Source organism: Dendrobates tinctorius, unplaced genomic scaffold (assembly GCF_039654945.1).
Source record: "Dendrobates tinctorius isolate UK_male_01 unplaced genomic scaffold, ASM3965494v1 ptg000155l, whole genome shotgun sequence".
NCBI classification, from domain to species: Eukaryota; Metazoa; Chordata; class Amphibia; order Anura; family Dendrobatidae; genus Dendrobates; species Dendrobates tinctorius.
The window spans coordinates 9,140,269-9,716,984 of record NW_027361822.1 but is presented as its reverse complement, the minus strand read 5'-3'; the positions used below and the strand labels follow the sequence as shown (position 1 = coordinate 9,716,984).

At 44.8% G+C, this 576,716-nt stretch overlaps 3 protein-coding genes across 10 annotated transcripts in view; all 3 read left to right on the top strand.

Moving 5' to 3' along the window:
* LOC141051173 (uncharacterized) overlaps positions 1 to 9,425 on the top strand; it is a 130,687-nt gene extending 121,262 nt beyond the window's left edge. The window contains exon 6 of the mRNA XM_073548038.1: positions 8,620 to 9,425. Within this exon, the coding sequence (XP_073404139.1) occupies positions 8,620 to 9,425 (806 nt within the window). The remainder of the gene's footprint in view (positions 1 to 8,619) is intronic.
* A 79,338-nt stretch (positions 9,426 to 88,763) lies between these two features.
* On the top strand, positions 88,764 to 153,422 carry LOC141051196 (uncharacterized). Of its 6 annotated transcripts, none has more exons than XM_073548064.1 (5): positions 88,820 to 88,861; positions 89,765 to 89,815; positions 117,311 to 117,421; positions 119,206 to 119,296; positions 150,252 to 153,422. In XM_073548064.1, exons 1-5 carry the CDS (start codon positions 88,835 to 88,837, stop codon positions 151,418 to 151,420), a joined length of 1,449 nt encoding a protein of 482 aa, XP_073404165.1. In that variant the 5' UTR covers positions 88,820 to 88,834; the 3' UTR covers positions 151,421 to 153,422. The 6 variants fall into 6 exon arrangements, 5 of the variants coding, with proteins under 5 accessions (XP_073404166.1, XP_073404165.1, XP_073404167.1 ...); XM_073548066.1 differs by lacking the exon at positions 88,820 to 88,861 and adding an exon at positions 88,912 to 88,926; XM_073548062.1 differs by lacking the exon at positions 88,820 to 88,861 and adding an exon at positions 88,953 to 89,178.
* Positions 153,423 to 194,602: 41,180 nt separating this feature from the next.
* Positions 194,603 to 558,632, top strand: LOC141051195 (uncharacterized). 3 transcript variants are annotated; one of them, XM_073548061.1, is made up of 28 exons: positions 195,134 to 195,298; positions 230,888 to 230,991; positions 231,070 to 231,167; positions 233,473 to 233,563; positions 243,451 to 243,548; positions 261,633 to 261,723; positions 270,012 to 270,109; positions 277,030 to 277,108; positions 284,049 to 284,146; positions 311,519 to 311,630; positions 311,712 to 311,809; positions 319,466 to 319,556; positions 321,043 to 321,140; positions 361,571 to 361,682; positions 361,762 to 361,859; positions 367,190 to 367,280; positions 374,431 to 374,528; positions 406,401 to 406,512; positions 406,592 to 406,689; positions 407,642 to 407,732; positions 418,882 to 418,979; positions 427,297 to 427,387; positions 428,976 to 429,073; positions 449,392 to 449,503; positions 449,584 to 449,681; positions 476,469 to 476,559; positions 523,802 to 525,469; positions 556,014 to 558,632. In XM_073548061.1, the coding sequence occupies exons 2-28, from the start codon at positions 230,919 to 230,921 to the stop codon at positions 556,940 to 556,942; spliced, it is 5,010 nt and encodes a 1,669-aa protein (XP_073404162.1). In that variant the 5' UTR covers positions 195,134 to 195,298; positions 230,888 to 230,918; the 3' UTR covers positions 556,943 to 558,632. The 3 variants fall into 3 exon arrangements, with proteins under 3 accessions (XP_073404161.1, XP_073404160.1, XP_073404162.1); XM_073548060.1 differs by lacking the exons at positions 195,134 to 195,298; positions 556,014 to 558,632 and adding an exon at positions 194,603 to 194,621 and having other exon boundaries at positions 523,802 to 527,542; XM_073548059.1 differs by lacking the exons at positions 195,134 to 195,298; positions 556,014 to 558,632 and adding an exon at positions 194,659 to 194,677 and having other exon boundaries at positions 523,802 to 527,542.
* The last annotated feature ends 18,084 nt before the right edge of the window (positions 558,633 to 576,716 follow it).

Below are 576,716 nucleotides of genomic sequence, written 5' to 3'. Positions count from 1 at the left end.
ACACCAAAAATGGAATATGTATATGGGATTAAATTCAAAAACTTAAAAATATTATACCCATGGAAAAAACTGGATATGGATGAAACAGGAAAATATATATTCCCGATACAGTCTCATAGTTCCATCTTGACATAATTCTTTGATAATGTCCATTCAGCAGATATATGGAAGGAACCGAACATCCACAGGTAAATAGAAGACGTGATATAAATAACCCTTCAGTGACAGGTATAGGTGATCAAAACAAAAACAATAATTAAAAACAATAGTTAAAAACAAGTAAATAAATTCATTCACAAAATGGAAGCATAGGTCAAGATTTCGTTTAAACCTTTGGGGCGTACCGTCTGCAGTCTCCAAATCCATTTAGATTCCATTTGTGAGAGTTCCTTCCTAATATCTCCTCCTCGATGGTCCATCAGTACACAATCAATGCCAATAACTTTTAAAAGTTTGGAGTCACAATTGTGTGCAACTTTGAAATGTTTTGGGATTGGTTTCAATGTTTTCCAATCTGCAATTTTGTCAGCGTTAATGATGTCCAATACATGCTCAAGAATTCTAACACGTAGTTTTCTCGACGTCAAACCCACATAAATCAATTTGCAGGGATATGTTGCATAATAGATGACTCCTTCTGTGTTACACGTGATATGTTTCCTTATTTTAAAATCCTTTGTCCCATCACTTGAATGGAAAGTAGTTTCTCGTCTCATATTTGGACATGCAAGGCATGAACCACATGGGAAGAAACCTTCTTTTGGGCCACTAACACCAAAAATGTTTTTAGGTAAATCGCCAATAAAGTTACTCCTGACAAGGTGATCCTTTAGATTCATGGCTCTTCTATAGGTAATTGATGGGCGATCAGAGATATATTCATGGAGTACTGAGTCCGTGATCAAAATTTATATGTACGTATTTATATTTCACTGCGCACTGTCACATATTTGTGTCATATTCACTTTAAAAAATTATTCAGTTTTAGTTGTGGTGTATTCTTTCTGTTTTTCATTTCAGATTTGATTTTTTGATTTTTTTTTATATTTTATTATTTTTTATTTTCTCATTTTTTTATTTCTTTTTTTATTTATAATTTTTTTTATATTTTTATCAATTATGAATATTTTTTCTTTATCACGAAAATATATTTAAAAAAAAAAAATATTTATATATATATATATGTGTGTGTGTGTGTGTGTGTGTGTGTGTGTGTAAATTATGATTAAAACATCTATAATGACAAGGAGGACGCATGAGGGCCCGCATGCATCACCCGTTTGGTGATAATAAAATTACATACAGCAAACAGTACATTCAATAAGAATATCCTGGTATATGTGGTATATATGCTTAAAGTTTTTTGTCCAGTTGATTCTGTATCCCTTTATGTCTGTCTTTCTAAATAATAGCTGAGCGATCTATTTATAATGCACTTAGATCTGCTCTATTTGTGTTCTCTAAGTGATGAGCTGGCCGAGTATGGTACGATGCTGACGTGCTGAGTGACGTGATATCTCCAAGACAACGGAGTACACTTCCTGTCACAGGGGACCTAAGATGGCGCTCGTACTTCCAGTTATTAATATGCGCATGGGGAATTGTTGCTAAGATGACTACGAGGGTGCACTTCTGGGTATCGTGCATTGGTGAAAGTGGTGTTTTTTACACCTGGAGCACGGCGGTTTTTCATGGGGACACACTTCTGGGGACCTGAACTGAGGATGACGTAATGCGGCTGGTGGGAGACGCACACCACACAGGTGACCTGCATCACATGGAGGATTAGTGGCTTTTTATCCAGGTATAAAAAGGTGGTCTTTTGAAACGGGAGGTTGAGCACCCCTTCTGAAGAAGATAACCATCGAAACGCGCGTCAAGGGGGACCGTGGGTGATATCGCTACTTGGTAAATATAACTCACATACAAGTCTTTCATTTTTTACAGCTATGAGGTGCATTCCCTCATATCTGGTCCTCTCCACATATTCACATCTTGCAATATTGGTTTAAGGGCTCTTGTCCCTTCCTGAGGAGACAAGATATGGGTAAAACTAGCAATGCCAGCATATGATTAATTTTTGTGTGCATGATTTTTTTTTTACAGGTATTATTAATTTTCTTCTCTCATAATCCCTTTGCTGCACCAATATTTTATGTATTTCTTTATGCATTATTATGGATTGATATAAACATATTCTGAGATTTGAGATATATTATTTAGTAATATTTTTGCACTAAGCACTTTATGAAGTTTTCATATATCTCTTTTTATGCACTTTCTTGTGTGTGAATATTGATGTAACTTTTTACCAGCTACTCACTGTATCACCCAGTGTGTTTGTTTTTTGCCATTCCAGTTCTGTATGGTTTGCAGTTTCTAATTTTATTCTGCATTTATTTGAATAAAAATATAACTTTTTACTCTCATTGGAGGACCTTTTTCTCTTGTGGTATTTGTAGCAAAACTACCAGCCTGACCACCACCAGCATGATTAGGTACATGGCAGCAAAGCACCCGACTTTGTGGACCGAATCCCAGGCTCCAGGGACACTGTCTGCAGGAGACAACACTGCTTGTTTGACTGTTTTGCGTACAAGCCAATCCCCATTTCAGCGTGCCTGTGAAGATGCCTCGAGCCCTGCACCTGTTGTTGACCACAGTCAAGCAGCACCATCATCAAGCCTGTCCACATCCTTGGCCCAGCCCAGCCTTCAGTTGTCTATAACCCAGTCATTGTAACGCAAGTGAAAATACGCCCCACAGGCTACAGTATTTAATTCGCACATTTCTCGTCTGCTTGCGCTTGAAATGTTGCCTTTTAGGCTCATTGAGATGGAAGCTTTCTGCCACCTGAAGGTGGCACACATCCCAAGGTACTCAGTCCCCAGTCGCCACTATTTCTCCCGTTCTGCTGTACTGGCATTACACCATCACGTGTCCCACAACATTACCTGTGCCCTCAACAATGCTGTTACTGGGAAAGTCCGCCTAACCATGGACATGTGGACAAGTGCTTGTGGGCAGGGATGGTACATCTCACTGATGGCACACTGGGTTAACATAGTGGAAGCCGGGACCCAGTCGGATCTTGGGATGGAACACATCCTCTCCACGCCGAGGATTGCGGGCCCTATGTCAATCAGAGTTGTCCCCATAGTCTACAGCTCCTGCACCTCCTCCTCTTCAGCTTCCATCTCTGAAAAGAACACATCAGTCAGAAGCTGGATACACTGCAGCACTGCCTCAGCCAAGCAGTAACCGGCTGTGCTGAAGCTAATCTGCATAGGTTACAAACCGCACAATGCAGAAGAGTTGTAGACAGCACTGAAAGAACAGTCTGATATTTGAATGACACTTCTGAACCTTTAGCCAGGTAGGGTCGTGTGTGACAATGGCCGGAACCTGGTGGCGGCTCTGAGGCAAGGTGAGCTCACACACGTACCTTGCCTGGCCCATGTGCTTAACTTCGTGTTTCAACTTTTTCTCAAATGCTATCCGGAACGGCCGGATCTGCTAGTGAAAGTACGCCGTCTGTCTGCCTATTTTGGAAAGTCAGGTACAGCTTCAGCTACCCTTGCCGTGCTTCAGCAACGTTTGCAGCTTCTGGCTCACTGACTGGTGTGTGATGTTCCCACATGTTGGAACTCTACACTGCATACAATTGTGGCCAAAAGTATTGACACCCCTGCAATTCTGTCAGATAATACTCGGTTTCTTCCTGAAAATGATTGCAAACACAAATTCTTTGGTATTATTATCTTCATTTAATTTGTCTTAAATGAAAAAACACAAAAAGAATTGTCCTAAAGCCAAATTGGATATAATTCCACACCAAACATAAAAAAGAGCGTGGACAAAAGTATTGGCACTGTTCGAAAAATCATGTGATGCTTCTCTAATTTGTGTAATTAACAGCACCTGTAACTTACCTGTGGCACCTAACAGGTGTTGGCAATAACTAAAACACACTTGCAGCCAGTTGACATGGATTAAAGTTGACTCAACCTCTGTCCTGTGTCCTTGTGTGTACCACATTAAGCATGGAGATGGAGAAAAGAAAGAAGACCAAAGAAATGTCTGAGAACTTGAGAAACCAAATTGTGAGGAAGCATGAGCAATCTCAAGGCTACAAGTCCATCTCCGAAGACCTGAATGTTCCTGTGTCTACCGCGTGCAGTGTCATCAAGAAGTTTAAAGCCTATGGCACTGTGGCTAACCTCCCTAGATGTGGACGAAAAAGAAAAATTGACAAGAGATTTCAACGCAAGATTGTGCGGATGTTGGATAAAGAACCTCGACTAACATCCAAACAAGTTCAAGCTGCCCTGCAGTCCGAGAGTACAACAGTGTCAACCCATACTATCTGTCGGCGTCTGAATGAAAAGGGACTGTATGGTAGGAGACCCAGGAAGACCCCACTTCTTACCCCGAGACATAAAAAAGCCAGGCTGGAGTTTGGCAAAACTTACCTGAAAAGCCTAAAACGTTTTGGAAGAATGTTCTCTGGTCAGATGTGTCAAAAGTAGAGCTTTTTAGGCAAAGGCATCAACATAGAGTTTACAGAAGAAAAAAGAGGCATTCAAAGAAAAGAACACGGTCCCTACAGTCAAACATGGTGGAGGTTCCCTGATGTTTTGGGGTTGCTTTGCTGCCTCTGGCACTGGACTGCTTGACCGTGTGCATGGCATTATGAAGTCTGAAGACTACCAACAAATTTTGCAGCATAATGTAAGGCCCAGTGTGAGAAAGCTGGGTCTCCCTCAGAGGTCATGGGTCTTCCAGCAGGACAATGACCCAAAGCACACTTCAAAAAGCACTAGAAAATGATTTGAGAGAAAGCACTGGAGACTTCTAAGGTGGCCAGCAATGAGTCCAGACCTGAATCCCATAGAACACCTGTGAAGAGATCTAAAAATGGCAGTTTGGAGAAGGCACCCTTCAAATATCAGGGGCCTGGAGCAGTTTGCCAATGAAGAATGGTCTAAAATTCCAGCAGAGCATTGTAAGAAACTCATTGATGGTTACCGGAAGCGGTTGGTCGCAGTTATTTTGGCTACAGGTTGTGCAACCAAGTATTAGGCTGAGGGTGCCAATACTTTTGTCTGGCCCATTTTTGGAGTTTTGTGTGAAATGATCAATGTTTTGATTTTTGCTTCATTTTCTGTTGTGTTTTTTTCATTTAAGACAAATTAAATGAAGATAATAATACCAAAGTATTTGTGTTTGCAATCATTTTCAGGAAGAAACTGAGTATTATCTGACAGAATTGCAGGGCTGTCAATACTTTTGGCCACAACTGTATGTTGGAAAGGATTTGTGAGCAGAAGAGTGCAGTTGTTGACTACCAGCATCAACAAGGCCGTAGACATTCAGTTCAGACTCCACTCAAAACCTCAGGATTGGACATGGATGTCAGACATATGTACCATCCTCCAGAACTTTAGAGCTGCACCAAGATGGTGAGCGGCGATGATGCAATAATGATCTTCACCAACCCACTTCTCAGCATTCTGAAAACCTCTCTGGTCACAATTAAAGAGGATGCATTGCAGGCAGAGCACGAGGACATTGAGCAAGGAACCATACAGGGTGATTACACTCTGCCCAGGCTCAGGTCATCGCAACGTGGATTGGTAGACGAGGAGGAGGAGGAAGAACTGGAGCTACTTTCATGCGCTGTAGATGGTACTTCAAGCACAGCTGTCATACCGTCTGTTCAGCGGGGATGGCCTGAGGACAGGGAGGAGGAGGATGAGGAGGACAGCATGTTCAGTCTTCCTGTTGGTGAGAACACGGATGTCTTGCCTGTTAGCAGTCTGGCAAGCATGGCTGTCTTTGTTGTGCTGCGTTTCCCGTGACCCACACATTATAAAAATTTTCGGTGACTCATTACTGGTTGGTGACACTTCTAGACCCACGCTACAAGAAGAACTTTAAATCTCTTCTTCCAGAGGCAGAGAGGTGTACAAAAATGTTGCTGTACCAGAGGGCCCTTGTAGCGGAATTACAGAAAAAAGTCCCATGTGAGAACGTTGGCAGCAGACGTCAGAGTTTGTTGTACATCCAAGGAGTCCAAGCGAGAGAGACAGAAGTACAATCCAGCTCAGGCAGGGGAACAATGGCAAAGTTCTGGGACAGTTTTCTCAAACCCTCCCATCGTGCCACCACAGAGGCAAGGGGTGCTGTAACAAGAAGTGCAATGTTTGGTAAGATGGTGAGGTAGTACCTTGCAGATCGTACAAACGTCCTCCGGGATTCCTCTGTGCCTTTTTAATTATTGAGTATCCAAGCTGGACACGTGGCATGAATTGGCTCTCTACGCCTTGCAGGTCCTGGCCTGCCTTGCTGCTAGCGTTCTTTCAGAGCGGGTTTATAGTGCCGCTGGTGGAATTATAACAGATGAGCGCATACGCCTGTCAACTGACAATGCTGACAGGCTGACTCTTATAAAAATGAACAAGGGCTGGATTGGGCAAGACTTCTGTACACCACCGAATGAAATGAGCGAAACACAACCTCAAATGCATTGTCTTTTTTGTGGAGGTGTATTCTCATGCTCCTTTTCACAACCACACATGGGTATTCACTTCCTGATTTGGTCTGTTTGGTGTTATCCTCCTCCTTATCCTCATCCTCATCATCCACAACCAGTAGAACACCAGGGTGAACATATTCCGTGATGCAAAAGTCACTCACTTTTTGCAAGGGTGTTTTTATGATGCCTGATACTAATTTGAAACCAAAACAAATGTTACTCCCCCAGGGGGAACTGTCATAAAACTGAGATGTATGCATATTCTTTCCATTTATTCTTATATTTACCATTTTTCCTTATATATACCATTTTTCCTATCTGTGGAACATCCTCTTATGACCTAGTGTATACAGTATACCTAGGTCTCCAATATAAAAATAGTGAAATCCTATTATACTTTTATTTATATCCCTATATCTGAGATGTTGCTGGGGACAAACATATCTCATTGAACACATTCTGGCGTCATTCATATGAACTTGTGTTCGCCCCTCCCTTTTGTTATTTTCTTTCAAAGGTGGATTCACATTTTTTTATTTGTTTAATTTCAATATGATTTATCATTATGTCTCCTCATTCTCCGCCACTAGATGACCACGGTTAATGTGTTCTGTGCTGCTACAGGCAGTCCAATTTTTGGCAAGGGTGTCTATGATGCCCATAAAATATTTTTAACAATTTTACTCCACCAGGAGGAAATGTTTTTTCAGCCCATGCACTTGGTGTATGGGCATTCCAAGTCTAGGAGACTCGCTCCTTTCAATTGGACATAGTTTTAAATCAGGTCTTCCTCCACGTCTCATCATCCACCGCCACTAGATCAACAGCATTAACGTGTTCCGTGCTGCAACAGCCAGTGTCGAATTCCGAACTGCTACGTCGCTCTCACCGCGTACCTCCAGAGCTGGTGCACGCTGCCCGACTTCTTCATTTACGGTCTCGCGGCCGGTGCTGAGGTCCCGTAGGGTGCACGCATGTGCCGCGCACTCTTGACTCTGCGGCACTTTTTGTTAAGAGGCCCTCCATGTTTCTTCCAAGGGGGGATTGGGGTTATTGGGGTGCATATGACTTGGTAGCAGGGCAGGCCTTGCAGGCAATGCATAAGAAAACAGAATGGGAGTAAAAAATGAATAATGTGAAGTGGATTTTCCTGTGCCCATCCAGTATGTGGGTTCAAAGGCTTATTGGGGTGCACATGACTTCGTAGCAGGGCAGGCCTTGCAGTCAATGCAACATTTTTTATGGAAGCCATCCTGGACATCTCGTGAAAGGGGTATTTGGGTGCCTCGTAATTCTTGGCAGCCCATCCACCCACTGCATAGGCTATAACAGTTTAGGAGACCCACAGTTCAATAATGGCTCTTTAAGCAGATTAATGCCGCCTGATGCCCCTGTAAAAATGGGCTCTGGGACTTTTACAGTCCCTCCTTCAGAAATGAAACGATATGTCTGCTTATGTGTCACACACCACATGGCAAGCTAGGGTTGGTCTGAACATAGCCCAAGTGGTGGAGGAACATTTTCGTCTAGCGTTATTTATTTTGCCTTATATACAAGTCAATAACCTGGAAAAGATGTACCTTAACATATTTCCCAGCAAAATCCGTTTTCGTTTCATTTTGGTATGTTTTTTGGTGCAGCGGTAAAAATGGCATGAATCGCTGACAACATTGTTTAAAGCTGTGAACTAGGAGTCAGGAATGTTTCCAGGGGCGATCCCCATGATGTCCCTGTGTCAATTGAGCAGTGTTTTCATCATTTTCAGACTTTTTAGACCTTAAATGGACTCCTGGGGGGATCATAGTAAAAATGCTCTGGTCTCCCATAGACTTACATTGGGCTCGTTGTTTTGTCCGAGTACCTGAGTATTCCAATTTGCTCAACCCGAACAACGAGCACCCGAGCATTTTAGTGCTTGCCCATCACTAACATATACTAATCTCAACTTTCTCCTACTCAATTTAATTTTACCAAAATATTTATAGAAATGCTTCTATAGAATTGATTTAAAATATCTAATATTGTAAGAAATACTATTCCCTGTTATTGAATAAAATTAAAATCCATTTTATTCTTGGCAGATGGCTGTAGCAGAGGCTCAGAGAAACATATCTTCTTTTCAAATTTTAAAGCAGATGATCATGGTGTCACATCAGGTTCATATGAAGAGCAGAACAATATCCCGGATCCACCTCCAAGTCCTCACATTGAAACTATTTCAACTGATTCTTTTCAACAAGACCTGTCTTCTGATTCATCACAGACTGTTGAACATAGTAAAAATAACAGAAAGGATATTCAACATCAAAGTACTTACAAAGGAGAGAAACAGTTTTCATGTTCAGAATGTCGGAAATGTTTTACTCAGAAAGAAGATCTTGCTGTTCACAAGAGAATTCACACAAGAGAGAAACTATATTCGTGTTCAGAATGTGGGAAATGTTTTACATCCAAATCAAACCTGGTTACACATCAGAGAATTCACACTGGGGAGAAACCATTTTCATGTTCTGATTGTGGGAAACGTTTTACACAGAAAGAAACTCTTGTTTGTCATCTGAGAATTCACACAGGGGAGAAGCCATTTTTATGTCAAGAATGTGGTTACTTTTTTTCAAGCAAATCACAGCTGTTTAGACATCAGAGAATTCACACAGGAGAGAAACCATTTTCATGTCAAGAATGTGGGAAATGTTTTACTCAGAAAGGAAATCTTGTTATACACAAGAGAATTCACACAGGGGAGAAACCATATTTGTGTTCAGAATGTGGGAAATGTTTTACATGCAAATCACACCTGGTTATACATCAGAGTTCACACAAAGGAGAAGTCATTTTTATGCTCCAATTGTGGGAAACGATTAACACGGAAAGAAACTCTTGTTAATCATCAGAGAACTCACACTGGGGAGAAACCATTTTCTTGTCCAGAATGTGGAAAATGTTTTAGAAACAAATCACACTGGTTACACATCAGAGAATTCACACTGGGGAGAAACTATTTTCATGTAAAGTATTTGGGAAATATTTTAATCATAGCTTCACTCTTAGCTCGCATATGAAAAACCATACAGAGTAAAAAAATAAATTTCATGTTCAGAATAGTATATTTTACAAATATAGCAAGCCTTGTACTTCATCAGAAATTTATATGCTAAGTTTCATTGGATTATTCAGAGATGTCATAATCCATTCACAACATCTCTTTGCCATTAATAATTCTGTGTGTATGTATATGTATGTGTGTATATATATGTATATGTATGTGTGTGTGTATATATATATATATATATATATATATATATGTATATATATATATGTATACATATACAGTCATATGTAAAAGTTTGGGCACCCCTATTAATGTTAACCTTTTTTCTTTATAACAATTTTGGTTTTTGCAACAGCTATTTCAGTTTCATATATCTAATAACTGATGGACTCAGTTATATTTCTGGATTCAAATGAGGTTTATTGTACTAACAGAAAATGTGCAATCTGCATTTAAACAAAATTTGACCGGTGCAAAAGTATGGGCACCCTTATCATTTTCTTGATTTGAACACTCCTAACTACTTTTTACTGACTTCCTGAAGCACTAAATTGGTTTTGTATCCTCATTAAGCTTTGAACTTCATAGCCAGGTGTATCAAATCATGAGAAAAGGTATTTAAAGTGGCCACTTGCAAGTAGTTCTCCTACTAGATTCTCCTATGAAGAGTGGCATCATGGGCTCCTCAAAACACTCTCAAATGATCTGAAAACAAAGATTATTCAACATAGCTTTTCAGGGGAAGGATACAAAAAGTTGTCTCAGAGATTTAACCTGTCAGTTTCCACTGTGAGGAACATAATAAGGAAATGGAAGAACACAGGTACAGTTCTTGTTAAGCCCAGAAGTGGCAGGCCAAGAAAAATATCAGAAATGCAGAGAAGAAGAATGGTGAGAACAGTCAAGGACAATCCACAGACCACCTCCAAAGACCTGCAGCATCATCTTGCTGCAGATGGTGTCACTGTGCATCGGTCAACAATACAGCGCACTTTGCACAAGGAGAAGCTGTGTGGGAGAGTGATGCGAAAGAAGCCGTTTCTGCAAGCACGCCACAAACAGAGTCGCCTGAGGTATGCAAAAGCACATTTGGACAAGCCAGTTATATTTTGGAAGAAGGTCCTGTGGACTGATGAAACAAAGATTGAGTTGTTTGGTCATACAAAAAGGCATTATGCATGCGCTGTATTGTTGACCGATGCACAGTGACACCATCTGCAGCAAGATGAGGCTGCAGGTCTTTGGAGGTGGTCTGTGGATTGTCCTTGACTGTTCTCACCATTCTTCTTCTCTGCCTTTCTGATATTTTTCTTGGCCTGCCACTTCTGGGCTTAACAAGAACTGTACCTGTGTTCTTCCATTTCCTTACTATGTTCCTCACAGTGGAAACTGACAGGTTAAATCTCTGAGACAACTTTTTGTATCCTTCCCCTGAAAAGCTATGTTGAATAATCTTTGTTTTCAGATCATTTGAGAGTTGATTTGAGGAGCCCATGATGCCACTCTTCATAGGAGAATCAAATAGGAGAACTACTTGCAAGTGGCCACCTTAAATACCTTTTCTCATGATTTGATACACCTGGCTATGAAGTTCAAAGCTCAATGAGGTTACAAAACCAATTTAGTGCTTCAGGAAGTCAGTAAAAAGTAGTTAGGAGTGTTCAAATCAAGAAAATGATAAGGGTGCCCATACTTTTGCACCGGTCAAATTTTGTTTAAATGCAGATTGCACATTTTCTGTTAGTACAATAAACCTCATTTGAATCCAGAAATATAACTGAGTCCATCAGTTATTAGATATATGAAACTGAAATAGCTGTTGCAAAAACCAAAATTGTTATAAAGAAAAAAGGTTAACATTAATAGGGGTGCCCAAACTTTTACATATGACTGTATATCTCATTAATTTACTATCTTTCACTTGTCTGCTACGGCACCAATGTTGTATCATGTGCGCATACTGAAGGTTCCGTATATATTTTGTATGGACATACTCCCTTACAGTATAAACTTCTCATTTTTCATGGTCTTTCCTCTGATGTGTTCCTCTTTAAACCTATCTTACATCACACCAATGTTCTCAATCTGAGCACATGCACCTTGGATTAATTGAGCATTCTATGTAAGGATTTCTCTTCACACGTGCGGTCAACGTACAAACCATTAGTGGTGCAGAGATCTTCTGTACATGCCCCACCTTTGCTGTTGAATAACTTTGTCAATCTCTCATTTACCTTGTGCTATAGATCAACTGAACTTTCTTATATTCTGTGTAATTACTCTTGTACGCATGCGCCGATTCTCAACAAATTATGCCAGGTTTCCTGCACATGCCCTACTCTTTTTGATAATTAGTTCATGCATGTGCCTTTTGAGCTCTAGAAACGTCATCGACACTTCTTGTTCAAGCATGCCCAATGCATGTTTCCAGCATACTATTGATAGGGAAACCATGATTCTGTGGGGTCCCTTTATACACTTATAGGGTCTCACACTTCATACTTATATGATATTAGCTGACAAAGAAGAAATCATCTCTCCTGATCCTGTTATTCTATGCTTTCACCTCTATGACACTTATGATTCATACATCAGCAGATCCACGTAGCCCTAATGAGTACGAAAGTCCTAGAAATAGATAAAGGGGCTATGAACACTTAGTAAGACAGGTTAATGAGGCTAATGAGAGTAATAACATGTTGTTGAATAACAAACACCTGTATTAACCTCTTTTCTGGAAATTCCCGAAATGTATCTAATAATTAATGGCCGAGTACAATTTGATTGGTTAACGAATATGAATATGATTGGTTAAAACCATTTATGCTTACTTTTGAATAATCAATTGTCCAATGGAATATGATGATGTAATGTAACCGCCTACTCAAATGAGCATATAAGCTACTCAATTAAACCAGGAAATGTGTGACATCCTACAGATACATACCCTGTCTCTGTGTGTGTTTGTTCACCGCTACTCGAGTAGGCCTCAAACCAAAATCTGGCAACCTTCCAGCATATTGATCTCCCATTGAGAGATAAGAATCAAATCATAAACTCTTCACTATCAAAATGTTATATTCGAACCTGCACATTGGCCACCTTAACTTTATCTACATTTTGTGTTCGCATTACATTTCACATTTCTGAAGTCCGATATAGCCCACTGATTTACTCCCTTTGTCTCCTACACCTGGTAATTACATGATTTACCTCATTATTCTATTTTCTTTAAGTGTATATAAGGGACATTATCTGACACCATTATCATTCTTACCCATGAAGAAGAAGCAGCTTGTGTGACGAAACGTGGGTTTTTGCCACATTCACAGGTTTGTGGTTCTACTTATTTGCCCTATTTGATTTATTATTTTGATTATTATCTGTGCTTAGTATAAGTCCTTGTGCGCTGACATGCATATCACTGCTGTGCTTATTAATTATAACTGAGGAATATTTGTTTAATTTTTTTTGTATTTTGGCATTACAAATCATTCATATTCTTTTGCTTGGCATTCTACATCAGTATAAACTCAACTTCTATTTTGTATATAATATTTTCTTTGCTGGATATCCTGTGAACTGTAATGCATCGGGCTTCTGAGGATAGGTGGTAAACTTACTAAAGACGCACCTAATCTGCATATAAATGGCCTATTGGCTTTTTAAATATGTTTTTAAAATTTGTGTCTTTTTTGTATTTTAATGCCATTCATAATAAAGGCTTTTATGTGGTGATCCCTATGCGAGTCCATACTTTTTCTATGTTGTTGTAAATGATTTAATAACAGCTCCACTCTTCCCTCACATCAGAGAACTCACACAGGGGAAAACAACATTTTCATGTACAGAATGTAGTAAACATTTTACAAATAAATCGAGGCATGTTACATATCAGGAAACTCACGTGAGGAAGCCATTTTCATGTCCAGAACATTTTAATCACAAATCTTATTTTCCTAGACTCCAGAGAAATCACACATGGAAACAGTGATTTTTCTTTTTGTTGATAAATTTTGAAGAAACCGCTAATGTCAAAGTAAAGTCACACGTTATATAAGAAAAGGAAAGTGATTTAGATCGAGTGGTGATCAGGAAATGTATGTAATTACCAATAAACACTAGTGATGGGCGAGCACTAAAATGCTCGGGTGCTCGCTGCTCGGGTTGAGCAGATTGGAATACTCGGGTACTCGACCGAAGCAACGAGCCCAATGTCTATGGGAAAACCGATTACATTTACCGCGACTCCCCATGGGTCCTTTTAAAGTCTGAAAATAATAGAAACAGTGCTCAAATGACATGGGAACATCATGATGAAGGCCCTTGGAACCATTTCTGACACCCAGGTCACTGCTGTGACCAATGTTGCCAGAGTGTGACTCCACTTTTACAGGCGCACACTAAAACATACAAAAACGAAACCAAAATGAATTTTGTAGGGAAATATGTTAAGGAACATCCTTTCCAGGGTAATGACTTGTATAAGGCAAAATGAATAACCCATAACAAATATGTTCCTCCACCACTTGGGCTATGTTCACACGTAGCGTTTTTGATGCTTCTTTCAACCAAAACAGATGCATTCACTGGGAAATGTCACGTTAACAGTTTACAACCTAATTTGGCCATGTGGTATGTGACACATCAGACACATCCTGTTTCATTTATGAAGGAGGGACTCAAAGTCACAAATCTATTTTTATAGGGCCAGCAGTCGGCCCTCACTCTTCATAGACAGCCATCAGCAGGCTATGCTTTGGTGATCCCATTATTTTAAACATTGGGTCCCTTATACTGTTATTGCATTAGCAGTGAGTGACAGGGCTGCCAAAAATTTGGATGCACCCCAACAACCCATTGAACAGACTTCATGGATGACCACATGCAACCAAAGTTCCAAGTATTCATTTGGTACTCCCATACTGTTCACTTATGCATTGAATGCAAGGCCTGCCCTTCACCAAAGTTACACGCACCTCAATACGTTTTTGGACAGACGTACTGGGTGGTCACAGGAAAACCAAGTTCACATTATTCATTTGGTACTCCCATACTGTTTGCCTATGCATTGAATGCAAGTCCTGCCCTGCACAAAAGTTACACGCTACCCAATTAGCAGTTGAATTGAGGAACTGGATGGCCACAGGAAAATCAAGTTCACATTATTAATTTGATACTCCTATACTGTTTGCTATATTGTTATGCATTGAATGCAAGGCCTGCCCTATACCAAAGTTGCACGCACCCCAATAAGCCTTTGAACCGAGGTACTGGATGGCCACAGATTCATATACAGCCTTAATAAATGCCCTAGAGACGAGGCCAGAAAAAGACATCACATTAGATTTTGTGAAAACAAAACTAATAGATGAATATCAGAGAAGAAAAGAACAAACAAATGATTCTTTTACTGAAAAGGACAGTGGAAACGCTCTTAAAGCTACAGAATTTAAAAAGCCCTATAACAAAGACAAGAGAATGTTTCAGATGTAAGAAAAAAGGTCATTTTAAGAAAGACTGTACCATATGCAAAGCAGAACAACAAAAATTACAACATAAAGAGCATACACAAAGTAAAAAACACAATTTCTGACGTGAGAATAATTGGAATGGCACATTTAAAGTAACAGACAAGAAATCATCACTCGGTTTATTGATTCAGGAGCAACGAGTCATATGACTTTGAAAACTCATCTCTTCAAACAAGCCTACCACATCAACTACTCAGTAAACTAACTTTGCCCTGTTCCCTCCTGAGTCCTTACAAATATTATTCTGAAATTGCACCCTACTATTCATCTGTCTCCACACCTTCCATGCTCACGATAACTGCACTTGATACTTGACTATTGCACTTAAACACACAGGCTGATGACTGGATCAGGCAGCTTTATATGAAAATCCCTATTATAATTGCCAGACATGACATAACAAGCATTTTTCACCTACTGTGTCCCCCCCCCATTTCCTTGTAGATTGTAAGCTTGCGAGCAGGGACCTCACTCCTAATGTCACTGTTTAAATTGTCTTAACTCGTATTGAATTTATTGTCTGTACATGTCCCCTCTTAATTGTAAAGTGCTGTGGAATATGTTGGCGCTATATAAATAAAAATTATTTATTATTATTATGACAAGTGACAAGAATTTCTTCACTGATTAAGATAAGAAAGAAGCCATTTATCTTGCAGATGGAAGCAAAATAACCGCAGAAGGTATAGGACAAGGTATGCTTAACTGTTCAAACAAGTTCAGACAAGATTCAAAGATACTTGTACAGGTTGTGTTGTATGTTCCAAAATTGGAAGGCGGATTATCTGTGAAGCGTTTAACAGCCAATGGACTTACAGTAAAATTCAAAGACAATGAGTGTGCAATTCTAGCAGGAAACAAGGTGATAACCAATGTCAAGGCAGATGAACAATTATATCATCTTCAGACACTAAAGGAACAGATGAAGGTATGTACACATGATCACAATAACTGTATTCATGTGTGGCATAGACATCTAGGACACAGACACCCTGACAGTATAAGGGAACTACAAAGAAAAGAATTGACAAAAGATCTAAAGATATCAGATTGCTCAATAAGATGTGAGTGTTGTATAAAATCTAAAGCCACATGAATATCTATTCCAAAAGAAAGTGAGATGAAAAGCAAAAGACCATTTGATTTGGTGCATACTGACGTATGTGGACCCATGCAAGTGACTACATCAGGAGGAAATAGATACATGGTGACTTTCATAGATGACTACTCAAGATGCACAGTCACAAACTTAATTAAGAACAAAAGTGAAGTTTTTGATAAACTTGTAGACTACGTAACAAGGTCGAGTAACAAATTTCAAAAGAAGCCAATTGTCATCAGAAGTGATAAAGGAGGTGAATTTACAGGTCACAAAATAGAAAGCTACTTAAGACAGAATGGAATAGAACATCAAAAAACTCTTCCATACACACCTGAACAAAATGTAGTAGTGGAAAGGAAAAACAGAACGCTGACAGAAATGATGAGATGTATGCTGACAGATTACAAACTACCAGAGAAATATTGGGGTGAGGCAGCAATGACAGCTACATATCTACAGAACAGACTTTTTACCAGAAAGCTGAAGAAAACTCTATATGAACTGTGGCAAGGTATGAAACCAAATGTCAATCATTTAAAAGTTTTTAGATGTAAAGTATTTGTATTCATTCCAACAGAAAAACATTACAAACTTCAAAACAGATCCATGGAGGGAATATTTGTTGGATATAGTGAAAATTGCAAGGGATACAGAATCCTAGATCCCAAAACAGAGTCACGGTGAGTAACAGTGTGACATTCATTGAGGATCTAAATGAAGACACCATTTCAATTGAAGCAAAAAATGAGAAAAACAGCAGTGACAAAACTGATGAGGTATATGATGAGAAAGTAGTTGAAATTGATGAAGCACAGAATACTGAAAATGAAGAAATACAACTACAAACAGAGAACCAAGACATTCAATGAGAGAAAACAAAGGTAAACCACCAAAATGTCTCTCATACAAGACAAGCACAGGTAAAATTTATGAACCTACCACTTGGGAAGACATATTTAAACTCCCTGAAGAAGCTAATAAATGGATGGAAGCAACAGAAACAGAAATGAAATCCATGCATGACTCAAATACATGGACACTGACAGATTTACCAGAAGGAAGAAAAGCCATAGGATGTAAATGGATTTTTAAAGTAAAATACTAAACAGATGGCACACCTGAAAGATACCGAGCGAGACTTGTAGCTAAAGGATATTCTCAAAAATATAGAGAATACTATGATGAGACATTTGCTCCAGTTGTCAAACATACTACAATAAGAACTTTACTTACAGTTGCAGCAATGAAACAGATGGAACTGAAACATCTGGATGTAAAGACAGCATTTTTAAATGGAGATTTAACAGAAGACATTTACATGGAACAACCTCCAGGATTCAGAGACAAAAGAAACCCAAAGTTTGCAAACTACAGAAAAGCATATATGGTTAACCAAGCAGCTAAAGCGTGGAATGACAAAATCACGGAAGTGCTCACAAATGAAAAATTTCAAAGAAGCAAAGCTGATCCATGCTTGTACACAAAAAGGCTGATGAATAGATGGATTTATGTACTCATATATGTAGACGATATTTTGATTTGTTCTGATAAAGAAAACATTCTAAAAATCCTGAAGCGACATTTTGAAATCAAAGACTTGGGAAATGTGAAGTATCATTTCTTGAAGGATTATCCTACTGAAGAAATGACAGCAGACATCTTCACAAAGGCATTGAATGCTGATAAACACCAAAGATTAATAAAAAAAGTTGGGCTTGACTGAATAAGTCCTTACTGTTGAAAAAGGGTGTTGGCATATGCAACAGAAATGGACTTATTGTTTATGTAAAGGAGGACTTTACATTAGCCTGACAGCAAATGGCAATAGTGTGAAGTTATATGTTTGCTGTATTGTGGGGAGGGAAGCTCTCTTGTTGTTGTTTCTTTTGCTTTCACTTTTGAGTGTATAATGTCTGCAGCACAGGCTGTGTGCTACTGAATTCTCTTATCTCATCTATAATAATAAATGCCTTAAGCAGCTTCCGGTTGTAACAACTTCCATCCAGTTGTAACCGGTGACGTCACCGCACACCTCTTTCCATGTTAACCCTCAACACACCACTCCTCCTCAACACACACACTCCTCTCACCTTTCACCATCTCCACTCACGTCCACTCACTCTTTCACTCTATATACGACCCCTTCTCTCACTCCGTCTCTCATACTCACGCCGTCATCGCCGCTGATCCACGATCCCCGACATCTTCTTCCGCCGGCGCCATCCTGGATCCAGACGTCCTCCACGCCGGCGACATGTTCTTGCGGCAACGCCATTTTGGATCGGCGAAATCCCGTGATAGTCAAGATGGCGTCGCCGCAAGAACATGTCGCCGGCGTGGAGGACGTCGGGATCCAAAATGGCGTCGGCGAAATCTCGCAAGATTTTGCCGACGCCATTTTGGATCCCGACGTCGTCCACGCCGGCGACATGTTCCTGCGGTGACGCTATTTTGGATCGGCGAAATCCCGCGATACTCAAGATGGCGTCGCCGCAAGAATATGTCACCAGCGAGGATGACGTCGGGATCCAAAATGGCGTCGGCGAAAACTCGTGAGATTTCGCCGACGCCATTTTGGATCCCGACGTCGTCCACGCCGGCTACATGTTCTTCCGGCGACGCCATCTTGAGTATCGTGGTGACCTAGTGGTAGTGGATGAGGAGAAGGAGGAGGATAACAGCAAATGGCCAAATTCAGGAAGCGTATACCTATGTGTGGGTGTGAAGAGGTGCATGGGAATATACCTCCCAAAAAAAGACACTGGATTTGAGGTTAGGTTTCACTGTTATCATGCGGTGGTGTACCGAAGTTAGGCCCAATCCAGCCCTTGTTCATTTTTATAAGAGTCAGCCTGACAGTATTTTCAGTTGACAGGCGGATGCGCTTATCAGTTATAATTCCACCAGCGGCACTAAAGACGCGCTCTGACAAAACGCTAGTGGCAGGACAGGCAAGGACCTCCAAGGTGTAGAGAGCCAGTTCATGCCACGTATCCAGCTTTAAGACCCAGTAATTAAAAGGCACAGAGGAACCTTGGAGGACGTTGGTACGGTCAGCAAGTTACTCCCTCAATATCTTCCACAACTTTGCACTCCTTGTGAGAGTACCCCACGCCTCAGGGCCACTACTATGGGATGGACTGAGAAAATTCTGCAAGAACTTTGCCAATATTCCCCTGTCTCTGCTGTATTGGAGTTGTCTCTCTTGCTTGCACTCCTTGGTTGTCCAACGAACTGTGACCTCTACCGCCAGCGTTTTCAGATGGGAATTTTTTTAACAATTCCACAAGGGCATTCTGGTACTGCAACATTTTAGTACACTTGTCTGCCTCTGGAAGAAGAAATTGAAAGCTCTCCTTGTAGCGTGGGTCTACCAGTAATGACTGTCAGCCAAAATTTGACAATACGAGGGTCATGGGAAAGGTAGCGCAACATAAAGTCAGCCATGCATAGCAGACTGCCTACAGGCAAGACTTCCGTGTCCTCACCAAGAGGATGACTAACAATGCTCTCCTCCTCCTCCTCCTCCCTGTCCTCAGGCCATCCAAGCGGAACAGAAGGTATGACAATTGTGCTTGTAGTACAATTTATATCCAATGAAAATAGCTCCTGTTCTTCCTCCTCCTCTTCCTCATTGTCAACCAATCCACGTTGGGATGACATGAGGCTGGGCTATGTGTAATTACCCTGTATGCTTTCTTGCTCCATCTCATCATGCTCAGCCTGCAATGCCACCTCTTTGATTCTGAGCAGAGAGCGTTTCAGAAGACAGCGGGATGGTGACGCTAGTTATGACATCACTGCCGCTCACCATCTTGGTGACTCCTCAAAGTTTTGCAGGATGGTGCATACAGTATGTCCGACATCCATGTCCACTCCTGAGGTCTTGTGTGTGGAGTCTGAACTGAATACCGATGGCCTTGCTGATGCTGGTAGTCAACAACTGCCCTTTTCTGATCACAAATCCTTTCCAACATGTGCAGTGTTGAGTTCCAATGTGTGAGGACATCACACAACAGTCGGTGAGCCAGAATCTGCAAATGCTGCTGAAACATGGAAAGGGCGGCGGAAGCTGGAGCTGACTTTCTAACATGGACACACAGGTGGTGTACTTTGACAAGCAGATCGGGCAGCTCTGGGTAGCTTTTAAGAAACCATTGAACCATGAGGTTAAGCACATAGGCCAGGCACGGTATGTGTGTGAGCTTGGCTTGCCTCAGAGCTGCCATCAGGTTCTGGCCATTGTCACACACAACCATGCCTGGCTGTAAGTTCAGCGGTGTCAGCCACACATCTGCCTGCTCTTTCAGAGCTGTTCACAACTCTTCAGCATTGTGTGGTTTGTCACCTAAGCATATTAGCTTCACTACAGCATGTTGACGCTTGGCTGAGGCAGTGCTGCAGTGCTTCCAGCTTGTAACTGATGTGGTCATTTTGGAGATGGAGGCTGAAGAGGAGGAGGAAGATGAGGTGCAGTAGCTATAGACTGTGGGGGCAGCCATGAATGATGTAGGGCCCGCAATCCTTGGTGTCAGCAGAACGGGTTCCATTCCAAGGTCCCTCTGGGTCCCGGCTTCCACTATGTTAACCCAGTGTGCCATCAGAGAGATGTAGCATTCCTGCCCACAAGCACTTGTCCATGTGTCCAAGGTTAGGTGTATTTTCCCAGTAACAGCATTGTTGAGGGCACGGATAATGTTGTGGGACACGTGCTTGAGTAATACCAGGATGGCACAGCATGGGAAATAGTGGTGGCTGGGGACTGAGTACCTTGGCACGGCCGCCACCATCAGGTTGTGGAAATCTTCCATCTCCATGAGCCTAAAAGGCAACATTTAGAGTGCAAGCAGATGAGAAATGTGTGAATTTAGTGCGATGACCTGTGGGGCATTGACTGCGTATTTACGCTTGCGTTCCAATGACTGGGGTATGGACAACTCAAGGCTGCCCTGGGCCAAAGACGTGAACGTGCTTGATGATGGTGGTAGTTGAATGAGGGAAATGACAGGTGCAGGGCAGGAGGTATCTTTGCATGCAATGTGGACAGGGGATTGGCTTGCATGCACAACAGTGGAAGAAGCCGTGTTTTCACCCACAGACACTGTTTCTGGAGCCTGGTGTTCGGCACATAAAGTCGGGTGCTTTGCTGCCCTGAGCCTGATCATGCTGCTGGTGGTCAGGCTGTTAGTTTTGCTACCCCTGCTGATGCGGGCATGGCAGGAGGTACAAATGGACTGTTTGAGGTTATCGGCAGAGTTTTTAAAAGCAACCAGACTTGGGAAGATCTAACAGTTATACTGCTAACTTCCATTGTGTTGGTGTTACGAGGAACGGTTGCCCGCCTTCTGTCTGCGGACACCACACTGCTTCTTTCTGCCTGTTGGGGTGCTATGCCTTCCTCCCCTGTGTGCTGCTGTTCTTGCTCTGCATGTCCTCCTGGCAGGTTGGGTCATTTACTGTATCATCCACCACCCCAGCTTCCATTTCCACACCCTGGTCCTGCTCCTGACTTTCTGGCAATTGTGTCTAATCATTGTCCACCTGTTGTGACACATTCCCACCGTCGCCTTCATGTGGCCGTGGCTACTCAAATATTTGGGCATCGCTATATGCGATCTTATTTTGCACTGCCTCAAGTGGACCAGGCGAGAGGCCCAAATCCATAAATGGAAAAGTGAACAGCTCTTTGGAGTGTCCAAGTGTGGGATCAGTTGTCTCCAGGCACTCGGCATGGAGGGAGGAGGGAGGATCAGGGTGAGGAATATGTGGTCCAAACTCACAACCACTCAGACTTAACCGTGTGGAAGACAGGTTGCTGGTGGTGGTCGCAAAGTGACTGGAAGCATTATCCGCTATCCAACCAACAACCTCTTGATACTGCTCTGGATTTAATATTGCTTTTCTGTGATCCCTTATGAAATCAGACAGGAAGTTCATGCGAGAAGACGTTGATGTTTTTTGTGGCACAATTTCAGCTAGCCCACGGCCTCTGCATGCAGCATTGCCATCATTCACTTCCCTGTCCCTTGCCATGTGCCTTGCCCAATTTAAATTGACTACAATATTTTCCACGTTCACTACAAACGGCTGAATTGGGAGCGAACTTCTATGTGATCCATTTGCGGGAAAACCACACTTTAAAATATCTGGACAGTAGGTAAAAATGTATTTTTTGCTATCAAACTGGTGTCAATAACTAGGGCAAGACACAGCAAATACAGTGGAATGGAGGCCTGAAATGCCACAATTTTTAGCCCACAGATTGATGAGGCATCTGACAGAGATACCACATTCTTTAATATGTGGCCTGTATTTTTGTCTTTTTACAGAAAAATATTGTATAGAATCAGGGTAAGACAGAGCAAAAACAGTTGAATGGAGCACTCATATGCCACAATTTTTAGCCCACAGATAGAAGAGGTGTCTGACAGAGATACCACACTGTACAATATGTGGCCTGTATATTTTTTATTTTTTTTATCCCAAACAGTATATAGAACAACTGTAAGGCACACCAAAAAAAGGTGAATGTAGGTTTGAAATGCAACAATTTGTAGCCCACAGATAGATCAGGCGTCTGACGGAGTATATATAGAATACAGTATATAGAACTAGGTTAAGACCCAGCAAAAAACGGTGAATGTAGGTGTAACGCCGCTGTGTTTGTACTCTGTTTACCCGGCGTTACTCTGCATATCTCTGCTTTAACCTTTCGCTCCTTTCCTTCTAATGAGCTGGAATGCTGTTGTCAGTTACCTGTGTGGATGCTGCTCAGTTCCCGGCTCCGCTGCGTAGCCGTACATGTGTGAGTGGCTCCGCTGCGCTGCATGACCACCCGCTTGTGTGGTCCCTGACTGCCGCTGTGGAAAGCTATCCGCGGATTGCAAAGGTTCTATGCAATTGTGCATGACTTACCACATGTGTTCAGGCTTGCAGCCGCTGCCAGGTGTCCTTTGCTATGCTGATTTGTGTCTGGCTGTGCTTAGGGTGCGTGTGGACACACCTCCCCTGCTCTTATGAGGAATGGGTGTGTGCTAGAATTGCTGCTCCAGCCTGTCGCTGTGAGGCAGCTCCTATATAAAGTTTCCCTGCCCTGTGGGGCATTGCAAGTTTCTGAGTCTTGTTATGTCTGTTTGGTGCTCAGCACCTGTCCTGCCTGCCTGCAGTTTTAGGTGAGCTGATGCCAGTCTTCCACCTGCACTGGGGGCAGAGTACCCATATCTGTTTCTGTTATCAGCTTGGGACAGCTGATGTCTGAGTTCCTGGACTTGTCCTGTTTATGTGTTGGTACCAAAGTCCTAGTCCTGATTCCTGCTGTGTTATGTTCCTGAAGTCCTAGTCCTGATTCCTGCTGTGCTTTATTTCTGAAGTCCTTCGGTGTCTTGAACCCTGTACCCAGCGACTATGACTCTTTGCTAACTGACTTTCTGTGATCTAACCTGGGTTCATCTTGGAAGGAGGAGTCTGGTGTGTCTGCTGAGTTTCTGCTGCTCTGTGCTCATCTTCTTATTCAGTGCAATCCCTGGCCGGCTCCAGTCCAGCCCAGCGGTGCTTGCACCACACCGCTTGAGTTCCTTTTTAGGTCGCTGCCAGATGTCCGGAGCCTGATGACCGTGGCCTCTTGTCCAGAGCCTGATGACCACGGCCTGATGTCTGGTGTCTGACGACCGCTCCCAGATGTCCAGTACCTGACGTCCTCTGCCAGATGCCAGGATCCTATCCTTTGCTGCGTGATACCCGGAGTCTGCCGATCGCTGCCAGATGTCCGGAGTCTGATGACTGCGGCCTCATGTCCGGAGCCTGATGTCCGCAGCTTGATGTCCGGAGCCTGTCAATTGCTGCCAGATGTCTGGAGTCCGATGCCAGTGTTCTGATGTTCTATCTGAGATCCGAGTCCTGATGACCTGATGTCGTGTCTGAGACCTGATGACTGCCGGGTGCCCTGATGTTCTGATGTCCAGATGTCCTGCCTGAGACCTGATGTCCGGCCAATGTCCTGATGTCCTACCTGAGTTCTGATGTCCTCATGTCCTACCTGAGTCCTAATGTCCTGATGTTCTACCTGAATCCTGATGTCCTACCTGAATCCTGATGTCCTGCCTGTGTCCTGATGTCCTGCCTGAGTCCAGATGTCTGTCCACGTTCTGATGTCCCATCCGTGTTCCGATGTCCAGCCTGTATCCAGATGTCCAGTCCATGGTCCTGGTGGTCCAAATTGTGCTCTTGAGCCGGTCCCGCTCATGTTCCTGTATGGATTCCTCCTCCGTTGTTCCTGGGAGTCTCTAGCTCTATTCCCTGGTGACGGTCACGCCAGTGAGTCCTGGACCTGACCAACCGATGCCCAGTGCTGTAGTGCCAACGTTCTTGGACCTGTGCTATCCTTGTCTTGCTTATGTTCTGAAGTCCTGCCGGTTCCCTAGGGCCCACCCGTGAAGGCTCCTGCTGTTGTCTGAAGGCTGCCTGAGGTCAGTGTCTGATGTTCTTCTGCTGTGCCAGTGCTACACCTGAGGCCTGAGAGAGAGGCCGTCCTAGTATGCCCGTGCCAAATAACCCTTGACTGCATCAATCTGTGATGACCCTAGCCATCATCTCAAGTCTGCCTGAGGTCGGTGTCTGATGTTCTCCTGCTGAGCCTTTGCTACACCTGAGGCCTGAGAGAGAGGCCGTCCTAGTTTGCCCATGCCAGATAACCCTGGACTGCGTCAACCCATGCTGACCTCTTGCCATCATCTGAAGCTAGTCTGAATTCATTGTCTGATGTTCTCCTGCTGTGCCTGTGCTACGTCTGAGGCCTGAGAGAGAGGCTATCCTAATATGCCCGTGCCAGATGACCCTTGACTGCGTCAAGCCGTGATGATCTCTTGCTTCGCCTGTCAACCTGAGATGTGTTTACTTTGTGATGTGCATAATCTGGAACCTGGTGTTTTGATGTCATTTGCTTTATTTAAGTAAACTTTATATTTCTTCATACCTGAAGTTGTGCGGTGTCTTTTAGTCCTGCATATACATAGTAACATAGTAACATAGTAACATAGTTATTAAGGTTGAAGGGAGACTTTAAGTCCATCTAGTTCAACCCATATCCTATCCTAACTTGCCCTAACATGTTGATCCAGAGGAAGGCAAAAAAAACCCATGTGGCAACAGTAGGCTTCACATTGGGGAAAAAAATTCCTTCCCGACTCCACATACGGCAATCAGACTAGCTCCCTGGATCAACGCAATATTAAGGAGACTAGTGTATATACCCTGTAATATTATACTTTTCAAGAAAGGCATCCAGTCCCTTCTTAAATTTTAGTAGTGAATCACTCATTACAACATCATATGGCAGAGAGTTCCATAGTCTCACTGCTCTTACAGTAAAGAATCCGCGTCTGTGAGTATGCTTAAACCTTCTTTCCTCCAGACGTAGAGGATGCCCCCTTGTCCCCGTCACAGGTCTAAGAGTAAAAAGATCATTAGAAAGGTCTTTGTATTGTCCCCGCATATATTTATACATTGTAATAAGATCACACCTAAGCCTTCGATTCTCCAAACTAAATAACCCCAAGTGTAATAACCTGTTTTGGTATTGCAGACCCCCTAGTTCCCTAATAACCTTGGTCGCTCTTCTCTGCACCCGCTCCAGTTCAGCTATGTCTTTCTTATACACCGGAGACCAGAACTGTACACAGTATTCTAAGTGTGGTCGCACTAGTGACTTATATAGAGGTAAAATTATGTTCTCCTCATGAGCATCTATGCCTCTTTTAATGCATCCCATTATTTTATTTGCCTTTGCAGCAGCTGCTTGACTCTGGCCACTAAATGTGAGTTTGTCGTCCACCCATACACCCAGGTCTTTTTCAGTGACTGTTTTGCCCAGTGTTTTACAATTAAGCACATAATTATACAACTTGTTCGTTCTACCCAAGTGCATGACCTTACATTTATCCCCATTAAAGCTCATTTGCCATTTATCAGCCCAAGCTTCTAGTTTACATAAATCCTCCTGTAATATAAAATTGTCCTCCTCTGTATTAATTACCCTGCAGAGTTTAGTGTCATCTGCAAATATTGAAATTCTACTCTCTATGCCCCCTACAAGGTCATTAATAAATATGTTAAAAAGAAGCGGGCCCAAAACTGACCCCTGTGGTACCCCACTGCTAACCGTGACCCAGTCCGAGTGTGCTCCATTAATAACCACCCTTTGTTTCCTATCCCTGAGCCAGCTCTTAACCCACCTACACATATTTTCCCCTATCCCCATTGTTCTCATTTTATGTATCAACCTTTTGTGTGGCACCTTATCAAAAGCTTTTGAAAAGTCCATGTACAACACGTCCACTGCATTCCCTTGGTCCAGTCCGGAACTTACCTCTTCATAAAAGCTTATCAGATTAGTCTGACAGGAACGGTCTCTTGTAAACCCATGTTGATATTGGGTCATAAGGTTATTCTTCTCCAGATACTCCAGTATAGTATCTCTTAGAAAACCCTCCAGGATTTTACCCACAGTTGAGGTTAAACTTACTGGCCTATAATTTCCAAGTTCAGTTTTTGTCCCCTTTTTGAATATTGGCACCACATTTGCTATACGCCAGTCCTGTGGTACAGACCCTGTTATTATGGAATCTTTAAAGATTAAAAATAGTGGTCTATCTATGACTGTGCTTAATTCCTGCAGTACTCGGGGGTGTATCCCATCCGGGCCCGGGGATTTGTCAATTTTAGTGATTTGCAGACGCCACCGTACTTCCTGCTGGGTTAAGCAGGTGACATTTAATGGAGAATTTTTATCCCTGATCATGTTATCCATCATGGGATTTTCTTGTGTAAATACTGTTGAAAAAAAGTTATTTAGCATATTGGCTTTTTCCTCATCCTCATCCACCATTTCACCCAGACTATTTTTAAGGGGACCAACACTATCATTTTTTAGCTTCTTACTATTTATGTAGTTAAAGAATATTTTGGGATTATTTTTACTTTCTCTGGCAATGAGTCTCTCTGTCTCAATCTTTGCTGTCTTGATTTGCTTTTTACAGAATTTATTTAATCTTCTGTATTTAGTTAATGCCTCATCACTACCTACTTGCTTTAATTCTCTAAATGCTTTATTTTTGTCCCTTATTGTGCCCCTTACAGCTCTATTTAGCCATAGTGGTTTCCTCCTATTTCTCGCATGTTTATTCCCATACGGTATATATTGTGCACAGGTCCTATTCAGGATGCTAATAAATGTCTCCCATTTTCTTTGTGTGTTTTTATGTCTCAGGATATCGTCCCAGTTAATTGCACCAAGATCATCTCTCATCCGGTGGAAATTTGCCTTCCTGAAGTTTAGTGTCCTTGTAACCCCTCTACTACACGTCTTATTAAAGGATACATGAAAACTTATTAATTTGTGATCACTATTACCCAAGTGACCCTCAACCCTTACATTTGATATGCGGTCTGGCCTGTTGGTTAATATTAGGTCTAGCAGTGCCCCCCCTCTTGTTGGGTCCTGAACCAGTTGTGAAAGGTAATTGTCTCTCATCGTTGTCAGAAACCTATTACCCTTGCTGGAACTGCAGGTTTCGGTTCCCCAATGTATTTCAGGGTAGTTGAAGTCCCCCATAATAATGACTTCTCCTTGAGTCACTGCTTCATCTATTTGCTTTATGAGGATATTCTCTGTAGCTTCCATTATTTTTGGAGATTTATAACAAACCCCTATCAGTAATTTATTATTTTTCCCCCCTCCCCTTATCTCTACCCACAGGGACTCTACATTTTCATTAGATTCATATATATTATCACGAAGGATGGGTTTTAAGGATGATTTTACATATAAACACACGCCTCCCCCTCACTTATTTGTTCGGTCATTTCTGAACAGACTATAGCCCTGTAAATTAACCGCCCAGTCTTGGCTCTCGTCCAGCCATGTCTCAGATATCCCCACCATGTCATAATTATGTTCCAACAACATTAACTCCAATTCCTCCATTTTGTTGGCGAGACTTCTGGCATTAGTATACATGCACTTTATGTATCTCTCTTTACCTCTATTCTTTCTTAAATTATTAACTGTTCTAACCCCACCCCCCATGCCACCTCCACCCCCAATGTCATTATTTGTGCCCATCTTGTCCACAAGCTCAGCTGCCACAGACCCCAGTCGCTACCCTTCCCTAGTCCGGGTAGGCCCGGGTCACCCTTTGTTGTCCAGTGGGTCCACATTCCATGATCACCTGGGATGCATACCTCGACGTCGTTATTTTTCGACGACATGGGAGCGTTGGCTGGGTAAGCCACGCTGCGTCCATGATCGTAACAGTAGGCCTGAAATGCAACAATTTGTAGCCCACAGATAGATCAGGCATCTGACGGAGATACCACACTGTTCAATATGTGGCCTGTATTTTTGTTTTTTTTACATAAAAATAGAATTAGGGTTAGACACAGCAAAAAGAGTTGAATGGAACCCTCAAATGCCACAATTATTAGCCCACAGATAGAAGAGGTGTCACACTGTTCAATATGTGGCCTGTATTTTTTTTTTTTACCCCAAAATTGTCTATAGAACTAGTGTAAGACACAGCAAAAAAGTTAATGTAGGCCTGAAATGCAACAATTTGTAGCCCACAGATAGATTATGCATCTGACAGAGATACCACACTGAAGCAGGGCAGGAGGAGATCACATGTAGCGATGCCCAAATATTTTTGCAGCCACAGTCACACAAAAGCGACTGTGGGAAAGTGTCAAAAGAGGTGTATGATGATGAGACATAATTGCCAGAAAGTGAGTAGGAGAACCAGGGTGCAGAAGTGGAAGACGAGGTGGTGGATGATACAGTAACGGACCCAACCGGGCAGGAGAACATGCAGAGCAAGGACAGCAGCACACAAGGGGGAAGAAAGCGTAGCACCCCAGCAGGCAGGAAGAAGCAATGTGGTGGCCGCAGATAGAAGGCGGGCAACTGTTCCCCGTAACACCAACACGACGGAAGTTGGCAATACAATTATTAGGTGTTCTCGAGGCTAGTTGTTTTTTAAAGACTCTGCCAATAACTTCAAAAAGGCCATTTGCACCACCTGCCAGGCCAGCATCAGCATGGGTAGCAAAACTACCAGTCTCACCACCACCAGCATGATCAGACACATGGCAGCAAAGCACCCGACTTAGTGTGCTGAACCCCAGGGTCCAGGAACAGTGTCTGTGGGTGACACCACTGCTTCTTCCACTGTTGTGCGTGCAAGCCAATCCCCTGTCCATGGTGCATGCGAAACATATTGAAAAAACAAATATTGCAAACAAATATTGAAAATGTACTGAATATATAATCTATTAGTCTACAGTAACCTGTGCTTAATGTAGCTGCTGTAAAGAACATTTCTGGATGCCTTTTAAAGTTGATGTCTCAGATCTTGATTTGACTTGACTTCAGCTAAGCATTTGTCACAGTATCTCATACCATCCTTATTGATAAAATGGCCAAGTATGAAATTGACTGGGCAACTGTTAGGTGGATTCATAACTGGCTTAGTGATCGGACCCAAAGAGTGGTTATAAATGGCTGTATATCCAGTTGGAAGAATGTCTCAAGTGGGGTACCACAGGGCTCTGTCTCTGTCCTTAAGATGAAGGAATTGAGGGTAAACTGATTACATTTGCTGATGACACAAAGCTAGAAGGGATGGCTAATACTAGAGAAGAGGATTCAAAAAGATCTCAACAAACTGAAAATGTAAATGTAGGCAGCAACTAACAGAATGATAAATGCAAAGTCCTACATCTGGGCAAGAAAAATTAAAAAAAAATAGACAGAACGGGAGTAATAGGGCTAAGCAACCAAACATATGAAAAAGACTTGGGTATACTGATAGATCACAGACTGAACATGAGTAAACAGTGTGATACAGCAGCAAAAAAGGCAATCTCAGAGTGCAGATCATGTGAGGTAATCATCCCACTCTACTCCTCTTTGGTCAGACCTTATCTTGAATACTGTGTCCAGTCCTGTGCACCACATTTTCAAAAAGACAAGAAGAAGAGAAGAGTGACCAGAATGGTGACACATCTGACTCAATGTGCTCCATCTCGTCGTGCTCCGCCTGCAGTGCATCCCCTTTCATTGTGAGCAGAGAGCTTTTCAGAATATAGAGAAGTGGGATGTTGACGCTAATATTTGGAAATGTTTAGCTTGCAAAAGAGAATACTGAGAGGAGACTTAATAGCTGTGTTTCTATATTTCAAGCGCTGTCACACTGTACAGGAGTAGTAAGGGGGCTGGATGTCTCATCAAAAAGAAATCTGACAGGTGCCACACCCCTATCAAAGTGTATCAAACACGCCCCTTTTATAACAATTTGATATAAATTTGATATAAAAGATGTTGTATCATAGGACAAAATATTTATATGTCCAATTATTTTCTCTTTTATAGGCCTTTTAATAAAGTAGAATAAAAGGGTCGTGATTGAATCACTTTTATATCAATCGCTATTGTTTGATATAAAAGGATGTGTTTGATACGCTTTTATATGACCAATAATTAATCCCTTTTATAGCCCTTTTATACTTTAATTAGTATTGATTCATTGGTCATATTAATTATATGGTCAATATTTTAATAAAGGAAACATTTTATTCGAATTGTAAATAAAAATGAGAGATGCCATTTTTATAAAAAAGAATAGTGTTTATTGAACAACAATCAAATACATTTTATAAAGCATTACATTTGACATTATGCAAATTGCCTCTTCAGAAAGAAAGAGGACTTTTACTCTACAGTGCCACCTATTGGTAGTAGCGATCCTACAAGTCACAATCAACCCTTTAACGAGTCTTGTAATATGACTTAGGATACAAGCCAAATCAGAATCTCAATTTTGATACACTTTTATATCAATTTGATATAAATTTGATATAAAAGATGTTGTATCATAGGACAAAATTTTTATATGTCCAATTATTTTACTTTTATATTTGACATTTACACTGTCATTTTAGAAGTACAATCAATTACATTTTATTTATCACACCGCGCTGCAGTTAATCAAATCAATATATACTGTATATAATACAGGACAATATAAAGTGTCACAAAAAGTGTTACAATCATATATAACAATTTGTATATTTAATATTATAAATATATACATCATATTTCTTACATAATAATTTAATGCATTTCAATTGAACAGATCCAATGTTACATAGTGAGCCAGATGGATTGTAGTAACGGAACAGTACTTTTTTAGGCATCAGTGGTCCTTTTGTGATACCTAATGGTGAGAACTTGAAGTGTAAAGGACGGGTCGCCAGGCGGGGGGTGGATAGGGCTCGAGGATTATACGCGCCATCAGTTTCATTTATGGGCATTTTTAATTTATCTAAATGTGCTCTAGTAGTGGAATTAGACACAACTGTGGATGGCATATTTAATGCGGCCATAGCGTGCATAAATGTATCCCAGCCCCTTGGTAAATTCCTGCCGGTTAGGGCATGGCTCTGAGTTGTGTTACGCACCAAATCCAGCATATTAGAGCCGGGTATTACAGTACCTTTGAAAATAAACTCGCTTTTATCATTCCACGATGTAATATTTGTGTTTTGCAACATCTTGTTTAGTAGAAGTTCTGCATTCTTTTTATATCATTGATTTACATGACTTGCAATTTCATTGACAGCGGGACTTTTATCAACGGGTGAATTTGACAATTGTTGGTGATCAGATTCTGGAGTGTTAATGATCTTTAAAGTTAATAGTTCCTTAGCATCTTGTTTAGCATGAACCAAGTATCTCTGCAGTACATCACTATATTTTTTAATTTTCACGTCGTCCGGTATGTCACAACGCTGTAAAATCTCACTAGTTTCACCATCAAGACGTTGGATAACGCTTTGGCGAATGTCTGTAATAGGGGACCGAAGTTTGATTAGCTCCTGCTTGGGAACAAGATACATTTTCTCGGTATGTTCCATTATTTGCCGGTAAGCAGGCTTGTTATTATAGGGATCGCAAAGCCTAAAAGAGGACCTATAAAGCCACCAGTCTGCTTTAGTAGCTGCTTCTTTTTCTTTATGCTGTGAGATTTATTACTCATGGTTTTTATAGATTTTCACCACTTTTTTAGTATAGTTTTTTGTCGCTCTTTCAGAGGGATTCGACCTTTTAAGATTTTTAACGCAATCTCCCCTATAGCTGTAATTAAATCATGACTCGCATTGCACAAAATAGATTTTCTGATAGAAGGCGGGGCCTTCACCAGTGTTTTTAAGAGCTTCCAGATACGCCGTATTCTCTCCGACATCTTTACGGTCACAGTGTAGAATGTCTGATTTTGTTTAAAATTCACTTTTTAGAAGTATTTTTCTTTTGAACATACACAGCTGGTAACGCTGGAGGAAACAGGCCCGTCCTCAAGCGAAGGTCCTCAGGGGTGTCGGCTCTTAAGTCTAGCAACAAATACCCATAAGGCACCTGCGTGGCATCCTCAAAAGCTTCTAAGAAATAGCGTGTTTTTCCTGGATACATTTGTCACGCTAGTGTTACAATTTGCAATTTATCCCGAGGGTTATTAAAAAGGACCATGTACTTTGTGTTTAAATTTATCGTGTGGCTTTTCTTTCCTTGACAAAATATGTTTTGTACCAGGTAGAAAATGCTGAGATTTCTGTGGTGGACATACTTGGTAAATGCTTTTTCTATTTCGCAATTATCACTAGCACTCACCATGAGATCGTCAACAATAGTCAAATTTACCTTTTCAGGAGGGAATAATTCATCATCTACGAATGTATGCGGCAGACCCTCCACAAATCTGATGAAGGGAAAAGAAAGAGAGATTTCATCATATAGTTTCTGCCAGCAGGAATAAAACCAAACAATATTATCAGGTTTATGAGAAAAATGAGTGTCAATATTATGTAACAATTGTTTTACAAAGTAACTTTTTCCAGAATTAGACGGGCCTGCTAGAATACACGAGAATGGATGTTGTAGACGTGGGTCCATCATGAGTCACAATTAATATCCAAATGGTACAGTGGTAAAATCGTCTAATAGTCTGCGCTTTGTGTAAACACACTTTTGGGTTTTTCTTAATGGCCTTGTTTGAATGGACCAGTACTTTTTATTTTTCACAATGCCGGGCTGCTCTACGACAATAAGTTTTTGCGTTTCAGAATCAGAATTACGCGGGTAGTCAAGAACAAGATCTTAGACTGCTGAAATTAATAGATTGAGCATTACCAACATTTAATGTTATTCCCTTCACTTTTAAGACAGTTTTACCGGTGTTGAGTTTGTATCCATAGGTCTTTGGTCCAGCAGATACAAACTCCGTGATGTAAGTGTCATCAGGTATCTCACTGGTCAATTCCCCCAGGTAATCACCTAAAGGAGGACTCCACTCACCTTCTCTCTGCACAAAGTTAACAGAATCAGTATCATGATAAAGGCACCTTTCCTGCAGCCTGTCCAGCAGAGAGTAAAGCTCTAGTCTTGCATACGCTGTTGTAAAACAGGCTATAAAAATGTTTGTGTTCTTGTTGATGGTGTGGTGCCCTATTGCATATTTCCAATCAATTGTTGCGGTTTCATCATCAATAAAATGCAACATCGAAACATCGTAATATGGTAAAAAAAACATGTTGAAACAGTTCATCAGGATTGCTAATAATGCTGGTACTTGGTAAATTAGATTTCTGGGCAAACTTTCCCCATAAAGAATTTAAGAAAAGTTTGGAGATCTGTCTCTTAGCAGGGTTCTCTCCTATATTTTCAGAACGTAATTACACCCCTTCTTTTTCAAGAAAGAAATCAATGTATTGTTGTTTCTTGCTGTCATCAGTGCACCAGCTGGGATAACCCAAGGCCTCCTGCTTATCCCTAAGATGTAATTTAATGTACCGAGAAAACAGGCGATCACTGGTTTTAGGAAAATCCCAAATTTCAAAGATGTGGGCTATCCTATAGCCTTTCTCTATGGCCATCTCAAGCTCTATAGTGCACCATGTACCTGTCAGAGCCCGCTCTTCATCACTATGTGTACATTTCTCTGTCTGCGAATTTACAGAGCATGTGTAGAAAAGAGGAAACAATAATTATTTGTTGAGTTTTACTGGTAGAACAGGAAAAAAAATAAATCTCTCGGAGGGTAGACCTTGACTTTGGCAATACCAAAGTAACTTTTAATGAACCCAAAACCCTCATAGATAATGTGTGGCTGACTAACGGGGTATGTTTTAGCTTTGTTTACAAAGGGATACAGGCTGGTGAAATCATAGTAATGTAGTGTCTCCCCAGGTTTCAGTTGGTGATAAAGTTTAATGGCATTAGTACGTCCCCCATAAAGAGCATCGGGGGATCTAAAGGGGTAGGGAATTCCATTTTTTAGAAGAAATGATTGAAGATTAGAATAATTTTGAATCATTTCATTCCATTCATGTTCCCACAGTACTCTCACTGTGTAGCCACACCACTGCAGGTAAGGTTTTTTAGCTAAAAAGGCATAATATAAATGACCATAGGAGGTGTTTGTGACCTTATTTGCATCGTATTCATTATAGCAGATTGGGCACCCATGATAAAGCACCCCTGAAATTCGAATGCAATATGTCTGTCGTTAACATAGGCATAACCGTCGAAAAAATATTTCCCAACTTGTTTTTCATCCCCTCTTAAAGCATATTGGATTACTATGTTCTCTGTGTGGGATACATACATGAGCCACTGTATAGCGGGTGATGAAAATGATGAAAAGCGTTTTTTGTCTTGTGATAATTATCACCCGGTAAAATGGCAATGGTCTTTTTTGGAAGAAATTTAAACCTGTGCATTGACATACATACATATGCAAGGGTTACGAGTAGATTTGAGCGAAACGGGTCGAAAAATTTCAAAAGTCCCCGACTTTTGGTAAAGCCGGGTTTCATGAAACGAAACCCGACCCTAGGGTGAGGTCGGCCACGAGCTCGGCGACTTTAGCTCCAAAGTCACGTTTCAAAAGTTTGTTTTCCGCCCTTTTTCAGCCAATCAGGATCCACAGACACTGTGGGCAACGTGATGACATAGGCAGGGGTCACCAACATCTTTGACAAGGGCATGCAAGTGATTGGCTTGCTTTGGGGGGCGTCACAGGGGGTATAAAAGGGCGTGCACGCCGAGCGCCATGTTACTCATGCTGATCTCAGAATAGGTAGAGCTGCTGCTGCTGATTCTGTAGGGAGAGCGTTAGGCAGGGAAGAAGACACCAAAAACTGCTTCTGCTGCTAGCGATTTTGCCTGTACAACACACCAGTGACTGTGTGTGCAGTGCAAGTGGAGGCTATATTTTGCTGGATCAGCTGTGTTGGTTGTTAGGCTGCCTTATAAGGCTTCCTGATAGCTGCATTGCTGTTTTCCCACTGCTCTGCAAACTGCTTTTTTAAAAGCAATCCAAATTTTTTTTTTGTCCTGGTGAGGTACTGAGCATGCATTTTTTCACACCATACAGCAGTGTACGCTCCTCACACAGTACCGTGTAATGGCTGTTATCACGGCCACAGTGAAGCTATCTGTGTGTGACTCTGTAAGAATAAGTCAAGGACATGTTCCGTTCTTACAGACCTCCACCTTCTAGTTTTGTCTGGTTTTCAAACAGTTAAGTATATTTGCTGTTTGATCACATTCAAAACTATAGAGAGACAGCGTGTGTCAGTCCGTATACTTAAAAAGCACGGAGCTTGACAATTTTACGGACACTGGACAGCGGTGTACGTGCACGCTCCTCTCTCGGTACCGTGTAACGGCTGTTATCACGGCCACAGTGAAGCTATATGTGTGTGACTCTGTAAGGATAAGTCGAGGACTTGTTCCGTTCTTACAGACCTACACTCTAGGGAGATTCCTATTCTGCCCAATTCTATATACACCTTGTATTTTGTCATACACTAGCCAATTTCTGCCTGTGACATAGCGGTGTGATATTCACTGGGCCTCACACAATCCAACAGTGTCCACAAGTGTGTTCAGAAATTCTACATCTCCCCTGTCCTATAGTGACATTTTTCACACCTACGACATTGAGCCTGTGACGTAGCGGTGTGATATTCACTGGGCCTCACAAAATCCAACAGTGTTCACAAGTGTGTTCAGAAATTCTACATCTCCCCTGTCCTATAGTGACATTTTTCACACCTGCGACATTGAGACTGTGACATAGCGGTGTGATATTCACTGGGCCTCACACAATCCAACAGTGTCCACAAGTGTGTTCAGAAATTCTACATCTCCCCTGTCCTATAGTGACATTTTTCACACCTGCGACATTGAGCCTGTGACATAGCAGTGTGATATTCACTGGGCCTCACACAATTCAACAGTGTCCACAAGTGTGTTCAGAAATTCTACATCTCCCCTGTCCTATAGTGACATTTTTCACACCTACGACATTGAGCCTGTGACATAGTGGTGTGATATTCACTGGGCCTCACACAATCCAACAGTGTCCACAAGTGTGTTCAGAAATTCTACATCTCCCCTGTCCTATAGTGACATTTTTCACACCTACGACATTGAGCCTGTGACATAGTGGTGTGATATTCACTGGGCCTCACACAATCCAACAGTGTCCACAAGTGTGTTCAGAAATTCTACATCTCCCCTGTCCTATAGTGACATTTTTCACACCTGCGACATTGAGCCTGTGACATAGCGGTGTGATATTCACTGGGCCTCACACAATCCAACAGTGTCCACAAGTGTGTTCAGAAATTCTACATCTCCCCTGCCCTATAGTGACATTTTTCACACCTGCGACATTGAGACTGCGCCATAGCGGTGTGATATTCACTGGGCCTCACACAATCCAACAGTGTCCACAAGTGTGTTCAGAAATTCTAAATCTCCCCTGTCCTATAGTGACATTTTTCACACCTGCAACATTGAGACTGTGACATAGCGACACTGGGCCTCACACAATCCAACAGTGTCCACAATTGTGTTCAGAAATTCTACATCTCCCCTGTCCTATAGTGACATTTTTCACACCTGCGACATTGAGCCTGTGACATAGCGGTGTGATATTCACTGGGCCTCAAACGATCCAACAGTGTCCACAAGTGTGTTCAGAAATTCTAAATCTCTCCTGTCCTATAGTGACATTTTTCACACCTGCGACATTGAGCCTGTGACATAGCGGTGTGATATTCACTGGGCCTCACACAATCCAACAGTGTCCACAAGTGTGTTCAGAAATTCTACATCCCCCCTGTCCTATATACACCTTGTACCTTGTTTTACATTACTATATAGTTTGTGGGATTTTGTGTACAATTTTACCAAAAATGAGGAAGGCTGGTGGAAGAGGCCGTGGAATTGGGCGGGGGTTGCCAGCTGGTAATGATGGTGTTGGTGGTGGATCTGATGGTAGTGGCAAAAGCAAAATAGGACCGAATGCAGGAGGTGATGAGCCTGCGTCGTCTGGCTCCTCAAGGCCTCGAAGGCTTAGTTTTCTAGGAGTTGGCAAACCGCTTTTAAAGCCAGAGCTTCAGGAAAAAGTTTTGGCTTACATTGCTGACTCAGCCTCCAGCTCTATCGCCTCCTCTTCTGAAGTTGTAAAAAATAAAAGCACTGAGTCGTCATTGGAGGCTCATGTTCACGAACCACACCTTTCCTTGTGTCCTTCACCCCAACCAAGATTGATGGATGACGCAGGCCATACAACTGATTACTCCATGGAGCTGTTTTCACATACCATTGCCTGGGTTATCAAGTGAAATGGTGAATTACCCAGGCCAAGATGAATCTGACATGGGGTGCACTGATGCACAGCCACTGACAGATGATTCTGCTGGTTCATTCACTCAGAGCAGTAAATTGTCCTTGCAGTGTAATGAGCCAGATTCTGACCCTGATGAGACTCAGGTGCCCCTTCCCGCATACTATACCACCATATATGGTGACACAGAGGAAGGTGCACATGACATTGAAGAGGAGGTGATGGATGACCCAGTTGTTGACCCAGATTGGCATCCATTGGGGGAAGAGGGTGCTGCTTCCAATAGCTCAGATGAGGAGGAGGAGCATCCACAGCAGACATCGACATCGCAACAGCTGTTATCTGGCAGGCCCGGAGCACTCCAAAGACAGGTTCCAAAAATCAAAAGAGTTGCTGGACAGCTTGTCCAGACGGTTAAAATAGCACAGCGTGCTAGGCCGCAAAATGTCTTCCAAAGTAGGAAGAGTGCAGTGTGGCACTTTTTTGATCAAAATCTTCATGATCAGGCCAAGGTTATCTGTAAGAAGTGCGCAAAGACCTTTAGCCGAGGGAAAAATCTGAAAAATTTGAATACCAGTTGCATGCTTAGACATTTAACCAGCATGCACTTGCAAGCGTGGACACAATACCAAACCTCAAGTACCACATGTGCAACTGATCACAAAGAAGGTAGTCAGCAATGCTACATTGTTTCCCCCACTGTAAGCCCACCGGATAGCACAGCAGCAAATGATGAGGTGTCGTTGCAAGGCCAAAGCAGTCAGGGAATCCCACTGTTATATCAACAAAAGACTGAATCTAGGCCATCAGAAAGAACACCAACTCCATCACCATCATCAACCCTCTCTCAGTCCGCCCTGTCCACCGCTAGTTCCACCATATGCAGCTCTCAAGTCCAGCTCACCCTCCCAGAGACTATGAGTAGGTCAAGAAAGTACTCAGTCTCTCATCCGCGTACACTGGGTTTGAACGCCCACATTGCCAAACTAATCTCGTTAGAGATGATGCCCTATCGGTTGGTGGAAAGCGCAGCTTTCCGCGAACTCATGGCCTATGCAGTACCACCCTATGACCTACCCAGTCGCCACTTCTTCTCTCGCAAAGCCATCCAAGCCCTCCACCATCATGTGAAAGACCGCATTGTCCATGCACTCAAGCAGTCAGTGAGTGGAAAGGTGCACCTCACAACAGATGCATGGTCCAGTCGGCATGGCCAGGGCCGTTACGTGTCCATCACTGCGCACTGGGTTAATGTGGTGGATGCAGGGTCCACAAGGGACAGCGGTGGTGGGACAGTGCTGCCTAGCCCACGTTATAGGAAACAGTTGGCTGTAGGCGTTCGAACCTCCTCTTCCTCCTCCTCCTCCAGAAGGGAAAGTTCGTCCACAGAGCGCAGTCGTACGAGCACTCCATCTGCAGCTGCCACTGTTGGACACGAGGTGTCCCACTATCGAGCAGCTAGTGGAAAGCGTCAGCAGGCTGTGTTGCAAATGATGTGTTTGGGCGACAGACACAGCGCGGAGGTGCTGACCTAGTACTTTCAGCGACAAACTGAGTCATGGCTGGGCAGTATACATCTTGAGGCAGGCAAGGTAGTTAGTGATAATGGCCGTAATTTTGTGGCAGCCATAGCCCTTTCAAAACTCAGCCACATACCTTGCTTGGCTCACACCTTGAACCTGGTGGTGCAGTGCTTCCTCAACAATTATCCGGAGTTAACAGCCCTGCTCCAGAAGGTGCGAAGACTGTGCGCGCTCATCCGCCGGTCGCCTGTACACTCCATTCGTATGCAGAAGCTGCAGCGATTACTCCACCTTCCCAACCACCACCTCATTATCGACATTGCAACAAGGTGGAACTCCACCCTGCACATGGTTGAGCGGCTGTGCGAACAGAGGCAGGCCATAATGCATTTGTGGGAGGATACACGGCAGGCACTTTGAGAGCAGACATGGAGTTTACAGGTGTGCAGTGGTCGAAGCTGAAAGACCTCTGTAAAGTCCTTCAGTGCTTTGAGGAATGCACACGGCTGGTAAGCGCAGACGACGCCTAAGCATGAGCGTCCCACTTATGCGTCTGCTCATGCAAACTTTGACGCACCTTAAGGAGCAGGCGTCTGCAGCCAATGTTGACAAGGAGGAAAAGGAGGAGGGAATCCTTGATGACATTCAGCCATTGTCTGCTCAGGGACCTCTCCTGGACGAGGTGGAGGAAGAAGAGGAGGAGGATGATGATGATGGGGATGATTACTTAGGGGAGGAGGATGCATCTCGTGGGGCAAGTGAAAATGTTTGCGTGGCAAGGTCTGGTACAGGGTTTGTGCGTGACTGGATGGATGTGGATTTGCCAGAAAGTGCTCCTCCAACCAGCACTCGCAGTGCATCATTGACACCGTGAACATTGGCCCACATGTCAGATTATGCCTTGCGGATCCTAAAAAGGGACCCCCGCATTGCCAAAATGATGAACAATGACGACTACTGGTTGGCCAGCATCCTGGATCCACGCTTTAAAGGCAAATTATAAAACATCATGCCACAGGAGAACCTTGACCTAATATTGGATAATAAACAAGCAACTCTGGTAAACCGGTTGGTTGAGGCATTCCCAGCACACAGCAGCGGTGATGGTTCTCACACAAGCTGTACGGGCCGGGGGCAGCTTGGCAGAGGTGTTCGTGGTGCACACAGCAGCAGTGGCGTTGGAGACCGGGGTTTCATGACAATGTTGTGGACTGATTTTTCAAGTACCGCTCACACAACTGGTAATACTGCATCGATGGAAAGTGACAGGAGACAGCAGTTGTCAACTGGTTACAAACTACTTTTCCTCCCATATCGATGTTCTCCCGCACAGGTCATTCCCCTTTGACTATTGGGCCTCTAAACTGGACACCTGGCCTGAATTGGCACAATATGCCTTACAGGAGCTCGCTTGCCCAGCTGCAAGTATGCTATCGGAAAGAGTCTTCAGTGCAGCTGGATCAATCCTGACAGAAAAAAAGACCCGTCTGTCAATCCAAAATGTGGATGATCTAACCTTCATTAAAATGAACCACGCATGGGTTTCCAAGGATTTTGTCCCACCTTCCCTTGATGACACATAGGTTGCCAGAAAAATGGCTTGCTTTGGTCCTCCTCCTATTCCGCGAACTTGACCTATTTCACCTTTTGCAGCAGCTGAATGTCCCACATCAACATATGCCACTTTGTAAACCGCCCTAACTGGGCTTCCCCCCCATGACCGGGGTCACCACCTAGCGCACGAAACCGTGCGAGTTCCGTTGTCCTGGACAGGTGGGTAGGCCGACTCTTGGGCGCGGGCACTGGCACCGGGTACCTCATAGTGCAATCAAGTGTCTCTGACGGTGGTGGTGCACACCCGCCGTCAGACACACCGCCGTACTATGAGGGGCCCAGTGCCAGTACCGACGCCCACAAGTGCGCCCCCCTTGCTTGGGCAGGGCCCCAGCATTTGCAATGTTTCCCTCTCCCTGCTCCTCCGCTGTGTAGTCTGGGCTGTCAAATCCTTCACTGGGAGTGCCACTACAAATTGATTGAACTGAAAGATGATGGTTAAGATGTAGCTATGCCCTGTCCTGCTGGCCGGGCTCTAGCTCCAGATGATCAATGGCTTCCATTTCTTATGGACGTCGACTCACAATGACATGCAGTGGTGGTTTATCATCAGCTTTCACAGTTTTCCTACTCACAAACGTGTGACATTCCGGCGCACATTTTAAAATGTGCCCTCTCATGCCAATCAAATAGAATCGCCTACGGCCTGTGGCTTCTGTCTTTTGCACTCCAAAGTTACGTGACAGATCATGATAGCCAGTGAGCACCATGTTTACATCGCTCCCTGTGATAAAAATTTGATTGAGATGAGTAACAGTGATGGAATCAACGGAAGTGCGATACAGCAAGACTTTATTCACAAAATAATGTTTTCACTGTCTCAACACACAAATTAATTGAGGGTCAGCATCGCCTATGAGAATTGTGATGGAAGTTTTTCCCGTGAATAGTAATTCCTAGATTTCTGCAATCACTAGCCTTTATGTCAGTAATTGTATGCATCTCATTTCCTATTGCGGAGAGGCTGGACTGTATTACTGAGACAGAAATATACATGAAGATTTAAAAATAACACCAAAAGTATATAGTTGTGTACGCCTCAAATGCATTTCCTTTTTTCCACTTTTTAGATTGCTGTGTAATCCATACTGAGAACACGGAGATTTTACATGTTTAAACTATGCTATATATACCTGCTATCCAGTGATAAAGTACCCTTTCTCAACTTTGTACAATCTGGTCAAATCCATACTGGGCTTAGAACATCCGAGTCGGCCTCCTGATCTATAGACATATATTTTTAATGTGTAAACTAGGCTACATATATACGTGTTATCCGGTGAAACTGTACCCTTTATCAACTTTCTACAATGTTGTTGAATCCATACTGGGCCTGAAAACGGCTGCCGAGCTGTTAAGCAAGCTACAGCACCTGTGGTTTGGACACGTAATTTTTTCAGGAATGACTGTTAGGCCTAACTCCGGAATTGCGGTTGACCTGAACTTACTGGGAAATCATCGTTCGCGGGGAATAATCTGAATCCCAGATCCCCATCACTAACGGAGTTCAGCAGGTTATCTGCACCTGTAAGCGACAAAAGCTGGTCCTTTCAGTGTAGCGTGCATGCAGCCCTGGACATGTACGGGAATGCTAGACCTGTTATTGCTCGATCTCACGTGCCAGAGCCTCGCTTATCCCTCTAGTAAGCTTGACGCGTACTGCGGGGGCATGCTGGAGTCTCGGTTGTTAACGGAATAAAGCTGAGAAATCGCTAGCACAACTACAAACACATATACCACACCACACACAGAATCGACAAAGCTTTCAAAGTGTGAATCTTTTCTTTAGGTGGCATGGTTGTGGTTTCCCGGGTGGAGTCCAATTAAGCCACAGGCTCCACTCCTGGTGGTGCCCTTTTGGACATTCCTTTAAGGTTCAGCTTTGCAATCATACTGCCCCCGGAAACCAAAAACTTTGCCTTCATGGAGGCTGTTTGGAGGTTCGTGGGAATAACGGCGCCCGATCAGCAGTCGCCATATGGGTCGCCCTCCCAGGGCTGTGGAGTACTCGGTACCGGGCCGGTGTCAGTGGGATGTGTCACAGCAGCAGTGACCCGGACGGTGGCCGTGGGCGTCCATGTAAATGGCGTGGTATAATGGTAAAGAGTTTATATAGATAGTTTGACGCCACCTGTGGTGTTCGGCAACATAGATGTTAGGCCGACGCTGCATGCAGATCCTCTGGGACTATGGTGTTGTGCAGCAAAGATGGTGAAGCTCCCCACAGGTGGAGCTGGAGTCCTAGGGAAGTGTAGATGTAGTGATGGGGGAAAGGCACAGGCGGTGTAGGTGCTGGTACCCAGATGTAGCGGTGCTGGAATAACTGTAGGACACCAGAGCGTGCAGTTCCAAAGCTTTACTCACAGTCTGCAGGTTACACAGATGCCTGCCTCCGTGCTGTGTCCTCCGGGTCAGGACCTCAGCCAACCTCCGAGACCAAAATGGAAAGCTCCCTTCCAAGATTCCACCAACATGTACCTTCCTGAACGTCTCCTTTCTAGCGCTTGTGGGGGAAGCACTCACAGGACCGTGGTTCACTGAAGCGCCTCCTGTCTAACAGATGTTCCTCAGACTTTACTTGTATGGCAGACAGCTGTAGCCTTTTCCTTCTGGCTCCCACACGTCGATGCTGGGGCCTCCGAGCCTTAGTTGGGTACAGAGCATTTATAGCTACTACTTCCCCCAGTTTCTGCTGCAGGAACGTCAGTGTCCCTACAAACTCAGAGACTGGAATCGGGACCATGCGCTCCAGCTAGGAGTGAGCCTTAACTCTGCTCATCCTCCAGCTCCCCTTCTCACGTCCACACACTTCCCCTTCCCTGCACAGAGTGCCCTAACTTACCTCCTCCCGACCACAGAGAGCAGCTCCTCAGCAGTCAGGATCAGAGGTCTCCCTGCTAGCCTGGAGTGGGAAATGTGTTGTGTGTTGGTTTCACTGCTAGAGAGATCCTTCGTTGCTCCCAAGCTTGACAACACACTACCTAGGAGGAAGGTAATGCCACAGTGGCGACCGTACTCTTGGGGATGCTACAAGTGCACTGAGGCCCAGCCACTGCTGGGTGATGCTGCTGGTACATTGACCCAGACCACTACATTCCCCTCGCACTCTACACTGCCAGAATCTGACCCAGAGGAAACTCAGGTTCCCCTTCCCACATACTATACCACCTTACACGGTGACAAAGAGGAAGGTGCAGATGAAAGTGCAGGTTCCTTGAGCAGGTGGGGGTGGCATACTCATGGGCGATGGCATTGGCACAGGGCACCGCATAGTACGCAAAAGTGTCTCAGCCGGTGGGAGGGCCTAAACAGCCAAGTGCAGTGAGATGGAAGATGGGGACGACAAGGAGTTCAGAGTAGTGCTGGGATTCCCTAGCAAGGAGACTTATTCAATTGTTTTCAATGTTGGGACAGCAATTTTTGGGGACACTATACTCTGGAGAATGATATATGGGTCCCACCATACACTGGAGCATTCCAAAGGTGGACATCAGACACTGGAGCAGCATTTACAGGGCCCATTATACACTAGAGCAGTAGAAATGGGGCCCATTATATATGGAGCATTATTTGGGCCCATAAGACAGTGGAGCTTCATCCATTGGGACCAACATATACTATAGCATTGTGTGGAGCTCATCATATACGGTTTGAAACATATGGGATCAATGATTCCATATGGAGAAATATATGGGCCTCATTACTCTGTATAGCGCACTAAGAGCTGGCCATAATACTGTATGGAGTTATATACTGTCCGTTTTTGGAGGTATTGGAGAATTTAAAATGTTTATCAGTCATGAGTAGTGTTGAGCATTCCGATACCGCAAGTATCGGGTATCGGCCGATACTTGCTGTATCGGAATTCCGATACCGACTTCCGATATTTTTTCAATATCGGAAGTCGGCATCGGAATCGGAAGTTCAAAGTTGATTGACAGCCTGACGTCATCATGATGCGCGGTGTGTGCGCATCATGATGCGCCGTCATTTCGGGCCTTCCGGGGGTCTCTGCCGGCCTGCCGGGGGGCTGTGCCGGCCTGCCGGGGGGCTGTGTGGACTGCCCGGGGTCTGTACCGGCCTGCCGGGGGGCTGTGCCGGCCTGCCGGTGGTCTGTGCACCCTGTGGGGGTCTGTACCGGCCTGCCGGGGGGCTGTGCCGGCCTGCCGGTGGTCTGTGCACCCTGTGGGGGTCTGTACCGGCCTGCCGGGGGGCTGTGCTGATGTCCGGGGGTCTGTGCAAGCATCGTCCGATGGGACTACAAGTCCCATCTGGCGATGCCTGCTACCATGACAGTGATTGACACATTAGCCAATGATGGGACAGTAGTAGTCCCATCATCCGGCTAATGTGTTAAATGTTAAAAAAAAAAAAAAAAAAAAATACTACATACATACTACATGCATGCTACATACATACTACATGCTACATACATACTACATACATACTACATACATACTACATACATAACACATATATACTACATACATACTACATACATACTACATATATACTACATACATACTACATATATACTACATGCATGCTACATACATACTACATGCTACATACATACTACATACATACTACATGCATGCTACATACATACTACATGCTACATACATACTACATATATACTACATGCATGCTACATACATACTACATGCTACATACATACTACATATATACTACATACATACTACATGCATGCTACATACATACTACATGCTACATACATACTACATATATACTACATGCATGCTACATACATACTACATGCTACATACATACTACATATATACTACATACATACTACATGCATGCTACATACATACTACATGCTACATACATACTACATATATACTACATGCATGCTACATACATACTACATGCTACATACATACTACATATATACTACATACATACTACATGCATGCTACATACATACTACATGCTACATACATACTACATATATACTACATGCTACATACATACTACATATATACTACATACATACTACATGCATGCTACATACATACTACATGCATGCTACATACATACTACATGCTACATACATACTACATATATACTACATGCATGCTGCATACATACTACATGCTACATACATACTACATATATACTACATACATACTACATGCATGCTACATACATACTACATGCTACATACTGTACATACTACATATATACTACATGCATGCTACATACATACTACATGCTACATACATACTACATATATACTACATGCATGCTACATACATACTGCATGCTACATGCATGCTACATACATACTACATACATACTACATGCATGCTACATACATACTACATGCTACATACATACTACATATATACTACATGCATGCTACATACATACTGCATGCTACATGCATGCTACATACATACTACATACATACTACATGCTACATACATACCACATATATACTACATACATACTATATACAATACATTCATACAATACATACATAGACATACAGTACATATAACAGAGTAACATACTTACCAATACTTGTCACGTTGTTCCCCGAAGCCATTGTCTTTTACGGAATAAATATTAACATAACAAACCACAAAAATACTCACCCACGATCCGAAGCAGTCCACGAGTGTGTCCCACGACGATCTTGGGTAGAGAACTGCAGCATCAGCTGTTGCTGCCGTTCTCTACGGGCTGCAGGAATCCAATGACGGAAGGTAGGTATCCTTCCGCACTGTATTCCTCCGCCACTTAAAAAAAAAAAAAGTCCCTAGTCTCACTTTATGCCATTGCTGCGTGGGAATTTCCCACACAGCAATGGCATAAAGTGAGACTAGGGACTTTTTTTTTTTTTAAGTGGCGGAGGAATACAGTGCGGAAGGATACCTACCTTCCGTCATTGGATTCCTGCAGCCCGTAGAGAACGGCAGCAACAGCTGATGCTGCAGTTCTCTACCCAAGATCGTCGTGGGACACACTCGTGGACTGCTTCGGATCGTGGGTGAGTATTTTTGTGGTTTGTTATGTTAATATTTATTCCGTAAAAGACAATGGCTTCGGGGAACAATGTGACAAGTATTGGTAAGTATGTTACTCTATGTTATATGTACTGTATGTCTATGTATGTATTGTATGAATGTATTGTATGTAGTATGTATGTAGTATATATGTGGTATGTATGTAGCATGTAGTATGTATGTAGTATGTATGTAGTATATATGTAGTATGTATGTAGCATGTAGTATGTATGTAGCATGCATGTAGTATATATGTAGTATGTATGTAGCATGTAGTATGTATGTAGCATGCATGTAGTATGTATGTAGTATGTATGTAGTATATATGTAGCATGTAGTATGTATGTAGCATGCATGTAGTATATATGTAGTATGTATGTAGCATGTAGTATGTATGTAGCATGCATGTAGTATGTATGTAGTATATATGTAGTATGTATGTAGCATGTAGTATGTATGTAGCATGCATGTAGTATATATGTAGTATGTATGTAGCATGTAGTATGTATGTAGTATGTATGTAGTATGTATGTGGTATGTATGTAGTATATATGTAGTATGTATGTAGCATGTAGTATGTATGTAGCATGCATGTAGTATATATGTAGTATGTATGTAGCATGTAGTATGTATGTAGCATATATGTAGTATGTATGTAGTATGTATGTAGCATGCATGTAGTATATATGTAGTATGTATGTAGCATATATGTAGTATGTATGTAGCATGTAGTATATATGTAGTATGCATGTTGCATGCATGTAGTATATATGTAGTATGTATGTTGCATGTAGTATATATGTAGTATGTATGTTGCATGTAGTATATATGTAGTATGAATGTAGCATGTATGTAGTATGTAGTATGAATGTAGCATGTATGTAGTATGCATGTTGTATGTATGTAGCATGTAATTTTTTTTTTTTTTTTTTTACATTCAACACATTAGCCGGATGATGGGACTACTACTGTCCCATCATTGGCTAATGTGTCAATCACTGTCATGGTAGCAGGCATCGCCCGATGGGACTTGTAGTCCCATCGGACGATGCCTGCACAGACCCCCGAAGCCTGCACAGCCCCCCGGCAGGCCGGCACAGCCCCCCGGAGCCTGCACAGCCCCCCGGCAGGCCGGCACAGCCCACCGGAGCCTGCACAGCCCCCCGGCAGGCCGGCACAGACCACCGGAGCCTGCACAGACCCCCTGGCAGGCCGGCACAGCCCCCCGAAAGGCCCGTACAGACCCCAGAGAGGCTGTACAAGGGAAAAACAGGATTTTTCTTATTCCGATACCGGAAGTCCCATAGACTTGAATGGGACTTCCGGTATCGGAATCGGCGATACCGATACTTTTTTTTAAGATCGGCCGATCCATTCCGATCCGATACTTTGAAGTATCGGACGGTATCGCTCAACTCTAGTCATGAGATGTAAGAAGTGAAGTATTTTTCATTGTACTGTACTGCTATTTCTCTGCCATATCGGAGCATCATGAGTTGTGGTATGTGTTAAAGGGGTGCTCTTTGGCCCTGGGCCCATGAAAACCTGGAGCCAGCCCTACCCCCCCACAACTGTAAGCCAAATAACCCCCATTTTTCAGTGCGTAACTAGTATTATGAAGTAAATTAAGGTTGACAAGCTTAAGTAATAAGAATTGATGCTCCTGTCCTCTCACTGCCGACTTTAATTCCCCATTGACTTACATTGGGTTTCGTGTTTCGGTCAGACCCCCGACTTTTCCCTATAGTCGGATGATTTTGCTCGACCCGACTTTTGGAAAAGTCGGGTTTCATGAAACGAAACTCGACCCTAAAAAACCAAAGTCGCTCAACTCTAGTTACGAGTTGAAAAGGATCAACACATCTGGACACTTCAATTTTTTTCTTTTCTCGCTTACAGTGTATTTTAACATTTTCCTGCGTCATTTCCATGACACGCTCCCTGTAAATTTCACATGAGTGTCTCAGAATCTCAACATCTTGTTTGCAGTGAGACTTTAGTTCAGACTTAAAGTCAAAAGTTGTATTTTCCTGCGTCTCATACCACTCCATGAATTACCCTTTCTCACTAGGTGACATGTACTCGACCCCATAATATTTTACACGTATAAACGTATATCCAGAAAATTTACCAGATTTAAAGAATTGCACAAAATCATGAGTTGCTGATTTACCTTCAAACTCCCAGCAGGGGCTACCATACAGCGTTGTAGCATAAATATAATTTGGGATGTGCGCACCTGTCTCCTACATACCGGCGCATGTAACAAAGGTTCTCATCAAATTTATTTAAACGTTTGTGACAGACAGGACAACGCAACCCTTTACATTTATGTTCAGAATCCCTTTCTCTGGGGACAAAATGATGACATTTATCACAAAATGTTTTAAGTCTGCAGAATGTTGGATTATCTGCAGATAAATGAGTGTGGTGATCTAAGCACTCACTCGACCGACAAAACACACGACAGATTGGACAGCGAGGTGGCTGATGCGTGTCGGTACTCTCTGCACAACTCTCTCTTTCACAAGCCTTGCAAAAATATTGACACGAATGATTAAATTTGTGATGAAACAACGAATTGTATCTTTCACAAAAGTAAACCACACCAATAAAACCCTTCATATGTGATTATCATGATGCAATATGAAAATAGTTCTAGCACTAGGGGTATTACCTGTTTGAAAGTAAGGCCAGTCTCCCTGACTGTAGTACAGTACTTTAATGTTGATGCCCAGATGTTTCTCAAAAGCTTCAATATCACTAAGACTTATAAGTTGGTCCTCAGGGATATCCAGGGCCGCATGTATGGTTTTAGCACGATTCAGTAAAACTGTATCACCAACATCAGTGTCGGTGATCAGGGAGCACATGCTAGCTGCAAAGCACAGATTTGTGCTGTAATTGTTATAGTCGTACAGCCACCGTCTCTTTTGCTTAATGATTTGACTACTCGCTATAGATTTCAGATGTCTTTTTATACCTCCGCGTCTGTTTTTAATAATTGTTACGACTAATTTCAGGGAGCTGTTTGCTAAGCATTCAGCATTGCATTGTTTGTTTTGTAGTGAAAATGGGATCTAACGTGTCACCACCTTCAAGCCTTAACTGAAAAAAGTCTCCAGGATCAATGTCTCTGATGACTCTGTCCAGTAAAGACTGAATGGCTCCATGCACGATGTTTAGGGCCTCTACAAATGATTGAATGCGGTCTAAATTTACAAATCTGAAATGATCAATATACATGCGGGCATTGAAATTGCGGACATCTCTTTGATGGTGATAAAAATGTTGTAAAAATACTGAATGATCTATATCCTGTACATTATCATCAACATGACCATCAGCTGCAACATCATGTACATTTTCAGCATGTGTTTCAAGATGTTCAAAGCTTTGAGCAGTTGGAGACACACATTGGAGCTAACATCCCTAGGGGGATCATGTCTGTGAAAAGAGGGACTCTGTGCATGTATCAACAGCTGAGGGTTTTGTGTAGCTATCGGTCTGTGAGTTGGCTCTCGTAGGCTTCTAGCTGCTAGTGAACGTCTTGCACTAACCAAGAGCCTTCGAGCATGTTTAATAGTTCTCGATCTATACAGTGGGGAAAACAAGTATTTAGTCAGCCACCAATTGTGCAAGTTCTCCCACTTAAAAAGATGAGAGAGGGATGTAATTGACATCATAGGTAAACCACAACTATGAGAGTCAAAATTAGAAAACAAATCCAAAAAATCACCTTGTCTGATTTGGCAAGATTTATTTTGCAAATTATGGTGGAAAATAAGTATTTGGTCATTAACAAAAGTTCATCTCAATATTTTGTTCTATATCCTTTGTTGGAAATGACAGCGGTCACACATTTTCTGTAAGTCTTCACAAGGTTGATACACAGTGTTGGTGGTATGTTGGCCCATTCCTCCATGCAGATATCCTCTAGAACAGTGATGTTTTGGGCCTAAAATTGGGCAACACAGACTTCCAAATCCCTCTAAAGGTTTTCTATTAGGTTGAGATCAGGAGACTGGCTAGGCCACTCCATGACCTTCATATCCTTCTTACAAAGCCAATCCTTCATTGCCCTGGCGGGGTGCTTGGAATCATTATCATGCTGAAAGAACCATCCACGTTTCATCTTCAATGCCCTTGCTGATGGAAGGAGGTTTGCACTCAAAATCTCACTATACATGGCCTCATTCATTCTTTCATTCACATGGATCAGTCGTCCTGGTCCCTTTCCAGGGAATCAGCCCCAAAGCATGGTGTTGCCACCCCCATGCTTGACAGTAGGTATGGTGTTCTTTGGATGCAACTCAGCATTCTGTCTCCTCCAAACACAACGAGTTTTGTAGCTACCAAACAGTTCTACTTTGGTTTTATCAGACCATATGACATTCTCCCAGTACTCTTCTGGATAATCCAAATGCTCTCTAGCAAACTTCAGACGGGCCCAGACATCTACTGGCTTAAGCAGGGGTACACGTCTGGCACTGCAGGATCTGAGTCTCTGGTGCCGTACTGTTTTATTGATGGTAGCCTTTGTTACGGTGTCCCAGCTCTATGCAGGTCATTCACTAGGTCCCCTGTGTTGTTCTGGGATTTTTGCTCACCATTCTTGTGATCATTTTCATCTCATGGGTTGAGATCTTGCATGGCGCCCCAGATCGAGGGAGATTATCAGTGGTCTTGTATGTCTTCCATTTTCTTATTATTGCTTGAGCAGTTGATTTCATAACACCAAGCTGCTTGCCTATTGCAGATTCAGTCTTCCCAACCTGGTGCAGGGCTACAATTTTGTTTCTGGTGTCCTTCGACAGTTCCTTGGTCTTCACCATAGTGGAGTTTCGAGTGTGACTGTTTGAGGTTGTGGACAGGTGTCTTTTATACTGATAACAAGTTCAAACAGGTGCCATTACTACAGGTAATGAGTGGAGGGCAGAGATGCCTCTTAAAGAAGAAGTTACTGGTCTATGAGAGCCAGAAATCTTGCATCTTTTTATGTGACTAAATACTTATTTTCCATCATAATTTGCAAAATAAATCTTGCCAAATCAGACAAGGTGATTTTCTGGATTTGTTTTCTCACTTTGACTCTCATAGTTGTGGTCTACCTATGATGTCAATTACAGGCCTCTCTCATCTTTTTAAGAGGGAGAACTTGTACAATTGGTGGCTGACTAAATACTTTTTTTCCTCACTGTAACCCCTTTGTGGAGATATTTTAGACAACTTCTGCAGACCATAACCAACCAAGCCTAGTCACATTAAATTATTTTTATTTGATTTCACAATGACTAATGGTGCATCTGCACAGTCTCTTTTGAATGCATATAGCTCATCAACAATGTCAGGTGTTGGGGTAGCAGTTTGTAACCTTTCATAAGTGTCACAGAAATATTCTAGTTGAACATAAGAGTTTTTGTAATTTATGTACTGAGGTCCCATATCATGAAACACCTTATAGTGTTCTTCAGGCCATCCAGGGGTAATTGGGGTATTGTGTACTTTTTGCTTTTTACTTGCCCCCTTGGTCTGGGTTGATACTGATCGTCTCTTTAACGGGTTTACAAGTGCAAAATCATTAGACGAACCTGCAAAAGTAATATCTGAAGGATGTGTAGTATGACACACATGTATATTGTCCAGATTAATTGTCTTCCTACCCTCAGCAAGCTGATCAATTTCTCTGTTGATGGCTTCACGTTCAATTTGTGTCACACTGTCCACGGTAATGTTTGAATGTGTAATATTGGGAGTGGCTGAGTCGCCGTTATATTTTTGGGCTGAAGACTTCGGTCCCGCCTTCCCAGGTTGCTTGGTTTTCACAGGGTTGTCTTCATCCGACAGAACAATGATTGGTGAAAGCGGAGTTGATCTCACAGCCGGATTAACTCTTTGTGGAGGGTTCTGCATTGGTCCGTAAGTACGCTCCTGCAGTAGTTGAGGTTGCAGCAATGGCTGGGCATTTTTTTTTAGCATATTCTTTGTATCTAAAAGAAAAAAGTTACGTGTCAGTCATCCATGAAGCCTGAGTAACAATGGAAATGTTACATGTATCAGATAGTCAAGAAACACATGTAAGTGATTGTATAAAGATAGTGTTTTAGGTTGTACCCCTTATGAGCAGGTGCATCATTAATTATTGTTTTTGATAACTGTTACTTATGACTGGGTGTATATGAATATATGAATATCTGAATGATAAATCTCTGCAGAATATGTAAGCTCTATATAAATAAAGATTATTGTCATTATTATGGAAAAGACTATATACTTACATGAATGATCTGGGTTTTGGCCTTCTGCAGGTTCTGGGTTCATAGCCGTCTCACTATTCACCGTCAGTGGGATGGCTGCATTTTCATTTGAATATAGCTTTTTTTCTGGCCACTTGTTTATCAGCTGTAAATAAAATAAAACTATTACACAGTCCAGAAATGTTTTTCTTCACGGTACTGAGTACCTATTGTTTTTCAAGGTCACATTACCTTTTCGAATCAGCTGTGCCATATTTTTTGGTTTCCCTTTAGGCCTGGCTGAAATACCAGGGTGAGCACTCAGCTTGGATTCATGGAACTCCTGCAAGAGTTTCAGGCGAAGTTGCTCTGGGACAAACAACTTACCCTCCAGCTTGGCCGCCGGGGCCCGCGACAGGGCCCCCTGAATCTCCCGTTCCAATTCAGATGAGACCTCTGCTATCACAACCTCAGGGTGAAGAATGGAGGACGGTGGCTCAGGGGGCGACACCGGCTGAAAACTGCGTGATAAGGTGTCAGCCTTGACATTCTTAGACCCTGGACGAAATGTAATCGTAAACTGAAAATGGGAAAAAAAAAGTGACCAACGGGCCTGTCTGGGCGTTAGTCTTTTAGCAGACTCAATGTATGACAAACTTTTGTAATCCGTGATCACCGTAACCAGGTGACTGGCCCCCTCCAAAAAGTGCCTCCATTCTTCAAACGCCAATTTGACCGCAAGAAGCTCTCTATTGCCTACGTCGTAATTTATTTCCGCAGCAGAGAACTTCTTGGAAAAGAAAGCACACGGCCTGACGTTGGTTAGAGTGGCAGGCCCTTGAGACAACACCGCCCCCACCCCCACCTCAGAGGCGTCCACTTCCACGACGAATGATTTGGACGGATCTGGCTGTACTAACACAGGAGCAGACATAAAGCTTCTTTTCAGGGTCGCAAAGGCCTCTTTTGCAAGCGAGGACCAGTTTCTCACATCCGCACCTTTACAAGTAAGATCTGTGAGTGGTTTGACCACCTGTGAAAACCCCCGAATAAATTTGCGGTAATAATTGGCGAACCCCAAGAAGCGCTGAAGACCCTTAAGGTCTCGGGGTTGCACCCAATCCGCAATGGCCTGCACCTTCTTGGGGTCCATGCGAAAACCCTCACAGGACACAATTAATCCCAAAAAAGACAATTCTTGAACAAAAAACACATTTCTCCAATTTGGCATACAGATGATTTTCCCTCAGTCTTTGGAGAACGGTTTGTACATGATTCAGATGAGATTGACTGTCGTGTGAGTATATCAGAATATCGTCTAAGTAAATGACAACAAAACAACCAATGAGATCCGAGAATACCACGTTGATGAAATTCTGAAATATGGCTGGGGCATTGGTAAGACCAAATGGCATGACTAAATTTTCAAACAGTCCCTCGGTCGTGAGGAACGCGGTTTTCCATTCATCCCCCTCCCGGACCCTTATCAAATTATATGCCCCCGAAGATCCAGTTTGGAGAACCATTTTGCCCCTGAAAGTTGGTTACACAAATCGGGAATCAATGGAAGGGGGTACGTATTTCGTACAGTAATCTTGTTCAGCTCACGAAAATCGAGGCAGGGACGTAAACCACCATCTTTTTTCTTAACAAAAAAAAACCTTGCCGCCACAGGTGAGACTGAGGGACATATGTGTCCTTTGCGAAGACTCTCAGCAATGTAATCTTTCATGGCCAAGCGCTCAGGGCCAGATAAATTAAACAGACGGGCTTTAGGCAATTTAGCCCCCGGACTAACTCGATAGCGCAGTCAAAGGGTCTATGTGGAGACAACATCTCGGCCTCGCTTTCAGAGAACACATCTTCGAATTCTTTCAGGTACTCTGGAATACCTTTCAGCTCGACAGATGACACAGATACAGATTTAACAGGTTCAACCAATAGTGCAGACTTATCACATAACATCGAATCATTAAACCCCCACTGAACAATTTCCCCCGTTTTCCAGTTAATGACTGGTTTATGGCGTTGTAACCAGGGCATGCCCAACACCAATCCTGCTGGTAGATTGTCCAGAACCAAACAACTTAATTTTTCCACATGGGTAGCGCCCACTTTGAGTGAAAACAAGTCAGACATAAAGAGAATTCCCTCTTTAGTGAGGGGGGAGGAGTCAATGGCCACCACTTTGATCGGAACCTTAAGTCTAACTGTCCCTATCTTACAGCGTGTGACCAATTGCGAGTCAATTAGATTGATGGATGATCCGCAGTCCACGAAAGATGTAGAGGGAAAACAACAATCATCCACTAACAGTTCCACATGAAGCAACATCTTAGAAAATGAGGAAAAGGGTACCTGAGGGTCTGAGTAGTCTCCCCGCTGACTACCCAGACCTAGTCGTTTCCCGTCGACCGGGTTGAGGATGGACAATCTGGACACTCCCTTTTCCAATGTCCCGTTTTACCACAGTAGAAGCATAACTGCTTTTCTCTCCGGCATTGTCTCTCCTTTTCTTTCAGGGAAAGAGCCCCTACGTCCATGGGTACAGAAACAGTCTCTTTTCCACTAGGGAACAATGGAGTCTCCGCCTGCATCACCCCCTGGCCCGCAGCATGCGGTCCATCTGGACGGCCTGGGTCATGGCATCCTCAAGAGAGTTAGGTGGGGGATGTAATGCCAAGGAATCCTGTAACCGCTCGGACAAGCCTCTGCGAAAGAGTCCTCGGAGTGCGTCGTCATCCCAAGAGACCTCGGCGGCCCAGCGGCGGAATTCTGTACAAAACCACTCAGCCGACTGTTTCCCCTGACAGGCACTCATCGCCATGTCCTCTGCCAATCGCATTCGGTCCGGCTCATCATATATGTGCCCGAGGGCCTCAAAAAACGCATTCACAGACACTCTCTCAGGGGCAGTGGGAGGAAGGGGGGAAAGCCCAAGCTTGTGGGGACCCTCTTAACAGAGATATAATGACCCCAACCTTCTGACTTTCGTCCCCAGAGGAACATGGCCTCAAACTAAAGAAGAGTTTGCACCCCTCCATGAAGACCCTGAACTCCTTTTTGTTCCCAGAAAAGAAATCAGGCAGTTTAACAGGTGGTTCTGGGGACACCAAAACAACATCACTCGCCCCAGCCCCCAGAGACCCAGCAGCTAAAGATCCCCACACTGTCTCAGAAACCTGCTGCTGAGAACGAGCCAGAGCTTGCTGCTCCAGAGATAAACCCTGAAACATTTGACTCAGATTTTTCATTTGCCCAGCAAGAGATTGTATGGGATCTATATTTCTCAGCAGAGAAAAAAAAAAACAAAAAAAAACTTAATGGTCAGTTATAATGTCAGGGTCCTGACAGCGTCAGCGTGCAGCCTCCGCTGAGCAGGGACACACCAGTGCTGTAGGGGTCCCGGGGACAGTAAAAGCTGGAAAGTACAGATGCACAGGACCTGAACGCTGAAGTATTAGCAAGCAGGCACGGGACCTACGGTCATGTGACCACAAGGGGGCGGGGCTTAGCATCCTGCTTACTGAGATGGAAAAACACTCAGAGTCCAGGCAAAGCGGGGGTCATGCACAGTACTGGCAAGCGGGGTACAGGAGGGATAAACAGACGGGAGGTCAGACAAAGCCAAAGGTCATACACAAGATATCAGTACAGTACCAGGGATGAGACAGAACGGATAGTCAGGGCCAAGCAGAGATCAAAACCAAACAGACGTAGAAGGCACCAAGCAGAATCCAAAGGAATATCCAGAGAACAGACCGTGTCGTACACAGAGTATCAAGCAACCAAAACACAGCACTAACACACTCAGGGGTCACCACACAATGCCAAGGGCGAAAGTATAACTGACAGGGATGGGAGTGTCCTGAGGCTATAAGAAGCCTCCCCCAGAACCAGGGAGAGGCCACAATCATAGCCCCAGGTGTGCAGGTAAGCCTGCACCGGGATCACAACCTTTAACCCCAGAACTGCCAGTCATCAGCACTGGTTCCAGACATTAACCCCACATGTGCGAGTCAAACCCGCACTGAGATCATGACAGTAGGCTTCCATTTTAACTAAAACGATTAAAAGTGTGAATACTATTATACTTTTAAAATTATTAACTATAACTATGCAGTGGAAAGTACTATAATATAAAATTATAATCTAAGTCTATGCCGAGGAAATACATTTTATATACTCTATAATAAATGATACAAAAGGCAAATAAAATTATACACTAACATCAATTAAATAATGTATTAAATATCTAAATATCTTCTAAAAGAGTAAATCTATTCTAAGGAAAATACTATTATATCCTATATAATAAATATTACTACCGTTGTGGCCAAAAGTATTGACAGCCCTGCAATTCTGTCAGATAATATTCAGTTTCTTCCTGAAAATGATTGCAAACACAAATTCTTTGGTATTATTATCTTCATTTAATTTGTCTTAAATGAAAAAACACAAAAGAGAATGAAGCAAAAAGCAAAACATTGATCATTTCACACAAAACTCCAAAAATGGGCCAGACAAAAGTATTGGCACCCTCAGCCTAATACTTGGTTGCACAACCTTTAGCCAAAATAACTGCGACCAACCGCTTCCGGTAACCATCAAAGAGTTTCTTACAATGCTCTGCTGGAATTTTAGACCATTCAATTGCTCCAGGTCCCTGATATTTGAAGGGTGCCTTCTCCAAACTGCCATTTTTAGATCTCCCCACAGGTGTTCTATGGGATTCAGGTCTGGACTCATTGCTGGCCACCTTAGAAGTCTCCAGTGCTTTCTCTCAAACCATTTTCTAGCGCTTTTTGAAGTGTGTTTTGAGTCATTGTCCTGCTGGAAGACCCATGACCTCTGAGGTAGACCCAGCTTTCTCACACTGGGCCCTACATTATGCTGCAAAATTTGTTGGTAGTCTTCAGACTTCATAATGCCATGCACATGGTCAAGCAGTCCAGTGCCAGAGGCAGCAAAGCAACACCAAAACATCAGGGAACCTCCGCCATGTTTGACTGTAGGGACTGTATTCTTTTCTTTGAATGCCTCTTTTTTTCTCCTGTAAACTCTATGTTGATGCCTTTGCCCAAAAAGCTCTACTTTTGTCTCATCTGACCAGAGAACATTCTTCCAAAACGTTTTAGGCTTTTTCAGGTAAGTTTTGGCAAACTCCAACCTGGCTTTTTTATGTCTCGGGGTAAGAAGTGGGGTCTTCCTGGGACTCCTACCATACAGTCCCTTTTCATTGAGACGCAGACGGATAGTACAGGTTGACACTGTTGTACCCTCAGACTGCAGGGCAGCTTGAACTTGTTTGGATGTTTGGATGTTAGTCGAGGTTCTTTATCCAACATCCGCACAATCTTGCATTGAAATCTCTTGTCAATTTTTCTTTTCCGTCCACATCTAGGGAGGTTAGCCACAGTGCCATGGGCTTTAAACTTCTTGATGACACTGCGCATGGTAGACACAGGAATATTCAGGTCTTTGGAGATGGACTTGTAGCCTTGAGATTGCTCATGCTTCCTCACAATTTGGTTTCTCAAGTCCTCAGACAGTTCTTTGGTCTTCTTTCTTTTCTCCATGCTTAATGTGGTACACACAAGGACACAGGACAGAGGTTGAGTCAACTTTAATCCATGTCAACTCGTTGCAAGTGTGATTTAGTTATTTCCAACACCTGTTAGGTGCCACAGGTAAGTTACAGGTGCTGTTAATTACACAAATTAGAGAAGCATCACATGATTTTTCGAACAGTGCCAATACTTTTGTCCACCCTCTTTTTATGTTTGGTGTGGAATTATATCCAATTTGGCTTTAGGACAATTCTTTTTGTGTTTTTTTCATTTAAAACAAATTAAATGAAGATAATAATACCAAAGAATTTGTGTTTGCAATCATTTTCAGGAAGAAACTGAGTATTATCTGACAGAATTGCAGGGGTGTCAATACCTTTGGCCACAACTGTATACAACAATTGACAATAATGTTAATTAAATGATGTGTTAATACTTACTATTTTAAAGAGTAGAAATTGCTGCCCAGTATAAATGGAAAACTGCCTCTGATGCTGAATGTGTTGAGGACAGCACCTAAAGGCCTGTTTTAAAGCCATACCACAAACACATACCAGTTACGCCTCACCAAAAGAACTCAAGCAATCAGCAGAAAGTCCACACCTCCGGTTAACACCCACAAGAGCCTCCCAGTTACATTCCACCATGCTGACCCAAGCAATCATGATATACTCATATTATACTGCTATCAAACATGATATATTTGTATTACATTCCATATTTAATATCATTTTATACATTTTGAATTTCATGAGAACATACCTTCTAGACACGATGAAAAAATGTTAGAGAAACAATATTTTACGCCTAAAGCTTCAGGATCATACGGCGGCATTGATAAATTATTTTGAGAAACTAGAGATTACGGAATTAAAAAATCAATTGTGCGTGATTGGTTAAATAACCAGGATAGCTATTTGTTGCACAAACCGGTGAGAAAAAGATTTCTGACAAATAAGATCATGGTCTCAAACATGGATGCATTGTGGCAAGGAGATTTAGTGAGTTTAATTGACTAATCGAAGGAAAATGATAATGTTAAATATATCCTTGCCGTGATTGATTGCCTATCAAAATTTGCGTGGTGCGTAGCCTTATCAAGCAAGACTGGAGCTGCTGTAGCCAGTTCATTCGAACTGATATTTCAAAATGATAAGCGCATACCGAAGAAATTACAGACGGATCGGGGCAAAGAATTTATTAATTCGCCGATGAAGCGTCTTTGTAAAACGCATGATATTCTGCATTATCTTACGAATAATGCAGTTAAGGCCTCTATTGTGGAGCGGTTTAATCGCACATTAAAAACTCGAATGTGGCAGTATTTTATGAAAAATAACACTAATAGGTATATTGATATTTTACCAGATTTGGTTGATATCTACAATCGAACCTATCTACCATTCGATGTAGACCAATTGATGTTACAAGCAAAAATTCACTACAAATATGGAAAAATATTTATGGCTCTAGCATAAAAAATAAGCGTATTAAGCCTTCTTTTAAAATTGACGACAATGTACGTTTGGTCCAATATAAACGTATATTTATGAAAGCATATGAACAATCATATACCGATGTATTATTTATCATAACCGAAATTAACACAAAATTCCAATTTCCTCTCTACAAAATCGTGGATTTGTACGGAGATCCTGTGATTGGATCATTTTATAAGGAGGAACTACAAAAAGTCACATCAGATGAGAATCGCATCAACAAAATAGAAAAAGTATTAAGAAAAAAGCGCGTCATAGGGTCCACCCTGTATCTCATCAAATGGTTGGGATATCCGGAAAAATATAACACTTGGATTAAAGAAAACCAGCTGACGGACCTCTAATCATGGATTCTGAATCATTTCATATTACCCTAGCGTGTAATGCGTCAAGTAAGCTATTCCCAGACAACACTATTTCGACTTTTACCACTAAATTGGCAAAACCTGTACATCTTGTAGGCCCATATGAAGTTGCACTCACAGAATTTCAGTATCCTCACACCTGGTTTACTTTAGAAAATAGCGAAGTTATGTTTTTTCTTGGAAAACGAGGCGATGCGCTAAGAGAATATTTCATAAAAGCAGGCTATTATTTAAATATTTTGGAACTTATAAAGGCCATTAATGAGCGTATCAACAGCTTGAAGATTGCCTCCGAAGGGTTTAAACTTCGTTACGATGAAGTGAAGAGAAGTGTTACTCTAATAATAATAATAATACATTTTATTTCTATAGCGCCGACATATTCCGCAGCACTTTACATTTCAGAGGGGATTTGTACAGACAATAGACATTACAGCATAACAATAATCGCATAGATCATAACTAGTGTTGAGCGATACCTTCCGATATCGGGAAATATCGGATCGGATTGGATCGGACCGAAACCCCAAAAATATTGGGTATCGCCGATTCCGATACCGGAAACCCATGCAAGTCAATGAGGCACAAATATCGGAATGAAAATAAACCCTTTCTTTCCTTGCACATCCTGTTCGGTAGGGGGGAAGAGTGTGGGCGGTCCGCACAGACCCCCGGCAGGCCGCACAGACCCCCGGCAGGCCGCACAGACCCCCGGCAGACCGCACAGACCCCCGGCAGGCCCGCACAGACGCCCGGCAGCCCGCACAGACCCCCGGCAGGCCCATACAGACCCCCAGCAGGCCCGCACAGACCCCCAGCAGCCCGCCCAGACCCCCGGCAGGCCTGTACAGACCCCCAGCATCCCGCACAGACCCCCCGGCAGCCCGTACAGACCCCCGGAAGGCCCGCACAGACCCCCGGCAGTCCGCACAGACCCCCGGCAGCCCGCACAGACCCCCGGCAGGCCCGTACAGACCCCCGGCAGGCCCGCACAGACCCCCGGCAGGCCCGTACAGACCACCGGCAGGCCCGCACAGACCACCGGCAGGCCCACACAGACCCCCGGCAGCCCGCACAGACCCCCGGCAGGCCCATACAGACCCCCGGCAGCCCGCACAGACCCCCAGCGGGCCCGCACAGACCCCCGGCAGCCCACACAAACCCCCGGCAGGCCCGTACAGACCCCTGGCAGGCCCGCACAGACCCCGGGCAGGCCCGCTCAGACCGCGCATCATGATGACATCATTTCAGCAGCCAATCACAACCATGCCATTAGTTAACATGGCTAACACAACTGGCTCATTGCATTATGGGAACTTCCGATTCCGGTATTCGATATTGTAAAATTATCGGAACTCGGTATCAGAACTCAGATACAGCGGATATCGGCCGATACCCGATATTTGCAGTATCGAAATGCTCAACACTAATCATAACAGATACCAAGAGGAATGAGGGCCCTGTTCGCAAGCTTACAATCTATGAGGAAAGAGGTAGACACGAAAGGTGGGTGGTAACAGTTGCCCTGATTGTATGGACCAGCCATAATGTTAAGTGTGTAACAGTACAGACACAGAGGGCTAATGGATGCATAAAGCATGTGGGAATATGATGTGGGGAACCTGGTTATGGTAAAATTTTTGGCTGTGCCACACAGGGATAGATTAGGTTAATATGTTGAGGCAATAGGCCAGTCTGAATAAATGCATTTCAGGGTATGCTTAAAATTGTGGGGATTGGGGACTAATCGTATTGACCTGGGAAGTGCGTTCCAAAGAATTGGCGCAGCATGTGTAAGGTCTTGGAGATGGGAGTGGGAGGTTCTGATTATTGAGGAGGCTAACCTCAGGTCATCAGCAGAACGGAAGGCACGGGTAGAGTGGTATACTGAAACATGGGAGGAGATGTAGGGTGGTGCTGAGCCATGGAGGGCTTTGTGGGTGAGGGTAATAAGTTTATACTGAATTCTGGAGTGGATGGGTAGCCAGTGTAATGACTGGCACAAGGTAGAAGCATCAGTGTAACGATTGGTGAGGAATATGATCCTGGCTGCAGCATTCAAGACAGATTGGAGAGGGGAGAGTTTGGTAAGAGGGAGACCGATTAGAAGAGAGTTACAATAGTCAAGACGAGAATGAATAAGAGAAACAGTAAGTGTTTTTGCATAGTCAAAAGTAAGAAAAAGTCGAATTTTAGAAATGTTTTTGAGGTGCAGATGACAAGAGCGAGTCAGTGATCGAATGTGGGGGGCAAAGGAAAGCTCGGAGTCAAGTATGACCCCAAGACAGCGGGCATGTTGCTGGGGAATAATAGTGGAACCACACACAGAAATGGCAATGCCGGGTATAGGTACATTAGTAGAGGGAGGAAACACAAGGAGTTCAGTCTTTGACAGGTTCAGTTTCAGATATAGTGAGGACATGATGTTAGACACAGCGTTTAGACAATCGCCGGTGTTTTCTAGAAAGGCTGGCGTGATGTCAGAAGAAGCATATAAATGGGTGTCATCAGCATAGATTGTACTGTAAACCAAATCTACTGATAGTTTGACCAATAGGGGCAGTGTACAAGGAGAAGAGGAGGGGGTCTAGAACCGATCATTGAGGAACCCCAACAGTAAGGGGAAGGTAAGGGGAGGAGGAACCGGCAAAAGATACAGTTAAGGAACGGTCAGAGAGATAGGAGGAGAACCAGGAGAGAACGGTGTCCTTGAGGCCAAAGGAACAGAGCATAGTGAGGAGGAGCTGATGATCCACAGTGTTGAATGCTGCATAGGGATCCAAGAGAATTAGCATGGAGTAATGACCACTCTATTGGATTCGCCCACAATTTGGCTCCAGGGCCAAAATTGGCTCATATTATTGAGGCCTATGATAATAGTGTGATTAGAGCCAAGGAGAAGAACTACGCAGATATCATGAACGGCTTTTATACATTATTTGTTTACTCGGACATTATTAACCATCAGCTAGTAGGAGATTCTTACGTCCAGCTTCTGAGAACTGCGCAGGTGACTGGTAAAAGTGGGGAGATCATCACACGTCAATACACAAGACCTGATTATGTGCCTCTATGCAAGCAGCACTTTGATTCTGTAAGCATCTCTATCTTGACTGATCAGGGTACGCCTGTTAAATTCAAGTACAGAAAAACTATTTTGGATCACATTTTAGGCCGCGTCGTGATTGACACGTCAAAATGGTGTCGCAATGTGTTTACGGAGACCCAGCCATTTATGCCCGCTACTATATTGCTCAGACAGGCCACGGTTTAGAGGGTTTTTGTGGTGATGAGTACATGTATGGGGCAGGGCTTGCAGAAATATTTAGAGGCTTATTTAGAAAAGCGGTACCTCTATTGAGAAAAGGACTCGAATTAGTAAAGCCCCATGTAAAGACCGCTATTTCAAATATTGCTAAGGATGCCATTGCCTCTTTCTCAGCATCCGCTATGAATATGCTAAACACCCCTCCTCAGGAAGGATCCAGTATTGTTTATGTTGCTAAAAAACAGAAAAAAAGAAAAAGGCATGTTCGCTATTCATCCCTGCCAATGCTCATGAATAAAATTACTCTTGCAAGACGCAGCCGCCAGAAAAGACATCTTTTAAGCAAAATATACAAAATGGCCTTCATACATGATGCTTCGGTGGAGTGCATGAAATCAGAACTGGATATTTTTCAAATACCTCCTACACAGGTTTCTGTCGAGAAATCAATATTTATAGAAGTTCAGACAATTGCAGCTCTGGCGGACAATGCACCACTGGAATTTTTCATATCGAGAAGTGGTGAATATTATTATGATTTAAATAATACCCTACTTTACAAAAATTGCCGGGTCGCAAAATAAGATAATTCTGCCATCGCGGACGGTGCCCGTGTAGCGCAAGTTGATATCACCCTGGGTGATCGCCTCATCTCACAAACAGACAATCTATATAGCTATAGGGCCTACATTGAAACTGTTAAATTACAGTGCACAGACTTTAGCCTCCCAACTCACATCAGGATTATTCTATAAAGATACCGCTGGACATCATAATGTACGAATTATGGATGGTGCGAATGTGGGTTTCAACAAGCGGGCTCATGCAATTGCCCACTCAAAGCCCGTCAATTTGCTCTGACCAATTTATTCTGATATTTTTAATCAGTCGAAGCTTATATTGAATGGACTTGACCAATCAAACTGACGCAAAATAAGGACACTTTCTGTTTGATGTCTTCTGAATCCGACCCGCTTAAAGTACAAATTATGAATGCTTGTCTCTATGTAAAGACAGTCCAGGTGGCTCCTGCTGTGAGGATTGGTCACTCTCAGGCCTTACTATCTGCTACAGCAAAATATCCTATTGATAGGGCCTGTATGAAAGTGTACAGCATCCCTGCAGGTACACGGATTTCTAACCTAGAGAATCTCTTTTTAGGGACCATCCCACGAGTAATTATATTGGGTTTTGTAGATAATGAGGCCTTAGTGGAACGTATAATAAAAACCCACTGTACTTTCATCATTATAATGTACACCATGCGGCTTTATATTTGGATTGTCAGTAGATACCCTCCCTGCCATTCCAACCTAATTTCAATATTGAATTAGCTGTAAGAGAGTATATGGCTCTTGCCCATATTTCTGGAAAGCAGAAGGCTGTTTGTGCACTGGCAATTGATCGAGAAGAATTTATGGACGGCTATACATTTTTTTCATTTGATTTATCAGCTAACCAAGAACCTGGAGGCCACTTCTCTCTCATTAAAACTGGGAACCTGCGTTCTGAAGTCCGATTTGCGTTAGCCACCCCTCATATGTTAAATATGATGGTATACGGCATGAATTCGTCTATTTTAGAATTTAATAACCGCCGTGAAGTATTGTACGATTTCTACTGATGATGGATTCCCTGCAGCTCGCTACGTTATAGAAAGCCTATCACTATACAGAGTCCATATTTTATGGGGTGTATTCGTGTGACTTGCTACCGTCAAATAGAGTAACTCAGAGGCCTGCGGCGTACATTGTAAATACAGACCAGGCCAATCAGAGCGGCAAACATTAGATATTAATTTTACTTTGCAACGAAAAAAATGCGATATTCTTTGACAGTTATGGACTCTCGCCAGACAGCGTACTTTTTCCAGATGAATTTATAATCTTCCTAAAGAGAAATAGCGAATTATTCTGCTATCAAGACAGGCAAATTCAAAATAATTATAGCACTGTGTGTGGACATTATTGCGTGTATATCCTAAAGAAACTTGCAAGGGGCCTTTCATTCTGTGAGACTTTGCAACGTTTTACTGATGACTTAAATCATAATGATAATTTAGTATATAAATCTGTAAAGCACGATTTACTTGAATCAAATTGCTATCCCTGCAAAAACTCTTTTATGTTTAAACAGTGTTGCTTATCACTGTGTAATATGTATGATTCATCATAACCTGTGCTGGTTATGTTGAAGCCTACATATTACACTGAGTGTATGATTCCTTTATTATTATAAAAGCCAATGAATCAATACTAATTGAAGTTAGCCATGGGAAAGCGTCCAGGATGCTGTGACATCTGTCTTTCAGTTTTTTCTGTTGAATAATTTAGGTATGTAAGTAGTGACCTTGTTTTGCTCAATTAAAGTACATAGATCCTATTGCAAGGCCATACCTTAACAACTTGTCATCTTGACATCTTTACATCTGTATCCCTTTTCTGCATTGCCCTTTCTGCTCTGTTCAATTAAAATACATAGATCCTATTGCAAGGCCATACCTTAACAACTTGTCATCTTGAGATCTTTACATCTGTATCCCTTCTCTGCATTGACCTTTCTGCTCTGATCAATTAAAATACATAGACCCTATTGTATTGTAATGGTATACCCTGTCCTCTGTATTCGATTTTCTGCATTCCTCAAGTACTAACAAAACCAGGAAATATCCACAGGAGTTATATTGTCCTGTATTATATATATATATATATATATATATATATATATATATTGATTTGATTAACTGCAGCGTGGTGTGATAAATAAAATGTAATTGACACTATTATCTTTTTTATGAAAATGGCGTCTCTCATTTTTATTTACAATTCGAATAAAATGTTTCCTTTATTAAAATATTGACCATATAATTAATATGACCAATGAATCAATACTAATTAAAGTATAAAAGGGCTATAAAAGGGATTAATTATTGGTCATATAAAAGCGTATCAAACACATCCTTTTATATCAAACAATAGCGATTGATATAAAAGTGATTCAATCACGACCCTTTTATTCTACTTTATTAAAAGGCCTATAAAAGAGAAAATAATTGGACACATAAATATTTTGGCCTATGATACAACATCTTTTATATCAAATTTATATCAAAATGATATAAAAGTGTATCAAACACGACCCTTTTATAACAATTTAACAAAGGGAAAGGCGAACCCGACAAGGTGGAAAATTTTAGGCCTATTTCCTTGCTTAATAGCGATGTTAAGATCTATGCCAAGATCCTAGCGGATAGGCTTGAAACCATCTTACCAAAATTGATTCAAGATGATCAAGTGGGATTTATAGTAGGCAGACAAGCATCTGATGGCACTAGGAGAATAATTAATATTCTAAACATGATAAAATCCTCTAATACTCCCTCCTTGTTTCTATCCCTCGACGCTGAAAAGGCATTCGACAGAGTAAACTGGTTATATCTCCAAAGCACATTGTCCAAGTTTGGTTTTGATAATAAGTTTATATCCAGTATTTTTTCATTATACGAAGAACCTACTGCTAGAGTATACTTAAACAATCATCTCTCTAAACCTTTCGTTATCACCAACGGCACCAGGCAAGGATGTCCCTTATCCCCCCTACTTTTCGCAATTGCCATTGAGCCTCTTGCTGAAGCCATTAGGACATCTGTTTCAATATCAGGAATTCAAACTAAAGCTCGCTCCCATAAAATTAACCTCTTCGCCGATGATCTATTTCTATCACTCACAAACCCGATTGCATCTGTGGAGGCCCTAAAAATAATACTAGAACAGTTTTCTAACATTTCCTTTTTTAAAATTAATAACTCTAAATCTAAAATTCTGCCTTTTGGTTTAACACGTGAAGATATTGAGGACATATTGGACCGGACTGAGTTTCAGTTAGAGAAGAGGAGCTTGACATACTAAGGCATCAATATTACACACGATGTCCAAACTATTGTGTCGTCCAATATTGATGTTCTTGCTAAAACTATCTCCAAGGATTTTGACCACTTCGGCCTTATGGAACTCACATTGTTCGGAAGGGTACTGGTGGTTAAGTCCTTTATCTTACCCAAGATTTTATATGTTTTCCGAACGATCCCGTTGAAGGTTCATATGAAACTGATAATTCAGCTACAAAATCTGATAAATTCATTTATTTGGCAAAATAAAAAAACGTGGATAGCACGTAATGTTTTATATAGAAGTAAAAATAACAGAGGAGTGGCCTTGCCAAACCTATGGGCCTACCATCAAGCGACTCTTATCAGGCATAGTAACCATTGGTTTAAGGAGGGGGAATTTCCTTCATGGTTGGACTTAGAATTGGATCATAATAAGTATACATCCTTAAGGGATCTTTTACTCAAATATATAATAGAATGTACATCAAGATCACATGGTCATCCGATCTTTGATGCCATTTTCGATGCCTGGAGGAAATGTGCTAAACTAAAAAAACACGATGATAAACTAGCTATCCTAAAATCTCTTCCCCTCACATTTGTTTCGACTCTCTTTAAATTCTCATTGTCAAAGGTATGGTATGATTCAAAAGTTACACGGGTTGGTGACCTGTGGGATGGAAGTAATTTGCTCTCTTTCTCTTAGCTCAAGGACAAATTCCATCTTCCTTTTGTGGAGTTTATGCCGTACTTGATGTTGAAAGATAATATTCAGAAACTACTTCGTAACAAAGTCTCCAATTTGAACCTCATTGCTGCATTAGTGGGTAACCCCACTCTAAATACCAAATGGTCTCTCAAAAGCATTTACCTTTGTTTTAATGGGGATACTGAATTTTCAAAAAATGATCCCATGACCAGGTGGGAGGCACACCTCAACAGTTGGATCAGTGGGCACATGCGATCAAACTCTCCTATAGATCCACTGTGTAGATGAGCTTGCATGAGACCTATTTAAAGGTTATGCTTCATTGGTATTATACGCCCTCGTGTCTGGCGCATATCAGCACAGACATTTCGCCCTTATGCTGGAGGGGCTGCCTTCAGCCTGTAAACCTGTATCATATATTCTGGTGTTGCCCAAATCTGCGAGGTTTATGGACGCAAGTTCAACTTCACGTGGCCTCATTATCTCAGACCCCTATTGAGATTACTCCGTGAGTGGCGCTTTTGTCCTTGGACTTAGAGAATGTTAACCCATCTATTAAATTTGTGATTATACATATCCTCTTGATGGTAAAAAATAGCATCGCTACATGGTGGAAAAAACCTGATGTGCCTAAACTCGCTGATATTATAGATCTCTTACGTACGCATAATTGGCTGGAAGAGAAAATAGCTTTCCACTCGGGTACATTAAACAAATACTACTTGAAGTGGGAAGTGTGGAATTCTAAGTTTCGATAAGCCTGCCTTTCATTAAACCTATTATCTAATATGTTATAATCTGAATTATATAAGTATCTGTTACAATATTTTCATGACCAAAGTTGAGAAGTAGAGCGGAGCTCTCTAAATTTTATTTCCCCTTTTCCCTTCTGTAACCCCCCTCTTCCCCTTTAAAATTGAAGTTTCAATAAAAATCATTTGAAAGAGAAATGCTTCTACAGAATTGCTTTAAAATATCAAATACTGTAAGAAATATTATTCCCTGTTATTGAAGAAAATTAAAATCCATTTTATTTTTACTAGATGGCTGTAGCAGAAGCTCAGATGAACATCTGTTATTTTCACATTTTAAAGCAGAAGATCATGGTGTCACACCAGATTCTTATGAAGAGCAGATCATTATCCCGGATCCACCTCCAAGTCTTCACATCAAAAAACTTTCAACTGATCCTTTTCAACAAGTCCTGTCTTCTGATTCATCACAGACCGTTGAGCATAGTAAAAATAATAGAACGGATGTGCAACATCAAAGAACTCATACACGAGAGAAATGGTTTTGATGTTCAGAATGTGGGAGATGTTTTAAGGATAGCATTTTTACCATTCAGAATGTAGTAAACATCTTACAAATAAAGCAAGCCTTGTTGCCTATCGGAGATCTCATTTTAGAGAGAAAGCCATTTTCATGTCTAGAGCATTTTACTCACAGATTACATTTTCGGTAACATCAGAGAAATCACACATGGAAGCAGGTTTTTTTCGATTTTTTGACAAATTCATTAAAAACTGTTAGGAAAACTAAAGTCATATGTTACATAAGGAAATAAAAGTAATTTAGAACACCTGGGGTGATCCAGGATTCTATGCAATTACCAATAAACAACTGTTATCAAAAAGGGATGAAATCCAGTTTGCACACCTTTATATCCTCCTTTATTTTCAACAATTACATCTCTGTATTAGGGCCTTCTTCATAAAAATAGGATTCTGCATCTATAATATTTCTTACATTTATATGCGATTATAATGACCCTTATATATTATAAGTTAATTATATTGGATTATTCAGATATGTCATGATCCCTTCACTCCATCTCTTTGTCATTAATAATAGGTGTTTCTTATCTTATATTTCCTGATTTATTATTATCTCTCACTTATCTGCTACTTCTGCCCCAGCATAAATGTTGTATCATGAGCGCATGCGCTCTAGGTCTACTGAATGTTCCATATACAGTATATGTATATATTTTGCATGGACATGCTTATTTATATTTCCCTCATTTTTCATTGTCCTCTGCTGTGTTGCTCTTTAAACTTGTATCTTTCTTCACATCAGTGTTCGATTTATAATCTGTGTTATGGATTAACTGAGTGTTCTAAATATTATGTAACTGTTTATCTTATCACACATGCTCGTTCTACTTACAAATCATTAATGGCACAGAGCTCTTCTTCGCTTACTCTGCCTTCTCTTATGAGTAACTTTGTCGATCTCACATTTTACTTTGTGCGCATGCGCTATAGCTCAACTGAACATTCCTATAGTCTGTATGATTATTCTTGCACGTATGCATCACTTGTCTACAAATTACACGGGGTCCACATGTTTTGTGCACATACGCAGCTCTTGCCTCTAAATGCTTCAATCGTGCTTCAATATGCCTTGATAATTCTATAAAATTTATTGACATTTATTTGCACATACCCAATTAATCTTTCCAGCAAATTTTATCAATATAGCAAGTTCACGCCTGTGAAATAGCAACCTTAAATCAACTTTATTTATATTTTAAGTACATGCATGTGCATTGCACATTTCCAAACCTGATATAACCCATTGATTTATTCCCTGTGCCTACCACCTACACTTGATAATTAAATCATGTACTTTATTATTCTCCCAGTGATTTTCTGGTACCATTAGGAAGGAGGCACCTTGAAGAAGCCATAGCTTGTGTGGAAAAATACATAGAATTTTTTGTCCTTTTGCTATTTTTGCCTCATTCACAGGTTACTTGTTATATTTATTTTGCCCTATTTGTTTAATTATTCTCATGGTTATCTGTGCTTAGTATAAGTCCTTATGTGCTGACATGCATATCACTATAGTTATTAATTGTAATTGAAGAATATTTGTTTATTTTTTCCTATCTTGGCTTTACAAACTGTTCTTATTTCTTACATTACAGCAATTTGCATTTATTTCAGGTGGAATGTGGTCCATGTCCTTACGTTTCCCCTTCACCATCACACTTGTGCACATACTGTAAATGGAACCACCAGATGCTTGGGGAGAATGCCAAGTCATCCTACTGCACATTACTTAAACCAGATAATGTTTTTTTTCCTTTTGTATGAACCGGTCCTTTCAGTTTGGCCCCTGGAATTTCAGACCATCAGAGTCCTTTTCAATTTCCTTACACCAGCCTGAGTACTTTGAGTTACTTTGGGGGTCTTGCTCAGAGGGGTCAAACCAACAATACACGGTAGAGTCCATCCCTCTGAGAGTAGCTATGTTATTAGAAGGGCACAGTCCATTGCCCCTTATCAGTCGTTAGGATGGGGATGCAATCCTTTAACTCCTTCCAGACCCATGACGCCAACGTAGGCATCATGAAAATCTGTGCCTATACGACCCATGACGCCTACATTGGCGTCATGGTATAAATAGCATTCCTGTGGGTCGGGTGACCGGGGTCACTGAAAGGTCACCTGACCCGCAGATACAGGACCCTTTGTATTTCACCCCAGGGGGGTGGCTTCGCCCCCCCATGGCTACGATCGCTCTGATTGGCTGTTGAAAGTGAAACAGCCAATAAGAGCGATAGTAATATTTCATCAATTAAATTTTACAATCCAGCCATGGCCGATGCTGAAATAGCATCGGGCATGGCTGGAGAAACCGATCCGACCCCCCACGACTGACAAGGGCGATCGGCCCCCGCCACCGACTGATGGCGGCGATTTTCCGCTGCCATCATCATTTACTCCCCCTCCCCTTCCCTCCGCTAGTCCCGCCTTCCGATCACCCCCACTTCCCCTAGCCGGTACCCTCCAAGTCCCGCTGTGGCTCCCAGTGTCCTGCCGCCATCTGTGATGGGCGCAGCCATCTTCCAAAATTAGGTTTAGGATTAGAATTAGGGTTAGGATTGGAATTAAGGATAGGGTTGGAATATGGGTTAAGATTAGGGTTAGGGGTGTGTTGAGGTTAGGGTTAGGATTAGGGTTAGACTTGTGGTTAGGGGTGTGTTGGGGATAGGGTTGGAGTTAGAAATGAGGGGTTTCCACTGTTTAGGCACATCAGGCCACCATTGATTCCAGCCAATTTTGCGCTCAAAAAGTCAAACGGTGCTCCCTCCCTTCCAAGCCCCAACGTGTGCCCAAATAGTGGTTTACCCCTACAAATGGGGTATCAGCGTACTCAGGAAAAATTGGATGACAACTGTGGGGGTCTAATTTCTCCTTTTACCCTTGGGGAAATAAAAAATTGGAGGCTGAAAATTATTTTTGTGGAAAGAAATGATTTTTTATTTTCACGACTCTGCGTTATAAACTTCTGTGAAGCACTTGGGGGTTCAAAGTGCTCACCAGACATCTAGATAAGTACCTTGGGAGGTCTAGTTTCCAAAATGGGGTCACTTTGTGGGAGGTTTCTACTGTTTAAGCACATCAGGGGCTCTGCAAATGTAACGACACCCGCAGACCATTACATCAAAGTCTGCATTTCAAAACGTCACTACTTCCATTCCGTGCCCCGACGTGTGCCCAAACAATGGTCCCCCCACATATGGAGTACCAGCGTACTCAGGACAAACTGGACAACAACTTTTGGGGTTCAATTTCTCCTTTTACCCTTGTGAAAATAAAATATTGCGGGCTAAAAAATCATGTTTTGAGGAAAAAAATGGATTTTTTATTTTCACGGCTCTGCGTTATAAACTTCTGTAAAGCACTTTGGGGTTCACAGTGTTCACCACACATCTAGATAAGTTCCTTAGGGGGTCTAGTTTCCAAAATGGGGTCATTTGTGGGGGAGCTCCAAAGTTTAGGCACACAAGGTCTCTCCAAACACGACATGGTGTCCGCTAACGATTGGAGCTAATTTTCCATTCAAAAAGTCAAATGGCGCTCCTTCCCTTCTGAGCCCTGCCGTGCGCCAAAACAGTGGTTACCCCCCACATATGGGGTACTAGCGTACTCAGGACAAACTGGACAACAACTTTTGGGGTTCAATTTATCCTGTTACTTTGGGAAAATAAAAAATAGCGGGCTAAAAAATTGTTTTTGAGGGAAAAAATGATTTTTTTATTTTCACTACTCTGCGTTATAAACTTCTGTGAAGCACTTGGGGGTTCAAAGTGCTCACCACCCATCTAGATAAGTTCCTTAAGCGGTCTAGTTTCCAAAATGGTGTCACTTGTGGAGGTTTTCACTGTTTAGGCACACAGGGGCTCTCCAAACGTGACATGGTGTCTGCTAACGACTGGAGCTAATTTTCCATTCAAAAAGTCAAATGGCGCTCCTTCCCTTACGGGCCCTGCCGTGCGCCCAAACAGTGGTTTATGACTACATATGAGGTATCGGTGTACTCAGGAGAAATTGCCCAACAAATTTTAGGGTCTATTTTATCCTGTTGGCCATGTGAAAATGAAAAAACTGAGGCTAAAAGAAAAAAAAAGTACTTTTTTTACGGATCAATTTGTGAAGCACCTGGGGGTTCAAAGTGCTCACTATGCATCTAGATAAGTTCCTTGGGTGGTCTAGTTTCCAAAATGGGGTCACTTGTGGGGGAGCTCCAATGTTTAGGCACACAGGGGCACTCCAATCGGGACATGGCACTTTATCCTGATGCCCATGTGAAAAGGAAAAAATTGATGCTGAAAGAAGATTTTTGTTGGAAAAATTAAAATGTCAATTTTTTCCTTCAATGTTACTTTAGTCCCTGTGAAGCACCTGAAGGGTTAATAGTCTTCTTGAATGTAGTTTTGAGTAGCTTGGGGGGTGCAGTTTTTAGAATGGTGTCACTTTTGGCTATTTTGGTGTCACTTTTGGGTATCACTTCAAATGTGAGGTGGTCCCTAAAAAAATGGTTTTGTAAATTTTGTTGCAAAAATGAGAAATCGCTGGTCAACTTTTAACCCTTATAGCTTCCTAACAAAAAATTTTGTTTCTAAAATTGTGCTGATGTGAAGTAGACATGTGGGAAATGTTATTTATTAACTATTTTGTGTCACATAGCTCTCTGGTTTAACAGAATGAAAATTCAAAATTTGAAAATTGCAAAATTTTCACCAAATTTCCTTTTTTTTGCACAGATAAATGCAAAAATTATCAACTAAATTTACTACCAACATGAAGCCCAATATGTCACAAAAAAAATTCTCAGAATCGCTAGGATCCGTTGAAGCGTTCCTGAGTTATTACCTCATAAAGGGACACTGGTCAGAATTGCAAAAAATGGCCAGGTCATTAAGGTCAAAATATGGGTTAACTCCTCTCCTGTCCTCAAGGCAAGAACATATGCATAGTCCCTTAGGGACGATGTACACACTGGATGAGGTTCAGTCCGTAACTGAGGGTGTAATTACCTTCAGTGGCTGCAGTGTTTTTTAATCCAGCAGGTGAATTTTCAACAAGCGCAAGGAACTAAACAAGGTTGAAAAAAACAACTTTGGCAATAACCGTGGACGAGTCCAAGACAAATGGGTCATTGACCCGCTGGAACCTTGGTCCACAGGAAGCTCGAAATGTTCCTCTTATCAAATACAACTCGCAAAATGCAGCATTATCCAGCTCTGTCTCCATTTCTTCTTCTCAAAAACAGATTCACCACCACTGGTTTTCAGACCTAGGTCTCTTAGGTCTCCATTCTCTGCCTTTACATAGTGGAGTTGACACCCTGACAACATCCCATGGCGGGATTGGCTACTACCTCCCATAATCCAGTGGTTCTTCCTGCCACCTGGGATCGTAGAGACGTTGGGAGGTCACCCCACTGTTATTCCTCACATGACCTTCTGGACCCAGGTGTCAAGGTTAGATATTAGCAAACATTTCAAAGTTTGGTTCAGACTGGAGAATGTCCTGATGTTCGATGAACGTACTTGAACATCATTGACTTCAAAGGGAAACAAAACCAAATGCATCGATAACACCTTCTGAGGGGACAAAAAGCTGCCAATACAGCTAAACTTGGGTCCAGAGACCATGAAAAGTGGAATCAATTGACCCATCAATTGCGCTTTAAATAAATAATAAAAACAAAATTGATGTGGGTTGCCCTGTATATTTGATAAGCAGCCAGGCAAAACTGACTCTGTGGGCTGCAACCCTTAGCTCTCAGCATTAGCAAGGCTGATTATCAAGAATATAGGGGTCCCCACACTGTTTTATAATTAAATAATTTTCCCCTACATCGTATACAGCTGTAAGCTTCTGATACAGTGTCGTATTTCTGCTGTTTGGATTACGGTGAAATAAATACTGGGAGAGGGTCTGTGTGTGACTAAGGAAATATATACGGAGATCTAAATATTTCTCTACACCGTATACAGCTGTAAGCTTCTGATACAGTACCGTATATCTGCTGTTTGGCTTTCGGTCAAATACCTACTGGGAGAGCGTCTGTGTGTGACTAAGGAAATATATACGGAGATTTAAATATTTTGCTACACTGTATACAGCTGTAAGCTTCTGATACAGTACCTTATATCTGCTGTTTGTATTACGGTCAAATACATACTGGGAGAGCGTCTGTGTGTGACTATGGAAATATATAGGGAGATTTAAATATTTCCCTACACAATATACAGCTGTAAGTTTATGACACAGTACCATATATCTGCTGTTTGGATTACGGTCAAATATATACTGGGAGAGTGTCTGTGTGTGACTAAGGAAATATATACAGAGATTTACATTTTCCCCTACACCGCATACAGCTGTAAGCTTTTGATACAGTACCGAATATCTGCTGTTTGGATTACGGTCAAATACATACTGGGAGAGCGTCTGTGTGTGACTAAGGAAATATATACAGAGATTTACATTTTCCCCTATGCTGTATACAGCTGTAAGCTTCTGATACAGTATCGTATATCTGCTGTTTGGATTACGGTCAAATACATACTGGGAGAGCGTCTGTGTGTGACTAAGGAAATATATACAGAAATTTAAATATTTACCTACACCGTACACAGCTGTAAGCTTCTGATACAGTACCGTATATCTGCTGTTTGGATTACAGTCAAATACACACTGGGAGAGCTTCTGTGTGGGATTAAGGAAATACCGAGATATAAATTATCCCCTACACCGTATACAGCTGTTCATTTCTGATACAGTATCGTAAATCTGCTGTTTGGATTATGGTCAAATCCATACTGGGAGAGCATCTGTGTGTCACTCCGGAAATAAATGCGGAGACTTAAATTTTCCCCTACACCGTATACAGCTGTAAGCTTCTGATACAGAACCGTATATATGCTGTTTGGATTAAAGTCACATACATACTGGGAGAGCATCTGTGTGTGACTAAGGAAATATGTATGGAGATTTAAATATTTCCCTACACCGTATACAGCTGTAAGCTTCTGATACAGTACAGAATATCTGCTGTTTGGATCACGGTCAAATACATAATGGGAGAGCGTCTGTGTGTGACTCCGGAAATAAATACGGAGATTTAAATATTTTGCTACACTGTATACAGCTGTAAGCTTCTGATACAGTACCTTATATCTGCTGTTTGTATTACGGTCAAATACATACTGGGAGAGAGTCTGTGTGTGACTACGGAAATATATAGGGAGATTTAAATATTTCCCTACACAGTATACAGCTGTAAGCTTTTGACACAGTACCATATATCTGCTGTTTGGATTACGGTCAAATATACACTGGGAGAGTGTCTGTGTGTGACTCCGGAAATAAATACAGAGATTTACATTTTCCCCTACACCGCATACAGCTGTAAGCTTTTGATACAGAACCGAATATCTGCTGTTTGGATTACGGTCAAATACATACTGGGAGAGCATCTGTGTGTGACTATGGAAATATATAGGGAGATTTAAGTATTTCCCTACACCGTATACAGCTGTAAGCTTCTGATATAGTACCGTATATCTGCTGTTTGAATCACGGTCAAATCCATACTGGGAGAGCGTCTGTGTGTGACCAAGGAAATATATACGGAAATTTAAATATTTCCCAATGCTGTATACAGCTGTAAGCTTCTGATACAGTATCGTATATCTGCTGTTTGGATTACGGTCAAATACATACTGGGAGAGCGTATGTGTGTGAATAAGGAAATATATACAGAAATTTAAATATTTCCCTACACCGTACACAGCTGTAAGCTTCTGATACAGTACCGTATATCTGCTGTTTGGATTACAGTCAAATACACACTGGGAGAGTGTCTGTGTGTCTCCGGAAATAAATGCGGAGACTTAAATATTTCCCTACACCGTATACAGCTGTAATCTTCTGATACAGTACGTATATATGCTGTTTGGATTACGGTCAAATACATAATGGGAGAGCGTCTGTGTGTGACTCCGGAAATAAATACAGAGATTTACAAATTCCCCTACACCGTATACAACTGTAAGCTTTTGATACAGTACCGAATATCTGCTGTTTGGATTATGGTCAAATACATACTGGGAGAGCATCTGTGTGTGACTAAGGAAATGTATACAAAATTTAAATATTTCCCTTCACTGTATACAGCTGTAAGCTTCTGATACAGTATCGTATATCTGCTGTTTGGATTACGGTCAAATACATACTGGGAGAACGTCTGTGTGTGACTAAGGAAATATATACAGAAATTTAAATATTTCCCTACACCGTACACAGCTGTAAGCTTCTGATACAGTACCGTATATCTGCTGTTTGGATTACAGTCAAATACACACTGGGATAGTGTCTGTGTGTCTCCGGAAATAAATGCGGAGACTTAAATATTTCCCTACACCGTATACAGCTGTAAGCTTCTGATACAGTACGTATATATGCTGTTTGGATTACGGTCAAATACATAATGGGAGAGCGTCTGTGTGTGACTCTGGAAAAAAAAACAGAGATTTACAAATTCCCCTACACCGTATACAACTGTAAGCTTCTGATACAGTACCGTATATCTGCTGTTTGGATTATGGTCAAATACATACTGGGAGAGCTTCTGTGTGGGATTAAGGAAATACCGAGATATAAATTATCCCCTACACCATATACAGCTGTTCATTTCTGATGCAGTATCATAAATCTGCTGTTTGGATTATGGTCAAATCCATACTGGGAGAGCATCTGTGTGTGACTCCGGAAATAAATGCGGAGACTTAAATTTTCCCCTACACCGTATACAGCTTTAAGCTTCTGATACAGTACCGTATATCTGCTGTTTGGATTACAGTCACATACATACTGGGAGAGCATCTGTGTGTGACTAAGGAAATATATATGGAGATTTAAATATTTCCCTACACCGTATACAGCTGTAAACTTCTGATACAGTACAGAATATCTGCTGTTTGGATCACGGTCAAATACATAATGGGAGAGCGTCTGTGTGTGACTCCGGAAATAAATACAGAGATTTACATTTTCCCCCTACACCGTATACAGCTGTAAGCTTTTGATACAGTACCGAATATCTGCTGTTTGGATTACAGTCAAATACATACTGGGAGAGCATCTGTGTGTGACTAAGGAAATATATACGAAATTTAAATATTTCCCTTCACTGTATACAGCTGTAAGCTTCTGATACAGTACCGTATATCTGCTCTTTGGATTATGGTCAAATACATACTGGGAGAGTTTCTGTATGGGATTAAGGAAATACTTATGGAGATTTAAATATTTCCCTACAACGTATACAGCTGTAAGCTTCTTATACAGCACAGTATATCTGCTGTTTGGATTATGGTCAAATACATACTGGGAGAGCGTCTGTGTGTGACTACGGAAATAAATACAGAGATTTAAATTTTCCCCTACACCGTATACAGCTATTCCTTTCTGATACAGTGCCGTAAATCTGCTGTTTCGATTATGGTAAAATCCATACTGAGACAGCGTCTGTGTGTGACTTCGGAAATAAATACGGAAATTTACATTTTCCCTACACTGTATACAGCTGTATGCTTCTGATACAGTACCGTATATCTGCTGTTTGTATAACGGTCAAATACATACTGGGAGAGCATCTGTGTGTGACTCCGGAAATAAACAGAGATTTCAATTTTCCCCTACACCGTATACAGCTGTAAGCTTCTGATACAGTACTGTATATCTGCTGTTTGGATAACGGTCAAATATATACTGGGAGAGCGTTTGTGTGTGGTTAATGAAATGTATACGGAGATTTAAATATTTCCCTACACCATATACAGCTGTAAGCTTCTGATACAGTACCGTTTATCTGCTGTTTGGATTACGGTCAAATACATACTGGGAGAGCGTCTGTGTGTGACTCCGAAAATATATACAGAGATTTAAATATTTCCCCACACCGTATACAGCTGTAAGCTTCTGATACAGTACCATATATCTGCTGTTTGGATTACGGTCAAATCCATATTGGGAGAGCGTCTGTGTGTGACTAAGGAAATATATATGGAGATTTAAATTTTCCCATTCACCGTATACGGCTGTAAGCTTCTGATATAGTACAGAATATCTGCTGTTTGGATTTCAGTCAAATACATACTGGGAGAGCGTCTGTGTGTGACTAATGAAATATAAATGGAGATTTAAATTTTTCCCTACACTGTATACAGCTGTAAGCTTCTGATATAGTACAGAATATCTGCTGTTTGGATTTCAGTCAAATACATACTGGGAGAGCGTCTGTGTGTGACTAATGAAATATAAATGGAGATTTAAATTTTTCCCTACACTGTATACAGCTGTAAGCTTCTGATATAATACAGAATATTTGCTGTTTGGATTACTGTCAAATACATACTGGGAGAGCGTCTGTATGTGACTAAGGAAATTTATATGGAGATATTTCCTTCACCAATGTGAGGTAGCGCTGTCATCTAAGTAGAGGATACTCGCTCAGCAGCCACAAAAAAGCAGATCCGGCATGGGTTTTACATAAAACCATAACTCCATGCGGTTTATTATGCAGCATAAACCGTGACCAATAACACAAAGTTCATATCACCAGCATAGCGTCATAGCGTTACAGAGCTTCCCTATGTTAAGCCTGTGGTCACACAGGTTACTCAATATCCAGTACTCAGGCTCTTCAGCCTCAAAGTTATCTCACCTGTCAGGGTTCTCTCTCGGCTGTTCCTCCATGCTGCATGCATCCATTCCCTCCAGGGAACTAACAGACACATGTCACCATTACTCACAGCCGCTTCACACGTGCTGTCAGGCAGGAAGTTCCATCTCAGCGGGACCTTCCACACTGGACCAACAAGGTCCCAGCATTCACCCCTTGTGACTCACCCTGGCCACATTATATCGTTCATAGCCACGCCCACTGGGTCACATGACTCTGACCTCATCACAGGTCCTTCAGTCATTTTCACACTCTTTATAACAGTGCTTTAAACACACCCCCTGGGTGGGTTTGTAGGTAACCAGGCCCGCTCATCTCTCTAGTTACCTGGAGACTTCTCCCTTACACATAGAAACAACACCTCAGCAGTATCACTGCTGGTCAATACATGCATCAGTCTCCATCTCAAGGCCACCCACCTTGAGATACATAACGGCCCTTCATGGTTCTGCCATTCATTCTTTCTCCTAGGACATCCGCACAGCACCCCCTAGCGGACACAGTGGTCATTACACCACACCGTATACAGCTGTAAGCTTCAGATACAGTACGTATATCTGCTGTTTGGTTTACAGTCAAATATATACTGGGAGAGCGTGTGTGTGTGACTCCAGAAATAAATACGGAGATTTACATTTTCCCCTACACTGTATACAGCTGTAAGCTTCTGATTCAGTACCGTATATCTGCTGTTTGGGTTACGGTCAAATACATACTGGGAAAGCGTCTGTGTGTGACTAAGGAAATATATACGGAGATTTAAATATTTCCCTACACCGTATACAGCTGTAAGCTTCTGATACAGTACCATATATCTGCTGTTTGGATTATGGTCAAATACATTCTGGGAGAGCGTCTGTATGTGACTCCGGAAATAAATACAGAGATTTACATTTTCCCCTACACCGTATACAGCTGTAAGCTTCTGATACAGTACCGTATATCTGCTGTTTGGATTATGGTCAAATACATACTGGGATAGCATCTGTGTGTGACTGAGGTAATATATATGGAGATTTAAATATTTCCCTACACCATATACAGCTGTAAGCTTCTGATACAGTACCGTATATCTGCTGTTTGGTTTACAGTCAAATATATAATGGGAGAGCGTCTGTGTGTGACTCCGGAAATAAATACCGAGATTTAAATTTTCCTCTACACCGTATACAGCTATTCTTTTCTGATACAGTACCATAAATCTGCTATTTGGATTACGGTCAAATTCATACTGGGAAAGCGTCTTTGTTTGACTCCAGAAATAAATACGGAGATTTAAATTTTCCCCTACACCATATACAGCTGTAAGCTTCTGATACAGTACCGTATATCTGCTGTTTGGATTACGGTGAAATACATACAGGGAGCGCATCTGTGTGTGACTCCGGAAATAAATACAGAGATTTAAATATTTCCCTACACTGTATACAGCTGTAAGCTTCTGATACAGTACCGTATATCTGCTGTTTGGAGTACGGTCAACTACATTCTGGGAGAGCGTCTGTGTGTGTCTTCGGAAATATAAACAGAGATTTAAATATTTCCCTACACCGTATACAGCTGTAAGCTGACACAGTACCATATATCTGCTGTTTGAATCACGGTCAAATCCATACTGGGAGAGCGTCTGTGTGTGACTAAAGAAATATATACAGAGATTTACATTTTCCCCTACACCGTATACAGCTGTAAGCTTCTGATACAGTACCATATATCTGCTGTTTGGGTTACGGTCAAGTACATACTGGGAGAGCGGCTGTCTGTGACTAAGGAAATATATACGGAGATTTAAATATTTCCCTACAACGTATACAGCTGTAAGCTTCTGATACAGTATCGTATATCTGCTGTTTGTATTACGGTCAAATACATACTGGGAGAGCGTCTGTGTGTGACTAAGGAAATATATACGGAGACTTAATTATTTCCCTACACCGTATACAGCTGTACGCTCCTCTTACAGTACCATATATCTGCTGGTATTTTTGGTACATTTTCCCAAACATGAGGAAGTATGGTGGAAGAGGCCGTGGATGTGGGCGGGGGGCAGCTTGACAGATGGTGGTGGTTGTGCATCTGCTGTATAAGCCAAAAGCGCAATAGCAGCTAAGGCAGGAGGTGTTGATCCTGCGTCGTTGTCTGGCTCAAGAAGGCCTGGAAGGTTCCCTTTTCAGGGAGTAGGTAAACCGCTTTTAAAGCCGGAGCATCAGGAACATGTTTTGTATTACATTGCCGAAACAGCCTCCAGCTCTATTGCCTCCTCTTCTAACGTTTCAAAAACTGCAAGCACTGATTCGTCAGTGAAGGCTTCTGGTCAGGAGCAACCCCTTTCCTTGTGTCCTTCACCCCCACCAAAATTGAAGGATGCGGCAGGTCACACTTCAGATTACTCCATGGCGCTCTTTTCACATACCATGCCTGGGTTACCAAGTCAAATCCTGAATTCCCCAGTCCAAGATTACACGGAGTGCACGGATGCACTGCCACTGCTAGATGATTCTGCTGGTACATTGATCAAGAGCACTACATTGCCCTCGCAGTCTACTGAGCCAGAATCTGACCCTGATGAAACTCAGGTGCCCCTTCCCGCATACTATACCACCTTACACGGTGACATAGAGGAAGGTGCAGCTGAAATTGAAGAGGACGTGATGGATGACCCAGTTGTTGACCTGGATTGGCATCCATTGGGGGTAGAGGGTGCCGCTGGCAATAGCTCAGAAGAGGAGAAGGATCCGCAGCAGGCATCGACATCGCAGCAGCAGTTATCTGGCAGGCCCGTAGCTGTCCAAAAGCGTGGTAAAAAAGCAAAAAGAGTTGCAGGACAGCTTGGCCAGACGGTCAAATTAGCACAGCGTGCAAGCCCTGAAAATTTATACCATAGTAGGAAGAGTGCAGTGTGGCACTTTCTTGACCAAAATCCTATTCATGAGGCAACGGTTATCTGGAAGAAATGCGGAAGAACCTTTAGGAGAGAGAAAAATCTCCGAAATTTGAATACCAGTTGTATGCTTAGACATTTAATCACTATGCACTTACAAGAGTGGACGGACTACAAAACCTCAGGTAACACATGTGCACCTGCTCTGATTGAAGGTAGCCAGCAACGCTCCATCGCTTCCCCCACTGTAAGCCGACCGGTAAGCACACCACCAGCAAGAAATATTGAGGTGTCGTCGCAAGGCCAAAGCAGTCAGGGAATCACAATGTTTTTGCAACGAAAGACTGAATCTAGGCCATCACCACCAGCACCATCACCAACCCCCTCTCAGTCCCTCAGATTCACCACTAGTTCCACCATATGCAGCTCTCAAGTTCAGTTCACCCTAGCAGACACTCTGAGTAGGACAAGAAAGTACTCATCCTCTCATCCGCATACACTGGCTTTGAACGCCTACATTGCCAAACTGATCTCATTAGAGATGATGCCCTTCCATTTGGTTGAAAGCACAGCGTTCCAAGAGCTCATGGCCTATGCTGTCCCACGCTATGACCTACCCAGTCGGCACTTCTTTTCTAGAAAAGCCATCCCTGCCCTCCACCTGCATGTGAAAGACCGTATTGTCTATGCACTCAAGCAATCAGTGAGTGGAAAGATGCACTTCAAAACAGATGCATGGGCCAGTAGGCATGGCCAGGGCCGTTACGTGTCCATCACTGCGCACTGGGTTAATGTGGTGGATGCAGGCTCCACAGGGGACAGCGGTGGTGGAACAGTGCTGTCTAGCCCACGGTATAGGAAACAGTTGGCTGTAGGCGTTCAACCCTCCTCCTCCACCTCCTCCGCCATAAGCGAAAGCTCGTCGACAGAGCACAGTCGCAAGGGCACTCCATCCGCAGCTGCCAGTGTTGCACACGAGGTGTCCCACTATCGAACAGCTAGTGGTGTCAGCAGGCTGTTTTAAAGATGATGTCTTTGGGCGACAACAGACACACCGCAGAGGTATTGGCCGACTACTTGCAGTGAGAAACTGAGTCATGGCTGGGCAGTCTACATCTTGAGCCAGGCAAGGTAGTCAATGATAATGGCTGTAATTTTGTGGTGGCCATAGCCCTTGCAATACTCAGACACATACCTTGCCTGGCTCACACCTTGAACCTGGTGGTGCAGCGCTTCCTAAATAATTATCCGGCGTTAACAACCCTGCTCCATAAGGTGCGAAGACTGTGCTCGCACATCCGTCGCTCGCCCGTAGGCTCCAGTCGTATGCAGAGTCTGCAGTGATCGCTCCACCTCCCCAAGCACCGCCTAATCATAGATGTTGCAACAAGGTGGAACTCCACCATGCACATGGTTGAGAGGCTGTGCGAACAGAGGCAGGCTGTAATGCATTTGTGAGAGGATACATGGCCAGGCAGTTTGAGGGCAGACATGGAGTTGTTGGTTGTGCAGTGGTCAAAGCTGAAAGACCTCTGTAAAGTCCTTCAGTGTTTTGAGGAATGCACACGGCTGGTAAGCACAGACGATGCCATCATAAGCATGAGCATAACACTTATGCGTCTGCTCATGCAAACTTTGACGCACATTAAGGATCAGGCGTCTGCAGCAGAAGAGGAGGAGGGAAGCCTTGATGACAGTCAGCTATTGTCTGCTCAGGGAACTGTCCTGGACGAGGTGGAGGAAGTAGAGGAAGAGGAGGAGGATGAGGGGGATGATTATTTTGTGGAGGAGGATACTTCTCGTGGGGTAAGAGAAAATGTTGGCTTGCCAAGGTCAGGTACAGGGTTTGTGCGTGACTGGAGGGAAGTGGATTTGGCAGAAAGTGCTCCTCCACCCACCACTGTCAGTGCATCATTGACACCGGGAACATTGGCCCACATGTGTGATTATCTCTTGCGGATCCTAAAAAGGGACCACCGCATTGTCAGAATTATGAAGGATGACGACTACTGGTTGGCCAGTATCCTCTATCCACGATATAAAGGCAAATTACAGAACATCATGTCACAGGAGAACCTAGAGCTAATATTGGCGAACAAACAAGCAACTCTGGTAAACCGTTTGTAAGGGGCATTCCCAGCACACAGCAGCGGTGCAGGTTCTACCCCGAGCCGTACTGGGCCAAATGGAAGAGGTGTTCGTTTTGCACACAGCCGAACTGGCGTTGGAGACAGGGGTTTCATGACCATGTTGTGGACTGATTTCCCGGGGACCACTCACACGACTGTTAATACTGAATCGATTGCAACAGACAGGAGACAGCAGTTGTCAACTATGGTTCAAAATTACCTCTCCTCCCCTATCGATGTTCTCCCTCACAGGTCATTCCCCTTTGACTACTAGGCCTGTAAACTGGAGACCTGGCCTGAATTGGCACAATATGCCTTACAGGAGCTCGCTTGCCCTGCTGGTAGTGTGCTATCAGAAAGAGTCTTCAGTGCTGCTGGATCAATCCTGACAGAAAGAAGGACCCGGCTGTCGATCCAAACTGTTGATGATCTCACCTTCATTAAAATAAACCATGCATGGGTTTCAAAAGGATGTTGTCCCACCTTCCCCTGATGACACATAGGTTGCCAGCAAAATGGCTTGCTTTGTCCTCCTCTTCCTCAGTCTTCTCCAATTCCTCCATTTGCAGCTGCTGAACGTCCAGCCTACACCTCAACATATGCCAGTTTTTCCACCTCCCTAACTGGGCTGTCCCCCCCATAGCTGGCGTCAGCACCTGGTGCACCTGGGCAAGTGGCGGTGCCCTGAGCAGGTGGGAGGGCCCACTCCTGGGCGACGGCACTGGCACAGGGCCCCTCACAGTAGGCCAGTGTCTCTGACGGTGGGGGGACCCACTTGCCGTTACAGACACTGTCGTACTATGAGGGGCCCTGTGCCAGTGCTGTCCCCACGAGTGGGCCCCCCTTGCTTGCTCAGGGCACCAGCACTTGCAATACTTACCTATCCCTGCTCCACTGCTGTGACCTCTTCCGCGTTTCCTGACAGTAACATTCAGGTCAGAGAGCACGATGTCACGTCTGTGTGCCCACTGCCCGAACAGTCCAACTGCACAGAGCTGGAAGATGGTGACACTGAGGAGTCTAGAGTAGAGCAGTGCCCAGCGAAGAGAGGTATTTCATTTTTTTTTAATGTTTGGAGCAATATATGGGGAGCATTATACACTGGAGAATTATATATGGTGCCCATCATACACTTGAGCATCATAGATAGGGCCCATTATACACTGGAGCATCATATGGGGCCCATTACATATGGATCATTATATGGGCCCATCATACACTGGAGCATCATCCATGGGGCCCATCATACACTTGAGCATCATATATGGGGCCCATTATACACTAGAGCATTATAAATAGGGCCCATTATATATGGAGCATTATACACTGTTTGCATAATTATTATTAGGCAAGTTGTATTTGAGAGGATTCTTTTTATTATTGAACAACAACTATGTTGTCAATCAACCGAAAAAACTCATAAATTTCAAAGCTTCATATTTTTGGAAGTTGGAGTGGTTTGTTTTAGATTTGGCTATCTTAGAAGGATATCTCTCTGCTCTGTTAGGCCGGTTTCACATTAGCGCTTTTTCAGCGCGCGCACGGCCGGGGGTAGCTTCGCCCCCGAGCCGGCTCTCTGCCCGGCGTGCCCGCCCCTTCCTTGTAGCGCCGCCTCCTAGCGGACAGCGGCGCCTGCGATCGGCGCACCCTATCTTTAGCATAGGGTGCGCCGATCGTGCGCAGGCCGTGCGCTAGTTGCGCTTTGACCTGCGCTGCGCACTTTTGACGTGCGCCGTGCGCGCCAAAATCCGAAAAGTTTGATTTTGGCGTGCACGGCGCACCGTCAAAAGTGCGCAGCGCAGGTCAAAGCGCAACTAGCGCACGGCCTGCGCACGATCGGCGCACCCTATGCTAAAGATAGGGTGCACCGATCGCAGGCGCCGCTGTCCGCTAGGAGGCGGCGCTACAAGGAAGGGGCGGGCACGCCGGGCAGAGAGCCGGCTCGGGGGCGGAGCTACCCCCGGCCGTGCGCGCGCTGAAAAAGCGCTAATGTGAAACCGGCCTTACAGTGTCAATATGGCACTAAAACAAGATGTCCGCTCTTTATATGGAGAGGGACATGTGATTTCAGCAGCCAGTGACACAAGCCGTTGTATCAGGACATTGTGGGTGTTTCCTGAGCCCTGATTGGCTAGCTGCTATGTGCATACATAAAGTTAGAAGAAAAAAAACAACTACAATTTACAAGCTCACCGCTCCTCTGAGCTTTGCAGACCTCCAACCCTCAGCAAACACGTGCCCCACGCTCATGATACACCACTATTATCATAGCCAAAGTGCTGAAAATACTTTAGTGGCAACGCAATATTTTTCTGCTGTTTCCAATTTTATAAAATTTTGCTCATGTTTCTAATCATGAATCCAAATGTGCCATATTTGTGCTGAATTTATGTTTGGCATTCGTATTCTGAACAAATTTGCTCATCACTACTCTGGAACTCCCGCCCAGGGATCTCTATTCTTCTCTTTTACTCAGTGCTGTCTGGGCCTGTTACCTTCAGGAGCTAGAAGCTCTGGGCCTTACTGCTAGTTGTCCTTTCCCAGGACCTGTCTCCGACAAAACACTCCATCTCTCAGTCACTTTTACTGTGGATAACACTATCTCTGCCACGGTCTTCTCTGTATTTTGGGACACCCCAGAATATGGCTCTGATCACACTGGACCTCAGGAAATCCAGGCCGTATAGGACTTCCTGACCGGAACCTGTCACTTTCCCTTCAATTTAGCCCCTCCGAGTCTGGGATAATCCCAAACATTGTCTAACTATCTTTACTGTTAAACTACACACATTATCAACATCAATAACACAAGTTACACTTCATAATATACATCATAACAATTTGAATTTTCTTCAAGGGGGAAAGTGGGCAGTTTATCCATCACCTTACACATGCACCATGTACCCATACGCTCACTCTTCTCCATTCTTATGTCTCTCCATGTCATATACATGCATTGTACATGCGCGACTCCTCATCATACATGTCCAACTCTGCTCCATTCACATCATACCATGAGGCCCCTGATCATGTGACCTCTGACTCCTCCCCTCCTGTGACCTCATCCCTGGTCTTGTGCGCACAGAACAGCCATATATGTGGTGTGTGGCTCTGCAGGTGGAGGTAGGTGTTGGAGATTCCCCATTACTAGGCGCAGGAGACATTAACCCCCTCAGTGCTGACACAAAGTAGGTGTATCTATTGCTCTGTTTGTACATGTGCAGCTGTGCTCTGTATTCACACTCTGCATGCGCGGCTATTCATCATACAGGCGCAGCTCTCTGTACACACAGCTTTGCTCCGCACATGTGGCTCCACTCCATGCGAATGCGGCTCTGCTCTTTATGCTGTGCACACACACTGCTCCGTTCAGTGTAGATCATACACATGGCTCCTCTCAGTGCACATGGTACGCAGGCGGCTCCCGCTCAGTGCACGTGGTAAGCAGGCGGCTCCCGCTCGGTGCGCGTGGTACGCAGGCGGCTCCCGCTCGGTGCGCGTGGTACGCAGGCGGCTCCCGCTCTGTGCGCGTGGTACGCAGGCGGCTCCCGCTCTGTGCGCGTGGTACGCAGGCGGCTCCCGCTCGGTGGGCTTGGTAAGCAGGCGGCTCCCGCTCGGTGCGCGTGGTACGCAGGCGGCTCCCGCTCGGTGCGCGTGGTACGCAGGCGGCTCCCGCTCGGTGCGCGTGGTACGCAGGCGGCTCCCGCTCGGTGCGCGTGGTACGCAGGCGGCTCCCGCTCGGTGCGCGTGGTACGCAGGCGGCTCCCGCTCGGTGCGCGTGGTACGCAGGCGGCTCCCGCTCGGTGCGCGTGGTACGCAGGCGGCTCCCGCTCGGTGCACGTGGGACGCAGGCGGCTCCCTCTCATGGGAAGGGGTACATATTCTCTGATTATTGCGTTTCTATTAAATACATTTTCCCTGTGTTTGATGTATTTTTGGTTTACATTTGAAGCAGAGATTTTCAGCGAAAAGCTTTGATTCTGCATATTGAAACGCAGTTGTGTTTTTTTTTTTTTTTTTTTTCAGGCTTCACAGTTCAGTATCGTCTTCAGGCTGAGTTCACCCGATAACATTTTGGTGAGTTTTTGATGTTGCAGATTTTCTGTACCTGTTGGGTAATTTAGATTGTGTATAATTTTCATTGTGTTTTTTGTCTTTCTGGTATCTCATGTTTAAACCACTTAATGACTGCCGATTACACTTTTTAACGTCGGTCATTAAGGGAACTTATTCCACAGTGCAGTTTTTCGGTGGCGCTGAGAAATAAGAGAATAGCGCCACCGTGCGGAGGCGATTCCTGCTGGTGTCAGCTGTACATGACAGCTGACACCTTTAAAGTATTGGACCCGACTGATTTTGTGACAGATAGGGGCCGATTAACCCCTTAAAAACTGCTGTTGCGAGCTGTATTTAAGTTGCTACAAGGGTGTCAAAAGACCCCCTTAGAAGCCATCGGACCCCGCAATGAGAATTGTGGGTCTTGATGGTTACCATGGTAACCCCGAGGATCATGTGATAAAAGAAAAATAAACAAAAAAATTGCAAATAATTGATGTTGCCATGTAAGGAACGACCTGCTATATAAAACTGGCACATTATTTATTCTTTTTAGCGAACGCCAAAAAAATAAATTGAAACACGCCAAAAATGTCGCTTTAGTCATCATAGTGACTCTCAAACCGATCAAAAAGTCATATGTAAAAAAAAAAATATAAATGAAACCATCAAACTGACACACAAAAAACAAGCCTTAATATGGCTCATTCTGCAATAAAACAAAAAAGTTACAGCTCTCACAATAGGACGATGCAAAAAAAATTCATTTTGTTAAAATTTTGTTTTTAGCCTGTAAAAATAAAAATCATAAAAGACTATGTAAATCTGGTATCGTTGTAATTGTACTGACCCAACGAACAAATTGATCTTATTACTTTTACTGCACAGTGAACAGCGCAAAGAAAAGAAAACAATAACTGCATTGCTGGCTTTTGTTCGTTCTGTGTCTGAAAAATTTGAATTAAAAGCGATCAAAAAATATTATGTACCCCAAATTGGTACCAAAAAAATATGCAACTCGTCTCATAAAAATTAAGCGCTCGGACAGCTGTATTTACCAAAAAATGAAAGTTACAGTTCTCAGAATATGGGGACAAATAACCGCATTTTTATATTGTGATGGCAGCAAAAGCTAAAAACCCCTCTATAAATCTGGTATTACTTTAAAACCTTTCCGACGTTGGGCGTAATAGGACGCTCACGTCGGAATCCCCCCCCTTTGATGTGGGCTCGGGCGCTGAGCCCACATCTTTCCTGGCACATGTCAGCTGTTTTTAACAGTTGACATATGCCTCTAACAGCCACGGGTGAAATTGCGATCCACCCACTGCTGTTAACAAGTTAAATGCTGCTGTCAATGCCTGACATTTAACTCGCGCTTTCTGGTAGCGCATCGGAAATCCTGCTCATCGGTGACCCCATCATGTAATCACAGGTCAGCAATGGGTTTGCATGTCAACCAGTGGTGTCCATCTGATCATTGCCTGTATATAGCAGAGCTGATCAAAGTAGTGCAGACTATTGAAGTATACAAAAGTAAAAAAAAGAAATGTTTTGTAAAAAAAAAAAAAAAAATAGTTAAAATCACCTCCCTTCAAAATAAAACAATAAAAAAACACCTAAAAAGGTGGAGACCTGCCGGAGCAGACACCAAATGGACTATGAAGTGTCTGCCTCATGTTGGGTGGTTCTCTTGGTGATTTAATCTAAAACACATTTGTGTGGGATTTACATGGAAACCACATGTCAGTACTCAGCGTAGAACACAAGAATGTGATCCTAGCCTTAGTCTGGAAGCGATCTGTAATGGGGTCTACCAAGCTGGAGTACCACCCCGTGTTTTTGGAGGTCCGCTCTGCGTTGGCTGGAGTCAGAACGAATGAAGCTGGCTGGAATTCCTTGGTTACATGGGCGCATATAAAAGATCACTCCTTCTCCACGTATTTCTAGTCTGACAACACTTTACTCACAGGAAACAGAATATATCACACAGATACAGAGGGCAGGCCAATAGACAAGCGGCAGGCCAGACATGCATTACAAAAGCCGCAGGTGGCCGGAGCCTGCCGATGTTTACTGTGGGAATTTCAAAGGTGGGGGGGAGGGCGGACAAAAGGAGAATATCGTGTCCCCTCTGCCCAGGGGTGCAGCCTGTGGGCTGATACATTAAGAACATGCATCTCACATAGAACCTATTATACATACATATAACTGCACAACATATTCTGGGTGCTGAGTGGTTCTGTAACACGATCGATTAATATTCTGTACCCCAAAATGTTACCAATAAAAACCCTAATTTATCATGCACAAAACCAGCCCCCACTTGGGTCCATCATTGGCAAAGGATCTATAGGGGGTTCACACGTTACTGGTAGAACAAAGACTCTGGAAAAACGACATGGCTCTCGTCCCACAAATATAATCCAATGATTTCTGCGCTCCCAAATCCAAATACACCCCTCTTTCTGCACCCCACTGTGCTTAAACCACAGTAAGAGGTCCACATGTTTGGCATTATTGTAATTGAGAGAAGGCACTTAATTTATGGGTGCATATCACCAGAAGTACAAGTTGGGCACAATGTGGCACTACACTGTATGGGGGCACGATCTATGGGCACTAGACTGGCAGATTTGAAATTATCCAGAACAAAGCAGGGCGTGGATGTTGCAAAATGGTCATTGCAGCCATAGATTAATTTGAGAGGTGAAGTTTCTACAATGGGGTCACTTTTGGCGATTTTCTGCTGTTATGGCACCTTCGCAAACTACACCTGTTGTCCGCAAGCTCTTCTAGCAAAATCTGTGCTCCAAAAGCCAAAACGTTACATGGTCCGTCCGGGCATGTCGGCGGATGCCAAAAATTTGGCAGATCCGCAAAAAAAGTATACAATGGATGGCAAGATCTGACGGTAAGGCAACTCAATGGGAAAAAATGGCGGATCCACAAGAAAAGCGGACCTGCCATTTTCACTTTTTGGCGGATTTTGACTGATTGTCAAAAACTGATGTGTGAAACAGGCCTAACAGTAATTTCTGACAACACATAAGGCAGCACCGCGTTCGGGAGAAATTGCATAAGAAATTGTGGGGTCTAGTTTCACATATTAACCCTTGTGCACCTGACAAGGGACACGGGGGAGCGCGGCTGATCGTGGCAGAGTGTCAGCTGATTATCACAGCTGACACCCGGCACTATGTTTTGGACCGCCCCGGCACGTTAACCCCTGGAACACTGCGATCAAACACAATCCCCGGTACACTGCGATCTAGGGAAGCATCAGCAGGGAGGGGGCTCCCTCCATGCTTCCCTGAGACCCCCACAGCAGCGCGATGTGCAGCGCTGCTGCGGGGGCCTCCTTCCCTGCAGGTCCCCGGATCCAAAATGGTGGCGGGGACCTTCGGGATCCTGCAAGGAGCCGCCTTCCTCACTGCTTGCTGAGAGTCGGCATGAGGAAGTCTTCTGCAGTGCATGTGTCAGATCGCTGATCTGTCACGGCGATCTGTGATGTGTCAGATCAGCGATCTGACACATGACAGTTATGTCCCCCCCCTGGGACAATGTAATAAAGTTAAAAAAAAGTGTAAAAATGTATTAAACAATCGCTAAAAAAAAAAAAATTCCCTAATTCATTTTTTGGAAATTAAAAAAAAAACAATAAAAGTACACATATTTAGTATCGCCACGTAGGTAACGACCCGCCCTATTAAACTGTCCCATTAGTTAACCTTTTTAGCGAACCCCTTAAAAATAAAAATAAAAAACAAAGCAAAAAATAATGCTTTATTATCATACCGCCCAACAAAAAGTGCAATGACGCGCAATCAAAAAGACGGATATAAGTAACCATGATACCACTAAAAACGTCATCTTGTCCCGCAAAAAACGAGCCACAACACAGTGTCATCAGCGAAAAAATAAAAAAGTTATGGCTCGCAGAATAAAGCGATGCAAAAATAATTATTTTTTTATATAAAATTGTTTTCATTGCATAAAAAGCCCCAAAACATAAAAAAGACGTAAATGAGGTATCGCTGTAATCGTACTGACCCGAAGGATAAAACCGCTTTATCAATTTTACCGCACCCGGAACGGTGTAAACGCACCCCCCAAAAGAAATTCTTGAAATGCTGGTTTTTGTTCATTCTGCGTCCCAAAAATCGGAACAAAAAACGATCAAAAAAATCACGTGCCCGAAAATGGTACCAATAAAAATGTCAACTCATCCCATCAAAAATAAGACCTCACATGACTCGGTGGGTCAAAATATGGAAAAATTATAGCTCTCAAAATGTGGTGATACAAAAACTATTTTTACAATAAAAAGCGTCTTTTAGCGTATGACAGCTGCCAAGCAAAAAAACACACTATAAATAGTAAATCAAACCCCCCATTATCACCCCCTTAGATAGGGAAAAATAATGAAATTAAATTTATTTATTTCCATTTTCCCATTAGGGTTAGGGCTGAGATTAGGGTTAGGGGTGTGTTGGGGTTAGGATTGGCGTTAGAATTGTGGGGTTTCCACTGTTTGGGCACATCAGGTGCTCTCGAAATGCAACATTGCATCTCATCTCAATTCAAGCCAATTCTGCATTGAAAAAGTCAAATGGTGCTCCTTCCCTTCCAAGCTCTGCCATGCGCCCAAAGAGTGCTTTGCCCCCACATATGGGGTATGAGCCTACTCAGGACAAATTGCAAAACAACTTTTGGGGTCCAATTTCTCCTGTTACCCTTAGGAAAATAATTTTTTTTTTTTTTTTTTTTATTTTCACGCCCAGGCGTTATAAACTTCTGTGAAGATAAAACGGGGGAAAGAAAGAGCGCAATAGGGTCTTATCTGGGTAACAGATGAAATAAATTCAAAAGAATCTACTCACCTTTTCCAGGAAGGATAAAAGCATGTAGGTCAATGTCAGCCTGCTGCACGCCCGAGGTTCACGTCCGTGACCACAGAGAGAAAACTTCTGTGAAGCACTTGGGGGTTCAAAGTGCTCACCACACATCTAGATAAGTTCCGTGGGGGGTCTAGTTTCCAAAATGGGGTCACTTGTGGGGAGTTTCAACAGTTTAGGCACATCAGATTCTCTCCAAATGCGACATGACACCCGCAGACCATTCCATCAAAGTCTGCATTCCAAAATGTCACTACTTCTGAGCCCCGACATGTGCCCATACAGTAGTTTTCTCCCACATATGGGGTATCTGCGTACTCTGGACAAATTGGACAACAACTTTTGGGGTCCAATTTCTCCTGTTACCCTTGGGAAAATAAAACAATTGGGGACTAAAAGATCATGTTTGTGGAAAAAATATGATTTATTTTCACGCCCTCGCGTTATAAACTTCTGTGAAGCCCTTGAGGGTTCATAGTGCTCACCACACATCTAGATAAGTTCCTTGGGGGGTCTAGTCTCAAAATTGTGTCATTTGTGGGGGATTTCCACTGTTTAGGCACATCAGGGGCTTTCCAAACGCAGCATGGCGTCTGATCCCAATTCCAGCCAAAAAAGTCAAATGGCGCTGCTTCCTTTCCGAGCTCTGCCATGCACCCAAATAGTGGTTTACCCCCACATATGAGGTATCAGCATACTCAGGACAAATTGCACAATATCTTTTAGGGTCCTGTTCCCCTTGGGAAATTAAAAATTGGGGGTGAAAAGATCATTTTTGTTGAAAAAATGATTTTTTCAATTGTACGGCTGTATGTTATAAACTTCTGTGAAGCCCTTGTGGGTTCAAAGTTCTCACCACATATCTAGGTAAGTTCCTTGGGGGGTCTAGTTTCCAAAATGGGGTCACTTGTGGGGAGTTTCCACTGTTTAGGCACATCAGGGGCTCTCCAAATGTGACATGGCGTCCGATCTGAATTCCAGCCAATTTTGCATTGAAAGTCAAACAACGCTCCTTCCCTTCTGAGCTCTGCCATGCGCCGAAACAGTGGTTCCCCCCACATATCAGGGATCAGCATACTCAAGACAAATTGAACAATAACTTTTGCAGTCCAATTTATCCTGTTACCCTTGGTAAAATAAAAAAAATTGGACCTGAAGTACTTTTTTTGTGAAAAAAAAAGTTACATGTTCATTTTTTTTTTTTTTTTTTTAAACATTCAAAAAATTCCTGTGAAGCACCCCTTGGGGGGGGGGGGGGGGGGGGGCTCAGTTTTTAGAATGGTGTCACTTTTGGGTATTTTCTATCATATAGACCCCTCAAAGTGACTTCAAATGTGATGTGGTCCGTAAAAATAAAATGGTGTTGCAAAAATGAGAAATCGCTGGTCAACTTTTAACCCTTATAACTTCCTAACAAAAAAAATTTTGGTTCCAAAATTGTGCTAATGTAAAGTAAACATGTGGGAAATGTTACTTATGAAGTTTTTTGTGTGCCATATCTCTGTCATTTAAAGGCATAAAATTTCAAATTTGGAAAATTGTGAAATTTTCCAAATTTTTGCCAAATTTCCATTTTTTTCACAAATAAACGCAAGTTATATCAATAAAATTTTACCACTAACATGAAGTACAGTATGTCACGAGAAAACAGTGTCAGAATCCCCGAGATCCATGGAAGCGTTTCAGAGTTATTACCTCATAAAAGGACCGTGGTCAGAATTGTAAAAATTGGCCCAGTCATTAACATGCAAACCACCCTTGGGAGTAAAGGGGTTAATCACAAATCACATTTTCCTAGACATCAGAGAAATCACACATGGAAGAAGCAATTTTTCTTTTTATTGACAAATTTATCAAGAAGCTGCTAAAATCAAAGTAAAGTCACACGTTATGTAAAAAGGAGAAAATAATTTAGAGCAATGATCAGGAAATGTATATAATTGCCAATAAGCACCTTCTCCAGGATGTGCAAACCACCCTTGGGGGTAAAGTGGTTAAAGGGATAATCATTCAAAGTTTGAAAATTGCAAATTTTTGTCAAATTTCTGATTTATTTATTTTTTTTTTTTTAAATAAACACAAAATATATAGAAATATGTTTACCATTAGCATAAAGTACAATATGTCACGAAAAAACATTGAAAAATCATTGGGATCTGTTGAAGCACTCCAGAGTTATTACCACATAAAGGAACACTGGTCAGACTTTAAAAATTTGGCTCCGTCACTAAGGGGTTAATAAACTTCTTGAATGTGATTTTGAGTACCTTGACAGAAGCAATTTTTATTATGGTGTCACTTTTGGGTATTTTCTGTCATATAGGCCCCCCAAAGTCACTTTAAATGTGAGGTGGGCTCTAAAAAAAAAAAATAGCTTTGTAAATTTTGTTGTAAAAATGAGAAATCACTATTTGACTTTTAACCCTTATAACTTCCTAACAAAAAAAGATGTTTCAAAAATTGTACTGATGAAACGTAGACATGTGGAAAATGTTATTTATTAACTATTTTGTGCCATCACTCTCTCATTTAAGGGCATAAGAATTAAAAGTTAGGAAAATTGCCAAATTATCCAGTTTTTCAACAAATTTCCAATATTTTCATAAATAAATCAAGCTATATCGAAGAAATCTTGCCACTATTATGAAGTACAATAAGTCATGAAAACAAAGTCTCTGAATCAGTGGGATCCGTTGAAGCGTTCCAGAGTTATAACCACATAAAGTGACACTGGTCAGAATTAAAAAATTTGGGCTGGTCATTAAGGTCAAAAGTGGCTCTCACTAAGGGACAAATAAAGCTACAACGTTTGTAATTCTTCCTGTTATATGACTTTGTCAAAACTTTATTGATACAATCATGTGCAGATTACATGTGGTCTTGATGATTTTCCGCTGCGGAAACACACTGAAAACACATGTCCGTCAAAGCAAATTGGAAATGATTTTGAGTCTGAAGATGCGGGTGAACTGTGCAGATTTGGTGATTTTTTTTTTTTTTTTTCCTTTTTTTTCTTCTCTATAGTTTGGATTCTATATTATAGGGAACTTGAAAAAAATGCATGTAAAAAAATAGAAGTTCAGATTCAAAGCTTTTCTGTAGTATAAAAAAAAACACATTAAATACGCTGCTTCAAATCTGCACAAAAAAAGCGCATCAAGTAAGGGGTAAAATGCATAAAAGATGCAATAACCAGAGGAGACTGTTATTTCATAGTTTAAAATGGACATCTGCAGAAAACGTGCTATAGACAGAAAAAAACACAGCATTTATGCAACGTGGAACATGAATTTACAAATGCACCAAAATGGGACCTCATATAGTGAAGCTTCTGTTAAAATGAAAAGTTCTGTCTTCTACAGTTAGGAATGAAAGAATAAACCCATAGGTCCCAACCGTCCCCGATACAGAAAGTCAGTCTCGGATTTGGGTCTAGGCCCAGTATACAATATACTCTGTGTGCAGACAATGTGCTCACGGCTTCGACTAGCATCATATGCTGGTTCATCCTTTGCCATGATTGGATATCATGTACCCAGGTATAACTTGTGGCTTTGCTTTCTCGCTGTTGTGCACTTGCGTATTCGTCATTTCAAGATGTGCATCTTTACTGCCACAAAAGGGTTAAATATGTACTGTTTTGTATGTGTTTTGTGAGCAATGGGAGTTATGCTTTCTCTGCTAGAGACCACAACACACACACTTCACCTCACTCCCTTACTTGTCTGAAGCTTAACGCTTTGCAGACATACCCTAACTTAGAGGGGGAGGAGTCGAGTGGAGTTGTTTGTTTTCGGTGAAGAAGAGGAGAGAATGGAGAACGCTCCTGGAAGCCATGATGACATGTGCTCCCTCCAGGAGTAAAGCTAAGAAGAATCAGGGAGTCAGCCCCTAGGCCATCCATGCTTTCAGAGCAGGGTGGTAAGCTGAGAGACTGTGTGGGTTTATACAACCAACAGCAGAGTGTTTTCCCCTGGGAATACTGCAGCAACTAGGATCAGTGAAGGATTGTGCAAGAAGGAATTGGAGCTTCACACAGGATCCAAGCTGCAAGTTGTTAAAGGAGGAATACACAGTGAGTAGTGGCTATACTGGAAGTTCTACACTCCGGGAAGCCTTGGTCTCAGAAGGGATTAGAATAGCAGGAAGCATACACAGAGTCACAGCAGAGTGAAGGATAACTCCCATTCTGCAGAGTAGACTGTAACCTGGTGAGAGTTGTGTGGCGCCCCTGAGGCTTCAGTTGCCACAGAGGTACTGCACCTTCTCCTAAGGTGTAGTTCCCCACCATGCAGGTAAGGTGGGAACTCCTGACCACGCTCCACACCTGTATTCCACACACAGGATAGTTCAGTGGGGCCACCTAACAGCTTCAGGCTGGGGATTAGCAGAGCACCCCTCGTGGAACCCTGCTTTGTAACACGAAATGTGCTGGGAGGCGGGTGGAGTTAGATGATATAAAAGAGAGGGAAAGTGTAGGATTTCAAGTCAGTCTGGGGAGAGACCCAGAAGGGGTCAGTCTGACAGGAAGTCAGTCTGGAGAGAGACCCAGAGAAGAGAGCAGGCTGACAGCAGGTCAGCCTGAGAGGAGCTCAAGGCGGAGGAAGGCAGTCAGTCAGGAGAGGCTGAGGACTGGTCTTAGTGGAACGAGCTTCTCACGAAAGGAAGAGAAGGAGAAAGAGACGTAGACTGGAGACTACAGATTCCATAAGAGAGAGAGAGAACAGATTGGAACGAAGGAGAAAGAGAACAGAGAGGAGGAGTGGGTTGGATAGAAACCCTGCCTTTAGGTTCTCAGCGCAAAGGCCGGGGCCCGATCCCTGAGGTTGATTGGATCTTTATATCCGGCAACAGACACCGGAGGAGTAGTGAGCCGCTAACCCCTTACATCTAGAGAGAGGCATTCCAGGGTAACTAAGTAACATAGTAACATAGTAACATAGTTATTAAGGTTGAAGGGAGACTTTAAGTCCATCTAGTTCAACCCATATCCTATCCTAACTTGCCCTAACATGTTGATCCAGAGGAAGGCAAAAAAAACCCATGTGGCAACAGTAAGCTTCACATTGGGGAAAAAAATTCCTTCCCGACTCCACATACGGCAATCAGACTAGCTCCCTGGATCAACGCAATATTAAGGAGACTAGTGTATATACCCTGTAATATTATACTTTTCAAGAAAGGCATCCAGTCCCTTCTTAAATTTTAGTAGTGAATCACTCATTACAACATCATATGGCAGAGAGTTCCATAGTCTCACTGCTCTTACAGTAAAGAATCCGCGTCTGTGAGTATGCTTAAACCTTCTTTCCTCCAGACGTAGAGGATGCCCCCTTGTCCCCGTCACAGGTCTAAGAGTAAAAAGATCATTAGAAAGGTCTTTGTATTGTCCCCACATATATTTATACATTGTAATAAGATCACCCCTAAGCCTTCGATTCTCCAAACTAAATAACCCCAAGTGTAATAACCTGTCTTGGTATTGCAGACCCCCTAGTTCCCTAATAACCTTGGTCGCTCTTCTCTGCACCCGCTCCAGTTCAGCTATGTCTTTCTTATACACCGGAGACCAGAACTGTACACAGTATTCTAAGTGTGGTCGCACTAGTGACTTATATAGAGGTAAAATTATGTTCTCCTCATGAGCATCTATGCCTCTTTTAATGCATCCCATTATTTTATTTGCCTTTGCAGCAGCTGCTTGACTCTGGCCACTAAATGTGAGTTTGTCGTCCACCCATACACCCAGGTCTTTTTCAGTGACTGTTTTGCCCAGTGTTTTACAATTAAGCACATAATTATACAACTTGTTCGTTCTACCCAAGTGCATGACCTTACATTTATCCCCATTAAAGCTCATTTGCCATTTATCAGCCCAAGCTTCTAGTTTACATAAATCCTCCTGTAATATAAAATTGTCCTCCTCTGTATTAATTACCCTGCAGAGTTTAGTGTCATCTGCAAATATTGAAATTCTACTCTCTATGCCCCTACAAGGTCATTAATAAATATGTTAAAAAGAAGCGGGCCCAAAACTGACCCCTGTGGTACCCCACTGCTAACCGTGACCCAGTCCGAGTGTGCTCCATTAATAACCACCCTTTGTTTCCTATCCCTGAGCCAGCTCTTAACCCACCTACACATATTTTCCCCTATCCCCATTGTTCTCATTTTATGCATCAACCTTTTGTGTGGCACCGTATCAAAAGCTTTTGAAAAGTCCATGTACACCACGTCCACTGCATACCCTTGGTCCAGTCCGGAACTTACCTCTTCATAAAAGCTTATCAGATTAGTCTGACAGGAACGGTCTCTTTTAAACCCATGTTGATATTGGGTCATAAGGTTATTCTTCTCCAGATACTCCAGTATAGTATCTCTTAGAAAACCCTCCAGGATTTTACCCACAGTTGAGGTTAAACTTACTGGCCTATAATTTCCAAGTTCAGTTTTTGTCCCCTTTTTGAATATTGGCACCACATTTGCTATACGCCAGTCCTGTGGTACAGACCCTGTTATTATGGAATCTTTAAAGATTAAAAATAGTGGTCTATCTATGACTGTGCTTAATTCCTGCAGTACTCGGGGGTGTATCCCATCCGGGCCCGGGGATTTGTCAATTTTAGTGATTTGTAGACGCCGCCGTACTTCCTGCTGGGTTAAGCAGGTGACATTTAATGGAGAATTTTTATCCCTGATCATGTTATCCGTCATGGGATTTTCTTGTGTAAATACTGTTGAAAAAAAGTTATTTAGCATATTGGCTTTTTCCTCATCCTCATCCACCATTTCACCCAGACTATTTTTAAGGGGACCAACACTATCATTTTTTAGCTTCTTACTATTTATGTAGTTAAAGAATATTTTGGGATTATTTTTACTTTCTCTGGCAATGAGTCTCTCTGTCTCAATCTTTGCTGTCTTGATTTGCTTTTTACAGAATTTATTTAATCTTCTGTATTTATTTAATGCCTCATCACTACCTACTTGCTTTAATTCTCTAAATGCTTTATTTTTATCTCTTATTGCGCCCCTTACAGCTCTATTTAGCCATAGTGGTTTGCTCCTATTTCTCGCATGTTTATTCCCATACGGTATATATTGTGCACAGGTCCTATTCAGGATGCTAATAAACGTCTCCCATTTTCTTTGTGTATTTTTATGTCTCAGGATATCGTCCCAGTTAATTGCACCAAGATTATCTCTCATCTGTTGGAAATTTGCCTTCCTGAAGTTTAGTGTCCTTGTAACCCCTCTACTACACATCTTATTAAAGGATACATGAAAACTTATTAATTTGTGATCACTATTACCCAAGTGACCCTCAACCCTTACATTTGATATGCGGTCTGGCCTGTTGGTTAATATTAGGTCTAGCAGTGCCCCCCCTCTTGTTGGGTCCTGAACCAGTTGTGAAAGGCAATTGTCTCTCATAGTTGTCAGAAACCTATTACCTTTGCTGGAACTGCAGGTTTCGGTTCCCCAATGTATTTCAGGGTAGTTGAAGTCCCCCATAATAATGACTTCTCCTTGAGTCGCTGCTTCATCTATTTGCTTTATGAGGATATTCTCTGTAGCTTCCATTATTTTTGGAGATTTATAACAAACCCCTATCAGTAATTTATTATTTTTCCCCCCTCCCCTTATCTCTACCCACAGGGACTCTACATTTTCATTAGATTCATATATATTATCACGAAGGATGGGTTTTAAGGATGATTTTACATATAAACACACGCCTCCCCCTCGCTTATTTGTACGGTCATTTCTGAACAGACTATAGCCCTGTAAATTAACAGCCCAAAAGGTGCATTTGAGGAGTCGTTCAGTGAAGGTACATATTTGCGGCGTGTGGAAGGGAGAGTCCTGTCCTGCCTGGAGGTTGGCTGGAGCCCTGACCAGGAGAACACAGTATGGAGGCAGGCAGTTGTGTGAACTGCAAACAGTGAGTAAAGCTTTGGAACTGCATGCTCTGGTGTCCTCCAGTTATTCCTGCATTGCTATACCTGGGTAACAACATCTACACCATCCTGTGCCTCTTCTCATCCATTGCACCTACACTGCCCTGGGACTACAGCTCCACCTGTGGGGAGCTATACCATCTCTGCTGCTCCACACCATCAGTCCCAGAGGATCTGTACGCAACGTTGGCTAACACCTCACTTGCCAAATACCACGGGTGGCATCACAAACTATTCTAATAAACTCTAACACCATTAACATCACCGCCATTGATATTGGGCGCCCAGGGCCACGGACCGGGTCACCGCTGCTGTGACACATCCCCCCTGACACCGGCCCAGTACCGAGTACCCCACAGCCCAGGGAGGGCGACCCAGTTGTAATATTTCCTCTGAACTGCACCTGAACTACAGTAAATGATAAAGTGACTTTCTTTGTCTCCTGCCTGATTACTCCATGCCTTCTACTTCCATCACAATCTCTGGGGGTCAGCCCTTTTTGGAGAGGGTTTAACATCTGCACTGCCATCACCATCTACTCCCCCAGGGATAATCTGCAGTGCCTGCTATACTACAGTCGAACACTCTAACTGGCGTCACGAATCGCTACACAAACTTTATCCCTAATTAATACTCCCCTTTTACATGACCGCCTGGGGCCACGGACCGGGTCACTGCCACTGTGACACATCCCTTTAAGACGACCAACCCAATACCGAGTATCCCACGACCCCTGGGGCGCATCACACGTGCACTGGGCACTTTTGGATGCTGTTTTGAAATGTCGATTACTCATCTTCTCAGCCATATGGTAGTCGTTATTTTATTATTTATTCTATTAACTTTGTGTGTGTGTATATATATATATATATAACAGATTCCCTGTGGCTGCATACAGGTTGCATCGTTTTATGACTTCACCTATTTAGCTGGAGTCACACTAGCATTTAAAAAATCAATCTGAATTTAAAGCAAAAGAGTCAGCTGATTGTTACGCGATTGTTATTCCGAATCTTATGCGAGTGTAATGCAATTGCGCGATTTTATTTTTCCGCATGTGACCATATGTGATGCGAATGCCATCCATCTGGCATGCGATTTTCATCATGCTTTTTCAATCATGCACTAAGAAGAGCTGGTTTCCTTGTTTTGAACCCTATATAAACACACTTTTCAAGGAGCCACACTGGAAGCGCATATATTTTGGTGGGATATTCTTCTTGAAGGCTGGTTTTGGTTATTTTGCGGTGGAATACGTCATTCAATTTCAGCCCAAGATGGTGGCCAGAAACATAGTTTCTAAGATGGAGATGGCTCTGATGAATAAAAGTAATAAGACTGCCTATTGTGGGAGTGGACGGCGTCGGAGAGCGCGAAAATACGTTCAGCCCACAGGATTCGGCACAAATGAATATGTGCCCTGCAGCTAGGATCTGGCCTGTAGCGGGAGGTGCATACCTGAGAGGGGAGCAGCACAGTGTGAGGCACAGCCCATCTGGTGAAAGACAGCGATGGGAGGAGACATGGCCAAAGGCTGAGTTGCCAGGAGTCACAAGTGAGGCGGTGACCAGGTCAAAAGTACGGCCCTTGAAGGGCAAGTGGAAAAAGATTGCGCAGAAGCCGGGGCTATTCTGCTGTGAGAAGAATGGTGAGCATTAGCGTAAGCATGGGAGTGACAGAGCAGGCATTATCATGGCTTTCAGCTGGACTGGTAAACGAGTGCTAGCCAGTGCTATACTGTTGCTGGAGGTCGTGATCCAGATCGAGACCCGTGGTGTCATGGCAGAACCAAAGGCAATTGGACAAGGCCTCGGAGAGAGCATGTTGGCGGTACTCGTAGTCTGCAATTACCGTGTCTAATGCTGGGGTGACCAGTGTGGGCCGGAAGAGGCCTGAATGGAGGTGGAGAAGGTGGACGAATAGTGCCGTAGTGAGTCCATGGGTGCACCATGTCCCTAGACCAGAGAGGCTCAAGAGGGCAGAGTGGTGATTCGAGAGTCCAGTGAGGGGGAAGCTGATACCCAAGAGAGGCTGAAGACAAACCAAATCATGGGTCCGGGGAGGAGGATCCCGCCCTCTGCAGTCATGTCAGTGGTGGTTAGGGAATAAACTGGAGCTGCTGGCTCACCTAGGCCCTGAAAGAGGGCCGTGCAAGGTCACCTGGTCCTCCATCCCCAAGTTAAACTGTATCGGAGACACAAAAAGCCAAGCTCAGCTTGAAATTCTCCCTACTCAGGAAGAAGGGATAGGGAGGCTGTGCTTATACATAAATTTCATGGATGAGCATGTTTGTTGGGTTCCCACAGCAAGCACAGTTTTGCCTGGCGCAAGGTCTCGGTCTCTATGTGTGCTATTAGTAGCACATCCATTTCCCCATCTCTTACTGCACACCTTGACAGTTTAAATAAGGTATATAATATATACCTGCAAACTCTTCAGCATTAATAGGAAAAATAAAATGCATAACCCTGATAAGAGCTTTGCTTTTACTGGTGCAGCAGCGGCATAAAAGTACTGCAATAGCAACATTACTGCCCTTACTACTGTATGGGGCCCGATGACCAGTGGCACACATGGGGGGCCCGCAGGGCCCCGCCTCTTCTGCTTCTGCTGCTCATTGGGCGGCATCGTGCACTAATGTGCTGTGCACTGCGGGCACACATTGGTGCCGGAGCCTGAGAGCTTTCTCAGAGCTGTGCACAGCTGTCTAACCTTGATAGCTGCGCAATACCAACTCGCTCCGCCCTCCCTGGACATCTGATCAGGTGTCGGCCCGTATGCGATGATGTCATTGCGTACATGCCGACATATATGAGGACACTGTGACCAGAAGTGGGACTGCGCCTGCTGGGGATAGCTTATGAGGTAAGTATGAAAACCGTTTTTTTCTTTATAAAATGAATTAAATGGATGAGGGGGGTGCTGCAAATGACGGAGGGGGGCTGCAAGTGATAGGAGGCTGCAGATGATGGAGGGGGCTGCAACTTGCAAATGACTATGGAGGGGGCTGCAAATGATGTGAGGGAGGGGACGGGGAACTGAACATGAACAGAAGGGGACTGCACGTGGTGAATTGGGGCAAAATAGGGGACTGTAAATGATCAAGTGAGGGACAGGGACAGCAATTGAACTGAAGGTGAAGGACGGGGAGAGCAAATAATGAATTTTGAGGGTGGTGGGAGTAAATGATATCTTGAATGTGGGAGGAGAACAGTTGATGATAGAGGGTTGGGGTGGGAGAGAGCAGACATAGCAATGAATTGGGGTGGATGGGACATGTAAATATAATGAAACGGGGAAGTGGAAGGCACATAGTGGGGGGTTGAGGATGCAGTGACAAGTAATGAATTGGGGGAAAGAGTACAGGGGCTAATTAATGTATATATTTAGTGGGAAACTGGTTATTTATAGTTGGTGGAGGTGCAGTGGTGGATTATAAGTTATATTTGTACAATACAAAATATTGTGGTACCGTGTTAGCCAGAAAAATAGATGTAATTACTTATGTCCCCCCCAAAAAAACTGAAAAAAGTATTCAAGCAGTGATACCTTTATTGGCTAACCAGAGAAATTATATTTGCAAGCAAGCAAGGTTTCAGGGCTCAGGCGGCCCCCTTCATCAGGCTAGATTACAAGTGAATTACTGAGAAGAGACGGCAACATTTAAATAGAAATTTCAACAGGACATGAGGTGATACAGGCCAGGGAAATTAAATTAAGGTTTTTGTTACACATGTAAATGAGGTGGCAGTGTTCTATTAGCGATCTGAAGACCTTCTTGTGGAGGTGTGAATTGTGTCCATGTAACGAGTCATGAATCCAGGTGTCAAATTCAGTCTTATTGTTAGAGATGGAAACATATTTATAAATTTATACTCCCAAATTTTCCTTTCTGTCACTATTAAAATGACCTTTCAATATTAGGACTTTTAGATCTGCCAAGCTGTGTCCAGGCCTAGAGAAGTGTATTCCTACAGGTGTGTCCAGCTCATTTTTTATCATATGTCTATGCAGATTCATCCTTGTTTTGAAGTTTTTGTTTAGTTTCTCCCATGTACGTCCCTGCTTTGCACCTTTTACATTGTATCATGTACACGACAATGCAGGATGTACATGAAAAATAGTCCATGATCTTATAGTCCTGATTTGTGTTGGGTATGGGGACTTTATCTGTTTGTGATATGTGGATGCAGGTCTTGCATTTCTTACTGTTACAGGGGACTGTGCCCGTCTCTGATGGTGATGTGAGGGCACTTCTGACAAGGATATTCCTTAGGTTGAGAGGCTGTTTGAGAGCAGTGGCAGTTCTGGGAATATTGCTTTCAGTCTGTGGTCTCTGTGGAATATGGGTTGGAGGTCAGCGCCAATTTTCCTTAAAATGTTCATGTGAGGGTTGTACGTGACCACAAGTGGCACCCTGTTGTTATCCTCCTTCTGTTTGTAATCCAGGAGGCTGCTTTGTGGGATCCTTGTAGCTCTGTGGATCTGTTCATCAATTACAAGTGGATGATATCCTTGGTGTAGGAATGTTTTCCTAAGTGATAGTAGTTTTCTATCCTCATTGTCTGAACAGATCCGAATGTACATTAGAGCTTGACTGTAGATTATTGATTTTTTTTTTTGTGTCTCGGATGAAAGCTGTTCTGTTATGAATGGGTAACCGAGGAGGAAAAAAAGACAACAAGCTAAGTCTCAGAAAACCAGAGAAGTTGGTAACTATGCAGATTGAAGATCCCTGATCTTACCACACAACTAGCAGTAGTCGTGGAGCATGCCTACGATGGTCCTAGACGCCTCATCACAACCGGAGAACTACATAAGCCTAAAGCAGGAAAAGAGGAAAACTAACTGCCCCAGAGCAGACTCCAAAGGAAAGGCAGCCCCCCACATGTATTGACGGTGAAACAAGATGAAAATGCAAACAAAGGCAGGAAAATAGGCTGAACAAACGATGGGGCCGGCTAACTAAAATGGACAGGAAAGGAAAGACACTGTCTGCAATCTGCCAAAAAAACTACAAAAATATTGACCAACACTTCTGATGGCAAAATTAACCCTGAAGTCACTAGACTTCTAAACCTTATATCAGCACTCTGAAATATTCTGAGACAGAGCAAAAAAGAGGCCAATCTAATAAGGGACAAAAAGCAGATTGGCAAATACTGATTAATAGGAGTGGAAATTCAGCATAGCCCCAGCAGGGGCAGGCTGATTACACAAAAAACTGAATTGACCAACAAGCGCAAGTGTGAACATTAACAAAAAACAAACTTTATTTGAGAATTCTGGAAGAGAGCTGAAGTCCAGGACCTGAGAAGCAGACTGAATCACCAGCACCAGGATAGGGCGTCGGCTGTCTTATATCCAGTCTGATACTCCAGAAATCCAATCGTTATCTTCCTCATCTGGTGGCAGATCACTACCACTTAAACCAACCGCACTACCTCCTGTCACCACCAGAGGGAGAACGGAAGGGGAACTCTCAACTGGTGGAGCAGAAAATGAGTTCATGACAGTACCCCCCCCCTTGAGGAGGGGTCACTGAAGCCTCATCCATGCCACCAGGCCAATCAGGATGGGCCCGGTGAAAAGCACGAACCAATTTATTGGCATGAATATCAGAGGCAGAGACCCAAGAATTATCCTCCTGGCCATAACCCTTCCATTTGACCAAATACTGGAGTCTCCGTCTAACCAAACGAGAATCCAATATTTTCTCTACCTCATATTCCACATTGCCTTTAACCAATACAGGATCAGGAGGTGCCGCCACAGGAACTACTGGCTTAACAAACCTCTTCAACAGTGACTTGTGAAATACGTTATGGATTTTGAATGTAACTGGAAGAGCCAATCGAAAAGAAACAGGATTAAGAATCTCCAAAATCTTATAAGGTCCAATAAATCTTGGCTTAAATTTTGGAGATGCAACCTTCATAGGAATATTCCTAGATGACAACCAAACCATATCACCCACTTTAAACCGAGGACCAATGGTCCTACGCCGGTTGGAAAAATGCTGGGCCTTTTCCTGAGAGAGTGACAACTTACCACCACTTGGCCCCATATCTGCTGCATTCTCAGAACCACAGTGTCCACACCTGGGCAGGACGAAGATTCCACTTGCCCTGAAGAGAATCGAGGATGAAACCCAAAATTACAGAAAAAGGGTGACATCAGAGTGGCAGAACTAGCTCTATTGTTCAGCGCAAATTCAGCCAAGGTCAAAAATGAGACCCAATCATCCTGATCAGCAGATATAAAACCTCTTAAATAAGACTCCAGGGTCTGGTTTGTTCTCTGTCTGCCCATTGGTCTGGGGATGAAACGAGGAGGAGAAGGATAACTGAATTCCCAGATTGGAACAAAAGGCTTTCCAGAATCTGGAAACAAACTGGACCCCTGTATCGGACACAATATTCTCAGGAATCCCGTGTAACCGAACCACCTGTTGTAAAAACAAGGGCACCAACTCAGCGGAAGATGGCAACTTTGGGAGTGGTACAAGATGGACCATCTTCGAAAATCTATCACAAATCACCCAGATAACAGTCATTCTCTGAGAGACGGGAAGATCAGAAATAAAATCCATTGAGACATGGGTCCATGGCCTCTTGTGCACTGGCAGGGGCATCAGCAACCCACTAGAACGAGAACAGTGTTTAGACCGAGAACAAGTCCCACAGGACTGTACAAAATTCCTGACATCACGAGATAAGGCAGGCCATCAAAACGACTGACTCACCAAATCTCTGGTACCAAAAATACCCGGATGACCAGCCAATGCGGAGCAATGGACTTCAGACATCACTCTCTTTCTCCACTGGTCAGGAACATACAATCTTCCCATAGGGCAATGCTCGGGTTTATCCTCCTGAAATTCCTCCAGGGCGCGTCTCAAATCGGGCGAAATGGCAGAAAGAACTACCCCCTCACCTAGGATAGTAGTAGGCTCGGTCACATGAAGAGAATCAGCAAAGAAACTCCTAGAAAGGGCGTCTGCCTTAACATTCTTAGTGCCTGGAAGAAGAGACCACAAAATTAAAATGCGTGAAAAACAAGGCCTATCTAGCCTGTCTAGGATTCAGGCGTTTGGCCGACTCCAGATAAAAAAGATTCTTGTGATCGGTGAGGACCACAAATTGATGTCTAGCTCCCTCCAACCAATGTCTCCACTCCTCAAATGCCCATTTCATGGCCAACAATTCCCGATTCCCCACAACATAGTTGCATTCAGATGGGGAAAACTTTCGAGAAAAGAAGGCACAGGGATTCATCTTAGAAGTCACAGGGTCATTTTGGGACAACACAGCTCCTGCACCAATCTCAGAAGCGTCCACCTCCACTTGAAATGGAAGTGAGACATCAGGTTGCCGTAAAACTGGAGCTGAAGTAAATCTCCGCTTAAGCTCCTGAAATGCTGAGACAACCTCAGGAGACCAATTCAGCACATCAGCTCCCTTCTTGGTCAGATCAGTCAGTGGTTTGACAATACTAGGAAAATTACCTATAAATTTACGAAAGAAATTAGAAAAACCCAAAAACTTCTGGAGAGCCTTCAAAGAAGTAGGCTGAACCCAATCATAAATGGCCTGTACCTTGGCCGGGTCCATTTCAATAGTCGATGGAGACAAGATAAATCCCAAAAATGAAATCCTCTGTACACCAAAGAGGCATTTCGATCCCTTAACAAACAGGGAATTCTCCCTCAAAATCCGGAACACAGTCCGGACATGTTCCACATGGGAATCCCAATCACTAGAAAAGATCAAAATATCATCCAGATAGATGATCAAAGACTTATCCACAAAGTCTCAGAAAATATCATTCATAAAGGATTGGAAGACAGAAGGGGCATTAGAGAGCCCAAAAGGCATCACCAGGTACTCAAAATGTCCCTCCTGAGTATTAAACGCCGTCTTCCATTCATCCCCGTGCTTGATGCGAATAAGATTATACGCCCCCCTGAGGTCAAGCTTAATAAACCAGCAGGCACTCTTAACTCTGGAGAATAAATCATACATCAGAGATAACGGGTACTAATATTTATGATATTTAACCGTCATCTTGTTAAGGGAATGATAACACTGGGGAACAATTTGAAAAAAATTTTCTGTTGAGTTAGGTTTTTGAGCTGATTTATACTAAAATTGGCATGCTGATTCCAAAAATGTAGTCAGTTTTTTTCTATCACGTCAAGTTTTTCCTCCTCAACTTACCTGCCATAGAAGCACAATTGCACTGATTTCTGTAATAAGACTTGTTATCTGAGTACAATTCGACTCCTATAGAGCTATGTGGCAACTTGTAAGAGTAGTCACAACTGAGACAGTGTGGTGAGAGGTGTGTACAGCTCCCAATACGTCATAATTATCAATATCTTTACACAAAAAATGTATCATAGTAGGAATAAATAGGATTTGTGATAACTTTTCTCTTTACATTGGGCGCTTGGTTGTAATTTATATATCTTTTATGATTTTTTTTCTTTGTTAGTTTTCAAAGCTTGTAACTTTCCATCTCAGTGTTTTATTTACTTATGTACATATTTCCTTTGTTTCAGATCATGTCTGCTCCTTCTTCCTCTCGTCGTAAATGCCTAAACAACCCTGACTCCTTCTGCTATATTTGTGGTGTTTTCACCATTCCAGTTCAAAGGGCAAACATCAGTGCATTTGTCAAACAAGCATATTTTGCATATTTTAAAGTAAAACTCGGTGATCAAGATAAGCCATGGGCCCCTCACATAGTGTGCAAGCAGTGTGTCGAGAGTTTACGGATGTGGACCAAAGGAACACGTGAAAAGTTGGCATTTGGTATCCCCATGGTGTGGAGAGAGCAAAAAAGTCATTCCACAGACTGTTACTTCTGTTTAGTGAAAACATCAGGATTTAACAGGAAAAATAAAAGTAAAATAGAATATCCAAATCTACCGTCAGCTATCAGACCAATGCCTCATTCAGCTGAAATTCCAGTGCCAGTTTTCGAACAGCTACCATCTCTAGAAGTTCTGAGTGATGTTGACGAACACAGTGACAGCAATGATGCAGAATTTGAAAGTTACAAGGATTCAGTTCGTAAGGGATTTGATCAGCACGAGTTAAACGATTTAGCACGTGAATTGGGCTTATCAAAAAAAGCTTCAGAATTACTAGCATCAAGGCTGAATGAGAAACAGTTACTTGAACAAGGAGCGAAGGTATCATACTTTCGTACTAGATAGAGTACATTTTTGCAGTACTTTCGGTGTGACAGCGGTTTTGTGTTTTGCCATAATATTCCTGGTTTACTACAAGAATTAGGGCTTTCAATGTACAATCCAAATGAATGGCGACTGTTTATTGATAGCTCAAAGCGGAGTCTTAAGTGTGTCCTTCTACACAATGGCAATTTATATGGTGCAGTCCCTATTGGGCATTCTGTCTCTCTTCATGAAGAACATGGAGATGTAAAGAGAGTTATTGAGTTATTGAAATATGACACACACAATTGGATCATCTGTGTTGACCTTAAAATGGTTTGCTTCCTTCTTGGTCAGCAACGTGGGTACACAAAGTATCCCTGCTTTCTCTGTATGTGGGATAGCAGAGCTCGAGAAAAGCATTGGGTTGAGTCAAATTGGCCTCCAAGATCTGGTCTTAAACCTGGAGATCCTAACATGCTACATCAGCCACTTGTTGACAGGAAGAATATACTATTCCCACCTCTGCACATAAAACTAGGTCTCATGAAGCAATTTGTAAAAGCATTGCCAACTGACGGCGACCGTTTTAAGTACATCAAGTTGGCACTTCCTGGACTGTCCATTGAAAAAATCAAGGCTGGTGTGTTTGATGGTCCACAAATTCGACAGCTCATCAAAGATGAACATTTCACCGGGACTATGTCAGATCTTGAGAAGAATGCTTGGTTATCATTCAAAGACGTCGTCAAGAACTTTCTTGGAAATACACATGCAAGTAATTACAAAGAAATTGTTCAGAAACTATTGGAGAGCTACAAAGCGCTTGGTTGCAACATGAGTATTAAACTACATTTTCTGCATTGCCATCTTGCCAACTTTCCGGAAAATCTTGGTGCGGTTAGCGATGAGCAAGGTGAACGATTTCACCAAGATTTGAAGGTTATGGAAGACCGTTACCAGGGTAGATGGGATGTACATATGATGGCTGACTATTGCTGGAGCATCAAACGTGATTGTCCTCAAGTTAAACACTCCAGAAAATGCTATAAATGTACATTTTTACCTTAAATACTTGCATATATATATATATATATATCTATCCTTTGTAAAAAACATGATAGTGTTATAAAACATATTTGTCATGCCTATTTCTTATATATTTCATTTTTTGTTCATATTTGTACTATTTAAAAAAAAAAAAAAACTTTTGGTACAGTAGTTTACATATTTTTGAGAAGACAAAAATCCTATAGTTCAAAAACTTGACGTGATAGAGAAAAACTGAGATCATTTCTGGATTCAGCATCCAAAAATTAATTAAGAACAGTTGTCTGACCTAACTCCTAAAAAATTGCGTTCCCCAGTGTAATCAATACACGGTCTTAATGAACCATCTTTCTTAGCCACAAAAAAACCCCGCACCTAACGGTGACGAGGATGGTCTAATATGACCCTTCTCCAATGACTCCTTTAATATACTGTAGGATCGCATAGCATCATGTTCGGGTACAGATAAGTTGAAAAGCCGACCCTTGGGAAATTTACACCCAGGCATCAACTCAATTGCACAGCCATAACTCCTATGAGGAGGCAAAGACGCAGACTTACTCTCACTAAATACATCAGAGAAATCAGCCAGATAATCAGGTATATCATGAGACTGAGGAGAGATGGAGAAAACAGGAGCGTCCCTAAGAACACACTGACAACCCCAACTCACCACAGACACAGATTTCCAATCCAAAACTGGGTTATGAGTTTGCAACCAGGGTAACCCCAGAACAATAGTATCATGCAAATTATGCAGCACCAAAAATTTACAATTTTCTTGGTGGTCTGGGGCAACTCGCATTATCACCTGGGTTCAAAACTGAGGTTTATTCTCCGCCAAAGGAGTGGCATCAATACCCCTCAAAGAAATAGGTGTCAGCAGGGCATCATGGACAAACCACAACATTTAGCAAAGTCCAAATCCATCAGATTCAGAGCTGTTCCTGAATCCACAAAAGCCTTAGTGGAAAATGTGGACAAGGAGCAGATCAGAGTCATTGCCAAAAGGACCTTAGGTTGTATACTGCCCACAGCAAATGTGTGCAAAACGTTTCTCTCGTTTAGGGCAGACAGAAATAGTATGAGAGGCGTCTCCACAGAAAAAACACAGCTTATTACGCCTTCTAAACTCCCGATCACATTGCATAGGTTCAGACATTTGTTCAAAAGGTGGCAGCGCCTCCAGTGTTTTACGTTTACGTAAACGCCGATCAACTTGAATGGCTAATGTGATAGAGCCATCCAGAGCAGAGGGAACAGGAAATACCACCATAACATCTTTTACGGTCTCTGACAAACCTTTCCGAAAGAGAGCTGCCAATGTACTATCATTCCATGTAGTAAGGACCGCCCACTTTTGGAATTTTTGACAGTACAACTCTGCAGGATCCTGACCCTGGTTTAATGCCAACAGGGTTCTCTCAGCTTGATCAACGGCATTAGGTTCATCATACAACAACCCCAAGGCCTGAAAAAATGCATCCACATTAGTCAGAATCAGATTTTCAGGTGTCAGAGAAAAAGCCCAATCTTGGGGTTTGCCGCGCAGCAAGGAGATGACAATTTGAACCTGCTGCACAGAGCTCCCTGATGAGTTAGGCTTCAAAGCAAGAAATAATTTACAATTATTCTTAAAATTCAGAAATTTAGACCGATCCCCCGAAAACACATCAGGAGTAGGAATCTTGGGTTCAGCAGCATGTGACTGAATAAGGTAGGTGGAAATTCCCTGTACTTCAGCAGCAAGCTGCTCCACACGATCAGACAGTAGCTTAATCTCCATTAGGAAAAAAATCCTCCTACAGGCCCAGAGAAAAAGGAAAAAATACATAATTAAAAAAAAAAAAAAATTCTGACACTTTTTTAATTTTTTTTTTCTCCTTTCTCTAACAATTCTTTCCTGCTTTTGAGTACCCTAGAATCTGCGGTATGGCTGGTGATTCTCTTATGAATGGGTAACCGACGAGGAAAAAAAGACAACAAGCTAAGTCTCAGAAAACCAGAGAAGTTGGTAACTATGCAGATTGCAGATCCTTGATCGTAACCGCACAACTAGCAGCAGCTGTGGAGCGTTCCTACGATGGTCCTAGACGCCTCGTCACAACCGGAGAACTACATAAGCCTAAAGCAGGAAAAGAGGAAAACTAACTACCCCAGAGCAGACCCCAAAGGAAAGACAGCCCCCCACATGTATTGACGGTGAAACAAGATGAAAATACAAACAAAGGCAGGAAAATAGGCTAAGCAAACGATGGGGCCCGGCTAACTAAAAAGGACAGGAAAGGAAAAACACTGTCTGCAATCTGCCAAAAAAACCTACAAAAATATTGACCAACACTTCTGATAGCAAAATTAACCCTGAAGTCACTAGACTTCTAAACCTATATCAGCACTCTGAAATATTCTGAGACTGAGCAAAAAAGAGGCCAATCTAATAAGGGACAAAAAGCAGATTGACAAATTACTGATTAATAGGAGTGGAAATTCAGCACAGCCCCAGCAGGGGCAAGTGTGAACATTAATAAAAAACAAACTTAACTTGAGAAGACTGGAAGAGAGCTGAAGTCCAGGACCTGAGAAGCAGACTGAATCACCAGCACCAGGATAGGGCGTCGGCTGTCTTATATCCAGTCTGATACTCCAGAGATCCAATCGTTATCTTCCTCATCAGGTGGCAGATCACTACCACTTAAGCCAACCGCACTACCTCCTGTCACCACCAGAAGGAGAACGGAAGGGGAACTCTCAACTGGTGGAGCAGAATATCAGTTCATGACACTGTTCCATCTCAGGTATGCTGGACGTCCTGTGGGTTTATGTTAAATAGTCGTTTGTACGGTATTGTCTTTGATGTATATAGTTGTCTAGAAAATTGATTTGGGATTTTGAAAAGTTGAGGGTGAGTTCTTGTGGAAGGTAAGCAGGTCCTCCTTTGAGCCTTTCCAGATTATTAGTAGGTCATCAATGTAGCAGAAGTATGCTAGAGGTTTGATAGTGCACGATGCCAAAAAGTCTTGTTCTAGTTTAGCCATAAACAGGTTAGCATACTGTGGTGACATTTTACTTCCCATGGTGGATTGCATAATAACTAATTATATATTAATGGTGTGTGCACGTCTGTATTCAGATGTGTAGTGTAGAAAAAATGGGGAATGTGCTTTAAGTGGGGCTCCAGGTAACTGTATTATTTTAAAACCTTCTTTTGAAATAGTAGGGTCTTTATCTTAAACACCAGAAAACCATAGACCTCTAAAAATTAACCTTTATTACAATCGTTTCAAAAAGGGGGAATCAAAAGAATTTTTGTGGCTGTAATAAAAAGGTGCAAAACAATGGAAGTGAATAACAAAGGGAAGTGTAATAACTTAAATAGGGCTAGTCTAGCCCTAGGTTCAACCTACCTACCGGCAGAGGTTGGCACCCTTGTTGTTGATGTAATGGCGCCCCTGCTCCACGTCGGTAGCCCTGAAAGCCCTAATGCACCCTAAAAATCTTCTACACTGTATTATACACTCCTGGTTGGGTCTCCTTAATGTGTGTTGCCTGTAGCAGTAAGCCTCTGACACCGTCAGACCTACACTATCTTGGAATCAACTACCCGTGTTACTATCTTTAAATTTTTCTGACAATGGTAGTCTACAAAACTGATATTTGTGTCACCTGAGTGTGTCTCCGCATGAAAGCAGGTAGAGGTTTTGCATGTGGTATCAGGGCTCCCTGCCCTCCCACCTCGTCTTATTGTAACATTCAATTGAACGCTGTAAATGATGTTCCAGACCCCGATACCTCATGCCTGTCTGATTGCTGCAGTTCCACACTGCAATTTGTACTGTGGGTGAACTGAGACCACTTTCCTGGTGTCCGTCCCTCATTTGATGTGTTTTGGCAACATTTGGGGACGTTTTAAGGTGTTGTTTTTGCCCCCCATTGACATGAATGGCGTTCGGTTATGTTCGGCGAATATTGCAAATTCGGCGAACGTAATCCAAACCGAACGTTGAAATATTCGCTCATCTCTAACTGACACATATTCGCTCATCTCTGACACATAACTAAGTATCAATCATATATGAGCAGTCACATGACAATTTCTCAAACTGCTTAATCTGTGTATTGGAGGAGGCATCAAACTGAATTTTTGCCCTGAGTACAGGAAAACCTATATTCGCTTCTAATATCTCATCAAAGGTTTCCTCTCAGGTTTTGTATGATTTTACTTTTTCAGGTTCCTACAATATCTGTTCATCTCAGTGGAGATTTTCTATATAATAGAATTTTCCTTAAAGACTCATCAATGATGGATAGGGACAAGATGGGTGAGAGGATATTACCCCTCACCCTAGAGATCCTCTTCTGGCTTACTGGAGGGGTGAGAGATTTTTATGATGTCACATTACATCATCCTTATTATTGTTTCTGTCAGGTTCCTATAAGGTGTCAGGGTGTCACCCTCTATTTCTCCATGGAGGAGTGGGAGTATTTAGAGGAATTTACACGTATTTTCATGGCCCTCCCCAGCCCCTCGCATCACCAGGTAATAGGACTAAAAGCACATGGCATATAACTATATGTATGTAAAGAATGAATTCAGTCCCTGTATGTGTTTCCTCTAATTCTATCCAGTAACAGTATAACACCAGAGAGATGTTCCCATCCTCTTCTTCCACAGGACTGTAATCAAGAAAATCCTAATGTTCCTCAGGATCATCAGGTAGATGGAAAGATTGTGCCAATAAATATCCCCTATTGTAATGCTAATGCCGGTGTAGGGAAGGTGACCTGACTGACGGACTTGTCAGCAAGTAGGAAGGAGGGTGTGCACATTTTAGACAGATAGCAGTTATGACAGTGGGAAAACAGCTAGGAAAGTGTAGGTGACGTGCAGTACCTTGGGTTGACCACTAGATGGCAGGGAGGAGTGTAAGCCCTGAACTTAACAGCAGCTTAGGGCTTTAGAAACCGTTGGTCATGGGGGGGCGGAGTTACAGGGAACCGGGAAAGTTATAAATTTGACAGGAGGGTTCCAGAAAGTTTCAGTCCCCGGGAGGTGCTCAAGAGACAAGGAGTCTGTGACAGTTTGTGTGCTGTGAGGAGAGCCAAACCAGAGGACTGAGGAGAGAGGAAGTCAAGGGGTGGTCTTGACATGAATTATCGCAGTACAGACGAGGCCCTGGGGAAAAGCATACCGTATTGAAGACGAAAACTGACCAGTAAAAGTGCTGATGGTGTACGGGCCTAAGGCGGCCACAGTGACTGTGCTGACAGGATCGTCGCTCAATGAAAAAGGGACGGTACGTGTTTTTACGTCCTTGGTGGAAAAGTACGGTGTGGATAGCGAGGCCTGAAAACGGAGGCCCGTGAAGGTATTACGTGTACTGCTGAGGCCGTCAGTCGGATGCTAAGGAATAAACTTGGACCTGTTGTACCCGAAACCTGCCTCCATCTTTTATCTGTGACGTCTCTGCGCGGTATACAGAGGGACCACCCCCAGCCCGGCCCCCGACCCTACAGCGGCACCCCTGCATGGTTCCCCTTCCTCTCCCATGCAGGGACGTCTACATGCTCACTGCTGTGGATGCGTTGTTGCTTTTACATCTCTCGATGTGCTCCCTGTCTCCTGTGTGGGTGCACTTCCCAGCAGCACGCCTAATTTGCACGCTTCCCTACCCTTAAAGGAGCAGAGGACATACACAGTAAAATGCCCCCACTAATTGCTGGGAGGCATCTTATCTAACAGGAGCCCTCCCCAATAGAATGGTGCCTGTCGTTCCATTAGTACATTATAGTATGTTCTTTATCCTGTGGCTGCTTCAGTAGTATCCATATCCGAATCCTAAAACCGCATTGTCAGTACCTGAACTGGACCCCCCTGATCCTGGTGCTGCCAGTCCTGAATCCATAGTCCCTGATCCTTTTGTGGCCAGCTGCCAAACTGTTTCCCGATAACTGCGGGTGTGAACAGGACACTTTTCTTCAAGATCCAATTTGTCTGTCTTCGAATCCTGCTCGGCAGGGACTCCAGTCACATCTCCTCGTCCAGCGAATCCAACCACTTGGGATTGGCAGCTGCAGTACTGAAGTCTGCCTGGGAATGTTACCTGATTGGTACCTGCAGCCCAGTTTGTCTTCATCAGGAGCTCCTGGTAGCCGCTTAGCTATGCCTCTTCCTAAGCGCACATGGCCCCGTGGCACAGTGGTCATCAGCCAATATTATAAGTTTTATACTGGTGTAATGAGAACGGTGGAGATGACCGGATTCGAGCTGATCATAAATGTGACTTCTTCATCTGTCTGTGACTTTTACAATATTTGTTTCAGGGTGAAGATCTGCTCCATAGTAATACTACAGAGACATTTGTGAGGGGTGATGAGCTGTGTAATGAGGAGATTCCTCCAGATAACAGCACTGGTGAGTAGTAACCGCAAACTTCACAGAAGTCAGATTGTTTTGAGCCACTGAATGCTACAATTTTTTTCCTTTTTTTTTTTTTGAAAACTTCTTTCATATGTATTTATAAAATTGAAATGCCGTATTCTTACAACAGGGAAAAATAAAATCCATGGTTGATGACCACAAATGTGGTTTCTGCACACAATCACAGGACACAGGAGACACTTCAACTCCATTTTCCTTTTTGGCAAATATGTTACCAATGCGTCCATCCGCCTAGATAAAGCTTAGCACTTATTTCTAGAGTTGAGCGACTTTGCCTTTTTTTGGGTCGAGTCGGGTTTCATGAAACCCGACTTTCGCAAAATTCGGGTCGAACGAAATCGTCCGGTTTGTTTTTTTTTTTTTGTGAAAAGTCGAAGGCCGGCTGAAACAGGAAACCCAATGCAAGTCAATGGGGAAGCAAAGTCGACAGGGAGTGGAGGCAAGGAAACACACCTACAGTGCCCATTTGAATGCCAAAAACATCAATTCTGATTACTGAAGCTTTTGAACCTTAATTTACTTCATAATACTAGTTACGCACTGAAAAATGGGGGTTATTTGGCTAAATTTGTGGGGGGGTAGGGCTGGCTTCCGGTTTTCATGTGCCCTGGGCCAAAGAGCGCCCCTTTAACACATACCACAACTCATGATGCTCCGATACTACGGCAGAGAAATAGCGGTATAGTACAATGAAAAATACTTCACTTTTTAAATCTCATGACTGTGACATCCATTTTAAATTCTCCAATAGCTCCAAAAACGGACAGTATCTTACTCCATACAGTATTATGGCCACTGCATAGTGCGCTATACAGAGTAATGAGGCCCATATATTTCACCATAGAGAATCATTGGTCCCATATAATGTTTGAAACCGTATATGATGAGCTCCACATAATGCTACAGTATATGTTGGTCCTCATGGATGAAGCTGCACTGTCTTATGGGCCCAAATAATGCTCTATATATAATGGGCCCCATTTCTAATGCTCTAATGTATAATGGGCCCTGTAAATGCTGCTCCAGTGTCTGATGTCCACCTTTGGAATGCTCCAGTGTATGGTGGGCCCCATATTTCATTCTCCAGAGTATAGTGCTCCCCAAAAATTGCTGTCCCAACATTGAAAACAATGAAATAAGTCTCCTCGCTAGGGAATCCCTGTACTAGTCTGGGCGTACAGACGTGATGTTGTTGCGCTCTCTGATCAGAATATCACTGTCAGTAAGAGCGGAAGACGTCATGGCGGTGGAGCAGGGAGAGGTAAGTATTTCAACTTTGCAAGTGCTGTGATCTAGAGCAAGCAGGGGGGGCTCACTCGTTGGCGACGGCACTGGCACAGGGCCCCTCATAGTATGGCGGTGTGTCTGATGGCGGTTGGGACGAACCTGCACTTTCAGCTGCACCTTCCTTTTTGTCACCGTGTAAGGTGGTACAGTATATGTGAAGGGTAACCTGAGTTTCATCTGGGTCACATTCAGGCTGTGTAGAGTGCGAGGGGAATGTAGTGGTTTGGGTCAATGTACCAACAGAATAATCTAGCAGTGGCTGGGCCTCAGTGCACTTGTGGCGCCCCCAGGAGTACGGTCGCCACAGTGGCATTACCTTCCTCCTAGGGAGTGTGATGTCATGCTTGGGAGCAACGAAGGATCTCTCTAGCAGTTAAACCAACACACAACACATTTCCCACTCCAGGCCAGCAAGGAGACCTCTGAACCTGACTGCTGAGGAGCTGCTGTCTGTGGTCGGAAGGTGGTAAGCTAGGGCAGTCTGTGAAGGGAAGGGGAAGTGTGTGGACGTGAGAAGGGGAGCTGGAGGATGAGCAGAGTTAAGGCTCACTCCTAGCTTGAGCGCATGGCCGGATTCCGATCTCCGATTTTGTGGGGACACTGACGTTCATGCAGCAGAAATCGGAGGAAGTAGCAGCTGTAAATGCTCTGTACCCAACTAAGGCTCGGAGGCCCCAGCAGCGACATGTGGGAGCCAGAAGGAAAAGGCTACAGCTGCCTGCCATACGAAAAAGTTCCAAGAGACAGTCAACAGGGGGAACTTCATTGAACTTAGCACTGCGAGTACCTCAGATAAACGCTAGAACGGAGGCCACACTACCTCTCTGCAGAGAGAGAATTCCAAATTGGCTTCCAGGCTGACCAACTCCTTCTCCATCTGTACTCTGGGTCCTGGACGGCACTTACCAAGTACAGGTAAAGGAAATGCACGACTGTGTCTGTCCTCGTTCTCCTGCGCCTGGCGCACAGCTCTGCTACATCCTGCACTGCACACCATCTACCAACTCTTTCATGTGCCCTGTGACAACGGCCATACCTGTGCAGGGCTTCTACATCTTAGCTGCACCACAACTTCTGTCCCAGAGAAGCGCCACTGCAGCGCTGGTCAATCTACTCAGAAACCACAGGTGGCGTCACGTATCATTCACCTCTAAACGTAATTCACCCCTTTGCATGGACGCCCAGGGCCACGGAACGGGTCACCACCACTATGACACATCCCAGGGAGACACCGTCCCGGTACCGATTAACCCCACTGCCCTGGCTGGCCACCCACACTCCATATCAGATTCATCTTGGACTGGGGAATTCACGATTTGACTTGATAACCCATGCATGGTATGATAGAAAGAGCTACATGGACTAATGTGAAGTTTGGCCTGCTGCATCACTCACTTTGGGTGGGGGTGCAGGACACAAGGAAAGGGGTTCTTCCTGACCAGGAGCCAGCACTTAGCGACTCAGTGCTTGCATTTTTTGAAACTTCAGAATAGGAGGGCATATTTGCTGGAGTCTGTTTCGGCAATGTAAGCCCAAACCAGTTCCTCATGCTCCGACTTTAAAAACGGTTAACCTACTCCCAGAAAAGGTAGCCTTCCTGGCGTTCCGTAGACAGACCATGACGCAGGCTCAACACCTCCTGCCTTAGCTGCTATTGTGCTTTTGCCACTACCAGCAGATGCACCAGCTGGCCCCCCCACGTTCAAGTCCGCAGCCTCTTCCACCAAACTTCCAAATTTAGCACAAAATAGACACAAAATAACATCACATATATGGTACTGTATCAGAAGTGTACAGCTTTATTCAGTCAAAGGATAATTGTCAATCTCCATATATATATTCCATCAGTCACACAGAGACACTCCCAGGGTCAGTATGGATTAGACAAGAATATAAAAAGTAGACAAAGTGTACAGTATCATCAGATAGCATAGTTTAAACATTAACAATGTATGTCTATATATCATGAGTAGTGTTGAGCCACCCCGCTAGTGTTTTGGTTCGTCGCACAGGAGGCAAGTTCGTCGAATGTTCTTCGAACCACACTGAAAACAATGGCAGGCAAACACATACTAACACATAGGAAACAATTACAAAACACCTTAAAAGGTGTCCCAAAGCCGACAAAATGCTCAGAAGACAAAAATAACATATGGAAAAGGGCACCTACATTTACAAAAGAGGTGGAGGAGACACAGATCTAGGCTTGTCATGCCCTTATGAAGTCAAGAAAGTCTGGACTAAAAATGTAAAAACCAAAATCTGAAAACGAACACGATCAGATACCGTCGGACTTCCCACCAATAAATTATGGCAACTGGCGATCGGGCGGCGTTATTCCCATGAACCTCCAAACAGCGTCCATGAAGCCAAAGTGTTTGCTTTCCGGGAGCAGTGTGATTGCAAAGCCGAACCTTAAAGGAATGTCCAAAAGGGCACCACCAGGAGTGGAGCCTTGCGGCTTAATTGGACTCCACCCGGGAAACCACAACCATGCCAAATCAAAAAAAGATGCACACATTCAAAGCTTTGTCGATTTGTGTGTGTGTGTGTGTGTGGTGTGGTATGTCCGTTTGTAGTTGTGCTAGCGATTTGTCAGCTTTATTCCGTTAATGAACGAGACTCCGGCATGCCCCTGCGGTACGCTTAAAGCTTACTAGAGGGATACGCGAGGCTCTGGCACACGCGATCGAGCAATAACAGCTATCATTGGCTTCCATGTCCGGGGCTACATGCGCGCTACACTGAAAGGACCATCTTTTGTTGCTTACAGGTGCAGATAACACGCTGAACACCGTTAGTGATGGGGATCTGGGATTCCAATAATTCGCCGTGAACGATGATTTCCCAGTAAGTGCAGGTCAACAGCAATTCCTGATTTCGGCCTAACCACCATTCCAGAAAAAATGCAAAACATTACGTGTCCAAACCACAGGTGCTGTAGCTTGCTTAACAGCTCTGCAGCTGTTCTCAGGCCCAGTATGGATTCTACAAGATTTGAGAAAGTTGGTAAAGGGTACAGTTTCACCGGATAACACGTGTATATATATATATATTGCATAGTTTACACATTAAAAATCTGTGTGTATCGATCAGGAGGCAGGCTCAGACGGTCTCAGGCCCAGTATGGATAAAACCAGATTGTACAAAGTTGAGATAGGGTACATTATCACTGGATAGCAGGTATATAGAGCATAGTTTTAAACATTTAAAATCTCAGTGTTCTCTGCATGGATTACACAACAATCTAAAAACTAGAAAAAAGGAAATGTATTTCAAGTGTACACCATGATACACTTTTGGTGGTATTTTTAAATCTTCATTTATGTTTGTCTCCGAAAGATAGCCCAGATTCTCTGCAATAGGAAATTAGATGCATACAATTATTTACCTAAAGTCTAGTGATTGCAGAAATCTATGAATAACTATTCATGGGAACAACTTCCGTCACAATTCTTAGAGGCAATGCTGAACCTCAATTAATTAGTGTGTGGACACAGCAAAAACCTTTCTTTGTGAAGAATGTGTTGCTGTATCTCAGTACCGTTGATCCCATCGCTGTCACTCATATCCATCCAATTTTGATCACAGGGAGAGATGTAAACATGGTGCTCACTGCCTATCCTGATCTGTCACGTAACTTTGGAGTGCAAAACACAGAAGCCACAGGCCGTAGGCGATTCAATTGGATTGGCATGAGAGGCAGGGCACATTTCAAAATGTGCGCTGGAATGTCACATCTGTGGTATAGGAAAACTGTTAAAGCTGATGAGAAACCACCACTGCATTTCATTGTGAGTCGACGTCCATAAGAAATGGAAGCCATTGATCATCTGAAGCTGGATCCCGGCCAGCGGGACAGGGCATAGCTATGTCTTAACCATCATCTTCTATCAGTTCACCAAATTTGAAGTGCCAGTCGCAGTGATGGATTTGACAGCCCAGACTACACAGCGGAGGAGCAGGGTGAGGTGAACATTGCAAATGCTGGGGCCCTGCCCAAGCAGGGGGGACCCACTCGTGGGTGTCAGCACTGGGCCCCTCATAGTATGGCGGTGTGTCTGACGGCGGGTGTGCACCACCACCGTCAGAGACACTTGATTGCACTATGAGGGACCCTGTGCCAGTGCCCGCGCCCATGAGTCGGCCCACCCACCTGTCCAGGGCAATGGCACTCGCACGGTTGCGTGCGCTCGGTGGTGACCCCGGCCTTTGGGGGGAGGAGGCTACCCAGTCAGGGAGGCTTTAAAAATGCCATATATTGATGTGGGACATTCACCTGCTGCTAAAGGCGAAATTTGTCAAGTCCCAGGAACAGGTGGACCAAAGAAAACATTTTTTCTGGCAACCTATGTGTCATCAGGGTAAGGTGGGACAAAATCCTTGGAAACCCATGCATGGTTCATTTTAATGAAGGTTAGATCATCCACATTTTGGGTCGACAGACGGGTTCTTTTTTCTGTCAGTATTGATCCAGCAGCACTGAAGACTATTTCCGATAGCACACTTGCAGCTGGGCATGCGAGCTCCTGTAAGGCATATTGTGCGAATTAAGGCCAGGTGTCCAGTTTAGCTGCCCAATAGTCAAATGGGAATGATCTGTGAGGGAGAACATCGATATGGGAGGAAAAGTAGTTTGTAACCATACTTGACAAGTGCTGTCTCCTGTCACTTTCAATCGATGCAGTATTACCAGTCGTGTGAGCGGGACTTGAAAAATCAGTCCACAACATGGTCATGAAACCCCTGTCTCCAACGCCACTTCTGCTGTGTCCACCACCAACACCGCTTCCAAGTTGTCCCCGGCCCCTACGGCTCGTGTGTGAACCATCACTGCTGCTGTGTGCTGGGATTGCCTCAACCAACCGGTTTACCAGAGTAGCTTGCTTGTTAGCCAATATTAGGTCAAGGTTCTCCTGTGGCATGATGTTTTGTAATTTGCCTTTATAGCGTGGATCCAGGATGCTGGCCAACCAGTAGTCATCATCGTTCATCATTTTGGCAATGCGGGGGTCCCTTTTTAGGATCTGCAAGGCATAATCTGACATGTGGGCCAATGTTCCCGGTGTTAATGATGCACTGCGAGTGCTGGGTGGAGGAGCACTTTCTGGCAAATCCACATCCATCCAGTCACGCACAAACCCTGTACCAGACCTTGTAAAGCCAACATTTTCTCTTGCCCCACGAGAAGCATCCTCCTCCACTAAATAATCATCCCCATCATCATCATCCTCCTCTTCCTCTTCTTCCTCCACCTCGTCCACGACAGTTCCCTGACCAGACAATGGCCGAGTGTCATCAAGGCTTCCCTCCTCCTCTTCCTCCTCATCAACCTCGGCTGCAGACGCCTGCTCCTTAATGTGAGATGCTCATGCTTATGATGGCATCGTCTGCGCTTACCAGCCGTGTGCATTCCTCAAAACACTGAAGGACTTTACAGAGGTCTTTCAGCATTGACCACTGCACACCTGTCAACTCCATGTCTGCCCTCAAAGTGCTTGCCCGTGTATCCTCCCACAAATGCATTACGGCCTGCCTTTGTCCGCACAGCCGCTCAACCATGTGCAGGGTGGAGTTCCACCTTGTTGCAACGTCGATAATTAGGCGGTGCTTGGGAAGGTGGAGCAATCGCTGCAGCTTCTGCATACGACTGGAGTGTACCGGCGAACGGCGGATGTGCGAGCACAGTCTTCGAACCTTAAGGAGCAGGCCTGTTAAATCAGGATAATTAGTGAGGAAGCACTGCCCCACTAGGTTCAATGTGTGAGCCAAGCAAGGTATGTGGCTGAGTTTTGAAAGGGCTATGGCTGCCACAAAATTCCGGCCGTTATCACTAACTACCTTGCCTGCCTCAAGATGTAGACTGCCCAGTCATGACTCAGTTTGTCGCTGAAAGTAGTCGGCCAGTACCTCTGCGGTGTGTCTGTCGCCCAAACACATCATCTGCCACACAGCCTGCTGACGCTTTCCACTAGCTGATCGATAGGGGGACACCTCGTTTGCAACACTGTCAACTGCCAATGCAGTGCTCATGCGACTGCGCTCTGTGGACCAGCTTTCGCTTCTGGAGGAGGAGGAGGGCCTAACGCCTACAGCCAACTGTTTCGTATACTGTGGGCTAGGCAGCACTGTGCCACCACCGCTGTCCCCTGTGGACCCTGCATCCACCACATTAACCCAGTGCGCAGTGATGGACACGTAACAGCCCTGGCCATGCCTACTGGACCATGCATCAGTTGTGAGGTGCACCTTTCCACTCACTGACAGCTTGAGTGCATGGACAATGCGGTCTTTCACATGAAGGTGGAGGGCTGGGATCGCTTTGTGAGAAAAGAAGTCGTCGAGAAAAGACTGGGTAGTTCATAGCGTGGAACTGCGTAGGCCTTTAGTTCGCGGAAAGCTGCGCCTTCAACCAACTGATAGGGCATCATTTCTAACGAGATTAGTTTGGCAATGTGGGTGTTCAAAGCCAGTGTACGCGGCTGAGAGGATGAGTACTTTTTTGTCCTACTCATAGTCTCCGGTAGGGTGAGCTGGACTTGAGAGCTGGATATGGTGGAAGTAGCGGTGGACATGGCGGACTGAGAGAGGGTTGATGATGGTGATGGAGTTGGTGTTCTTTCTCATGGCCTAGATTCAGTCTTTCGTTGCAATAACAGTGTGATTCCCTGAATGATTTGCCCTTGCGACGACAACTCAACATTTGCTGCTGGTGGTGTGCTAACCGGTGGACTTACAGTGAGGGAAACAATGTTGCATTGCTGACTACCTTCTTTGGGAGCAGTAGCATATGTGGTACGTGAGTTTTGGTAGTCCATCCAAGCTTGCAAGTGCATGGTGGTTAAATGTCTTAGCATGCAACTGGTATTCAAATTTCTCAGATTTTTCCCTCTGCTAAAGGTCTTTGCACACTTCTTACAGATCACCTTTGCCTGATCATTAGGATTTTGTTCAAAAAAGTGCCACACTACACTCTTCCTACTAGGGAAGACAGTTTGAGGCCTTGCACGCTGTGCTTTTTTGACAGTCTGGCCAAGCTGTCCTGCAATTTTTTGGGTTTTTGTAACCCGTTTTTGGACTGCTCCGGGCCTGCCAGATAACAACTGTTGCGATGTTGATGCCCGCTGCGGATGCTCCTCCTCTTCTGAGCTATTGGCAGCGGCACACTCTAACCCCAATGGATGCCAATCTGGGTCAACAACTGGGTCATCCATCACCTCCTCTTCAATGTCATGTGCATCTTCCTCTGTGTCACCGTGTATGGTGGTATAGTATGTGGGAGGGGGCAACTGTGTTTCATCAGGGTCAGATTCTGGCTCAGTACACAGTGAGGACAATGTAGTGCTCTGCGTGAATGTACCAGCAGAATCATCTATCAGTGGCTGTGCATCAGTGCACTCCATGTCAGATTCATCTTTGCCTGGGTAATTCACGATTTGACTTGATAACCCAGGCATGGTATGTGAAAACAGTTCCATGGAGTAATCTGTAGTGTGGCCTACCGCATCCTTCAATTTTGGTAGGGGTGAAGGACACAAGGAAAGGTGTGGTTCATGACCATGAGCCTCCAATGACGAATCGGTGCTTTTATTTTTTAAAACTTCAGAAGAGGAGGCGATAGAGCAGGAGGCTGAGTCAGCAATGTAAGCCAAAATTTGTTTCTGAAGCTCCGACTTTAGAAGCGGTTTACCTACTCCCAGAAAAGGGAGCCTTCGAGGCCTTGAGGAGCCAGACGATGACGCAGGCTCAACACCTCCAGTATTAGGTGCTATTTTGCTTTTGCCACTACCAGCAGATTCACCACCAACACCATCATTACCAGCTGGCAACCCCTGCCCACTTCCACGGACTCTTCCTCCACACTTCCTCATTTTGTGGAAAAATTTACCCAAATTTACACCAACTCTCTGGTACTGTAAAACAAGGTACAAGGTGTATATAGTGCTGGGGAGAATTGGAATGTCTGTACACTTCAGAAAAATACTCAGAATTGAGTCCTCAGTGGTTGATACCTTTTAATGGCTAACTGAAAAGATGGGAACACATTGCAAGCTTTCGAGACTACTCAGGTCTCTTCTTCAGGCTAGACTAATACAAAATCTGAAGAGTCACATATTCATGCACAATACAACACAGAAAAAATGCAATGGATAAGACAAGTGACGTGAAGCAGAACTATCAATATGGGAGGGGGAGAAACCTAAATATTGGACCAGTACATAGATAAGGAGTCCGGATGTTTTATAGTCCTCTGATTGGGGTCTAGTTCTGTGTTGTGATGCCCCCAACAGGTCTTGAAAGCAAATTCCTTAATTGATGTAAAAAGACATAAATCCATGTGACACATTCATTCCAGCACTGAGTGTCAAAGGTCGTCAAATTTATACTCCCAAACACGTCTCTCTCTCTGAGATGTGAAGTTACCTTTCAATACCAGTAATTTCATATCCATGTTGCTGTGATCAGGGATACAAAAATGTTTTGCCACAGGTAGATCCATTCTTTTTTCTCTTATTGTGTGACGATGAGTATTCATCCTTGTTCTAAGCTTTTGCCCTGTCTCCCCCACATACAGACCCCAGTTGGACATTTAGTACAAATAATTAAGGACACCACATTAGATGTAATGTAGCTGAAAGTACCTGGGATCTTGTAGTCCTGATGTGAGTAGGGGATCTTTATCTTGTCCGTGGTCATTATAAATGGACAAGTTTTACATTTTTTTTCTGGTTGCAAGGAAAGGTTCCTGCAGCTGTTAGGTCTGTAAGAACGGAACAACTCCTCGACTTATCCTTACAGAGCGACACACAGCTTCACTGTGGTCGTGGTAACAGCCGTTACGCGGGACTGAGAGAGGCGCGTACACCGCTGTACGGTGTGTGAAAAATGAACGCTCAGTAACTCACAAGGACAAAACAATAAAATCTGGATTGCTTTGAAAAAAGCAGTTTGCGCAGCAGTGGGCACACAGCAATGCAGCTACCAGGTAGCCTTAAAAGGCAGCCTAATAACCAACAGAGCTGATGCACCAAAATATAGCCTCCCCTTGCACTGCACAGTGACTGGTGTGTTGTACAGGCAAAATCGCTAGCAGCAGAATCAGTTTTGGGTATCTTCTTCCCTGCCTAACACTTTCCCTACAGAATCAGCAGCAGCTCTCCCTATTCTGAGATCAGCAAGAGTAACATGGCGGTCGGCGTCCCCGCCGTTTTATACCCCCTATGACACCCCACATAGCAAGCCAATCACTTGCATGCCCTTCTCCAAGATGGTGGTGACCTCTGCCTATATCATCACGTTGCCCACAGTGTCTGTTCTTCCTGATTGGCTGCAAAAAGGGCGCTCAAGCATCTTTTGAAACGCGACTTTGGCGCTAAAGTCGCTGACCTCGTGGCCGACCTCACGCTAAGGTCGGGTTTCGTTTCATGAATCCCAACTTTGGCGAAAGTCGTTGACTTTTCAATTTTTTCAACCCGTTTCTCTCAACTCCACTTATTTCCATATATTAAAACTAACTGTAGAGCCCGGCACTGCCCGGGCATAGTAACTAACTGTGGTTAGTTATAACAAATTATAATTATCCTCCATCCCATAGTCCCGAGCCCATATAGCCATCATACATATCCACCATCCCATAGGCCCGTGCCCATATACCCATCACACATCCTCCATCCCATAGTCCCATGCCCATGTACCCATTATGACATCATCGTCACCATGGCAACCATTGTGACAGCATCTTCGCCATTGCAACCTATTATGACATTAGCGTCGCCATGGCAACCATTATGACATCATGAGGGGCGGGGCTTGATAAACACACACACACACACACACACACACACACACACACACACACACACACACACTTTTTCCCCATTATGTAGATAGTGGCAAAATTGTTTGGTGAATTGGAACGCGCGGGGTTAAAATTTCACCTCACAACATAGCCTATGATGCTCTCGGGGTCCAGACGTGTGACTGTGCCAAATTTTTTGGCTGTAGCTGCGACGGTGCGGATGCCAATCCTGGGCACACACGCACACACCCAAATTGAGCTTTATATATTAGATAAACAGCATTACATAGTCGCATACAGAAAACCCCAAAATAAAAAAAGTAATGGCAATGGGCCAAGATAACATCTGGCAGCAGCAACGACGCATTGGTTACCTCTGTTGGCAGTGATCAGCGGCATGTCATTCCAACCAAAAGATGAACTATACTGTACATATTAGCAGGGTACCTGGCAACATAGGAAGAAAATCTTTAGGGGATCGGTAAGCTAAGTGTGCTGCATTCTATTATTTTGATAATGCATGCAGCCCCAGTCCCGCTCCGAGGGCCGGCGGCAGTGCCGGGTGTTGATGCGAGAGACTCGTGAGTTTCTTGCATCACACACGGTAGTGTGATCCCGGCCTAATAGTGATGTTGATGATGGCATTGAAAGTGTTATCCATTTTAGTAGCCATTTCGAAAACTTGCAGAAGGGTGCTGATTAGTGATGAGCGAACGTGCTCGCCGCTACTCATTACTCGCCCGAATATCACAGTACTCGGTGAGCACCGAGCATTTCTGCGATTATTTGGCGGGAGCTTGGGTCTCCGCCCTGCATTTTGGCGGTCTTTAGATTACTAATCAATATGCATAAGGGAAGATGTATATCTTTGTACCGTGTTAGCCAGTGGATAGAAAAATATTCAGGATTGAGAGTCCTCAGTAGTTGATACCTTTTAATGGGCTAACTGAAAAGATGGTAATACATTGCAAGCTTCCGAGACTACTCAGGTCTCTTCATCAGGCTAGACTCTATGTCTAGCCTGATGAAGAGACCTGAGTAGTCTCGAAAGCTTGCAATGTATTACCATCTTTTCAGTTAGCCATTAAAAGGTATCAACTACTGAGGACTCTCAATCCTGAATATTTTTCTAATCAATATGCAGAGATTGTCTGTCATGCACTGTAATGCAGCAGCCATCTTTGTTGTGGTATTAGTGATTGGCTGCACAGCGTCATCAGGTCTATAAGAGACTGGACGCTGCCCTGCTAGGCACATTCAGCTCCGGATTCAGACAGTGTAGGGAGAACTGCTGAGAGGGTCAGATTTGTGCTTTTATTAGTTAGTGTGGGTCTACCATAATAATACATTTTTTATTTCTATAGTGCCGACTAGAGTTGAGCGAAACAGGTCGGTCAGATTCAAAAATCGATGACTTTCGCCAAAGTCGGGTTTCGCCGACCCAAACCATAGTGTGAGGTCGGCCATGCGGTCGTCGACCTGAGCACCAAAGTCGCGTTTCCCATAATGCTTGCAGGCGCCTTTTCTCAGCCAATGAGCAAGGATGCACACTGTGGGCAATGAGATGACGTGGGCAGCGGCCACCACCATCTTAGAGAAGGGCATTACAGTGATTGGCTTGCTTCTGAATTTCCCCATGGTGGGACGACTAAAGGATTATCTCTTTGTGTGGCGTCACAGTGGCTATACAAGCCCTGACCGCCGAATGCCATTATAAGTCTGCCAATCTTAGTTTAGGGAGAGGTTGCTGCTGCTGTTTCTCAATAGGGAGAGTGTTAGGCAGGAAAGAAAAGTTGTTCTGTGCTTGTGCTGATAGCAATTGTGCTGTACAGTTAGTGTGCAGTGACAGGGGAGGATTTTTTTTTTTGTGTGCAGCAGTGCTTGTTATTAGGCTGCCTGATGGCTGCACTGCTGTGTGTACACTGCTAAGCAGACTGATTTTTACACAGCACTAATACCTTTAGTCATTTTTTTCTCCACAGTTACCGACCGTTCATTTTTTCCCACACCGTATAGAGCTGTACGCTCCTCACACACTACCGTGTACCGGCTGGTATCACGGACAAATACATGCTGACTATCTGTGTGTGACTCGGGAAATAAATACGGAGATTTAAATTTTCCCCTACACCGTATACAGCTGTAAGCTTCTGATACAGTACCGTATATCTGCTGTTTGGATTACGTTCAAATACATACTGGGAGAGCGTCTGTGTGTGACTAAGGAAATAAATACTGAGATTTAAATATTTCCCTACACCTTATACAGCTGTACGCTCCTCATACAGTATCATATATCTGCTGGTATTTTGGTACATTTTCCCAAACATGAGGAAGTATGGTGGAAGAGGCCGAGGACGTGGGCGGGGGGGCAGCTGGTACTGATGGTGGTGGTTGTGCATCTGCCGGTTATGCCAAAAGCACAATAGCAGCTAAGGCAGGAGGTGTTGATCCTGTATCATCGTCTGGCTCAAGAAGGCCGGGAAGGTTCCCTTTTCTGGGAGTAGGTAAACCGCTTTTAAAGCCGGAGCATCAGGAACAGGTTTTGCCGAAATAGCCTCCAGCTCTATCGCCTCCTCTTCTGAAGTTTAAAAAACTGCAAGCACTGAGTCGTCAGTGCAGGCTTCTGGTCAGGAACAACACTTTTCCTTGTGTCCTTCACCCCCACCAAAAGTGGAGGATGCGGCAGGCCACACTTCAGATTACTCCATTGAGCTCTTTTAACATATCATGCCTGGGTTACCAAGTCAAATCCTGAATTCCCCAGTCCAAGATGAATCTGACATGGAGTGCACTGCTGCACAGCCACTGCTATATGATTCTGCTGGTACATTGACCCAGAGCACTACATTGCCCTCGCAGTCTACTGAGCAAGAATCTGACCCTGATGAAACTCAGGTGCCCCTTCCCGCATACTATACCACTATACCACTTTACACGGTGACACAGAGGAAAGTGCAGCTGAAATTGAAGAGGAGGTGATGGATGACCCAGTTGTTGACCCGGATTGGCATCCATTCGGGGAAGAGGGTGCCGCTGGCAATAGCTCAGAAGAGAAGGATCTGCAGCAGGCATCGACATCACAGCAGCGGTTATCTGGCAGGCCCGTAGCTGTCCAAAAACGTGGTAAAAAAAAACAGAGTTGCAGGACAGCTTGCCCAGTCGGTCAAATTAGCACAGCGTGCAAGCCCTGAAAATTTATACCATGGTAGAAAGAGTGCAGTGTGGCATGTTTTTGACCATAATCCTATTGATGAGGCAAAGGTTATCTGGCAGAAGTGCGGAAGGACCTTTTGCTGAGGGAAAAATCTCTGAAATTTGAATACCAGTTGCGTGAATAGACATTTAATCACCATGCACTTGCAAGCGTGGACGGACTGCAAAACATCAGGTAGCACATGTGCACCTGCTCCGACTGAAGGTAGCCAGCAAGGCTCCATCGCTTCCCCCACTGTAATCCGACCGGTAAGCACACCACCAGCATGAAATGTTGAGGTGTCGTCGCAAGGCCAAAGCAGTCAGGGTATCGCAATGTTTTTTGCAACGAAAGACTGCATCTAGGCCATCAACACCACCACCATCACCAACCCCCTCTCGGCCCATCAGGTCCACCATTAGTTCCCCCATATGCAGCTATCAAGTCCAGCTCACCCTAGCAGACACTGAGTAGGACAGTATTCATCCTCTCATCCGCTTACACTGGCTTTGAACGCCTACATTGCCAAACTGATCTCATTAGAGATGATGCCCTTCCGTTTGGTTGAAAGCGCAGCGCTCCAAGAGCTCATGGCCTCCGCTGTCCCACGCTATGACCTACCCAGTCGGCACTTCTTTTCTAGAAAAGCCATCCCTGCCCTCCACCTGCATGTGAAAGACCGCATTGTCCATGCACTCAAACAATCAGTGAGTGGAAAGGTGCACCTCACAGCAGATTCATGGGCCAGTAGGCATGGCCAGGACCATTACGTGTCCATCACTGCGCACTGGGTAAATGTGGTGGATGCAGGCTCCACAGGGGACAGCAGCGGTGGAACAGTGCTACCTAGCCTATGGTATAGGAAAACGGTTGGCTGTAGGCGTTTGACCCTCCTCCTCCGCCATAAGCGAAAGCTCGTCGACAGAGCACAGTCGCACGAGCACTCCATCCGCAGCTGCCAGTGTTGCACACGAGGTGTCCCACTATTGAACAGCTAGTGGTAAGCATCAGCAGGCTGTTTTAAAGATGATGTCTTTGGGCGACAACAGACACACCACGGAGGTACTGGCCGACTACTTGTGACACCCCACAGTCCGGTTGTCACAGTGACATTGCCTCCCTCTAAGAGGTGAAGTCATGCCCGGAGGCAGGAGGGGGCCCCCAAGCCAGGTAACTTAGATTACATGAAAATTCCTTTTGCAGGTCAGAAAGGGGAGCTTCCTTATAAATTCTGGCCATCAGATGGGGTTAGTGAGTCAGTAAGTAGTGAGCTGAGAGAGAAAACAAGGGAGTTGTCATGGAAACGGCAGCAGCTGAGCTTATGACAAGGCAGTTGGTGAGAAGTCGATCTGTGAAGAGGGAAAGGACAGGAGTGGAGACAAGAGGCTCTGGGGTGCACTAAATCTGCGTATAGGAGACCCCAGAGTGAAGCGCTGAGATAAAGAAAAGGACGTCGGAGTCCTTGGCTCAGCAGGAGATGTACGCCCTGACAGCTGAATCTTGAGTACAGGGGACTGCAAGTTCCTTGGTGACATTGAACACCTGAAGGCATGGCAGCAGATCAAGAGCCCGGGGCTGACAGTGAAAAGGACAGTACCCGTGATATAAGCTCACGCTGTCAGCCATACAGGTTAGAAACCATCATGCAAGAGAGGGTCGCAGTGTAGTTACAAGCAGCAGGGACCCAAACAACGCACAGAAAGAAGGTCCCAAACCCCACCTGGCAGGGTGGATCCCCTGAATGCCTCCAGGCGAGCCAGACTCAATCCATCATATGTATGTCGACCATGGATTGCAACCCCACACAAGTAAAAAGTAAAAAAACCTGCACCGCTCTGTGTCCTTCTCTTATTTCTCTGCACCCCAACGTTCACCACCATCTGAACAAGCAATCAAATATATTTGCCCTGGGGCCCCCGCTCTGCCCGTGGGGAGCTGAATCATCTTTGCTGCATCACCATCAGCCCCAGAGGACCAAAACCACAGCGGCGGCCACTCATTGCCGAACACCATGGGTGGAGTCACAATTAAACCTCACACCACTTTCCTTTATTTAATTTACTGGACTCCCAGGGCCATGGACCAGGTCACTGCCACCGTGACATCCCCTTCTGAGAGCCTGACCGGCCCGGTACCGAGTAACCTAAGGCCCTGCGGGGCGCTCCATACTTGCAGCGAGAAAGTGAGTCATGGCTGGTCAGTCTACATCTTGAGCCAGGCAAGGTAGTCAGTGAAAACGGCCGTAATTTTGTGGCGGCCATAGCCCTTGCAAAACTCAGATACATACCTTGCCTGGCTCACAACTTGAACCTGGTGGTGCAGTGCTTCCTACATAATTATCCGGAGTTAACAGCCCTGCTCCATAAAGTGCGAAGACTGTGCTCGCACGCCCATCGCTCGCCTGTAGACTCCAGTCATATGCAGAGGCTGCAGCGATCGCTCAACCTCCCCAAGCACCGCCTAATCATAGACATTGCAACAAGGTGGAACTCCACCATGCACATGATTGAGAGGCTGTGTGAACAGAGGCAGGCTGTAATGCATTTGTGGGAGGATACACGGGCAAGCGGTTTGAGGGCAGACATGGAGTTGTCAGGTGTGCAGTGGTCAAAGCTGAAAGACCACTGTAAAGTCCTTCAGTGTTTTGAGGAATGCACATGGCTGGTAAGCGCAGACTGGGCCTCACACAATCCAACAGTGTCCACAAGTGTGTTCAGAAATTCGACGTCTCCCCTGTCCTATATACACCTTGTACCTTGTTTTACATTACTATATAGTTAGTGGGATTTTATGTACATTTTTACCAAAAATGAGGAAGGCTGGTGGAAGAGGCCGTGGAATTGGGCGGGGGTTGCCAGCTGGCAATGATGGTGTTTGGTGGTGGATCTGATGGTAGTGGCAAAAGAAAAATAGGACAGAATGCAGGAGGTGTTGAGCCTGCGTCATCGTCTGGCTCCACAAGGCCTCGAAGGCTTAGTTTTCTAGGAGTTGGCAAACCGCTTTTAAAGCCAGAGCATCAGGAAAAAGTTTTGGCTTACATTGCTGACTCAGCCTCCAGCTCTATCGCCTCCTCTTCTGAAGTTGTAAAAAATAAAAGCACTGAGTCGTCATTGGAGGCTCATGTTCATGAACCACACCTTTCCTTGTGTCCTTCACCCCAACCAAGATTGAAGGATGACGCAGGCCATACAACTGATTACTCCATGGAGCTGTTTTCACATACCATGCCTGGGTTATCAAGTGAATTGGTGAATTACCCAGGCCAAGATGAATCTGACATGGAGTACACTGATGCACAGCCACTGATGGATGATTCTGCTGGTACATTCAGTCAGAGCACTACATTGTCCTCGCAGTGTAATGAGCCAGATTCTGACCCTGATGAGACTCAGGTGCCCCTTCCCGCATACTATACCACCATACATGGTGACACAGAGGAAGGTGCACATGACATTGAAGAGGAGGTGATGGATGACCGAGATTGGCATCCATTGGGGGAAGAGGGTGCTGCTTCCAATAGCTCAGATGAGGAGGAGGAGGAGCATCCACAGCAGACATCACAACAGCTGTTATCTGGCAGGCCCAGAGCACTCCAAAGACAGGTTCCAAAAATCAAGAGTTGCTGGTCAGCTTGTCCAGACGGTCAAAATAGCACAGCGTGCCAGGCCGCAAAATGTCTGCCAAAGTAGGAAGAGTGCAGTGTGGCACTTTTTTGAACAAAATCCTCATGATCAGGCCAAGGTTATCTGTAAGAAGTGCGCAAAGACCTTTAGCCGAGGGAAAAATCTGAAAAATTTGAATACCAGTTGCATGCTTAGACATTTAACCAGCATGCACTTGCAAGCGTGGACACAACACCAAACCTCAAGTGCCACATGTGCAACTGATCACAAAGAAGGTAGTCAGCAACGCTACATTGTTTCCCCCACTGTAAGCCCACCGGTTAGCACAGCAGCAAATGTTGAGGTGTCGTTGCAAGGCCACAGCAGTCAGGGAATCCCACTGTTATATCAACGAAAGACTGAATCTAGGCCATCAGCATCTCACTTATGCGTCTGCTCATGCAAACTTTGACGCACCTTAAGGAGCAGGCGTCTGCAGCCAATGACGACGAGGAGGAAGAGGAGGAGGGAATCCTTGATGACATTCAGCCATTGTCTGCTCAGGGACCTCTCCTGGATGAGGTGGAGGAAGAAGAGGATGAGGAGGATGATGATGGGGATGATTACTTAGGGGAGGAGGATGCATCTCGTGGGGCAAGTGAAAATGTTGGCATGGTAAGGTCTGGTACAGGGTTTGTGCGTGACTGGAGGGATGTGGATTTGCCAGAAAGTGCTCCTCCAACCAGCACTCGCAGTGCATCATTGACACCGGGAACATTGGCCCACATGTCAGATTATGCCTTGCAGATTCTAAAAAGGAACCCCCGCATTGCCAAAATGATGAACGATGACGACTACTGGTTGGCCAGTATCCTGGATCCACGCTATAAAGGCAAATTGCAAAACATCATGCCACAGGAGAACCTTGACCTAATATTGGCTAATAAACAAGCAACTCTGGTAAACCGGTTGGTTGAGGCATTCCCAGCACACAGTAGCGGTGATGGTTCTCACACGAGCCATATGGGCCGGGGGCAGCTTGGCAGAGGTGTTCGTGGTGCACACAGCAGAAGTGGCTTTGGAGACAGGGGTTTCATGACAATGTTGTGGACTGATTTTTCAAGTACCGCTCACACAACTGGTAATACCGCATCGATGGAAAGTGACAGGAGACAGCAGTTGTCAACTATGGTTACAAACTACTTTTCCTCCCATATCGATGTTCTCCCGCACAGGTCATTCCCCTTTGACTATTGGGCCGCTAAACTGGACACCTGGCCTGAATTGGCACAATATGCCTTACAGGAGCTCGCTTGCCCAGCTGCAAGTGTGCTATCGGAAAGAGTCTTCAGTGCAGCTGGATCAATCCTGACAGAAGAAAGGACCCATCTGTCAACCCAAAATGTGGATGATCTAACCTTCATTAAAATGAACCATGCATGGGTTTCCAAGGACTTTGTCCCACCTTCCCCTGATGACACATAGGGTGACAAAAAAATGGCTTGCTTTGGTCCTCCTCTTCCTGGGACATGACCTATTTCGCCTTTTGCATCAGCTGAATGTCCAACATCAACATATGCCACTTTCTAAAACTCCCTAACTGTGCTGCCTACCCCCCCCCCCCATGGCCGGGGTCACCACCTAGCGCACAAAACCGTGCGAGTGCCGTTGCCCTGGACAGGTGGGTAGGCCGACTCTTGGGCGCGGGCACTGGCACAGGGTCCCTCATAGTGCAATCAAGTGTCTCTGACGGTGGTGGTGCACACCCGCCGTCAGACACACCGCCGTACTATGAGGGGCCCAGTGCCAGTACCGCCGCCCACGAATGGTCCCCCCTTGCTTGGGCAGGGCCCCAGCATTTGCAATCTTTACCTCTCCCTGCTCCTCCGCTGTGTAGTCTGGGCCGTCAAATCCATACTGGGCCTGACACCGTCTGAGCGTGCCTCCTGATCTATAGACATTTATTTTGAATGTGTACACTATGTTATCCATACATGTTATCCTGGGATACGGTACCCTTTCTCACCTTTTGTGCAATCACGTGTAATCCATACTGGGCATGACACCGTCTGAGCCTGCCTCCTGATCTATAGACATATATTTTGAATGTGTACACTATGCTATCCATACATGTTATCCAGGGGATACGGTACCCTTTCTCACCTTTGTGCAATCACGTGTAATCCATACTGGGCCTGAGAATGGCTGGCGAGCTGTTATGCAAGCTACAGCACCTGTGGTTTGCACATGTAAGTTTTTTTCATTTTTTCAGGAATGACGGTTAGGCCTAATTCCGGAACTGCGGTTGACCTGCACTTACTGGGAAATCATCGTTCACGGGTAATAATTGTAATCCCAGATCCCCATCACTAACGTTGTTGAGCGGGTTATCTGCACCTGTAAGCGACAAACGCTGGCCTTTTCAGTGTAGCGCACATGCAGCCACGGACATGTAAGGGCATGACACACCAGTTATTGGCCAATCTCGCGTGCCAGAGCCTCGCGTGTCCTTCTAGTAAGCCGGACTCGGACCGCGGGGCATGACGGAGTCTCGTTCGTTAACGGAATTAAGCTTGCAATGTGTGCATCTTTTTTGTGGCTGGATGGTTGAGGTTGCCCATGTTGAGTCAAATTACGCTGTAGGCTCCACTCCTGGTGATGCCCTTCTGGACATTCCTTTAAGGTTCAGCTTTGCAACCATACTGCCCACGTAAAACAAACACTTTGCCTTCATGAACGCTGTTTGGAGGGTTGTGACTCGTGGGAATAACGCCGCCCAATCAGTTAACCTGCTAGAGAGATCCTTCGTTGCTCCCAAGCATGACATCACACTCCCTAGGAGGAAGGTAATGCCACTATGGCGACCGTACTCCTGGGGGCGACACAAGTGCACTGATGCCCAGCCACTGCTTCAATGAATCTGCTGGTACATTGACCCAGACCACTACATTCCCCTCGCACGCTACACGGCCTGAATCTGACCCTGATGAAATTCAGGTTACCCTTCCCATATACAGTTCCATCTTACACGGTGACAAAGAGGAAGCTGCAGATGAAAGTGCAGGTTCGGCGCACACCCACAGTCAGACACACCACCGTACTATCAGGGGCCCTGTGCCAGTGCCGTCGCCAACGAGTGGGCCCCCCCTGCTTTCTCAGGATCACAGCACTTGCAAGGTTGAAATACTGTGCAGTGAGATGGAAGATGGGGACGACGAGGAGTCCAGACTAGTACAGGGATTCCCTAGCGAGGAGACTTATTTGATTGTTTTCAATGTTGGGACAGCAATTTTTGGGGAGCACTATACTCTGGAGAATGATAGATGGGGCCCACCATACACTGGAACATTCCAAAGGTGGACATCAGACACTGGAGCAGCATTTACAGGGCCCATTATACACTAGAGCATTACAAATGGGGCCCATTATGTTTGGAGCATTATTTGGGCCCATAAGACAGTGGAGCTTCATCCATGGGGACCAACATATACTGTAGCACTATGTGGAGCTCATCATATACCGTTTCAAACATTATATGGGACCAATGATTCTGTATGGAGAAAAAGATGGGCCTCGTCATGAGATGTAAAAAGTGAAGTATTTTTCATTGTACTATACCGCTATTTCTCTGCCGTATCGGAGCATCATGAGTTGTGGTATGTGTTAAAGGGGCGCTCTTTTGCCCATGGCACATGAAAACCTGGAGCCAGCCCTACCCCCCCACAACTTTAGCCAAATAACCCCCATTTTTCAGTGCGTAACTAGTATTATGAAGTTAATTAAGGTTGACAAGCTTAAGTAAGAAGAATTGATGCTTTTGGCATTCAAATGGGCACTGTAGGTGTGTTTCCTGTCCTCTCACTGCCGACTTTAATTCCCCATTGACTTACATTGGGTTTCGTGTTTCGGTCGAAACCACGACTTTTCCCTATAGTCGGCCGATTTTGCTCGACCCGACTTTTGGAAAAGTCGGGTTTCATGAAACGAAACTCGACCCTAAAAAAGCAAAAGTCGCTAAACTCTAATGGGGAGCATTATACACTGGTGAATTATATATGGTGCCCATCATACACTTGAGCATCATAGATAGGACCCATTCTACACTGGAGCATCATCCATGGGGCCCATCATACACTGGCGCATCATATACGGGGCCCATTATACACTAGAGCATTATAAATGGGGCCCATTATATATGGAGCATTATACACTGTTTGCATAATTATTATTAAGCAAGTTGTATTTGAGAGGCTTCTTTTTATTATTGAACAACAACTATGTTGTCAATCAAACGAAAGGACTCAAAGTTCAAAGCTTCATATTTTTGGAAGTTGAAGTGTTTTTTTTTTGTTTGTTTTTTTTTTAGATTTGGCTATCTTAGGAGGATATCTGTTTGTGCAGGTAACTATTACTGTGCATAATTATTGGGCAACTTAATAAAAACCAAATATATACCCATCTCACTTGTTTTTTTTCACCAGGTAAACCAATATAACACAAAATTTAGAAATAAACATTTTTGACATTCAAAGCCACAAAAAAAGGGACCAACATAGCCAGCTTTTTTTATGATGACACTCAAAAGCCTTCCTTCCATAGATTGTCAGTTGCTTGCTGTTTACGATCAACATTGCGTGCAGCAGCCACCACAGCCTCCCTGACACTGTTCTGAGAGGTGTAATGTTTTCACTCCTTGTAGATCTCACATTTTATGAGGGACAACAGGTTCTCTATGGGGTTCCGATCAGGTGAACAAGGGGGCCATGTCATTATTTTTTTCTTTTAGATCTTTACTGGCCAGCCACGTTGTGGAGTATTTGGATGCATGTGATGGAACATTGTCCTGCATGAAAATCATGTTTTTCTTGAACGATACCGACTTCTTCCTGTACCACTGCTTGAAGAAGGTGTCTTCTAGAAACTGGCAGTAGGTCTGGGAGTTGAGCTTCACTCCATCCTCAACCCGAAAAGGTCCCACAAGTTCATCTGTGATGATACCAGCCCATACCAGTACCCCACCTCCACCTTGCTGGCGTCTGAGTCAAGAGTGGAGCTCTCTGGCCTTTACTGATCCAGCTTTGGGCCCATCAAGAGTCACTCTCATTTCATCAGTCCATAAAACCTTACAAAAATCTGTCTTAACATATTTCTTGGCCCAGTCTCGACGTTTCAGCTTACGTTTCTTGTTCAAAGGTGGTCGTTTTCCAGCCTTCCTTACCTTGGCCATGTCCCTGAGTACGGCACACATTGTGCTTTTTGATACTCCAGTAACGTTGCAGCTCTGAAATATGGCAAAACTGGCGTCAAATGGCATCTTGGCAGCTTCACGCTTGATTTTCCTCAATTCACGGGCAGTTATTTTGAGCCTTTTTTTATCAACACGCTTCTTGCGACCCTGTTGGCTATTTGCCATGAAACTCTTGATTGTTCAGTGATCACGTTTCAAAAGTTTGGCAATTTCAAGACTGCTGCATTCCTCTGCAAGACATAGCATACATTTTGACTTTTCAGAGTCTGTCAAATCTCCCTTCTGACCCATTTTGCCAAAGTAAAGGAAGTTACCTAATAATTAAGCACACCTTATATAGGGTGTTGTCATTAGACCACACCCCTCCTCATTACAGATATGCAAATCATCTGATTTACATAATTGGCATTTGGATTTCAAGCCTATACAGCTTGGAGTAGGACAACATGTATAAAAAGGATGATGTGTTCACAATACTCATTTGCCTTATAATTCTGCACAGTGTATAGGCCCATCATACAATGGAGCATCATCCATGGGGCCCATCATATACTAGAGCATCATATGGGGTTCATTATTTATGGGGCATCATATAGGGTATGGAGCATTATATGGAGCACATACTGTATGGGGCCGGTAGTGCGAATTGCCTGTTTGAGGTTATCGGCAGAGTCTTTTAAAAACCACGTGTCATGGTCCAGTCCGGAGTTTATTTTCTGCTGTCTTCACTCTGGACTGGTCATGTGGGGGTTAATCTCCTCCGCCTCATTATGGAGCTCGTGGAGCTATTTCAGTCTCTCACAGCCTGCTGACCATTGTTAGTGATAGCTCAAGCTTCTAGTGTGGAGCCTCTGACCCTTGCACCTTGGTGATCCTCCTGCCTTTGACTGGTATCCACTTGTATGACCCAGACTGATCTCTGACCCCATCTCTTGGTATTCGTCTCTGCTGCTACCTTCTCTCTGTGGCATTTGACTCCCCGGCTTGTACCCCGCATTTCGCCTCACGTTTTTGGACCCCTTGCTCATGTTCTGGCTTTCTGACCCTCGGCTTCGTATTTTGACTGTGTATTGCTGCTCCTTCTGGTACGTCTGCTCCTGCTAGTTTCTGACTCGGTTCGTCTGACCATTCTCTTGTTACCTGTCACACCTGTGCTGTTGCTCAGTGTTGCTACTCTTAGTGTGTAACCTCTCTTCCCTCACCAGCTCCCCCTGGTGGAGGTTTCACTACACCACCAGACTTGGGAACACTTAAAAGTTGTACTGGCAACTTGGCAACCTGTGTCTTGGTGTTACGGGGACATTCAGTGTCTCCCTCTTCCACACCACCTCCTCGCCTCGCCATCTGTGTTTCCCTACTCTTCTCCACCTACGTGTTCGGCCTGGGACAGCTCATAGAATCCCACGGTTTGCAATATCATCTCTACGTTGATGACGCACAGATCTACCTATCTCGATCTGACATCTCCTTACTGACCAAAATCACACAATGTCTGTATGCTATTTCATCCTTTTTTTTTCAGCTCACTTTCTAAAAGTGAACATGGACAAATAGAATTCATCAGCTTTCAACCATCTTACTGTACCCCTCCACCATAACTATCCATCAATATTAATGGGTGATTACTTTCCCCAGTCCCGCATGATCGGCGCCTCGAGTGATGCTCGATTCTGCCCTCTCTTTCAAGCCACATATCCAAGCCCTTTCCTCCTCCTGCCAACTCCAACATTTCCCGGATTCTTACATTCCTTGACCAAGAAACTGCAACAACCATTTTGCACAACCTCATCTCCCGCCTCGACTATTGCAACCTTCTACTCTCTGGCCTCGCCTTTAGCACTCTTCCACCACTACAATCTATCCTAAACTCTGCTGCCCGACTAATCCACCTGTCTTCCTGTTATTCCCCAGCATCTCCTCTCTAAACCCTAAAACTGACATACAAAGCCATCCACAACCTGACTCCTCCATAAATCTGTGATGTGGTCTCCCTGGACTTACCTACACGCAACCTTCAATCCTCTATACATAGTCTTCTCTACTTCCCTCTTATCTCTTCTTCCCCAAACCACATACAAGACTTCTCCGGTGCTTCAGCCATACTATGTAACACTCTACCCAAACACATCAGACTGCCGACTACAATGGAAACATTAAAAACGAACCTGAAGAACAACCTCTTCCGACAAGTCTACAACCTGCAGTGATCCTCAGTCCACTGAACCGCAAGATGAGCTCTACCGTCTCCTAGTGTATCCACACCCATCCCCTGTAGACTGTGACCCCTCGTGGGAAGGGTCCTCTCTCCTTCTGTACTTGCGTGTGCCTTGTATTGCTCATGTTTAGTGTACTTTTCTATGTATGCCAGTTTTTGCACATGTAAAGTGCCATGGAATAAATGGCGCTATAAAAATCACTAATAATAATAATATGATCCACTTCCGCACCCTGGTCCTCCTCCCACTTTCTGGCAATTGTGTCTCATCATCGTCCACCTCTTGTGACACATTTCCACTGTTGCCTTCATGTGACCGTGGCTGCTCAAATATTTGGCAGCACTACATGCGATATCATCTTGCCCCGCTTCATGCGTATCGTGTGAGAGGCCTGAATCTATAAATGGTAAACTGAACAGCTCTTGGGAGTGTCCAAGTGTGAAATCAGTTGTCTACAGGCAATCTGCATGGTGGGAGGTAGGAGGATCAGGGTGAAGGAATGTGCGGTCCACACTCACGGCTACTCAGACTTGACCATGTGCAAGACAGGGTGCTGTGTTATGAATGAGTCACCGTAGAAGGCAAAAACAGAAATACTAGCTAAGTCTAGAAAACCAGAGAAGTTGGCAGCTATCGGATTGCAGACCCCTGAACCTATCAACAACAACTAGCAGTAGCCATGGGGGGGGGTTCCAACGGAGCCCTAGACCCCTCAATCACAGCCGGAGAACTAAATAGCCTAAAGACAGAAAGGGAAATTTAAACTGCCCCAGAGCAGACCCCAAAGCAACAGGCAGCCCCCAACATATAATGACGGTGAAGCAAGATGAAAAAACACTAACACAGATAGAAAGGCTGAGCAAATGATGGGGCCCAAGCAAACTAAATAGGACAGGATAGAAAAGCTGCTGTCTGCAATCTGCCAAAACCCTATCAAAACATGAGCCAACAGACTGATAGGGAAAAAAAGCCCTGAAGATGCTAGGCTTCAAAAAGACTATATCAGTACTCAGGTATTTTCTGAAGACAGAGCAAAAAAGAATTCAGCTCACCCCAGCAGGGAATGGCAGAAATCCAGAAAAACAATGCAAAACAAAACCAAAACACAAATGCAAAAAGCAGAGCAGAAAACTTAGCTTTTGAGGAGCAGGAATCAGACTGGTCTCCTAGAACCCCTCAGAGAAATCACCAGCAAGGCAGAAGGGCGTTGGCTGCCTTATATCCAGTCAGCAATTCCCGTCACCCAGTCATCATCATCCTGCTCAGGTGCTTGGTAATCAGCCTCACTACCTTCCTTCACCAGAAGAGGGAGTTCATCAGACCTCAATGGTGAAGGGGAAAATGAACTCACAACAGTGCTGGTAGTGGTGGCAAAGTGACTTGAAGCATTATCTACGATCCAACCAACAACCTTTTGACACTGCTATGGGTTCAATACGTGGTGTGCTGATGCTTCCCCTAGTAATTGTGACAGGAAGGTCCAGCGAGAAGATGTGGGTGTTAGTGTATGCAGAGGCTGAAGGCAAGACCAATCACCATCATGTCCACTTCCCCTTCCCTTGCCACACGCCTTGGCCATTTTAAATGTACTACGTTATTTATCACGTTCACTCAAAATGGCTGAATTTGGAGTGAACTTATCCATGTGTGGTAAACCCACAGTTTAAAATATCCGGCCTGTCGGTAAAAATGTTTTTTTCATCATACTGGTGGCAATAACGTAAGCAAGAGACAGGAAAAACATTTCAGTGTAGGACTCAAATGCCACATTTTGTAGCCCACAGATAGATGAGGCGTCTGTCGGAGACAGGCCACTCTCAAATATCTTGCCTGTATTTTTTTTTTTTTTTTGGGGGGGGGGGGGGGAATAGAAAAATTGTGTGAATAAGTAGGCTGAGGCACAACCAAAAAAATACTATGGAGGCCTGATACCTCATGCATATTAAAACTGAGCTTTGTCACCTGATAAATTCAGGGAGGAGAGCATTAACCCTTTTTTTTGCGGTCTGTCAGCAGGTCTCACAATATATTTAAAATGCACAGTCCACATAAAAGTGGCGAACATTTATATGAAAACGCACTATTCGGTATCCCATAGAACTGGCTTCATAGTGGGATACCACACATCCTCCACATCTCTTCAGAGCAGCAGAGTTCACCTATTTCTTCTTGCGTCTCCCCCCTCCCAATGAGGAGTACAAATAAATATTAATTATAGGGTTGTACAAGAAGAGCAAATAGATAGTCGTGGTATGGCACTGCGCCCTGTCAATAGTAGAGTACCTTTTTTTAATTCGCAGCATTACATACAAATTTTCAAATGCAACCGAAGTTGATTAACCACAATCTATGTCCTCCCAGCATTCCTCTGTACACATCTCAGTATTTAGATCACTGTTACTGTGAACTTTCCCTTCAGCATTTCTCTATCTTCAGATCATAGATATCACAAAATGCTTCAGCCGCAGTCTACGATTGAAAAGTTCTGGATGAAATTTTTACAGTGTGAAACATTAATTTCTAATAAAAATTATTTCTCTGTAACAGTCGGTGGACACTTAGTCCCCCCCCCCCCCCCTTCCATCTACTCGAATATGAAGGTCTGGAGATCCATTTGTAGGAATCCAGATATTAAAGCTACCAAACAACAAATATTATCTGGAAACAGATTATTGAATACATTTAAGCAAGTTATTCAATATTTATTTAGCCTCCCTTGACAAAAGAGTAGAACCATAATCCTGCTGTATCACAATGCTAGAGCAAGTGGAAAACACAAATTCTTGATGCAATAACACAACTGCACCACAACAAAGGTGAACTGTACTACTATGCTGTGAACAGGATAAATTGTAAAATGTCTGATGCCAGACTCCTTCAAACATCAACTACAGTGCCTCGCAAAAGTATTTGGCTCCCTGGAACTTTTCAACCTTTTCTCACATATCATGCTTCAAACATAAAGATACCAAATGTAAATTTTTTTTGAAGTATCAACAAGTGGAACACAATTGTGAAGTTGAACAAAATGTATTGGTTATTTTAAATTTTTTTGGAAATTCAAAAACTGAAAAGTGGTGTGTGCAATATTATTCGGCCCCTTTAACTTAATACCTTGTTGCGCCACCTTTTGCTGCAATTACAGCTGCAAGTCGCTTGGGGTATGTCTCTATCAGTTTTGTACATCAAGAGACTGAAATTCTTGCCCATTCTTCCTTGGCATACAGCTCGAGCTCAGTGAGGTTTGATGGAGATTGTTTGTGAACAGCAGTTTTCAGCTCTTTCCACAGATTCTCGATTGGATTCAGGTCTGGATTTTGACTTGGCCATTCTAAGACCTGGATACGTTTATTTGTGAACCATTCCATTGTAGATTTTGCTTTGTTTGGGATCATTGTCTTGTTGGAAGACAAATCTCCGTCGCAGTCTCGAGTCTTTTTCAGACTCCAACAGGTTTTCTTCAAGAATGGTCCTGTATTTGGCTCCATCCATCTTCCCATCAATTTTAACCATCTTCCCTGTCCCTGCTGAAGAAAAGCAGGCCCAAACCATGATGCTGCCACCACCATGTTTGACAGTGGGGATGGTGTTCAGGGTGATGAGCTGTGTTGCCTTTACACCAAACATATCGTTTGGCATTGTTAAAACCAAAATTGAACTTTTTTGTATCTGACCAGAGCACCTTCTTCCATATGTTTGGTTTGTCTCCCAGGTGGCTTGTTGCAAACTTTAAGTGACATTTTTTATGGATATCTTTGAGAAATGGCTTTCTTCTTGCTACTCTTCCATAAAGGCCAGATTTGTGCAGTGTACGACTGATTGTTGTCCTATGGACAGACTGTCCCACCTCAGCTGTAGATCTCTGCAGTTCATCCAGTGTGATCATGGGCCTCTTGGCTGCATCTCTCATCAGTCTTCTCCTTGTTTGAGATGAAAGTTTAGAGGGACGGCCGGGTCTTGGTAGATTTGCAGTAGTATGATCGCTTGCACAGTGCTCCTTGGGATGTTTAAAGTTTTGGAAATCATTTTGTATCCAAATCCGGCTTTAAACTTCTCCACAACAGTATCACGGACCTGCCTGTTCTGTTCCTTGGTCATCTTGATGCTCTCTGTGCTTCAAACAGAACCCTGATACTATCACAGAGCAGGTGTGTTTTTATACAGAGACTTGATTACACACAGGTGGATTATATTTATCATCATTAGTCATTTAGGACAACATTGGATCATTCAGAGATCCACAATGAATTTCTTGAGTGAGTTTGCTGCACTGGAAGTAAAGGGGCCAAATAATATTGCACGCCCCACTTTTCAGTTTTTTTTATTTCCACAAAAATTTAAAATAACCAATAAATTTAGTTGAAATTCACATCAAATTCACAATTGTGTCCCACTTATTGTTGATTCTTCACCAAAAACCACCAATGTCTGAAGCATGATATGTGGGAAAAGGTTGACAAGTTCCAGGGAGCCAAATACTTTTGCAAGGCACTGTGTGTGTGTGTGTGTGTGTGTGTGTATGTATGTATGTATGTATGTATGTATGTATGTATATATTCATCAATTGTAATACAAGTAATGCAAATAGGTTTGTAAGGAACCAAGTTGGTATTATATAACAGCAATCCATAGAAAAAATCTTTTTTGCTAGTGCAGGCAATATGCGGTGCACATTAATAGTACAAATGTTAAGAAGGCATTACAACCACATAAAATCCAGCCATTCATAATATATTGGGTAGTTTAGAAGTTCTCATAACTTAATAGACTGTTTATGAACAGCAGATAGACAATTACATGTGATGTAACAAATGCACATTACCAGTAAAGTAGAGGAAGTTCCAGGCTTCCACCACACCGAGGCATGTTGCGCAATGAAATGCTTAGTCCAGGGGTCAATATACGTCTGGCATTAAGGCTGTGTTCACACGTTGCATTTTTTCGTGCTTTTTTTTCCCGTATTTACCAAGAAATCCGCTTAAAAGAAGCTTCCCATTCATTTTAATGCATTTTGCACTTTTTGTGCATATTGATGCGTTTTTTTCCGCAAAAAAAAAGCTTAGCGGTAAACGCAGCATGCTCATTAATTTCGCAGAAAATTCCACATTTCTGGCTATTTTCTGTGTCTGGGGTCGCGCGGAAAAAACCGCAAAAGTGTGCTTTTTGCACGTTTTCTGGGAAGGAGTCCTGTTTTTATGCAGAAATTTTCTGCATACATGTGCACATAGCCTAAGAGTAAATGCTGTCGTCACAGATGCCTATAATTACTGACTTACAGGTGCCTTCATGAGTCATTACTAAACGTTTTACTAGAAAAGGTTGCCGATGGGCACTTTGAAAACTGAACCCATGACAAAGCTACAGAGATGTGAACTATTGAAAGTGCACAACCTGGTGACTAAACATAATAATCCACTAGTCCCTGCTTTGCCATCTAATGTCAACTTTCTTCTACTCAATTGAATTTTACCAAAATATTTATAGAAATGCTTCTATAGAATTGCTTTAAAATATCTAATATTGTAAGAAATATTTTTCCCTTCTTTTGAATCAAATTAAAATCAATTTTATTCTTGGCAGATGGCTGTAGCAGAAACTCAGAGGAACATCTGTCATTTTTAAATTTTAAAGCAGATGGTCATAGTGTCCCGCCAGATTCATATGAAGAGCACATCATTATCCCGGATCCACCTCCAAGTCTTCCCATCAAAAAACTTTCAACTGATCCTTTTCAACAAGTCCTGTCTTCCGATACATCACAGACTATTGAGCATAGTCAAAATAACAGAAGGGATATGCAACATCAAAGGACTTACAAAGCAAAGAAATCGTTTTCATGTCCTGAATGTGAGAAATGTTTCACTCAGAAAGGAAATCTTGTTATACACAAGAGAATTCACACTGGGGAGAAACCATATTCATGTTCAGAATGTGGGAAATCTTTTATATGTAAACCACACCTGGTTATACATCTGAGAATTCACACAGGGGAGAAACCATTTTCTTGTCCTGAGTGTGGGAAATGTTTTAGAAGGAAATCACACCTTGTTGCACATCAGAGAATTCACACAGGGGAGAAACCATTTTCATGCTCAGATTGTGGGAAATGTTTTTCTCAGAAAGGAGATCTTGTTATGCACAAGAGAATTCACACAGGGGAGAAACCATATTTGTGTTCAGAATGTGGGGAATGTTTTATATCCAACTTTCACCTGGTTATACATCAGAGAATTCACACAGGAGTGCAGCCATTTTCATGTCCAGAATGTGGTGATTTTTTTCCAAGCAAATCACGCCTGGTTAGACATCAGAGAATTCACACTGGAGAGAAACCATTTTCATGTTTAGAATGTGGGAAATGTTTTTCTTGGAAAGGAGATCTTGTTATACACACGAGAATTCACACTGGGGAGAAACCATTTTCTTGTCCAGAATGTGGAAAATTTTTTAGAAAGAAGTCACACTTGGTTACACATCAGAGAATTCACACAGGAGAGAAACCATTTTCTTGTCTAGAATGTGGGAAATGTTTTTCTCTGAAAGGAGATCTTGTTATACACATGAGAATACACACAGGGGAGAAACCATTTTCTTGTCCAGAATGTGGAAATTGTTTTAGAAAGAAATCACACTTGGTTACACATCAGAGAATTCACACAGGGGAGAAGCCATTTACATGTAAAAAATGTGGGAAATATTTTAATGATAGCTTCACTCTTAGCTCACACAGGAAAACCCATACAGAGTAAAAAGAACCAACAACATTTTTCAAGTTCAGAAAGTAGTAAACGTTTTACAAATAAAGTATTTTACATCATCAGATAATTCATATAGGGAGGGAGTCATTCTGATGTCCAGAACGCTTTACTCACAAATCACATTTTTGTTAACCTAAGATGAATCACACATGGAAGCAGTGATTTTTCTTTAGTGACGAGTTCATCAAAATCTGTTAAAGTTGAAGTAAAGCCATACATTACAGATGAAAGGGAAAGTCATTTACAACACCCGAGATGATCAGGAGATGCATGCAATTACCAATAAACGCCTGTTATTGAAAAAGTGATTAAATTCAATATACAGCCCTTGATATTCTCCTGTTATTTTCAACAATTACATCTCTGTATTTGGGCCTTCTTCAATAAAGATATATCTATAATATTTCTTATATTTATATGCCATTATATTGTCCCTTATATATTTATATGTTGAATTCTATTGGATTATTCTGATATGTCATGATCCATTTGCTCTATTTCTTTATCATTAATAATGTGTTTCTTACCTTTTATATTTCCTGATTTAGTATCTCTAACTTATCTGCTACTGCACCAATATTGTATCATATGCGCATGTGCTCTAGATCTACTGAATGTTCCATATATCTATTTTGTATGGACATTCTCCCTTGCAGTATAAATTTCTCGCTTTTCATTGTCCTCTGATGTGTTCCTCTTTAAACCTATCATACATCACATCAATGTTCACAATCTGGCATGAAACAAGAAAAAGTGACTTGCCCATGAAAAGGGAACAGCACAATTATGAGTTGTATAGTAGACAAAAATATTTTTATTTAGCAAAAAACGGCACACACAAAGAACAACACTGGACCCATAAAAACAATTAAAAACCTGCACAAATACAAGCTGGTCATGTCATATGGCTATGATACAATGACCCTCCCTCATCCAAAATCCCACAGATAGAAACAAATGTGTAGAGACAATATATACTGCACACATTTAGTTTACAAAAAAAAATCGATAAATAATCTATAATACCATTTCATATGCACACTACAATTGAGGCTATTCACGGCACCGTGCAGGAAATAGAGCACCAAGCCTATGTATAAGGAAAAGCCTATGTACCACTGAGAAGGTTTAGGTGAATGCAACAATCATAGTATATTACCAGAAAAAGAAATGGCTGGGAGCCAGATCAGTCACAAGCATGAAGGTGCATAAAAAGTAAAGTGCCTGGTGCAGGTGTGGGATGGGATGGTGGGGGGAGCAAAACCCCATGCGTATCACCACTACCCAGGTGGCTTTCTCAAGGGAGGATGAAGCGCTTCATCCTTGGTGCTCTATTTCCTGCACATTGGCGACCTTAAATCAATTTTATATTTTGTGTTCACATTTCCGAAGTCTGATATAGCCCACTGATTTACTCCCTTTGTCTCCTTCACCTGCTAGTTACATGATTTACCTCATTCTATTCTCTTTAAGTGAATATAAGGGACATTATCTGACACCATTATCATTCTCACCCCTGAGGAAGCTACAGCTTGTGTGGCGAAACACGTGGGGTTTTCTCTCCTCATTCTACTTTTTCCTCATTCATAGGTTCCTTGTTATACTTATTTTGCCCTATTTGATTATCTTCATGGTTATCTGCTTAGTATAAGTCCTTGTGCGCTGACATGCATATCACTTCAGTGATTATTAATTATAATTGAGGAATAGTTTATTTTATTTTTTTTTTGTATCTTGACATTACAAATTGTTCATATTCCTTTGCTTGTCATTCTATGTCAGCATAAACTAAACTTCTATTTTGTGTATAAGATTTTCTTTACTGGATATCCTGTGAACTGTAATATATTATCTGAGAATAGGTGGTAATCTAACTATAGACACACCTAATCTGCATATAAATGGCCTATTTGGCTTTTTAACTGTTTTTTTTTTAAATTTGTGTCTTTTTTGTTTTCCAGTGCCATTCATAATAAAGGCTTTTATGTGGTGATCCCTATGCATGGCCATACTTCTTTTTGTATGTTGTTGTTAAAACATTTACAACTAGAGTTGAGCGATACCGTCCGATACTTCAAAGTATCGTATCGGATGGTATCGGCCGATCTTTAAAAAAAGTATCGGTATCGCCGATTCCGATACCGGAAGTCCCATTCAAGTCTATGGGACTTCCGGTATCGGAATAAGAAAAACCCTTTCCTGCCCTTGTACAGCCTCTCTGGGGTCTGTACGGGCCTTTCGGGGGGCTGTGCCGGCCTGCCAGGGGGTCTGTGCAGGCTCCGGTGGTCTGTGCCGGCCTGCCGGTGGTCTGTGCAGGCTCCGGGGGGCTGTGCCGGCCTGCCGGGGGGCTGTGCCGGCTCCGGGGGGCTGTGCCGGCCTGCCGGGGGGCTGTGCAGGCTCCGGGGGTCTGTGCAGGCATCGTCCGATGGGACTACAAGTCCCATCGGGCGATGCCTGCTACCATGACAGTGATTGACACATTAGCCAATGATGGGACAGTAGTAGTCCCATCATCCGGCTAATGTGTTAAATGTAAAAAAAAAAAAAAAAAAAATACATGCTACATACATACAACATGCATACTACATACATGCTACATTCATACTACATACTACATACATGCTACATACATACTACATATATACTACATGCATGCTACATACATACTGCATGCTACATACATACCACATACATACTACATACATACTACATATATACTACATGCATGCTACATACATACTACATGCTACATACATACCACATACATACTACATATATACTACATGCATGCTACATACATACTACATGCTACATACATACCACATATATACTACATACATACTACATATATACTGCATGCTACATACATACTACATATATACTACATGCATGCTACATACATACCACATATATACTACATACATACTACATATATACTGCATGCTACATACATACTACATATATACTACATGCATGCTACATACATACTACATATATACTACATGCATGCTACATACATACTGCATGCTACATACATACCACATACATACTACATACATACTACATATATACTACATGCATGCTACATACATACTACATGCTACATACATACCACATACATACTACATATATACTACATGCATGCTACATACATACTACATGCTACATACATACCACATATATACTACATACATACTACATATATACTGCATGCTACATACATACTACATATATACTACATGCATGCTACATACATACTACATACCACATACATACCACATACATACTACATACATACTACATGCTACATACATACTACATGCTACATACATACTACATATATACTACATGCATGCTACATACATACTACATATATACTACATGCATGCTACATACATACTACATGCTACATGCATGCTACATACATACTACATACATACTACATGCTACATACATACCACATATATACTACATACATACTACATACAATACATTCATACAATACATACATAGACATACAGTACATATAACATAGAGTAACATACTTACCAATACTTGTCACATTGTTCCCCGAAGCCATTGTCGTCTACGGAATAAATATTAACATAACAAACCACAAAAATACTCACCCACGATCCGAAGCAGTCCACGAGTGTGTCCCACGACGATCTTGGGTAGAGAACTGCAGCATCAGATGATGCTGCCGTTCTCTACGGGCTGCAGGAATCCAATGACGGAAGGTAGGTATCCTTCCGCACTGTATTCCTCCGCCACTTAAAAAAAAAAAAGTCCCTAGTCTCACTTTATGCCATTGCTGTGTGGGAATTTCCCACACAGCAATGGCATAAAGTGAGACTAGGGACTTTTTTTTTTAAGTGGCGGAGGAATACAGTGCGGAAGGATACCTACCTTCCGTCATTGGATTCCTGCAGCCCGTAGAGAACGGCAGCATCATCTGATGCTGCAGTTCTCTACCCAAGATCGTCGTGGGACACACTCGTGGACTGCTTCGGATCGTGGGTGAGTATTTTTGTGGTTTGTTATGTTAATATTTATTCCGTAGACGACAATGGCTTCGGGGAACAATGTGACAAGTATTGGTAAGTATGTTACTCTATGTTATATGTACTGTATGTCTATGTATGTATTGTATGAATGTATTGTATGTATGTAGTATATATGTGGTATGTATGTAGCATGTAGTATGTATGTAGTATGTATGTAGCATGCATGTAGCATGTAGTATGTATGTAGCATGCATGTAGTATATATGTAGTATGTATGTAGCATGCATGTAGTATATATGTAGTATGTATGTAGCATGTAGTATGTATGTAGCATGCATGTAGTATATATGTAGTATGTATGTAGCATGCAGTATATATGTAGTATGTATGTAGTATATATGTGGTATGTATGTAGCATGTAGTATGTATGTAGCATGCATGTAGTATATATGTAGTATGTATGTGGTATGTATGTAGCATGCAGTATGTATGTAGCATGCATGTAGTATGTATGTAGTATGTATGTAGTATGTATGTAGTATGTATGTAGTATGTATGTAGCATGCAGTATGTATGTAGTATGTATGTAGTATGTATGTAGCATGCATGTAGTATGTATGTCGCATGTATGTAGTATATATGTAGTATATATGTAGTATGTATGTAGCATGTAGTATGTATGTAGCATGCATGTAGTATGTATGTAGTATTTTTTTTTTTTTTTTTTTTTTTTAACACATTAGCCGGATGATGGGACTACTACTGTCCCATCATTGGCTAATGTGTCAATCACTGTCATGGTAGCAGGCATCGCCCGATGGGACTTGTAGTCCCATCGGACGATGCTTGCACAGACCCCCGGACATCAGCACAGCCCCCCGGCAGGCCGGTACAGACCCCCACAGGGTGCACAGACCACCGGCAGGCCGGCACAGCCCCCCGGCAGGCCGGTACAGACCCCGGGCAGTCCACACAGCCCCCCGGCAGGCCGGCACAGCCCCCCGGCAGGCCGGCAGAGACCCCCGGAAGGCCCGAAATGACGGCGCATCATGATGCGCACACACCGCGCATCATGATGACGTCAGGCCGTCAATCAACTGAACTTCCGATTCCGATGCCGAATTCCGATATTGAAAAAATATCGGAAGTCGGTATCGGAATTCCGATACAGCAAGTATCGGCCGATACCCGATACTTGCGGTATCGGAATGCTCAACACTATTTACAACAATTCATCTCTTCACTCACATCACAAAACTCACACAGGGGAAAACAATATTTTCATGTACAGAATGTAGTAAATATTTTACAAATAAATTGAGTCTTGTTACACATCAGAGAACTCAAATAGGGAGGAAGCCATATTCCTGTCCAGAACATTTTAACCCCTTTACTACATTGGACATATTATTCCGTCCATGTGACCTGGGACTTAAGTCCCAAGGACGGAATAGTATGTCCAGCGCGATCAGCAGCGCTCACGGTGGGAGCGCCACTGATCGCGGCCGGGTGTCAGCTGATTATCACAGCTGACACCCGGCACTATGTGTCAGGGGCGGTTAAGGACCGCCATCGGCACATTAACCCCTGGCACACTGCGATCAAACATGATCGCAGTGTACCGTGGGCATAGGAGAGAAGCATGCTGGGAGGGGGCTCCCTCCGTGCTTCCCTGCGACCCCCGGAGCAGCACGATGTGCTGCGTCGCTCCTAGGGTCCTCCTCCATGCAGGCCCACAGATCCAATATGGCTGTGGGGGCCTTCAGGGTCCTGCAGGGAGGCGGCTTCCTCTGTGCCTGCAGAGAGCAGGCACGAGGAAGCCTGCTGCAGCGCCTGTCAGATCGCTGATCTGACACAGCGCTGTGTGAAGTGTCAGATCAGCGATCTGACACTAGATGGTGATATCCCCCCCTGGGACAATATAATAGAGTAAAGAAAAAAAAAAAAGAAAGACAAGTATAAAAATAATTTATAAAAAATCCCCAAATTAATTAAAAAAAAAAAAAAAAATTCCACAATAAATTCTTTTTTTGTAAATAAGAAAAAAAAATATAAAATGCACATATTTAGTATCGCCGCATCCGTAATGACCCACCCTATAGAACTGTCCCACTAGTTAACACCTTTAGTTAACCCCTTAAAAAAAAAAACGAAGCAAAATACAATGCTTTATCATACCACTGAACAAAAAGTGCAATAACGCGCGATCAAAAAGACGAATAGAAATATCCATGGTACTGCTGAAAATGTAATCTTGTCCCGGAAAAAACGAGTTGCCATACAGCATCATTAGCGAAAAAACAAAACCGTTATAGCTCACAGAATAAATCGATGCAAAAATAATTATTTTTTATATAAAATTGTTTTTATTGCATAAAAGCGCCAAAACATAAAAAAAGAGGTATCTCTTTAATTGTACTGACCCGAAGAATAAAACCGCTTTATCAATTTTACCACACGCGGAACGGTGTAAACGCCCCCCAAAAGAAATTCATGAAATGCTGGTTTTTGTTCATTCTGCATCCTAAAAATCGAAATAAAAAGTGAACAAAAAATGTCATGTGCCCGAAAATGGTACCAATAAAAACGTCAACTTATCCCGCAAAAAATAAGACCTCACATGACTCTGTGGATCAAAATACGGAAAAATTATAGCTCTCAAAATGTGGTGATGCAAAAACTATTTTTACAATAAAAAGCATCTTTTAGCATGTGACAGCTGTCAAACATAAAAACCCGCCATAAATAGTAAATCAAACCCCCCTTTATCACCCCCTTAGTTAGGGAAAAAAATAAAAAAATTTCCATTTTCCCATTAGGCTTAGGGCTAAGGTTAGGGCTGAGATTAGGGTTAGGGGTTTGTTGGGGTTAGGGTTGGAGTTAGAATTGAGGGGTTTCCACTGTTTAGGCACATCAGGGGCTTTCCAAATGTGACATGGCATCCAATCTCAATTCCAGCCAAAAAAGTCAAATGGTGCTGCTTCCCTTCCGAGATCAGCCAAATATTTGTTTACCCCCACATATGGGGTATCAGCATACTCAGGACAAATTGCACAATAACTTTTGGGGTTCTGTTACCCTTGGGAAAATAAAAATTGGGGGTGAAAAGATCATTTTTGTGGAAAAAATATAATTTTATAATTGTAAGGCTGTATGTTATAAACTTCTGTGAAGCCCTTAGGGGTTCAAAGTTCTCACCACACAATCTAGATAATTTTCTTGGGTGGTCTAGTTTCCAAATGGTGTAATTTGTGGGGGGTTTCCACTGTTTGGGCACATCAGGGGCTTTCCAAATGTGACATGGCCTCCGATCTCAATTCCAGCCAATATTGCAGTGAAAAAGTCAAACGGCGCTTCTTCCCTTCTGAGCTCTGCCATGCGCCGAAACAGTGGTTCCCCCCAACATATCAGGTATCAGCGCACTCAGGACAAATTGCACAATAACTTTTGCAGTCCAATTTCTCCTGTTACCCTTGGTAAAATAAAAAAAATTGGACCTGAAATAATTTTTTTGTGAAAAAAAAGTTAAATGTTCATTTTTTTTTTTTTTTTTAAACATTCAAAAAATTCCTGTGAAGCACCTGAGGGGTTGTTAAACTTCTTGAATGTGGTTTTGAGCACCTTGAGGGGTGCAGTTTTTAGAATGGTGTCACTTTTGGGCATTTTCTATTATATAGACCCCTCAAAATGACTTCAAATGTGATGTGGTCCCTAAAAATAAAATGGCGCTGTAAAAATGAGAAATCGCTGGTCAACTTTTAACCCTTATAACTTCCTAACAAAAAAAAAATTTAGGTTCTCAAATTGTGCTGATGTAAAGTAAACATGTGGCAAATGTTATTTATTAAGTTTTTTGTGTGCCATATCTCTGTGATTTAAAGGCATAAAAATTCAAATTTGGAAAATTGCAAAATTTTCTAAGTTTTCGCCAAATTTCCATTTTTTTCACAAACGCAAGTTATATGAATGAAATTTTACCACTAACATGACGAACAATATGTCACAAGAAAACATTGTTAGAATCAATGGGATCCATGGAAGTGTTCCACAGTTATAACCTCATAAAGGGACAGTGGTCAGAATTGTAAAAATTGGCCCAGGCATTAACATGCAAACCACCCTTGGGAGTAAAGGGGTTAATCACAAATCACATTTTCCTAGACCTCAGAAAAATCACACATGGAAGAAGCAATTTTTCTTTTTATTGACAACTTTATCAAGAAGCCGCTAAAATCGAAGTAAAGTCATACGTTATGTAAGAACGAGAAAATAAAATAGAGCGATGATCAGGAAATGCATGTAATTGCCAATAAGCACCTTCTCCAGGATGTCCCTCCTGACAGCACCATGGAGGTCGTCCTCCTCCTCTAACTCATAGGGACAGAAGAGGTTAAAAGGCCCCTCCCTAACCACCTCCATCAGTGTTTTTCCAATCGCTGCATGGAGGGATGCACAAAATAAGAAGCTTAGCTTACCGTATATACTCGAATATAAGTCGAGTTTTTCAGCCCCCTTTCTGGGCTGAAAAAGACCCCCCTCGACTTATATTCGGGTCACGGTTCAAACTTACCTGGTCCCCGTCGTCTCCGCGTTCCCCGGTATGTGTCTGCGGTCCCCTGCAGCCTGTCAGTGTCCCGACGGCGGGTGATGATAGGGCCGCGGCGTTACAAGTCGCTGTGCGCCGCTCTCTCCCGCCTTCCGTCTTCTGGCAGTGACGTACAGGGGGCGCGATGATGTGGATAGCACGCGCCCTCTGCCTGAGTCACTGAAGAGCTGGTAACGCTCAGGAGCAGCTGTCAGCAACGGAGGTGAGTATAGAGTGTTTTTTTTTTTTTTTTTTTAATTCCAGCAGGGGCAGCAGCAACATGATAGGATTACCGGTAATCCTATCACCTGGCCAATAAATCATGCATTGGGGCCACTATTATGGTACTCACTGTGCAGCATTTATGGGGGCATATGTTGTGCAGCATTACGGTACCGGTATTTGGGCCACCATTATTCACTGTGCAGCATTTATGGGGGCATATGTTGTGCAGCATTACGGTATTTGGGTCACCATTATTCACTGTGCAGCATTTATGGGGGCATATGTTGTGCAGCATTACAGTATTTGGGCCACCATTATTCACTGTGCAGCATTTATTCTTATCTATTTTTATTTTTGAAATTTACCAGTATCTTCGGCAATTCCCACCCTAGACTTATACTCGAGTCAATAAGTTTTCCCAGGTTTTTGAGGCAAAATTAGGGGGGGTCGGCTTATACTCGGATCGACTTATACTCGAGTATATACGGTACTTGGATGGGCTCTGGGGGATCGTGTGGCGTGCCAATCCTTCCCCCTGCCATGATGGTTGCGAGTTCCTCAGCCAAAGTGACCAGTCATGCAGACGAGCTCCTGGGTAGAGCCGCTTCCTCCCAATAGGGGGCTCTTTCCTCCAAAGCTGGCCGGCAAGGTGCCACTGCTTCCGTAAGTTGCGTGGTGAGAATGCCGTCACGCTTCCAGTGATGTCAGGGGAGGCGCCAGAACAAGCGATCGGCATGCGTTCCAGGGTGGAACACGGATATACAAGTGAGACAGGTAATAGTTTACCTTGATATCCATGGGCACAGGGCTTTCTGGAGCACTATGGAGGATCTGAAGGTCGACCAGGATGGCGGGGTAAGTGTGTTGTATGCAGCTCCATCCACATTAGGCAGCCCCTGACTATTCCTTGTCTTTGCGCTGTGCAGGAAAAGTGAACCCCAGCTAAGCCCCTGCCTATGCCCAAATGGTCTGGCAAAGCCTCTGCAAAAACCAGACGACGCTCAATATGCCACATAAGGGAACCCCAGCTAAGCCCCTGCCTATGCCCAAATGGTCTGGCAAAGCCTCTGCAAAATCCAGATGACACCCAATATGCCACGTTAAACTTCCAGACACATATGGCAAAATTCTGTGATACCTGCGCCACCAGAGGGAAGAGCAGCCGTCCCTACTGTCTGAGATGAGGTCCCTGACTCAGGAAGAGGTCCAGGCTTACCTGTCCCCAGCCTCCCAGTCCGGGTCAGTGTGCTAAGAGACCTCGGTAGGAAATGGAGCTGAGTTCAGGTGAGAAATCGCAACCCCTGGGGTCAGACCAGGAGGAAGAGGGTGAAGTAGTATTGGAGTGTCAGGAACAGGGCAGGAGATGCCTGTTTGCCTCTGAGGATGCCAATGACCTAGTACAAGCTGTTAGAGATACAATGCAGGTGTAGGAGGTACCAAAACCACAGTCCAGACAAGACCTGATGTTGAGGGGTCTCAGAGCTCAAAGCTGCTTGTGTTTCCGGTGGACAATCACATTCATGCTGTAGTCCTGGAGTAGTGGGGGGATGCTGAGAGGCGTTTGGTGATAACTCGTGACTTTAAGAGTAGTCTACCTTTTGAGCCTGAGGATATTAAGATCTGGGAAGGGATCCCCAAGATTGGTATGCCGGTCGCTAGGAAGACATTCATCCCTTTTGAGGACTCTTCAAGTTTAAAGGACCCTATGACAGGAAGGCAGATTATTTCCTGAAACGGGATTGGAAGACATCCGCGGGTTTGATTAAAACCAACGTAGCCGCTACTTCAGTTGCCAGGTCTATGTTTTTATGTATGGGGCAACTGGAGGAGCAACAAACCGGCAAAACTCTTAGAGATGATGATATAGCCTCTCTTCCTCCCACTGATGAAATCTGCTACTGCTTTTTTGGCAGATACGTCTGCTGAATCTGTAAGATTCTCTACTAGAAATAGCTAATTGTCCAATCTGGCCTGTAGAGCTATTTGGATGAATACCTGGTCGGGACAACACCTCTAAAAACAAGCTATGCTCCATTCCCTTCTCTGGGTTAAGGGTGTTCGGGCTGCCACTAGATTACATTGTAGAGAAGGCTTCCGATAAAAAGAAGGGGTTTCCAGCAGATAGGTTTAGAAGGAACCAGTCCTTTCATAAATAAGGCCCTTCTCGTAGACAATCCGATTACAATGGCCAAGGAAAGTCCAGTAGCGGATCCTACATCAGAGGAGGGAAGAGTAAGGGGTCCCTATTTGAGTCGAGCTCAATATCCAGAAGGCAATGACACCATTCCGATCGGGGGGGGCAACTCAAACGCTTTGCAGCAAATTGGTTCCAGATTTTGCAGGATCAGTGGGTTCCCAGATCCATAGCAGAGGGTTACACAATAGAGTTTGCTACACCTCCCCCCGAAAGGTTTATCACGTCCAGTACCCTATTGACAGAGTCTCCCCTGTTGGCAGACTTAAGGGAGCTGGTTGACTCAGCTGTCATAGTCCCGTTTTCCCAGTCAGAGGAGGACGAGGGTCACTACTCATCTCTGTTCACCATCATAAAGCCATCAGGAGAAAGGCAATTTGCACCACCAGCCATGTCCGCATCAACAGGGGTAGCAAAACTATCAGCCTGACCACCACCAGCAGGATCAGGCACATGGCATCAAAGCACATGACTTTGTTGGCCGAACAACAGGCTCCAGGAACACTGCCTGAGGGTGTACATAACAGCGAACCTTCTGCTTCTTCTGCTGTTGTGCATGCCAGCCAATCCCCTGTCTATGGTGCATGCAAAGATGCCTCCTGCCTTGCATCTGTCGTCGCACACAAACTCAGCTACCACCATGAAGAAGCACATCCAAATCCTTGTACTAGCGCAGTGTTCAGTTGTCCATACCACAGTCCATTGAACGCAAGCGGAAATACGCAGCCAACACACCACAGGCCACACTACTAAATTCACACATTTCTTGTCTGCTTGCGCTAGAAATGTTGCCTTTTAAGCTCGTGGAGGCAGAAGCTTTCTGCAACATGATTTTTGTGGCCATCACAAGGTACTCTGTCCCCGGCCGACACTATTTCTCCGGGTGTGCCGTCCTGCATTACACAAGCATGTGTTCCAATACATTACCCGGGCCCCCAACCATGCTGTTACTGGGAAAGTCCACCTAACCACGGACATGTGGACAAGTGATTGAGGGCATGAATGGTACATCTCGCTGATGGCACACTGTGTTAACATAATGGAAGCCGGGACCCAGTGGGAACTTAAGATGGAACGCATCCTGCCGACGACCAGGATTGCAGGCCCTACATCAATGAGGCTTGTCCACAGACTACAGCTTCTGCACCTCCTCCTCCTCTTCAGCCTCCATGTCTGAAATTAACACATCAATATGTGTGTTAGGTGGGCACCACAATATTTAACACATGAATGAATTTCCCCAAAGATACCAAGGGGGAAAAAAAGGAAAAAGAAGCACAGAAAAAGCGCACTCACAGCCAGATGTGGATATGCAAAAAGGACTTTTATTAATCAAACAAATGCCAGGAAGGCCGAATACATAATAAAAACAATTAAAAAACACCAAAATGGAGAGGGTGAAGAGACAAATAAATAGATTAAGTAATCCAATATATCAACTTTCACACTTGCTGGGAGAAAAGAACATTGTTGAGATTTAATATTTCTTGTAACATCATGTCTTGTATGCCTTATTTACATAAGCATGCTCTTATTTCACCTGCCCACCCTCTCCATTTTGGTGTTTAATTGTTTTTATTATGTATTCGGCCTTCCTGGCATTTGTTTGATTAATAAAAATCCTTTTTGCATATCCACATCTGGCTGTGAGTGCGCTTTTTCTGTGCTTTTTCCTTTTTTTTCCCTTGAAATTAACACATCAGTCACAAGCTGTAAGCACTGCCTCAGCCACGCGGCAACAGACTGTGCTGAAGTTAATAAGCTTAGGTGACAAAACGCACAAAACTGGAGAGTTGTGGACAGCTCTGAAAGAGCAGGCAGATCTGTGGCTGACACCGCTGAATCAACAGCCAAGCATGGTCGTGGGTGACAATGGCCGGAACCTGGTGGCGGATCTGAGGTGAGGCGAGCTCACAAACGTACCATGCCTGGCCCATGTGCTTAACCTCGTTCATCGGTTTCTCAAAAGTAACCCTGAACTGTCGGATATGCTTGGGAAAAGTAAGGCACCCTGCGTGCCCATTTTAGAAAGTCAGCTAGACCTTCATCCATGCTTCAGTAGCGTTTGCAGCTTCTGGCTCACTGACTGGTGTGTGATGTCCCCATTCTTTGGAACTCTACACTGCAGATGTTGCAAAGGATTTGTGAGCAGAGGAGGGCAGTTGGTGACTACCAGCATCAACAAGGTCGTCGGTATTCAATTCTGACTTCACACATAAGATCTCAGGAGTGGACATGGATGTCAGACATATGTACCATCCTCCAAAACTTTGAGGAATCCACCAAGATGGTGAGCAGCAATGATGCCATAATTAGCATCACCATCCTGCTTCTCTGTGTTAAATAATAATAGTCTTAATTTTTTATATAGAGCCAACATATTTACAGTTTAACAGTTTCAAACACAACAGTCCTAAGTAACAATGATAATAATACAATAATTAAACCAAGATAAAACAATCCTGTTCATGACAGCTTACAATCCAAGTAACACCGATAACAATAATACAATAGTTAAACCAAAATAAATCGAACCTACTCATGACAGCTTACAATCTACAATGAAGTGCGGGAGATACCAACTACAGGGGTGTATTTACAAGGATGTATTTACAATTATGTATTTACATGATAGTACAGAGGTTAGTCGAAAATCGTGGAGGCCTGAGGACAAGGAGGAGGAGGAGGACAGCATGGTCAGTCGTGCTCTTGGTGATGACATGGAAGTCTTACCTGTTAGCAGTCTGGGATGCATTTGACTGACTTTATGTTTAAAACCCTAACCATGACATACAAAGCCATCCACAACCTGAGTCCTCCATACATCTGTGACCTCATCTCCCAGTTCTTTCCTGCATGCAACCTCCGATCCTCACAAGAACTCCATCTCTACTCCCCTCTTATCTCCTCTTCCCACAATCGCATACAAGATTTCTCCCGCAATCCCCCCTACTCTGGAACTCTCTACTACAACATATCAGACTCTAGCCTACCATGGAAACCTTCAAAAAGAACCTGAAAACCTACCTCTTCCGACAAGCCTACAACCTGCAGTAACCACTGATCCACCAAACTGCTGCACGACCAGCTCTACCCTCGCCTACTGTATCCTCACCCATCCCTTGTAGATTGTGAGCCCTTGAGGGAGGGTCCTCTCTCATCCTGTACCAGTCGTGACTTGTATTTTTTAAGATTACAGTACTTGTATTTATTATGTATACCCCTTCTCACATGCAAAGCACCATGGAATAAATGGCGCTATAATAATAATAAATAATAATAATAATAATAATGTTACGCTGCCTTTCTTGTGACCCTTGTGCTCTCAAAATTTTGGATGATAGACAAACAATACTAATTGGTGACATTTCTAGACCCATGGTAATCAGATAACTTTATATCTCTTAGTCCAGAGGCAGGCAGGTGTTCTAAAATGGTGCAGTACCAGAGGGCACTTATAGCGGAATTATTAAAAAATTACTATCTCAAAACGCTGGAGGCAGAGGTCATAGTTCATTGGCCAACCAAGTAGTACAGGTGAGAGAGACACAACTCCAATCCAGCAAAGCAAATCCAACTGGCAAAGTTCTGGGACAGTTTTCTCAGACCCTCACATCACCCTGGCCAAGAGGCATGGGGTACTGTCACAAGGAATGCAATGTTTTGTAAGATGCTGAGGGAGTTCCTTGCTGACTGTACCAATGTCCTATGTCATTCCTCTCTGCCTTATAATTATTGGTTATCCAAGCTGAACATGTGGCATGAACTGGCTCTCTCTACTGCGCACGTGCGCTGTACTCACGGTCACGGAGCACACGGCGCCTCACTCTCTGGTGGTCACTGGGCACACGTCTCCTTGCTTTCTGGCATTACCGCTTTTAGTGGCGGGAGCCAACGGGAACAGTCCATTGCGGTGCCAGTGCTCTAAGGACGGAGCATGCTGCTCAGCCTCCTATTTGCTGCTTGTCACCGCCAAAAATCTCTCCTGTCATGCCCGCTTTCTCTTAAGATATCCCCCCTGCCTCTAGGTCACTGGGTGTGTCTGCTGCAGTCCGTCGCAAAACCGGCACTTCGGGTGCGTATTGCACTGCCCCCTTGCTGCTCACACGCTAACAGGGGACTCAGTCATGCTTTGCGTGTTTTTTCCCTCAGCTTCCGGCCAGGTTCCCAGTCTAAACATGCCCCTTCTTCCTCTGTAATGGGGCTTGAGCATTCCCTTATTCATTCCCCCTGGAAACAGATGACGCAGCCTTGACTTTTTTGGATCCGGCGCAACACAGATACTGCAGCCCAGTCTTCATGAGTCCGTACATATCTGGCCAATCGGTTCTTTATTGCAAGCATCATAGAAGGCGTGTTCTAATTTTCAAGAGCAAGTTGCATATTAAATTCAGAACAGTTTCACTTTGAAGGACTTTGTGGCTCACATCAATAAACAAGATGATACCAGTCTCATACTTCCAAATTTCGGTGGTAAATCATTGCCGCACAGGTTGTATGTTCCGACTTCTGTAACATCATTTGAGTTATAATTATTCATACCTATTTGCTTCATTATATATTCATCATCTTCTTCAAGTCTTCAGAATATAATGTTGTAAAAGTGAAAGCAAGTTGGTGAAGTGTGTGGTAACACTTGTGAAAGTAATTGTAATCTCTAATATTTCTCCATTGCGTGTGCAGCTAACAAGCCAAATTGATCTTATTTAGTTTCTTTGGCAAGAATAGAAAAGCTCCATCACAACCACACAGCCAAAACATTTAAATCTAGGCAAGAAATGCCCAAATTTGGAACCCACAGATACATGAGCAAAGTCACGGCGATACCACACTGTTCAATATATGGCCTGTATTTTTTTTATTTTTTTCTCCAAAATAGTTTACAGAACTAGGGTAACATACAGCAAATACAGTGGAATGTAGGCCTGAATTGCCACAATTTTTAGGCCACAAATAGATCAGGAGTCTGACAGCTGTTCAATATGTGGCATGTTTTGATGGTGTGATATTTTATGTGGGTATCATTTTGTGTATATTTATATTTTATGGATTTCTATAGTGTTGTCTTGTTGCTCTGTACCATTCCGTGTATTCCCATTACCTTCCAAAAGTCTGATAATTGAATTAGCTCACTTACTGTCTGCAGTCTGACTGTATCTATGCCTCTTGTTGAACCCCCTGTAGTACCTTAATCCCCAAGGCACCTTTGTCAGGTCTGGGAGGCCTGAAAACTGCCCCAACCTGTCTGACTACCCCAGAATATAAGGAGGGGGCTGGGGAGGACAGGAGCTGGTCAAATCAGACGCTGTGTGGTGATGATCGTGTGAAGATGGCATGTCAGAGAGAAGGGGAAGCATATGGACCCATTTTATCCTCTGTCTGCCAGGATTATTGGACTCTCTTCTCCTTGGACATTCATCCTGTTACTGAACTGCATTTGTGGTGGATTGTATATGGACCTTTTAGTTTTGGCTTTAATAAAGGTCTTGGGATTGTTCACACTTCCCTCGCTCTGTTGTGTGGTATCGGAGAAGGACCCCGTGACAACTGGTGGCAGCAGTGGGATCAACAGAGTGTAACCCAATGGAGAACCACCCACAGAGTGAGTACAGAAATTGGACTGTATCCAGTTTACCGGAGAGAGCCAGAGACCTGGTCCTGAACTACCAGGGATTGACTAAAGAAGCCTTAATTGACCTACTGGTGGGTGCTAGCCCGGCCACCTCCTCCCAGATGATTTGAACAACAACATCCCCACACATTAATGGGAATATAGAGGCATAGACACAGTATAAATTAAAACATTTTATATAAGCATTTCTTAAAATGATTGACTCCTAAACAAGGAATCCTCATAGGTAAAAAAACAGGGTGTAAAGAGACCAGGCATGTAATTTGTGCCACCAAAACTGCACTCATACAAATACAAATTCAGGAATATACAAAGTACTATGTATAACAGTAAATATTTAAAGTGCTTCGTGCCTATATATTACAATATAAATTCTCACTATATCAAAAGTACATAATATTAATCCTGATTGTATTAGATTAGATATAAATGACTATATGCAAATGAACAATCATAACAAATATATAATAAATGGCCAGCTAATGAAATGAAGTGCACCGTGCCCCATTACTAAAAAATACAGGCCAAAAAATGTGTAATAAATCATAAGAAATTGGACTGATCAGCTGCAAAATGAAGTGCAACGTGTAGTGCTCCTACAAGCTATAAGCCAGAAAATGCAGCGGAATAATCCTATATGAAAATAGTTTATCCAAAATATATCTAAAGTTAGCAATCCTGATAAACACACATATACCGAAAGTAACCAATGCACCATGCACCTTTAGTTATATGTGCAGATCACAATAATTGTCCTGAATGCAACATAATAAACTGGCTAACAATAAAGTGCAACATGCACCGCTAATAGAAGCTGTAAATCAGAGTGTGTAGCAAACTGATCCTATTCAAAGTTATCTAATCCAAAGGAAAATAATAGCGTCTCATGGCTTCTACTTACAATGAAGAGTTCCTGGCTCCAAATCACCCGGGTGGACCCCAACAGCACTGTTTCGCCTGACCGGCTTCCTCAGAAAGGGGCATATGTAAGTGCGTGCAAAAGGTGCCTCTTAAATATCATTACCACAGCAGAGCATTGTAAGAAACTCATTGATGGTTACCGGAAGCGGTTGGTCGCAGTTATTTTGGCTAAAGGTTGTGCAACCAAGTATTAGGCTGAGGGTGCCAATACTTTTGTCTGGCCCATTTTTGGAGTTTTGTGTGAAATGATCAATGTTTTGCTTCATTCTCTTTTGTGTTTTTTCATTTAAGACAAATTAAATGAAGATAATAATACCAAAGAATTTGTGTTTGCAATCATTTTCAGGAAGAAACTGAGTATTATCTGACAGAATTGCAGGGGTGTCAATACTTTTGGCCACAACTGTATTCCTGGACCCCCTGATCATGTGACCTTTCCTATGTTCCAGCTAGCCAGTGCCCCAACCGTGCTCTCTGTGCTTCCTTGCACCCACGCTGTCTCTGCACTGTGCTTTACGTGCTTCTCTAATAGCATGCGCAGGCCCTCTCCTGCCCCTTGGCATACCTCCCCATGCTTCTCTAAAAGTATGCGCAGGTCTTGTCATGTACCCTGTCGTGCCCTCTCACATGCACAGGTCCTAGCCTGTACTCTGCCCCTGGCGTGCCCTCTTCACGCGCAGGACTCTGCCTTGAACCCTGACCCTGGCGCGCCCCTCTGAACGTGCAGGACTCTGCTTTGAACTATGACCCTGGCATGCACTCTGCACGCGCAGGACTCTGCTTTGTCTCTTGAGCCTTGGCGTGTCTCTACACACGCATCCTGTCTTGTATGTTGAACTTTGAACCTTGGCGTGTCCCCTACACACGCACCTTGTTTCGCACTTTGAACCTGGTGTGCTCCCTACACACGCACCTTGTCTTGCTTTCTGCCCGTCCTCATCGTCAGACACGCGTACCTAGTGTCTACTTGAGCCAGCCGTCTGGTGCTAGCAGTCGTGGTGGCTCACCCCCTTGGTCTTGCCCCTGACACTCCCTGTACTTATAGGGGATGGTTCCTCACAAGGTCAGCTCGCCCTAGGTGGGTGCCACGACCCAGAGGGTCCACTCTAAAGAAAAACGACTCAGCGTAAGTTGACCTCGTCACAATTATGCAACGGTTTATCTTATCACTAGTGTTGAGCGATACCATCTGATATTGAGAAATATCGGATCGGTTTGGATCGGCCCGATACCAAAAAAAGTATCGCGTATCGCCGATTCCGATCCTGGAAGTCCCATTCAAGTCAATGGGACAGAAATATCGGAATTAAAAAAAACCCTTTCTTTATTTGCACATCCAGTTCGGGAGGGGGGAAGAGTGTGGGCGGTGCGTGTCTGTATGGGCCTGCCTGGGGCTTATGCCGGCTGCCAGGGGTCTGTACGGGCCTGCCAGGGGCTTATGCCGGGGGCTTATGCTGGCTGCCGGTGGTCTGTACAGGCCTGCCGGGGGCTTGTGCCGGCTGCCAGGGGTCTGTACGGGCCTGCCGGGGGCTTGTGCCAGCTGCCGGGGGTCTGTACGGGCCTGCCGGGGGCTTGTGCTGGCTGCCGGGGGTCTGTACGGGCCTGCCGGGGGCCTGTGCCGGCTGTCTGTACGGGCCTGCCGGGGGCTTGTGCCGGCTTCCGGGGGTCTGTATGGTCCTGCCGGGGGCTTGTGCCGGCTTCTGGGGGTCTGTACGGGCCTGCCGGGGCTTGTGCCGGCTGCCGGGGGTCTGTGTGGGCCTGCTGGGGGTCTTGTGTGTGCAGGCATCGTCCGATGGGACTACAAGTCCCATCGGGCGATGCCTGCTACAATGACAGTGATTGACACATTAGCCAATGATGGGACAGTAGTAGTCCCATCATCCGGCTAATGTGTTGAATGTAAAAAAAAAAAAATATGAGAACAAAAAGGAAATCCAGCAAGAACTCAGCAAACCAGGGTTGGAGTAAAATGATGCTTTTCTTTATTTCTTCAACAAGGTTAAAAAGACGACCCACAAGGATCAGGAACCAGAGTGCATGGCAGAAATAAACGCAAATGGGACTACGCGTTTCGGCGACCTAATCCGCCTTCTTCACGGTCCAAACCTAATCTGCTCCTTGTATGTGGAGCCATATAAAAGGCAATCCTGAATAAAATTACTGCAAATAATTACAAACATGTGTGCAGAAAAAGGGTTTAACCAATTCGCTACTGAGGATTAACTAACAGCATTGCTACAAAATAGACAACTTTTTCTTATGTAATAAAAAATACAAATAAACGTCCTAAATAATTACATGATATATAGGATGATAAAAAAAAAAAAAAAATTATATTTGACATAAATAAAATATGCTCCACTGAAACCTCAATAATGTAGAATAATATCTGTACGGCTATTAAATCCTAAAGGAGTTCTTGTACCCATTTCAAAAATCCATTTACTTTCTCTAGCTAGAACCATCCTGCGTAAGTCCCCCCCTCTAAGAGGTTTTTTTACTTGTTCAATTCCCATGAAGGAAAAACTAGATAAATTACCATTATGGACTTTAGAGAAATGGCGTGAAACAACTGAAGCTCCAACCAAAGGTAAATTTTTAGCATTGGATATGTGTTTTCTCATCCTGGTTTTCAATGAATTCATAGTACAACCAATATACTGAAGTCTACAAGAGCTGCAGCTGATCAAATAGATCACATTTTCAGTGTTGCAGTTAATGAAAGATGTAACACTAAACTCTTTATTATTAGAAAATGAAGAAAAAACTTTTGATTTATTGGCAAAGCCGCAGCAGATGCAGACATTAGCTCCACATTTAAAGAAACCCACAGTTTGTATAGTTTTTAACCAATTATTGGACTTCTTGTTCTGATCAATAAACATGCTAGGAGACAATAAAGACGCTAAGGTAGGTGCCCGTTTAGCTACAAACGCCACATTGTGATTGTTCACAATATTTTTTAAAACATCATCCTGCGTTAAGAGTGGCAAGTACCGTTTTATAATGCTAACTATGGTATTACTAGATTATGGCCCGATGTTATCGCATCGAGAGGATGCGATAGCATCACACCTCTTGCCATGTTAACCCTCAACACACACACTCCTCTCACCTTTCACCATCTCCACTCACTCTTTCACTCCACATACGACCCCTTCTCTCACTCCGTCTCTCATACTCACGCCGTGATCGCCGCTGCTCCACGATCCCCGACATCTTCTTCCGCCGGCGCCATCCTGGATCCAGACGTTGTCCACGCCGGCGACATGTTCTTGCGGCGACGCCATCTTGAGTATCTTGAAATCCCGCGATAGTCAAGATGGCGTCGCCGGAAGAACATGTCGCCGGCGTGGACGACGTCGGAATCCAAAATGGCGTCGGCGAAATCTCGCGAGTTTTCGCCGACGCCATTTTGGATCCCGACGTCGTCCTCGCTGGCGACATGTCCTTGCGGCGACGCCATCTTGAGTATCGCGGGATTTCGCGGATCCAAAATAGCGTCGCCGCAGGAACATGTCGCCGACGTGGATGCCGTTTGGATCCAAAATGGCGTCGGCGAAATATCGCGAGATTTCGCCGACGCCATTTTGGATCCCGACGTCCTCCACATCGGCGACATGTTCTTGCGGCGACGCCATCTTGACTATCGCGGGATTTCGCCGATCCAAAATGGCGTCGCCGCAAGAACATGTCACCGGCGTGGAGGACGTCTGCATCCAGGATGGCGCCGGCGGAAGAAGATGTCGGGGATCGTGGATCAGCGGCGATGACGGCGTGAGTATGAGAGACGGAGTGAGAGAAAGGGTCGTATGTGGAGTGAAAGAGTGAGTGGAGATGGTGAAAGGTGAGAGGAGTGTGTGTGTTGAGGGTTAACATGGCAAGAGGTGTGCGGTGACGTCACCGGTTACAACTGGATGGAAGTTGTTACAACCGGAAGTTGCTTAGGGCATTTATTATTATAGATATTGTGGGCTGTAATTAGTACTAAATACCACCTTCGAATCTAATGAGTTCATTGAACGTCTCTCAGTTTTCTCCTGAAGAAGTGAACTTCTATCAATATTATTAACAATTCCTCTAGCTCTGCTAAGTGGCCACTTAGAATATCCTCTTTTTAATAGGTTAGTGCAGGTTTTATTGGCTTCCATCTCAAAGTCCGTATCCAAGGTGCTATTTCTTTTTAATCTAGTAAGTTCACCTACTGGAATGTTTTTTATAACATGTTTAGGATGGTTAGAAGTTGCCATGAGAATGCTGATGCATGCCGTGGGTTTCCTATACGGGGCCACAGTAACTTTATTCCCACTGCTGTCTCCAAATAGTTTTAAATCCAGAAAATTGATGGAACACATGTCACTAGAGCTAGTAAAGCATAAATTGAAATCATTGTTATTCAGATAAACAACAAACTCATCCAAAGATGAGGTGTCACCCCTCCAGATAAACATCAAGTCATCTATATAGCGGCCCAGCCATATAATGTTGTCCTTAAAGGGATTGTCATCAATATAAATATATTTTTCCTCCCAAACGGACATAACGATGTTGGCTAGGGACGGATAAAATTTCGCACCCATACTCACGCCCTGTACCTGGAGAAAATACCTCTCATCAAAGGAAAAGTAATTATGCGTTAGCAAGAATCGTATGGCCTTCAAAAGGAAAGTTTGAATATGAGCTGGATATTTGCTGTACTTGGATAGATAGTATTCAGCACAGCTTATAGCAACATGATGGGGGATAGAAGGATATAGTCCTACTACATCACAAAAGAGACAAGAATAATCAGCCTGCCATTGAATTTTCTCTAATATAGAGACAGTGACTTTTCTGTCTCTCAAATAACTTGGTGTCAAAGGTACCAAAGGATGAAGGTAGTGATCCACCCATTCCCCCAATCTTTCTCTAAATGAGCCTATCCCTGAGACTATTGGTCTAAAAGGAGGGGGAAAGATTTCTTTATGTACCTTGGGAAGTGAGTGGTACACTGGAATAATAGGTGAATCACAATAGATATACTTTTGTATTTTTTCAGAAATAGCACCCTCATTAACACCCTCTTGTAGCAGCTGGGATAATTTTAAATTGAAAAAGGAGGTCGGATTAGAATGTAATTCATTATAAACATTAGTATCTTCTAGACTGGACAGATTCATTTTTTTATAAAGTCCCGAATTGAGGATCACAATAGCCCCCCCTTGTCAGCGGAAGTGACAAGGAGGTCACCATTTGCCCTCAACTCACGGATCGCCCTTTGCTCACTATACTTAAGTTGTATTTAACCCGGGCTGAACCCTCAGCATGATATAATGAAACCAGTTCATTCTCTATGGCTTCCTGAAAAAAATCTAAAGAAGGTGGCCTGGATTTAATTGGATAAAACTGTGTATTGTATGTTTTAAAGACATTATTTAAATTAACCTCACTTAATATGTTATTAACACTATCCAGTTGTCTAAGATTTTGCAGGGTACATTGATCAGAAAAATACAAACAATCAGTATTAATACTGGTAGCAGGTAAAGCAGAATCACAAGTAGATTGTACAGCCTCTTTACTGAAATGAACTTTCAGAGTCAAGTTACGCGCAAATCTATTAATATCTACTATAGTGTCATAAAGATCAAATTTTTTACTAGGTGAAAAATCCAGTCCTTTTGATAGCAGCGATATCTGCGGTTCTGTAAGAATATAACTCGATAGATTAAAGATAGGAATGTTCATATTTTCCGCTTCCTTGTTCTCAGACATGAGCCGATTGGCCCTGTGTTTTCTGCCACCCCTCCTCCTCGATCGTTTTTTGGCATGGCTCCTTCTTGCAAAAAATCTCTTTTATAATGTTTTTTATTTATATTCTGATCAATATGTAATGAGGAAATAGAAGACACACATATATATATATATATATATATATATATATATTGTGGGGAATAGATAGCTCAGCTGGGATCTTTGCTTTGCTATATATATATAGTGGGGAATAGATAGCTCAGCTGGGATCTTTGCTTTGGCACAAGCGTGTGGCTATGAAGTCACTTCAGCAGACTAGCAATATGGACACGGCATATTTATTGTGCACACTTGTTATCCAATGTTACACATGCCAAACATGAAATAAAACGTCTAAGGCCGTCTGGCCACTAACTAACAATAGCAGGCTAACTACAAAATAAACCTATATAACAGCAAACAAGTCCATGTTATCTTACTGTGTCAGCTCCCAGCTCAGCAGACGATAGACTGAGAGATTCCAGCTCCTCCTGATTATATCAGCTGGACCAGTCAGGAAACCAAAACCTGGATTGAATTAGTGGAGGGGGAACTACCAGTCCTTTCCATGCTGATCACTAAGGAAACCAGGACTGGATTACAGTGAAATAAACTGGCTTCATCATCAGTACAGGGAGACATATGAAATGAAACGGGGAGAAACATACCTGTTTTCTAGTACCTCTCCCCTTGGCACCTCACACACCCCCCTCCTCTGTTCGAGCCCGTGGGGTCGGACACGACGAGTCACCAAGCAGTGCGTTCTAGACAACGCATCTGCATTTCTGTGCGCTGTGCCCGCCCTGTGCTCAATGGAAAATTTAAACCCTTGTAATGCTAAGAACCAGCGTGTCACCCGTGCATTGCCTTCTTTTGCCCGGGACATCCACGTTAGGGGCGAATGGTCCGTCACTAGCCTAAACTGGCGACCTAGTAAATAATAGCGCAAGGTGCACAGGGCCCATTTCACAGCCAGGGCTTCCCGCTCAACTACACTGTAGTTCTTTTCTGCTCTCGTAAGCTTTCTGCTTAGATAGGCCACTGGGTGTTCCTCGCCATTTACTTCTTGAGACAAAACCGCGCCGAGGCCCACCCCAGAGGCGTCTGTTTGGACAATAAACTCCCGTTTAAAGTCTGGTGCAACCAACACTGGTTGGTCACAGAGGACTGTTTTCAATCGCTGAAAGGCCTCCTCTGCTTCTGCGTTCCACTTTATTGTGACAGATTTCGACCCCTTAGTAAGATCTGTGAGAGGAGCTGCGATGGTCGCAAAATGTTTGATGAACCGATTTCAAAAGCAGTTTAAGCGGGCACCATCAATAAATAGTACAGAAATATAACCTAATGGGATCACCAAATTTACATAGAGATACTATAGATTCTAAATAGAAGAAAGACTATGCAAAGAAATAATTTAGGATCACCACACTAATAACTAGTAATTGTGAAAAAAATCATAAATTTTTATTGTACATCAGGTCATGAAACACTACACACAGTAAAAACATTTAAAAACAAAGCAAGGGACTATAGCAGACAAGAAGTCCCATAGTCCACAATATGTCCACCAACTGCCTGTGCAATATACAAATAACATATAAATCACTATTTAGTAGTAGTATGCTGCTGGTTGTTCCATTTAGGTAAGACCATAGGTTATGTAGAGCAAAACCCGATACACAGTGGTTATAGTATACTCAGGTAGAGTGTAATATCATATCAAGCATAATACCTGAATAAATGACCACACAAAGATTATGTTTAATCCTAATAGTCAGTGGCTCTAGCAGATCAAAGGTGAAGTACTGAGAGATGCACTAGCCCTGATTAAAGTATAGCTATACATCACCATTTCCCTGTCAGGGTAAGTATCAGAGTCCTGTCACCTAGTCATCTCAGTCAGCAGTCAGACAGGCAGCCCATCAGGTGGCATAGAGAAACCCACACGTTCCGACACACAGGGTGTCTTCCTCAAGGTGAGTGTATCCCATCCCTGTGTATACCAGATATTTATACACAGCAATCATTAGAAAATAAAGAGAAAATTGTTACCAGCTGGGGGCCCTCAGCAATGGAGCAGTTAAAGTCAGAGTCTCGGCACATGGTGTAGTACCCGGAAGAGCACGCTCAGGGTGAGGGGAGTGACGTCACTCCCCTCACCCTGAGCGTGCTCTTCCGGGTACTACACCATGTGCCGAGACTCTGACTTTAACTGCTCCATTGCTGAGGGCCCCCAGCTGGTAACAATTTTCTCTTTATTTTCTAATGATTGCTGTGTATAAATATCTGGTATACACAGGGATGGGATACACTCACCTTGAGGAAGACACCCTGTGTGTCGGAACGTGTGGGTTTCTCTATGCCACCTGATGGGCTGCCTGTCTGACTGCTGACTGAGATGACTAGGTGACAGGACTCTGATACTTACCCTGACAGGGAAATGGTGATGTATAGCTATACTTTAATCAGGGCTAGTGCATCTCTCAGTACTTCACCTTTGATCTGCTAGAGCCACTGACTATTAGGATTAAACATAATCTTTGTGTGGTCATTTATTCAGGTATTATGCTTGATATGATATTACACTCTACCTGAGTATACTATAACCACTGTGTATCGGGTTTTGCTCTACATAACCTATGGTCTTACCTAAATGGAACAACCAGCAGCATACTACTACTAAATAGTGATTTATATGTTATTTGTATATTGCACAGGCAGTTGGTGGACATATTGTGGACTATGGGACTTCTTGTCTGCTATAGTCCCTTGCTTTGTTTTTAAATGTTTTTACTGTGTGTAGTGTTTCATGACCTGATGTACAATAAAAATTTATGATTTTTTTCACAATTACTAGTTATTAGTGTGGTGATCCTAAATTATTTCTTTGCATAGTCTTTCTTCTATTTAGAATGTTTGATGAACCGCCTATAATAACCAACGATCCCTAAAAAAGCTCCAACCTGTTTTTTGGTTACCGGTCGTGGCCAATTTTGAATAGCGTCCACTTTATTGGCTTGAGGCTTCACGACGCCTCTCCCTATGCTATATCCCAGATAGCGAGCTTCTTCCAATCCCAACGTACATTTCTTGGGATTGGCAGTCAACCCAGCTGTTTTTAGGGAGTCTAAGACGGCTTGTACTTTTGACAAATGCGTGTCCCAGTCATTGCTAAAGATAATAATGTCGTCCAAGTACGCAGATGCATACTGGCCATGGGGTTTTAGGACAATATCCATTAGACGTTGGAAGGTGGCTGCGGCACCATGCAACCCAAATGGCATATCTCGGTACTGGAATAATCCCTGGGGCGTAACAAAGGCAGTTTTCTCTTTGGCTGATTCCGTGAGGGGAATCTGCCAATAACCTTTTGTTAAGTCAATAGTGGATATGTACCTAGCCGAACCCAGTCTCTCTATCAGTTCATCGACTCTTGGCATCGGGTAGGCATCGAATTTCGATACTTCGTTTACTTTCCGAAAATCGTTACAAAATCGGATAGTCCCATCGGGTTTGGGCACCAGTACGATAGGGCTAGCCCAATCACTCCGGGAATCCTCAATGACCCCGAGCTCTAACATCTTCTTCACTTCCTGGGCAATGGCTTGTCTCCGAGCCTCCGGAATTCGATTTGGTTTAAGCCGTACCCGCGCCTGTGGATCAGTAATAATGTCATGTTTAATTAGGTGAGTCCGGCCAGGAAGTTCCGAGAAAATATCTGCGTTCCTCTGTATGAACTCCCTGGTCTCTCGTTTTTGGCTTTCGGATAGCGTGTCTGCAATACCCACTTCTGGCGGAGCTACCTGGGGGTCCTTTACCTTAGAAGGTGGTGCCCCTCGAGGCCCATCCTCAAGGGCAGCTCCTGCCACCAGACTCTCCCTGTCCCGCCAGGCCTTAAGCAAGTTTATGTGGTATATTTGTTCGGGCTTTCTCTTGTCTGGTTGGTGTATCTTATAATTTACTTCACCTACTCGTTCCAGCACTTCGTATGGTCCCTGCCATTTCGCAAGAAATTTATTCTCTATGGTAGGCACCAATACCAACACCCTGTCTCCGGGTTGAAAGACTCGTGTTTTTGCCACTCGGTTGTATACCGTGCTTTGGGCATGTTGTGCGCGCTCTAAACACTCTTTAACTATTGGCATAACTGCTGCAATTCGGTCCTGCATAAGTGTTATGTGTTCAATTACACTGCGATAAGGAGTCACCTCTTGTTCCCAAGTCTCCTTGGCAATATCTAACAGGCCTCTAGGACACCGCCCATAAACCAACTCAAAAGGTGAAAAGCCTGTGGAGGATTGGGGTACCTCACGTATAGCGAACAGGAGGTATGGTAGTAGGGCATCCCAATCTCTCCCGTCCTTATCCACCACCCTTTTCAACATTCCCTTTAGGGTTTTGTTAAAGCGCTCCACCAAACCATCAGTCTGAGGGTGATATACTGAGGTACGCAAATGGGAGATTTTTAGCAGTTTACATAAATCCTTAAGTATACGAGACATAAAGGGGGTCCCTTGATCCGTAAGTATCTCTTTCGGAATGCCGGTGCGGGAAAACATATTAACCAGTTCCTTTGAAATTGATTTCGCATTGGCATTCCGCAAGGGCACTGCTTCGGGATAACGCGTGGCGTAATCCAATACTACCAAAATGTACTGATGACCCCTGGCAGATTTAACTAATGGACCGACTATATCCATTGCTATCCTCTCGAAGGGCACCTCTATTATTGGTAAGGGCACTAAGGGGCTTCTAAAATGTGACATAGGTGCGGTCAATTGACACGTAGGAAATGACCGACAGTACTGGGTCACGTCTCCCACTAGACCCGGCCAAAAGAAACGTTGCAGAATACGGTGTTTTGTTTCTTCTACTGCCAGGTGACCTCCCAAGGGATGTTTATGTGCCAACTCCAAAACTACCTGGCGAAAGGACTTAGGTACCACTAGTTGTTCTACCACCACCCCTCGCACCTTGTCTATGTGATACAACATATCCTGCTGCACCGCCACGTGTGGGAACTCGTTTTGAGCCCCTGGGTACAATGGTCTTCCCTCAGAGACCTTTATGTTTTCCCACGCCCTTGCTAGAGTAGGATCCTGGTGCTGAGCGGTCCCGAACTTACCACGGGCCACCTCAAGGTCAGGCATTTCTAAAACATCCTCTAGCTGGTCTGCCTCGCCTGCATACACAGCCAGAGGAGAGTCCACAGATTCTAGTACTTCCTCTGAGATGAGTTCTCCGTCGTCTTGCTGCAATGGTTCAGGGGCTAGCTCCGGAGCACCGTCTTCAACTAGAGGGTTCATGCCACTTTTGAAGTTCCACAAGTCCCAAAATAAGGGAAAGTCTCTCCCCAGGATTACACTGTGTCCCATAGACTTTATGACTGCCGCCTGATGTCTTTTGGTCCCTACTGGCGTGGCAAGAGTAACCCAGGCAGTGGGGTAGTTCTTAGTATCCCCATGGATGCAACTAATGCCCACGGTTAAGTTCGTTAGGGCGCTAGAGTCCACCAAACTGGCATGTACCAAAGTTACTTGACTGCCGGAATCCAAGACGGCATTCACACTATAACCGTCAACCTCGACATGGCACACGTGTTGTTCATTTCCCGTGAGGGTCTCCGCCACACAGACTGACTGCACATATAATGAAAGACGCCTCATAGCATTACAGTCCATTGGCTCTGTAGTCATTGGGCAGTTAGCTGCTACATGGCCAAGCCCGCGACATCGCCAACATTGTATAGGCCCTTGTCTCCTCGATGGAGATCCCAGACGAGGTCTGCTGGCTTGATGTGAGCCCGTACCACCTCCATAGTCCTTTGTAGGTCTGCTACCCTTCATTGTGACGTTCTCTTCTTTTGAAGATGGAGTAGGTTTCGCAGGACTCTCCAGCGATTTCTTGGGGGGCCAGTGGGGTGCTAACGTCCCTTGGAGTATGCTTTCAGAAGCATTGTAGCGTTCGACCATATTCACCAACTGGTCAGCGGTAGTTGGGTCACCCTGTCCAACCCACCTCTGGATCTTAGCGGGTAAGGACCGCAGGTACTTGTCTAGAACAACACGCTCCACCATCTGTGAGGACGTCAAAGCCTCCGGTTGCAGCCATTTTTTTACTAGATGGATGAGATCATGCATTTGTGAGCGGGCTGGCTGATGCTCCACAAAATTCCATAAATGCACCCTCTGTGCACGTACATACGTGTTTACTCCCAGCCTTGCCAGGATTTCGCCTTTGAGTTTGATATAGTCCATAGCATCCGCTCCACTCAGATCGTAATAGGCTTTTTGTGGATCTCCGCTCAGAAATGGAGCCACTACCTCAGCCCATCTGTCCAGTGGTAAGTGCTCACGTTCTGCAATACGTTCAAACACGGTGAGGTATGCTTCCACATCATCGTCTGCGGTCATTTTAAGCAAAGTCTTCTGTACGGCTTTCTGCGCACTAGCAGCGCTTTGTGCACGGTCTCCCTCATCTCGGGGTTGCCGAACCAAGGCCTGTTTTATTGCCTCCAACTGCTCTTGCTGCATCTGGTGTTGCTGCTCCAGAGCCTTCTGGAAGCAAGCATTAGTCTGCTGTTGCTGCACATTTGCTTGCAATAACTGCTTCACTAGTTCCTCCATATTACTAGACTCTTGGCTCTTCAAAAGCGCAGAAGCTTTCAGCCAGGACATACACAGCATTTTCTCTGCAGTCAGTCCAGCAGCCACAACTGCCCGCATTCGAAACACCATTTGTGGGGAATAGATAGCTCAGCTGGGATCTTTGCTTTGGCACAAGCGTGTGGCTATGAAGTCACTTCAGCAGACTAGCAATATGGACACGGCATATTTATTGTGCACACTTGTTATCCAATGTTACACATGCCAAACATGAAATAAAACGTCTAAGGCCGTCTGGCCACTAACTAACAATAACAGGCTAACTACAAAATAAACCTATATAACAGCAAACAAGTCCATGTTATCTTAAGGCCCTTTTACATTTAGCGATGCACCAGCGATCCAACCAGCGATCCGACCCGGTCAGGATCGCTGGTGCATCGCTAAATGATCGCTAGTGAGCTTTCATACAGAAAGATCTCACAGCGATGCAGCAGCGATGCAGCAGCGACGCAGCGCACGATACTTACCATTCACACACAGCGATCCTGCGTCCTCCCGCCCGCCTCCACGCGTCGCTGGACGTCACAGCAGGAAGCGCCCGACGAGAAATGGAGCCGGACATTCTCGCGCGATCAGCGATGGACAGCGGGGGAGCCGGTCGTTGGTAAGTATCACACATAGCGATATCACTAGCAACATCGCTATAACGTCACAAAAGCAGTGACGTTTTAGCGATATTACTAGCGATATCGCTTAGTGTAAAACCCCCTTTACTGTGTCAGCTCCCAGCTCAGCAGACATAGACTGAGAGATTCCAGCTCCTCCTGATTATATCAGCTGGACCAGTCAGGAAACTAAAACCTGGATTGAATTAGTGGAGGGGGAACTACCAGTCCTTTCCATGCTGATCACTACGGAAACCAGGACTGGATTACAGTGAAATAAACTGGCTTCATCATCAGTACAGGGAGACATATGAAATGAAACGGGGAGAAACATACCTGTTTTCTAGTACCTCTCCCCTTGGCACCTCACAATATATATACATACTACATACATACAACATACTTTACAAACTGTTCTTATTTCTTACATTACAGCAATTTGCATTTATTTCAGGTGGAATGTGGTCCATGTCCTTACATTTCCCCTTCACCATCACACTTGTGCACAGACTGTAACTTGTATCACCAGATGCTTGGGAAGAATGCCAAGTCATCCTTCTGCACATTACTTAAACCAGATAATGCTTTTTTCCTTTTGTATGAACCAGTCCTTTCGGTTTGGCCTCTGGAATTTAAGACCATCAGAGTCCTTTTCAATTTTCTTACGCCAGCCTGAGTCCTTCGCGTTACTTTGGGGGCCTTGCTCAGAGGGGTCAAACCAACAATACACGGTTGAGTCCATCCCCCTAAGAGTAGCTACCTTATTACAAGGGCACTGTCATGTTCATCATGTCTGTTTTGCATCATGACCCCGGGAGCGGTGTGCTTGTGCATCTCATGTCTGTTATCCTGCATGTTCCCTAGAGCAGTGTGCACACTCACATCATCACTGTTGGGCTGCAAGATGCCTGTGTTTCTGCTCTGTCTTCTGTGATTATCTCTGTGTTCCAAGAACCCCTGATCATGTGTCCTTTCTATGTTCCAGCACTGTGTGGATCTGCAATCATCTCTGCATGTCTGGAACCCCTGATCATGTGACCTTTCCTAGGTTCCAGCACTGTCTGGTTCTGCAATCATCTCTGCATGTCTGGAATCCCTGATCATGTGACTGGTCTCTGTGATCCTGGAGGAACTGAACTGGAAGTTCTCCGCTGGTCCTGACCCGGAAGTGGAGATGCTAATGCCCTATATCAGACCGCCCCTCCCAATGGTAAGGGCCTGAGTATTGTGTTGCTTCCCTGCATGGCTGCTTGGTCTGCTGGGTCGCTCTCCATATTGTGTGCCCCTGCACTTTGCCCTGTCGTGCATCTCTGCACACGCTCTGTGCTTGTACTCTGCCTTAGTCTCATGCCTTGTCTTTTGTTTGTCCGTCGTGCCATGTTTCCTCTGGTCTGCTTTGCCTTGTAGTCCTTCCTTGCTCTGAATCAGTTTTGTACTTCTGTCTAGCTTCCGTTCCTTGTTCTGTACCTTGCCTTGCTCTGACTTGTGTTCCTCCCCATGGTCTCTGTCTTTGCTTGCTTTGCCCCGCTCTCTCCTATGGTGCTCTGTAGTGCTCCCTGGCACACGCACAATTCCTGCTCTCTTTCCTTTTGTGCTCTTTTCCATGTCTAGTCCCAAGGCTCTGCCTTGGCCCGGCTCTGGGCTTTGGCCTATGTTCCGCTGCTAGACTATGTCCTATTGTGCTCTCTTGCACGTTTCTAGGCTAGTCCCAAGGCTCTGCCTTGGCCCGGCTCTGGGCTTCGGCCTACGCTCCGCTGCTAGCTCTGTTCTTGCTCTTACCTGATTTCGTGTTTCAGCCTATGCTTCCGTTCCTGGTTCCGTACTCTGCCTAAGCTCTGCCTTGTTTCTTGTCTTGCTTTGCTTTCTTGCTTCGTGTGCCCTTTGCATGCGCCTGGCCTTCCTAGCCTCCTGTTTGTGCCTCAGCCGTGCCCACCCTAGCCGTGCCCGCCTGCTTGTGCCTCAGCCGTGCTCGTCGGTCAGTGACAGCTGTGTCGCCTGCTATGCCTCTGCCGGATTCGCTGGAGTCTTGCCCGTCTGTCACTGCCGCAGCCCGATCAGCTAGCCAGTGCCCCAGCCGTGCTCTATGTGCTTCCTTGCACCTCACGCTGTTTCTGCTCTGTGCTCTCTAAAGCATGCGCAGGCCCTCACCTGCTCCTTGGCATACCTCCCCGTGCTTCTATAAAAGTACGTGCAGGTTTTGCCATGTAACCTGTCGTGCCCTCTTGCACGCACAGGTTCTACCCTTCTGCCTGGCGTGTCCCTCTACATGCGCAGGCCTCCGTCCCTGTACCAGTCCCTGGCGTGTCCTCTGCATGCACAGGCCTCCGTCCCTGTACCTGTCCCTGGCGTGTCTTCTGCACACGCAGGCCTCCGTCCCTGTACCTGTCCCTGGCGTGTCCTCTGCACGCGCAGGCCTCCATCCTTTACCTGCCCCTGGCGTCTCCTCTGCATGCGCAGGTTTCCGTTCTTGTACCTGACCCTGGCATGCCTCTCTCCATCAGGCGCAATAGATCTGACAGGCACACAGTAATTAGTTTCACTTCTCTCTCCTTGCCCACTTATCAGAAAACCCCACCCCTCCTAGTTATCTCCTGACTCTACAGGCTCTGTGAAACCTGATATCACAGTGACTCAGCAGACCTTCTAGTGAGCAGATATCAACACTTTGGCTTCTCAGGCACATTGCGCCTGATTTCAACACAAATTGAAAGGTTAGTATTTTCTTTTTTTATTCATCACGATTGTGTATTTAGCTTGTTTTATGAAGGATTAATGCTAAGTTAGTGTACATAAGTACTGTTTTCTTAGACAAAAGGAGGGTGGCTTCTAAGGCACATTGCACCCTAACACATACTCTTTCTCTCTTGCTTCAGATTTTCTGCTGCAATGGCCAGAAAACAGTATGATTCATCTAAACCCCTTCATTTAGAAGAAATGAAGATTTTTTTGTTAGAAGATGATGAGGAAGAACAAGCAGTAACTGAGGATTTAGAGGAATCTAGTGACATTTCATCTGAAGATGAGGTAGCAGAATGTAACACTGATTCTGGAACAGAGCAGGATGGTGATGACACTGATACAGAGGAAACAGACACAGATCTAGCTTATTATTTGGGCAAAGATAAAAATACAAAGGACGTCCCAAGGACGTTCCAGAACAAACACCGACTCTACCAGCTTCTAAAAGACGCAGTTGTACTACCTGCTCATTTGTATCTGGTTTCAGAAGGCTTTCTAAATATGACTGCAAAATATGTAAAGAATCAATCTGCCTTTCCCATGCAACTTTCGTCTGCCAGCCTTGCTTTTCTAAGTGTACCTGTGCTGCTTCTGCTGCAATTGAAACCACTGAAGATGAGTAGAAAATAATTAAGTAACATCTAAGTGCAATTTCCTTTAAGTTTTTTTCCATAATTTTATATTTAAGCAATAGTTAAGTAAAGATAACTGGAGCCTATTTGGCGGTACTACTGAAAAGTGGTACTTTTAGTTTTAATAAGTGTATGGTTAATAAATGTTTTTTTTTGCATCTGATTTGGTGTAATCTCTTTTAATACATTCCTATGAAGGTCACTGACTACTTCTATAGTCCTGAAATTGAAATATGTAGCTACTATAGGTGGTTTTCTGACCTGTGCTTGTCAGGCACATTGCGCATGAACTGAGGAGAATCTATATTGCGCCTGACGGAGGGTTAACATGCATCGTGTCTCTAACTTGTCTTGTCTCCTTGCATGGAACCCTGGTTTGTTTACCGGATGCCCGGACCCTGCCGATCGCCATCAGAGCTACAGAACCTGATGTCCCGGTTGTTCGTAGCTTGTTGTCCGGAGTCCGACATCATCATGCCTCTGCCTACTATCTTGCACGTACCATGCCTTGGACCTTGGCGTGCTCTGCACGCACCTTGCTATGTGTTCCTTGTATGTTTACATTTTGCACCTGTTGTTACCCTGGAGTGTTCCGTAATGAAGTTATCTTGAACTTACGTCTTGTCTTGCTTCCGTGAGCCGGCCGTCTGGTCCCAGCTGTCGTGGTGGCTCACCCCCTTGGTCTTGCCCCTGACACTCCCTGTATAGGGGGTGGCTTCTCACAAGGTAAGCTCGCCCTAGGTGGGTGGGTGCCACGGCCCAGAGGGTCCACTCTCTAAAGAAAAATGACTCAGCGTAAGCTGATGCTCGTCACAGGCACAGTCCATTGCCCCTTAGGACGGGGACGCAATCCTTTAACTCCTCTCCTGTCCTTAAGGCAAGAATACATGCATAGTCCCTTGGGGAGGATGTGTTACGGGCTGGCGGAACGCACCAAATAATATAATGATAGTAGGTGCGTTCGCAGCCCGGGGTCCACCGTGCAGAGGTGGTAAACTGCTGCTTAGTAATGGCGGATGTATATAGCGGAATACAAAGGTCATACGTGAGTTAACGTCACCCGGTGTGAACAGGAGCGGTCTCTGTTATGTCACAGAGCCACAGTACCGCGAAACTTAAATACCAGAGTCTGTTAGCACTCACAGAGCTCGGCAAGGGGGTGCTCAGAATGTGGTCATGGAACTCTGCCCCAAGGACACGGGGTCAGAGTCCCTCTAGACTTTCTGAGCACGTGGCGTCGCACCTGCGGACACCACTATAGACGCTGACCTTGGAGAAGTGTCGAGCACGTGCACCGTGTCGTGTAGAGCCAGCGGTGGACACTGATTCTAGTCTCTAACTCAGCCTCTACCTACACCTAGACCTGGGCGCTTGACAGGCTAGGCTGTACAACACATGCTTACCAAGGGTAGGGGTTTCCAATGAGTCATTCACCAGAGACATTCATACATGCATACAACACTCACTCCACATGGTCTAATCTCTGGCTATATTAGCACATGGCCGAGCGGCCATGCAAACCTATTATACCCGCGTCCTTCCTGACCTTTCTGATGGTCCAATCAGAGCTGGACAAGGACCTGAGCATGTGACCTCCGATCTCCAAAGAGAGATCGTCCCACGGGCATGCTCAGTTGACCAAAAGGAGGACTTAGTCCCCGGAGTAGCTCGCTGCTGACCAGCATGCATTGCTATAGCTGAACCAGAGGTGGCAGCAGCAACCAAACCTACAGAGCTGGTCTGAGCAGAGTGCCTGGATTGACGAGTCTGCTGAGCAGCCTCCTCTGTGGCTGGAGAGGAATGGGAGACTGCCGAATGCAAGGCTCGGGATTCCTGCTGTGCAGCGACAGGAGCCCGACGCCTAACAGGATGTACACACTGTATGAGGTTCAGTCCTTGACTGAGGGTGTAATTACCTTCAGTGACTGCAGTGTCTTTTCAACCCAGCAGCAACCTGGGTGACTTTCAACAAGAGCTAGAAACAAAACAAGGAGGAAAATAACAACTTTGGCAATAACTGTGGAGGAGTCCAAGACAAATGGGTCATTGACCTGCAGGAACATTGGCCCACAGGAAGCTCGAAATGTTCCTCTTATCAAATACAACTCGCAAAATACAGCATTATCCAGCTCTGTCTCTATTCCGTTTCTTTTTAAACATCTTTTTATCGGGTTATATAATACAAATAAACAATAATGTAAAGTTGCATAACAGGGTGTGTGCGTTTTTTCAATATAATGTTGTCAGAAGTTCCTTCATTAGGTCGTCACATAGTACATGGCAAGATTAATCACAGTAGAAGTTATAATTTCTCATTCAACAACAGTTCGTCATCATTTTCCTACTGCTTTATAGCGAAGGAGTCTAATCCAGTGTGTATACACCTATAGATCTTAAATTACAACATTAATACATTGAGATATATAGAGAAAGTAGGGAAAGAAACACCAGAAAGGGGGGGGGGGCAAGGTGAATCTTCCATGTTAAAGTGGATAGTGGTATCAGCAGTTAGTGCCTTACAGCTTCATGAGACCTATGTAACAAGCATTAACCTCTGATGAAAGCTTGTAAGGTTTTAGGGTGGATGCCCAACCATCATTCAGTTGCTGTGTGGGACTGCTGACCTACTACCTTTAAATATTCATCCAATTCCCTATACAGTACCCATGGCTCCCCTGTTACCCCAAACCTGTCTCTTAAGAAGTTTGTGAAAGCTCCAATTTCCTCTACATAATAAAGCTCGTCGACTTTTTGGAGCCAATCAACAATGCTCGGGCAACTCTGAGAGCACCATTTTGTGGGAATAATTAGTTTGGCATCTGCTAATAAAAATAGGAGTAGTGATTTGTATTTCTCAAAAACAGGTTCCTCTCTATGGGTTTTCAGACCTAGGTCTCTTTGGCCTCCATTCTCTGCATGTACAGTACATAGTGGAGTTGACACCCTGACAACATTCCATGGCTGGTTTGGCTACTACCTCCCGTAATCCTGTGGTTCTTCCCACCACCAAGGAATCGTAGAGACGTGACGTGGGGAGGTCACCCCACTATTATTACTCACATGAGCTTCTGGACCCAGGTGTCAAGGGTAGATATTAGTAAACCTTTCAAAGTTTGGTTGGCACTGGCCAATGTCCTGATGTTCGACGAACGATCCTGAATATCATTGACTTCAAAGGGAGACAAAACCAAATGCATAGATAACACCTTCTGAAGGGACAAAAAGTTGTCAATGCAGCTAAACTTGCGTACAGACACCATGGAAAGTGGAATTAATTGACCCATCAATTGCCCTATAAATAAATAATTTAAAAAATTGACGTAGGTTCCCCTGTATTTTTGATAAGCAGCCAGACAAAACTGACAGCTGTGGGCTTCAACCCTCAGCTGTCAGCATTAGCAAGGCTGATTATCAAGAATAGAGGGGTCCCCACACTTTTATAATTAAATAAGTTAATTATTTATTTTTTGATAGCCAGCAAAGCTAAAGCTGACAGCTGAAGACTGGTATTCTAAGGCTGGTAAGGAGCCAAGGATATTGCCCCCCCAGCCTAAAAATAGTCAGCTTTGCCTGGCTGGTTATCAATAATACTGGGGAACCCCATTTTTTAAATATTTATTTACAGCGCAGGCAGTGGCTGATGAATACTCCCATCAGTCTCCGCCAGCTCTTGCTGTTAACAGTTGAATACAGCGCTCAACATTGTCCCATGTCCCATGATCACAGCACTAGCAGGGGACAGTGATGTGAGCCGTCTTCTTCAGGGAACAGCGCTTACAGTACCACTAATTCCCAGGTGCCAGTACGTGTCACACTGATGACATAGGGATGTCATCAGTGTGCACGTGTGTGGGACATTTTTTCTGGCATATACTGCTACTAGAAACACTGACGTTTGAAAGAGCCCTTAGTGAACTCTGTCATTTATTAAAGTTTGGCTGACTTTTGCAAATTTTAAGGAAAAAAGCTTGGGAATCTGAACATGAATCTGAAAATGCTACGTTCAGGCAAAAATTGAGAATGGTATGTTACATAGCAACATAGTTAGCAAGGCCGAAAAAAGACGTTTGTCCATCCAGTTCACCCTATATTCCATCAGAATAAATCCCCACATCTACGTCCTTTTAAAGAACCTAATAACTGTAAGATGCAATATTGTTACACTGCAGGAAGACATCCAGGCCTCTCTTGAACCCCTCGACTGAGCTCGCCATCACCTCCTTCTCAGGCAAGGAATTCCAGATTCTCACTGCCCTAATAGTAAAGAATCCTCTTCTATGTTGGTGGAAAAAACTTCTCTTCTCCAGACGCAGAGTATGTCTTCTTTGGTATAAACAGATCCTCGGAGAGATATTTGTATTGTCCCTTTACATACGGTGAACGTTTTCTGAACAAGTTCTCTCATCTCTAGTTACTGTCCTAAGCATTGACACCTCTCATTGATGCTGCACTGCGGCAAGCACTCCTTTCGCCTCCGATCCTATCCTGAAGACCCTTATCGCAAACCACCCCAGTGACCCATCCTGCTTCAAGAATTGGGCCTGCTCTCTGGGCTGTTGACTGGAACCATGGAGAAGAGATCAGGCATTCACATACACCTTGACTCAGGTGCTTTCCATAAAGAAGCCAAAGCCCCTTCCGAGGTCAAAGTATACTAATAGTCCCCAAGTCATCTGCTGCGTAAAATCTTCTCCAATGGGACTATCCAGCTGGGCCTGGATAAATGCCTCTCTCCTGTTCTTGGCCCAATCTACTCCCGCCAAGCAATCCACCAAGGTGACAAGAGGTACGCTCCCAGGGTTGGGGACCTTCTGGGGTTTGAGCCCATAAGATCTCCAGGTAGGTGGGAGAGATCTTGCTAGATGGGTGTGTGGACTTGTACTGTGAGGGTGTTACACCCGTGCAGGCCGCATGTATCAGATGTTGCTGGTTTGCCAGGATCAGGTGTTGGACAGTTCCAATAGGGAGACCACCAGTCAAAATAAAGCTTTTACTGAATATTAACTCGGGAATGATTATATACAGGAGATAGCAGGCACATATCTTTGTGACCATTTCTTTTGACACAGAACATTTTTCTTACACAGATTCCTGCCTCTTTTCTCTCTCTTGTCTTCTGTTCTCACAATTTCTCTTTTCTTGTTACTGTTTCCAACTACTTCACCACAAGCCAGCTCGACACTACAGTCCTGTTTAGAATGATCCCTTTAGAATGAGTGGTTCCACTTCTCCTTACCCCTTAGAGCAGCTAAGGTGCCAGTATGGCAGGTACTTATCTTCTCTGATGTTGATGCTCTGGAATTGAGATGAGCAAATATTTTAAGGTTCCCTTTGGATTACGATTGCCGAATTTGCAATATTTGCTGATTTATTAGTCAAATATTGTCACGATATGTCTGGCTCTGTGTGACGTGACCCAGTGATCAGTTGGTCAAAAAACCACAAGACAGACAAGGGGACACCGGGGAAAAAATTACAATGGTGGGCCCTATGATAGCGAATGGGGAAGTGGACACCTCCTGCACTCTCCTAAGGAAGAGCCCTGAACTCTCCTCACGTTCCCTATACAGGTTCTTTCAACCTGTCGCCGACCAGGATACCTTAGTCCCTCACTTGCCCTGCACCTATCCCTTACTAGGGAACTGGCAAGTGCGGACACTGGTCCTCACGCTGTGCTAATAAAACACCAGGGAAAACAACAGACAGGGAAAAACAAACAACACTTAGCTTGCTCTGCAGTCATGCACCGGACCGCACCCAGACACAGCTTCCAGCAGAAACACCAAGGCTCCAGGTAAGCTGCAACAGCACTGCTACAGATAGCTCCTCTCTTTAGACAGGTTGGTTAGTGAATGACCAATATTTACCAACAGGGAGCTGCAGCAGCTGACGACCTTTTATAGGAAGGAGGGGGGAGATCACCACCTGCTAATTAAATCTGTAGTAACACCAGTGGCCACCGGAGGGCGAAAACCTCAGCAGCCAACCAACTACAGTTGTAGTTACACCAGCGGCCACCGGGGGCAAAAACTCATATTAACCCCGAAGGCCTGAAAGGAAAAAGATTTATAAAAGAGAATCCAGACTCTGTCACAGATCCCAGAATAGATCGTGACATATATTTGCCGAACATAACCAAATGCCATTCAAGTCAATGGGGGCCAAAACAAATGCATGCACAACACCTTCAGGAAAGTGGCCTCAATTCACCAATAGTACAAATTGCAGCATGGCACAGCTACAATCAGCTATGCATGAGGTATCGGGGTTTGGGCCAGCATTTACAGCTTTGAATTGAACATTAAAGTAGGACGAGGAGGGTGTGAGATTGGTGTAGGCCTGCTGTGTTGAGACCCCTGATACCACATGCAACAGCTCAACTTGCTTTCATATTCAGCCACACTCAGGTGGTACAAATATTAGTTCGTGGACTACTCTTGTCAGAAAACTCTAAGGATAGTAGTAACATGGGTAGTTGACTCCAAGGAAGTGGAGGCCTAACGGTCTCAGAGGCCTGCTGCTACAGACAACACTAGAAAAACGGAGTACATACGTCCAAAAATTGTAAAAATATAAAGAAGTTTATTTATATAAATATCCACATAAAAGACACAATACTGTAGTATACAGACTCATAGACACAAAGCGTACACCAAAAGCTCATGTGTGAAGGTCACAAAAACACTGTTGTAGCAGCATGGACATAGGCAAACAGACTTCAACTAAGGTTTACATAAAACAGAAAAGATGACATTACAAATAAATCACAAAAAAGTGCATAGTGCATATAAAGTGTAAAGGAGGAATTTCAAGTGAAATGCAAAAAGACCCATTAGGTCGCTGTCACTCTCATACAGATCACAATTATAGAGATCCTAGTAAGAAAATTTGTGTCTTACCCATAATTAATTGCCAGTGTCTGTGTCCAACTGCGGCTGGACACATTTACCAATTAACTATAGAATTAGTAGAATTAGTAATGGAGAGGTGTCTTATAGACACCTCTCCATTACTAAGCCATGGGCTTGATGTCACCTGACAATACAAAGGTGACATCAACCCCACAAATATAAATCCCACTTGCCACTGCTACAGGGCAGTTGGGAAGAGCCAAGCAAAGCACCAGAATTGGCACATCTAATAGATGTGCCTTTTCTGGGCAGCTGTGGGCTGCTATTTTTAGGCTGAGTGGGCCTATATCAATGACCCTTTACCAGCCTGAGAATACCAGCCCCCAGCTGTCAGCTTTAGCAAGGCTGGTTGTCAAAAATGGGGGGGACCCCTCTCCAGTTTTGAAATTATTTAAATTATTTAAAAAATCAGCATGGGGACCCCTCTATTCTTGATAAACAGCCTTGCTGAAGCTGACAGCTGAGGGTTGCAGCCCCCAACTGTGAATTTTGCCTGTCTGATTATAGAAAATAATTTCACTGCCACAAAATTACAATGTGGGATATGGCAGGCTGTATCACATTTAGCAGCAGAATTTTTTTTTTATGTGCGTGAGTTCTGCAGAGAGCTTAGTTTAAACCTAAAAAAATTGCAATGGGTAATATGCAGATAGCTAAATTACAATGAGGGATATGACAGGCTGTATCACGTTTAACAACAGAAAAAATTATTATTTTTTTTAATGTGCATGAGCTATGCAAACTGTGGAATTTCATCGCCACTAAATAACAAGGTGAGATATAGCATGCTGAATCATGGTAGCAACTGCTAAAAAAATTTTTTTTTCATGCACAACAGCTCAAATCATAGAACTATGTTGCCACAACCACTAAATGACAAGGTGGGATACAGCATGCTGTTTCACATTTAGCTAGTGAAAAAACAAGATTTAGAATGCTATACTCGTGCATGGAGCACAATAGAAGCAGTGCACAACACACTTGTAGGACACTTGTAGAACTTTGTCTGTGGACCTCAGTAATGACACAGAAAAATCTGCTGGAAGGTCGATTTCACAGCCACGCAGGAAACAGCTATCTATACTAAGAATCAACCACCTAGCTATCTAGCTAAAATCTAGCTGCTCACACTGCCAGTCAGGAGCAGCCTCTCTGCTCTATTTCAGTGTCAATATGGCACTAAAACAAGATGTCCGCTCTTTATATGAAGAGGGACATGTGATTTCAGCAGCCAATGACAAAAGCTGTTGTATCAGGACATTGTGGCTGTTTCCTGAGCCCTGATTGGCTAGCCGCAATGTGCACACATAAAGTTAGAAGGAAAAATACAATTACAGTTTACAAGCGCACTGCTCCTCTGAGCTCTGCAGACCTCCAACCCTCAGCAAACACGTGCCCCTCACTCATGATACACCACTGTTATCTAAGCCAAAGTGCTGAAAATACTTTAGTGGCAGCACAATATTTTTCTGCTGTTCCTCTGTGTCCAATTTTATAAAATTTTGCTCATGTTTCCGATCATGAATCCAAATGTGCCATATTTGTGCTGAATTTGTTTGGCAATCGTTTTCCCAACAAATTTGCTCATCACTACTCTGGAACTCCCACCCAGGGATCTCTACTCATCTTGCGTACTCAGTGCTGTCTGGGCCTGTTACCTTCAGGAGCTGTAAGCTCTGGGCCTTACTGCTAGTTGTCCTTTCCCAGGCCCGTCTCCGGCAAATCACTCCATCTCTCAGTCACTTTTACTGTGGATAACACTATCTCTGCCACGGTCTCCTCTATATTTTGAGACACCCCAGAATATGGCTCTGATCACACTGGACTTTAGGTTCTTTCTCTGTGAAATTCAGGCCCTACAGGACTCCCTGACTGGAATCTATCACTTTCCTTTCAATTTAGCCCCTCCCATTCTGGGAAAATCCCAAACATTAAGTCTAACTATCTTTACTGTTAAGCTACACATATTATCAACATTGTTATCTCAAGTCACACTTCATAATATACATCATAACAATTTTAATTTTCTTCAAGGGGGAAAATGGGCAGTTTGTCTATCACCATACACATACACCCTGTACACATACGCTTACTCCTCTCCATTCTCATGTAGCTCCATGCCATATACATGTACTGTACATGCGCGACTCCTCATCATACATGTACAACTCTGTTCCTTTCACATCATACCATGAAGCCCCTGATCATGTGAACCCCTGACTCCTCCCCTACTGTGACCTCATCACAGTTCCTGTGTGCACAGAGCAGCCATATATGTGGTGTGCGGCTCTGCAGGTGGAGGTAGGTGCTGGAGATTCTCCATTACTGGGCAGTAACCACCTCAGTGCTGACACAAAGTAGGTGTATCTGTGTTGCTCCATTTGTACATGTGCAGTTCTGCTCCGTACTCACACTGTGCATGCGCGGCTATTCATTGTACATGCACACCTCTGTACAGATGCCATGCACACACGCAGCTCTGCTCCGCACATGTGGCTTCACTCCATGCATATGCAGCTCTGATTTTTACATAGGCTGTACACATACATACACATTGCTCAGTGCACATAGTACACATGGCTCCGCTCCGTACACCTCGTACGCTCGCGGCTCCGCTCCGTGCACCTCGTACGCTCGCGGCTCCGCTCCGTGCACCTCGTACGCTCGCGGCTCCGCTCCGTGCACCTCGTACGCTCGCGGCTCCGCTCCGTGCACCTCGTACGCACGCGGCTCCGCTCGGTGCACGTGGTACATATTCTCTGATTATTGCATTTTTTTTTTAATGTCTTTTCCCCTTATTTGATGCATTTTTGGTTTAGATTTGAAGCAGCGATTTTCATTGAAAAGCTTTGATTCTGCAGATAGAAGCGCAGCTGTGGTTTTTTCAGGCTTCACATAGAAGCCGATAGATAAAACGCCCCAGAGCCGCACAGTTCAGCAGCGTCTTCAGGCTGAGCTCACACGATGATGACATTTTGGTGAGTTTTTGATGTTGCAGATTTTCTGCACCATTTCTGTACCTGTTGGGTAATTTAGATTATTTGTGTATATTTTTCATTGTGTCTTTTGTCTTTCTGGTATTTCATGTTTTAACCGCTTAATGACTGCCGATTACACTTTTTAATGGTTGCCATTAAGGGAACTTATTCCTCAGTGCAGCTATTCGATGGCGCTGAGAAATAAGAGAATAGCACCACCGAGCGGAGGTGATTCCCGCGGGTGTCAGTTGTACATGACAGCTGACACCTTTTAAAGTATTGGACCCGACTGGTTTTGTGACAGATAGGGGCCGATTAACCCCTTAAATACCATTGTCAGTCACGACAGCTGTATTTAAGTTTCTGCAAGAGTGTCACAAGACCCCCTTAGTAGCCATCGGACCCCCGTGATGAGAATTATGGGTCTCCATGGTTATCACGGTAACCCTGAGATCATGTGATAAAACAATAATAAACAAAAAAAAGTGCAAATAATTGGTATTGCCATGTATGGAACGACCTGCTCTATAAAAGTGGCACATTATTAATTCTTTTTAGCGAATGCCCAAAAAAATAAATTAAAAGCACATCAAAAATGTCGCTTTTTCATCATAGTGACTCTCAAAAAAGTGAATAAAAACCGATCAAAAAGTAATTGTAAAAAAATTATATTAATGAAACCGTCAAACCGACACAAAAGAAACAAAAACTAATATGGCTCATTGTGCAAAAAAAAATAAAGTTACAGCTCTCACAATAGAACGATGCAAAAATATTCATTTTGTTAAAATTTTGTTTTTAGCCTGTAAAAATAACAAATCATAAACTGTAATTGTACTGACCCAATGAACAAATTGGTCTTATTACTTTTACCGCACGGTGAATGACGCAAAGAAAATAAAACAATAACTGAATTGCTTTTTTTTTTTTTTTTTTTTAATTCTGTGTCTGAAAAATTTGCATAAAAAGCGATCAAAAAATATTATTCAAAATAAAAAAAAAAACTAAAAAGGTGGAGACCTGCCGGAGCAGACACCAAGTGGACTATGAAGTGTCTGCCTCATGGTGGGTGGTTCACTTTGGGGGTTTAATCTAAATCACATTTTTTGTGGGATTTTGTGCATATCACCAGAAGCACAAGCTGGGCACAATGTGGCGCTACACTGTATGGGGGCACGATGTATGAGCACTAGACTTTCAGATTTCTCCAGAATAAAGCACGGCGTGGATGTTGCAAAATGGTCATTGCAGCCATAGATGAATTTGAGAGGGGAAGTTTCTACAATGGGGTCACTTTGGGGGATTTTCTGCTGTTATGGAATCTTAGCAAACTATTCTAGCAAAATCTGTGCTCCAAAAGTCAAATAGAGTTCTTTCCTTCTCAGCCCTGACGTGTGGCCTAACAGTAATTTCTGACAACACATAAGGCAGCATCGCTTTCGGGAGAATTTGTGGGGTCTAGTTTCACATATTAACCTTTGTGCACCTGACCATTTTAGAAAAAAAAACAAAGTACATTTTTACCACTAAAATGCTTTGGAGAACGCAGGTCATACAGCTGAAGAGTTGTGGACAGCTTCCCAGGCTAAGTTTGATCAATGGCTGTCTCCATTGAACTTGCATCCAGGGAAGGCCGTGTCCAATAACAGTGCGACCCTTCGGTGAGGCAAGCTCACACACGTGCCTTGCATGGCTCACATCCTCAATTTGGTGGTACAGCATTTTCTCAGTCACTATCCTGGCCTGGGTGAGCCGCTCCAGAAAGCATGGAAGCTGTGTGTTGATTTCTGCCTTTTGCAACGCTCTGCTCATCGACTTGCATCAATACAGAGGTCTTTGTCCATGCCAGTTAACAGGTTGATATGCAATGTGCAGACACAGTGGAATTCCACTTTGCACATGTTGCAGCGACTGGGTCAGCGGCAACGAGCTCTGACACAGTATGTCAAGTCGTATAGCTGTAGGTACGTGTGCCGACTGGGGGGTGGTCCCTTTTTCCACCATGAGCAGATTGTAGACAGAAACCGATGTGCGTTCAACAGGTCCTCTTTATTGGCTATCCTCCCGACGACCACAGCAGCAGCACGACAGCTTCTACACACAGGCCTGGGTACCTTTCACCTTCTCTTTTCTCTACAGTGATGTCCCTCATGGTTCTTTCATGGCCAAAGCGCTTCCCCCCTGTCTGAGTCTGTCTGTCTGTCTGGTACCGCCAGGCTTTCTCTGTCCTGTGGCTCTCCTGTCAGGGCCACCCCCCTGACCGTCTCTCTCCTCAGTTCCTACCGGAGCTGCTTCTTCTGTCTGTCTCCTCCTTCTGTCTCCTCTTCTCCTGAGCTCCTCCTCCAGGACTGGCTTCCTTCTGGACCTCTCTCTTCCTATTTATTCCCCTCCCCGGGAATTTCCCTCTAGAGCTCCTGTAACTCTGCCCTCCATGACTCCGCGGTTTCATAGCCTTAAGCTGCTGTTAAACCCTTTCCTCACTGCTCTCTGCCTCCATCTTGTGGCCAAACTGTAGTACTGCACCGTCTCCTTTTCCTGCTGTTCTTGGTCTCCCCTTAGTGGCCAAATCCAGTACTTTCCCATCTTCCACTGTCTCTAGCTGTCTCTCCGCCTACATATACAGCAGTCCATGTCAAGTACTTTTACTGCACATTCTGCATTCACCTTCCTACTGCAGACAGGTCCATAGTTCAGTCTACTTCCCTATATAGTCTGGGCCAATGCAGTATGGATGTATCGTATATCACATTTACAGAGTGGGAACAGATTAAGGACCTCTGCATCATTTTGAAATGGCTACTAAGGTGGTTAGCACTGACAACTCTGTCATCAGAATCACTATTCTGGTTATCTATATGTTAGAGCAGACTTTGAATAGCCTGTGGGAGGAGATAGTGGTCCCAGAAGCAGAGGAGGCTGAGGAAGGGATATCATTGTCTCTAAGTTCAATATTATCACATAGGTAGGTGCCAAGGGTGGGTGGATTACTGTGATCGATGGGGGCTGGTGATAACAGACAAACTGTTTTCGAAGGTGCAAGATCCGAGGAACAAATGGAGGAGGAAGAGGTGATGGGTGAGCAACTGTCAGATGAAGAGGATAATCCTCCCCTCTCTGTTGTTCATGGTTGGCGGGAGGGGATGGAGGAAACGAGCCTCATTGTTACCCAGTCACCGGCACAGCATGGGCTTGGACCTCATGGTAGAGCCCAACATATGAATGCCTTCTTGCTGCACTTTTTGCAACATGATCTCTGTATAGTTATGATTAGGAATAATGATGACTACTGGGTTGCCACTCTATTAGAGCTACGCTATAAACCAAATTTTGCCAATGATTCCTGACCTAAAAAGGGACCCACGAATGCTGGAGTATTGAAACATTCTTTTACACAATCTTAGGAGAGCTTTTCCCCAAACAGCAGTGAAGCACACAGTTCGCATCACAGTTCTAGACTTCCAACCTCCGGTACATCAATTTGTCAACGACAAAACATCTGCAGCAGCAGTGGTGGAAGAAACAATTTCTGTGACTCCTTTGACACTTTTTTAGACCAACTTGTGCACCAGCACAACAGAGTCCAAGTCTTACACATGGTGAACAATTGTAGATGATGTCGCAGGAGTATCTAGAAATAAATATCCATACCATTGGGGAGGGGTTTGGATCCTTTCACATTTTGGTCTTCCAAAATTGATGCGTGGTCTGAGCTCACGTCATACGCCTTGGAGGTTTTATCGTGCCCGGCAGCCAACCTTCTCTCAGAATGTGTCTTCAGTGCTGCTGATGGTGTCCTGATGGATAAGCGCAGCTGGCTGTTCCCTGAAGTGTAAACTGCCTAACTTTCATCAAGATGAACAAGTCATGGATCTCAAAGGACTTTTTCACCCCAAGCGCAGACTGTACAGACTAGGTGATATTGCATTTTTTAGTGTGATGCATTAATGTCATGTATCTGCACTCTGTATGTGGCTTCTGTGCCTGCTGCTGATGTTTACACAAATTTGTGGAAATGTGAACAGTCATGGTTGGTCTACAGCTGCTGGGTTAGCTGGAGTGGAAGACGTTTCGGTCCTTATTATAATATTTGTATTCTCATTACAGTTATTCCACTTCGGTGGTGTCAGGCCCTCACTTTTTAAAATGTGAACACCTAATTTGGTGTCCATCTGCTGGATTGGGTGTACTAGAAATCCTGTAGGTCCTTATTATACTATTTCGAATGTGGTAAAATTGATGCTACTTTATTGATGTCTGCCACTAAGTTTTGGAAATGTGTACACTCCTGGGTGGGTAGGCGTCTGCTGGTTTGGCTGTAGTGGAAGATGTCAGTCCCTATTGCACCATTTCTACTCTTGTGAAATTGATGCCACTTTGTTGGTGTCTGCACTAATTTTTGGAAACATGAACACTAGTGATGAGCGAACGTGCTCGCCATTACTCGGTACTCGCCCGAGTATACTTGGTGTACGCAGCGAGCATTTCCGGGATTACTCGGCGTGAACTCGGGTCTCCACCCAGCATTTTTGGTGGACTTTAGAGATCCAATCACAAAGCAGAGATTGTCTTCCAGGCCATGAAACTCCGCAGCCATCTTTGTTGTGGTCGTGCAGTGATTGGCTGGCTGCACAGCATCATCAGGGGCATAAGAGACCGGGCACCGCCCTGCTCGGCGCATTCAGCTCCGGATTTAGATAGTGTAGGGAGAGCTGCTGCCGAAATAAGGTCAGAATTGGGCATTTATTAGTTAGTGTGGGGTCTACAATCCTAAACTACTCACATCCAGCTAAAGCAACAGTCCTTCTAAGGACTAATTCCGGAGTATATAGGTTCCAGTGTAAGGTAGGCAGGGTAGTGTATGTCGCTCTATACACATCAGTGCAAGGCCTGCAGGCACTGTATGTGTGTGTATATAGGTCATTGCATACATCAAGAGGGTCCATTCCCTTCCTGTGTTCTCGTGCTGCTGCTACCTGTAGGATATATTATCCATATATAGCTAGCCCCAGGTGTAATTGGAATACAGGCCACACATTTTTTGGTGTGTTATGTCCGTGCCAGCTCATATCTGTGCATGCTCAAAGTTTCGCCAGTTTACGTCAGTCTTCCTGTTTTGGCGTGGCAGTCACTGTAGTTAAATACAGCAGTATATTTAGCCAAAAAAAAATTCAGGCCACACATTTGTCATAGTGGTATCTCCGTGCCAGCTCATATCTGTGCGTGCTCAAAGTTTGGCCAGTTTATGGTAGTTTTCTTTTTTTTTGGCCTGGTTGCCACAGTGCTTATATACAGTACTATGTTGCATTATTTTAAAAAATCTGGTCAATCTGTGATACGCCTCATATATCCGTGTGCCAAAAATTGAGGCATTTTAGGATTATCTTTCCTTTTTTGGGCAGTCTGTCACTCTCGTTATATCCAGCAGTCTTTTTTTTTTTTTTTTTTATTCAAAAAATAAATTTTTTTAATACAGTCTGTTATCTAAGGCTGAGGCCTGGTGTATCTGTGGTGGAAAAATCTTGCCTTTGCAGGCATACTGATCACATATAATTTTTCTCCATATAAATCCCTTTGTATTGAGCTTTTCAAATATTTCAGTAGTCCATTTAAAATGGGCAGGGCAAGGAATGGGGAAGTGGACGGGATGGTGCATGCAGAGGATGAGGCCGTGGCAACCTGAAAGTGGGCCACAGCAAAGACCCACATTTTTGTGCTTGGCCTTCCTGTCCCAGTTTCTAGGGGACCGCACCACACCACTATTGAAGCCAGAGCAGTGTGAAGCGGTTGTTGGTTGGATAGAGGATAATGCTTCCAGTCACTTAGCCACCACCACCATGTCTTCCACACAGGCAAATCTGAGTAGCCATGAATGTGAACCGGATATTACTCACCCTGATCCTCCTTCCTCCCATCATGCCGAGTGCCCTGAGACAACTAATCCATCACTCGGACACCTGTTCAGTTTTCCATTTGGAGATTTGTGCCTCTCGCCTGCTCCACTTAAAGTGGGACAAGATGATATTCCATGTAGCGATGCACAAATCTTAGAGCAGCCACGGTCACAAGGTGGACGATGATGAGACACAATTGCCGTAAAGACAGGAGGAGGAGCAGGGTGAGGAGGTGGCTGACATAGTGACTGACCCAATCTGGCAGGAGGACATGCAGAGCGAGAACAGCAGCATACATGGGGAAGGAGGCATATCACCCAAACAAGCAGGAAGAAGCAGTGTGGTGGTCACAGACAGAAGGCATGCATCCATTCCCCGTAACATCAACAGGAAGGAAGTTACCATTCCAACTGTTAGATCTTCCCGAGTCTGGTTATTTTTTAAGGACTCTTCCGATAACCCCAAACAGGCTATTTTCACAATTTGCCATGCCCGCATCAGCAGGGGTAGCAAAACTACCAGCCTGACCACCACCAGCATGATTAGTCACATGGCAGAAAAGCACCCGACTTTGTGGGTCGAACCCCAGGCTCCACTAACACTTTCTGCAAGTGACAACACTTCCACTATTTTGTGTACAAGCCAATCCCCAGTTCACCATGCTTGTGAAGATGCCTCAGGCCCTGCACCTGTTGTTGCCCAGAGTCAACCAACACCATCATCTGATGGTGGCGGCCGTCGCAAGGTATTCGGTCCCCAGTCGCCACTATTTTTCCCGTAGTGCCATACCTGCATTACACCAGCATGTGTCCCACAACATTAACTGTGCCCTCAACAATGCTGTTACTGGGAAAGTCCACCTAATCACGGACACATGGACAAGTGCCTGTGGGCAGGGATGGTACATCTGACTGATGGCACACTGGGTTAATATAGTGGAAGCCAGGACCCAGTTGGACTTTGGGATGGAACACATCCTCCCCATGCTGAGGATTGCGGGGCCTAAGCCAGTCAGGGTTGCCCCCACAGTCTGCAGCACCTGCTCCTCCATCTCTGAAATGAACACATCAGTCAGAAGCTGGAAGCACTGCCTCAGCCAAGCGGCAACAGGCTGTGCTGAAGCTAATCTGCACAGACTGCCACAAGAGGTGGTGAGTTCTCCTTCAATATAAGTCTTTAAACAGAGGCTGGACAGACATCTGCCTGGGATGATTTAGTGAATCTTGCTTTGAGCGGGGGGTTGGACCAGATGGCCCAGGAGGTCCTTTTCAACTCTATGATTCCATGATTCTAGGTGACAAACCGCACAATGCAGAGGAGTTGTGGACAGCCCTAAAAGAGCAGTCAGATATTTGGATGACACCACTGAACCTACAGCCAGGCATGGTCGTATGTGTGACAATGGCCGGAACCTGGTGGCAGATCTGAGGCAAGGTGAGCTCACACATATACCTTCCCTGGCCCACGTGCTTAACCTCGTGGTTCAACGTCTTCTCAAAAGCTACCCGGAGTTTCCGGATCTGCTAGTGAAAGTACGCCATCTGTCTGCCCATTTTAGAAAGTCCGCTACAGCTTCAGCAGCGTTTGCAGCTTCCAGCTCTCCGAATGGTGTGTGATGTCCCCACGCGTTGGAACTCTACACTGCATATGTTGGAAAGGATTTGTGAGCAGAAGAAGGTAGTTGTTGACTACCAGCATCAACAAGGCCATCGATATTCAGTTCAGACTCCAAACATAAGACTTCAGGAGTGGACGTGGATGTCAGACATATGTACCATCCTCCAGAACTTTGAGGACTGCACCAGGATGGTGAGCGGCAATGACGCCATAACTAGCGTCACCATCCTTCTCAGCATTCTGAAAACCTCTCTGCACACAATTAAAGATGATGCATTGCAGGCAGAGCACGAGGACATGGAGCAAGGAACCATACAGGGTGATTACACTCAGCCCAGCCTCATGTCGTCGCAACGTGGATTGGTAGACAATGAGGAGGAGGAGGAAGAACAGGAGCTACTTTCATGTACTATAAGCACAGCTGTCATAGCGGGGATGGCTTGAGGACAGGGACGAGGAGGACAGCATGGTCAGTCGTGCTGTTGGTGAGGACACGAAAGTCTTGCCTGTTAGTAGTCTTGCACACATGGCTGACTTTATTTTGTGCTGCGTTTCCCGTGACCCTTGCATTATAAAAATTTTTGGTGACACTCATTAATGGTTGGTGACACTTCTAGACCCACGCTACAAGGAAAAATTTCAATCTCTTCTTCCAGAGGCAGACAGATGTACAAAAATGTTACTGTACCAGAGGGCCCTTGTGGCAGAATTATTGAAAAAATTCCCATGTGAGAATGCTGGCAGCAGACATCGGAGTTTGTTGTACATCCAAGGATTCCAAGCGAGAGAGACAGAAGTACTATCCAGCTCAGGCAGGGGAACAATGGCAAAGTTCTGGGACTGTTTTCTCAAACCCTCCCATCGTGCCGCCACAGAGGCAAGGGGTGCTGTCACAAGAAGTGCAATGTTTGGTAAGATGGTGAGTAGTGTTGAGCATTCCGATACCGCAAGCATCGGGTATCGGCCGATACTTGCTGTATCGGAATTCTGATACTGACTTCCGATATTTTTTCAATATCGGAATTCGGCATCGGAATCGGAAGTTCAGTTGATTGACGGCCTGACGTCATCATGATGCGCGGTGTGTGCGCATCATGATGCGCCGTCATTTCGGGCCTGCCGGGGGTCTCTGCCGGCCTGCCGGGGGGCTGTGCCGGCCTGCCGGGGGGCTGTGTGGACTGCCCGGGGTCTGTACCGGCCTGCCGGGGGGCTGTGCCGGCCTGCTGGTGGTCTGTGCACCCTGTGGGGGTCTGTACCGGCCTGCCGGGGGGCTGTGCCGGCCTGCCGGGGGGCTGTGCTGATGTCCGGGGGTCTGTGCAAGCATCGTCCGATGGGACTACAAGTCCCATCGGGCGATGCCTGCTACCATGACAGTGATTGACACATTAGCCAATGATGGGACAGTAGTAGTCCCATCATCCGGCTAATGTGTTAAATGTTAAAAAAAAAAAAAAAAAAAAAATACTACATACATACTACATGCATGCTACATACATACTACATGCATACTACATATATGCTACATACATACTACATACATACTACATGCATGCTACATACATACTACATATATACTACATACATACTACATACATGCTACATACATACTGCATGCTACATACATACTACATGCATGCTACATACATACTACATACATACTACATACATACTGCATGCTACATACATACTACATACATACTACATGCATGCTACATATATACTACATGCATGCTACATACATACTACATGCTACATACATACTACATATATACTACATACATACTACATGCATGCTACATACATACTACATGCATGCTACATACATACTACATGCATGCTACATACATACCACATGCATGCTACATGCTACATACATACCACATATATACTACATACATACAATACATTCATACAATACATACATAGACATACAGTACATATAACATAGAGTAACATACTTACCAATACTTGTCACATTGTTCCCCGAAGCCATTGTCTTTTCCGGGATAAATATTAACATAACAAACCACAAAAATACTCACCCACGATCCGAAGCAGTCCACGAGTGTGTCCCACGACGATCTTGGGTAGAGAACTGCAGCATCAGATGATGCTGCCGTTCTCTACGGGCTGCAGGAATCCAATGACGGAAGGTAGGTATCCTTCCGCACTGTATTCCTCCGCCACTTAAAAAAAAAAAAGTCCCTAGTCTCACTTTATGCCATTGCTGTGTGGGAATTTCCCACACAGCAATGGCATAAAGTGAGACTAGGGACTTTTTTTTTTTTAAGTGGCGGAGGAATACAGTGCGGAAGGATACCTACCTTCCGTCATTGGATTCCTGCAGCCCGTAGAGAACGGCAGCATCATCTGATGCTGCAGTTCTCTACCCAAGATCGTCGTGGGACACACTCGTGGACTGCTTCGGATCGTGGGTGAGTATTTTTGTGGTTTGTTATGTTAATATTTATCCCGGAAAAGACAATGGCTTCGGGGAACAATGTGACAAGTATTGGTAAGTATGTTACTCTATGTTATATGTACTGTATGTCTATGTATGTATTGTATGAATGTATTGTATGTATGTAGTATATATGTGGTATGTATGTAGTATGTATGTAGCATGCATGTATGTAGTATGTATGTAGTATATATGTAGTATGTATGTAGTATATATGTAGTATGAATGTAGTATATATGTAGTATGTATGTAGCATGTAGTATGTAGCATGCATGTAGTATGTATGTAGCATGCATGTAGTATGTAGCATGCATGTAGTATGTATGTAGCATGTAGTATGTATGTAGCATGTAGTATGTATGTAGCATATATGTAGTATGTAGCATGTAGTATGTATGTAGTATGTATGTAGCATGCATGTAGTATGTATGTAGCATGTAGTATGTATGTAGCATGCATGTAGTATATATGTAGTATGTAGCATGTAGTATGTATGTAGCATGCATGTAGTATGTAGCATGTAGTATGTATGTAGCATGCATGTAGTATATATGTAGTATGTATGTAGCATGTAGTATGTATGTAGCATGCATGTAGTATATATGTAGTATGTAGTATGTATGTAGCATGCATGTAGTATGTAGCATGCATGTAGTATATATGTGTTATGTATGTAGCATGTAGCATGCATGTAGTATGTATGTAGTATATATGTGGTATGTATGTAGCATGCAGTATGTATGTAGCATGCATGTAGTATATATGTAGTATGTATGTTGCATGTAGTATTTATGTAGTATGAATGTAGCATGTATGTAGTATGAATGTAGCATGTATGTAGTATGCATGTTGTATGTATGTAGTATGTAATTTTTTTTTTTTTTTTTTACATTTAACACATTAGCCGGATGATGGGACTACTACTGTCCCATCATTGGCTAATGTGTCAATCACTGTCATGGTAGCAGGCATCGCCCGATGGGACTTGTAGTCCCATCGGACGATGCCTGCACAGACCCCTGGAGCCTGCACAGCCCCCCGGCAGGCCGGCACAGCCCCCCGGCAGGCCGGCACAGCCCCCCGGCAGGCCGGCACAGCCCCCCGGCAGGCCGGCACAGCCCCCCGGCAGGCCGGCACAGCCCCCCGGAGCCTGCACAGACCACCGGCAGGCCGGCACAGACCACCGGAGCCTGCACAGACCCCCTGGCAGGCCGGCACAGCCCCCCGAAAGGCCCGTACAGACCCCAGAGAGGCTGTACAAGGGCAGGAAAGGGTTTTTCTTATTCCGATACCGGAAGTCCCATAGACTTGAATGGGACTTCCGGTATCGGAATCGGCGATACCGATACTTTTTTTAAAGATCGGCCGATACCATCCGATACGATACTTTGAAGTATCGGACGGTATCGCTCAACTCTAATGGTGAGGTAGTACCTTGCAAATCGTACAAACATCCTCCGGGATTCCTCTGTGCCTTTTAATTATTGGGTATCCAAGCTGGACACGTGGCATGAACTGGCTCTCTACGCCTTGGAGATCCTGGCCTGCACTGCTGCTAGCGTTCTGTCAGAGCGGGTTTTTAGTGCCGCTGGTGGAATTAAAACAGATAAGCGCATCCGCCTGTCAACTGACAATGCGGACAGGCTGACTCTTATAAAAATGAACAAGGGCTGGATTGGGCAAGACTTCTGTACACCACTGAATGAAACAGTCGAAACATAACCTCAAATGCATTTTCTTTTTTGTGGAGGTGTATTCTCATGCACCTCTTCACAACCACACATGGGTATTCACTTCCTGATTTGGTCTGTTTGGTGTTATCCTCCTCCTTATCCTCATCCTCATCATCCACAACCAGTAGAACATGAATGTGAACATATTCTGTGATGCAAAAGTCCCTCAGTTTTTGGCAAGGGTGTTTTTATGATGCCCGTTACTTATTTGAAATCAAAACAAATGTTACTCCCCCAGGGGGAACTGTCATAAAAATGAGATGTATGTATATTCTTCCCATTATTTCTTATATTTTTCAGTTGTACTAAGTCTGGACCATGCTCTTAGGACCTAGTGTATACCTCTACAATAGAAAAATATTGAAATACTATTTTAATTTATATACCTGTCTCTTAGCTGTTGCTAGGGACAAACATATCTCGTTGGACACATTCTGGCTTCATATCTATGAACCTGTTTTCACCCCTCCCTTTTGTTATTTTCTTTCATAGTTGGATTCATATATTTTTTATTTTGTTTGATTTCAGTATGATTTATCATTGTCTCCTCATTGTCCGCCACAAGATCACCAGGGTTAACGTGTTCTGTGCTGCTACAGCCAGTCTTATTTTTTTTTTTTAAGGGTGTCTATGATGCCCATAAAATATTTTTAACAATTTTACTCCCCCAGGGGGAAATGTTTGTCAGGCCATGCACTTAGTGTATGGGCATTATGAGTCTAGGAGACCCGCTCCTTTAACTTGGGCCTAGTTTTTAATGAGGCCTGCCGCCACTAGATAACCAGCGTTAACTTGTTCTGTGCTGCTACAGCCAGTGTTGAATTCTGAACAAGGGTGGGTGGTTTTGCTGGTTGTAAAATTATGAAAAAGGTTGAGGTGTACACCACAGGGGAAAATGTTTGACAGCCAACACACTTAGTGTATGGGCATTCCAAGTCTAGGAGACCTGCTCTTTTTTAATAAGACATTTTTTGTTAAGCGGCCCTCCTCCATGTTTCTTTCAAGGGGGGGATTGGAGTTATTGAGGTGCATATGACTTGGTAGCACGGCAGGCCTTTCAGTCAATGCATAAGAAAACGGGCTCCTTGCATCTTCTCGCCCTACCACTTGCACCAGTGACCCCATCCCATCATTTCTCCTCCAGTCCCTTTCCCCTGCTTTCACCACTCGCCTAACAAAAATATTCAACCTCTCACTCTCTTTTGGTATCTTACCTTCCTCATCTGAGCATGCCATTATACAGCCATTACTTAAAAAACCATCCCTTGACCAAAACTGTGCTGCAAACTATAGACCTGTCTCTAATCTTCTCTTCATCTCTAAACTCCTGGAACCCCTGGTCTACACTCGTCTTATCCGCTATCTCTCAGATAACTCTCTCCTCGACCCTCTCCAATCTGGTTTCTGCTCTCTACACTCTACTGAAACTGCCCTCACTAAAGTCTCTAATGATCTTCTAACAGCTAAAGCTAATGGTCACTACTCCATGCTAATTTTCTTGGATCTCTCTGCAGAATTCAACATTGTGGACCATCAGCTCCTCCTCACTATGCTCTGTTCCCTTCGCCTCAAGGACATCGTTCTCTCTTGGTTCTCCTCCTATCTCTCTGATCGCTCCTTTACTGTATCTTTTGCTGGCTCCTCTTCCTCTCATCTTCCCCTTACTGTTGGGGTTCCTCAAGGATCGGTTCTAGGCCCCCTCCTTTCCTCTCTGTATGTTGCCCCTATTGGTCAAGCAATCAGTAGATTTTGGTTCCAGTACCATCTCTATGCCGATGACACCCAATTATACACTTCTTCTCCTGATATCACGCCTGCCTTTTTGGAAAACACTAGTGATTGTCTTACCGCTGTCTCCAACATCATGTCCTCCCTTTATCTGAAACTGAACCTGTCAAAAACTGAACTCCTTGTGTTTCCTCCCTCCTATTAACCTACCTATGCCCGACATTGCCATTTCCGTGTGTAATTCCACCATTACTCCCCAGCAACATGCCCGCTGTCTTGGGGTCATACTTGTTAGGATCCTGTCAGTGTCGGCAACTGCCACGGCTGAGCAGGGTGACTTACCCACACTGCAGGAGAGCACGGGGCCCAATACGGTAGTGAAGGTTTAAGCAGACAGGACCTTAGGCACGGAAAATAGTAAGGAGTACCAGGACCTACGATCATGTGACTGCAGGGGGCGGGGCTTAGCGTCCTACTACTGCAGATGATGTAATGTACCTACTGCAGGAATACTTTAGTAGAGGAGAGGAAAACGCAGGTCAGACAAGCAGAGGTCATAATGGGGACAGAACCGGATCAAAACCAAACAAGCCATCAGGCACAAGGCACACGTACACAAGAGGTCAACTAACTCAGCTGAGGGCAGGAGTATAACTGACACCGGACCCAGGTTCAGTGAGCATTAAATATCCACCCTCTGCCAGAGAGAGTCAGAAACAATTAACCCCCTGTCTGACCAGGACGGGCCAAAGCGAAACCCCATCCTGGATCATGACAATACATCCCCCCCCCCACATCTGATCATTGGCTCACTCCTGTTATCTGCACCTCAAAAACATTTCTAGAATTCGACCCTTTCTTACTTTTGACTCTGCAAAAACTCTTACTGTTTCTCTTATTCATTCTTGTCTGGACTATTGTAACTCTCTGCTAATCGGTCTCCCTCTTAACAAACTCTCCCCCTTCCAATCCGTCCTGAATGCTGCAGCCAGGATCATATTCCTCACCAGTCATTATACCGATGCCTCTACCTTGTGACAGTCCTTACACTGGCTACCCATCCACTCCAGAATTCAGTATAAACTTATTACCCTCACCCACAAAGCCCTCCATGGCTCAGCACCACCCTACATCTCCTCCCTCGTCTCAGCCTACCACCCTACCCATGCCCTCCATTCTGCTAATGACCTGAGGTTAACAGTCTCATTAATCAGAACCTCCCACTCCCGTCTCCCAGACTTTTCACGAGCCGGAATGCACTACCCAGGCTAGTACAATTAATCCCCAAACCCCACAGTCTTAAGCGTGCCTTAAAAACTCATTTACTGAGACTGACCTATCGCCTCAACGCATTAACTTAATATCCCTGTGTGGCTCATTTCTAAATTTTGTTACCATAATCGAGTTCCTCGCATCATGTTCTCACATGCTTTTTGCATTTAATAGCCCTCTGTGTCTGTACTGTTACATATTTAGACTGTTAACTGGTTCATGCAGCAACAGGAACACCCGATTCTTACACTAGGGAAGGTCCAAACAATAAAAGCAATTGTTACCATCCACCTTTCGTGTCTCCCCTTTTTCCTTATAGATTGTAAGCTTGCGAGCAGGGCCCTCATTCCACTTGGTATCTGTTTTGATCTATGTGTTTATTGCTATGCTATGCTGTAATGTTTTTTGTTTGTAGAAGTCCCCTCTATAATGTAAAGTTCTGCAGAATATGTTGGCAGTATAGAAATTTATTATAATGGGAGTAAAAGATTAATAATGTGAAGTGATACAAGAGATATATATCTTTGTACAGTGTTAGCCAGTAGATAGAAGAATATATAGAATTGAGAGTCCTCAGTGGTTGATGCCTTTTAATGGCTAACTGAAAAGATGGTAACAAATTGCAAGCTTTCGAGACTACTCAGGTCTCTTCATCAGGCTAGACTAATACAACATCTGAAGAATCACATATTTATACACAAGATGTACCACTGAGGACTCTCCATTCTAAATATTCTTGTAATGTTTAGTGGATTTTCCTGTGCCCATCCAGTATGTGGGTTCAAAGGCTTATTGGGGTGCATATGACTTGGTAGCAGGGCAGGCCTTGCATTCAATGCAACATTTTTTTTTTTTTTATAGAAGTATGTATACCAAAGGTAGTCCAAAAGAATATAATATCTGGCTCTTCCAAACAATGTCAAAACAAAAAGTTTTCGGATCTATATCACAAGAAGGAACCGAAAAACATGAAGAGATTCAATATTTGAATAAAATATCAAATTTTTATTGAATATTATTAAAAGAATTTTAAAATATCAAAATGCCCATTAGGAGGCGCTCAAAACACCAATTCATAATATAGTCACATAGGTAATGCAATAGCACATCTACAAATAAATCCTGGCTATAACATTTAGATATATATTGATTATAATATAAGGAGTATATAATCTCCATAAATATATATAATATCTATAGCTAGAGTTGAGCGACTTTGGTCGGATCGGGTTTCGTGAAACCCGAATGAAACAAAATAAGGTTCAGATGAAACTCGTCCGACTAGAGCAAAAAAAGTCGGAGTTTCGTCCGACTTTTATTTCCCATTGACTTGCATTGGGGTCGGGTTTCGGACGAAACTCCGACTTTGTTTTGCTCTAGTCGGACGAGTTTCATCTGAAACTTATTTTGTTTCATTCGGGTTTCACAAAACCCGATCCGACCAAAGTCGCTCAACTCTATCTATAGCAGGATGTAAAAAAATAGAGGCAATCAAACCAATGTTCACAATTCAACAAATCACCTAATGTCACCAGAATTAATGTGATTGTCTGAACCTAGTCTCTTGTAGTGCTGCTGCTGCCAAAACCAGCCAAACTAAAAATTAAGACGGACTATACCTGTGAGGAAAAGACGCTGCTGACTATGAATGGCGCGGCCTCCTCCACCCCAACACGCGTTTCGCTTTAGCTTCTTCCGGGGGCTTTTTCAATAAAAATTTGATATTTTATTCAATTATTGGATCTCTTCATGTGGTGGGTTTTTTTTTTTAAAGCCCTCCAGGACATCTTGTGAAAGGGGTTTTGGGGTGCGTCTTAAATCTTGGCAGCCCATCCACTGACTGCATAGGCTGTAATAGTTTAGAAGACCCACTGTTTAATGATGGCCCTTTAAGCAGATTGCTGCCTGATGCCCCTGTAAAAGTAGGCTCTGTGACTTTTACAGTCCCTCCTTCATAAATGAAACAAGATGAGTTTGCTTATGTGTCAAATACCACATGGCCAGCTAGGGTTGGTAAATATTACAATGACATTTCCCAGTGAATGCATTTGTTTTGGTTGAAAGCAAGTTAAAAAATGGTTCAAAAATGCTGCGTCTGAACATAGCCCAAGTGGTGGAGGAACATTTTGGGCTGGAGTTAATTATTTTGCCTTATATACAAGTCATTAATCCTGAAAGGATGTACATTAACATATTTCCCAGCAAAATCTGTTTTGGTTTTGGTATGTTTTTTTGGTGCACCGGTAAAAACGGCATGACAACCTTGTTTAAATCTGTGAACTATGAGTCAGGAAAGCTTCCAGGGGCAATCTGTTATGAATGGGTCACCGAGGAGGATAGCAGGCCCAGGCTAAGCCACAGAAAACCAGAAAGGTTGGAAACTAAGTGGATTGCAGACCCCTGATCCTATCCACACAACTAGCAGTAGCCATGGAGCATACCTACGATGATCCTAGATGCCTCAGCACAGCCGGAGAGCTAACTAAGCCTACAGCAAGAAAGGGGAAAACTAAACTGCCCCGGAATAGATAGCCCCCAAACATATATCGTCAGTGAGACAAGATGCAAACGCAGGCAGAAAAATAGACTGAGCAAATGATGGGGCCCACACTGACTAGACAGGACAGGAAAGGAAAGACACTGTCTGCAATTACGCAAAAAAAACCCTGCAAAAAGTCCCACAAGTCTGATGCACAAAAAACACTGAAGTCGCACGACTTCGCCCCCACTATATCAGCACTCTGGTATATTCTGAAAGCAAAGCAAAAAGAGACCAATATCACAGGGGACAAAACAAACTGGCACAAGCAGTAACATATTGGCGGTGATTCAGCACAGCCCCAGCCGGAGCTAGCTGACCCGCACAAAGCAGAGATGGACAAAACCAGATCAAAATCAAACAGAATAGCAAACCTGTTATGAGCTCATTTTCTGCTTCACCAGCTGGGAGTTCTCCTTCCATTCTCCCTCTGGTAGTGAGGTTAGTTTAATTGGTAATGGTCTGCCACCTGTCGAGGAGGATAGTAATTGGATCTCTGGAGAATCAGACTGGATATAAGACAGCCAATGCCCTATCCTGTTGCTGGTGATTCAGTTTGTTTCTCAGGTCTTGGACTTCAGCTCTGCTCCAGTCATCTCAAGTTAAGTTTGTTTTTTGCTAATGTTCACACTTGTGTGGTCAGCCAGCCTGGCTGGGCTGTGCTGAATTTCCACTCTTTATCTGTATTTGCCAATTTGCCTTTTTGTCCTTTATTAGATTGGCCTCTTTTTGCTCTGTCTCAGAATATTCCAGAGTGCTGATATAGTGGGAGAAGTCTAGTGGCTTCAGGGGTAATTTTGTTATCAGAAGCGTTGGACATTATTTTTGGTAGGGTTTTTGCAGACAGTGGCTTTCCTTTCCTGTCCTTTCAAGTTAGTTTGGCCCCATCATTTGCTCAGCCTATTTTTTTGCCTTTGTTTGTGTTTTCATCTTGCTTCACCGTCAATAAATGTGTGGGGGGCTGTCTTTCCTTTGGGGTCTGCTCTGGGGAGTTAGTTTTCCTCTTTTCTTATTTTAGGCTTATTTAGCTCTCTGGTTGAGACGAGGCGTCCAGGACCACCGTAGGCACGCTCCACAACTGCTTCTAGTTGTGTGTTAAGATCAGGGCTCTGCAGTCTGCATAGTTACCAACCTCTCTGGTTTTCTGAGACTTAGCGTTGTGTTGCTTTTTTCCTCCTCAGTGACCCATTCATAACATAAACTACTTGGCTGAACCATGCAGGGACAGAGCAGGAGACATCAGACCTCAGAAGGCACAGGAAGAAAATCGCCAGCAGGGATAGAGGGAGTCAGCTGTCTTAAATCCCAATCAGAAACCCCAGATCTCCAATCGTCATCCTCATTATCAGGTGGCAAGCCTCTGTCAATCAGATCAGCTCCACTACCTACAGTAACCACCAGAGGGAGCCCAGAAAGAGAATTCGTAACCCCTCTGTCAATTTGACCAGCTCCACTACCTTCAGTAATCACCAGAGGGAGGCCAGAAAGGGCATTCACAACAGCGATCCCCATGATGTCATCGTGTCATTTGAGCAGTGTTTCCATTATTTTCATGCAGGATAGGAAAAAAGTGGTTAGACAATCCACGCTGCCAATCACTATGAACAATTACAGTGGTCTTTGTTCGACATGTTTCGAAGTGTCACAGAACTCCTTCCTTAGGAAAAACCACCATCGTTGTTTTTTTTCCTGAGGAAGGAGTTCTTTGAAACGCGTCGAACAAAGAGCACTGTAATAATAATTGTTCACAGTGATTCGCAGCGCGGATTGTCTGACCCCTTTTTTTTCCTATCCTTCATCTTCTACGTCAGTCCCTCATGGATCTGTGGTTTCTGCAGCAGCAAATCCTCCATGCTTATTACAAGCTCCATCTGGTGAGTGTATTTTTAAATTGATATACCTACACTGGATAATGCACTATTGCGCTATTTCTCTTCGATAGTATCCCCACTCCATCATTTTCAGATGTTTTTAGACCTTAAAAGGACCCCCAAGGGATCGCGGATAAATTGCTCGGGTCTCCCGTAAACATACATTGGGCTTGTTGTTCTGTCATCCGTTCGATGGGTTGTCTATAGTGGAAGATCTGTCTGTCCCTATTATGCCATCTTTACTGTGGTGAAATTGATGCCATTTGTGTGTCTGCCAATAATTTTTGGAAATGTGAACATTCCTGGTTGGGTCTCATTAATGCGTTTTACCTGTAGCAGTAGGCGTCTGACCCCATCAGGCCTACACTTCCGTGGACTCAACTACCCGTGTTACTATCTTTACATTTTTCTGACAGTAGTCTACAAAACTGATATTTGTGTCACCTGAGTGTGGCTCACAATGAAAGCAGGTAGAGGGTGTTGCATGTGGTATCAAGGCTTCCAGCAAAGGGACCCTACACCAATCCCTCACCCACCTCGTCTTACTGTAACATTCAATTGAGAGCTGTAAATGTTGTCCCAGATTCCGATACCTCATGCCAGACTGATTACTGTAGTTCCATGCTGCAATTTGTACTGTGGGTGAACTGAGACCACTTTCCTGGTGTGTCCCTCATTTGATGTGTTTTGGCAACATTTGGGGACGTTATAATAAGATGTTGTGCATGCGTTGCTTTTGCCCCCCATTAACATGAATGGCGTTCGGTTATGTTGGGCGAATATTGCAAATTCGGTGAATGTAATCCAAAGCGAAAGTTGAAATATTCGCTCATCTCTAACTGACACATATTCGCTCATCTCTGACACATAACTAAGTATCAATCATATATGAGCGGTCACATGACAATTTCTCAAACTGCTTAATCTGTGTATTGGAGGAGGCATCAAACTGAATTTTTGCCCTGAGTACAGGAAAACCTATATTCGCAGTAGAAGAAAAAACACAGCACTCAACAGCAAAAATAAGATCCAATAGTCCTTTATTCACATAAGTGCCATGGACAGCAAGTGAACAAGCAGGACATGGGAGACATGCGGGGGGGAAGGACGATGGCCGTTTCACGATTACTTGCTTCTACGGGTCCAGGTGCAATAATCAACCTCAGGTCAACTCCTTTTATAGGGATCATTCAAGATCTTAACAAATTATGTATAACAAGCTATGAAAACATACGCCAATATTCACAAATATAAAAACATATCATGATTACTACTATATGCAGAGTACAAAAAATTATCAAAATTTTATGACTTTAAATAGCAATATATAAAAAGAGAGCTAATGGCACACTCATAGGAAAACCGAGAGATCAATTCTGTCATTAAGACCAAGCGGAAACTGCGCATTAACCCTTAGGATCCAACGAGCTTCTTGTCGTAATAAAATTTTATCATAATTACCTCCTTGCGATAGGTAAACATTTTTTTTCAATACCTTCTTGTTATGAAGGTGAAAACCCAGCGTCTTTAGGATCATTGGGTTTTATGTTGAAATCTGATTGTGATCTTAATTTTCTTGAAGACGTGCCTCTATTGATCAGAATAGCAGATCCTTCTTTTAGTTTGGGACAAAATAGGGATTGTTGTGGTTCTCATAAACCCTTTTTAAAATAAAGTTATATGCCACCGGTATGTACAGATAATAATATTGATTTATTTCATTTAATGGTAATTAAAGATACAGAAGTGCTGATTTATCCTAGATCTAATAAAAAACATACAGATAATGAAATAAAAGCATTGAATGATATGAAAAGTTGGGATGACATTATATTCAGGAGAGCCGATAAGCCGATTTTTCTAGTACATATTGTATCCTTGAGAAAAATCCACTGCAGAAATATAAAAACAAATTGTGTTCCCTCCTTAGAATCCCTTTTCCACATATTTTCTATCTAAAAAGCAGGCTGAAAAGCTTTTGCTTGAATTTCCTGAGATCCCCTATTGGTACAGTCTCCCTAAAGTTAATCCCTCTCAGAGCCTCCCGGTTGCCAAATTATATCTGGCAGAAATTCCTTGACAGAACCATTGTCCCATAATGTAGATTGGCTCCAAAAACCTCTGGTAAGATCCATTCCATCTTTTGTTAAAGATTCTGGAGACAATTTGAAAAAATTAAAAAATGTAGAATGGCAACCAAATTTTCCATTAGTTTCTATAGACGTGGAAAGTAGGGATGAGCGAGTAGTAAAATATTCGGACTCGCTGTACTCGTTACGAGTAACTCCTAATAATCGGTTACTCGTAACAAGTAGCGAGTCCAATGTAAGTCTATGGGAAATGTGACTAATGGACATAGAATGTGTGTGGGCAGAGACTCTGTGCGTGGAGAATGTGTGCAGGGGTCTGTGGGGCCGTGTGTGTGCACGGGGCTGTGCCAGCCTTTGCAGGCTCTGCCGGACCTGTATGGGGCTGTGCCGAGCTTTGTGGGGCCTGTGCCTTCCTGTGCTGGGCTGTGTGCAGGCTGTGCGAGCATCGTCCGATGTGACTACTTGTCCCATCCGGCTATGCCCGCTACAGTGACCGCATTAGCGGATGATGGGAAAGTAGTATTCCCATCATCCGGCTAAAGTGGTATATGTAAAAAAGAAAAACATATACAGTACATACAACACATAACAGAGTATGCACTCACCGCACACACCTAATTCCCCGAAGCCATCGATCACCTGTAAAAAAAAAAAAAAAAAAAATTAAAATAATAAAGCAACCTATACTCACATTTCCGCAGTAATCCCATTAGTAACGAGGGTCCCACATCGATCTCCCGTGGAGAGCAGCCATATAAGCTGATGTGAGCGCTCTCCAAGGGCTCCAGCGATACAGTGATGCTGTGCGGCCAGCCAATCACAGTAATGCCACAACAAAGAAGGCGGCGGCTTTACTGTGATTGGCTAACACATGCCAGGTGGGAGATCTGAATATTGTGAGGCGAGTAGTGAAATTTACTCGCTAGGATTCTAGTACCGTGAGTATCGCAATACTCGCCGAGTACCGAATCCTAACGCGTATACTCGCTCATCCCTAGTGGAAAGTCTTTACACCCGGATTCCTCATGATATTGGTATTTCAGTGATAAAAGAGATTCTTATGAATATGGATAAATCTCAAGATTTTTGTCTCTTTTGTGATTGAAGCACTTGATTTCGTGTTGACACACGATGCCTTCAAGTTCTTAGATAAGTGGTATCTTCAACAAGTCGGTACAGCGATGGGTACTCCTGTATCATGTGTTTTTGCAAATTTATTTTTAGCCAGATTTGAGGAACATTATATTAGATCTAGTTCTAATCCATACCTTAAATATATTCACACTTATGTGCGTTTTGTGAACGACGTATTTATTATCTGGTATGGCTCTGAGGGGGATTTTGTAAATTTTGTTAGGTATTTAAATGAGGTTCATCTTTATAATATGCGCTTTACCTCTCTTTTTGGAATTTTTGGATATTAAAATTCAAGTGCGAGATGAGAAATTGCAGACAGAGGTGTTTAGAAAACTAACAGCAACTAATAATGTTTTACATGTTTAGAGTTCCCACCCATGGCATATGAAAAAAGGTCTTCCCTATAGTCAGATGTTGAGGCTTCGTAAAATTAATAATGAGATTTTCAATAAGCAGATTATGGAACTGAAAACGCTTCTTGGAGAGAGGATATCCTCTAAGCTTGTTAGATGAAGCCCATGAGCGAGCGGAAAAATTTTCAGTTTGATCTGTTGTATAATAAAAAAAGTGATTTACCGCAAGGTGAAAAGCCGCAAAAATTCTCCCTTTTGCTTTAAGCATAGCCCTATGGATAAGTTTATTCATGTGGCTATGAGGAAGAATTGGCATCTAATCAGTTCAGATAAAGTTTTTCAACAGATGGGTATGCTAACTCCACAATTTGCTTAAAAGAGGGCACATAATATGAGAGATTTGTTGGTGCATAATCCCTTCTAATAATTGGTTGCGATCCAGCTTACCAAAAGGTAATTATAAATGCGGACACCGTAAATACTGTCACTTGCATTTAATATCTAATCCCATACATTTTGGCTCTGTTAAGCACACGGTTCAGAATTATATTTCTTGTCAAACTATAGGGGAAGTTTATATTTTTTTTCTGCCCATGCCGTTATTTCTACCGGTATATAGGTAAGGCTAGCTTCAGACTAGCGTTTTGGCCCGCAGCGCACGGCCACCGCTAAGCCCCGCCCCCTGCTGCGCCCCCTCCGGTCATCTCCTCCTAGTGTCACACATCGCTGCATGCGATCTGCACACCCTATCTTTAGCATAGGGTGCGCAGACCGTGCGCTGGCCGTGCGCTAGTAGGATTTTGAGTGCGCTGCACCCTTTTGACGGTGCTCCGAACGCACCAAGATGCAACATGGTGCATTCGGCGCACGTCGGCACACCATCAAAAGGATCACGGCGCCTCATTAAACACATCAATGAAAAGCATAATGCTAACTCTGAAACTTTACGTTTTGCAGGTATTGGAAAAAATTGATTTTCCATCGCAAGGAGGTAATTATGATAAAATTTTATTAAGACAAGAAGCTCATTGGATCCTAAGTAGAGTTGAGCGACTTTTGGTTTTTTAGGGTCGCGTTTCGTTTCGTGAAACCCGACTTTTCCAAAAGTGGGGTCGAGCAAGATCGTCCGATTATAGGGAAAAGTCGGGGTCGTCCCGAAACACGAAACCCAATGTAAGTCAATGGGGAATAAAAGTCAGCAGTGAGAGGAGGACAGGAAACACACCTACAGTGCCCATTTGAATGCCAAAAGCATCAATTCTTCTTTCTTAAGCTTGTCAACCTTAATTAACTTCATATTACAAGTTACGCACTGAAAAATGGGGGTTATTTGGCTACAAACTGTGGGGGGGGGGAGGGCTGGCTCCAGGTTTTCATGTGCCCTGGGCGAAAGAGCGCCCCTTTAACACATACCACAACTCATCATGCTCCGATACGGCAGAGAAATAGCGGTATAGTACAATGAAAAATACCTCACTTTTTACATCTCATGACGAGGCCCATCTATTTCTCCATACAGAATCATTGGTCCCATATAATGTTTGAAACAGTATATGATGAGCTCCACATAATGCTACAGTATATGTTGGTCCCCATGGATGAAGCTCCACTGTCTTATGGGCCCAAATAATGCTCCAAACATAATGGGCCCCATTTCTAATGCTCTAGTGTATAATGGGCCCTGTAAATGCTGCTCCAGTGTCTGATGTCCACCTTTGGAATGTTCCAGTGTATGGTGGGCCCCATCTATCATTCTCCAGAGTATAGTGCTCCCCAAAAATTGCTGTCCCAACATTGAAAACAATCAAATAAGTCTCCTCGCTAGGGAATCCCTGTACTTGTCTGGACAGGTGCTGTAGCTTGCTTAACAGCTCGCCAGCCGTTCTCACGCCCAGTATGGATTGCACGTGATTGCACAAAGGTTAGAAAGGGTACCGTATCCCTGGATAACATGTATAGATAGCGTACACATTCAAAATATATGTCTATACAGCATGAGGCAGGCTTAGACGGTGTTAGGCCCAGTATGGATTGCACGTCATTGCACAAAGGTTAGAAAGGGTACCGCATCCCTGGATAACATGTATGGATAGCGTACACATTCAAAATATATGTCTATACAGCATGAGGCAGGCTCAGACGGTGTTAGGCCCAGTATGGATTGCACGTCATTGCACAAAGGTTAGAAGGGGTACCGTATCCCCGGATAACATGTATGGATAGCGTACACATTCAAAATATATGTCTATACAGCATGAGGCAGGCTCAGACGGTGTTAGGCCCAGTATGGATTGCACGTCATTGCACAAAGGTTAGAAAGGGTACCGCATCCCTGGATAACATGTATGGATAGCGTACACATTCAAAATATATGTCTATACAGCATGAGGCAGGCTCAGACGGTGTTAGGCCCAGTATGGATTGCACGTCATTGCACAAAGGTTAGAAGGGGTACCGTATCCCCGGATAACATGTATGGATAGCGTACACATTCAAAATATATGTCTATACAGCATGAGGCAGGCTCAGACGGTGTTAGGCCCAGTATGGATTGCACGTCATTGCACAAAGGTTAGAAAGGGTACCGTATCCCCGGATAACATGTATGGATAGCGTACACATTCAAAATATATGTCTCAGGAGGCAGGCTCAGACGGTGTCAGGCACAGTATGGATTTGACGGCCCAGATTACACAGAGGAGGAGCAGGGAGAGGTAAAGATTGCAAATGCTGGGGCCCTGCCCAAGCAAGGGGGGCCCACTCGTGGGCGTCGGTACTGGCACTGGGCCCCTCATAGTACAGCGGTGTGTCTGACGGCGGGTGTGCACCACCGCAGTCAGAGACACTTGATTGCACTATGAGGGACCCTGTGCCAGTGCCCGCGCCCAAGAGTCGGCCTACCCACCTGTCCAGGGCAACGGCACTTGCACGGTGTCGTGCGGTAGGTGGTGACCCCGGCCATGGGAGGGAGGCAGCACAGTTAGGGAGTTTTAGAAAGTGGCATATGTTGATGTTGGACATTCAGCTGATGCAAAAGGCGAAATAGGTGAAGTACCAGGAAGAGGTGGACCAAAGCAAGCCATTTTTCTGTCACCCTATGTGTCATCAGGGGAAGGTGGGACAAAATCCTTGGAAACCCATGCGTGTTTCATTTTAATGAAGGTTAGATCATCCACATTTTGGGTTGACAGACGGGTCCTTTTTTCTGTAAGGATTGATCCAGCTGCACTGAAGACTCTTTCCGATAGCACACTTGCAGCTGGGCAAGCGAGCTCCTGTAAGGCATATTGGGCCAATTCAGGCCAGGTGTCCAGTTTAGCGGCCCAATAGTCAAAGGGGAATGACCTGTGTGGGAGAACATCGATATGGGAGGAAAAGTAGTTTGTAACCATAGTTGACAACTGCTGTCTCCTGTCACTTTCCATCGATGCAGTATTACCAGTTGTGTGAGCGGTATTTGAAAAATCAGTCCACAACATTGTCATGAAACCCCTGTCTCCAATGCCACTTCTGCTGTGTGCACCACGAACACCTCTGCCAAGCTGCCCCCGGCCCGTACGGCTCGTGTGAGAACCATCACCGCTGCTGTGTGCTGGGAATGCCTCAAGCAACCGATTTACCAGAGTTGCTTGTTTATTAGCCAATATTAGGTCAAGGTTCTCCTGTGGCATGATGTTTTGTAATTTGCCTTTATAGCGTGGATCCAGGATGCTGGCCAACCAGTAGTCGTCATCGTTCATCATTTTGGCAATGCGGGGGTCCCTTTTTAGGATCCGCAAGGCATAATCTGACATGTGGGCCAATGTTCCCGGTGTCAATGATACACTGCGAGTGCTGGGTGGAGGAGCACTTTCTGGCAAATCCACATCCCTCCAGTCACGCACAAACCCTGTACCAGACCTTGCCACGCTAACATTTTCACTTGCCCCACGAGATGCATCCTCCTCCCCTAAGTAATCATCCCCATCATCATCCTCCTCCTCCTCCTCCTCTTCTTCCTCCACTTTGTCCAGGAGAGGTCCCTGAGCAGACAATGGCTGAATGTCATCAAGGATTCCCTCCTCCTCATCAACATTGGCTGCAGACGCCTGCTCCTTAAGGTGCGTCAAAGTTTGCATGAGCAGACGCATAAGTGGGATGCTCATGCTTAGGATGGCGTCGTCTGCGCTTACCAGCCGTGTGCATTCCTCAAAACACTGAAGGACTTTACAAAGGTCTTTCAGCTTCGACCACTGCACGCCTGTCAACTCCATGTCTGCTCTCAAAGTGCCTGGCCGTGTATCCTCCCACAAATGCATTATGGCCTGCCTCTGCTCGCACAGCCGCTCCACCATGTGCAGGGTGGAGTTCCACCTTGTTGCAATGTCGATAATGAGGCGGTGGTTGGGAAGGTGGAGCAATCGCTGCAGCTTCTGCATACGAACGGAGTGTACAGGCGACCGGCGGATGTGCGCGCACAGTCTTCGCACCTTCTGGAGCAGGGCTGTTAACTCCGGATAATTTTTGAGGAAGCACTGCACCACCAGGTTCAATGTGTGAGCCAAGCAAGGTATGTGGCTGAGTTTTGAAAGGGCTATGGCTGCCACAAAATTACAGCCGTTATCACTAACTACCTTGCCTTCCTTAAGATGTACACTGCCCAGCCATGACTCAGTTTGTCGCTTCAAGTACTCGGCCAGCACCTCGGCGGTGTGTCTGTCGCCCAAACACATCATCTGCAACACAGCCTGCTGACGCTTTCCACTAGCTGCTCGATAGGGGGACACATCATGTGCAACAGTGGCAGCTGCAGATGGAGTGCTCGTACGACTGCGCTCTGTGGACGAGCTTTCGCTTCTGGAGGAGGAGGAGGAGGAGGGTCGAACGCCTACAGCCAACTGTTTCCTATACCGTGGGCTAGGCAGCACTGTCCCACCACCGCTGTCTCCTGTGGACCCTGCATCCACCACATTAACCCAGTGCGCAGTGATGGACACGTAACGGCCCTGGCCATGCCGACTGGACCATGCATCAGTTGTGAGGTGCACCTTTCCGCTCACTGACTGCTTGAGTGCATGGACAATGCGGTCTTTCACATGATGGTGGAGGGCTGGGATGGCTTTGCGAGAGAAGAAGTGGCGACTGGGTAGGTCATAGCGTGGTACTGCATAGGCCATGAGTTCGCGGAAAGCTGTGCTTTCCACCAACCGAAAGGGCATCATCTCAAACGAGATTAGTTTGGCAATGTGGGCGTTCAAACCCAGTGTACGCGGATGAGAGACTGAGTACTTTCTTGACCTACTCATAGTGTCTGGGAGGGTGAGCTGGACTTGAGAGCTGCATATGGTGGAAGTAGCGGTGGACAGGGCGGACTGAGAGAAGGTTGATGATGGTGATGGAGTTGGTGTTCTTTCTGATGGCCTAGAATCAGTCTTTCGTTGATATAACAGTGGGATTCCCTGACTGCTGTGGCCTTGCAACGACACCTCAACATTTGCTGCTGTGCTAACCGGTGAGCTTACAGTGGGGGAAACAATGTAGCGTTGCTGACTACCTTCGTTGTGATCAGTTGCACATGTGGCACTTGAGGTTTGGTGTTGTGTCCACGCTTGCAAGTGCATGCTGGTTAAATGTCTAAGCATGCAACTGGTATTCAAATTTTTCAGATTTTTCCCTCGGCTAAAGGTCTTTGCGCACTTCTTACAGATAACCTTGGCCTGATCATGAGGATTTTGTTCAAAAAAGTGCCACACTGCACTCTTCCTACTTTGGCAGACATTTTGCGGCCTAGCACGCTGTGATCTTTTGACCCTCTGGACAAGCTGTCCAGCAACTCTTTTGATGTTTGGAACCTGTCTTTGGAGTGCTCCGGGCCTGCCAGATAACAGCTGTTGCGATGTCGATGTCTGCTGTGGATGCTCCTCATCTGAGCTATTGGAAGCAGCACCCTCTTCCCCCAATGGATGCCAATCTGGGTCAACAACTGGGTCATCCATCACCTCCTCTTCTATGTCATGTGCACCTTTCTCTGTGTCACCGTGTATGGTGGTATAGTGTGCGGGAAGGGGCACCTGAGTCTCATCAGGGTCAAAATCTGGCTCTGTACACTGCGAGGACAATGTAGTGCTCTGAGTGAATGTACCAGCAGAATCATGCATCAGCGGCTGTGCATCAGTGCACTCCATGTCAGATTCATCTTGGCCTGGGTAATTCACCATATGACTTGATAATCCAGGCATGGTATGTGAAAACAGCTCCATGGAGTAATCAGTAGTATGGCCTGCGTCATCCTTCAATCTTGGTTGGGGTGAAGGACACAAGGAAAGGTGTGGTTCATGAACATGAGCCTCCAATGACGACTCGGTGCTTTTACTTTTTACAACTGAAGAAGAGGAGGCGATAGAGCTGGAGGCTGAGTCAGCAATGTAAGACAAAACTTTTTCCTGATGCTCTGCCTTTAAAAGCGGTTTGCCAACTCCTAGAAAACTAAGCGTTCGAGGCCTTATGGAGCCAGACGATGACGCAGGGTCAGCACCTCCTGCATTCGGTCCTATTTTGCTCTTGCCACTACCATCAGATCCACCACCAACACCATTACCAGCTGCCAACCCCCGCCCAATTCCACGGCCTCTTCCACCAGCCTTCCTCATTTTTGGTAGAAATGTAGACAAAATCCAACAAACTATATAGTAATGTAAAACAAGGTAAAAGGTGTCTATAGGACAGGGGAGATTTAGAATTTCTGCACACAATTGTGGACAGTGGACACTTTTGGATTGTGTGAGGCCCACTGATATCTGAGCGCTATGTGACACGCTCGATGGCACAGCTGCCTGTGACCAAAGTGACGAGAGGATAATGGAGATTTTGAATCTCTGCATACACTTTTGGACACTGGACACTTGTGGATTGTGTGAGGCCCACTGATATCTGAGCGCTATGTGACACGCTCGATGGCACAGCTGCCTGTGACCAAAATGACGAGAGGATAATGGAGATTTTGAATCTCTGCTACACTTTTGGACACTGGACACTTGTAGATTGTGTGAGGCCCACTGATATCTGAGCGCTATGTGACACGCTCGATGGCACAGCTGCCTGTGACCAAAGTGACGAGAGGATAATGGAGATTTTGATTCTCTGCGTACACTTTTGGACACTGGACACTTGTGGATTGTGTGAGGCCCACTGATATCTGAGCGCTATGTGACACGCTCGATGGCACAGCTGCCTGTGACCAAAGTGACGAGAGGATAATGGAGATTTTGAATCTCTGCGTACACTTTTGGACACTGGACACTTGTAGATTGTGTGAGGCCCACTGATATCTTAGCGCTATGTGACACGCTCGATGGCACAGCTGCCTGTGACCAAAGTGACGAGAGGATAATGGAGATTTTGAATCTCTGCGTACACTTTTGGACACTGGACACTTGTGGATTGTGTGAGGCCCACTGATATCTGAGCGCTATGTGACACGCTCGATGGCACAGCTGCCTGTGACAAAAGTGACTAGAGGATAAGGGAGATTGGATTGCTTTTAAAAAAGCAGTTTGCGGAGCAGTGGGTAAACAGCAATGCCAGCGTGTCAGGAAGCCTTAGAAGGCAGCCCAACAACCAACACCACTGATACACCACAATATAGCCTCCCCTTGCACTGCACACACAGTGACTTGTGTGTTGTGCAGGCCAAATCGCTAGCAGCAGAAGCAGTTTTTTTGTCTTCTTCCCTGCCTAACGCTCTCCCTACAGAATCAGCAGCAACCTCTCCCTATACTAAGATCGGCAGAAGTAAGATGGCGGTCGGCGTGCACGCCCTTTTATACCCCCTGTGACGCCCACCAAAGCAAGCCAATCACTTGCATGCCCTTCTGAAAGATGGTGGTGACCCGTGCCTAGGTCATCACGTTGCCCACAGTGTCCGTGGATCCTGATTGGCTGAAAAAGAGCGCAAAACAAACTTTTGAAACGCGACTTTGGCGCGTAAGTCGCCGACCTCGTGGCCGACCTCATCCTAGGGTCGGGTTTCGTTTCATGAAACCCGACTTTGCCAAAAGTCGGCGACTTTTGAATTTTTTCGACCCGTTTCGCTCAACTCTAATCCTAAGGGCTAATGCACAGGGTCCGTTTGGTCTATAAATGACAGAATTGATCTCTCGGTTTTCCTATGATTGTGCTATTAGCTCTCTTTTTATATATTGCTATTTAAAGTCATAACATTTTGATAATTTTTTGTACTCTGCATATAGTAGTAATTATATGTTTTTATATTTGTGAATGCTGTTGTATGTTTACACAGCTTGTTATAACTTAAGGTCTTGATGCCTATAAAGGAGGTGACCTGAGGTTGATTATTGCACCTGAACCCATAGAAGCTAGTGTTGGCATATGCAACAGAAATGGACTTATTGTTTATATAAAGGAGGACTTTACACTAGCCTGACAGCAGATGGTGTTAGTGTGAAGTTATGTTTCCTGTATTGTGGGGAGGGAAGTTCCCTTGCTGTTTAGTTTTACTTTCGCTTTTGACTATACTACACCAGCAGCATGGCTGTGTGCTTCTGAATTCTTATCTCATGTTTACCCATAAGAAGTAAATGCTGTTTGCTCAAGATAACTTGCTCAGTGAAGTTCTCCTGTGTACCTGTGGATTCTCAAAAGATACTCTGCTCCAGGTTATGGTCCCAGACACCCAGGACAGAAACACCCTGAAGATAACTCCAAGCAATAAATCCAGACACCGGAGAAGCAGATAATCTCTGTTAACAGAAGGAGATAAAACCCAGTGAACGAAGGCTGAAAAGAAAAAATAATTCAGATACAGAGGGACAAAGGAATTTATGTTCCAGGAACTGGATGACCACACACTGGAGATAATTACAGACAATCACCACACACAGGATATCCAGGAAATCTCAGGAAGAAAAAATATCTTCATAAAACAAGTAAGATTATATAAAAATGATGTGCAGCACTGAGCTGAAACTCATAGTAGCTAAGCTAAACAGTGAAAATGATTAGTTATGAAAATTCAAAGTAGAGATGTTATTATCCAAGGACGATTTATGGGAAGTAATCATTACAGATAGAGCTGATGAAGATAATCAGACATGGGATAAAAAGAATAGAAAAGCGAGAGCCACCACTAGCTTATTAGTGGATGATGCTCAATTAATACACATAAGAAATGAAGAAACGGCAAAAGGAATGTGGGAGACATTGAAAAAGCTATACGAAAGATCTGGTTTAAATCAAGTTATTCCTATTAAGAAAGCTTTACAGTATGAGACTGAGTGCAAAAGACGATATGCAAAAGCACATATTCTCAATGATGGAAGTAATATCACAGCTAAGTTCTATTGGTGAAGACATTAAAGTATTAAATAAAGTCATGTAGCAGCAATATTATTGTGCAGTTTACCGCATTCGTATACAGCCTTGATGATAAATGACCTAGAGATGAGACCAGAAAAAGACATCACATTAGATTTTGTGAAAACAAGACTAATAGATGAATATCAGAGAAGAAAAGAACAGACAAATGATTCTTCTACTGAAAAGGACTGTGGAAACGCTCTTAAAGCTACAGAATTTAAAAAGCCCTATAATAAAGAGACAAGAGAATGTTTCAGATTTAAGAAAAAAGGTCATTTAAAGAGAGACTGTACCATATGGAAAGCAGAACAACAAAAATTACAACATAAAGAGCATACACAGAAAGTGAAAAACACAATTTCCGATTCATGTGAGACAAATTGGAATGGCACATTTAAAGTAACAGATTCAGGAGCAACGAGTCGTGACAAGAATTTCTTCACTGATCTTGATTTCGATAAGAAAGAAGCCATTTATCTTGCAGATGGGAGCAAAATAACCTTAGAAGGTATATCGGACAAGGTATGCTAAACTGTTCAAACAAGTTCGGAAAAGATTCAAAGATACTTGTACAGAATGTGTTGTATGTTCCAAAATTGGAAGGCGGATTGTTATCTGTAAAGCGTTTAAAAGCCTATGGACTCGCTGTAAAATTCAAAGACAATGAGTGTGCTATTCTAGCAGGAAACAAGGTGATAACCAATGTCAAGGCAGATGAACAATTAAATCATCTTGACACACCAAAGAAACAGATGAAGGTATGTACACATGATCACAAGAACTGTATTCACGTGTGGCATAGACGTCTAGGACAGACACCCTGACAGTATAAGGGATCTACAAAGAAAAGAATTGACAAAAGATCTAAAGATTTCAGATTGCTCAATTACCGTAAGATGTGAATGTTGTATGAAATCTAAAGCCACAAGAAGATCTATTCCAGAAGAAAGTGAAATGAAAAGCAAAAGACCACTTGATTTGGTGCATACTGACGTATGTGGACCCATGCAAGTGACTACATCAGGAGGAAATAGATACATGGTGACTTTCATAGATGACTACTCAAGATACACAGTCACACACTTAATTAAGAACAAAAGTGAAGGTTTTGATAAACTTGTAGAGTATGTAACAAGGGCGAGTAACAAATTTCAAAGGAAGCCAATTGTCGTCAGAAGTGATAATAGAGGTGAATTTACAGGTCACAAAAAGGAAAACTACTTTAGACAAAATGGTATAGAACACTAGAAAACTGTTCCGTACACACCTGGACAAAATGCAGTAGCAGAAAGGAAAAACAACTGACAGATATGATGAGATGTATGCTGACAGATTCCAAACTACCAGATAAATATTGGGGTGAGGCAGCAATGACAGCTGCATATCTACAGAACAGACATTTTTTCCAGAAAACAGAAGAAAACTCAATATGAACTGTGGCAAGGTATGAAACCAAATGTCAATCAGTTTTTGGATGTAAAGTTTTTATATTCATTCCAACAGAAAAACGTTCCAAACTGCAAAACAGATCCATGGAGGGAATATTTGTTGGACATAGTGAAAATTGCAAGGGATACAGAATCCTAAATCCCAAAACAGACAGTAACGGTGAGTAACAATGTGACATTCATTGAGGATCTAAATGAAGACGCTATGATTTCAATTGACACAAAAAATGAGAAAAACAGGTGTGACATAGCTGAAGTATCTGATGAGAAAGTAGTTGAAATTGATAAAGAAGAGAATACTGAAAATAAAGAAATACACCTACAAACAGACACAGAACCAAAATGTTCAATGAGAGCAAACAAAGGAAAACCACCAAAACGTCTCTCATACAAGACAAGCACAAGTAAAATTTATGAACCTACTTCTTGGGAAGACAGATCTAAACTCCCTAAAGAAGAAGCTAATAAATGGATAGAAGCAACAGAAATAGGAATGAAATCCATGCATGACTCAAATACATGAACACTGACAGATTTACCAGAAGGAATAAAAGCCATAGGATGTAAATGGATTTTTAAAGTAAAATACCAAACAGATGGCACACCTGAAAGATACCGAGCAAGACTTGTAGCTAAAGGATATTCTCAAAAATATGGAGAATACTATGATAAGACATTTGCTCCAGTTGTCAAACATACTAGAATAAGGACTTTACTTACAGTTGCAGCAATGAAACAGATGGAACTGATACATCTGGAAGTAAAGACAGCATTTTTGAATAAAGATTTAACAGAAGACATTTACATGGAACAACCTCCAGGATTCAAAGATGAAAGAAATCCAAACAAAGTTTGCAAACTAAAGAAAAGCATATATGGTTTAAAGCAAGTAGCTAAAGCATGGAATGACAAAATCACAGAAGTGCTCACAAATGAAAAATTTCAAAGAAGCAAAGCTGATCCATGCTTATACACAAAAAGGCTGATGAATAGATGGATTTATGTACTCCTATATGTAGACGACATTTTGATTTGTTCTGCACAAGAAAGATAAAGAAAACACTTTAAAAATCTTGAAGTGACATTTTGAAATCAAAGACTTGGGAAATGTGAAGTATAATTTCTCGAAGGATTATCCTACGGAAGAAATGACTGCAGGCATCTTCACGAAGGCGTTGAATGCTGATACATACTAGAGACTAATAAAGTTGGGTTTGACTGAATTAGTCCTTACTGTTAAGAAAGGATATTTGCATATGCAAGAGAAATGGACTTATTGTTTATATAAAGGCGGACTTTACAATAGCCTGACAGCAGATAGTGATAGTGTGAAGTTATGTTTGCTAAATTGTGGGGAGGGAAGCTCTGTTGTTGTTAGTTTTTACTTTCGCTTATGACTGTATTATGCCAGCAGCATGGCTGTGTGCTTCTGAATTCTTATCTCATGTTTACCCATAAGAAGTAAATGCTGTTTACTCAAGATAACTTGCTCAGTGAAGTTCTGTGTACCGGTGAATTCTCAAAAGATACTCTGCTACAGCTAGTAATCACGAAACAGCCATCGTTCCCCCCCCCTTCCCTGCAAGTCTCCCATGTCCTGCTTGTCCACTTGCGGTCCATGGCACTTATGTGAATAAAGGACTATTGGATCTTATTTTTGCTGGTAAGTGCTACGTTTTTCCTTCTACTGCTCCTTGGATTTGTCTGTTTTTGTCAAGCACCAATACCAGCTATGCCTAGTGCAGTGTTCAGATTTATTTGGTACCTTGTCTGTTAAGTGGTGATTTGTGTTCCCTAGTGATGTTCATCTGTACTCTTTGCTTTAGAAACCTATATTCACTTCTAATATCACATCAAAGGTTTCATCTCAGGTTTTGTATGATTTTACTTATTGTAGGAACCTGAAAAAAAAATATCGGTTCATCTCAGTGGAGGTTTCTAGTTAAGAGAATTTTCCTTAAAGACTCATCAATGATGGATAGGGACAGGGACAAGATCATGGAGAGGATATTACCCCTCACCCTCTTCTGGCTTACTGGAGGGGTGAAAGATTTTGATTATGCCACTTTACATCATCATTATTATTGTTTGTCAGGTTCCTTTAAGGTGTCACCGTCTATTTCTCCATGGAGGACTGGGAGTATTTAGAAGAATTCAGACATATTTATCTGCCCCCTCCCCAACCCCTCGAATCACCAGGTAATTGGACTAAAGGCACATGGCATATAACTATCTGTTTTGTCAAGAATTAATTCAGCCCCTCTGTGTTTCCTCCAGATCTATCCAGTAACAGTATAACACCAGAGGGATATCCCCATCCTCTTGTTCATCAGGACCATAATCAAGAAAATCCCAATGTTCCTCAGGATCATCAGGTATATGGAAAGAAGGTGTCATGATATCTCCCCTATTGTAATGCTAATGCCGGCACCCTTGCATGGTTCCCCCTCCTCTCCCATGCAGGGACGTCGACATGCTCACTGCTGTGGATGTGTTGTTGCTTTTACATCTCTCGGTGTGCTCCCTGTCACCTGTGTGGGTGCACTTCCCGGCAGCACGCCTAATGTGCGTGGGTCGCCCTCCCAGGGTCGTGGGGTACACAGTACCGGGCACGTGGGTTTCAATGGGAGTTGTCGCAGCGGCGGTGACCCGGTCCGTGGCCCTGGGCGCCCATGTAAAAGGGGGATAAAGTCTATTGATTCATGACGCCACTTGTGGTGTTCGACAAGGGAGGTGTTAAGCCGACGCTGCTTGCAGATCCTCTGGGACTGATGGTGTGGTGCAGCAATGATGTTGTAGCCCTCCACAGGCAGGGCTGTAGTCCCAGGGCAGTTTAGTAAATGAAGAGCCAGGGAATAGGCGCAGACAGTGTAGTGGATGGCACTGAGATGTAGCCGTGCTGAATGTGTTGGTGCAGGAATAAGTGGAGGACACCAGGGCATGTAGTTCCAAAGCTTTACTCAGTCTGTTGTGCAAACAGGTGCCCGCTTCTGTGCCGTGTCCTCCGGGTCAGGGACTCGGTCAACCTCCAGGCCCAATGAAGCACTCCTTTCCAACACTGCGCCAACATGTGCCTTCTCTGAACATCTCCTCTTATAGCGCCTAAGAATGAATTACTCTCAGTACTGAGTTACACTGGAGTGCCTCCTGTCAGATGTTCCTATGAACTCTACTTGTACGGCAGACAGCTGTAGCCTGCCTCAGGGACTCCTTGCTACTAGATCCTGGCTCACTATTATGTTGCTGTTGTGCCCCCCAAGTCTTGTGTGGGAATAAAGTGGTCACTACTTCTATTCCATCGGTGTCTGCTGCAGGACCATTAGTATCCGTACAACCTCGGTGACCTGGCCCCGGCCTTGTGCTTGGAACTTCTAGGAAGGGTTCTCCTCTAACCCAAGTCCTCTGTTCTCTTTTCTCCTCACGTTCCAAACTAATCTTTCCTTCTTATGAAGAATTAGGCTTTCGGTCTTTGTCGCTCTCTCACTCATCCTTTCCTGTGCCAGCAGACCCAGGTCACTGGGATCTGCTGCAGCACTTCCATCCATCCATCCATCCCTCTCTCTAGGGATCCACTCAGCCGCGCTCACTCTCCAACTCAGACTACCCAAAGACCCAAAAACTTCCCGCTTTTGTAATAAATATATAATATAATATAATATATATATATATATATATATATATATATATATATATATATATATATATATATATATATATTCTGTATCTACACCCGCCTCCCAGCATGTTTCGTGTTCCAAGCAGGGAGCCACCAATGGATGCTTTGCTACACTTCTTTGTGGTGTGGGGGTGCAGGTGTTGGTGTGTGGTCAGGAGTCTCCACCTTACCTGGATGGTGGGGTACCACACCTCAGGAGGAGGTGCAGTACCTCTGTGGCGACTGAAGCCTTAGAGGCGCCACATGCGTGCTTCCCTGCTCTTAAAGGAGCAGAGGATGTACACAGTAAAATGCCCCCACCAATAGCTGGGAGGCATCTTATCTAACAGGAGCTCTCCCCAATAGATAGGTGCCTGAGCAACCCCTATAGTTAAGTGAATAGTGCATTGGTGTGTACAGCTGTATATTGTCACATCCCCCATCCTTAGTGTGTTATAATTATTCCCTTTCCCTTGTCGTTCCATTAGTACAGTATAGTATGTTCTTTATTTTGTGGCCACTTCTGTAGTATCCATATCTGAATCCTAAAACCACATTGTCGGTACCTGAACTGGACCCCCCTGATCCTGGTGCTGCCAGTCCTGAATCCATAGTCCCTGATCATTTTGTGGCCAGCTACCAAACTGTTTCCTGATAACTGTGAGTGTGAACAAGACACTTTTCATCAAGATCCAATTTGTCTGTCTTCGAATCCTGCTCGGCAGTGACTCCAGTCACATCTCCTCATCCAGCAAATCCGACCACTTGGGATTGGCAGCTGCAGTACTGAAGTCTGCCTGGGAATGTTACCTGGTGGCTACCTGCAGCCCAGTCTGTCTTCACCATCAGGAGCTCCTGGTAGCCACTTAACTATGCCTCTTCCTAGGCACACTTGGCCCCGTGGTCATCAGCCAATATTATATATTTTATACTGGTGTAATGAGAACGGTGGAGATGGAAGGATTAGAGCTGATCATAAATGTGACTTCTTCATCTGTCTGTGACTTGTACAAGATTTGTTTCAGGGTGAAGATCTGCCCCATAGTAATACTACAGAGACATTTGTGAGGGGTGATGAGCTGTGTAATGAGGAGATTCCTCCAGATAACAGCACAGGTGAGTAGTGACCGCAAACTTCACAGAAGTCAGATTCTTTTGAGCCACTGAATGCTACAATTGTGGGTTTTTTTTTTTTTTTTTTTTTTTTTTTTTGTGACACAAATTTTGAAAACTTTTTTTCATATGTAAACTTGAAATGTCGTATACTATTCTTACAACAGGGAAAAATAAAATCCATGGTTGATGACCACAAATGTGGTTTCTGCACACAATCACAGGCCACAGGAGACACTTCAATTCCCTTTTCCTTTTTGGCAAATACTGTATGTTACCAATGCGTCCATCTGCCTTATTAAAGCTTAGCACTTATTTTCCATATATTAATATAAAGAGCACATTCAGCTCCGGATTCAGACAGTGTAGGGAGAGCTGCTGCTGAGAGTCAGATTTGTGCTTTTATTAGTGTGAGTCTACCATTGCTCAATCCACAAATCCAGCTAAACCAACCGTCCTTTTAAGGGCTAATTAGGGGGTATATAGATTGCAGAACTAGGTAGGCAGGGGAGTCTATGTGCGCATATCCACATCAGTGTAAGGCGTGTAGGCACTGTATGTGAGTATATAGATCTCGCTGTATACGTCAAAAGGGTCCATTACTGTCTGGTGCTGCCTATTATATATATACCTAGCTGCAGGTATCTATGGCTAGGAATAATTTTTTATTTTTTTTTTTTTTTTTTTTTGCACCTGAATCCTGCTAATTTTAGTACAAAGTAATACAGAGCCCCAGTTTTTTTTCTACATTTATTTGCTTGTTCACACTGCAGACTACAGCCAGATCATTTTAATACAACGGCGTGAAAATCCAGCGATTTAAAATGCCTTTGCCCGTCCCAGGCATCACATCTGAGTGCGCAGAAAACTCTGGCATTTTTTGTGGTACTGTAGTATTTTTTGGAGTGTCTTACAACATTTTTGGACACCATTTTGCTGGCCAAAAAATATTTAGCTTCAGTTCATATTTATCACTGTGTTTTGTACGCCACACGCATCGCATATCATTGCGCTAAATATTTTACAATTTTTTTTTTTCAGTGTCATAGCCTACTTATTGACACAATTTTGTTGGGACAAAAAAATCCAGGCCACGTATTTAACTGTGTTCTATCTCCGTCAGACGCCAGATCTATCTGTGGTCTACAAATTGTGGCATTTCTGGCTTCTATACCACTGTTTTGCTGTCTGTTACGCTAGGTCTATACAGTATTTTGAGGTAAAAAAAAAAATTTTAAAAAAAATCCAGGCCACATATTGAATAGTCTGGTATCTCTGTGATATGCCTCATCAATCTGTGGGCTACAAAGTGTTCTTTTGAGGCTTCCATTCACCTTTTTTTGCTGTGTGTTACCCTAGCTCGAAACACTATTTTGCAGTGACAAATTAAAAAATACAGGCCACACATTGAACAGTCTGCTATCACTGTCAGGGTGGTTTCACATTAGCGCTTTTTAAGCGCACGCACGGCCAGGGGTAGCTCCGCCCCCGAGCCGGCTCTCTGCCCGGCGCGCCAAAATCTGAAAAGTTTGATTTTGGCGCTCACGGCGCACCGTCAAAAGTGCACAGCGCAGGTCAAAGCGCAACTAGCGCACGGCCTGCGCACGATCTGCGCACCCTATGCTAAAGATAGGGTGCGCCGATCTCAGGCGCCGCTGTGCGCTAGGAGGCGGCGCTACAAGCAAGGGGCGGGCACGCCGGGCAGAGAGCCGGCTCAGGGGCGGAGCTACCCCCGGCCGTGCGTGCGCTTAAAAAGCGCTAATGTGAAACCACCCTCAGATGCCTAGTCTATTTGTGGCCTGCAAATTGTGGCAATTCAGGCCTTCATTCCACTGTATTTGCTGTCTGTTACCCTAGTTCTTCCCCTCACATCACCAGGTAATAGGTACTGCCCTAACTAAAGTCACTAAAGACTTACTAACCGCCAAGAGCAAGCGCCACTACTCTGTCCTCCTTCTCCTGGACCTGTCCTCTGCCTTCGACACCGTAGACCATTCTTTCCTGCTACAGACTCATCTCTTGGCATCACAGACCTGGCCCTATCCTGGATCTCATCATACCTAACAGACCGAACATTTAGTATCTCCCTCTCGCACACCACCTCCTCACCTCGCCCCCTGTCTGTCGGTTTTCCCCAAGACTCTGTCCTAGGACCCCTACTATTCTCCTTCTATACCTTCGGCTTGGGACAGCTTATAGAATCCCACAGTTTGCAGCATCACCTCTATGCCGATGACACGCAGATTTACCTATCTGGACCCGATCTCGCCTCCTTACTGACTGAAATCCCACAATGTCTGTCTTCTATCTCAGCCGCCTTCTCTGCTCGCTTTCTCAAAATGAACATGGGCAAAACAGAATTCATCATCTTTCCCCCATCTCACTCTACCCCTCCACCAGACCTATCCATCAAAGTCAATGGCTGCTCTCTTTCCCCAGTCCCGCACGCTCGGTGCCTTGGGGTGATCCTCGACTCTGCGCACTCTTTCAAACCACATATCCAAGCCCTTGCCTCCTTCTGCCACCTCAAACTCAAAATATTCCCCTGATCCGCTCATTCCTCAACCACGAAACCACAAAAACACTAGTGAATGCTCTTGTCATCTGTCGCCTCGACTTGTGCAACCTCCTACTCCCTGGCCTCCCCTCTAGCACTCTGGCTCCGCTCCAGTCCCTCCTACACTCTGCTGCCCAACTAATCCACCTGTCTCCCTGCTATTTCCCAGCCTCTCCCTATGCCAGCCCCCTCACTGGCTTCCTATTACCCAGAGGCTCCAATTCAAAACCCTAACCATGACATACAAAGCCATCCACAACCTGTCTCCTCCATACATCTGTGACAGTTACCCCGTTTAATTACCCCGTTTAATTGTTAATTCTCCCTTTGGTTCACTCACCATTGCGTAGCTACAGGATTCGGCAGAGCTGGGAGTAGTGTGGAGACTGCGATCAGCTGGGACCGGTGTCTTTCTGTCCTCGTGGAGCTCCGTGCCTGGATTCAGCTGGGAGAGAGTGAAGCTGCTGGCTGCCTGCCTTGTACCCATTTCCAGCATGCAGATGATCCCAGGGTAGGAAACCTGGTGGAGTGTGCGGTGCTGGAGTTGTTCTGGAGATCTTGTGGTCCACATGGAGCTGTAGGGCTACAGGATTCGGCAGAGCTGGGAGTAGTGTGGAGACTGCGATCAGCTGGGACCGGTGTCTTTCTGTCCTCGTGGAGCTCCGTGCCTGGTTTCAGCTGGGAGAGAGTGAAGCTGCTGGCTACCTGCCTTGTACCCATTTCCAGCATGCAGATGATCCCGGGATAGGAAAGCTGGTGGAGTGTGCGGTGCTGGAGATGTTCTGGAGATCTTGTGATCCAGGTGGAGCTGAAAGGGTGAGCTGGGCAGGTTTGGACTGACTGTTGGCGTGTCCCCTGATGTCCCTGTCTTGTTGCACCCATGCCCTTCCCCCCAGCAGTGCTGGGAGCACCCTTTATGGAAAGTTGTACATTTAACTCTGCTAAGCTGTGACTGTTCAGTCTTTATAGCTACAAGCTGAGTGTAGTCATGGCCACTGCACTCTGTAAACCTACTCTTATGATTTCAAGGGACGATTTATTATTCTGGAATCATCCGCAATTTCTCATGGACTCCCCTTCTTGGAGCATGATTGCTAATTCAACAATTGAGTACATAAAATTCATTACTTCTGTGAAACCTGTGGAGGTGTACTGCAAGAGAGGTAGGAGAGGAGGAGTCCTGGCACGCCTTCGGAGGAGAGGGTTCAGAACAGCTCTTCCTTCACTCCACTTGGCTAATGTCCGTTCCTTATCTAACAAAATGGAGGAACTGAACTTACTTTGTAACATGAGATCTGATATGGCCAATTCAGCTGCTCTTTGTTTTACTGAGACCTGGTTGAATGACACCATCCCTGATTGTAGTCTGGATCTACCTGGTTTTGTTATCTACAGAGCTGACCGTGATTGTGTAGCTTCAGGTAAACAAAGGGGGGGTGGGGTATGTCTCTACATCAACACTAGCTGGTGCTGTGATGTTAACATACTGGGAAAAGGTTGCTCTCCAGATCTAGAGTTCCTTGCACTCAATTGTAGACCATTTTACGCTCCGAGAGTTTTCATCTATGGTTCTGGTTGCAGTATATATTCCCCCTCAAGCATCTGTTAAAGCTGCTATTGGTGAATTAGCTTGCAAAATATCAGAATGGGAGAAAGGATCTCCTGAAGCATTTGTGATCGTAATGGGGGACTTTAACAAAGGAAAACTCAACCTGGATCTCCCCAAATTTACTCAACATATAAACTGCTTCACGAGAGAGAACAATACGCTTGATCACTGCTATACTGTCTTAAAAGGGGCCTACAGGGCAGTGAGGAGAGCAGCAGTGGGCTTTTCAGATCATTGTCTAATTCATTTAATTCCAGCCTACAGGCAAAGGTTGAAAACATCCAAACCTACAGTTTATACAAAGAAGACATGGTCTGAGGAGGCAAAATTGCAACTGCAAGCATGCTTTGAATGCACGGACTGGGAGGTATTCCAGGAAACATGCTCGGGTCTGGATGAATGGGTTGATGCAGTGTCCTCATATATCCGTTTTTGTGAAGACACGTTTATTCCATCCAAATCTGTCCACTTTCGGGGAAACAACAAGCCGTGGTTTACAAATAAAGTCAGGTTGATCCGTAAGAGAAAAGAGGAGGCTTATAAAGCAGGTGATATTACTGAATTCAAGAAACTTAGGAACTCGCTATCTTAAGAGATCAAGTTGGCCAAACACGAGTATGCAAAGATTCTGGAGGAAAGGTTCTCATAATAATAATAATAATAATAAGTTTTATTTTTATAGCGCCGACATATTCCGCAGCACTTTACATTTCAGAGGGGATTTGTACAGACAATAGACATTACAGCATAACAATCACATACAGTAGATTAGAACAAATACCAAGAGGAGTGAGGGCCCTGCTCGCAAGCTTACAGTCTATGAGGAAAGAGGTAGACACGAAAGGTGGGTGGTAACAGTTGCCCTGATGTATGGACCAGCCATAATGTTAAGTGTGTAACAGTACAGACACAGAGGGCTAATGGATGCACAAAGCATGTGGGAACATGATGCCGGGAACCCGGCACGGCAAAACCCTTGGCTCTGCCACACAGGGATAGGTTAGGTTAATGTGTTGAGGCGATAGGCCAGTCTGAATAAATGCGTTTTCAGGACGCGCTTAAAATTGTGGGGACTGGGGACTAATCGTATTGACCTGGGAAGTGCATTCCAAAGAATTGGCACAGCACGTGTAAAGTCTTGGAGACGGGAGTGGGAGGTTCTGACTATTGAGGATACTAACCTCAGGTCATCAGCAGAACGGAGGGCGCGGGTAGGGTGGTATACTGAAACAAGGGAGGAGATGTAGGGTGGTGCTGAGCCATGGAGGGCTTTGTGGGTGAGGGTAATAAGTTTATACTGAATTCTGGAGTGGATGGGTAGCCAGTGTAATGACTGGCACAAGGTAGAGGCATCGGTGTAACGATTGGTGAGGAATATGATCCTGGCTGCAGCATTCAAGACAGATTGGAGAGGGGAGAGTTTTGTAAGAGGGAGACCGATTAGAAGAGAGTTACAGTAGTCGAGACGAGAATGAATAAGAGAAACAGTAAGAGTTTTTGCAGAGTCAAAAGTAAGAAAAGGTAGAATTCTAGAAATGTTTTTGAGGTGCAGATGACAAGAGCGAGCCAGTGATCGAATGTGGGGGGCAAAGGAAAGCTCGGAATCAAGTATGACCCCAAGACAGCGGGCATGTTGCTGGGGAGTAATAGTGGAACCACACACAGAAATGGCAATGTCGGGTATAGGTACATTAGTAGCGGGAGGAAACACAAGGAGTTCAGTCTTTGACAGGTTCAGTTTCAGATATAGTGAGGACATATTAGACACAGCGTTTAGACAATCGCCAGTGTTTTCTAGAAAGGCTGGCGTGATGTCAGGAGAAGAAGCGTATAATTGGGTGTCATCAGCATAGGGATGGTACTGGAAGCCAAATCTACTGATTGTTTGACCAATAGGGGCAGTGTACAAGGAGAAGAGGAGGGGGCCTAGAACCGATCCTTGAGGAACCCCAACAGTAAGGGGAAGGTGAGAGGAGGAGGAACCGGCAAAAGAAACAGTAAAGGAGCGGTCGGCGAGATAGGAGGAGAACCAGGAGAGAACGGTGTCCTTGATGGCAATGGAGCGGAGCATAGTGAGGAGGAGCTGATGATCCACAGTGTCGAATGCTGCAGAGAGATCCAAGAGAATTAGCATGGAGTAATGACCATTTGATTTAGCTGTTAGCAGATCATTAGAGACTTTAGTGAGGGCAGTTTCAGTGGAGTGTAAAGAGCGGAAACCGGATTGGAGAGGGTCGAGAACAGAGTTTTCTGAGAGATGGCGGATAAGACGGGAGTGGACCAGGCGTTCCAGGAGTTTAGAGATGAAGGGAAGATTAGAGACAGGTCTATAGTTAGCGGCACAGTTTTGGTCGAGGGATGGTTTTTTAAGTAGTGGATGTATGATGGCATGCTTAAATGAGGAGGGAAAAATACCAGAAGAGAGAGAGAGGTTAAATATTTTAGTTAGGTGAGGGGTGACAGCAGGGGAAAGGGACTGGAGGAGATGTGACGGAAATGGGTCACTGGTGCAAGTAGTTGGGCGAGAAGATGCAAGGAGCCTGCTTACTTCTTCTGTGACTGGTTCAAAATCAGAGAGTGAGTTAGATGCAGTGGGGGAGGGAGGACAGTGCATGGTATGAGGGGATTTGGAGATAATTTCCTGTCGGATCTGGTCAATTTTTTCTTTGAAGTAATTGGCCAGATCGTCAGCTCGGAGCTCCGTGGTTGGGGCCTGTACTCTTGGATTGAGTAGAGAATGAAAAGTGTCAAAGAGACGTTTCGGGTTATTGGACAGTGAGATGATGAGGGTGTTGAAATAGGTTTGTTTGGAGAGGTGAAGGGCAGTGTTGTATGTTCTAAGCATAAACTTAAAATGGATGAAATCTTCGTGTAGATTGGATTTTCTCCACAGACGTTCGGCGCACCTGGAGCACCGCTGCAGGAAACGTGTTTGCACCGTGTGCCAGGGTTGTCGCCGACTGCGTTGTGGTGTTCTATTTATAGGGGGTGCAAATTCATCGAGGGCACTTTGAAGTGTTTCATTGTAATGCTTCAATGCAGAATCAGGACATGAGAGGGAGGAGATAGGGGCCAATGAAGACTGCAAGTTCTTCAGAAGTTTCTGGGTGTTAATGGCCTGTATGTTTCTATAAGTCTGGACAGTGGGGGTGACCTGAGCAGCCTGGCAGTTCTTTATAGAGAATGAAAGAAGATTGTGGTCAGAGAGCGGGAGAGGGGAGTTTGCAAAATCATCCACTGCACAAAGCCGAGAGAAGACCAAGTCGAGGGAGTTTCCGTCTTCATGCGTTGGAGAATTAGTAAGCTGCGAAAGGCCAAATGAGGAGGTTAGAGATAAAAGGTGAGTAGCAGATGGGGAGAGGGGAAGAGCAATGGGGATGTTGAAATCTCCCATGATGAGGGTAGGGATGTCACAGGAGAGAAAATGTGGAAGCCAAGTGGCAAAATGATCCAGGAACTGATGGGAGGGGCCGGGAGGACGATCTCATCAAAAGATACTAGATCTGCATGGAGAGGATTAAGAGAGGTCACCAATTATAAAAGCCACCCCACTATAGTGAACCCCAGCAGAAGTCTGGCAGCAGAGTTAAATGAATTCTACTGCAGATTTGAGGCAAGCTCTACACACAGTGGCTATTCATCTCTAAGCTCCTCAGTCTGTTCATATAAAGATCATTCATTGTGCAACACCCAAGTAGTGATCTCCGAGGCAGAGGTGATACGCATCCTGAAGGGACTTAAGGTCAAAAAGGCACCTGGCCCTGATGGTGTATCTCCAATGTGTCTGAAAGTATGTGCTACCCAGCTTGCCCCTATACTGACAAATATATACAATGTGTCACTGAAAGAGTGCGTTGTACCTCAGTGTTGGAAAAATTCCACAATTATCCCTGTCCCCAAGAAAGTGGGATCCTCTGAGTTGAACGACTATAGACCAGTAGCACTCACATCTGTAGCTATGAAAGTCTTCGAAAGAATTATGATGTCCCACCTGATAAAATTCACACAGAAGCTATGGGACCCGCTTCAGTTTGCCTATAAGGAGAATCGTTCGGCAAACGACACTGTCAATCTGGCACTGAAGTACATTTTGGATCATACAGATGAACGGCACTCATATGTCCACATTCTTTTCATGGACTTTAGCTCAGCGTTCAATACCATTGATCCGAATTTACTTCATAAGAAAATGGTAACTCTTGGAGTCCCTCTCAACTTATGCTTGTGGATTTATAACTTCCTGACAGCCAGGATACAGAGTGTAAAATTTGGACCATTCACTTCGGACACCTTGGTCACAAACATCGGGGCACCTCAGGGGTGTGTTTTGTCCCTGTTACTGTTTTCTCTCTATACGAATGATTGCATCTCTTCAGCAGACTCAGTAAAAATCTTGAAATTTGCCGATGATATGACACTGATTGGTCTCATCAGGGGAAATGCTGAAGACTTGTATCGGAGTGAGGTGGAAAGAATATGTGACTGGTGTAAAGCCAATAATCTTGTACTCAACACTAAAAAAACTGCTGAGATGGTTGTGGATTTTAGGAAAGATCATGAGATACTTCCAATCTACATCCATGACGAAGTGGTTCTTAGGGTCACAGAGACCAAATTCCTTGGTGTTATCATCTCTCATGATCTTAAATGGGGGGAAACACGTGTATGCTGTTATAAGAAAAGCACAACAGAGGATGTTCTTCCTGCGTCAGCTGAAAAGATATGGTTTGTCTAAGAATCTGCTGATCTTATTCTTTAATGCTGTCATCAGAGCTGTGATTTGTTCCTCTCTGATAGTCTGGTATGGGGGAGCCACTGCGCATGACAAACTCCGCTTACAAAGGACTTTCAGAACAGCAGAGAGAATTATAGGCTCCCCCCTGCCTAAAATCCAGGATCTTTATGATAAGAGTATTCGATCCCACGCATTGAAAATTTCATCCGAACCCTCTCACCCGGGACACTCCTCATTCCAACTACTCCCTTCAGGACGTCGCTTCAGAGTCCCCAAATGCAGTACCAACTGCCATATGAACAGCTTCTATCCACTCTCTGTTCAACAATTAAATCGTCATGTGTAGACTATATACTGTATCTGTCTTGTTAGATGTTACTTGTTGTATCTGTTATATATTATGTTGCCTCTTTGCCACAAAGAATTCCTTGTATATATGTAATATGTACTTGGCGATAATAAATTTGATTGACATGGTCTCTAGGTACCTACCCGCACGCAACCTTCGATCCTCTCAAGATCTCCTTCTCTACTCCCCCTTATCTCCTCTTCCCACAATCGCATTCAAGACTTCTCCCGTGCTTCACCCATACTCTGGAACTCCCTGCCGCAACACATCAGACTCTCACCATCAGCGGAAACCTTCAAGAAGAACCTGAAGACCCACCTGTTCCGACAAGCCTACAGCCTGCAATGATCCTCGGTCTACTGAACCACAGTACGACCTGCTCTGCCCTCTCCTACTGTATCCTCGCCCATCCCTGTAGACTGTGAGCCCTCGCGGGCAGGGTCCCCTCTCCTTATGTACTTATGTGTCCCTTATCTTACACATGTTTATTATACTTGTCTATATTTCCCCTTTTCACATGTAAAGCGCCATGGAATAAATGGCGCTATATAAATGCATAATAATAGGACTTAAAAGCACATGGCTTATAACTATCTGTTTTGTGAAGAATTAATTCAGCCCCTGTATGTGTTTCCTCCAGATCTATCCAGTAACAGTATAACACCAGAGGGATATCCCCATCCTCTTGTTCATCAGGACCATAATCAAGAAAATCCCAATGTTCCTCAGGATCATCAGGTATATGGAAAGAAGGTGTCATGATATCTCCCCTATTGTAATGCTAATGCCGGCACCCCTGCATGGTTCCCCCTCGTCTCCCATGCAGGGACGTCGACATGCTCACTGCTGTGGATGGGTTGTTGCTTTTACATCTCTCGGTGTGCTCCCTGTCTCCTGTGTGGGTGCACTTCCCGGCAGCATGCCTAATGTGCGCTTCCCTGCTCTTAAAGGCGCAGAGGATGTACACAGTAAAATGCCCCACCAATAGCTGGGAGGCATCTTGTCTAACAGGAGCCCTCCCCAATAGGGAGGTGCCTGAGCAACCCCTATAGTTTAGTGATTAGTGCGTTGGTGTGTTCAGCTGTATATTGTCACATCCCCCATCCTTAGTCTGTTATACTTATTCCCTTTCCCTTGTCATTCCATTAGTACATTATAGTATGTTCTTTATCCTGTGGCTGCTTCAGTAGTATCCATATCCGAATCCTAAAACCGCATTGTCGGTACCTGAACTGGACCTCTCTGATCCTGGTGCTGTCAGTCCTGAATCCATAGTCCCTGATCCTTTTGTGGCCAGCTACCAAACTGTTTCCTGATAACTGCGAGTGTGAACAGGACACTTTTCTTCAAGATTAGATTAGATTAGATTAGATTAGATAAACTTTATTGATCCCGGAGGAAATTACAGTATTACAGCAGCAGAACAAAGATCAAGAACATTACAAGAACAATACACACTTTACAAAATAAGTCTATATGGACAGCAGATGCGGATAGACTGGTACTTGTAACTCACCAATTCCCCCCCATACACTTTGAACTTCATTTAGTCTTGGGATGCTTTACACTTATACATTTGTTAAACATCCCCACAGCTGTCGGAACAAACGATTTTCTATATCTTTCCTTTTTACACATTAGTTGGAGTAGACGCTTGCTGAATGTGCTCTTTTGCTTCGCAAACAGTTCATAGAGCGGGTGTGTATTGTTGCTCATTATAGCCTTGCATTTCTTAGTAATTCTATCCTCTAATACCTCCTCGAAAGTCCTGAGTTGTAGACCCACCGCCGCACTAGCCTTCTTGATAAGTTTATTCAGCTTATTCACGTCAGCTGTGCGCACACTACTACCCCAGCATATAATTGCATCAAAGATTGCACTCGCCACAATGGATTGGTAGAACATTTCAAGCATTTTGCTACACACATTAAACGACCTTAACTTCCTTAGGAAGTAAAGTCTACTCATCCCTTTCTTGCAAACCTTCTCCATATGGCACCTCCAATCAAGCTTGCTGTCCAGGTGAACCCCCAAATATTTGAAATTCTCCACCATCTCCACATCCTGACCATCAATAGTGATAGGTAAGCAATCCTTCATGCACCTTCCATAACTCAACACCAGCTCCCTGGTTTTCTTTACGTTGAGTTCTAAATGGTTAGCCTGGCACCAGTCAACAAAGTCCAAAACCACCCTTCTGTATTCCTCCTCCCCCCGGTCTCTCTCAATACCTCCGACTATCACTGAGTCATCAGAGTACTTCTGAAGGTGACAAAGGTCTGATTTATACTGAAAATCAGCTGTGTATAACGTAAAAAGGAATGGCGACAGCACCGTTCCCTGAGGGGCTCCAACACTACTCCGCATACTATCCGATACGGCCGCCCCCAACCTCACAAACTGTGGCCTGTCCGACAGATAATCAATGATCCAATTCACTAGTCCCTCATCAACCGCCATTTCAACCAGCTTTTTACGTAATAATAGTGGCTGTAAGGTGTTGAATGCACTGGAGAAATCGAAGAACATGGCACGCACAGTGGTTCTATCATTGTCCAAAAAGGAATGTACTGTTTGTAGTAGATACGCTACAGCATCGTCCACCCCCAGACTCTGCCGATACGCAAACTGAAGGGGGTCCGTAAAAGCAGACACCCTCGGACACAAGTAGGCAAGTACAATTCTCTCCAAGGACTTCATCACATGCGATGTTAAGGCCACCGGTCTATAGTCATTATGGGAGCTCGGGAAGGTAGTCTTGGGAACCGGCACCAGGCAAGAAGTCTTCCATAGAACTGGTACTCTCTGTGATTGTAAGCTCCAGTTAAACAGGTGCTGGAAGACAGTGCACAACTGATTCGCACACACTCTGAGGACACGTGGACAGATACCATCAGGCCCTGCTGCTTTACCCATGACCAGCTTACTAAACTGTTCCCTCACATCATTTTCGGAGATCAAGAAAGACTCCGACTTCCTCCCCCCAGTTGATATTGCTCGTCTCTCCCCGGCCCTCTCCTCTGTTGACATGGCACATTTATTGTTGAATCTGTTGAAAAAAACATTCATTTCATTAGCCATGATCAGCCCCCCACCCCCCTGATCTGACCTTGCCTTAAACCCAGTCAAAAGCTTCATTCCAGCCCACACTTCTCTGGAGTTGTTATGTGACAATTTATTTTCCAATTTAATTCTGAATGCTTCACGGGCAATCCTAATTTTCCCCTTTAAGTCTCTCTGAACAATTTTCATTTCCTCCTTGTCCTTCCTTTCAAAAGCTTTTTTTTTCCTGTTTAGTAGATGTTTCAATTCTTTTGTAATCCAAGGCTTATTGTTTGCAAAACACCGAACCTCATGAATAGGTACAATATTGTCAGTACAAAAGTTGATGTAATCAGTAACTCTCCTGGTAACCTCATTAACATCATCATTAGGTTCCCTGGCACATAACACCTCCCAGTCTGTGCATTCAAAGCAGTCTTGTAAAGTCTTTTCAGCTGCCGGAGACCATTTCCTTATCCGTTTAATTGTCGCTGGTTGTTTGCAGACAACTGGTTGATAAGCTGGAGACAATAGTATGAGATTGTGGTCAGATTTCCCCAGGGGGGGCAATGCAGATGATGAGTAAGCATCCTTAACACTGGCATAGAGGAGATCCAATATATAATTGTCCCTTGTAGAACATTTGACATATTGATAGAATTTTGGTAATGAGATCTTGGCTCTATTAAAATCCCCAGAAATGACAGTTAGAGAGTTAGGGTGTTTCGTCTGAAGCCGGGCAATCACCCCAGACAGTACATCCCCAGCTGCCTCTGGATTTGCAGATGGTGGTATATACGACACCACTGCAATAACAAGAGAGAATTCTCTAGGCAGATAGTAAGGCCTGAGGCCCACTGCTAATAGTTCAATGTTTGGGCAACAATGTCTCTCCTTTACTGTTACATGCCCCTGATTACACCATCTGTTGTTAATGTACAGTATCACTCCTCCACCCTTCTTCTTACCGCACTTCACTCTGTCCCTGTCAGCCCGAACCATTTGAAACCCCGGTACCGATATACTTGAATCCGGGACGTCCTCATGCAACCAGGTTTCTGTAAAGCACATGAGACTGCATTCCCTGAACTCCTTCTGGGTCTTACTCAGAGCCAGCAGTTCATCCGACTTGTTACCAAGCGATCGTACATTACCCATGATGATGGATGGGACTGCAGGTTTAAACCTTCTCCTCCAGGACTTGGTCTTCTTGCCTGCTCTGCAACCTCTGAAAGGTCTCCTCATTTCCCGTGGAACATGTGGTATTGCAACTGCTGGAGAAGACTTTGTCCTGCGCATTTCCAGAAGACGACTCCTTGAATACACTACTCGATTAGCGACAGACCTAGGGACAACCATCCGATCAGTGATTCCATCCATCCCGGGAGACCTCTCCGTGGCATACTGTATACGGTGCTCTCCGCTGAGCACATATGGCTGTATCACTGACACAGGCTGTGGGCAGCAGCATACATCCGTCGGTAGTATTAGCTGAGATGGACCATATTGCGTACCCCAAAGTGGCCATGCCAGCAGGGGACTTGTGGGTGGTAGTGGAGGATCCGGGTAAAAACCATATGCAGTGTGCCCGGCGGCAGTAGAAAGTGTGGGGGTGTGCTGCATTTTCCATCCCACAGCAGACCAGCGTGCAGGAACGTCGCAATCCACGAGATGAAAACGTTGCATAGATCCAAGGTTGAAATTAGAGGTCCAAAAAGACATCAGGAAAGGTATAAAAGACTGTAACAAACAAAATAAAATAATAGCTGCTGCAATGGGCTGCCACTAGCAAGGCGCCCTATTGTCTCCACAGTCTGACAGATCCAAGACAGATCCAATTTGTCTGTCTTCAAATCCTGTTCAGCAGTGACTCCAGTCACATCTCCTCATCCAGCAAATCTGACCACTTGGGATTGGCAGCTGCAGTACTGAAGTCTGCCTGGGAATGTTACCTGGTGGCTTCCTGCAGCCCAGTCTGTCTTCACAATCAGGAGCTCCTGGTAGCCGCTTAGCTATGCCTCTTCCTAGGCAGACTTGGCCCCATGGCACAGTGGTAGTCAACCAGTATTATGTTTTTGTGACGATCCCACCCGCCGTCACTGATGGAGGGATGCGACGCACTGCCGTCACATGGCTATCACAGGCACAGTGGGGGCTTATCTTAGTTATCCCACCACTGGCACCATGTGACAAACTCAGCAAGCTAGTCTGGCCCTAACAATTTATCGCAGTGGGGTTGCTTTGGATGCCCACCACTGCTAACAATCTTCCACGAACTGCAGGGATTTAAGGATATCCCACTTTTTCAGTTCCACTTTGGAACTCGCAGCTCTCCGGCGCCCCCCTTACCAGGTCAGTCAGGAAACTACACCTGGGATAACTGGTCACCGGCCGGCTGCTTTAATGAGGTCTGGCCACCCGGAACGCTGCAGTGAGGGAATTATGAATGCTCTGGCCGCAACCACCCAATTAGCTTATCAAATCCCTTTCCGTCACAGCCAGCAGTACCCAGGGCCCAAATCACATTTCGCTGCCACCAGCTACGATTCACTTAATGTGTTAATTAAGAGGGTCCGTAGCAAACCCCCAAATTATTAGCGATTATCTTAAAGGCGCTAAAGTTTGTTTCTTAGAGCATGAATACAAACTGATAAATTTATGATTTATTCCCCAAAAGAGGGCAGTGATTACACAGATAAAAAGTTGTTACAAAGTTGAGACATTAGATATGTAAAATGCAAATATAAAATAAAAGGGAATTAACATAGATCAACACTTACAGTTGCTTAATGATCTTTAGGCAAGCCATGTGGCCGGGGGAGGGGATCCTTGCAGCCAGACATCCCCATTCATCTGCGAACCTTTAGGCATGAAGTCTCAGGCAGAACTGACTGGTTTGTTCAATGGAATGCCTTATGGCCTCTGCTGTGTGAACTCACAGAAGGGGCCGGCTGGAGAGGGTCTGCCCCCCTACTCTTGAAGTTATGATTTAGCTACAAAACTTATCATGACTATATCTAGCCGGGGGGACCTTGTATAAACACATACCCAGTATCATTTTTCCCAGTTTATCGAATACAATAAATCAAAACCAAACATGCAGTAGTTGGGACACTCCATTTGGGAGTAATCCATGTCTCAGTTTCTGGGGGTGTTTGAACCGTGAAAATTAGGGATCAGAATACTGGGTTCGTGCCCTACGCAGAGATGTGGTTTTTATATCTTTGTCACATATGGTTCTTGCGATATGACTTTTTAATATTTCCCATAGCTGGATTGGCACATAGTTTCAAACAAAGACAGTCTTTCACTTAGCTAATCAACATTCCTTAGGTAACAGGAAATGGCCGGTGTCCTATTACGAAAGCAGACACAGAGCTGTAGGCAGAGAGGACACCCACAGCTGCTAAGGGGGGAGAGAAGATGCTGCAGTTAACACAGGCTGATTTTCTCATCAGTAGAGTAGCAAGGGGGGATTCTAGAATGTATCAGCAAAATCATATCTTAAACATTACACCTCCCCTTTTAGAGTGCGCTACGGAGGCATAACCTGACGGTAATCCGCCATGCGCACCTCAGCGGGTTCGCCCCGGTGGGACAACCAATCGGCATTACCATGTTCGCTGCCCCTTTTATGTTGTACGGTAAAGTTGTACTGTTGAAGGGCAAGGCTCCAGCGGAGAAACCTTCTGTTAGTTCCTGACACTGTATGCAGCCAGCTCAGAGGGTTGTGGTCGGTTACCATCGTGAAAGTGAGCCCGTACAGGTAGGGCTGCAAACGTTGCAGTGCCCACACCATGGCCAGGCACTCCTTCTCGATGGTGGAGTATGCCACTTCCCTCGGCAAAAGTTTCCAGCTCAGGTACAACACTGGGTTCTCCTGGTTCCTCGAGTTGACCTGGCTGAGCACAAACTTGCTGGCGTAGGTCTGTATCAGGAATGGGAGACTGCTGTTGACTGCTTTCAACACTGGAGAGTTGCACAGAGTTGTTTTCAAAGCTTGGAAGGCCGCCTTGTAACCATCGGTCCGGTTGACTGTTTGGGGTAGCCTCTGCTTGGTGAGGTCGGTCAAGGGTTTTGCAAGGGCGCTATAGTCCTGTACGAACCACCTATAGTACCCTGCAGTGCCCAAGAAGGACTTCACCTGTTTCTTGGTCCTGGGGGTGGGCCAGGACATGATTGCGTCCACCTTTTCCGGACTCATGGAACCCCTGCCTACCCGGTGCCCCAGGTAGTGGAACTCGCTCATGCCCATCTGGCACTTTCCCGGCTTGATAGTCAGGCCTGCCTGGTGAAGACGCTTGAGCACCTTTTGGAGATGCTGAAGGTGTTCCTCCCAGGTGGAACTGAAGATGGCAATGTCATCCAAGTATGCCACCGCATACTCCTCCAGTCCCCGGGGCAGGTGGTTGACCATCCGCTGGAAAGTGGCAGGGGCATTTTTCATGCCGAAGGGCATGACTGTGGACTCGTACAGTCCAAAGGGGGTAATAAAGGTGGATTTCTCCTGCGCCTCGGGGCTCAGGGAAATCTGCCAGTATCCCCGACTCAAATCCATGATTGATAAGTATTTTGCTTTTGCCAACCGCTCAAGCAGATCCTCGAAGCGCGGCATTGGGTGTGCATCAGAGGTTGTGATGGCGTTGAGCCCCCTGTAGTCCACGCAGAACGAGGTGGTCTGTTCCTTTTTAGGCATCAGAACTACAGGCGAGGCCCACGCACTTTTTGACCGTCGAATCACCCCCAGCTGTAACATCTCATTGATCTCTTGGCGCATGACCTGTTGTATCGCCTCAGAGATCCAATAAAGTGTTCACCAAAGTGGGGCATGATTCCCAGTGTCCACCTCATGAACCGCTAACTCCATCCTCCCAGATCGGTTGGTGAACAAGACTCGGAAGGGTTCTAGGGTGGCCAACAACTACGACCGCTGGGGTACGGTTAACAAATCACTTATCTCCATGTCCTCAATGGACCCATTGGCCTTGGCTTGGGCCAGCATATCCAGGAGGGGATCTTCCTCCCCATCCTCGGGCAGGTTGCAGACCGGTAGGATGCAGGCTCCACATTCGTGGTGCGCCTTGAACATATTGACGTGAAAGGCCTTGCGCCTACCCCGAGCATGGTCAAGCGTGACCATGTAGGTGACCGGATTGAGCTGTTGGTGGATGACGTATGGGCCTTCCCAGGCTGCCTGAAGCTTATCCATTGGTACGGGGACCAGCACCCACACCTTTTGACCCACCTGGTAGGTCCGCTCCCGGGCGTTCTGGTCGTACCAGTGCTTCTGGTCAGCCTGAGCCTGCGTCATGTTGTCATGCACCAACTGCGTCAAGGTCTGCATCTTGTCACGGAAGTGCATGACATAATCCACAATGGACATTTCTGTGGGGTTTGTCTCATCTTCCCAGGATTCTCTTATCAACCCAAGGGGTCCCTGGACTTGCCTGCCATACAGGAGCTCGAAAGGGGAGAACCCCTGCAGAGCTACTCTGTAAGCGAACAGCAGGTGTGGAAGTACCGCTCCCAGTCACGCCCTTGGGTCTCAACCAGCATGTGGAGCATCTGTTTGAGGGTACCGTTGAAGCGTTCGCACAAACCATTGGTCTGTGAGTGATACGCACTCGATACCAGATGCTTCACCTGCATTTTCTTACAGAGAGCCTCCATTAGGCGAGACATGAATTGGGTCCCTTGATCGGTAAGCATCTCCCTGGGAAATCCTACCCTTGAAAAGATGGTCACCAGTGCATCAGCCACCTTATCTGCCCTGGTTGAAGACAGCTACCGCCTCTGGGTACCGGGTAGCGTACATACGGTGCTTTCCAGAGCTGCTGGGGACAGCCAGCTGGCCTACAATTTCCACCGCGATTCTCTGGAAAGGCTCCTCTATCACTGGCAAAGGGATAAGGGGAACCTTAAGAGCAGGCCCCGCCTTACCCACTTTTTGACAGGTGGCACAGGAGCAGCAGTAGTTTGTTACATCCATCCCCATCTTGGGCCAATAGAAGTGTTGAGACAGCCATGCCTTTGTTTTGCTAATCCCCAAGTGTCCAGCGAGGGGAATCTCATGGGCAACCCGCAACAACTCAGTTCGGAACTGATAGGGGACAACCAGCTGTCTTTCCCTCAACCACTCCTTTTGGGATTCTCTGGGTACTGTCTCCCGGTACAACTTTCCTCGTTCCCAGAACACCCTCTCCTTATCAGACTCGGAGGTGGACATCTCGGCAAGGTGTCCCAACCTCTCCAGGCTCGTATCTGAGTGCAGAGCGTCCTGGAACTCCTTGCTGGATGCTGCCAGAAGTGACATCAGGGTCCCTTCCTCACTGGGGCCCTCTGGAACCTGCTCTGGGTTCACCTCTGGTTCAGTCTCACCTGTAGCAGAAGAGGGTACAGAAGGCAAGGCGCCAACTGCGATCTGGGCACTCTGACTGTGTGTGACAGCTGCTATGTATGATGTCTCCCCGGGGATTTCTACCGACCCACCAGCCGGCGCTGCTATGGGCGCTACCTCCCCATCCACCCCCAACACTTCAGGAGCAGTGCAACTCATGGGCCAGTTATCTTCCTCGGTGGCATTGGTCAATTGCATGGCATCACCTACCTCATTTCCTTGAGCACCGTTGCTTGCTCCTGCCAGGGGTTCCTCAGCCGTCTCACTCCGCAGAGTGACGGGGCTGAGCACTTCAGTTCCTGTGGACACATCTACCATTTCAAAGAAATGGTTAACAGATTCAGTCGGCACAGATACAAGAACATCATCATTCCTAGGAAAAGAATGGTTATCAGTAGTGTTGAGTCGGAATTCCGATACCGAGTACCGATATTTTTTCAATATCGGAATCGGAAGTTCCCATAATGCAATGATTGGCTGCCGAAATGACGTCATCATGATGCGCGGTCTGTGCGCATCATGATGCGCCGTCAGTTCGGGCCTTCCGGGAGGTCTGTGCCGACTGTCCGGGGGTCTGTGCAGGCTGCGGGGGTCTGTTCAGGCATCGTCCGATGGGACTGCAAGTCCCATCGGGGGATGCCTGCTACCATGACGGTGATTGACACATTAGCCAATGATGGGACAGTAGTAGTCCCATCATCCGGCTAATGTGTTGAATGTAAAAAAAAAAAACAAAAAACATGCAACATACATGCATACTACATATATACTACTTATATACTACATGCATGCAACATACATACACTCACTGGCCACTTTATTAGGTACACCATGCTAGTAACGGGTTGGACCCCCTTTTGCCTTCAGAACTGCCTCAATTCTTCGTGGCAGAGATTCAACAAGGTGCTGGAAGCATTCCTCAGAGATTTTGGACCATATTGACATGATGGCATCACACAGTTGGCGCAGATTTGTCGGCTGCACATCCCTGATGCGAATCTCCCGTTCCACCACATCCCAAAGATGCTCTATTGGATTGAGATCTGGTGACTGAGGAGGCCATTTGAGTACAGTGAACTCATTGTCATGTTCAAGAAACCAATCTGAGATGATTCGAGCTTTATGACATGGCGCATTATCCTGCTGAAAGTAGCCATCAGATGTTGGGTACATTGTGGTCATAAAGGGATGGACATGGTCAGCAACAATACTCAGGTAGGCTGTGGCGTTGCAACGATGCTCAATTGGTACCAAGGGGCCCAAAGAGTGCCAAGAAAAAATTCCCCACACCATGACACCACCACCACCAGCCTGAACCGTTGATACAAGGCAGGATGGATCCATGCTTTCATGTTGTTTACGCCAAATTCTGACCCTACCATCCGAATGTCGCAGCAGAAATCGAGACTCATCAGACCAGGCAACGTTTTTCCAATCTTCTACTGTCCAATTTCGATGAGCTTGTGCAAATTGTAGCCTCAGTTTCCTGTTCTTAGCTGAGAGGAGTGGTACCCAGTGTGGTCTTCTGCTGCTGTAGCCCATCTGCCTCAAAGTTCGACGCACTGTGCGTTCAGAGATGCTCTTCTGCCTACCTTGGTTGTAACGGGTGGCAATTTGAGTCACTGTTGCCTTTCTATCAGCTCGAACCAGTCTGCCCATTCTCCTCTGACCTCTGGCATCAACATGGCATTTCCGGCCACAGAACTGCCGCTCACTGGATTTTTTTTCTTTTTCGGACCATTCTCTGTAAACCCTAGAGATGGTTGTGCATGAAAATCCCAGTAGATCAGCAGTTTCTGAAATTCTCAGACCAGCCCTTCTGGCACCAACAATCATGCCACGTTCAAAGGCACTCAAATCACCTTTCTTCACCATACTGATGCTCGGTTTGAACTGCAGGAGATTGTCTTGACCATGTCTACATGCCTAAATGCACTGAGTTGCCGCCATGTGATTGGCTGATTAGAAATTAAGTCTTAACACACAGTTGGACAGGTGTACCTAATAAAGTGGCCAGTGAGTGTATATACATACTACATATATACCACATGCATGCAACATACATACATACTACATATATCCCACATGCATGCAACATACATACATACTACATATATACTACATGCATACTACATATATACAACATATATACTACATGTAACATACATACTACATATATACTACATGCATGCAACATGCATATATACTACATGCAACATACATACTACATATATACTACATGCATGCAACATGCATATATACTACATGCAACATACATACTACATATATACTACATGCATGCAACATATATACTACATATATACTACATGCATACTACATATATACCACATGCATGCAACATACATATATACAACATATATACTACATTCATGCAACATACATATATACAACATACTACATGCAACATACATACCACATACATACTGCATGCATGCAACATACATACTGCATGCATGCAACATACATACTGCATGCATGCAACATACATACTGCATATACGAGGGGCGATCCAAAAGTAATGATGATCAATAATAAACACAATGAATATAGTAAAAAAAAAAAAAATTTTATTTTTCTACATAGTCTCCTAACAAGTCTATACATTTAGTCCATCTCTTTTCTAAACTTAGAATTCCTTTCGGAAAAAATTCTTGATCTTGACCCTCAAACTCCCCAACAGCGGTTATCACATCGCTGTTGTCAAATTTCTTGCCCCGGAGGTGTTCCTTGAGCCGAGGAAAGAGAAAGAAGTCACTGGGGGCTAGATCTGGCGAATAGGGGGGGTGTTCCACCAGTTCAAAGCCTGCTTCTTGAATGGTAGCCATGGCAACTGCAGCTTTGTGAGCCGGTGCGTTATCTTGGTGAAACAGCACTCCAGCCTGCAGTTTGCCGCGCCTTTTCTCCTTGATAGCCTCCCGCAATCTTCTTATTTGTTCTGCGTAGTAGGAGCCCATAATAGTGACTCCCTTCTCCAAATAGTCCACCATAATAATTCCTTCAGCGTCCCAAAAAACGGACGTCACAACCTTCCCTGCTGAGCTTGACACTTTGAATTTCTTCGGCGTCGGTTCGTCGGCTCGTTTCCATGTCACCGATTGTTGTTTAGTTTCGGGATCAAGGTGGTGGATCCAGGTCTCATCCATGGTCAAAAAACGTGACAAAAAATTCTTCTTGTCTGCTGGAACTTTTTGAGATTTGCTATTGAAATGTCAACTCGTGTCTTTTGCTCGTCGGTTAACATTTTTGGCACCCAACGCACAGAGACCTTTCTCATATGCAATTCTTTTGCAAGGATTCTTTGAATACTGCCATATGAGATCCCTGTGACCTCAGCTACATGCCTGATAGTCACTCTTCGATCTGCCAACACAACTTATTCAACTTTTTTCATGTTTTCATTGAGGGATGTGGATGGGTGTCCTTCGCGATGTTCATCTTCCGTCGATGTTCTTCCCAGCTTAAATTCCTTGGCCCAGCGTGCAACTGTGGAATATGGAGAAGAGTCCCCCAATGTTTCCACCAAGTCGCTGTGTATGTCTTTGGTAGACATTTTTTTTCAAGCAGAGGTATTTGATGACGGCTCTGAGCTAGTTTTTTTTCCATTTTGATGTTCACTCCTTGGCAGTTCATATTCAAATTAATGTAGCTCCCGGGAATCGTGGCCTATTTAAGTGTTTTTTTTTTTTTTTTTTCCTGGACTAGTGGGTACCTAAGAGAGAAGAGAACATTTTATTTTAATTTCTGTGTGCAATAGAAATAACCGATTATCATTACTTTTGGATCGCCCCTCGTATACTACATGCAACATACATACTACATATATACTACATGCAACATACATACATATATACTACATACATGCAATATACATACTACATATATACCACATATATACTACATGCATACTACATATATACCACATGCATGCAACATACATATACAACATGTATACTACATATACCACATATATACTACATACATGCATACTACATATATACCACATATATATACCACATATATACCACATGCATGCAACATGCATACTACATATATAGCACATATATACTACATGCATGCAACATACATATATACAACATATATGCTACATGCATGCAACATACATATATACTGCATGCATGCAACATGCATACTACATATATACCACATATATACTATATGCATACTACATATACCACATGCATACTACATATATACCACATGCATGCAACATACATATACAACATATATACCACATGCATGCAACATACATACACAACATATATACCACATATATACTACATGCATACTACATATATACCACATATATACTACATGCATACTACATATATACCACATGCATGCAACATACATATACAACATATATACCACATGCATGCAACATACATACTACATATATACCACATATATACTACATGCATACTACATATATACCACATATATACCACATGCATGCAACATGCATACTACATATATACCACATGCATGCAACATACATATACAACATACATACCGCATGCAACATACATACATACATACTACATATATACCACATATATACTACATGCATACTACATATATACCACATATATACTACATGCATACTACATATATACCACATGCATGCAACATACATATACAACATATATACCGCATGCAACATACATACTACATATATACCACATATATACTACATGCATACTATATATATACCACATATATACTACATGCATACTACATATATACCACATGCATGCAACATACATATACAACATATATACCACATGCATGCAACATACATATATACCACATGCATGCAACATACATATATACTACATGCATGCAACATACATGCATGCAACATACCTATATACCAACCACGTCGTCAATCCTCCCAACCACGCCTACCACCAAAAGAACAGAGGCGTGGGACCTGGAGGCCTTGGCTGGGGGGTTCTTCGGCCTTTCAGGCGACACTGATGTGACCAGTCCGATTGCAGTGGAAACACTGGCGACTGTCAGTATTAGGCCTGATTTTGGCAACAGGGACGGCTAGCTGGGGCACTGGGGTTAGTTGCAGGCTTACTCCTTCTCCAGCTGGTGGTGACTGGCCTCCACGTCTCTGGCTTCTGGTCGGCCTCATAGTTGTCGGCGATCTGGGCTGCATTGTCCACGTTCGTTGGTTCTCGATCCAGGATGAACTGTCGGACCTCAGCTGGGCAAAGATGCAGGAACTGGTCTTTGATCATCAGGTCCCATAGCAGCTCAAAGGAATCAACTGACAGTCCATGGATCAACTGGTCAAAGTGGGTCCTGAGTCCTTGCACCACATCGCTATAGCTATCGTGTGGGCCACGTTGGAGGTTCCGGAACTTCTTTCGGTATACCTCAGGTGTCAGCCGGTATTTGGCGACCAGAGCCTGCTTTATGGCGTCATAGTTGTTATCACCTTCTGGCGGAAGAGAAGCAAATGCATCCAGAGCTTTGCCTTTTAGCCCTGGGGTCAAGTACCTGGCCCATTGTTCTCTAGGCAGCCGGTACTGTCTGCAGGCTTTCTCAAAGGCCCGCAAAAAATGTCCAAGTCCCCGTCCTTTTCCATCATGGGGAAAATGCTCTGGCCGGGGTTTAGGACTCTGGGCACTGCTAGGCTCACTGCTTCGGGCTATGGAGGATGTTCCCCTCACCTGGGCCAGCTGCAGTTCATGGGCTCTCTTGAGCTTGCTGGATCAGCTGCAGGCATCCCACATGGTCTTCGGCAGGGAGATGCTGTAGGGCCATTTGCACATAGCGGTCCATGACTTCCTGGCTGCCGGTCAGGCCGACCTGCATCAGCTGGACCTCCGCGGCTGCACCGTCAGCACTGGGGCTGCCTCCCGCATCCACCTGGTCCAGGCTCGCCTCCCATTGCAGCAGATCCGCGATCAACTGGGCTCTGGTTTTGTCGGCGGGGTCGATCTGGTTTGCCGTGCACAGGGCCCTCAGGGTGTCCCTATTAAGCTGCTTATAATTGGATTCTCCCCGCGTAGCCATGGTTGCCAAATAAAAGATAGAAAAGAAAAACAAAGAAGGGAAGGAATACTCGCACATACACAAATGTCTCAGGACTAATAACCACTGAGTCTGTTCTCCAAAACCTATGACGCAGGGTTACCGCAGGAACCGTGCAGGTTTTTAGTGAGAGGAATGATTGCTCAAACCAGATCACTAATGCTCTAGGATTAGATCACCAATATGTGACGATCCCACCCGCCGACAACATGTCACTGACGGAGGGATGCGACGCACTGCCGACATAGGGCTATCACAGGCACAGTGGGGGCTTATCTTAGTTATCTCACCTCTGGTACCAAGTGACAAACTCAGCAAGCTAGTCTTGCCCTAACAATTTATCGCAGGGGGGTTATTTTGGATGCCTCACCACTGCTAACGATCTTCCACGAACTGCGGGGATTTATGGATATCCCACTTTTTCAGTTCCACTTTGGAACTCGCAGCTCTCCGGCGCCCCCCTTCCTTACCCTCAGGTTAGTCAGGGAACTGTCATGATCCCAGTGCAGGTTTTTGAGCTGCATGTCAGGGGTTAATGTCTGGAACTCAGTGCAGGTTTTGACCTGCACTCATGGGGTTAATGATGGAGGCCTCTTTCTTTTTCCTCACAGGTGACCGCGCTCACCTCCATAGCCACAGGAAGAGTCCGGGTCTCATCTCCACTGAAGAATAATGGTGTTTCCCGTTGCATAACGCCTCTAGCCTGCAGTCTGCTATCCAAGCGAACCGCTTGAGTCATGGCATCCTCCAGGGAGTCAGGCGGAGGATGGAGTGCCAAAGCATCCTTCAGATGTTCACACAGGCCTCTGTGGAACAGCCCCCGAAGGGCGGCATCATTCCAGGAAATCTCGGCTGCCCAACGTCTGAATTCAGTACAGAACCATTCGGCCGAGTTTTCCCCCCTGATAGACACTCATCACCTTGTCCTCAGCCAACCGCACTCTATCAGGCTCATAATAAATAAGCCCTAAGGCTTCAAGAAACGCATCCACAGACATTCTCTCAGGAGCGAAGAGGAAAGCAAAAATGCCCAGGCTTGTGGGGACCCCCTAAGCAGAGACATAACTACCCCCACCCTCTGTTTCTCATCCCCAGAGGAGCGGGGTCTCAAAGAGAAAAAGAGCTTACAGCCCTCCTTAAATGCCCTGAAATCATCTTTGTTACCAGAAAATGTATCTGGCAATTTAACCGGGGATTCGGATGGGACCAAAATGACGACATCTCTATTACCCACCTGCTGGAAGCCTAAAAAAATACCCCCTGAACTGAATCCTCAACCCGCCGTTGAGACTGGGCCAGAGCTTGGTGTTCCAAACTAAGCATTTCACCTGCTCAGATAAAGCACACATTGGGTCCATGCTGCAGAAGTGAGGAGAGAAAAAAAATTGCAGGCCAATTATAATGTCAGGAACACCGCACTGAACTTGCTCACTGAGCCAGTGCGCGTGTCCTGAGTAAAGCGAACTGTGCTCAATGATACCTGTGGAGCGGGCAGCAGCCGAGTAGATGCGTACCTCAGAGCCGCAGGACCTGAAGCACGTAACTGCTAGGGGCGTGGCCTAAACTACAGGGAGCTAGGAGCAGCAAGAGAACTTCTAGCAAGGTAACTGCAAGACAGTTACCAAGGGGCTTAGACAGGGAGAATAGTCAGGACGTAGCCAATGAGTCACACACAGAGATAGCTGCAAGGTAAAAGAGGGGCGAGCAGAGAGTAGTAAGGTCACAGGCAATGAGTCATACACAGAGATAATAACGCAGTACAGAATCAACAGGCAAACTCAAAACTGGAAACAGAACCGGGTCAGAACCATATAAACAAGCTATAACAAACAGGCACAGGCACACAGGGGTCAGCACACTAGGCCCAAGGCAAAAGTATAACTGGCTGGGATTGAAGCTTCCCGGGGGTTTAAGAAGCTCTCCCAGAACCAGAAAGAGGCCACCATCATTAACCCCAAGAGTGCAGGTCAAAACCTGCACTGAGCTCCAGACATTAATCCCTGACGTGCAGCTCAAAAACCTGCACTGGGATCATGACAGGAACTACACCTGGGATAATTGGTCACCGGCCGGCTGCTTCAATGAGGTCTGGCCACCCGGCATGCTGCAGTGAGGGAATTATGAATGCTCTGGCCACAACCACCCAATTAGCTTATCAAATCCCTTTCCATCACAGCCAGCAGTACATGGGGCCCAAATCACATTTCGCTGCCACCAGCTACGATTCACTTAATGTGTTAATTAAGAGGGTCATTAAAACCCCCAAATTAGTAGCGATTTATATTAAAGGTGCTAAAGTTCGTTTATTAGAGCATAAAGACAGACTGATAAATTTATGATTTATTCCCCAAAAGAGGGCAGTGATTGCACAGATAAAAAGTTGTTACAAAGTTGAGACATTAGATATGTACAATGCAAATATAAAATAAAAGGGAATTAACATAGATCAACACTTACAGTTGCTTAATGATCTTTAGGCAAGCCATGTGGCCGGGGGAGGGGATCCTTGCAGCCAGACATCCCCATTCATCTGCGAACCTTTAGGCATGAAGTCTCAGGCAGAATTGACTGGTTTGTTCAATGGAATGCCTTATGGCCTCTGCTGTGTGACCTCACAGAAGGGGCCGGCTGGAGAGGGTCTGCCTCCTCCACTCTTGAAGTTATGATTAAGCTACAAAACTTATCATGACTATATCTAGCCGGGTGGACCTTGTATAAACACATATCCGGTATCATTTTTCCCAGTTTATCGAATGCAATAAAACAAAACCAAACATGCAGTAGTTAGGACACTCCATTTAGGAGTAATCCATGTCTCAGTTTCTGGGGGTGTTAGAACCGTGAAAATTAGGGATCAGAATACTGGGTTTGTGCCCTACGCAGAGATGTGGTTTTCATATCTGTCACATATGGGTCTTGTGATATGACTTCTTTTAATATTTCCCATAGCTGGATTGGCACATGGTTTCAAACAAAGACAGTCTTTCACTTAGCTAATCAACATTCCTTAGCTACACAGGAAATGGCAGGTGTCCTATTACCAATGTAGACACAGAGCTGTAGGCAGAGGACACCCACAGCTGCTAAGGGGGGGAGAGGATGCTGCAGCTATGACAGGCTGATTTTCTCATCAGTAGAGTAGCAATGGGGGATTCTAGAATGTACCAGCAAAATCATATCTTAATTAAACATTACAGTTTTATACTTGTGTAATGAGAACGGTGGAGATGACAGGATTAGAGCTGATCATAAATGTGACTTCATCTGTCTGTGACTTTTTTCAATATTTGTTTCAGGCTGAAGATCTGTTCCATAGTAATACTACAGAGACATATGTGAGGGGTGATGAGCTTTGTAATGAGGAGATTCCTCCAGATAACAGCACAGGTGAGTAGTAACCGCAAACTTCACAGAAGTCAGATTCTTTTGAGCCACTGAATGCTACATTGTGATGGTTTTTTTTTTTTTTTTTTTTTAGTGTGTGACACAAATTTTGAAAACTTTTTTTCATATGTATTTGTAGTGGTAAAATGGAAATGCCCTATACTATTCTTACAACAGGGAAAAATAAAATCCATGGTTGTGTGCAGAAACCACATTTGTGGTCATCAATCACAGGCCACAGGAGACACTTCAATTCCGTTTTCCTTTTTGGCAGATATGTTACCAATGCATCCATCCGCCTAATTAAAGCTTAGCACTTATTTCCATATATTAAAATAAACAGCATTACATAGTCGCATACAGAAAGGTAAGTGTGCTGCATTCTATTATTTTGATAATACATGCAGCCACAGCTCCATTCCGAGGGCCGGCGGCAGTGCCGGGTGTTGATGCGAGAGACTCGTGAGAGTTTCTTGCATCACACAAGGTAGTGTAATCCCGGCCTAATAGTGATGATGATGGCATCGAAAGTGTTAACCATTTTAGTAGCCATTTCGAAAACGTGCAGAAGGGTGCTGATTAGTGATGAGCTAACGTTCTCGCTGCTATTCGATACTCGCCCGAGTGTCACTGTACTCGGTGTATTCGGTGAGCACTGAGCATTTACAGGATTATTCAGCGGGAGCTCAGGTCTCCGTCCTGCATTTTTGGCGGTCTTTAGATTACCAATCAATATGCAGGGATTGTCTGCCATGCACTGTAATGCCGCAGCCATCTTTGTTGTGGTATTACAGTGATTGGCTGGCTGCACAGCATCATCAGGTCTATAAGAGACTTGACGCCACCCTGCTAGACACATTCAGCTCCGGATTCAGACAGTGTAGGGAGAGCTGCTGCTGAGAGAGTCAGATTTGTGCTTTTATTAGTTAGTGTGAGTCTACCATTGTTCAATTCACAAATCCAGCTAAACCAACCGTCCTTGTAAGGGCTAATTAGGGGGTATATAGATTGCAGTGCTAGGTAGGCAGGAGAGTCTATGTGCACATATCCACATCAGTGTAAGGCGTGTAGGCACTGTATGTGAGTATATAGATCTCAAAAGGGTCCATTACTGTCTGGTGCTGCCTAATATATATATATATATATATATATATATATATATATATATATATATATAATACACACCTAGCTGCAGGTATCTGTGGCTAGGAATAATTTTTTTTTTTTTTTGCACCTGAATCCTGCTAATTTTATTACAAAGGAAATACAGAGTCCCATTTTTTTTCTACATTTATTTGCTTGTTCACACTGCACACTAGAGCCAGATCATTTTAATCTTTTTCTTATGGTTGTTGTTTTACAGACTTCTGTGTATCCCTTATGTGCTGCCCTCTAATTTTTCTATATTAAATCATTTTAATACAGCGGTGTGAAAATCCAGCAATTTAAAATGCCTTTGCCCGTCCTAGGCATCACATCTGAGTGTGCAGAAAGCTCTGGCATTTTCTCCTTAACCTCATTGGGGGACACAGTTACTGTGGGTGTATGCTACTGCCGCCTGGAGGCTGACACTAAGTGAAAAAAAGAGGTTAGCTCCTCCACCGTATACACCCTCGCCCCGATTGCGGGCGGAAACCAGTTTTTTGCTTAGTGTCTGTTGGAGGCACACGTCGGTCTGTCTCAAGACTGATTTATTTATTTTTTCTTTCTTTTTCCCCATGAAGATAAGACAGGGGCGACGGACCCTAATGAAAGGGGACGATCTCCACAAACCACCAATGGGCGAGCACGTTCAAGTGTCCCTCCACGTATCCTCTTCTGCAACGGGGATTTTTTTTTTTTTCCGGATGTTCCATTTTTTTCACAATGAAGATGAGATAGGGGCGACGGATCCTATTGAAAGGGTCCGATCTCACCAAACCAACAATGGGCGAGCACGTGCAAGTGTCCTTCCACGTATCCTCTCCCGGTACGTGGGATATGGTCAGACCACGGAGGTGAGATACGGGCGACGGACCCTATGGAAGGGGTCTGATCTCCCCAAAACAGCAACGGGCGAGCACGTGTGAGTATCCCTCCACGTATCCTCTCCCGCACCGTGGGATATGATGCCGGACTTAGCCCTGTCCACCCCAGGGTATTGAAGCCCTGGGCTGCACAGAGGCACAAGTGTAGTCCTTGCGGCCCCGCTGCCCCACCAATGCTAAGAACTGCGGGGGGCAAAGGGGCGGATGGTCCCTCTCCTCACCCCTGCAAGGGGTTAGATGGAGTTAGGGCACCTGCACAGTCCAAATAGGGCCCCCCTCCCCTCTACCTGAGGACGATGGCCAGGAAGGGCTCCTGCAGCGTCTGGCGCCGGTCTCTGTGCAATTCGGGAGGTCCGGCGGTCCGCCCGCCCCCCAGGGCGGATGGGGGAATAAATCGAGGCCGCGGCTTTAGCCGGCGCTAGGCCGCGGCCGGAAGTCCCCGCCCCGGCATCGCGTCATACGGTGGGTGGCCCCGCCCCCCCACGACCTGGGTGGACGCCAGAGGAAATTTAGACCCCGGCTTTAGGCCAGAACAAGGCCTCGAGGAGAAGACCGCCCCCAGGAGCTTCTTTTTCTTCCGGGGACCAGCCTGCAGTACTGGCGTGCATATTAAAGTGGCGCCTCGCACGCTGAGGACACGGGGGACACAGGACTGGGGTAAGGGCTGCCCCCCAGCACCATGGAAAGGCCACGCTAGCAGGAACAAAGAGCGCCTCCCCCAGCGTTTTTTTGTCAGCACGGAGACCTGACAGGTGCAACATGTCAGGAAAATCTAAAGCACATACGTTCCTATATGCTGCATGCATCTCCCGTCAGTCGGCTTTTCCGTGGGCACAGACCAAACGGTTATGTGAAGCCTGCAAGTCCGAGCGCACTCAGGAACCCTCCCCTGCGACCGAGCCCAGTGTAACAGGTCCCCCAGAATGGGCGTCATCACTGTCGCAATCTATGGCTTCGCTTACGAGAGCAATTGAGTCCCTTCGGGCCTCAGACAGGGGCAGGGACAGTGGCTCGCCTGTCTTAGAGGGGTCATCTGCCTCACAGGAGCCTCCGGCCTGCAGGGGCCACTCTCTCACTCCAGGCAGGCGCATGGGAAACGAACTCACACGGCGTCTCCCGGTCCATCTGGTGCCTCGGCATCCGTGAGTTCTGCTTCTCGCTCTCCGTCGCCAGAAGTCGATAGCGAGCAGGGCTCGGACTACAACTCGGATATAACCCTTGACCTAGATACGCCACGAGGTCAGGAGACGGTTGACAGTCTCATAGAAGCCGTCAACCAGACTCTGGGGATTGAAGATGATTCCACTCTGGCTGCAGGCCATAAGGTGTCATTTAAGCATGTCAAGCGTCCCCATAGAGTATTTTGCACTCACTCTGAATTTGAGGACATAGTGCAAAGACACCGAGAACGGCCGGACAGGCGGTTCTCGGGTCAGAGGGCACTCGACGTGAAGTACCCTTTTCCCCCTGATCCCTGTAAAAAGTGGACGGAATCCCCAACGGTGGATCCACCAGTGTTGCGCTTGGCTACAAAAACTCTATCTGTGCCTAGTGATTCTTCTATTAAGGATCCCACTGATCGTCTCATAGAGAACTTTGGCTCTCTCAGTAATTGAGGCATCAGGATCAGTGCTCTCTCCCTCGTTCGCAGCAACGTGGGTAGCCAAGGCCATGATTTCTTGGTCAGAAACTTTGAATAGAGCCATGCAGGATATAGACCTGCCAGCGAAAGTATCAGAAATGCCAAATCAGATATCCATGGCAGGGGACTACTTGATAAATGCATCTTAAATGCGGCCATCTGCATGGCACTTGCAGCTGAAAATGCAATCTCCATTAGGAGAGCGCTATGGTTGAGGACATGGCGGGCCGATTCAGCCTCAAAAAAGTCCTTGACAGCGCTACCTTATCAGTGTGGCTGCCTGTTCGGAGAGAGGTTAGATCAGCTCATCTCTGACTCCACAGGAGGCAAGAGCAGCTTTCTTCCTCAGCAAAAGGCCAAACCGCCATTTCGTCACCAGTTGCAGGCGCGTTTTCGCATCCCCGTGTGGACGACAGCGGCCAATTCTGCCACATCAGGGCATTCAAATATCAATAGGGACCGACAGGTCTCATATAGAGCAAACCCATTGGGGAGGATGCGTGCTAACCAATCTAGATCGAGGGGATCCAGGTCCCAAAGATCTTCAGCGAAATTACTCGGGGCATTTGTCTGGAGGCACCAGCAGGGTAGGCAGCAGCCTACTCCGGTTTCACCATGCCTGGCTCAATTTGGCACACGACACGTGGGTGAGAGAGCTGGTGTCCACAGGATACAAGATAGAATTTGTCAGGTACCCCCCAAGACTATTATTATTTATTTATTTTTTTTTTTTTTTCTTTTGCGGTCTTCCCAAAGTGGATACCCGGGCAAGGGCTCTACTAAAAGCCATCGATTCACTGAGTCGCAATGGCGTTATTCCAGTACCGGAAAACGAGAGGACGCAGGGCTTCTATTCCAACCTGTTTGCAGTCCCCAAAAAGGACAGGACGGTCAGGCCCATTTTGGATCTAAAGTTCCTGAACAGATTTATCAGGATCAGACATTTCCGGATGGAATCTCTGTTCAGTCATAGCTGCAATGGGACAGGGAGAGTACTTGGCCTCTATTGATATCCAGGACGCCTATCTACATATCCCCATTTTCCCTCCACATCATAGGTTTCTACGTTTCGTCATCAACGGTCTACATTTTCAGTTTGCAGCGCTGCCCTTCAGGCTAGTCACTGCCCCCAGAGTGTTCACAAAGGTCATGGCAGTCCCCATGGCCATCCTGCACTCCCGGGGCATAGTAGCATTCCCCTACTTAGATGACCTCTTGGTCAAGGCCCCTTCAAGGCAGGCATGTGAGGAAAGTGTCAGCATTACGCTAGATACTCTTGACCGCTTAGGGTGGTTGGTCAATGTAAAGAAGTCATCCCTTGTTCCAGCTCAGAGAATTTCCTTTTTAGGGATGACCTTCGACAAGGCCTTAGCCCTCCGGCAGGGGGTGCGAGTGCGCCAACCAGTCCCTCACACCATCCGTTTCAGCATGAGGATTCTGGGAAAAATGGTGGCGGCGATGGAAGCGATTCCGTTCGCCCAGTTTCATCTTCGCCCCCTACAGCATGCCCTCTTGTCAGCCTGGGACAAGAGCCCATTCACGCTCAATCATCGGTGCCGGTTGTCCTCTCAGGTCAGACAATCACTAGAGTGGTGGACAATGAGTTCCTCCCTTTTCCCCCAGATCAGTGGCTGGTGGTCACAACCGACGCCAGCCTTCTCGGCTGGGGAGCGGTTTTTCGCCGCCACACGACACGGGGACGGTGGTCGCTGCAAGAGGCATGACTCTCGATTAACTTGTTGGAGATACGGGCAATCTGGCTGACTCTGCAACAGTTTCATCACCTTCTAGCAGGCCGCCCCGTCCGGATTCAGTCGGACATAGCCACGGCGGTGGCTTTCATAAATCACCAGGGGGGCACCCGCAGCAGGGTAACCATGCGCGAGGTAGGGCACGTGCTTCGCTGGGCCGAGAGGAACCACTCGGTGATATCGGCGGTCCACATCCCGGGGGTAGAAAACTGGGAGGCAGACTCTCAGCCAGCAAGGGCTTGCATCCGGGGAATGGTCACTTCATCCAGAGGTTTTTCAGCAGATTTTCCAAAGGTGTGGAATACCGGATGTGGATCTGATGGTGTCCATGTTCGTCGCGCGGTCCAGAGACCCGCAGGCAATCGCCGTGGATGCGCTGGTTCTCCATGGAATCAGTTTCGCCTCCCATACCTATTTCCCCCGCTGCCACTACTTCCTAGGGTCATCAAGAAGATCAAGGCAGAGGGGGTGCCAGTGATTCTGCTGGCCCCAGACTGGCCTCGTCGGGTGTGGTACGTAGATCTAGTGCTGCTGCTGGTCAACATGCCATGGTGACTGCCAGAGCGCCCAGATCTACTGTCTCAGGGGCCGATCTGCCACCCGAACTCGGGGGCCCTGTGTTTGACGGCTTGGCCGTTGAATCCTGGATTCTGACTCAGGCGGGGTTCAGGCACAAGGTGGTTGCTACGATGGTTAGCGCCCGAAAGCCTACCTCAGCACGAGTTTACCACCACACCTGGAAGGTTTTCTTTGCATGGTGTCGAGGCAGGGGTTGTTCGCCACTGAGATTCTCCATCCCTAATAACTTGGCTTTTCTCTAGTCTGGTTTAGACTCAGGCTTGGCTCCCAGTTCTCTCAGGAGACAGATATCTGCTTTATCCGTCCTCTTTCAGTGCAGGAATGCTACCAACTTGCAGGTTAAAACTTTCATCCAGGGGGTCTCCCACTTGGTACCTCCCTATAAGACACCTATGGACGCCTGGGACCTTAACCTGGTCCTAAGTGTTCTGCAGGAAGCTCCATTTGAGCTGTTACAGGATGTCTTTGTCATACCTTTCCTGGAAGGTGGTGTTCCTGGAAGCCATAACGTCAATCAGGAGGGTCTCGGAGCTGGCAGCGTTATCTTGCCGAGCCCCGTTCCTGACCTTTTACAAGGACAAGGTGGTTCTTAGACCAGCTCCTCCTTTTTTACCAAAGGTCGTTTCCTCGTCTCATATTAATGAGGATATTTTCTTGCCCTCTTTCTGTCCAGCACTGGTGCACCGTGTGGAAAAGGCTCTTCATACGTTGGCCCTGGTGAGAGCTCTCAGGAGGTACGTGTCGCGGACGGCACCCTTTCGTCAGTCAGGCGCACTGTTCGTACCAGAAGGTCGCAGGAAGGGGCTCGCTGCCTCAAAATCAACCATGGCCAGATGGATTCGTTTGATTATTCAGGAGTCCTATCACATCAGAGGTGCGCCGATTCCAACAGGGATCAGAGCACACTCCACTCGGGCAGTGGGCGCCTCTTGGGCGCTTCGACACCAGGCTTTGGCGGAACAGGTTTGCAAGGCAGCAATCTGGTCCAGCCTGCACATGTTTACTAAACATTACAATGTCCTTACTCAGGCTTTGGTGGATGCGAGCCTGGGTAGAAGGATTCTCCAAGCAGCAGTGGCACACCTTTAAACAGGAGGTGCATGTAGCTTGGGACTGGTGAGTCAACTTCCCTCCCAGGGACTGGTTTAGGATGTCCCACAGTACCTGTGTCCCCCAATGAGGCGAAGGAGAAACATGGATTTTTGTGATAACTCACCGTAAAATCCTTTTCTCCGAGAGGCTCATTGATGGACACCGCACCCACCCTGATAGCCAAGTTGGCTTCTGTTTATTTAATTAATAGGGTGGTTATTTTCTAGACATGTTACCTGCATTAAGGTTAATGTTGTCTGATTTGTTTGTTCTCCTACTGCTTCTGCACCAAACTGGTTTCCGCCCGCAATCGGGGCAAGTGTGTATACGGAGGAGGAGCTAACCTTTTTTTTCACTTAGTGTCAGCCTCCAGGCGGCAGTAGCATACACCCACAGTACCTGTGTCCCCCAATGAGCGTCTCGGCGAAAAGGATTTTACGGTGAGTTTATCACAAAAATCCATGTTTTTGTGGTACTGTAGTATTTTTTGGAGTGTCTTACATTTTTGGACATCATTTTGCTGGCCAAAAAAAATTTAGCTACAGTTCATATATTTATCACTGTGTTTTGTACGCCACACGCATCGCACATCATTGCGCTAAATATTTTACAATTTTTTTTTTTTTTTTCTTTGTGTCATAGCCTACTTATTGACACAATACTGCTGGACCAAAAAAAATCCAGGCCACATATTTAACTGTGTTCTATCTCCGTCAGATGACAGATCTATCTGTGGTCTCCAAATTGTGGCATTTCCGGGCCTATATACCACTGTTTTGCTGTCTGTTACACTTGGTCTATACAGTATTTTGGTTTATTAAAAAATTTAAAAAAACTCCAGGCCACATATTGATCAGTCTGGTATCTGTGACATGCCTCATCAATCTGTGGGCTACAAAGTGTGCTTTGAGGCTTCCATTCACATTTTCTTGCTGTGTGTTACCCTAGGTCTAAACACTATTTTGCAGTGAAAAATTAAAAAATACAGGCCACACATTGAACAGTCTGGTATCACTGTCAGATGCCTAGTCTATTTGTGGCCTGCAAATTGTGGCAATTCAGGCCTTCATTCCACTGTATTTGCTGTCTGTTACCCTAGTTCTGTCCCTCACATCACCAGGTAATAGGACTAAAAGCACATGGCATATAACTATCTGTTTTGTAAAGAATTAATTCAGCCCCTTTATGTGTTTCCTCCAGATCTATCCAGTAACAGTATAACACCAGAGACGTGTCCGCGTCCTCTTGTTCATCAGGACTGTAATCAAGAAAATCCCAATGTTCCTCAGGATCATCAGGTAGATGGAAAGAAGGTGTTATGATATCTCTCCTATTGTAATGCTAATGCTGGCACCCCTGCATGGTTCCCCCTCCTTTCCCATGCAGGGATGTCGACATGCTCTCTGCTGTGGATGAGTTGTTGATTTACATCTCTCGGTGTGCTCCCTGTCTCCTGTGTGGGTGCACTTCCCGGCAGCACGCCTCATGTGCTCGCTTCCCTGCTCTTAAAGGAGCAGAGGACGTACACAGTGAAATGCCCTCACCAATAGCAGGGACGCATCTTATCTAACAGGATCCCTCCCCAATAGGAGGTGCCTGAGCAACCCCTATAGTTTAGTGATAAGTGCGTTGGTGTGTTCAGCTGTATGTTGTCAGATCCCCCATCCTTAGTCTGTTATAATTGTTCCCTTTCCCTTGCCGTTCCATTAGTGCAGTATAGTGTGTTCTTTATCCTGTGGCCGCTTCAGTAGTATCCATATCCGAATCCTAAAACCTCATTGTCGGTACCTGAACTGGACTCCCCCCCCCCCCCCCCCTGACCCTGGTGCTGCCAGTCCTGAATCCATAATCACTGATCCTTTTGTGGCCAGCTACCAAACTGTTTCCCGATAACTGCGAGTGTGAACAAGACCCTTTTCAAGATCTAATTTGTCTGTCTGTCTTCGAATCCTGTTCGGCAGTGACTCCAGTCACATCTCCTCATCCAGCCAATCCTACCACTTGGGATTGGCAGCTGCAGAACTGAAGTCTGCCTGGGAATGTTACCTGATGGCTACCTGCAGACCAGTGTGTCTTCACCATCAGGAGCTCCTGGTAGCCACTTAGCTATGTCTCTTCCTAAGCAGATTTGGCCCCGTGGCACAGTGGTCATCAACCAGTATTATAGTGAATGCCGGAGCAAAGCCGCCCCCCCCCCGGCGTGGGTGGAGGCCAGCATGACAATGGGAGGGTGAGTTAAGGGGGTATTCATAAGGTGGATGGATTAATGGGGCTGTTTATAATGTAGGGTTGGGGGTGGGTCTCACCACTTCCCGCTTTCCAAGGTGGAATTCGGTCCCCACAACGCTTACCATGTCGGAGGTAGACCGGCTGCTCGAGAGCTTGAGGGCTGCTGCTGCATCGCAGTCCCATGGCTGGCTTCAAGAACAAGTTTCCGGTATCCTTGCAGCGTCAGGGGGACCAGCAGGCGATGCTCCTGCACGCGAGCAGCGTCCTTGCCGAGTGAGGCCTCCCGAGAGGCTGTCGCCAGACGTTTTCCCTCCGACCCGGCAGAGGCGCAGGAGCCCCTCCAGGGACACTCCAGGCCGACCGCCATTGAAGTCCCATGCCAGCAGGCCCTGGTCTGGGAGGAAATGCGCTTGCCAATCCGGTTCCAGCGGTGTCCAGGCCTTCATCTCGTGGCGGTCAGGGGGCAGAGCCTACACGCGCCAGGCCGCCTTGGAGTTCTGACGGCGTCAGGGGGCGCCGTGGTGTCACTTCAACCGTACGGCCTGCCTCAGCCTTCAGGGGACTCGGAACAGACCGCGGGAAAGGATCTGCAGGTGGGATTCACCCTGATGGGGCAGTCCTGGCCTGTTCCTTTTCAGCAGCGGCCTGCATTACCACCACAGGGGCATTGGGGATGACATCGGCTTCTGGTGAACAGTGGGTTGCGGACAGCGGGTTGTGTGCTGCAGACAGGCCAGCGCAGGCACAGCCCGTGGGTCCAGTTCAGCAGCTTGGGTCTTCTGCTTTCCTGCCGGATCATTTCCCTGGGACGCCTGGAATCTCTAGGACGCTGGCGTCTGGTCTGGGGTCTCTGGATATCCCGACGAGCGGGAGCTTTACATTTGATGGTCATCTGGATTCCACTTCTTCAGCTAGAGGGGTCACAGCCCTCTTGCAGCCTGGTGAGTATAAATCCATGTCTTGTGTGTCTCAACAGTTTGTGAGGTCCCCAAGTTTAGGTGCTAGCCAGGGCATTGAGGTAGCTGCTAGGGGTGATTTGGGGGTTTCAGATAATTTGACAGGTGCGTCCGTAGGGGAGGTTTTGGCAAGTGTGCGGGATTTACTTTGTTGGTTAGAGAGGGGGGTAGTAGCGCCGGGGCATTTAGCGGCATGGATGGTTCCATCATTCGGGGGGGGGTTGCTGAACAGGCTATTGGACAGTTTGGGTAGTCTTCCCGGTATCGGTGTCAGTGCAGACAGAAAAGGAATGCCGGATTCATTTGGATGATGGGGCTCACGGGGAGGTGTATGTGTGCAAAGATGAATATGTGGAGATCTTTTCCTTGCTTCCTTTGGAAAAATTTAATATAGATAAAGGTAAAAAGGATGAGAGTAAGAAAGAAGAAGAGAAGCATAGGTGGCGTTTAATCCCCCAGACGTTTGTCAATTGGCTACAGGCTTTTCCCATTCTGGTAAGCGTTATTGGGGAGAAGGCGCCAGAGAATTGATCCCCCCCCCCTTTCCTGTTACATGGATTCCTTCGGGGATGCACATAGGCCTTATGGTGGACCGGCATGGCTCTGGTATGATGAGCAGTTCAGGCAACGGAAGGCGATAAGGCCGGCGATTAGATGGGACCAAAAGGACATAGGCGTGTGGTTGTGAATTATGGCTGGGGGTCAGGCGGGAACACAAAAGACGGGTTTATGTTGGCAGTTTAATGACAGCCAGTGTAATTTTGGAGTCAATTGTAAGTTTAAACACCTCTGCTCACATTGCAATGGTTCCTCACATGGGGCAGTCAAATGCTTCAAAAAAGGCAAGTCCAAGTCAGGGGGAGCTAATATTCAAGGGGTTGACTCCAGTGAGGGTGGAAAAGATGGTCTCCTATCTAAAAAGATACCTGGTTAGAGAAAAGGTGGCATTGTTGTTTTCCGGTTTCACAGTTGGTTTTACAATTCCTCCTCCGCCTTTTGTTATACCTCGAGTTCTTAAGAACCTGCGTTCAGCAATAGAGCATGGGGATGTGGTGTCTGAAAGGCTGGGCAAGGAGGTCATGTTGGGCCGCATGGCGGGTCCTTTTAGTTCTCCTCCATTTGAGGACTTAGTGGTTTCGCCTTTGGGGGTGGTGCCCAAGAAAGAGCCAAATAAGTTTCAGCTCAGTCATCTATATTTCCCTCGGGGCATGTCGGTGAACGATGGCATTGATCCCGAGCTCTGCTCAGTGGTTTACACCTCTTTTGATAAGGCAGTAAAGTGGGTCAGGATATGTGGAAAAGGGGCCCTTATGGCAAAGACAGATATCGAATCTGCTTTTCGGCTGTTGCCAGTTCACCCAGATAGTTCAAAGTTATTGGGTTGTTATTGGAATGGGGAGTTTTATGTTGATTTTTGCTTGCCTATGGCCTGATCGTTGTCGTGTGCATACCTTGAGGCTTTTAGTTCATTTTTGGAATGGGTTCTGCACGATGTTTCTGGTTTTGATTCAGTGATCCAGTATTTGGACGATTTTTTTATGTGTAGGCCCAGGCGAGTCGTCATGCTGTCAGAATATTTTGAGGACATTGGGGTGGGTATTGGGGCATTTTGGCGTGCCGTTGGCCCCCAATAAGATGGATGGTCCAAGTACTTGTTTGCGGTTTTTGGGTGTTGTCATTGACACGGTCACTTGAGAATGCTGATTACCTGAAGAAAAAGTTGCTGCTTTGCGGAAGGAAGTTGCTAGGGGGCACCGTTTAAAGAAATTGTCTTTGAGGGACTTACAGTCATTGCTCGGGAAATTGAACTTTGCTTGTAGGATCATTCCAATGGGGAGAGTTTTTTCACGGAGTTTGGCTAGTGCTACCGCGGGCATTCGGGTGCCTCATCATTTCGTTCAGCTTTCTGCAGAACACAGGGCAGACTTGGCCATGTGGCATACGTTTTTGGAACAATACAATGGTCGTTCCTTGCTCATGGAGGAGACGGTGGACAATGATGTCTTGGAATTGTTTACTGATGCTGCAGGCGGTATCCGTTTTGGTGCATATACTTCAAAGGTCAATGGTGTGCGGTGCGTTGGCCCGATGATTGGTTTTCTTCCGGTTTAGTTCGGAATGTTGCCTTGCTAGAGATGTTTCTCATCTTTGTGGCTGTTAATTTGTGTAAACGGGAGTTTCAGAATAGGCGGGTCCATTTTAATTGTGATAATAAGGTGGTGGTGTGTGCTATTAACAGCATCTCGGCATCATCGCCTTCGGTGATTCAGGTGCTTCGCCAGTTGGTTCTGACTTTTGTCCTTAAATTCTCAGGTGACGTCGATCCACACGCCTGAGGTTAAGAATGAGATTGCTGATTCTCTCTCTTGTTCACAGTGGGACCATTTTTGTGCTTTAGCTCCGGAGGCAAAGACCAAAGGACTAGAATGCCCAGAAGCACTCTGGAGTGTGGTATCCGTGCCGCTGTATCATTGATCAGGGCTTCGTTAGCCTCTAAGACTTGGGCTGCAAATCAGGCAGTATGGTATTCTTGGGAGGGTTTGTTGGCTGTTAACACGGGTTTGGTGTCTCCAGAAAATGAGGTAGGCATCCTGCTTTTATGGTTGGGGCGCGGGTCCGAAGCGGGTTGGTCTTCAGCAAAGGTATGGAGCATGATTGGCGCCCTCGCTTTTGGTTTCAGAATGCGGGGTCAGGTGGATTTAACTAAATTGTTTCTAATCAGAAATGCGGTGAAGGGTTTTAGGAGAAATAGGAGTCAAGGGGATAGGAGGCATCCTGTCACTTTTGGTCTTTTGGAAAGGCTGGGGGGGTTTTAGTTTCATGTTGCAGTTCTTTCTTCGAAGTCTGTCTTTTTAGGTTGGCTTTTCCCTTGCATTCTTTGGGGCTCTCAGGATAGGTGAGCTGGTAGCCCCTAGCAAAAACCCTTTTGGTGGCCTTTTGGCCAGAGACATACTGAACACCGAGCATGGGGTGGAATTTTGGTTATGTAGGTCAAAAACAGACCAGGAAGGAAAGGGCTCGTTGGTGATTTTAGGCCCGGTTCAGGATTCCTTAATGTGTCCGGTTACCTGTTTATTACACTTTCTCGCTTTACAGCCTAGCATTGGTGGTCCTTTGTTATGCCATGAGGACGGTTCGTTTTTGTCCAGGTACCAGTTTACTACCATTTTTAGGAATGCTGTGCGCAGGCTGGGTTTGGATGATTCTCATTTTGCTGCTCATTCATTTCATATTGAGGCGGCTGTAGGGGGGCTTGGTGTGGAACCGGTGCATCGTATTGGTAGATGGCGGTCGAGGTGTTTTCGTAGTTATGTTAGGCCGGATGAGGCAGTTCCAAACTGGTGTTTGTAGTGTTTGCATATGTTGTTGATATGTTGCTGAGGTTGTCTGTTTTTTCCATTTCCAGGTTCCACCCCATTGCTTGTTTGGATTTTCAGCCATTCGTACGTACATTGGGGAGCGTTGTGGGCCGATGTGAGGAAGGAAGACAGGCAGCTCGGTTTTCCCAGGAATACGGCAGTCATCAGGTGGCTCGGCTTTCGGGGAATGTCTTGGAATAGCTTGCTGCGAGAAATCCATAACAGCGCTCATTTAGACAGGGCTCCAGACATCTTGGTTCTCCGTGTAGGTGGCAACGACTTGGGGGTTAGGCCTTTCGGGGAACTGGTCAAGGATATAAAGCATGATCTACTGCGGTTGTGGGTGTCATACTCCGGGCTTACCATTGTGTCGCCTGAGATTGTACCGCGAAGAAGCTGGAGATATGCGAGGTCAGTGGATAAAATTAACAAGGCCAGGATCAAGGTTAATAGAACGGTGTCTGCATTTGTAATTAGAAATGGGGGGCTTGGTTGTGAGACATTATGAATTGGAAAAAGGGGTCGACGATTTTTGGTTGGCCGATGGGGTTCATTTGAATGGGGTGGGCAGTGATATCTGGGCTCTTGGTTTGCAGGAGGGCATCGAAAGGGCCATAGCTTTTTGTTGAGGGGGGGGTCTTGGGCCTTTGAGTTGTTCCAAGGCCCGCGTTGTGGTTGGAGGGAGTCCTTGGAGTTTGTTTAAAAATTGGTACGGGGATCCATGGGCATGTGTACACACGCGGCTCTGATCTGTACACCCCGTACACACGCGGCTCTGCTCCGTACACCTTGTATACACCTGGCTCCGCTCTGAACACCTTGTACACACCTGGCTCCGCTCCGTTCACTTGTACACATGCGGCTCTGCTCCGTACACACGCGGCTCTGCTCCGTACACGCTGTACACACCTGGCTCCATTCCACACACCTTGTACACACATGGCTCTGCGCCGTACACCCGGCGCGCCCACACGGCTCTGCGCCGTACACCCGGCGCGCCCACACGGCTCTGCGCCGTACACCCGGCGCGCCCACACGGCTCTGCGCCGTACACCCGGCGCGCCCACACGGCTCTGCGCCGTACACCCGGCGCGCCCACACGGCTCTGCGCCGTACACCCGGCGCGCCCACACGGCTCTGCGCCGTACACACGGCTCTGCGCCGTACACCCGGCGCGCCCACACGGCTCTGCGCCGTACACCCGGCGCGCCCACACGGCTCTGCGCCGTACACCCGGCGCGCCCACACGGAAACTTACTTCACCTCATCCAGCACCATGACAACCAGCACAGCAGAGTCCTGCATACACTGAAGCCCCTGATCATGTGACTCCCCCTGACTCCGCCCCTCTTGTGACCTCATCACAGGTCCTGTGCGCACAGAATAGCACAGGATGACATTGCTGGCTCTTGGGTGGGAGGCCCACTGCTGGCACTGGGGCCCCCCACCGCCTTCTCAGGGGCCCATAGTGGCTGGGCGGCAGAGTAGGGAGAATCTAACTGTAGCTGTGCACGCCGATACAGTTACAGTAGTGTAGCTCCGGTGGGACCCCTCAGAGCAAGGGGCCCGGGGCCACCGCCCCCCCCCGCCCCCCTGGTAGCTACACTACTGATTAGAGCTGATCATAAATGTGACTTCTTCATCTGTCTGTTACTTTTACAATATTTGTTTCAGGGTGAAGATCTGCCCCATAGTAATACTACAGAGACATTTGTGAGGGGTAATGAGGCGATTCCTCCAGATAACTGTACAGGTGAGTAGTAACCGCAAACTTTACAGAAGTCAGATTCTTTTGAGCCACTGAATGCTACAATTGTGGTTGTGTTTTTTTTTTTTTTTTTTTTTTTCTTTGACACAAATTTTGAAAACTTTTTTCATATGTACTTGCAGTGGTAAATTTGGTATACCATTTGGTATACTGTTCTTACAACAGGGAAAAATAATGAATTGTCTGCCATGCACTGTAATGCTGCAGCCATCTTTGTTGTGGTATTACAGTGATTGGCTGGCTGCACAGCATCATCAGGTCTATAAGAGACAGGACGCCACCCTGCTAGGCACATTCAGCTCCGGATTCAGACAGTGTAGGGAGAGCTGCTGCTGAGAGAGTCAGATTTGTGCTTTTATTAGTGTGAGTCTACCATTGTTCAATCCACAAATCCAGCTAAACCAACCGTCCTTGTAAGGGCTAATTAGGGGGTATATAGATTGCAGAGCTAGGTAGGCAGGAGAGTCTATGTGCACATATCCACATCAGTGTAAGGCATGTAGGCACTGTATGTGAGTATATAGATCTCACTGTATACGTCAAAAGTGTCCATTACTGTCTGGTGCTGCCTATTATATATACCTAGCTGCAGGTGTCTATGGCTAGGAATAATTTTTTTTTTTCCACCTGAATCCTGCTAATTTTAGTCCAAAGCAATAGAGAGCCCCCTTTTTTTTTCTATATTTATTTGCTTGTTCACACTGAGGACTACAGCCAGATCATTTTAATACAACAGCGTGAAAATCCAGCAATTTAAAATGCCTTTGCCCATTCCAGGCATCACATCTGAGTGCGCAGAAAACTCTGGCATTTTTTTGTGGTACTGTAGTATTTCTTGGAGTGTCTTAAAACATTTTTGGACACCATTTTGCTGGCCAAGACATATTTAACTACAGTTCATATATTTATTACTGTGTTTTGTACGTCGCACGCATCGCATATCATCGCGCTAAATATTTTACAATTTTTTTTTTTTAGTGTCATAGCCTACTTATTGACACAATTTTGGTGGACCAAAAAAAATCCTGGACACATATTTAACTGTGTTCTATCTCCATCAGACGCCAGATCTAACTGTGGTCTACAAATTGTGGCATTTCTGGCCTATATACCACTGTTTTGCTGTCTGTTACCCTAGGTCTATACAGTATTTTACCCTTTGCCACGACAGCACCCTCTGGGGGTATCGGATCCGCCCCATTCTAACAGGAAACCCTACAGAAAGATAAAAGGGGGCGGTCCGCCTTTCCGCCTCAGTTTTGGTTTCCTGTTCCCAGGGAACTCCAGGATTATCCTGCAGGAAGATATACCTGGGCCAGTGCACGCTGCCTGTGCAGTATCCGTGAGAACGGCAGGGGCTGCGGTCCAGAAGCAGCATGGGGGGGAGGTTCCGTTAGACGGCTACCCCCTCGTCTGACTGATCGGGTGATGACCGGGTCCAGGGAGGGCCGCCCGGTCTCATCTGGGAGCACGCCGGGTAAACGCCAAACTCTCAAGACCGCCACTGCTGGAAGGGTAAGTGCGCCAGTGGCGCAAGAAGAAAAGAAAAAAAAATGGAGAGGGAGAAGATCCAGGCAGCGGTGGTGGCAGCAGTGAGAGGCGCAGGCCGCATACAGAGCGGCGGCGCAGGAGCCGGCTGGCACGGATGCTCCAAGCCCCGGAAGTAATGGGTGAACTTCCGGGGCACGATGGCTGAGGCAGCGCAAGTGCGCAGGCGCGAAGAACCCGGAGGGGAGGAGCGACTTCCGGCTGGGGAAAAAAAAAAAAATATTTAAAGAAGCGCCGCAAGTTAAGCGGCGGTGAGCCATGTCGTCTCCAGGTGAATTGCAAACTCCGGAAGGGGACTCTGCTGGGGGCAGCTCCTCCAGGGACCGCGCTAAGGGATCCACGGACACCGCTCGCAGGAGTGAGGCGGGGGAATCAAGATCCAGGACGGGGTCTCAGCCATCTGATCCAGTACTATAAGCTTCACTGGGTGAGTGCGCAATATATATACTCTGCCTATTAAGCTGACTCCCCCCACCCTTGTCTTTCGCCATGTCTCCCCCTCTTCCGGGCGAAGAAAAAGGAGAAATCTAAACACAAAGAATGCGCTTTATGCGCTCAGCCTCTCCCTGACTCCTACCCCAAAAAGCTCTGTAAGCAATGCACCAGATAGACTAGACAGGGGACCGCAGTGTCACCAAATCACATACGGACCATAATTAGAGAGGAACTACAGGCTATCACCCGTACCAGTACTCCGTCAGAAACAAGGAGTAAAAAACAAGTGACTCTCGGCTCAGATTCGGAGGAGGAACAGGGGATAATCTCTGATTCCTCACTCATGTCATCATCATCATCGTCGTCCGAAATTGAGGGACGATCATGTTTTCCCCTGGATAGTGTGGATAGCTTGGTCAAATCCGTAAGGAACACTATGGGGTGTGAGGAGACAAAGGGCGTCCAAACCACGCAAGATATAATGTTTGCGGGTTTGGCGGAAAGGAAAAGGAGGGCGTTCCCAGTAATACCGGCGATTTAAGGCCCTAATAAAGAGAGAATGGGGAAAAAACACAATCAAAGAAGTTTTCTCCCATCGGCCTCAAAGAGGAAATATCCATTTAGCGATGAAGAGCTATTGAAATGGACCAAAATTCCAAAAGTCGATGTCGTGGTAGCCTCTATTCCTGTAGAGGACGCAGGCTTACTGTCCGACCCACTAGACCGTAAAGTAGAGTCATCATTAAAAAGGTCTTGGGAATTTACTACAGGGATTTTTAAGCCAGCAGTAGCCGGCACATGCACCGCCAGGTCAATGCTCGTCTGGTTGGACCAATTGGATTAACAGATCGAGCAGAAGGTGTCTAGGGAAAAGCTACGGGCCGCTATTCCATTAATTAGAGGGGCGGCAGCCTTCATGGCCGATGCATCGGCAGACACCCTGCGGCTGGCGGCGAGATCGGCTGGTCTTGTAAACAACGCCAGGCGGGCGCTATGGATGGAAGAGCTGGAAGGGGGACACGCAATCAAAATCCAAGATTTTCGCAACGCCTTGCGAGTTTGAGTTTCTCTTTGGGAAAGCTCTAGATGACATACTCGCCAAAGCGAAATAAAGGAAGAAGGCTTTCCCTGATTCTTCTATCCCTTTCTACAGGAGAACCTTTAAAAGGCGACCGTTTGGGAAAAGGAGACAAGCGGATAGATCAACTAGATGGCCCGCAAAGGATGAGAAGCAAAAGGGTAGCATGTTTAGAGGTTCAACATTCCGAACGGAAAATAAATACTGAACAAACAATCCCCCCAGTAGGGGGTAGACTGAAATTTTTTTTTTTTTCAAAGTGGGAACAAATAACTTCAAGTTCATGGATTCTAAATATAATTAAAGAAGGAATAAAATTAGAATTCCTTCAAATTCCTCACGATTGGTTTGTCGTAACGCGCCTTAACTCAATAGTACAACAAAAGGCCCTCGAAATAGAAATTCAGAGCTTACTATCCAAGGGGGTTTTAGTGAAAGTCCCAGCGGGACAAGAAGGTAGAGGTTTCTACTCTCCTTTTATTTTTAGTTTCCAAACCAGGTGGTACGTTTAGGGCAATCATAAACTTGAGGAAGCTTAATACGTTAATTAAAAATTATAAGTTTAAAATGGAATCAATCAGATCCACCATTAAACTTCTTTTTCCAAACTGTGTAATGGCAGGAATTGGCTTAAAAGATGCTTACTATCATCTTCCTATCCATAATAGATACCAAAGGTACCGAAGGGTCGCAGTGATATTCGAAGGCAAGATCCATCACTTTCAGTATACGGCCATGCCCTTCGGTCTCTCTACAGCACTGAGAATCTTCACCAAAGTGATGTTAGAGGTGATGGCCTATCTTCGTCAGAAAGACACCCTAATCATGCCATACCTTTAATGACTACTTGGTTATCGGGAACTCGATCACCCAGTGTACTAAACGGGTGTCTGATACGGTCTCATCTTTGCAGGATCTAGGCTGGATCATCAACTTCCAGAAGTCCAGACTTGTTCCACACTCCCTTCAGATGTTCTTAGGGTTCCAGTTATACTCTACAACCCAGAGATGTCTGCTCCCTCAGGTAAAAATTGCGCTCATAAAAGATAAAGTTGAGGCAGCAAGGGATAGACCACAAATCTCTCAGAGAGGCAATGTCTCTATTGGGGTTGCTCACTTCTTGCGCCCCGGCAGTTCAGTGGGCCCAATATCACATCCGCATACTGCAATATCAAATCCTCCAGGAAGGCAGGCGACACGAGGGTCACCTCAAGAACAAGATAACCCTATCCCAGGAAGTCTTGGCTTCTCTAGAATGGTGGCTAGATAGTAATCACCTGTCCACGGGAGTCCCATGGGTAATATCACCATCCCATATCTTAACCACCGACCCTGACCCCCACGGCTGGGGAGCCCATATGGAGAATAGCTTCTGTCAAGGAAGGTGGAATAGGGATGAACTGGGCTACTCATCTAATTTAAAGGAACTGATGGCAGTATATTATGCTCTACATCATTCTCTTCCACAGCTCCAGCAGAAGCACGTCAGGATCCTATCAGACAACACCGCTACAGTGGCCTATTTAAACAGACAGGGAGGTACTCGATCAGAGACTCTGATGTCTTTTGCGGCAAAAATCTTAAACTTAGCCGAAAATTGTTTGTTGTCCCTCTCTGCCCTCCATATCAAGGGAAGGAACAACCAAGAGGCAGACTTCTTAAGTCGACACACACTTCGGCAAGAGGAGTAACGCCTCAATCACCAAATTTTCAAGGACATTGCAGCTCTATGGGGACAACCTCAGGTGGACCTCTTTGCCACGAAAAAGAACAGACAAATAGAGACATTTGCCTCCCTGTCCCCGTCAGACCATCCAGACAAACTGGACGCCCTCCAGGCTTCATGGAAATTCAACCTGGCATATACCTTTACTCCGATAATCCTTCTACCACAGGTCATTCCGAAGATCAGAGAGGACAAGGCGAGAGTAATTTTTATAGCACCATTCTGGCCCAAACTATGTCGGTGTCAGATCCTTGGGTTCTCCCTTCAATTCCCAACCTAGTCTCCCAGGGCCCTTTTTTCTACCCCTAAGTGGACAGCTTACACTTGACGGCTTGGAATTTGAAAGGCAGCTACTGAGATCAAGAGGGTTTTCCGAAACACTAATTACTACGCTCTTACAAAGCAGGAAGCAGTCCACTACTCAGATTTATACAAAAATATGGAAAAAAATTCTTCAGTTCCATACAACCCCTCATACCACAGAAATCCCGATAGTTCCTATCCTGGAGTTTCTACAGAAAGGGAAAGATTTAGGTCTGGCAGTAAACACGCTAAAAGTCCAAGTGTCCGCATTAGGGGCACTGTATGGCCACAATATAGCAGGGAATAAGTGGGTATCACAATTTATTTCAGCATGCGAACGAACGACTCCGGTTCACATACCTACAATCCCTCCGTGGGACCTAAATTTGGTCTTGGACGCCTTAACAGAAGCTCCCTTCGAACTAACAGACACAATATCTCTAAAATATTTATCACTCAAGACGGCACTCTTAGTAGCACTAACGTCTGCTAGGAGAGTGAGCGACATCCAAGATCTGTCCATAGACCCACCCTTTTTTCAGATATACCAGGAAAGGTTAATATTAAAGCCAGATCCTTCATATCTTCCTAAGGTGTCAACAAAATTCCATAGATCTCAAGAGATACTCCTCCCGACCTTTAGAGATCCCTCCACTCCTGAGGAGCAGAAATTCCACACCTTGGATGTTAAAAGAACTGTCCTAAAATACATTGAGAGGTCCAGGAGCTGGAGGCAGTGCAGGGCTCTGTTCATATCTTTTCAGGGCTGTAAAAAAGGGTACGGAGTCACGAAGAGCACCTTATCCCGGTGGATCAGGGATGCCATTCGGTTAGCTTACTCCGCGAGAAGTGAAGATCCTCCAGAAAACATTAAAGCGCATTCTACCAGAGCAATGGCATCCTCCTGGGCCGAGAGAGGGAAGATGTTCCAATCGAAGCCATATGGAAGGCGGCAATTTGGTCATCCCCTTCTACCTTCTATAATCACTATAGACTTGACTTTTCATCAACTTCTGACCTAAGCTTTGGCAGGATTGTCCTTGGCACGGTGGTCCCACCCAGGTGATGGTCTCTGGAATCTCTCCAGTGGGTGCTGTCGTGGCGAAGGGTAAAAAGCCAGATTACTTACCGGTAATTGCTCTTTTAATGAGTCCACGACAGCACCCGCTCACTTCCCTCCCTATAAAGATAACAATAGCGATAAATACACCACACATCAAAGTGTATTTCCTAGTATGAAGAAATTAAATCTAGAAATGCTAGAATATTGCCTAACTCTTGGCGGTCCTCCTGGTACTCTGAAATACAAAACTGAGTGGAAAGGCAGACAGCCCCCTTCTATCTTTCTGTAGGGTTTCCTGTTCCAATGGGGCGGATCCGATACCTCCAGTGGGTGCTGTCGTGGACTCATTAAAAGAGCATTACCGGTAAGTAATCCGGCTTTTTGGGGTAAAAAAAATTAAAAAACTCCAGGCCACATATTGAACAGTCTGGTATCCCTGTGACATGCCTCATCTATCTGTGGGCTACAAAGTGTGCTTTTGAGGCTTCCATTCACCTTTTTTTGCTGTGTGTTACCCTAGCTCTAAACACTATTTTGCAGTGAAAAATTAAAAAATACTGGCCACACATTGAACAGTCTGGTATCACTGTCAGATGCCTAGTCTATTTGTGGCCTGCAAATTGTGGCAATTCAGGCCTTCATTCCACTGTATTTGCTGTCTGTTACCCTAGTTCTGTCCCTCACATCACCAGGTAATAGGACTAAAAGCACATTGCATATAACTATCTGTTTTGAAAAGAATTAATTCAGCCCCTGTATGTGTTTCCTCCAGATCTATCCAGTAACAGTATAACACCAGAGACATGTCCTCGTCCTCTTGTTCATCAGGACTGTAATCAAGAAAATCCCAATGTTCCTCAGGATCATCAGGTAGATGGAAAGAAGGTGTCATGTTATCTCTCCTATTGCAATGCTAAATGCTGGCACCCCTGCATCGTTCCCCCTCCTCTCCCACGCAGGGACGTCGACATGCTCACTGCTGTGGATGCGTTGTTGCTTTTACATCTCTAGGTGTGCTCCCTGTCTCCTGTGTGGGTGCACTTCCCGGCAGCACGCCTAATGTGCGCGCTTCCCTGCTCTTAAAGGAGCAGAGAATGTACACAGTAAAATGCCCCCACCAATAGCTGGGAGGCATCTTATCTAACAGGTGCCCTCCCCAATAGAAAGGTGCCTGAGCAACCCCTATAGTTTAATGATTAGTGCTAGTGTGTTCAGCTGTATGTTGTCACATCCCCCATCCTTAGTCTGTTATAATTATTCCCTTTCCCTTGTCGTTCCATTAGTGCAGCATAGTATGTTCTTTATCTGTTGGCTGCTTCAGTAGTATCCATAGCCGAATCCTAAAGCCCCCGTTACACACTGCGATATCGCTAGCAATATCGCTGTAAAGTCACCGATTTTGTGACGTTGTAGCGATATTGCTAGCGATATCGCTGCATGTGATACTTAACTCCGACCGGCTCCCCCGCTGCTCATCGTTGGTCTCGCGAGAAGGTCCTGGATCATTTCTCGTCGGCCGCTTCCTGCTGCGCTTCCTGTGTGGCGCCGACGAGCGAGGCATGGATGCGGGCGGGAGGACGTCAGGATCGCCGCATCTGACAGGTAAGTAGCGACCCCCGACCCCAGCGATGTTGCTGGTGAGATCAGCCTGTGTGGCAGCTCACTAGCGACCACTTAGCGATGCGCCAGCGAACCATATCGTTGTCGGGATCGCTGGTGCATCGCTATGTGTAACGGTACCCTAGTTACCAACCTCTCTGGTTTTCTGTGGCTCAGCTTGGGCTTGCTCTCCTCCTCGGTGACCCAATCACAACAGAATCACCAGCCTAACCGCAGACTCTAGGGTACTCAAGAGAAGGAAAGAATTGTAAAAAAAAAAAAAGTGTCAGATTTTTTTTTTTTTTCCCCTCTGGGGCTGTAGGAGGAATTTTTCTTTAATGGAGATTAAGCAATTGTCTAATCGTGTTGAGCAGCTCGCTGCTGAAGTGCGGGGAATTTCTGCCTATCTCGCTCAATCATCTGCTGTTGAACCAAAAATTCCTCTACTCCTGATGTGTTTTCTGGGGATCGGTCTAGATTTTTGAATTTTAAGAATAACTGTAAACTATTTCTTGCCATGAAGTCTAATTCATCGGGGAGCTCTGTGCAGCAGGTTAAAATTGTCATCTCCTTGCTGCGAGGCAATCCCCAGGATTGGGCTTTTTCTCTGACACCTGAAAATCCTATTCTGACTAATGTGGATGCATTTTTTCAAGCCTTGGGGTTGTTGTATGATGAACCTAATGCTATTGATCAAGCTGAGAAAACCTTATTGGCATTGAACCAGGGTCAGGATTCTGCAGAGTTATATTGTCAAAAATTCCAAAAGTGGGCGGTCCTTACTAAATGGAATGACGATGCTCTAGCAGCTCTCTTTCGGAAGGGTTTGGCAGAAACTGTAAAAGATGTTATGGTGGGTTTTCCTGTTCCCTCTGGTCTTGATGATTCTATGTCATTAGCCATTCAAGTTGATTGGTGTTTACGTGAACGTAAAACTAAACGAGAGGCGTTGCCGCCTTTTGAACGAATGTCTGAACCCATGCAATGTGATAGGGGTTTTGTCTAGGGCTCAACGTCAGGAGTTTAGAAGGCGTAATAAGCTGTGTTTTTTCTGTGGAGACACCTCTCATACTATTTCTGTCTGCCCTAAACGAGAAAAACGTTTTGCTCACATATTTGCCGTGGGCAGTGTACAGCCTAAGTTCTTTTTGGCAATTACTCTAATCTGCTCCTTGTCTACATTTTCCGCTAAGGCTTTTGTAGATTCAGGAGCAGCTTTGAATCTTATGGATTTAGACTTTGCTAAACGTTGTGGTTTTCCCATGATACCCCTGCGGACTCCTATCCCTTTGAGAGGTATTGATGCTACTCATTTGGCGGAGAATAAACCCCAGTTTTGGACCCAGGTGATGATGTGGGTTGCCCCAGACCACCAAGAAAATTGTAAATTTTTGGTGTTGCACAATTTGCATGATACTATTCTGGGTTTTCCCTGGCTGCAAACTCATAATCCTGTTTTGGATTGGAAATCTGTGTCTGTGGTGAGTTGGGGTTGTCAGTGTGTTCTTAGTGACCCACCTGTTTTCTCCACCTCTCCTCAGTCTCAATATATTCCTGATTATTTGGCTGATTTTTCTGATGTATTCAGTGAGAGTAAGTCTGCGTCTTTACCTCCTCATAGGAGTTATGACTGTGCAATTGAGTTAATGCCCGGGTGTAAATTTCCCAAGGGTCGGCTTTTCAACTTATCTGTACCCGAACATGATGCTATGCGATCTTATATCAAGGAGTCATTGAGAAGGGTCATATTAGACCATCTTCACCTTTAGTTGCTGTTTTTTTTTTTTGTGGCCAAGAAAGATGGTTCATTAAGGCCTTTTATTGACTATTGTTCCCTTAACAAAATCACTGTTAAAAATCAGTATCCGTTACCCCTGATTTCTGATTTATTTTCCAGAGTTAAAAGCCTGTTGGTTTACCAAGCTTAACCTCAGGGGGGCATATAATCTTATTCGCATCAATTACGGGGATGAATGGAAAATGGCGTTTAATACTCCGGAGGGACATTTTGAGTACCTGGTAATGCCTTTTGGGCTCACTAATGCCCCATCTGTAGTGTTGATCGATACCTTCCGATATCAGGAAATATCAGATTGGATCGGACCGATACTCCAAAAAGTATTGGTATTACCGATTCCGATACTGGAAGCCCCATTCAAGTCAATGGGACAGAAATATCGGAATTAAAATAAACCCTTTCTTTCCTTGTAAGTTAATTCTACATGAAGAAAAACAAATAAGAATAATGTAGAATGTATAGGGGGAGGTGGAGGATACATTAAAGGCATAGAGGTTTAGCCCAATCAAATGGAATAGCAGGAATAATTTATTTTTTTTTTTTTAAAGATGTTTGGAGTTACAAAGATATTGACTATGTTAACCTTTTGTATATTTTGTTAGATATGTATGTTTCACTACTTCCATGCTCGTCACCTTCTTTTTTACTTCTCCAACACTTTCTCCTTCATCATCCTCAGCAGCAGCATCTTTTTCCAGGACGTCCCCCTGACAGCACCATGGAGGACGTCCTGCTCCTCCTTACAGGGACAGGAAAGCACACGAGAGGTTAAAAGGCCCCGTCCCACCCCTTTCCCTCAGTGTCTTTCCTGTCCCTGCACGGAGGGACATACGAGAGGAGCAGGAAGATTGCCTGAGGGCGCAGGGGGATCGGGCGGCCGGTCCAATCCTTCCCCCTGTCAGGATGCCCAGGGCCGACACTTCCCAGTGGGGAGTCCCTCTGCCCCAAAGCCAGGAGCAGGACGTCGCTCCTGGAGGAAGCCGCTCCTCCCGGTGGGAGGCTCTCGGCTCCAGGCCGCGCGGCAGTCGCCCGGGTCCCCGCAGGCAGCGAGCGATGCCGGCGCGACAAACAGACCGCGCGGCGGTTGCGGCTGGTAGCGCTTGCCCCGCACGCAGCCGGCGGTGTGGGCGCCGGCGAGAGAGATCCCGGGGCAGCTGGAGCCGGGTCCCCGCAATGGGCGCCGCCATTGCAAGACGCGGTGGGCGGGGCTTCGGAACAGGAAGCGGAAGTGGCCGGCGCGCGGCGATGACATCACGCGCCGATTTGAAAACAGCGCGCCAGCAGCCTGGGCACGCCAGCAGCCCGCCGCATCAGCAGCTCTCACCGCATGCCAGCAGCTCACCGCAGACCAGGAGTTCACCGCACGCTAGCAGCTCACCGCAGGCAACAGCTGCTTCACAGGCATGGACCCAGAGGCGCCAGCCGACAGACGGAGTAGACGCCCTGAGCCAGGCCTGGACGGAACCCCTCTTGTATGCATTCCCGCCACTGGTGCTGATACCGGCGGTACTCAGGAAGATCTGCGAGGACCGCGCATCGGTGATATTAATAGTGCCATACTGGCCAAAGAGAAGCTGGTTTCCACTGCTAGGAGCCATGGCAGTAGGAAACCCAGTCGAGCTACCCCTGAAAGGAGATGTTATCCACCAGGGGCCGATTCGCCATCCGGACCCAGCAAGGCTACGCCTCTCGGCATGGATCCTGAAAGGGACATCCTGAGAGCAAAGGGCTTATCTGAGCAGGTCATATCCACTCTACTGGCCAGCAGGAAACCGGTAACATCCGCAATCTACAGAAAAATATTGAAGAGATTCTGCCTGGAAGGTGGCAGGTCCGACCTCTCAGCAGGTACCCCTGACCTCCCTAGTGTCCTAGACTTTCTGCAGTCGGGATATAATAAGGGGCTTAAACCCAGCATGTTAAAGGTCCAGATCTCGGCTTTGAGCATCTTCTTCGACTACCCTTTAGCCTCCCATCCTTGGGTGGTAAGATTCATAAAGGCCACGCAGCGTCTTCGCCCCACAATTAGGCAGCTCACCCCGCCCTGGGACCTCGGCCTGGTACTCAGATCTTTATGTAGGGACCCCTACATGCCTAGTGATAGAATGTCCATTTCGACACTCTCTCGAAAGACTGCTTTCCTCGTAGCCATCACCACGGCCAAGAGAATAGGGGAGATCCAGGCCCTGTCCACCAAGGATCCATATCTCCAGAACAGAGACGATCATATAACCTTAAGATTAGATCCGGCTTTTATCCCCAAGGTAGCCTCTTACCAGAATATAAATCAGGAGATAGTGCTACCATCCTTCTGCAGCAATCCCCGCAATGAGAGAGAACAGCATCTCCACTCCCTAGACGCAAGACGGGCAGTTATAAGCTATCTAGAGGCCACCAATGACTGGCGTATTGACTCAAACTTGTTCATCCTCTTTGGGGGTAAAAATAGGGGGAGAAAAGCCTCTAAGGCGTCCATCGCAAGATGGATCACATCAGTAATTTCAGACGCCTACCAGTCGGAAGGCGCCAACCCACCAGATACCTTAAGGGCCCACTCTACTAGGGCAGTTTCAGCCTCCTGGGCCGAGCGCACAGGCGCCTCGGTCGAGCAGATTTGTAGAGCGGAAACCTGGGCCAGCCTGAATACGTTTTGCAAGCACTACAAACTTGACGTGCTATCAGGCCAACATACCGCATTTGGGAGAAAAGTTCTCCAGGTGGTGATCCCACCCTGATGCTTTGGTACTCTCCATGGTGCTGTCAGGGGGACGTCCTGGAAAATAGGTATTAGACCTACCGGTAATGATGTTTCCAGGAGTCCATCCTGACAGCACGGGTAGTTCCCTCCCTGTTATGTTATGTTTTGTTAAAGTTATGTCGTATGATGTAATATGATGATACCATTAAGAGTTATAGCATTATCCACGCTGTGGTTCTTGTTAAGTCACTGAGGGAAAGGGGTGGGACGGGGCCTTTTAACCTCTCGTGTTCTTTCCTGTCCCTGTAAGGAGGAGGAGGACGTCCTCCATGGTGCTGTCAGGATGGACTCCTGGAAACATCATTACCGGTAGGTCTAATACCTATTTTCATCAACCTCTTCTTCACCTTATTCATCTTCTTCTTCACCTTCTTCCCATTATTCTTTTTTTGTACATTCTTCATATTCTTCTTATTCATCTTCCTATTCTTCTTCATCATATTCTTATTTGTGACAGGCATTCCTGTAGTTGTTATCTATAAAAGTTTGAAGATTACGCCTTCCGTTCTGCCTGTCACAAAAGATTTACAACAGGATTTGGTCTGCAGCAGCAGGCATTTTCCAGGGGCACCACGAGGAGGAACGGACTCACCCCCATACACTGCTTAGTCTTCTTATGCTTATAATTTAGATAATATCTTTTGCTCTGATTTTTAGTCTTATGCTTAATGTTCTTCTGCTTTTGGTCCTTCTGCTTTTTGTTCTTCTGCTTCTTTGTCTTCTGTCTCTTGTTGTTCTGCATCTTGGTGGTTGTCTTCATGTTCTTTGTCCTCTTGGTCATCTTCAGGGTCATCTTTTTGGTCTTCTTCGGTGTGGTCTTCAGGGTCGTCGTCTTCAGGGTCGTCGTAAGGGAGATCCAGAGTGAGAACCAAAAACCATTTCCACAAGCGTGAACTTTGAAAAGCAGCAGAAGGTACAAGAAGGCTGAGGAACTGCCAAGAACCAGCTGCTGGTACTGGAACCCGTATGGGCAGCAGAAGGAACAAGAGCCAATGGCACAACCGTGGACCAGCTGACGGTGCTGGAACATGGTTACTAAACAGGAGGTACCTAGGCTATAAAGCACTACCAAGGACCAGCAGACGTTTCTGGAACTCTGATACCGAGAAGGAGGCACCTAGGCCAAAGGCACTGCCGAGAACCAGCTGACGGTGCTGGTACCCGGATGGGTAGCAGAAGCTACAAGAGTCAATGGAACTACCGAGAACCAGCTGACGGTGCTGGTACCCAGAGTGGCAGCAGAAAGAACAAGAGCCAATGGCACAACCGTGGACCAGCTGACAGTGCTGCAACACGGTTACTAAGCAGGAGGTACCTGTGCTACAAAGCACTACCAAGGACCAGCAGACGTTGCTGGAACTCGGATACCAAGAAGGAGGCACCTAGGCCAAAGGCACTGCCGAGAACCAGCTGACGGTACTGGAACCCGGATGGGTAGCAGAAGCTACCCCTGATAAACAATTTTGCAAGGCCGCGAGCCGGCCGCAGTTACCGAAACCCACAGTCCTACAGGGGGTGCTTGTCCTATTGGCACTACGGAACCAGCCTTTATTACCAGAACCCGCAGCCCACATAGGAAGAACCTAAACTGCAGGCACCATAGACTCGGCTAACCGGACCGCAACACGACTGGACAACGTTTTGGTGGCAAAGTGACGTTGACACTACCCAGAAACAGCAAGCGTGCTGGAACCAGGATGGGCATGAGGAAGTACCCGTGCCAAAGACACTTCTGAGCAGCATCTGGCGATGTTTGAGCCCAGGCTCAATCAGGGTGTAGGCTGATGCCTAATTTCATCAAGTTGATTATGTGTTGTTGACTACTACTCATTTTAACCATGCTCCAATTAGGCCTCTGGCTCCAGTGTCTCTAGTATATACCCTGGCCTCCAACACCGCCAGTTGCTGCTCAAAAGTGCGGTCTGCTCAATCAACACTTGTTCCTGTGCTACTGGTGCTCAGTAACGTCAGTTGATCCCCTGATGTGTGTCCGGCAATGTTTCCTGCTCTGTCCACATTCCCACTACTAGTTATGGGAATGTGGACAGAGCAGGAGACATTGCTGGAAACACATCAGGGGATCAGCTGACGTTACTGAACCCCAGTAACACAGGAACAAGTGTTGATTGTGCAGACGGCACTTCTGAGCAGCAACTGGCGGTGATGGAGGCCAGGGGAAATACTAGAGACAGAGTGGAGCCAGATGCCAAATCAGAGAATGTTTTAAATCAGTAGTAGTGTGATTTTGGAGGCAGCAGGAGATATTGCAGTACCCACAGCAGGGGAACAGCTGATGTTACTGAACCCCACTTACACAGGAACGATTGTGTTTTTCTGTGCCTACAGCACTTCTGAGCACCAACTGGCGGTGTTGGAGTCCAGGATCAATCAGGGTGTAGGATGAGGCCTACTTGGAGCAATTTTTATGTATGATGTACTTTGAATTTGCAGGGAGCAGGAGATATTGCCGTATACACAGCAGGGCATCAGCTGACGTTACCGAACCCCACTTACACAGGAACGATTGTGTTTTTCTGTTCCTACAGCACTTCTGAGCACCAACTGGTGGTGTTGGAGACCAGGAACAATCAGGGTGTAGGCTGAGGCCTACTAGGAGCAAGTTTAATATCTGAGGGAGTGTGATTTTGGAGGCAGCATGAGATATTGCCGTACACACAGCAGGGGAACAGCTGACGTTACTGAACCCCACTTACACAGGAATGAGTGTTTTGTTCTGTGCATAAAGCACTTCTGAGCAACAACTGGCAGTGTTGGAGCCCAGGTATTACAGTTCAGGTGGTAGAAACATGAACACAACAGGAGACCTGGATACTTTTGCCAGCCAATTATTTATTCTGGAAGAGGACTGGCAAATTCCGGGGAGATCCAGGCCTTGTTCATTTTCAGAAAAGTAAGCCAGTAAATGTTATCGGAGGATAGTCGCTTGCGACGGTCTGTTAGTACACCACCTGCGGCACTAAAGATGTGTTCCGATAATACACTGGCAGCAGGGCAAGCCAGCACCTCCAATGCATACTGGCTAAGCTCTTGCCATGTATCCAGCTTAGAGACCCAAAACTTGAACGGGGAAGAGCCGTCTGGGAGTACACTGACAGGGCAAGACATGTAGTCTGTCACCATCTGACGGAAATGTTGCCTCCTGCTGACTGGAGCTGTCTGTGATGGTGTAGCCACTTTTGGCGGGCACACAAAACTTTGCCACATTTGGGCCATACTGGTCTTGCCTTGTGCTGCGGCGCTGCCTCTGCTCCCTCTTTGTGCAGAGCTTCCTCCACTGCCTCGACGCACAGAGCTGCTTTGAAAATCACTAGTAGCACTGCTCTCGAGTGGCATGGAGAACATGATGGACTGCACCAGTGTGTCTTGGTACTCCCACATTTTACGCTCCTGGTTCAATGGTGTTATGAGGCTTTGTAAGTTGTCCCGGTAGCGAGGATCTAGGAGGGTGTACACCCAATAATCAGCCGTGTGGAGAATGTGGGCAATGCGGCGGCCATTTCTCAGGCACTGCAGCATGAAATCAACCATGTGCTGAAGACTACCAACTGGCCAAGAAACGCTGTCCCCTGCTTGAGGCGTCATCTGTGCCTGCTCTGCATCACCCCACCCTCGCTGTACATACTGACTACTAGAGCATTGTGTACCTCCCTCCTCTGGAGAGATGTCTTCCTCCTCCTCATCCTCCTCACAAAGTGTCCCCTGCCTAGGCCTTTGTGAGGAACCACGTTGCGCAGACTGTCCAAAAGCAGATGGCATTTGTTACTCCTCATCCTCCACCTCTTCCAAAACCTCGTCCCTTAGTGCTTGCAGTGTTTTTTGAAGCAGGCAGATAAGGGGGACAGTCATGCTGACTAGTGCATCATCTGCACTCGCCATCCACGTGGAATCATCGAAGGCACGCAAAACTTGGCAGATGTCCTTCATAGTGGCCCACTCTGTGGTGCTGAAGTATGACCGGCGCACAGTGCGACTTGTTTGCGACTGATGCAGCTGGTACTCCATTACTGCTGCCTGCTGCTCACACAACCGCTCCAACATATGTAACGTTGAATTCCACCTGGTGGGGAGGTCACATATGATGCGATGTTCCGGAAGGCGGAATCGGCGTTGCAGAGCTGCAATGCGCGGTCTTGCCATGCTGGAACGCCGCAAATGAGCGCACTCTATGTGCACCTTGTACAGCAGTGCATCAAGATCTGGATAGTCCCTCAGAAAGCTCTGCACAACCAAGTTGAGCACATGTGCCAGACAAGGTATGTGAGTGAGGTTGCCTAGGCCCAGAGCTGCCACCAGATTTTGGCCATTGTCACACACTACCAAGCCTGCAAAACAGAAGCCGCGGAGACACCATCACGTGTTTCTCAACGCAAGCAATGACCAGCCAGGTCTTTGCCCGGGAAGGAACAACCACGGGAAGGGCAGTCTCCAATGAAGGAAACCACCTATGCCAAAACATGGTATCCATCCACATACAGCTGTTTCGGGGTATTGCCCCTCATCAGTGTGGAGTAGGAAACTGGCTGGTAGGAGCAATGCCTAGTAAAAAGACTATGAAAAGAAGCTGTATTTGGATGGATACCATGTTTTGGCATACATATTACATATTTCCCATAAGGGATGGGGGCAGTGCTCTAGAATCACTGCATTGAGAAACACGTGATGGTGTCTCCGCAGTGTCGGATGTTGATCTCCATGAGTTCATTCATCCTCCTTTTCATAGTCTTTTTACTAGGCATTGCTCCTACCAGCCAGTTTCCTACTCCACACTGATGAGGGGCAATACCCCGAAACAGCTGTATGTGGATGGATACCATGTTTTGGCATAGGTGGTTTCCTTTATTGGAGACTGCCCTTCTCGTGGTTGTTCCTTCCCGGGCAAAGACCTGGCTGGTCATTGCTTGCGTTGAGAAACACGTGATGGTGTCTCCGCGGCTTCTGTTTTGCATGTTTTACATATTTCCCATAAGGGATGGGGGCAGTGCTCTAGAATCACTGCGTTGAGAAACACGTGATGGTGTCTCCGCAGTGTCGGATGTTGATCTCCATGAGTTCATTCATCCTCCTTTTCATACACTACCAAGCCTGGCTGGAGATTCGCTGGCACAAACCACACGTCGCTCTCCTGCTTGAAGGCATTCAAGAGCACCTGCGCTGTGTGGCTTCGATTCCCCAAAGAAATTAATTTTAGTATGGCCTGTTGACGTTTGGCCACGGCTGTGCTCATATTGGTCGTAACAGGCTCCTGCTGCGCTGATTCTGAGGAACTTGAGTATGAGGATGAGTCAATGTGTACAGACAGGATTCCTGCAATCCTTGGAGTTGGCAGAACACGTACAGCGCCACTCTCAAGATCTGTACCCGGCTCCACAACATTGACCTAATGGGCAGTGAGAGAAAGGTATCGTCCCTGTACATGGTTACTGGTCCACGCATCGGTGGTCAGGTGGACCTTGCTACTGATGGCGTTTAGTAGCGCATGTTTTATTTTTCCCTCCACATGCTTTTGCAGGGCTGGGACGACTTGCCTGCTGAAATAAAAGCGGCTGGGCACGGTGTATTGTGGAACTGCCAAAGCCATGAAGTTCCAGAGGGTGTCAGTCTCCACCAGCCTGAATGACAGCATTTCAAGGGCCAGTAGTTTGGCAATGCCAGCATTCAGAGCCTGTGCTCGGGGATGGTTTGCCGAGTATGGCCGTCTTTTTTTCACATGCCTGTGCTACCGATGGCTGTAGAGTGGCCTGGGAGTGTGAGGATGAATGGGAACGTGGTGCTGTGGGTGGAATGTCACTGGGTCTCTGGACAACAGTGCTAGAGGTTCTTCCATGGCGATCCTGTGAGGAAGCCAAACCAGCTGTGTGTGAGCTGGAGGAAGAGGCACCAACACGAGCTGAAGAGATGGTAGGTGGTGCTGTAGGTTGGCTGCTCCCACCACCATCCTGTTCCTCACGCCATGATGGGTCAAGGACCTCATCATCTACACTCCCCTCTGCAAACACCTGCTTCTCCTGGGTAGTCTCGCCAGCACCATACACACCAGAAAGTGGCACCTGAGTCTCATCATCTGATGTGTACTGAGGTGTGCTGACCATAGGCTCTGGCCTACCCGCCTCTTCAGATTCAGAGGGACAAAGCAGTTGCACATCACTGCATACTCCCTCTTCTTCACATTCTAGAATGCTGCTTGGCTGGCCCCCTCTTTCCAAGCCAACAGATTCAGAGAACAGAAGTAGAGGCTGAGATGGCTCCTGTCCAGGGCTCTCTGACTGCCTGGGCAATTTGGCAGGTGGTGAAGAGACAGATGGTTGCTCCTCAGTGCTCTGGCCCTGAGAGGATGTGGAAGTCATTGACGTTGATGCATTCGCTGCCATCCATCCGACAACTGCTTCAATTTGTTCGTCACGCAGCAGTGGGGTATGGCGAGGTCCTACAAAGCTGCGCATAAAGGACTGTTGCCTGGTAAAACTGGGGGATGCTGGGTCACTGGTGCCCGCAGCAGGCACCGAATCCCCACGTCTTCTCCCTGCTGAATCCCCACGTACTCTCCCTGCTGCAACTCCACGCCCACGAGCCTTACTCCCTGCCTTCTTCATCTTGGTAGACTGATAAAGATAGGAAGAAAAGTAAAAAAGAGGGGCTTAGTGTGCTTATTCCTGAACAGCTGCTAACAGGTATAAGAAACACTAATTTTATGAAGTGTGTGGACTACACTTTAATATAAGCTACTGTGGCCTACACAACTGTAAAGTGGAGTGTTTGGTGAACTTTTAAAAAAAAAAAAAAATTAAGGATGTGACAGATGTGAAAGGGATAGTATCACAAACTTTTTGGAGCTATTACAATGCAGGAAGCAAACCTACAATGCAATAGATGAGGCTCCAAAAAATAGGGTAATACTAATCTGGCTGGGCCTGCAGGGCACAAGCCAGCAAAAAGGCTCCTCTATCTACCCCTATATAGTGTTTGCAACCAACCAATGTAGATGGATACGGATGGAAGCACACTAATATAGCAGGAAAAAAATCAGGAAAAATGAGCTGCAAAAAATTAAAAAAAAAAAAGGACTACGTATGAGGCAGTGACGCGCGCTAAGCCGACTACAACCAGACGTGGCTGCAGAACACACTACAACGTGAGCTGCACTCACACACAGAGACCTCTGAGACAGCCAAGAACAGTGCAGATAACTTGGCACTAGCACTGAAAGGCTGCAGAGAGGCTCCGCTGTCTACTACTAGTGTTTGCAACCAACGTATATGGATACGGATGGAAGCACACTATATAGAATTTATGAAAAATAAGCAGCAATAAAAGAAAAATATGTATGAGGCAGTGACGCACGCTAGGCCGCCTACAACCAGACGTGGCTGAAGGGCACACTACACAGCGTGAGGTGCACTCACACAGCCCTTGCAGACAGCTGTGAACAGCGCTGCTAGGCAAAAGAAAGCTACAGTGGTTGATTATGTAGCCTGGGTAAAGCACAAGATTATTTTGACAATCGCTATCTCTAACTGTCCCTCAGTCTTCAACAGCAGCCTGTCCCTAACTGAATTCACAGCAGAGTGAACCAGAAATGGCAGCTGCGGTGGCTTTTATAGTGCATCATGACATCATTTCAGCAGCCAATCACAGCCATGACTTTAGTTAACATGCCTACATGCCTAACAGGATGTGCCCACACTTCTGAGGATCCCAATTGGCTGAATCAAAGCAAACTGGCTCATAGGATTATGGGAACGTCCTATTCCGGTATCCGATATGCTAAAAGTATCAGAACTCTGTATCGGAATTCCGATACCGCTAATATCGGCCGATACCCGATATTTGCGGTATCGGAATGCTCAACACTACCCATCTGTCTTCCAATCTTTTATGAACGATATTTTCCGGGACTTTGTGGATAAGTTTTTGATCATTTATCTGGATGATATTTTGATCTTTTCCAGTGATTGGGATTCTCATGTGGAACATGTCCGGACTGTGTTCCGGATTTTGAGGGAAAATTCCCTGTATGTTAAGGGATCGAAGAGCCTCTTCGATTTACAGAGGATTTCATTTTTGGGATTCATTTTGTCCCCGTCGGCTATTGAAATGGACCCGGGCCAAGGTACAGGCCATTTATGATTGGGTTCAGCCCACTTCTTTGAAGGCTCTCCAGAAGTTTTTGGGTTTTGCTAATTTCTACTGTAAATTTATAAGTAATTTTTCTGGTATTGTCAAACCACTGACTGATCTGACCGAAAAGGGCGCTGATGTGGTGAATTGGTCTCCAGAGGCAGTCTCTGCATTTCAGGAACTTATGCAGAGATTCACTTCTGCTCCGGTTCTACGGCAACCTGATGTCTCACTCCCATTTCAGGTTGAGGTAGATGCTTCTGAGATTGGTGAAGGAGTTGTTTTGTCCCAAAAAGATTCGGTGACTTCTAAAATGAATCCCTTTGCCTTCTTTTCTCGAAAATTCTCCCCATCTGAATGTAACTGTGACGTGGGGAATTGGGAATTGTTGGCCATGAAATGGGCATTTGAAGAGTGGAGACATTGGTTGGAGGGAGCTAGACATCAAGTTGTGGTCCTCACCGACCACAAGAATTTGATTTATCTTGAATAAGCCAAACGCTTGAATCCTAGACAGGCTAGGTGGGCCTTGTTTTTCATGCGTTTTAATTTTGTGGTCTCTTTTCTTTCGGGCACTAAGAATGTTAAGGCAGACGCCCTTTCTAGGAGTTTCTTTGTGGATTCTCTTATTGTGACCAAGCCTACTACCATTCTAAATGAGGGTGTAGTTCTTTCCACCATTTCACCCGATTTGAGACATGCCCTGGAGGAATTTCAGGACAAACTTGAACGTTGCCCTATGGGAAAATTGTATGTTCCTGACCAGTGGAGGAAGAGAGTAATGTCTGAAATTCATTGCTCCGTGTTGGCTGGTCATCCAGGTATTTTTGGTACCAGAGATTTGGTGAGTCGGTCTTTTTGGTGGCCTGCCTTATCTCATGATGTCAGGAATTTTGTGCAGTCCTGTGGGACTTGTTCTCGGTCCAAACCCTGTTCTCGTTCTAGCGGGTTGTTGATGCCCTTGCCGGTACCCAAGAGGCCTTGGACCCATAGCTCAATGGATTTTATTTCCGATCTTCCTGTCTCTCAGAGAATGACTGTTATCTGGGTGATTTGTGATAGATTTTCTAAGATGATCCATCTTATACCACTCCCAAAGTTGCCATCTTCTTCTGAGTTGGTGCCCTTGTTTTTGGTTGCACGGGATTCCTGAGAACATTGTGTCGGACAGAGGAGTCCAGTTTGTTTCCATATTTTGGAGAGCTTTTTGTTCCAAACTGGGAATTCAGTTAACTTTCTCCTCTGCATTTCATCCTCAGACCAATGGGCAGACTGAGAGAACAAACCAGACTTTGGAGTCCTATTTGAGATGTTTTATATCTGCTGATCAGGATGACTCGGTCTCATTTTTGCCCTTTGGTGAATTCGCGCTAAACAATAGAGCTAGTTCTGCCACTTAGATGTCACCCTTTTTCTGTAACTTTGGGTTTTATCCTCGATTTTCTTCAGGGTAAGTAGAATCTTCGACCTGTCCAAGTATGGACACTGTGGTAGAGAGAATGCAGCAGATTTGGGACCAAGTGGTGGATAAGTTGTCTCTCTCTCAGGAAAAAGCCCAACGGTTTTCCAACCGGCATAGGACCATTGGTCCCCCGTTTAAGGTGGGTCATATGGTTTGGATGTCATCAAAGAATATTCCTATGAAGGTGGCGTCTCCAAGGTTCCAGCCAAGATTCATTGGACCTTATAAGATTTTGGAGATTCTTAATCCTGTTTCTTTTCGATTGGCTCTTCCTGTTACGTTTAAGATCTGTAACGTGTTTCATAAATCTCTGTTGAAGAGGTTTGTAGAGCCAGTAGCTCCTATGGTGGTGCCTCCTGACCCTGTATTGGTTAAAGGCAATGTGGAATATGAGGTAGAGAAAATATTGGATTCTCGTTTGGCTAGACGGAGACTCCAGTACTTGGTCAAATGGAAGGGTTATGGCCAGGAGGATATTTCTTGGGTCTCTGCTTCTGACATTCATGCCGATAGATTGGTTCGTGCTTTTCACTGGGCCCATCCTGATCGGCCTGGTGGCGTGGATGAGGGTTTGGTGACCCCCTCCTCAAGGGGGGGTACTGTTGTGAATTCGCTTTCTGGCCTACCTCTGGTTACTACTGAAGGTAGTGGAGCTGGTCAAATTGACAGCGGTTGCGAGTTCTCTTTCTGGGCTCCATCTGGTGGTTACTGGAGGTCATGGAGCTGATCTGATTAACAGAGGCTTGTCACCTGATAATGAGGACGACGATTGGAGATCTGGAGTTTCAGACTGGATTTAAGACAGCTGACTCCCTCTATCCCTGCTGCTGATTTTTTCCTGCCTCCTGAGGTCTTAGTTTCCAGCTCAGTCCCTGTATGCTCAGCTAAGTGTTCTTATTGCTATTCTGTTCACTTTTGATCTGCTTTTGTCTATTTGAGTTTTGTGTGGTTCAGCCAGGTGTGGGTCAGCCAGCTTGTTTTTGTCCCTTATTAGATTGCTCTCTTTTTGCTCTGCTTTCAGAATATACCAGAGTGCTGATATAGTGGGCGAAGTCGTGCAACTTCAGTATTTTTTGCATCAGACGTGTTGGGCTTTTTTGCAGGGTTTTTTGCATGATTGCAGACAGTGTCTTTCTAATCCTGTCCTGTCTAGTCAGTGTGGGCCCCATCGTTTGCTCAATCTATTTTCCTACCTGCGTTTGTGTTTTCATCTTGTCTCACCGACAATATATGTTTGGGGGCTATCTATTCCTTTGGGGTCTGCTCTGGGGCAGTTGAGATTTCCCCTTTCTTGCTTTAGGCTTGTTTAGCTCTCCGGCTGTGCCGAGGCATGTAGGATCATCGTAGGCACGCTCCACGGCTACTGCTAGTTGTGTGGATAGGATCAGGGGTCTGCAATCCGCTTAGTTACCAACCTCCCTGGTTTTCTGTGGCTTGGCTTCGGCTTGTTCTCCTCGGTGACCCAATCACAACAGTATACAATAGAAAAATATTGAAATACTATTATATTTTAATTTATGTCCCTGTCTCTGAGCTGTTGCTAAGGACAAACATATCTCATTGAACACATTATGGCTTCATATCTATGAACCCGTGTTCGCCCCTCCCTTTTGTTATTTTTTTTCATTGGTGGATTCACATTTTTAATTTATTTGTTTGATTTCAGAATGATTTATCATTATGTCTGTTCATTCGACACCAATAGATCACCAGGGTTAACCCGCTCCTTTACATTAAGCCTAGTTTTTACTGAGGCCTTCATCAATGTCTCCTCATGCTCCGCCGCAAGATCACCAGGATTAACGTGTTCTTTGCTGCTACAGCCAGTCCAATTTTTGGCAAGGGTGTCTATGATGCCCATAAAATATTTTTAACAACTTTACTCCCCCACTTAGTATATGGGCATTACGAGTCTAGGAGACCCGCTTCTTTAAAATGCTCCTAGTTTTTGAGGCTTCCCCCACGTCTCATCATCCGCCGCCACTAGATCACCAGCGTTAACTTGTTCCGTGCTGCTACAGCCAGTGTCTAATTCCGAACCAGGGTGGGTGGTTTTGCTGGTTGTAAAATACTTGTTGTGAAAAAGGTTGCGGTGAACCACACAGAGGAAAATGTTTGACAGCCAACACACTTAGTGTATGAGCACTCCAAGTCTAGGAGACCCGCTCCTTTTTAGTGGGACATTTTTTGTTAAGAGGCCCTCCTCCATGTTTCTTCCAAGGCGGGATTGGGGGTTCATATGACTTAGTAGCAAGGCAGGCCTTGCATTCAATGCAACATTTATTATAGAAGCCCTCCTGGACAACGCGTGAAAGGGGTTATTGGGGTGCGTCGTAATTCTTGGTAGCCCATCCATTCACTGCATAGGCTATAACAGTTTAGAAGACCCACTGTTTAATAATGGCCCTTTAAGCAGATTAATGCTCTGTGACTTTTACAGTCCCTCCTTCATAAATTTAACAAGATATGTCTGCTTATGTGTCACAAACCACATGGCCAGCTAGGGTTGGTAAATGTTACAATGTCATTTCCCAGAGAATGCACTTGTTTTGGTTGAAAGCAATGTTAAAGTTGAAAAATTCATCAAAAAAGCTGCGTCTGAACATAGCCCAAGTGGTGGAGGAACATGTTGGTCTGGGATTAATCATTTTACCTTTTATACTAGTCATTAACCTGGAAAGGCTCTTTGTTCTATCCGAGTACCCAAGTATTCCAATTTGCTCGACCCGAGCATTTTAGTGCTCACCTATCACTAGTGAACACTCTTGTGTATCTGTCTGATGGGTTGTCTATAGTGGAAGACCTCTCGGTCCCTATGGTGCTATTTCTACTGTGGTGAAATGGATGCCACTTCGGTGTCTGGCAATAATTTTTGGAAATGTGAACACTCCTGGTTGGGTCTCCTTAATGCTTGTTACCTGTAGCAGTAAGCCTCTGACACCGTCAGACCTACACTTCCTTGGACTCAACTACCCGTGTTACTATCTTTAAATTTTTCTGACAATGTTAGTCTACAAAACTGATATTTGTGTCACCTGAGTGTGGCTCAGCATCAAAGCAGGTAGAGGTGTTGTATGTGGTATCAGGGCTCCCAGCAAGGGGGCCCTACAACGATCCCTCACCCACCTCTTCTTACTGTAACATTCAATTGAAAGCTGCAGATGATGTTGCAGACCCCGATATCTCATGCCTGGCTGATTTCTGCAGTTCCATGCTGCAATTAATACTGTGGGTGAACTGAGACCACTTTCCTGGTGTCCGTCCCTTATTTGATGTGTTTTGGCAACATTTGGGGACGTTATAATAAGGTGTTGTGCACGTGGTGTTTTTGCCCCCCATTGACGTGAATGGCGTTCAGTTATGTTCGGCGAATATTGCAAATTCGGCGACCGAAATTCAAGCCGAACGTTGAAATATTCACTCATCTCTGACACATAACTAAGTATCAAAATCATATATGAGCGGTCACATGACAATTTCTCAAACTGATTAATCTGTGTATTGGAGTAGGCATCAAACTGAATTTTTGCCCTGAGTACAGGAAAACCTATATTCGCAGTAGAAGAAAAAACGTAGCACTCACCAGCAAAAATAAGATCCAATAGTCCGTTATTCACATAAGTGCCATGGACAACAAGTGGACAGCAGGAAATGTGAGACGTGCGGGGGAGGGAGGACAACGGCTGTTTCGTGATTACTAGCTTCTACGTGTCCAGGTGCAATAATCAACCTCAGGTCAACTCCTTTATAGTGATCAAGACCATAACAAATTATTATAAGCTGTGCTAACATACACCAACGTTCGCAAATATGAAAACATATGCCATTCATCTGGCCAAACAATCCTACTTCATCACCCTCATCACCTCACTATCCAACAACCCAAAACGACTTTTTGAAACCTTAAACTCCCTCCTGAAACCTAAAGTGCAGGCCCCCATCACCAACCTCATCGGTGAGGATCTGGCCACTTACTTCCTAGAAAAAAATCAACCCCATCCATCAGGATATCTCAGCCCAATCTCCTCAGTGCCTGGATCCCCTTCCCTGCCGCACCTCAAGCTCACTAGACATCTTTCAGCCTGTTTCAGAAGAAGTTTCCAAGCTCCTCGCTTCTGCTCTGCCTACAACAAGCAACAGTGTCCCCATTCCTTCACATCTCCTGCAGTCTCTCACCAGTGGTCACCACTCACCTGACTAAAATATGTAACCTCTCTTTCTTCAGGTATATTTCCCTCCTCATTTAAACATGCCATCATAACCTGTTTACTTAAAAAGCCATCCCTGGACCAGAACTGCACTGCTAGCTACAGACCTGTCTCTAACCTTTCCTTCATCTCTAAACTCCTGGAACGCTTGATCCACTCCCGTCTAACTCTCTTCTCGACCCCTTACAATCTGGTTTACGCTATTTACACTCCACTGAAACTGCCCTCACTAAAGTCTCTAATGATCTAATAACAGCTAAATCGAAAGGCCATTGCTCCCTGCTGATTCTCCTGGATCTCTCTGCCGCATTTGACACTGTGGATCACCAGCTCCTCCTCACTATGCTCCACTTTATAGGCCTCAAGGACACAGCCCTCTCCTGGTTCTCCTCCTACCCTTCTGACCGCTCCTTTACTGTATCTTTTGCCCGCTCCTCTTCCTCGAAATACCAAGGATTGTCTGTCTGCTGTCTCTAACATCATGTCCTCCGTCTACCTGAAACTAAATCTCTCCAAAACTGAACTACTTGTGTTTCTCCCCTCTACTAACCTCACTCTACCTAACATCGAAATAACCCTGGAGGGTTCAACCATAACTCCCAAGCAGCATGCCCGCGGTCTTGGGGTCATATTCGACACCGAACTTTCCTTTACTCGCTATATCCGATCGCTCACTCGCTCTTGTCACCTGCGTCTTAAAAACATTTCCAGAATCCGACCTTTTCTCACCTTTGAAACTGCTAAGACTCTTACTGTCGCACTTATTCATTCTCGTCTGGACTACTGCAACTCTCTTCTGATCGGTCTCCCTCTTATCAAACTTTCTCCTCTCTAATCAGTCTTGAATGCGGCAGCCAGGGTCATATTTCTGTCCAGCCGCTTCACCGATGCCTCCATCTTGTGCCAGTCATTACACTGGCTACCTATTTACTACAGGGTCCAGTATAAAATCATCTCTCACTCACAAAGCTCTCCACAGTTCTGCACCGCCTTATATCTCCTCTCTCCTCTCTATCGCCCTATACGTGACCTCCATTCTACAAATTAACTAAAACTAACATCCCCCATAATCCGAACCTCGCACCTCCGTCTCCAAGACTTCTCTCGTGCTGCGCCAGCTCTCTAGAATGCACTTCCCCAGATGATCAGACTGATACCTAGCCCCAGTCTATTCAGACGCACTTTGAAAATCCATCTCTTCAAACAAGCCTACCACATCAACTACTCAGTAAACTAATTTTGCCCTGTTCCCTACTAGATATTATTCTGAATCTGCACCCTACTATTCATCTGTCTCCACACCCTCCATGCACACGATAACTGCACTTGATACTTGACTATTGCACTTAAACACACGGGCTGATGACCGGATCATGCAGCTTTATATGAAAATCCCTATTTATTATAATTGCCAGACCTGAAATAACAAGCACTTTTCACCTACTGTGTCCCTCCTTGTAGATTGTAAGCTTGCGAGCAGGGACCTCACTCCTAATGTCACTGTTTAAATTGTCTTAACTTGTATTGAATTTATTGTCTGTACGTGGCCCCACTTAATTGTAAAGTGCTGCGGAATATGTTGGCGCTATATAAATAAAAATTATTATGATTACTACTATATGCAGAGTACAAAAAATTATCAACATTTTATGACTTTAAATAGCAATATATAAAAAGAGAGCTAATGGCACAATCATAGGAAAACCGAGAGATCAATTCTGTCATTTAGACCAAGCAGACCCTGCGCATTAGCCCTTAGGATCCAACGAGCTTCTAGTCTTAATAAAATTTTATCATAATTACCTCCTTGCGGTAGATAATCAATTTTTTCAATACCTGCAAAATTTAAAGTTTCAGGGTTAGCATTATGCTTTTCATTGATGTGTGTAATGAGGCGCAGTGATCCTTTACCTGTAGTAATAGAGCGGTAATGCTCGCTAAACTACAGTCAACTGCCGAATAGTCTTACCTATATAGAGTTTGAGTTTAGCTGAAAGAGATTTGTCTTTTTTGGACTGTTCAATCCTTAAAGTCCTATATGGATTGTAATAGAGTACCAAGAGGGCTACGTACTTATAAAGAGATTTCACAATTTCATGATGATCCCATTTTTCAAAACAAATGGTTAGATGCTCACTTACAACATTCTAATAACTTGTTACATCTGGTGACTAAGAAAAATGAACAAGAATATAGCCTTCTGAGTGAACCATTAAATAAGGCTAAAATAGAACTTCAATCTTGTTTGACTGAGAGCCAGTTTGGGAATTTTTTTAAGAAGTTGGATAAAAAACTTGTCCTAATACAAATAGAAATTAAACAAAAGAAGAAAGACAAATTTTTGCAGGACGAAGCTGATTATGAAGCCAATAATATCTTTTCTTGGAATAAGAAGTGTCCCTCTCAGAATAAGAATCGGAAAACCAAAATTATGAATAGAAAGAAACAATTTTTTGATAGATGGACTCCAGATTCCGATTCTAGTGCCACAGAAGAGCGAGGTGAATTAAATACAAGTGTTTCCCCCTCTACTTCAGCGGTACCAGTCCCTTTAGGGTGAAGACATGGAGAGGTGGAAAAAACAGTAGAGCAAAGAAGAGAAAGGAAACCAGTTTCTTGGAAGAAATAACACCGAAGAGTCTTTCCAAATTATAAATCTTTCCAAACGCCAGCTTACTAAAGACCATATCTAAGTCCTGTGCAAAGGTTTTAATTTTTGGATTTTTGAGCAGTTTGATTATATTGACTTCAGACTTGAATTATTTACGAGCATTGGAAAACTGCACCTGAAGAAATCTTTTTCTAATGTGACGTCAGCTGATGCGTCTTCTTGTTATGAAGGTGAAAACCCAGCGTCTTTAGGACCATTGGGTTTTATGTTGAAATCTGATTGTCACCCTAATTTTCTTGGTGACGTGTCTTTATTGATCAGTATAGCAGATCCTTCTTTTAGTTTGGAGAAAAATGGGGATTGTTGTGGTTCTGATAAACCCTTTTTTTGGGCGTAAAATCAATTTATATGCCACCGGTATCTCCTGGTAATATTGATTTATTTCATTAAATGGTAATTAATGATACAGAAACGCTGATTTATCCTACATCTAATAAAAACCATACAGATATTGAAATAAAAGCATTGAATGATATGTAAAATTGGGATGACATTATATTCAGGAGAGCCAATAAGGGGGGTAACTTCGTCTTATTAGACAAGGAATACTATATCTCTGAAGCTTTAGGCCAATTAAATGATTCTAGTACATATTGTATCCTTGAGAAAAATCCACTGCAGAAATATAAAGACAAATTGCCTTCCCTCCTTAGAAAATATGTGCAAAAAGGGATTCTATCTAAAAAGCAGGCTGAAAAGCTTTTTCCTGAGTTTCATGAGATCTCCTATTGGTTCAGTCTCCCTAATGTTCATAAATCCCTCTCAGAGCCTCCCGGTTGCCCAATTATGTCTGGCAGAAATTCCTTGACAGAACCATTGCCCCATTATGTAGCTTGGCTCCTAAAACCTATGTTTAAGATCCATTCCATCTTTTGTTAAAGATTCTGGAGACCTTTTGAAAAAATTAAAAAATGTACAGTAGAATGGCAACCAAATTTTCCATTAGTTTCTATAGACGTGGAAAGTCTTTACACCCGGATTCCTCATGATATTGGCATTTCAGCGATAAGAGATTCTTATGAATACAGATAAATCTCAAGATTTTGTCTCTCTTGTGATTGAAGCACTTGATTTCGTGTTCACACACGATGCCTTCAAGTTCTTAGATAAGTGATAAATTCAACAAGTCGGTACAGCAATGGATATGTATCATGTGTTTTTGCGAATTTATTTTTAGCCATATTTGAGGAACATTGTATTAAATCTAGTTCTAATCCATACCTTAAATATACAGTATTCACACTTATCTGCTTTTTGTGGACGACCTATTTATTATCTGGGATGGCTCTGAGGGGGATTTTGTGAATTTTGCTAGCTATTTAAATGAGGTCAATCTTTATAATATGCGCTTTATCTCTCTTTTTGGAGGACAAATTTTGGAATTTTTGGATATTAAAATTCAAGTGCGAGATGAGAAATTACAGACAGAGGTGTTTAGAAAACAAACAGCAACTAATAATGCTTTACATTTTAAGAGTTCCCACCCATGGCATACCAAAAAAGGTCTTCCCTATAGTCAGATGTTGATGCTTCGTTAAACTAATAATAATGGGGAGATTCTCAATAAGCATATTATGGAACTGAAAACACGCTTCTTGGAGAGAGGTTATCCTCTTAGCTTGTTAGATGAAGCTCATGAGCGAGTGAAAAATTTTTTCACTGTTTTGATCTGTTGTATAATAAAAAAAATGAAAAAATGTGATTTACCGCAAGGTGAAAAACCGCAAAAATTCTCCCTTTGCTTTAAGCATAGCCCTATGGATAAGTTTATTCATGCGGCTATTTATTATTATTTATATTGCACCATTAATTCCATGGTGCTGTACATGGGAAGGGTGGGTTACATACAAAGTTATACATATCGTTACATACAAAGTTATAGATATCGTTAACAGTAAACAAATTTACAATGACGTACTGGTACAGAGGGGTGAGGACCCTGTCCTTGCGGTCTTACATTCTACGGGATAGTGGGGAAGAGACAGAAGTTCGGGGTGCAGCAGCTTAGGCGGTGGTGAGGCGGCAGAATGGTTATTGCAGGCTGTAAGCTTTCCTGAAAAGATGGGTTTTGAGGTTCCGTTTGAAGGATCCGAGGGTGGTGGATAATCGGACATGTTGAGGCATGGTATTCCAGAGGATAGGGGATATTCGGGAGAAATCTTGGAGGCAGTTGTGTTAGGAACGAGTAAGTGTGGAGGAGAGTAGGAGGTCTTGGGAGGATCAAAGATTATGTGAGGGAAGATATTGGGAGATTAGTTCAGAGATATAGGGAGGGGACAGGTTGTGGATGGCTTTATAGGTCAGTGTTAGTAGTCTGAACTGGATTCGTTGGGGAATTGGGAGCCAATGGAGGGATTTGCAGACGGGAGAGACAGGGGAGGAGAGAGGTAGATTAGTCGGGCAGCAGAATTGAGGACAGACTGGAGTGGTGCAAGAGAGTTGGCAGGGAGGCCACAGAGGAGAGTGTTGCAGTAGTTAAGGCGGGAGATGATGAGGGCATGTACAAGAGTTTTAGTAGATAAAGGACTGAGGAAGGGACGGATTCTGGAAATATTTTTGAGTTGGAGGCGACAGGAGGTGGCAAGAGTTTGGACGTGTGGTTTGAAGAACAGGGTAGAGTCGAGACTTACTCCGAGGCAGTGGATTTCAGGTGCGGGAGAGAGCGTGATGCCGTTTACCAAAATAGATAGATCGGGTAGGGAAGATACGTGAGATGGAGGAAAGATAATGAGTTCAGTTTTGTCTACGTTGAGTTTTAGGAGGCGAGAGGTGAAAAAGGAGGATATGGCTGATAGACACTCTGGGATTCTGGACAGCAGAGAGGTGACATCTGGGCCAGAGAGGTAGATCTGAGTGTCATCTGCGTACCGGTGGTACTGGAAGCCATGGAACTTTGAGTTGTCCTAGGCCAAGAGTATAGATGGAAAAAAGTAGGGGCCCCAGGACAGAACCTTGGGGGGGACTCCAACAGAGAGGGGGTGGGATGAGGAGGTAGTGTGGGAGTGGGAAACGCTGAATGTGCCGTCAGAAAGGTATGAGGAAATCCAGGACAGGGCAAGGAATTTTATGCCAAGGGAAGAAAGAATCTGTAGCGGTAGGCAGTGGTCAACTGTGTCAAAGGCAGAGGACAGGTCAAGAAGGAGGAGGATGGAGAACTGTCTGTTAGCTTTGGCTGTGAGTAAGTCATTAGTAATTTTGGTGAGGGCAGTTTCAGTGGAGTGGTGGGAGCGGAAGCCAGATTGCAGGATGTCAAGGAGGGAGTTAGGTGAGAGGTGGGAGTAAAGTTGAGCATGGACATGCTGTTCGAGGAGTTTGGAAGCAAACGGGAGCAGTGATATGGGGCAATAGTTGGGCATAGCAGTTGGGTCAAGGTTTGATTTTTTTTGAGGATTGGTATTATGGTGGCATGCTTGAAGGCAGAGGGGAAGGTACCAGAAGTTAGGGACAGGATGAAGAGAGAGGTTAGGCTGGAGTGATCATATTAGTGAGGTTGGGGAGCAGGTGGGAAGGGATGGGGTCAAATGCACAGGTGGTGAGGTGTGATTTGGAAAGGAGATGAGTAAGCTCTCCTTCAGTGATGTTGGAGAGGGAGGTAATTAGGGAAGGGCAGAGGTCTGGTATGTGGAGTGGTTGGGGTGGTGGAACTGTAAAGGTTTGCCTTGTTTGGTCGATCTTGTTTTTGAAGTAGGTGTCAAAGTTCTCAGCAGAGATGAGGGGAGTTGTAGGAGGAAGTGGTGGGTGGAGGAGAGAGTTAAATGTGCTGAACGGTTGTTTTGGGTTGTGGGATAATGAAGATACAAGGTTTGTAAAATAGGCCGGTTTAGCAGAGGTGAGGGCTGATTTTAAAGGCAAGTGTAGCTTTTAGCTATAAGGAAGAACTGGCATCTTATCAGTTCAGATAAAATTTTGCAACAGATGGGTACGCTTACTCCACAATTTGCTTACAAGAGGGCACATAAAATAGGAGATTTGTTGGTGCATAATCGCTTGCTCCCTTCTAATAACAATTGGTGGCGTTCCAGCTTACCAAAAGGTAATTATAAATGCGGACACCGTAAATGCTGTCACTTGCATTTAATATCTAATCTCATACATGTTGGCTCTGTTAGGCTGTGTGCACACGATGCAGATTTGCAGCGGTTCCGCAGCGGATTTTACCGCGCAGAAACGTTGCATATCCGCATTGTGATGTACAGTACCTTTAAAATGAAAAAAAAAAAACCGCTGTGCAGACGCTGCGGATTTTTCCGTGCGGTTTTCCTGCGGTACAAAATCCGCAGCATGTTACTACTTTTGTGCGGTTTTCCATCTCCCCTGTCACCAAATCCGCAGGGGGAAAACCGCATTGGAAAACCGCACGAAAACCGCGTGAAAAATGGAAGAAATCCGCAGGAAAAATACAGGTCATTTGACCTGCGGTTTTCTTCCATTCTGCATGGAAAAATCCGCAGGGCCAAAAAGTACATCAGCACTCAGCCTAAGGCACACGGTTCAGAATTATATTTCTTGTCAAACTATAGGGGAAGTTTATATTTTATTCTGCCCATGCCATTATTTCTATATAGGGAAGACTATTCGGCCGCTGACTGTGCGATTTAGCGAGCATTACCACTCTATTACTACAGGTAAAGGATCACTGCGCCTCATTAAACACATCAATGAAAAGCATAATGCTAAGCCTGAAACTTTAAGTTTTGCAGGTATTGAAAAAATTGATTTTCCACCGCAAGGAGGTAATTATGATAAAATGTTATTAAGACAAGAAGCTCGTTGGACCCTAAGGGCTAATGCGCAGGGTCCTTATGGTCTAAATGACAGAATTGATCTCTCGGTTTTCCTATGATTGTGCTATTAGCTCTCTTTTTATATATTGCTATTTAAAGTCATACAATTTTGATAATTTTTTGTACTCTGCATATAGTAGTAATCATGATATGTTTTTATATTTGTGAATGTTGGTGTATGTTTGCACAGCTTGTTATAATTTGTTAAGATCTTGAATGATCCCTATAAAGGAGTTGACCTGATTATTGCACGTGGACCCGTAGAAGCGAGTAATCGCGAAACTGCCGTCTTCCCTCCCCGCTCATTTCCCATGTCCTGCTTGTTCACTTGCTGTCCATTGCACTTATGTGAATAAATGACTATTGGATCTTATTTTTGCTGGTGGCGTTTTTTCTTCTACTGCTCCTTGGATTTGTCTGTTTTCGTCGAGCACCAATACCAGCTATGCGCAGCGCGGTGTTCAGATTTATTTGGTTCCTTGTCTGTTAAGTGGTGATTTGTGTTCCCTACTGCCGTTCGTCTGTTATATTTGCTTTGGAAACCTATATTCGCTCCTAATATCTCATTAAAGGTTTCCTCTCAGGTTTTGTATGATTTTACTTCTTTTTTTTTTTTTTCTCAGGTTCCTACAATATCGGTTCATCTCAGTGGAGATTTTCTATTTTAAGAGAATTTTCCTTAAAGACTCATCACTGATGGATAGGGACAGGGACAAGATCGTGGAGAGGATATTACCCGTCACCCTAGAAATCCTCTTCTGGCTTACTGGAGGGGTGAGAGATTTTTATGATGTCACTTTACATCATCCTTTTTATTGTTTGTCAGGTTCCTGTAAGGTGTCAGGGTGTCACCGTCTATTTTTCCATGGAGGTGTGGGAGTTTTTAGAAGAATTCAGACATATTTTCCTGGCCTCTCCCCAGCCCCTCGCATCACCAGGTAATAGGACTAAATGCACATGGCATATAACTATCTGTTTTTGTAAAGAATTAATTCAGCCCCTGTATGTGTTTCCTCCAGATCTATCCAGTAACAGTATAACACCAGAAGGATATCCCCATCCTCTTGTTCATCAGGACCATAATCAAGAAAATCCCAATGTTCCTCAGGATCATCAGGTAGATGGAAAGAAGGTGTCATGATATCTCTCCTATTGTAATGCTAATGCTGGCACCCCTGCATGGTTCCCCCTCCTCTCCCATGCAGGGACATCGACATGCTCACTGCTGTGGATGCGTTGTTGCTTTTACATCTCTAGGTGTGCTCCCTGCCTCCTGTGTGGGTGCACTTCCCGGCAGCACGCCTAATGTGCTCGCTTCCCTGCTCTTAAAGGAGCAGAGGACTTACACAGTAAAATGCCCCCCACCAATAGCTGGGAGACATCTTATCTAACCGGAGCCCTCCCCAATAGAAAGGTGCCTGAGCAACCCCTATAGTTTAGTGATAAGTGCGTTGCTGTATTCAGCTGTATGTTGTCACATCCCCCATCCTTAGTCTGTAATAGTTATTCCCTTGTCGTTCCATTAGTGCAGTATAGTGTGTTCTTTATCCTGTGGCTGCTTCAGTTGTATCCATATCTGAATCCTAAAACCGCATTGTCAGTACCTGAACTGGACCTCCCTGATCCTGGTGCTGCCAGTCCTGAATCCATAGTCCCTGATCCTTTTGTGGCCAGCTACCTAACTGTTTCCCGATAACTGCAAGTGTGAACAAGACACTTTTCTTCAAGATCCAATTCGTCTGTCTGTCTTCGAATCCTGCTCGGCAGTGACTCCAGTCACGTCTCCTCATCCAGCGTATCCGACCACTTGGGATTGGCAGCTGCAGTACTGAAGTCTGCCTGGGAATGTTACCTGATGGCTACCTGCAGACCAGTCTGTCTTCACCATCTGGAGCTCCTGGAAGCCGCTTGGCTATGCCTCTTCCTAAGCAGACTTGGCCCCGTGGCACAGTGGTCATCGACCAGTATTATAGTGAAGGCCGGAGCAAAGCCGGACCCCCCCGGCGTTGGCGGAGGCAGGCATGACAATGGGAGGGTGAGTTAAGGGGGTATTCATAAGGTGGACGGATTAGTGGGGCTGTTTATAATGTAGGGTTGGGGGTGGGTCTCACCACTTCCCGCTTTCCAGGGTGGAATTCGGTCCCCACAACGCTTATCATGTTGGAGGTAGACCGGCTGCTGGAGAGCTTGAGGACTGCTGCTGCATCGCAGTCCCATGGCTGGCTTCAAGAACAAGTTTCTGGTATCCTTGCAGCGTCTGGGGGACTAGTGGGTGATGCTCCTGCACGCGAGCAGCGTCCTCACCACGTGAGGCCTCCCGAGAGGCTGTCGCCCGACGTTGCCCCTCATACCCGGTGGAGGTGCAGGAGCTCCTTCATGGACACTCCAGGCCAGGTGCCATAGAATTCCCATGCCAGCAGGCCCCGGTCTGGGAGGAATCCGCTTGCCAGTCCGGGTACAGCAGCGTCGGCGGTGTCCAGGCCTTCATCTCGTGGCGATCAGGGAATAGAGCCTACACGCGCCAGGCCTTCTGGGAGTTCTGACGACATCAGGGGGCGCCGTGGTGTCGCTTCAACCGTACGGCCTGCCTGGGCCTCCGGGGACTCAGAACAGACCGCGGGGAAAGATCTGCAGGCAGGATTCACCCGGATGGGGCGGTCCTGGCCTGTTCCTTTTCAGCAGCAGCCTGCATTACCGCCACAGGGGCATCGGGGATGACATCGGCTACTGGTGCACAGGGGTTGCGGACAGCGAGTTGTGTGCTGCAGACAGGCCAGCGCAGGCACAGCCCGTGGGTCCAGTTCAGCAGCTTGGGTCTTCTGCTTCCCTGCCAGATCGTTTCCCTGTGACACCTGGAATCTCTAGGGCGTTGGCATCTGGTCTGGGGTCTCTGGATGTCCCGACGAGCAGGAGCTTCACATTTGATGGTCATCTGGATTCCACTTCTCTGGCTCGAGGGGTCACAGCCCCCTTGCAGCCTTGTGAGTATAAATCCATGTCTTGTGTGTCTCAACAGTATGTGGGGGTCCCCAAGTTTAGATGCTAGTCAGGGCATTGAGGTAGCTGCTAGGGGCGATTTGGGGGTTTCAGGTAATTTGGCAGGTGCGTCCGTAGGGGAGGTCTTGGCAAGTGTGCGGGATTTCCTTTGTCGGATAGAGAGGGGGGTAGTAGTGCAGGGGCATTTAGCGGCATTGGATGGTTCCTTCATTCGGGGGGGGGGGGGGATTGGCCGAACAGGCTATTGGACGGTTTGGGTAGTCTTACCGTCCCGGTATCGGTGTCTGTGCAGACAGAAAAGGAAAAGGAATGCCAGATTCATTTGGATGATGGGGCTCACGGGGAGGTGTATGTGTGCTTTGCGGGGCCGTTAGGGGCACATTTAAAAAAAAAAAAAAAAAAAAATGCGGGAAAAGATATGGAAAGACGAATATGTGGAGATCTTTTCCTTGCTTCCTTTGGAAAAATGTAATATAGATAAACGTAAAAAGGATGAGAGTAAGAAAGAACAGGAGAAGCATAGGTGGTGTTTGATCCCCCAGACGTTTGTCATTTGGCTACAGGCTTGACCATGAATGAAGGTCTTATGGTGGACAGGCATGGCACCGATACGATGAGCAGTTCAGGCAACGGAAGGCGATAAGGATGGCGATTTAGATACGACCAAAAGGACATAGGCCTGTGGTTGTGAATTATGGCCGGGGGTCAGGCGGGAACACAAAAAATGGGTTTATGTTGGCAGTTTAACGACGGCCAGTGTAAATTTGGGGCCAATTGTAAGTTTAAACACCTCTGCTTACATTGCATTGGTTCCTCACATGGGGCAGTCAAATGCTTCAAAAAAGGCAAGTCCAAGTCAGGGGGAGCTAATTCTCAAGGGGATAATTCCAGTGAGGGTGTTATACCTCGAGTTCTTAAAAACCAGTGTGGCGCCCCTGAGGGTTCAGTTGCCACAGAGGTACTGCACCTCCTCCTGAGGTGTGGTGCCCCACCATCCAGATAGGTTGGAGGCTCCTGACCACGCTCCAACACTTGCATCCCACACAACACAGTAGTTCAGCAAAGCCACATTGCGGCTCCCTGCTTGGAGTGTAGCAGAGCACCTTTGCTGGCTCCCTGCTTGGAACACAAAACGTGCTGGGAGGCGGGTGGAGTTAGAATACATAAGAGTGGGAAGGTTTCGGATTTCAGTCAGTCAGAGAGTCAGTGAGAGAGGAGTGAGGATCCCTGAGCAAGGGATGGAGGAAGGAGGTGCTGCAGCAGATCTCAGTGACCTGGGTCTGCTGGCATGGGAAAGGAAAGAAAGAGAAAGACATTGAACAGAAACCTGATCTTCCATGAGAAGGAAAGACTAGTATGGAACGTAGGAGTAAAAGGGAACCGAGGACGTGGGTTAGGAGAGAACCCTGCCTAGAAGTTCTAAGCGCAAGGCCGGGGCCTGGTCCCCGAGGTTGTACGGACACTAGTGGTCCTGCAGCAGACACCGGAAGTGTAGCAGGCTGTAAATGCGCTACTTCCATCTCAGACTTGGGGGCACAACAGCAATATTGATAGTGAGCCGGGACTCAGGAGCAAGGAGTCCCCGAAGCAGGCTACATCTGTCTGCCGTACAAGGAAGTTTCTTGTGAACATCTGTCAGGAGGAACTCCAGTGTAACTCAGTACTAAGAGTACTTCACACCAAAGGCGCTATAAGAGAAGTTCAGAAAGGCACATGTTGGCGGAGTGTTGGAAGGGAGTATTCCATCTGACCTGGAGGTTGACTGATTCCCTGACCCAGAGGACACAGCACAGAGGCAGGCACCTGTGTGTACTACAGACTGTGAGTAAAGCTTTGGAACTACAAGCCATGGTGTCCTCCATTGATTCCTGCGCCAACACGCCCTGTACCGCTACATCTGGGTACCAGCTTCTACACTGCCTGTGCCTCTCCTCTACCCCTACATCTACACTGCCCTGGGACTACAGCTCCACCTGTGGGGAGCTTCACCATCTTGGCTGCAATACACCACCAGTCCCAGAGGATCTGCATGCAGCGTCGGCTTAACATCTCACTTGCTGAACACCACAGGTGGCGTCAAGAACTATTCATTCAATCAATTACATTCCACCATTTAAATTCCCCCATTACTTGGGCGCCCAGGGCCACGGACTGGTTCACCGCCGCTGTGACACATCCCGCTGACACCGGCCCGGTACAGAGTACCCTACAGCCCTGGGAGGGCCACCCACCTGCGTTCAGCGATGGAGCATGGGGATGTGGTGTCTGAAAAGCTGGGAAAGGAGGTTGCGTGGGCCGCATGGCGGGTCCTTTTAGTTCTCCTCCATTTGAGGACTTGGTGGTTTCACCTTTTGGGGGTGGTGCCCAAGAAAGAGCCGAATAAGTTTCGGCTCATTCATCATCTATCTTTCCCTCGGGTTATGTCTGTGAACGATGGCATTGATCCCGAGCTCTGCTCGGTGGTTTACACCTCTTTTGATGAGGCAGTAAGGTGGGTCAGGATATGTGGAAAAGGGGCCCATATGGCAAAGACCGATATCGAATCTGCTTTTCGGCTGTTGCCAGTTGACAAGATAGTTCAAAGTTATTGGGTTGTTATTGGAATAGGGAGTTTTATGTTGATCTTTGCTTGCCTATGGGCTGTTGGTTGTCTTGTGCATACTTTGAAGCTTTTAGTTCATTTTTGGAATGGGTTGTGCATGATTTTTCTGGTTTTGATTCAGTGATCCAGTATTTGAACGCTTTTTGTATGTGTAGGCCCAGGCGAGTCGTCACGCTGTCAGAACATTTTGAGGACATTGGAGTGGGTAATGGGGCATTTTGGCATGCCGTTGGCCCCCAAAAAGATGGAAGGCCCAAGTACTTGTTCGCGGTTTTTGGGTATTGTCATTTGACACGGTCACTTGGGAATGCCGATTACTGGAAGAAAAAGTCGTTGCTTTGCGGAGGGAAGTTGCTAGGGGGCACCGTTTAAAGAAATTGTCTTTGAGGGACTTACAGTCATTGCTCGGGGAATTGAACTTTGCTTGTAGGATCATTCCAATGGGGCGAGTTTTTTCATGGAGGTTAGCTAGTGCGTTCGGGTGCCTCATAATTTCGTTTGGCTTTCTGCAGAACACAGGGCACACTTGGCCATGTGGCATACGTTTTTGGAATAATACAATGGTCGTTCCTTGCTTATGGAGGAGACGGTGGACAATGATGTCTTGGAATTGTTTACTGATGCGGCAGGCGGTGTCGGTTTTGGTGCATACTTCAAAGGTCAATGGTGTGCGGTGCGTTGGCCCGATGATTGGTTTTCTTCCGGTTTAGTTCTGAATGTTGCCTTGTTAGAGATGTTTCCCATCTTGCTGGCTGTTAATTTGTGGAAATAGGAGTTTCAGAATAGGCGGGTCCATTTTAATTGTGATAATAAGGGGGTGGTGTGTGCTATTAACAGCATCTCGGCATCATCGCCTTCGGTGGTTCAGGTGCTTCTCCAGTTGGTTCTGACTTGTTTGTCCTTAAATTCTCAGGTGACGTCAATCCACTTGCCTGGGTTAAGAATGAGATTGCTGATTCTCTCTCTCATTCACAGTGGGACCGTTTTCGTGTGTTAGCTACGGAGGCGGAGACCAAGGGACTGGAATGCCCAGAAGCATTCTGGAGTGTGGTATCCGTGCCGCTGAATCATTGATCAGGGCTTCGTTAGCCTCTAAGACTTGGGCTGCGTATCAGGCGGTATGGTATTCTTGGGAGGGTTTGTTTGCTGTTAACACGGGTTTGGTGTCTCCAGAACATCAGGTAGGCATCCTGCTTTCATGGTTGGGGCGCAGGTCTGAAGCGGGTTGGTCTTCAGCAAAGTGATCGGGCATGATTGCTGCCCTCGCTTTTGGTTTCAGAATGCCGGGTCAGGTGGATTTAACTAAATCGTTTCTAATCAGACAAGCGGTGAAGGGTTTTAGGAGAAATAGGAGTCAAGGGGATAGGAGGCGTCCTGTCACTTTTTGTCTTTTGGAAAGGCTGGGGGGGTTTTAGTTTCAAGTTGCAGTTCTTTTTTCGAAGTCTGTCTTTTTAGGTTGGCATTTTCCTTTGCATTCTTTGGGGCTCTCGGGGTAGGTGAGCTGGTAGCCCCTAGCAAAAACTCTTTGGGTGGTCTTTTGGCCAGAGACGTGGTTAACACCGAGCGTGGGGTGGAATTTTGGTTACGTAGGTCAAAAACAGACCAGTAAGGAAAGGGCTCATTGGTGATTTTAAGCCCGGTTCAGGATTTTTTAATGTGTCTGGATGCCTGTTTATTACGCTTTCGTGCTTTACAGCCTAGCATTGGTGGTCCTTTGTTATGCCATGAGGACGGTTCGTTTTTGTCCAGTTACCAGTTTACCGCCATTTTTAGGAATGCTGTGCGCAGGTTGGGATTGGATGATTCTAGTTTTGCTGCTCATTCATTTCGTATTGGGGCGGCAATGGAGGCGGCTGTAGGGGGGGGCTTGGTGTGGAAGCGATGCAGCGTATTGGTAGATGGCGGTTGAGGTGTTTTCATAGTTGTTAGGCTGGATGAGGCAGTTCCAAGCTGGTGTTTGTAGTGTTGTATTTGCATATGTTGATGTTTTGCTGAGGTTGTCTGTATTTTCCGTTTTCAGGTTCCACCCTATTGCTTGATTGGATTTTCGGCCATTTGTACGTACATTGGGGAGCGTTGTGGGCCGTTGTAAGGAAGGCAGGCAGCTAGGTTTCCCCAGGAGTACCGCAGTCATCCGGTGGCTCAGCTTTCGGAGGATGTCTTGAAATAGGGTGCTGCGAGAAATCCATAACAGCGCTCATTTAGACAGGGCTCCAGACATCTTGGTTCTCCATGTAGGTGGCAATGACTTGGGGGTTAGGCCTTTCAGGGAGCTGTTCAAGGATATAAAGCATAATCTACTGCGGTTGTGGGTGTCGTACTCCGGGCTTACAATTGTGTCGTCTGAGATTGTACCACGAAGAAGCTGGAGATATGCGAGGTCAGTGGATAAAATTAACAAGGCCAGGATCAAGGTTAATAGAATGGTGTCTGCATTTGTGATTAGAAATGCTGGCTTGGTTGTGAGACATTTTGAATGGGGGAAAAAGGGGTCGACGATTTTTGGTTGGCCGATGGGGTTCATTTGAATGGGGTGGGCAGTGATATCTGGGCACTTGGTTTGCAGGATGGCATTGAAAGAGCCATAGCTTTTTGTTGTGGGGGGGTTTTGGGCCTTTGAGGTATTCCAAGGCCTGTATTTTGGTGGTTGGGGGAAGTCCTTGGAGTTTCTTTTAAAAATTGGTACGGGGATCCATGGGCATATGGTTTCCTCCGTTTGGAATTTGATTTATTGTGGATCTGGTGAAATAGGGTGGGGAAATCGGCTAAGTGGTCGGATCCCCAGGATGTTGGGAGTGAACATTGGTATACTTGCGGTTATGGTGCTCCCGAGCCAGTGGGGTAACAGCTGGTGGTAAATAATTTGGTGGTTGTTCACTTCATTCTTGTATTCACCAGATTTTTCGGAGCTTCAAGGAAATATTATTTATTCTCAGAGTTTTGTTATTTAAATAAAAGGCTGCAGTGGCCATAATTATTCCAAAGAAATTCGGTGTCAGTCTTTATTTTAAGGGGTTGAAATAGTGGTGGGGGGTGGTTGTATCCCCGCAGGAACTCACCAATACCAGTGTCATTGTTTTATACTGGTGTAATGAGAACGGTGGAGATGGCAGGATTAGAGCTGATCATAAATGTGACTTCATCTGTCTGTGACTTTTACAATATTTCTTTCAGGGTGAAGATCTGCTCCATAGTAATACTACAGAGACATTTGTGAGGGGTGATGAGCTGTGTAATGAGGAGATTCCTCCAGATAACAGTACAGGTGAGTAGTGACCGCAAACTTTACAGAAGTCAGATTCTTTTAAGCCACTGAATGCTACAATTGTGGTGTGGTTTTTATTTTTTTATTTTTGTGTGTGACACAAATTTTGAAAACTTTTATCATATGTATTTGTAGTGGTAAAATTGAAATGCCGAATACTGTTCTTACAACAGGGAAAAATAATGGATTGTCTGCCATGCACTGTAATGCCGCAGCCATCTTTGTTGTGGTATTACAGTGATTTGCTGGACACACAGCGTCATCAGGTCTATAAGAGAAGGACGCCACCCTGCACATTCAGCTCCGGATTCAGACAGTGTAGGGAGAACTGCTGCTGAGAGTCAGATTTGTGCTTTTATTAGTTAGTGTTTGTCTACCATTGCTCAATCCACAAATCCAGCTAAACCAACCGTCCTTTTAAGGGCTAATTAGGGGATATATAGACTGCAGAGCTAGGTAGGCAGGAGAGTCTATGGGCACATATCCACATCAGTGTAAGGCATGTAGGCGCTGTATGTGAGTATATAGATCTCGCTGTATACGTCAAAAGGGTCCATTACTGTCTGGTGCTGATATATATATATATATATATATATATATATATATATATATATATATATATATATATATATATATATATATATATATATATATATATATATATACACACCTAGCTGCAGGTATCTGTGGCTAGGAATAATTTTTTTTTTTGCACCTAAATCTTACTAATTTTAGCGCAGAAAACTCTGGCATTTTTTGTGGTACTGTAGTATTTTTTGGAGAGTCTTACAACATTTTTGGACACCATTTTGCTGGCCAAAAATATTTAGCTACAGTTGATATATTTATCACTGTGTTTTGTACACACACGCATCGCATATCATCACGCTAAATATTTTACAATTTTTTTTTTTTTTTAGTGTCATAGCCTACTTATTGACACAATTTTGGTGGGCCAAAAAAAATCCAGGCCACATATTTAACTGTGTTAGATCTGGCGTCTGACGAAGATAGATCTGTGTTCTACAAATTGTGGAATTTCCGGTCTATATACCACTGTTTTGCTGTCTGTTATCCTAGGTCTATACAGTATTTTGGGGTAAAAAAAAATGTAAAAAAACTCCAGGCCACATATTGATCAGTCTGGTATCCCTGTGACATGCCTCCTCAATCTTTGGGCTACAAAGTGTGCTTTTCAGGCTTCGATTCGATTTTTGCTGTGTGTTACCCTAGCTCTAAACACTATTTTGCAGTGAAAATTTAAAAAAATACGGGCCACACATTGAAAAGTCTGCTATCACTGTCAGATGCCTAGTCTATTTGTGGCCTGCAAATTGTGGCAATTCAGGCCTTCATTCCACTGTATTTGCTGTCTGTTACCATAGTTCTGTCCCTCACATCACCAGGTAATAGGACTAAAAGCACATGGCATATAACTATCTGTTTTGTAAAGAATTAATTCAGCCCCTGTATGTCTTTCCTCCAGATCTATCCAGTAACAGTATAACACCAGAGACATGTCCTCGTCCTCTTGTTCATCAGGACTGTAATCAAGAAAATCCCAATGTTCCTCAGGATCATCAGGTAGATGGAAAGAAGGTGTCATGATATCTCTCCTATTGTAATGCTAATGCCGGCACCCATGCATGGTTCCCCCTCCTCTCGCATGCAGGGACGTCGACATGCTCACTGCTGTGGATGCGTTCTTGCTTTTACATTTTTCGGTGTGCTCCCTGTCTCCTGTGTGGGTGCACTTCCCGGCAGCATGCCTAATGTGCGCGCTTCCCTTCTCTTAAAGTAGCAGAGAATGTACACAGTAAATGCCCCCACCAATAGCTGGGAGGCATCTTATCTAACAGGAGCCCTCCCCAATAGAAAGGTGCCTGAGCAACCCATATAGTTTAGTGATTAGTGCGTTATTGTGTTGAGCTGTATATTGTCACATTCCCCCATCCTTAGTCTGTTATAATTATTCCCTTTCACTTGTCCTTCCATTAGTGCAGTATAGTATGTTCTTTATCTGGTGGCTGTAACTGGGTCTACCAAGCTGGAGTACCTCTTTCAGTACCACCCCGTGTTTTCAGAGGTCCGCTCTGCGTTGGCTTGAGTCTGAATGAATGACGCTGGCTGGAATTCCTTGGTTACATGGGTGCATATAAAAGATCACTGCTTCTCCACGTATTTCCAGTCTGACAACACTTTACTCACAGGACACAGAATATATCACAGATACAGAGGGCAGGCCAATAGAAAAGCGCCCATGGGGCGCAGCCTGTGGGCTGATGCATTAGGGACATGCTTCTCACATAGAACCTATTATACATACATATAACTGCACAACATATTCTGGGTGCTGAGTGGTTCTGTAACACGTAACACGGCTCCCCTTTTCAGCGACGCGATCGGCATACACAGTCTGATCCTCAACGGATCGGTTTGGGGATGACCGAAGTTTATGGGGTTGGTACAAGTTCCGTTTGTCGACTTAGTCCATCGGCGTTACCGTTTTGTTTGCCGGGTCTGTGGTGGATGGTGAAGTCCAGAGGTTGTAGGGCTAAACTCCACCGCAGCAATCTGGCGTTGTCTCTGGAGACCCGTTTAAGCCAGACTAGGGGATTATGGTTCGTTAGGAGGGATAACTGTCGTCCATACAAATATGGTTGCAACTTCTTGAGTGCCCATACTACCGCCAGGCACTTGTTCTCGATGGCCGCATAGCTTCACGGGGCAGTAGTTTCCGACTCGGGTAAGCTACCGGGTGTTCTTGGCCGTCCGGCCCGACTTGGCTCAGTACTGCCCCCAATTCAAACATAGAAGCTTCTGTGTGAACCAGGAAACGTTTAGTTGGATCGGGTGCGGCCAATACAGGGGTATTGGTGAGGGCGTCTTTTAGTTGGCGGAAGGCTTCCTCACACTCTGAGGTCCAGGTTACCTGGCGGGGTAGGTTCTTATGGGTCAGATCAGTGAGGGGCTTGGCTACGCTGCTGTAATTGGGAACGAATTTCCTGTAATACCCTGCTGTCCCTAGAAACGCCATGACCTGGGTTTTAGTGTGTGGGATGGGCCATTTGACTATGGCCTCAATCTTGGCTGGTTCTGGTCGCTGTTTCCCACTTCCCACCCAATGCCCTAAATACTGAACCTCTGCTTTGCCCACGTGACACTTGTTTGGGTTCAGGGTGATTCCGGCTGGTGGATCCTGTCCAATACTGTCTCTAGGTGATTTAGAAGCTCTTCCCATGTCGCACTATAGATGGCGATGTCGTCCAGGTAGGCACAAGCATAGTCCTGGAGACCATTCAGAAGCTGGTCAGCCAACCTTTGGAAGGTCACCGAATGGCATAACTCGAAACTGGAATAAGCCGAACGGGGTGACAAATGCCGACTTGGGAATAGCATCAGGACTAAGGGGAATCTGCCAGTAGCCTTTGCAAAGATCGATGGTGGTCAAATACTTTGCCCCCGCCAGCCAGTCTAACAACTCATCCACACGCGGCATGGGGTATGCATCCGTCACTGTTTTCTCATTGAGCCTACAATAGTCTACACAAAACCATGTAGTCCCATCCTCCTTGGTCACTAACACTACGGGGGATGCCCAGGGACTATCTGACTCTTCCATGACCCCCAAACGCAGCATCTCTTGTATCTCTTGTCGTATCCCCTCTCGTACAGACTCAGGGACGTGTAAGGGGTTTTGTCGTAGGGGGTCTGATCCTGGGTCTCAACCTTGTGTTGTGCCAGGCGAGTGTACCCCGGTCTCTCTGAAAACATTCTCTGTCGCAGCCTCAACAATGCCTCCGCCTGCTGTCTCGGGGGCCTAGGTCTTCACCCAAGTGTACCTGGTCCCATGTTTTAAACTGAGTCCTTTCCCCTAAGACATCCGGCAAGGGAAGTCCAGCTAAATCCTCTGCTTCAGGTGTACAGATGGCCACTACCTCTTCAGGGCGCTCCTGGTAGGGCTTCAGCATATTCACGTGGAACATGCGGATAACCCTGGGGTCGTCACAATCGGCGACATTTTAGGCTGTGTCAGCTATTTTACCCACTACCTGGTAGGGCCCCTGTCATGCAGCTTGAAACTTATTCTGCTTAGTGGGCTCTAACACCAGGACCTTCTGTCCTATTTCCAAAGTGCGCTCTCTGGCCCTCCGATCGTACCATACGCGCTGGCGCCGCTGGTTCGCCTGCAGGTTCTCACGTACAACCTGGGTCCGCTCCTGTAGGCGGTCCCGGAATTACAGCACATAGGGGACAATAGGTACCCCTTCTATGAGGCCCTCCCCGTGTTCAAGCTTAAGTCTAGGGGTCCCCTTACCCGTCTCCCGTATACCAGCTCAAACGGGGAGAACCCTGTGGATTCTTGGGGCACCTCCCGATAGGCAAACAGGAGGTGTGGGGTGTGGCAAGAATTTCTCCCAGTCCCTGTAGGTCCTGGTAAAAGTCCCAATGAGCTGTTTTAATGTCCCGTTAAAGCATTCACACAACCCATTGGTTTACGGGTGGTACGGGGCGCTTCAAATGGACTTTATGCCGCACAGCTTCCACAGTTGGTTGGTCATGTCGTAGCTGCTTTTGTTCTGACCAAGCGTCAGCTGTCCAGATCACCAGTGAGTCCGAATTGTGAGGTTTTTCGCCCTTTCTGTTGCAAGCGCTTGGAGACAAAGACACTTCAACACACAAGCCGTGGTCAAATCACTTTATCTGACGTAATGAAATATAAGACATGTTTTTATACCATTTACAACAATATGTAACTCTATGGAGCTCATTTGGCCCCCACCATCACCTCAGGGTCGCACCTTGTTTACAATATACCCAGAACATGTTGAGAACAAATATGATAACAAGTATAGTTTCCTTGAAGACAGAGACTGCTAGTCTACATAAGAATAATTCTAGCAATAAGGCAAAAGGCAATTGAAGTCTTAAAGGCATTTAAAGGGATATAAAAGCAAAACATTAACTCTTCTATATCAATTTCCCCCTTTTGTAAATGGTATAACCTTTGCCACAGGGTCAGCTGATGTCCACAAAGGAGCTACTGTCTCATGGGTCTAGTACCCATAAGGGGGCTTCCTACCTGCTTCGCCCATCCACCCTCAGTGTGGACACTCACTTTCCCCATCAGCAATGGCTACCTGGGGTCTATAATACACTTCAGAAGGTTCAGCCTTAGATTTTTTTTTTTTTTCATGCATACATTATTCAGTAGCTTAAGTAATACATATATTAGCGTTTTTACGGCTACATAAAACAATAGGCAAAACAACAAAATTTGCATACAAGTCTGCAAAATGCCAAAAATCCATCCTGCTAAGCCATTAAACCAATTTGCTGGATTTAGGAAAGAGAATGTGTTACCTCACCAGGAGTATCTGTTTGCACTGTGTGTTGCTTTAACCATTGGTCTCTAAGTTCACCTATTTTGTCTATACCGGCCCTGATCTGGAGATTGCCAGCAGGGTCGATATAATTACAACAGGTGGGACCAATTATCTGACACATTCCTCCTTCTTTTGCTGTCAGGTAATCTAGTACTCTAGTATGTTGGTTAGTAACTACAATTAATTGTCTCTGTATTGTATTAGTTTCATTTAGAACTTCAAGAATCTGGAAAATCTGATCATCCAGGTAGTCTGTAGCTTCTACTAATTTATCCCACATTTTAGTTATGAAGGGGTATACTAGCATACTACTGAATATTTTTTGTTATCCCCATTTCTACTAGATGCGGCCTACCATTTGGCTGGGGCTTATTGTCTGCAGCCCTTCTATACAAAGTATGAATTGGGACTGCTGCTGTCTATTTTACTATGCGGAACTATGAAAGTGGCTGGTGTCAGTTTGGCAAGAGTGCAAACCCCTCTTATGTCCGGGCTCACCCACCTGTAGGCACGATGCCCACAAACCAAGAATACTCCTTCAGGGAGAACACAAATGTGACCAGGGGTCTGTATACATTGGTATAAACTCAAAAGTCCTGACACAGGCTTATGGGCACACCAAGTATTATTCATTTGTTTTCCCCTGAGGCTGTGTGCACACGCTGCGGGTTAGGTGCGGATTCATCCGCGCGGATTTTGTACAATCCGCAGGTGAAACCACAGGTCAAAAGACCTGCGGTTTTACCTGCGGATTGCTCTGCGGTTTTGCCCTGCGGTTTTTTATCTCCTCAATGGAGGAGATGGCAAACCGCAGGGGAATCCGCAGAAAGAATTGACATGTCAATTCTTTCTGCGGATTGAAAACCGCAGATAATCCGCGCGGAAAATTCCGCACCGTCTGCACTGCGGTTTTTGATTCCCATAGGGAATCATGGTACTGTACACCGCAGCAAAAACTGCTGCGGGTCCGCAGCGGCCAAAATTGCTGCGGAACCACAGCAAAATCCGCAGCGTGTGCACACAGCCTTATACCAGATGTACATTTACCCCTTTCTTTCCTTATTATTTTACCCGTAGATGATTTACAGCCTTCAACACCATCTTGGTACACCGTCTTATTAACCTGTGTTTGATCGCGAGTGTATATGCGGAAGCAATTATTGTCCTCACCACAGGTGTCTGCTCCAGTGTGTTGAAGACTGAACCACAGTCCATCATTGGGAATAGGGTCTGAGTGAGGGATTTCAGTCCTCCTCCTCCTGGCGACCATATTTCCGACATCTGAGTTATATTCCCGCCACCACATTTGTACCTTTAGGCCGCGTTATATTAAACTGAAACCAGGGATTAGCGGCCCATCCGATTATAGCCAATGAGGCAGATATATCACTGGGCACATCTTTTCCCCAAAACCTAGATTGAGTCCAAGTCTCATTGTGTATGCAGTGTGGGGTTAATACCTCCCATGGCTCCAGAGGTAAGGCCAAGTACGGCATAGTCCTCGCAGATACTGGGCTGTGTGTACAGATCCAACAGTCCTTCGGTTTCTGTCCTTCCATGTCCTTTATAAGAAGAGCATGATGCCGAATAAGTTTGTTGTCCCAGTCAGCATTTAAGGGTTTGTCCTGTGTCTCTGCAGTGCGCAGTAACCCTGTCACTGCCAGTAAGGTGATGAGGAGTACCGTCATTCTGCTGGTGAAAGGACCTTCTTGCAGTGACTGGCGTGGATCCAGGTGGGTTTTCTCTCAAGTTTTACTGAGGTGGATGTGGTCAGCTGGACTTGGAAGGGGCCGTCAAATCGTGGGTCCAGGCTCCTTCTCACATGTCTGCGTATAACCACCCAATCACCTGGATTCAGCTGATGCACATCTGCACTGGCATTAGGATCTGGAATGTATGAGAACACGTGTTTATGCACCACATTAAGTCTTTCCTGCAAGGCCTGGACATACAACCGTGTTGCATTTGTAGCACCTGTGGGAAGTACAGACCAGTCTGTGGTGCACTACCAAACAGGACTTCAAAGGGACACAAGCCTGTCTTTCTATTTGGAGTGTGTCTGACTGAAAAGAGTGCAAGAGGCAAGCACTCTACCCAGCTCTTTCCTGTGTCTGCCATGGCCTTTTGAATTTTCAGTTCAAGTGTCCCATTTAGTCTTTCCACTTTCCCACTACTTTGTGGCCTATATGGTGTATGAAATGTTTGCTGTACACCCAGGGCCTGCATGACTTCCCTCATTATTTCTCCCGTGAAGTGTGTACCCCTATCTGTTTCTGTGGCTTCTGGGACACCATACCTGCAGATCAGTTCTTTCATCAGTTTGTGTGCAGTCGTTTTAGCATTTGCACATTTTACCGGATAGGCTTCCGGCCAACCAGAGAAGAGATCTACACATACTAGGATATTTGCATACACTCCTACCTTGGTAGCTGTATGTCATCTATCTGCAGTCTCTGAAACGAGTAGAGAGGCCTAGGTGTCGCTTTCTTTTACTGTTTTACCTGGGTTGTGCTGTGCACAGATGAGGCATGATTGTACAAGTTTCGCAGCTGCGTAACTGAAACCAGGAGCGATCCAGAAGGCATCTACCATGGCACACATGTGACTTTTTGAGGTGTGAGTGGGGCCATGCATTGCTTGCGCCATGATTGGGAACAGGGACTTTGGTGGGCACATTTTATCCTTATTCTCCCATACTCCATTTGAGTTCAGCTCAGCTCCCAGTCTCCCCGGTGTATCTTCTCTGTTTGGGCAGCCTTTTGACGGAGGGATTTCAGGACATCTAGACCCAATGTGGCTGGAATACGCTGACTCCCTGCCACCGTCCACTGCTCTCTCTAGGCCGCCTTGTGCTATTTTAGCAGCCTCGTTCGCCCTTCTATTGCCCTCTATCTCCACGGAGTCACCTTTGTGTGTGCTTTTACCTTGACAATGCCAACCTGGACTGGTAACATCAATGCCTCCATCAATTGTTTCACCAGCTCTGCATTTTTAATGGGCTTTGAATCTGTGAAAATATTAGCGACTTTACCTGCAGCGGCTCTACAGGCCTCAGTGAGTGCCTTCAACTCTGCCTCCTGCGCCGACATGTGAGGAGAGAGTGGTTCTGCTCGGATTACCTCATGTGAGGATACTACTGCATATCCAGTGTAGAATCGTCCATCCTGGTGGTATCTGGAGCCATCTACAAAAAAGAAACTCAAAGTCTTTATTAGGAACAGGTTTTTCATGAATGTGTGCAAACCCAACTGTCTCCTGACTCATCAGTTCTATGCAGACATGTTCATGCATCATGTCAAAGTATTCCTCTTCACTCGCTAATAGTCACCAATTGTCCCTTTTCCTGAATCCACTAGCAGGAGGTTGGCTGGATTCAGAACGCTACATCTTTTGAGGGTGACATACTCAGGAATTAGTAGAGCACACTCAAGTCGGAGCTGTCTGGCCATAGACATGTTTTGGTTGAACTTGTATGAGTATGGCATGGATGTCATGTGGGGAATAGATTGTCAAAAGAAACGTCAGTGTGATCTCGCATGCCTTTCCTAGTAGTAGTGCAGCTGCTCCTACCGCACAGACACAATCAATTTTGTGTGAGGTCCTGGGTCTGATAAAGTGGTTGGAATATTTGTGAAGCGGACATTATCCAAGGCCTACTGTAGGTCACTAAACCTAGGAAAGTGCATAGATGCTGATGTGACCTGGGTAGAGGGAGATTTTGAATTGCCTGTTTCCTGTCAGGTGTCTGCAGTGGCGGATTAAGTGGACTATGGGCCCGGGGCTGTTCATAAAACCTGGGCCCCTGTACCTCCCTTCCCACCTGAGCGCTGTGGTCCCCGTGCGGGAATTGACAGCCGTATGGACCGCAGCACTTGGTTTGCTGCGGGTCCATACGGAAAACCCGCCACCATTCCACCACGTGTGGACATGGCCTAAAAAGACGTTCCACATAAGCTGTAGGCCTACGCCAATACGCACAAAATCGCCCAATGTGATCCTGGCCATAGGGGATCCACTTTAATGTCCCCACTTTAATTTGAAGTCCCCTTACTTCATCCATTGCAGTCCCCTATCACCCACTCACTTCATCTGCAGTGCCGCTTCATCATTTGCAGCCCCTTATCCCCCCTTCCATTTCATCATGTGCAGTCCCCTTCCCCCCCAACTTCATGTGCAGCCCCACTCCCCCATCATCATGTGCAGTTAATTTTACCCCCACTTCATGTGCAGTGCCCCTTACCCCCAATTCATCATGTTCAGTCCCTCTTACCCCCAATTCATCATGTTCAGTCCCACTTACCCCTTAATTCATCATGTGCAGTCCCACTTACCCCTTAATTCATCATGTGCAGTCCCACTTACCCCTTAATTCATCATGTGCAGTCCCACTTACCCCTTAATTCATCATGTGCAGTCCCACATACCCCTTAATTCATCATGTGCAGTCCCACTTACCCCTTAATTCATCATGTGCAGTCCCACTTACCCCTTAATTCATCATGTGCAGTCCCACTTACCCCTTAATTCATCATGTGCAGTCCCACTTACCCCTTAATTCATCATGTGCAGTCCCACTTACCCCTTAATTCATCATGTGCAGTCCCCCTTATCCCCCACTTCATCATGTGCAGCCCCACTTATCCCCCACTTCATCATGTGCAGCCCCACTTATCCCCCACTTCATCATGTGCAGCCCCACTTATCCCCCACTTCATCATGTGCAGCCCCACTCATCCCCCACTTCATCATGTGCAGCCCCACTCATCCCCCACTTCATCATGTGCAGCCCCACTCACCCCCCACTTCATCATGTGCAGCCCCACTCACCCCCTTCATCATGTGAAGCCCCCACTCACCCCCTTCATCCTGTGAAGCCCCCACTCACCCCCTTCATCCTGTACAACCCCAGTCACCCCCCCTTCATCATATACAGGCCCCAGTCACCCCCCCTTCATCATATACAGCCCCCAGTCACCCCCCCATCATCATCATACAGGCCCCAGTCACCCCCCCTTCATTGTGTACAGCCCCCACTCACCCCCTCCCCCATTTAATTCATTTTATAAATAAAAAAAAATAAAAAAAAGTTCCCCATACTTACCTCACAGCCGCCTCGCTCCCCAGCAGCGCCTCTGCTTTCAGCATCCTCCGGGACATGTCGGCGCGTGCATGATGATGTCATCGCGCACGCCCGACATCTGACCCGGAAGTACAGCCGGAGGGAGCCGGAGCTGAGCAGCCGTCAAGGTGACGGCCGTGCACAGCTCCCGGCCCCTCATAGAATGTGACGCGGGCGGCTGTCTGCTGCCGGCAGCGTCACAGCACAGGGCACGGCCGGCCCTGTACAGGTGCTGGGGGAGCGGTCCGGGTGGCATTTGCCTCTCTGCCACCCGGCCCAGCCCGCCCCTGCCCCTGGGCCCCCAAAAAACCTTGGGCCCGGGGCGACCGCCCCATCCGCCCCTATTAAGATCCGCCATTGGGTGTCTGGTACCTTCGGCAATATAATGTCCCAACAAATGTCACCTTTTGTTTGTAATACTGTAATTGTCACGTGAGACCTTGCAACCCTTAGGGTCATCCACGTACTGTAATAGTACAATCAGCGGATGAGGTGATTGCCACTACTCAAGGATCCCTGCCATCGCTGCTGAATAGATGGCAGGGGATTTCTTTCCCCCTTTGTGGGAGGAGTGTCCAACAATATTGTTCACCTTTATGAGTAAAGGAGAAAGATACTGACAGTCAGGGTGCAGGGGTACAGAGAAGAATGCACCTGCTAAATCAATGACTGTGAAACATTCTGACATTACTGGGATCTGTGACAGTATTGTGTGTGTGTGTGTGTGTGTGTGTTGGGGACGATTGAGGTCACACTCACTGTATCATCATTAATAACCCTTAAGTCATGAACCTTTCTGTAAGTGTCAGCAAACCCTTGAGTCCCTTTTTTTTTTTTTTTTTTCCTAATGGGATACAAAGTGGTGTCGAAGGGGGAAGATCTTTGCAGTCCAGGGGGGTTTCTTTGCACCAGAACCCCTGCCTTAACATACTCTCTAATATCTCTGCTCGGGGCAATTGATTTGGCTAGGCTCAAGGGGTATTACAAGGAGGAGTGGTTCCTTTTTTTTTTTTTTTTCTAATTTAATCATGACAAGGGGAATGGGCAACCGACCCACATCATTTTTCCCCCCTTGCCCAAACAGTGTCTGGCACCTGTCCCTTTTCTTCATCCTCAGGCATTTTGGTGTCAGGTGTTAGTTTCACCGCTTTTGTCATATACACCATTGCCGCAATCATACACAAATGTTTATCTGAGAGGGGACTAATACCCTCAGGAGAGTACTGTATGATGGCCGGGATCGCACTCAGCACATCTGCTCCCAGTAAATTCATAGGGGTATTGTCACTAACAATAAGTTTTGTAAGTACCACAATTCCAGCACCTCACTGTTTCTAGGTCCTTAGGTCCCTTATTACGTCTCCACTTCTTTCCTTGTACTCCAGTATACATGACAGGTTGTCTTATTGTACTTGTTTGCTCAACTTCTTTAGCTACCTTAAGGAGGTCTTTTCGGATATACATATCTCCATTCAGGTCTGGCGTCTCGTAAGTCTTTGTTCATACCGTCAATGAATGCATTCACCAGTATTCTAACATCAAGTGGGTTTATGCAAATGTACCCCATGTCTGCCCATTTTCTTAGTGACTCATAGTGCTTCTCCCCAGACCGTGCAGATTTATCATCCATGCCCCAAGCCTGATTCTTTGTCACATCTGTGTGTGTCTTAATTATATGTCTTAGTGCGTCACCTGCCTTTAAACTCAGCAACCTCTCTAGGTCTGCCCAGGTACACTTATATGTCTGCTGTATTTCCTTTGTGTCTGTAAAACGGGAATGATTGGTCTTCAGGGTCAGGCAGCTGCTTCAACAAAGCTAGCTGGTCAGAGGGGCTCCAGGGATAATACACCTGCATCTTTCTTATTCTAGTCGCACTTCTAGGTCCTGATGGGGTTGGTCGTCTGTCTACTGTCAGCTTACTCCTCGAAGGTCAATGTCCCCACTACCCTCTATCCACACTATTATGTCAGCTTCTTATGATCTTGTCTGGATAGGATTTAGTGCAATTTGCTTAGGTCAGTAGCACAGGTCACACAAGTAGGTATTCAGTCTGGGTTTGTCTGAGTCTGACCACAGTGTTTACAAGTCCATCTGTTTTGTCTGGGTCTCTGGTTACACTTTGTCAATCAAACATTCATAATACACCTTCCATACGGCTGCACATTCTCAAGCATCATTTATTCACTTGCTATTTTCTTCCCTAGTCTGTGCCTTTTTGTACATCCAAACATTCACACTCTGGTATTTTTGCCTTTTTCAATATCTGTCCCACTTGTTTTACTGCTTCCTTCCTTCTGTCTTTTACAATTTGCCTAGCTGTCTTGGATCCGATTGGGGGCACCGACTATACACAGAAAAAGTTGCCATGGCTTCAACCTTTTTCTGCCGACAGCTCACCTTTATTGTGAAATGCCCCTCTAGTGTGCCTAACCATATCTACGGGCGGCCACACGTAGCAAGTCAGAGCGAGCCTGTCAAGGTGTAGCGGGAAGGCTCCTTTCCTCTCACCCGGTAGATCTACAGGATGTAACGAGAAGGCTCTCTGCCTCTCACCCGTTAGATCAGCTGGCTAGAATAGGAACAGGCCTTCATCCTTCCAGCCCAGCTCCATGGATTGTTGTGGGAAGGCTACTTCAACTTAGACAGCTCACCTTTCTTCTGAAATGCCCTTCTGTGTGTCTGGACCTCTGTCTTACAGCCCACACATAGCAAGTCAGAGTGAGCCTGCCAAGGTATATCCAGAGGGCTCCTCGCCCTCGCCTCTCACCCACAACAAAAAACCCGCTGACTAAAGTAAGAAGACCCAGGTGTGATAGGCCTCTGACCTACTTTATCAGCCGTACAGTCGGCTACCTCCTCTGTTGATACACAATTTGCTATACAAATCAATCACACAACTAGAAGCAGGTTCAAAACACATTAATGACCAATCGCTTACAATGACCAAACAATCCACTTACAATGACCAAACAATCACTTACAATGACCAAACAATCACTTACAATGACCAAACAATCACTTACAATTTCCTTCTAAATTAGGCACCATATTTTACTTTTAACTTCCAACTTCAATTAAGTACTGTTGCTTTAAAATGCACAAATCTTTCAGCGCATACCTTACGGATAGAATTACAGAGAATTTTGAGCACAGCTCACACTCAGCAGAGATAAGAGCGAAGGGAGAAGAAAAACTGCGCAGCGGTATCATTCCCCCCCCTCCCATCAGAGCGTCCTTCACAGAGTTCCGTAGTTCTTTAGACTTATCAAAATCAATTTCTACAAAGAAAACTCAAAATCACGGGATTTCACTGTAAGAGCAGATAACTGTATAATGAGATTAACTGAGTCTTGCCCTTTTTCTGGCCAAATGCATTCAGGAAACTTTACAATGTAATGCCACATATAACATGAACTATATCATTACTCAATTCATTCAGTCTCAGATGTAGATTTGAAATATCTTTAACGCATCTGTCCGGGATTCCACCACAACTAGAAAGGTAACAAATCTCTTGACACAAAAATGATGTGTGATGATTCATTCATCACATTCAGGGATTTTTTTTATACTCAATTACTCATCTCTCATCTTATTCAGAGGTTCTCATAGACATATATACAAGGATTCACACAGCCTGACTATCTTGCACTTTGGATTTGATTGACACTTTAACCTACAGCAGTGTCCACTGACACTCCGAGAACACCAAAGCCAACTTCTTAAACAACACGAAACATTGAAAACCAGAGCAACCAAAAACCACAGCCTCATACAAAACTGCACAGAGTCTATCCCAGACTTTGTGCTACACAGTGCACCAGTACACAACCAGTTAGTATATTAGTATATTGCCAGAACAGTTCAACAGATAATACAGATGACAATTATCTTATTACTCTATTATTCAACTCTCACACAGACATACTCACCACTCACTGGTGATGTGGGTTCTTTTGAACCGTGTTTGTACAGTCATACCCAGAGATATGTAGACATCCTTAGAAAGGTTGCAGATGCAGAATCAATGTAAGAATAAATGTTCTCACCTGCTGCAGCCTGGATTCTGCATTTTCAACCTCCCAGGAAGCTCCCACATAAGGATTCCGAATAGGCTGGTTTCCACGGCCCCCGTCGGGCGCCAAAACTGTCGTAGCTGCTTTTGTTCTGACCAAGCGTCAGCTGTCCAGATCACCAGTGAGTCCGAATTGTGAGGTTTTTCGCCCTTTCTGTTGCAAGCGCTTGGAGACAAAGAGACTTCAACACACAAGCCGTGGTCAAATCGCTTTATCTGACGTAATGAAATATAAGACATGTTTTTATACCATTTACAACAATGTGACTCTATGGAGCTCATTTGGCCCCCACCATCACCTCAGGGTCGCACCTTGTTTACAATATACCCAGAACATGTTGTTGAGAACAAATATGGTAACAAGTATAGTTTCCTTGAAGACAGAGACTACTAGTCTACATAAGAATAATTCTAGCAATAATAAGGCAAAAGGCAATTGAAGTCTTAAAGGCATTTAAAGGGATATAAAAGCAAACCATTAACTCTTCTATATCCGTCACCTCTGCTGTAAACTGGGTACTTTGGTCCGAGATAATCTCCTGGGGAAATCCAACCTGTGAGAAAACCTGGAGCAGGGCGGCCGCCACCATCTCTGCCAGTATGTTACTGTGTGGCATAATCTACCACTGTCAATATATACTTTTTCCCTGACGGACTGGGTTTGGCTAACGGCCCTATCAGATCGATCGCTACTCTGCTAAATGGTTCCTCCACAATGGGGAGGGGGCATAATTTGGCCTTGCATCGATCCCCCCTCTTGTCCATGCGCTGACAACTGTCATAGGTTTGGCAGTACTGACAAACATCATAGGTCACCCCCGGCCAAAAGAAGTTTTGTGTCAGACGATGCCTGGTGCAACTGATGCCGAAGTGCCCGGCCAAGGGTATATCATGAGAGATTCACAGTAACTCCTGCCTATACTTCTTGGGAACTACCAGCTGTTGTTTTATAGTGGGGCTCGTCCCTGTGTGGTGCTGCTCTGTGATCCGGTAGAAGAGTCCCTGCTTCCATACAAACTGTTCCCCTTCCAGTACTCCTCTCCCCTCCTGTGCCTTCCCACGATATCCCTCTAATGAAGGATCCTCAAGTAACTCCCTCTTAAATTCATCTGGGGTGGCCCAAGAAATGTGTCTGGCATTGGGAATACATGTAGGGCTGGGATGTCTTACCTGAGCAGCCTCTGAGTGTGATTCCGCCTCCGCAGCTCGAGCTTGTCTCCGGGTGGTCACAGGATAGGTCTGAGCCAGAGGGGCCACTGAGAATGCAGACAACATGGGCCCCAAGTCAATTCTCAGCCGTCTGCAGGCAAATCCTCCATCAAGCCGACCTCAACAATGCCATCCCCGACTCCCCAGTTCAGGTGAATCCTGGCAGTGGGCAGTCGATGTATAGCTCCCCCTGCTACACGGACTGCCACTGTCCGGTCCATCTTCTCTTGGTCCCAGACTAGATGAGGCTTCACAAGGGTCAAAGTTGCCCCAGAATCTCTTAGTCCCTGCATACGTTTCCCATTAACCCACACGACCTGTCGATGCTGTTGTCGATTATCTGCCCGGGCTGCCTGCACGGGGTCTACTTCATGCAGCTCTTCCTCCATCTCTTCCACCCCTTGGTTAGTAGTAGCCCCCAATGCTGGGTCAGCTTCGCCTTGGAAGCAGTGTACAGCAGCCCGGCTGAAGGTAGCTGTTCCCGCCTTTGGCCACTGGGTATGCTGAGTCCGGTTGGGACATTGTCTTTGCAGGTGGCCCAGCTGACGACAGGTGTGGCATCGTGCCCCAGGGGGACTGTGGTAGGCCGGGTTTCTAGCTGGTCCCCCTACAATCTTCAGTGGTTTGGGGCCCTCCAGGTCCATGGGCGGGCCCCTAGTGACCACCTTTGATCCGGACAACTGCGGCCTCCTGGTATCATGATGTTCATCGGCCAAACGAGCGGCTTCCTCAAGAGTCGTTGGCCGCCTGTCCCGAAGCCATTCCTGTGTCTTGGGGTTTAGTCCATTAAAGAATCGTTCTAACAGGAAGAGCTGGAGGACATCCTCCTTAGTGGTTGCTTGGCTCCCTTGTACCCACTGTAGCAGTGACCGCCGTAATTTACAGGCCCATTCAGCGTGGGTATCGGTTACGTGTTTTATAAGTCCGCGGAACTTTTGGCGGTAAGCCTCTGGTGTCAGCGCATACCGGGCCAAGATCACTTCTTTGATCCGGTCATAGTCCATACAGTCCTCATCAGGTACCGTGCGATAGGCGTCCGCTGCCCGGCCTGTCAGCTTGCTGGCCAGAATCTGAACCCGTTCCTCCAGCTTCACTTCATGAAAGGCACACTGCCGCTCAAAGTCCTGCAGAAAGCCATCAATGTCTTCCTCTGCCTCCCCCAACTGTCGGAAGGCATTATACTGGATCTTTTTGTGGCATACTGTTGAAGGTACCTGGTCAAGGCCAGAGCTCCCCCTGCTTGCTGACTCTCCTATCTCCGCTCTTCCATCTCCATCTTGGCTAGCTCTATCCTGGTCCGCTCGGCCATCTTTTCCTTCAGATCAGTACGCACATCAGCCATCACCTCTCGTAGGATCTCTACTGCAGGGTTTAGGCCATAGAACGCCAGTCTGTTCTTTACCTCCCTCTGGAATTCGGTCTCCTCCACATTCACATTGGGGGGCGCTGCACTGTCGAGTTCCATGATGGCTGCTATCAAATCCGCTTTTGTTTTGTTGCTGGCGATCAACCCTCGGGCTTCCACACAATCTTTTAATGTAGTCCTCTTTAACTTCTGGTAGTTGTTTTCCATTCATTCCTTTCCTCCTGTAGAAGGGGTATCATATCCCACTGTCTGCCACCAGTATAATGGGGTCAACCAAGCTGGAGTACCTCTTTCAGCACCACCCCGTGTTTTCGGAGGTCCGCTCTGCGTTGGCTGGAGTCTGAATGAATGACGCTGGCTGGAATTCCTTGGTTACATGGGCGCATATAAAAGATCACTGCTTCTCCACGTATTTCCAGTCTGACAACACTTTACTCACAGGACACAGAATATATCACACAGATACAGAGGGCAGGCCAATAGAAAAGCGGCAGGCCAGACATTCATTACAAAAGCCGCAGGTGGCTGGAGCCTGCCGATGTTTTACTGTGGGAATTACAAAGGTGGGGGGAGGGCGGACAAAAGGAGAATATTGTGTCCCCTCTGCCCAGGGGCGCAGCCTGTGGGCTGATGCATTAGGGACATGCATCTCACATAGAACCTATTATACATACATATAACTGCACAACATATTCTGGGTGCTGAGTGGTTCTGTAACACGTAACAGTGGCTTCTTCAGTAGTATCCATATCCGAATCCTAAAACCGCATTGTCGGTACCTGAACTGGACCCCCCTGATCCTGGTGCTGCCAGTCCTGAATCCATAGTCCCTGATCCTTTTGTGGCCAGCTACCAAACGGTTTCCCGATAACTGCGAGTGTGAAGAAGACACTTTTCTTCAAGATCCAATTTGTCTGTTTTCAAATCCTGCTCTGCAGTGACTCTAGTCACTTCTCCTCATCCAGCGAATCCGACCACTTGCGATTGGCAGCTGCAGTACTGAAGTCTGCCTGGGAATGTTACCTGGTGGCTACCTGCGGTCCAGTCTGTCTTCACCATCAGGAGCTCCTGGTAGCCGCTTAGCTATGCCTCTTCCTAGGCAGACTTGGCCCCGTGGCACAGTGGTCATCAACCAGTATTATAGTGAAGGCTAGAGCAAAGCCGGACCCCCCCCACCCCGACGTGGGCGGAGGTCCGTATCAAGCTTGTCCTCGGACGAGTACGAGCTGAACACCATTGTGGGGTGTAAGGTGGTACAGGGCAAAAAAATATGTAGTGGACTGGAAGGGTCATGGTCCAGAGGACAGGACCTGGGAACCTGTAGAGAACATTTGTGACCCTCAGCACATTGCAGCTTTTGAGCAAAGCGAGACCCTAGGAGGGGGGGTAATTTTAGGCGTTGAGTTCCCGCCACTGCACAGGGGGAATCTCAAGCCATGTCCTCTGCGGTCTCCCATTGTTTTGCAGCCACAGAGGTTCCTGCTCAGCTGAGACATCGGTCCCAGCGTCTTGCCCAGGCTAATGCTAGGCGTCTGCTTGCTCCTCCAGGCTCAGCTATGTATCATGCATGAGTCAGCCGTGAGCAGACACTCCTGGGACTAAGTCCTGCTTTTCTCCTACTGAGCATGCCCGTGGGATGACCTCTCATTGGAGGTCGGAGGTCACATGCTCAGGTCCTATTGCTGCTCCGATTGGACCACCAGGAAGATCCCGGAATGCTGCAACTATAAAAGGTTCGCATGGCCGCCCGGCCATGCGCTAATATAGAAAAAGATTAGACCATGTGGAGTGAGTGTTGTATGCATGTATGAATTTCTCTGGTGAATGACTCACTATGAAACCCCTACCCTTGGTACGCATGTGTTGTGTAGCCTAGACTGCTAGCGCCCAGGCTAAGGTCCAAGTAGAGGCAGAGTCAGAGACTGGCATCAGCATCGACTGGTGGCTTTGTCTGTACGCCACGGTGCACATAGTCTGCACTCCTCGGTGGTCAGTGTTCATTAGAGGCGTCTGCAGGTGCGACGCCGCACGCTCAGTAGGTTTAGAGGGACTCAGACCTCGTGTCCTTGGGGCTTAGTTCTGTGACCATTTACTGAGCGCTCTGTTGCCGAGTGCTGTGTGTCTTAACAGGCTCTGGCATTTATGTTCGGCGGTACTGCGGCTCTGTGACGTAGCACAGTCCTCTGTGACGTTAACCCGAGTGTGAACTTTTTGTATACCGCTATATCCATCCGCCATTACTAATCAGCAGTTTACCACCTCTGCATGGTGGATCCCGGGCTGCGAACGGACCTTACTATTATTTTATTATTTGGTGCGTTCCGCAAGCCCTAACAGCAAGGGACAGGGACGTGGACATGATGCTGATGGTGCATGCAGAGGATGAGGCCGTGGCCAAGCTGAAAGTGTGCCACAGCAAAGAGACACATCTTTGCACTCAACTTTCCTGTCTCAGTTTCTAGGGGACCGCACCACACCACTATTAAAGCCAGAGCAGTGTGAAACGGTTGTTGGTTGGATAGAGGATAATGCTTCCAGTCACTTAGTCACCACCACCATGTCTTCCACACTGTCAAGTCTGAGTAGCCGTGAGTGTGGACCGGATATTACTCACCCTGATCCTCTTTCCTCCCACCATGCCGAGTGCCCTGAGACAACTGATCCCACACTCGGACACCGAACAGCTGTTGAGTTTTCCATTTGGAGATTCATGCCACTCGCCCGCTCCAATTGAAGCGGGCCAAGGTGATATTCCATGTAGCGATGCACAAATCTTTGAGCAGCCACGGTCACAAGAGGTGGACGATGATGAGACACAATTGTCGCAAAGTCAGGAGGAGGAGCAGGGTGCAGATGTGGAAGACGAGGTGGTGGATGACATAGTGACTGACCCAACCTGACAGGAGGACATGCAGATCAAGTACAGCAGCACACATGGGAAAAGAGGCATATCACCCCAACAGGCAGGAAGAAGCAGTGTGGTGGCCGCAGACAGAAGGCGTGCATTCATTCTCCGTAACACCAACTGGATGGAAGATACCATTCCAACTGTTAGATCTTCCTGAGTCTGGTTATTTTTAAAGCCTCTTTCGATAACCCCAATCAGGCCCTTTGCAGCACTTGCCATGCCCGCAACAGCAGATGTAGCAAAACGACCAGCCTGACCACCACCAGCATGATTAGGCATATGGCAGCAAAGCACCCGACTTTGTGGGCCAAACCCCAGGCTACAGGAACACTGTCTTCAAGTGACAACACTGCTTCTTCCACTGTTTTGCGTACAAGCCAATTCCCAGTTCACCGTGACTGTGAAAATATCTCGTGCCCTGCACCTGTTGTTGCCCACAGTCAACCAGCACCATCATCAAGTCCGTCCTCATCCTTCCCCCAGCCCAGCCTTCAGTTGTCTATACCCCAGTCATTGGAATGCAAGCGGAAATACCCAGCCAATGCCCCACAGGCCACAGTACTTAATTTGCACATTTCTATTCTACTTGCGCTCGAAATGTTGCCTTTTAGGCTCATTGAGATGGAAGCTTTTCCCATGGTACATGACGGCACCACGAGAGAGGGGATCCGCCCTATGAGGACAGGAAACCTTCAAGATAAAAGGGGGCGGCTCCTCTCTCCGCATCAGTTGGTTTCCTGTCCTCGACGGGGAACCCTCAAGATGAAAGCCTCTTTGAAGATTCCGAAGAGGATGCCTGGGCCTGGGTCGGGTGAATAGTGGCAGGCATGGGTCTGCTACACCCGACGCCAGGTACTGGTAGTCGCCTCGGGGGCCATATATGCCTATGTCCCCCCTGAGCGAAGGCATGGCCACAGCTGGGCAGATGCCCAGGCGAAGCGGGGTACCTTGGTGGATGGACCCTCCAAGATGTCAGCAAAGAGGTCCAGGGAGGCCACTGGTAGTGTTCCCTCCCTGTTGACATGCAAGTGGCCATGCAGCCCAGGAGACACATCGGTGCCCGGGCAGAAGAGCTCCTCGGAGGCCACGGACAGTGACCCTCCCTGTCGAAGCCCAGACACCGGACCCCGCAGCGTACCTGCAGTCAGAAGGTGCTCTGCAGCATGGGAGTCCAGGCCCACCATGGATGACATCAGCGGAGTGCGGCAGGTGTAGCTGATCCGTGGTCCAGGTCCATCGGGGTAAGGGGTGTCTGGGGGCCCCGAAATAGGCAGGGCCCAAGCGCTCACCCGGCCCGCACAGCAGGTCATCTGGCCGCACCGGGGGCGGCGCGCACTCGGAGCGCGCATGATGGCCGCCGAACCGGAAGCGGTTGCGTGCGACCCGGAAGTGGAGGGGGCGCACAGCACCGCGGGGCCTGGGAGAGACAGGAGAGACAGTCACCCCACTCAAAATTGTGGGGTGACTGCTTGCAGCCATATGCAGCATAATGGATAGCCCTTCGCCAGAGCATATACAACCGCGCCAGGAAGCGAAGGAGAGGCGGTCGTGCTCAGACGAAAAAACAAAAGCACGCCGCAGCAGTAGTGTGAGCCACTCGGGCAGCGCACGGGCGGATCGTCACCGCAAAAAAGAGGGGTCCATAGTCTCGTTGGGAGACAGTGAGAGGACCAGCCAACCTCCAGATCCGGTACCCGTTCTATGAAGCGTCCGAGTGGTGAGTGAACCTTGAGAAAGTCCAGTAATCTAATGTCTGTTCTCTTTCTCTTTTTTGCCTCTTTTTCCTCTCCTCCTCCTCTTATATATATATATACACTCACTGGCCACTTTATTAGGTACACCATGCTAGTAACGGGTTGGACCCCCTTTTGCCTTCGGAACTGCCTCAATTCTTCGTGGCAGAGATTCAACAAGGTGCTGGAAGCATTCCTCAGAGATTTTGGACCATATTGACATGATGGCATCACACAGTTGGCGCAGATTTGTCGGCTGCACATCCCTGATGCGAATCTCCCGTTCCACCACATCCCAAAGATGCTCTATTGGATTGAGATCTGGTGACTGAGGAGGCCATTTGAGTACAGTGAACTCATTGTCATGTTCAAGAAACCAATCTGAGATGATTCGAGCTTTATGACATGGCGCATTATCCTGCTGAAAGTAGCCATCAGATGTTGGGTACATTGTGGTCATAAAGGGATGGACATGGTCAGCAACAATACTCAGGTAGGCTGTGGCGTTGCAACGCTGCTCAATTGGTACCAAGGGGCCCAAAGAGTGCCAAGAAAAAATTCCCCACACCAGGACACCACCACCACCAGCCTGAACCGTTGATACAAGGCAGGATGGATCCATGCTTTCATGTTGTTTACGCCAAATTCTGACCCTACCATCCGAATGTCGCAGCAGAAATCGAGACTCATCAGACCAGGCAACGTTTTACCAATCTTCTACTGTCCAATTTCGATGAGCTTGTGCAAATTGTAGCCTCAGTTTCCTGTTCTTAGCTGATAGGAGTGGTACCCAGTGTGGTCTTCTGCTGCTGTAGCCCATCTGCCTCAAAGTTCGACGCACTGTGCGTTCAGAGATGCTCTTCTGCCTACCTTGGTTGTAACGGGTGGCAATTTGAGTCACTGTTGCCTTTCTATCAGCTCGAACCAGTCTGCCCATTCTCCTCTGACCTCTGGCATCAACAAGGCATTTCCGGCCACAGAACTGCCGCTCAATGGATTTTTTTTCTTTTTCGGACCATTCTCTGTAAACCCTAGAGATGGTTGTGCGTGAAAATCCCAGTAGATCAGCAGTTTCTGAAATACTCAGACCAGCCCTTCTGGCACCAACAATCATGCCACGTTCAAAGGCACTCAAATCACCTTTCTTCCCCATACTGATGCTCGGTTTGAACTGCAGGAGATTGTCTTGACCATGTCTACATGCCTAAATGCACTGAGTTGCCGCCATGTGATTGGCTGATTAGAAATTAAGTCTTAACACACAGTTGGACAGGTGTACCTAATAAAGTGGCCAGTGAGTGTATATGGACGTGGTGGAGTATAGGAGGTCCCTAAGAAATATAGAGGAAAGTCAAAAAATAAAGAATGTGCTTTATGTAAAAGTCCCGTAGAAACAGCCTGGAACAAAAAATTATGCCAGGAGTGCATTAACAAGACCATAGCGGGGTCAGCACCCTGAAAGTACACGTTTCAGCCCTGGCAGCATTATTCAACTATGACCTGGCAAGCGATAGATGGGTCGCCAGATTTATCCGGGCCTGTACTAGAGCTGACTCTGTCCCATCGCCTAAACCTCCTCCCTGGGATCTAAATTTAGTCCTATCATCCCTAACGGAAAGTCCATTTGAACCAATAGACGCAATATCAGACAAAGTGTTAACCTTAAAAACAGCCTTATTAGTGGCACTCACATCGGCACGTAGGGTTGGGGACTTACACGCGCTATCAGCAGACCCACCATACACTCAGGTTATGGATGATAGAGTCGTGCTAAGATTAGACCCAGCATACCTCCCTAAGGTAGTGTCGAAATTTCACAGAGCTCAGGAAATAATCTTGCCATCCTTCTGTCCTAACCCTGGTAACAAAAAGGAAGAGAGGTTACATTGTCTAGACGTTAGGAGATGTATCCTACAGTATTTAGAGGTGACAAAACCATGGAGGAAACAGAGGGCCTTGTTTATCTCATATCAGGGGGCAAGGAAAGGCCTTAAAGCCTCTAAGCAAACTATAGCTAGATGGGTGAGAGAGGCCATCATACTAGCATATAGTAGTGCAGGCAGGGCTGTTCCAGAGGGCCTAAAAGCCCACTCCACGAGAGCCATGGCAACATCCTGGGCGGAGAGAGCGGACGCCTCCATCGACCAAATATGTAAGGCGGCCACTTGGTCCTCTCCATCTACCTTTTTCAGACATTACAGATTAGACCTATCTGCTACCTCTGATCTCACATTTGGGAGAAGAGTGTTACAGGCAGTGATCCCCCCCTAAAGAGAATACAAATCTCTGTAACTCTCTCGTGGTGCCGTCATGTACCATGGGAAAACACTGGTATTACATACCTGGTAATGTGTTTTTCCAGGGGACATGACGGCACCCTTATATTCCCGTCCTGTTTGATCACGTCATTAGTTGGGTGTTTTTTGTTAGTATTATACACTCCCTTGGTGTGGGAAATTTAGCAGTGTAAAATAGGTATTATTTATGTGTACACTAACTGGCGGAGTTCCTCTTGTGCTCTGTAAAACAACTGATGCGGAGAGAGGAGCCGCCCCCTTTTATCTTGAAGGTTTCCTGTCCTCGTAGGGCGGATCCCCTCTCTCGTGGTGCCGTCATGTCCCCTGGAAAAACACATTACCAGGTATGTAATACCCGTGTTTCTGCAACCTGATGGCAGCGGCCATCTCAAGGTAGTCAGTCCCCAGTCGCCACTATTTCTCCCGTTGTGCCGTATCGGCATTACAACAGCATGTGTCCCACAACATTACCAGTGCCCTCAACAAAGCTGTTAGTGGGAAAGTCCACCTTACCATGGACACGTGGACAAGTGCCTGTGAGCAGGGACGGTACATCTCACTGACGGCACACTGGGTTAATCTAGTGGAAGCCGGGACCCAGTCGGACCTTGGGATGGAACACATCCTCCCCATGACAAGGATTGCGGGCCCTACATCAATCAGGGTTGCCCCCACAGTCTAAAGCTCCTGCACCTCCTCTTCTTCAGCCTCCATCTCTGAAATGAACACATGAGCCAGAAGCTGGAAGCACTGTCTCAGCCAAGCGGCATCAGGCTGTGCTGAAGCTAATCTGCATAGGTGACAAACCGCACAATGCAAAAGAGTTGTGTACAGTGCTGAAAGAGCAGTAAGATATTTGGATGACACCGCTGAGCCTACAGCCAGGCATGGTCGTGTGTGATAATGGCCGGAACCTGGTGGCATCCCTGAGGCAAGGTGAGCTCTCACACGCACCTTGCCTGGCCATGTACTTAACCTCGTGGTTCAACAATTTCTCAAAAACTACCTGGAGCTTCCGGATCTGCTAGTGAAAGTATGCCATCTGTCTGCCCATTTTAGAAAGTCAGCTAGAGCTTCAGCCACCGTTGCCATGCTTCAGCAGCGTTTGCCGCTTCCGGCTCACGGACTGGTGTGTGATGTCCCCACTCATTGGAACTCTACATTTGCGAGCAGAATAGGGCAGTTGTTGACTACCAGCATCAACAAGGCCATCGATATTCAGTTCAGACTCCATACATAAGACCTCTGGACTGAACATGGATGTCAGACATATTGTTAGGCGTCAGTTCCTGTCGCTGCACAGCGGGAATCCCGAGCCTTACTTTCAACGGTCTCCCATTCCTCTCCAGCCGCAGAGGAGGTTGCTCAGCAAACTCGTCGGTCCAGGCGCTCTGCCCAGACCAGCTCCGTGTGTTTGCTTGCTGCTGCCACCTCTGGTACAGCTATGGCAATGCATGCTGCTCAGCAGCGAGATTCTCCAGGGACTAATTCCCCATGTCGGGCCACTGAGCATGCCCGTGGAGTGATCTCCCATTGGAGATCAAGGGTCACGTGTTCAGGTCCTGCTCGTGTTCGGATTGGCCTATCCGAGAAGCCCGGAAGGTCCAGGAAGCTCGCGGCTATAAAAGGTTCGCATGGCCGATCGGCCATGCGCTAGGATAGCCGGTATTTTCAGACTATAAGGAGTGAGTGGTGTATGAATGTCTCTGGTGACTGACTCATTATGAAACCCCTACCCTTGGTACGCTTGTGTTGTGCAGCCTAGACTGCTAGCGCCCAGGCTTAGGCGTAGGTAGGTCAGAGTTTGAGTCAGGCATTAGCCATCATCAGTGACTCAGCACACCTCAGTGCCCCGTGCTCCACGCTCCATAGTCGACGTCTATAGCGGTGCTCGTGGCAGCGACGCCGCGTTCTCAGTGGGCCTAGAAGGACTTTAACCCTGTGTCCTTAGGGTAAAGTTCTGTGGCCACTTGCTGTGCGCTCTTTGGCCAGGCTCTGGGAGTTAAACAGGCTCCGGCATCCACGTTCAGCGGCTGTGCGGCTCTGTGAATTAACAGAGTCCGCTCCTGTTCACATTGGGTGACGTAACCCACGTGTGACTGTTTTTACGCCACTCTATTCTTCTGCCATTACCTAACAGCAGTGTACCACCTCTGCACGGTGGACCCCGGGCTGCGAACGCACCTACTATTTTATAATTTGGTGCGTTCTGCCAGTCCTAACACATATGAACCATCCTCCAGAACTTTGAGGACTGAATCAGGATGGTGAGCGGCGATGACGCCATAATTAGCTTCACCATCTCACTTCTCAGCATTCTGAAAACCTCTCTGCTCACAATTAAAAATGATGCATTGCAGGCAGAGCACAATGACATGGAGCAAGGAACCATACAGGGTGATTACACTCCGCCCAGCCTCATGTCATCGCAACGTGGATTGGTAGATGAGGAGGAGGAAGAACAGGAGCTACTTTCATGAGCTATAGACGGTACTACAAGCACAGCTGTCATACCGGCTGTTCAGCGGGGATGGCCTGAGAACAGGGAGGAGGATGAGGAGGACAGCATGGTCAGTCGTTCTGTTGGTGAGGACACGGAAGTTTTGCCTATTAGTAGTCTGGCACACATGGCTGACTTTATCTTGCGCGCTGTTTCCCGTGACCCTGACATTATAAAAATTTTTGGTGACCCTCATTACTGGTTGGTGACACTTCTAGACCCACGCTACAAGGAAAACTTTCAATCTCTTCTTCCAGAGGCAGACAGGTGTACAAAAATGTTGCTGTACCAGAGGGCCCTAGTAGTGGAATTACTGAAAAAATTCTCATGTGAGAACGCTGGCAGCAGACGTCGGAGTTTGTTGTACAGCCAAGGAGTCCAAGCGAGAGAGACAGAAATACAATCCAGCTCAGGCAGGGGATCAATGGCAAAGTTCTGGGACAGTCTTCTCAGACCCTCCCATCGTGCTGCCACAGAGGCAAGGGGTGGTGTCACAAGAAGTGCAATGTTTGGGAAGATGGTGAAGGAGTACCTTGCGGATCATACAAACATCCTCCGGAATTCCTCTGTGCCTTTTAATTATTGAGTATCCAAGCTGGACGTGTGGCATGAACTGGCTCTCTACGCCTTGGAGGTCTTGGCCTGCCCTGCTGCTAGCTTTCTGTCAGAGCAGGTTTTTAGTGCCGCTGGTGGAATTATAACAGATGAGCGCATCCGCCTGTCAACTGACAATGCTGACAGGCTGACTCTCATAAAATTGAGCAAGGGCTGGATTGGGCAAGACTTCTGTACACCACCGAATGAAAACATCGAAACATAACCTCAAATACATTTTTTTTTTTTTTGTGGAGGTGTATTCTCATGCACCTCTTCACAACCACACATGGGTATTCGCTTTCTGATTTGGTCTGTTTGGTGTTATCCTCATCCTTATCCTCATCATCCACAACCAGTAGAACACTAGAACACCAGGGTGAACGTATTCCGTGATGCAAAAATACCTCAATTTTTGGCAAGGGTGTTTTTATGATGCCCGTTACTAATTTGAAACCAAAACAAATGTTACTCCCCCACAGGGAACTGTCATAAAAATGAGATGAATGTGTATTGTTAGCATTTTGTTCTCATATTTTCCAGTTGTACTATCTCTGGACCATCCTCCTTAGGACCTAGTGTATACAATAGAAAAATATTGAAATATTATTTTAATTTGTCCCTGTCTCTGAGCTGTTGCTAAGGACAAACATATTTCATTGAACATGTTATGGCTTCACATCTCTGAACCTGTGTTTGCCCCTCCCTTTTGATATTTTCTTTCATAGGTGTATTCACATTTTTAATTTGTTTGATTTCAGTATGATTTATTATGTCTGTTCATTCTACATCACTAGATCACCAGGGTTAACCCGCTCCTTTACATTATTATTAATAATAATAATAATAATCTTTATATAGCGCCAACATATTCCACAGCGCTTTAGAGTTGAACAGTTTCAAACACAACAGTCATAAGTAACAACGTTAACAATACAATAATTAAAGCGAAATAAGACGACCCTGCTCGTGGGAGCTTACAATCTACAATGAGGTGGGGGAGATACAAAGCACAGGTTTGTATTTACAATGATGTATTTACAATGATGGTCCAGCGATCTTCAGGGGGTGGGGGTTTGATGGAGATAGTGAATGGGCTACACACACAAGCATAAAATGACTTTGATTACTGAATGTGATAGGCTGCTCTGAACAAATGTGTTTTGAGCGAGCACCTAAAACTATGCAAATTGTGGATGGTCCTAATATCTTGGGATAGAGCATTTCAGAGGATTGGCGCAACACTGGAGAAGTCTTGGAGTCGGGAGTGGGAGGTATGGATTAGGGCAGAGGTTAGTCGATAGTCATTTGCAGAGCGCAGCGGTCGGTTAGGCCGATAGACAGAAATGAGGGAGGAGATGTAAGGGGGTGCTGCACTCTGGAGAGCTTTTTGGGTGAGAACAAGTACTTTGAATTGTATCCTGTAATGAATGGGCAGCCAGTGTAACGACTGGCGAAGAGTGGACGCGTCCGAGTAACGATTAGCCAGATGGACAACCCTGGCTGCTGCATTAAGGATGGACTGGAGAGGGGAGAGTCGAGTGAGGGGGAGGCCAATTAATAGAGCATTACAGTAGTCCAGGCGGGAGTGGATCAGGGCGACAGTGAGGGTTTTTGTTTCCATGGTGAGAAAAGGGCGGATTCTAGAGATGTTCTTTAGGTGTAAGCGGCACGAGCGGGCAAGAGATTGTATATGGGAGGTGAAGGAGAGATCGGCGTCGAACACAACACCCAGACAGCGCGCCTGCTGTCGGGGTGTTATTATGGTGCCATCCACGGAGAGGGAAATGTCAGATTTAGGGAGGTTAGTAGATGGCGGGAGCAGAAGAATAGTTTTGGAGAGGTTGAGTTTCAGATAGAGAGCAGACATGATGTTGGAGACATCAAACAGTCAGTGGCGTTCAGTAGTACAGCGGAGGTAAGGTCAGGGGATGATGTGTATAGTTGTGTCATCAGCATAAAGATGGTACTGAAAGCCAAATCAGCTGATGGTCTGTCCAATTGGGGCTGTGTAGAGAGAGAGAAGAGAAGGGGGCCAAGGACTGAGCCCTGAGGTACCCCGACAGTGAGAGGAAGAGGAGATGAAGTGGAGCCAAAAAAAAAAAAAAGGAGCGGTCAGAAAGATAGGAGGAGAACCAGGAGAGAGCAGTGTCCTTAATGCCTAGTGACTGGAGCCTAGAGAGTAGGAGAGGGTGGTCAACAGTGTCGAAAGCTGCAGAAAGGTTGAGAAGAATAAGCAGAGAGTGGTCACCATTACGTTTTGCTGTCAGAGGGTCATTGGTCACTTTGATGAGTGCAGTTTCTGTCGAATGTAGGGGGCGGAAACCGGACTGTGAAGGGTCTAGGAGGGAGTGAGTGCAGAGGTAACGGGTAAGGCGGGAGTATATCAGGTGCTCCAAGAGTTTGGAGATGACGGGGAGATTGGAGACCGGTCTGTAGTTGTTTGTGCAGGATGGGTCGAGGGTGGGTTTCTTTAGTAATGTAGTAATGATAGTGTTTGAAGGAGGAGGGGAAAATGCCAGAGGAGAGGGAGAGATTAAAGATTGTAGCTAGGTTAGTTGTGACGACTGGAGAGAGAGACTGGAGGAGATGTGAGGGAATGGCGTCGGTTGTGCATGTAGTCGGACGAGAAGAGGAGAAGAGCCTGGAGACTTCTTCTGTGATGGGATCGAATGTGGAGAGTGAGCCAGGAGAAATGCAGGGAGGGATAGGAGTCACTGAACTTGGTGATTGGGAGCGGATTTCTTGACGGATATTGTCTATTTTCTCTATAAAGTGGGAGGCCAGGTCATCAGTGCAAATGTCTGTGATAGGGGCTTGTGCTTTTGGCCTGAGGAGTGAGTGAAAGGTGTCAAAAAGTTTCTTGGGGTTGTTGGATAGTGAGGAGATCAGGGTGGTGAAGTAGGTCTGTTTGGCGAGGTGAAGAGCAGAGTTATATGTCATAAATTTGAAGTGTATAAAGTCTTCTGGTGTGCGTGTTTTCCTCCATAAGCGTTCAGCACACCTAGAGCATCGCTGGAGAAATCGGGTTTGCGATGTGAGCCAGGGCTGTTTCACTCTGTGTTTGGAGGTTCTGAGGGTGAGGGGAGCTACTTGGTCAAGGTTGCTTGTAAGAGTGTCATTGAAGTGATGTACAGCCAGATCAGGACAGGAAAAAGAAGAGATTGGGGCCTTCATCAATGTCTCCTCATGCTCCGCCACAAGATCACCAGGGTTAACGTGTTCTTTGCTGCTACAGCCAGTCCAAATTTTTGGCAGGGGTGTCTATGATGCCCATAAAATATTTTTAACAACTTTACTCTCCCCAGAGGGAAATGTTTGTCAGTCCAGTCTAGGAGACCCTCTTCTTTAAATTGGTCCTAGTTTTTAATGAGGCCTTACTCCACGTCTCATCATCCGCCTGCACTAGATCACCAGCGTTAACTTGTTCCGTGCTGCTACAGCCAGTGTTTAATTCCGAACAAGGGTGGGTGGTTTTGCTGGTTGTAAAATACTTGTTATGGAAAAGGTTGATGTGAACCCCACAGGGGAAAATGATTGACAGCCAACATACTTAGTGTATGAGCATTCTAAGTCTAGGAGACCTGCTCCTTTTTAGTGGGACAATTTTTGTTAAGCGGCCCTCCTCCATGTTTCTTCCAAGGGGTGATTGGGGTGACTGGTGTTCATATGACTTGGTAGCAGGGCAGGCCTTGCAGTCAATGCATAAGAAAACAGAATGGGATTAAAAAATGACGAATGTGAAGTGGATTTTCCTGTGCCCATCCAGTATGTGGGTTCAAAGGTTTATTGGGGTGCATATGACTTGGTAGCAGGGTAGGCCTTGCATTCAATGCAACATTTTTTATAGAAGCCCTCCTGGACATCTCGTGAAAGGGGTACTGGGGTGCGTAGTAATTCTTGGCAGCCCATCCATTCACTGCATAGGCTATAACAGTTTAGAAGACCCACTGTTTAATAATGGCCCAATAAGCAGATTAATGCTGCCTGATGCCCCTGTAAAAATAGGCTCTGTGACTATTACAGTCCCTCCTTCATAAATGAAACAAGATATGTCTGCTTATGTGTCACACACCACATGGCCAGCTAGGGTTGGTAAATGTTACAATGTCATTTCCCAGTGAATGCATTTGTTTTGGTTGAAACCAATGTTAAAGTTGAAAAACGCGTCAAAGACGCTGCGTCTGAACATAGCCCAAGTGGTGGAGGAACATGTTGGTCTGAGGTTAATTATTTTACCTTTTATACTAGTTATTAACCTGGAAAGGCTTTGTTCTATCCGAGTACCCAAGTATTCCAATTTGCTCGACCCGAGCATTTTAATGCTCACCCATCACTAGTGAACACTCTTGTATATCCATCTGATGGGTTGTCTATAGTGGAAGACCTCTCGGTCCCTATTATGCTATTTCTACTGTGGTGAAATTGATGCCACTTCGGTGTCTGGCAATAATTTTTGGAAATGTGAACACTCCTGGTTGGGTCTCCTTTAATGCTTGTTACCTGTAGCAGTAAGCCTTTGACGCCGTCAGGCCCACACTTCCTTGGACTCAACTACCCGTGTTACTATCTTTAAATTTTTCTGACAATTGTAGTCTACAAAACTGATATTTGTGTCACCTGAGTGTGGCTCAGCATGAAAGCAGGTAGAGGTGTTGCATGTGGTATCAGGGCTCCCAGCAAGGAGGCCCTACAATGATCCCTCACCCACCTCTTCTTACTGTAACATTCAATTGAAAGCTGTCAATGATATTCCAGATTTTTTTTGTATAAATTGTTCACTTCTGATTAGATCACCTGTGATAGAGTTTTATATGTGGTTCAGCTGATATTCCACAGCTACTCTGAGTCTAAGAGCATTTGTGCTCAAAACGCGTACAGAGACCTGGAGAATATCCCCATGCGGTGAACTTTGTTACCGTTACTTGATCACAAGCAGCCATGAATGTATTTTAAACATGATGCAATAAAAATCCTGGATTTTAAATTTCTGGAGCTGGACCTTTCTTCCTCTTCTTGGAGTTATTATACGTCCTGGCAGAGACGTGTCCGCGCTCAGAGCTTTTCAATAGTTCTTACGAACTTACAAGAGGTGAGCTGAAATTTATCTTTTTCAATGATATTCCAGACCCCCGATACCTCATGCCTGGCTGATTTCTGCAGTTCCATGCTGCAAGTAATACTATTGGTGAACTGAGACCACTTTCCTGGTGTCCGTCCCTCATTTGATGTGTTTTGGCAAAATTTGGGGACGTTATAATAAGGTGTTGTGAATGCGTTGTTTTTGCCCCCCATTGACGTTCGGTTATGTTCGGCGAATATTGCAAATTCGGCGACCGAAATCCAAACCGAACGTTGAAATATTCGCTCATCTCTAACTGACACATAACTAAGTATCAAAATCATATATGAGCAGTCACATGACAATTTCTCAAACTGATTAATCTGTGTATTGGAGTAGGCATCAACCTGAATTTTTGCACGGAGTACAGGAAAACCTGTATTCGCAGTAGAAGAAAAAACGTAGCACCTATCAGCAAAAATAAGATCCAATAGTCCTTTATTCACATAAGTGCCATGGACAGCAAGTGGACAAGTAGGAAATGTGAGACGTGCGGGAGAGGGAGGACAACGGCTGTTTCGTGATTACTAGCTTCTACGTGTCCAGGTGCAATAATCAACCTCAGGTCAACTCCTTTATAGGGATCAAGACCATAACAAATTATAATAAGCTGTGCAAACATACACAAACATTCACAAATATAAAAACATATGCCATTCATCTGGCCAAACAATCCTACTTTACCACCCTCATCACCTCACTATCCAACAACCCAAAACGACTTTTTGAAGCCTTAAACTCCCTCCTGAAACCTAAAGTGCAGGCCCCCATCACCAACCTCATCGGTGAGGATCTGGCCACTTATTTCCTAGAAAAAATCAACCCCATCCATCAGGATATCTCAGCCCAATCTCCTAGGTGCCTGGATCCCATTCCCTGCCGCACCTCAAGCTCACTAGACATCTTTGAGCCTGTTTCAGAAGAAGTTTCCAAGCTCCTCACTTCTGCTCGGCCTACAACCTGCAACGGTGACCTCAATCCTAATGTCACTGTTTAAATTGTCTTAACTTGTCTTGAATTTGTCTGTACATGTCCCGCTTAATTGTAAAGTGCTGCGAAATATGTTGCAGCTATATAAATAAAAATTATTATTATGATTATTACTATATGCAGAGTACAAAAAATGATCAACATTTTATGACTTTAAATAGCAATATATAAAAAGAGAGCTGATGGCACAATCATAGGAAAACCGAGAGATCAATTCTGTCATTTAGACCAAGCGGACCCTGCGCATTAGCCCTTAGGATCCAACAAGCTTCTTGTCTTAATAAAAATTTTATTATAATTACCTCTTTGCATTGGGTAATCAATTTTTTCAATACCTGCAAAACTTAGTTTCAAGGTTAGCATTATGCTTTTCATTGATGTGTGTAATGAGGCGCAGTGATCCTTTACCTGTAGTAATAGAGCGGTAATGCTCGCTAAACTGCAGTCAGCGGCCGAATAGTCTTACCTATATAGAGTTTCAGGATTTAGCTGAAAGAGATTCGTCTTTTTTGGACTGTTAAATCCTTAAAGTCCTATTTGGATTGTAATAGAGTACCAAGAGGACTACGTACTTATAAAGAGATTTCACAATTTCATGATGATCCCATTTTTCAAAACAAATGGGAAGATGCTCACTTACAACATTCTAATAACTTGTTACATCTGGTGACCGAGAAAAATGAACAAAAATATAGCCTCCTGAGTGAACAATTAAATAAGGCTAAAATAGAACTTCAATCTCGTTTGACTGAGAGACAGTTTGGGAATTTTTTTAAGAAGTTGGATAAAAAACTTGTCCTAATGCAGATAGACATTAAACAAAAGAAGAAAGACAAATTTTTGCAGGACGAAGCTGATTATGAAGCCAATAATATCTTTTCTTGGAATAAGAAGCGTCCCTCTCAAAATAAGAATCGGAAAACCAAAATTATGAATAGAAAGAAACCATTTTTTGATGTATGGACTCCAGATTCCGATTCTAGTGCCACAGAAGAGCGAGGTGAATTAAATACAAGTGTTTCCCCCTCTACTTCAGCGGTACCAGTCCCTTTAGGGTGAAGACACGGGGAGGTGGAAATAACAGTAGAGCAAAGAAGAGAACGGAAGCCAGTTTCTTGGAAGAAATAACACCGAAAGGGTTTTTCCAAATAATAAATCTTTCCCAACGCCAGCTTACTAAAGACCATATCCAAGTCCTGTCCAAAGGTTTTAATTTTTCGATTTCTGAGCAGTTTGATTATATTGACTTCAGACTTGAATTATTTACGAGCATTGGAAAACTGCACCTGAAGAAATCTTTTTCTAATGTGACGTCAGCTGATGCGTCTTCTTGTTATGAAGGTGAAAACCCAGCGTCTTTAGGACCATTGGGTTTTATGTTGAAATCTGTCATCCTAATTTTCTTGGTTACTGTCATGTCCGCCATGTCTGTCATGTCTGTTTTGTCTCAAGAACTCCTGGAGCGATGTGCATGTGCATATCTTGTCTGCTATCCTCCTTGTTCCCTAGAGCAGTGTGCACACTCACCTCATATTTGCTGAGCTGCAAGATGCCTGTGTTTCTGCTTTGCCTTCTGTGATCTTCTCGTCATGTCTGAAACCTTGATCATGTGACGTTTCCTAGGATCCTGCACTGTCTGGTTCTGCAGTCATCTCATGTCTGAAACTCTGATCATGTGACCTTTCCTAGGATCCTGCACTGTCTGGTTCTGCAATCATCTCGTCATGTCTGAAACTCTGATCATGTGACCTTTCCTAGGATCCTGCACTGTCTGGTTCTGCAATCATCTCGTCATGTCTGAAACTCTGATCATGTGACCTTTCCTAGGATCCTGCACTGTCTGGTTCTGCAGTCATCTCATGTCTGAAACTCTGATCATGTGACCTTTCCTAGGATCCTGCACTGTCTGGTTCTGCAATCATCTCGTCATGTCTGAAACCTTGATCATGTGACGTTTCCTAAGATCCTGCACTGTCTAGTTCGGTGATCATCTTGTCATGTCTGAAACCCTGATCATCTGACTGCGCTCGGTGATCCTGGAGCATCTGAACTAGGAAGTTCTCCCCTGGTCCTGATCCGGAAGAGGAGGTGCTGTGCCCTATATCAGACCACCCTTTCCTTTGCTCAGGGCCTGAGTATTGTGTTGTGTCCCTGCATGGCTGCTTGGTCTGTGGGGCACTCCCTCTATTCTGTGCCCTTGCACTTGCTCTGTCGTGCGTCTCTGCACACGCTCTGTGCTCGTACTCCATCTCTGGTCCCGTGCCTTGTCTTATGTTTGTCCGTTGTGCCATGTTTGTCTTTGTCCTGCTTGGACTTGTAGTCCTTCTGTTATTCTCTGCCTTGCCTGTTTTCGCTATGCCTTGTTTCGTACCTTGCCTTGCTCTGCCTTGTTCCTCCCTATGGTCTCAGTCTTTGCTTGCTCTGCCTCGCTCTCTCCTATGGTGCTCTGTAGTGCTCCCTGGCACACGCACCATCACTACTTTCTGTCCTTTTGTGCTCTTTTCCATGTCTAGTCCCAAGGCTCTGCCTTGGCCCGGCTCTGGGCTTCGGTCTACGCTCCGCTGCTAGACTCTTTCCTATTATGCTCTCTAGCACGTTTCTAGGCTAGTCCCAAGGTTCTCCCTTGGCCTGGCTCTGGGCTTCGGCCTATGCTCCGCTGCTAGCTCTGTTCTTGCTCTGACCTGATTCTGTGTTTCTGCCTATGCTTCTGTCCCTGGTTCCGTACACTGCCTAAGCTCTGTCTTGCTTCTCATCTTGTCTTCCCTTGCTCTGTTTCTTCGTGTGCCCTTCGCATGCGCCTGGCCTTCCTAGCCTCCTGTTTGTGCCTCAGCTGTGCCCGCCCTAGCCGTGCCCGCCTGCTTGTACCTCAGCCGTGCTCGTCGGTCAGTGGCAGCTGTGTCGCCTGCCATGCCTCAGCCGGGTTCGCTGGAGTCTTGCCTGTCTGTCAGTGCCGCAGCCCGATCAGCTATCCATTGCCCCGGCCGTGCCCTCTGTGCTCCCTTGCACTTCACGCTGTTTCTGCACTGTGCTCTCTAAAGCACGCGCAGGCCCTCGCCTGCCCATGGCATACCTCCCCGTGCTTCTGTAAAAGCATGCGCAGGCTTTGCCATGTCCCCTGTCGTGCCCTCTTGCACGCACAGGCCCTAACCCTGTCCTGGAACCCTGACCCTGACGTGCCTCTCTGCACGCGCAGGACTCTGCCTCGCCTGACCCTGGCGTGCCCCTTTGCACGCGCAGGACTGTCTAGTATCTTGTGCCTTGGCGTGTCTCTACATACGCACTCTGTCTTACCTTGTGCTTTGGCGTGTCTCCAAGCATGCACGCTGCCTTGAACCCTGGCGTGGCTCCAAGCACGCATCCTGCCTTGAACCCTGGCATGCCCCTTGGCATGCGCAGGCCTCCGTCCTGGGAACCTGATCCTGGCATGTCTCCAAGCACGCACCCTGCCTTGAACCCTGGCGTGTCTCCAAGCACGCACCCTGCCTTGAACCCTGGCGTGTCTCCAAGCACGCACCCTGCCTTGAACCCTGGCGTGGCTCCAAGCACGCACCCTGCCTTGAACCCTGGCGTGGCTCCAAGCAGGCACCCTGCCTTGAACCCTGGTGTGGCTCCAAGCAGGCACCCTGCCTTGAACCCTGGTGTGGCTCCAAGCAGGCACCCTGCCTTGAACCCTGGCGTGGCTCCAAGCACGCACCCTGCCTTGAACCTTGGCTTGCCTGCCGGATTCCCGAAACCTGACGACCGTTGCCAGAGGTCCGGAACCAGATGACTGCGCCTGATGTCCGGAGCTGATGTCCGCAGCCTGATGCCTGGACCCTGTCAGTCGTTGCCAGTAGTCCGGAGTCCGATGCCATCGCACCCAGTCTTGGATCCTGGCGTGTCCTAGCATGCATCCCTTCTAGGAACTCTTGTGTGATCCCTATCAAGTATCCTGTCCTGGACCCTGGTATGTTTTCGTGCACGTGTTATGCCTGGAACATTTGGCGTGCCCTTGCACGTATCCTGCCGTGTTTCACTGTTTGTGCCCTGCACCTGATTCCCTGTTATGCCTTGCACCTGAATAAAGTGTGAATCCACATTTGAGGAAGAAACTGTGACTTCGCTTTGTTTGGTATCCTGTCCATCCTGTTGTCAGACACTCAATAGTGTCTCCTTGAGCCGGCTGTCTGGTCCAGCTGCCCTGGTGGCTCACCCCCTTGGTCTTGCCCCTGACACTCCCTGTACAGGGGGTGGGTTCTCACTAGGTCTGCTCGCCCTAGGTGGGTGGGTGCCACGGCCCAGAGGGTCCACTCTAAAAAAAGGAAAATGGGCTCAGCAGTAGCTGAGTCCGTCACAGTTACATGTCTATATTGATCAGTATAGCAGCTCCTTCTTTTAGTTTGGATAAAAATAGGGATTGTTATGGTTCTCATAAACCCTTTTTAAAATAGTTACAGTATATGCCACCGGTATCTCCAGGTAATATTGATTTATTTCATTAAATGGTAATTAAAGATACAGAAATGCTGATTTATCCTACATCTAATAAAAACCATACAGATATTGAAATAAAAGCAATGAATGATATGTAAAATTGGGATGACATTATATTTAGGAGAGCCAATAAGAAGGGGGGGTAACTTCGTCTTATTAGACAAGGAATACTATATCTCTGAAGCTTTAGGCCAATTAAATGATTCTAGTACATATTTTATCCTTGAGAAAAATCCACTGCAGAAATATAAAGACAAATTGTGTTCCCTCCTTAGAATCCCTTTTTCCACATATCTATCTGAAAAGCAGGCTGAAAAGCTTTTGCCTGATATTCCTGAGATCCCCTATTGGTACAGTCTCCCTAAAGTTCATAAATCCCTCTCAGAGCCTCCCGGTCACCCAATTATATCTGGCAGAAATTCCTTGACAGAACCATTGCCCCATTATGTAGCTTGGCTCCTAAAACCTCTGTTAAGATCCATTCCATCTTTTGTTAAAGATTCTGGAGACCTTTTGAAAAAATTTAAAAATGTAGAATAGCAACCAAATTTTTCATTAGTTTCTATAGACGTGGAAAGTCTTTACACCCGGATTCCTCATGATATTGGCATTTCAGTGATAAGAGACTCTTATGAATACGGATAAATCTCAAGATTGTCTCTTTTGTGTCTGAAGCACTTGATTTTGTGTTGACTCACGATGCCTTCAAGTTCTTAGATAAGTGATATCTTCAAGTCAGTACAGCAATGGATACTCCTGTATCATGTGTTTTTGCGAATTTATTTTTAGCCATATTTGAGGAACATTATATTAAATCTAGCTCTAATTCATATGGAGCGCCCCGCGCAGTTCCGTGGGGTACTCTTTACCGGGCCCATTGACTTCAATGGGGGACGTCAAGGCGGCGGTAACCCGATCCGTGGCCCTGGAGCGTCCAATAAATAAAAAAAGGGGGAATTTTGTTTGATAATAGATGTTGAAGTGTGGTAAAAATGAAGATAAAGTTTATAGATGAATACGTGACGCCACCTGTGGTATTCTGGTCAGAGGCAACCAGCGCTGCGTTGTTGTTCCCCTGAGACTGCTGGTGTGTCGCAGCTGAGGTGAAAATAGCTCTCCACAGGTAGAGCAATAGTCCCAGGGCAAATATATTTGATTAATAGTTAAGATGGCGGTGGACGTTGGGGTGCAGAGAAATGAGAGAGGGACACAGAGATATGCAGTTTCTTTACCTTTTACTGGTAAGAGGTTGCAGTCTGGAGTACCACATACAGGTGATGGATTGAGTCCGGCTCGCCTGGAGGCATTCAGGGGATCCACCCTGCCAGGTGGGGGTTTGGGACCTTCCTTCTGTGCTTAGTGTGCGGGTCTCTGCTGTTTCAAACTAAACTGTGACCCTCTATTTCTTGATGGTTTCTCTAACCTGTACGGCTGACGGCGTGAGCCTATTCCACGGGTATTGTCCTTTTCACCGTCAGACCCGGGCTCCTTATCTGCTGCCATGTCCTCAGGTGTTTAATGTTACACAGGAACTTACAGTCCCCTGTACTTTCAGATTCGGCGACCAGGACATACAGCTCCTGACCACCAAGGACTCTGGCGTCCCTTTTCTCTCTGTTAGCGCTTCGCTCTGGGGTCTGCTATATGCAGTTTTTAGCTTCCCCAGAGCCTCGGCTTCAGCTCTTGTCCCTTTCCCTCTTCACAGATCAGCTCCCTGTTTCCAACTCCTCACAGAACAGCTCCCCGTCCTGAACTGACTGGATCTTCCAGAAAGCTCTTTTTACCTCAGGTTTAACTGTCTTGTCATTTGCTCACAGCTGCTCTCGTTTCCATGACAACCCCCTCAGCTGACTTCTAGCTGACTCACCAACTCCATCTGCTGGCCAGAATTTATAAAGCAGCTCCCTTTTCTGACCTGCAGCAGGAATTGTGATTTAATCTGTTACCTGGCATGGGGGCTCCCCTTCTGCCACCAAGCATGACTTTACCCATTAGAGGGAGGTAATGTCACTGTGACAACTGGACTCTGGGGTGTCACACATACCTTAAATATACAGTATTCACACTTATCTGCTTTTTGTGGATGACATATTTATTATCTGGGATGGCTCTGAGGGGGATTTTGTGAATTTTTTAGGTATTTAAATGAGGTTAATCTTTATAATATGCGCTTTACCTCTCTTTTTGGAGGACAAATTTTGGAATTTTTGGATATTAAAATTCAAGTGCGAGATGAGAAATTACAAACCAAGGTGTTTAGAAAACTAACAGCAACTAATAATGTTTTACATTTTGAGTTCCCACCTATGGCATACGAAAAAAGGTCTTCCCTATAGTCAGATGTTGAGGCTTCGTAAAATTAATAATGAGGAGATTTTCAATAAGCAGATTATGGAACTGATGGCACACTTCTTGGAGAGAGGATATCCTCTAAGGCTGGTTTCACATTCGCGTTAAAACAACGCTGCATGCTGCATTTCGGCGCGCACGGCGCACCGTCAAAAGTGCGCAGCACGCTACTTTCACACTGGCAGCGCATGATCTGCGCACCCTATGCTAAAGAGAGGGTGCGCCGATCGCACGCGTGCAAATGCGAAAGTAGGCGGTGATCCCGGATGGGGCGGGCAGGGAGCCGGATCGGGGCGGGGCTTAACGACGCAGGGCGCAGCGTTGTTTTAACGCAAATGTGAAACCAGCCTAAGCTTGTTAGATGAAGCCCATGAGCAAGTGAAAAAATTTTCACAGTTCGATCTGTTGTATAATAAAAAAAAAAATGATGATTTACCACAAGGTGAAAAACTGCAAAAATTATCTCTTTGCTTTAAGCATAGCCCTATGGATAAATTTATTCATGCGGCTATAAGGAAGAATTCTCATCTTATCAGTTCAGATAAAGTTTTGTAACAGATGGGTATGCTAACTCCACAATTTGCTTACAAGAGGGCACATAATATAGGAGATTTGTTGGTGCATAATCTCTTGCTCCCTTCTAATAATAATTGGTGGCGTTCCAGCTTACCAAAAGGTAATTATAAATGCGGACACCGTAAATACTGTCACTTGCATTTAATATCTAATCCCATACATTTTGGCTCTGTTAAGCACACGGTTCAGAATTATATTTCTTGTCAAACTATAGGGGAAGTTTATATTTTATTCTGCCCATGCCGTTATTTCTATATAGGTAAGACTATTCGGCCACTGACTGTGCGATTTAGCGAGCATTACCGCTGTATTACTACAGGTAAAGGATCACTGCGCCTCATTAAACACATCAATGAAAAGCATAATGCTAAGCCTGAAACTTTAAGTTTTGCAGGTATTGAAAAAATTGATTTTCCACCGCAAGGAGGTAATTATGATAAAATTTTATTAAGACAAGAAGCTCGTGGGACCCTAAGGGCTAATGCGCAGGGTCCGCTTGGTCTAAATGACAGAATTGATCTCTCGGTTTTCCTATGATTGTGCTATTAGTTTTCTTTTTATATATTGCTATTTAAAGTCATATAATTTTGATAATTTTTTCTACTCTGCATATAGTAGTAATCATGATATGTTTTTATATTTGTGAATGTTAGTGTATGTTTGCACAGCTTGTTATAATTTGTTAAGGTCTTGAATGATCCCTATAAAGGAGTTGACCTGAGGTAGATTATTGCACCTAGACCCGTAGAAGTGAAAATCGCGAAACGGCCATCGTCCTTCCTCCCCGCAAGTCTCCCATGTCCTGCTTGTTCACTTGCTGTCCATGGCACTTATGTGAATAAATGACTATTGGATCTTATTTTTGCTGGTGAGTGTTACGTTTTTTTTCTTCTACTGCTCCTTGGATTTGTCTGTTTTCGTCGAGCACCAATACCAGCTATGTGAATCGAAGTGTTCAGATTTGTTTGGTTCCTTGTCTGTTAAGTGGTGATTTGTGTTCCTTAGTGCCGTTAGTCTATTCTCTTTGCTTTGGAAACCTATATTCGCTCCTAATATCTCATTAGTGGTTTCCTCTCAGGTTTTGTATGATTTAACTTATTTTTTTTTTTTCAGGTTCCTACAATATCGGTTCATCTCAGTGGAGGTTTTCTAGTTAAGAGAATTTTCCTTATAGACTCATCAATGATGGATAGGGACAGGGACAAGATCGTGAAGAGGATATTACCCCTCACCCTAGAGATCCTCTTCTGGCTTACAAAGAGGGGTGAGAGATTTTTATGTCACTTTACATCATCCTTATTATTGTTTCTGTCAGGTTCCTTCAAGGTGTCAAGGTGTCACCGTCTGTTTCTCCATGGAGGAGTGGGAGTTTTTAGAAGAATTCAGACATATTTTCCAGACCCCTCCCCATCCCCTTGCATCACCAGGTAATAGGACTAAGAGCACATGGCATATAACTATATGTATGTAAAGAATTATTTCAGTCCCTGTATGTGTTTCCTCCAGATCTATCCAGTAACAGTATAACACCAGAGACATGTCCCCGTCCTCTTGTTCATCAGGACTGTAATCAAGAAAATCCCAATGTTCCTCAGGATCATCAGGTAGATGGAAAGAAGGTGTCATGATATCTCCCCTATTGTAATGCTAATTCCGGCACCCCTGCATGGTTCCCCTTCCTCTCCCATGCAGGGACGTCGACATGCTCACTGCTGTGGATGCGTTGTTGCTTTTAAATCTCTCGGTGTGCTCCCTGTCTCCTGTGTGGGTGCACTTCCCGGCAGCACGCCTAATGTGCGCGCTTCCCTGCTCTTAAAGGAGCAGAGGACTTACACAGTAAAATGCCCCCACCAATAGCTGGGAGACATCTTATCTAACCGGAGTCCTCCCCAATAGAAAGGTGCCTGAGCAACCCCTACAGTTTAGTGATAAGTGTGTTCGTGTGTTCAGCTGTAAGTTGTCACATCCCCCATCCTTAGTCTGTTATAATTATTCCCTTTCCCTTGTCGTTCCATTAGTACAGTATAGTGTGTTCTTTATCCGGTGGCCGCTTCGGTAGCATCCATATCCGAATCCTAAAACCGCATTGTCAGTACCTGAACTGGACCCCTCTGATCTTGGTGCTGCCAGCCCTGAATCCATAGTCCCTGATCTTTTTGTGGCCAGCTACCAAACTGTTTCCCATTAACTGCGAGTGTGAACAAGACACTTTTCTTCAAGATCCAATTAGTCTGTCTTCGAATCCTGCTCGGCAGTGACTCCAGTCACGTCTCCTCATCCAGCGAATCCGACAACTGTGTCTCAACAGTTTGTGGGGTCCCCAAGTTTAGGTGCTAGACAGGGCATTGAAGTAGCAGCTAGGGGTGATTTTGGGGTTTCAAGTAATTTGGCAGGTGCGTCCGTAGGGGAGGTTTTGTCAAGTGTGCGGGATTTACTTTGTCGGTTAGAGAGGGGGTAGTAGCACCGGGGCATTTAGTGGCATGGATGGTTCCATCAATCGGGGGGGTTGGCCGAACAGGCTATTGGACAGTTTGGGTAGTCTTCCCGTCCCGGTATCGGTGTCGGTGCAGACAGAAAAGGAAAAGGAATGCCAGATTCATTTGGATGATGGGGCTCACGGGGAGGTGTATGTGTGCTTTGAGGGGCCGTTAGGGGCACATTTAAAAAAAGAAGTGCGGGAAAAGATATGGAAAGACGAAAATGTGGAGATCTTTTCCTTGCTTCCTTTGGAAAAGTTTAATATAGATAAAAAGGATGAGAGTAAGAAAGAAGAAGAGGATCCCCCAGATGTTTGTCAATTGGCTACAGGCTTTTCCCATTCTGGCAAGCGTTAATGGGGAGAAGGCGCTGGAGAATTGATCCCCCCCCCCTTTCCTGTTACATGGATTCCATTGGGGAGGCACATAGGTCTTATGGTGGACAGGCATGGCTCTGGTACGATGAGCAGTTCAGGCAACGGAAGGTGATAAGGCCAGCGATTAGATGGGACCAAAAGGACTTAGGCCTGTGGTTGTGAATTATGGCCCGGGGTCAGGCGGTAACACAGAAAAACGGGTTTATGTTGGCAGTTTAATGACGGCCAGTGTAAATTTGGAGCCAATTGTAAGTTTAAACACCTCTGCTCACATTGCAATGGTTCCTCACATGGGGCAGTCAAATGCTTCAAAAAAGGCAAGTCCAAGTCAGGGGGAGCTAATTTTCAAGGGGGTGACTCCACTGAGGGTGGAAAAGATGATCTCCTATCTAAATAGATACCCGGTTAGAGAAAAGGCGGCATTGTTGTTTTCCGGTTTCACAGTTGGTTTTACTTTTCCTCCTCCGCCTTTTGCTATACCTCGAGTTCTTAAGAACCTGCGTTAAGCGATGGAGCATGGGGATGTGGTGTCTGAAAAGCTGGGCAAGGAGGTTGTGTTGGGCCGCATGTCGGGTCCTTTTAGTTCTCCTCCATTTGAGGACTTAGTGATTTCACCTTTGGGGGTGGTGCCCAAGAAAGATCTGAATAAGTTTCGGCTCATTCTATCTTTCTTTCGGGGCATGTTGGTGAACAATAACATTGATCCCGAGCTCTGCTCAGTGGTTTACACATCTTTTGATGAGGCAGTAAGGTGGGTCATGATATGTGGAAAAGGGGCCCTTATGGCAAAGACAGATATCGAATCTTCTTTTCGGCTGTTGCCAGTCCACCCAGATAGTTCAAAGTTATTGAGTTGTTATCGGAATAGGGAGTTTTATGTTGATCTTTGCTTGCCTATGGGCTGTTCGTTGTCATGTGCATACTTTGAGGCTTTTAGTTCATTGTTGGAATGGGTTGTGCGCAATGTTTCTGGTTTTGATTCCGTGATCCAGTATTTGGACGATTTTTGTATGTGTAGGCCCAGGCGAGTTGTCACGCTGTCAGAACATTTTGAGGACATTGGAGTGGGTAATGGGGCATTTTGGCGTGCCGTTGGCCCCCAATAAGATGGAAGGCCCAAGTACTTGTTTGTTGTTTTTGGGTATTGTCATTGACACGGTCACTTGGGAATGCCGATTACCGGAAGAAAAAGTCTTTGCTTTGCGGAGGGAAGATGCTAGGGCGCACCGTTTAAAGAGATTGCCTTTGAGGGACTTACAGTCATTGCTCGGGAAATTGAACTTTGCTTGTAGGATTATTCCAATGGGGTGAGTTTTTTCACGGAGTTTGGCTAGTGCTATCGCAGGCATTCGGGTGCCTCATCATTTCGATCGGCTTTCTGCAGAACACAGGGCGGACTTGGCCGTGTGGCATATGTTTTTGGAACAATACAATGATCGTTCCTTGCTCATGGAGACGGTGGACAATGATGTCTTGGAATTGTTTACTGATACGGCAGGCGGTGTCTGTTTGGGTGCATACTTCAAAGGTCAATGGTGTGCGGTGCGTTGGCCTGATGATTGGTTTTCTTCCGGTTTAGTTCGGAATGTTGCCTTGTTAGAGATGTTTCCCATCTTGGTGGCTGTTAATTTATAGAAACTGGAGTTTCAGAATAGGCTGGTCCGTTTTAATTGTGATAATAAGGGGGTGGTGTGTGCTATTAACAGCATCTCGGCATCATCGCCTTCGGTTGTTCAGGTGCTTTGCCAGTTGGTTCTGACTTGTTTGTCCTTAAATTCTCAGGTGACGGCGATCCACATGCCTGGGGTTAAGAATGAGATTGCTGATTCTCTCTCTCTCATTCACAGTGGGACCGTTTTTCGTGCGTTAGCTCCGGAGGCGGAGACCAAGGGACTAGAATGCCCAGAAGCACTCTGGAGTATGGTATTTGTGCTGCTGAATCATTGATCAGGGCTTCGTTAGCCTCTAAAACTTGGGCTGCATATCAGGCGGTATGGTATTCTTGGGAGGGTTTGTTGGCTGTTAACACGGGTTTGGTGTCTCCAGAACATCAGGTAGGCATCCTGCTTTCATGTTTGTGGCGCTGGTCCGAAGCGGGTTGGTCTTCAGCAAAGGTATCGGGCATGATTGCCGCCCTCTCTTTTGGTTTCTGAATGCGGGGTCAGGTGGATTTAACTAAATTGTTTCTAATCAGACAAGCGGTGAAGGGTTTTAGGAGAAATAGGAGTCAAGGGGATAGGAGGCGTCCTGTCACTTTTTTGGTCTTTTGGAAAGGCTGGGGGGGTTTTAGTTTCATGTTGCAGTTCTTTCTTCGAAGTCTGTCTTTTTAGGTCGTTTTTTCCTTTGCATTCTTTGGGGCTCTCAGGGTTGGTGAGCTGGTAGCCCCTAGCAAAAACTCTTTTGGTGGTCTTTTGGCCAGAGACGTGGTGAGCACTGAGCGTGGGGTGGAATTTTGGTTACGTAGGTCAAAAACAGACCAGGAAGGAAAGGACTCGTTGGTGATTTTAGGCCCGGTTCAGGATTCCTTAATGTGTCCGGTTGCCTGTTTATTACGCTTTCGTGCTTTATGGCCTAGCGTTGGTGGTCCTTTGTTATGCCATGAGGACAGTTCATTTTTGTCCAGGTACCAGTTTACCGCCATTTTTAGGAATGCTGTGCGTAGGCTGGGATTGGATGATTCTCGTTTTGCCGCTCATTCATTTCGTAATGGGGCGGCAGCAGAGGTGGCTGTAGGGGGGGCTTGGTGTGGAAGTGGTGCAGCGTATTTTTAGATGGAGGTCGAGGTGTTTTCGTAGTTATGTTAGGCCAGATGAGGCAGTTCCAAGCTGGTGTTTGTAGTGTTGTATTTGCATATGTTGTTGATGTTTTGCTGAGGTTGTCTGTTTTTTCCATTTACAGGTTCCACCCCATTGCTTGTTTGGATTTTCAGCCATTCGTACGTACATTGGGGAGCGTTGCTGGCCGATGTGAGGAAGGAAGGCAGGCAGCTCTGTTTTCCCAGGAGTACGGCAGTGATTAGGTGGCTCGGCTTTCGGGGGATGTCTTGGAATAGGGTGCTGCGAGAAATCCATAACAGCGCTCATTTAGACAGGGCTCCAGACATCTTGGTTCTCCGTGTAGGTGGCAACGACTTGGGGGTTAGGCCTTTCAGGGAGCTGGTCAAGGATGTAAAGCATGATCTACTGCGGTTGTGGGTGTCGTACTCCGGGCTTACCATTGTGTCGTCTGAGATTATACCGTGAAGAAGCTGGAGATATGCGAGGTCAGTGGATAAAATTAACAAGGCAAGGAACAAGGTTAATACAACGGTGTCTGCATTTGTGATTAGAAATGGGGGCTTGGTTGTGAGACATTTTGAATTGGAAAAGGGGTCAACGATTTTTGGTTGGCCAATGGGGTTCATTTGAATGGGGTGGGCAGTGATATCTGGGCGATGGTTTGCAGGAGGGCATCGAAAGGGCCATAGATTTTCGTTGTGGGGGTTTTTGGGCCTTTGAGGTGTTCCAAGGCACGCGTTGTGGTGGTTGGGGGGGAGTCCTTGAAGTTGTTTTAAAAATTGGTATGGGGATCCATGGGCATATGGTTTCCTCCGTTTGGAATTTGATTTATTGTGGATCTGGTGAAATGGGGTGGGGAAGTGGGCTAAGTGTTCAAATCCCCAGGATGTTTGGAGTGAACATTGTTATACTTGCAGTTATGGTGCTCCCGAGCCAGTGGGGTAACAGCTGGGGGTAAATAATGTGGTGGTTGTTCACTTCATTCTTGTATTCACCAGATTTTTCGGAGCTTCAAGGACTCCTCCCAGCGGGTTAAAATATTACTTATTCTGAGGGTTTTATTGTTTTGTTATTTAAATGGCTGCTGTGGCCATAATTATTCCAAAGAAATTCGGTGTCAGTCTTTCTTTATTTAATGGGGTTGAAATGGTGGTGGGGGGTGGTTGTATCCCCGCAGGAATTCATCAATACCAGTGTCAGTGTTTTATACTCGTGTAATGAGAACGGTGGAGATGACCGGATTAGAGCTGATCATAGATGTAACTTCTTCATCTGTCTGTGACTTTTACAATATTTGTTTCAGGGTGAAGATCTGCTCCATAGTAATACTACAGAGACATTTGTGAGGGGTGATGAGCTGTGTAATGAGGAGATACCTCCAGATAACAGCACAGGTGAGTAGCGACCGCAAACTTTACAGAAGTCAGATTCTTTTGAGCCACTGAATGCTACAATTGTGTTTGTTTTTTTTGTTTTTGTTAGTGTTTGACACAAATTTTTTTCATATATATTTTTAGGGGTAAAATTGAAATGCCGTATACTATTCTTACAACAGGGAAAAATAAAATCCATGGTTGATGACCACAAATGTGGTTTCTGCACACAATCACAGGCCACAAAAGACAGTTCAATTCCATTTTCCTTTTTGGCAAGTATGTTACCAAATCATCCATCCACCTAATTAAAGCTTAGCGCTTATTTCCATATATTAAAATAAACAGCATTACATGGTCGCATACAGAAAACCACAAAAAAATAAAAGAAATGGCAATGGGCCAAGATAATATCTTGCAGCAGCAGCAGCAGCAGCAGCAGCGACGCATTGGTTACCCCTGTTGGCAGTGATCATGATTAAATACAGATATTAGCAGGGTACCTGGGCAACACTGGAAGAAAATCTTTAGGGGATCGGTAAGCTAAGTGTGCTGCATTCTATTATTTTGATAATGCATGCAGCCACAGCTCCATTCCGAGGGCCGGCGGCAGTGCCGGGTGTTGATGCGAGAGACTCGTGAGAGTTTCTTGCATCACACATGGTAGTGTGATCCCGGCCTAATAGTGATGTTGATGATGGCATCGAAAGTGTTAACCATTTTAGTAGCCATTTCGAAAACGTGCAGAAGGGTGCTGATTAGTGATGAGCGAACGTGCTCGCCGCTACTCTATGCTCGTCCGAGTGTCACTGTACTCTGTGTATTCGGTGAGCACCGAGCATTTACAGGATTATTCAGCGGGAGCTCAGGTCTCCGTCCTGCATTTTTGGCGGTCTTTAGATTACTAATCAATATGCAGGGATTGTCTGCCATACACTGTAATGCCGCAGCCATCTTTGTTGTGGTATTACAGTGATTGGCTGGACACACAGCGTTATCAGGTCTTTGAGATACAGGACGCCACCCTGCTAGGCACATTCAGCTCCGGATTCAGACAGTGTAGGGAGAGCTGCTGCTGAGAGAGTCAGATTTGTGCTTTTATTAGTTAGTGTGGGTCTACCATTGTTCAATCCACAAATGCAGCTAAACCAACCGTCCTTTTAACCCCTTCATGACCCAGCCTATTTTGACCTTAATGACCTGGCCATTTTTTGCAATTCTGACCAGTGTCCTTTTATGCGGTAATAACTCTGGAATGCTTCAACACATCCTAGCGATTCTGAGACTGTTTTTTCATGACATATTGAGATTCATGTTAGTGGTAAATTTAGGTCAATAATTTTTGCGTTTATTTGTGAAAAAATCAGAAATTTGGCGAAAATTTTGCAATTTTGAATTTTTATTCTGTTAAACCAGAGAGTTATGTTACACAAAATAGTTACTAAATAACATTTCCCACATGTCTACTTTACATCAGCACAATTTTGGAAACACATTTTTTTTGTTAGGAAGTTATAAGGGTTAAAAGTTGATCAGCGATTTCTCATTTTTACAACAAAATTTACAAAACCATCTTTTTTTAGGGATCACCTCACATTTGAAGTCACTTTGAGGGGTCTATATCGCAGAAAATGCCCAAAATTGACACCATTCTAAAAACTTCCCCCCTCAGGCTACTCAAAACTACATTCTAGAAGATTATTAACCCTTCAGATTCTTCACAGGAACTAAAGTAACGTGGAAGGAAAAAATGAACATTTTAATTTTTCCAACAAAAATTTTCTTTTGGCATCATATTTTTTTTATTTTGACATGGGCAACAGGATAAAATGGATCCTAAAATTTGTTGGGCAATTTCTCCTGAGTACACCGATACCTAATATGTGGTCATAAACCACTGTTTGGGCGCACGGCAGGGCTCAGAAGGGAAGGAGCTCCATTTGACTTTTTGAATGGAAAATATGCTGGAATATTTAGTGGTTGCTATGTCGTGTTTGGAGAGCCACTGTGTGCCTAAATATTGTAGCTCCCCCACAAGTGACCCCATTTTGGAAACTAGACCCCCCAAGAAACTTATCTAGATGCATAGTGATCACTTTGAACCCCCAGGAGCTTCACAAATTGATCCGTAAAAAAAAGTAATTTTTTTTTTTCACAAAACTTTTATTTAGCCTCAGTTTCTTCATTTTCACATGGTCAACAGGATAAAATGGATCTAAAATTTGTTGGGCAATTTCTCCTGAGTATACGGATACCTCATATGTGGTCATAAACCACTGTTTGGGCGCACGGCAGGGCCCGGAAGGGAAGGAGCGCCATTTGACTTTTTGAATGAAAAATTAGCTCCAATCGTTATCGGACACCATGTCTCGTTTGGAGAGCCCCTGTGTGCCTAAACAGTGAAAACCCCCTACAAGTGACACCATTTTGGAAACTAGACCCCTTAAGGAACTTATCTAGATGTGTAGTGAGCACTTTGAACCCCCAAGTGCTTCGCAAAAGTTTATAATGCAGAGCAGTGAAAATAAAAAATCATTTTTTTCCTCAAAAAATCATTTTTTTTAGCCCGCTATTTTTTATTTTCACAAGGTTAACAGGAGAACTTGGACCACAAAAGTTGTTTTCCAGTTTGTCCTGAGTATGCTGGTACCCCATATGTGGGGGGAAACCACTGTTTGGGCTCACGGCAGGGCTCAGAAGGGAAGGAGTGCCATTTGACTTTTTGAAATGAAAATTAGCTCCAATCGTTAGCGGACACCATGTCATGTTTGGAGAGCCCCTGTGTGCCTAAACTTTGGTGCTCCCCCACAAATGACCCCATTTTGGAAACTAGACCCCCTAAGGAACTTATCTAGATGCATAGTGCGCACTTTGAACCCCCAGGTGCTTCACAGAAGTTTATAGTGCAGAGCCGTGAAAGTAAACAATATTTTTTCCTAAAAAAATATATATATTTTAGCCCTCAATTTTTTTTCACAAGGGTAACAGGTTACATTGGACCCCAAAAGTTATTGTCCAGTTTGTCCTGAGTACACTGGTACCCCATATGTGGGGGATGACCACTATATGTGCACACATCGGGGCTTAGAAGGGAAGTACTGACATTTTGAAATGCTGACTTTGAATGGTCTGCGGGCGTCATGTTACATTTGCAGAGCCCCTGATGTACCTAAACTGTGGAAACCCCCCACAAGTGACCCCATTTTGGAAACTAGACCCCCCCCAAGGAACTTGGGTAGATTTGTGGTGAGCACCTTGAACCCCCAAGTACTTCACAGAAGTTTAAAGGCAGAGTCGTGAAAAAAAAAATTATTTTTTTTCCTCAGAAAAAATTATTTTTAGCCCACAATTTTTTTTTCAGAAGGGTAACAGGATAAATTGGACCAAAAAATTTGTTGTCCAGTTTGTCCTGAGTACGCTGATACCCCATATGTATTGGTAAACCACTGTTTGGGCACATGTCAGGGCTTGGAAGGGAGGGAGCACAGTTTGACTTTTTGAACGCAAAATTGGCTGGAATCAATGGTGGCACCATGTCGCGTTTGGAGACCCCCTGATGTGCCTAAACAGTGGAAACCCCTCAATTCTATCTCCAACCCTAACCCCAACACACCCCTAATCCCAACCCTAACCACAAGCCTAACCCTAATCCCAACCCTAACCCCAACACACCACTAACCCTAATCTTAACACTAATTCCAACCCTAGCCCTAATTCTAACCCTAACTGTTATGAATGAGTCACCGAGGAGAAAAAAAAACAAGCCAAGTCACAGAAAACCAGAGAGGTTGGTAACTATGCAGATTGCAGATCCCTGATCCTAACCACACAACTAGCAGCAGCCGTGGAGCGTACCTACGATGGTCCTAGATGCTTCATCACAGCCAGAGGACTAAATAAGCCTGAATCAAGAAAAGGGGAAAACTAACTGCCCCAGAGCAGACCCCAAAGGAAAGACAGCCCCCACACATGTACTGACGGTGAAACAAGATGAAAGCACAAACTCGGGCAGGAAAATAGGCTGAGGAAATGATGGGGCCCAAACTAACTAGAAAGGATAGGAAAGGAAAGACATTGTCTGCAATCTGCAAAAATCCCTACAAAAATAAAGTCCAACACTTCAAAATTAACCCTGAAGTCACTAGTCTTCTCCCACTATATCAGCACTCTGAAATATTCTGAGCCAGAGCAAAAAGAGGCCAATCTAATAAGGGACAAAAAGCAAATTGGCAAATACAGATAAATAAGAGTGGAAATTTAGCGCAGCCCCAGCCGGGGCTGGCTGACCACACAAAAAACTGAATAGATCAACAAAATAAAGTGTGAACATTAGCAGAAAAACTTAGCTTTAGATGACTGGAACAGAGCTGAAAACCAAGAACTGACATGCCAGAAGGAATCACCAGCACCAGACTAGGGCGTCGGCTGTCTTCAATCCAGTCTGAGATTCCTGAGGTCCAATCATCATCCTCATTATCAGGTGGCAAATTTCTACTGATTAAATCAGTCTCACTACCTCCAGTTACCACCAGAGGGAGCCTGGAAGGAGAACTCACAACTGGTGGACTGAAAAATTAGCTCACAACACCTAACCCTAATTCCAACCCTAACCCTAATTCCAACCCTAACCCTAATTCCAACCCTAACCCTAATGGAAAAATAAAAATAAAAATATTTTCTTTATTTTATTAGTAGTGCCTGCCTATGGGAGTGATAAACAGGGGGGTTTATTTAGTTTTTATTTCATTTTGATCACTGTGAGAGTGATCAAAATGAATGAATGGAGTCTGCAGCCTCAGATTCGAGTGGGCGCACTGCGCATGCGCCCACCATTTTCCAAGATGACGGCGCCCATGATCCGGAACCGCAGGACACCGGGAGCAACAGGGGTACTCAGAAGGTATCGGGGGTGAAAGGGGGATCGGAAGCTGGGGGGGAGAAGAGGGAAGGGGAGGGGGAGCAGATGATGACAGCGGCGGCAGATCGCCGCTGTTATTCAGTGGCGGGGGAGTCAGATCGGTGTCTCCAGCCATGTCTGATGCTACTGCAGCATCGGCCATGGCTGGTTTGTAATATTTCATCAAATTTCATTGATGAAATATTGCAATCGCTCTGATTGACTGTATCACATTTAACAGCCAATCAGATCAATCGTAGCCACGTGGTGGCGAAGTCATGCCCCCTGTAGTGAAGTACAAAGCCCCCTGTACCTGCGGGTCGTGTGACCTTTCAGTGACCCCGGTCACCCGACCCGCAGGGGGGCTTTGAAGTCATGACACAGCATATGCGTCATGGGTCGGATTGGCACCGACTTTCATGACGTATACGCTGTGTCACAGGTCGGGAAGGGGTTAAGGGCTAATTAGGGGGTATAAAGATTGCAGAGCTAGGTAGGCAGGAGAGTCTATGGGCGCATATCCACATCAGTGTAAGGCGTAAGGCATGTAGGCACTGTATGTGATTATATAGATCTCACTGTATACTTCAAAAGGGTCCATTACCGTCTGGTGCTGCCTATATATATATATATATATATATATATATATACCTAGCTGCAAGCATCTATGGCTAGGAATAATTTTTTTTTTGCACCGGAATCCTGCTAATTTTAGTACAAAGCAATAGAGAGCCCCTTTTTTTTTCTACATTTATTTTCTTGTTCACACTGCGGACTACAGCAAGATAATTTTAAAATAACGGCGTGAAAATCCTGCAATTTAAAATGCCTTTGCCCGTCCCAGGCATCACATCTGAGTGCGCCAAAAACTCTGGCATTTTTTGTGGTACTGTAGTATTTTTTGGAGAGTCTTAAAACATTTTTGGACACCATTTTGCTGGCCAAAAACTTCTTCGCTACAGTTCATATATTTATCACTGTTTTGTACGCCACACGCATCGCATATCATCGCGGTAAATATTTTACAATTTTTTTTTTTAGTGTCATAGCCTACTTATTGACAAAATTTTGCTGGACCAAAAAAAATCCAGGCCACATATTTAACTGTGTTCTATCTCCGTCAGACGCCAGATCTATCTGTGGTCTACAAATTGTGGCATTTCTGGCCTATATACCACTGTTTTGCTGTCTGTTACCCTCAGGGCTGTGGAGTCGGTAAGCCAAACCTGCGACTCCGACTCCGACTCCTCAATTTCCCTTACACCGACTCCGACTCCAACTCCGACTCCACGACTCCGACTCCGACTCCCACACATATTGCTTATATTTAAGTGAAAAATTTATTGTAGTACAATGTGAACCTCAGACATTTAATCATTTTTATGATCCAATAATCAAGATATTTAGATAGAACAGAATATATATTGGTGTACTACCCGGTTTTCATTCTTTTTGGTACAGATACGATATGGATAGACAGATATGGATAGATAGAGCAGATTTCTAATCTGCTTTTGCTATTGAAAACATTATCTATGAGCTCAAAAACCTTTCAGGTGATGCAGTTTTTTAAAAAGATGATCAGCTTTTGCAGCTGAAAAACGTATCCTCAAAAAACACAGGAAAAACGCTGTGTGTGAATGTAGCCTTAGATCAGGAATAGAACAGCCATTTATAGGACATTTCATAACTTTCCCAAACTCCTATGAAAAAATATTCAGCACATCCTGCATTGAATTACTGTACCCAATTTATTATATATTTTAGGAGTCGGAGTCGCTCCATTTTATTCCGACTCCGACTCCACCAAAATGAGCTCCGACTCCGACTCCACGACTCCGACTCTACAGCCCTGGTTACCCTAGGTCTATACAGTATTTTGGGGTAAAAAAAAAATTAAAAAGAAACTCCAGGCCACATTGAACAGTCTGATATCCCTGTGACATGCCTCATCTATCTGTGGGCTACAAAGTGTGCTTTTGAGGCTTCCATTCACCTTTTTTTGCTGTGTGTTACCCTAGCTCTAAACACTATTTTGCAGTGAAAATTTAAAAAAATACGGGCCACACATTGAACAGTCTGGTATCACTGTCAGATGCCTAGTCTATTTGTGGCCTGCAAATTGTGGCAATTCAGGCCTTCATTTCACTGTATTTGCTGTCTGTTACCCTAGTTCTGTCCGTCACGTCACCAGGTAATAGGACTAAAAGCACATGGCATATAACTATCTGCTTTGTAAAGAATTAATTCAGCCCCTGTATGTCTTTCCTCCAGATCTATCCAGTAACAGTATAACACCAGAGACATGTCCTCGTCCTCTTGTTCATCAGGACTGTAATCAAGAAAATCCCAATGTTCCTCAGGATCATCAGGTAGATGGAAAGAAGGTGTCATGATATCTCTCCTATTGTAATGCTAATGCCGGCACCCCTGCATCGTTCCCCCTCCTCTCTCATGCAGGGACGTCGACATGCTCACTGCTGTGGATTCGTTGTTGCTTTTACATCTCTCGGTGTGCCTCCCTGTCTCCTGTGTGGGTGCACTTTCCGGCAGCACGCCTAATGTGCGCGCTTCCCTACTTTTAAAGGTGCAGAGGATGTACACAGTAAAATGCCCCCACTAATAGCTGGGAGGCATCTTATCTAACAGGAGCCCTCCCCAATGGAAAGGTGCCTGAGCAACCCATATAGTTTAGTGATTAGTGCGTTGGTGTGTTCAGCTGTATATTGTCACATCTCCCATCCTTAGTCTGTTATAATTATTCCCTTTCCCTTGTCATTCCTTTAGTGCAGTATAGTATGTTCTTTATCTGGTGGCTGCTTCAGTAGTATCCATATCCAAAGTGTATGTAGTATGTATGTGTTGAGCATTCCGATACCCGATACTTGCGGTATCGGAATGCTCAACACTACCTATAACAAATACGTGTGAGTTGCTGAATTGTAGGTTGCTGAGTGCTTTCTACCTGTTCAATTTTTGGGGGGCTTGGGGGCTTGTTTAACCTATTTTTTTTTATTTCTACAGGGTTAATCTCTTATTTTACTATGTGTTTTTAAGGGTTAACTATATTGCATTTAAATATTGAGGTGTAACTATATTCACAAGTGGTTAATTAAGGGTGGGAGTTCATAATTAAGGGTTTATAAGGGGCAGCTGGTTGGGGCTCAACTCCTTTTGGAAGTGCATTGAGCAGCAAGGTGATGTGCTGGTAAAAGGGGGAAAAAAAAATCTTTTAAATCTTCTGCCTGAGCGAGTGTGAACGAGCTGAGTGTGACCTGATCATAAGTGCGAACTATAGTAAGTCTGTGACTTGTGATTCAGTGACTTTGGATTCAGGGAGTTTCCAAGGGAGGTATTACTGAATTGCTGTTAAATTTTATTAATACTTTTTATTTATTTTTGCTTATCTTTTTGTCTGGTGCAATCCCCATTAAGATGTGCTCCACTATTGCCAATGCCATCCAGTGCACGTCTTGCCGCATGTATTAAATCCTTGAACAGCCGGTCGAGGGTGCATACTGCTGTGCGAGATGTGAGCACGTTGTGCATTTGGAAGCCTAGATACTGGATCTAAATGTGCAGCTGGCAACACTGAGATCCATAGACAATATGGAAAGGAGTCTTCTGCTCAGTGAGCAGACGCTCAATGGGATAGATGAGGAGGGGATGCTAGGTTGGAGCTGCAGGACAATGAAGCAGTTAGCTGAGTGTCAGTTACAAGGCGGGGTAGAGGAAGAGCACCAGGGAGGCTAGTCCTGATCTGGCACACCCCAATAAGTTTGTGAAGTTGGCAGATGAGGGGAGTGTTAGTGCAAGAGTAGCACTGCTGCAGCAAGACATGTCCTCTGAAAGCCGGAGGAGTGTCTGCTCCAGTAAGGGGGGAAATAGGAGAGCAGGGCAGGCCAGACAGGTTCTGGTAGTGGGAGACTCAATTAAGGGAACAGATGGGGAAATCTGTCACAAAGACAGGGATAGTCGAATGGTGTGCTGCTTACCTGGTGCTCGAGTCTGACACATCGCTGATCGGGTTGACAGATTACTGGGAGGGGCTGGTGAGGATCCAGCGGTCAAGGTGCACTTCATTGGCACAAATGACAAAGTTAGAGGTAAGTGGAAGGTCCTTAAAGATGATTTCAGGGAATTAGGCTGTAAGCTTAAAGCAAGGACCTCCAAGGTGGTATTTTCGGAAATACTTCCTGTGCCACGCCAGAGAGGCAACGGGAGATTACGGAGGTTAATAAGTGGCTCAGGAATTTGGTGTAGGAAGGAGGTGTTTGGGTTCCTGCAGAACTGGGACGACTTCTTTGTTGGCTACAGTTTCTACGCAAGGGACGGGCTGCACCTCAATGGGGAGAAAATGGCTAGAAGGTTGGAGGAGTGTTTAGACTAGGGACGGGGGGAGAGTATTCCTTTTACAGGTGGGGAAGACAGTGCAGATAGAGACCTGGGCACAAATAATGAAATTGGGGGTGGCATGGGGGATGGGGTTAGAAGAGTTAATAATTTAAGAAAGAATAGAGGTACAGAGAGATACATAAAGTGCATGTATACTAATGCCAGAAGCCTCGCCAACAAAATGGAGGAATTGGAGTTAATGTTGTTGCAATATAATTATGACATGGTGGGGATATCTGAGACATGGCTGGATGAGAGCCATGACTGGGCGGTTAATTTACAGGGCTATAGTCTGTTCAGAAACGACCGAACAAATAAGGGGGAGGAGTGTGTTTATATATAAAATTATCCTTAAAACCCATCCTTCGTGATAATATATATGAATCTAATGAAAATGTAGAGTCCCTGTGGGTAGAGATAAGGGGAGGGGGGAAAAATAATAAATTACTGATAGGGGTTTGTTATAAGTCTCCAAAAATAATGGAAGCAACAGAGAATATCCTCATAAAGCAAATAGATGAAGCTGCGACTCAAGGAGAAGTCATTATTATGGGGGACTTCAACTACCCCGAAATACATTGGGGAACCGAAACCTGCAGTTCCAACAAAGGTAATAGGTTTTTGACAACTATGAGAGACAATTACCTTTCACAACTGGTTCAGGACCCAACAAGAGGGGGGGCACTGCTAGACCTAATATTAACCAACAGGCCAGACCGCATATCAAATGTAAGGGTTGAGGATCACTTGGGTAATAGTGATCACAAATTAATAAGTTTTCATGTATCCTTTTAATAAGATGTGTAGTAGAGGGGTTACAAGGACACTAAACTTCAGGAAGGCAAATTTCCAACGGATGAGAGATGATCTTGGTGCAATTAACTGGGACGATATCCTGAGACATAAAAATACACAAAGAAAATAGGAGACATTTATTAGCATCCTGAATAGGACCTGTGCACAATATATACCATATGGGAATAAACATGCGAGAAATAGGAGGAAACCACTATGGCTAAATAGAGCTGTAAGGGGCGCAATAAGAGATAAAAATAAAGCATTTAGAGAATTAAAGCAAGTAGGTAGTGATGAGGCTTAACTAAATACAGAAAATTAAATAAATTCTGTAAAAAGCAAATCAAGACAGCAAAGATTGAGATAGAGAGACTCATTGCCAGAGAAAGTAAAAATAATCCCAAAATATTCTTTAACTACATAAATAGTAAGAAGCTAAAAAATGATAGTGTTGGCCCCCTTAAAAATAGTCTGGGTGAAATGGTGGATGAGGAAAAAGTCAATGTGCTAAATGACTTTTTTTCAACAGTATTTACACAAGAAAATTCCATGACGGATAACATGATCAGGGATAAAAATTCTCCATTAAATGTCACCTGTTAACCCGCAGGAAGTACAGCGGCGTCTAAAAATCACTAAAATTGACAAATCCCCAAGCCCGGATGGGATACACCCCCGAGTACTGCAGGAATTAAGCACAGTCCTAGATAGACCATTATTTTTAATCTTTAAAGATTCCATAATAACAGGGTCTGTACCACAGGACTGGCGTATAGCAAATGTGGTGCCAATATTCAAAAAGGGGACAAAAACTGAATTTGGAAATTATAGGCCAGTAAGTTTAACCTCAACTGTGGGTAAAATCCTGGAGGGTTTTCTAAGAGATACTATACTGGAGTATCTGGAGAAGAATAGCCTCATGACCCAATATCAACATGGGTTTACAAGGGACCTTTCCTCTCAGACTAATCTGATAAGCTTTTATGAAGAGGTAAGTTCAGGATTGGACAAAGGGAATGCAGTGGACGTGGTGTACATGGACTTTTCAAAAGCTTTTGATACGGTGCCACACAAAAGGTTGATACATAAAATGAGAAAAATGGGGATAGGGGAAAATATGTGTAGGTGGGTTAAGAGCTGGCTCAGGGATAGGAAACAAAGGGTGGTTATTAATGGCGCACACTCGGACTGGGCCACGCTTAGCAGTGGGGTACCACAGGGGTCAGTTTTGGGCCCGCTTCTTTTTAACATTTATTAATGACCAGGTAGGGGGCATAGAGAGTAGAATTTCAATATTTGCAGATGACACTAAACTCTGCAGGGTAATCAATACAGAGGAGGACAATTTTAGATTACAGGAGGATTTATGTAAACTAGAAGCTTGGGCTGATAAATGGCAAATGAACTTTAATGGGGATAAATGTAAGGTCATGCACTTGGGTAGAACGACCAAGATGTATAATAATGTGCTTAATTGTAAAACACTGGGCAAAACTGTCACTGAAAAAGACCTGGGTGTATGGGTGGATGACAAACTCACATTTAGTGGCCAGTGTCAGGCAGCTGCTGCAAAGGCAAATAAAATAATGGGATGCATTAAAAGAGGCATAGATGCTCATGAGGAGAACATAATTTTACCTCTATATAAGTCACTAGTGCGACCACACTTAGAATACTGTGTACAGTTCTGGTCTCCGGTGTATAAGAAAGACATAGCTGAACTGGAGCGGGTGCAGAGAAGAGCGACCAAGGTTATTAGGGACCTAGAGGTCTGCAATACCAAGACAGGTTATTACACTTGGGGTTATTTAGTTTGGAAAATCGAAGGCTTAGGGGTGATCTTATTACAATGTATAAATATATGCAGGGACAGTACAAAGACCTTTCTAATGATCTTTTTACTCTTAGACCTGTGACGGGGGACAAGGGGGCATCCTCTACGTCTGGAGGAAAGAAGGTTTAAGCATAATCACAGATGCGGATTCTTTACTGTGAGAGCAGTGAGACTATGGAACTCTCTGCCATATGATGTTGTAATGAGTGATTCCCTAATAAAATTTAAGAAGGGACTGGATGCCTTTCTTGAAAAGTATAATACTACAGGGTATATACACTAGTTTCCTTAATATTGCGTTGATCCAGGGAGCTAGTCTGATTGCCGTATGTGGAGTCGGGAAGGAATTTTTTTCCCCAATGTGATGCTTACTGTTTGCCACATGGGTTTTTTTTTGCATTCCTCTGGATCAACATGTTAGGGCAAGTTAGGATAGGATATGGATTGAACTAGATGGATGTAGTCTTCCTTCAACCTTAATAACTATGTTAAACTCCCTCCTGAAACCTAAAGTGCAGGCCCCCATGACCAACCTCATCGTTGAGGATCTGGCCACTTATTTCCTAGAAAAAAATCAACCACATCCATCAGGATATCTCAGCCCAATCTCCTCAGTGACTGGATCCCCTTCCCTGCCGCACCTCAAGCTCACTAGATATCTTTGAGTCTGATTCAGAAGAAGTTTCAAAGCTCCTTGCTTCTGCTCAGCCTGCAACAGTGAATTGTGAATTCCTTCACATCTCCTGCAGTCTCTCACCAGTGGTCACCACTCACCTGACTAAAATATGTAACCTCTCTCTTTCTTCAGGTATATTTCCCTCCTTATTTAAACATGCCATCATAACCCCTTTACTTAAAAAGCCATCCCTGGACCAGAACTGCACTGCTAACTACAGAACTGTCTCTAACCTTTCCTTCATCTCTTGGTCCACTCCCGACTAATCCGCTATCTCTTAGATACAGTGGGGGAAAAAAAAGTATTTAGTCAGTCAGCAATAGTGCAAGTTCCACCACTTAAAAAGATGAGAGGCGTCTGTAATTTACATCATAGGTAGACCTCAACTATGGGAGACAAACTGAGAAAAAAAAATCCAGAAAATCACATTGTCTGTTTTTTTTTCATTTTATTTGCATATTATGGTGGGAAAATAAGTATTTGGTCAGAAACAAAATTTCATCTCAATACTTTGTGATATATCCTTTGTTGGCAATGACAGAGGTCAAACGTTTTCTGTAAGTCTTCACAAGGTTGCCACACACTGTTGTTAGTATGTTGGCCCATTCCTCCATGCAGATCACCTCTAGAGCAGTGATGTTTTTGGCTTTTCGCTTGGCAACACGGACTTTCAACTCCCTCCAAAGGTTTTCTATAGGGTTGAGATCTGGAGACTGGCTAGGCCACTCCAGGACCTTGAAATGGTTCTTACAAAGCCACTCCTTCGTTGCCCTGGCAGTGTGCTTTGGATCATTGTCATGTTGAAAGACCCAGCCACGTTTCATCTTCAATGCCCTTGCTGATGGAAGGAGGTTTGCACTCAAAATCTCACGATACATGGCCCCATTCATTCTTTCATGTACCCGGATCAGTCGTCCTGGCCCCTTTGCAGAGAAACAGCCCCAAAGCATGATGTTTCCACCACCATGCTTTACAGTAGGTATGGTGTTTGATGGATGCAACTCAGTATTCTTTTTCCTCCAAACACGACAAGTTGTGTTTCTACCAAACAGTTCCAGTTTGGTTTCATCAGACCATAGGACATTCTCCCAAAACTCCTCTGGATCATCCAAATGCTCTCTAGCAAACTTCAGACGGGCCCGGACATGTACAGGCTTAAGCAGTGGGACACGTCTGGCACTGCAGGATCTGAGTCCATGGTGGCGTAGTGTGTTACTTATGGTAGGCCTTGTTACATTGGTCCCAGCTCTCTGCAGTTCATTCACTAGGTCCCCCTGCGTGGTTCTGGGATTTTTGCTCACTGTTCTTGTGATCATTCTGACCCCACGGGGTGGGATTTTGCGTGGAGCACCAGATCGAGGGAGATTATCAGTGGTCTTGTATGTCTTCCATTTTCTAATTATTGCTCCCACAGTTGATTTCTTCACTCCAAGCTGGTTGGCTATTCCAGATTCAGTCTTCCCAGCCTGGTGCAGGGCTACAATTTTGTTTCTGGTGTCCTTTGACAGCTCTTTGGTCTTCACCATAGTGGAGTTTGGAGTCAGACTGTTTGAGGGTGTGCACAGGTGTCTTTTTATACTGATAACAAGTTTAAACAGGTGCCATTACTACAGGTAATGAGTGGAGGAAAGAGGAGACTCTTAAAGAAGAAGTTACAGGTCTGTGAGAGCCAGAAATCTTGATTGCTTGTTTCTGACCAAATACTTATTTTCCACCATAATATGCAAATAAAATGAAACAAAAACAGACAATGTGATTTTCTGGATTTTTTTTTCTCAGTTTGTCTCCCATAGTTGAGGTCTACCTATGATGTAAATTACAGACGCCTCTCATCTTTTTAAGTGGTGGAACTTGCACTATTGCTGACTGACTAAATACTTTTTTCCCCCACTGTAACTCTCTTCTCGACCCCTTAAGGTACTGTCACACGTAGTGATGCACCAGCGATCCCGACCAGCGATATGACGCGGTCAGGATCGCTGGTGCATCGCTAAATAGTCGCTAGTGAGCTGCCACACAGGCAGATCTCACCAGCGACCTAGGAGCGGTCGGGGGTCGTTACTTACCTGTCAGACGAGGCGATCCTGACGTCCTCCCGCCCGCATCCACACGTCGCTCGTCGGCGCCACAGGAAGCCCAGCAGGAAGCTGACGACGAGAAACGGTCCAGGACGTTCTCGCGCGATCAGCGATGAGCAGCGATGGAGCCGGTCGGAAGTAAGTATCAGACGTTACCAGTGACGTTATAGCGATTTTGCTAGCGATATCGCTTAGTGTGACAGGTAGTGTTGAGCATTCCGATACTGCAAATATCGGGTATTGGCTGATATTTGCTGTATCTGAATTCCGATAACCGATAATTTTTTCAATATCGGATACCGGAATCGGAAGTCCCCATAATGCAATGAGCCACTGTTGTGGCTGTGATTGGCTGCTGAAATGAAGTCATCATGATGCGCGGTCTGTGCGCATCATGATGCGCGGTCTGTGCGGGCCTGCCGGGGCCCTGTACGGGCCTCTCGGGGGTCTATATGGGCCTGCCGGGGCCCTGTGAGGGCCTGCCGGGGCCTGTACGGGCCTCTCGGGGGTCTATGCGGGCCTGCCGGGGGTTGTGTGTGTGTGTGCAGGCATCGTCCGATGGGACTACAAGTCCCATCGGGCGATGCCTGCTACAATGACAGTGATTGACACATTAGCCAATGATGGGACAGTAGTAGTCCCATCATCCGGCTAATGTGTTGAATGTAAAAAAAACAAACAAACATACATACATACATACATACATACATACATACATACATACATACATACATACATACTTCATATATACTACATTCATACAACATACATACTACATATGTACTACATTGAAACCTACATGCATACTACATACATCATATATACTACATTCATACAACATACAGACATGATACATACTACATACCTGCTACATACATACTACATACATACTTCATATATACTACATTCAAACATACATACTACATACATACTTCATATATACTACATACATACTACATACATACTACATTCATACAACATACATACTACATTCATACATACAGTACATACATGCATACTACATTCATACAACATACATACTACATACATACTTCATATATACTACATACATACATACTACATACAACATATATACTACATTCATACAACATACTTAAATACATACTACATACATACTACATACATACTTCATATGTACTACATTCATACAACATACATACTACATACATACTACATTCATGCTACATACATACTACATACAATACATACATATAGACATACGGTACATAGAGTACATACTCACCATCACTTGTCACTTTGATCCCCGAAGCCAGTGTCATCTGTGAGAAAAATATGAAAATAAGAAACATATATACTCCCTGATCCGCAGAAATCCACGAGTGTCCCACGACGCTCTCCCGTGGAGAACAGCAGCTTCAACTGATGTGACCGCTCTCTGTGGGCCCCAGGAATACAATGATGGGAGGTAGGTATCCTTCTGCACTGTATTCCTCCGCCACTGAAGAAAAAAAGTCCCTAGTCTCACTTTATGGCAAAAGCTGCTTGGGAACCTTCTCACACAGCAATGCCAAAAGTGAGACTAGGGACTTTTTTTTTTACAGTGGCGGAGGAATACAGTGTGGAAGGATACTTACCTCCCGTCATTGTATTCCTGGGGCCCGCAGAGAGCGGTGGCATCAGCTGATGCTGCTGTTCTTCACGGGAGATCGTTGTGGGACACTCGTGGATTTCTGCGGATCAGAGAGTATATCGTTTGCTTGTGGTTTTCATATTTTTTCACAGATGACACTGGCTTCGGGGAACAAAGTGACAAGTGATGGCGAGTATGTACTGTATGTCTATGTATGTATTGTATGAATGTTGTATGTATGTATTGTATGTATGTAGTATATATGTAGTATGTATGTTGTGTGTAGTATGTAGTATGTATGTTGTGTGTAGTATGTAGTATGTATGTTGTATGTTGTATGTATGTAGTATATATGTAGTATGTATGTTGTATGAATGTTGTATGTATGTAGTATGTATGTTGTATGAATGTTGTATATATGTATGTATGTACAGTTGTGGCCAAAAGTATTGACACCCCTGCAATTTTGTCAGAGAATACTCAGTTTCTTTCTGAAAATGATTGCAAACACAAATTCTTTGGTATTATTATCTTCATTTAATTTGTCTTAAATGCAAAAATACAAAATAGAATGAAGCAAAAAGCAAAACATTGATCATTTCACACAAAACTCCAAAAATGGGCCAGACAAAAGTATTGGCACCCTCAGCCTAATACTTGGTTGCACAACCTTTAGCCAAAATAATTGCGACCAACGGCTTCCGGTAACCATCAATGAGTTTCTTACAATACTCTGCTGGAATTTTAGACCATTCGTCTTTGGCAAACTGCTCCAGGTCCCTGATATTTGAAGGGTGCCTTCTCCAAACTGCCATTTTTAGATCTCTCCACAGGTGTTCTATGGGATTCAGGTCTGGACTCATTGCTGGCCACCTTAGAAGTCTCCAGTGCTTTCTCTCAAACCATTTTCTAGTGCTTTTTGAAGTGTGTTTTGGGTCATTGTCCTGCTGGAAGACCCATGACCTCTGAGGGAGACCCAGCTTTCTCACACTGCGCCCTACATTATGCTGCAAAATTTGATGGTAGTCTTCAGACTTCATAATGCCATGCACACGGTCAAGCAGTCCAATGCCAGAGGCAGCATAGCAACCCCAAAACATCAGGGAACCTCCGCCATGTTTGACTGTAGGGACCGTGTTCTTTTCTTTGAATGCCTCTTTTTTTTTCTCCTGTAAACTCTATGTTGATGCCTTTGCCCAAAAAGCTCTACTTTTGTCTCATCTGACCAGACAACATTCTTCCAAAACGTTTTAGGCTTTTTCAGGTAAGTTTTGGCAAGCTCCAGCCTGGCTTTTTTATGTCTCGGGGTAAGAAGTGGGGTCTTCCTGGGTCTCCTACCATACAGTCCCTTTTCATTCAGACGCCGACGGATAGTACGGGTTGACACTGTTGTACCCTCGAACTGCAGGGCAGCTTGAACTTGTTTGGATGTTAGTCGAGGTTCTTTATCCAACATCCGCACAATCTTGCTTTGAAATCTCTTGTCAATTTTTCTTTTCCGTCCACATCTAGGGAGGTTAGCCACAGTGCCGTGGGCTTTAAACTTCTTGATGACACTGCACACGTTAGACACAGGAACATTCAGGACTTTGGAAATGAACTTGTAGCCTTGAGATTGCTCATGCTTCCTCACAATTTGGTTTCTCAAGTCCTCAGACAGTTCTTTGGTCTTCTTTCTTTTCTCCATGCTCAATGTGGTACACACAAGGACACACGACAGAGGTTGAGTCAACTTTAATCCATGTCAACTGGCTGCAAGTGTGATTTAGTTATTGCCAACACCTGTTAGGTGCCACAGGTAAGTTACAGGTGCTGTTAATTACACAAATTAGAGAAGCATCACATGATTTTTCGAACAGTGCCAATACTTTTGTCCACCCTCTTTTTTTATGTTTGGTGTGGAATTATATCCAATTTGGCTTTAGGACAATTCTTTTTGTGTTTTTTCATTTAAGACAAATTAAATGAAGATAATACCAAAGAATTTGTGTTTGCAATCATTTTCAGGAAGAAACTGAGTATTATCTGACAGAACTGCAGGGGTGTCAATACTTTTGGCCACAACTGTATGTTGTATGAATGTAGTATATGTGGTATGTATACAGTATGGACGTTGTATGAATGTAGTATGTATGTGTTTTGGTTTTTTTTACATTCAACACATTAGCTGGATGATGGGACTACTACTGCCCATCATTGGCTAATGTGTCAATCACTGTCATTGTAGCAGGCATCGCCCGATGGGACTTGTAGTCCCATCGGACGATGCCTGCACTCACACAAGACCCTCGGCAGGCCCGCATAGAACCCCGAGAGACCCGTACAGGCCCCGGCAGGCCCGCATAGACCCCCGGCAGGCCCGCATAGACCCCCGAGAGGCCCGTGCAGGCCCCGGCAGGCCCGCACAGACCCCCGAGAGGCCCGCATAGGCCCCCGAGAGGCCCGTACAGACCCCGGCCGCACACACAGACACGCACAGTGTCTGCCCACGCACCGCCCACACTCTTTCCCCCCCCCCCTCCCGAACTGGATGTGCAAGTAAAGAAAGGGGTTTTTTACTTCCGATATTTCTGTCCCATAGACTTGCATGGGACTTCCGGTATCGGAATCGGCGATACCCGATACTTTTTGGGTATTTCTCAGTATCGGAATGTATCGCTCAACACTAGTGACAGGCCCTTTACAATCTGGTTTCCGCTATTTACACTCCACTGAAACTGCCCTCACTAAAGTCTCTAATGATCTAATAACAGCTAAATTGAAAGGCCATTGCTCCCTTCTGATACTCCTGGATCTCTCTGCCGCATTTGACACTGTGGATCACCAGCTCCTCCTCACTATGCTCCGCTCTATAGGCCTCAAGGACACAGCCCTCTCCTGGTTCTCCTCCTACCTCTCTTGACCGCTCCTTCACTGTATCTTTTGCCTGCTCCTCTTCCTCTCCTCGTCCTCTTACTATCGGGGTCCTGCAGGGCTCAGTCCTAGGCCCCCTCCTCTTCTCTCTATACACTGCCCCTATTGGACAAACAATCAGCAGATTTGGGTTCCAGTATCATCTCTATGCTGATGACACCCAATTTTACACTTCTTCCCTTGACATCACCCCTACCCTAATTCAAAATACCAAGGATTGTCTGTCTGCTGTCTCTAACATTATGTCCTCCCTCTATATGAAATGAAATCTCTCCAAAACTGAACTACTTGTGTTTGTCCCCTCTAATAACCTCACACTACCTAACATCGAAATAACCCTGGAGGGTTTAGCCATAACTCCCAAGCAGCATGCCCGCTGTCTTGGGGTCATATTCGACACCGAACTTTCCTTTACTCGCTATATCCGATCACTCACTCGCTCTTGTCACCTGCATCTTAAAAACATCTCCAGAATCCGACCTTTTCTCACCTTTGAAACTGCTAAAACTCTTACTGTCGCTCTTATTCATTCTCGTCTGGCCTACTGCAACTCTCTTCTGATCGGTCTCCCTCTTATCAAACTTTCTCCTCTCCAATCCATCTTGAATGCGGCAGCCAGTTTCATATTTCTGTACAGCCGCTTTACCGATGCGTCCCTCTTGTGCCAGTTATTACACTGGCTACCTATTTGTTACCGGGTCCAGTATAAACTCATCTCTCTCACCCACAAAGCTCTCCACAGTTCTGCACCGCCTTATATCTCCTCTCTCATCTCTGTCTATCGCCCTATACGTGACCTCTATTCTACAAATGACCTAAGACTAACATCCCCCATAATCCGAACCTCGCACCTCCGTCTCCCAGACTTCTCTTGTGCTGGCCAGCTCTCTAGAATTCACTTCCAAAGATGATCAGACTGATACCTAGCCCCGACCTATTCAGACGAGCTTTGAAAACCCATCTCTTCAAACAATCCTACCACATCAACTACTCAGTAGTGTTGAGCGATACCTTCCGATATAGTGAAATATCGGATTGGATCGGACCGATACCCAAAAAGTATCGGATATCACAAATTCCAATACCGGCAACCAATGCAAGTCAATGGGACAGAAATATCAGAATTAAAATAAACCCTTTCTTTCCTTGTAGGTTAATTCTACATGAAGAAAAACAACTAAGAATAATGTAGAATGTTTTGGGGGAGGTGGAGGAGACATTAAAGCCATTGAGGTTTAGCCCAATCAAATGGAATAGCAGGAATATATATATATATTTTTTAAGACGTTCGGAGTTACAAAGATATTGACTGTGTTAACCTTTTTTAAATTTTTGTCAGATATGTATGTTTCACTACTTCCATGCTCTTCACCTTCTTTTCTACTTCTCCCACACTTTCTCCTTCATGATCCTCAGCAGCATCTTTTTAATCAACTTCTTCACCTTCTTCCTATTATTCTTTCTTTTTTTTTTTTTTTTACATTCATAGTCTTCTTATTCAACTATTATTCTTATTCATATTCTACTTCATCTTTCTATTCTTCTTCTTCATCATATTATTTGTGACAGGCATTCCTGTAGTTATCTACAAAAGTTTGAAGATTACACCAGCCGTTCTGCCTGTCACAAAAGATTTACAACAGGATTTGTCTGCGTTCAATTTGGCCTGCAGCAGCAGGCATTTTCCAAGGGCACCACAAGGAGGAACGGACTCACCCCCATACACTGCTTAGTCTTCTTCTGCTTATAATTTAGATAATATCTTTTGCTCTGCTTTTTGGTCTTCTGCTTTTTGGTCTTCTGCTTTTTGGTCTTCTGCTTTTTGGTCTTCTGCCTCTTGTTCTTTATCTTGGTGGTTGTCTTCATGTTCTTTGTCCTCTTGGTCATCTTCAGGGTCATCTTTTTGGTCTTCTTTGGGGTGGTCTTCAGGGTCATCGTCAGGGAGATCCAGAGTGATTACCAAAAACCATTTCAAAAAGTTTAAACTTGGAAATGTAGCATAAGGTACAAGAAGGCTGAGGAACTGCTGAGAACCAGCTGACTGTACTAGAACCCGGATGGGTAGCAGAAGGAACAAGAGCCAATGGAACTACCGAGGACCAGCTGATGGTACTGGAACTCGGTTACTAAGCAGGAGGTACCTGTGCTAGAAAGCACTACCAAGGACCAGCAGACGTTGCTGGAACTCGGATACCGAGAAGGAGGCACCTAAGCCAAAGGCACTGCCGAGAACCAGCTGATGGTGCTGGAACCCAGATGGGTAGCAGAAGGTACCCATGAAAAACAAAGTTGCAAGGCCGCGAGCCGACCGCAGTTACCGAAACCCACAGTCCTACAGGGGGTGCTTGTCCTATTGGCACTACGGAACCAGCCTTTATTGCCAGAACCCGCTGCCCACATAGGAAGCACCTAAACTGCAGGCACCATAGAGTCAAGTAACCCGACCGCAACACGACAGGACGATGTATTGGTGCCAAAGTGATGACACTTCCCTTAAACAGCTGACGGTGCTGGAACCCGGATGGGTAGCAGAAGGAACAAGAGCCAATGGAACTACCAAGGACCAGCTGATGGTACTGGAACTCGGTTACTAAGCAGGAGGTACCTGTGCTAGAAAGTGCTACCAAGGACCAGCAGACGTTGCTGGAACTCGGATACCGAGATGGAGGCACCTAAGCCAAAGGCACTGCCGAGAACCAGCTGGCGATGCTGGAACCTGGAGGGGCAGCAGAAGGAACAAGAGGCAATGGAACTACCGAGGACCAGCTCACGGTACTGGAACCCAGTTACTAAGCAGGAGGTACCTGTGCTAGAAAGCACTACCAAGGACTAGCTGACGTTGCTGGAACTTGGATACCGAGATGGAGGCACCTAAGCCAAAGGCACTGCCGAGAACCAGCTGACTGTGCTGGAACCTGGATGGGTAGCAGAAGGTACCCATGAAAAACAAAGTTGCAAGGCCGCGAGCCGGCCGCAGTTACCAAAACCCACAGTCCTACAGGGGGTGCTTGTCCTATTGGCACTACGGAACCAATCTTTATTGCCAGAACCCGCAGCCCACATAGGAAACACCAAAACTGCAGGCACCGTAGAGTCAGCTAACCCAACCGCAACACGACAGGACAACGTATTGGTGACAAAGTGACGTTGACACCTCCCGGAAACAGCTGGCATGCTGGAACCAGGCTGGCCAGGAAGGACTACCTGTGCCAAAGACACTTCTGAGCAGTAACTGGTGGTGTTGGAGCCCAGGGATTACAGTTCAAACAGAGTGGAAGAAGAGTCCTAATTGCAGCAAGTTTAAAATCTTTAGTTGTGTGAGTGTGGACAGAGCAGGAGACATTGCCGTACACACAGCTGGAGATCAGCTGACATTACTGAACCCCAATAACACTGGAGCATATGTTGACTGTGCAGACGGCACTTCTGAGCAGCAACTGGTGGTGTTGGAGCCCAGGATCAATCATGGTGTTGGCTGAGGCTTACTTGGAGCAAGTTTAAAATCTGATGTAGTCTGATTTTGGAGGGAGCAGGAGATATTGCCGGACACACAGCAGGGGAGCAGCTGGCATTACTGAACCCCACTAACACAGGAGCTAGTGTTTTTTTCTGTGCAGACAGCACTTCTGAGCAACAACTGGTCGTGTTGGAGCCCAGGGATTACAGTTCAGGTGGTAGAAACATGAACATAACAGGAGACCTGGATACTGTTGCCAACCAATTATTTAATGTGGAAGAGGACTGGCAACTTCTGGCGAGATCCAGGCCTTGTTAATTTTCAGAAAAGTAAGCCGGTCAACGTTATTGGAGGATAGTCGCATGCGACGGTCTGTTAGTGCACCACCTGCGGCACTAAAGACGCGTTCTGATATTACACTAGCAGCAGGGCAAGCCAGCACCTCCAATGCATACTGGCTAAGCTCTGGCCAGGTATCCAGCTTAGAGACCCAAAACTTGAAGGGGGAAGAGCCGTCTGGGAGTACATTGAGCATTGAGAGGGCAAGACATGTATTCTGTCACCATCTGACGGAAACGTTGCCTCCTGCTGACTGGAGCCGTCTGTGATGGTGTGGACATTTGTGGCGGGCACACAAAACTTTGCCACATTTGGGCCATACAGGTCTTGCCTTGTGCTGAGGCGCTGCTTCTGCTCCCTCTTTGTGCAGAGCTTCCTCCACTGCCTCGGCGCACAGAGCTGCTTTGTAAAGCACTAGCAGCACTGCTCTCGGGTGGAATGGAGAACATGATGGAATGCACCAGTGTGTCTTGGTACTCCCGCATTTTACGCTCCCGGTTCAACGGTGCTATGAGGCTTTGTACGTTCTCCCAGTAGCGAGTATCTAGGAGGGTGTACACCCAATAATCAGCCGTGTTGAGAATGTGGGTGATGCGGCGGTCGTTTCTCAGGCACTGCAGCATGAAATCAACCATGTGCTACAGTCTCCCAACTGGCCAAGAAACTCTGTGCCCTGCTTGAGGCGTCATCTCTGCCTGCTCTGCATCACCCCACCCTCGCTGTACATACTGACTACTAGAGCATTGTGTACCTCCCTCCTCTGGAGAGATGTCTTCCTCCTCCATTGACTCCTCCTCATCCTCCTCACAAAGTGTCCCCTGCCTAGGCCTTTGTGAGGAACCACGTTGCACAGACTGTCCAGAAGCAGATTGCATTTGTGACTCCTCATCCTCCACCTCTTCCAAAACCACCTCCCTTAGCGCTTGCAGTGTTTTTTGAAGCAGGCAGATAAGGGGGACAGTCATGCTGACTAGTGCATCATCTGCACTCGCCATCCGCATGGAATCATTGAAGGCACGCAAAACGTGGCAGATGTCCACTCAGTGGTGAAGTATGACCGGCGCACAGTGCGACTTGTTTGCGACTGATGCAGCTGGTACTCCATTACTGCTGCCTGCTGCTCACACAACCGCTCCAACATGTGTAACGTTGAATTCCACCTGGTGGGTAGGTCACATATGATCGCAATGCGCGATCTTGCCATGCTGGAACGCCGCAAGTGAGCGCACTCTATGCGGACCTTGTGCAGCAGTGAATCAAGATCTGAATAGTTCCTCAGAAAGCTCTGCACAACAAGTTGAGCACATATGCCAGACATGGGATGTGAGTGAGGTTGCCTAGGCCCAGAGCTGCCACCAGATTTCGGCCATTGTCACACACTACCAAGCCTGGCTGGAGATTCGCTGGCACAAACCACACGTCGCTCTCCTGCTTGATGGCATTGCAGAGCTCCTGCGCTGTGTGGCTTTGATTCCCCAAAGAAATTAATTTCAGTATGGCCTGTTGACGTTTGGCCACGGCTGTGCTCATATCGGTCTTAACAGGTAAGCGTTCACGGGTCCATATGGAGGTAGACCGTAACAGCTCCTGCAGCGCTGATTCAGAGGAACTGGAGTGTGAGGAGGAGTCAATGTGTACAGACTGGATTCCTGCAATCCTTGGAGTTGGCAGAACACGTACAGCGCCACTCTCAAGATCTGTACCCGGCTCCACAACATTGACCCAATGGGCAGTGAGGGAAAGGTATCGTCCCTGTCCATGGTTACTGGTCCACGCAGCGGTGGTCAGGTGGACCTTACTAGTGATGGCGTTTAGTAGCGCATGTTTAATTTTTCCCTCCACATGCTTTTGCAGGGCAGGGACGGCTTGCCTGCTGAAATAAAAGCGGCTGGGTATGGTGTATTGTGGGATTGCCAATTCCATGAAGTTACGGAAGTTGTCAGTCTCCACCAGCCTGAATGAGAGCATTTCAAGAGACAGTAGTTTTGCAATGCTAGCATTCAGAGCCTGTGCTCAGGGATGATTTGCTGAGTATGGCTGCCTTTTCTCCCATGCCTGTGCTACCAATGGCTGTAGAGTGACCTGGGAGTGTGAGGATTACAGGGAACGTGGTGCTGTGGGTGGAATGTCACTGGGTCGCTGGACAACAGTGCCAGAGGTTCTTCCATGGCGATCCTGTGAGGAAGCCGAACCAGCTGTGTGTGAGCTGGAGTAAGAGGCTACAACACGAGCTGAAGAGGTGGTAGGTGGGTACTGTAGGTTGGCCTACGTTTTCAGTGTGTCTTTGTAACTCCACCATGTGCTTGGTCCGCACATGTTTCCACATATTTGTGGTATGGAGGTTGCTGCCACTTTTCCCTCTTTTGACTTTCTGATTACACAGCTTGCATTTGACTAAGCAAATATCATCTGCAACGGTGTCAGAAAAGGACCACGCACTGCAAGTCCTGGGAGTACCCGTTTTGGGTTTTGGAAGAGGAATGCTCCTAATGGGTGCCGAAGTGGAGGCTACAGGCAACCAAGTCTGCCCCCTCCCTCTCCCTCCTGTTTTGGCCGTTCGGGGAATCTCTTCCTCAGAGCTGCTCCCACCACCTTCCTGTTCCTCACGCCATGATGGGTCAAGGACCTCATCATCTACACTCCCCTCTTCAAACACCTGCTTCTCCTGGGTAGTCTCGCCAGCACAGTATGAACCAGAAAGTGGCACCTGAGTCTCATCATCAGATGCGTACTGAGGTGTGCTGACCATAGGCACTGGCCCACCCGCATCTTCAGATTCAGAGGGACAAAGCAGTTGTGCATCACTGCATACTCCCTCTTCACATTCTTGAATGCTGCTTGGCTGGCCCCCTGTTTCCAAGCCAAGAGATTCAGAGAACAGAAGTAGAGATGGCTCCTGTCCAGGGCTCTCTGACTTCCTGGGCAATTTGGCAGGTGGTGAAGAGACAGATGGTTGCTCTTCAGTGCTCTGGCCCTGAGAGGATGTGGAAGTAATTGAAGTCGATGCGTTAGCTGCCATCCATCCGACAACTGCTTCAATTTGTTCATCCCGCAGCAGTGGGGTAAGGCGAGGTCCTACAAAGCTGCGTATAAAGGACTGTTCCCTGGTAAAACTGGGGGATGCTGAGTCACTGGTGCCCGCAGCAGGCACAGAATCCCCATGTCCTCTCCTTGCTGAAACGCCACACCCACGACCACGTGCCTTACTCCCTGCCTTCCTTATCTTGGTAGACTGATAAAGATAGGCAGAAAAGTACAAAGGGGGGCTTAGTGTGCTTATTCCTGAACAGCTGCTAACAGGTATAAGAAACACTAATTTTATAAAGTGTGTGGACTACACTTCAATATGAGCTTATGTGGCCTACACAACTGTCAAGTGGAGTGTTTGGTGAACTTAATTTACGTGTTTTTTTTTTTTTTTTTAAAAAAAAAAAAGCAAAAAGGATGTTACCAAAGATGTAAAAGCGATAGTATCACAAACTTTTTGTAGCTATTACAATGCAATAGATGAGGCTCCATTAAATAGGCTTATACTAATCTGGCTGGGGCTGCAGGGCACAAGTCAGAAAAAAGGCTCCTCTATCTACTCCTATATAGTGATTGCAACCAATCTAGCTGGATACCGATGGAAGCACACTAATAGGAGAAATTCAGGAAAAATAAGCAGCACTACAGCAAATAAGGACAATGTATGAGGCAGTGAAGCACGCTGAGCGGCCTACAACCAGAGGTGGCTACAAGACTCACTACAGCGTGAGCTGCACTCACACAGACCTTGCAGACAGCTGTGAACAGCACTGCAAGGCAAAAGAAAGCTTCTCACAGGGGTTGCTAAACTAGCCTGGGTAAAGCACAATCTAGCAAATCGATATTTCAAACTGTCCCTCAGAGTCACAAGAGCAGCGTCCTGTCCCTAACTGAATTCACAGCGGAGTGAACCCAAAATGGTGGTGGTGGCTTTTATAGTGCATCATTACATCATTTCAGCAGCCAATCACAGCCATTCCATTGGTTAACATGCCTACATGCCTAACAGGATTTGCCCACACTTCTTAGGGCTCCTCATTGGCTGAATCAAATCAAACTGGCTCATAGCATTATGGGAACTTCTAATTCCGGTATTCGATATGCAAAAAGTATCGCAACTCGGTTTCGGAATTCCGATACCGTGAATATCGGCAGATACCCGATATTTGCGGTATCAGAATGCTCAACACTACTTCTTAGTAAACTAACTTTGCCCTGTTCCCTCCTTTGAAATATTATTCTGAATCTGCACCCTACTATTCATCTGTCTCCACACCCTCCATGCACACGATAACTGCACTTGATCCTTAACTATTGCACTTAAAGACACGGGCTGATGACCGGATCATGCAGCTTTATATGAAAATCCCTATTTATTATAATTGCCATACCTGAAATAACAAGGACTTTTCACCTACTGTGTCCCCCTCATTTCCTTGTAGATTGTAAGCTTTCGAGCAGGGACCTCACTCCTAATGTCACTGTTTAAATTGTCTTAAGATAAGATAATCCTTTAATCGTCCCACCATGGGGAAATTCAGAGCATTACAGTAGCAAGGCAGGAACAAGTACAGATGCATAAAGGCATTATATTGACAGTAGGTAGGTAGGTACATATACGGAGAAAAAAAAAAAAAAAAACTTGTATTAACTTGTATTGAATTTATTGTCTGTACATGTCCCCTCTTAATTGTAAAGTGCTGCGGAATATGTTGGCGCTATATAAATAAAAATTATTATTATGATTACTACTATATGCAGAGTACAAAAAATTATCAACATTTTATGACTTTAAATAGCAATATATAAAAATTGAGCTAATAGCACAATCATAGGAAAACCGGGAGATTAATTCTGTCATTTAGACCAAGCGGACCCTGCGCATTAGCCCTTAGGATCCAACGAGCTTCTTGTCTTAACATTTTATCATAATTACCTCCTTGCGGTGGGTAATCCAATTTTTTCAATACCTGCAAAATTTAAAGTTTCAGGGTTAGCATTATGCTTTTCATTGATGTGTGTAATGAGGCGCAGTGATCCTTTACCTCTAGTAATATAGCGGTAATGCTCGCTAAACTACAGTCAGCGGCTGAATAGTCTTGCCTATAAAGAGTTTCAGAGTTTAGCTGAAAGATTCGTCTTTTTTGGATTGTTAAAACCTTAAAGTCCTATATGGATTGTAATAGAGTACCAAGAGGACTACGTACTTATAAAGAGATTTCACAATTTCATGATGAACCAATTTTCCAAAACAAATGGTTAGATGCTCACTTACAACATTCTAATAACTTGTTACATCTGGTGACTGAGAAAAATGTACAAGAATATAGCCTTCTGAGTGAACAATTAAATAAGGCTAAAAAAGGACTTCAATCTTGTTTGACTGAGAGCCAGTTTGGGAATTTTTTAAAGAAGTTGGATAAAAAACTTGTCCTAATGCAGATAGACATTAAACACAAGAAGAAAGACACATTTTTGTGGGACGAAGCTGATTATGAAGCCAATAATATCTTTTCTTGGAATAAGAAGCGTCCCTCTCAGAATAAGAATCGGAAAACCAAAATTATGAATAGAAAGAAACAATTTTTTGATGTATGGACTCCAGATTCCGATTCTAGTGCCACAGAAGAGCGAGGTGAATTAAATACAAGTGTTTCCCCCTCTACTTCAGCGGTACCAGTCCCTTTAGGGTGAAGACAGAGAGGTGGAAAAAACAGTTGAGCAAGGAAGAGAAAGGAAACGAGTTTCTTGGAAGAAATAACACCGAAGAGTCTTTCCAAATAATCTTTCCAAACGCCAGCTTACTAAAGACCATATCCAAGTCCTGTCCAAAGGTTTTAATTTTTGAATTTCTGAGCAGTTTGATTATATTGACTTCAGACTTGAATTATTTACGAGCATTGGAAAATTGCACCTGAAGAAATCTTTTTCTAATGTGACGTCAGCTGATGCGTCTTCTTGTTATGAAGGTGAAAACCCAGCGTCTTTAGGACCATTGGGTTTTATGTTGAAATCTGATTGTCATCCTAATTTTCTTGGTGACGTGTCTCTATTGATTAGCATAGCAGATCCTTCTTTTAGTTTGGAGTAAAATAGGGATTGTTGTGGTTCTCATAAACCCTTTTTTGGGGGCGTAAAATCGTGTTATATGCCACCGGTATCTCCTGGTAATAATATTGATTTATTTCATTAAATGGTAATTAAAGATACAGAAACGCTGATTTATCCTACATCTTATAAAAACCATACATATATTGAAATAAAAGCAATGAATGATATGTAAAATTGGGATGACATTATATTCAGGAGAGCCAATAAGGGGGGTAACTTAGTCTTATTAAACAAGGAATACTATATCTCTGAAGCTTTAGGCCAATTAAATGATTCTAGTACATATTGTATCCTTGAGAAAAATCCACTGCAGAAATATAAAAACAAATTGCGTTCCCTCCTTAGAATCCCTTTTTCCACATATTTTCTATCTAAAAAGCAGGCTGAAAAGCTTTTGCCTGAGTTTCCTGAGATCCCCTATTCGTACAGTCTCCCTAAAGTTCATAAATCCCTCTCAGAGCCTCCCGGTTGCCCAATTATATCTGGCAGAAATTCCTTGACGGAACCATTGCCCCATTATGTAGCTTGGCTCCTAAAACCTCTGTTAAGATCCATTCCATCTTTTTTTAAAGATTCTGGAGACCTTTTGAAAAAATTAAAAAAACGTAGAATGGCAACCAAATTTTTCATTAGTTTCTATAGATGTGGAAAGTCTTTTGCACCAGGATTCCTCATGATAATGGCATTTCAGCGATAAGAGATTCTTATGAATATGGATAAATCTCAAGATTTTGTCTCTCTTGTGATTGAAGCACTTGATTTCGTGTTGACACATGATGCCTTCAAGTTCTTAGATAAGTGATATCCTCAAGTCGGTACAGCAATGGGTACTCCTGTATCATGTGCTTTTGCGAATTTACTTTTAGCCATATTTGAGGAACATTATATTAAATCTAGTTCTAATCCATACCTTAAATATACAGTACTCACACTTATCTGCTTTTTGTGGATGACATATTTATTATCTGGGATGGCTCTGAGGGGGATTTTGTGAATTTTGTTAGCAATTTAAATGAGGTTAATCTTTATAATATGCGCTTTCCTCTCTTTTTGGAGGACAAATTTTGGAATTTTTGGATATTAAAATTCAAGTGCGAGATGAGAAATTACAAACCGAGGTGTTTAGAAAACTAACAGCAACTAATAATGTTTTACATTTTAAGAGTTCCCACCCTTGGAATACGAAAAATGGTCTTCCCTATAGTCAGATGTTGAGGCTTCGTAAAATTAATAATAATGAGGAGAATTTCAATAAGCAGATTATGGAACTGAAAGCACGTTTCTTAGAGAGAGGTTATCTTCTAAGCTTGTTAGATGAAGCCCATGAGCGAGTGAAAAAAATTTTCAGTTTGACCTGTCGTATAATAAAAAAAATGAAAAAATGTGGTGATTTGATGATTTACCGCAAGGTGAAAAACCGCAAAAATTCTCCCTTTGCTTTAAAGGGGTTGTCCGGGCTTTTCACATAATCTCAGTGCATATCTGGGCTGCAGAATGGTGAAAATAAGTAATTTACCTTCTGTCACCAGTTTGCACGGTTTTGTAGATATCTTCAGATGCTTCTGCACAGAAGGTCCGGGGGTGTGTGTTCTGGCATTGAAATGAGAACTGGTCGTTTCCCCCTCACTAGTTTCACTTTCCATAGATCACTGTTCAGCGTGTGTCTGGGGGAGGAGCAGCTGGGTGGTTCTGCTCTGTGCACTGAGGCTGCTAGAGGGGGACGATTTGTTACACTGTGAGGAGGGATAGGCTTGTGGTCAGGAAGGGCCTGTTGCTATGGAGGGTGGGGTTGTTGCTATACAGGGCAGGTTTTTAGTAGAGTAGGAGGAAACGACCAGTTCTCATTTCAATGCCAGAACACACTCCCCCTGGACGTTCTGTGCAGAAGCATCTGAAGTTATCTACAAAACCGTGCAAACTGGTGACAGAAGGTAAATTACTTATTTTCACCATTCTGCAGCCCAGATGTGCACTGAGATTATGTGAAAAGCCCGGTCAACCCCTTTAAGCATAACCTTATGAATAAGTTTATTCATGCAGCTATAAGGAAGAATTCTCATCTTATCAGTTCAGATAAAGTTTTGCAACAGATGGGTATGCTAACTGCACAATTTGCTTACAAGAGGGCACATAATATAGGAGATTTGTTGGTGCATAATCGCTTGCTCCCTTCTAATAATAATTGGTGGCGTTCCGGATTACCAAAAGATAATTATAAATGCTGACACCGTAAATACTGTCACTTGCATTTAAGATCTAATCCCATACATGTTGGCTCTGCTAAGCACACGGTTCAGAATTATATTTCTTGTCAAACTATAGGGGTAGTTTATACTTTATTCTGCCCATGCCGTTATTTCTATATAGGGAAGACTATTCGGCCGCTGACTGTGCGATTTAGCGAGCATTACCGCTCTATTACTACAGGTAAAGGATCACTGCGCCTCATTAAACACATCAATGAAAAGCATAATGCTAAGCCTGAAACTTTAAGTTTTGCAGGTATTGAAAAAATTGATTTTCCATCGCAAGGATGTAAGGCTGGTTTCACATTTGCGTTTTTTAGCGCTGGAAAAAAACGCATACGTGCGCATGCGATTTTTCCCCTATATTTAACATGGGTGCGCATACATGCGCGCTTGTAAGCGCATGTATGCGATTTTCATGCGCTGCGTTTTTTTTGGGGTGTGCGTTGGTATTTTCCAGACGCTGCATGTTGCATTTTTTGGCCCTGGAAAAAAGCACATGCGCACGTATGCGCACGTTTTGCGCTAAAAATGGCCATTATAGCCTATGGATGCGCATACGTGCGCACTGGCATGCGCAGGTATGCGATTTTTTAGCGCTGCGTTTTTTGGGTGGTGTCCACTTTTTATCCTAGTTAGAATCTTCTAAAGTCAAAAAAAAAAAGTCTATATAAAGGAGGTGCCTGCCAAAACTCTGCCACTACTACACTGAGAGATTGAAGAGCAGACAGTCAACCAAGAACCCATTATATCAGCGAAGAATGTGAGTATATTACATTATATGCCTGTCCTTTTAAATTATGTATGTACTAATGATTTTTATTATTTTTACATGCAGTATGTCTTCAGAATCCGAGTATTCCCCATCGCGGCAGGAATTGGCGCAAGCAGACCGTGAGGTGATTATTTTCGTGCATCTGGTAAGTATATCTGCTGCTTCTCCAAATCTCTTACGTTTTTTTCAACTTTCAGACATCGTCATCATCATCTGCGGACGGCACTAGTGAGGGCGAAGAGCAGGAGCAGCGAAGCCAAGTCCCGGTGGTGATACGGAATGTAAGTATCAAATGATTTGTAATGTTCTTTATTTTTTATCTTCTATTTTTACTCATTTTTTTGTTTCTTTTTTTGTAACTTTTTATTCAATTTAAATTTGATTATTCTAATGAATGTGTTTTGTCTAGGTTCCACAACGGGATGAAGACGTCTACCTGGATAATGAGCAGCTCATCAGCCTGGTCCAGGAGCGTTCGCCGTTGTGGGACAGCCGTGACCGGCTGTACAAGGACAATGTGGTGACCCGGCGGCTATGGAATGAGGTGGCCGCAGCGTTGATGGATGGCTGGGACAGCGCCACAGCATCCTCCAAAAAGGCGTTTAGTGAGTATTTCCCTGCTCTGTATTGTGCCGCAGTGACTGTTGTCCTTGACGGCACTGTTGGGTTTCGTGCTAGGCGTATTCTAGCAGGAAACCCAACAGTGTCATCGGTGTCTACAGTGACTGCTTTGAGTATTGTATTGCTACATTGTGCCGCAGTGACTGTTGTCCTTGACGGCACTGTTGGGTTTCGTGCTAGGCGTATTCTAGCAGGAAACCCAACAGTGTCATCGGGGTCTACAGTGACTGCTTTGAGTATTGTATTGCTAGATTGTGCCGCAGTGACTGTTGTCCTTGACGGCACTGTTGGGTTTCGTGTTAGGCGTATTCTAGCAGGAAACCCAACAGTGTCATCGGGGTCTACAGTGACTGCTTTGAGTATTGTATTGCTAGATTGTGCCGCAGTGACTGTTGTCCTTGACGGCACTGTTGGGTTTCGTGCTAGGCGTATTCTAGCAGGAAACCCAACAGTGTCATCGGGGTCTACAGTGACTGCTTTGAGTATTGTATTGCTACATTGTGCCACAGTGACTGTTGTCCTTGACGGCACTGTTGGGTTTCGTGCTAGGCGTATTCTAGCAGGAAACCCAACAGTGTCATCGGGGTCTACAGTGACTGCTTTGAGTATTGTATTGCTACATTGTGCCGCAGTGACTGTTGTCCTTGACGGCACTGTTGGGTTTCGTGCTAGGCGTATTCTAGCAGGAAACCCAACAGTGTCATCGGGGTCTACAGTGACTGCTTTGAGTATTGTATTGCTACATTGTGCCGCAGTGACTGTTGTCCTTGACGGCACTGTTGGGTTTCGTGCTTGGCGTATTCTAGCAGGAAACCCAACAGTGTCATCGGGGTCTACAGTGACTGCTTTGAGTATTGTATTGCTACATTGTGCCGCAGTGACTGTTGTCCTTGACGGCACTGTTTTTTTTTATCAACAGTGGACAAAGTCCGAACACGTTGGCGTTCGATCAAGGACCGCTTCAACAGTGATGTTCGTGCTGAGGGCCAGGTTCGCAGTGGATCTGCGTCAAGGACCAGAACTAGATACCGTCACTATCACGCGTTGCAGTTCCTAAGACCGGTCCTTGCCACAAGATCGTAAGTATTATACATTTTGGGTTTTTATTTTTATTAATCTGTGTTTTTCTAATCCACAGCTGATGCTTCTTGTAAAGGCATGGTAGTAATGATTTTCCTTTCTTCCACAGCACCTGGAGCAGCACCCTGCAACCTGGCCCTGGAGCGGTCCTTCCTCGGACGTCCTCTGACCCGTCCCAGCCATCCGACAGCCAGGAAGCACCTTGCAGGTCAGCCACACACACAGCTGGTGACCAGGAAGCTGGGCCATCAGGTGTTCCCCTGTCCCAGGTCTCTGCCACTGGTTATGCGGGCACTACCCGCCAGCGGCAGAGGGCCTTGGACAGGAATGTCTTGCCCGAGTTTATGCATTTGAGCGAGACATTTAATTCCAGCCTCAAGTCACTGTCCGACAGAGTTGAAAGCGGTTTTGCACTAATGGAACGTGGTTTTAACCACTTTGAACACCGCTTCAATTCTGTAGAACAGCGCCTTGACCGTCTGGAGGCCGACCTCAACAGACCAGCACACCATTTTTTTAGTAAGATTGAAAAGGGCATGGCGGAACACCTTAGTCCTGATCAACAGCTGAATGTGCTGCAGGCCTGCAACAATGCTTTCTTGCAGGCTATGCAGCATAATCGGTACGGTCAGCAGTCAGTGGTGTCCTTTCCACCTGTGCCACCATTGACTCGCTTCACCTCACTACCGACTTGTGCTGCATACCACTGCACGGACACCTCTCTTCAAAGCCAGGACACCCACCGTTACACCACCACAAGTCTGAGTGCAGCTGGTCACTTCACCGACACCACCATGGCAAGCGCTGCTCCTGTCTGGAGCACCACCGCCAATCCCATGCATGCGTGGAGCTCAGCCACCACTAGGCAAACATGGAACAGCCCTGCCGCTACAACAACATGTAGTAGCCCTGCCACCACCACTCTGCAAACCTGGGCCATCACTGCCGCCACCAGTCCTCCTGCAAGGACGAGCACTGACAACGAAGAGCAGCATCAGCCAACTCAGCAGCAGCCGCCACCTCAGCAGCAGCCGCCACCTCAGCAGCAGCCGCCACCTCAGCAGCAGCCGCCACCTCAGCAGCAGCAGCCGCCACCTCAGCAGCAGCAGCCGCCACCTCAGCAGCAGCAGCCGCCACCTCAGCAGCAGCAGCCGCCACCTCAGCAGCAGCAGCCGCCACCTCAGCAGCAGCAGCCGCCACCTCAGCAGCAGCAGCCGCCACCTCAGCAGCAGCAGCCGCCACCTCAGCAGCAGCAGCCGCCACCTCAGCAGCAGCAGCCGCCACCTCAGCAGCAGCAGCCGCCACCTCAGCAGCAGCAGCCGCCACCTCAGCAGCAGCAGCCGCCACCTCAGCAGCAGCAGCAGCCACCTCAGCAGCAGCAGCCACCTCAGCAGCAGCCGCCACCTCTGCAGCAGCAGCCGCCACCTCTGCAGCAGCAGCCGCCACCTCTGCAGCAGCAGCCGCCACCTCTGCAGCAGCAGCCGCCACCTCTGCAGCAGCAGCCGCCACCTCTGCAGCAGCAGCCATACCAGCAGACGGGGGACCTACATTCCATATTTGCCCCTACTTCAAGGCGAAATCAATCAAGGCGGGCATTGGGCCAAAGTCGGTCCAGGCACACAAGCCTACGGCGACATGCCATTACAACTAATGTAAATGAACAGATTTCCTCTCCTACAAGTGTTCCAAGTTTAATTCCCTTAACTGGACTACCTTCCCCCACAAGTTTTGTTGCCCCTTCCCCTCAAACACCGTCTTCAACTGCAAGTGTTGCATATTCCCTGCACACCCCCAAATTGAAACCATCTGCCCCCAAACGCCGTAAAAAATAATTTTGAATTTTTTTTTTGTGATAAAAAATAAATTTACATTTGTGGTTCACCATTAATAAGTTTCATTAATGTTGTTTGCGCCGCTCACACACACTGATGGGTAAATACATGTTAAAAACCAACCCAAGGGCTAGTATAGTCATATGTGAAATAACATGGACTAGTATAGTCATTCCAAGGCCTAGTGTAATAACTCTAGTTTTACCAAATAGAATCTGGTTTCATGAAAAACAAACTGTTGAAACTATAAGTTTCTTTCTAGTTTCACCAGTTTGTTTTTTGTGAAACAAGATGCTAGTTGTTAAAAATCGAGTTATTACAGTAGGCCTTGGTATGACTATACTAGGCCGTGGTATTTCACATATTACTATACTACTAGCCCCAAGGCCTACTATACTCATATTTGAAATACCACGGCCTAGTATAGTCATTCCAAGGCCTAGTGTAATAACTTGTAATGGAGCAGATTACATGAGCAGATTACATTCATCCACTCAATGCTGACTTGTATTCCCCATGGACTTTCATTGGGGTTGGGTTTTGAGGATGGACTTTCATTGGGGTTGGGTTTTGAGGGTTGTGTTTTGAGAAAATCACATACTTTGTTTTAAACTAGTTGCACAATTTTCTCTTAAATGGTTTCCTGATTCATGGCCTGCAGCTTTGCTCATTCCAATATATTTCACGCAGACTAGCAATGCTGCATTTTAACTCGTATGTGTATTTACCTGCCCAGGTGTGTGAACATAACAAAATTCAGTTATACATGGGAAGTTTTTTAATTAATTGGAGTTTAAAAAATATAGTGCACTCAGTAATGGTATCAAATAAGGATTTTTATTACCATAAACAACAACATTACACCATTTCATCTTGCCAGTGCACCCGTCCTACATCAGAAATAAAGTAGGCCGCAAATTTGTCCCTCATTTGGCCAACTTCAACGGATGACCTGAGAGTGTGCTGAGTGAATTCAGGCAATGGGTTAGGAGCATCATCGTCCAGTTCAAAGGTCGGGTGCTCTTTAGCCATCACAAAGTTATGTAGAACCACACAGGCCTTCACCACCTCATCGACTGTTTCAAGTTTAAGATTAATGGCCGTGCCCAGAATTCGCCATCTGGAAACAAGAATCCCAAAAGCACACTCGACAGTTCTTCTGGCCCTGGTCAGCCTGTAATTAAAAATTTTTTTGGTGTGGTCCAAGTCCCGGCTGGAGTAGGGTTTCAGTAAGTTTCCGCACATTTGAAAAGCCTCATCGCCAACCATTACAAAGGGCAGTGGCGGAGCTTCGGTGTGAGGAAGAGGCCGTGGCATAGGGAAATTAAATTGGTTGCCATACAACCTCCGGCCCATGTCTGAGTTTTTAAAAGCCTGCGAGTCATTACCACGGCCAAATGCTCCAATGTCCACTGCTACAAACATACATCCGGCATCCGCAATTGCAATGAGTACTATTGAAAAGTACTTTTTGTAATTATAGTACTCAGATCCCGTTCTTTGGGGTTTGATGATCCGTATGTGTTTCCCATCAACAGCTCCCAAACAGTTGGGAAAATTGCATACTGTCCAGAATTTGTCAGCAATTTCCATCCACTTTTCAGCGGTGGGCAGGGGCATAAATTCTGGGCAAAGAACATTCCAGAGAGCCCGGCAGGTGTCAGCAACAATTCCAGACAAGGTAGAGATTCCAATACGGTACTGGAAGTGTAGTGAGGATAGGGTTTCTCCAGTCGCCAGGAATCTGTGAACAGACAAAGAAGTAAAATTAATATTTATGTATATTATTTTTAAAAACTATAAAAAAAAATATTAGTACATTCACGAAAACTAATTACCCAAGGTTTTGAATACTAAATTTACAAAAAAAAACATCAGACCACACCCCTTTGTTTTTAAAACATACCGTAATGTCACCAGTAGCCGTTCCTCAGGAGGAATCGCACGACGGAGCTGTGTGTCCTGTCTCCGGATGGATTGTTGGACACGAGCAAGCAAATCCATGAAACTTTCGTGGGACATCCGGATATAATCAGTAAATTTCTCCGGGTTTGCACGTAGCTCGCTGTAGAGGGTGTGGTATGCCCCACGGCTCTCCCGGAGTTCAACAATCGGATGTATCCACATACGCCACCGTCTTCGCTGCCTCTCTCTCTTCCTTTGTTCATGGCAAGCAACTGCATACGCCTGAGCCATCGCGATGTCCAAATCCAAGTTGAAGTGAAAACTCTTCCAGCGCAGATCCATGGTCACGAGAAGAATCAAGCAAATGTGAAGAATACTGTAGACAGGGTCTATATATATTAACATACCACACCCACAATGAAGTCCCATTGGTCTTGTGTGTTGTTGAATGGTTGTTTTTTCTTTTTTGTGGGGTTTTTCAAAAATCTGTAAAAAAACGCAAACGCACAAAAAACGCATACAAACGCGCAAAAACGCTGCGTTTTTTTCCTGCATGCGCATTAAAATGCTGGAAAAAAACGCAGCGTTTGTATGCATTTGTATGCGTTTTTTTAATGCGTTTTTTTGCGGGAAAAACGCGCTGCAAAAAAAAGCAAGTGTGAAACTAGCCTAATTATGATAAAATTTTATTAAGACAAGAAGCTTGTTGGACCCTAAGGGCTAATGCGCAGGGTCCTTATGGTCTAAATGACAGAATTGATCTCTCGGTTTTCCTATGATTGTGCCATTAGCTCTCTTTTTATATATTGCTATATAAAGTCATACAATTTTGATAATTGTTGTACTCTGCATATAGTAGTAATCATGATATGTTTTTATATTTGTGAATGTTGGTGTATGTTTGCACAGCTTGTTATAATTTAAGATCTTGAATGAGCCCTATAAAGGAGTTGACCTGATTATTGCACCTGGACCGTAGAAGCGAGTAATCGCGAAACGGCCGTCCTCCCTCCCCGCTCGTTTCCCATGTCCTGCTTATCCACTTGCTGTCCATGGCACTTACAGTATGTGAATAAATGACTATTGGATCTTATTTTTGCTGGTGAGTGTTACGTTTTTTCTTCTACTGCTCCTTGGATTTGTCTGTTTTCGTCGAGCACCAATACCAGCTATGCGCAGCGCGGTGTTCAGATTTATTTGGTTCCTTGTCTGTTAAGTGGTGATTTGTGTTCCCTACTGCCGTTCGTCTGTTCTCTTTGCTTTGGAAACCTATATTCGCTCCTAATATCAAATTAAAGGTTTCCTCTCAGGTTTTGTATGATTTTACTTATTTTTTTTTTTTTCAGGTTCCTACAATATCGGTTCATCTCAGTGGAGGTTTTCTATTTTAAGAGAATTTTCCTTAAAGACTCATCAATGATGGATAGGGACAGGGACAAGATCGTGGAGAGGATATTACCCCTCACCCTAGAGATCCTCTTCTGGCTTACTGGAGGGGTGAGAGATTTTTATGTCACTTTACATCATCCTTATTATTGTTTCTGTCAGGTTCCTGTAAGGTGTCAGGGTGTCACCGTCCAATTCTCCATGGAGCAGTGGGAGTTTTTAGAAGAATTCAGACATCTTTTCCAGACCCCTCCCCATCCCCTCGCATCACCAGGTAATAGGACTAAGAGTACATGGCATATAACTATATGTATGTAAAGAATTATTTCAGTCCCTGTATGTGTTTCCTCCAGATCTATCCAGTAACAGTATAACACCAGAGACATGTCCTCGTCCTCTTCTCCATCAGGACTGTAATCAAGAAAATCCCAATGTTCCTCAGGATCATCAGGTAGATGGAAAGAAGGTGTCATGATATCTCCCCTATTGTAATGCTAATTCCGGCACCCCTGCATGGTTCCCCCTCCTCTCCCATGCAGGGACGTTGACATGCTCACTGCTGTGGATGCGTTCTTGCTTTTACATCTCTCGGTGTGCTCCCTGTCTCCTGTGTGGGTGCACTTCCCGGCAGCAAGCCTAATGTGCGCGCTTCCCTGCTCTTAAAGGAGCAGAGGATGTACACAGTAAAATGCCCCCCACCAATAGCTGGAAGGCATCTTATGGGCCCCTCCTCAATAGAAAGGTGCCTGAGCAACCCCTATAGTTTAGTGATAAGTGTGTTGGTGTGTTCAGCTGTATGTTGTCACATCCCCCATCCTTAGTCTGTTATAATTATTCCCTTTCCCTTGCCGTTCCATTAGTACAGTATAATGTTCTTTATCCGGTGGCTGCTTCAGTAGTATCCATAGCCGAATCCTAAAACCGCATTGTCAGTACCTGAACTGGACCTCCCTGATCCTGGTGCTGCCAGTCCTGAATCCATAGTCGCTGATCCTATTGTGGCCAGCTACCAAACTGTTTCCCGATAACAGCGAGTGTGAACAAGACACTTTTCTTCAAGATCCAATTAGTCTGTCTTCAAATCCTGCTCGGCAGTGACTACAGTCAAGTCTCCTCATCCAGCAAATCCGACCACTTGGGATTGGCAGCTGCAGTACTGAAGTCTGCCTGGGAATGTTACCTGTTGGCTACCTGCAGCCCAGTCTGTCTTCACCATCAGGAGCTCCTGGTAGCCGCTTAGCTATGTCTCTTCCTAGGCAGACTTGGCCCCGTGGCACAGTGGTCATCAGCCAATATTATATGTTTTATACTGGTGTAATGAGAACGGTGGAGATGGCAGGATTAGAGCTGATCATAAATGTGACTTCTTCATCTGTCTGTGACTTTTACAATATTTGTTTCAGGGTGAAGATCTGCCCCATAGTAATACTACAGAGACATATGTGAGGGGTGATGAGCGGTGTAATGAGGAGATTCCTCCAGATAACAGCACAGGTGAGTAGTGACCGCAAACTTCACAGAAGTCAGATTCTTTTGAGCCACTGAATGCTACAATTGTGGTGTTTTTTTTTTTTTTAGCGTTTGTGTGACACAAATTTTGAATACTTTTTTTCATATGTACTTGTAGTGGTAAAATTGAAATGCCGTATACTATTCTTACAACAGGGAAAAATAAAATCCATGGTTGATGACCACAAATGTGGTTTCTGCACACAATCACAGGCCACAAAAGACAGTTCAATTCCATTTTCCTTTTTGGCAAGTATGTTACCAAATCATCCATCCACCTAATTAAAGCTTAGCGCTTATTTCCATATATTAAAATAAACAGCATTACATGGTCGCATACAGAAAACCACAAAAAAATAAAAGAAATGGCAATGGGCCAAGATAATATCTTGCAGCAGCAGCAGCGACGCATTGGTTACCGCTGTTGGCAGTGATCATGATTTAAATACAGATATTAGCAGGGTACCTGGGCAACATTGGAAGAAAATCTTTAGGGGATCGGTAAGGTAAGTGTGCTGTATTCTATTATTTTGATAATACATGCAGCCACAGCTCCATTCCGAGGGCCGGCGACAGTTCCGGGTGTTGATGCGAGAGACTCGTGAGAGTTTCTTGCATCACACATGGTAGTGTGATCCCGGCCTAATAGTGATGTTGATGATGGCATCGAAAGTGTTAACCATTTTAGTAGCAATTTCGAAAACGTGCAGAAGGGTGCTGATTAGTGATGAGCGAACGTGCTCGCCGCTAAAATAATGGGATGCATTAAAAGAGGCATAGATTCTCATGAGGAGAACATAATTTTACCTCTATATGTCACTAGTGCGACCACACTTAGAATACTGCGTACAGTTCTGGTCTCCGGTGTATAAGAAAGACATAGCTGAACTGGAGCAGGTGCAGAGAAGAGTGACCAAGGTTATTAGGGAACTGGGGGGTCTGCAATACCAAGACAGGTTATTACACTTGGGGTTATTTAGTTTGGAGAATCGAAGGCTTAGGGGTGATCTTATTACAATGTATAAATATATGCGGGGACATTACAAAGACCTTTCTAATGATCTTTTTACTCTTAGACCTGTGACGGGGACAAGGGGGCATCGTCTACGTCTGGAGGAAAGAAGGTTTAAGCATACTCACAGACGCGGATTCTTTACTGTAAGAGCAGTGAGACTATGGAACTCTCTGCCATATGATGTTGTAATGAGTGATTCCCTACTAAAATTTAAGAAGGGACTGGATGCCTTTCTTGAAAAGTATAATATTACAGGGTATATACACTAGTTTCCTTAGTGTTGCGTTGATCCAGGGAGCTAGTCTGATTGCCGTATGTGGAGTCGGGAAGGAATTTTTTTCCCCAATGTGAAGCTTACTGTTTGCCACATGGGTTTTTTTTGCCTTCCTCTGGATCAACATGTTAGGGCAAGTTAGGATAGGATATGGGTTGAACTAGATGGACTTAAAGTCTCCCTTCAACCTTAATTACTATGTTACTATGTTACTCGATGCTCGTCCGAGTGTCACTGTACTCGGTGTATTCGGTGAGCACCGAGCATTTACGGGATTATTCAGCGGGAGCTCAGGTCTCCGTTCTGCATTTTTGGCCGTCTTTAGATTACTAATCAATATGCAGGGATTGTCTGTCAGGCACTGTAATGCCGCAGCAATCTTTGTTGTGGTATTACAGTGATTGGTTGGCCACACAGCGTCATCAGGTCTATAAGAGACTGGACTCCGCCCTGCTAGGCGCATTCAGCTCTGGATTCAGACAGTGTAGGGAGAGCTGCTGCTGAGATAGGGTCAGATTTGTGCTTTTATTAGCTAGTGTGGGTCTACCATTGTTCAATCCACAAATCAAACCAACAGTCTTTTTAAGGGCTAATTAGGGGGTATAAAGATTGCAGAGCTAGGTAGGCAGGAGTCTATGTGCGCATAACCACATCAGTGTAAGGCATGTAGGCACTGTATTTGAGTATATAGGTCTCACTGTATACGTCAAAAGGGTCCATTACTGTCTGGTGCATATATATATATATATATATATATATATATATATATATATACACACATACACAGTGGGGAAAAAAAGTATTTAGTCAGTCAGCAATAGTGCAAGTTCCACCACTTAAAAAGATGAGAGGCGTCTGTAATTTACATCATAGGTAGACCTCAACTATGGGAGACAAACTGAGAAAAAAAAATCCAGAAAATCACATTGTCTGTTTTTGTTTCATTTTATTTGCATATTATGGTGGAAAATAAGTATTTGGTCAGAAACAAGCAATCAAGATTTCTGGCTCTCACAGACCTGTAACTTCTTCTTTAAGAGTCTCCTCTTTCCTCCACTCATTACCTGTAGTAATGGCACCTGTTTAAACTTGTTATCAGTATAAAAAGACACCTGTGCACACCCTCAAACAGTCTGACTCCAAACTCCACTATGGTGAAGACCAAAGAGCTGTCAAAGGACACCAGAAACAAAATTGTAGCCCTGCACCAGGCTGGGAAGACTGAATCTGGAATAGCCAACCAGCTTGGAGTGAAGAAATCAACTGTGGGAGCAATAATTAGAAAATGGAAGACATACAAGACCACTGATAATCTCCCTCGATCTGGTGCTCCACGCAAAATCCCACCCCGTGGGGTCAGAATGATCACAAGAACAGTGAGCAAAAATCCCAGAACCACGCAGGGGGACCTAGTGAATGAACTGCAGAGAGCTGGGACCAATGTAACAAGGCCTACCATAAGTAACACACTACGCCACCATGGACTCAGATCCTGCAGTGCCAGACGTGTCCCACTGCTTAAGCCTGTACATGTCCGGGCCCGTCTGAAGTTTGCTAGAGAGCATTTGGATGATCCAGAGGAGTTTTGGGAGAATGTCCTATGGTCTGATGAAACCAAACTGGAACTGTTTGGTAGAAACACAACTTGTCGTGTTTGGAGGAAAAAGAATACTGAGTTGCATCCATCAAACACCATATCTACTGTAAAGCATGGTGGTGGAAACATCATGCTTTGGGGCTGTTTCTCTGCAAAGGGGCCAGGACGACTGATCCGGGTACATGAAAGAATGAATGGGGCCATGTATCGTGAGATTTTGAGTGCAAACCTCCTTCCATCAGCAAGGTCATTGAAGATGAAACGTGGCTGGGTCTTTCAACATGACAATGATCCAAAGCACACTGCCAGGGCAACGAAGGAGTGGCTTCGTAAGAAGCATTTCAAGGTCCTGGAATGGCCTAGCCAGTCTCCAGATCTCAACCCTATTGAAAACCTTTGGAGGGAGTTGAAAGTCCGTGTTGCCAAGCGAAAAGCCAAAAACATCACTGCTCTAGAGGAGATCTGCATGGAGGAATGGGCCAACATACCAACAACAGTGTGTGGCAACCTTGTGAAGACTTACAGAAAACGTTTGACCTCTGTCATTGCCAACAAAGGATATATCACAAAGTATTGAGATGAAATTTTGTTTCTGACCAAATACTTATTTTCCACCATAATATGCAAATAAAATGAAAAAAAAACAGACAATGTGATTTTCTGGATTTTTTTTTCTCAGTTTGTCTCCCATAGTTGAGGTCTACCTATGATGTAAATTACAGACGCCTCTCATCTTTTTAAGTGGTGGAACTTGCACTATTGCTGACTGACTAAATACTTTTTTTCCCCACTGTGTATATATATATATATATATACACTCACTGGCCACTTTATTAGGTACACCTGTCCAACTGTGTGTTAAGACTTAATTTCTAATCAGCCAATCACATGGCGGCAACTCAGTGCATTTAGGCATGTAGACATGGTCAAGACAATCTCCTGCAGTTCAAACCGAGCATCAGTATGGGGAAGAAAGGTGATTTGAGTGCCTTTGAACGTGGCATGATTGTTGGTGCCAGAAGGGCTGGTCTGAGTATTTCAGAAACTGCTGATCTACTGGGATTTTCACGCACAACCATCTCTAGGGTTTACAGAGAATGGTCCGAAAAAGAAAAAAAAACCAGTGAGCGGCAGTTCTGTGGCCGGAAATGCCTTGTTGATGCCAGAGGTCAGAGGAGAATGGGCATACTGGTTCGAGCTGATAGAAAGGCAACAGTGACTCAAATTGCCACCCGTTACAACCAAGGTAGGCAGAAGAGAATCTCTGAACGCACAGTGCGTCGAACTTTGAGGCAGATGGGCTACAGCAGCAGAAGACCACACTGGGTACCACTCCTCTCAGCTAAGAACAGGCATCTGATGGCTACTTTCAGCAGGATAATGCGCCATGTCATAAAGCTCGATTCATCTCAGATTGGTTTCTTGAACATGACAATGAGTTCACTGTACTCAAATGGCCTCCTCAGTCACCAGATCTCAATCCAATAGAGCATCTTTGGGATGTGGTGGAACGGGAGATTCGCATCAGGGATGTGCAGCCGACAAATCTGCGCCAACTGTGTGATGCCATCATGTCAATATGGTCCAAAATCTCTGAGGAATGCTTCCAGCACCTTGTTGAATCTCTGCCACGAAGAATCGAGGCAGTTCTGAAGGCAAAAGGGGGGCCAACCCGTTACTAGCATGGTGTACCTAATAAAGTGGCCAGTGAGTGTATATGTGTATATATATATATATATATATACACACACCTATACCTAGCTGCAGACATCTGTGCTAGGAATAATTTTTTTTTTTTTTTTGCATCTGAATCCTGCTAATTTTATTACAAAGGAAATAGTCCCATTTTTTCTACATTTTTTTGATTGTTCACACTGCGGAATACAGACAGATCATTTTAATACAAAGGCGTGAAAATCCAGCAATTTAAAAAGCCTTTGCCTGTCCCAGGCATCACATCTGAGTGCACAGAAAACTGGCATTTTTTGTGGTACTGTAGTATTTTTTGGAGTGTCTTACAACATTTTTGGACACCATTTTGCTGGCCAAAAAATATTTAGCTACAGTTCATATATTTATTATTGTTATGCATTTATATAGCGCCATTTATTCCATGGCGCTTTACATGTGAAAAGGGGAAATATAGACAAGTATAGTAAACGTGTAAGACAAGGGACACACAAGTACATAAGGAGAGGGGACCCTGCCCGCGAGGGCTCACAGTCTACAGGAATGGGTGAGGATACAGTATGAGAGGGTAGAGCAGGTCGTGCTGTGGTTCAGTAGACCGAGGATCATTGCAGGCTGTCGGCTTGTCGGAACAGGTGGGTCTTCAGGTTCTTCTTGAAGGTTTCCGTTGATGGTGAGAGTCTGATGTGTTGCGGCAGGGAGTTCGAGTATGGGGGAAGCACGGGAGAAGTCTTGTATGCGGTTGTGGGAAGAAGAGATAAGGGGGGGAGTAGAGAAGGAGATCTTGAGATGATGGAAGGTTGCGTGCGGGCAGGTACCTAGAGACCATGTCACAGATGTATGGAGGAGACAGGTTGTGGATGGCTTTGTATGTCATGGTTAGGGTTTTGAATTGGAGCCTCTGGCGATAGGAAGCCAGCGAAGGGCCTGGCATAGGGGGAAGGCTGGGGAATAGCGGGGAGACAGGTGGATTAGTCAGGCAGCAGAGTGTAGGATGGACTGGAGCAGAGCCAGAGTGCTTGAGGGAAGGCCAGAGAGTAGGAGGTTGCCATAGTCGAGGCGGGAGATAATAGCATGCACTAGTGTTTTTGTGGTTTCGTGGTTGAGGAATGAGTGGATCCAGGAATATTTTTCAGTTTGAGGCGGCAGGAGAAGGCGAGGGCTATGGATATGTGGTTTGAAAGAGAGCGCAGAGTCGAAGATCACGCCAAGGCACGGAGCGTACGGGACTGGGGAAATAGAGCAGCCGTTGACATTGATGGATAGGTCTAATGGAGGGGTAACGTGAGATGGGGGGAAAGATGATGAATTCTGTTTTGTCCATGTTCAGTTTGAGAAAGCGAGCAGAGAAGAAGGCTGAGATAGCAGACAGACATTGTGGGATTTCAGTAGGTAAGGAGGCGAGGTCGGGTCCAGATGGGTAGATCTGTGTGTCATCGGCATAGAGGTGATACTGCAAACCGTGGGATTCTATGAGCTGTCCGAAGCCGAAGGGGTTTGTTATAAGTCTCCAAAAATAATGGAAGCAATAGAAAATATCCTCATAAAGCAAATAGATGAAGCAGCGACTCAAAGAGAAGTCATTATTATGGGGGACTTCAACTACCCTGAAATACATTGGGGAACCGAAACCTGCAGTTCCAGCAAAGGTAATGGGTTTTGACAACTATGAGAGACAATTACCTTTCACAACTGGCTCAGGACCCAACAAGAGGGGGGGCACTGCTAGACCTAATAATAACCAACAGGCCAGACCGCATATCAAATGTAATGGTTGGGGGTCACTTGGGTAATAGTAATCACAAATTGATAAGTTTTCATGTATCCTTTAATAAGATGTGTAGTAGAGGGTTACAAGGACACTAAGCTTCAGGAAAGCAAATTTCCAACGGATGAGAGATGATCTTTGTGCAATTAACTGGGACGATATCCTGAGACATAAAAATACACAAAGAAAATGGGAGACGTTTATTAGCATCTTGAATAGGACCTGTGCACAATATATACCGTATGGGAATAAACATGCCAGAAATAGGAGGAAACCACTATGGCTAAATAGAGCTGTAAGGGGTGCAATAAGAGATAAAAATAAAGCATTTAGAGAATTAAAGCAAGTAGGTAGTGATGAGGCATTAAATAAATACAAAAAATTAAATTCTCTAAAAAGCAAATCAAGACAGCAAAGATTGTGACAGAGAGACTCATTGCCAGAGAAAGTAAAAATAATCCCAAAATATTCTTTAACTACATAAATAGTAAGAAACTAAAAAATGATAGTGTTTGTCCCCTTAAAAATAGTCTGGGTGAAATGGTGGATGAGGAAAAAGCCAATATGCTAAATGACTTTTTTTCAACAGTATTTACACAAGAAAATCTCATGACGGATAACATGATCAGGGATAAAAATTCTCCATTAAATGTCACCTGCTTAACCCAACAGGAAGTACGGCGACGTCTAAAAATCACTAAAATTGACAAATCCCCGGACACGGATGGGATACACCCCCCCCCCCCGAGTACTGCAGGAATTAAGCACAGTCATAGACCATTATTTTTAATCTTTAAAGATTCCATAATAACAGGGTCTGTACCACAGGACTGACGTATAGCAAATGTGGTGCCAATATTCAAAAAGGGGACAAAAACTGAATTTGGAAATTATAGGCCAGTAAGTTTAACCTCAACTGTGGGTCAAATCCTGGAGGGTTTTCTAAGAGATACTATACTGGAGTATCTGGAGAAGAATAACCTCATGACCCAATATCAACATGGGTTTACAAGGGACCCTTCCTGTCAGACTATTCTGATAAGCTTTTATGAAGAGGTAAGTTCCGGACTGGACCAAGGGAATGCAGTGGATTGGTGGACGTGGTGTACATGGACTTTTCAAAAGCTTCTGATACGGTGCCACACAAAATGTTGATACATAAAATGAGAACAATGGGGATAGGGGAAAATATGTGTAGGTGGGTTAAGAGCTGGCTCAGGGATAGGACTGGGTCACGGTTAGCAGTGGGGTACCACAGAAGTCAGTTTTGGGCCCGCTTCTTTTTAACATATTTATTAATGGCCAGGTAGGGGGCATAGAGAGTGCAATTTCAATATTTGCAGATGACACTAAACTCTGCAGGGTAATCAATACATAGGAGGACAATTTTATATTACAGGAGGATTTATGTAAACTAGAAGCTTGGGCTGATAAATGGCAAATGAGCTTTAATGGGGATAAAAGTAAGGTCATGCACTTGGGTAGAACGAACAAGATGTATAATTATGTGCTTAATTGTAAAACACTGGACAAAACTGTCACTGAAAAAGACCTGGGTGTATGGGTGGACAACAAACTCACATTTAGTGGCCAGTGTCAGGCAGCTGCTGCAAAGGCAAATAAAATAATGGGATTCATTAAAAGAGGCATAGATGCTCATGAGGAGAACATAATTTTACCTCTATATAAGTCACTAGTGCGACCACACTTGGAATACTGTGTACAGTTCTGGTCTCCGGTGTATAAGACATAGCTGAACTGGAGCGGGTGCAGAGAAGAGCGACCAAGGTTATTAGGGAACTAGGGGTCTGCAATACCAAGACAGGTTATTACACTTGAGATTATTTAGTTTGGAGAATCGAAGGCTTAGGGGTGATTTTATTACAATGTATAAATATATGCGGGGACAGTACATAGACCTTTCTAATGATCTTTTTACTCTTAGACCTGTGATGGGGACAAGGGGGCATCCTCTACGTCTGGAGGAAAGAAGGTTTAAGCATACTCACAGAGGCGGATTCTTTACTGTAAGAGCAGTGAGACTATGGAACTCTCTGCCACATGATGTAATGAGTGATTCCCTACTAAAATTTAAGAAGGGACTGGATGCCTTTCTTGAAAAATATAATATTACAGGGTATATACACTAGTTTCCTTAATATTGCGTTGATCCAGGGAGCTAGTCTGATTGCCGTATGTGGAGTCGGGAAGGAATTTTTTTTCCCCAATGTGAAGCTTACTGTTTGCCACATGGGTTTTTTTGCCATCCTCTGGATCAACATGTTAGGGCAGGTTAGGATAGGATATGGTTTGAGCTAGATGGACTTAGTCTCCCTTCAACCTTAATAACTATGTTACTATGAAGGTATAGATGGCGAATAGTAGGGGTCCTAGGACAGAGCCTTGGGGAACACCGACAGACAGGGGGTGAGGTGAGGAGGTGGTGTGTGAGAGGGAGACACTAAATGTTCGGTCTGTTAGGTATGATGAGATCCAGGATAGGGCCAGGTCTGTGATGCCAAGAGATGAGTCTGTAGCAGGAGCGAATGGTCTACAGTGTCGAAGGCAGAGGACAGGTCCAGGAGAAGGAGGACAGAGTAGTGTCGCTTGCTCTTGGTGGTTAGTAAGTCGTTAGTGACTTTAGTTAGGGCAGTTTCAGTTGAGTGATGCGGTCGGAAGCCAGATGGTAACCGGTCAAAGAGGGAACAGGAGGAGTGGTGAAGAGAAGTTGCCCATGATGGTGGGGATGTCAGCAGAACGGAAATGGAGTAGCCAGGTGGTGAAGTGGTTGAGAAAGGTGGAGATGGCTAGTTCTGGGGGGCGGTAGATGACAGCCAGTTGGAGGGGGAATAGATGCGGACGGAGTGCAACTCGAATGAGGGAAGAGTAGCGGAGGGTAGCAAAGAAATTGGGGTAAAGGAGCAGGTATCAGACAGGAGCAAGCCAACTCCTCCACCACGTTTGTTTCTGGGGCGAGGAGTGTGAGAGAGATGGAATCTGCCATAGGAAAGCGCAGCTGGAGAGGCTGTGTCAGAGGGAGTGAGCCAGGTTTCTGTGATGGCGAGGAAGGAGAGTTTGTTGGTGATAGAGGTCATGGATAAATTATAGCTTGTTGCAGACAGAGCGTGCGTTCCACAGGGCTCCAGGTAAGGGGGTTGAGGGAGTGGGGGCTGGATGAATGGGTATGAGGTTATCATGGTTGCGAAGACGTGTAGAGGATCATGGCAGGGTGGTAGAAGTGAGTGTAGGGATTTGTTGAGGAGGGCCAGGATTTGGGGATATGTCGCCAGCAATAAGCAGTAGTAGACAGAGCATTAGAAGGTGGGAGCAGGATAGGACATGATGTGGCCGTGTGTGTCTGGAGAAAAATGATTGTATGTGGAGGAACAGTTGTGAGGAAGAGGTGATATGGCTGGGAAGGATGGAGGGGGAAATGACAAGTTCCTTACTGGGTGGAGGGATTGCAGGAGTTAGGGAGAAATAGAGTTGTATGGGGGTGATAGTAAAAAGAAGGCGAAACATTGTTGTGGTGTTATAGTCCGTTACCTTACAGTCAATTCCAGTCCAATTCAAGTCTAATTCAAAGTACTTAGAAATTAGTACTTTGAAATTGATGGAGTCGACTATGTCTGGAGCAGACCCATGGTGGTGAATATATGTGCAGCTAAAGACAATCAGGTGTGAGTGAAAAGTGGGGTGTGACTGCCCAGGCCAAATGCACAGAGTTAAGCAGAGCTCATAAAAGGGGGAAGGGGTTACATAGACCACTTAGATGTGTGGCAAAGATAACAAGATGGAGTACAATTATGGATACAAGAAGATGGGTAAGCTATGCATACCATATAAAATACAATGCAGTTCACATAGGGCATTCAGGAGCATGAGAAAGTGGTGGAAATTCAGCAGTGCATACCATATAAAATAACATGGGGCATTCAGGAGCATGAGAAAGTGGTGGAAATTCAGCAATGCATACCTGTGGGAACAGAAGAACATCTCGGTCAGATGGTGATGATGATGCCAATACAGTAGGAGTCATGAGTGGACAAATGCATTCTAGAATTCAGGTCTAATTCAAAGTACTTAGACATTAGTACTTTGAAATTGATGGAGCCGACTACGTCTGGAGCAGACCCATGGTGGATATTTATGGTGGATATATATTGTTTTGTACGCCGCACGCATCGCATTTCATTGCGCTAAATATTTTACTTTTTTTTTTAGTGTCATAGCCTACTTATTGACTCAATTTTGGTGGGCCAAAAAAAATCCAGGCCACATATTTAACTGTGTTCTATCTCTGTCAGACGCCAGATCTATCTGTGGTCTACAAAATGTGGCATTTCCGGTCTATATACCACGGTTTTGCTGTCTGTTACCCTAGGTCTATACAGTATTTTTGGGGAAAAAAAAATTTAAAAAAACTCCAGGCCACATATTGAACAGTCTGGTATCTCTGTGACATGCCTCATCAATCTTTGGGCTACAAAGTGTGCTTTTGAGGCTTCTATTCACCTTTTTTGCTGTGTATTACCCCAGCTCTAAACACTATTTTGCAGTGAAAAATTAAAAAATACAGGCCACACATTGAACAGTCTGGTATCACTGTCAGATGCCTAGTCTATTTGTGGCCTGAAAATTGTGGCAATTCAGGCTTTCATTCCACTGTATTTGCTGTCTGTTACCCTAGTTTTGTCCGTCACATCACCAGGTAATAGGACTAAAGGCACATGGCATATAACTATCTGTTTTGTAAAGAATTATTTCAGCCTCTGTATGTGTTTCCTCCAGATCTATCCAGTAACAGTATAACACCAGAGACATGTCCTTGTCCTCTTGTTCATCAGGACTGTAATCAAGAAAATCCCAATGTTCCTCAGGATCATCAGGTAGATGGAAAGAAGGTGTCATGATATCTCTCCTATTGTAATGCTAATGCCGGCACCCCTGCATGGTTCCCCCTCCTCTCTCATGCAGGGACGTCGACATGCTCACTGCTGTGGATTCGTTGTTGCTTTTACATCTCTCGGTGTGCTCCCTGTCTCCTGTGTGGGTGCACTTCCCGGCAGCAATGTGTGCGCTTCCCTGCACTTAAGGGAGCAGAAGATGTACACAGTAAAATGCCCCCACCAATAGCTGGGAGGCATCTTATCTAACAGGAGCCCTCCCCAATGGAAAGGTGCCTGAGCAACCCCTACAGTTTAGTGATAAGTGCCTTGGTGTGTTCAGCTGTATGTTGTCACATCCCCCATCCTTAGTCTGTTATAATTATTCCCTTTCCCTTGTCGTTCCATTTGTGCAGTATAGTGTGTTCTTTATCCTGTGACCGCTTCAGTAGTATCCATATCCGAATCCTAAAAACGCATTGTCGGTACCTGAACTGGACCCCCCTGATCCTGGTGCTGCCAGTCCTGAATTCATAGTCACTGCAGGGCCGGCCCGAGAGATTACGGCGCCCTAGGTGAAACTATTTTGTTGCGCCCCTACTATTCTTGGCAGTAGATGAAAACTTGGGATATAAATTTAGGAGCAAAATAAACCACAACAACAATGATTAATTAACTCTCTCCTAACTCTTTAATCTTCTGAGAAGTTGTATAGGACAAATATATACAAAGTAATCAATAGCACAAAACAAAAACGACCATAGGTAATTAAAATTTTTGTTTCCTTGCCTTTTTTTTTTTAAAGGATGACACTGTCACCGAGATTAATTTGTTTAGCAACTTTAGATTCTATTGAATTTGTTGCCAACCCAACCAAACTCTCTTGCGTCATATTTGCCCTTAAATATGTACACTTTTCTTTCCATCCCTAAAACTTTTTGCCTTTTGAAAAGATTTTTTATAATTTTTTCTATTTTTTCTCTGGCGCCCCCTTTGGGTCGGCGCCCTAGGCGGCCGCCTAGTTCGCCTATACGTTCGGGCCGGCCCTGAGTCACTGATCCTTTTGTGGCCAGCTACCAAACTGTTTCCCAATAACTGCAAGTGTGAACAAGACACACTTCTTCAAGAACCAATTCGTCTGTCTGTCTTCGAATCCTGTTCGGCAATGACTCCAGTCACGTCTCCTCATCCAGCGAATCCGACCACTTGGGATTGGCAGCTGCAGTACTGAAGTCTGCCTGGGAATGTTTCCTGATGGCTACCTGCAGCCCAGTCTGTCTTCACCATCAGGAGCTCCTGGAAGCCGCTTGGCTATGCCTCTTCCTAGGCAGACTTGGCCCCGTGGCACAGTGGTCATCAACCAGTATTATAGTGAAGGCCGGAGCAAAGCCGGCCCCCCCCGGCGTGGGCGGAGGCAGGCATGACAATGGGAGGGTGAGTTAATGGGGTATTCATAAGGTGGATGGATTGGTGGGGCCGTTTATAATGTAGGGTTGGGGGTGAGTCTCACCACTTCCCGCTTTCCAGGGCGGAAATCGATCCCCGCAACACTTACCATGTTGGAGGTAGACCGGCTGCTGGAGAGCTTGAGGGCTGCTGCTGCATCGCAGTCCCATGGCTGGCTTCAAGAGCAAGTTTCTGGTGTCCTTGCAGCATCTGGGGGACTAGTGGGCGATGCTCCTGCACGCGAGCGGCGTCCTCACCACGTGAGGCCTCCCGAGAGGCTGTCGCCCGACGTTGCCCCTCATACCTCGGCGGAGGCGCAGGAGCTCCTCCAGGGACACTCCAGGCCAGGCGCCATTGAATTCCCATGCCAGCAGGCCCCGGTCTGGGAGGAATCTGCTTGCCAGTCCGGGTCCAGCAGCATCGACTGTGTCCAGGCCTTCATCTCGCGGCGGTCAGGGTGCGGAGCCTACACGCGTCAGACCTTCTGGGAGTTCTGACGGTGTCAGGGGGCGCCGTGGTGTAGCTTCAACCATACGGCCTGCCTTGGCCTCCAGCGGACTTGGAACAGACCGCGGGGAAGGATCTGCAGGCGGGATTCACCCTGATGGGGCGGTCTTGACCTGTTCCTTTTCAGCAGCGGCCTGCATTACCGCCAAAAGGGCATCGGGGATGACATCAGTGCACAGGGGTTGTGGACAGCGGGTTTTGTGCTGCAGACAGGCCAGCGCAGGCACAACCCGTGGGTCCAGTTCAGCAGCTTGTGTCTTCTGCTTCCCTGCCGGAACGTTTCCCTGGGACGCCTGGAATCTCTAGGGCGCTGGCGTCTGGTCTGGGGTCTCTGGATGTCCCGACAAGCGAGAGCTTCACATTTGATGGTCATCTGGATTCCACTTCTCCGGCTGGAGGGGTCACTGCCCCCTTGCAGCCTGGTGAGTATAACTCCATGTCTTGTGTGTCTCAACAGTTTCTGGGGTCCCCAAGTTTAGGTGCTAGCCAGGGCATTGAGGTAGCTGCTAGGGGTGATTTGGGGGTTTCAGGTAATTTGGCAGGTGCGTCCGTAGGGGAGGTTTTGGCAAGTGTGCGGGATTTCCTTTGTCGGTTAGAGAGGGAGGTAGTAGCGCCGGGGCATTTAGTGGCATGGATGGTTCCATCAATCGGGGGGGTTGGCCGAACAGGCTATTGGACAGTTTGGGTAGTCTTCCCGTCCCGGTATCGGTGTCAGTGCAGACAGAAAAGGAATGCAGGATTCATTTGGATGATGGGGCTCACGGGGAGGTGTATGTGTGCTTTGAGGGGCCATTAGGGGCACTTTTTAAAAAAAAAAAAAAAAAAGTGCGGAAAAAGATATGGAAAGACGAATATGTGGAGATCTTTTCCTTGCTTCCTTTGGAAAAATTTAATATAGATAAAGGTAAAAAGGATGAGAGTAAGAAAAGAGGAGAAGCGTAGGTGGCGTTTGATCCCCAGACGTTTGTCAATTGGCTACAGGCTTTTGCCATACTGGTGAGCGTTATTGGGGAGAAGGCGCCGGAGAATTGATTCCCCCCCCTTTTCTGTTACATGGATTCTATTGGTGAGGCACATAGGTCTTATGGTGGACAGGCATGGCTCCGGTACGATGAGCAGTTCAGGCAACGGAAGGCGATAAGGCCGTCAATTAGATGGGACCAAAAGGCCATAGGCCTGTGGTTGTGAATTATAGCTGGGGGTCAGGCAGGAACACAAAAAACGGGTTTATGTTGGCAGTTTAACGACGGCCAGTGTAAATTTGGAGCCAATTGTAAGTTTAAACACCTCTGCTTACATTGCAATGGTTCCTCACATGGGGCAGTCAAATGCTTCAAAAAAGGCAAGTCCAAGTCAGGGGGAGCTAATTCTCAAGGGGGTGACTCCAGTGAGTGTGTTATACCTCGATTTCTTAAGAACCTGCGTTCAGCGATGGAGCATGGGGATGTGGTGTCTGAAAAGCTGGGCAAGGAGGTCGCGTTGGGCCGCATGGTGGGTCCTTTAAGCTCTCCATTTGAGGACTTAGTGGCTTCGCCTTTGGGGGTGGTGCCCAAGAAAGAGCCAAATAAGTTTCAGCTCAGTCATCTATATTTCCCTCGGGGCATGTCGGTGAACGATGGCATTGATCCCGAGCTCTGCTCAGTGGTTTACACCTCTTTTGATAAGGCAGTAAAGTGGGTCAGGATATGTGGAAAAGGGGCCCTTATGGCAAAGACAGATATCGAATCTGCTTTTCGGCTGTTGCCAGTTGACCCAGATAGTTCAAAGTTATTGGGTTGTTATTGGAATAGGGAGTTTTATGTTGATCTTTGCTTGCCTATGGGCTGTTTGTTGTCGTGTGCATACTTTGAGGCTTTTAGTTCATTTTTGGAATGGGTTGTGAGTGATTTTTCTGGTTTTGATTCAGTGATCCAGTATTTGGATGATTTTTTTATGTGTAGGACCAGGCGAAACGTCACGCTGTCAGAACATTTTGAGGACATTGGAGTGGGTAATGGGGCATTTTGGCATGCCGTTGGCCCCCAAAAAGATGGAAGGCCCAAGTACTTGTTTGCGGTTTTTGGGTATTGTCATTGACACGGTCACTTGGGAATGCCGATTACCGGGAGAAAAAGTCGTTGCTTTGCGGAGGGAAGTTGCTAGGGTGCACCGTTTAAAGAAATTGTCTTTGAGGGACTTAGTCATTGCTCAGGAAATTGAACTTTGCTTGTAGGATCATTCCAATGGGGCGAGTTTTTTCAGAGTTTGGCTAGTGCTACCGCGGGCGTTTGGGTGCCTCATCATTTCGTTCGGCTTTTTGCAGAACACAGGGCGGACTTGGCAGTGTGGCATACGTTTTTGGAACAATACAGTGGTCGTTCTTTGCTCATGGAGGAGACGGTGGACAATGATGTCTTGGAATTGTTTACTGATGCGGCAGGCGGTGTCGGTTTGGGTGCATACTTCAAAGGTCAGTGGTGTGCGGTGCATTGGCCCGATGATTGGTTTTCTTCCGGTTTACTTTGGAATGTTGCCTTGTTAGAGAGGATTCCCATTTTGCTGGCTGTTAATTTGTGGAAACGGGAGTTTCAGAATAGGCGGGTCCATTTTAATTGTGATAATAAAGGGGTGGTGTGTGCTATTAACAGCATCTCAGCATCATTGCCTTCGGTGGTTCAGGTGTTTTTCCAGTTGGTTCTGACTTGTTTGTCCTTAAATTCTCAGGTGACGTCGATCCACATGCCTGGGGTTAAGAATGAGATCGCTGATTCTCTCTCTCGTTCTCAGTGGGACCGTTTTCTTGCGTTAGCTCCAGAGGCGGAGACCAAGGGACTAGAGTGCCCAGAAGCACTCTGGAGTGTGGTATCCGTGCCGATAAATCATTGATCAGGGCTTCATTAGCCTCTAAGACTTGGGCTGCGTATCAGGCGGTATGGTATTCTTGGGAGGGTTTGTTGGCTGTTAACACGAGTTTGGCGTCTCCAGAACATCAGGTAGGCATCCTGTTTTCATGGTTGGGGCTCGGGTCCAAAGCGAGTTGGTCTTCATCAAAGGTATCTGGCATGATTGCCGCTCTCGCTTTTGGTTTCAGAATGCGGGGTCAGGTGGGCTTAACTAAATTGTTTCTAATCAGACAAGCAGTGAAGGGTTTTAGGAGAAATAGGAGTCAAGGGGATAGGAGGCGTCCTGTCACTTTTGGCCTTTTGGAAAGGCTGGGGGGGGTTTAGTTTCATGTTGCAGTATTTTTTAAGTCTCTCTTTTTAGATTGGCTTTTTCCTTTGCATTCTTTGGGGCTCTCAGGGTAGGTGAGCTGGTAGCCCCTAGCAAAAACTCTTTTGGTGGTCTTTTGGCCAGAGACGCGGTGAACACCGAGCGTGGGGTGGAATTTTGGTTACGTAGGTCAAAAACAGACCAGAAAGGAAAGGACTCGTTGGTGATTTTAGGGTAGTGTAAGGACGGTCAAAAAAGGAGCGCTAGCCGTGCGTGGTTTAGGGAGGAGTGCAGCTCCAGTCGGACACCTCAAAAGAGGAGGAAAATTACGGCAGTTCAGTACAACCGGTCAAGAAGGAGCGCAAAAAATGGAAGTGGGGATTTTAAAGGCTTTTTTATTATCCACGACGTGTTTCAACAGAATAATCAGTCTTCCTCAGGTGGCAGTACAGATCACAGGGGGAAGGGGAGGTATTAAAGGAACAATAGCCAATGGAAAATGGCTGTTAGCTAAAAAATCACAGCAACATTATAAATAAAATACAAGAAATAAAAATTGAATATAAACAAAAATTAGACAAAACACTTACATTGAACACTCAATAATATTAAAAGCAATCAAAAAGCAACATGAGCGGAATATCAGAATGGTTTCTCAATAGTGAGATTTAACCCCTCAGGTGCTAGTGTCCCTAATTTAAAGATCCAGAAACTTTCCCTCCTGATTAAATTCTCATAACGGTTAATAACATCATCCTTGATATGTTCTATGATCGTCACCTTCAGCGCACCAGGATCCTTATTGTGTGTGAGTAGAAAATGTTTCGTAAGACTGTGTAACAGATACCCATTTCATATATTTTGGCCGTGTTTATTCATTACTTATATCAGTCGGCCATCCCCATCAACCACATATGGTTTACAGAATCCCGGCTGTTTTGCTTGTAGGGCCCCCAAATGCCTCTGTTGCACATCCATTGGTAATGGTGTGCAACATTTTAAATCTTACACCACAGGTTCTTGTTTTAAAATTAGTAGTCACGTCAACTGTCAGTCAAATTTTGTTATTTATTTAATCTAATGCGACTGCGGGTTGCAATATATGGGTAGAACTATTCAAACATTTTATACTCACACACAATAAGGATCCTGGTGCGCTGAAGCTGACGATCATAGAACATATCAAGGATGATGTTATTAACAGTTATGAGAATTTAATCAGGAGGGAAAGTTTTTGGATCTTTAAATTAGGGACACTAGCACCTGAGGGATTAAATCTCACTATTGAGAAACCATTCTGATATTCCGCTCCTGTTGCTTTTTGATTGCTTTTAATATTATTGAGTGTTCAATGTAAGTGTTTTGTCTAATTTTTGTTTATATTCAGTTTTTATTTCTTGTATTTTATTTATAATGTTGCTGTGATTTTTTTAACTAACAGCCATTTTCCATTGGCTATTGTTCCTTTAAAACCTCCCCTTCCCACTGTGATCTGTACTGCCAGCTGAGGAAGACGGATTATTCTGTTGAAACGCATTGTGGATAATAAAGAAGCCTTTTAAATCCCCACTTCCAATTTTTGAGCTCCTTCTTGACTGGTTGTACTGAACTGCCGTTGGTGATTTTAGGCCCGGTTCAGGATTCCTTAATGTGTCCGGTTGCCTGTTTATTACGCTTTCGTGCTTTACGGCCTAGCGTTGGTGGTCCTTTATGCCTTGAGGACGGTTCGTTTTTGTCCAGGTACCAGTTGACCGCCATTTTTAGGAATGCTGTGCGCAGGTTGGGATTGGATGATTCTCGTTGTGCTGCTCATTAATTTCGTATTGGGGCAGCAATGGAGGCGGCTGTAGGGGGGCTTGGTGTGGAAGCGGTGCAGCGTATTGGTAGATGGCAGTTGAGGTGTTTTTGTAGTTATGTTAGGCCGGGTGAGGCAGTTCCAAGCTGGTGTTTGTAGTGTTGTATTTGCGTATGTTGTTGATTTTTTGCTGAGGTTGTCTGTTTTTTCCGTTTTCAGGTTCCACCCAATTGCTTGTTTGGATTTTCGGCCATTTGTACGTACATTGGGGAGCGTTGCGGGCCGATGTGAGGAAGGAAGGCAGGCCGCTCAGTTTTCCCAGGAGTACGTCAGTCATCAGGTGGCTCGGCTTTCAGGGAATGTCTTGGAATAGGGTGCTGCGAGAAATCCATAACAGTGCTCATTTAGACAGGGCTCCAGACATCTTCATTTGTAGGTGGCAACGACTTGGGAGTTAGGCCTTTCAGGGAGCTGGTCAAGGATATAAAGCATGATCTACTGTGGTTGTGGGTGTCGTACTCCGGGCTTACCATTGTGTCGTCTGAGATTGTACCGCGAAGGAGCTGGAGATAGGCGAGGTCAGTGGATAAAATTAACAAGGCCAGGATCAAGGTTAATAGAACGGTGTCTGCATTTGTGATTAGAAATGGAGGCTTGGTTGTGAGACATTTTGAATTGGAAAAAGGTGTCGACGATTTTTGGTTGGCCGATAGGGTTCATTAGAATGGGGTGGGCAGTGATATCTGGGCGCTTGGTTTGCAGGAGGGCATCGAAAGGGCCATAGCTTTTCGTTGGGAGGGTCTTGGGCCTTTGAGGTGTTCCAAGGCCTGCATTGTGCTGGTTGGGGGGAGTCCTTGGAGTTTCTTTTAAAAATTGGTACGGGGATCCATGGGCATATGGTTTCCTCCGTTTGGAATTTGATTTATTGTGGATCTGGTGAAATGGGGTGGGGAAGTCGGCTAAGTGGTCGGATCCCCAGGATGTTGGGAGTGAACATTGGTATACTAGCGGTTATGGTGCTCCCGAGCCAGTGGGGTAACAGCTCGGGGTAAATAATTTGGTGGTTGTTCACTTCATTCTTGTATTCACCAGATTTTTTTGGAGCTTCAAGGAAATATTATTTATTCTGAGAGTTTTATTGTTTTGTTATTTAAATAAAAGGCTGCTGTGGCCATAATTATTCCAAAGAAATTCGGTGTCAGTCTTCCTTTATTTAAAGAGGTTGAAATTGTGGTGGGGGTGGTTGTATCCCCGCAGGAATTCACCAATACCAGTGTCAATGTTTTATACTGGTGTAATGAGAACGGTGGAGATGGCAGGATTAGAGCTGATCATAAATGTGACTTCTTCATCTGTCCGTGACTTTTACAGTATTTCTTTCAGGGTGAAGATCTGCTCCATAGTAATACTACAGAGACATATGTGAGGGGTGATGAGTGGTGTAATGAGGAGATTCCTCCAGATAACAGCACAGGTGAGTAGTGACCGCAAACTTTATATAAGTCAGATTCTTTTGAGCCACTGAATGCTATAATTGTGTTGTTTTTTTGGTTTTTTTAGTGTGTGACACAAATTTTGAAAACTTTTTTCATATGTATTTGTAGTGGTAAAATTGAAATGCCGAATACTATTCTTACAACAGGGAAAAATAATGAATTGTCTGCCATGCACTATAATGCCGCAGCCATCTTTAGTGTGGTATTACAGTGATTGGCTGGAAACACAGCGTTATCAGGTCTTTGAGAGACAGGACACCGCCCTGTTAGGCACATTCAGCTCCGGATTCAGACAGTGTAGGGAGAGCTGCTGCTGAGAGAGTCAGATTTGTGCTTTTATTAGTGTTTGTCTACCATTGCCCAATCCACAAATCCAGCTAAACCAACCGTCCTTTTAAGGGCTAATTAGGGGGTATATAGACTGCAGAGCTAGGTAGGCAGGAGAGTCTATGGGCGCATATCCACATCAGTGTAAGGCATGTAGGCACTGTATGTGAGTATATAGATCTCACTGTATACGTCAAAAGGGTCCATTACTGTCTGGTGCTTATATATATATATATATATATATATATATATATATATATATATATATATATATACCTAGCTGCAGGTGTCTATGGCTAGGAATATTTTTTTTTTTTTTGTACCTGAATCCTGCTAATTTTAGTCCAAAGCAATCCAGAGCCCCTTTTTTTCTACATTTATTTGCTTGTTCACACTGTGGACTACAGCCAGATCATTTTAAAACAACGGCGTGAAAATCCTGCAATTTAAAAAGCCTTTGCCCGTCCCAGGCATCACATCTGAGTGCGCAGAAAACTCTGGCATATTTTGTGGTACTGTAGTATTTTTTGGAGAGTCTTACAACATTTTTGGACACCATTTTGCTGACCAAAAGTATTTAGCTACAGTTCATATATTTAACATTGTGTTTTGTATGCCACACGCATCGCATATCATCGCGCTAAATATTTTACAATTTTTTTTTTTTTAGTGTCATAGCCTACTTATTGACACAATTTTGGTGGGCCAAAAAAAATCCAGGCCACATATTTTACTGTGTTCTATCTTCGTCAGACGCCAGATCTATCTTTGGTCTAAAAATTGTGGCTTTTCCAGCCTATATACCACAGTTTTGCTGTCAGTTACCCTAGGTCTATACAGTATTTTGGGGTAAAAAAAATTTTTTTTTAAAACTCCAGGCCACATATTGAGCAGTCTGGTATCCCTGTGACATGCCTCCTCAATCTGTGGGCTACAAATTGTGCTTTTGAGGCTTCCATTCACCTTTTTTTGCTGTGCGTTACCCTAGCTCTAAACACTATTTTGCAGTGAAAAATTAAAAATATGGGCCACACATTGAATAGTCTGGTATCACTGTCAGATGCATAGTCTATTTGTGGCCTGCAAATTGTGGCAATTCAGGCCTTCATTCCACTGTATTTGCTGTCTGTTACCCTAGTTCTGTCCGTCACATCACCAGGTAATAGGACTAAAAGCACATGGCATATAACTATCTGTTTTGTAAAGAATTAATTCAGCCCCTGTATGTCTTTCCTCCAGATCTATCCAGTAACAGTATAACACCAGAGACATGTCCTTGTCCTCTTGTTCATCAGGACTGTAATCAAGAAAATCCCAATGTTCCTCAGGATCATCAGGTAGATGGAAAGAAGGTGTCATGTTATCTCTCCTATTGTAATGCTAATGCCGGCACCCCTGCATGGTTCCCCCTCCTCTCCCATGCAGAGACGTCGACATGCTCACTGCTGTGGATGCGTTCTTGCTTTTACATCTCTCGGTGTGCTCCCTGTCTCCTGTGTGGGTGCACTTCCCGGCAGCACGCCTAGTGTGCGCACTTCCCTGCTCTTAAAGGAGCAGAGGATGTACACCGTAAAATGCCCCCTCAATAGCTGGAAGGCATCTTATCTAACAGGAGCCCTCCCCAATAGAAAGGTGCCTGAGCAACCCCTATAGTTTAGTGATTAGTGCGTTGGTGTGTTCAGCTGTATGTTGTCACATCCCCCATCCTTAGTCTCTTATAATTATTCCCTTTCCCTTGTCGTTCCATTAGTGCAGTATAGTATGTTCTTTATCTGGTGGCTTCTTCAGAAGTATCCGAATCCTAAAACTGCATTGTCCGTACCTGAACTGGACCCCCCTGATCTTGGTGCTGCCAGTCCTGAATCCATAGTCCCTGATCCTTTTGTGGCCAGCTACCAAACTGTTTCCCAATAACTGCGAGTGTGAAGAAGACACTTTTCTTTAAGATCCAATTTGTCTGTCTTCAAATACTGCTCGGCAGTGACTACAGTCACGTCTCCTCATCCAGTGAATCCAACCACTTGGGATTGGCAGCTGCAGTACTGAAGTCTGCCTGGGAATGTTATCTGGTGGCTACCTGCAGACCAGTCTGTCTTCACCATCAGGAGCTCCTGGTAGCCGCTAAGCTGTGCCTCTTCCTAGGCAGACTTGGCCCCGTGGCACAGTGGTCATCAACCAGTATTATAATGAAGGCAAGAGCAAAGCCGGACACACCCCGACGTGGGCGGAGGTCAGTATCAAGCTTGTCCTCGGACGAGTACGAGCTGAACGCCATTGTGGGGTGTAAGGTGGTACAGGGCAAAAAACATTATGTAGTGGACTGGAAGGGTCATGGTCCAGAGGAAAGGACCTGGGAACCTGTAGAGAACATTTGTGCCCCTCAGCGCATTGCAGCTTTTGAGCAAAGCGAGGTCAAAGGAGGGGGGCCCTAGGAGGGGAGGTAATGTTAGGCGTCAAGTTCCCACCACTGCACAGGAGGAATCTCAAGCCATGTCCTCTGCGGTCTCCCATTCTTTTGCAGCCGCAGACGTTCCTGCTCAGCAGAGATGTCTGTCCCAGCGTCTTGCCCAGGCTAATGCTAGGCGTCTGTTTGCTCCTCCAGGCTCAGCTATTGTATCATGCATGAGTCAGCGGCGAGCAGACGCCCCTGGGACTGTCCTGCTTTTCTCCTACTGAGCATGCCCGTGGGAATACCTCTCATTGGAGGTCGGAGGTCACATGCTCAGGTCCTATTGCTGCTCCGATTGGACCACCAGGAAGATCCCGGAAGGCTGCAACTATAAAAGGTTCGCATGGCCACCCGGCCATGCGCTAATATAGAAGCAGATTAGACCATGTGGAGTGAGTGTTGTATGCATGTATGAATTTTTCTGGTGAATGAGTCATTATGAAACCCCTACCCTTGGTACCCATGTGTTGTGTAGCCTAGCCTGCTAGCGCCCAGGCTAAGGTCCAGGTAGAGGCAGAGTCAGAGACTGGCATCAGCATCCACTGGTGGCTTTGTCTGTACGCCACGGTGCACATAGTCTGCACTCCTCGGTGGTCAGTGTTCATTAGAGGCGTCTGCAGGTGCGACGCTGCACGCTCAGTAGATCTAGAGGGATTCAGACGTCGTGTCCTTGGGGCTTAGTTCTGTGACCATTTACTGAGCGCTCTCGTGCCGAGTGCTGTGTGTCTTAACAGGCTCTGGTATTTATGTTCCGCAGTACTGCGGCTCTGTGACATAATACAGTCCGCTCCTGTTCACACCGGGTGACGTTAACCCGCGTGTGAACTTTTTGTATACCGCTATATCCATCCGCCATTACTAAGCAGCAGTTTACCACCTCTGCACAGTGGACCCCGGGCTGTGAACGCACCTTACTAATATTTTATTATTTGGTGCGTTACGCCAGCCCTAACAGCAAGGGACAGGGAAGTGGACGTGATACTGATGGTGCATGCAGAGGATGAGGCCGTGGCCAAGCTGAAAGTGTGCCACAGCAAAGACCCACATCTTCGCTCCAATTGAAGCGGGCCAAGATGATATTCCATGTAGCAATGCACAAATCTTTGAGCAGCCACGGTCGCAAGAGGTGGACGATGATGAGACACAATTGCCTCAAAGTCAGGAGGAGGAGCAGGGTGCAGATGTGGAAGACGAGGTGGTGGATGACATAGTGACTGACCCAACCTGAGAGGAGGACATGCAGATCAAGAACAGCAGCACACATGGGGAAAGAGGCATATCACCCCAACAGGCAGGAAGAAGCAGTGTGGTGGCCGCAGACAGAAGGCGTGCATTCATTCTCCGTAACACCAACTGGATGGAAGTTACCATTCCAACTGTTAGATCTTCCTGAGTCTGGTTATTTTTAAAAACTCTGTCGATAACCCCAATCAGGCCCTTTGCAGCACTTGCCATGCCCGCAACAGCAGGTGTAGCAAAACGACCAGCCTGACCACCACCAGCATGATTAGGCACATGGCAGCAAAGCACCCAACTTTGTGGGCCAAATCCCAGGCTCCAGGAACACTGTCTGCAAGTGACAACACTGCTTCTTCCACTGTTTTGCGTACAAGCCAATTCCCAGTTCACCGTGACTGTGAAGATACCTCAGGCCCTGCAACTGTACTAACTGTGTTAGTCTCTGAAACCCTGGTCCACATAGATTTGCGAATGTGTCAGATATTTTGTCATGTACCTTGCACTTTTTATGTACATTTTTAAAATAATTTTTTTTACTTTTGGATTGAATATTTATTGTTATGGAATAAAATTTATACAATTTTTATGGGTAATTGTACTCCTTTTCTTTTGTTTATATGATTTAGTTCGGAGTATACCCTGTTTAGTGGTATAAGTTATTTATTTAACCCCTGTTTTTTTCTGGATTTATATTCATATGTACCATCCTCCAGAACTTTGAGGACTGCATCAAGATGGTGAGCTGCGATGACTCCATAATTAGCTTCACCATCTCGCTTCTCAGCATTCTGAAAACCTCTCTGCTCACAATTAAAGATGATGCATTGCGGGTAGTGTTGAGCATTCCGATACCGCAAGTATCGGGTATCGGCCGATACTTGCTGTATCGGAATTCCGATACCGACATCCGATATTTTTTTCAATATCGGGCATCGGAATCGGAAGTTCAAAGTTGATTGACAGCCGAAATGACGTCATCATGATGCGCGGTGTGTGCGCATCATGATGCGCCGTCATTTCGGGCCTGCCGGGGGTCTGTGCTGGCCTGCCGGGGGGCTGTGTGGACTGCCCGGGGTCTGTACCGGCCTGCCGGGGGGCTGTGCTGATGTCCGGGGGTCTGTGCAGGCATCGTCCGATGGGACTACAAGTCCCATCTGGCGATGCCTGCTACCATGACAGTGATTGACACATTAGCCAATGATGGGACAGTAGTAGTCCCGTCATCCGGCTAATGTGTAAGGCTGGTTTCACATTTGCGTTTTTTTTCGCTGTAATTTAGCGCTAAATAGCGCATGCGTTTTTTTTTCCTATACTTTGCATGGGATGCGCTTATGTGCGCATACACATGCGTTTGTACGCGTTTTACCGCGCATGCGTTTTTTTGCGGTATGCGCTCGGGCACACAAAATGCAACCTGTTGCATTTTTTGTGCGTCCGACTTGCCTCAAAAAAACGCATGCGCGCGCAATGCGTTTTTTTACAGCAAGACACCCAATATAAGTCTATGGGTGCGCATATGTGCGCATTGGCATGCTTATGTATGCGTTTTTTTGCACATGCGTTTTTTTTGTTAACCATGGAATTTAGGGGTTTGGGTTAGAGTTAGGGTTAGTTAAGGGGGTTTAGGGTTAGGGTCAGGGTCAGGGTTAGGGTTGGGGTTAGGGTCAGGGTCAGGGTTAGTTAGGGTTTAGGGTTTGGGTTAGGGTTAAGTATGGTTTGGTTAAAGGTTAGGGTCAGGGTTAGGGTCAGGGTTAGGGTCAGGGTTAGGGTTAGGGTCAGGGTTAGGGTCAGGGTTAGGGTCAGGGTCAGGGTTAGTTAGGGTTTAGGGTCTGGGTTAGGGTTAAGTATGGTTTGGTTAAGGGTTAGGGTCAGGGTTAGGGTCAGGGTTAGGGTCAGGGTTAGGGTTAGGGTCAGGGTTAGGGTTAGGGTCAGGGTTAGAGTTAGGGTTAGTTAGGGTTAGGGTTAGGGTTAGAGTTAGGGTTAGTTAAGGGGGTTTAGGGTTAGGGTTAGGGTCAGGGTCAGGGTTAGGGTTAGGGTTGGGGTTAGGGTCAGGGTTAGTTAGGGTTTAGGGTTTGGGTTAGGGTTAAGTATGGTTTGGTTAAGGGTTAGGGTCAGGGTCAGGGTTAGGGTCAGGGTTAGGGTTAGGGTCAGGGTTAGGGTTAGTAAAGTCATGGTTTGGGTTAGTGTGAGGGGCCATCTAATGTTGGAAAAAACGCAAACGCGGTAAAAACGCACTAAAAACGCATAAAAACGCTGCGTTTTTTTCATGCATGCTCATAAAAATGCTTGAAAAAAACGCAGCAGTTGTATGCTTTTGCATGCGTTTTTCAATGCGTTTTTTTGCGGGAAAAACGCGCTGCAAAAAAAAGCAAGTGTGAGACTAGCCTTAAATGTTTAAAAAAAAAAAAAATATATACTACATACATACTACATGCATGCTACATGCATGCTACATACATACTACATGCTACATACATACCACATATATACTACATGCATGCTACATACATACTACATGCTACATACATACTACATATATACTACATGCATGCTACATACATGCTACATACATACTACATACATGCTACATACATGCTACATACATACTACATGCATGCTACATACATACTACATGCATGCTACATACATGCTACATGCATGCTACATGCATGCTACATACATGCTACATACATGCTACATACATGCTACATACATGCTACATACATGCTACATACATGCTACATACATACTACATGCTACATACATACCACATATATACTACATGCATGCTACATACATACTACATGCTACATACATACTACATATATACTACATGCATGCTACATACATGCTACATACATGCTACATACATGCTACATACATGCTACATACATGCTACATACATGCTACATACATGCTACATACATACTACATGCATGCTACATACATACTACATGCATGCTACATGCATGCTACATGCATGCTACATGCATGCTACATACATGCTACATACATGCTACATGCATGCTACATGCATGCTACATACATACTACATGCATGCTACATACATACTACATGCTACATACATACCACATATATACTACATACATACTACATGCATGCTACATACATACTACATGCTACATACATACTACATATATACTACATGCATGCTACATACATACTACATGCTACATGCATACCACATATATACTACATGCTACATACATACTACATACATACTACATGCATGCTACATACATGCTTCATGCTACATGCATACTACATACATACTACATGCATGCTACATACATACTACATGCTACATACATACCACATATATACTACATGCATGCTACATGCATGCTACATGCTACATACATACATGCATGCTACATACATACTACATGCTACATACATACCACATATATACTACATACATGCTACATACATGCTACATACATACTACATGCATGCTACATACAATACATTCATACAATACATACATAGACATACAGTACATATAACATAGAGTAACATACTTACCAATACTTGTCACATTGTTCCTCGAAGCCATTGTCGTCTACGGAATAAATATTAACATAACAAACCACAAAAATACTCACCCATGATCCGAAGCAGTCCACGAGTGTGTCCCTCGACGATCTTGGGTAGAGAACTGCAGCATCAGCTGATGCTGCCGCTCTCTACGGGCTGCAGGAATCCAATGACGGAAGGTAGGTATCCTTCCGCACTGTATTCCTCCGCCACTTAAAAAAAAAAAAAAATCCCTAGTCTCACTTTATTGGAAAAGCTGTGTGGGAGTATTTTTGTGGTTTGTTATGTTAATATTTATTCCGTAGACGACAATGGTTTCGGGGAACAATGTGACAAGTATTGGTAAGTATGTTACTCTGTTATATGTACTGTATGTCTATGTATGTATTGTATGAATGTATTGTATGTAGCATGCATGTAGTATGTATGTAGCATGCATGTAGTATGTATGTAGCATGCATGTAGTATGTATGTAGCATGCATGTAGTATGTATGTAGCATGCATGTAGTATGTATGTAGCATGTATGTATGTAGCATGCATGTAGTATGTATGTAGCATGCATGTAGTATGTGTGTAGCATGCGTGTAGTATGTGTGTAGCATGCGTGTAGTATGTGTGTAGCATGCGTGTAGTATGTGTGTAGTATGTGTGTAGCATGCGTGTAGTATGTGTGTAGCATGCGTGTAGTATGTGTGTAGCATGCGTGTAGTATGTGTGTAGCATGCGTGTAGTATGTGTGTAGCATGCGTGTAGTATGTGTGTAGCATGCGTGTAGTATGTGTGTAGCATGCGTGTAGTATGTGTGTAGCATGCGTGTAGTATGTGTGTAGCATGCGTGTAGTATGCGTGTAGCATGCGTGTAGTATGCGTGTAGCATGCGTGTAGCATGCGTGTAGCATTTTTTTTTTTTTTTTTTTTTTTTTTTACATTTAACACATTAGCCGGATGATGGGTCTACTACTGTCCCATCATTGGCTAATGTGTCAATCACTGTCATGGTAGCAGGCATCACCCGATGGAACTTGTAGTCCCATCGGACGATGCCTGCACAGACCCCCGGACATCAGCACAGCCACCCGGCAGGCCGGCACAGCCCCCCGGCAGGCTGGTACAGACCCCCACAGGGTGCACAGACCCCGGGCAGTCCGCACAGCCCACCGGCAGGCCGGCACAGACCCCCGGCAGGCCGGCAGAGACCCCCGGAAGGCCCGTACAGACCCCCAAGAGGCTGTACAAAGGCAGGAAAGGGTTTTTCCAATTCCGATACCGGAAGTCTCATAGACTTGAATGGGACTATCGGCATCGGTGATACCGATACTTTTTTTAAAGATCGGCCGATCCATTCCGATCCGATATTTTGAAGTATCGGACGGTATCGCTCAACTCTAATTGCGGGCAGAGCACAATGACATGGAGTAAGGAACCATACAGGGTGATTACACTCAGCCCAGCCTCATGTCGTCGCAATGTGGATTGGTAGATAATGAGGAGGAGGAAGTACAGTAGCTACTTTGATGCGCTATAGACGGTACTACAAGCACAGCTGTCATACAGTCTGTTCAGCGGGGATGGCCTGAGAACAGGAGTGATGAGGAGGAGGAGGACAGCATGGTCAGTCGTTCTGTTGGTGAGGACACGGAAGTCTTGCCTGTTAGTAGTCTGGCACACATGGCTGACTTTATCTTGCGCTGTTTCCCGTGACCCTGACATTATAAAAATTTTCGGTGACCCTCATTACTGGTTGGTGACACTTCTAGACCCACGCTACAAGGAAAACTTTCAATCTCTTCTTCCAGAGGCAGACTGGTGTGCAAAAATGTTGCTGTACCAGAGGGCCCTTGTAGTGGAATTACTGAAAAAATTCTCATGCATGAACGCTGGCAGCAGACGTCGGAGTTTGTTGTATAGCCAAGGAGTACAAGCGAGAGAGACAGAAATACAATCCAGCTCAGGCAGGGGAACAATGGCCAAGTTCTGGGACCGTTTTCTGAGACCCTCCCATCATGCTGCCACAGAGGCAAGGGGTGGTGTCACAAGAAGTGCAATGTTTGGGAAGATGGTGAAGGGAGTACCTTGCGGATCATACAAACATCCTCCTGAATTCCTCTGTGCCTTTTAATTATTGAGTATCCAAGCTGGACATGTGGCATGAACTGGCTCGCTTCGCCTTGGAAGTCTTGGCCTGCCCTGCTGCTAGCTTTCTGTCAGAGCAGATTTTTAGTGCCGCGGTGGAATTATAACAGATAAGTGCATCCGCCTGTCAACTGACAATGCTGACTCTTATAAAATTGAGCAAGGGCTGGATTGGGCAAGACTTCTGTACACCACCGAATGAAAACATCGAAACATAACCTCAAATACATTTTTTTTTTTTTTGTGGAGGTGTATTCTCATGCACCTCTTCACAACCACACATGGGTATTCGCTTTCTGATTTGGTCTGTTTGGTGTTATCCTCATCCTTATCCTCATCATCCACAACCAGTAGAACACTAGAACACCAGGGTGAACGTATTCCGTGATGCAAAAGTACCTCAATTTTTGGCAAGTGTGTTTTTATGATGCCCGTTACTAATTTGAAACCAAAACAAATGTTACTCCCCCAGGGGGAACTGTCATAAAAATGAGATGAATGTATATTATTCCCATTTATTCTCATATTTTCCAGTTGTACCATCATCCTTAGGACCTAGTGTATACAGTAGAAAATATTGAAATACTATTATTTTAATTTATGTCCCTGTCTCTGAGCTGCTGCTAAGGACAAACATATCTCATCGAACACATTATGGCTTCATATCTATGAACCTGTGTTCGCCCCTCCCTTTTGATATTTTCTTACATAGGTGGATTCACATTTTTAATTTATTTGTTTGATTTCTTTATGATTTATCATTATGTCTGTTCATTCTACACCACTAGATCACCAGGGTTAACCCGCTCCTTTACATTGGGCCTAGCTTTTACTGAGGCCTTCATCAATGTCTCCTCATTCTCCGCCACAAGATCACCAGTGTTAACGTGTTCTTTGCTACTACAGCCAGTCCAATTTTTGGCAAGGGTGTCTATGATGCCCATAAAATATTTTTAACAACTTTACCCCCCCCCCTCCAGAGGGAAATGTTTGTCAGTCCATGCACTTTGTGTATGGGCATTACGAGTCTAGGAGACCTGCTTCTTTAAATTGGTCCTAGTTTTTAATGAGGCCTTACTCCACGTCTCATCATCCGCCGCCACTAGATCACCAGCGTTAACGTGTTCCATGCTGCTGCGGCCAGTGTCTAATTCCGAACAAGGGTAGGTGGTTTTGCTGGTTGTAAAATACTTGTTATGGAAAAGGTTGAGGTGAACCCCACAGGGGAAAATGTTTGACAGCCAACACACATAGTGTATGAGCATTCCAAGTCTAGGAGACCTGCTCCTTTTTAGTGGGACATTTTTTGTTAAGAGGCCCTCCTCCATGTTTCTTCCAGGGGGGATTGGGGTTACTGGTGTTCATATGACTTGGTAGCAGGACAGGCCTTGCAGTCAATGCATAAGAAAACAGAATGGGATTAAAAAATGACTAATGTGAAGTAGATTTTCCTGTGATCATCCAGTATGTGGGTTCAAAGGCTTATTGGGGTGCATATGACTTGGTAGCAGGGCAGGCCTTGCAATTCAATGCAACATTTATTATAGAAGCCCTCCTGGACAACGCGTGAAAGGGGTTATTGGGGTGTGTCATAATTCTTGGCAGCCCATCCATTCACTGCATAGGCTATAACAGTTTAGAAGACCCACTGTTTAATAATGGCCCTTTAAGCAGATTAATGCTGCCTGATGCCCCGGTAAAAATAGACTCTGACTTTTTCAGTCCCTCCTTCATAAATAAAACAAGATATGTCTGCTTATGTGTCACACACCACATGGCCAGCTAGGGTTGGTAAATCTTGCAATGTCATTTCCCACTGAATGCGTTTTGTTTTGGTTGAAAGCAATGTTAACGTTGAAAAATGCGTCAAAAACGCTGCTTCTGAACATAGCCCAAGTGGTGGAGGAACATGTTGGTCTGAGGTTAGTTATTTTACCTTTTTATACTAGTCATTAACCTGGAAAGGCTCTTTGTTCTGTCCGAGTACCCAAGTATTCCAATTTGCTCGACTCGAGCAACAAGCACTTGAGCATATTAGTGCTAACCCATCACTAGTGAACACTCTTGTGTATCCATCTGATGGGTGGTCTATAGTGGAAGACCTCTCGGTCCCTATTATGCTATTTCTACTGTGGTGAAATTGATGCCACTTCGGTGTCTGGCAATAATTTTTGAAAATGTGAACACTCCTGGTTGGGTCTCCTTTAATGCTTGTTACCTGTAGCAGTAAGCCTCCGACACCGTCAGACCTACACTTCCTTGGACTCAACTACCCGTGTTACTATCTCTAAATTTTTCTGACAATGGTAGTCTACAAAACTGATACTTGTGTCACCTGAGTGTGGCTCAGCATGAAAGCAAGTAGAGATGTTGCATGTGGTATCAGGGCTCCCAGAAAGGGGGCCCTACAACGATCCTTCACCCACCTCGTCTTACTGTAACATTCAATTGAAAGCTGTGAATGATGTTCCAGACCCCGATACCTCATGCCTGGCTGATTTCTGCAGTTCCATGCTGCAAGTAAATACTGTTGGTGAACTGAGACCACTTTACTGGTGTCTGTCCCTTATTTGATGCGTTTTGGCAACATTTGGGGAGGTTATAATAAGGTGTTGTGCATGTGTTGTTTTTGCCCCCCATTGACATGAATGGCGTTCTGATATGTTCGGCGAATATTGCAAATTCGGCGACCGAAATCCAAACCGAACGTTGAAATATTCGCTCATCTCTTACTGACACATAACTAAGTATCAAAATCATATATGAGCGGTCACATGACAATTTCTCCAACTGATTAATCTGTGTATTGGAGAAGGCATCAAACTGAATTTTTGCCCTGAGTACAGGAAAACCTGTATTCGCAGTAGAAGAAAAAACGTAGCACTCATCAGCAAAAATAAGATCCAATAGTCCTTTATTCACATAAGTGCCATGGACAGCAAGTGGCAAGTAGGAAATGTGAGACGTGCAGGGAAGGGAGGACAACGGCTGTTTCGTGATTACTAGCTTCTACAGGTCCTGGTGCAATAATCAACCTCAGGTCAACTCCTTTATAGGGATAAAGACTATAACAAATTATAATAAGCTGTGCAAACATACACCAACATTCACAAATATAAAAACATATGCCCTTCATCTGGCCAAACAATCCTACTTCACCACCCTCATCACCTCACTATCCAACAACCCAAAACGACTTTTTGAAACCTTAAGCTCCCTCCTGAAACCTAAAATGCAGGCCCCCATCACCAACCTCATCGGTGAGGATCTGGCCACTTATTTCCTAGAAAAAAATCAACCACATCCATCAGGATATCTGAGCCCAATCTCCTCAGTGCCTGGATCCCCTTCCCTGCCGCACCTCAAGCTCACTAGACATCTTTGAGCCTGTTTCAGAAGAAGTTTCCAAGCTCCTCGCTTCTGCTCAGCCTACAACCTGCAACAGTGACCTCATTCCTTCACATCTCCTGCAGTCTCTCACCAGTGGGCACCACTCACCTGACTATAATATGTAACCTCTCTCTTCAGGTATATTTCCCTCCTTATTTAAACATGCCATCATAACCTGTTTACTTAAAAAGCCTTCCCTGGACCAGAACTGCACTGCTAACTACAGACATGTCTCTAATCTTTCCTTCATCTCTAAACTCATGGAACGCTTGGTCCACTCCCGTCTAATCTGCTATCTCTCGGATAACTTTTCTCAACCCCTTACAATCTGGTTTCCGCTATTTACACTCCACTGAAACTGCCCTCACTAAAGTCTCTAATGATCTAATAACAGCTAAATTGAAAGGCCTTTGCTCCCTGCTGATTCTCCTGGATCTCTCTGTCGCATTTGACACTGTGGATCACCAGCTCCTCTCCTCACTATGCTCCGCTCTATAGGCCTCAAGGACACAGCCCTCTCCAGGTTCTCCTCCTACCTTTCTGACCGCTCCTTCACTGTATCTTTTGCCAGCTCCTCTTCCTCTCCTCGTCCCCTTACTATTGGGGTCCCGCAGGGCTCAGTCCTAGGCCCCCTCCTCTTCTCTCTATACACTGCCCATATTGGACAAACAATCAGCAGATTTGGGTTCCAGTATCATCTGTATGCTGATGACACCAAATTATACACTTCTTCCCTTGACATCACCCCAACCCTAATTCAAAATAGCAAGGATTGTCTGTCTGCTGTCTCTAACATTATGTCCTCCCTCTATCTGAAACTAAATCTCTCCAAAACTGAACTACTTGTGTTTCTCCCCTCTACTAACCTCACTCTATCTAACATCGAAATAACCCTGGAGGGTTCAACCATTCAACGATAACTCCCAAGCAGCATGCCTGTTGTCTTGAGGTCATATTCGACACCGAACTTTCCTTTACTCGCTATATTCGATCACTCACTTGCTCTTGTCACCTGCATCTTAAAAACATCTCCAGAATCTGACCTTTTCTCACCTTTGTAAGTGCTAAGACTCTTATTGTCGCTCTTATTCATTCTCGTCTGGACTACTGCAACTCTCTTATGATCGGTCTCCCTCTTATCAAACTTTCTCCTCTCCAATCCATCTTGAATGCGGCAGCCAGGGTCATATTTCTGTCCAGCCGCTTCACCGATGCCTCCATCTTGTGCCAGTCATTACACTGGCTACCTATTCGCTACAGGGTTCAGTATAAACTCATCTCTCTCACCCACAAAGCTCTCCACAGTTCTGCACCGCCTTATATCTCCCCTCTCATCTCTATCGCCCTACACGTGCCCTCCGTTCTACAAATGACCTAAGACTTACATTTCCCATAGTCCAAACCTCGCACCTCCGTCTCCAAGACTTCTCTCGTGCTGCGCCAGCTCTCTAGAATGCACTTCCCCAGATGATCAGACTGATACCTAGCCCCGACCTATTCAGACGCGCTTTGAAAACCCATCTCTTCAAACAAGCCTACCACATCAACTACTCAGTAAACTAACTTTGCCCTGTTCCCTACTTCCAGATATTATTCTGAATCTGCACCCTACTAGTCATCTGTCTCCACACCCTCCATGCACACGATAGCTGTACTTGATACTTGACTATTGCACTTAAACACACGGGCTGATGACCGGATCATGCAGCTTTATTTGAAAATCCATTTATTATAATTGCCAAACCTGAAATGACAAGCACTTTTCACCTACTGTGTCCCCCCCATTTCCTTGTAGATTGTAAGTTTGCGAGCAGGGACCTCACTCCTAATGTCACTGTTTAAATTGTCTTAACTTGTATTGAATTTATTGTCTGTACATGGCCCCACTTAATTGTAAAGTGCTGTGGAATATGTTGGCGCTACATAAATAAAAATTATTATGATTACTACTATATGCAGAGTACAAAAAATGTTCAACATTTTATGACTTTAAATAGCAATATATAAAAAGAGAGCTAATAGCACATTCATAGGAAAACCGAGATATCAAATCTGTCATTTAGACCAAGCAGACCCTGTGCATTAGCCCTTAGGATCCAACAAGTTTCTTGTCTTAATAAAATTTTATCATAATTACCTCCTTGCGGTGGGTACCGTATTTTTCCGACCATAAGACTCACTTTTTCCCCCAAAATTTTTGGGGAAAGTGGGGGGTGCGTCTTATGGTCGCAATACACGGTACTAACCTGGCGGCAGTGGGCGGGGCTCTGCGGTGCGGTGGTGGCAGCGGGCTGTGCCCCGGTGAAGGGGCGGCGGCTCCGCCGGCATTTCTTCGCAGCCCGGAGGCCTCCGCACTTCCCTTGCTGGCCGCCGCCATGTTGTGGTGGCCTCCGGGAGCATGGACGCCGGAAAGATGGCCGCCGGTCCGTGGACGGCGCATGCGCGGGATCAGATCTCGTCCCGAGATCTCGGGGGATGAGATTCAAATCTCTGCAATGAGATCTCGTCCACCGAGATCTCGGGACGAGATCTGATCCCCTGCATGCGCCATCCCTGGACCGGCGGCCATCTTTCTGGCGTCCAGCCTCCGGGCTGCGATGAAATGCCAGCGGAGCCGCCGCCCCTGCACCGGAGCACAGCCCGCTGCCACCAGCCCTGCTGCCCCTGCCCCAGCCCTGCTGCCCCTGCCCTGCTGCCCTGCTGCCCCTGCCCTGCTGCCCTGCTGCCCCTGCCCTGCTGCCCCAGCCCTGCTGCCCCAGCCCTGCTGCCACTGCCCCAGCCCTGCTGCCACTGCCCCAGCCCTGCTGCCACTGCCCCAGCCCTGCTGCCACTGCCCCAGCCCTGCTGCCCCTGCCCCAGCCATGCTGCCCCTGCCCCAGCCCTGCTGCCCCAGCACTGCTGCCCATGCCTCAGCACAGCTGCCCCTGCCCCAGCCATGCTGCCCCAGCACAACCAACCTGCCCCAGCACAGAGCCGCCACCGCACGAGCCTGGACCACTGAATGACCCCTGTGCCTACTTCTCCACCTGTGCCGGATCTCTTCCCAGGTAAGCTGAATTCGGACTGTAAGATGGACCCCCATTTGACACATTATTTTTTTTTCCCCTATTTTCCTACTGAAAATTGGGGTGCGTCTTATGGTCCGGTGCGTCTTATAGTCCAAAAAATACGGTAATCAATTTTTTCAATACCTGCAAAATTTAAAGTTTCAGGGTTAGCATTATGCTTTTCATTGATGTTTGAGGCGCAGTGATCCTTTACCTGTAGTAATAGAGCGGTAATGCTCGCTAAACCGCACAGTCAGCAGCGGAATAGTCTTGCCTATATAGAGTTTCAGAGTTTAGCTGAAAGATTCGTCTTTTTTGGACTGTTAAATCCTTAAAGTCCTATTTGGGTTGTAATAGAGTACCAAGAGGGCTACGTACTTATAAAAAGATTTCACAATTTCATGATCCCACTTTTTTCAAAACAAATGGGAATATGCTCACTTACAGCATTCTAATAACTTGTTACATCTGGTGACCGAGAAAAATGAACAAAAATATAGCCTTCTGAATGAACCATTAAATAAGGCTAAAATAGAACTTCAATCTTGTTTGACTGAGAGCCAGTTTGGGAATTGTTTTAAGAAGTTGGATAAAAAACTTGTCCTAATGCAGATAGAAATTAAACAAAAGAAGAAAGATAAATTTTTGCAGGACGAAGCTGATTATGAAGCCAATAATATCTTTTCTTGGAATAAGAAGTGTCCCTCTCAGAATAAGAATCGGAAAACCAAAATTATGAATAGAAAGAAACCATTTTTTGATGTATGGACTCCAGATTCCGATTCTAGTGCCACAGAAGAGCGAGGTGAATTAAATACAAGTGTTTCCCCCTCTACTTCAGCGGTACCAGTCCCTTTAGGGTGAAGACAGAGAGGTGGAAAAAACAGTTGAGCAAGGAAGAGAAAGGAAACGAGTTTCTTGGAAGAAATAACACCGAAAGAGTCTTTACAAATAATCTTTCCAAATGCCAGCTTACTAAAGACCATATCCAAGTCCTGTCCAAAGGTTTTAATTTTTGAATTTCTGAGCAGTTTGATTATATTGACTTCAGACTTGAATTATTTACGAGCATTGGAAAACTGCACCTGAAGAAATCTTTTTCTAATGTGACGTCAGCTGATGCGTCTTCTTGTTATGAAGGTGAAAACCCAGCGTCTTTAGGACCATTGGGTTTTTTGTTGAAATCTGATTGTCACCCTAATTTTCTTGGTGACGTGTCTATATTGATCAGTATAGCAGATCCTTCTTTTAGTTTGGAGCAAAATAGGGATTGTTGTGGTTCTCATAAACCCTTTTTTGGGGGTGTAAAATCAAGTTATATGCCACCGGTATCTCCTGGTAATAATATTGATTTATTTCATTAAATGGTAATTAAAGATACAGAAACGCTGATTTATCCTACATCTAATAAAAACCATACAGATATTGAAATAAAAGCAATGAATGATATGTAAAATTGGGATGACATTATATTCAGGAAAGCCGATAAGGGGGGAAACTTAGTCTTATTAGACAAGGAATACTATATCTCTGAAGCTTTAGGCCAATTAAATGATTCTAGTACATATTGTATCCTTGAGAAAAATCCACTGCAGAAATATAAAGACAAATTGCCTTCCCTCCTTAGAAAATATGTGGAAAAAGGGATTCTATCTAAAAAGCAGGCTGAAAGGCTTTTGCCTGAGTTTCCTGAGATCCCCTATTCGTACAGTCTCCCTAAAGTTCATAAATCCCTCTCAGAGCCTCCCGGTCGCCCAATTATATCTGGCAGAAATTCCTTGACAGAACCATTGTCCCATTATGTAGCTTGGCTCCTAAAACCTATGTTTAAGATCCATTCCATCTTTTGTTAAAGATTCTGGAGACTTTTTTAAAAAATTAAAAAATGTAGAATGGCAACCAAATTTTCCATTAGTTTCTATAGACGTGGAAAGTCTTTACACCCGGATTCCTCATGATATTGGCATTTCAGCGATTCTTATGACTACGGATAAATCTCAAGATTTTGTCTCTCGTGTCTGAAGCACTTGATTTCGTGTTGACACATGATGCCTTCAAGTTCTTAGATAAGTGATATCTTAAACAAGTTGGTACAGCAATGGGTACTCCTGTATCGTGTTTTTGCAAATTTATTTTTACCCAGATTTGAGGAACATTATATTAAATCTAGTTCTAATCCATTCCTTAAATATATTCACACTTATCTGCTTTTTGTGGGCGACCTATTTATTATCTGGGATTAGGGATGGGCGAATCTACTCGTTAGGACTCGTTACTCTGCGAGTAGTAGGGGACTCGCAGGAGTCGGTACTCTGCGAGTTTCCAAGCGATTACTCGCACAGTAACGAGTCCAATGCAAATGCTAGCATTTTCCAAGCGATCTGTAGCATCGCTTGGAGAACTGATTGACAGGTTGGTCACACTCGTCATACATAGTGTTTGACAAGTGTGACCAACTTTTTACTACTGAGGCTGCCTATGCAGCATCAGTAGTAAAAGATAAAATGTAAAAAAAATAAAAAATATTGTTATTCTTACCCTCCGACGTCCCGCGCAGCCTTCCCGCCTCTCCACGCATCCGTTCCCAGTAGTCCTTTGCGAAAATGCCCGCGATGACGTCCGTTCTCGCGGGATCGCGATGTCTCGCGGTAATTCGCGATGACATCGCGCGAATGACCGCGAGACTTCGCGATCCCGCGAGAACGGACGCCATCGCGGGCATTTTCGCAAAGGACTACTGGGAACGGATGCGTGGAGAGGCGGGAAGGCTGCGCGGGACGTCGGAGGGTGAGAATAACAATATTTTTTATTTTTAAATTCTATTTTTTACAGGGATATGGTACCCAAAGCCCGGAGGACAGTCTCCTCTCCTCCGGACCGTGGGTACCATCCGCAATTGTTCTGCTTACTTTCCGCATGGTGTGCACAGCCACATGCGGGAAGTAAGCGGAACAAAAAAAATGGCAGCACAGGAATCGCTGCAATACTCGCATCCCCATTCATTAACATTGGACTCGCTAGACTCGCAACGAGTAGCGAGTTTCCGAGTCAGACTCGTTAGAGTCTAGCGATTCCGAGTATTTCAGGATTCGCCCATCCCTATCTGGGATGGCTCTGAGGGGGATTTTGTGAATTTTGTTAGCTAGGTAAATGATGTTAATCTTTATAATATGCGCTTTACCTCTCTTTTTGGAATTTTTGGATATTAAAATTCAAGTGCGAGATGAGAAATTACAGACAGAGGTGTTTAGAAAACAAAAAGCAACTAATAATGCTTTACGTTTTTAGAGTTCCCACCCATGGCATATGAAAAAAGGTCTTCCCTATAGTCAGATGTTGAGGCTTCGTAAAATTAATAATAATAATAATGGGGAGAATTTCCATAAACAGATTATGGAACTGAAAACACGCTTCTTAGAGAGAGGTTATCCTCTAAGCTTGTTAGATGAAGCCCATGAGCGCATGAAAAAATTTTCACTGTTTGATCTGTTGTATAATAAAAAAAATTGAAAATGTGATTTACCGCAAGGTGAAAAACCGCAAAAATTCTCCCTTTGCTTTAAGCATAGCCCTATGGATAAGTTTCTTCATGCAGCTATAAGGAAGAATTGGCATCTTATCAGTTCAGATAGTTTTGTAACAGATGGGTATGCTAACTCCACAATTTGCTTACAAGAGGGCACATAATATAGGAGATTTGTTGGTGCATAATCGCTTGCTCCCTTCTAATAACAATTGGTGGTGTTCCAGCTTACCAAAAGGTAATTATAAATGCTGACACCGTAAATACTGTCACTTGCATTTAATATCTAATCCCATACATTTTGGCTCTGTCAAGCACACGGTTCAGACTTATATTTCTTGTCAAACTATAGGGGAAGTTTATATTTTATTCTGCCCATGACGTTATTTCTATATAGGTAAGACAATTCGGACGCTGACTGTGCGGTTTAGTGAGCATTACCGCTCTATTACTACAGGTAAAGGATTACTGCGCCTCATTGATCTCTCGGTTTTCCTATGATTGTGCTATTAGTTTTCTTTTTATATATTGCTATTTACAATCATAAAATTTTGATAATTTTTTGTACTCTGCATAATAGTAGTAATCATGATATGTTTTTATATTTGTGAATGTTGGTGTATGTTTGCACAGCTTGTTATAATTTAAGGTCATGAATGATCCCTATAAAGGAGTTGACCCGAGGTTGATTATTGCACCTGGACCCGTAGAAGCAAGTAATCACGAAACGGCCGTCGTCCTCCCTCCCCGCACGTCTCCCATGTCCTGCTTGTCCACTTGCTGTCCATGGCACTTATGTGAATAAAGGACTATTGGATCTTATTTTTGCTGGTGAGTGTTACGTTTTTTTCTTCTACTGCTCCTTGGATTTGTCTGTTTTCGTCGAGCACCAATACCAGCTATGCGCAGGGCAGTGTTCAGATTTATTTGGTTCCTTGTCTATCTGAAGCTCAACCTCTCCAAAACTGAACAACTTCTGCTCCCGCCGTCTACTAACCTTCCTAAATCTGACATTTCCCTCTCCGTGGGTGGTACCACAATAACACCCCGACAGCAGGCGCGCTGTCTAGGCGTTATGTTTGACACCAATCTCTTTCACATCCCATATACAATCGCTTACCCGCTCTTGCCACTTAGACCTAAAGAACATCTCTAGAATCTGCCCTTTTCTCACCATGGAAACAACAAAAACCCTCACTGTAGCATTGATCCACTCCCGCCTGGATTACTGCAATGCTCTATTAATTGGCCTCCCCGTCACTCGACTATCCCCTCTCCAGTCCATACTTAATGCAGCAGCCACAGTCGTCCATCTGGCTAATCGGTACTCGGACGTGTCCGCTCTTCATCAGTCAAAACACTGGCTGCCCATTCATTATAGGATCCAATTCAAAGTACTTGTTCTCACCCTCAAAGCTTTCCACGGTGCTGCACCCCCCTACATCTTCTCCCTCATTTCTGTCTATCGGCCTAGCTGATCGCTGCGCTCTGCAAACTACTTTCGACTAACCTCTGCACTAATCTGTACCTCCCACTCCCGACTCCAAGACTTCTTCCGTGCTGCTCCTATCCTCTGGAATGCTCTACACCAAGAAATTAGGACTAACCACAATTTGCAGAGTTTTAGGCGCTCCCTCAAAACACATTTGTTCAGAGCTGCTTATCACGTTCACTAATCAGTCATTCTATGTGTAAGTGCGTGTGTAGCCCATTTACTATCTCCATCCATCCTTCACTCCCTCAAGATGGCTGGACCTTCACTGTAAATATACAATTGTAAATACACACCTGTACTCTGTATCTCCCTCACCTCATTGTAGTTTGTAAGCTCTCACGAGCAGGGTCGTCTTATTTCGTCTTATTTTGCTTTAATTGTTGTATTGTTAAATTGTTACTTATGACTTGTGTTTTGAAACTGTTAAACTGTAAAGCGCTGTGGAATATGTTGGCGCAATATAAATAAAGATTATTATTACTATTATTAAGTGGTGATTTGTGTTCCCTAGTGCCGTTCATCTGTTCTCTTTGCTTTGGAAACCTATATTCGCTCCTAATATCTCATTAAAGGTTTCCTCTCAGGTTTTGTATGATTTTACTTATTTTTTTTTTTCAGGTTCCTACAATATTGGTTCCTCTCAGTGGAGGTTTTCTAGTTAAGAGAATTTTCCTTAAAGACTCATCACTGATGGATAGGGACAGGGACAAGATCGTGGAGATGATATTACCCCTCACCCTAGAGATCCTCTTCTGGCTTACTGGAGGGGTGAGAGATTTTTATGTCACTTTACATCATCCTTATTATTGTTTCTGTCAGGTTCCTTCAAGGTGTCAAGGTGTCACAGTCTATTTCTCCATGGAGCAGTGGGACTTTTTAGAAGAATTCAGACATCTTTTCCTGACCCCTCCCCAGTCCCTCGCATCACCAGGTAATAGGACTAAGAGCACATGGCATACAACTATCTGTTTTGTAAAGAATTAATTAAGTCCCTATATGTGTTTCCTCTAGATCTATCCAGTAACAGTATAACACCAGAGACATGTCCTTGTCCTCTTGTTCATCAGGACTGTAATAAAGAATATCCCAATGTTCCTCAGGATCAACAGGTAGGTGGAAAGAAGGTGTCATGATATCTCCCCTATTGTAATGCTCCGGCACCCCTGCATGGTTCCCCTTCCTCTCCCATGCAGGGAAATCGACATGCTCACTGCTGTGGATGCGTTGTTGCTTTTACATCTTTCTGTGTGCTCCCTGTCTCCTGTGTGGGTGCACTTCCCGGCAGCAAGCCTAATGTGCGCGCTTCCCTGCTCTTAAAGGAGCAGAGGACTTACACAGTAAAATGCCCCCACCAATAGCTGGGAGGCATCTTATCTAACAGGAGCCCTCCTCAATAGAAAGGTGCCTGAGCAACCCCTATAGTTTAGTGATTAGTGCGTTGGTGTGTTCAGCTGTATGTTGTCACATTCCCCATCATTAATCTGTTATAATTATTCCCTTTCCCTTGTCGTTCCATTAGTACAGTATAGTGTGTTCTTTATCCGGTGGCTGCTTCGGTGTCTTACAGAGTTTTCACCTTAAGAGGGGCAAGCCACTTACGTACGTAGCGCTCACTAATATCCTAATTAGGCAAGAAGACTACTAGGTCTTTATATCGGTAAAACAATTTATAGTTTATTAATATAATAGTCCAATATATATGTATTATAGGCACATGAATTATAGCAGCACTAGTCTAACATCACATGGTCATCATCATCATCTATAACATAGAGAAAGTAAGCATCAATATATATTACCAGATATTGCAGCATCACTCCTCCATCGGGGGACTCGACTGGTGAGGAGGAAATATCCAGCAGCACATCATCACAGAAGTTATGAGTCCATAAAATCTCCTGGAATGTCCCTGCTCACCAGTGAGAACCCACTTTGTTATATGCTATTTACGATCAGATATCAGTTCAGTCATGCGCAGTACACTTTTTGTAAGTAATACTCATATAACATGTTTACGTTTGACGCCTGCATGATTAATTCTTGAGTTCATAATCAGCTCATGTCATACAGGCACTGTATAGTTGTCTCCCACCGAAACCTCCATGCTCTTATCAGGTCATGTAGCGGTCAACCCTTTCAGCTATCTGCTTGGCGCCTGCGTGGTTAATTCTTGAGCTTGTAATCAGCTCATGTCACGCAGGCGCTGTATAATTGTGTTTTTTTTCACCGAAACCCCCATGCTTTTATCAGGTCATGTAGCGGTCAACCACTTCAGCCATCTTAAACTGTGCTGAATTAAATGCAAAAAGGAATAATAAGACCAGTGATCACCTAATCTGGAATCTGGACACCTATCTTCTTCATGCACACACCATACATATCACATAGGTATCACAATCGGTCCTTGATCACGGGAATTATTTTCCACTTCTATAGGGTCACCATCAGCACTTTTGGTTTCCTACAGAAGACTTTGTATGCCATGTAGCAATTCCATATGGATAGAAGCATTACTACAATGACAAGCACCAACACAGGGTGAATGATCCAATTTAACATCTTTGGAGCTGAAGGGGAATGACCCATGAAAATATCATACCAATGATAAGTGGCATCAGCAATTACAGAACCTATTTTAACAATTTTTCCCGCTACTATAGTGGTACTAATTATATGCTGTTGTATAGTCCTATTTAGTATTTTAATCATTTCAGAACCTTCTTTAGATTTTTCTATGATATCCCGAAGTTTGGTCATATTCAGCTCCCAGTTTATCTGCAGCACGGCAGGTTGCCATTGTATGGTTTCCCGCACCACTCGATCAGGAGTAAGAAGAAAAGTTTGATTTTCCCACTCTAAAGCTGAAACATTTTGCAGACATCCAACATAAGGAACTTTCATACCTGGGACCACAGGAACTTCCGTTATTACACAAACTTCCTGCGGACCAATTTCCACCAACATTTTATATGATGTTGGGAGAATGGTAAATTCACAAACATTCACCGTTCCTTGTAATAAGCACGGTTCATATATAGCAGAATGCAATCTACAAATTTTACCTTCTAAAGTGTTTTCACATAAACTTAAATCATGCGTACGATTATTATTATCAATATATAGACCATTCATTTTAGGCATCCATAGCCATTGGTCCCCTGGAGGTCCTAACAGCAATGGTAAAATAACATATCTACACATTATTTGTTGATTTGTTACATTATACAGACTTAATATACCTTGGCATACTGTATCATTGCAGACCATTTTGGGAGCCTCAATTTTTAACCATGAAACTCCAGGGATCGTATTATTAAACACGGTCCTCCATACCCACTCATTTCCTGTCATAAGCCGGGTCTGCATTGTTGCCTTTTGTTGCATTTGATAAATGGCTTGCATGGTACACATGGTCCAATTAAAAACGGCACTAATATTTGATCCTTTTTTCAAAGCAAAAGAATTCGTAGCATTTTGCATTTTTAACAAAAATTTATCTATTTGTAGGGCCTGTTTCCAAGGGTACCATATTGTAGGCATCCACTTCCCCTGTACAGTTAAAACATCTTGTATATCTCTACCTGCATTACTCATACAATTAGCTAATGTTTCTATATCAAAGGAATTCAAAGTTCCAGTAACCACTCCCACCCCTCCTAATAGTGTGTCATACCATGCTCTTCTTTGTCTAATAGGACAAAGAATGTTAGGCGGAAAAGTTACTATAGCAGTCACTACAGTTTTTTGTGATTGGATTCCAGTCGTTAAACAAGATGAGGGGATCTTCTTCATATGTTCCGAATCGCTTTTAAAGACGGTGCTTTGATATACCCTCAACCATCTACTCCAAGCCGAAGCCCGCAAATTTGGAGTCCCACAACATAGTCCAGAACCATTATAGTCACCCGTGACATTATCACACCGTGGCAATGTCTTCCCCACCAGGAATTCCACCTTTCTATCCGTAGCATTAGCACAAATTATTATCATAGTGTGGTTTAAAGGAAATATAAAAATTGTCTTATTCTCCCCTTTGTCTGTATAATTTATCCAGACAGAAACATTAAGCCTCCCATAACCAATATCTTTCTCTATTTTTTCTTCCCAACAAATTATTTCCTCTTCCGATTTCAATAATCACTTGTCCTGTTCCGTTAGTCACGATAGTATCAGGCCAATAATAGTACGCCGCCTCTTGTTGATTCGGATCTTCCAATGGTTGTCCATACATCCAACTCTGATCTGTTTGATTCAAAGTTAAGTTTACTCGGAAGACTGGTTGTGAGAAGTTATAATTTACTCCCCACGTGCCACAGCTTTCTTTGGGTATTTCTTTGGGTAATGTTCTATTGTACGCATTCCAGTCCCCTGGTTTAGGATGAGGCCACACTTGTTCTGTGGTAAGTTGCGTTCCAGGTGTCCATCCTTCAACCTTAGCCAAATATCCACTTCCAAGGATTCCACATATTCCCAGAAATATCTGAAAAAAGATCAAAGCATAATTTTATTCACGCAAATAGCATTTCTCTTGAGGAACATATTCCCATTTTTCCACTCCAGGTCTCATAATCAACAAAGTGCGATCTTTGCCTATAGCTATTACTTCAGCTGCTGAGGGCGGTCCCTGGGGACTCTGTACCCAAATTTTGGCTCCTACATTGGTCACATCTGATGATCCAAATCCTTTGTCTCCCCTTAGGGATAATTCCAAAGGAGCCTGTCCTTCTATTGCGTGACCCAAATTGACAGGGATTACTAACATTTGAGCCATTTTCTGTCCTTTAGGGATGACCAACGGCTCCTGTCCTACATTAAGCATGATTACTTTAATTTCCCCTTGATAATCAGCATCAATTACTCCTCCCACCACTACTGCCCCTTTCACAGCAAAGCTAGAGCGGGTTGCCAACTGGCCATAGTGTCCTTTTGGCATCTGACACCCCAATCCCGTCGGTATAGGAACAGTCTTACCTGGCGGCACAATAGTCACCTCTATTGCGCTGACATCCAATCCCGCAGACAGGGGAGTTGCTCTTTCAGGAATTTTAGCCTCTTGATTCATCTTCCACCAAGTGATTGTATGTACAATATGAGTTTCGTGTATGGTAAGATTGGGTGTCAGCATTCTCATCAATGGTGTCATGGAATCAGTTATAGGCCTATTGTTGATAATTTGTAAAGCCTCACTCAAATTGTCTCTCCACTGGCCATATTCTCCTTCCTTATTGTGTATCTTTTTCAGAGTGGACTTCAAGAGTCTATTCATCCTTTCCACCAACCCTGCAGCTTGGGGATAGTAGGGCATATGATATACCCATTGGACATTATGCTCATTAGCATAATCCTTTATCTGTTGACCAGTGAAGTGTGACCCATTGTCAGTCTGTATCTGCAGTGGAACACCATAGTATTGTGTGATAATCTCTAATGTACGTAATGTGCTCCATTGTGTGGCTGCTTTGCAAGGGAATCCTATCATTAAGTCCTGTGTAGGTATCTACTGCTGTGCAGACATATTTACATCCCCTACTCTCAGTGAGTGGACCAATGAAATCCATCTGCCAAATTTGAGCTGGTAATTGTCCTCGAGCTATGTGTCCCATTACTGTGTGTGGAACTTCCCTTTTTTGTGAATGCTGGCATACTGGACACTGTGCAATGACTTGTTTTATTATGTCCATAGTTAGTGGCACACCTCTTTCTTGGGCCCACCTGTAAGTGGCTCTTTCTCCAAGGTGTCCACTCTAGTTGTGCGACCAAACGGCTGTACCTTGCAGCCATTTTTCTTTTTCTTGATCAACTTCAGAAGTCTGTCTAATGGCGGCGGCTTTATCTGCTTCAGAATTGAACAAACGGTCAAGTGAGTCAGCAGGCATATGTGCATCAACATGAAAAACAGTAGTAGGGGTGACTTGAACCATTTCTTCTATAAATTCCCACACCTCCTTACCCCACACTTCCCTACCATAGATTAGCCAACCATATTTCTTCCATCCCATCATCCAAGTTGCAAGATCATTAGCCACAGACCATGAGTCTGTGAAAAGGTGACACTCTTTCCCTTGTTCAAAACTCAATGCCAGAAAGATAGCATATAATTCTGCATATTGGCTACTTTTACCGTGACCTTCCATAACCAAATTTTTTTCCAGTTTCGGGTTATAAGCCATACTCTTCCAGTGTCGCTTTCCATTGACATATCGAGCTGACCCATCAGTGAACCAAGCATGTTGCTGTTGTTGTTCTGTTAAATCTTCATAAGATTTTCCCCATTTTACAGGGGACTCTTCCAGGACAGTTGGTTTCACAGGGGATTTGATTTCTTCCCCTATTTCAGCTATTTTCTCATGGAGGGAGGTGATCCCGCCTTCTCCTTTCTTTGCTCTTTCAGAAATGTACCATTTCCGTTTTATGATACTTTGTTCCTGTGCATGTCCTACCCTATTGGTTTTAGGGTTAGACAATACCCATTGCATTATAGGTATTGCTGGTCTTAATAAGACTTCATGTCCTAAAGTTAGCTGTTCTGTTTCTACCAATGCCCAATTACAAGTTAGCAATTGTTGTTCAAATGGAGTATACTTTTCTCCAGCATCAGGGAGTTTTCGATTCCAAAATTCTAAAGCTGGAGTCACACATAGCGACTTACCAGCGATACCGACACCGATATCAAGGTGTCAGGATCGCTGGTAAGTCGCTATGTGATCGCTGGTGAGCTGCCACACAGACAGCTTCACCCGCGATCAGCACAGCGATGCCGAGCGCCCGGCATCGCTTGCCATCGCTGTAAAAAATAGAATCAAAATAAAAAATATAGTTATTCTCACCATCCGACGTCCCGCGCAGCCATCCTGCCTCTCTCCACGCTCCGGTCCCAGTGATCCTTTGCAAGAATGACCACGAGACGTCACGGTCTTGCAGGAGCGCGAAGTCTCGCGGTCATTCGTGCAAAGGATCACTGGGAACGGAGCGTGGAGAGAGGCCGGATGGCTGAACGGGACGTCGGATGGTGAGAATAACTATATTTTTTATTTTGATTCTATTTTTTACAGCTGATCTCTGGTCTCCCGCCTGTCACACGCAGTGATGCGTGCTGGCCAGCGGGAGACCAGCGACCAAAAATATGTCCAGAGGTTTCTTCCAGCGATCAGCGATACCGGCAGGGGGGCCGCTCGCTGATCGCTGTCACACACAGCGATCTCGCTGGTGAGATCGCTGTTACGTCACAAAAGTTGTGACTCAGCAGCGATCTCGCTAGCGAGATCGCTGTGTGTGACTCCCACTTAAAGGGACTCTTTTTCCCCCTTGTTTTTGCCATAATGACCAATTTGCATACATATTTTGTACTGATACATGCAATTCTACACTCCCCGCTGTCATTGGCCATAAATCTACAGCTTGCTGTATAGCCTCTTTTACCATTTCAAAGGCGGTTTGTTGTTCTTCCCCCCAATGAAATTCATATTTCTTCCTCGTAACTTTATACAAAGGGGACAGCATCTGTCCTAAATGAGGTATATGCTGTCTCCAAAATCCAAATAGCCCAATATAAGATTGAGTCTCTTGCTTAGACTTGGGAGTAGGGAAATTAATAATCTTCTGTTTAGCTTTTGGTAAAATTTCCCTATGTCCTTTATTCCATTGGATTCCAAGAAATTTTACAACTTGAGCCGGTCCTTGGACCTTTGCTTCATTTATTTCCCATCCTTTGCTCCTCATATGCACCAAAAGTTTTTCCAATTGTGATTTCACTGCCTGCTCCTCATTTCCTTGTATCATTATATCATCAATATAATGTGAAATTTGCATATCTGAGGGCAAGGAGAACTGATAAAGATGTTCTGCCACTGTCCGGTGACAAATAGTAGGGCTATGAAGCCATCCTTGAGGCAATCTGGTCATGGTATACTGTCGACCTAACCAGGTAACAGCAAATTGATCCTGCGCCTTTTCCTCTATTGGAATTGTAAAGAAGGCATTAGCCAAATCAATCACTGCATACCAAGTTCCATTATGACTCTGTATATTTTCTATTATAATGATAGTATCTGGCACTGCAGCTGTTAATGGAGGGGTACATTTGTTCAATTCCCTGTAATCCACTGTCATACGCCAGGAGCCATCACTCTTTTTAACTGGCCAGACTGGATTATTCCATGCAGTAGTAGTGGTGCGCATGACTCCTGCGTCCACCAGATTTTTAATTGTTTCAGTAATCTCTTTGTGTCCCCCTGGTATTCGATACTGTTTCATTGCCACCATTTTGGTAGCAGGAGGGATATGTACAGGGGGCATTTTTACTTTTCCTACCGTTACAGGTCTCATTTGTATTTCTGCCCTTTTTACTCCAAAGGAGAATTTTCCAGCCGATAAATTTAAAGTCATTCCTTTTTAAAACATCAATTCCCAATATATATTCCGGAATGGGTACTACTAAAACACGGTAATTTCTTATCGGTAGGTTTCCTATTTTCAAAGCAACTTGTGTTGGTACTCCGGTGATTACCTGTCCCCCTAGTCTGGCAATTTTAATTTTTGGACCTTTGAATTTTGTGGGATTTCCATATATTAGGGTAGCCTCCGCCCCAGTATCAATCAAAGCAGGGACCCTCTGCACATTGCCCCCCTTCTAATGGATACTTAAATTTACGTAAGGACGCTGATCAGCTGTTATCCATACGGGGGCTTGGCTGGCACCCTATGGGATCTCTTCATCTGAGTCCACATTCTTCCCGGTAGCTGCCTCATAGGCATTCCTACCCCATCCATCACTCACTCGAGTGGCTACTGCTGCAGCTAATTCTTCCCACGGATAAACATTTTTAAAGTCCTCCCAAGACACTTTCTCTGGTGCTGTGGGGGTCTTACCCTGATCTTCAGCTTTACCTATTCTAGTAGTGCCTTTTTCAGCATCAACTTTCTTTGCCGACAGCACCTTTTGTTTATACAACCTCCATAATTCACCTGTCTGTTTTCCATCTATAGATTCTTTGCTCACTCCAGCCTTTAAGAGTGCCTGAAACATCTCTCTCCTGGACACTCTATCTGTTTGATTTGTAGTATTTCCATCTTTTTTCCATTCAGGGTTATGTGGTTTACTGTTATCTGAATGTTTCTGAGAGGAATTCTGAGAGGAGGCTAAACGATCCGTCGCCTTCCAATCACCCATATCCTGCAATTCTCTCATACGTGTAATTACTTGGCTCACTGGGTTCCCTGTCATAGCCACAGTTAACGTCAATATAATGGCTTTGTAAGCGGGAGGAGCAGTTTTCACTAACCTACTTCTCATACTAGCAGTCATTGGAAATTCCAAGTAATCATCATCTATATTGAGTACAGCCACTACACTTCGCATCGCTTCCTCCTTCAGTCTGTCAATTCCATCTCGCAAAGTATACCATAGTTTATCATTAGCTGGGATATCAGCTTCAGTAGGATATTTATCCATAATTGCTCGGGCCAAAATGATCACTAAATTCTGCATATTATCTTGTGCATTTTCTCTAAAATAATTCTTGAAATATCTTTGGATCTCTGGATCCCGGGACAATGTGACAAATTTAGAAATATCCTGTGGATCTACATTTATTCCTATTCCTCCATAATCATGCATCCTGACCAACCAGGAGAGTTCTGATTCTCCCAACCGCTGTTTAAATTGCGTTAAAATGCTGTCTATTTCATTTTGGGTATAATCTTCCACAGAAACTCTAGTACGGGTATGGGTAACTGTCCGTTCCACCATAATAGGCTGCCCGTTCTCATCTACTTGGAGCTGGCCACCTGCATCACGGACCTGCTCTCGAATAATTTCATTTTCTGTCCATTCATCCGTCTCTGAATTGGGTTGGCTTTTACCTTAGATCCTTTTGGGGGATCTATAACGGGATCGGGTGGATCCTTCCAATCATCTGATGAGGAGGTATCCCATACATCTCCGTCCCACTTATCTGGGTCCCAATTTACAGATGCAGTGGCTATACTTTTACATACTTTTTCTTTATTGATTTTTCCTTTTCTCTTGCGATATTTATTTTGAGCAACTTTGATAGCAGCTTTCTCTGCCACACTCTGATAATGTTCCAACTTATCTTTGAGCAGACGGGTATTGCATTCCAGCACCACTTTCTGCCCTCCTAACTCTAACTTTTTGTTCCAACTGGGAACATTTCTTCTGCATCTGTATATTCCGCTCATGCATCACGCGATATGCACTGAGCAGAATCCAGGTTCGTCGCCCAAGCGACACTACATCACCCGCCTTGGCGGGGACACCCCTGAGTACATTAACAACATCAGTGGGTTCACTACCTTTAAGCTTACTAGACCACTTTTCCGCTAGTCCAGAACTGCTCAATTCATGTGCCAATATATTATACGGTGCCTCAGTCCAACCGGGCACATCCACAACATCCTCCTGCTTTTCCTTTCGTTTCTTAAACATTTTAGAGAGCAAAAAAAAAAAATCCTGCCGACTACGCCAATTTATCTCTTACCGAGTTTTCACCTTAAGAGGGGCAAGCCCCTTACGTACATAGCGCTCACTAATATCCTAATTAGGCAAGAAGACTACTAGGTCTTTATATCGGTAAAACAATTTATAGTTTATTAATATAATAGTCCAATATATATGTATTATAGGCACATGAATTATAGCAGCACTAGTCTAACATCACATCATCATCATCATCTATAACATAGAGAAAGTCATCATCTATAACATAGAGAAAGTAAGCATCAATATATATTACCAGATATTGCAGCATCACTCCTCCATCGGGGGACTCGACTGGTGAGGAGGAAATATCCAGCAGCACATCATCACAGAAGTTATGAGTCCATAAAATCTCCTGGAATGTCCCTGCTCACCAGTGAGAACCCACTTTGTTATATGCTGTTTACGATCAGATATCAGTTCAGTCATGCGCAGTACACTTTTTGTAAGTAATACTCATATAACATGTTTACGTTTGACGCCTGCATGATTAATTCTTGAGTTCATAATCAGCTCATGTCATACAGGCACTGTATAGTTGTCTCCCACCGAAACCTCCATGCTCTTATCAGGTCATGTAGCGGTCAACCCTTTCAGCTATCTGCTTGGCGCCTGCGTGGTTAATTCTTGAGCTTGTAATCAGCTCATGTCACGCAGGCGCTGTATAATTTTTTTTTTTTTTCACCGAAACCCCCATGCTTTTATCAGGTCATGTAGCGGTCAACCACTTCAGCCATCTTAAACTGTGCTGAATTAAATGCAAAAAGGAATAATAAGACCCGTTATCACCTAATCTGGAATCTGGACACCTATCTTCTTCATGCACACACCATACATATCACATAGGTATCACATTCGGTAGTATCCATATCCGAATCCTAAAACCGCATTGTCAGTACCTGAACTGGACCTCCCTGATCCTGGTGCTGCCAGTCCTGAATCCATAGTCACTGATCCTTTTGTGGCCAGCTGCCAAACTGTTTCCCGATAACTGCGAGTGTGAACAAGACACTTTTCTTCAAGATCCAAGTTGTCAGTCTGTCTTCAAATCCTGCTCGGAAGTGACTCCAGTTACATCTCCTCATCCAGCAAATCCGACCTCTTGGGATTGGCAGCTGCAGTACTGAAGTCTGCCTGGGAATGTTACCTGGTGGTTACCTGCAGACCAGTCTGTCTTCACCATCAGGAGCTCCTGGTAGCCGCTTAGCTATGCCTCTTCCTAGGCAGACTTGACCCCGTGGCACAGTGATCATCAACCAGTAAAATAGTGAAGGCCAGAGCAAAGCCGGACCCCCCCCGACGTGGGCGGAGGCCGGTATGACAATGGGTGGGTGAGTTAAGGGGGTATTCATAAGGGGGACAGATTAATGGGGCCGTTTATAAGGTAGGGTTGTGTCTCGCCACTTCCCACTCTCCAGGGTGGAATTCGGTCCCCACAACGCTTACCATGTCGGAGGTAGACCAGCTGCTGGAGAGCTTGAGGGCTGCTGCTGCATCCCAGCCCCATGGATGGCTTCAAGAACAAGTTTCCAGTATCCTTGCAGCGTCGGGGGGGGGGGGACCAGCGGGTGATGCTGCTGCACGCGAGCGGCGTCCTCGCTGCGTGAGGCCTTTGTAGAGGCTGTCACCCGACAGAGGTGCAGGTGCCCCTCCAGGGACACTAAAGGCCAGGCGCCATTGAATTCCCATGCCAGTCCGGGTCCAGCGGCGTCGGCGGTGTCCAGGCCTTCATCTCGTGGCGGTCAGGGGTGGAGCCTACACGCCCCAGGCTTTCTGGGAGTCCTGAAGGCATCAGGGGGCGCCGCGGTGTTGCTTCAACTGTATGGCCTGCCTCGGTCTCCAGGGAACTCGGAACGGACCGCTGGGAAGGATCTGCTGCGGCATGGATTCACCCTGATGAGGTGGTTTCGGCCTGATCCTTATCAGCAGCGGCCTGCATTACTGCCACAGGGGCATCAAGGATGACATCGGCTACTGGTGCACAGGGGGTTGCAGACAGCGAGTTGTGTGCTGCAGACAGGCCAGCGCAGGCACAGCCTGTGGGTCCAGTTCAGCAGCTTGGGTCTTCTGCTTCCCTGCTGGATCGTTTCCCTGGGATGCCTGGAATCTCTAGGGTGCTGGCATCTGGTCTGGCGTCTCTGAATGTCCCGACGAGCGGGATCTTCATATTTGATGATCATCTGGATTCCACTTCTCTGGCTGGAGGGGTCACAGCCCCCTTGCAGCCTGGTGAGTATAACTCCATGTGTTTTGCGTCTCAACTTTTTGTGGGGTCCCCAAGTTTAGGTGCTAGTCAGGGCATTGAGGTAGCTGCTAGGGGTGATTTGGTGGTTTCAGGTAATTTGGCAGGTGCGTCCGTAGGGGAGGTTTTGTCAAGTGTGCGGGATTTACTTTGTCGGTTTGTGAGGGGGGGTATGTTGTGAGTTCATTTTCCCCTTCACCATTGAGGTCTGACGAACTCCCTCTTCTGGTGAAGGAAGGTAGTGAGGCTGATTACCAAGCACCTGAGCAGGACGTTGATGACTGGGTGACGGGAATTGCTGACTGGATATAAGGCAGCCGACGCCCTTCTGCCTTGCTGGTGATTTCTCTGAGGGATTCTAGGAGACCAGTCTGATTCCTGCTCCTCAAAAGCTAAGTTTTCTGCTCTGCTTTTTGCATTTGTGTTTTGGTTTTGTTTTGCCTTGTTTTTCTGGATTTCTGCCATTCCCTGCTGGGGTGAGCTGAATTCCTTTTTGCTCTGTCTTCAGAAAATACCTGAGTACTGATATAGTCTTTTTGAAGCCTAGCGTCTTTAGGGCTCTTTTCCCTATCAGTCTGTTGGCTCATGTTTTGATAGGGTTTTGGCGGATTGCAGACAGCAGCTTTTCTATCCTGTCCTATTTAGTTAGCTTGGGCCCCTTCATTTGCTCAGCCTATCTTTCTATCTGTGTTAGTGTTTTTTCATCTTCACCGTCATTATATGTTGGGGGCTGCCTATTGCTTTGGGGTCTGCTCTGGGGCAGTTTAGATTTCCCTTTCTGTCGTTAAGCTATTTAGTTCTCCGGCTGTGATCGAGGGGTCTAGGGCACTGTAGGAACCCCCCACGGCTACTGCTAGTTGTTGTTAGGTTCAGGGGTCTGCAATCCGATAGCTGCCAACTTCTCTGGTTTTCTGGACTTAGCTAGTATTTGTTTTTGCCTCCTACGGTGACTCATTCATAACAGGGGTATTAGCGTCGTGGCATTTATTGGCATGGATGGTCCCGTCAGTCGAGCGGGGGGGGGTTTGGCCGAAAAGGCCATTGGATGTTTCGGGTAGTCTTCTCATCCTGGTATCTGTGTCAGTGCAGACAGAAAAGGAAAAGGAATGCCGGATTCATTTGGGTAGGGCTCAAGGGAAGGTGTATGTGTGCTTTGAGGGGCCTTTAGGGGCACATTTAAAAAAATAAGCGCGTGAAAAGATATGGAAAGATGAATATGTGAAGATCTTTTCCTTGCTTTCTTTGGAAAAATTTAATATAGATAAAGGTAAAAAGGATGAGAGTAAGAAAGAAGAAGAGAAGCGTAGGTGGCGTTTGATCCCCCAGACGTTTGTCAATTGGCTACAGGCTTTTGCCATTCTTGCAAGCGTTATTGGTGGAGAAGGCGCCGGAGAATTGCTCCCCCATTTTCTGTTACATGGATTCTATTGGTGAGGCACATAGGTCTTATGGTGGACAGGCATGGCTCTGGTACGATGAGCAGTTCAGGCAACGGAAGGCGATAAGGCCGGCGATTAGATGGGACCAAAAAGACATAGGCCTGTGGTTGAGAATTATGGCGGCTAATAGATCTGGGAATTCCTTTCAGGGGGGCCGGATATGCCGGCCACGCCAGTAGTCAGTATTCCGCTTCAGGGGTTGGAAGTCAGGCGGAAACACAAAAAACGGGTTTATGTTGGCAGTTTAACGACAGCCAGAGTAAATTTGGAGCCAATTGTAAGTTTAAATACCTCTGCTCCCATTGCAACGGTTCCTCACTTGGGACTGTCAAATGCTTCAAAAAAGGCAAAACCAAGTCAGGGGGGGGCTAATTCCCAAGGGGATGACTCCAGTGAGGGTGAAAAGGATGGTATCTATCTAAATAGATACCCTGTTAGAGAAAAGGCGGCATTGTTGTTTTTCGGTTTCACAGTTTGTTTTACGGTTCCTCCTACACCTTTTGTTATATCTAGAGTTCTTAAGAACCTGTGTTCAGCGATGGAGCATGGGGATGTGGTGTCTGAAAAGCTGGTGAAGGAGGTCACGTTGCGCCGCATGGCGGGTCCTTTTAGTTCTCCTCCATTTGAGGGCTTAGTGGTTTCGCCTTTGAGGGTGCTGCCCAAGAAAGAGCCGAATAAGTTTCGGCTCATTCATCATCTATCTTTCCCTCGGGGCATGTCGGTGAACAATGGCATTGATCCCGAGCTCTGCTCAGTGGTTTACACCTCTTTTGATGAGGCACTAAGGTGGGTCACTATATGTGGAAAAGGGGACCTTATGGCAAAGACAGATATCAAATCTGCTTTTCGGCTGTTGCCAGTTGACCCAGATAGTTCAAAGTTATTGAGTTGTTATTGGAATGGGAGTTTTATGTTGATCTTTGCTTGCCTATGGGCTGTTCATTGTCATGTGCATACTTTGAGGCTTTTAGTTCATTTTTTGGAACGGGTTGTGCGTGATGTTTCTGGTTTTGATTCAGTGATCCATTATTTGGACGATTTTTTTATGTGTAGGCCCAGGTGAGACGTCACGCTGTCAGAACATTTTGAGGACATTGGAGTGGGTAATGGGGCATTTTGGCGTGTCGTTGGCCCCCAATAAGACGGAAGGCCCAAGTACTTGTTTGCGGTTTTTGGGTATTGTCATTGACATGGTCACTTGGGAATGCCGATTACCGGAAGAAAAAGTCGTTGCATTGCGGAGGGAAGTTGCTAGGGCGCACCGTTTAAAGAAATTGTCTTTAAGGGACTTAGTCATTGCTCGGGATTATTCCAATGGGGCGAGTTTTTTCACGCGGGCGTTCGGGCGCCCCATCATTTTGTTCGGCTTTCTGCAGAATTCAGGGCGGACTTGGCAATGTGGCATACGTTTTTGGAACAATACAATGGTCGTTCTTTGCTCATGGAGGAGACGGTGGACAATATCTTGGAATTGTTTACTGATGAGGCAGGCGGTATCGGTTTTGGTGCATACTTTAAACGTCAATGGTGTGCAGTGCGTTAGCGCGATGATTGGTTTTCTTCCGGTTTAGTTCGGAATATTGCCTTGTTAGAGATATTTCCCATCTTGGTGGCTGTTAATTTGTGGAAACGGGAGTTTCCAAATAGGCGGGTCCGTTTTAATTGTGATAATAAGGGGGTGGTGTGTGCTATTAACAGCATCTCGGCATTATCGCCTTCGGTGGTTCAGGTGCTTCGCCAGTTGGTTCTGACTTGTTTGTCCTTAAATTCTCAGGTGAAGATTCAGAGACTGGGAGTTCTGTGGAAACTGTTTGGGTAAGAATACAAGGACAGAACAATGGATAGGACACCATTTTAGGCATTTACTACAGGCTGCCTGTGCAAGCTGAAGATATGGATGAACTCTTTATGCATCAAATGGCCAAGTTCTCCAAAAAATATGACATAGTTGTCATGATTTCAACTATCCAGACATTTGTTGGGAATCGTAAAAGTGGCTGGGACCCTAGGAGGTAGCGACCATGCTATTTTAGAATTTTGGATAATTAGAGGAGGAAGACCTGTGAAGACTCAGACATCAAGGTTAGATTTCAGAAAGGCAGATTTGAAGGGATCCAATGGCTGGATATCCTTTAGGACAAAAATGTCCAGGAAGGATGGGAAATCTTGAAAAATGAAATTTTCAATGCACAATTGTTAGTTCCAAAAAGAGGGAAGAATAGGATGCATTTAAGTAAACCAGGATGGATGAACACAAAACTTAAGCACATGCTAAAAAGGAAGAATATAATGCTGTCTGCAAATCTCGCAGGGCACAAATTAGATTATCTAAATCTGACAATGAAATGAGGCTTGCAAGAGACGTCAAAAGCAATAATAAAGGATTTGGGGGATATGTCAAAAGTAAAAGAAAATTCAAAGATGCTATAGGATTTTTTCAGGATGAAAATGATTAAATGGTAAGACAGGATGTTGAGAAGGCCGAACTTTTAAATTCCTATTTTGCATCAGTTTTCTCTCAAAAAGGAAATGTAACATCAACTGTTCTTCACTGTCCTATTAAGGGAATAGAAGAAACCAGGATATCTATAAACAGAAATATAGTGAGTTAACACTAAGCTAACCTAAATGAATTCAAGTCTTCAGGTCCAGATGAATTACACCCCAGAGTACTGAAGGAGATAGCAGAAGAAATTTTTGAACCCCTCTCCATAATCTTTGAAAATTCTTGGAGAACAGGAGAAGTCCCAGAAGACTGGAGAAGAGCAAATGTTCCTATCTTCAAAAAGGAGAAGGTGGACCCAGGCAACTATAGGCCGGTGAGTCTGACTTCTATACCAGGAAAGATCTTTAAACAAATCATTAAACAACATGTATGTAAGTACCTGGATAAGAATGAAGTGAGTCAACATGGGTTTGTAACTAAAAAGTCATGTCAGACTAACTTAATTTCCTTCTATGACAGAATCACTGATTGGGTGGATCAGGGAAATGCTGTAAATATAGTATATCTTGACTTCAGCAAAGCATTTGACAAAGTATCTCACACAATCCTTATTGAAAAAATGGCTAAGTATGGAATGGACAAGACAACTGTTAGGTGGATTCATAACTGGCTTAGTGATTGGATCCAAAGAGTGGTCGCAAATGGCTGCACATCCAGTTGGAGGAATGTCTCTGGGTCCTGTATTATTCAACATCTTTATCAACGATTTAGATGAAGGAATTGAGGGTAAACTGATTAAATTTGCTGATGACACAAGCTAGGAGAGATAGCTAATACTAGAGAAGAGAGCGAGAGGATTCTAAAAGATATAAATAAACTGGAGAAGTGGGCAGCAACTAACAGAATGGTTTTTAACAGGGAGAAATGCAAAGTACTACATCTGGGCAATAAAAATGAAAAAAGCATATACAGAATGGGAGGAATAGGACTAAGCAACAGCACATGTGAAAAAGACTTGGGTATACTAATAGATCACAGACTGAATATGAGTCAATGGACAAAGGAGTTGCCCCAAAGTATCAACCTGGAGGACCGTGGACAACAAACAACCTTCATAAGAAGACCGGCCCTCCAAGAGGTTTCTTTTGATATAAAAATAAATTTTTATTGAACAATGTCATTAAATTAAAAAAAAAAAAAAAAAAAAAAAAAAAAGATGGCATACAGAGAAAAATAAATGCAAAACTTTGTGCGGAAAGGATACTTTTTTTGCCCTATATGTGCTGGTAAATACCAAAGCCCAAATTTTTTTTCAAATAAATACATTAATACAAGTATGGACATATGAGATCTAGAAATTACAAATCATAACTACAAGCTCAAAAACAAATTCAAAAGGACACATAACCAGGGTTCAATATCGATGCTTGTTCTGCAAATAAAAAATGCATCAGTTAATATTCATTAAATATAATAAATAGCATCTTAGGTCTTTTTACACACCATGGTCAAACATATTTGGAGAGTTCATATAAATAGAACAAATGTGACATTGCTAAATGGTATGCAAGAGGCTAGAAAAGGTGCAAATATTTACCAAATGTCCAGAGACAGTCACAAAGTACCCCCTGACGCACGTTTCGAATTCTTCCTCAGAAGGGGTGCATGCAGGCATCTATCCAGGCCCATCTTTTATACCTAAATGTGTAATTTTTTTCATACTGGCAGGTGTGTAAGAACGCGTGCCGACCCTGATGTGCGGTCCGTCATTGGAGAGACCACAATGCGCATGCCCGAAGAGTCACCAACGTTAGCGGCTGTCTGATTGGACAACAAAATACCACGTGATTAGTACAACCCGACGCTTTATCCAATGGGTGCATGTGTGAGGAGTTGATGTTAAAGGCTATCCGATTGGTTTGCTGGAACACATGTCCATCACTATGGAAACCAGCACATAACAACCTCATCAGTCGGCGCGATATCAAGTAATTCAAATGCATTTGACCAAACAGACCTGCATAAGATCCTAATGGAAGGATTGCTTAATTCAGTGGTGCAAGTGAATAGCCACCACCAATTACCATACACCACAAAAAGGACAATCCAAATCCAAACCCAATGGCATCAGTTCAAATCCAAGTAGATAAGATAAATTAAATAATAATGATATATAAATATTTTTAATAATAAAACAAATATGCCATATATTAACAGATGATGCACGCGGTCCCTCATGCAGCACCTGGATGACACATATTCAAGAATTCAAAACAGATGCCATATGGAGACATTATAAACTTATTAATGCTGCAGCCGGAAATAATCAAATATACAAAAAAAAGAAAGAGTATAATGAAAATAAAAATAAAAAATTGGCAACACAAAAATAATCTGTGGAAAAATAAAAAGTTAAGGCCTTTTCACACATCAGTTTTTTGCCTTCAGGCGCGATCCGGCTTTTTTTTGTAAAATCGGATCCGGCAAAATGCAATGCCGGATCCAGTTTTTCCCCATTGACTTGCATTAGCGCCGGATCGTGCCGGATGGCATTGCGTTTCATCCGTTTTTTGCCGGATCCGGCAACTTGTCTCATTCCGGCGTCTGGAAAAAACGGCTACTGTAACGTTTTATGTCTCCGGCGAAAAAGCCGGAAGCTCCGGATCCGGCGCTTCCAGCTTTTTGCTACAATGAAAGTCTATGGGCGCCGGAATGCGCCGGATCCAGAAAAAGACGGATCCAGCCACCGGATCCGGTTTTTTTAAGTCTGCGCATGCTCAGATCCAATTGGCCAGGCCCCAGGAACAGATATAACCTGCTAGACGGATCCAGCAAAAAAACGGATCCGTTTCTACAGTTCTCCAAAATTTATGCCAGATCCGTTTTTTCTAAAAATAGCCGGATCCTGCCTGACGGCAAATAACTGATGTGTGAATGTAGCCTAAGAATGCATTAAGTGAAATGACACAGAATATACCAAAGTGAAGGTGATATTTATTAAGATAAAGTGCAAGCATTGAGTGACCTACAAGAGGTGCACAAAATATGAAAAAGTGCTGAAAGCTGAAAAGTAGTACTTGGATAGCAGCAATAGATTCATATATATAGGAGTACACATACAAACACATAAGTATATATACATGCATACACACACGAAAAATACTTATAAAATAAGGTGCAAGCATTGAGTGAACCAAATAAAGTGCACAAAATATGAGAGTGTGCTAAAATAGAAGAAAGACAAAGTGCCTAAGTGCAAATATTTAAAGTGCCTAAATAGCAGCAGTATACTCATACATAGACGTATACGGCAATATAAAGTGTGTATATGCTTAGATAAAAAATGTGAAAAAAGTGCAATATATAAAAATCGACCTAGACATATCAACATGTGAATATATAAATACTTTTCACATATTCTATTTTCTGACCAAAGATGTGCAAAAATAATCCAAAACTGCCAAAAGATATATAAAAAAACAAGCACCGACTATTTGTACGATAGATAAACACATCCAGTTGAAAAGTCCATAAGACAATAAGTCAAAATATTCCAACATTCTGTATAGACTGGATGAATCACAAAAACTGCAGATATATGCATCAGAATTCAGAATGGAAATTGTTCCTTCAACCAAGAAATCCTTCCTCCATCAAATAGACATGACGACGGCGAGTCTTCATCTTCAGATTCACATATTGAATAGAATATCCACTGGATAAATATAAGAAAGCATGTTTCCACAATTTAGGTAGAACAAGAAATGGCCTATAAAGTAAAGGTTAAAAAAAATTATTAGAAACAAATAAAAGAAGATTTTTCACAAGAAAGGAGCATAACTCAGGTTCTCATTAAGACCTTTAGGGTGCACCGTTTCCAATTTTCAAATCCATTTTGATTCTAATTGTGATAGCATCTTTAAATCACCACCAAGATGGCTCTTTTTCACACAATCGATACCAATCACTTTCAAATATTTAGGATTACATCCATGTACAGATTTAAAATGCTTCGGGATGGGTTTCAGAGACAAAGAATCCTCCACTTTCTCAGCATTGATAATATCAAGGACGTGTTCACGAATTCTCACATGCAATCTCCTGGTGGTCAAACCAACATAAATAATATTGCAGGAACAGGTAGCATAATAAACTACATATTCCATATTGCATGTAATGTGCTGAGTTATCTGAAATTTCTTGCCACTGCTCGAGACAAATTCTGAATCCCTTCTCATATTTGGGCATGCGAGACAAGTCCCACATGGGAAAAAGCCCCACTTTGGTCCACTTGATCCAAATATATTTTGGGATACAGATCCCACATAATCACTTCACACCAAGTGGTCCCTCAGATTTTTTGTCCTGCGATAGGTAATAGAGGGTTGACCAGCAATACATCCTTTAAGTGCTGTATCCATTGTCAATAGAGACCAATGTTTAGACAGGGCCTGTCTCATTCTAAACCAATTCTCCTTAAACTTAGAGATAAATCTCGCCTGTTCTATTCCAGTTTTGACCTCATGGGGTTTAAGGAGATCTTTTCTTGGAGTACTCATGGCCCTTCGCAAGCCCCTCCTGACTGATCTTCTGCTATATCCTCTATCCAGAAATTTTCTGGATCGTTCACAAGATTGTAGGTTAAAAGAGAGATCATCAGAACAATTGCGCCTCAGTCTTAAAAATTGACCAATCGGGATGTTAACCTTGAGATGTTTCGGGTGAGCAGAGGAAGCGTGTAGCAGAGAATTAACTGCAGTACTCTTCCTAAAAATACTCGTTTGTAGACAATTTTGATTGTCCTTGAACACATGGATATCCAAAAATTCAATGGAGGTCTGACTATAATGATGAGTCAAATTAATGTTGTTGTTGTTCAATTCCAAAATGAACTCAATCAGATGACATTCAGAACCTTGCCACAAAAACAAGATGTCGTCAATGAATCTCGACCATATTAAAACCTTCTCCGAATGTTTGATGGGATTCGTCATAAAGCATTCCTGCTCCCACAGCCCCAGGAAAAGGTTTGCATAGGAGGGCGCAAAGGCCGCTCCCATGGCCGTTCCTTGGAGCTGAAGGTAGGGGGCACCCTTGAACAGGAAAAAGTTATGCTGGAGACAAAAATTCAAAAATGTGATAAGGAATTTCTTAAGTCCATCCTCAAATGTAGTGGTGGACAAAAAGAAAGACACTGCCCTGATCCCATCCATATGTTTAATAGATGTATATAGGGCTTCTACATCCAAAGAAACCAGCCACATGTCCGTATCCAGCTGTATCCTTTCAAATTTCCTTATACAGTCAGTGGAGTCTCTTAAGTAGGAGGGTAGATCTTCAACCAATGGTTTTAAATGCCAATCTATGAACTTACATAATGGTTCACACAGGCCTCCATTCCCAGATACAATGGGATGTCCAGGTGGATTTAATTCATCCTTGTGGATCTTTGGGAGCAAATATAGACAGGGAGTTTGTGGATATTCAGCTGTAAGAAATTCTTTCTCCTGTTTGTTGATAATTCCATCCACAAATGCTTCTTCCAGTAATTTCTGCAAAATAACATGAAATGAATTGGTAGGATTATAAGCCAATTTTTTATAACATTCCGTGTTCCGTGCCTGTCTAAAGGCTTCTTTCTCATACATGGTTTCCGGCCAGATCACCACATTTCCACCTTTATCTACTGGTTTAATTAGAACCCCTTTTAACTGTTTCAAATCCTTTAAAGCTTGTCTTTGCTCTGGGGTCAAATTATCATTCCGAACCCTAGATGGTATTTTAGTAAACTCATCCGACACAAGCTTAACAAAAAATCTATATTTGGATACATACTTAATGGAGGACATTTCTTGGATTTAGATTTGAAAGGTCGATTTACCATACTTGATATGTGGCGCCCCTGAGCCTCAGTTGCCACAGAGGTACTGCACCTCCTCCTGAGGTGTGGTACCCCACCATCCAGGTAAGTTGGAGACGCCTGACCACACTCCAACACCTGCACCCCACACCACAAAGTAGTGTAGCAAAGCACCTTCGGCGGCGCTCTGCTTGGAGTATAGCAAAGCACCCATTGGTGGCTACATGCTTGGAACACGAAACATGCTGGGAGGTGGGTGGAGTTAGTTTATATTACAGAGAGCGGGAAGAGTTGAGGATTGAAAAGTCAATTGGTTAGAGAGTTGGAGAGAAGATCCCCAGAGAGAGGGATGGATGGAAGTGCTGCAGCAGATCCCAGTGACTTGGGTCTGCTGGCACGGGAAAGGAAGAGAGAGATAACATAGACTGAAAGCCTGACTCTCCATAGAAAGAAAGATTAGTACGGAACATGAGGAGTAAAAGAGAACAGAGGATGTGGGTTAGAGGAGAACCCTTCCTAGAAGTTCTAAGCGCAAGGCCGGGGCCCGGTCCCCGAGGTTGTATGGATACTAATGGTCCTACAGCAGACATCGGAGGAATAGAAGTAGTGACCACTTTATTCCCACACAAGACTTGGGGGCACAACAGCAACTGGATAGTGAGCCGGGACTTAGTAGCAAGGAGTCCCCGAAGCAGGCTACAGCTGTCTGCCGTACAAGTAGAGTTCATAAGAACATCGGACAGGAGGAACTCCAGTGTAACTCAGTACTAGGAGTACTTCATTAAAGGTGCTATAAGAGGAAACGTTCAGAAATGCACATGTTGGCGGAGTGTTGGAAAGGAGTATTCCATCTGGCCTGGAGGATGACTGAGTCCGTGACCGGGAGGACACGGCACGGAAGCAGGCACCTGTTTGTACAACAGACTGTGAGTAAAGCTTTGGAACTACATGCCCTGGTGTCCTCCACTCATTCCTGCGCCAACCTGCCCAGCACTGCTACATCCCTTGCGCCAGACAGTACACAATCTACGTGTCATTTCACCTACTCTGCCCTGGGACTACAGCCCTACCTGTGGAGGGCTATAACATCCTTGCTGCACCACACCATCAGTCCCAGAGGATCTGTCTGCAGCGTCGGCTTAACATCTCCCTTGCCGAATACCACAGGTGGCGTCACGAATCACTCATAAACTTTATTCCCAACTCATCCCCCTTTTTAAATTGGGCGCCCAGGGCCACGGACCGGGTCACCGCTGCTGTGACATTCCCCTCTGAAGGACTGGCCCGGTACCGAGTACCCCACAGCCCTGGGAGGGTGACCCAGATATATCCGGCCCTTCATTTTCATACTCCAAGTCTTCAAGGGTCCTGATTACTTGTAATTCCTGTTCAGTCCAAATTGCTTCAGTAGTCGGGAGTTTGTCATGAATTTTCTTAAGAACCAATTTTTGTGCAAATAGATTCAGGTCCGTTAGTGCTGTGAATAAATCAAATCCCTGAGATGGTGAAAAAGTAAGGCTGAGACTAAGGATCTCAATCTGAGCTTGTGACAAAACTTTATCTGACAGATTAATTACCTGTAAACGATTGGTAGTCCTATTTGACTCAAAATTTCTAGATTTTTGGTGCCTTTGTTCACGGTAAGGCCCCCTCCGCTTGTTATCTCTCAGATCATATGGATGTGTCCCAAGATTATCCCTAAATCTGCTTTCAGAAGCAGCAGATGATACAGATGAGGAGACAGATTGTGTACGCTCTCTTTTTATATCATTCCATCTAAAGACTTTAGCAGTCTGATAGTCCTGCAAATCACGTTAAAATTTGTTGGTTTTCATTTCTTGTATTTTTTTTTCCCAGGTTGTGAAGGACTGATCCATATCCTTTTTAAAGGATTCCAACTGATTAACAGATAATGTCTCCTTAATTTTCTTCTGGATGTCTTCAATCTCGCTTTCGATGGCATCTATGTTCTTTTTATCAAGACCAATCAATAGGTCAATCATAACCCGAGAGCAGTTATTGCAAGCATCTTCCCATTTCTGATGAAAAATGCCATCCTCAACCTTAAATGCTGGTGTAATTTTGACCCATAGTCCCCTTGGTATCATATTTTTTGCTAAATAATTTTCAAGTGATGCCTTATTCCACTACATCTTAAATCTTTTCTTCATTAGCACCTTTGAAGAATTAATGAGATCCTGAACCCCATCATTGCCAACACGTTTCCCTGTAGTTAAATCTCCCTTAAATACAGAATTTATTTGGGATAGCCAGGTATTGTCCCTGGCTCTAATATCCATCTTGGGCACAAAAAAATGTGAAAAAATATAAAACACAGCACAATTACAATGGACAAAGGAGTTGCCCCAAAGTATCAACACGGAGGGCCGTGGACAACAAACAACCTACATAAGAAGACAGGCCCTCCAAGAGGTTTCCTTTCATATAAAAATACATTTTTATTGAACAATGTCATTTAAATATGTAAATAAAAAAAAGGGATGATGACATACAGAGAAAAATAAATGCAAATCTTTGTGCGGAAAGGATACTTTTTTTGCCCTATATGTGCTGGTAAATACTAAAGCCCCCCAAATTTTTCCAATAAATACAATAATACAAGTATGGACATATGACATCTAGAAATTACAAATCATAACTACGAGCTCAAAAACAAATCCAAAAGGACACATAACCAGGGTTCAATATTGATGCATGTTCTGCAAATAAAAAATGCACCAGTTAATATTCATTAAATATAATAAATAGCATCTTAGTTCTTTTTCCACACCATGGTCAAACATATTTGGAGAGTCCATATAAATAGAACAAATGTGACATTGCTGGATGGTATACAAGAGGCTAGAAAAAGGTACAAATATTTACCAAATGTCCAGAGACCGTCATAAAGTACCCCCTGACACGCGTTTCGAATTCTCTCAGAAGGGGTGCATGCAGGCATCCATCCAGGCCCATCTTTTATACCTAAATGTGTAATTTATTCATACTGGCAGGTGTGTAAGAACGCCGCGCATGCCGACCCTGATGTGCGGTCCGCCATTGGAGAGATCTCAATGCGCATGCCAGAAGCGTCACCAACATTAGCGGCTGTCTGATTGGACAACCAAATACCACGTGATTTATACAACCCGACGCTTTATCAAATGGGTGCATGCGTGAGGAGTTGATGTTAAAGGCTATCCAATTGGTTGGCTGGAACACGTGTCCATCACTATGGAAACCAGCACATAACAACCTCATCAGTTAAAGCATATACAGAATGGGAGAAATAGGACTAAGCAACAGCACATGTGAAAAAGACTTGGGTATACTAATAGATCACAGACTGAATATAAGTCAACAGTGTGATGCAGCAGCAAAAAAGGCAAATGCAATTCTAGGATGTATTAACAGAAGCATACAGTCTAGATCACATGAAGTCATTATTGCGCTCTACTCCTCTTTGGTCAGACCTCATCTGGATTACTGTGTCCAGTTTTGGGTACCACATTTTAAAAAAAGACATCAACAAACTGGAGCAAGTTCAGAAAAGAGCGACCAGAATGGTGACCGGTCTGCAAACCCTGTCTTATGAGGAAAGGTTGCAGGATTTGGGAATGTTTAGCTTGCAGAAGAGAAGACTGAGAGGAGACTTAATAGCTGTCTACAAATATCTCAAGGGCTGTCATATTGTAGAAGTATCATCTTTATTCTCATTTGCACAAGGAAAGACTAGAAGCAGTGGGATGAAACTGAATGAGAGGAGTCACAGATTAGATATTAGAAAAAACTTTTTGACAGAGTAATCAATGAGTGGAATAGGCTGCCACGAAAAGTGGTGAGCTTCTCCTTCAATAGAAGTCTTCAAACAGAGGCTGGACAGACATCTGTCTGGGATGATTTAGCGAATCCTGCTTTTGCGCAGGGGTGGACCAAATGGCCCAGGAGGTCCCTTCCAACTCTACGATTCTATGACTCTTTGATCCACGTGCCTGGGGTTAAGAATGAGATTGCTGATTCTCTCTCTCATTCACAGTGGGACCGTTTTTGTGCATTAGCTCTGGAGGCGGAGACCAAGGGACTGGAATGCCCAGAGGCATTCTGGAGTGTGGTATCCGTGACGATGAATCATTGATCAGGGCCTCGTTAGCCTCTAAGACTTGGGCTGCGTATCAGGCAGTATGGTATTCTTGGGAGGGTTTGTTGGCTGTTAACACGGGTTCGGTGTCTCCAGAACATCAAGTAGGCATCCTGCTTTCATCGATGTGGCGCGGGTCCGAAGCGGGTTGGTCTTCAGCAAAGGTATCGCCCATGATGGCCACCCTCGCTTTTGGTTTCAGAATGAGGGGTCAGGTGGATTTAACTAAATCTTTTCTAATCGGAATAGCGGTGAAGGGTTTTAGGAGAAATAGGAGTCATGGGGATAGGAGGCGTCCTATCACTTTTGGTCTTTTGGAAAGGTTGGGGGGTTTTAGTTTCATGTTGCAGTTCTTTCTTCGAAGTCTGTCTTTTTAGGTTGGCTTTTCCCTTTGCATTCTTTGGGGCTCTCAGGGTAGGTGAGCTGGTAACCCCTAGCAAAAACTCTTTTGGTGGTCTTTTGGCCAGAGACGTGGTGAACACTGAGCTTGGGGTGGAATTTTGGTTACGTAGGTCAAAAACAGACCAGGAAGGAAAGGGCTCATTGGTGATTTTAGGCCCAGTTCAGGACTTCTTAATGTGTCCGGTTGCCTGTTTATTATGCTTTTGCGCTTGGAAAAAGGGGTCGACGATTTTTGGTTGGCTGATGGGGTTCATTTGAATGGGGTGGGCAGTGATATCTGGGCGCTTGGTTTGCAGGAGGGCATCGAAAGGGCCATAGCTTTTCGTTGTGGGGGGTCTTGGGCCTTTGAGGTGTTCCAAGGCCCGCGTTGCAGTGGTTGGGGGGGGAGTCCTTGGAGTCGGTTTAAAAATTGATACGGGGATCCATGGGCTAAGTGGTCGAATCCCCAGTATGTTGGGAGTGAACATTTGGTATACTTGCGGTTATGGTGCTCCCGAGCCAGTGGGGTAACACTTGGGGGTAAATAATTTGGTGGTTGTTCACTTCATTCTTGTATTCACCAGATTTTTCTGAGCTTCAAGGACTCCTCCCAGCGGGTTAAAATATTATTTATTCTGAGAGTTTTATTGATTTGTTATTTAAATAAAAGGCTGCTATGGCCATAATTATTCCAAAGAAATTCGGTGTCAGCCTTTCTTTATTTAAAGAGGTTGAAATGGTGGTGGGGGTGGTTGCATCCCCGCAGGAATTCACCAATACCAGTGTCAATGTTTTATACTGGTGTAATGAGAACGGTGGAAATGACAGGATTAGACCTGATCATAAATGTGACTTCTTCACCTGTCTGTGACTTTTACAATATTTGTTTCAGGGTGAAGATCTGTTCCATAGTAATACTACAGAGACATTTGTGAGGGGTGATGAGCTGTGTAATGAGGAGATTCCTCCTGATAGCAGCACAGGTGAGTAGTAACCTCAAACTTCCCAGAAGTCAGATTCTTTTGAGCCACTGAATGCTACAATTGTGCTGTTTTTTTTTTGTTTTTTTTCCTTTTAGTGTGACACAAATTTTGAAAACTTTTTTACATATGTATTTGTAGTGGTAAAATTGAAATGCCGTATACTATTCTTACAACAGGGAAAAATGAAATCCATGGTTGATGACCACAAATGTGGTTTCTGCACACAATCACAGGCCACAGGAGTCACTTCAACTCCATTTTCCTTTTTGGCAAATATGTTACCAAAGCGTCCATCTGCCTAATTAAAGCTTAGCGCTTATTTCCATATATTAAAATAGCATTACATAGTCGCCTACAGAAAATCGCAAAAAAATAAAAGTAATGGCAATGGGCCAAGATAATATGTGGCAGAAGCAACGACGCATTGGTTACCGCTGTTGGCAGTGATCATGATGAAATACAGATATTAGCAGGGTACCTGGCAGCATTGGAAGAAAATCTTTAGGGGATCGGTAAGGTAAGTGTGCTGCATTTTATTATTTTGATAATACATGCAGCAACAGCTCTGTTCCGAGGGCTGGCGGCAGTGCCGGGTGTTGATGCGAGAGACTCGAGAGAGTTTCTTGCATCACACATGGTAGTGTGATCCCAGCCTTATAGTGATGTTGATTATGACATCGAAAGTGTTAACCATTTTAGTAGCCATTACAAAAACATGCAGAAGGGTGCTGATTAGTGATGAGTTATCGTGTTCGCCGCTACTCGTTAGTCGCCCGAGTGTCACTGTAATCTGTGTATTGGGCGAGCACCGAGCATTTACGGGATTATTTTGCGGGATATCGGGTCTCTGTCCTGCATTTTTGGCGGTCTTTAGATTACCAATCAGTATGCAGGGATTGTCTGCCATGCGCTGTAATGCCGCAGCCATCTTGTTGTGGTATTGGAGTAATTGGCTGGCTGCACAGCGTCATCAGGTCTATAATAGACTGGAAGCTGCCCTGTTAGGCACATTTAGCTCTGGATTCAGACAGTGTAGGGAGAGCTGCTGCTGAGAGTCAGATTTGTGCTTTTATTAGCTAGTGTGGGTCTACCATTGTTCAATCCACAAATCCAGCTAAACCAATAGTCATTTTAAGGGCTAATTAGGGGGTATAAAGATTGCAGAGCTAGGTAGGCAGGAGAGTCTATGTGCGCATATCCACATCAGTGTAAGGCATGTAGGCACTGTATGTGAGTATATAGATCTCACTGTATACGTCAAAAGGGTCCATTACTGTCTGGTGCTGCCTATTATATATATACCTAGCTGCAGGTATCTATGTCTAGGAATAATTTTTTTTTTTTGCACCTGAGTCCTGCTAATTTTAGTCCAAATCAATCCAGAGCCCCTTTTTTTCTACATTTATTTGCTTGTTCACACTGCGGACTACAGCCAGATCATTTTAAAACAATGGAGTGAAAATCCTGCAATTTAAAATGTGTTTGCCCGTCCTCGGCATCACATCTGAGTGCGCAGAAAACTCTGGCATTTTTTGTGGTACTGTAGTATTTTTTGGAGAGTCTTGCAACACTTTTGGACACCATTTTGCTGGCCCAAAAATATTTGGCTACAGTTCATATATTTATCACTGTATTTTGTAAGCCACACGCATCGCATATCATTAGGCTAAATATTTTACAGTTTTAGTACTCTAACAATTTTTTTTTTTTTTAGTGTCATAGCCTACATATTGACACAAGTTTTGTGGGCCAAAAAAAATCCAGGCCACATATTTAACTGTGTTCTTCCTCCGTCAGACGCCAGATCTATTTGTGGTCTACAAATTGTGGCACTTCCTGCCTATATACCACTGTTTTGCTGTCTGTTACCCTAGGTCTATACAGTATTTTGGGGTAAAAAAACAAAACTCCAGGCCACATATTGAGCAGTCTGATATCCCTGTGACATGCCTCATCAATCTTTGGGCTACAAAGTGTGCTTTTGAGGCTTCCATTCACCTTTTTTTGCTGTGTGTTACCCTAGCTCTAAACACTATTTTGCAATGAAAAATCAAAAAATACTGGCCACACATTGAACAGTCTGGTATCACTGTCAGATGCCTAGTCTATTTGTGGCCTGCAAACTCTGGCAATTCAGGCCTTCATTCCACTGTAATTGCTGTCTGTAACCCTAGTTCTGTACACTATTTTGGGGTGAAAAATAAAAAATACAGGCCATATATTGCTCATGCATCTGTGGGCTTCAAATTTGGGCATTTCATACCTACATTAAAATGTTTTGGTTGTGTGGTTTTGATGGAGTAGTTTCTTTGGCAAGAAAAAAAAAGAACAATGAAGTGGTTAGCTGCACACACAATGGAGAAATATGAACGATTACAATTACTTTCACAAATGAGTTACCACACACTTCACCAACTTACTTTCACTTTTAGAACATTATATTCCGAAGCCTTTAAGAAGATGATGAATATATTATGAAGCAAATAGTTATGAATAATTGTCACCCAAATGATGTTGCAGAAGTCAGAACATACAATCTATCTGTGTGGCAATGATTTTCCACCAAAATTTGGAAGTGTGAGACTAGTATCATCTTGTGGATTGATGTGAGCCACAAAGTCCTTCATAGTGAAACTGTTCTGGATGTAATGTGCAATTTGCTCTTGAAAATTAGAAGATGCCTTCTATGATGCTTGCATTAAGGAACTGATTAGACAGATATGTACGGACTCAGGAAGACGGGATTGCGGTTACCTGTGCTACGCCGGGTCCGGAAATGTCAAGGCTGCGTCCTCTGTTTCCCAGGGGAAGGAATAAGGGAATGAATAGGCCCCATAATCCAGGAACAGGGGGCATGTTTAGACAGGGAACCTGGCTGGAAGCTGAGGGAAAAACACGCAAAGCAGGAGTGAGTCCCCCGCTGTCAGCACCCGAAGCACCGGCACTGCGACGGACTGCAGCAGGCAGACCCGGTGACCTAGAGGCAGTGGGGCCAGTTTAAGAGAAAGCAGGCACGACAGCAGAAATTTTTGGCGGGGACAAGCCGCACATAGGAGGCTGAGCAGCATGCTCCGTCCTTAGAGCACTGGCGCCATGAAGAATTGCTCCCGTCAGCTCCCGCCAGAAAGCAAGGCGCCGTGTGTCCAATGACCAGAGAGCGAGGCATCGTGTGGTCCATGACCATGAGTACAGCACACGTGCACAATACAGAGAGCCAGTTCATGTCACGTTTCCAGCGTGGATAACCAATAATTATAAAGCACAGAGAAATGACGTAGGACATCGGTACAGTCAGCAAGGTACATCTTCCAAAAATTTGCACTCCATATGAGAGTACCCCATGCCTCAGGACCAGGGCGATGGAAGGGTCTGAGAAAACTCTCCCATAACTTTGCCAGTGATCCACTGCCTCTGTTGGATTGGAGTTGTCTCTTTCACCTGTACTCCTTGGTTGTCAAACGAACTTTGACCTCTGCCACCAGCGTTTTGAAATGGGAATTTTTTAATCATTCCACAAGAAGGGCCCTCTGATACTGCAACATTTTTATACACCTGTCTGCCTTTGGAATAAGAGATTGAAAGTTCTCCTTGTAGTGTGGGTGCACGAGTGTCACCAAAAATTTTGACCAAGGCGAGGGTTACGGGAAAGGCAGCGCAACATAAAGTCAGCCATGCGGGCCAGACTGCTAACAGTCAAGACTTCCATGTCCTCACCAAGAGGACGACTGACCATGCTCTCCTCCCCCTCCTCCTCCTTGTCCTCAGACCATCCCCGACTTTCGACTAACGTCTGCACTAGCATTGTAAATACATCATTGTTAATACACCCCTGTTCTTTGTATCTCCCCCACCTCATTGTAGATTGTAAGCTCTCACGAGCAGGGTCATTATCGTTATCTTTTGATTAAATTATTGTAAGGTTTATTTTTACTTAGGACTGTTGTGTTTAACATTTTCAAACTGTAAATATGTTTGTGCTATATAAATAAAGATTATTAGTATTATTAGAACATAAAGGAGCGGGATGGTGATGCAGATTATGGCATCATCGCCTCTCACCATCTTGATTGATTCCTCAATGTTTTGGAGGATGGTACATCTATGTCCACTCCTGAGATCTTATGTGTAAAGTCTGAACTGAATAACGATGGCCTTGTTGATGCTAGTAGGCAACAACTGCCCGCTTCTGCTCACAAATCCTTTACAACATGTGCAGTGTAAAGTTCCAATGTGTGGGGACATCAAACACCAGTCTGTGAGCTGCAAGCTGCAAACGCTGCTGAAGCACGTCAAGAGTGGATGAAGCTGTAGCTGACTTTCTAAAATGGGCACGCAGGGTGGCATGCTTTAACAAGCATATCTGGCAGCTCCGGGTCGCTTTTCTTAATCCATTGAACAACGAGGTTAAGCACATGGCCAAGGCATGGTATGTGTGTGAGCTTGCCTCAGAGCTTCCATCAGGTTCCGGCCATTGTCACACATGACCATGCCTGGCTGTAGGTTGAGTGATATCAGCCACAGATATGCCTGCTCTTTCAGAGCTGTTCACAACTCTTCAGCATTGTGTGGTTTGTCACCTAAGCATATTAGCTTCAGTACAGCCTGTTGATGCTTGGCTGAGGCAGTGCTTCCAGCTTGTGACTGATGTGCTCATTTTGGTGATGGAGGCTGAAGAGGAAGATGAAGAGCAGGAGCTGTAGACTGTGGGGGCAACCCTGATTGACATAGGGGCTGCAATTCTCGTTGTTGGGAGGATGTGTTCCATTCCAAGGTCCATCTGAGTCCTGGCTTCCACTATGTTAGCCCAGTGTGCCGTTAGCAAGATGTTCCGTCCCTGGCCACGAGCACTTGTCCACATGTCTGTGATTAGGTGGACTTTCCCAGTAACAGCATGATTTAGTGCCTGGGTAATGTAGTGGGACACATTCTTGTGTCATGCCTTGATGGCACACTGGGAGAAATAGTGGTGGCTGGGACAGAGTCCTTTTTTTTAGACGGATGCAGAATTCAGTTAGCAGAAAGTTTACGTCTCTGAGGCTAAAAGGCAACATTTTGAGTGGAATCAGAAGAGAAATGTGTGAATTTATGAATAGGTTCTTTTGGGCTTTGACTGAATATTTCCCCTTGTGTTCTAAGAACTGGGGTATGAACAACTGACTGCTGCGCCTGGGACAAGGGCGTGGACGTGCTTTTTGATGGTGCTATTTGAGTTTGTGTGCAACGACAGATGCAGGGCAGGAGGCATCATCGCATGCACCATGGATAAGGGATTGGCTTGCACACGCAAGAGCGGAAGACACAGTGATATCACCCGCTGACACTGTTCTTGGAGCCTGATGTTCAGCCCACAAAGTCGGGTGCTTTGCTGACATGTGCCTGATCATGATGGTGGTGGACAGACTGGTATTTTTGCTACCCTTGCTGATGAAAGCATGGCAGGTTGTGCTAATGGCCTGTTTGAGGTTATCGGGAGAGTCTTTAAACAACCACCAGACTCGGGAACACCTAACAGTTCTACTGGCATCTTGCGTCGTGTTGGTGTTATGGGGACATTCAGTGTCTTCCTCTTCAACACCACCTCCTCACCTCACTGTCTGTGTTTCGGGGTTCCAAAATGCTCAGCTCTAGGACCCCCTACTCTTCTCCATCCACACCTCCGGCCTGGGACAGCTCATAGAATCCCATAGTTTGCAATATCATCTCTAGGTCGATGATGCGCAGATCTACCTATCTCGACCTGACATCACCTCCTTACTGACCAAAATCACACGATGTCTGTATGCTATTTCATCCTCCTTTTCTGCTCACTTTCTAAAAGTGAACATGGACAATACAGAATTCATCAGCTTTCAACCATCTCACTGAACCCCTCCACCATAACTATCTATCAATATTAATGGCTGATCACTTTCCCCAGTCCCGCATGATTGGTGCCTCGGGTGTTCCTTGACTCTGCCCTCTTTCAAGCAACATATCCAAGCCCTTTCCTCCTCCTGCCAACTCCAACTCAAAAACATTTCTCAGATCCTTACATTTCTTGACCAAGAAACTGCAACAACCATTTTGCACACCATCATTTCCCGCCTCGACTATTGCAACCTTCTACTCTCTGGCCCCCCCTCTAGCACTCTTGCACCACTACAATCTATCCTAAACTCTGCTGCCCAACTAATCCACCTGTCTTCCCATTATTCCCCAGCTTCTCCTCTCTAAACCCTAAAACTGACTTACAAATCCATCCACAACCTGTCTCCTCCATAAATCTGTGACGTGGTCTCCTTGGACTTACCTACATGCAACCTTCAGTCTTCTATACATCTTCTCTACTTCCCTCTGTTCTCTTCTTCCCCTAACCACATACAAGACTTCTTCCATGCTTCACCCATACTGTGCAACTCTCTACCCAAACACATCAGACTACCGACTACCATGGAACCATTCAAAACAAACCTGAATAACAACCTCTTCCGACAAGCCAACAACCTCTAACGACAAGCCTACAACCTGCAGTGATCCTCAGTCTACTGAACCGCAAGACGAGCTCTACCATCTCCTAGTGTATCCACACCCATCCCCTGTACACTGTGACCCCTCGTGGGAAGGGTCCTCTCTCCTTCTGTACTTGTGTGTGCCTTGTATTGCTCATGTTTAGTGTACTTTACTTGTCTCCTCCATACATCTGTGACCTCGTCTCCCGGTACTTTCCTGCACGCAACCTCCGATCCTCACAAGATCTCCTTCTCTACTCCCCTCTTATCTCCTCTTCCCACAATCGCATACAAGATTTCTCTCGCGCATCACCCCTACTCTGGAACTCTCTACCACAACATATCAGACTCTCACCTACCATCGAAACCTTCAAAAAGAGCCTGAAGACCCACCTCTTCCGACAAGCCTATAACCTGCAGTAACCACCGATCGACCAAACCGCTGCACGACCAGCTCTACCCTCTCCTACTGTATTATCACCCATCCCTTGAAGATTGTGAGCCCTCGCGGGCAGGGTCCTCTCTCCTCCTGTACCAGTTATGACTTGTATTGTTTAAGATTATTGTACTTGTTTTTATGTATACCCCTCCTCACATGTAAAGCGCCATGGAATAAATGGCGCTATAACAATAAATAATAATAATAATAATAATGTATGCCAGCTTTTGTACATGTAAAGCGCCATGGAATAAATGGAGCTACAAAAATGACTAATAATAACAAAATCATCCACGACCTCGTGTTCCACTTCCGCACCCTGGTCCTCCTCCACACTTTCTGTCAATTGTCTTATCGTCCACCTTTTGTGAGACGTTTCCACCGTCGCCTTCATGTGATCATGGCTGCTCAAATATTTGGCAGCACTACATGCGATATCATCTTGCTCCGCTTCATGTGTATCGTGTGAGAGGCCTGAATCTATAAATGGTAAAGTGAACAGCTGTTGGGAGTGTCCAAGTATGGGATCAGTTGTCTACAGGCAATCGGCATGGTGGGAGGAAGGAGGATTAGGGTGAAGGAATGTGCGGTCACACTCTCGGCTACTCAGACTTGAACGTGTGTAAGACAGGGTGCTGGTGGTGGTGGCAAAGTGACTGGAAGCATTATCCACTATCCAACCAACAACCTTTTGATACTGCTCTAGGTTCAATACGTGGTGTGCTGATGCTTCCCCTAGTATTTGTGACAGGATGGTCGAGCGAGAAGATGTGGGTGTTTGGTCTTGCCCAATTTCAGCTTGCCCACAGCCTCAGCCTCTGCATGCACCATCACCATCACGTCCACTTCCCCGTCCCTTGCCACACGCCTTGGCCATTTTAATGTTCTACATTACTTACCACGTTCACTCAAAATGGCTCAATTTAGATCAAGCTTATGTTATCCGTGTGTGGTAAACCCACAGTTTAAAATATCTAGCCTGTCGGTAAAAAATGTTTTTTTCCATCATACTGGTGGCAATAACTTAAGTAAGAGACAGAACATTTCAATGGAGGACTCAAATGCCATATTTTGTGGCTCTCTGATAGATGAGGCGTCTGACGCAGTCAGGCCACTCTCAAATATCTTGCCTTGCCTGCATTTTTTTTTTTTGTGGGGAGGGGGGGGGGCAGAAAAATTGTGTGAATAAGGGCTAAGATACAACCAAAAAAATACTGTGGAGGCTTGATACCTTATGTGAGCTTTGGCACCTGATAAATTCAGAGAGGAGAAGATTAACCCTTTTTTTTGCAGTCTGTCAGCAGGTCTCACAATATATTTAAAATGCACAGTCCACATAAAAATGGTGAACATTTATGTGAAAACGCACTATGCAGTATACCATAGAATTGGCTTCATAGTGGAATACCACACATCCTCCACATCTCTTCAGACACCACCACTAGAACACCAGGGTGAAGGTGTTTTGTGATGCAACAGCCACGTTATTGTTTGCAAAGGGATGTTTGAGGTCTCAGCAGAGTTCACCTATAATTCCTTGTGTCTCCCCCCTCCCAATGAGGACTACAAATAAATATTAATTATCCAAAAATTATAGGGTTGTACAGGAAGAGCAAATAGATAGTTGTGGTAGAGTACCTTTTTTTAATTAGCAGCATTACATACAAATTTTCAAATGCAGCTGAAGTTGATTAAAAAACCACAATCTGTGTCCTCCCAGCATTCCTCTGTACACATCTCAGTATTTAGATCACTATTACAGTGAACGCTTTCTCTTCAGCATTTCTCTGTCTTCAGATCATAGATATCACAAAATGCTTCAGCCACAGCCTACAATTGAACAGTTCTGGATGAAATTTCTACAGTGTGAAACATTAATTAGTAAAAGAAAAAATTACTTATCTGTAACACAGTCGGTGGACACTTAGTCCCCCTCCCCCTCCCTTCCAGCTACTGCAATATGAAGGTCTGGAGATCTATTTGTAGGAATCCAGATATTAAAGCTACCAAACAACAAATATTATCTTTTAAGTGGAAACAGATTATTGAATACATTTAAACAAGTTATTCAACATTTATTTAGCCTCCCTTGACAGAAAAGTAGAACCATAATCGTGCTGTATCTAGAGCAAGTGGAAAGCAGAAATTCTTGATGCAAAAAGGCAACTGCGCCACAACAAAGGTGAACTGTACTACAGTGCTGTGAACAGGATAAATTGTCCAATGTCTGATGCCAGACTCCTTCAAACATCAACTACCTGCTGGTGTTCATCATCAGCGTTAAGCAAAAACCAAAAAGAATAAATATTTTTTTTAAAAAGGAATCTCTGGGCCCATATGTGAATTGTGATTCTCTGTTATTACAGTCTCCAAGTTGTGTTGCGGTCATCAGAGCTTAAACTTAAATGCAGGTGGCTTGATGACTGCCTATAACCCTGAGGCTTTAAAGAGTGCTTTTAAGATAGTATTAGGATCAACTTCAGCTGGAAGATTTTAAGCAACACTGGAAGAGGAGGAGTTTGTATTTCTTCAACATTAACCTTCCTTCTTTGATGGGGTGTCACTTAATCTTTGAAGTATGGGCTGGTCTGATGTTATCACACTACCATTTCATTTTTTGTCCATATAGGTATCTGTTGTATTTTTGTAGGCACCAACTGCATCTTTCTTTCTTACAAACTCAAGCTCTGCAACACCGTAGCTCAGCAAGCAGGTGTGCCTCAAGACACCGCATACACAGAAAACCCCCACGATAACTTTTTGTGTGACTCTTGGATGCAAATTATTAATGGTAATTTTTGACCTTCTAAAGAGCTAAAGACAGACTCTTTATGAGTGAGCCCTACTGATGAGCTGGCCTCCTTTGTGACAAGTGTCCTTGACACGTTGTTTACAGCCTTTTTGTGCAATAAAGGTGTTGATTGGCGAAGTGTCCGCTGAGTAGACATGGGAGCTTTGTATGCATCATTCTGTAACACTTTAGTAAGAGGTAAAATTTGCTCAAAAGAAATTGAATTTCCAGACATTGACAGCCTTTTTTGCACATTGTTTGCAGCTGTGATCTTCATCTTCTTAGTGAGGTTGTGGTAAAGTTCAAAGTCGTCATCAATACCATCATCATCCATATCTTGTAAAGAGGAAATCTGTTTCCCAAGTTCGTAGTTATCTACATTTATTGGCATTCCTTTAACAGTGTTCGTTACACTGGAACAAATAGATTTCGGCTGTGACATTTTGATATTCTTGGTTATATGTATGGGTGAAGAACATGAAGAACCTTGTGCCATAGGAGTGTTGATAATTACAGCCACTGCACTCCTCTTTAAACTTAGCTTTTCACGAGCATCCATCAGTTTGTTTGGTTTTCCTCCAACACTGATCTGCTTTCTCTAATTCATCATGTCACAAACATGTTGCTGTTTGCATTTCATACGGACACGTGCATCTTTGGCAACCTATTTCTTACGGGCATCTTTTATGACAAGCTTCAGACACGCATATGTTACACTGTTCTTCTGACGGCATGAAACGCATTCTGGTAATTGTTGGTGGCTAAATGACTAATCATTGTAGGCTGTATCCTGGATCTCATTCCTCCCACAGACACAACTGTAACTAATCATGCATGTTCCCATTCCTGCCGTCACCATGCCCCTTTCCCTGATCACTTCATCCATCAATTCGTCAGGTATATTTTTAATAAAATCCTGCACCTTCCCAGCAGCAACTATGTAGAAAGCTATGTTATGGTTTTCCAGGATGTTTATGATGCCCGTAAAACAAAAAGTTTACACACTATGTTGATGTGTACCCCCAGGGGGAAATGTTTGTCAGCCCATACACTTTGTATGGGCATTCTAAGTATAGAATTTCTATACTTAGAATACATTTCTTGCAAGGGGGATTGTGGTGCGTGCAAATTTGGGCCAGGCCTTGCATTCACTTCATGGGCAAATGTAATGGTATTAAAAAGTATATAATGGGAACTTTTGTTTCATGTGTCCATCCAGTACATCCATTCAAAGGGTTATTGAGGTGCATGTAACTTTGTGGCAAGGCGGGCCTTGCATTCAATGTATAAGCAAACACTATGGGAGACACACTTTCTTTTAATGGGAGCAATTTTGTCATGAGGCCCTCAAGTACGTCTGCTGAAATGATTATTGAGGTGCATGTAACTTTGGGGCAGGCCAGGCCTTGCATTCAATTCAACATTTTTTCAGGAGGACCTCCTGTACGTCTCGTGAAAGGGGTATTGGGGTGCGTCCTAATTTTTGGCAGCCCAGCCACTCACTACATAGGCATTAACAGTATAGGAGACCCATTGTTTAATAATGGCCCTTTAATAAGATTAAGAATAAGAGTCACCCTCTCCAGACATTAAGTAAAAGAGCCACCTTGTGCAGCACTAATGCTGCATTCTGTCAAGGTGGCTCTTTTACTTGGCCTCTGTTCCACCGCAGAAATAATCGTTTATAAAGTTGTTCCAAAATACCTGAAATTTGTCAGGTGGGCAGGACTTTACTCCTCTGCCAGACACCTCTCATCCATCCTTCCTTTCAGACCTGGCGCCACCTCCTTAGTTTGCTTTTGAAAGTCTGGCGCCTGCGCTGTACTGTATGTTAGGGAGCATGCGCAGTTTGCGCTGCCCGACGTGACCAGGCTGTCAGATAGCATCTTGGCCTTTGATCTTGCGTGGCCTGAGATCCTGCCCCGCAGTCGTTTATGATTTATCCACACTGCGGGGCTGGGATACTCAGACAGATGATTACAAGGCTGACGAAGCAATGTAGGAAGAAGGAGGCGGAGTGATTTCCGGGAGGCGGAGCGCTGCAGATCACCACTGTGCATGCCCGAGAATCCCAGCCCCGCAGCCCCTTTGTCCCCCTTGAAATTAGGAGTATAACCACAAATTAGACATTTTTTGGTGCGCCCTAAAAACATTATTTATTTATATATATATATATTCTATATTCGCTTATTCTCTGCTTCACTTCAAACTCCAAGATACCGAAAAGGGTCACACAGCCTTTTCTACCCCCCCACTTCCTCAAGATGGTTGTACCATCATTGTAAATAAGCACTTGTAATTGGTATCACCCCCACCTCATTGTAGATTGTAAGCTCTGAAGAGCAGGGTCATGATTATTTTTGCTTTAATTGTTTGATTATATTAAACTTCCTACCTTTTGACTTTTATATAGTGTTGAGCGATACCTTCCGATATCGGGAAATATCGGATCGGACCGATACCCAAAAAGTATCGGATATCGCTGATTCCGATACTCGAAACCAATGCAAGTCAATGGGACAGAAATAATGGAATTAAAAAAAACCCTCTTTCCTTGTAGGTTAATTCTATATGAAGGAAAACCACTAAGAATAATGTAGAATGTATTGGGGGAGGTGGAGAAGACATTAAGGGTAAGTGCACACACTGCAGATTCACCTGCGGGTTTTTTCCTGCGGAACCGCAGGTAAAACCGCAGGTAAAGTGACCTGCGGTTTTGCCCTGCGGTTTATCACCTCTACAATGGAGGAGATGGTAAACCGCAGCAGAATCCGCAGAAATAATTGACATGCTGCGGAAAAAAAACCGCAGCTTTTCCGCAGGTAAAAAACCGCAGCGTGAGCACTGCGGTTTTGAAAACCCATAGGCTAACATGGTACTGTTCCATGTCTGCGGAAATGCTGCAGTTCTGCAGGGCCAAAACCGCAGCAAAACCGCAGCGTGTGCACATACCCTAAAGGCATAGAGGTTTAGCCCAATCAAATGGAATAGCATGAATTAATTTTTTTTTAAGACGTTCGGAGTTACAAAGATATTGACTATGTTAAAGGGGTTGTGTAGCAATAGAGGGAGACGTTCAGAAAAGGCACATGTTGGTGGAGTGTTGGAACGGAGTGCTTCGTCTAGCTTGGAGGTTGACTGAGCCCCTGACCCAGAGGACATGGCACGAATGCGGGCACCTGTATGCACAACAGACTGTGAGTAAAGCTTTGGAACTAGATGCCCTGGTGTCCTCCAGTTATTCCTGCGCCAGCACACTCAGCACTGCTACATCTCTGTGCCTGGCACTGCACAATCTACGTCTCTTCACTACCTCTCCATCTACACTGCCCTGGGACTACAGCCCTACCTGTGGAGGTCCACAACATCAAAGCTGCACCACACCATCTGTCCCAGAGGATCTGTCTGCAGCGTCGGCTTAACATCATCATTGCCGAACACCACAGGTGGTGTCAAGAATCATTCACTTTAATCATCATCCACACGTTCAACATTTCCCTTTTATAATGGACGCCCAGGGCCACGGACCGGGTCACAGCTACCGTGACATCTCCCATTGAAACCAACGGACCTGGTACCGAGTACCCCACCAGCCCTGGCAGGCGATCCAACTTGGCGGAAATACATAACAGAACAGGTTGTCCGGGCTTTTCACAATCTCAGTGCATATCTAGGCTGCAGAATGCTGACAATAAGTAATTTACCTTCTGTGGCTAGTCTGCACAGTTTCCAAGATATCCTCTCTTGCTTCTAAGATAAATGTACAGGGTGGGTGTGTTCTGGCATTGAAATGAGAACTGGTCATTTCCTCCTCCCTCACTAGTTTCACTTTCCATAGATCACTGTTCAGTGTGTGTCTGGGGGAGGAGCAGCTGGGTGGTCTGCTCGCAGCCAATCACAGCCATGCCATTAGTTAACATGCCTAACAGGATGTGCCCACACTTCTTAGGATTCCTCATTGGCTGAATCAAATCAAACTGGCTCATAGCATTATGGGAACTTCCGATTCAGGTATTCGATATGCAAAAAGAATCGGAACTCGGTATCGGAATTCCGATACCGCGAATATCGGCCAATACCCGATATTTGCAGTATCGGAATGCTCAACACTACTTTTATATGAACTGCTGACTCATAAAGCTATGCGGAATGTCCTTGCAATATTTAAGTTATTATTATTAGTAGATTGAAGATGGAGAAATTCAAGCTGTTAACTTTGACATGAGTTGGAGTAAAGAATCTTAAATGAGCAAAACTGCTGTACTAACACAGGGTGGAGTAGGATGAACACAACAAGCTGCTGGACTGTAAGAGAGGTGCAGGCGGAGATGTTAGTGGATTGAGAAATATGGGGTGTCCTTGGTATGTGAGATCAGTCAAAAACAGCAGGCATGTCCAAATCAGTATCAGCTGACAAGCTCTCAGTCACCCCAACTATAGGGGGTAAACAAGTTGAGGTTCTTCGGCCGGAGAGATGATTTTTTTTTTTTTTTTTTTTTTTTTTTGCCGGTCTGAAAAAAAGACCCAAGATAGGCAATTCTAGAACTGCAAAAGCTGCTGTCCATTGCCAGAGTTGGGCCTCAGGATGCATTGGTTGTTGTGGTTGCCTAACTGTGTGTCTATGTAACCTCCTCACCTTCCTGCTCCTCTGTTGAGCTATTCAGATGCATGCCTCTGGGTTTACACCAAGTGTGATCTACAACCTCATTATCATCCTTTCTTCTCCTATTCCTCACCCTGAGAGTAACCCTCCTCCTCTCCCTGCCTTGACAGCACAGTACAGTTCACAGGCACCTCAAGTATCTGAGTCTCATCACACATGGATCACCTTCACCCAACAAGGTTAACGTCTGTAGACGGGGGTTTTGTTTATGCTCGTGCCAAACTTCGTCCGGCCATAGATCAAAGTGAGAAAAAATTTGGCCATCTGTGCAGATGATTTCCTCCTCTTGACTCTGTGAGTCTTTTGAGTACACTTCCTATGCCCATGGCATGCAATGTGCGAAAAGATCTGCAGACTCGGCCATCTGTGGTTCTGAACAGTCAGTTGGGCACTTGGAGAGTTGAGATGTGGGGGAAATAAAGGGTAATTGGGGTGCCACCATTGAGGACTGTGTGATAAGGTGGAGGAGGAAGAGGAGCAGAGGTCACTTGCTGCAGCGGTTGAAATCTACTGGAGCACATGTTCTTTCTAGCCCTCATCTACAAAGCGTACTGTTGGACAGTTGCCAAAGCAGAGGTGTCCATCCAGTAACAGAAGTTGTAAAAATGTTGTGCAATTGCTCTCTGCAGCAAAACAAGCCGACTTATCACTTCTATCATACCTGTCTCACAACCCTATACAGCTATTCAGTACTTACAATTCTTTCCTGCTTCCACCATCTCCCCCTCCCTCTCATCTCAGCTGAATACTTTGCCTCAGCACCTGTGAACTTGACACAATAACGTCCCACCTCATTCCAAACTTTGACAGTCTTCATCAGAAGCCTAACCCACCTCTTCAATTTGTCACTAACAACTGGTGTCTTCAATCCTGATTGAAACATACCTTGATTACACCCATCCTCAAAAAGCCCATGCTTTACCCATCCTGTGTGTCTACCTATCGCCCCATATCATTTTTCCCCTATGCCTCCAAACTACTGGAACACCTCCATTTTGAACTGCCCTCCCACCTCTCCTCTTATTCCCTCTTTGACCGCTTACAATCTGGCTTCAGACTGCACCATTCCACTGAAACTGCCCTGACTAAAATCACCAACAATCTACTAACAGCCAAATGAAAGCAACACGAGTTTGTCTTCCTCCTTCTCCTGGACCTGGCCACTGTCTTTGACACAGTGGACCATTCCCTCTTACTACAGACTTTCTGATCTGTTAACATTACAGACTTGGCCCTTTGTTGGATCTCCCCATACCTAACAGAGAGGACATTGTGCCTCCCTCTCACACAATGCCTTCTCATCTCACCCCCTATGTGTTGGTGTCCACCAACGTTCAGTTGTAGGACCGGGAACTATGCTTAGAGGATGCATGAGGGTGCACCCTGCCTCTTAAAGGGACCGCCTGCATCAGTCTAAGGTATTCCCAACCTATAGCTGGGCAACCCCTTCTATTTAAGGCTTCTTCTCCTATCTGGAGGTGCCTGAGCTACGTTGTTAGTTTTCCTTGCATGCTTGATAGTTGTCAGGTTCATCAAGTCCACCTGTCTATTTGTCTACCCTGTACCCATCTGTTCTGATCTGTCTGTGCTCATCTGCTTGCACTTGCCTGTGCTCTTCTGTCCATCAGCCAGTCCAGCCTGCACCTGCCAGTGCTTTTCAGTTCCTCCAGCCAGTCCCATCTGCACCCATGGTTTCAGAGTCCCTACAGTGCCTGCTGGCATTTTTCATTCCTCCTTCGGGCTGTAGCAGCTTACCCGCTGAAAGGGGTCAGCTGCCAGCTTCTGTAGATGAGCCATGGAGTAGCACCTGGTGCCACATCTTTATCCCTCCTTGGGTCCCAGTTTTCACCTGGTGCCACTTGTCTGAGTAGGGATTTGGTAGGCCACATAGTTACACCCCTTCCAGACTTTCAGAGCGATATGGAACAGTGATTCCACCACCTTGCCTGTTACTGTCTCAAACAGCTGGGTTGGCTAAAGTGGAAGAGGTGTCGGTCCCCGCTATACTAGTTCTACTCTATTGCAATTGATGCCACTTTGTTGGTGTCTGCCACTAATTTTTGTAAATGTGTAGACTCCTGCTCGGGTCTCCATCATGTGTGTTGCCTGTAGCAGTAGTCCTCCAAGACCGTCAGATCTCCACTCCCTTGGAGTCAACTACCCGTGTTACAATTAGTGTTGAGCATTCCAATACTGCAAATATCGGGTATTGGCCGATATTCGCTGTATCGGAATTCCGATACAGAGTACCGATATTTTTTCAATATCGGATACCGGAATCGGAAGTCCCGATAATGCGATGAGCCACTGTTGTGGCTGTGATTGGCTGCTGAAATGGTCATCATGATGCGCGGTCTGAGCGCATCATGATGCGTGGTCTGTGTCGACTGTGGGGGGCCTGTACCTACTGCGGGGGGCCTGTATGGGCCTGCCGGGTGCCTGTGCTGGCTGTCAGGGGCCTGTACGGGCCTGCCGGGGGTTTGTGCCAGCTGCCGGGGGTCTGTACGGGTGGTGTACGCTCCTCACAGTACCGTGTAATGGCTGTTATCACGGCCACAGTGAAGCTATCTGTGTGTGACTCTGTAAGGATAAGTCGAGGAGTTGTTCCGTTCTTACAGACCTCCTCCTTATAGTTTTGTCTGGTTTTCAAACAATTTAGTATATTTGCTGTTTGAGTACATTCAAAACTATAGAGAGACAGCGTGTGTCAGTCCGTATACTAAAACACAGAGCTTGACAATTTTACATACACTGGACAGCGGTGTACGTGCACGCTCCTCTCTCAGTACTGTGTAACGGCTGTTATCACGGCCACAGTGAAGCTATCTGTGTGTGACTCTGTAAGGATAAGTCGAGGAGTTGTTCCGTTATTACAGACCTACACTCTAGGGAGATTCCAGTTCTGCCCAATTCTATATACACCTTGTAGTTTTTCATACACTAGGCAATTTCTGCCGGTCACATTGCGGTGTTAAATAAACAGGGCCTGACTGAATCCCACAGTGTCCTGAAGTGTAGAGACATTCCAATTCTCCACAGTCCTCTATACACCTTTCTAACAGCATAGAGAATCTGCCTGTCATATTGCGGTGTTAAATAAACAGGGCCTGACTGAATCCCACAGTGTCCTGAAGTGTAGAGACATTCCAATTCTACACAGTACTATATACACAGTACTATATGATTCTATGATACACCTTGTACCTTGTTTTACAGTATGAGAGAGTTGGTGTAAATTTGGGTAAATTTTTCCAAAAAATGACGAAGTGTGATGGAAGAGTCCGTGGAAGTGGGAGGGGGTTGGCAGCTGGTAACGATGGTGTTGGTGGTGGATCTGCTGGTAGTGGCAAAAGCAAAATAGCACCTAATACTGGAGGTGTTGAGGCTGCGTCATCGTCTGGCTCCACAAGGCCTCGAAGGCTTCCTTTTCTGGGAGTAGGTAAACAGCTTCTAAAGCCGGAGCTTCAAGAGCAAGTTTTGGCTTACATTGCTGACGCAGCCTCCAGTTCTATCACCTCCTCTTCTGAATTTTTAAAAAATAAAAGCACTGAGTTGTCATTGGAGGCTCATGGTCATGAACCACACCTTTCCTTGTGTCCTTCACCCCTACCAAAATTGAAGGAAGCGGTAGGCCACACTACAGATTACTCCATGGAACTGTTTTCACATACCATGCCGGGGTTATCAAGTCAAATCGTGAATTACCCAGGCAAAGATGAATCTGACATGGAGTGCACTGATGCACAGCCACTGATAGATGATTCTGCTGGTACATTCACTCAGAGCACTACATTGTCCTCGCTGTGTACTGAGCCAGAATCTGATCCAGATGAAACTCAGGTGCCCCTTCCCACATACTATACCATCAAACACGGTGACACAGAGGAAGGTGCACATGACATTGAAGAGGAGGTGATGGATGACCCAGTTGTTAACACAGATTGGCATCCATTGGGGGTAGAGTGTGCCGCTGCAAATAGCTCAGAACAGGAGGAGGAGCATCCGCAGCGGGCATCGACATCGCAACAGTTGTTATCTGGCAGGCCTGGAGCAGTCCAAAAACGGGTTACAAAAACCAAAAAAATTGCAGGACAGCTTGGCCAGATGGTCAAAAAAGCATTGCGTGCAAGGCCTCAAACTGTCTTCCCTAGTAGGAAGAGTGCAGTGTGGCACTTTTTTTAACAAAATCCTAATGATCAGGCAAAGGTAATCTGTAAGAAGTGCGCAAAGACCTTTAGCCGAGGGAAAAATCGGAGAAATTTGAATACCAGTTGCATGCTAAGACATTTAACCACCATGCACTTACAAGCGTGGATGGACTACCAAAATTCACGTACCACATGTGCTACTGCTCCCAAAGAAGGTAGTCAGCAACACAACATTGTTTCCCCCACTGTAAGTCCACCGGTTAGCACACCACCAGCAGCAAATGTTGAGTTGTCGTCGCAAGGGCAAATCAGTCAGGGAATCACACTGTTATTGCAACGAAAGACTGAATCTAGGCCATCAGAAAGAACACCAACTCCATCACCATCATCAACCCTCTCTGTCCTCCATGTCCACCGCTACTTCCACCATATCCAGCTCTCAAGTCCAGCTCACCCTACCAGAGACTGAGTAGGACAAAAAAGTACTCATCCTCTCATCCGCATACACTGGGTTTGAACACCCACATTGCCAAACTAATCTCGTTAGAGATGATGCCCTATCGGTTGGTTGAAAGCACAGCTTTCCGCAAACTAATGGCCTACACAGTACCATGCTATGAACTACCCAGTTGCCACTTCTTTTCTCGCAAAGCCATCCCAGCCCCTCCACCTTCATGTGAAAGACCGCATTGTCCATGCACTCAAGCTGTCAGTGAGTGGAAAGGTGCACCTCACAACTGATGCATGGGCCAGTAGGCATGGCCAGGGCCGTTACGTGTCCATCACTGTGCACTGGGTTAATGTGGTGGATGCAGGGTCCACAGGGGACAGCGGTGGTGGCACAGTGCTGCCTAGCCCACGGTATTGGAAACAGTTGGCTGTAGGCGTTCGACCCTCCTCCTCCTCCAGAAGCGAAAGCTGGTCCACAGAGCGCAGTCGCATGAGCACTGCATCCACAGTTGAAAGTGTTGCAAACAAGGTGCCCCCCTATCGATCAGCTAGTGGAAAGCGTCAGCAGGCTGTGTTGCAGATTATGTGTTTGGGCGACAGACACACCGCAGAGGTACTGGCCGACTACTTTCAGCGACAAACTGAGTCATGGCTGGGCAGTCTACATCTTTAGGCAGGCAAGGTAGTTAGTGATAACGGCTGGAATTTTGTGGCAGCCATAGCCCTTTCAAAACTCAGACACATACCTTGCTTGGCTCACAACTTGAACCTGGTGGTGCAGTGCTTCCTCACTAATTAACCGGATTTAACATGCCTGTTCCTTAAGGTTCGAAGACTGTGCTCGCACATACGCTGTTCGCCGGTACACTCCAGTCGTATGCAGAAGCTGCAGCGATTGCTCCACCTTCCCAACGACCGCCTAATTATCGACGTTGCAACAAGGTGGAACTCCACCCTGCACATGGTTGAGCGGCTGTGCGAACAAAGGCAGGCCGTAATGCATTTGTGGGGGGCTACACGGGCAGGCACTTTGAGGGCAGACATGGAGTTGACAGGTGTGCAGTGGTCGAAGCTGAAAGACCTCTGTAAAGTCCTTCAGTTTTTTGAGGAATGCACACGGCTGATAAGCGCAGATGACGCCATCATGAGCATCCCACTTATGCGTCTGCTCATGCAAACTTTGACGCACATTAAGGAGCAGGCGTCTGCAGCCGAGGTTGATGAGGAGGAAGAGGAGGAGGGAAGCCTTGATGACAGTCAGCCATTGTCTGGTCAGGGAACTGTCGTGGAGGAGGAAGAGGAGGAGGATGATGATGGGGATGATTATTTAGGGGAGGAGGATGCTTCTCGTGGGGCAAGAGAAAATGTTGGCTTTGCAAGGTCTGGTACAGGGTTTGTGCGTGACTGGAGGGATGTGGATTTGCCAGAAAGTGCTCCTCCACCCAGCACTCACAGTGCATCATTGACACCGGGAACATTGGCCCACATGTCAGATTATGCCTTGCAGATCCTAAAAAGGGACCCCCACATTGCCAAAATGATGAACGATGATAACTACTGGTTGGCCAGCATCCTGGATCCACGCTATAAAGGCAAATTCAAAAAACATTATGCCACAGGAGAACCTTGACTTAATATTGGCTATCAAACAAGCTAATCTGGTAAATCGGTTGGTTGAGGCATTCCCAGTACACAGAAGCGGTGATGGTTCTCACATGAGCCGTAGGGGCGGGGGGCAACTTGGAAGCAGTGTTGGTGGTGGACACATCAGAAGTGGCATTGGAGACAGGGGTTTCATGACCATGTTGTGGACTGATTTTTCAAGTCCCACTCACACGACTGGTAATACTGCATCGATTGAAAGTGACAGGAGACAGCACTTGTCAACTATGGTTACAAACTACTTCTCCTCCCATATCGATGTTCTCCCTCACAGGTCATTCCCATTTGACTATTGGGCAGCTAAACTGGACACATGGCCTGAATTGGCACAATATGCCTTACAGGAGCTCGCATGCCCAACTGTAAGTGTGCTATCGGAAAGAGTCTTCAGTGCTGCTGGATCAATACTGACAGAAAAAAGGACCCGTCTTTCGACTCAAAATGTGGATGATCTAATCTTCATTAAAATGAACCATACATGGGTTTCCAAGCATTTTGTCCCATCTTACCCTGATGACACATAGGTTGCCAGAAAAAATGTTTTCTTTGGTCCGCCTGTTCCTGAGACTTGACCAATTTCGCCTTTAGCAGCAGGTGAATGTCCCACATCAACATATGGCATTTTTTAAACCTCCCTAACTGGACAGCCTCCTCTCCCCAATGGCCGGGGTCACCACCGAGTGCACGCAACCGTGCGAGTGCCATTGCCCTGGACAGGTGGGTGGGCCGACTTGTGGGCGCGGGCACTGGCACAGGGTCCTTCATAGTGCAATCAAGTGTCTCTGACGGTGGTGGTGCACACCCGCCGTCAGACACACCGCCGTACTATGAAGGGCCCAGTGCCAGTGCCGACGCCCATGAGTGGGCCCCCCTTGCTTGGGCAGGGCCCCAGCATTTGCAATGTTTACCTCTCCCTGCTCCTCCGCTGTGTAGTCTGGGCTGTCAAATCCATCACTGGGACTGGCACTTCAAATTTGCTGAACTGATAGAAGATGATGGTTAAGACGTAGCTATGCCTTGTCCCGCTGACGGGATCTAGCTTCAGATGATCAATGGCTTCCATTTCTTATGGACATCGACTGACAATGAGATGCAGTGGTGGTTTCTCTTCAGCTTTAACTGTTTTCCTACCCACAGACGTGTGACATTCCAGCGCACATTTTTAAATGTGCCCTCCCGCTCATGCCAATCCAATTGAATCGCCTACGGCCTGTGGCTTGTGTTTTGCACTCCAAAGTTACGTGACAGATCATGATAGGCAGTGAGCATCATGTTTACATCTCTCCCTGTGATCAAAATTGGATGGATATGAGTAACGACGATGGGATCAACGGTACTGCGATACAGCAACACATTCTTCACAAAGGTTTTTGCTGTGTCCACACACTAATTGAGGGTCAGTATCGCCTCTGAGAATTGTGACAGAAGTTGTTCCCGTGAATAGTAATTCGTACTTTTCTGCAATCACTAGACTATAGGTAAATAATTGAAATAATTGTATGCATCTAATTTCCTATTGCCGAGAGTCTGGGCTGTCTTACTGAGACAGAAATATAAATGAAGAAGATTTAAAAATACCACCAAAAGTGTATCATGGTGTACGCTTGAAATACATTTCCTTTTTTCTAGTTTTTAGATTGTTGTGTAATCCATGCAGGGAACACGGAGATTTTAAATGTTTAAACTATGCTCTACATACCTGCTATCCAGTGATAATGTACCCTATCTCAACTTTGTACAATCTGGTCTAATCCATACTGTGCCTGAGACCGTCTGAGTCTGCCTCCTGATCGATACACACAGATTTTTAATGTGTAAACTATGCAACATATATACGTGCTATCCGGTGAGACTGTACCCTTTATCAACTTTCTCCAATCTTGTAGAATCCATACTGGGCCTGAGAACAGCTGCAGAGCTGTTAGGCAAGCTACAGCACCTGTGGTTTGGACACGTAATGTTTTGCATTTTTTATGGAATGTCTGTTAGGCCGAAATCAAGAATTGCTGTTGACCTGCACTTACTGGGAAATCATCGTTCACGGCGAATAATTGGAATCCCAGCTCCCCATCTCTAACGGTGTTCAGCGGGTTATCTGCACCTGTAATGGTCCTTTCAGTGTAGCGTGTATGTAGCCCCGGACATGGAAGGCCATGATAGCCCTGTTATTGCTCGATCGCGCGTGCCAGAGCCTCGCGTATCCCTCTAGTAAGCTTTACGCATACCGCAGGGGCATGCCAGAGTCTCGTTCGTTAACGGAATAAAGCTGACAAATTGCTAGCACAACTACAAACGGACATACCACACCACACACACACACACAATCGACAAAGCTTTCAATGTGTGCATCTTTGTTTGAGGTGGCATGGCTGTGGTTTCCCAGGTAGAGTCCAATTAAGCCGCATTCTTCACTCCTGGTGGTGCCCTTTTGGACATTCCTTTAAGGTTTAGCTTTGCAATCATACTGCCCCTGGAAAGCAAACACTTTGGCTTCATGGATGCTGTTTGGAGGTTCATGGGAATAACGCAGCCCGATCGCCAGTTGCCATAATTTATTGGTGGGAAGTACGACGGTATATGATCATGTTCGTTTTCAGATTTTGTTTTTTTGTTTGGTTTTTACATTTTTAGTCCAGACTTTCTTGACTTAATAAGGGCATGACAAGCCTAGATCTGTGTCTCCTCCACCTCCTCCTTTTACTCCTCCACCTCTTTTGTAAATGTAGTTGCCCTTTTCCATATGTTATTTTTGTCTTCTGAGCATTTTGTCGGCTTTGGGACACCTTTTAAGGTGTTTTGTAATTGTTTTCTATGTGTTAGTATGTGTTTGTGTTTGCTTGCCATTGTTTTCAGTGTGGTTCGACGAACATTCTACGAACTTGCCTCCTGTGCGACAAACCAAAACACTAGCGGGGTGGCTCAACACTACTCATGATATATAGACATACATTGTTAATGTTTAAACTATGCTATATATACCTGCTATCTGATGATACTGTACACTGTCTACTTTTTATATTCTTGTCTAATCCATACTGAGCCTGGGAGTGTCTGTGTGACTGATGGAATATATATGGAGATTGACAATTATCCTTTGACTGAATAGAGCTGTACGCTTCTGATACAGTACCATATATGTGATGCTATTTTGTGTCTATTTTGTGCTAAATTTGGAAGTTTGGTGGAAGAGGCTGCGGACGTGGGCGTGGGGGGGGCCAGCTGGTGCTGATGGTGGTGGTGCATCTGCTGGTAGTGGCAAAAGCTCAATAGCAGCTAAAGCAGGAGGTGTTGAGCCTGTGTCATGGTCTGTCTATGGAACGACTGGAAGGCTACCTTTTCTGGGAGTAGGTTAACCGTTTTTAAAGCCGGAGCATGAGGAACTGGTTTGGGCTTACATTGCCGAAACACACTCCAGCAAATAAGCCCTCCTCTTCTGAAGTTTCAAAAAATGCAAGCACTGAGTCATCAAGTGCTGGCTCCTGGTCAGGAAGAACCACTTTCCTTGTGTGCTGCACCCCCACCCAAAGTGAATGATGCAGCAGGCCAAACTTCACATTAGTCCATGTAGCTCTTTCTATCATACCATGCATGGGTTATCAAGTCAAATCGTGAATTCCCCAGTCCAAGATAAATCTGACATGGAGTGTGGGTGGCGAGGCAGGGCAGTGGGGTTAATCGGTACCGGGACGGTGTCTCCCTGGGATGTGTCACAGTGGTGGTGACCCATTCCGTGGCCCTGGGCGTCCATGCAAAGGGGTGAATTACATTTAGAGGTGAATGATACGAGACGCCACCTGTGGTTTCTGAGTAGATTGACCAGCGCTGCAGTGGTGTTTCTCTGGGACAGAAGTTGTGGTGCAGCTAAGATGTAGAAGCCCTGCACAGGTATGGCCGTTGTCGCAGGGCACATGAAAGAGTTGGTAGATGGTGTGCAGTGCAGGATGTAGCAGTGCCGTGCACCAGGGGCAGGAGAAAGAGGACAGACACAGTTGTGCAGTTCCTTTACCTGTACTTGGTAAGTGCCATCCAGGACCCAGAGTACAGATGGAGAAGGAGTTGGTCAGCCTGGAAGCCAATTTGGAATTCTCTCTCTGCAGATAGGTAGTGTGGCCTCCGTTCTAGTGCTTATCTGAGGTACTCGCAGTGCTGAGTTCAGTGACGTTCCCCCTGTTGACTCTCTCTTGGAACTTTCTCATATGGCAGGCAGCCGTAGCCTTTTCCTTCTGGCTCCTACACGTCGCTGCTGGGGCCTCCGAGCCTTAATTGGGTACAGAGCATTTACAGCTGCTACTTCCTCTGGTTTCTGCTGCAGGAACATCAGTGTCCCTACAAACTCGGAGACCGGAATCCGGACCATGCGCTCGAGCTAGGAGTGAGCCTTAACTCTGCTCATCCTCCAGCTCCCTTTCTCACGTCCACACACTTCCCCTTCCCTTCACAGACTGCCCTAACTTACCTCCTCCCGACCACAGACAGCAGCTCCTCAGCAGTCAGGTTCAGAGGTCTCCCTGCTGGCCTGGAGTGGGAAATGTGTTGTGTGTTGGTTTAACTGCTAGAGAGATCCTTCGCTGCTCCCAAGCATGACATCACACTCCCTAGGAGGAAGGTAATGCCACTGTGGCGACTGTACTCCTGGGGCCCAGCCACTGCTAGATGATTCTGCTGGTACATTGACCCAGACCACTACATTCCCCTCGCACTCTACACAGCCTGAATGTGACCCAGATGAAACTCAGGTTACCCTTCCCATATACTGTACCACCTTACACGGTGACAAAAAGGAAGGTGCAGCTGAAAGTGCAGGTTCGGCCCAACCGCCGTCAGACACACCGCCATACTATGAGTGGCCCTGTGCCAGTGCCGTCGCCATCGAGTGGGCCCCCCCGCTTGCTCTGGATCACAGCACTTGCAAAGTTGAGATACTTACCTCTCCCTGCTCCACCGCCATGACGTCTTCCGCGTTTCCTGACAGTGGTATTCTGATCAGAGAGCGCAATGACATCACGTCTGTACGCCCAGACTAGTACAGGGATTCCCTAGCGAGAAGACTTATTTGAGGAGACTTATTTAATTGTTTTCAATGTTGGGACAGCAAGTTTTGGGGAGCACTATACTCTGTTTTTGGAGCTATTGGAGAATTTAAAATGGATATCAGTCATGAGATATAAAAAGTGAAGTATTTTTCATTGTACTATACCTCTATTTCTCTGCCGTATCGGAGCATCATGAGTTGTGGTATGTGTTAAAGGGGCGCTCTTTGGCCCAGGGCACAGGAAAACCTGAAGCCAGCCCTACCCCCCCACAAATTTAGCCAAATAACCCCCATTTTTCAGTGCGTAACTAGTATTATGAAGTAAATTAAGGTTGACAAGCTTCAGTAATAAGATTTGATGTTTTTGGCATTCAAAAGGGCACTGTAGGTGTGTTTCCTGGCCTCCACTCCCTGCCGACTTTGCTTTCCCATTGACTTGCATTGGGTTTCGTGTTTCAGTCGGCCTTCGACTTTTCACAAAAATCGGCCGATTTCGTTCGACCCGACTTTTGCGAAAGTCGGGTTTCGTGAAACCCGACTCGACCCAAAAAAAGGCAAAGTCGCTGAACTCTACTTGTCACATTGTTTCCCGAAGTCAGTGTCATCTATGAAAAAATATGAAAATAACACACAAGCCATATACTCCCTGATCCGCAGAAATCCACGAGGGTCCCACGCTGATTCCCGTGGAGAACAGCAGCATCAGCTGATGCGACCGCTCTCTACGGGGCTCCAGGAATCCAATGACGGGAGGTAGGTATCCTTCCGCACTGTATTCCTCCGCCACTGTAAAAAAAATAGTCCCTGGTCTCACTTTATGGCAAAGCTGCGTGGGAACTTTTTCACACAGCAATGCCAAAAGTGAGACTAGGGACTATTTTTTATTTTACAGTGGTGGAGGAATACAGTGCAGAAGGATACCTACCTCCCGTCATTGGATTCCTGGAGCCCCGTAGAGAGCGGTCACATCACCTGATGCTGCTGTTCTCCACGTGAAATTGGCATGGGACCCTTGTGGATTTCTGCGGATCAGGGAGTATATGGCTTGTTTGTTGTTTTCATATTTTTTCATAGATGACACTGGCTTCGGGGAACAATGTGACAAGTAATGGTGAGTATGTACTCTGTTATATGTACTGTATGTCTATATGTATGTATTGTATGAATGTATTGTATGTAGTATGTATTGTATGTCTGTAGCATGTTGTATGAATGTAGTATGTATTGTATGAATGTATGTATGTTGTATGTAGTATGTATGTTGTATGTCTGTAGCATGATGTATGTAGTATGTATGTAGTATGTATGTATTGTATGAATGTATTGTATGTAGCATGTATGTTGTATGTCTGTAGCATGTTGTATGTATGTAGTATGTATGTTGTATGAATGTAGTATGTATGTATGAATGTAGTATATATGTAGTATGAATGTAGGATGTATGTTCTTTGTCTGTAGCATGTTGTATGTATGTATATATATGTGTGTGTGTGTGTGTGTGTGTATGTATATACGTGTGTGTGTGTGTGTATGTATGTATGTATGTATATATATATATATATATATATATATATATATATATATATAGGGATCCAGCAAAAGGATGAAAGTTCACCAGATTTGTAAAAACTTCTTCTTTATTAATCCATTGTATCATAAAAAGTATGAGGAACGCCAATCAATTGGTAGCATTCCAGCAAGGGACTACATGTTTTAGCACTATGTGCCTTCCTCATGGTCCTGAGGAAGGCACATAGTGCTGAAACATGTAGTTCCTTGCTGGAATGCTACCAATTGATTGGAGTTCCTCATACTTTTTATGATACAATGGATTAATAAAGAAGAAGTTTTTACAAATCTGGTGAACGTTCATCCTTTTGCTGGATCCCTATTTCACTATATTTCTATTTGTTGGGGCATACTCCCTGCCTGGATCCGTGCAAAGTATAAGGTGAACGCCGATTATTGCATCAAGAGGAACTCCTTTATGGTGAGCTGGCTATATGTTTTTCACATTGTTTGAATATATATATATATATATATATATATATATATATATATATATATATATATATATATATATATATATATTATTTTTGCCGGATGATGGGACTACTACTGCCCCATCGTTGGCTAATGTGTCAATCACTGTCATTGTAGCAGGCATCGCCCAATGGGACTTGTAGTCCCATCGGACGATGCCTGCACACACACAAGACCCCCAGCAGGCCCGCACAAGCCCCAGGCAGGCCCGTACAGACCCCTGGCAGCCGGCACAAGCCCCCGGTAGGCCCGTACAGACCCCCGGCAGCCGGAACAAGCCCCCAGCAGGCACGTACAGACCCCCGGCAGCCGGCAGGCCCGTACAGACCCCCGGCAGGCCCGCACAGACTGCGCCCGCACACACAGACACGCTCAGTATCTGCCCACGCACCGCCCACACTCCTCCCCACTCCCGAACTGGATCTTATAGTAAAGAAAGGGTTTTTTTCATTCCGATATTTCTGTCCCATTGACTTTAATGGGACTTCCGGTATCGGAATCGGTGATACCCGATACTTTTTTTTTGTATCGGGCCGATCCAATCTGATCCGATATTTCTCTATATCGGATGGTATCGCTCAGCACTAGTTACGATGCTTAGTTTTTTTCTAACAATAGTAGTCTATGAAATTTATATGATATTTGTGTCACCGGAGTGTGGCTGAATATGAAAGCAGGTTGAGCTTTTACATGTGGTATCAGGGCTCCCAGCACAGGAGGCCTACACAGATCCCTCACCCACCTCGTCTTACTGTAATGTTCAATTGAAAGCTGTGAATGCTCTCCCAGACCCTGATACTTCATGCCTGGCTGATTGCTGCAGTGCCATGCTGCAATTAGTACTGAGGGTGAATTGAGGCCATTTTCCTTGTGTCTGTCCCTCATTTGGCAGCATTTGGGGCCATTATAAGGTGTTGTGCATGTGTCTCCCATTAACTTGAATGGCGTTCAATTATGTTCAGCGAATACTCATCGAATTAATAGACAAATATTGCAAATTCGGTGATTATAAACTGAACATTGAAATATTCGCTTATCTCTAGCAAGGGGTTAAAGAAGGGGAGAACAGAAAACAGAAAAATCACCTGAAAAGGATAAAGGATAGTTTATTATATTTGTTTTGCCACTTCATGCTTCACCTGAGAGAATCCATGATCTTGATCCACCTTTGGTTGTAGATGATCCATTTTGAGCCTCACACAGATGTATGTTTTTCTATCCCTTTTTTTCATGGACAGGGTACGTCACAATTAAAGTCAGTGATGCTATTCACAGGTTTTAGATTCACAAAACAAAAATGCCTGTATAGGTCTATGCATCTGTAAAAATCATGAATTCCTGGACAGCACACGGATGGCCGTAGTGTTCAGTTCTTAGGATGTCCGTGATTGGGAATCAGTTAGAGAGAACCTTTGCAATTTCTTTTACTATTATTTAAAAACATTTGATGAAAATCTAATGGTAAAAACTGAAACTTTGACCAAACACTGAGGAAACGCTGATGATAAACACTGATGTCACCCAGAACATATATGCATGTGTGAAAAATCACTGATGTCTGAATGAGGCCTTATTAATAATGTCCATTGCTTCTGTTATAATTGTACTTACCAGCAAGGTGTAACAAGCTGCCATCAGCTTGGTACTGATAAAACCGGACAGTAAGTCCATAGGGTCAGACAACACAGGGTGGAGGTGAAACAGTGTGGCAATATTTTATTGAACCACCAAGAGACAACAACATATTGTACAGTCCCAGCAAATACACAAGATGAATCAAGTTACATAGCCTCACACTTCTGTTGACTCACTGCAACTTCAGTGCTTCCAGGGCCTACTAACCCAACCATTGGCACCCTGATATTGCAGGCACTCACAGAGCAGAGGTAATAAAAAGTGTTTGAATCTGACAGTCTATTCAGGTATGTGGCTAGGGGTTGGTCCCAATCTGGCTTCTCTGTACTTTTCCATAGGTTCAGTGATATTCAATTGAGCAGATCTGTATTCCTCTAGTTGGGGCCATGGTCCCTTAAGTTGGCATCCTGTATAGTTTCAAATCTGTATTCCTCTTGATGGAACTGTCACGCTCGCGCCTTGGCTGAATGGCGCGAGCCGGGGGTTGTGGCCTTACTGTGCCACAGACCAGACTACCCTGGAAGGGGCGTGACTGCGACAGCTACCTTGGTCTTCACTGGAGCCTCTGATGGTGAGGTCAGGCTTGTGCGGCAGGTAGCTGCCGGGTGCCACTCCAGGGTGGTGTCTGGCTGTGGCTGCTGATCCCACTTCTGGAACAGGACACCTGGACAGGTGCGAGTGACAAGCAGGCTGAGACACTGGGCAAGCAGGCACGGCTTGGTACACTGGCAGGCAGGCACAGCTTGGAGACACGGCTTGGAGACACTGGGCAAACGGGCACGGCTTGGAGACACTGGGCAAGCGGGCACGGCTTGGAGACACTGGACACGGCTTGGAGACACTGGGCAAGCGGACACGGCTTGGAGACACAGGGCAAGCAGGAGTGGTATATGAGAGAACTGGTTTGGACCTGTTCACACAGGAGATGCAGGTATGGATCTAGGCAGGAAGGTGTGGTATATGAGAGAACAGGTTTGGACCTGTTCACACAGGAGATGCAGGTATGGATATAAGCAGGAAGGTGTGGTATACGAGAGAACAGGTTTGGACCTGTTCACACAGGAGATGTAGGTAGGCAGAGCCGCAGAAGTGCGGAGCAGGCAGAGCCGCAGGAGTGCGGAGCAGGCAGAGCCGCAGGAGTGCGGAGCAGGCAGAGCCGCAGGAGTGCGGAGCAGGCAGAGCCGCAGGAGTGCGGAGCAGGCAGAGCCGCAGGAGTGCGGAGCAGGCAGAGCCGCAGGAGTGCGGAGCAGGCAGAGCCGCAGGAGTGCGGAGCAGGCAGAGCCGCAGGAGTGCGGAGCAGGCAGAGCCGCAGGAGTGCGGAGCAGGCAGAGCCGCAGGAGTGCGGGGCAGGCAGAGCCGCAGGAGTGCGGGGCAGACAGAGCGGCTAGGGAGCCGTGCAGACAGAGCGGCTAGGGAGCCGTGCAGACAGAGCGGCTAGGGAGCCGTGCAGACAGAGCGGCTAGGGAGCCGTGCAGACAGAGCGGCTAGGGAGCCGTGCAGACAGAGCGGCTAGGGAGCCGTGCAGACAGAGCGGCTAGGGAGCCTTGCAGATGCACAGATAAAGAGGACACAAGGAAAGACACGGCAGGGAAGGAACCACAAACAAGGAGACTGACAGACAGAGGTAAGACTGAGTTCAGACAGAGGCACAGGGACAAAGACTCAGGGACCACGATATTCAGCCTCCCGGCAGGCAGACAGGGTGCAAAGCAAGACTAGAGAATCCTCCAGAGAAGGAGACAAACAGAACAGGGCCTGGCTAGCTCAGCAGCGGAATACTAACTGAGTATAGACATTGCTCAGGCAATGTTTCAGTGGGAGTGGCGAAACTAAATAGTCAAGGGCTCCAGGTGGTTGGTCAGGGACAGATTACACAGGTGCACCCAGACCGCATAAGAACCAGAGAGTTCAGGCGCCGCCCCCCTATACACACAGTCAGGAAACATGGAGAGCAAGCAGGAAAACAAGAGGCATAGCACATGGAGCTCAGGGCTGGCAACAGACAGATTTCACAGCATGGTTTGAAGGAGAAAGTAAGTTGGTGCGCTGGGGATGGGAGGCCATGCCGTGATGCCAGCAGGGTTGTTACAGGAACCATGGTGCCTTGCCTGTTGTTCTGCGGAGTCTCTCTGCAGAAGGATAGAGGTCCCTTTCTAAAGACACAGCTGTCCTCCAGGCCACCATCCACATGTCAGAGTGAAGGTGGGATGAGGTCAACTTTCATTGTTCGAGTATTCAATCAATTTGTAAAGTTTGCCAATTACTTTTTGCACATCAACAAGCTACGTGATATATTGTGTATATATATAGCATCATCAATTGTATTACAAGTTATGCAAATAGGTTTGTAAGGAACCAAGCAGGTACAGTGCCTTGTGAAAGTATTCGGCTTCCTGGAACTTTTCAACCTTTTCCCACATATCATGCTTCAAGCATAAAGATACCAAATGTACATTTTTGGTGAAGAATCAACACTAAGTGGAACATAATTGTGAAGTTGAACAAAATTTATTGGTTATTTTAAATTTTTGTGGAAATACAAAAACTGAAAAGTGGGGCGTGCAATATTATTCGGCCCCTTTACTTTCAGTGCAGCAAACTCACTCCAGAAGTTCATTGTGGATCTCTGAATGATCCAATGTTGTCCTAAATGAATAATGATGATAAATATAATCCACCTGTGTGTAATCAATCTCCGTATCAATGCACCTGCTTTGTGATAGTTTCAGGGTTCTGTTTGAAGCACAGAGAGCATCATGAAGACCAAGAAACACAACAGGCAGGTCCGTGATACTGTTGTGGAGTTTAAAGCCGGATTTGGATACAAAATGATTTCCAAAACTTTAAACATCCCAAGGAGCACTGTGCAAGCGATCATATTGAAATGGAAGGAGTATCATAGCACTGCAAATTTACCAAGACCCGGCCGTCCCTCTAAACTTTCATCTCAAACAAGCATAAGACTGATCATAGATGCAGCCAAGAGGCCCATTATTACTCTGGATGAACTGCAGAGATCTAGAGGTGGGACAGTCTGTCCATAGGACAACAATCAGTCGTACACTGCACAAATCTAGCCTTTATGGAAGAGTGACAAGAAGAAAGCTATTTCTCAAAGATATCCAAAAAAAGTGTCAATTAAAGTTTGCAACAAGCCACCTGGGTGACACACCAAACATATGGAAGAAGCTGCTCTGGTCAGATGAAACCAAAATCGAACTTTTTGGCAACAATGCCAAGCGATATGTTTGGCGTAAAAGCAACACAGCTCATCACCCTCAATACACCATCCCAACTGTCAAACATGGTGGTGGCACCATCATGGTTTAGGCCTGCTTTTCTTCAGCAGGGACAGGGAAGATGGTTAAAATTGATGGGGAGATGGATGGAGCCAAATACAGGACCATTCTTGAATAAAACCTGTTGGAGTCTGCAAAAGACCTGAGACTGGGATGGAGATTTGCCTTCCAACAAGACAATGATCCCAAGCATAAAGCAAAATCTACAATGGAATGGTTCACAAATAAATGTATCCAGGTGTTAGAATAGCCAAGTCAAACTCCAGACCTGAATCCAATTGAGAATCTGTGGAAAGAGCTGAAAACTGCTGTTCACAAACTATCTCCATCAAACCTCACTGAGCTCGAGCTGTTTGCCAAGGAAGAATGGGCAAGAATTTCAGTCTCTTGATGTACAAAACTGATAGAACCATACCCCAAGGGACTGTAATCACAGCAAAAGGTAGCACAACAAAGTATTAAGTTAAAGGGGCCAAATAATATTGCACGCCCAACTTTTCAGTTTTTGAATTTCCGGAAAAATTTAAAATAACCAATAAATTTCTTTCAACTTCCCAATTGTGCCCCACTTGTTGATTCTTAACCAAAAATTTACATTTGGTATCTTTGAAGCATGATATTTAGGAAAAGGTTGAAAAGTTCCAGGGAGCCGAATACTTTCGCAAGACACTGTATTATATAACAGCAGTCCATGGAAAAAATATTTTTTTGCTAGTGCAAATGTGGCGCCCCAGGAGTACGGTTGCCACAGTGACCTTACCTCCCTCTAAGGGAGAGTGACGTCATGCCTGGAAGCAAGGAAAGGATCTCCTTATCGGGTAGTTCCAGCATACAACACAGTTCCTGCTCCAGACCAGCAGAGGGAGCTCTAAACCCGACTTCAGAGGAGCTGCTCTCTCTGGTCAGGAGGAGGGAGGTAGTTAGTGGACAGGGAAGCGAGAGGACGTGTGGAGAAGAACTAGAGATCGGACCTGTAGCAGAGCTCATCTACAAGCTTAAGCGCCAGAACCCGGACCCCAGAGTCGGAGGATGCTAAAGGTCCCATAGCAGAATCCGGAGGACAAGAGGCTACAGATCCTCTGTTCCCAACTGAGACTCGACGACACAGCAGCAACATGTGAGCCAGAGATGCCATTAGGAGCGGTTCATGAAGGAGGCTACAGCTGCCTGTCATGCGAGTGGAGTTCTACAAAATTAACAGACAGAGGAACTTGAGTGGAGTTCACAACCGCAAGTACTCCAGAATAGCGCTAGAAAGGAGACCTCACAACCCACCTGTATAGAGAGATTCCCTAAATTGCTTTTAGGCTGACCAACTCCTACATCAACTGTAACTTTGAGCCCTGGACTGTACCTACAAAGCAACATAAAAGGTAAAGGAAACTTCACTCTGTTGTGTCCTTTGAATTCTTTCTGCAACACCTTCTCAGCACTACTACATCTCTTGCTGAATACTACATCACCATCTTCCTCAACATCTTTCATCTGCTGCATCACAATCTTTCCCAGCAGTTCTGCACTGCAGCGCTAGTTGCTTCTGATCAGATACCATGGGTAGCGTCACAAACACTTATTACAAAAACTATTTATTTTTCATCCCTTGTAAATATATCCCTTTTATTGGACGCCCAGGGCCATGGACCGGGTCCCTGCCACTGTGACACTGCCCCTTTAAGAAGCGGCCCGGTGCCAAGTACCCCATTGCCCTGGCAGGGCGCTCCACAGACAATATGCGGTGCACATTAAGTATGAGGCTGATTAATAGTACAAATGTTAAGAAGTCATTACAGCCACATAAAATCCAGCCATTCATAATATATTGAGTAGTTAGAAGTTCTCATAACTTAATTGACTGTTTATGAACAGCACATAGACAATTGCACGAGACGTAACCAATAAAAACACATTACCAGTAAAGTAGAGGAAGGTCCAGGCTTCCACCACACCTGATGCACGTTTCGCAATGAAATGCTTAGTCCAGGGGTCAATTTACGTCTGGCATTAAGAGTAAATGCTGTGTTGACATACAGTAGATGCCTATTATTACTGACTTACAGGCGCCTTCATGAGTCATTACTAGAGTTGAGCGAAACGGGTTGAAAAAATTCAAAAGTCGCGTTTCAAAAGATGCTTTAGCGCCCTTTTTCAGCCAATCAGGAAGAACGGACACTGAGGGCAACGTTATGACATAGGCAGCGGTCACCACCATCTTGGAGAAGGGCATGCAAGTGATTGGCTTGCTTTGTGTAGCATCACAGGGGGTATAAAAGGGCGGGGACGCAGACTGCCATGTTACTCATGCTGATCTCAGAATAGGGAGAGCTGCTGATTCTGTAGGGAGAGCGTTAGGAAGGCAAAAAGGAAAAAAAAAACTGCTTCTGCTGCTAGCGCTTTTCACTGTAGTTACTGTGCAGTGAAAGTTGAAGATTTTCACTTATGTGCAGCAGCGCTGGTGGTGATTAGCCTGCCTTTTAAGGCTAGCTACATTGCTGTGTCCACACTGGTGTTCAAACTGCTTTTTTAAAAGCAATCCAAATTGTATTGTTTTGTCCTGGTGAGGTAGTGAGTGTTCATTTTTTCACACACCGTACAGCGGTGTACGCTCCTCACACAGTACCATGTAATGGCTGTTATCACGGCCAAATTGAAGCTATCTATGTGTGTGACTCTGTAAGGAAAAGTTGAGGAGTTTGTCCATTCTTACAGACCTACACCTTATAGTTTTGTCAGTTTTTCAAACAGTTTAGTATATTTGCTGTTTGATTACATTCAAAACTAGAGAGAGACAGCGTGTGTCAGTCCGTACACAAAAACACGGAGCTTGACAATTTTACATACACTGGACAGCGGTGTACGTGCACGCTCCTCTCTCAGTACCGTGTAACGGCTGTTATCACGGCCAAATTGAAGCTATCTACGTGTGACTTTGTAAGGAAAAGTCGAGGAGTTTGTCCGTTCTTACAGACCTACACTCTAGGGAGATTCCAATTCTGCCCAATTCTATATACACCTTGTAGTTTGTCATACACTAGGCAATTTCTGCCGGTCACATTGCGGTGTTATAGACACAGGGCCTGACAGAATCCAACTGTGTCCTGAAGTGTAGAGAGATTCCAATTCTCCACAGTCCTCTATCCACCTTTTACACCATCCAGAATCTGCCTGTCACATTGCGGTGCAAAATAAACAGGGCCTGACAGAATCCAACTGTGTCCTGAAGTCTACAGAGATTCCAATTCTCCCCACTACTATATACACCTTGTACCTTGTTTTACAGTACCATATAGTTGGTGGTTTTTTGGGTACATTTTCCCCAAAAATGAGGAAGTGTGGTGGAAGAGTCCGTGGAAGTGGGCGGGGGTTGGCAGCTGGTAATGATGGCGTTGGTGGTGGATCTGCTGGTAGTGGCAAAAGCACAATAGCACCTAATGCAGGAGGTGTTGAGCCTGCATCATCGTCTGGCTCCACAAGGCCCCGAAGGCTCCCTTTTCTGGGAGTAGGTAAACCGCTTTTAAAGCCGGAGCTTCAAGAGCAAGTTTTGGCTTACATTGCTGAATCAGCCTCCAGCTCTATCGCCTCCTCTTCTGAAGTTTTGAAAAATAAAAGCACTGAGTCATCATTGGAGGCTCATGTTCATGAACCACACCTTTCCTTGTGTCCTTCACCCCAACCAAAATTGAAGGATGCGGCAGGCCACACTACAGATTACTCCATGGAGCTGTTTTCACATACCATGCCTGGGTTATCAAGTCAAATCGTGAATTACCCAGGCAAAGATGAATCTGACATGGAGTGTACTGATGCACAGCCACTGATAGATGATTCTGCTGGTACATTCAGTCAGAGCACTACATTGTCCTCGCAGTGTACTGAGCCAGATTCTGACCCTGATGAGACTCAGGTGCCCCTTCCCGCATACTATACTACCATACACGGTGACAGAGGAAGGTGCATATGACCTTGAAGAGGAGGTGATGGATGACCCAGTTGTTGACCCAGATTGGCATCCATTGGGGGTAGAGGGTGCCGATGCCAATAGCTCAGAAGAGGAGGAGGAGCATCCGCTGCAGGCATAGACATCGCAACAGCTGTTATCTGGCAGGCCCGGAGCAGTCCAAAAACGGGTTACAAAAACCAAGAGATGCAGGACAGCTGGGCCAGACGGTCAAAATAGCACAGCGTGCAAGGCCTCAAAATGTCTTCCATAGTAGGAAGAGTGCAGTGTGGCACTTTTTTGAACAAAATCCTTATGATCAGGCAAAGGTAATCTGTAAGAAGTGTGCAAAGACCTTTAGCCGAGGGAAAAATCTGAGAAATTTGAATACCAGTTGCATGCTAAGACATTTAACCACCATGCACTTGCAAGCGTGGACGGACTACCAAAACTCATGTACCACATGTGCTACTGCTCCCAAAGAAGGCAGTCTGCAACGCTACATTGTTTCCCCCACTGTAAGTCCACCGGTTAGCATACCACCAGCAGCAAATGTTGAGTTGTCGTCGCAAGGGCAAATCAGTCAGGGAATCACACTGTTATTGCAATGAAAGACTGAATCTAGGCCATCAGAAAGAACACCAACTCCATCACCATCATCAACCCTCTCTCAGTTCGCCATGTCCACCACTATTTCCTCCATATGCAGCTCTCAAGTCCAGCTCACCCTACCAGAGACTGAGTAGGACAAGAAAGTACTCATCCTCTCATCCGCGTACACTGGGTTTGAACGCCCACATTGCCAAACTAATCTCTTTAGAGATGATGCCCTATCGGTTGCTTGAAAGCGCAGCTTTCTGCGAACTCATGGCCTACGCAGTACCACGCTATGACCTACCCAGTCGCCACTTCTTTTCTCGCAAAGCCATCCCAGCCCTCCACCTTCATGTGAAAGACCGCATTGTCCATGCACTCAAGCAATCAGTGAGTGGAAAGGTGCACCTCACAACTGATGCATGGTCCAGTAGGCATGGCCAGGGCCGTTACGTGTCCATCACTGCGCACTTGGTTAATGTGGTGGATGCAGGGTCCACAGGGGACAGCTGTGATGGCACAGTGCTGCCTAGCCCATGGTATTGGAAAGAGTTGGCTGTAGGCGTTCAACCCTCCTCCTCCTCCTCCTCCAGAAGCGAAAGCTCGTCCACAGAGCGCAGTCACACGAGCACTGCATCCGCAGCTGACAGCGGTGCACACGATGTGTCCCACTATCGATCAGCTAGTGGAAAGCGTCAACAGGCTGTGTTGCAGATGTGTTTGGGCGACAGACACACGGCGGAGGTACTGGCCGACTACTTTCAGCGACAAACTGAGACATGGCTGGGCAGTCTACATCTTGAGGCAGGCAAGGTAGTTAGTGATAACGGCTGAAATTTTGTGGCAGCCATAGCCCTTTCAAAGCTCAGACACATACCTTGCTTGGCTCACACCTTGATCCTGGTGGTGCAGTGCTTCCTCACTAATTATCCGGAGTTAACAGGCCTGCTCCATAAGGTTCGAAGACTGTGCTTGCACATCCGCCGGTTGCCGGTACACTTCAGTCGTATGCAGAAGCTGCAGCGATTGCTTCACCTTCCCAAGCACCGCCTAATTATCGACGTTGCAACAAGGTGGAACTCCACCCTGCACATGGTTGAGCGGCTGTGCGAACAGAGGCAGGCTGTAATGCATTTGTGGGAGGATACACGGGCAGGCACTTTGAGGGCAGACATGGAGTTGACAAGTGTGCAGTGGTCGAAGCTGAAAGACCTCTGTAAAGTCCTTCAATGTTTTGAGGAATGCACACGGCTGGTAAGCGCAGGCGACGCCATCCTAAGCATGAGCATCCCACTTATGCGTCTGCTCATGCAAACTTTGACGCACATCAAGGAGCAGGCGTCTGCAGCCGAGGATGATGAGGAAGAGGAGGAGGGAAGCCTTGATGACAGTCAGTCATTGTCTGGTCAGGGAGCAGTCATGGACGAGGTGGAGGAAGAAAAGGAGGAGGAGGATGATGGGGATGATTACTTAGGGGAGGAGGATGCTTCTCGTGGGGCAAGAGAAAATGTTGGCATGGCAAGGTCTGGTACTGGGTTTGTGCATGACTGGAGGGATGTGGATTTGCCTGAAAGTGCTCCTCCACCAAGCACTCGCAGTGCATCATTGACTCCGGGAACATTGGCCCACATGTCAGATTATGCCTTGCAGATCCTAAAAAGGGACCGCCGCATTGCCAAAATGATGAACGATGATGACTACTGGTTGGCCAGCATCCTGGATCCACGCTATAAAGGCAAATTCTAAAACCTCATGCCACAGCAGAACCTTTACCTAATATTGGCTAACAAACAAGCTAATCTGGTAAACCAGTTGGTTGAGGCATTCCCAGCACACAGCAGCGGTGATGGTTCTCACACGAGCCGTAGGGGCCGGGGGCAACTTGGAAGAGGTGTTGGTGGTGCACACATCAGAAGTGGCGTTGGAGACAGGGGTTTCATGACAATGTTGTGGACTGATTTTTCAAATACCGCTCACACAACTGGTAATACTGCATCGATGGAAAGTGACAGGAGACAGCAGTTGTCAACTATGGTTACAAACTACTTTTCCTCCCATATCGATGTTCTCCCTCACAGGTCATTCCCATTTGACTATTGGGCAGCTAAACTGGACACCTGGCCTGAATTGGCACAATATGCCTTACAGGACCTCGCTTGCCCAGCTGCAAGTGTGCTATCGGAAAGAGTCTTCAGTGCTGCTGCATCAATCCTGACAGAAAAAAGAACCCATTTGTCGACCCAAAAAGTGGATGATCTAACCTTTTATTAAAATGAACCATGCATGGGTTTCCAAGGATTTTGTCACACCTTACCCTGATGACACATAGGATGACAGAAAAATGGCTTTCTTTGGTCCGCCTCTTCCTGGGACTTGACCAATTTCGCCTTTAGCAGCAAGTGAATGTCCCACATCAACATATGCCATTTTGTAAACCTCCCTAACTGGGCTAACTCCTCCCCCCATGGCCAGGGTCACCACCTAGCGCACACAACCGTGCGAGTGCCGTTGCCCTGGACAGGTGGGTGGGCCGACTCTTGGGCACGGGCACAGGCACAGGGTCCCTCATAATGCAATCAAGTGTCTCTGATGGTGGGGGTGCACACCTGCCATCAGACACACCGCCGTACTATGAGGGGCCCAGTGCTAGTACCGATGCCCACGAGTGGGCCCCCTTTGCTTGGGCAGGGCCCCAGCATTTGCAATGTTTACCTCTCCCTGCTCCTCCGCTGAGTAAGCTGGGCTGTCAAATTCACTGGGACTGCCACTACATATTTGGTGAACTGATAGATGATGGTTAAGACGTAGCTATGCCCTGTCCCGCTGGCCGGGATCTAGCTTCAGATGTCGACGTCGACTCACAATGAGATGCAGTGGTTGTTTCTCATCAGCTTTCACAATTTTCCTACCCACAGACGTGTGACATTCCAGGGCACATTTTTAAATGTGCCCTCTCATGCCATCCAAATGAATCGCCTATGGCCTGTGGCTTCTGTCTTTTGCACTCCAAAGTTACGTGACAGAGCATGATAGGCAGTGAGCACCATGTTTACATCTCTCCCTGTGATAAAAATTATATGGATATGAGTAATGGCGATGAGATCAATGGTACTGCGACACAGCAACACTTTCTTCACAAAGAGAGTTTCGCTGTCTCCACACACTAATTAATTGAGGGTCTGCATCGCCTCCGAGAATTGTGACGGAAGTTTATCCCGTGAATAGGAATTCCTAGATTTCTGCAATCACTAGAATTTGTCAGTAATTGTATGCATCTCATTTCCTATTGCAGAGAGTCTGGACTGTCTTACTGAGACAGAAATATATATGAAGATTTAAAAATACCACCAAAAGTGTATACTGGTGTACGCTTCAAATACATATCCTTTTTTCTACTTTTTAGATAGTCTAATCCATACTGAGAACATGGAGATTTTAAATATTTAAAATATGCTATATATACCTGCTATCCAGTGATTAATGTACCCTTTCTCAACTTTGTACAAGCTGGTCAAATCCATACTGGGCCTGAGGCTGTCTGAGCCTGCCTCCTGATCTATAGACACAGGTTTTAAATTTTAATTCCGACTCTAAAAAGTTATATTAGAGATTCCACTCATCTAATCCAATTTTTGCAACAGGTTGAATGGAAATCTCACTACCTGTTTCTCACTATGGATATATCTTCATTTTATTCAAACATATCGCATAATTTAGGTCTCGCCTGTTTTAATAAAATCTTAATAAGGGATAATAGATTATCCAAAGATCAAAAAAGTTTTTATTATAAAAGGTATGGAATTCATTCTGAGGAATAATTACTTTACGTTTGATGGATATTTATATCATCAGCACCTTGGGACTGCGATGGGTTCCAAAGTCGCACCAACCTACGCAAATTTTATGGGGGTCTTTGAAGATTTTTATATTTTTAACTCTAAGTGGTGCAATAATTTAATCATCTATACGAGATTTATTGATGACCTTTTCTTTATATGGGACAATTCTGATAATATCAATGAATTTATTAATGATATTAATAACAATATTTGGGGTCTATCATTTTCCTCAGTATATGATAAGAATAATATTATTTTTTTAGATATAACCATTTTCATCAAGGACAAGATTATTTCAACTAAAACCTTTTTTAAAAATGTGGATATTAATAGTTACATACCTTCAATAGTGGGCATTTTGGAAAATGGTTGAGGAATATTCCTGACAACCAGTATAGGAGGATCAGGAAAAATTGTTCTAGTCTAGAGGATTTTTAGGTCCAAGAGGATATTTTAAAGAATAGGTTTGTGGATAAAAATATCCTAATAATTTGATTAAAAATGCCTACAATAAGTGTATCAATATATCACAAGATACGCTTATTAATGGACAAAAAACTGTTAAACCAGATAATAAAAAAATTCATGACTAATTTAATCACACAATATTGTGCTGAACACACAAGGATACGTAAAATTTTATATAATAATTGGTATATCCTTTTGAGTAATCCTATATTACAGAAATTTTTTCCCAGCAACCCAGGGGTTACTTTTAGAAGGGCACCAACTATTAAAGGCTTAGTGGCCCCTAGTCGTTTGAAAACCAATTATAAACCGATTTCAATTCATACCCCTTTAAGAGGGATTTATAAATGTGGGAGGAGGAATTGCCTTTGCTGTAATATCATTACACACAAAGAAAAATATATTAAATCATCTACTACTAGTGAATTTTTTCCTATCAAAGATTATCTTAGTTGCACCACGGAATTTGTTATATACCTGATTTGAATGTGAATGTAAAAAACAGTATGTTGGAAGAACAACCCAACCATTACATCTAAGGGTTAATTCACATAGATATAATATTAAAAGAGGTTTTTTGCAACATGGTCTTTCCAGACATTTTACTACCAAACATAAGGATTTTAATGGACTGAAAATTAGTCCAATTGAACATATTCCTGGTGACATTCTTGACAGAATGGGACAATTAAACAGAAGAGAGATTTTTTTTTATTTATAGGTTAAATACTCTTAAACCCAATGGATTGAACGAAATTGCGGAAGTTTTTCTTTAAAATAGGGTGAATTCATTAATTTTCATTCTGAATAATTTTTTACTATGTATTCAAATTTTTTATAAATTAATTTTCATCATTTTTTAATTTTTAATGTAATTTTTAATGTGCGACTTTTTATTCCGGTAACATGTTGGAACCCAATCTTGATATCACTTTGTGTATATTTTACATATTTTTTTACGATGTGATTATTGATTTTATTACAAGTTCTCAAAAGGTGTTAGTGTTATTGAACTACAAGTAAGTTTCCTCTTCTTTCTTTTCCTCTTGCAATAATATACGGGAGGCGATCCTGGTTTCTTCGGGAGGTGCTGGAATTTCCTGTAGTTTGTGTCTCTGGTCGGCTGCCACTGACTACTTGATATATGAGCGAGTAAATTGTGAATGGACATATCCCGGCAGTAATCCATTGACACACATATTTTCATTATAAAAGGTCTTTTTATTATCATGCAATTTATATATATACATATTTTTTAATATATTTTTATTCAATATTTTCCCCCGTTTTTTAATCATTTTTTATTTATTTTTTACCCACTTTCTTCAACAACATTCACTCCTCTTTTCTTCTTCCCTTCAGACATGATCTGGCTTTGGTGTAGTGGCTTGAGTGCAGATCGTGCTTTTTTTTTTCTTTTTTCAACAGCAGGAGTTCGTTTTTAAATATATATGTGTGTGTGTGTGTATGTGTGTGTATATATATATATATATATATATATATATATATATATATATATATATATATATATAAATTTTTATTTTTTTTATTTTTTAGCTTTCTTTGAGTTTTTTTTATCTGTGAATTAATTAAAATAATACTTTTTAATAAACAAAGCTTAATTAATATGTCATTTTATTTGGTGTACTTTGAACTTTGACTTTTGTACCGTATGACATGTGATCATTGGCGCCAACTTTTTGAATCGTGGATGTATATAATCTGTGATAGCTCTATCTATTCATATATGTCATCCCCTGAGGAAGAAGTGGTATACACTTTGAAAAGCATTGGGAAATAAACAGTTAATCTTTCTCATAACCTGGATTCGTAAATTTGTCAAGCAGCTCACCTAAGTCTATGAATTTATTCCATAAAAATCTGAAGTTCTGGTGGTCACGGTGTTGACCTTTGGACGTGCAGCAAGCTGACTACGGATTTTGTATGCCTGAACCTTTCCTGGAAAGGGTGAGTGAATTTTTACTAATTCTTCTAATAACCCGGAGAAGACCCTATTGCACTTTTGTTGTTCCTATAGTTTATTTGCATTGAAGCCTATATCTGTGTCTCCTCCACCTCCTCCTTTTACTCCTCCACCTCTTTTCTAAATGTAGTTGCCCTTTTTCATATGTAATTTTTGTCTTCTGAGCATTTTCTCTGCTTTGGGACACCTTTTAAGGTGTTTTGTAAGTCTTTTCTATGTGTTTGTATGTGTTTGCCTGCCATTGTTTTCAATGGGGTTCAACGAACATTCGACGAACTTGCCTTCTGTGTGACGAACCAAAACACTAGCGGGGTGGCTCATCACTACTCATGATATATAGACATACATTGTTAATGTTTAAACTATGCTATATATACCTGCTATCTGATGATACTGTACACTTTGTCTACTTTTTATATTCTTGTCTAATCCATACTGAGCCTGTGAGCATCTGTGTGACTGATGGAATATATATGGAGATTGACAATTATCCTTTGACTGAATAGAGCTGTACATTTCTGATACAGTGCCATAGATCTGATGTTGTTTTGTGTGTATTTTGTGCAAAATTTGGAAGTTTGGTGGAAGAGGCCGCGGACGTGGGCGTGGGGGGGGCCAGCTGGTGGTGATGGTGGTGGTGCATCTGCTGGTAGTGGCAAAAGCACAATAGCAGCTAAGGCAGGGGGTGTTGAGCCTGCATCATGGTCTGACTCCGGAACGCCTGGAATGATACCTTTTCTGGGAGTAGGTTGACCGCTTTTAAAGGTGGAGCATGAGGAACTGGGTTTGGGTTACATTGACAAAACAGACTCCATCAAATATGCCCGCCTCTTCTGAAGTTTTAAAAAATGCAAGCACTGAGTGGTCAAGTGCTGGCTCCTGGTCAGGAAGAACCCCTTTCCTTGTGTCCTGCACCCCCACCCAAACTGAGGCAGCAAGCCACACTTCACATTAGTCCATGTAGCTCTTTCTATCATACCATGCCTGGGTTAAGTCAAATCGTGAATTCCCCAGTCCAAGATAAATCTGACATGGCATGTGGGTGGCCAGCCAGGGCAGTGGGGTTAATCGGTACCGGGCTGGTGTCTCACAGGGATGTGTCACGGTGGTGGTGACCTGTTCCGTTGCCCTGGGCATCCATGCAAAGGGGTGAATTACATTTAGAGGTGAATGATACGTGACGCCACCTCTGGTTTCTGATTAGATTGACCAGCGCTGCAGTGTCGCTTCTGTGGGACAGATGTTGTGGTGCAGCTAAGATGTAGAAGACCTGCACAGGTAGGGCCATAGTCGCAGGGCAGATGAAAGAGTTGGGAGATGGTGTGCAGTGCAGGATGTAGCTAAGCTGTGCGCCAGGCGCAGGAGAAAGATGACAGACACAGTCGTGCAGTTCCTTTACCTGTACTTGGTAGGTGCTGTCCAGGACCCAGAGTACAGATGGAGAAGGAGTTGGTCAGCCTGGAAGCCAATTTGGATTTCTCTCTCTGCAGATAGGTAGTGTGGCCTCCATTCTAGCGCTTATCTGAGGTCCTCGCAGTGCTGAGTTCAATGAAGTTCCCCCTGTTGACTCTCTTTTGGAACTTTCTCGTATGGTTGGCAGCCGTAGCCTTTTCCTTCTGGCTCACACACGTTGATGCTGGGGCCTCCGAGCCTCAGTTGGGTACAGAGCATTTACAGCTGCTACTTCCTCCGGATTCTGCTGCAGGAACGTCAGTGTCCCTGCAAACTCGGAGACCGGAATCCGGACCATGCGCTCCAGCTAGGAGTGAGCCTTAAAGCTGCTCATCCTCCAGCTCCCCTTCTCACGTCCACACACTTCCCCTTCGCTGCACAGAATGGCCTAACTTACCTCCTCTCGACCACAGAGAGCAGCTCCTCAGCAGTCATGTTCAGAGGTCTCCCTTCTGGCGTGGAGTGGGAAATGTGTTGTGTTGGTTTAACTGCTAGAGAGATACTTCTTTGCTCACAAGCATGACATCACACTCCCTAGGAGAAAGGTAATGCCACTGTGGCGACCGTACTCCTGGGGATGCCACAAGTGCACTGATGCCCAGCCACTGCTAGATGATTTTGCTGGTACATTGACCCAGACCACTACATTCCTCTCACACTCTACACAGCCAGAATCTGACCCAGAGGAAACTCAGGTTCCCCTTCCAGCATACTATACCACCTTACACGGTGACAAAGAGGAAGGTGCAGATGAAAGTGCAGGTTCCTTGAGCTGGTGGGGGGGGCATATTCATGGGCGAAGGCACTGGCACAGGGCCCCTCATAGTACGCAAAAGTGTCTCTGCCGGTGGGAGGGGGACCCCCACCCGCCGTCAGACACACCGCCATACACCGTCGTACTATTAGAGGGGCCCTGTGCCACTGCCATCGCCAGCGAGTGGGCCCCCCCTGCTTGCGCAGGATCACAGCACTTGCAAAGTTGAAATACTTACCTCTCCCTGCTCCACCGCCATGACGTCTTCCGCGTTTCCTGACAGTGATAGTCTGATCAGAGAGTGCAATGACATCACATCTGTACGCCCTCTGCCTAAACAGCCAAGTGCAGTGACATGGACGATGGGGACGACGAGTAGTCCAGGCTAGTACAGGGATTCCATAGCGAGGAGACTTACTTAATTGTTTTCAATGTGGGGACAGCAATTTTTGGGGAGCACTATACTCTGGAGAATGATATATGGGGCCCACCGTACACTGAAGCATTCCAAAGGTGGACATCAGACACTGGAGCAGCATTTACAGGACACATTATACACTAGAGCATTAGAAACGGGGCCCATTATGTATGGAGCATACATATTTGGGCCCATAAAACAGAGGAGCTTCATCCATGGGGACCAACATATACTGTAGCATTATGTGGAGCTCATCATATACTGTTTCAAACATTATATGGGACCAATGATTCTGTATGGAGAAATATATGGGCCTCATTACTCTGTATAGCGCACTATGCGGTGGCCATAATACTGTATGGAGTAATATACTGTCCATTTTTGGAGCTATTAAAAATGGATATCAGTCATGAGATGTAAAAAGTGAAGTATTTTTCTTTGTACTATACCGCTATTTCTCTGCGGTATCGGAGCATCATGAGTTGTGGTATGTGTTAAAGGGGCGCTCTTTGGCCCAGGGCACATGAAAACCTGGAGCCAGCCCTACCCCCCCACAAATTTAGCCAAATAACCCCCATTTTTCAGTGCGTAACTAGTATTATGAAGTAAATTAAGGTTGAAAAGCTTCAGTAATCAGAATTGATGTTTTTGGCATTCAAAAGGGCACTGTAGGTGTGTTTCCTGTCCTCCACTCCCTGCCGCCTTTGCTTCCCCATTGACTTGCATTGGGTTTCGTGTTTCAGTCGGCTTCCGACTTTTCACGATAATCCGCCGATTTCGTTCAACCCGACTTTTGCGAACGTCAGGTTTCATGAAACCCGACTCGACCAGAAAAAAGGCAAAGTCGCTCATCTCTAGTCATTACTAAATGTTTTACTAGAAAAGGTTGCCAATGGGCACAAAGAAACCTGAACCTATAACAAAGCTACAGAGATGTGAACTATTGAAAGTGCACAGCCTCGTGACTAAACATAATAATCCACTAGTCCCTGCTTTGCCATCTACTAATGTCAACTTTCTCCTACTCAATTGAATTTTACCAAAATATTTATAGAAATGCTTCTATAAAATTACTTTAAAATATCTAATATTGTAAGAAATATTTTTCCCTGCTATTGAATCAAATTAAAATTTATTTTTTCTTGGCAGATGGCTGTAACAGAAGCTCAGAGGTACATCTGTCGTTTTCAAATTTTAAAGCAGATGGTCATAGTGTCCCACCAGATTCATATGAAGAGCAGATAATTATCCCGGATCCACCTCCAAGTCCTCACATTGAAATGCTTTCAACTGATCCTTTTCAACAAGTCCTGTCTTCTGATTCATTACAGACTATTGAGCATAGTAAAAATAACAGAAAGGATATGCAACGTAAAAGGACTTACAAAGCAAAGAAACCGCTTTCGTGTCCAGAATGTGAGAAATGTTTTACAAGCAAATCGCACCTTGTTGCACATCGGAGAATTCACACTGGGGAGAAACCGTTTTCATGTTCAGAATGTGGGAACTGTTTTACTCAGAAAGGAGGTCTTGTTTTACACAAGAAAATTCATGCAAAGGAGAAACCATATTCGTGTTCAGAATGTGGGAAATCTTTTACACGTAAATCACACCTGGTTATACATTTGAGAATTCACACAGGGGAGAAACCGTTTTCATGTACAGAATGTGGGAACTGTTTTACTCAGAAAGGAGATCTTGTTAAACACAAGAGAATTCACACAAGGGAGAAACCATATTCGTGTTCAGAATGTGGGATATCATTTATACGTAAATCACACCTGGTTATACATCTGAGAACTCATACAGGGGAGAAACCATTTTCATGTCCAGAATGTGAGAAATGTTTTACAAGCAAATCACACCTTGTTGCACATCGGAGAATTCACACAGGGGAGAAACCATTTTCATGCTCAGAATGTGGGAAATGTTTTACTAAGAAAGGAGATCTTGTTATACACCAGAGAAGTCACACAAAGAAGAAACCATTTTTATGTTCTGATTGTGGAAAATGTTTTACACAGAAAGGAACTCTTGTTAATCATCAGAGAATTCACACAGGGGAGAAACCATTTTCATGCTCAGAATGTGGGAAATGTTTTACTAAGAAAGGAGATCTTGTTATACACCAGAGAAGTCACACAAAGGAGAAACCATTTTTATGTTCTGATTGTGGAAAATGTTTTACACAGAAAGGAACTCTTGTTAATCATCAGAGAATTCACACAGGGGAGAAACCATTTTCATGTCCAGAATGTGAGAAATGTTTTACAAAGAAATCACACCTTGTTGCACATCGGAGAATTCACACAGGGGAGAAACCATTTTCATGCTCAGAATGTGGGAAATGTTTTACTTGGAAAGGAGATCTTGTTATACACCAGAGAAGTCACACAAAGGAGAAACCATTTTCATGTTCCGATTGTGGGAAATCTTTTACACAGAAAGGAACCCTTGTTTATCATCAGAGAATTCACACAGGGGAGAAACGATTTTCATGTTCAGAATGTGGGAAATGTTTTTCTCAGAAAGGAGATCTTGTTATGCACAAGAGAATTCACACAGGGGAGAAACCATATTTGTGTTCAGAATGTGGGGAATGTTTTATATCCAACTTTCACCTGGTTATACATCAGAGAATTCACTCAGGAGAGCAGCCATTTTCATGTCCAGAATGTGGGGATTTTTTTCCAAGCAAATCACGCCTGGTTAGACATCAGAGAATTCACACTGGAGAGAAACCATTTTCATGTACAGAATGTGGGAAATGTTTTACTCAGAAAGGAAATCTTGTTATACACATGAGAATTCACACAAGTTAGAAACCATTTTCTTGTCCAGAACGTGGAAAATGGTTTAGAAAGAAATCACACTTGGATACACATCAGGAAATTCACCCAAAAGAGAAACCATTTTCATGTAAAAAATGTGGGAAATATTTTAATCATAGCTTCACTCTTAGCTCACATATGAAAACCCATACAGAGTGAAAAAAACAACATCTTTCAAGTTCAGAACGTAATAAATGTTTTACAAATAAAGTCTTGTACATCATCAGATAACTCATATAGGGAGGGAGTCATTCTGATGTCCAGAATGTTTTACTCACAAATTACATTTTTGTTAACATCAGAGAAATCACACACGGAAGCAGGGATTTTTCTTTTTAGTGATGAGTTCATCAAAATCTGTTAAAGTGAAAGTAACGTCATACATTACATATGAAAGGGAAAGTCATTTACAACACCAGTGATGATCAGGAGATGCATGCAATTACCGAAAAACACCTGTTATTGAAAAGGGGATTAAATTCAATTTACAGACCTTGATAGTCTCCTATTATTTTCAACAATTACATCTCTGTATTTGGGCCTTCTTCAATAAAGATATATCTATAATATTTCTTATATTTATATGCCATTATATTGTCCCTTATATATTTATGTGGTGAATTCTATTGGATTATTCAGATATGTCATGATCCATTTGCTCTTTACCATTAATAATGTGTTTCTTACCTTTTATATTTTCTGATTTATTATCCTCTCTCACTTATCTGCACCAATGTTGTATCATGTGCTTGCCCTAGAAATCTACTGGATGTTCCATATATCTATTTTGTAAGGTCCTACTCTCTTAAAGTATAAATTTCTCGTTTTTTCATTTAATTGAACATTCTATGTATTATGTAAGGATTTCTCTTTTCACACATGCACAGTCTACGTACAAATCATTAGTGGTGCAGAGATCGTCTGTGCATGCCCCCCACCTTTTGCTGTTGAATAACTTTGTCAATCTCACATTGTACCTTACGCTATAGATCAACTGAACTTTCTTATATTCTGTATAATTACTCTTGTACGCACGCGCTGATTCTCAACAAATTATAACAGGTGTTTGCTGCACATGCCCCTCTCTTTTGGATAATTACTTCATGCATTTGCATTTATGACTCTAGAAACTTCGACACCTCTTGTTTGGGTATGCGCAAAGAGTGTTTCACACATACTATTAGAGATAAGTGAATTTGATCGGGTCCCTGATTATTCGGCAAGCTATAGCTCTTACCCAATAAGCTGCAGATGAAACCCGGATACATGGAGCGCATTGGCTGATCAGCTGTTTGTCGCCGCAGCTGCATGTGTCCCGGCTGTGTCCAAGTCACGGCACATGCATGGAGAGCCTGTTTATTGGGTTCTACATGCATGTAGATTATCACTATAGCATACTTGCACATTGGGAACCTTAAATCAATTTTATATTTTGTATTCATGCATGGGCATTGCACATTTCCGAACACTGATATAGCCCACTGATTTACTCCCTTTGTCTCCTACACCTGGTAATTACATGATTTACCTCATTATTCTATTATCTTTAAGTGAATATAAGGGACATTATCTGACACCATTATCATTCTTACCACTGAGGAAGCTACAGCTTGTGTGGTGAAACGCGTGGGGTTTTCTCTCCTCATTCTACTTTTTCCTCATTCATAGGTTCCTTGTTATACCTATTTTGCCCTATTTGATTATCTTCTTGGTTATCTGCTTGGTATAAGTCCTTGGGCACTGACATGCATATCACTTCAGTGATTATTAATTATAATTGAGGAATATTTTTGTTTTTATTTTTTTAATATCTTGGCATTGTTTATATTCCTTTGCTTGTCATTCTATGGCTGTATAAACTAAACTTCTATTTTGTATATAAGATTTTCTGTGATGGATATCCTGTGAACTGTAATATATATTGGGCCATAGGTGGTAATCTAACTATGGACGTACCTAATCTGCATATAAATGGCCTATTGGCTTTTTAAATATGTTTTTAAAAATTTGTCTTTTTTGTATTCCAAATCCATTAATAATAAAGACTTTTATGTGGTGATCCCCATGTGAGTTCATACTACTTTTTCTATGTTGTTGTAAAAGTTTTAATAACAATTCATCTCGTCGCTCACATCAGAAAACTCACAAAGGAGAAAACAATATTTTCATGTACAGAATGTAGTAAATATTTTACAAATAAATTGAGTCTTATTACACATCAGAGAACTCAAATAGGGAGGAAGCCATACTCCTGTCCAGAACATTTTAATCACAAATCTTATTTTCCTAGACATCAGAGAAATCACACATGGAAACAGCGATTTTTCTTTTTATTGACAAATTTCTCAGGAAGCTGCTAAAATCAAAGTAAAGTCACACGTTATGTAAGAAAGAGAAAATAATTTAGAGCATAGAGCGATGATCAAGAAATGTATGTAATTGCCAATAAGCACCTTCTCCAGGATGTCCCTCCTGACAGCAACATGGAGGTCATCCTTCTGCTCACAGGGACAGGAAAGCACAGGAAAGGTTAAAAGGCCCCTCCCTACCCACCTCCATCAGTGTTTTTCCTGTCCCTGCAAAGGAGGGATGCACGAAAAAAGCTCAGCTTAACTGGATGGGCTCAGGGGGATCATGCGGCGTGCCAATCCTTCCCCCTGCCAAGACGCTTGCGAGTCCCTCAGCCACAGAGACCAGTCGTGCATACGAGCTCCTGGGTAGAGCCGCTTCCTCCCGATGGGAGGCTCGTGGCTCTGAAGTCAGATGGCATGGTGCCACTGCTTCCAGAAGTCGTGCAGGGAGAATGCTGTCACACTTCTGATGATGTCAGGGAAGCCGCCGGGAAAACCGATCGGCGTGTGTTCCAAGGTGGAACACGGATATACAAGGGAGACAGGTAATAGTTGTTTACCTGGATCTCAAGGGATAAAGGGCTTTCTGGAACACTATGGAGGATCCGAAGGTCGACCAGTATGGTGGGGTAAGTGTGCTGTGTGCAGCTCCAACCACATTAGGCAGCCCCTGACTATTCCTTCTCTTTGCACTGTGCAGGATAAGGGAACCCCAGGTAAGCCAATGCCTATGCCTAAATGGTCTGGCAAAGCCTCTGCAAAAACCAGATGATGCCCCGTATGCACATAAAACTTCCAGACACAGATGGCAGAACTCTAAGACACCTGCGGCACCAGATGGAAGAGCAGCCATCCCTACTGTCTGTGATGAGGTCCCTGACTCAGGAAGAGGTTCAGGCTTAGGCCTCTTTCACACTTCAGTTATTTGCATCAGTTAAAATCCGCCAAAAAGGTAGACAAGCGGATCCGTTCTCAACTGATGTGAACGGATGGCACAGGATCCGTTTTTAGACGGATCCTGAAAATGAGGAAATTTAAAGGAACCGCTGGCTGGGAAGGAGAGACAGAGAGAGAGAAGAGAAGAATCTCTTTTTTTTTTTTTTTTTTTTTTTTTGTCCGGCACCCAGACAGAATTTGGGGTTAATTCAGTGTCTGGAGGATCCGCTGGCCAAAAAAACGTTGCAAGCTCCGTTTGGAAATCTTTGAGGATGTTGACGGAAACTAACATTGTGGCGGATCCTCACAAAAACGGATGCAACGGATGGCAATCAGTCAGGATCCGCCAATAATGAAAGTCAATGGGGAAAAAAACGGATCCGCAAAGAAAAATGGCGGATCTGTTTTTTTTTCAAAATTTGGGGATCTTGACTGATTGTCAAAAACGGAAGTGTGAAAGAGGCCTTACCTGTCCCCAGCCTCCCAGTCCAGGTCCATGTATTTAGAGACCTCGGTGGGAAATGGAGCTGAGTTCAGATGAGAAATCCCCCAACCCCTGGGGTCAGACCAGGAGGAAGAGGGTGAAGTCGTATCGGAGTGTCAGGAATGGGGCAGGAGATACCTGTTTGCCTCTGAGGATACCAATGACTTAGTACAAGCTGTCAGATACAATACAGGTGGAGGAGGTCCCAAAACCTCAGTCCAGACAAGGTGTGATGTTCAGGAGTCTCAGAGCTCAAAGCAGCTTGCATTTCTGGTGAATGATCACATTCGTGTTGTGGTCCTGGAGGAGTGAGGGGATGCTGAGAGGCACGTGGTGATAACTCGTGACTGAGTCGCCTACCTTTTGATCCAGAGGACGTTAAGATCTGGCAAGGGATCCTCAAGATTGGTGTGCCGGTCGCTAGGAAGACGTTCATCACTTTTGAGGACTTCAAATTTAAAAGACCCTATGACGGGAAGGCAGATAAGCTCCTGAAACGGGATTGGGAGACATAAGCAGCTTTGATCAAAACCAACATAGCCGCTACTTCAGTTGCCAGGTCAATGTTTTTATGGATGGGTCAAATGGAGGAGCAACAAACCAACAAAACTCTGAGAGCGGAGATCATAGCCTCCCTCTCTCTGATGAAATCTGCTACTGCTTTTTTGGCAGATACGTCTGCCGAATCTGTAAGCTTCTCTGCTAGAAATAGCTCATTGTGGCCTGTAGAGTTTTTGGATGGAAACCTGGTCGGGGACAACGCCTCTAAAAATAAGCTATGTTCTATTCCCTTCTCTGGTTTAAGGGTGTTCAGGCCGGCATTAGATCACATTTTAGAGAAGGCTTCCGATAAAAAGGGGTTTCCAGAAGACAGGTTTCAAACGAACCAGTCCTTTCATAAACCAGGCCCTTCACAGAGACAATCCGATTACAAGGGTCAAGGGAAGTGCAGTAGAGGAGCCTACAGCAGCACCTACCTCAGAGGAGGGAAGAGTAAGGGGTCCCTATTTGAGTCAAGCTCAAGATCCAGAAGGCAATGACGTCATTCTGATCGGGGGAGACTACTCAAAGGCTTTGCAGCAAATTGGTTCCAGATTACCCAGGATCAGTGGGTTCTCAGAACCATAACAGAGGGTTGCGCAATACAGTTTGCTACACCTCCCCCTGAAAGGTTTATCACACCCCATGCCTTATTGATAGTCTCCCCTGTTGGCAGACTTAAGAGAGCTGGTTGACTCCGCTGTCATAGTCCCGGTCTCCCAGGCAGAAGAGGGCGAAGGTCACTACTCCTCTCTGTTCACCATCATAATGCAATCAGGCGAGTCCCGCACCATAATAAACCTGAAGCCCCTAAACCTTTGGGTCAAATACAAGAGATTCAGGATGTAGTCTGTAAAATCTACTGTTCCCCTTATAGACAGATGATTTTATGTGCACCCTCGACCTAAAAAGTGCTTATTATCAGGTTCCTATTCACCCGGCGTCTAGAGTTGAGCGATACCGTCCGATACTTCAAAGTATCGGATCGGAATGGATCGGCCGATCTTAAAAAAAAAAAAAAAAAAAAAAAAAGGATCGGTATCGCCGATTCCGATACCGGAAGTCCCATTCAAGTCTATGGGACTTCCGGTATCGGAATAAGAAAAACCCTGTTTTTGCCTTGTACAGCCTCTCTGGGGTCTGTACGGGCCTTTCGGGGGGCTGTGCCGGCCTGCCAGGGGGTCTGTGCAGGCTCCGGGGGGCTGTGCCGGCCTGCCGGGGGGCTGTGCCGGCCTGCCGGGAGGCTGTGCCGGCCTGCCGGTGGTCTGTGCAGGCTCCGGTGGGCTGTGCCGGCCTGCCGGGGGGCTGTGCCGGCCTGCCGGGGGGCTGTACAGGCTCCGGGGGGCTGTGCCGGCCTGCCGGGGGGCTGTGCAGGCTTCGGGGGTCTGTGCAGGCATCGTCCGATGGGACTACAAGTCCCATCGGGCGATGCCTGCTACCATGACAGTGATTGACACATTAGCCAATGATGGGACAGTAGTAGTCCCATCATCCGGCTAATGTGTTGAATGTAAAAAAAAAAAAAAAATTTACATGCTACATACATGCTACATACATACAACATGCATACTACATGCTACATTCATACTACATACTACATACATGCTACATTCATACTACATATATACTACATGCAACATACATACTACATATATACTACATGCATGCAACATGCATACTACATACAGTGGGGCAAAAAAGTATTTAGTCAGTCAGCAATAGTGCAAGTTCCACCACTTAAAAAGATGAGAGGCGTCTGTAATTTACATCATAGGTAGACCTCAACTATGGGAGACAAACTGAGAAAAAAAAATCCAGAAAATCACATTGTCTGTTTTTTTTTCCTTTTATTTGCATATTATGGTGGAAAATAAGTATTTGGTCAGAAACAAGCAAACAAGATTTCTGGCTCTCACAGACCTGTAACTTCTTCTTTAAGAGTCTCCTCTTTCCTCCACTCATTACCTGTAGTAATGGCACCTGTTTAAACTTGTTATCAGTATAAAAAGACACCTGTGCACACCCTCAAACAGTCTGACTCCAAACTCCACTATGGTGAAGACCAAAGAGCTGTCAAAGGACACCAGAAACAAAATTGTAGCCCTGCACCAGGCTGGGAAGACTGAATCTGCAATAGCCAACCAGCTTGGAGTGAAGAAATCAACTGTGGGAGCAATAATTAGAAAATGGAAGACATACAAGACCACTGATAATCTCCCTCGATCTGGTGCTCCACGCAAAATCCCACCCCGTGGGGTCAGAATGATCACAAGAACGGTGAGCAAAAATCCCAGAACCACGCGGGGGGACCTAGTGAATGAACTGCAGAGAGCTGGGACCAATGTAACAAGGCCTACCATAAGTAACACACTACGCCACCATGGACTCAGATCCTGCAGTGCCAGACGTGTCCCACTGCTTAAGCCTGTACATGTCCGGGCCCGTCTGAAGTTTGCTAGAGAGCATTTGGATGATCCAGAGGAGTTTTGGGAGAATGTCCTATGGTCTGATGAAACCAAACTGGAACTGTTTGGTAGAAACACAACTTGTCGTGTTTGGAGGAAAAAGAATATTGAGTTGCATCCATCAAACACCATACCTACTGTAAAGCATGGTGGTGGAAACATCATGCTTTGGGGCTGTTTCTCTGCAAAGGGGCCAGGACGACTGATCCGGGTACATGAAAGAATGATTGGGGCCATGTATCGTGAGATTTTGAGTGCAAACCTCCTTCCATCAGCAAGGGCATTGATGATGAAACGTGGCTGGGTCTTTCAACATGACAATGATCCAAAGCACACCGCCAGGGCAATGAAGGAGTGGCTTCGTAAGAAGCATTTCAAGGTCCTGGAGTGGCCTAGCCAGTCTCCAGATCTCAACCCTATAGAAAACCTTTGGAGGGAGTTGAAAGTCCGTGTTGCCAAGCGAAAAGCCGAAAACATCACTGCACTAGAGGAGATCTGCATGGAGGAATGGGCCAACATACCAACAACAGTGTGTGGCAACCTTGTGAAGACTTACAGAAAACGTTTGACCTCTGTCATTGCCAACAAAGGATATATCACAAAGTATTGAGATGAAATTTTGTTTCTGACCAAATACTTATTTTCCACCATAATATGCAAATAAAAGGAAAAAAAACCAGACAATGTGATTTTCTGGATTTTTTTTTCTCAGTTTGTCTCCCATAGTTGAGGTCTACCTATGATGTAAATTACAGACGCCTCTCATCTTTTTAAGTGGTGGAACTTGCACTATTGCTGACTGACTAAATACTTTTTTGCCCCACTGTATATACTACATGCAACATAAATACTACATATATACTACATGCAACATACATACTACATATATACTACATGCATGCAACATGCATACTACATATATACTACATACATACTACATATATACTACATGCATGCTACATACATACTGCATGCTGCATACATATTACATGCTACATACATACTACATATATGCTACATACATACTACATATATACTACATGCATGCTACATACATACTGCATGCTACATACATACTGCATGCTACATACATACCACATATATACTACATGCATGCTACATGCTACATACATACCACATACATACTACATACATACTACATGCATGCTACATGCATGCTACATACATAACACATATATACTACATGCATGCTACATACATACTACATGCTACATACATACTACATACATACTACATACATACCACATACATACTACATGCTACATACATACTACATATATACTACATGCATGCTACATACATACTACATGCATGCTACATACATACTACATGCTACATACATACCACATACATACTACATATATACTACATGCATGCTACATACATACTACATACATACTACATGCTACATACATACCACATATATACTACATACATATTACATACAATACATTCATACAATACATACATAGACATACAGTACATATAACATAGAGTAACATACTTACCAATACTTGTCACATTGTTCCCCGAAGCCATTGTCTTTTACGGAATAAATATTAACATAACAAACCACAAAAATACTCACCCACGATCCGAAGCAGTCCACGAGTGTGTCCCACGACGATCTTGGGTAGAGAACTGCAGCATCAGCTGATGCTGCCGTTCTCTACGGGCTGCAGGAATCCAATGACGGAAGGTAGGTATCCTTCCGCACTGTATTCCTCCGCCACTTAAAAAAAAAAGTCCCTAGTCTCACTTTATGCCATTGCTGCGTGGGAAATTCCCATGTATGTAGTATGTATGTAGTATATATGTGGTATGTATGTAGCATGTAGTATGCATGTAGTATGTATGTAGTATGTATGTAGTATGTATGTAGCATGCAGTATGTATGTAGTATGTATGTAGCATGCAGTATGTATGTAGCATGCATGTAGTATATATGTAGTATGTATGTAGCATGTAGCATGTATGTGGTATGTATGTAGTATGTAGTATGCATGTAGTATGTATGTAGTATGTATGTAGTATGTATGTGGTATGTAGTATGTATGTAGCATGCATGCAGTATGTATGTAGTATGTATGTAGTATGTATGTGGTATGTAGTATGTATGTAGTATGTATGTAGTATGTATGTAGCATGTAGTATGTATGTAGTATGTATGTAGTATGTATGTAGCATGCAGTATGTATGTAGTATGTATGTAGTATGTATGTAGTATGTATGTAGCATGCAGTATGTATGTAGTATGTATGTAGTATGTATGTAGCATGCATGTAGTATATATGTAGCATGCATGTAGTTTATATGTAGTATGTATGTAGCATGTAGTATGTATGTAGCATGCATGTAGTATATATGTAGCATGCATGTAGTATATATGTGGTATGTATGTAGCATGTGGTATGTATGTAGCATGTAGTATGTATGTAGCATGTAGTATGTATGTAGCATGCATGTAGCATATATGTAGTATGTATGTAGTATGTATGTAGTATGTATGCAGTATGTATGTAGTATATATGTAGTATGTATGTAGCATGTAGTATGTATGTAGCATGCATGTAGTATATATGTTATGTATGTGGTATGTATGTGGTATGTATGTGGTATGTATGTGGTATGTATGTAGCATGCAGTATGTATGTAGCATGCAGTATGTATGTAGCATGCATGCAGTATATATGTAGTATGTATGTAGCATGTAGTATGTATGTAGCATGCATGTAGTATATATGTTATGTATGTAGTATGTATGTGGTATGTATGTGGTATGTATGTGGTATGTATGTGGCATGCAGTATGTATGTAGCATGCATGCAGTATATATGTAGTATGTATGTAGCATGTAGTATGTATGTAGCATGCATGTAGCATGCATGTAGCATGCATGTAGTATGTATGTAGTATTTTTTTTTTTTTTTTTTTTTTTAACATTTAACACATTAGCCGGATGATGGGACTACTACTGTCCTATCATTGGCTAATGTGTCAATCACTGTCATGGTAGCAGGCATCGTCAGATGGGACTTATAGTCCCATCGGACGATGCTTGCACAGCCCCCCGGCAGGCCGGCAGAGCCCCCCGGCAGGCCGGTACAGACCCCCACAGGGTGCACAGACCACCGGCAGGCCGGCACAGCCCCCCGGCAGGCCGGTACAGACCCCAGGCAGTCCACACAGCCCCCCCGGCAGGCCGGCAGAGACCCCCGGAAGGCCCGAAATGACGGCGCATCATGATGCGCACACACCGCGCATCATGATGACGTCAGGCTGTCAATCAACTTTGAACTTCCGATTCCGATGCCGACTTCCGATATTGAAAAATTATCGGAAGTCGGTATCGGAATTCCGATACAGCAAGTATCGGCCGATACCCGATACTTGCGGTATCGGAATGCTCAACACTACCGGCGTCCCAAAAGTACTTGAGGTTTGCGGTGAAATTCTTGAATCAAACCTGCCACTTCCAGTTTCAGTGCCTTCCATTTGGCCTGGCTTCGGCTCCCCAAGTTTTTACCAAGTTGGTGTCGGAGATGGTAGCCTACCTAAGAAACCAGGAGATTATCATAGCACTGTACTTAGATGACTTCCTCTTGGTGGCAAGAACTCCGACTGCACAGGGAAAAGACCATATAGCGTACTTGGGATGGATTATCAACAGGCAGAAGTTGGATTTGGTACCAGAAAACAGGAAGATTTTCCTGGGCGTGTTGCTGGACTCTAGTTGCAGAACATCCTTCCTACCGGTGGAGAAACAGGAGACATTGTGAAACAGAGTCAGAGCGCTCCTGAGAAGTCGTGCTTCTATCAGGTCTGCAATGAAAGTTTTAGGCCTCCTGACTAGTGATGAGCGAGCACTCAAATGCTCCGGTGCTTGTTGTTCGGGTCGAGCAAATTGTAATACTCGGGTACTCAGACAGAACAACGAGCCCAATGTAAGTCTATGGGAGTCCCGAGCATTTTTCCCACGATCCCCCCCAGTGGGTCCTTTTAAAGTCTAGATGGGGACATCGTGGGGATCGCCCCTGGAAGCATTCCTGACTCCTAGTTCACAGCTTTAAACAATTTTTTCCGCGATTCATGCCATTTTTCCCGATGCAACAAAAAACACATCAAAACTAAACCAAAATGGATTTTGCTGGGGAATATATTAAGGTACATCCTTTGCAGTTTAATGAATTGCCTGTAAGGCAAAATAATTTAATCCCAGATCGAAATATTCCTCCCCCACTTGGGCTTAGTTTAGCATTTTTGAAGTGTTTTTCAACTTTAACTTTGCTTTCAACCACTTCAAATGCATTCACAGGAAAGTATCATTGTAACATTTAACAACCCTTGCTGGCCATGTGGTGTGTGACACATAAGCAGACCCATCTTGTTTCATTTATGAAGGAGGGACTCTTAAAGTCACAGAGCCTATTTTTACTGGTGCATCAGGCAGCATTAATCTTCTTAAAGGGCCATTATTAAACAGTGGGTCTCCTAAACTGTTGTACCCTATGCTGTGAGTGGATGGGCTGACAAGAATTATGACACACCCCAATACCCCTTTCATAAGATGTCCAGGAGGGACTCCATAAAAAAGGTAGCATAGAATGCAAGGCCTGCCCTGCTGCCAATTCATATGAGCCCCATTACACCTTGGTACCCACATACTGGATGGGCCCAGGAAAATCCACTTCACCATATTATAATAATAATACATTTTATTTCTATAGCGCCGACATATTCCACAGCACTTTACATTTCAGAGAGGACTTGTACTGATGAAAGACATTACAGTATAACAATAATCACATAGATCATAACAGATACCAAGAGGAATGAGGGCCCTGTTCGCATGCTTACAATCTATGAGGGAAAAAAGGGAGACACGAAAGGTGGGAGGTAACAATTGCCCTGATTGTATGGACCAGCAATAATGTTAAGTGTGTAACAGTACAGACACAGAGGGCTAATGGATGCATAAAGCATGTGGGAACATGATGCGGGGAACCTGGTTATGGTAAAAACTTTTGGCTGTGCCACACAGGGATAGATTAGGTTAATGTGTTGAGGCTTAAAATTGTGGGGATTGGGGACTAATCGTATTGACCTGGAAGTGCATTCCAAAGAATTGGTGCAGCACGTGTACAGTCTTGGAGACGGGAGTGGGAGGTTCTGATTATTGAGGATGCTAACCTCAGGTCATCAGCAGAACGGAGGGCGCGGGTAGGGTGGTATACTGAAACAAGGGAGGAGATGTAGGGTGGTGCTGAGCCATGAAGAGCTTTGTGGGTGAGGGTAATAAGTTTGTACTGGATTCTAGAGTGGATGGGTAGCCAGTGTAATGACAGGCACAAGGTAGAGGCATCGGTGTAACGATTGGCAAGGAATATGATCCTGGCAGCAGCATTCAAGACAGATTGGAGGGGGGAGAGTTTGGTAAGAGGGAGACCGATTAGAAGAGAGTTACAATAGTCGAGACGAGAATTAATAAGAGTAAAAGAAAGAGTTTTTGCGGAGTCAAAAGTAAGAAAAGGTCGAATTCTAGAAATGTTTTTGAGGTGCAGATAACAAGAGCGAGCCAGTGATCTTATGTGGGGGGCAAAGGAAAGCTCGGAGTCAAGTATGACCCCAAGACAACGGGCATATTGCTGGGGAGTAATAGTGGAACCACACACGGAAATGGCAATGTCGGGTATAGGTACATTAGTAGCGGGAGGAAACACAAGGCGTTCAGTTTTAGTTTCAGATATCGTGAGGACGTGATGTTAGACACAGCGTTTAGACAATCGCTGGTGTTTTCTAGAAAGACAGGCGTGATGACAGGAGAAGAAGCATATAATCGGGTGTCCTCAGCATAGAGATGGAACTGGAAATCAAATCTACTGATTGTTTGACGAATAGGGGCAGTGTACAAAGAGAAGAGGAGGGGGTGTTATGAAATGAGTCACCGTAGGAGGCAAAAACAGAAATACTAGCTAAGTCCAGAAAACCAGAGAAGTTGGCAGCTATCGGATTGCAGACCCCTGAACCTATCAACAACAACTAGCAGTAGTCGTGGGGGGTTCCTACGGTGCCCTAGACCCCTCGATCACAGCCGGAGAACTACATAGCCTAAAGACAGAAAAGGAAATCTAAACTGCTAACAGAGCAGACCCCAAAGCAATAGGCAGCCCTCAACATATAATGACGGTGAAGCAAGATGAAAACACACTCACACAGATAGAAAGATAGGCAGAGCAAATGATGGGGCCCAAGCTAACTAGATAGGACAGGATAGAAAAGCTGCTGTCTGTAATCCGCCAAAACACTATCAAAACAAGAGCCAACAGCTGATAGGGAAAAAAAGCCCTGAAGACGCTAGGCTTCAAAAAGACTATATCAGCACTCAGGTATTTTCTGAAGACAGAGCAAAAAGGAATTCAGCTCACCCCAGCAGGGAATGGCAGAAATAAAGGAAAAACAATGCAAAACAAAACCAAAACACAAATGCAAAAAGTAGAGCAGAAAACTTAGCTTTTGAGGAGCAGGAATCAGACTGGTCTCCTAGAATCCCTCAGAGAGATCACCAGCAAGGCAGAAGGGTGTCGGCTGCCTTATATCCAGTCAGTAATTCCCATCACCCAGTCATCATCATCCTGCCCAGGTGCTTGGTAATCAGCCTCACTACCTTCCTTCACCAGAAGAGGGAGTTCATCAGACCTCAATGGTGAAGGGGAAAATGAACTCACAACAGGGGGCCTAGGACTGATCCGTGAGGAACCCCAACAGTAAGGGGAAGGTGAGAGGAGGAGGAGCCAGAAAAAGATACAGTAAAGGAGAGGTCAGAGAGATAGGAGGAGAACCCGGAGAGAACGGTGTCCTTGAGGCAAATGAAACGGAGCATAGTGAGGAGGAGCTGATGATCAACAGTGTCAAATGCTGCAGAGAGATCCAAGAGAATTAGCATGGAGTAATAAGCAATTGATTTAGCTGTTAGAAGATCATTAGAGACTTTAGTGAGGGCAGTTTCAGTAGAGTATAAAGAGCGGAAATTGGATTGGAGAGGGTCGAGAAGAGAGTTATCAGAGAGATAGCGGATAAGACGGGAGTGGACCAGGCGTTCCAGGAGTTTAGAGATGAAGGGAAGATTAGAGACAGGTCTATAGTTAGCGGCACAGTTTTGGTCGAGGGATGGTTTTTTAAGTAGTGAATGTATGATGGCATGCTTAAATGAGGAGGGAAAGATACCAGAAGAGAGAGAGAGGTTAAATATTTTAGTTAGATGAGGGGTGACAGCAGGGGAAAGGGACTGGAGGAGATGTGACGGAAATGGGTCACTGGTGCAAGTGGTTGGGCGAGAAAATGCAAGGAGCCTGCTTACTTCTGTGACTGGTTCAAGATTGAGCTAGATGCAGTGGGGTAGGGAGGACAGTGCATGGTATGAGGTGATTGGGAGATAATTTTCTGTCTGATCTGGTCAATTTTTTCTTTGAAGTAGTTGGCCAGATTGTCAGCTCGAAGCTCCGTGGTTGGGGCCTGTACTCTTGGGTTGAGTAGAGAATGAAAAGTGTCAAAGAGACGTTTAGGGTTATTGGACAGTGAGGTGATGAGGGTGTTGAAATAGGTTTGTTTTGAGAGGTGAAGGGCAGTGTTGTATGTTCGAAGCATAAACTTATAATGGATATTATTCATTTGGTACTCCTGTACTTTGTTTTACACATTGCCAGCAAGGCCAGCCTTGCTGCATAGTCATATGCACCCCATTACACCTTGGAACCCACATACTGGATGGGCCCAGGAAAATCTACTTCACCATATTCATTTGGTACTCCCATACTCTTTTGTTTACACAGTGACAGCAATGTCTTCCCTGCGGCATAGTCATATGCACCCCATTACACCTTGGTACCCACACACTGGATGGGCCCAGGAAAATTCACTTCACCATATTCATTTGGTACTCTCGTACTCTTTGGTTTACACAGTGACAGCAATGTCTGCCCTGCATCATAGTCATATGGACCACATTAGACCGTGGTACCCACATACTGGATGGGCCCAGGAAAATCCACTTCACCATATTCATTTGGTACTCCTGTACTCTTTTGTTTACACAGTGAGAGCAATGTCTGCCATGCTGCATAGTCATATGCACCCCATTACACCTTGGAACCCACATACAGGATGGGCCCAGGAAAATCCACTTAACCATATTCACGGTCTATACCCGTACTCTTTAGTTTACACAGTGACAGCAATGTCTGCCTTGCGGCATAGTCATATGCACCCCATTACACCTTGATACCCACATACTGGATGGGCCTAGGAAAATCCACTTCATCATATTCATTTGGTACTCACGTACTCTTTGTTTTACACATTGCCAGCAAGGCCAGCCTTGCTGCATAGTCATATGCACCCCATTACACCTTGGAGCCCACATACTGGATGGGCCCAGGAAAATCCACTTCATCATATTCACACGGTACTCCCGTACTCTTTGTTTTACACCTTGCTAGCAAGGCCAGCCTTGCCGCATAGTCATATGCACCCCATTACACCTTGGAACCTACATATTGGATGGGCCCATGAAAATCCACTTCACAATATTAATTTGGTACATTCACAAGTCCCCAATGATAGACATAAATGGTCTAAGTTAATCTACCCAAGTGATGATTAATGATCCATCAGTGCAAGATTTCCAACATATTAAAGTAAATGGCATTTCCACGCCAAAAAAATTACTTACGCCTCCATGCAATGTGTGCGTTTTCTCCACAGAAACCCTTGAAAATCATATTTTTTTTTCAACTGTTATAGTATAAGATAAAGAAAATAGTGTTCTTTCCCTGAAATCATCTTCTGATGGCAAAGGAAAGCATTCTGTGAACTGTGAAACTGTAGGCAAAGATCGTACATTGCAAGATGGTGGACGTTGAACAAGGCATGGTTCCCAAAGATTTTATTCAAATGTCAGAAAAGTGCGTTTTTCACCTACCAAATCCATTTCTCAATGTCAAAATTAATATTCACATAGAAAATAACATGGAGTTAAGGAGAACTGACTGCAAGGCAAAAAAAAGGAAAGAATCTGCATCTCTTCCTAAAAAAAAATTGCTAAAAATTCAGAGTTGTGGCAGATTAAAATCTCACCAATTACTCCAAAAGCGAGTGAAACAGATTACTTAAAATCCTTTCAAGTCTATAAAGTTTAAAAATATGACACAAAATGATGTCTGTTTTCAGTAAAGCTTTTGAGAATAACCAACAATGCAATCTGATTAGAGATAGGAGACTGTTAGTGGGAAAAAAAAAAAGGTACCATGAAACCTGAAGCTGTCAAATCCTCTTTTTTTTCAAATGGTAATGGAATCCCGACAATATGTTGAGAGCAGGATGCACAAGATTGAAGGGCAATCAAATTTCTGTGTTATTTAATGGTATGATGGCTCCCTCTTTGTAGAATTATTTACGGGCGAGGTAGGCTAATTGATTTGACAAGTTTTTAACGCTAACGTTCAGGTACGGCTTTAAAGAAGGCTAATACTTGCAATATAATGCAATTTTATTTCAAATTGCAAAATTCAAAGAATAGTATGATTGAATAATGAGTGCGTACACTTTTGTATATTTTAACATACAAAGCTTAAGTACATATAAGGATTACATACATATAAGCATTAAACATATATAAAGATTAACTACATACAGTATATTTACATGTGACTAACTCACATACCATCTGTCCATACAACCTGGGGTCAGTGTGAAGTGTGTGCAAAGTGTGAGTCCCCCTTCCTGTGGATCATTTGTTATATACGTCGCACATATCAAGTGTCCACTCTATATGGTGTTACCATCTACCCTGAGCTAAATATACATAAATAACACGTAAAGTCAGCTAAACCTTTCACAAGGCAATGTATTCAGTACAGAATTGAGAATAAGAATAAATTAATAACGTATAATTAATATTTAACAGTTATGCCTAGCCTCTGCTTCTGGAGGCATGCACCCGTATGTTAAGCGGGCTCTCATCGCTTCAGAAACGCCAAATGTGGATGCAATATGTGGATTGGGTACACTGTGGGGCTCAAAAGGGAGGGGCACATTTGGATTTGGGAAGGGAGAATTTGCTGAATTTCTTTTGGGGGGGCGAGGAACCATTAAGCTTTTTTAGAGCCTTTGTGCTACTAATAATGTGGAAGCCCCTATATTAACATTAACAGATGACAGACCTGAGTGGGCCTGGCTTTTTTGTGGATTGAGTTGAAGCTTTTATTGGGAATATTTTACATAACATTTATCCTGAGCTCTACACTGAGCGCTTACATCGGGCTTTCCTTCTAAGTCTCCTATTGATGTTACAGATGAAACCCCTGATGGATCCATTTACTATAATGAGGCAGCAGAGTTAATCTAGACTCAGTCTGGCCTTTTTTCAGGGGTGTCCTTTTCAGAAGTGCACAAAACTGTGGCCGACGGCACTTTTATGCAATCCTAAAAAGAACACCACCGGATCACAGGTCAGATGGCGTCCACAGTGCCTCCATCTGCTTCAGTATAGGGAATCTTCTGCCAGAGGTTCCATCTGAATAACATATTACAGAGAATTACACAGAAACCCCGGTGCAAGTGTTCAGTGCAGAGTTGCAGGATAGATGTGCTCCGAGCCTTACTGCGATCTTTGGGGGAACTGGGTTTATTATTTATTTATGCCGTTTCTTGTGTGGTATGAGTGATTAGGCAACTTTATTCTTCAGGTCAGTGTGATTACAGCGATACCAGATTTATATCGGGTTTTTATGTTTGGCTGCTGTCACACACTAAAAGATGCCTTTTATTGCAAAAACTAGTTTTTGATTTACTGCATTTTGAGAGCTATAATTTTTCCATATTTCATTCATAGAATCATAGAATCGTAGAGTTGGAAGGGACCTCCTGGGCCATCTGGTCCAACCCCCTGCTCAAAGCAGGATTCGCTAAATCATCCCAGTCAGATGTCTGTCCAGCCTCTGTTTGAAGACTTCCGTTGAAGGAGAACTCACCACTTCTCGTGGCAGCTTGTTCCACTCATTGATCACTCTGTCAAAAAGTTTTTTCTAATATCTAATCTGTGTCTCCTCCCATTCAGTTTCATCCCATTGCTTCTAGTCTTTCCTTGTGCAAATGAGAATAAAGTTGAACCTTCTACAATGTGACAGCCCTTTAGATATTTGTAGACAGCTATTAAGTCTCCTCTCAGTCTTCTCTTTTGCAAACTAAACATTCCCAAATCCTGCAACCTTTCCTCATAAGACAGGGTTTGCAGACCGGTCACCATTCTGGTCGCTCTTTCTGAACTTGCTCCATTCATGTTATGGCTTGCTTTTTGCGGGATGTGCTGATGTTTTTATTGCTACCATTTTTGGGCAGATGACTTTTTTGATTGCCTTCTATTCCAATTTTTGGGTGACAGAATGAACAAAAAACAGCAATTCTAGAATTGAGATTATATATAGATAGATATAGATATTTAATATTGTGATGCAGTGACCCCTGTTACAGCTAGGGGGCGCTTTATGTGCTCCTCAGGGTATGCATGTGGGCGTTTCCCTGATTGTGGTGGTGAAGCAGTGATTGTAAATGGCAAGTATGTGTCGCAGAGGTCCTCTGCACTGTAAGCCCAAAAATGATGCTCTTGTCCATGAGTTTATTTACCTATAATGGGGGCTAGTCAGAGAGCTGGGCGGGATCAACTAGGGGGGTAGTTTTGGATATATAATGTGACTGAGGTCTGGTCACATGGTCATGTGTTTTGAACTTGAGTGTGGGGAGGTCCTGGCTGTAGGATCGGATCCCTAAATAGCACCCGGTGAGGCCTGTGTGTTGGATGGTCCCAGGGGGACAGATGTCCTGAATAGCACCCACTGAGGCCAGGTGTGCAAAGTCTGTGACAGCCCTGCATTGAGAGAGAGAGAGAGAGAGAGAGAACTTCATCTGGAGCAGGAGCTCCCAGACATGTGCATTACAAATGCTTCCGGGGACAGGAATTGTATATGCGTTCCAGGTGGAATGCACTCGGCGATGGTGTTGATTTACTTCCGGCCTTTTATCACTGCAGGTAGTTACATAATCTAGCCTTCTACCTATGGGCATTTGGGATTTCAAATGATGCTAACTTTTTTAAAACCTAGAGGGCAAAGCCCATTCATGACTCCATTTTGAGAGACCTTGATATATACCTCTACCATTTGGAGGAAGTTTTCTCTTTGATGACTGGAATATCTATATATAGAAGGGACTTAGATGGTTACCATGCAGCATGTTTTTATCTACCTCCTGATGATCCGCTATTCCGCTGACCAGTAGGGTGCCAACCTCCACTGTCCGGAAGGTTATACAGTAACAGGGAACAGCATAGCAAGGTACTTTAGTGTTTGAACTCGTCACTTTATTGTTGTGTTGCCATTTCACCTCTTTATGCACATACTTTCTACTGTTGCCTACCTAACAACAATCTTTGACTGGCAACCCTTATATACTCCTTTCTATGTTTAAAAATGGGTGACCACGTGATTCACCAACATAGGGACATTTAGGAGTATTAGGGTCAGCCACCAAGGAGCTGGAGCGCCAATCTCGTTTTGTGTTTAGGGTGCCAACCTCCGCTGGTAGGCAGGCTTGTGGCATTAGGTGTTAATTATTTAGGGTTATGGTAGCCAGCATGGTTGCTTGTTTGATGCTTGGTAATGTCTTGTGTTTTTAATAGGCATAATAAAAGTTAATTTTTATCTGAATGTATACTGATATACAGTATAAGGTTCTCTTATAACAATATTCTATCAGAAAAAAGGTTCAAAGTCTGCGCCTTATAAATTTCAGTGTCTAAAACAACTATTTTGCCACCTTTATCGGCGCTTTTCACTGTGATATGTTTCATGGATTTTAGCTGATTAAATGCTTTGACTAAATTTGGACTAAGGTTTTTAGATGTAGTAATTTTATTGATTTTTAGGCTTAAAGTACGCTATTCCCTCTCCAAAACCTCCTGAAACCGCTCCATGCAATCAACCCTTGAGTTGACAGGATAGAAATAAGGATTTTTCATCCTAATATTATCCATCTTTGAAACTGCATCTTCAGATGAATTTCCTCTTAATTCTTCCAAATTCAGTACAGAAATCTGTTCTGCACAATCCAATCCTCGAAAGTTATTTTCACATGTTTACCGTAAGGTTTCTTATAAAGCGATTAATGTCCATGATTGTTCCAAACAGGTCAAAATTCTTTTCAGGCACAAGATCAAAGCCTCTTGACAGCAAAATAAGTTGTTCCTTAGAAAAAACACGGAATGACAGCTTCAATACACTTAATGTTGCTTCAGTTATTTCTTGTGTCTTGTGGTCATGCTGTGCGCTCCGCCTGTGTTTCTTCCGGCCCCATCTTTTGCAACCTTTGTTATGGGAGTAGCATCACCACTGCTTTCAGTTCCAGACTGGGTTGAAATTACTGAGATGTTGGATTCTGAAAAACTGACTGATCATGGTCTGGTTTTAGAGGTATCCAATTCTTTATTTTTCTGATTTTTCCTCTTTTTTTTTTCTTTTCAAACATCTTTTTATTGATTTTAACACAATAACAATGTTACAAATAAAGGTCTGTCCCAGGTTATAACTTGCTTCTTGGTTATCTATCAGTTATATTAAACAATTGTGACAGACTATAGCGTGAGCAACCCTCCTCGATAGGGCAGCTCTGGGAGAGCCAATGCAAAGGGATAAGTAATTTGGCCGCAACAATCAGGAGCATTAATAGGGGTTTGTATTTAAGCTGTAAAATATCACTTGACCAGTTTAGAAAAATAAGTTTTGGAGGCGGGGAGCCTGAGAGCTCACAAATTTTAGTTATCTTTTTCAACACGCTTTTCCAGAACGTGTTATCGCATGACCTCCACCATGTGCAAAAACGTTCCTATTTCTTTAGAGCATCTCCAGCAGGTTGAGGATATGTTAGGATACCATAAATGTGTCGTTACTGGGGTGGTGTTCCATCTAGTAATAATCTTGTATGAATTTTCTTGAACTCTTACACACCCAGATGGGCCATGTGAATTTTTATAAAAATGTTCCACCTCCCAGACTTGCAATTTGATATTCAGTTCTTTTTCCCATTTTGAGATGAAAGCCCATTTAGTTGGGATTGAGCTAGTCAAAAGTATCTGGTATTATATAGCCAGTACACCTCTTGGCTGTTTATGTTGAGTTATTAATGTTTCGAAGGCCGTTAACTCCCTGAAGGGAATCCCAGTTTGTAGATGGCTCTTATGGATTTTTTGAGCCTGTTGTAGTGAAGAAAATTAATATGGTAATGCAGGAACTTATGTTTGAAAGCCTCCAAACCCTCCTTGATCAAGTGTAGAGAGTCTGGATTCTTACTTTTGGGATGGTCCAGATAGAGACCTGGTAGATCCATTTCTCTGGCCAACGGTGATGGGAGTGGCATTAATGAGGAAGAATGTTTTGTCCATGTCCAAAGCAGGTTTTTAGACATTGCATTAGAGACTTCTAGATTGTCGATAAACTCTTTAGACGCATGCAATATGGTGGAAATTGGGACTGGCACTGACTCTTCTGTGATCTTACTCCAAAGCTTGTGTTTATGACCTCCCATCCAATCAACCATTAGGGACAAAATCACCGCGGTATGATATTTCTGTGGGTCAGGAGTCCCCATGCCCCCCTTAGTTTTAGGGAGTGAGAGAATGTTACAGCTAAGTCTGGATTTGGAGCCCCTCCAGATATAATTGCCAAAAAAGGAACGCACTTTTTGAAAGAATGTGTCTGGGACTTTATGGGGAACATTCTTGATATGTAACTGAATTTGGGTAGTATGAAGCCTTTTAAAAGGTTTTTGCGGCCCATCCATGAAACAAAATGCGCTCTCCACGTCTTGATTGAATCTAAAGTAGAATTAAGTAGGGGTATATAATTAAGTGAGAATAGTGAGTGCCAATGTGGGCTCAATTTTATTCCTAAGTATTTAATATAGTTCGAGTTCCACTTAATTGTGAATTTAACTGCAATATCCTGGATAATCACATGTTGAACATTTATACTCATTGCCTCTGATTTTTCTAGATTAATTTTGAAGTTTGGCAGACCTCCAAATTTTTCAAACCATTCCAACACTGCTGGAATTTCCTTGTTATGGTTTGTCAGCAATAATAGAAGGTCGTCTGCGAATGCCACAACAACATGTGAAGTTCCCATAATCTTAACCCCCTCTATATCTGGGTGTTGTCTAATGCTTTGAATCAATGTTTCAATCATCACGATGAATAGGACCGGTGAGAGGGGACAACCTTTGCTTGTGCCATTTCAAATTTCAAAGGGTGAGCATAAATCCCCGTTCACTCTTACTTTTGTAGTTGGGGAGCTATACATTTGAAATATGGCATTGACTAGCATTGAGTGGAAGCTGAATCTTGTAACGGTCTCTTGCATGAAACTCCAGTCTACCCTGTTGAACGCCTTATCCACATCTGTACCCATTATTACTAAGGGCCTATGGTGAATGTGGGCATGCTGCATCAGGTACAATACTCGTAAGGAGTTATCTCTCCCCTCCCTTCCTCCAACAAAGCCTACTTGCTCTGGCGAGATTAGCGTATCTAGTACTAGGCTAACTCTTTTGGCAATCATTTTCTCGAATAATTTGAGGTCGTTATTCAACAGGGAGATTGGTCTATAATTGCTGCATATCTCAGGATCCCTACCTTCCTTATGGATTAATGATAAGTGCACTTCCAGTTTCTGTTTCGGAAAGGTCGCTCCCTTTAACACTTCATTACATAGCCTCAGGAGATAAGGGTTCAGAGTCTCTTGAAAGGTTTTATAATAGGAGGCTGGAAGGCCATCAGGGAAGCTCGCCAGGGCAGACTGGAGCTCGCTTATCGTGAAAGGGTCTATTAGTTCACATTGTTGTTCCTCAGAGAGTTTTGGTAGAAAATGATCTTTAACCCCTTAACCCCCAGAGCTTTTTTCGATTTTTCATTTTTCGCTCCCCTCCTTCCCAGAGCCATAACATTTTTATTTTTCCGTTAATATGGCCATGTGAGGGCTTATTTTTTGCGGGATGAGTTGTACTTTGAATGACATCATTGGATTTAGCATGTCATGTACTCATAAATGGGAAAAAAATTCCAAATGCGGTGAAATTACAAAAAAAGTGCAATACCACACTTGTTTTTTGCTTGGCTTTTTTGCTAGGTTCAATAAATACAAAAACTGACCTACCGTTATGATTCTCCAGGTCATTTCGAGTTCATAGACACCAAACATGTCTATGTTCTCTTTTATCTAAGTGGTGAAAAAAAATTCCAAAATTTGCTAAAAAAAAAAAAATGCGCAATTTTCCGAGACCCGTAGCGTCTTCATTTTTCGTGATCTGGGGTTGGGTGAGGGCTTATTTCTTGTGTGCAGGGCTGATGTTTTTCATGATACCAATTTTGTGTAGATACATTCTTTTGATAGCCCGTTATTGCATTTTAATGCAATGTCACGGCGACCAAAAAACCGTAATTCTGGCATTTTGAATTTTTTTTCTCGTCATGCCATGTAGCGATCGGGTTAATGCTTTTTTTTATTGATAGATTGGGCGATTCTGAAGGCGGCGATACCTAATATCTGTATGTGGAATTTTTTTTTAATAGTTTTATTTTGATTGGGGCAAAAGGGGTGTGATTTGAACTTTTTAGGTTTTTTTAATTTTTTTTATTTTTAAACATTTTGGCATGCTTCAATAGCCTCCATAACAGGCTTGAAGCATGCACAACTCGATTGGCTCTGCTACATATGGGCGATGAGCAGATCGCCTATATGTAGCAGATTTACTGCTGTGCTTTCAGCGCCGTCCAACGGGCGGCGCTGAAAGCCATCTGGCTGGAACAACCATCGAGGTCTCTGAGACCTGTGGTTGTCCAGGCAACGTGACGCCGACCCCCGATCATGTGACGGGGGTCAGCGATGAGCTCGCTTCCGGCCCGATAGCCGGAAACGCTAGTTAAATGCCTGCTGTCAGTGCTTGACAGCGGGATTTAACTAGTTAATAGGCACGGGCGGACGGCGATTCCACTCGCGCCTTTTGCGGGCACATGTCAGCTGTTCATAACAGCTGACATGTCGCGGCTTGGAGATGGGCTCACCGCCGGAGCCCACCTCAAAACAGGGGAGTCTGACCACTGACGTACTATCCCGTCAGCTGTCGGAAAGGGGTTAAAAAACCCTTATATCAACCCTTCTTTTTTCCAGCTGGTCTTCATTCTCACCGGGACGTATATTATAAAGGGAGGAATAATACTCTCTAAAGGCTGAAGCAACAGTATTTCTTCCAGGTTTTTGATCTTGTTTCCATTTGGGCTTTTTAATGTGTGTGTATATAAGTCATTTTATTTTTCTTTTTTTAATAAGAGACCATAAACTTTGACATTTTATCACCAGAGTGCGAACACTCTGTTTCCATTTTGTTAAATTTTTATTGAATCTTTATTTAGCAAGTCTTTCAGGGCCTGCCTCTTTTGTGACAGCAGAGTTAGGACACCAGGATTCAATGTGAGGCTATGGTCTCGCTCCAATGTTTGGCTCTCTTTAAAGAGGGAGTTTGTTTGACTGTCATGCTTTATTCTTAAATGAAGCCATGGAGATCATTTCCCCTCTTATTACAGCCTTGTGGGCCTCCCAAATAGTCGGAAATTGTATATTATCTTGCACATTAAACTCAAAATATACTTTAATCTTTCCCTTTATCTTGTCTCTAAAAGACTTTTCAGATAAGAGGATCTCATTTAATCTCCAGGTATTATTTTTAGGTCTGTGTCCTATTACCAGTTTATTTATTAATATAGGATGGTCAGAATGAACATTCGGGAGTATCTGCGCATCTTTCAAACATGGGATCATCTGAAATGGTATGAAGACGTAATCTATGCGGCTATATGACTGTGCTTGTGAGAAGTGGGCATAATCTTTTGCAATGGGGTACAGATACCTCCAGGTGTCTATTAATTGATTTAAATGTAAAGTTAACTTCTCTCATCGTTTTGTTGAACCATGTATCTTGTTTTGTGTTGGGTGCGTAAATGTTCCCTATTGTTACTAGTTTATGTGCAACCTTCCCTTTAACAAAAATGTATCTGCCCTCTTTGTCTTTAATGTAAGAAAAAAGAAAATGGTATACAGCAGCATCCCATAAATCAAAACAGTCAGTAAAACCTATTTGTTCAAATCATGCTTGCTGTCAATCATGGACACATATACGGATCAGTTGCTCATAAGTTAAACACAGCGGGGGGAGGGTGGAAACCACATATATGACCAAAGATCCAAAAAGTACAGAAATAATTTCTTAAGTAATCAGGGCAGAAAATGGGGTTTGTGGGAACGTGTGCAAAACAGGAAAAAAAGTGCAACCGTGCAAAAAGGACGTTTTGACCATTACACAGCCACAGTTTGTATTTATATATAACTAGACTGTAAAATATAATAGTCACTGTAATAGTAATAATTGATTATATGAGGAATAATACCCTACCTATATATGTAAAAAAAAATTGCACAAATAATGGGCTACCAGGATGTTGTAATATTCAAATATGCAAGATCAGGTCAGTGGGCTGGAGGTTGGTATGGACCGATCTTAGATCTGGTATCTGGTTGAGCTGAATATCAAGGTCTTCACAGACCTTTGCAATATCTGAAGATGTTTTAACTGTGTATCTTCTGCCATTAGCTGTGATGAGCAATCCAAATGGAAAAAGCCATCGAAAAAGAAAATGCCTAATTTTGAGTATATCAGTGAAGGGTCTCAGTAGATATCTTTTTTGTTAGAGTTGAGGGGGCGAGGTCTTGGAAAATGCGAATTTTTGAACCTGTATAATTCAAAGTTTCCATTGATCTTGCCTTCTTAAGAATTTTTTCTTTCATATTAAAGTAAAAAATTCTGCAAATTATGTCCCTAGGTGGATCCATTTGCTTTGGCTTAAGTTTAAGCGCCCTGTGTGCTCTCTCCAGTATCAACATTTTCCCTTCATTTGGATCTAATATTGGCAAAAATAGGTCCATTAGGATAGCTGTTACATTTTCTTGATCAGATGTTTCCGGTATACCACAAACCCTCAGGTTATTCCGCCTGTTCCTATTTTCTATGTCTTCTAATGTCGTGTACAAAGTATTGATATGATCTTCATGGAGTTGGAGACCTGTTGTGAGTTCACCAGCGTAGGTGGTTAGTTTGGACTGTGTTCCCTCCAGCTCCTCCACCCTATTAACGATATGTTGAATGTCTTTTTTAATCACTGAGAGATCTTTGGCAAGGGGGGCCAGGGCAGAAGACAAAATATTTGTAATAAAGCCTCTAGAGATGGATTTGCCTGATTCTTCCAGGTCAGGGGATCTTGTTTCCATTTTCTCTAAGTTTGGATCGTTACAATGATCTCTATGGTGTGGTGAGTCTTGTTTTGAACCACCTTGCTTAGTGACAAATTTTTCCATGTTTTTATTTATGGTGCCCCACTGTGGTTGTTCGTTCTAGTCGAGCATCCTATTTTGACCATAGTTCTCTTTTTAGTAGATAATAAGGGCTGGTCAGCTATATCTCTCTACTGAGACCAAAGAGTCAAGTCTCAAGACTCTCAGATACTAGTTTCTTACAATGAAATTACTTTTGATTATATGGACAGTTTCTGGCCGTCTTGTATATTTTCATCACTAGATGGAGATCTCACTCCTCCTCCTCAGGGTCTCTATTAACTCCGGTGCATGCAGATTTCAGTATAGATGGAAATTCCTTTTTGTCAATGTTACTAAGGTCAGTCTAGTGAGAGATATTCATGTTATAGGGCTTCAGTCTTGTGTTGATGATGTATGTAAATGGCTCTAGGTTTTGCTAAGCTCATTGGAATTGAAGTCTACACATCCCCCGGTGGGTACTATATTGTCTCTTAAATCATTTCAGAAAAGATAGGAGGGACTAATTAGGGTTATGTGCTTCCCAAAAATAACAAGTATCTTCAAGAGTCGCAGCATTTACATCTCTGACAAGCACTGTACCTCCTATTAGTGGGGCAGAGGCTCACTTTAGAGTGTTCAGTTACTGTATGAGGGGGTTTCAATTCCCCAGATCTCTCTTGGCAGTCGCTCAGCTTTAGCAATGTCCCTAGGTGGGGGTGATTTCTTTTGCAATTAGTGAATCACTGGCTCTTCATCTTCTGCACCTTCCCCTCACACCTTTCCTATAATGGTGTCCCACTACCTTGTGGTTTGAGTGATTTCTCGGCTTCCCTCTATCCTCCAACCAATAACTCTGCCTGCGACCCTCTAAAGTGGCCTCCTACCTCCTTCCACGCTGCCCTGACCGCGACTCCGCTGTCACTCTCCTCCGATCCACGCTCCTTCCGCGATTTCCTTGAGGGCCAGAGGCAACAAAGGACTGCTGCTGCAAGTGCGCCTGTAAGCGATGTACACGTAAGCAGAAGGGGAAACGTTGAGCCACGCTCTCCAGGCATCTTGCGGTTCTGAGCTCCAGGCACCGTTCCCTCCACGGGATCTGCTCAGCTCAGGTACCCTCTCTAGCAGCTCTCTGGTGGCTCTCTAACAGCTTCAGGCGGTCATTTGGCTGTAAGGAAGCTAGGCCTCTCCAGGCCTCGTGCTTAGCCACAGGTCTCAACGCTCCTCCATCTGAAGGTGGAATAATCCGTCTAGAGGTGGTGGATCCGTCTCTGGGGCAATATGTTGAAGCCTCTATTAAAGCTAGATAGGCTTAGAAGTCTCAGGGCTCTGTTCATTTTGCTTCTGAAGCTGGATGGAGTGGACTGCTTCAGATGAAGCAGGAGGTTAGCTATGTGCGTCCTGCTCTATCGGTGGCCATCTTGGATCTCCTTTTCTGATTTTTCTGCATAGACAGGGCAAGGGAGCAATACGCGTTCTTTATCACAGCTTGGTTGCACAATCAAAACAATTTACTAAAATACTAAAAATGTGCCAATGAAAACAGTTGGAACAAGTCACATGACACAATTACATCAATGTATCAATGAATACATTCATTAAGCAACAGGTGTATGAAAACAGTCAATGATGCATGGTTTCTCGCTTTAGATTAAAACCTTTAGGGCTTCTTGAATCCAGATTTAATATCCGATACGCTTCTTTTGTCAATAATTTGTGTTTAATATCTCGCCTCTTGCATGTGGAAATAATTTTTCTATACCTAAAACTTGTAAAGAAGACATGTCACGATTGTGCTCAATAATAAAATGCATTGCAATAGCAGAAACGTTACTACTTGTATTATTTGCATTGAGTACATAACTGTTATGAATGGGTCACCGAGGAGGAAAGTGCAAAAGGCTATGCCAACAGAACACCAGAGAGGTTGGTCACTCAGCAGATTGCAGACCCCTGATCTTAACAACACAACTATCAGTAGCCGTGGAGCGTTCCTACGATGCCCTAGACGCTTCATCACAGCCAGAGGACTAACTAAGCCTAAAGACAGGTGAAATCTAAACTGCCCCGGAGGAGATCCCCAAAGGAATAGACAGCCCCAAACAAATATTGTCGGTGAGACAAGATCAGACACAGACAGAAAATAGACTGAGCAAATAATGGGGCCCACACTGACTAGATAGGACAGGAAAGTAAAGACACTGTCTGCAATCATGCAAAAACCCTAAAAATTCCAACACGACTGAAGCACAAAAATACTGAGGTTAGCCCAACCTCGCCCCCACTATATCAGCACTCAGGTGTGAACTGGCGGCTAGCAACAGGTTAATACAGCAGCGGATTGAGCAAACACAAGATACAAAAATACAGGGCAGGAGCCAGCAGCCCCAGGGGGAGCCAGCTGACTCCTGACAGCAAGGCAAAGTCAGATGCAAAGAATTTAGCAAATGACACTTAGCTGAAAAATGCAGGATCAGGCAGGAGACAGCCTCACTATGCACAGACAGGAGTCTCACCGGCAGCCACTGAGAAAAACTTGCTTGCTTATGTACTCCCAGGCACTACCCCCGCCTTTTTCAATCATCCTCTGCAGCTGTTAGATTAACATCATGTTGAACAGCTCCGCTACCAGCAGTATCCACCAGAGGGAGCCCTGCCTCAAAAGAGGGATTAAGAGAGTTCACAACACATCACTGTAATGTTCATTGAAAAAGGAAAAAAAGTCCAGCTCTGACAAAGAGCAAACTTAGTGTTCGAAACGCGTTGCTGCATTACTGCTCATTGCCTGCGGAATGCTGATCTTAACTTGAATTTTTCAATAAATAGCCTTTGCATCAGCTGGACTTTTTTTCCTTTTTCCATTGATTCCAAGCGGTCCTCTTGCAGTCCTTGCTGACAACACGCCACAACAGGTGAGCTGGCTCAACCATTTTTTATATATAATGTTCATTGAACTTGGTTTTTAACTTATGTGTAGCGCATCCTATGTAGAATTTATCACACATGGTGCAATTCATTTTGTATACCACGCTCTCTGAGTCACAGTTAATATCTGGTTTGATTTTATGCTCATTTGAATGGTCAGAATCCTAGAAAACAGAACTGCATAGTGTGAATGAGCACGTACGACATCTCTGTGAGCCACATTTAAAGTGTCCTTTTTGCTGCAACCAAGTGCTTTTTTTTTTCTTTGTGGATCAGAAAAAAAAGTTGGAGAAAGTGAGTTACCTAATGAAGGTGCCTTTTTTTGCTACAACATTGCAGCCTTTTTTCAAAAAACATGCGAATATCTCATCCTCAGGCCTCTTTCACACATCAGTGGCTCCGGTATGTGTAGTGACAGTTTTCTCATGTACCGGAGACACTGACACACGTAGACCCATTCAAATGAAGCTGGGGTGATGTGCACGGCTAGAACAGTTCATAACAGGCTTCTAGAGGCAGGGCTCAATCATGTAAAGGTAGAAAAAAGCCTTTCATCAATGAGAAGCAAAGTAGAGCCAGGCTGATGTTTACCTTACTCCAGTCCTCTATGGTCCAATCCTTATGGTATATGGCAATCTTCTCTGATGTGTCTAATTTTCAGCTTTGCCCAAAACCTGGTCATCTAATGGTTTTGCTCCTTCAGCAGCGGTATATATGCCCGGGCACAGATTCAGCGCCATTCCCCTGCACTCTCGTGCCCCTCTTATCAGCGCGTCTTCTTTACTATAATCTATAGTGGCCTGGTTACCCTACTTGTGCACCTTCCTCTCATTCATCGAGTGCCATGTTTTTTCTAATTTGAACCTATGACAAACCTACAGAGATGTGAACTATTGAAAGTGCACAACCTGGTGACTAAACATGATAACATAGTCCCTGCTTTGCCATCTACTAATGTCAACTTTCTCCTACTCAATTAAATAATTAAATTTTACCGACATATTTATTGAAATGCTTCTATAGAATTGCTTTAAAATATCTAATATTGTAAGGAATACTATTCCTTGTTATTAAATAAAATTAAAATAAATGTTATTCTTGGCAGATGGCTGTAGCAGAGGCTCAGAGGAACATCTGTTATCTTCACGTTTTAAAGCAGATGATCATGGTGTAACACCAGGTTTATATGAAGAGCAGAACATTATCCCAGATCCATCTCCAAGTCCTCACATTGAAACGTTTTCAACTGATTCTTTTCAACAAGTCCCATCTTCTGATTCCTCACAGACTGTTGAGCAAAGTAAAAATAACAGAAAGGATATTCAAGATCAAAGGACTTACAAAGGAGAGAAACGGTTTTCATGTTCAGAATGTAGGAAATGTTTTACTCAGAAAGGAGATCTTGTTACACACAAGAGAATTCACACAGGGGAGAAACCATTTTCATGCTCAGACTGTGGGAAATGTTTTACTCAGAAAGGAGATCTTGTTATACACAAGAGCTTTCACACTGGGGAGAAACGCTTTTCATGTTCAGAATGTGGGAAACGGTTTATATGCAAATCAAACCTGGTTAGACATCAGAGAATTCACTCAAAGGAGAAACCATTTTCATGTTCCGATTGTGGGAAATGTTTTACACAGAAAGAATCTCTTGTTTATCATCTGAGAACTCACACAGGGGAGAAGCCATTTTTATGTTCAGAATGTGGTAAATTTTTTAAAAGCAAATCACACCTGGTTAGACATCAGCTAATTCACACAGGAGAGAAACCATTTTCATGCTCAGAATGTGAGAAATGTTTTACTCTGAAAGGAGATCTTGTTATACACCAAAGAATTCACACAGGGGAGAAACCATTTTCTTGTCCGGAGTGTGGGAAATGTTTTCGAAGGAAATCACAGTTGGTTATACATCAGAGAATTCACACAGGGGAGAAACCATTTTCTTGTCCGGAGTGTGGGAAATGTTTTCGAAGGAAATCACAGTTGGTTACACATCAGAGAATTCACACAGGGGTGAAACCATTTTCATGCTCAGAATGTGAGAAATGTTTTACTCTGAAAGGAGATCTTGTTATACACCAAAGAATTCACACAGGGGAGAAACCATTTTCTTGTCCGGAGTGTGGGAAATGTTTTACAAGGAAATCACAGTTGGTTACACATCAGAGAATTCACAAAAAAGAGAAGCCATTTTCATGTAAAAAATGTGGGAAATATTTTAATGATAGTTTCACTCTTAGCTCACATATGAAATCCCATACAGAGTAAAAAATCACATGTTTCAAGTTCAGAATGTAGTAAACATTTTACAAATAGTCTTGTACATCAACAGATAATTCATATAGGGAGAGAGTCATTTTGATGTCCAGAATGTTTTACTCACAAATCACATTTTGTTAACATAAGATGAATCACACATGGAAGCAGGGATTTTTCTTTTTATTGACAAGTTGATCAAAATCTGTTTAAAGTGAAAGTAAAGTCATACATTACAGATGAAAGGGAAAGTCATTTACAACACCAGGGATGATCAGGAGATGCATGCAATTATCAATAAATGCCAGTTATCCAAAAAGGGATGAAATCCAATCCACATACCTTGATATTCCACACTTACATCTCTGTATTTGGGCCTTCTTCGATAAATTAGATTTTTGCTTCTATAATATTTCTTATATTTATATGCTATTTATATGCCATTATAATGTCCCTTATATATTTATTGGATTATTCAGAGATATAATAATCCCTTCACTCCATCTCTTTGCCATATATTTAGTATCTCTCACTTATCTCCTACTGCACCAATATTGTATCATTTGTGCATGTGCTCTAGATCTACTGAATGTTCCATATAGCTATTTTGTATGGACATTCTCCCTTGCAGTATAAATTTCTCGTTTTTCATTGTCCTCTGATGTGTTCCTCTTTAAACCTATCATACTTCACAAATGTTCACAATCTGGGCGCACGCACTATGGAATAATTGAACATTCTATGTATTATGTAAGGATTTCTCTTTTCACATATGCGCAGTCTACATACAAACCATTAGTGGTGCAGAGATCTTCTGTACATGCCCCACCTTTGCTTTGAATAACTTTGTCAATCTTGCATTGTACTTTCATCACTTGCGCTATAGATCAATTGAACTTTCTTATATTCTGTATAATCACTCTTGCACGCATGCGCCGATTCTAAACAATTTATAACAGGCTTTCTGCACATGTCCCTCTCTTTCGGATAATTAGTTCACGCATGCGCATTTATAACTCCATAAACTTCATTGCCACTTCTTGCTTGGGCATGTGCAATGAGTATTTCAAGTAGATTATCAATATAACGTATTCGCACTTGCACATTGGCGACCTTAAATCAACTTTATCTTTTGTGTTCAAGGTTGGGCATTACACATTTCCGAAGTCTGATATAACCCACTGATTTACTCCCTTTGTCTCCTTCATCTGCTAGTTACATGATTTACCTCATTCTATTCTCTTTAAGTGAATATAAGGGACGTTATCTGACACCATTATCATTCTTACCCCTGAGGAAACTACAGCTTGTGTGGCGAAACGCGTGGGGTTTTCTCTCCTCATTCTACTTTTTCCTCCTTCATAGGTTCCTTGTTATACTGATTTTGCCCTATTTGATTATCGTCATGGTTATCTGTGCTTAGTATAAGTCCTTTTGCACAGACATGCATATCACTTCAGTGATTATTAATCATAATTGAGGAATATTTGATTATTTTTATTTTTTTGTATCTTGGCATTACAAATTATTCATATTCCTTTGCTTTTCAATCTATGGCCGTATAAACTAAACTTCTATTTTGTATATAAGATTTTCTTTGATGGATATCCTGTGAACTGTAATATATATTGGGCCATAGGTGGTAATCTAACTATAGACGCACCTAATCTGCATATAAATGGCCTATTGGTTTTTTAAATTTTTTTTTAAATTTGTACCTTTTACATATTCCAATGCCATTCATAATAAAGTCTTTTATGTGGTGATCCCCATGTGCGTCCATACTTCTTTTTCTATGTTGTTGTAAATGTTTTAATAACAATTCATCTCTTCGCTCACATCAGAAAACTCACACAGGAGAAAACATGTACAGAATGCAGTACGTATTTTACAAATAAATTGAGTCTTGTTACACACCAGAGATCTCAAATAGGGAGGAAGCCATTTTCATGTCCAGAACATTTTAATCACAAATCACATTTTCCTAGACCAGTGATGGTGAACCTTTCTGAGATCGAGTGCCCAAACTGCAACCTAAAACCCAATTATTTATGATGACGTGCCAAATGCCCCATCATGATCCCTTTTTGTAGTAATATGCCCCATCATTGTCCCCTTCTTTTAGTAATATGCCCCATCATGATCCCCGTCATGCAGAAATGCCCCATCATGATCACCTTCTTGTAGTAATATGCCCCATGATGATCCCCCTTCTTGTAGTAATATGTCCCATCATCCCCTTCATGTAGAAATGCCCCATCATGATTCCATTCATGTAGAAATATGCACCATCATGATACCCTTCATGTAGAAATGTAAAAATTGCCCATTCCACCACCTCCATCATTTCCTTGTCCCCCATCACCCCATCATTGCCCTCTCCCCCATCACCATCATTGGTCAACTCCCCATCACTCCCATCATTGGCCCTCTCCCCATCACTCCCATCATTGGCCCTCTCCCCATCACTCCCATCATTGGCCCTCTCCCCATCATCGCCATCATTGACCCTCTCCCCATTACTACCATGATTGGCCCTTTCTCCATCATTGGCCCTCTTCCCATAACTCCCTTCATTGGCCCTCTCCACATCATTGACACACACACACACCACAGCAGCTTCACTGGCACAGCGGCCACACTCACCTCTTCACGCGCCGTCAACTTCCTTCCTCTCACTTGCACAGCGGCCATGGAACTGAATGATGATGTCATCCAGTTGCGGCTGCGCCACACAATGTGTGAGGCAGGAAGCTGCAGCTCTGGAACAAGGATGAGGCGATGCCACATGCCAGCTGAGAGGGCTTCTGCGTGCCCTCTCTGGCACCTGTGCCATAGGCTCGCCATTAGTGTCCTAGACATCAGAGAAATCACACATGGAAGCAGCGATTTTTCTTTTTATTGACAAATTTATCAAGAAGCCGCTAAAATCAAAGTAAAGTCACATGTTGTGTATGAAAGAGAAAAATAATTTAGAGCATAGAGCGATGATCAGGAAATGCATGTAATTGCCAATAAGCACCTTTTCCAGGATGTCCCTCCTGACAGCACCATGGAGGTCATCCTCCTCCTTCTCACAGGGACAGGAAAGCACAGGAGAGGTTAAAAGGCCCCTTCCCACCCACCTCCCTGTGTTTTTCTTGTCCCTGCATGGAGGGATGCACGAATTAAGACGCTCAGCTTATCTGGATGGGCGGTGCACCAATCCTTCCCCCTGCCAAGACAGTGGAGAGTCCCTCAGCCACAGAAACCAGTCAAGCAGACAAGCTCCTGGGTAGAACCGCTTCCACCCGATGGGGGCAATTGGCTCCGAAGCTGGCCAGCATGGTGCCACTGCTTCCAGGACTCACACGGGGAGAATGTCGTCACACTTCCGGTGACGTCAAGGGAGGCGCCAGAACAAGCGATTGGTGTGCGTTCTAGGGTGGAACACGGATATACAAGTGAGACCGGTAATACTGTAGTTGTTTACCTGGAACTTGAGGGGCACAGGGCTTTCTGGAGCACTATGGAGGATCTGAAGGTCGATCAGGATGGCGGGGTAAGTGTGCTGTGTGCAGCTCCATCTGCATTAGGCAGCCCCTGATGATTCCCTCTCTTTGTGCTGTGCAGGATAAGGGAACCCCAGCTAAGCCCCTGCCTATACCAAAACGGCCTGGCAAAGCTGCTGCAAAAACCAGACAATGCCCCATATGCCACGTAAAACTTCCAGACACATATGGCAGAACTCTGAGACACCTGCACCACCAGAGTTTGAGGGAAGACCAGCCATCCCTACTGTCTAATATGAGGTCCCTGATTCGAGAAGAGGTCCAGACTTACCTGTCCCCCACCTCCCAGTCTGGGTCCATGTGCTAAGAGATCTTGGTGGGAGAGGGAGCTGAGTTCAGATGAGAAATCCCATCCCCTGGGGTCAGACTAGGAGGAAGATGGTGAAGGAGTATCGAAGTGTCAGGAACGGGGTAGGAGATTACCTGTTTGCCTCTGAGGATACAAATGACCTAGTACAAGCTGTCAGAGATACGATGCAGGTGGAGGAGGTCCCAAAACCACTGTCCAGACAAAACGTGATGTTCAGGGGTCTCAGAGCTCAAAGCAGCTTGTGTTTCCAATGAACGATCACATTCGTGCTGTGGTCCTGGAGGAGTGGGAGGATGCTGAGAGGCGCTTGGTGATTACTCGTGACTTTAAAGAGTCATCTACCTTTTGATCCTTAGGATGTTAAGATCTGGGAAGGGATCCCCAAAATTGGTGTGCCAGTCGCTAGGAAGACATTCAGCCCTTTTGAGGACTCTTCAATTTAAAAAATTGACCCTATGACAGGAAGGCAGATAATCTCCTGAAGCGGGCTTGGGAGACATCCGCGGCTTTGATCAAAACTAGCATAGCCACTACTTCAGTTGCCAGGTCTATGCCTTTATGGATTGGGCAACTGGAGGAGCATTTAACCAACAAAACTCTGAGGGAGGAGATCATAGCCTCCCTCCTTCTGATGAAATCTGCTACTGCTTTTTTGGCTGATACATCTACCGAATCTGTAAGATTCTCTGCTCGAAATAGGTCATTGTCCAATGTGGTCTGTAGAGCTATTTGGATGAAAACCTGGTCGGGGACAACACCTCTAAAAACAAGCTATGCTTCATTCCCTTCTCTGGGTTAAGGGTGTTCATGCCGGCATTAGATTACATTTTAGAGAAGGCTTCCGATAAAAAGAAGGGGTTTCGGGAAGATAGGTTTAGAAGGAACCAGTCCTTTCATAAACCAGGCCCTTCTCAGAGACAATCCGACTACAAGGGCCAAGGGAAGTCCAGTAGAGGAACCTACAGCAGCACCTACATCAGAAGAGGGAAGAGTAATGGGTCCCTATTTGAGTCAAGGTCAAGATCCAGAAGGCTATGATGCCATTCTGATCGGGGGGCGACTCAGGCGCTTTACAGCAAATTGGTTCCAGATTATCCAAGATAATCCCCCCGAAAGGTTTATCGGGCCCCGTACTTTATTGACAGTCTCCCCTGTTGGCAGACTTAAGGGAGCTGGTTGACTCACCTGTCATAGTCCCCGTCTCCCAGGCAGAGGAGGGCGAAGGTCACTACTCCTCTCTGCTCACCATCATAAAGCCATCAGGAGAGTCCCACACCATAATAAACCTGAAGCCCCTAAACCTTTGGGTTAAATACAAGAGATTCAGGATGGAGTCAGTAAAATCTACAGTTCCCCTTATAGACAAAGACGATTTTATGTGCACCCTCGACCTAAAAAGCGCTTATTGTCAGGTTCCTATTCACCCGGCGTCCCAAAAATACTTGAGGTTTGCGGTGAAATTCTTGACTCAAACCTGCGACTTCCAGTTTCAGTGCCTTCCATTTGGCATGGCTTCGGCTCCCCAAGTTTTTACCAAGTTGGTGTTGGAGATGGTAGCCTACCTAAGAAATCAGGAGATTATCATAGTAGTGTACTTAGAGGACTTCCTCTTGGTGGCAAGTTTGGAAGAAGAACTCCGACTGCACAGGGAAAAGACCATATCCACAATAGAGTACCTGGGATAGATTATCAACAGGCAGAAGTTGGACTTGGTATCAGAAAACAGGAAGATTTTCCTGGGCGTGTTCCTGGACTCCAGTTGCAGAACATCCTTCCTTCCAGTTGAGAAACAGGAGACACTGCAAAACGGAGTCAGAGCACTCCTGAGAAGTTGTGCTTCCATCAGGTCTGCAATGAAAGTTTTAGGTCTCCTCAGGGCTGCCACTAGGAATTTTGGGGCCCCATACTGGCAACATTTTTTGGGCCCCCTTGAGACTTCACCCAGGCTCCACCCCAGCCCCGCCCTCCACCCCTCAAACTGTCCACAGCCCCACCGCTCTCTCTTAGAAAAATTCCACTTCTCACCAATCACACATTAACAGTTCCCATCTCCAGATCACACACAGCAGCCACACACACAGCACAGCAGCCAGCAGCTCTTGTTATGACCAAAAGATTTTTTAAATCTGCTACCACTAGGGAGACTCTTTTGGCTGAGCCCTATTCTACTCTAACCTATTAAACATTTGCTAAAATATCCAATACAATTTAGGTATTTTTTTTATTTATTTTTCAATTTTTAAAATGACCAATAATATCACATCCAAAAGGACAAATACCACCACACCATGCCCAGACACCATATTACCACCACATGGTGACCAATAATACCACATACAGGGAACAAATACAGCCATACCATGTCCAGGCCACATATTACCACCAGTGACAGAATAATAGCACATACAAGGGACAAATACCACCGCACCATGACCAGACTACATATTACCAGCACATGGTGACTGAATACTACAATACTGATCATTAATAAATAAACATTTTACTATCACCATAAGTGCCATTATACACAGGAGATCTGTACTTAGTATGTAGTGTGTGTACAGGTAATACAGTGATCACCAGTGACATTATACACAGGAACTCTGTATATAGTGTCAGTGTACAGGTAATACAGTGATCACTGGTGACATTATGCACAGGACCTCTGTATATAGTGTCAGTGTACAGGTAATACAGTGATCACTGGTGACATTGTACAAAGGCACTCTGTATATAGTGTATAGTGTCATTGTACAGGTAACACAAACTCACCAGTGATGTCTTTAGGTGAAGTCCTTCATCTTTGCTTTTCATCTTTCATCCAGCACAGATCGCCATCACGTCTTCCAGCCAGGGCTTGTCTCTGGAGGAAATAACACAGTTATCTAGAGCTCCACTTGCAGAACACATTACTTATTTTTTTTCCCAACTTCTACACTACACCAGATGAAGAAGAAAAAAAGGCGACATAGTGTCGCTCTGTACAGTAACAGATCCTCCCCCCATTTAAAACAGTATCCTCAAAAAAATAAAATAAATACATCACTGCAGTAATAATATCCCTTAATTAGCCCCATATGGTAATAATATCCCCCATCCTGGCTCCAGCCATATTTTCTCTCATCCTGCCCTCATGAGTATCCATTCTGCCCCCACATGATCTCCAGATCCTGCCCCATCTGTCTACATCGTATCCATCCTGCCCCATGATCCTGCACCATGTGTCTCCCATCCTGTACCCTGTGTCTCACATTCTGCCCCCTCCTGTGTTTCACTGTCACATTCTGCACCCTCCTGTGTCTCACTGTCACATTCTGCCCCCTCTTGTGTCTTACTGTCACATTATGCCCCCATGTCCATTCTGACCCCGTGTCTCACATTCTGCCCCCATGGGCATTCTGCCCCCTTCTGTGTCTCACTGTCACATTCTGCCCCCTCCTGTGTCTCACTGTCACATTCTGCCCCCATGTCTCACATTCTGCCCCCTCCTGTGTCTCAATGTCCCATTCTGCCCCCCTGTGTCTTACTGTCACATTCTGCCTCCATGTCTGCATTCTGCCCACATATCTTGCATTCTGCCCTCACGTTCTGCATTCTGCCCTCATGTCTCACATTCTGCCCCATGTCCTTTCTGCCCCATGTCTCACTGTCACATTCAGCCCCCTCCTGTGTCTCACTGTCATATTCTGCCTGCCCCCATGTCTTGCATTCTGCCCCCATGTCTGCATTCTGCCCCCATCATGTGTGCATTCTGCACCCATGTCTGCATTCTGCCGTGTCTTGCATTCTGCCCCCATGTCTTGCATTCTGCCCCCATGTCTGCATTCTGCCCCCATGTCTGCATTCTGCCCCCATGTCTTGCATTCTGTCCCCATGTCTGCATTCTGCCCCCATGTCTTGCATTTTGCCCCATGTCTGCATTCTGCCTCCATGTCTTGCATTCTACCCCCATGTCTTGCATTTTGCCCCGTCTCCACATTTGCCCCTGTGTGACTCCAATCCTGCCCCCTGTCTCCACATTTGCCCCTGTGTGACTACAATCCTGCTCGCTGTCTCCATATTTGCCCCTGTGTGTCTCCAATCCTGCCCCGTCTCCATATTTGCCCTTGTGTGACTCCAATCCTGCCCTGTCTCCATATTTGCCCCTGTGTCTCCAATCCTGCCCCTGTCTCCATATTTGCCCCTGTGTGACTACAATCCTGTCCGCTGTCTCCATATTTGCCCCTGTGTGACTCCAATCCTGCCCCCTGTCTCCATATTTGCCCCTGTGTCTCCAATCCTGCCCCCTGTCTCCATATTTGCCCCTGTGTGACTACAATCCTGCCCACTGTCTCCATATTTGCCCCTGTGTGACTACAATCCTGCCCCGTCTCCATATTTGCCCCTGTTTCTCCAATCCTGCCCCCTGTCTCCATATTTGCCCCTGTGTGACTACAATCCTGCCCCCTGTCTCCATATTTGCCCATGTGTGACTACAATCCTGCCCCCTGTCTCCATATTTGCCCGTGACTCCAATCCTGCCCCCTGTCTCCATATTTGCCCCTGTGTCTCCAATCCTGCCCCCTGTCTCCATATTTGCCCCTGTGTCTCCAATCCTGCCCTCTGTCTCCATATTTGCCTCTGTCTCCAATCCTGCCCCCTGTCTTCATATTTACCCCTGTGTCTCCAATCCTGCCCCCTGTCTCCATATTTGCCCCTGTGTCTCCAATCCTGCCCCCTGTCTCCATATTTGCCCATGTCTCCAATCCTGCCCCCTGTCTCCATATTTACCCCTGTGTCTCCAATCCTGCCCCCTGTCTCCATATTTGCCCCGTGTGACTCCAATCCTGCCCCGTGTCTCCATTCTGCCAGGGATACATATTGCCCCTTTCAAAAATAAAAACATTCTTCTTACCTGACCTCGCTCCTGCGCTGAAGATGGAGCTGCTGCTGTGTGAGCTGAAAGGACCTGTGGTGACGTCATCGTCATGTGATCAGGGGGCGGGTCTGATCAATGCTGAAGGCCTGTGATAATGATGACGTCACCACAGGTCCTTCAGCTCTTCTCTATCTTTCGGATGTCGGGCGCTGTGGCGGCTCTGCTGATGTGTGGGCTGCAGGCCCGATCGCAGCGCACACTTGGGGCCTGCCTGGCGCCCCTATGACGCACAGCACTTGGGGCCCGATGACTGGCAGCACAGGAGTGGGGCCCCTGATCTGCGGGCCCCCTTCTGTACTGATGTTCATCGGGCCCCATACAGCAGTAAGGGCTGTCATGCCCTGATGGCGGCCCTGCGCGTGCATGCTCATCCGAGAACTGAGTGCTGCTGCATGCAGAAGAGAGTATCAATGCAATATTTTGAGCTATTGGTGGTGACAGGAGCCGAATCCACACCAATTGGCAGCACATTTAGTTATGTAAAACATCTAAGCAAAAAATATATTGAGAATAATCAGCTTTACATAATGTGATGGAGTGGAGCATGAAAAGGTTCCCTAAGATGACGCAAGAACTTACACACTAATGCGGCTGGCTTTGTCACCCTGCAGACGATGCCAGTCTCTTCGGTGGATGATGGAGTAAACTCACAGGCTGATGAAACTCCCAGAAAGTAGATAGTGCAGAGGATCAGTGGCCACATGGTGATGGTTCTGCACAGAGGCGGCTAGTGAGAATCTGCTTCTAGTGCTCCAAAGAGATACATAAAAAAAGCACAGGAAACTACACATTTCCTTTGTGTTAGGAAGGGGCACAGGGTTATAGCCAGTTATTACAATTGCTGGAAATGGGCCACACAAAGTAACAGATAAAGTTTACAAAGCAGCAATAACTAAATTATGGTCATAGTGCATTTGGTTATTTTTTTTTTAAATTTCCAAGAAAGTTCATTGAAAGGGTTTCCTAGAACTTTTGCAAAAGTCAGCAAAAAAAACACTCCAAACGTTACTATGACTAAAATCACAAGGGAGGGTTTATTAAAAGCAAGTTTACAGTAGGGCGACTGTCTCACTAGCGATTTTATGATCATGCTTGTAGGTACATGACCAGGTATTGTAAAGGTTAGATCCATTTAATTGAAAGGATGAGGAGGACATAGCTATGTGTTGGACTGCAAAGGCTACTTAGTCATGGCATCCTTGGGGATCCAGGACTACTAAAATGTAACTTTAATGTTGCCCTACATGCATATGACAGCTCAGCCTATATATTTTGCAGCGCCGGTCTGGGGTTCCAAGGGCCCACCAGTAACCAGGACCCCACTTTTCAGCTACAAGCAAATGTGACATTATCCTCAATCATAAAAAAAAAAATGGGTAGATTGTGGATTTAATCTGTGCTGCTGAATGATTCAAGGTCCAAAACATGTAGCCATTCAACTGTGGATTTATTCAACGCGTTTCAAAGTACACGACCTCATCAGGAACACCACAATGTCAAGGTCATTGTGGTGTGGTGTTCCTGATGAAGAAGTCGTGTAATTCGAAACGCGTTGAATAAATCCACAATTGAAAGGCTACATGTTTTGGACTTTGAATCATTCAGCAGCGCAAATCAAATCCACAATCTACCCATTTTTTTTTATCTTTGGTTGGTCATGAGTGGACCGGTGGATCCGCTGCAGCGGGTATCTCCACAAGCCTGTTTTGTGGCTCAATCTGGTGAGCACAATACTATCATTTCAATCATATGTTTCTCGGGTAAGACCCTATTGAGCTATTTTCTCCAGCAGCATACATTGGATTATCCTCAATCACAAATTTATAGAACAATGAGCTGTGCAGATTGGTAAATGAATACGATGCTGCCATTGTCTGTACACAGTGATTCCAGTATATTGTACCAAAGTACTGCTCATATAAGAGGGTGGTGGCCCACCTGAGGATTCTCCTGTTCTCCCGTGGGCCAGTCCAAGCCTGGCTGGAGGAAGAAAAGGATCAGGACCTGTAAAAAAAATAAATGAATCATGGTCATTAGTAGTGTTGAGCATTCCGATACCGCAAGTATCGGGTATCGGCCGATATTCGTTGGATCGGAATTCCGATACTTAGTTCCGATACTTTTTTCATATCAAATACCGGAATCGGAAGTTCCCAAAATGCTAGGAGCCCGCTCGATTTGATTCAGCCAATGGGGATCCTCAGAAGTGTGGGCACATCCTGTTAGGCATGTAGGCATGTTAACTACTGGCATGGCTGTGATTGGCTGCTGAAATGATGTCATGATGCACTATAAAAACTGCTGCAGCCTCCATTTCTGGTCACTCTGCTGTGAATTCAGTTAGGGACAGGCTGCTGTTGAAGACTGTGAGGGACAGTTAGAAATAGCGATCATCTAAAATATCTATTGCTCTACCCAGGCTACATAATCCACCACTGTAGCATTTTTGTAGCCCAGCAGCGCTGTTTTAATAGCTGTCTGCAAGGGCTGTGTGAGTGCAGACCCACGCTGTGTAGTGTGTCCTGCAGGCACGTCTGCTTGTAGGCCGCCCAGCGTGTGTCTCTGCCTCATACACATTTTTCTTTTATTGCTGCTTTTTTTTCTCCTCTATAGTGTGCTTCCGTACGTATCCATATACGTTGGTTGCAAACACTAAAGGAGTGGACAGCGGAGCCTTTCAGCAGCCTTTCAGTGCTATAGCCCATTTCTCTGCACTGTTTTTGGCTGTCTGATAGGTCTCTCTGTGTGTGAGTGCAGCTCACGGTGCAGTGTGTTCTACAGCCACCGCTAGCTGTAGTCCGCTGAGCGTGCGTCACTGCCTCATACATAGTCCTTTTTTTGCAGCTAAATTAGCCAGATTTTTGTTCCTATATCAGTGTGCTTCCATCCACATCCATTGTCTTTGGTTGGTTGCAAACACTATATAGGATTAGATAGAGGAGCCTTTTTGCTGGCTTGTGCCCTTCAGGGCCAGCCAGACTAGTATCACCCTATTTTTTGGAGCCTCATCAATTGCATTGTAGGTTAGCTTCCTGCATTGTAATCGCTCCAAAAAGTTTGTGATACTATAGCTTTCAAACTTTGGTCACATCCTTTTCTTCCCCCCCCCAAAAAAAAAAAAAGGAAATAAAGTTCACCAAACACTCCACTTTACAGTTGTGTAGGCCACATTAGATCATGTTAAAGTGTAGTACACACACTCTTAGCCAAATTAGTGTTTCTTATACTGGTTAGCAGGTGTTCAGGAAAAAGAACACTAAGCCACCCCTTTTTTACTTTTCTGCCTATCTTTATCAGTCTACCAAGATGAAGAAGGCAGGGAGTAAGGCACGTGGTCGTGGCCGTGGAGTTTCAGCAGGGAGAGGACGGGGGGATTCAGCAGGGAGAGGACGTGGGGATTCGGTGTCTGCTGCGGTCACCAGTGACCCGGCATCCCCCACTTTTACCAGGCAACAGTCCTTCATGCGCAGCTTTGTAGGACCTCGCCGTACCCCACTGCTGCGTGACGAACAAATTGAAGCCGTTGTCGGATGGATGGCAGCTAACGCATCCACTTCAATGACTTCCGCATCCTCCCAAGGCCAGAGCACTGAAGAGCAACCATCTGTCTCTTCACCACCTGCCAAATTGGCCAGGCAGTCTGAGAGCCCTGGACAGGAGCCATCTCAATATTTACTTCTGTTCTCAGAATCTGTTGGCTTGGAAAGAGGTGGCCAGCCAAGCAGCATTCTAGAGCGTGAAGAAGAGGGAGTATGCAGTGATGCGCAACTGCTTTGTCCCTCTGAATCTGAAGAGGCGGGTGGGCCAGTGCCTATTGTCAGCACACCTCAGTGCTCATCTGATGATGATGAGACTCAGTTGCCAATTTCTGGTGCGTATGGTGCTGGCGAGACAACCCAGGACCAGCCGGTGCTTGAAGAGGGGAGTGGAGATGATGAGGTCCTTGACCCATCATGGCGTCAGCCACAGGAAGGTGGTGGGAGCAGCTCTGAGGAAGAGATTCCCCGAAAGACCAAAAGAGGAGGGAGAGGGCGGGGGCAGACTTGGTTGCCTGTAGCCTCCACTTTGGCACCCGTGAGGAGCAATCCTCTTCCAAAACACAAAACGGGCGCTCCCAGGACTTGCAGTGCGTGGTCTTTTTTTGACACAGTTGCAGATGACATTTGCTTTGTCAAATGCAAGCTGTGTCATCAGAAAGTGAAACGAAGGAAAAATGTGAGCAACCTCAATACCACAAATATGTGGAAACATGTGCGTACCAAGCACGAGGTGGAGTTACACAGACACACTGAAGATGTAGGCCAATCTTCAGCAGCACCTACCACCTCTTCAGCTCGTGTTGGGGTATCTTCCTCCAGCTCACACACAGCTGGTTCGGCTTCCTCACTGGAACACCATGGAAGAACCACTGCCACTGTTGTCCAGAGACCCAGTGAAATTCCACCCACTGAACCACGTTCGCAGTCATCAGCACACTCCCAGGCCACTCACCAGCAATCGGTAGCACAGGCATGGGAGAAAAAGCGGCCATACTCGGCAAACCATCCCCGAGCACTGTCTCTGAATGCCGGCATTGCCAAACTACTGGCCCTTGAGATGCTGTCATTCAGGCTGGTGGAGACTGACACCTTCCGGAACTTTATGTCATTGGCAGCTCCACAATACAATGTGCCCAGCCGCTTTTATTTCAGCAGGCAAGCCGTCCCTGCCCTGCAAAAGCATGTGGAGGGAAAAATTAAAAATGCGCTACTAAACGCCGTCAGTAGCAAGGTCCACCTGTCCACCGATGCGTGGACCAGTAGACAAGGACAGGGACAATACCTTTCCCTCACTGCCCATTGGGTCAATGTTGTGGAGCCGGGTACAGATCTGGAGAGTGGCTCTGTACGTATTCTGCCAACTCCAAGGATCGCAGGAATGCAGTCTGTACATATTGAGTCCTCCTCCTACTCTAGTTCCTCGGAATCAGCACTGCATGAGCCTGTTAGGCCAGATATGAGCACAGGTGTGGCCAAACGTCAACAGGCCATCCTTAAATTAATTTCTTTGGGGAATCGGAGCCACACAGCACAGGAGCTCTGGAATGCCATCAAGCAGGAGAGCGATGTGTGGTTTGTGCCAGCGAATCTCCAGCCAGGTTTGGTAGTGAGTGACAATGGCTGAAATCTAGTGGCAGCTCTGGGCCTAGGCAACCTCACTCACATACCATGTCTGGCACACGTGCTCAATTTGGTCGTGCAGAGCTTTCTGAGGGACTATCCGGATCTTGATGCACTGCTGCACAAGGTTCGCCTAGAGTGTGCTCACTTGCGGCGTTCCAGCATGGCAAGATCGCGCATTGCATCTCTGCAACGCCGATTCCGCCTGCCAGAACATCGCATCATATGTGACCTCCCCACCAGGTGGAATTCAACATTACATATGCTGGAGTGGTTGTGTGAGCAGCAGGCAGCAGTAATGGAGTACCAGCTGCATCAGGCGCAAACAAGTTGCACTGTGCGCTGGACACACTTCACCACCACTGAGTGGGCCACTATGAGGGACATCTGCCAAGTTTTGCGTGCCTTTGATGACTCCACGCGGATGGCCAGTGCAGATGATGCACTAATCAGCATGACTGTCCCCCTCATCTGTCTGCTTCAAAAAACCTTACAAGCACTAAGTGAGGAGGTTTTTGAAGAGGTCGAGGATGAGCAGTCAGAAATGCCATCTGCTTCTGGCAAGTCTGCGCAACATGCTTCCACACAAAGGCCCAGGCAGGGGACGCTTAGTGAGGAGGATGACGAGGAGTCAATGGAGGAGGAGGAACACATCTCTCCAGAGGAGGGAGGTACACAAGGCTCTAGTAGTCAGTGTGTACAGCGAGGGTGGGGTGATGCTGAGCAGGCAGAGATGCTGCCTCAAGCTGGGGACAGCGTTTCCGGTCCAGTTGGCAGTCTGCAGCACATGGTTGATTTCATGCCGCAGTGCTTGTTAAATGACCGCCGCATCGCCAACATTCTCCACACAGCTGATTATTGGGTGTACACCCTCCTAGATCCTCGCTACCGGGACAACTTACAAAGCCTCATACCACAGTTGAACCGGGAGCGAAAAATGCGGGAGTACCAAGAAACACTTGTGCAGGCCATCATGTTCTCCATTCCCCCCGCAAGTGTTGCTGGTAGTGCTTTTGAAAGCAGCCATGTGGGTAGAGGCAGTGGAGGAAGCTCTGCACAAAGAGGTAGCAGAGGCAGTGCCGCAGGACAAGGCAAGGCCAGTATGGCCCAAATGTGGAAAAGTTTTGTGGGACCGTCACAAACGGCTACGCAATCACAGACGGCTCCAGTCAGCAGGAGGCAACGTTTCCGTCAGATGGTGACAGACTACTTGTCTTGCCCTGTTAGTGTACTCCCAGATGGCTCTTCCCGGTTCAAGTATTGGGTCTCTAAGCTGGATACATGGCCAGAGCTTAGCCAGTATGTATTGGAGGTGCTGGCTTGCCCTGCTGCCAGTGTATTATCGGAACGTGTCTTCAGTGCTGCAGGTGGTGTTGTAACAGACCGTCGCACACGACTATCGGCCGATAATGTTGACCGGCTTACTTTTCTAAAAATGAACAAGGCCTGGATCTCACCTGAATTTGCCAGTCCTCTTCCAGAATAAATAATTGGCTGGCAACAGGATCCAGGTCTCCTGTTGTGTTCACGTTTCTATGACCTGAACTTTATTTCCTGGGCTACAGCAATGCCCGTTGTTGCTCAGAAGTGCTGTCCACACAGACAAAACACTCGCTCATGTGTAAGTGGGGTTCGGTAACGTCAGCTGATCCCCTGCTGTGTGTACGGCAAACTCTCCTGCTGCCTACAACTTCTGACTACCTCTGATTTAATATGTTCTCTGATTTGCCCTCTGTCTCCACTCTGTTTTGAGTATTTCCTCCGGCCTACAACACCACCTGTTTCTGCTCTCAAGTGCTGTCTGCACTACTTGTAGTGGAAATGTGGACAGAGCAGGAGACATTGCCTGACTCACCTCTAGGGAGAAGCTGCTGTTACAGAACCCCAGTAACACAGGAACAAGTGTGGGTTGTGCAGACAGCATTTCAGAGCAGCAACTGGCGTGGTTGGAAGCCAGAGGAAATACTCGAAACAGAGTGAAGACAGAGGCCTAATTGGAGTACGTTGACAGTTAGTAGTAGTCTAGAAACAATCGCAAACTGCCACCAAGTAGGCCTCGGCCTACTACCTGATTTTCCCTGGGCTCCGACACCGCCAGTTGGTGCTCAGAAGTGCTGTCCGCACAGACAAAACACTCGCTCATGTGTAAGTGGGGTTCGGTAACGTCAGCTGATCCCCTGCTGTGTGTATGGCAAAGTGTCCTGCTCCCTCCACAGTCAAACAACCTCAGATTTACACCTGGCTCCAAGTAGGCCTCGGCCTACTACCTCATTTTCCCTGGGCTCCGACAACGCCAGTTGGTGCTCGGAAGTGCTGTCTGCACAGACAAAACACTCGCTCATGTGTAAGTGGGGTTCGGTAACATCAGCTCATCCCCTGCTGTGTGGAGGGCAAACTATCCTGCTGCCTACAACTTCTGACTACCTCTGATTTAATATGTTCTCTGATTTACCCTCTGTCTCCACTCTGTTTTGAGTATTTCCTCCGGCCTACAACACCGCCTGTTTCTGCTCTCAAGTGCCATCTGCACAATCCACACTTGTTCCTGGGTTACCTGGGTCCTGTAAAATCTGCTCATCTCCAGAGGTGAGCACGGCAATGTCTCCTGCTTTGTCTACATTCTCACTACTTGTAGTGGAAATGTGGACAGAGCAGGAGACATTGCCTGACTCACCTCTAGGGAGAAGCTGCTGTTACAGAACGCCAGTAACACAGGAACAAGTGTGGGTTGTGCAGACGGCATTTCAGAGCAGCAACTGGCGTGGTTGGAAGCCAGAGGAAATACTCGAAACAGAGTGAAGACAGAGGCCTAATTGGAGTACGTTGACAGTTAGTAGTAGTCTAGAAACAATCGCAAACTGCCACCAAGTAGGCCTCGGCCTACTACCCGATTTTCCCTGGGCTCTGACACCGCCCGTTGTTGCTCAGAAGTGCTGTCCGCACAGACAAAACACTCGCTCATGTGTAAGTGGGGTTCGGTAACGTCAGCTGATCCCCTGCTGTGTGGAGGGCAAACTGCTGCTGCCTCCAAATTGTAACTACTTCAGATTTAAACATTCTCTGATTTGGCCTCTGTCTCCACTCTGTCTCTAGTATTTCCCCTGACCTCCAGCACCGCCAGTTCCTGCTCACAGTTGCCGTCCGCGCATTCCACACGTGTTCCTGTGTTACTGGGGTTCTGTAACGTCAGCAGATCCCCCAATGTGTGTCCGCCACTGTCTCCTGCGCTGTCCACCTTCCCACTGCAAGTGGTGGGAATGTGGACAGAGAAGGAGACAGTGGCAGACACATCAGGGGATCTGCTGGCATTACAGAACCCCAGTAACCCAGGAACACGTGTGGATTGGGCAGACGGCTGCTGTACGCATAAACTGGCGGTGTTGGTGGTCACGTGAAATCCTGGAAACAGAGTGGAGACAGATGCCTAATTGGAGCACGTTGACAGTCTGTTGTAGCCTACAAACAATATAAAACTGCCACCAAGTAGGCCTCGGCCTGCACCCTGGTTGTCCCTGGGCTCCAACAACACTAGTTGGTGCTCGGAAGTGCTGTCCACACAGAAAAACACACTCATTCATGTGAAAGTGGGGTTCGGTAACGTCAGCTGATCCCCTGCTGTGTGGAGGGCAAAGTGTCCTGCTCCCTCCAAAGTCAAAATACCTCAGCTTTACACCTGGCTCCTAGTAGGCCTCAGCCTGCACCCTGATTGTCCCTGGGCTCCAACAACGCTAGTTGGTGCTCGGAAGTGCTGTCCACACAGAAAAACACACATTCATGTGAAAGTGGGGTTCGGTATCGTCAGCTGATCCCCTGCTGTGTGGAGGGCAAACTCTCCTGCTGCCTCCAAAGTCAAAATACCTCAGCTTTACACCTGGCTCCTAGTAGGCCTCGGCCTGCACCCTGATTGTCCCTGGGCTCCAACAACACTAGTTGGTGCTCGGAAGTGCTGTTCACACTGAAAAACACACTCATTCATGTGAAAGTGGGGTTCGGTAACGTCATCTGATCCCCTGCTGTGTGGAGGGCAAACTCTCCTGCTGCCTCCAAAGTCAAAATACCTCAGCTTTACACCTGGCTCCTAGTAGGCCTCGGCCTGCACCCTGATTGTCCCTGGGCTCCAACAACGCTAGTTGGTGCTCGGAAGTGCTGTCCACACAGAAAAACACACTCATTCATGTGAAAGTGGGGTTCGGTAATGTCGGCTGATCCCTTGCTGTGTGTACGGCAAACTCTCCTGCTGCCTCCAAATTGTAACTATTTCAGATTTAAACATTCTCTGATTTGGCCTCTGTCTCACTCTGTCTCTAGTATTTCCCCTGACCTCCAACACCGCCAGTTCCTGCTCACAGTTGCCGTCCACGCATTCCACATGTGTTCCTGGTGTTCTGTTACGTGAGCAGATCCCCCAATGTGTGTCCAGCACTGTCTCCTGCGCTGTCCACCTTCCCACTGCAAGCGGTGGGAACGTGGACAGAGCAGGAGACAGTGGCAGACACACATCGGGGGATCTGCTCATGTAACAGAACACCAGGAACACAGGAACTCGTGTGGATTGGGCAGACGGCTGCTGTACGCATAAACTGGCGGTGTTGGTGGTCACTTGAAATCCTGGAAACAGAGTGGAGACAGATGCCTAATTGGAGCACGTTGACAGTCTGTTGTAGCCTACAAACAATATAAAACTGCCACCAAGTAGGCCTCGGCCTGCACCCTGATTGTCCCTGGGCTCCAACAACGCCAGTTGGTGCTCGGCAGTGTCTTTGGCACGGGTACTGCCTGTTGCCCAGCCTGGTTCCAGCACGCCAGCTGTTTCCGGGTAGTGTCAAGGTCACTATGCCACCAATCCGTTGTCCTGTCGTCTTGCGGCCGGGTTAGCCGACTCTACGGTGCCTGCAGTTTAGGTGACTCCTATGTGGGCTGCGGGAACTGGCACTGAAGGCTGGATCCGTAGTGCCAATGGGACATGGACCCCCTGTAGGACTGTGGGTTTCGGTAACTGAGGCCAGCTTGCGGCCTGGCTACTTTACTTTGGATGGGTACCTTCTGCTACCCACCCGGGTTCCAGCACTGTCAGCTGGTTCTCGCCAGAGCCTTTGGCCTAGGTGCCTCCATCTCGGTATCCGAAGTCCAACACCGTCAGCTGGTCCTTGGTTGTGCTTTCTAGCACAGGTACCTCCTGCCTAGTAACCGTGGTCCAGCACCGTCAGCTGTTCCTTGGTAGTGCCATTGGCTCTTGTAGCTTTTGCTACCCATCTGGGTTCCAGCACCGTCAGCTGGTTCTCGGCAGTGTCTTTGGCACGGGTACTCCCTGTTGCCCAGCACGGGTACTCCCTGTTGGTTCCAGCACGCCAGCTGTTTCCGGGTAGTGTCAAGGTCACTATGCCACCAATCCGTTGTCCTGTCGTCTTGCGGCCGGGTTAGCCGACTCTACGGTGCCTTCAGTTTAGGTGACTCCTATGTGGGCTGCGGGAACTGGCACTGAAGGCTGGATCCGTAGTGCCAATGGGACATGGACCCCCTGTAGGACTTTGGGTTTCGGTAACTGCGGACGGCTTGCGGCCTGGCTACTTTGCTTTGGATGGGTACCTTCTGCTACCCACCCGGGTTCCAGCACTGTCAGCTGGTTCTCGCCAGAGCCTTTGGCCTAGGTGCCTCCATCTCGGTATCCGAAGTCCAGCACCGTCAGCTGGTCCTTGGTAGCGCTTTTTAGCACAGGTACCTTCTGCTTAGTAACCGTGGTCCAGCACCGTCAATTGGTCCTCGAAAGTGCCATTGGCTCTTGTTCCTTCTGCTACCCATCCGGGTGCCAGCACTGTCTGCTGGTTCTCGCCAGAGCCTTTGGCCTAGG

Bases quoted from the DNA above. Each gene is read 5' to 3' on its own strand.
- LOC141051196 (XM_073548062.1), top strand. From the start codon at position 88,987: ATGCGCGGCTATTCATCATACAGGCGCAGCTCTCTGTACACACAGCTT. The intron at 89,816-117,310 runs GTGAGTTTTTGA...TGTTTCTGTCAG, and splicing joins GTTCACCCGATAACATTTTG to GTTCCTATAAGGTGTCAGGG. The intron at 117,422-119,205 runs GTAATAGGACTA...TATTTGTTTCAG, and splicing joins CCAGCCCCTCGCATCACCAG to GGTGAAGATCTGCTCCATAG.
- LOC141051195 (XM_073548061.1), top strand. From the start codon at position 230,919: ATGGAGGACTGGGAGTATTTAGAAGAATTCAGACATATTTATCTGCCC. The intron at 243,549-261,632 runs GTATATGGAAAG...TATTTGTTTCAG, and splicing joins ATGTTCCTCAGGATCATCAG to GCTGAAGATCTGTTCCATAG. The intron at 367,281-374,430 runs GTGAGTAGCGAC...TCTTTCCTCCAG, and splicing joins ACCTCCAGATAACAGCACAG to ATCTATCCAGTAACAGTATA.